This window comes from Ipomoea nil, unplaced genomic scaffold (genome assembly GCF_001879475.1).
Source record: "Ipomoea nil cultivar Tokyo-kokei standard unplaced genomic scaffold, Asagao_1.1 scaffold0418, whole genome shotgun sequence".
In the NCBI taxonomy this organism is placed as follows: Eukaryota; Viridiplantae; Streptophyta; class Magnoliopsida; order Solanales; family Convolvulaceae; genus Ipomoea; species Ipomoea nil.
In genome coordinates this window covers 1,980,001-2,515,040 of record NW_017616846.1, presented here as the reverse complement: position 1 = coordinate 2,515,040, position 535,040 = coordinate 1,980,001, and the positions used below count along the sequence as shown (strand labels likewise).

General features: G+C 33.4%; 68 protein-coding genes, 5 long non-coding RNA genes, 4 other non-coding genes and 1 pseudogene across 108 annotated transcripts; 35 read left to right on the top strand and 43 right to left on the bottom strand.

The window, feature by feature from the left end:
- Positions 1–4,424: 4,424 nt before the first annotated feature.
- LOC109172462 lies at positions 4,425–5,591 on the top strand. Its single transcript, XM_019321623.1, has 2 exons — positions 4,425–5,282; positions 5,410–5,591. Exon 1 carries the CDS (start codon positions 4,539–4,541, stop codon positions 5,262–5,264), a length of 726 nt encoding a protein of 241 aa, XP_019177168.1. The 5' UTR covers positions 4,425–4,538; the 3' UTR covers positions 5,265–5,282; positions 5,410–5,591.
- A 6,683-nt stretch (positions 5,592–12,274) lies between these two features.
- On the bottom strand, positions 12,275–15,401 carry LOC109172509 (cytochrome P450 716B1-like). The gene is made up of 9 exons (XM_019321662.1): positions 15,082–15,401; positions 14,458–14,782; positions 14,224–14,373; positions 13,826–14,095; positions 13,664–13,750; positions 13,416–13,494; positions 13,215–13,321; positions 12,984–13,102; positions 12,275–12,631 (listed from the first exon to the last, which is right to left on the bottom strand). The coding sequence occupies exons 1-9, from the start codon at positions 15,306–15,308 to the stop codon at positions 12,520–12,522; spliced, it is 1,476 nt and encodes a 491-aa protein (XP_019177207.1). The 5' UTR covers positions 15,309–15,401; the 3' UTR covers positions 12,275–12,519.
- Positions 15,402–20,415: 5,014 nt separating this feature from the next.
- Positions 20,416–21,292, top strand: LOC109172452 (bZIP transcription factor 11-like). Its single transcript, XM_019321607.1, has one exon. The coding sequence runs from the start codon at positions 20,727–20,729 to the stop codon at positions 21,162–21,164; it is 438 nt and encodes a 145-aa protein (XP_019177152.1). The 5' UTR covers positions 20,416–20,726; the 3' UTR covers positions 21,165–21,292.
- A 4,117-nt stretch (positions 21,293–25,409) lies between these two features.
- On the bottom strand, positions 25,410–31,890 carry LOC109172747. Of its 2 annotated transcripts, XR_002052785.1 has the most exons (8): positions 31,305–31,890; positions 30,901–31,043; positions 29,703–29,974; positions 27,935–28,089; positions 27,416–27,678; positions 26,679–26,783; positions 26,155–26,217; positions 25,824–25,839 (listed from the first exon to the last, which is right to left on the bottom strand). XR_002052785.1 is itself a non-coding variant. In XM_019321993.1 (7 exons), exons 1-7 carry the CDS (start codon positions 31,651–31,653, stop codon positions 25,576–25,578), a joined length of 1,509 nt encoding a protein of 502 aa, XP_019177538.1. In that variant the 5' UTR covers positions 31,654–31,887; the 3' UTR covers positions 25,410–25,575. The 2 variants fall into 2 exon arrangements, 1 of the variants encoding a protein (XP_019177538.1); XM_019321993.1 differs by lacking the exon at positions 26,679–26,783 and having other exon boundaries at positions 25,410–25,839; positions 31,305–31,887.
- Positions 31,891–34,791: 2,901 nt separating this feature from the next.
- LOC109172712 lies at positions 34,792–43,081 on the top strand. The gene is made up of 18 exons (XM_019321938.1): positions 34,792–34,884; positions 35,046–35,124; positions 35,225–35,316; positions 35,587–35,625; positions 35,736–35,789; positions 36,567–36,641; positions 37,215–37,280; positions 37,510–37,552; positions 37,671–37,716; positions 38,848–38,941; positions 39,026–39,078; positions 39,782–39,866; positions 39,942–40,044; positions 40,133–40,225; positions 41,077–41,146; positions 41,867–41,933; positions 42,040–42,093; positions 42,536–43,081. The coding sequence occupies exons 2-18, from the start codon at positions 35,061–35,063 to the stop codon at positions 42,671–42,673; spliced, it is 1,236 nt and encodes a 411-aa protein (XP_019177483.1). The 5' UTR covers positions 34,792–34,884; positions 35,046–35,060; the 3' UTR covers positions 42,674–43,081.
- A 44-nt stretch (positions 43,082–43,125) lies between these two features.
- On the bottom strand, positions 43,126–44,130 carry LOC109172503 (UDP-galactose transporter 1-like). Its single transcript, XM_019321657.1, has one exon. The coding sequence runs from the start codon at positions 44,128–44,130 to the stop codon at positions 43,126–43,128; it is 1,005 nt and encodes a 334-aa protein (XP_019177202.1).
- A 190-nt stretch (positions 44,131–44,320) lies between these two features.
- Positions 44,321–63,498, bottom strand: LOC109172711 (D-2-hydroxyglutarate dehydrogenase, mitochondrial). 3 transcript variants are annotated; one of them, XM_019321936.1, is made up of 16 exons: positions 63,282–63,498; positions 62,177–62,520; positions 61,987–62,088; positions 61,594–61,641; positions 61,338–61,408; positions 60,740–60,858; positions 60,446–60,541; positions 60,247–60,356; positions 59,671–59,751; positions 58,771–58,871; positions 58,149–58,257; positions 57,938–58,043; positions 57,648–57,733; positions 57,432–57,557; positions 56,921–57,017; positions 56,634–56,866 (listed from the first exon to the last, which is right to left on the bottom strand). In XM_019321936.1, exons 1-15 carry the CDS (start codon positions 63,484–63,486, stop codon positions 56,922–56,924), a joined length of 1,800 nt encoding a protein of 599 aa, XP_019177481.1. In that variant the 5' UTR covers positions 63,487–63,498; the 3' UTR covers positions 56,634–56,866; position 56,921. The 3 variants fall into 3 exon arrangements, with proteins under 3 accessions (XP_019177482.1, XP_019177481.1, XP_019177480.1); XM_019321935.1 differs by having other exon boundaries at positions 56,634–57,017; XM_019321937.1 differs by lacking the exons at positions 56,634–56,866; positions 56,921–57,017; positions 57,432–57,557 and adding an exon at positions 44,321–44,331 and having other exon boundaries at positions 57,605–57,733.
- LOC109172713 (50S ribosomal protein L7/L12) lies at positions 46,678–48,985 on the top strand. Of its 4 annotated transcripts, none has more exons than XM_019321941.1 (2): positions 46,678–47,470; positions 48,457–48,573. In XM_019321941.1, exon 1 carries the CDS (start codon positions 46,845–46,847, stop codon positions 47,463–47,465), a length of 621 nt encoding a protein of 206 aa, XP_019177486.1. In that variant the 5' UTR covers positions 46,678–46,844; the 3' UTR covers positions 47,466–47,470; positions 48,457–48,573. The 4 variants fall into 4 exon arrangements, with proteins under 4 accessions (XP_019177486.1, XP_019177487.1, XP_019177485.1 ...); XM_019321942.1 differs by lacking the exon at positions 48,457–48,573 and adding an exon at positions 47,640–48,288; XM_019321940.1 differs by having other exon boundaries at positions 46,679–47,470; positions 48,508–48,985.
- LOC109172714 (probable ubiquitin-conjugating enzyme E2 16) lies at positions 51,220–54,932 on the bottom strand. Its single transcript, XM_019321943.1, has 6 exons — positions 54,802–54,932; positions 54,523–54,626; positions 54,276–54,378; positions 54,121–54,184; positions 52,017–52,105; positions 51,220–51,612 (listed from the first exon to the last, which is right to left on the bottom strand). The coding sequence occupies exons 1-6, from the start codon at positions 54,829–54,831 to the stop codon at positions 51,517–51,519; spliced, it is 486 nt and encodes a 161-aa protein (XP_019177488.1). The 5' UTR covers positions 54,832–54,932; the 3' UTR covers positions 51,220–51,516.
- Positions 63,499–65,047: 1,549 nt separating the features above from the next.
- On the top strand, positions 65,048–71,389 carry LOC109172764 (protein MICRORCHIDIA 2-like). The gene is made up of 17 exons (XM_019322024.1): positions 65,048–65,520; positions 65,825–65,899; positions 65,984–66,018; positions 67,070–67,148; positions 67,237–67,326; positions 67,463–67,538; positions 67,977–68,055; positions 68,204–68,332; positions 68,723–68,821; positions 69,482–69,589; positions 69,683–69,826; positions 70,025–70,117; positions 70,233–70,284; positions 70,380–70,491; positions 70,598–70,792; positions 70,881–70,923; positions 71,028–71,389. The coding sequence occupies exons 1-17, from the start codon at positions 65,253–65,255 to the stop codon at positions 71,142–71,144; spliced, it is 1,794 nt and encodes a 597-aa protein (XP_019177569.1). The 5' UTR covers positions 65,048–65,252; the 3' UTR covers positions 71,145–71,389.
- Positions 71,390–74,997: 3,608 nt separating this feature from the next.
- On the top strand, positions 74,998–83,392 carry LOC109172727. Its single transcript, XM_019321962.1, has 13 exons — positions 74,998–75,186; positions 75,355–75,513; positions 75,766–76,017; positions 76,236–76,355; positions 76,619–76,699; positions 76,900–76,995; positions 78,282–78,377; positions 80,472–80,525; positions 80,614–80,820; positions 81,306–81,431; positions 81,860–81,925; positions 82,255–82,554; positions 82,633–83,392. The coding sequence occupies exons 1-13, from the start codon at positions 75,124–75,126 to the stop codon at positions 83,107–83,109; spliced, it is 2,097 nt and encodes a 698-aa protein (XP_019177507.1). The 5' UTR covers positions 74,998–75,123; the 3' UTR covers positions 83,110–83,392.
- A 9,639-nt stretch (positions 83,393–93,031) lies between these two features.
- On the bottom strand, positions 93,032–95,084 carry LOC109172504 (protein SHI RELATED SEQUENCE 1-like). Its single transcript, XM_019321658.1, has 2 exons — positions 93,920–95,084; positions 93,032–93,609 (listed from the first exon to the last, which is right to left on the bottom strand). The coding sequence occupies exons 1-2, from the start codon at positions 94,602–94,604 to the stop codon at positions 93,230–93,232; spliced, it is 1,065 nt and encodes a 354-aa protein (XP_019177203.1). The 5' UTR covers positions 94,605–95,084; the 3' UTR covers positions 93,032–93,229.
- A 34,866-nt stretch (positions 95,085–129,950) lies between these two features.
- On the top strand, positions 129,951–131,530 carry LOC109172436 (GATA transcription factor 5-like). 2 transcript variants are annotated; one of them, XM_019321590.1, is made up of 3 exons: positions 129,951–130,108; positions 130,188–130,547; positions 130,643–131,530. In XM_019321590.1, exons 1-3 carry the CDS (start codon positions 130,013–130,015, stop codon positions 131,300–131,302), a joined length of 1,116 nt encoding a protein of 371 aa, XP_019177135.1. In that variant the 5' UTR covers positions 129,951–130,012; the 3' UTR covers positions 131,303–131,530. The 2 variants fall into 2 exon arrangements, with proteins under 2 accessions (XP_019177135.1, XP_019177136.1); XM_019321591.1 differs by having other exon boundaries at positions 129,952–130,109; positions 130,195–130,547.
- A 4,416-nt stretch (positions 131,531–135,946) lies between these two features.
- Positions 135,947–153,376, bottom strand: LOC109172710. Its single transcript, XR_002052780.1, has 3 exons — positions 153,364–153,376; positions 142,865–142,868; positions 135,947–136,039 (listed from the first exon to the last, which is right to left on the bottom strand). It is a non-coding gene; the product is annotated as an uncharacterized LOC109172710 (long non-coding RNA).
- Positions 153,377–159,924: 6,548 nt separating this feature from the next.
- LOC109172706 (cytochrome P450 84A1-like) lies at positions 159,925–163,550 on the top strand. The gene is made up of 2 exons (XM_019321929.1): positions 159,925–160,980; positions 162,738–163,550. Exons 1-2 carry the CDS (start codon positions 160,018–160,020, stop codon positions 163,359–163,361), a joined length of 1,587 nt encoding a protein of 528 aa, XP_019177474.1. The 5' UTR covers positions 159,925–160,017; the 3' UTR covers positions 163,362–163,550.
- Positions 163,551–164,911: 1,361 nt separating this feature from the next.
- On the bottom strand, positions 164,912–167,028 carry LOC109172707 (probable pectinesterase 53). The gene is made up of 4 exons (XM_019321930.1): positions 166,599–167,028; positions 166,271–166,460; positions 165,626–166,071; positions 164,912–165,239 (listed from the first exon to the last, which is right to left on the bottom strand). The coding sequence occupies exons 1-4, from the start codon at positions 166,913–166,915 to the stop codon at positions 165,089–165,091; spliced, it is 1,104 nt and encodes a 367-aa protein (XP_019177475.1). The 5' UTR covers positions 166,916–167,028; the 3' UTR covers positions 164,912–165,088.
- A 4,553-nt stretch (positions 167,029–171,581) lies between these two features.
- On the bottom strand, positions 171,582–171,654 carry TRNAE-CUC. Its single transcript has one exon. It is a non-coding gene; the product is annotated as a tRNA-Glu (tRNA).
- An 831-nt stretch (positions 171,655–172,485) lies between these two features.
- Positions 172,486–174,010, bottom strand: LOC109172709 (B-box zinc finger protein 19-like). The gene is made up of 5 exons (XM_019321933.1): positions 173,754–174,010; positions 173,555–173,654; positions 173,349–173,464; positions 173,040–173,234; positions 172,486–172,853 (listed from the first exon to the last, which is right to left on the bottom strand). Exons 1-5 carry the CDS (start codon positions 173,844–173,846, stop codon positions 172,848–172,850), a joined length of 510 nt encoding a protein of 169 aa, XP_019177478.1. The 5' UTR covers positions 173,847–174,010; the 3' UTR covers positions 172,486–172,847.
- Positions 174,011–177,637: 3,627 nt separating this feature from the next.
- LOC109172708 (virulence protein STM3117-like) lies at positions 177,638–191,747 on the bottom strand. 2 transcript variants are annotated; one of them, XM_019321932.1, is made up of 5 exons: positions 191,737–191,747; positions 181,355–181,364; positions 178,610–178,819; positions 178,357–178,474; positions 177,638–178,124 (listed from the first exon to the last, which is right to left on the bottom strand). In XM_019321932.1, the coding sequence occupies exons 3-5, from the start codon at positions 178,774–178,776 to the stop codon at positions 177,810–177,812; spliced, it is 600 nt and encodes a 199-aa protein (XP_019177477.1). In that variant the 5' UTR covers positions 178,777–178,819; positions 181,355–181,364; positions 191,737–191,747; the 3' UTR covers positions 177,638–177,809. The 2 variants fall into 2 exon arrangements, with proteins under 2 accessions (XP_019177477.1, XP_019177476.1); XM_019321931.1 differs by lacking the exon at positions 191,737–191,747 and adding an exon at positions 185,101–185,113.
- Positions 180,644–186,030, top strand: LOC109172705 (probable serine/threonine-protein kinase abkC). The gene is made up of 5 exons (XM_019321928.1): positions 180,644–180,894; positions 181,362–182,682; positions 183,195–183,464; positions 185,163–185,318; positions 185,585–186,030. Exons 1-5 carry the CDS (start codon positions 180,887–180,889, stop codon positions 185,702–185,704), a joined length of 1,875 nt encoding a protein of 624 aa, XP_019177473.1. The 5' UTR covers positions 180,644–180,886; the 3' UTR covers positions 185,705–186,030.
- Positions 191,748–199,400: 7,653 nt separating the features above from the next.
- LOC109172703 (kinesin-like protein KIN-7F) lies at positions 199,401–205,632 on the top strand. 3 transcript variants are annotated; one of them, XM_019321923.1, is made up of 16 exons: positions 199,401–199,603; positions 200,029–200,254; positions 200,411–200,500; positions 200,616–200,716; positions 200,804–200,917; positions 200,998–201,079; positions 201,299–201,366; positions 201,462–201,527; positions 201,630–201,754; positions 201,911–202,250; positions 202,328–202,432; positions 202,715–202,744; positions 203,023–203,052; positions 203,135–204,196; positions 204,662–204,981; positions 205,077–205,632. In XM_019321923.1, the coding sequence occupies exons 2-16, from the start codon at positions 200,059–200,061 to the stop codon at positions 205,393–205,395; spliced, it is 3,048 nt and encodes a 1,015-aa protein (XP_019177468.1). In that variant the 5' UTR covers positions 199,401–199,603; positions 200,029–200,058; the 3' UTR covers positions 205,396–205,632. The 3 variants fall into 3 exon arrangements, with proteins under 3 accessions (XP_019177468.1, XP_019177470.1, XP_019177469.1); XM_019321925.1 differs by lacking the exons at positions 199,401–199,603; positions 202,715–202,744 and having other exon boundaries at positions 199,848–200,254; XM_019321924.1 differs by lacking the exons at positions 199,401–199,603; positions 203,023–203,052 and having other exon boundaries at positions 199,848–200,254.
- Positions 205,633–205,660: 28 nt separating this feature from the next.
- Positions 205,661–206,658, bottom strand: LOC109172704 (histone H1). Its single transcript, XM_019321926.1, has 2 exons — positions 206,436–206,658; positions 205,661–206,196 (listed from the first exon to the last, which is right to left on the bottom strand). Exons 1-2 carry the CDS (start codon positions 206,643–206,645, stop codon positions 205,783–205,785), a joined length of 624 nt encoding a protein of 207 aa, XP_019177471.1. The 5' UTR covers positions 206,646–206,658; the 3' UTR covers positions 205,661–205,782.
- A 1,601-nt stretch (positions 206,659–208,259) lies between these two features.
- On the top strand, positions 208,260–211,349 carry LOC109172437. Its single transcript, XM_019321592.1, has 6 exons — positions 208,260–208,407; positions 208,499–208,582; positions 208,673–208,757; positions 209,738–209,826; positions 210,781–210,892; positions 211,033–211,349. The coding sequence occupies exons 1-6, from the start codon at positions 208,372–208,374 to the stop codon at positions 211,245–211,247; spliced, it is 621 nt and encodes a 206-aa protein (XP_019177137.1). The 5' UTR covers positions 208,260–208,371; the 3' UTR covers positions 211,248–211,349.
- Positions 211,350–211,737: 388 nt separating this feature from the next.
- On the bottom strand, positions 211,738–213,121 carry LOC109172749 (GDP-mannose 4,6 dehydratase 1). Its single transcript, XM_019321996.1, has one exon. It carries the CDS (start codon positions 213,053–213,055, stop codon positions 211,937–211,939), a length of 1,119 nt encoding a protein of 372 aa, XP_019177541.1. The 5' UTR covers positions 213,056–213,121; the 3' UTR covers positions 211,738–211,936.
- A 6,954-nt stretch (positions 213,122–220,075) lies between these two features.
- Positions 220,076–227,447, top strand: LOC109172699 (small nuclear ribonucleoprotein SmD3b-like). Of its 2 annotated transcripts, XM_019321921.1 has the most exons (6): positions 220,076–220,363; positions 224,971–225,023; positions 225,103–225,169; positions 225,248–225,304; positions 225,627–225,698; positions 227,163–227,447. In XM_019321921.1, the coding sequence occupies exons 1-5, from the start codon at positions 220,205–220,207 to the stop codon at positions 225,687–225,689; spliced, it is 399 nt and encodes a 132-aa protein (XP_019177466.1). In that variant the 5' UTR covers positions 220,076–220,204; the 3' UTR covers positions 225,690–225,698; positions 227,163–227,447. The 2 variants fall into 2 exon arrangements, with proteins under 2 accessions (XP_019177466.1, XP_019177464.1); XM_019321919.1 differs by lacking the exon at positions 227,163–227,447 and having other exon boundaries at positions 225,627–226,033.
- A 4,001-nt stretch (positions 227,448–231,448) lies between these two features.
- LOC109172700 (auxin-responsive protein SAUR50-like) lies at positions 231,449–232,169 on the bottom strand. The gene has a single exon (XM_019321922.1). The coding sequence runs from the start codon at positions 232,088–232,090 to the stop codon at positions 231,779–231,781; it is 312 nt and encodes a 103-aa protein (XP_019177467.1). The 5' UTR covers positions 232,091–232,169; the 3' UTR covers positions 231,449–231,778.
- A 1,579-nt stretch (positions 232,170–233,748) lies between these two features.
- LOC109172502 lies at positions 233,749–236,739 on the bottom strand. Its single transcript, XM_019321656.1, has 4 exons — positions 236,509–236,739; positions 234,881–234,961; positions 233,892–234,219; positions 233,749–233,787 (listed from the first exon to the last, which is right to left on the bottom strand). Exons 1-3 carry the CDS (start codon positions 236,737–236,739, stop codon positions 234,172–234,174), a joined length of 360 nt encoding a protein of 119 aa, XP_019177201.1. The 3' UTR covers positions 233,749–233,787; positions 233,892–234,171.
- A 1,476-nt stretch (positions 236,740–238,215) lies between these two features.
- Positions 238,216–238,710, bottom strand: LOC109172501. Its single transcript, XM_019321655.1, has one exon. It carries the CDS (start codon positions 238,708–238,710, stop codon positions 238,216–238,218), a length of 495 nt encoding a protein of 164 aa, XP_019177200.1.
- A 2,385-nt stretch (positions 238,711–241,095) lies between these two features.
- LOC109172689 lies at positions 241,096–245,761 on the top strand. 2 transcript variants are annotated; one of them, XM_019321907.1, is made up of 6 exons: positions 241,096–241,372; positions 241,553–242,209; positions 244,176–244,261; positions 244,499–244,809; positions 244,893–244,964; positions 245,052–245,761. In XM_019321907.1, the coding sequence occupies exons 1-6, from the start codon at positions 241,201–241,203 to the stop codon at positions 245,317–245,319; spliced, it is 1,566 nt and encodes a 521-aa protein (XP_019177452.1). In that variant the 5' UTR covers positions 241,096–241,200; the 3' UTR covers positions 245,320–245,761. The 2 variants fall into 2 exon arrangements, with proteins under 2 accessions (XP_019177452.1, XP_019177451.1); XM_019321906.1 differs by having other exon boundaries at positions 241,097–241,372; positions 241,550–242,209.
- LOC109172701 lies at positions 244,821–262,784 on the bottom strand. Its single transcript, XR_002052778.1, has 3 exons — positions 262,625–262,784; positions 254,035–254,040; positions 244,821–244,831 (listed from the first exon to the last, which is right to left on the bottom strand). It is a non-coding gene; the product is annotated as an uncharacterized LOC109172701 (long non-coding RNA).
- LOC109172702 lies at positions 245,756–246,158 on the bottom strand. The gene is made up of 2 exons (XR_002052779.1): positions 246,057–246,158; positions 245,756–245,881 (listed from the first exon to the last, which is right to left on the bottom strand). It is a non-coding gene; the product is annotated as an uncharacterized LOC109172702 (long non-coding RNA).
- LOC109172697 (WEB family protein At1g75720-like) lies at positions 247,245–248,626 on the bottom strand. The gene is made up of 2 exons (XM_019321916.1): positions 248,281–248,626; positions 247,245–247,861 (listed from the first exon to the last, which is right to left on the bottom strand). The coding sequence occupies exons 1-2, from the start codon at positions 248,428–248,430 to the stop codon at positions 247,373–247,375; spliced, it is 639 nt and encodes a 212-aa protein (XP_019177461.1). The 5' UTR covers positions 248,431–248,626; the 3' UTR covers positions 247,245–247,372.
- On the bottom strand, positions 250,058–251,414 carry LOC109172694 (putative DNA helicase INO80). Its single transcript, XM_019321914.1, has 3 exons — positions 251,285–251,414; positions 250,825–251,144; positions 250,058–250,626 (listed from the first exon to the last, which is right to left on the bottom strand). The coding sequence occupies exons 1-3, from the start codon at positions 251,361–251,363 to the stop codon at positions 250,141–250,143; spliced, it is 885 nt and encodes a 294-aa protein (XP_019177459.1). The 5' UTR covers positions 251,364–251,414; the 3' UTR covers positions 250,058–250,140.
- LOC109172688 (calcium-dependent protein kinase 28-like) lies at positions 256,410–261,204 on the top strand. Its single transcript, XM_019321905.1, has 12 exons — positions 256,410–257,100; positions 257,831–257,961; positions 258,074–258,115; positions 258,243–258,354; positions 258,430–258,508; positions 258,618–258,787; positions 259,063–259,189; positions 259,315–259,430; positions 259,520–259,627; positions 259,705–259,767; positions 260,078–260,251; positions 260,662–261,204. Exons 1-12 carry the CDS (start codon positions 256,738–256,740, stop codon positions 260,833–260,835), a joined length of 1,659 nt encoding a protein of 552 aa, XP_019177450.1. The 5' UTR covers positions 256,410–256,737; the 3' UTR covers positions 260,836–261,204.
- Positions 261,216–261,289, bottom strand: TRNAI-AAU. Its single transcript has one exon. It is a non-coding gene; the product is annotated as a tRNA-Ile (tRNA).
- LOC109172691 (ferredoxin--NADP reductase, leaf-type isozyme, chloroplastic) lies at positions 261,472–264,060 on the top strand. Its single transcript, XM_019321911.1, has 9 exons — positions 261,472–261,831; positions 262,106–262,340; positions 262,476–262,609; positions 262,792–262,870; positions 262,974–263,065; positions 263,183–263,260; positions 263,355–263,417; positions 263,525–263,759; positions 263,841–264,060. The coding sequence occupies exons 1-9, from the start codon at positions 261,727–261,729 to the stop codon at positions 263,906–263,908; spliced, it is 1,089 nt and encodes a 362-aa protein (XP_019177456.1). The 5' UTR covers positions 261,472–261,726; the 3' UTR covers positions 263,909–264,060.
- Positions 264,061–264,535: 475 nt separating this feature from the next.
- LOC109172695 (cold shock domain-containing protein 3-like) lies at positions 264,536–265,619 on the top strand. The gene has a single exon (XM_019321915.1). The coding sequence runs from the start codon at positions 264,694–264,696 to the stop codon at positions 265,399–265,401; it is 708 nt and encodes a 235-aa protein (XP_019177460.1). The 5' UTR covers positions 264,536–264,693; the 3' UTR covers positions 265,402–265,619.
- Positions 265,620–270,780: 5,161 nt separating this feature from the next.
- LOC109172698 (thiosulfate sulfurtransferase 16, chloroplastic-like) lies at positions 270,781–287,131 on the top strand. 2 transcript variants are annotated; one of them, XM_019321917.1, is made up of 6 exons: positions 270,781–270,791; positions 285,811–285,986; positions 286,296–286,372; positions 286,495–286,565; positions 286,712–286,765; positions 286,918–287,131. In XM_019321917.1, exons 2-6 carry the CDS (start codon positions 285,844–285,846, stop codon positions 287,008–287,010), a joined length of 438 nt encoding a protein of 145 aa, XP_019177462.1. In that variant the 5' UTR covers positions 270,781–270,791; positions 285,811–285,843; the 3' UTR covers positions 287,011–287,131. The 2 variants fall into 2 exon arrangements, with proteins under 2 accessions (XP_019177462.1, XP_019177463.1); XM_019321918.1 differs by lacking the exon at positions 270,781–270,791 and adding an exon at positions 285,548–285,713 and having other exon boundaries at positions 285,897–285,986; positions 286,906–287,131.
- LOC109172693 (thaumatin-like protein 1) lies at positions 271,965–274,360 on the top strand. The gene is made up of 3 exons (XM_019321913.1): positions 271,965–272,426; positions 273,336–274,002; positions 274,096–274,360. Exons 1-3 carry the CDS (start codon positions 272,372–272,374, stop codon positions 274,331–274,333), a joined length of 960 nt encoding a protein of 319 aa, XP_019177458.1. The 5' UTR covers positions 271,965–272,371; the 3' UTR covers positions 274,334–274,360.
- Positions 275,124–280,655, bottom strand: LOC109172692 (calmodulin-lysine N-methyltransferase). 2 transcript variants are annotated; one of them, XR_002052777.1, is made up of 9 exons: positions 280,395–280,655; positions 280,105–280,303; positions 279,461–279,540; positions 278,227–278,287; positions 278,013–278,128; positions 277,609–277,741; positions 276,871–277,172; positions 275,994–276,057; positions 275,124–275,558 (listed from the first exon to the last, which is right to left on the bottom strand). XR_002052777.1 is itself a non-coding variant. In XM_019321912.1 (8 exons), exons 1-7 carry the CDS (start codon positions 280,489–280,491, stop codon positions 276,893–276,895), a joined length of 966 nt encoding a protein of 321 aa, XP_019177457.1. In that variant the 5' UTR covers positions 280,492–280,655; the 3' UTR covers positions 275,680–276,057; positions 276,871–276,892. The 2 variants fall into 2 exon arrangements, 1 of the variants encoding a protein (XP_019177457.1); XM_019321912.1 differs by lacking the exon at positions 275,124–275,558 and having other exon boundaries at positions 275,680–276,057.
- Positions 287,132–289,006: 1,875 nt separating the features above from the next.
- On the top strand, positions 289,007–293,991 carry LOC109172690 (26S proteasome non-ATPase regulatory subunit 4 homolog). Of its 2 annotated transcripts, none has more exons than XM_019321909.1 (11): positions 289,007–289,181; positions 289,273–289,386; positions 289,556–289,661; positions 290,669–290,783; positions 290,856–291,065; positions 291,151–291,460; positions 291,568–291,691; positions 292,399–292,502; positions 292,623–292,691; positions 293,373–293,448; positions 293,584–293,991. In XM_019321909.1, the coding sequence occupies exons 1-10, from the start codon at positions 289,170–289,172 to the stop codon at positions 293,424–293,426; spliced, it is 1,218 nt and encodes a 405-aa protein (XP_019177454.1). In that variant the 5' UTR covers positions 289,007–289,169; the 3' UTR covers positions 293,427–293,448; positions 293,584–293,991. The 2 variants fall into 2 exon arrangements, with proteins under 2 accessions (XP_019177454.1, XP_019177455.1); XM_019321910.1 differs by having other exon boundaries at positions 289,170–289,181; positions 293,373–293,462; positions 293,586–293,991.
- A 1,888-nt stretch (positions 293,992–295,879) lies between these two features.
- On the top strand, positions 295,880–299,447 carry LOC109172429 (protein EARLY-RESPONSIVE TO DEHYDRATION 7, chloroplastic-like). Its single transcript, XM_019321579.1, has 4 exons — positions 295,880–297,008; positions 297,832–297,998; positions 298,804–298,888; positions 299,114–299,447. The coding sequence occupies exons 1-4, from the start codon at positions 296,050–296,052 to the stop codon at positions 299,301–299,303; spliced, it is 1,401 nt and encodes a 466-aa protein (XP_019177124.1). The 5' UTR covers positions 295,880–296,049; the 3' UTR covers positions 299,304–299,447.
- A 5,433-nt stretch (positions 299,448–304,880) lies between these two features.
- Positions 304,881–311,115, top strand: LOC109172681 (histidine kinase 1-like). 3 transcript variants are annotated; one of them, XM_019321898.1, is made up of 13 exons: positions 304,881–305,192; positions 305,441–305,683; positions 305,801–306,592; positions 306,669–306,916; positions 307,461–307,620; positions 307,699–307,825; positions 307,956–308,045; positions 308,251–308,445; positions 308,553–308,622; positions 308,794–308,836; positions 309,304–309,444; positions 309,541–310,593; positions 310,691–311,115. In XM_019321898.1, the coding sequence occupies exons 1-13, from the start codon at positions 304,944–304,946 to the stop codon at positions 310,904–310,906; spliced, it is 3,627 nt and encodes a 1,208-aa protein (XP_019177443.1). In that variant the 5' UTR covers positions 304,881–304,943; the 3' UTR covers positions 310,907–311,115. The 3 variants fall into 3 exon arrangements, with proteins under 3 accessions (XP_019177443.1, XP_019177445.1, XP_019177444.1); XM_019321900.1 differs by having other exon boundaries at positions 304,890–305,192; positions 305,497–305,683; XM_019321899.1 differs by lacking the exon at positions 304,881–305,192 and adding an exon at positions 305,219–305,313 and having other exon boundaries at positions 305,438–305,683.
- LOC109172685 lies at positions 306,861–324,204 on the bottom strand. Its single transcript, XR_002052776.1, has 3 exons — positions 324,193–324,204; positions 316,710–316,713; positions 306,861–306,947 (listed from the first exon to the last, which is right to left on the bottom strand). It is a non-coding gene; the product is annotated as an uncharacterized LOC109172685 (long non-coding RNA).
- On the bottom strand, positions 312,000–312,073 carry TRNAI-AAU. The gene has a single exon. It is a non-coding gene; the product is annotated as a tRNA-Ile (tRNA).
- On the top strand, positions 312,125–313,997 carry LOC109172684. Its single transcript, XM_019321904.1, has 3 exons — positions 312,125–312,205; positions 313,278–313,391; positions 313,622–313,997. The coding sequence occupies exons 1-3, from the start codon at positions 312,188–312,190 to the stop codon at positions 313,748–313,750; spliced, it is 261 nt and encodes an 86-aa protein (XP_019177449.1). The 5' UTR covers positions 312,125–312,187; the 3' UTR covers positions 313,751–313,997.
- On the bottom strand, positions 314,286–322,049 carry LOC109172683 (protein prenyltransferase alpha subunit repeat-containing protein 1-like). 2 transcript variants are annotated; one of them, XM_019321903.1, is made up of 12 exons: positions 321,911–322,049; positions 320,905–321,279; positions 320,509–320,619; positions 320,178–320,268; positions 319,813–319,881; positions 319,588–319,665; positions 318,652–318,735; positions 318,457–318,507; positions 318,162–318,216; positions 317,980–318,122; positions 317,689–317,856; positions 314,286–314,296 (listed from the first exon to the last, which is right to left on the bottom strand). In XM_019321903.1, exons 1-11 carry the CDS (start codon positions 321,976–321,978, stop codon positions 317,722–317,724), a joined length of 1,260 nt encoding a protein of 419 aa, XP_019177448.1. In that variant the 5' UTR covers positions 321,979–322,049; the 3' UTR covers positions 314,286–314,296; positions 317,689–317,721. The 2 variants fall into 2 exon arrangements, with proteins under 2 accessions (XP_019177448.1, XP_019177447.1); XM_019321902.1 differs by having other exon boundaries at positions 317,980–318,216.
- On the top strand, positions 314,680–317,459 carry LOC109172682 (3-dehydroquinate synthase, chloroplastic-like). Its single transcript, XM_019321901.1, has 8 exons — positions 314,680–315,075; positions 315,285–315,435; positions 315,532–315,699; positions 315,817–316,043; positions 316,346–316,469; positions 316,800–316,862; positions 316,926–317,069; positions 317,164–317,459. Exons 1-8 carry the CDS (start codon positions 314,768–314,770, stop codon positions 317,293–317,295), a joined length of 1,317 nt encoding a protein of 438 aa, XP_019177446.1. The 5' UTR covers positions 314,680–314,767; the 3' UTR covers positions 317,296–317,459.
- A 594-nt stretch (positions 324,205–324,798) lies between the features above and the next one.
- LOC109172431 (rac-like GTP-binding protein RHO1) lies at positions 324,799–327,622 on the top strand. Of its 3 annotated transcripts, none has more exons than XM_019321584.1 (8): positions 324,799–324,879; positions 325,162–325,299; positions 325,780–325,867; positions 326,122–326,231; positions 326,335–326,398; positions 326,786–326,850; positions 326,949–327,014; positions 327,090–327,622. In XM_019321584.1, the coding sequence occupies exons 2-8, from the start codon at positions 325,201–325,203 to the stop codon at positions 327,189–327,191; spliced, it is 594 nt and encodes a 197-aa protein (XP_019177129.1). In that variant the 5' UTR covers positions 324,799–324,879; positions 325,162–325,200; the 3' UTR covers positions 327,192–327,622. The 3 variants fall into 3 exon arrangements, with proteins under 3 accessions (XP_019177129.1, XP_019177128.1, XP_019177127.1); XM_019321583.1 differs by having other exon boundaries at positions 324,799–324,884; XM_019321582.1 differs by having other exon boundaries at positions 324,799–324,888.
- Positions 327,623–328,718: 1,096 nt separating this feature from the next.
- Positions 328,719–337,573, bottom strand: LOC109172678 (vacuolar protein sorting-associated protein 35A-like). The gene is made up of 22 exons (XM_019321894.1): positions 337,342–337,573; positions 337,156–337,252; positions 336,919–337,042; positions 335,647–335,832; positions 335,073–335,160; positions 334,832–334,888; positions 334,657–334,746; positions 334,431–334,553; positions 334,070–334,144; positions 333,940–333,999; positions 332,586–332,702; positions 332,170–332,409; positions 332,019–332,084; positions 331,831–331,920; positions 331,508–331,597; positions 331,004–331,093; positions 330,670–330,738; positions 330,501–330,581; positions 330,278–330,385; positions 330,077–330,180; positions 329,800–329,913; positions 328,719–329,321 (listed from the first exon to the last, which is right to left on the bottom strand). Exons 1-22 carry the CDS (start codon positions 337,432–337,434, stop codon positions 329,111–329,113), a joined length of 2,373 nt encoding a protein of 790 aa, XP_019177439.1. The 5' UTR covers positions 337,435–337,573; the 3' UTR covers positions 328,719–329,110.
- A 10,429-nt stretch (positions 337,574–348,002) lies between these two features.
- On the bottom strand, positions 348,003–351,357 carry LOC109172677 (pentatricopeptide repeat-containing protein At5g12100, mitochondrial-like). Of its 3 annotated transcripts, none has more exons than XR_002052774.1 (3): positions 351,278–351,357; positions 348,158–350,673; positions 348,003–348,082 (listed from the first exon to the last, which is right to left on the bottom strand). XR_002052774.1 is itself a non-coding variant. In XM_019321893.1 (2 exons), exons 1-2 carry the CDS (start codon positions 351,284–351,286, stop codon positions 348,238–348,240), a joined length of 2,442 nt encoding a protein of 813 aa, XP_019177438.1. In that variant the 5' UTR covers positions 351,287–351,301; the 3' UTR covers positions 348,023–348,237. The 3 variants fall into 3 exon arrangements, 1 of the variants encoding a protein (XP_019177438.1); XR_002052775.1 differs by having other exon boundaries at positions 348,171–350,673; XM_019321893.1 differs by having other exon boundaries at positions 348,023–350,671; positions 351,279–351,301.
- Positions 351,358–352,340: 983 nt separating this feature from the next.
- Positions 352,341–355,264, bottom strand: LOC109172680 (3-dehydroquinate synthase, chloroplastic-like). The gene is made up of 8 exons (XM_019321896.1): positions 354,801–355,264; positions 354,448–354,598; positions 354,184–354,351; positions 353,840–354,066; positions 353,430–353,553; positions 353,027–353,089; positions 352,675–352,821; positions 352,341–352,580 (listed from the first exon to the last, which is right to left on the bottom strand). Exons 1-8 carry the CDS (start codon positions 355,112–355,114, stop codon positions 352,449–352,451), a joined length of 1,326 nt encoding a protein of 441 aa, XP_019177441.1. The 5' UTR covers positions 355,115–355,264; the 3' UTR covers positions 352,341–352,448.
- A 3,699-nt stretch (positions 355,265–358,963) lies between these two features.
- LOC109172679 (protein FREE1-like) lies at positions 358,964–363,009 on the top strand. The gene is made up of 10 exons (XM_019321895.1): positions 358,964–359,970; positions 360,149–360,235; positions 360,326–360,457; positions 360,863–360,997; positions 361,134–361,199; positions 361,297–361,407; positions 361,650–361,742; positions 362,383–362,413; positions 362,577–362,644; positions 362,761–363,009. The coding sequence occupies exons 1-10, from the start codon at positions 359,182–359,184 to the stop codon at positions 362,836–362,838; spliced, it is 1,590 nt and encodes a 529-aa protein (XP_019177440.1). The 5' UTR covers positions 358,964–359,181; the 3' UTR covers positions 362,839–363,009.
- A 10,492-nt stretch (positions 363,010–373,501) lies between these two features.
- Positions 373,502–379,343, top strand: LOC109172670 (protein MID1-COMPLEMENTING ACTIVITY 1-like). Of its 3 annotated transcripts, none has more exons than XM_019321878.1 (9): positions 373,502–373,653; positions 373,988–374,034; positions 374,242–374,841; positions 376,129–376,541; positions 376,755–376,864; positions 377,529–377,600; positions 378,430–378,536; positions 378,815–378,908; positions 379,085–379,343. In XM_019321878.1, exons 3-9 carry the CDS (start codon positions 374,434–374,436, stop codon positions 379,135–379,137), a joined length of 1,257 nt encoding a protein of 418 aa, XP_019177423.1. In that variant the 5' UTR covers positions 373,502–373,653; positions 373,988–374,034; positions 374,242–374,433; the 3' UTR covers positions 379,138–379,343. The 3 variants fall into 3 exon arrangements, with proteins under 3 accessions (XP_019177423.1, XP_019177422.1, XP_019177424.1); XM_019321877.1 differs by having other exon boundaries at positions 373,982–374,034; XM_019321879.1 differs by lacking the exon at positions 373,502–373,653 and adding an exon at positions 373,688–373,835 and having other exon boundaries at positions 373,982–374,034.
- Positions 379,344–379,708: 365 nt separating this feature from the next.
- LOC109172676 (protein preY, mitochondrial) lies at positions 379,709–380,467 on the top strand. The gene is made up of 3 exons (XM_019321892.1): positions 379,709–379,864; positions 379,964–380,018; positions 380,179–380,467. The coding sequence occupies exons 1-3, from the start codon at positions 379,764–379,766 to the stop codon at positions 380,281–380,283; spliced, it is 261 nt and encodes an 86-aa protein (XP_019177437.1). The 5' UTR covers positions 379,709–379,763; the 3' UTR covers positions 380,284–380,467.
- A 2,819-nt stretch (positions 380,468–383,286) lies between these two features.
- On the top strand, positions 383,287–384,076 carry LOC109172675 (E3 ubiquitin-protein ligase RHA2A). The gene has a single exon (XM_019321891.1). It carries the CDS (start codon positions 383,417–383,419, stop codon positions 383,750–383,752), a length of 336 nt encoding a protein of 111 aa, XP_019177436.1. The 5' UTR covers positions 383,287–383,416; the 3' UTR covers positions 383,753–384,076.
- On the bottom strand, positions 383,884–383,955 carry TRNAE-UUC. Its single transcript has one exon. It is a non-coding gene; the product is annotated as a tRNA-Glu (tRNA).
- A 2,150-nt stretch (positions 384,077–386,226) lies between the features above and the next one.
- LOC109172674 (bZIP transcription factor 27-like) lies at positions 386,227–387,516 on the bottom strand. Its single transcript, XM_019321889.1, has 3 exons — positions 387,020–387,516; positions 386,808–386,885; positions 386,227–386,489 (listed from the first exon to the last, which is right to left on the bottom strand). The coding sequence occupies exons 1-3, from the start codon at positions 387,497–387,499 to the stop codon at positions 386,391–386,393; spliced, it is 657 nt and encodes a 218-aa protein (XP_019177434.1). The 5' UTR covers positions 387,500–387,516; the 3' UTR covers positions 386,227–386,390.
- A 6,041-nt stretch (positions 387,517–393,557) lies between these two features.
- LOC109172669 (la-related protein 1C-like) lies at positions 393,558–399,255 on the bottom strand. Its single transcript, XM_019321876.1, has 6 exons — positions 398,218–399,255; positions 397,291–397,882; positions 397,050–397,197; positions 396,847–396,937; positions 394,859–394,930; positions 393,558–394,237 (listed from the first exon to the last, which is right to left on the bottom strand). Exons 1-6 carry the CDS (start codon positions 398,767–398,769, stop codon positions 393,941–393,943), a joined length of 1,752 nt encoding a protein of 583 aa, XP_019177421.1. The 5' UTR covers positions 398,770–399,255; the 3' UTR covers positions 393,558–393,940.
- A 4,077-nt stretch (positions 399,256–403,332) lies between these two features.
- LOC109172671 (probable protein phosphatase 2C 60) lies at positions 403,333–412,371 on the top strand. Of its 6 annotated transcripts, none has more exons than XM_019321881.1 (5): positions 403,333–403,690; positions 404,252–404,661; positions 404,827–405,197; positions 410,858–411,094; positions 411,858–412,371. In XM_019321881.1, the coding sequence occupies exons 2-5, from the start codon at positions 404,343–404,345 to the stop codon at positions 412,098–412,100; spliced, it is 1,170 nt and encodes a 389-aa protein (XP_019177426.1). In that variant the 5' UTR covers positions 403,333–403,690; positions 404,252–404,342; the 3' UTR covers positions 412,101–412,371. The 6 variants fall into 6 exon arrangements, with proteins under 6 accessions (XP_019177426.1, XP_019177427.1, XP_019177428.1 ...); XM_019321882.1 differs by having other exon boundaries at positions 403,333–403,705; XM_019321883.1 differs by having other exon boundaries at positions 403,333–403,776.
- A 796-nt stretch (positions 412,372–413,167) lies between these two features.
- Positions 413,168–415,406, bottom strand: LOC109172673 (NEP1-interacting protein-like 1). The gene is made up of 5 exons (XM_019321888.1): positions 414,868–415,406; positions 414,209–414,387; positions 413,904–413,987; positions 413,647–413,814; positions 413,168–413,564 (listed from the first exon to the last, which is right to left on the bottom strand). Exons 1-5 carry the CDS (start codon positions 415,124–415,126, stop codon positions 413,442–413,444), a joined length of 813 nt encoding a protein of 270 aa, XP_019177433.1. The 5' UTR covers positions 415,127–415,406; the 3' UTR covers positions 413,168–413,441.
- A 16,639-nt stretch (positions 415,407–432,045) lies between these two features.
- On the bottom strand, positions 432,046–435,311 carry LOC109172672 (probable prolyl 4-hydroxylase 10). Its single transcript, XM_019321887.1, has 8 exons — positions 434,884–435,311; positions 434,709–434,802; positions 433,843–433,940; positions 433,631–433,728; positions 432,986–433,115; positions 432,718–432,905; positions 432,448–432,534; positions 432,046–432,317 (listed from the first exon to the last, which is right to left on the bottom strand). The coding sequence occupies exons 1-7, from the start codon at positions 435,078–435,080 to the stop codon at positions 432,461–432,463; spliced, it is 879 nt and encodes a 292-aa protein (XP_019177432.1). The 5' UTR covers positions 435,081–435,311; the 3' UTR covers positions 432,046–432,317; positions 432,448–432,460.
- A 10,510-nt stretch (positions 435,312–445,821) lies between these two features.
- LOC109172658 (phospholipase D delta-like) lies at positions 445,822–451,362 on the top strand. The gene is made up of 10 exons (XM_019321864.1): positions 445,822–447,047; positions 447,894–448,010; positions 448,235–448,429; positions 448,761–449,063; positions 449,149–449,217; positions 449,348–449,495; positions 449,685–449,833; positions 450,304–450,459; positions 450,538–450,738; positions 450,863–451,362. The coding sequence occupies exons 1-10, from the start codon at positions 446,103–446,105 to the stop codon at positions 451,157–451,159; spliced, it is 2,580 nt and encodes an 859-aa protein (XP_019177409.1). The 5' UTR covers positions 445,822–446,102; the 3' UTR covers positions 451,160–451,362.
- A 3,594-nt stretch (positions 451,363–454,956) lies between these two features.
- Positions 454,957–458,093, top strand: LOC109172662 (bifunctional nuclease 2). Its single transcript, XM_019321868.1, has 10 exons — positions 454,957–455,390; positions 455,919–456,134; positions 456,225–456,277; positions 456,354–456,410; positions 456,953–457,018; positions 457,134–457,205; positions 457,286–457,395; positions 457,482–457,573; positions 457,664–457,729; positions 457,863–458,093. The coding sequence occupies exons 1-9, from the start codon at positions 455,075–455,077 to the stop codon at positions 457,714–457,716; spliced, it is 1,035 nt and encodes a 344-aa protein (XP_019177413.1). The 5' UTR covers positions 454,957–455,074; the 3' UTR covers positions 457,717–457,729; positions 457,863–458,093.
- A 7,694-nt stretch (positions 458,094–465,787) lies between these two features.
- Positions 465,788–466,643, bottom strand: LOC109172667 (protein IQ-DOMAIN 31). The gene is made up of 2 exons (XM_019321874.1): positions 466,206–466,643; positions 465,788–466,097 (listed from the first exon to the last, which is right to left on the bottom strand). The coding sequence occupies exons 1-2, from the start codon at positions 466,413–466,415 to the stop codon at positions 465,912–465,914; spliced, it is 396 nt and encodes a 131-aa protein (XP_019177419.1). The 5' UTR covers positions 466,416–466,643; the 3' UTR covers positions 465,788–465,911.
- Positions 466,644–466,916: 273 nt separating this feature from the next.
- Positions 466,917–468,841, bottom strand: LOC109172666 (thiosulfate sulfurtransferase 16, chloroplastic-like). Its single transcript, XM_019321873.1, has 7 exons — positions 468,534–468,841; positions 468,345–468,434; positions 468,113–468,223; positions 467,937–468,010; positions 467,746–467,816; positions 467,428–467,481; positions 466,917–467,342 (listed from the first exon to the last, which is right to left on the bottom strand). Exons 1-7 carry the CDS (start codon positions 468,608–468,610, stop codon positions 467,259–467,261), a joined length of 561 nt encoding a protein of 186 aa, XP_019177418.1. The 5' UTR covers positions 468,611–468,841; the 3' UTR covers positions 466,917–467,258.
- A 2,340-nt stretch (positions 468,842–471,181) lies between these two features.
- Positions 471,182–475,537, top strand: LOC109172661 (thiol-disulfide oxidoreductase LTO1). The gene is made up of 7 exons (XM_019321867.1): positions 471,182–471,395; positions 471,474–471,753; positions 471,991–472,247; positions 472,335–472,441; positions 472,864–473,011; positions 474,674–474,811; positions 475,120–475,537. The coding sequence occupies exons 1-7, from the start codon at positions 471,294–471,296 to the stop codon at positions 475,198–475,200; spliced, it is 1,113 nt and encodes a 370-aa protein (XP_019177412.1). The 5' UTR covers positions 471,182–471,293; the 3' UTR covers positions 475,201–475,537.
- A 1,300-nt stretch (positions 475,538–476,837) lies between these two features.
- Positions 476,838–477,471, top strand: LOC109172500 (rho GTPase-activating protein 1-like). Its single transcript, XM_019321654.1, has 2 exons — positions 476,838–477,025; positions 477,125–477,471. The coding sequence occupies exons 1-2, from the start codon at positions 476,920–476,922 to the stop codon at positions 477,469–477,471; spliced, it is 453 nt and encodes a 150-aa protein (XP_019177199.1). The 5' UTR covers positions 476,838–476,919.
- Positions 477,472–477,783: 312 nt separating this feature from the next.
- Positions 477,784–478,681, top strand: LOC109172665 (annotated as a pseudogene).
- A 2,611-nt stretch (positions 478,682–481,292) lies between these two features.
- Positions 481,293–482,775, bottom strand: LOC109172668 (GDSL esterase/lipase At4g18970-like). Its single transcript, XM_019321875.1, has 4 exons — positions 482,723–482,775; positions 482,417–482,627; positions 481,900–482,146; positions 481,293–481,654 (listed from the first exon to the last, which is right to left on the bottom strand). The coding sequence occupies exons 3-4, from the start codon at positions 482,078–482,080 to the stop codon at positions 481,425–481,427; spliced, it is 411 nt and encodes a 136-aa protein (XP_019177420.1). The 5' UTR covers positions 482,081–482,146; positions 482,417–482,627; positions 482,723–482,775; the 3' UTR covers positions 481,293–481,424.
- Positions 482,776–486,511: 3,736 nt separating this feature from the next.
- LOC109172498 lies at positions 486,512–487,375 on the bottom strand. Its single transcript, XM_019321653.1, has one exon. It carries the CDS (start codon positions 487,373–487,375, stop codon positions 486,512–486,514), a length of 864 nt encoding a protein of 287 aa, XP_019177198.1.
- Positions 487,376–491,175: 3,800 nt separating this feature from the next.
- On the bottom strand, positions 491,176–492,066 carry LOC109172497. The gene has a single exon (XM_019321652.1). The coding sequence runs from the start codon at positions 492,064–492,066 to the stop codon at positions 491,176–491,178; it is 891 nt and encodes a 296-aa protein (XP_019177197.1).
- A 1,361-nt stretch (positions 492,067–493,427) lies between these two features.
- LOC109172660 (pentatricopeptide repeat-containing protein At2g17670) lies at positions 493,428–495,186 on the bottom strand. The gene has a single exon (XM_019321866.1). It carries the CDS (start codon positions 495,010–495,012, stop codon positions 493,612–493,614), a length of 1,401 nt encoding a protein of 466 aa, XP_019177411.1. The 5' UTR covers positions 495,013–495,186; the 3' UTR covers positions 493,428–493,611.
- Positions 495,187–496,848: 1,662 nt separating this feature from the next.
- Positions 496,849–500,929, bottom strand: LOC109172659 (protein trichome birefringence-like 34). The gene is made up of 5 exons (XM_019321865.1): positions 500,452–500,929; positions 500,185–500,359; positions 498,099–498,295; positions 497,836–497,994; positions 496,849–497,326 (listed from the first exon to the last, which is right to left on the bottom strand). The coding sequence occupies exons 1-5, from the start codon at positions 500,778–500,780 to the stop codon at positions 496,978–496,980; spliced, it is 1,209 nt and encodes a 402-aa protein (XP_019177410.1). The 5' UTR covers positions 500,781–500,929; the 3' UTR covers positions 496,849–496,977.
- Positions 500,930–501,109: 180 nt separating this feature from the next.
- LOC109172664 lies at positions 501,110–505,025 on the bottom strand. 3 transcript variants are annotated; one of them, XM_019321870.1, is made up of 6 exons: positions 504,851–505,025; positions 503,147–503,364; positions 502,140–502,382; positions 501,854–502,005; positions 501,272–501,520; positions 501,110–501,238 (listed from the first exon to the last, which is right to left on the bottom strand). In XM_019321870.1, the coding sequence occupies exons 1-5, from the start codon at positions 504,950–504,952 to the stop codon at positions 501,321–501,323; spliced, it is 915 nt and encodes a 304-aa protein (XP_019177415.1). In that variant the 5' UTR covers positions 504,953–505,025; the 3' UTR covers positions 501,110–501,238; positions 501,272–501,320. The 3 variants fall into 3 exon arrangements, with proteins under 3 accessions (XP_019177415.1, XP_019177414.1, XP_019177416.1); XM_019321869.1 differs by having other exon boundaries at positions 501,110–501,520; XM_019321871.1 differs by having other exon boundaries at positions 501,110–501,517.
- An 11,790-nt stretch (positions 505,026–516,815) lies between these two features.
- On the bottom strand, positions 516,816–518,425 carry LOC109172464. Its single transcript, XR_002052753.1, has 3 exons — positions 517,514–518,425; positions 517,086–517,401; positions 516,816–516,993 (listed from the first exon to the last, which is right to left on the bottom strand). It is a non-coding gene; the product is annotated as an uncharacterized LOC109172464 (long non-coding RNA).
- Positions 518,426–518,805: 380 nt separating this feature from the next.
- LOC109172463 (high mobility group B protein 3-like) lies at positions 518,806–519,894 on the bottom strand. The gene is made up of 4 exons (XM_019321624.1): positions 519,709–519,894; positions 519,487–519,531; positions 519,293–519,376; positions 518,806–519,170 (listed from the first exon to the last, which is right to left on the bottom strand). Exons 1-4 carry the CDS (start codon positions 519,775–519,777, stop codon positions 519,081–519,083), a joined length of 288 nt encoding a protein of 95 aa, XP_019177169.1. The 5' UTR covers positions 519,778–519,894; the 3' UTR covers positions 518,806–519,080.
- A 3,344-nt stretch (positions 519,895–523,238) lies between these two features.
- On the top strand, positions 523,239–530,902 carry LOC109172435 (probable acyl-activating enzyme 1, peroxisomal). Its single transcript, XM_019321589.1, has 3 exons — positions 523,239–523,534; positions 529,056–530,099; positions 530,296–530,902. The coding sequence occupies exons 1-3, from the start codon at positions 523,334–523,336 to the stop codon at positions 530,860–530,862; spliced, it is 1,812 nt and encodes a 603-aa protein (XP_019177134.1). The 5' UTR covers positions 523,239–523,333; the 3' UTR covers positions 530,863–530,902.
- The last annotated feature ends 4,138 nt before the right edge of the window (positions 530,903–535,040 follow it).

The following is a 535,040-nucleotide window of genomic DNA, read 5'->3' as shown; positions in this document are numbered from 1 at the left end:
GCAACGTAACCAATCTCCCTAAATCCGTGGCATGAATCCAGTCTATGCTTAGCTTCCTAGATATAATAATAATTAAGAATATAATGTTTGGTAAAAACTTGTGTGAGACGGTTTCATGGATTATTGTCGTGAGACAGGTCAGGATGAAAATGTAATAATACTTTTACATTTTGATTTAGAAGTATTATATATTTTCTTAAAAAATAACTAACATTTTATTCCTGATTAGTATTATATTTTTTTAGTATAAGTATTACATTTTTTATTGACCCAACCCGTCTGACGGATAAGGATCCATGAGATTGTCTCACAAGAAAAGTCACTCATAATGTTTTTTTTTGTTTTGTTTTTTTTTTTTTTTTGTTTTGTTTTGTTTTTTTTTTTTTTTTTTTTTTTTTTTGTTTTTTTTTGTTTTTTTTTTTTTTTGTTTTTTTGTTTTTCCCACAAAAGCTAGTGGTAGTCAAGTGAGTATAGCATGATTTATATTCTTGTATCTAAAAATTACAAGTTTAATTATAGTCTTGACAGTACTCTTTTTAGTCAAAGCATGTCGCGTGGACCTTTCCCATATGATTTGCTGACAATTACATGAAAGCATGGTTTCCAGCATAATAATGTTTTTCAAGACGATGATGAAGAATATAACTAGCTTATACAAACATACAATTGATGATGAATATAGTGCAAATATAAGTATAAATGCTTGGATTACAATTTAAATAGCTACTTAGAAATTAGAATAGTCCCAAATATTTTTTACGCCGATGGAAAATGATACCTCAATCAAAATTACTTTGCAAGTGGTGATGATTGACTCCTTCCCAATCAAGTTAGGAGACCTCTAATATGATCAAGACAAAAGAAAAGTGAAATTATAATATATCTTATTTGATTAATTTTCTAGAATATAATGATCAATATTTAGTAGTATTGGGAATTTAATTTGAAAGCACAAATGATCAGCTCAATTGGTTCTTAGATAAAAGATTATGGACAATAACATATGATTGATTCATGGCAACAGCAATATGGAAATTATATCCAATGTAGTAGTGAGTTCTTTGTAGGCATCAAGCATTCGTCCTTCACCTAATGGGCTTAGCTTGTTGAGTCATCGTGATTTGTCATTCCACTATTTGGTTGGGCTGTGGTGTGAAACTCTGGGGATCATGTTGGATCTTGGTCCAAAACGATACAGTTAATGACATCGACTAATGAAATACGTTTAATAACATTTATTATATATTATGTAATTTATAAACCTAAAGTGTAACACATGCATCTACACCTATATCTTGATATATGGCGGTGTATTAACTTCAAACATACCAAATTAGCTGAAAGCACTGATTATAAACTACCATATATAATTAAGATTGGACAGAAATCAAAATATTTCTTAAATAAGATGTATGTTGGGTACAAGTTTTTAGACCACATAGTTATTTCTTAGTTTATGCAAGACATTTCCCTAGCTTGGGCTATTGGTGTAGTTGCTACCAAGGTCTAAAGATGAAGACGAATTGAATTGAATTGAATTGAAGTTAGATTGACAGCTAAGAATCTTTGTACATGGACCATGATTCAACTTGTGGTGACCAACAACCTTGTTCCTTATAAGCTTCATCCGGCAACCTTAATAACCCTCTATTAACCCCACCCAAACAAAGATTAGATACAGATCTGATGTGTCTGGTCTATCGTTTAAACATTACTTTTTTCATTTTTTTTTCCAATGTAACGAGACATTCAAATTAAAAGTCATCCACGTTAAAGGCTCTTAAAATTATCACTTTCTGATGTGTCATTTTTTTTACTGAATACGTAAATTCTTTATTAATTCAAATTACGCTAAAAATTATATATAGCTAGTAGCGAAAACGCCCGTAATTTTATTTCCTTATACTTGCGTAGTAGTCAACACCATGTTTCGATAGTAAAATGTTAGACTCGGCTCTCCAAGAGTCCAAGTCTCCGCTTAATAATTATAACATAGTTACTAACGAAGTTTATGTGTGTAACATACGTGAGAGATATTTAAAAAATAGAGACCAAACTTGATCAATAGTAGTAATTGGAAAACCTTAGCCTTCAATTCTTTAGTTATGTCAATTCTAACCAAATTATTGTGTACTTAAATTAGAAGTTAAATGGGTCACCCAGCAGACAGCAGTTGGGTCTATATCCATGATCATGAAACAAATAAGTGGTGAATGTTGAGCGCATTGATTATATTTTTTTTCCGTTTGCAAAACTTTTGGAACTTAAAAAAGGGTTTCATTTGGCATAATATTCACGGTTGAACTACGTGCCAGTACTGTTGGCTCAATTTTAGTGATATTCTGAATTGAAAAATATTTCTTAGACTCTCAAATTCTACGCCTAACTTTTATTTTCTCCTTAAAATTTTGATGTTACTTTGAGATCCATAAGATAAAGAGAACTAATTATCAATTGATACATCGCGAAATAAAAGTGAAAGAGTAGAATTAAAAAATACATGCATTAGAACTATATATTGTAATAATTGGATATACTATGCATGGTTGTACTAAGTACAATCGGCATTATTTAAAATTTCTATAATTTAATATTTCATTTATATTAAGTTTTAAGGTTAGTTCAAATATCGAGTCAATTTTGAGCAAAATTATAATGAGTGTTTGGTAAATAGTTGTTAGCTGATTTGGATAGTGAGTAGTTGATTGCATTAGCTGATTGTAGAAAGATGTTGGTAAATTAACTGTTAGTTAGTAGCTGATTACATGGAAAATAACTTTCTCAAAAAGCTATTTTAAAAAGTTACTTTGACAGATTTTTTAATTTAGCATTTTGGAGCAATAAACTATTACAAAAAAATAATTAATCAAACATGTATATTGACTATTTAACTAAGCCAAACAACTAATAGCGGTCAGATAAGCCAGAATTGACGGATAAACTAACTATGTTACCAAACAGGGCTATAATACATAAATATCTAAACTAAATTTATATTCCAATATACCATAATTTAAAATATTAAAATAATAACTAATTAAATTTTACCTCAAATATTTCAAAAACCAATTTATATTTCAAATTTAATTCAGATAATCCAAATAATGATCACCCTACGCCTACGTTTAACTTAACTCTATGGTTAACTAGTTATGTGGACTTACTTGTGAGTGAGGATATTGTAAACGAAGGAGAAGGGTAGTAGTGGAAGAATCAGTGTCGGTTGTAGTATTGTAGAGTGCAATACTCATATTAGGAAAATATAGATTGCTTATTGGCATACATATTGTAGACTCGAACTCACAACCTTTCAAATAGAAGTCCAACCCGGATACCATTGGACCACATAATCCTGGTATTGACATTCATAATGTATTAGACTATTTAACTTTTATTATTATTATTATTATTATTATAGTTCTACGAGTATAGCAGTATTTTTATTTTTAATTATTTTTGTCATTTTTAATACACAATATTAATATTTTTGTTCTTTTAATCCTTCGATCACATTTTCGTTTGAAAGTTTTCAAGAATTTCAAATTTTTTAAAGCAAAATCTTCCCTATTAAAATTTGTCACTTTTAATGTAACATTCTTATTGTTAGTCCTTGACCTCCCTCCCTTCCCCCACCACACAACAACCAACCAAAAGTGGTGAAAATTCTAACATGGGTAAATGTCACCCTTTTTCCTTCAATTATAGCTACATTCAATATTTTCCTTTCAATATTCTTGAAATAGTTATTTTTACTCATATACTAATTAATTTTTCAAAATAACATATAAAATCTTAAGAAATGCAAAGTTTTTTTTTTTTAATATCAAATAAAATTTTTAATGTCGTTTGTTTAATTCAAACGCGTACAAAATAGACAAGAAAATTCCATCCAATTCTCATGTCTAGACATACAGTTGTGGTTCTAGAAACGAGAGTTAAGAGAAATTAGCTTGTCTATTTTGCGTGCTTAGGTTTATAATGTTTGTATTAAATAAAGTTGAGTAAATAATATATGTCTTATTTGGTAACATAGTTAGCTTATTGATCAATTTTGGCTTATTTGACTACTATTAGTTGTTTGACTTGATTAAACAATCAATATGCGTGTTTAATTAATTTATTTTTTTGTAACAACTTATTGCTTCAAAATGTTAAAATTCAAAAAACTGTCAGCTTTTTGAGAAAGTCATTTTGTATGTAATCACTATTAACTAAACAGTTAATTTACCTAACATTTTTTTACAATCAAGTAATGTTATCAACTAGTCAAATCGACTAACACAATCAGCTAGTTATTCACCAAATACCCAATAACCAATTGAGTAGTGTGTATAGTGCAAAGTGTACTAGTATGCCAATTGCAATATGAATATATGATGGTGGTCTATAAAACGGCAATGAATTTTCTTCAAAAGCGGATCAGTGGATCACCTTCGTTTCCTTTTCTTCTCCCTCTGCTTTCACTCTCCATCGCACTCACTCTCACTCCTCATTTCGCTCCCAAACTTTTCTCATCTCTCTCGCACTTCCAATTTCAAATGGAGGCTTTTAATTTCCTCGCCGTCCAGAGATCAATCCTCAAATTCGACAATTTGAAAATCGTCGCCAAGCTGTTCCGCTTGATTGAGCTCTGTATCGGCTTGTTTCTCCTCGCGTGGAGCTCGTTTCGCTTGCCTTTCGCCGTCAAAATCTCCGGCGAGTATTTCCGCCTCCTCCTTTCCTTTATGATCACTCCTCTCTCCATTTTCGTCGTAAGCAACTTCATCGTCCTCACTCTGCTCCTAAAGTCCGGCGGTCTCTCCGTTCAGACTCCGGTCACCTGCAATGACGACGGTGAGACGGAATTCTACGAGTTGCTTATGGAGAGCAGCGTGTGCTGCGTGAACTTAACTTGCGAAAGTTCAGCTCCGGTTCCGAAGCCGGACGAGATCGCGTTCCAAGACAAACGGACAATTTTCGTCCAGAAACGCGAATGTTCTAGAACGGACGAAACCGCAAGTTTGGAAGTAAAACCTCCTCCGAAGAGAACACAATCGGAGAAGTTTAGGGTGGATAAGGTAGCAACGGAGAATCGCGGAAAGCTCCGACGATCGGAGACAGAAAAGTGCCGAAGAGTTGCAGATCCCGTCGACATTCCGGCCGAGACGGCGTATACGGTTGATGAGCTGAGCAATGAGGAGTTCAACAGAACAATAGAGGACTTCATTGCCAAACAAATCAAGTTTCACCAGGAAGAGAAGGTAGCTATTGTTCTCCATAGCTAAGCTTGAATGGGAAGTATTCGAAACCAACAATTTCAAATTATAAAAAAAAAAAAAAAAAAACGAAATTATTATGTACAGTAGTCGATGAATGTATCGCCCTACCAATGCTGGAAGTGTTGTAGATCTGTGCCGTCCGTTTAGATATATTGAGAGGATTTGTGCCGTTGATGAAAAAAATGTTAAGTTTAGATTATGAAATCAGACATCGTGAATGCGTGCACGCTCTGATTTTAGAGAGCTGGATGTATTAATGTAAGAATTAATTATTCGTGTGTTTTGTCTTTTGGTGAAAATTCAAATGAAACAAAATGCATTTCATAATCATAATTCATAATTGGAAAATTTCCCAGTGAAGACTTAAAAGTTTTTTTTTTTTTTTTTTATAAGAATTACACTTTTCACTATAAATATTATAATTTTATTCATAAATAATTATTCAACTCTTAATATTTTATTTTGATTAAATAACGTTGCATTTTTTAAATATAAGTATTACAATTTTTTCCATAAGTAACAATTAATCATTTTTATCTTTTATTAGTAATACATTTTTTGTTATAAGTAATTGGTAAATTTCTAAATAATACAGTAATACAGACATACAATTTGATTTTAAAATATTATATTTTATCTCAAAAATATTACACTTTCCCTAATAAGTAACAAATTATTTATTTTTAATTAATATTAAATTTTTCCGCACAAGTATTACATTTCTATTTTGATTCAACTCATCTTACGAATAAGAATCCGTGAAAAATGAAGTGCTACTTATTTGGAAAAGGCAATGAATATTATTGACTCATATTTGGCATAAAATTTGTTTCTGGGTGCTTATTTTTGGATATGGCCTGTTAATAATTTAAATTGAGTCAAAGTGGATATAATTATATGTATTTATATATGCTCAAAATAGTTTAATGAGAATTTGATGTCAAATTAAGGTTACCTATGAAGTTGGAAAAATCAGTTGGAGAATGAATGGATAAAAAAGTTGATTTTAATTAAATGTTAATGTATCTATATATGGAGTTAGCATTTTCAAAAAAAATATATGGAGTTAGCTAAAAGAGTTAATTGGAAAGTTTTTAAGTAAGGAGATCAGACAACTTTGCCGAGTTAGTCTTGTAATTAACTTGATAATTACAAATTAACTTAATAATTACAAGATTGTAAATTTAACTCAATGTAAAAGCTGCTTTGATTTTTTTAATTAGCTAGTTTGAACCAAAAATCAGAAGACCTTAAGCACCCTTATTTGATTTATAATAATTTTTAAGCTAGGCTAGCTCTATTTACTCTAATAATATTCATGAACGCATTTATTTGACTTGTAATAATATTTAGGTCTCTATTTACTCTTAATATTCATGAGAGTTTTTATGTGGTTGTTGTATTTCCTAAAGAAAAGAAACTATTTGCGTAAGCATAATTATGTCTCACCTTTCTTACTAAAAAAAATAGAGAGGCATAAGAAATTATTTTTTAAAATAAAACCTTTTCCAAATTACATTGATGTAGAAAATTCTCATGATTTAAAGACTACACAAGCATGACAAAAAATTTGTCATAATTATTAGTAATTGAGTTAATTCCACCAAATGTCTCTTATTTTTTGTCACAATTTCAAATTTAGTCACATACTATCATTTTTGCCATTTATCATCCCAAACTATTATTTTTTAAACACTTTAATCTTTTTCATGATTTTTTCATTTTTTAGTAAACATTTTTGTCTCTTTATATATTTTTTTAGTTTCAACCGATTTAATTAGTTTAAAACTTTACTAATAACAAAATGATACTCCGTATATATCAGAGATGGTTTGGGTTAGGGCGATATGAAATAAAATCTGAAAGGCAAATCATAAAGTTAGGTAATTAAGCATCATGAGCTTAAGGTCAGCACTAGGAGGACCCAAATGGATATTCTCATCATGAAGTAATAACAAACTTGAGAGGGTTTAAGAGTACACTTGCTATGAAAGCCTCATAATTACAAAGTTCCTACTTTATTATTATTATTATTATTATTATTATTATTATTATTATTATTATTATTATTATTATTATTATTATTATTAAAATAATCTAGACCATATATCCATATCAATCTGTCATACCGAAAGTTTTACCATTCTGTCCCCACTTGAAGAGGACTTTTTGGTAAAAGAATTCGAGGTAGATAGTGGCAGATCAGTAGAAAATGGATATCAGATTATTTCTTATGGACTCTACTATTAAAATAAAAAATAAAAAAAAAAAACAAAAAAAAAAACCCCAACATTCACGATTTCGTCAAATTATATCTTAAATCTTATAAATTTACTTTCAGATCCATAAAAAGTTAAGACAATCTAACTTTGACACTCAATATTAAATTTTACACAGTATTTGTGCACAAAGAATTCAACCGAAACCCTCAATGTTCATAGCAAAAATTGAACTCGGCAAATTTTACTGTGCACCATGGTCCATGTAGTAGCATCATTCATGAAGTAAAATAATGTCGTATCATTTTAATTAAATGTCAATATCTTTTGACAATATACGTTATTGTATGAGTTTTGTTTTTGTTTTTGTTTTTGTTTTTTTTTTTTTTTTAATTTCATTTCCACAAACACTAGTTTCATACTTTCATTATAATAATACTGAAATATCATTTTAATTACATTTGACAATATATATTATTGTATGTGCTATATTTTTTAGCTTCATTTTTTACATACACTAATTTCATTATAGTAACAAAGAATCATTATAGACTGATTTTATCAATTGCTTCTTTTTTGAAGAATGCTACTAGCTCTATTACATTGTAGTATCTGTTCATATACTTTCTCAACCTACTAAAACACAAAGAGCTCCACTGAGGCTCGAACTCATAACCTTCCAAATAAAAGTCCAACTCGGATACCATTGGACCACATAGTCCTGGTTATCAATTGCTTCTAATTTCAAGTAATGTTAGTAGTTTTAAACTCCCAATTTTTAATGGTTATTATTTTAAAAAAAAAAAAACTAATTTCTTAGATAATTCAGATATGTCAAATAGAGACTAAATTTTATAAATACAAAAATAGACATTGTGAGACCTCACTAACACCATCGTCCAAAACCTCCAAATTAACTTCTTGGGGTACCCTAAACTCTCACCAATACTTACCCATCCGATAGGCCATCCATCTATTGAATTTGAATCCTTTAGTAATCATAAAATTCATTATTTAATCTTAATGACCTCTTTATCATGATCCAACAGAGTATTTGGAACGATATAAATTATGGTGATTCAATGGTTCAACAGATATAACTAAATGCAAATACACATAAAGAATTTGTTCACTTTAAACATAATCTTACACTGTAATTGTTGAAATTCAAAACTTAATTTCTTCTGAATCCGTATTACTAAGTATTTTATTCCACACCTAGGCCTACTTTAGTTTGATTACCTGTCGATAATGTTGCTGTGAGAACAAAAAAAGTCACTTTTAACTTTTTCTTTTTAAAGTTTAAAACATTGTTAGGGACAAGAACTTTCCTCCACTTTCTTATCACCGATTACTACCTCCAAAAATTACATTAAAGATTGGTCGGGGATGAGAGTTAATTAATTAGCTAGGTTGTTCTCAAGTTTATCTTCCTAAATTATTTATTAAACTTTTTCTCTAATATTTGGGAGACATCATCATTACTAATTCCACCAACAATTATAATACAACTTTTAGGCTTAGTCAGGGTCTCATGGGATCCTTAGGCATTTACTTCATTCCCCTTTCTTGCAATAATGTTCTTTTAATTAATTAGCCCTATTACTTTATTATCTTCCTTTCTCTTTTGTCTGTATTTTCTATAGGATTTGGAGGGAATTGAAGATATGCAATATATGTGAGACCACACTTCTTGTAAAACATGTGAAATAATTTAATTCGTTTATTTAAATTAATCAATAGTTGACAAATAGTGGAAAAATACACACATTTTCATACTTATTACAAATTTTGAATTTGTATTAAAAAAAACATGAGTCTTGAAAATTCATCCGATGATAATTAACAATGTATTCAAAATTTAAAAAGAATACACTCAAATTTAATTTGTTTCATTGATATGTTACAAAGCAATGAACTTGAGTGCATGCACTCTTATAGCACATTTGGTTCGCGGAATATTTATGAAATGGAATGACATTATTGTCAGAAACATGCATATTCTGTTGTTTGATAATGTTTTTTGTTCTCGGGAATATTGTTCCAGGGCAACTGGTATTAGGCTATTCATGAGCTTTCAGGAATAGCTTAAATTTACTATTTTATATTTTACTCTCAATTAAATCTAAAATTTGTTTAGGTTTTTTTCTTTCTATTGCAACACTTGTTTATCACCACTACGACACTTACATCTCTCTTTCAAGTTTCACAAGATATTTATATGATTCTATGATAAATATATATGATGTTTAATTTTTTTTTTATATATATGATAAATCTAGAAAAAGGTTGTGGATTGGTATTTGAGTTTTAAATTTATCATGTTCTAGTACCCAATGCAACATACCAATTCACAATCTTTTTCCAGACTAATGGCGGAAACATCATCATAGATAGATAGAGATAGAGAGAGTTTGATACAATATTATCATTTAAATTTGTATTACTGACTTTGTTACAATGTAGTATCTGTTCATAGCTACTTTCTCAACCTATTGAAGCACAATGAATTGGTCTTGGATAGGTGTCTAACACACTTACAATAAAGGTCAAGCTTGAACAAGACGGTATTATTTTTCTCCAAAATTATATTTATTTTTCTTTGATATAATAAAATAAAAATTTTGCATTTTTTTATTTAAATGAAAATTTTATCTATCAACTATTTTATTATCAATAGATGAGATTAATTCTCATTTTTCATAGGCCAAAAACCTATTCTCACCCAATCATAATCATATATATAGTGAGACAAACTCATTGCCGTACTCTTTAACTAAAAATGCCTAAAGTTATATGCCAAATAGCTAGATTCATTGGACTTTGGGCAGTTGGGCTGCTATCTACTGATGTTGTATATTCATCTACTGATGAGCATCAAATAAAAATTTCTACCATAGCATATTATTGACATCGCATGGTATAATACCCATCGTTGAGAAAATAAGTCTAATAATTTTAAAATAAAAAATATTGTGCTGTGAAATAATTCGGTCATAGAAGTAAATTCGCCGCTATCCATGCAGTGATACAGGTTCACAATAATCGCGTCGCTCCAAAAGTGGCACATGCTTCACAGCTTAAATGTTGTGTAAGTTGTGCGATAAACTACATATAATATTGTAGCCCAACTGAACTTTAAGATACTCATGAGTTCTCTAGAAATATAATCCATTCTCTTTGAGAAAGTATAGATAAATAGATACTACAATATAATAGAGTCAGTAGTTAAAAAAAAAAAAACATTTTTACTACCCGAATTAGAATAGAAAATCAGAGATCTATGTTCACTCTCTCAAATATTAAGCAATGAGTCCATTAAATCCGTCTCAATATATAAGACCAATATTATAAATTCATTATGAGATCTAACTCAACCTCACAACTGAGAGCCACAAAATGTGACTTTGACTTTGCATTTTTTTTTTTTTCATGGTGAATTACGACATTATTGTAAGAATTTTCACATTACACTATTTTTATCATTCAATAGAGTTATTTAATACAATTATAGTCTAAGCTACTAATAGCAATAAATCAATAATATTATGGATGGATGGATTTGCAAGAGGAGGCAACATGTTGCATTATGCCATTATTTATTCAGCAAAATTGATGAATTGTTTGTCCATTATTGTGTGCATTTGGACTCACTTACCTAACACAACACGACAAGCAACCTTAATCACTCTATATTTATTTTTATATGTATAACACTGTTAACTAGAATTGGTTGTGAGCTTGTGCAGTTGTGCCAATTCCAACAAACATGGCCTACTTTTAAATAAACAACTGATCTAATGAGATTTTTCATGTTGGGTTATGGATGATGCATGCATGAATGAACAATTGTGATCGTTTTTCATGAAACTATAGAAAAATTGGAATTGTTTTGATATATCTTAATTGATTAATGATGAAATGAGAACCACCATTTAGGTATATATAAACGTGAAAATTGACATAAATGTATACAATCTACTACACAATGCACACAATCTATTCCAGAATAAATTTTGTACATTGTGTAACTGGAATATTAGATTGGGTGCATATATTATGTGCATCGTGCAACATATATTATGTGTCTTCAATTTATTTATATGCACATAATCTGTTTAACGGTAAATACATAATATATTATATGCAAACATATAATTTGAATGTTATTTTGGATCAGGGCCTATAATGCGAGGTAGACCCTAGCCCACGGTATAATTTGTCCAGCCTATGTAGGTTGTTGGGCCAAGGTGTTGTGGACTAAGGCAATAGGCTTCGTGGTCTAGGAAGGCCAGTTTATCATTTCTTAGAGCATCCACATCAGTTCAAGACTTTTTGTGGGTTTTATGTCTCACTTAGGAGAGAGAATAAGGAGAAAAATAAAATAGAAAAACTAAAAGAAAAAAAAAACAAAAAAAAAAATCTAATAAACTAAAAAAAAAAAAAAACAATTAAAAGACCTTTCTCTCTGAAGTGCTCCAAACGGGTGCATGGAAACACGCGCCCGCTGGGGCGAGCAGTGCGCGCCAAGCGCGTTGCTGTCCTCCTTCTTCTTCTTTTTTGCAGGAGGAAAAATCATCCCAAAAATTATTTTCCACATCAATAAAAAATCATCTTAAATTTTTTGGACGGACAAACACATTAATATGGTTGCTCTTATATATTATGGATTAGGGTTCATGTAGCGAGATAAAACACTAATAAATGTTTCATGTAGCGAGATGAAACACTAATAAATGTTCATTTTGTATACCACATATTCTCGCAATGTATTAAAAATAAATTCGTATCAAAATATAATAATTCTTCCAAAAATGACCCTCTAATATATTAAAAATGAAGCAGCTTCTACATTGTGAAGTGGGCATCGGGGTGCACGATGTAATTTGCCCAGGTTCATGGGCAACACGTCTTTGGAAGAGCTAGCTGAGTACTAAATACTAATGAGTGATGATGAGATTTGAAAGATCAGAGCTATAGTTGTACCATAACATACATTGTGTATTAGCTTAACATACATTGTAGTTTCAGTACTAATGGTTTTAAGTATAGTCCCCTTGATTGAAGGCTGTTAAAGTGATTGGGCACCCACTTCTTAATCTTGGAATATGTGCTTTTCTTTCCAGGCTAGGATCTGGATCATCAACTGACCACCTAAATAAATAAGATTAAGGTTTTCAAATAATTAATTAATGTCAATAATGGGGAAACATACATATATATTGGAAGGGTCAAGTTCCCATGCAAATAGTATTTTTCGTGCGGTCATGCATCATTTGGTATGCAGAAATGCAATACAAAATGTTCGAAAATGCACCATTAGGGGTGGTGCATTTGTGCATTTCATTTCGGTGCATTTTCGAATATTGTGTAGTGCATTTATGCATACCTAATGGTGCAATCTGCACCAACAGTACAGAAAGCCTGTCCATATTTGAACCAGTATCTATATGAGAAAGACAACATAGGTAACAGGTAGTGTGTGGTTGAAATTATGATTACTCACTTGTATCGGCTCGTGAGGCGATGCAAATACACCAGCATTGTAACTTTTGCCATGTTTATTCCCAAGCATGTTCTAGGTCCTGATCCAAAAGGAATGTAGCTATATGGCCTTTGCATTTCCTGGATATATATATTTATATAAACCAGTTAATATATATTCAATTCTCTTTTATAATAGTACGTTTTCGTTAGGGGTCGTGTTGAACAATAAGAGAAAGCGAATTGTGTGTACATCAAATCTTGATGGATTGAAGTGTGTAGGGTCCTTGTATATAGCCGGATCATAATGTATACATGTTGCATCTATGTTCACATGCCATCCTTTCTTTATGTCAAACCCTGCACTTGTATATAGTAGGTAAACTTGTATTATGTATAGTAGCCTAGTTTATGATTAAATTAAAATTAAAGTAGGTAAACAAACTTAGCTTGCCTTCAATTTTGCAGTTATCAAGTGCGACTCGAGGGAACCATAGCAGCACATTCGACATTCTCAACGTCTCCTTCACAACCTAGATTAGAGCGAGCAAATTAAACTACTAGCTAGTTTATTGTATATAAACATAAATGTGCAATCCAACTATCAGCTTTGCCTTTAGTTGAGATGTAACATTGTTTCAATTTGGCATCAAAACTAGTCCAATCTGAAAGGTGATGGGTTCAAATCGATCTCCAACTAACCTTTGAGGCATATGTCATGGTGTTTAGATCTTCAAGTGTTATTAGGGCTCCTTTTGGTTTGTTTCTGAGTATTGAAAGTTGCTCTTCCTGAGAAATGTGAGTGAGGCCAGGGTTTCATATCTGCAGATACTACAAATTAAATTAAATAAGCAATGGTCTCACCCTTAGCCTGTTTTGAATCTCTGTGTTTTCATCCAACAACTTAACACTCCACATCATGGCAGCAGCAGTGGTTGTCTGGCCTGCAATGATCAATGTCAGCAAGTTGTCCATGATCTCTTCATCCTCGAGCTTTTCGCTCTCTGGAAATGAATCTCTCTCCAGCATTTCTTGTAGGAAATCTCGATCTTCATCAGATTCGTTTCCCCTTCCCATTCGTCTTCGCCTGCTGTCTATAATTGTCTTAAATGTTTCCATGAGCCTCCCGCGTGCCTGCAATTTTTATTAGAGCATAAGCGAACTACGGTCCATGTGTTGCTTGAGAACGTGGCAGTATAAGAAAATAAAATTGCGTCGTCTTTGCTATAACTTTTGGGTGGTTAATTATTATGCATACATACCTTGATGCCCTTATAGTATCTGGTGCCTGGAATCATTACAGGAAATGAAAGCATGGCATCAGAAACAGTGCTGCAGTCTCTTTCAATTCGACGTAGCAATGAACCATCTGTTATGCTCATAAGCATATTGCACATTGCATCAAATGTAATCTGCATTTCAATCCACCAATATAATGCCAATCATATGTATATTTCTGTTACTTTATCTGATCTCCTTGAATAATATAATATTACCTTCATGTTGAAGTCAAGCACAGTGAAGCTCTTTCCAATTCTGTGCTGTTCCTCAAGTCTTTGACAAAGCATTCTGTCAAATTTTTGAACAAAAATGGATAAGGAATTCATGGAGAAAGGATCGGAGAGAAGGCGTCGAATTCTCTTGTGACTCTCATGGGGAACACACAGCAAGCTCTTCTTCCCCACTGCATCTGCCATTGATTTTACGTAGCCTTTGTTGAAGAGAGCGAAATCGTTGGCAAAGATGGTTTTCGCCCCATCAACGCTTGGCACGAACACATGTATCTTCCCAAATATCCTGGTTTTGAACCATCTCCCATGCCTGAGGGCACCACAAGTAGCTAGTATGTTAAAGCACATTATTAGAAGCAAATCATTTCAGCTCTATCTGCTGACAACCATGTGCTCCATCTCAACTAAAAGTCTAAGCTGATAGTTGGATTGCACATTAATGGCTATATGCTCAACAACAAATCTTGATAGATTTGGCAAATAGATTAAATCATCGAATCGATCTGTTTAGACTCTGTTGCAGCTAGCAACGTAACATGAACAAATGAGAAATGAGCATAAAGTTTGCAGCTGTTTGAAGAGAGTAGTGGATCGAATCGAAGAGCTTACCAAAGGCGTCGTGTTCTAACGAAATCATAGCACCCTTTGGTGCTGTTTGTGGCTGAAAGAAGAGAGAAAGTTTCCCCCAAGAAAGGGATTCCCAGCTTGCCAGGAATAATGCAGCTTTTGGACCTTACTGTTTGTCCCCTCAACAGATAAACTGCTATTCCAATGCCCACCAATAACCCCAAGAAAACATCATAGTAGTAATGGCTTACCATTGACCCAAACACCATCCTAAGCTTTCCTAGTTCAACTCCAATTAATCATTGAATCATTAATCTGATGCTAGCTAGAATATATATGATGACTTTGTTCTTGAATATATAAATAGAGATAAACAAAGTAGACAGGTAGCTAAGTAGCTTAGTAGTTATATATATAGAATATATAATGATGATGCCCTTGGGTCTTGGCTATGATGTTGGAAGATTCTGAGTTAGTAAAGGACAAGATTCTCAAAGCCTGCATCTTTGTCTTTGTAAATGCTCAAAATTATATTAAACTAGTCATCATCAGTCAATTATATATATATAGGGCTAGCTAATTAAAGGCATATGTATACAATCCCAATTCAATTCTTTTGTAACGAATGATGTTAAAGTTTAGCAGTATAAGTTTGATACTCTATAACAATTTTCCACTCATGTGTAGGACATGTTTTATTGAAAATTAAAAGAGTACGAAAATTATGTTCTACCCACTCAGTCACTCGTTCCAAGATTTATTAAACACTGCAATATCACTGCCTTTTATATATACCACAATAATGCTGAAAACGCAAATAGAGACAATTTTATAAGAAATTACTTTTTTTCTCTTTTTTCCGTATTTGATAGTGTCAAAATGATTTCACTTAAAAAAAAAAAAAAGCGTTAGTGACTAAAAGTAGTAAAAGGAATAATACTGAATTTCTTTCCATATATATATATATTTGAAGGTTTTTTTTTTTTTTTTGAAAGTAAATAAAGAATGAGTAGTGAGACTAGAGTGATTAGACAGCAAGGTCTTAGGTTGTGATGATGAAGTACTATGAGGAAAACAAAGGCAACCACCTGTTGTTTCATGTTGTGTACTGTGGGAATAGGGCCATGAAGATGATTCACAAAAGATTACGGTGCTCATTGCAGGTGCCTGCCACTTTTCGCTTCTTGCATTATTTAGCACATAAACAAAAAGATATGACAAGGATATTGAGACACTTTTACGGATCTTAATCTATGAGACGGATTGAGTTAAGATAAAAATGTAATACTTATATTGGAAAATATAATACTAATTTAGAATAAAGTGTTTGTTACTTATAAGGAGAAGTATAATACTTTTAATGAAAAATACAATAATTTTAAATTAAAATGTAAAAATATATTCCACTTCTACCCGAGATCATGGCTGTACGGGAGGCCATAGTCTCTCTCATGGTTGAGGAACTGGGGCTTTGTGAATGTTCGGGTTGAGTATGATTGTTTGGTTTTTTGTTCTAGTCTTGACTCTTGAGCACCCTAGTTTAGTTCGTCCTTATGTTGGTTTAGTTTTTGTACTCAGTTAATCAACTCTATTCCGGACAACAAAGTTCTATTTATCCATAGGTGCGATAATTAGGCTGCCCATGCATTGATTAATAACGATGTGGGAGCTGACTCTACTTGCTTGGAGTGGTGTGATGTACCACCTCCGTCCTTGCACCGTTTATTGATGATCTAATACAATTTTGTTATTGGTTTTCAAAAAAAAAATATTACATTTTTCTTCAGAAATATTATATGTATTTTCCTTTATAAGTAACAAATACAGAGTACTTTATTATTGATTAGTATTACATTTTCCAGTATAAATATTACTCCGTATATTTTTATCTTAATCCGACCAGTTTTAGACAGTCTCACTCAAGTTTTTGTCATACATGTTTTGATATGATTCTTCATGTCATATTATGTGATATGATTCTTCATGTCATATTATGTGACATAAGGGGAGCTTTTTATGAAAGAGACCTGGAAATTTATTTTCATATCATATCAACATATGCTTTATTTATATTATTTTCGTTACAAAATTCCTGTGTTCTCCAGCTAAAATTATTGTTCACTTTTGATGTGATAATTTTAAATAAAAAAAAACTCTTTATTTTATTAATTGTTGTAAATTGACTAATGATCGACTTTACTGTGAGTTTATAAAAAATCACATAAATTAAATATAAAAAATAATTTAATATAATATTCTTCAAATAATTATGAATTTGAGTTGATATATGATTTTCATGAATCTCAATTTATTTCTATCTCTTTCAATATGTATCAATACCTTTTACTTTTCCACATGTATGTGAACTTGTGATTTGCTAGCTAGCTTGGCTTATTGTTGAAAATTGATATCTTTGAAATTTGTCAAATTTTCCTTCTAATTGATATATTCTCTTAAATTAATAATAGCTATCCATTGATCTTTAATTTATGCTTCTAATTGATTTTATTCTTTTAAATCATATATATTGATTTTTGTTATGATGCCTCATATATATGCTTAATGCATTATAAAGACCCTTACATTTGGTATCAATATTATTTGTGCTTAATTATTTTATTCTTTCAATTCTATCTTGTCACAGCTTATTTAATTTGGAGAATGCATGTTATCATATATATGATAAAATAATACTCCGTAGTTAATATATAAGTATATATACTTGTCTATTATTGTGCTTTGATCAATTCATATTTGTTACTTGACTATACATGGTATTATACATATTCTATAGTTGAAAAATAGGAGCTAATGTGAAAAATGAGAATAAATATTGATTGTCCATCTCAAGAAAAAAAAAATGGTCGGATGTAGATCTGACTTAAAAAAAAAAAATAGTGATATTTATGTAAATAAGTCAAAGTTTATTTATTTATTTTTGTAAATTCTATTTCCTATTTTAAAATAGTCTAAATTCAACAATTATTTTTCATTTTTTTCAGTTCTAAGTCGTAACAAGAACCGTCCCTACTATTTCAGTTCGATTACTATAGTGCCCGATTTGGTTCAAATCGAACCGTGATCATCCCTATATATAAGTAATAATTTGTTAGAAAAGAAAAAAATAAATGAAATAATTACTTTAAGGGCAGAAATGGTCATTTAATATTAAAGGGAGAAAATTGTCACTTTAAAAATAATTGAGGGGCAAATATGTATATATGAGTAACTGAGAAAGAAAAGTACTATAAGTTTTTTTTTTTTTAAATGTTACTTTATCAACCTACTGAAACACAAAGAACCAATAACGTCTTCACTGAGGCTCGAACTCACAACCTTCCAAATGGAAGTCCAACTCGGGTACCTATCTGTAATTTCATAATTGGTCCAAAAAGTGGATTATTTGATCTGTAAAGGAAATTGATGGGATAGTGAACCTAGGCTAACCAAAATAAATTATTATGGCCCAGCCCAAACACTGTAGTTGGACCCAATGACATTGCAACCTCAAGCCTACAAGTATCGACCAAGATTAATGTAATTGGCAAATTTTAGCGTGGACAATAGTCCAAAACGGTGTCGTTTCTTTTAATGAAAAACGGTACTCGTTCTATGTAATTAGTTGTGCTAGCTTGTATAACATATATTCGGTTTCATTTTATATATATTGTAGTTTTATTTTAGCACAATAAAAGTTTCATTTGATTTCAAGTACAGTTTCATTCGACATTATATATAAAATGAGACATGTTATTGAATTTCATTTTATACTCATTGTAGTATTATTACAATACCACTAAATTATAATTATAATTCAACTACGATTTCATTGGACAAAATACACTCTAATATGTGAAGTTATTCAGTTTCATTTTATATATACATTGTAGTTTCATTACAACACAACTAAAGTATCATTTTGATATAAGTACAGTTTCATTTGACAATATACACTCAATATGTGAGATATGTTATTCAGTTTCTTTTCATTTTGTTATAAACACACATAAAATATAGGATTTATTAAAATTTAATGACGGTCATTTCTTTACTTAAAAAAATGACACCGTTTTCAGACCATGATCCACAGTATAACAATTGAATGTAATTAATGATTTTATAGCAAAATTTCACTTTAAATAATATAATAATCTTTTTTCATTATTCTTCCTATGTTCTTCACTAGTGAATTTTTATACTATCAATTAGCACCTTTTTGTGTGAACCTAGACAAAGAGTTAATGATTACATCAACAATTCGATCACTAAACGTCCAATTAACCGTGTAGACACTCTTTTTATTTAATATTAAATCTTTCCAGTAAAATTTTATTTATTATCTCACCTAGCTAATAATAAACCTCTGATCTTTTTATTCATTTATATATAGTTATATAAATTGATTGACTTCACCCCACATTAAAAAATATAGATAATTTATTTATGAATCATTTACGATTCAATTATTTGATGGTGAAAATCCCTATAGCATGATCCAAAAAATTAAGGTAGCATTACTCTTTTCTTGAGTAAATAGGATAGTTTTAAATTTCATTTTCAAATTAGGGTACTTTTTGACATTTGAGTTGTTATCACCACTTGATCACACACTTTGCCGTGCTATATATGAAGGTTACAAAATATGTTGGGCGCCAGAGGTCCGCCTAGCGTCTAGACGGAATACAAATAATAATAATAATAATAATAATAATAATAATAATAATAATAATAATAATAATAATAATAATTTAAAGATTTTGTGTGTGTGAATTGTTTTCTATTAGCATACAATATAATACGAATGGTGAAACATTGGAACATAGATTTATTAGCATGCATACAATATTATATTAGTAAAACAAAATTTAAACTCAAATTATTCTTCCACGCTAACATGCATATATTAGCCGGGTACACACACACAAATATTACACATGTCTCTAGAATTACAGAAAAAAAATAAATAAAATAATAATAACTCGGCCAAGTCAATCGAGTTGCTGTATCGAGTCGGCCAGCTAGGCGAACGACCGACTAACTTAAATGTTATTAAAAAATTAATTTAAATTTATTATACCCTATTTTAGTAAAATAAAATTTGAAATTAAACTAAATCTCTAATTTGGAAGGGGAAAACAAGAAACAAAAAAAAAACAAAAACAAAAAACAAAAACTCCTATTTTCATATATAAATTAATGAGTTTCCATATGCTTAGTGTTATGAAGTCTATAAAATTCCATCTCCAATACCATCAGAATCCTCTCCGATATACTTTCTTCCCACCATCTCTCTCCCAACTTCTCAAATCTTCAATCCCTAATTAATCTCTCTCTCTCTCTCTCTCTCTCTCTCTCTCCCTCTCCGATCTTTCAACACTAGTATCTGTTAGGAAATCGATATTGATGTTCCGGCCGGACCGCCGATGATGTCTCCGGTGATCAGCGAAGTACTCCTCTCAGGATTGACCATCTCCTCCACCCTCCGCCGCCGCACCCACCTGGTCCAATCCTTCTCCGTCGCCTTCCTCCACTGGTTCTACGTCTTCTCATGAACAACCTCGATCAGCTCCCCTAATCATCACCAAATTAAACCCTAGCCTTTTTATTTCATATTTTCTCCATCTTAATTCAATTATTAGTACAGCATAGCTAGCATATATAATAAATTGATTATAAGAAACAGTAGCATGGCTTGTTCTAGCGGAACTTGTTCAGGATCAAGCGTGAAATCGCAAGAAGATTCGCAGATGATGATGATGATGGATCAGAGGAAGCGCAAACGCATGATATCGAACCGGGAATCGGCGAGGCGGTCGAGGATGAAGAAGCAGAAGCTTCTGGATGAACTAACGGCCCAGGTGAGTCAACTCGAGGCGGAAAACACCCATATCCTGGCCAATCTCGACGTGGTGACTCGGCTTCGCCTGGAAGTGGAGGCCCAAAACTCGGTCCTCATGGCTCAGGTGGCGGAGCTCAACCACCGCCTCCGCTCCCTCAACCAGATCCTAAGCAATATGAGTCCCACCAATAGTTCAACTTGGGATGATGATGATGATGATGATTTCTTCAACCCATGGAATATCATCCCTCTCATAGCTTCTCCTAATGCTATGGTTGAATACTAATCGCGGTTTAAATTATGTTCTACATCGAATGCAAGTGTTAAACTAGAATGTTTAATTTGTACCATGTCAATTGTTTTTATCTTTTTTTTTTTATGTATAATAAAACAACTTATAAGCTTATTTATTATTATTATTGCGAAAAAATCTATGATATTTGTACATCATATTTGTACGTTAAATCCGACAATCTCACTTTTTAAGTAACTAACAAAGAATTATATTAAGGTAAATCAATCTAAATTGTTCATAATTATATAGGCTGCTCTTATTTTAAAGTTTTTTTTTTTTAATTAGCGAAATTACACTATAATAGGTTTGATATATAGTGGTATTAAAATTTATAGATAAAATAATAGAAAAAAAATTGAATATAATTATTATCACATTCAAGATATATATTATATTAATATGTTTTATTTATAATATTAGGTTTAATTGGTTCCCATCCTTCTGTGGCATCTAACTCATCAATAACTCATTCTTGAAATATACAATGGAGAAAATTCTTTTTATAGAGTTTGTATTGAAAAAAATTATTATACTCCAATTAATTTAGTTTAGTCAAATAATGAAAGATTATTGGAGTGACAAAAAATAAAGGCAGATGATGACATGAAAGATTGAATGATTAGACAAGACCACGAATTTATCATCTTATAATTAAACACATTGATTACTAAAGGACACAATACTATTCCACATCAACACTACAATTATTAATAAAAATGTATTTTATATATCGTTATGAATATTTATTTCAATAATATATAAATACAGACACACACAAAAGATCAGAATCAAAGTAAACACATATAGTACTCCGTCTTAAGAAATCACCCTTAGCTAGTATATTCCTTACCATATGGAGTATATGCAAGTTAAAGGGAACATAACATGTGCAAGTCAACTTAGTACAAAAAAATTAGCATAAATTGTGCTTCCTTCCTTATAATTTATTTGTTCTTCACTAATATATTTAACTTAATTTTGCCATTGAGTTTATTGATTGTGTGTACGATGGATACCTAACAAGAATACCTAGTCGACGTATTAGATCAGTCAGGCGAAAGAGGTAGTCAGCGCGTCAACTAGATACGGGTGAAAGATCTAAATAGGCGTCCTAAAGATCCGTCGCCATATTCAGCTATTCACTCTAAATTTCTTTTCAGATTTAAGAAACAGGATCTCGCACTTTAGGAAAGAAGTCCAAAATTGATTTAGGGAAGTTAGTCAAGTTAAATTTGTAAATCTTTTCCTTTCTTTTTATTGGGCTAATCGCATATGTATAAATACACCCCGTACCCAGGAACATATTGTAAGGAGTTCGAATTCTGCTATCTAGCAATAAAATTACTTTGACATTATTTACGATAGTGTTAACCGACCAAATTCCTTCTTTCCCTTCTCCATCCAAAGTACAATTACAGTACATTACTTGCATCATACGGCATGGTTTGAATTGATTAGATCGGAGTTGCCAAGTTGGCCACTTCACATAATTAATATGAATTATATTATTGTAATATTTATTACAGTTTAATACATATATCATTTTTCTATGATAAAGTTAAAAAATTATATTTATCGTAAATTTTTTTCTAAAGAAAATTATTTTGTATGTGAATAGTATTACATCATAAACAACCATATATTAATAAATACTATAACAAAAATACAATTTACTCTGTATTAATTAAAATGTTGGGGTATAGAAAATATTTGAGAGGTCTTTCCACCCTATTATATTAACCAAAATTTCCTTATAATCTCATTAATCAAGTGAACTAAACAAGAAAATCATGCACCATAAATCCAACATAATGAAATTTAAATATTAGCTAGCTCAATAAAATTATAGATTAGTGGTAATTGATACAACCGACAAAGAAAAAAAAAATTACATTTTGTCTACTCGGGAAAAGAAAGGTGACATCTTGTGATGTCGGTTGAATATTTATATATGCTGTTAATTTTTTTTTTTTTTAATAGCTATGGACCGTAGGTATTATTATCAGTATAAAAAAAATGAAGACAAAATTAATAAATAAAGTATTGCCAGCTAGCTTTTGAAATTTAAGTTTTGACATCCGAGTCATTACATCAATTTAATGAAGTGGTGTCTGTTCTTGTTCCCATATTTCCATTATAGTAATGCACTATTAAATTAATTAATACAGCTTTTTCACAAAGTATATTTTGACTGCTTGTGGTGTGTGTATATATAGATTAAGGATCCTGTGAGAACAGTATCATAGGAGAGAAATAAGGATCAATCTCAATTTTATATTTATAAAAATTTGACGGATCTAATTAGATTTTAAAAAGTGTGGTGACATTTTCGTGACATAATAATGATAATGGTAATACTAATACTAACTATTTGTTTTACTTTATTATTATTATGATGATTATATATGGATGGTCATTATACAATTGGAATGACATATATACTTTATGCTTTATTAGGCTGTGTTTTAATTTGCTTAAATTCTTAGAAAGTTGTTAGGTCATTGGAGTCTGAATGGTATTGAGCTAGTATAGTTAAGAAAGAATATTGTCTTATTGGCAATTTAAAGCATGTGGCCAACCATGCAATGCAGCCACTTTGAAGAAGATTCCATAGACACATGGTTAATGATGATGCATGTTTTTTTTTTTTTTTTTTTTTTTAATTTCAATGTCTAATTTCATCATTTGAATTCGTTTACTTAACCTTAGCTTGCAAGGTTGCTAATTTAGCATACTTGTAAACATTTACAAAATCTACAATTTTACAGTTTTTATAATTGTTTTTCTTTTAAAAAAATTATTATTTTATTATTGTTGTTAAAAAGTGAGTTGTAATTATAGAGATTTGAAATTGGAAGCTCACTTTTGAAAGTAAGTTGGACTTGTAGGTATGTAGAGAAAATAGTAAGAAAATTACAAATTTGATGATCTGTAGGACTTACTTTTGAAAGTGAGATAAACTTACAGGGATAAGGATAGCATAAGGTTGTCCTCATCCCCAAAAAGATGGGAATTGCAATATGACATGACATGCTTTGTGAAAAATTAAAAAAAAAAATATTTTTATTATTTTTATTTTCTTACATTGATTGTAAGGGCATCCTCAACAATGGGAGTTTTGGTGTGATATTTGATGAGTTTTTGTAGGTGTGATTAGGAAAGAGAAAATGAGAGGAGGTTAAAAAAAATAAAAAATAAAAAAACAAAAACAAAATGTCAGCAAAAGAAACAAGAAACAAATAAAAACACCTTCAAACGCAATACTGGGCGCGAATGTGCAGCCAACGCTTCATTTTCTGCTTGCTACTTTTCTTTGTGGGGTCCACACAAGGGGACAAAGAGTCTCAACTCCTGCAACACACTCTCTCCCTCTCTCTTATCCACCTCACACCTTTTTCTCTCAAAACTTGTGCACAACCCCCTTAGGGCATCCCCAATAAGGGGATTATTCACGTTGTTTTAAGAAAAGTTGCTTACATAGATGAAAGAGAATGAAGTGAGAGAAGGTTTGTGGTGCTTATGTTAATATGGAGATTTTGTCAGCTTGTGGGCCCCAGTTGAAGAAAGAGACAGATGGTGGTTTTGATTTTTGCTTCACAATTCCACTTTTTGCTTTTTTAATTTACTTTTCTTATTTTGTTTTGGTTTTTATGTTTTATTTTTATTTCTTTCCATTTTCTCTTTCCTAATCACACCTATAAAAACTCTTCAAAAATTACACCAAAATTTCCACTATTGAGGATGTCCTTATTGGGGTTGCTCTAAGCTTGCATTTTTTGCAAGCTTGCAAAGTACACAAATGCCCATTTTGTAATTTTCTCCACTTCATTTTTTTCATTGATTATTTATAATTTATATTGACTAGTTTTATTTATTATTTTTTTTAATGTGATGTGAAATTAGAACACATTTTTTAAAGTGTGTTGGAGTTGCAAGGATGTAGAGAAAATAATTATTGAATTACAAATTTAGTAATGAAGAAGTATGACATACTCTTAAGTCTTAAATGTGAGAGAGTAGCCTAAGCAAGGATCAAAAGACAAGGTTTAAATTCTTTTCCTTTTCTCGTCATTTAAGGATATAAGTTTTAAATAAATAAATAAATGTTATTATGTTTGTTAAAGTGAAAAGAATTATTTCGCCCGTGTTTAGAAAGTATTTATAGTCCCTTTCAAAAAAAAAAAAAAAAAAAGTATTTATAGTCTTATTATTTTTGGATGATAAAAAAACAGAGAGTCACCCTCCGATGATAAACTCTATTTGAAACTCAAATTTGTTGTGTATAGAATTGGTTTTCCCGAATCGCCCAGCCAGCAACAGTTTGTACAAACAAGCAAACATTAAATATTGATTGCCAGCCAAGAAAGAAATGAAAGCCTGGAACTACTACATACAATACAGTCTATGATCTTTTGTTCTTAGCACTCTTCGCCCTTTGCAGCACATCCTGCAAAACGCCACCAATCCGTTCTTCCATATGCTGCTCCAAAAATACTTCTTTCACCCTCCCGTAACCCTTCTTTCCCATCGTAAGCCTCCTTTCGACATGAGAGGCGAGGTTCACTATGTTTCTTGCCAGAGGCATTACCCCGCCTTTCCCCACGGGGTGCAGTAACCCAGTTGTTCCGTTTAGAACGATTTCTCGAGTACCACCAGCTGCTGTTCCCTGGAACGCAATTTGCAATGGAGCAAAAATCAGAGGTTCATCAAGCTATAAATGGGCATGGGGAAAGAGGTTTATTAAGATTATAGATCAAATAAACCACTTTCTAAATATTTAGCAAAGCTTATGGATTACTCTGTATTATACAACACTTTTTAACTTGTTCGAGCAAATAATCCTCTGTATGTAACTTGGAGTATAAATATGAATTATTCACTTACAGAATCAAAAAAATCATAAGCACAAGCTTTAGCAAACAGGATGAAAGCAGTTTGAAAAAGGAGGAACGAGGATATGGAGAAATCACACAGAAATTACCAACACAGGAAGCTGAAATGCCATGGCTTCAATGGTAATCCTACCAAAACATTCTCCCCGGGCCTACATGGATAAAAGTTGGAGGAAAACAACCAAATTAGAACTTGAAGTAGACTTTCATACCATTAAAAAAAAAAAAAGGAAGTCTGCCCCAAAACTATACTCACAGAAACTGAATATACAAGGAGTTTTCTCAATTATGTTTTTGAAACTTAAACATCCAACCAATACCAAAGACAGCAATATAGAATCTTGGCAATTTTTTGGTACAACTCAACTAACACTTAATCTCAACCTAGTTGGGTCTCAATTACTTGCAGAAATAACAGGGTTCTTTCATTCTTTCTACCATTTAAATGAAACATATCTTTACAGTTCCCTGGAGAAATTGTGAGAAAAACAAGCAAGGCTAAGAATCTACTACAGTCTTCCACCAGTTTTATGTCTTAGCTGAAGAATGAAATAATGAATGAGTGCTAGGTTTAAGAAGGCAATAAATACTCCAAAGAAATTAAAGCACTAACATGAACTGCTCCAAAATGAGAATATCTTTTTCTCTGAAAGTAAGCTTCTACTGCCATAAAATCATTCTCTTTGCAACTTTAAGTAAATGATGTATGGTTAGAGAACTGGGAGAATCAAACAAGAGTTAAGGACGATGTCAGATTGTACTTGTAGCTTAGCAGAATAACAAGCTTTAAAAGGAGAGAAATGTACATAACCAAGAGCTATATGAAATGTGTACAGATCAACACCGCATGCTTTGGAATCGAAGAAAATGGGAAACAGTAAAACACTTCAGCCTGTGCTTAAAATTAAATTTAGGCTACATTTGGCATTTAAAAAGACATTCTATAATACAAAATTTTGTTGCAATATACATGTTACAGAGAATTGGATAAAGAAAGGAAGGGGGGAAAATAAGATTTTAACTATCTTGGTATGCAAATTGAACTATGAAACTAAGACCTAGAGGTAGGCTACGAGAACCATTCAATACCTAATAAAAAGAAGAAAAGACAATGAATTTCAAGAAGAGAAGAATACAATTTAGTATCTATTTTAGATATGGTAATTTAGTATCTATTTTCCTCACAAAATTAAATGCCAGGCAGCAAACCAGAACAAGATTGGAACTAAGCAAGCAGTTAAGCATACATAAACTGTGAGTAGAAAAAATCCAAAGATGCAGAAAACACTGCAGAGCATTATAATCAGAGCTTGACAAACCATCCAAATGCAAAACTAAGGGACCACTTACCTGTGAATTTTGCACAAGTACATCAATTGCAGCAAGATATGGTGCAACTGTCAGAGTCTTATTGACAAAATGCACATAGTTTTGGATCTTCTTAAGTTGCACAAAGTTCCTAAGCTCTAACTCAAATTTGCTTTGAGTAGTCAAATCACTTCCTACAACAACAGCATGGACAGTTGGCAATTGTAACTTCTTTTGTTGAATCAATTGCAAGCTCTCATAGAAGGAATGCAAAAATAAGTCTTGACCCTTCCCACGAGAAACACCTGGGGCCCACCAAAGTTCCAAAGTCATATACAAGCAAGCAAAGCATGAAGCATCTGGAACATATTGAATTAATAGAGGAAGGTCTATTCATGATTGAACTACATGGAGGCATGGAGCAGAATATTTTCTATCTATGACGACATAAGTAACTACGTCAGCTACGCCATCGGATGGAAATGTTATTTATATTTTAAAGCACAAGTGCAGGATGTGTAGCAACACCAAACAATGAGATGAGAAATAGAACAGGCTTACTGTTTATCAGAGCAAATAGTATATCCTCATTTCTAACTCCAAGTGACTCACGAACATGTTCCCGCAAAATCCTTTTTGCAACACTATCTTCAGCAACTTCCATTAGCTCCTTGCTATTCCCAAGGTGAACAACATAGGTTTTGGGCATTTTAATCCTACATGTTTAATTTTTAAAAAAAAAAAAAAAAAAAAAAAAAAAAAGGAATAAGCAAATACTCAAAATAAAGACTAGAGAAAATCTTTTTTTTCTAAATAGAAAACAAAATCTCTATCATCTATTCGGTTATATATCACTACAACCACATTATCACCATTATCAACTTACACATTTATCTTTTTTTACTTATCACCATCTTTTATTATTTCTACTCATTTCTGCTCACATTTACTTATATAAACATAACTTATTTGCTTACACTTAAAGTTAGACATTATTCTCAATTTCTCATTATCACACTTAAAACTTGAACTCTAAGCCAAGTTTTAGATTTTGATTGAACTCAATAGATTATTAGTTTGGATATTTTTAGTCATGCTATATCCTAATATAAGTTTGTCCAGATATCGAATATTGAAATTTCACATATATTAGACTTCAAAGTAAAAATTATATATATGTTCCACTCAAATGAATATATCCAAAATATTTTAAATATTAGCTCAAAAAAATATTAATATTATCTAAAATGAATTTTAGGTGAACTTAATAAGTTATTAACAGACTACTTTCCTGAAACGTTTTATCTGCCCCACCTTCCCACAAAAATTTTTTTTGAATCTGTTAAAGTTATCTGGTTATAGAACAAGGTATAACCAAAAGAGACATGAGGGAGAGAGGATCCCTGCTAAGAAACTAAAGAAGGGTCAGGCTCCCACTCTGACACCCTGAAAGAAGTTGCCTTTGCATGTTGAACATCTATTCTTGTACCAACTTAAGATCAAGTTACAAGAATTGGGAAAGCTAAAAGAAGCTCCCAACTCCCAAGTATATCACAACTCACAAGGTAAGAAGTAACAACACACATCACATTATAATCCACCAATTCCTAAAACTGTACTAAACCTCTGTTAGAGAACTGGTCATTTTCACCTTTGCTTAAGACATGAAATGTTCAACAACCTTTTCGTGTACATATATTAGCTTAGTACTCTTAAACCTTTTGTCCATTCTTCTAAGTTTACATGAAAAATAATGTGTATGAGAATATAGTCAAATACTCCAAATTTGGTTCTCCTGCTTACTAGTTTTGATTTCCTCTAAAGTCTTGTATAGTTTTGATTATATAACTGTGAGGTTTAGAGAAAGGTACGGCATACTCAATAAAGCTGAATGCCTCTATGTGATAGAACTGTGCCTCCAAATTATAGTTTGAAAATTTTCCTTTGTTGTTTTATACTACAGTTGTATAAGTGGAGACTAAAGGTAGGTATAATTTGGAGGTATCAAAGGAACAAAGAACAATTGTATAAGCCCGGTAGATAGCACTTGCCCTTGAAAGAAATTCTTGAAACCCTTTGCACCCCTTCTTTCCATGGCAAGGGCTATCTTCAAAGCTTACTAGAAAATGATAAATTGGCAACTGGTGTTCTTATAGCTACATTCCTATATAATGTTCACTCTTCATTTTTATTTACTTTTTTACAAGTAAAAAGAATCTAATGTTGAACTTTCATTACAAACTGAAGTACAAATCAGATATTACAATGATAAGAGCAAATAAAACAGTTGATCATAACCAAAAGGATGAGAAAGGCATTAAAAGCACACCTTAGGCGTTCTGCTGTCCTATTCTTCCAGTATTCTGCTGTTACATGTGAATCAATCATTGCACCAGCAACAAGTGGAAGATGTTTTACATAGTCAAGATTGAAGTAGTGGCCTCGCATTTCATGGATCCACCATAGAACTTTGGGGAGAACACGAGGAACATCATCCTTGAGAACAGCATCCAGCCATTTTCCAGCAACAGCAGTGTTTAAAACAACCAAGTCAGCTTTTAGAGCAGTATCTTTTGCTTCTTGACCCCTCGCAGGGAAAACCTAAAGAGAGGAGATCAAATGCTCAGCAGAACCATGGATAACATGGGATGTATTAGTTAAGCCACCATTACCATTAGGAATCCAATAATTAGAATCTTATTGAAATAGAAATAGTTTCTTTCCTAATCACCCACCATAAACCTAATGAATTGCTTCCAATAGCAAAATAACTACAGTACTACACAAATTTTCTACAAAAACTACCTGGTATAAGTCTATGACAGGCTATTGTGTGTTTGTAGGAGGCAACTTGGTCTCGTGGAAGAGTAAGAAGCAGAATGTAGTGTCGCGCTCGAGTGCAGAGTCTGAATACAGGGCTATGGCTCATATGACTAGTGAAATAGTCTGGGTGCATAATGTTCTAAAAGAAGTGGGTGTTGAAGTGAAGTTACCAATAGATTTGTGGTGAGATAATTGTGCTGCCATACACATCGCGAATAATCCGGTTTTTCACAAGCGGACAACGCATATTGAGGTTGACTGCCATTTTATACAGGAGAAAGAGGAACAAGGACTGATATCTATTACACATGTCCGGAGCGGTGATCAACTGGCCGACATATTCACAAAAGGGCTTAGTAAGAGTCAGGTTTTATATATATGTAACAAGTTGGGCATGTTTGATATCTATGCTCCAACTTGAGGGGGAGTGTTACGAAGTTGTTAGCAGGTTACTCTCAGCTACTCATTTTGAAATTCAAATGAGTGGCTGAGTCCTACTGGTAGCTTGTATATGTAGGAATCCGTACAGTTTATTCATTTGCTGAGTTCAATATATAGACACTTCACTACATAAAGTTCTACAGGAAACTTCCGCTACAGAAAGAGAATTACTCCGTAATACGGTAAACCAAAGAAAATAAAATTAATATAACAATTTGGCTATTGAATTGGTAAGATATAAGTTTGCATCAACTATTTGTAACCTGAACTCCTCGGTCCAGCATTTTGTGTTCCAAACTGTATACAATATTATCTGTTTCAGCTGGCCTTTGATTTGTGATCCAACAGACTTCAGCACCAACACCCCTCAACAGAAAAGCCAGTTCCATCAACAAGAGAGGTCCGCCTATATGCAAATTGAACAAAAAAGTATAAAAATGAGGAAATCATAATAAATGAGATCCACCTTAAGCACAATCTATTGACCACTGTCTTAAAGAAAATTATATATTCTGACAATAGATTAAGCCATCACAATTGTGAAAATGCATTAGATCAACAACAATCGGGAAAATTTTTAAATCTTTCTGCTCAAATTGCTAACTACTATGATAAAATTGAAATATTTCAGTCTAATATTCACAGACACTCAAAAGAAAAGGAGTACCAGAAAGAGAGAGCTCATGTGAAACCAGAAGCACGAGCTTCGACTTCATGAAACTGAGCGGGCTCTGACGTACACCAGCAGGCGCAATCTGCTTAGACACTTCCACATTAGCACCAAATAGCTTCCCGGACCCCACCTCACTGCGGCAATCGCAGGCGGAGTCGATGCCGCCCCTTATCAGAAAGGCAATGACTGTGGTGACGGAGAGCATGACAAGGAGAGCCACCACCATAAGCCAGCGCCGCTTCCGGAACAACGCCGACGTCGCGGAAGAATAAGGAGACTGAAGCTTCGCCATCCCAGTGGTGCTAGGGTTTGTTTGGTGGATCCCAGTCACGATAGACGGCATCTTAGGGAAGCTGAATTTGGCGAGGAGGGATACTGTGCGTACATTTGTCTTTCACAGTCGACACTTGGAAGCTGCGGGGTCAAGGGGGTGTTTGCGGTGGCACTGTGAATCATTCACTTTCCGGCGGGTCGCCGCTTCACCGTCGATATGGTAAACTTTGATTAGATTATTCCTTTGCGCAATTCAGCAAATCTTTTATCTTTTTGCCTCAAATTATCAAAGGCACATTGCTGGATATTGAGAAGAGGGATAAAGAGGCAATTAAGGCCTTCATATAAAAATCAAATAAAATAAAGGCATAATTGAGTTTTTTAATTAAAAATGTTTATATTTAGGAATAAGGGTCAAATAGGCTATTGAACTGCACACAATAATGCAATTAGGCCACTAAACCTTAAAAAACAATAATTAGGTCACTAAACTAACAAAATTCATTCAATTAGTCTAATTTATAGGTTTTGTAGGTTAGTAACAAGTCACCCAAAAATTTTAAAATATTTTTTAAAAAATTATTATTTAAAATTTAAAAATAATAAATTAAAATTAAAATTAAAAAAAATTCTTCGTCTCCAGCCATGGAGATGAAGAAAGTTACTTCGTCTCCGGCCAGAGACGAAACCTTCTTCGTCTCCGGCCGTGGAGACGAAGAATCTCTTCGTCTCTGGCCGGGGACGAAGAGTTTCTTCGTCTCCGGCCATGGAGACGAAGAAACTTTCTTCGTCTCCATGGACGGAGACGAAGAAACTCGTCTCTGGCGGAGACGGTTAAACTTGTTTTTTTTTTTAATTATTATTTTTAAATAATAATTAAAAAATATATTTTAAAATTTGGGTGACCTGTTACTAACTTGCAAAACCTATAAATTGACTTAATTGCATGAAAATGGTTAGTTTAGGGACCCAATTGTTGTTTTTTTAGGTTCAGTGGCCTAATTGCATTATTGTGTGCAGTTCGATGGCCTATTTGACCCTTATTCCTTATATTTATAATAGAGTCAGATCTTTTGAATTTTGGAAAATAAAATGAAGAAGAAATTTCTCGTTCAATAGAAATAATTTTTTAGATAAATAAGTGTATTTTTGGCATAAATAAATAAGTGTATTTATCAATCAGTTTTTTCATATCTTTGAAGTAAATTAGATATTAATAAAGAGTTTCAAAGACCTTGTAGTCAAGCGGCATGAAGCGACTCTCTCAAGTGGTGCAAAATTAGAAGCCACTCTGTCTTTTCCATAAACATGTGGGGCATGACAATGAGTAGCTCGAACTCCTGCAAAATTAGAAGCCACTATGTCTTATATAAACATGCGGGACATGACACTCGGGAGACCCGAACTCCTGCAAAAGTAGAAGCCACGTTTCTATAAACATCTACTTGAAAAAAGTGACCACTATGTCTCTATTGTATAAACATCTACTTGTAAAAAGCATGTCTTTTAGTTTATGTTGATGGTGTTTTCATTATATGGGTCTCTCTTCTATAAATATCTACTTGGAAAAAGCAGATCTTTTGATTTATGTTGATGATGTTGTTATTACATTAGATGATAGTGAAGGAAACTTACTTGAGAAATGGTTGATTAAGGATTTCAGTGGTTTGTTGGATTACTAAGGGGGTGTTTGGTTAGAAGTAAGGAATTAGGGGGGGAAGGAATTGTAATTCGGTGGGAAAGAATAAGGTGAGAATAAAGTAGAAATTCACATGATAGTGTTTGGTATGCAATAATAAGGCATGGAATTGAAAGGGAATAAGTGATACAATGACTGAAATGCCCTTATGTAATAATAATAATAATAATAATAATAATAATAATAATAATAATAATAATAATAATAATAATAATAATAATAATAAGACAGCTAATAGGACAAAAGAATAGTGAGGGTAAAATGGTCATTAACCTATTTTTTCTTCTCCCTTCAATTCGCCGAATTGTAATTCATAGGGGAAGGGATACAAATTACAATTCAGCATTTGGAGGGAATTGCAATTTCCTCCAACCAAATGGCGTAATTGTGGGTTGTGATGAATTACAATTCAACTACGACTTAATTACGTCAAACTAAACAGCCCGTAAGGGAACAACTTGCAATTTCATGGGTTCATTGTTGTCTACCTGTTGTCATGCATGACAGAACTTCACGTGATGATGAACCTGGGGAACGAGATGATGGTCCGGGGGATGAGAAGTCTACTTGATGATCTCCAGTGGCAATACCATCCTATAGTCACTTTTCCAATCTTTTCCAAAATCTCTTAGGGGGCGTTTGGTTCAGGTTATATAACATAACCAAGGGAATGTGACATTCCAAAGCTCATATTCCGGTGTTTGGTTCATATTATCTGAGGGAATCTAACATTCCCAAGGAATGTCACATTCCCTCCACATAGGATTTTGAAGGGAATGTGATTCCCTTCAAAATCTTAGGTAATGTAAGATAACTTTGGTTATGTTAGTTTATTATTATTATTATTATTATATATATATATATATATATATATATATATATATATATAATTATTTTTGTAATTATATATATTTTTTATTTTTATTATGTTATGTTAGCATATAAAATAATTTTGTTTCTCAAGTTCAAGATTTTAGTTAATATTTTAAAATCATGTAATTATATATGATACCGTTATCTTATTTATTTATTTTAATTTTTAAATTTATTAAAATATATGAAAATATGTTAAGGATATTATAGTGTATATAAAAGATAACCCTAAACCAAACATCATTATATTACATACCCCAACTTTAACCAAACACAGGAATCTAACATTCCCAGTAATCTAACATTCCTAGCAATCTAACATTCCCTAAGGTAATCTGACATTCCGTGAACCAAACGACCCCTTATGGTTTAAAAAAACTTCAAATTGAACTTGTCCTTCTTACCCGTCCTTATCATTCCTTTAACAGTTAAAACTTTTAGCATTTTCTCAAGGATTTAATTGATCAAAAAAATAATTAATGATCAAATTGATAACTTTACTTATAGTTAATTGATCATTTCGGTAATTAATTATTTTAAATATTTTAGATTAAGAATTTAAAATAAAAAAAAAAAGAAAAGGAAAAAGTGAAATAAATTTTTGCCCCGAAACAAATGATCCGGGCTTATGAAGGGGCATTTTGGTCACCGACTCATTTTAAGAATCTCAGGTGAGTGGTAGAACTCCCGGAGGTGGTGCGCAGTTCAACGCCGGCGAACACATTCTCGGTAAAACTTTCTTGCATTGGGTTTACTCGATTGATGCGGAATTTATATGCAGTAAACTAATGCTTAGCTCTACATATCTCATCAAGTTTCTGGTAGTAAAGAAATCATGACATAAGCACTCAATAATTTATTTATCATTGTTTTTTAATATTTATTGGCAGGAACTGTTTGGCGAAATGCCTTGCATAAGAAATTGCTTAGACAATAATGTGCATCATATACTAATTACCGTCATGGCAGGTAATTTTGTGATATCAATGGAGAAACATTTTGTTTAGTGGTATTCATCACTAGTTGTTTGACATTTTGGTATAGTTTACGAGTTTCATATTTGTTGCAGCTGTTCTGTTTGAGGCACTCGGGGCTGCTTCGGTTGTTGTGCCAAGTACCGGGTGCTATGTTCTTGACAATTCCAGCTACATTTATGATTTTGTATCCTTTGTATTTATGAAATTCTTACTGTGAAGAGATGCATTGTCCATGAATCTTGGACACTGCTGGTTGTGCTCATCCATTTTGAGAGTCATAACTACACTGGCATTGCTTGAATCTTAATTAGCTTGTTAGAAGATTTTGTTATTTGATTTTGAAATATGTTTTCATTTGTATGTTTGTTCTTCTTAAGAGCTAATTGTATTTCAACATTTTTTTGGGGTTGAACTACACATTAAGCAATAATGTTTTTCCTAAGCTGCTTCTTAGAGTAGCTGGATTGGACATTCATTTAATTATGATGGGCAGGTAATGTTATAGCCATGTAAACTGCTGTGACTTCTGCCAAAAGTATGCAAAATATTATGGTCAAAGCTAGTGATTTGTAGTACTTTGCACTTATGATGGTTATCATGTAGGGCACTGACATGGTGTTACGGTTTTGTAAAGATGTACAAGCCAGATCACAAGGGGTATTTTATTCTTTGAACTCATATTACTAATTAGATAACTATGCATGCACTTTCTATTTTTATTGATTGGGGTTTTCATTTTTCAATTGTTTGTGAACAAGGATGAAACTTTTCTCTTGATTTACTGTGGTTCCAAACTCTGGGATTATTTTACACCTTGGGAGTAAACTGTCTTCTGTAGATAGTATACTCTAATGACTTCTCTTTCCTAACTCTTCATAATAAGACCAACTTTTTACAGGAGAACAGCTCCTTGATGTTCTATATTTCATGTGGATTAAAAAAAATAAATTAGATAGAGGGTGTGAAGGGGGAAGAGGAATGATTTGAGCTCCAAACTTGATCGAAGTTAGAGGAGCATTTACCCGATCTGTTGTCCCCATGGCCTGGTTTCTTGAAGATGCTATTGAAGCTCATTTTGTCCTTTTTAATTAGTTTAAGAGCAACCAATTATTGAATTTCGAATAGCTGGTTGTTTCTTATTACTTTTTCTGACAAGAAGGCTGCACAAATGTAGTTTCTTGAGTAGTATTCATAGAACTCAGCTTTGCATACAATGAGCTGCAATTTCTGTGTCAGAATAGAGAGCTCAAAATAATAGGAAATTTTACACTCAAGTGACTTGACCAATGAATTTGCTCTGCAGTATATAAGCAGGGAATGACAGATTAAAATTTCTAAGTCACATTTTCATTGATCAGGATAATGATGGTATATCTAATGCTTATGTTGCTTTGAATGCTTTCATAATTTGTTTTCATATTTACAAAACTGCAGGGGTATTTGGATTTTGGTAGATATGATAAGTTCAATTATTTTGTAGCTGGTTCTGGACAAGTCAACTTTGTTCAAGTAAGTCACAATGCTATTTCTTGGTAACTACTATGCAATATAATAGTGTAGTTTCCACTGTTCACTTGTTGGCATGACAAGACTGCACAGAAAAAAAGCTAAAACATCCCCATGTTCAACTTCCTTCGGTGTGGATGATCCAAAACCTTCCATGGAGGTTGCTTGTATCATTTTGACTTCTTTCTAATGTGGATGAATTCGTACTCTCTTCTTTTTTGGTTGTGGCTAATATCTCCTCCTATTTATCAAATAAGAAATTAAGGAAAGGATCAGGTGATGCTTTTAGATAATGGATTCCTGATTCAACTTTAAAAGGAAAGAACTTAGTTAATAAAATAAGAGGTAGAAGGAAGACGTCAAGATGGTAGCCTTTCCAGCATTCATTGCGTTCTTTAGGTAAACAGAAATGCTAATAGTTTTTGTCAGTTTTAGGTATTAGGAGAGTTCTTTGGCATGTCTATTTACTAATGTGGTTGAGCAAATCTAGCTTGATTGAAAATCATTATCAACTTACTTAAATCCTTGTTCTTCTTCCTCCTTTTTTTTTTTTTTTTTTTTTTTCCCTCAATCCAGGAATATTTCAATGGTGACCTGACTAATTGTGAGCAATCTTATGATAAGATGGGCCGTACAGCTCAGGTTCCTCTCTCTTTCATTTTCTTCCCTTTCTGCAGTTTTTCCTTCTCTATTGGAATCACATCGCATTCACATATTCTTTTATACTGTGATTTATTTTCTTCTTTCCTGTAGAGTGCCTGGGGGGAGGGCAGTGTTTTGAGTCTGTATTGTCTGCTTAACCAAGCATATAAAAAATACGTGCACTGCTAAAATATTTACATGAGTTTTCCTTCTCATCCTGAATTTGTAGGTCAATATCATATGTGGAGACTGCCCTAATGGAAAATGTAAAGGTATTATCAATTAAATAGATTGATGAACAACAATATAAAGTATAAATTCTTTCCTGCAGTATTCTTTTGTCTTTGCCTGAAGCCATTCTGGAAATACTTTTGGTTTCTTGAAATACAGGTGGACTTGGATGTATATGCAGCATCACTAATGAATCTAGCTGCAGGTATTTTAATGAATATAAAATATTATTCTATTTGGCTTTGCATAATTGATTCCATCTAAACCAAATAACCAATAATCATGTCTAAGTACTTGTAATATGGAGCAACTGCATTTATGTTTAATAAAAAAGGAAGTGGTTGTTAATCTTTTAGAAGATCAGATTTTTTGCCAATTTATCTAAGGCAAGTTTAGTGACTTTTTATGCATGTGCAAGTGTGCAACTCCACAAAGTAATAAACTGAACCTGAATGAAAGTAGTTCTCATCACAATACTACCCTAAAACAATGGGAACTTGTAGCACCATGTGAAACATTGTATTTATAGTCTCTTGTTGGATGCTTAGAAATTAATGGAGTATAGAAACTGTTAAGAGTCCCACATTAATAAAATAAGAGAGAACATATGGGTTTATAATGCTATGGATTAGACTAGCTAATTGATTGGATTCAATCTTTTAGTGTGGTTTGGCCCATGTGCATTATAGCCCAATTAAGTGAACCACCGGGCCCAATCTTAGATTATAACATAAACAATATCCAAGTTTGGGTTTTTCCATTGCTGGCAGAAAGTCCTTTTAAAATTTATCCTCTATCTCCAAATGTTCACAAGCCATTTGAATGAAGTCATCTTACTTCCAAAGATCATAGCAAAGCGATAGATTAGTTTGAGGGGTTTTAAACCAAATATTATTGGGTTACACTTGTGTGGGACTGTCTGAGATGGGTCGGATCGGGTAAATATGAAAATGTAATACTTGTACAGAAAATTGTAATACTAATTATGAATAAAGTGTTTGTTACTTATAAGGGAAAATGTAATACTTTTACATTATTTTTCATCAAAAGTATTACATTTTCCCTTATAAGTAATATTGGCAAGTGTTTGTTACTTATAAGGGAAAATGTAATACTTTTAAATCAAAATGTAAAAGTATTACATTTTTCTTCAAAAGTATTACAATTTCCCTTATAAGTAATAAACATTTTATTCCTTATTAGTATTACATTTCCAGTATAAGTATTACATTTGATCTTGACCCGATCTGCCTCACGGATCACACAAGTTTTGGCCAATTTTATTTTGTATGTTCAATTTCTGAATTTATGTTTCTATTCATGACTTTTGGACCAGAACTATAGTAGAACTTGCCATTCCATGTGACAAACCAGGCGAACGAGTGTTTAAAGGCTTCACAGTTGGTTTCCATCCACGGAAGTGGGAAATTGTAAGGAAGCCTTTTCCTCCAAATGATACTTCAAAGCTTGTTCTTACACTGCTTACAAAGTGAAATCCTTGGATGAACTTGTAGGTTTACAATGGCATGACTCAATTAGGTTTTGAAAAAGCTTATAAGGAATTCAGGTATTGGATCTGTTGTTAATTATTTGTCACAAATCTTTTGTTTCTCTTCCATCAGCAACTAAGATTTATGTCTTTCATATTTTGCAACTGCAATAATGTACGCAAAAATTAGACCCTAAGAGACCGTTTGGTGAACTTTCTTGGCAACTTAAAAGGTAAGAAAGTTATTACCATGTTTGGTGAGTGCTTTGACTAGGTAATGTTTGGGTCAACTAGGAATATAATTTCTTGAAAGGTGGTAAAGTTATTCCAGGCTAGGGGTGGCCTGATTCATTTTCTTATGTACCTGAGAATGTGTAAATTTTAGTCATTTACTTTTTTGCATGTAGCAAGGGTATATTGGAGATTAAGAAAAAAAAAAAAAATCTTTGGAAAGTTTAGACAAAACAAATGCTTGAAATAACTTTACATGGAATTTAATTGTTATGTTTCAAGGGTAACACCAAACATGTTATCTAATTTTCTTAGCAAATACATTCCTTGGAATTACCTTTTCAAGAATTTAATGGGTGGGAAAGCAGTCAAAGCACCAAACGGCCTCTACTCCATAGTCTAATTTAACATGTCAAGTACCTTTTAAAGTGCTTGGCTGTCTTCACTTCCCTATACTATCAATATTCTTAAGAATCATATGCAAATTCCAACTATCTCTACCTAAAGGTAATAAATATAAACTGTTGATTGATTCCCTATCACTATACAGCTTCAGCACGGATCAAACTCAAGTAGACCTTTATATGACTGCAGTTGCATCTCTTTCGAGTTTAGTGCAAAAGCCAGTAACTAAGGTGCTTTGAACTTTCCTTCTTTTGTATATTTCAGCTTTACTAAATACTGATTCATCTTCCCACACAATCCTCCAGATTTCACCTGACCAAGGTTTGGAGGTGAAATTATCAGGCTCAGCAACAAGTGGAGAGTCACCTACAACATTATCACCAACAGTCTTAACTATTGATTGGACATGTATAAGACATATATCTCCAACTTATAGGTTTGTGAAGTAAAATAATGATAATTGATGATCCTCTAAACATCTGGTTATTATCTTCAGGTGAAACAGCTCGTGACACGCCATATGAAGTTAACATTACCATTCCAGTGGAAAGCTATGATCCCATTCAATTCACCCTTACTAAAATGTGCAGTAAGTTTTATAGAACTTCTCTTCTTCTTGCTGTGTGTCTTTGCTTCATCATGTACATGTACTTCTCACTGCATGATGATATCTGTGAATCCCTTTGTATAAAGTTCAGCAGATTAAACAACTATTTCGCCTCTAGCATGGTTTTCAAATTTCAACTATCCATTCCACCACCAATTCTCCAAAGTTGTTGCAAGACTTTTCCTCCAACTCAAAGTTGGCACGGAAAATCTTGTCGATTATTTTCTTTTATTTTTGTGCATGAAAATTGGGGCCAAATCATACCATTGATTTATATCTCATATTTTGAAACTTAAATGATTTAGAGAGCCAAAAGGAATAACTCCCACTAGTTTATACATACACACGCACGCACACACATACGTGAAGGACTGAAGGGTAAATTTGGCTTTAACCTGCATCTTAACGGAAGTGCTCTAGCATGCTTTCTTCAAAGGGTTTGATTCCTCCTGGTCCTTTTTGCAGGTGACTTTAGTATGTCTTATTGTTTTGGCACATATCTTTTGTCTGGATTTCTTGGTAGTCTTGTGCTGCACCCTCTGCTTTTGACTGTTCTTATCTTCTTATTAAGATTTAGTAGTCTGTACTAAATGACATGCTTGCTTTGTTTTGCTGTTAGTAAGTTCAAGGTTCTCTTAGAAAAATGCAACACTCGTTTCATAATACTGTCTTGAAATTTATATTCAAAGATAATGTCTTGATTGTAACTCTGAGGCTGCATCCAACATAATAGATTACTGAAAGTAATATTGGAGATGAAATCAACTGCTCCATAGTTGCTTCCTGCAGTTAAATTCTGGTTCATGGTCTAACTTGTGATTCTTATGTTTTAGCGGTGGGTAGTCAAAGTGAGAAAGGAGATGGTACAAGAGGATGGACAGTATTTGGAGTGATATCTTGCGTGTATGTAAAGATCCCTATTCTATTCAGCTTCCTTCATATGACTAATAATGACATATTAAGGCGAAGTTTGGTTCATGTAATAGGCCAAGAATGGAATAACAATCCATGGAATAGACCTATAACCTATTATGTTGTTTGGTTCATTTTCTATTCTATGGAATGAGCTATTCCCTTTACAATGGAAATAGCTTTTCTCGGGAGGGACCATGGAGTGTTAATAATAGCTTTTTTTTATAATATTGAAAGTACTGTTTTCCATATAACATATTATATGCTATGTGTATATGTGTGCATATACGTATATATATGTGTGTGTTTGTATGGGTATTTTTGTCATTTGGTAGTTTATTCCATTTTTATTTTAAAACCAACTAAACATTGAAATATCATTTGTTTTGAAATCTTGTTTCTATTATGTATGCAAACCAAGCAATGGGTATAGTGTTTTTATTATATTGTGTACCCATATTCCATTATTCCATTTTTTCTGGACCATTATTGGTATTCCCTCTGTTTTCATTCCAAGAACCAAATGTCATGTAAGAGGCTATCTGCAATTCTGCATGTATTTTAGTTTGTAAATTGTGCTTCATAACTGGCTACTTGAAGGATTTTGACCATTGCTAGCATATATTTGAAATATACATTTATGTCAATAATGTTTGTAGTTTATTTTACTAAGATGAAATAATGATATCTAAACACAACGACATGGAGCAGGTTCATTGTTGCCTCAACACTGCTGTGCTGTGGAGGGTTTATTTACAATACACGAGTGCAAAATCAGGTTTCTCACCTTAATTTGCATATAGAATCAAATACTCAACTTCAATTCTCCTGGCTTTTGATATTCTTTTGTCCATTTCTTAACGTATATTATACATCATGTGCAGCATGGTCTTGATGCGTTGCCTGGAATGGCATACTTATCCGCATGTTTAGAAACAGTGAGTAAAACATACTTCTATGTATTTATTTCAAATGCTCATTTTGATTAGGTTGAATTTCAACCCATACTTAGTAGTGGTGACTGCAGGGTTTTTGTTTAGTGGTGTTAAAATTCTACACACACACAATATTAAATAACATTGAAACAAGTGGATGCTTAGTAGCTTACCTCAGTTAACCATTCTTTGTTGTTTAGGATTTTACTTATTATTTTTATGTGAATGCCGAAATGGATGAGAGCTTAAAGCTTAAGGAGAGAAATGTGAAGAGTGAAGAATAGAACAAATAGTTGATAGTTGATACGTGGGATAGTAAATTAGGAAAATGGTCCAATATATACTATCGATGAGAAAGGAAAAAAAAAAAAAAAGGCTTTTTTTTCTTTTCATAAAACAATTGTAACTTATGGCTGTTTTAAATTTGGAATTTGAAACTTTGCAGTTGGGTGGAGTAGGCCACAACTACACACAGCCAGAAGATACCAATAGATCTTTTGAAAACCAGGCTTCATGGGAACAAAACTCAGATTCTACTCAAGGAACCTGGAGAACTACTGAAAGAACATATGGGTCAATTTGATGAATTTAAGGTCATCTCCTAAATTCACAGACTTGCCATCTCCTGGAGTCCAAGTGTCACAAATTAAAATTGCTTTCGAAAAAGAAGGAAGTTACTAATCTATCAGGTCTGCATATGAAGCGTATCATATTTTCTTGTTGCAGAAGAAGTTGATGAAAGCATATTAGGCATAGTAAACCTCAGTTTTGGCCTTTCTTGCATTATGTTTGAAACATAGATCTGCCAATTTGGCCTAGGTGTAGATGATCATCTTAAAACCCAATCAGGCATTTACTTTATTTCATAGTGTACCCTTCACTTGATACTTTCTTTTTGGGGGTTCTTTGGTCTTCATACAGTGACATCATTGCATTGAAATTAAAACTCTTAGGTGTTATCTTGAAATGTCCTAAAACAAAGAATTTATCATATTTTGAATGAAAATGTTAAAGGTTAACAGAGACTTGAGGACTTTAATCTCTGTTATTTTCTGATTTCTGATTTACCAATGGAATACACTCCAAGTTACTCCTAGAAGCTTGCTGTGAGATCATCTGCCTGACATAGCCATAGAATGTACATCCTATCAATGTCACTACACATCCAACGGCGTTGAAAGCTGAGATGGGGTTTCTGAATATCAACCAGGAACATCCAACGGCAACCGCAACCTTAAGGTTTCCAGCAACGTTAAACGTGACAGCAGTCGTGGAGTGGATAACGTAGAAGATAGAGAAGTTGAGGCAAAACGCCAGCACCCCAGACCCAACAATGATACCACAAGATGAAAGAACAAAAGGGTGAGTGTTTAAGTTGAACCATTCAATCACTCCATACCCTTCCACCACTAAAGCTGGTAACCCCAATATCATAGTTGCAAAAGGAGACATGTAGAATACTGTGTTTATACTGTCAAACTTGTACCCATGCAACAAAGACTCCGCTAGAATGGTTTTGGTCGAAGTTGCAAGACAACCCACCAAGGCCGCACAGAACCCGAATATGTTGAAACTGAGCTCAGTGATAGAAGCCAGGAGAATCCCCCCAACAATGGGGTTCAAACAAGCCCAGATTCTCCAATCAAAGCGTTTCCCCCATACTAGCCCCTGCAAAATCACTGTAGTTGCAGGTGTGAATGACTTTATGGTTTGCATGAAAGAAACTGGGATGTATCTCAAGCTCACATTCCCCAGCACAATGTTGACACAGAACACAAATGACATGGGAAAAATCTTTCTCCACAGATCCCCAGGGCTAACCACAATTAGTGGCTTAACCTTTAGAACTTTGATCACTATATATGCCCCAATAGCCGAGCAGATGAAGTGAATGCAAGAAACTGTGAGGGGAAACTTGAAATCCAGTTTCTGAAAGATCCACTTGTTCATAATGATGACCGCCACATTGAAGAACCACCATTGAAGGATGGCGATTATGGATCGAATCATACTCCACTCACACACGAATCTGTTGCCCATATCTTGTTACTGGTATGATGATTTCTCTCATGTTATTGTATTATTGGATTTTTATACTAAAGCAAGCATGCTTGAGTGCTTGCTAGTAGGAAGACTATAATTTTATTTTAGCAAATTAATAATTAGATTACCTATTAAATTGTTTAAATTAGAAAGAAAATAAAAGTGGAAATCACAATTCAACATATATAATTATATCACCTATTCGTGTTAATATTAATTCAATTCATTAGCCCGGAGCGTAGATGACCCTTTTGACAATAACAATTAATTTAATTCAAGCAAAAATTGATTGGTAATTTGGTATGTTCCATAAATTTGGATTTACTTGATATTTTTTCCTAAATTCGATTTCACTATACACACATTTTGGGTCATGCTTTCCAAATGTGTATTCCCTTATTGGATTCAATTTTTTTCTTTATTTCCTTATATAGTAATTAATTAATATATTTATTTTGCTTGATTTATTTCCTTATATTTCAAAAAAAAAAAAAAAAAGAAGTAGGATTTGTTTTCCCTTTTAATTTAGTTTTTTTTTTCCTTGTGTGTATTGATAGATAGATATATGTATATTTGTTAAAAAAAATTAGTGTCCTATTTTTTATTTTTTAAATTAATTCATTATACATATACTTGTGTATATTTAAGGATATTCTTGTATCGTATTTTCTGAATTTTTTAAATTCAATGTAATTTTAGTTCTACTGAATATTGTAATGTCTGATCTCACACCACAGATGAAGAATGCATGAAATAATTAGTGATAGTTTTTTTTTAAGTACTACTAACCCTATTACAATATAGTATATGTCCATAAATACTTTCTCAATCTATTGAAACATAAAGAGTCAATGAACATAAATATTTAATATATTAAAAATGACATATTAGTGATCCATTTTACGATTGCATCATGGTTAACGATTGAGGAAATTGTACATAACAGTGAATTGAAAAAAATTTGAGAATCAACCTTATTATTATAGGAGATTAGGAGAGATGCATCCGCGCATGTAGCTTAACTAGTCATAAAATTGAAATTTATAATCTACAATTCTAATAAGAGCCAATAATGTTAGGCCCTTAATTGGAACAAAAAAATGTCGGTCCTATTGTTTCTTAAAATGAATGGTTCATATTATACTATTGTTTCTTAAAATGAACCTATTGTTTCTTAAAATGAATGATTCATATTATACTATTGTTTCTTAAAATGAATGGTTTATATTATTTTTATTTTAGTATTTTTTTTATTGATTTTCCTTATTTGTCCTCTATTATATTATTTTCTTCCCTTAAATAACCTAAATTCCGTTAGCATAAACTTTAGTAACGGAATATTCCGTTAAGTATTTATTATTTTAACTTATACATTAATTTCTATAAGAAAAGTCTTAGTTTCGAACCACATCCCAATTAGAGTTGGCATAATTGTTAAACATATACTACGAATATGTTAAAATATATTTAAAATATATATAATATAAAATTTAACATAAACTTTGTTCAAATAATTAGTCTGACTAAATACATAACATTTAAAGTTAAGCATCAAAGATTATAAATCAAGAACTTTAAAAATCATTTGATCAAAAAAAAACTTAATATTCTTTTGATTATTTAGATCAGGAAAAAACTTAATATTTCAATTATACTTTTGCATTAATATTTTTTGTATGCATTTAAAAAAAAAAATCAATGATTGCATTATTGTTGATGAAAAGTATATACGCCACTTTATTACTCTTATTAAACTAAATAAATTAGTAGCTACAACAAAAAATAATACATATGCATTTAATTAATTTAGAATTAGATGTCTATAATGCCTTTATTTAAAAAAAAATTCATTATAAAAAATTTAAAAATAGATATAATTTCATTAATTATATTATCTTTATTTTCTACAATTCAAAGATTCATTACCTTCAAATTTATCAATTTATTATATTCATTGCATTGTCCATTGTCTTTTTTAGTTTTTTTAGTTTTTTTTTTTTTTTTTTTTTTTTTTTACATTATCTTGTAATTAAATATCAAAGTTATAATACAAAATACATTATATATATTTATTTACCAAATATTTTATACAAATATAATAAATATTAATATTTTGTTCAATACTTTCACATGATAACCTGTGACACACATCTCACAATGCATGAAACATGTAGGGAAAAACTACCATTACCAAATATCGATTAGAAAATTCAATAAATATTATCTTGCATTTATATATTTTGAATTACCGATTTAAATAAACAAATTCAATATTTATTTACATATGCATGAACATCTCCGATATAATATTGCGTTGGTATACTTTGAAATACTTATTTAAAAATAATCATTGGGCATTATCCCATTCGCGCAAAGCGCGTAAAAAAACTAGTAAGAAATTAAAAATTAATTTTCACCCGTGACAGTATATAACTCAACTAGTTACAGAAATAAAATTTATTGATAAGAGATTAAAGATTAGATTCCACATTTTCTCTAATTATCTTTTGCAATTAATTTCAGTAATTGTTTTGGTTAACTCGTAAGTTGTAACCTACTAAAACCTCTGCGGCTCACATTCACATTCACAGGCGGCCTAAACCCTTCAACTGCCACCGCCAAGCAGCCGTCCAGCCACCGCCTTTCTAAGCTTCCTCCGCCGCGCTTTTTATGAACCTCTTAAGTTAACATTTCATCGCATTTCTTGAAACATGAGGTGGTGTTTTTCCCGACTGGGTTCCCAATACCTCATTCGCCGCCGTTCCGAACAAGTTTTCCGGACCGGAAATCTGACCCGTCATTTCCACACCCTGCGATCTTCGCTCTCAAATTCCATTCTTTCGAGAACCCACTCCCTAATCGCCTCAAATTACACAACTTCAGCTCCGGAAACTAAGCCCATTCCATCGGGGGCAGTGTTGGGCATCGTTGATGAGATTTCCGGTCTCACGCTGCTGGAAGTCTCCGATTTGACGGAGATGCTGAGGAAGAAAATGGGGGTTGAGGAGATGCCGGTGATGACGATGATGATGCCCGGAATGGGTTTTAGTCCCGGAGGTTTGAAGGGCAAGGGAGGCGCCGGAGCTGGGTCCAAGGCGGAGGAGAAGGCGGAGAAGACGGTGTTCGATTTGAAGCTGGAGGGCGGGTTCGATTCTGGGGCGAAGATCAAGATTATCAAGGAGGTGAGATCTTTCACTGACCTTGGATTGAAAGAAGCCAAAGAATTGGTGGAGAAGGCTCCGGCAGTTTTGAAGAAGGGGGTTACTAAAGAGGAGGCTGAGAAGATCATCGAGAAGATGAAGGGGGTCGGTGCAAAAATCACCATGGAGTGAGCTAGGTAATTATTCACTCTTATGATTCATTCAATGTCATAAACTTATATTGTTTTGGTTAAAGAAAACAAATACTCCCCTCCAATATTCTGTTAAATTTTAGGAATGTAAAATTAAGGTTATTGCTTCAATATCAGATGGTTTGTTTGAAAAGCTTTCATCTTTTGCTTTAAGGTAATTGTCACAAAGCTTAACTGAAGCATTCTTTAGGATGGGCCATGAAAAGCTGTTTTGATAAAGAAAATATTGCTGTAATGGATGGATATGAGTATAGGACATGCCTGTTTTTCTCCTCCTTTACCCCCCAAAGTGTGCATTTGAAGAATGTAAAAATAAGATGCATATTGCAAGATTAGTGAGCTTGATCATCGGATATTTTTGTTTGGAAAGTGGTCATATTTTGTTTTAAAGGTAATACTCGCAGAGCTTAACTGTCAAACACTAAACGGGCTTTAGGATGATGGATCATGATTTATTGTTTTCGTTAAGGAAAATATTTCGTGTGATGGATGCATTCCCCACCCAATGTTCTGTTAGGATACATGTCACTACTTTAGTGAGCTTGAACAAGCTGTGATCTTTTGATGATTTTAAGGTAAATACTCACAAAACTTAGCTGAAGCACTCTGTAGGATGGGCCGCCATGATACATTGATATTTTTATATTATCCTTGGTTGTTATCCAATGAGGTTGACTCAATCTAAAATGTTATATATTTTAGTGTCAGTGTTTTGTAAACATTTTATTTTAAATCGCACTGATTAGGTTGATAAGTAAGCACAATCTGCCAAAGGTAGTGTAGAAATATGGGAAAGAAATATGAATGGCATTGGTTCTGTGTTCTTTGCAAAATTTGGATTAGCCTTTGCATATGATGTTGTATTAAGCATTATTATGGCATTTGCTGAAAAAGTTGTCTCATATGTTCTTTCTCAAGGCCATCTTTAACATGATTTAGCAACACTGCATTATTTTTAAATCTCTGTACAGTCCCTTGCACGAGTGAGATCAATGCTCAATTGGAAATTTTGTTTTCTTCAGGCGTAGTATCGTGATTCATATCTGTAAATTTGCTGATGAATTTGCCGGTAAGAACTTCCCTAGAGGTGCTGATACTTGTTCTTTGCATTTTATCCAGCATCTTCAACTGGAGCACAATGGTGTTATACAGATTGGCATTTGGTGGTGTTTCACTGAGAGAGTCGGACTACACTTACTGTGATCAAAGTCATCAAACCGAAGTTTTTGGTTTTAGTTTTACTGACCTAGAACTTACACCTTTCACTTCCTCTTCTTATATTTTCATTTATGAATAATGGAAACCACATTGAAGCTCTTTGGTTGGAGCATTACTGCCTTTCTGGTTATGGAAGTGGGGACTTATTCATTGTCATGACAGGATTGATGGAATATTCTGTGATTATCTGCAAGTCTGTAACCTGTATGATAGTGACATTTGATGGATTAAAGTAGTACTAGCAGCAGCAGCTTATACCACCATTTTATTTTCTTCTTCTCACTCTGTTGTTTCATCTTAAAATCTTAATCAATTGGTGGTGATGGTAAGAGCACCTCCATAATGAAGGGGCTTTTCTTTCCAAGGTATTTTATGGCCCCAAGAGCCAAATAGGATTTAAAACAATCTATAGAGCTATATGGACCATATTATGGACCATATTATCAAATAATGTACACTCAGTGCACAAATAATGCATTTTAGGAAAGTATATTAAAAATGTAAATTGTATTTAGGAAAGTATATTATTTGATTACTAAAAGTATAGTATTTTGTGTATAATGTATGTTCAGGACACAAATAATGTATTTTTAGTATATTAAAAATGTATTTTTTGTTATAGTCCATATAGCACTGTGTAGATTATGGTCCAACACAATAATTTGCAGACTTTTAAAAAAAAAAAAAAAAAGAGTGGTTGTAGATAGACAATCACTTTAAATTAATCATAAGTTTCACTCATTTTACTGTTAAAGCAAGCAAGACTTCTAAAACGACCATTTTTTGAAGGGTAAAAAAAGTTTCAATTTTAGTAAAAAAGATTTTCCCTTCTCTCTTCTCCAATATGACTATTGCAACGCGAGGTACTTTGCTACACATTTTCGAGGTTTGTAACACTACTCTAGAATTTTCTAGCACTTGTATCTAATAGTTTGTAGAATAATCTAGAGACGTGTACATAACACTAGAGGATGTAGAGATACTTAGAATATTCTACAATCCTAAAAAATCTTCTTAGTTGTGTAAGATTATTGGAGGATTCTAAAAACAAATCTTAACTGTATGATCAAATAAAACTCCATCATCCATTAAGGATGTGGAATGGATATAAATACCCCAATTGGGGCTCATTTGTAATCAACCCCTAGAATCCAAGCAAGTTAAGTGCCCACCGTCCATTAAGGAGGTGGAATGGATATAAATACCCGTCTTGGGATTCATTTGTAATCAACTTCTAGAATCCAAGCAAGTTAGTGCCCACCATCCATTGAGGTGGAATGAGTATAAATATCCCTCTTGGAATTCATTTGTAATCAATTTCTAGAATCCAAGCAAGTTCAAGTGCCACCATCCATTAAAAAGGTGGAATAAGTATATAAATGAGTCCGCGACACTATGCCCTCTTTCTTCAATATCCATGTATCTTCAAGAATCTGAATTATTTTTTTATGCCCGCATGGGTAGCTCAACTGGTCATAGAGGTGAAACTTTGGAATAATGACCAGGGATTCTTGCGCAACCTTTTGGAATAATAATGAATTATTTTTTAATGGAAAAATGACACTTTTTCCCCCTGAGTTATATACTTATAGCACTTTTCCCCCCTGAATTATTTAAGTGGCTCTTTTCCCCCTAAAATGTTAAATGGACATATTTACCCTTAAAATAAATATTTAAAATAAATATTTCATTTATTTTTCTTCTCCAACAAATTATTACTATAATTTGGTTCAAACCAAACAGATATTATAGCAACCAAACCAAAATATTCCAATTACAATTTAGAATCAAAATGCGATATTTAGAGTTTATTAAAATCGCAAATCGAAATGGCCAGTTCATGTTCCGAACTGAAAAAATAAAATACATTTAGTGTTGAATTTAGACTATTTTAAAATAAAAAATAAAATAAAATTTAAAATAAAGACGGTTCAAAATCACGAACCGGATCTGAAACCGCCGGTTCACGGTTCATGATCCAGTTTTTTTGGTTCATAAATTTAATAAATTGAAATCTAAATATTGGATTCTAGATCTGAATCATAACCGGAAACTTTTAATTCGATTGCTAGTGTCCGGTTCAGTTCGAACCGAACCGTGGTCATTGCTACATATATACAATAATTTGTTGGAGAAGTAAAATAAATAAAATATTTACTTTAAGGGTAGAAATGTCAATTTAATATATCAGGGGAAAAAAACCACCACTTTTAAAATAATTGAGGGAGCTAATGTGCTTACATAAATAATTGAGGGGGAAAAAGTGCTATAAGTATATAACTTAGGGAGAAAAAGTGCCATTTTCCCTTTTTTAATTTAACAATTACAAAGGCATTTATTTTAATTTTTAATTTTACCAATTTTTAAACTACATAGATTAAATTTGAATAGGATGACTTTGGAAAAGTGTGACCCACTTCCGAAGCTATATAGCAGAATGGTATTTTTTTGATTAGGCACGAAGATATATAGCTGAATGAGTGAGAATTTTCTTGATTAGACACCAACCGAAGCTATATTGCAGAATGAGAATTTTCTTGATTAGACACAAATCAGAAAATAACAATTTCAACAAGAGTGAAGTTGTAGAACATACATAAGGTTGGTTCACACAGCAGAAACGGGAAAGGTACAACTTGTCTCCATTTACATACATCAGACAGCAATAGGTGAATCTGCACCAGATAGTGGTTTGTTTGTTGACAACAATGGACTTCCACAATTTTTTCTGATTCTGATTCTGATTTGAAATATGGTAAAGCAGCTAAGCTATATCCTTGACGAGATGAATCAAACGACACTGACACTTGTTGCTACACTTTATCATCATGAAACCACCACCTCGTTTCCTTGGGTGATCGGCCATTTTTACAATTCCTTACATACCGATCATTATCTTCCGGGCGTTGCTGCACAAGTTGAAAATAGCTATAATTTCTTTGCGAGTTTTGAAAGAATAAAGAATAGGGGCAAGAAGTTAGCTAATGATACAAACTTGTAACCACAAGGTCACGAGTTCGAATCCTAGCCTCCTCCTTGATTTGAGCCTGTCAACTATGGACAACCTAGGATGGTTTACCTCCATGTGGTCTTTTGCCGGCTAGGGTCACAAGGCGGGATTTACCTAGTGCACACCCTCAGGTAGTGGCGGCAGGTTTCCCCCATCACCCAAAAAAAAGAAGTTGAAATGCAATTTTCAGGGGATATGTGTCAAATTTTTCCATTCTTCTCTAAGATGTATTTGATATGCCAATCTGAATTCTGAAAGGTCTTCTCATGAAAAAAAAAAAAGACAATTGATGAATAGCATTACCTTCACAGTAGAGCTAGATAGCATGGACAGAATGCTGATGCAAATAGAACTAACAGTCATCGCAGGGGACCATGAGTCGTACAAAATATCTGAAAGACACAAAGAAGCAGTCATCAACTTGCTACTCTTAGATATGTGCATTTATAAACAGCAGTATAGATACTTGGCAATGAATATGCAAGTCGGAAAAAAAAAACATCATTAAACTTTTGATTTCTTGACTACAAAGTTAAATTTTGCTTTTGGTCCCTGTGGTTGTGGATGGAGTGGTCCCCCAACTACAGAAAACTGAACAAAAAAATCCTGCAACATATCAATGGAAGGACACCGTTCCATTCCAATAGTTGGGGACTAAATCTGGATTTCTACTTAAAATTGAGGGACCATAAGTGGAATTAGTTATTGAACTAATATATAGCTAAGTTTTGAATCTTTCACTCAAGAACCCAAATGTCAACTTTGGATGTAAATTTAATGCTTTTGTTATTAAGATTCAATCAATAAAACTTCCCAACTCAACAAAATGGAACATGTGACATAAAGTCACACTGGATTTTATAAAGAGCAGAAACCAAGTATTTTATTGCTTAGAGTCATCTATGTTCCAAATTTCAAGGTAAATCTGCTCTGCAGCTTGTTTAGTGGTACTTTAAACCAGCACATGACTATCATGAAAAGGCCTCCCTTTTGCAAAGTATTATAGTCTCACTATCGATGTCTTTGAAGTTCATACAATTGTCTCAGTTCTTTGACAGAAGCCAGAAACAGTCAAAACAGAGCTCTGTTTTTTTTTAATAGAAATATTTCTTAGAAAACCCCTTCAATTTGAACATGATAATGACAGATAAGTTAAATAGAACACAACTTGAGCACATGAAACATATTTGGAAGATAAAGACAGCAGGTGAAATTGCTATAAATGACAAATAAACAATACAAGAACAAAAACTGAACCAAGATGAGGATGGAACTATTTCTAAATTAAGATATCAATATAAAGCTTGGCATGCGACAGGTGTGGATAGTTATAACTCACTTGGTCCTAAAGTGGTCTTACAGGAACCCCATTCAAATCGCTAGTTTCACACTTGAGAAGCCTACCCCATCATTACTCTGAATCCAATGGACAGAGCAAATTTGACATCAAGAATATTGCTCATTTCACTAATTCACAGAAATTTGCAGGTAATAGTAACTACTTGGAACTCAAGAGTAATGCGTGTGCTATATAAATACTCAATTGAGATTCCACATCATTTCAAAATATGGATCTGTATAAAAGGCTTACGCATCTTAATATTAATTAATGTTCCCTTCATTATTAACTCAGAAAAAGAAGAGGACACAGCCATGGTTGGAACTATATCATTTGAAATTCATGTTGAGAACTAATTCATTCTTCCATTGAAGTCCTTAGCAATCCTGTAGTTTGATAGACGTAAACAGCAATCTCGACCTAATTCCAGAAATATTTTGATTTGCAACATAGATTGCTCAGCTTGGGTTAAGGAAAACACAGAATGGATTTGAGGTCTCATGTTAGTAAACAAGTAAACAACAAAACTAGTCAGGACCTCAAATAGACAATGAGTTTTCCCATAGAATCATTTAAATACTTTGCTTTATCTTCAAAGCAGACAAGACAGGCATGCTGCACAACAACAACAAAGAAGAACATGGCTTTTGAAGCTAGGACAAGCCTTCATAAACAATCTGAGGCAGCATGTAAGATGTTAGCAGCTAGAGTTTTTGCCATATTTGTCCCTCATATTTCCTACGTTGATAGTTTAACTCACAATTTAAAATTTTCCTAGTGGAGAACTGATTCCAAAATTTCCCATAGTCCTCTGTCACTCATGACAGCAAAGGCCAACAGAAAGCCACAACACACATCCATCACATGTGGATATTAGTTAAAATGTAAAAATTACCATTCCAATTGATCGGCCCCAATAGTTCCAAAAGTTCCCAGTATAGGTCCCCATTGTTCCCAAAGTTTCCCCAGTCAGTCAACTTTCCCAAAGTTCAAGTCTTTATATGCAGATAGTCAGATACCTAACAGTCCACAAACCTGTTCCGTGCATGTGTATATACAAAGATTTACCTAAACAAATATGGCCATTGCTGTAGATATGTGGGTGCAGTGGAGCTGGAGACAAAAATATCACCTGCAACATCCAATGAAGACGCTTTATAATCACAACTACTTTACCCAAGCATTTTTAGAATGTCAAAAATGAAATAATATGGCAAGTCCACCTGAGGAGCTTCCATAGGGTAATGCTCAGGAAAATCTACTTGAAGCTGATACGTCTCATTGGCATACAGAGTACCAGGAGCTCCATTCACTTCAACCACCCACCTTTTTGTAAAAAACACAAAATTCACCCAAATTGATTACCCCATTAATTTCGCGGATATAATTTAAATTCGTTAATAGGAAAAATAAAACCTCCAAAAATTGAATACTTATTAATTTTTTTCTTATCATTTTTTTAAGGCGGACCTTTGAAGATTATCAGTGACCTTGTGTTTGAAACCTGAGGGTGGATTGACCTGCCACTCCGCCAGCTCTTTCTGGAGTCTGTTAGAAGCTATCTTGCTCAAGGTCTGTGATCATTCAATTCAGTTTCAGTACATACGAACATATATTCAATCGGAATTCAATAATAAATTCCAGAAACAATCGAATCCAGAACGAGTAATTTACATATATAGACAATCATCAAACATACATATTTATATATACGCTTATAGAGAGAGAGAGAGAGGGAGAGAGAGAGACCTTGCGCGAGGAAGTGGCGGAGCTGGTCATGGCTGGGGGCGCCGTGTTGACGACGACGACGTCGTTGATGAAGCAGAAAGGTGGAAGAGAAATATATGAATTTGTCGTGCCTTCATATAGTATATGAGAGTAAAACAATTTTTTATCGTTTATTTTTTCATTCTATTATGAAATATAATACGACTATATGAGTAAAGAAAAGAATAACAATAGAAAGCAAGCAATTAATTTATTCTCATAATAATAATAATGTATTTATATAGGCTATATAAGGATGATAGAAATAATTTACAAATGACACTCAAAAGTGGAAAACCCACCAGCTTCTTTGGAACAATATTAAGATATAAATATCAACCAAACGCATTCATGATTTGCATCATAAATTGTCAAAATTTTTACATTGATAAATTCGATTCCATTTGTGGCTGTCTATTGACCTTATTGATTAGAAGTTTGAACCGGAACCTAAGCTGATTTACTTCGTTGTAATTTTTTGCCGATTAGAGTCACACGATGATATTTATTCAAAAAACTCTTGAGTAGTGGTTGCGAATTTTTTCCGTGAATCAAAGAAGTATATCTTGCTAATAAATTAACAACAAAAGAAATATCAAGACGTATTTTGTCAAGATACATTAATGCTCCAATGACAATAAGATGTGGTACTTATGGACCAATAATTTATTCATTTTTCTTACGATGCTTAAAAATATTCGAGTTTTTCGACGGGTAACCAAATAAATTCTCAATAATTTTATGAATCATAATGGATTCAAGATGGCCTAACCAGTCATGTCAATCCCTAACGGGGCGTTTGATTGAATAGAGTGAATTAGGTGAGAATGAAATTGTAATTTCATGGGAGATGGGGCGTTTGATTGAATAGAGTAAATTAGGTAAGAATGAAATTGTAATTTCATGGGAGATGAATAATGTGATAATAAAGTGATAATTTAAAAGTTCTCTTTCCCGACTTATTCTAAACTAGGCATAACCTGATGTTTACATATACCAGAGTTTCTCACTGTGCAGATGCTATTCATAACACTGAGCAGAAGAAAAGGAACTTGCAGTAAGAAATTGTTTTAGGAAGGAATATCTTATCCACCAAGTCAAATTCCATCAAATATGCACGATTAGCATACTCTTGTTTATAATCACAAGTATTGCATATATTCTTAATACATCAAAATTTCCCATGTCAGAAACCAAGACTATCTTTTTTTTTTTTTTTTTGTTTATTATTTATAGATGGATGTTCTGAAAGCTAACAATTTTGTAGACAAAAGACCATGTTTGGTAACATAGTTAACTTATCAGTCAATTTTGACACTTATTTGACCACTATTAGTTGTTTGACTTGGTTAAACATTCAATAAATCAATAATATAAGTGTTTGATTAATTAACTTTTGTAATAGCTTATTGCTCCAAAATGCTAAATTCAAAAAGCTATTCAAAGCAACTTTTTCGATTAGCTTTTTGAGAAAGTCATTTTGCATGTAATCAGCTATAGCTAACAACTAATTTACCAAACATCTTTTTACAATCCGCTAATGCTATCTACTAGTCAAACCAACTAACCCAATCAGCTAACAGCTAACAACTATTTACCAAACACCCCCAAATTCAACGAGTGGAACATTTGGTAGTATAACTAGGTGAGTGCTACATAACAAGCAAGAAAGAAGCACAGAATAGAGGATATCAGTTTAAAATAACAAGCTATGAGGCTTGAATTGCCTGTAAATTAACTGTCATGAGTAAATAGTGGAATGCATAATTTTGAAAGGGCAAGGCAAAGCTACACATGTAGGAAGAAAAACAAGGTACAAAGCAGGATAGATTCATAGTTTATTTAATATATTCATCTGTCAATACACAAATGAAGGTTTTCCGGAAGATTAACATGGATGTATGTGCAATATGGAACCTTTTAATATAAACCGCACCTCTGAAAGGCGAGTGTTCCCAAGATGCATAAATTAATCCTGCCAGCTTTGCCTTGGTGAAAGACCATAGCGCTCGTTACATCAGTATTGGAGGTGATTCTACTTGGTAATCTAGTCTAGTGATACATGTATTTAATCAGACTTTATGGGTTGAGTTAGTAGAACCTCACTGTTGAATGGAAAAGGAAGATGGCAGAACTTTATATGGATTGAGAATTCCATTAGGGTCAAGCAACCTCTTGACAGAAGCCATTAGTTGCACCTGGAAAAACATGAAGGATGTGTCATCAAAAGGATAATTATAGAAGGAAAGATTGGCATATTTTGCTTCCTTTATAAAGAAATATAGATCCACATGGTCACAACTTTATGTTTCTAGAACTTCATCCAAAAGATGTAGATATATCCACTGGACCACAACAAAGATGTAGATATATCCACTGGGCATATGCATCACTAACTTGGGCAGTATGTACTTTATTTTTCTTTGGGGATTCATTCTGTCATATAAGAAAGTCAATACCGAATAAAGTGTTTTACTACTTAGAAAAATGAAATTGTACCCTGTGAGTGAAATTTACAAGGATGCTCCCCACTCTCCCAGACAGAATTCTCAGGTGGAAACATCACTTGTAGCAATGACAAATATGAAAACATGCATGTATATTGGTCTTACAGTTTCAGGAGACTTGCTGTAATAGATTTTATTGGCCTTCATCAGTCCAAGCCCATGTTCAGCACTGATGCTTCCATGATGCTTAGATGTCCACTCATAAACAAAAGGTTCGATTTGTGATAAAAGCTGTAACAAGATAAGTTTGTCTTATTTGGTAAGTGAACATTCAGTACTAATGATGACCTACTAATCAATAAAGCAAGGCATGAGTATTACATTATCATCATATTGTGGTGCAGATATATTTAGATGCAAGTTTCCATCCCCAAGGTGACCATATGCTACTACTTTAGCTTTAGCATCTGCAAATTTTGTACCATGTCAGGATTAAGTATAATTCTTGATGTTGAAATTCAACACTTACAGATGATATGATAATGGACCAAAGCTAGGGAACTATTGTATAACAATTAACCAGTGAGTCGATATTCCAGTCAACATTGCCCTCACATTGAAAGTATGTATCTTTTAACATCATGCTACGATTTTGACAATGAATTAATTACCTAGACGCGTTCGCATTTCCTCAACTAGATCATACATCTTTTCAACAGGTATTGACAAATCATATTTGTATACAGCTCCTGCTTTCATCAAAGCTTCAGGTATACCCTATGGTAATACATTTTCAAGTTACAAGGCTAGTAAATTACCAAAATTGGTGAAAGAAGCAAAGAACAATGCACTATACATAAGTGTAGAGTAAATAGGAAGCACCTCGCGAATATGCCAACATGATGATGCTTGATTTATATCTTGTGCAACAACTCCATCAGTTATCAAGCCAGTTTCCATTGAATGCAGCAGGAAGGCCTCCAATCTCTCCCTAGAAACCAATGCAAGTCCAAGAGACAGAAACATTTCATTTAGAATGCTCTGAAGTAATTTAAGAAGAATAGACAGAAATATGAAATAATCAGACTTATCAAATGCTGAGTACCACCAATTATAGAAGAAAAGCATCAAGTCTACAATATAAAAAAGAAAGTGCAGAAAACAAGACACTGAGCCACCTAGATATAATGCCACAAGAATCCAATTTGGTATAGAGGTGTATATAAATGAGATAAAAAGAATTATGTAACCAAAAGTAAATGACACACCTATCATGCTATTATTATTCTCATGGTAGCTGAAGGAAACAAAACAGTTCCTCAAATTATCATGGACTCATAATTTAAGGAAACACATAGAAGATACTTTAAACTCATTGCAATAATAACAGAAAAATAACCGTGGAAATATAATGAGCTATTAAAGTAACTAACAGAGAATTGGCTTAATAGAAACAAAAGAACCAACTAGAGCACATCAAGTAAGAAGGTTAGAATAAAGTTACTTGTCATAAGTTTCATTACTCCCCGTTGTCTCTATCAGGACATAGAAGTTGGGTATAGAGGATGGTAATGGATTACGAACACCTTCTAAATGTTTCAGAACCTGATGCAAATAACACAATAGATAGGGCTAAATTAAGCCATTCCATGATGTCCTGTATTACATGTTCATGTCATTGGCAAGAAAACACAAAAGAAAAGAACAAAGAGAAGTAGTTGGAATTTGGAAAAGGAAAATTCTATCACTTGGAATTCATTTTCCTGGAGCACTAGAACTGCTGAAATGTTGTATATATAAACCATCAAGGAATTTATTGATTACTTAAATTTAATCAAAGAAACAAACAAAAAAATATATAACACTGCATATTTAATCAAAGAACATTACATTTTAAAGCTCTAAACTAAGCTGTGTACGACTGGAATTTTGATTCCCTAAGTATCACCTTTATTATTTTCTCCAATTCATTGGCCTAAATTTTCCAGCAGAGACTACTGTACAATAAAAAAAATTCGGTTCTTGGAATGACAAAAGTGTGGATAAAATCCAGCAAATATATAGATAGCATTTATAAGGAAATTCCTGAAAATATTTATCCAACTGCATAATGGTATCTTGAGGCAGGGACAATATGGAAAGAGAAAAGAGGATAAAGTGTACAAAGTGCACCAAGAAAAGGTATCCTTATTATTGATCCTCCCAGTAATGAATAGGTTAACCATTTCCTAACGAACGAAGTGTGTAAATTATGGGTAAAAAGAGATCTATAAGGCCACAATAAGGGGAAAAGGGTTTCATACTTCAACCATGGGAAAAGAGCAAGAATTGGTTCACCACACTTGTTGATATAAAAACCACTCTTGGGTCATGAGAATGCACATGTACATCACAGAAAGCTCACCAGATCCATTGCATTGGCATCCAAGAATTCAAATGCAGAAAGAATTTCCCCAAGCTTCGTTTTTGCTTCCAACAAGAGTTTCTATGATGAGGAGCACCAATAAAAGGACAAAATAAGTAAATAAGGCAGTAACTCATCTAAAACGTCATGCCCTATATAACCTAAAAATATGATAAATGTAGAAAATAGTGCAGTTCATTTAATTCAAGTCTCAAAGTAGTTGCAATAAGAAAAATGTCATAATTTTCATGTCTAATTCAAACAGATAGATCTAGAACTGAAATCACTAGGACCACATAACATTAAGTTGCAAGCAATATCTAATGCTGAATCCGAATCACTCAAAAGCAGATGTTTATTTTTGAAAAATAAAATAATTGAGAATGAATGTTGTTGCAGGATAGTCATATGGAATCCATGCTTACAGTTCAACCAAACAGTTAAAGTATGACATATCAACAAAGGGCAATCATCTCTTGAAAGTGATATCAAACAGATCCAAACACAAAAAAGAAAATGATATATAAATTTTAAATTACTTAGTGAATTGAATTTCAGATAGATATCTCTTATTACCTGGCAGCTAGCATAATCGTTGCAAGCAAGAAAACATAAATTTACTGAAGACAACTTCGGAGGAGTAAGTATGGAAACCTTTGTTATGATCCCAAGGGATCCTTCGCTTCCTAAACCACATGCAAGAATAAAACATTACATTTTAGAGCATAAACAAAACCTTGAAATGAAAGAGGATATAACATTTAAGTCTGTTCACCTATAAATAAATGCTTCAAGTCATATCCAGTATTATCTTTTCGTAAAGTCCCAAGCATGTCAAGCACAGTGCCATTTGCTAAAACAGCTTCAACACCTGAAGATTAAATAAAGATGAAGTAATTTAAACATGTGGAAAGACAAGATTAATCTATGCACCGGCTTGTAGAATCACATCTTGCATAAACTGTTTACATGAGAGACTAATATGTATGTAACATTCAAGGCTATAACTTTAATGTGTAAGTTCACTTAACTGAGGCACTGAGCACATCAAAATAGGCCTGGAACTCACCAAGAACATTCCCATGGAGTGAACCATATCGGAGAAGTCGCAATCCACCAGCATTAGTCGAGACATTTCCACCAATTTGACAGCTTCCTTTAGCCCCTAGATCTAGTGGCATAATAAACCTAGCAGATGACAGAGCTCACATTCACATTTGTACCAAGATGAAAAGTAATTAAACAAGATCTCATCCAACACCATAAAACAAACTGTAAAACCTTCTGCTATATAAGAAGACGAACTTAAGGACAGGCTATGGACTATGGAATATTAAATCCAACAAACTAGTACAATGGTAAGGAACATAAGCACTTAAGCTATGTTCTGCATAATAAAATCTTTAGAGTGCTTGGCAAGGTATTTTCTCATAGAGGTCATACTGTTCCTAAGATGAATTGATTTGTGTAATAATCACAAAATTCAACTTATCATAATCTGGAAAGCAGAGTAACGGTGTTGGAGCACACCAAGAGGTTTATTCAAAGAGGTAGGGGATGGACAACTGGACAACAGACACATTAGTTGTATAAGTAGGATGATAGAAAAACAACACACACTAGAATTCCATAAGCTATCAATCTTAAGCCCTGTTAGAGTAAATTACCTTTGGTTATCCAGGAAAGAAATCAGGTTTTCCAAAATGCAGCCTGCTTCACATACCAGTATACCACTAACCTGCAAAGGTCACTAGTAGTAATCAGGTCCTTCACTAGTAGGAAAAAGACAACCAAATATGTAGAAGGTGGAGACGTTAATTACACAAAATCATGACCATCCCAGAAGAAACTGGTCCTTTCTTAACGTATCAAACTATCAATGACAAGAAAGAGGGAAAGTAGTGAATGAAAATTTTGGTTTACCTTGTCAAATGAAATTATTTTATTCATTGAACCAAGATTGATAATCACCTGTAAGGTTTTCAACATTAAAAAGTTAGGATTTTTCAAGAAAAATAAAATATTCCAACTAGAAATGTTTTTTGTTTTTTTAAATTAAATTATAAATGACACTTCTTTTAATATTTTAATTATAGCATATTTCAGGTTTAATTAAGTGAGAGAAAATCGGACAAAGATATGAGGGAGTATAATTTAGCAAGCCATCATCATATTGCCTCATAATAACTAATGCCCATTCGCAAATAGACCTTTATGTGAAATTATAATTTGCTAATCCAGCATGGATGCTCCTACGTCCATTCACATGGGTGCACTCTCAAGAGTTATTTTACAGAAAGCAAAAAAGATTCTTACCTCATCAAAAACAGGAACACTCCCTCCCACAAGACCTGTATTTCCACCTTGAGGAACAACAGCAAGGCATCTGGAATTGCAATGTTTAAGAATCTGAGATACCTGTACATGTCCATGACAAGTAATAAAGCTAGAAATGTAGATATCTGCCATTCAGGAAGTAACTAAAGCTTAGTGAAAGAAAGTCAACCTCCTCTGTACTTCTAGGTTGGAGCATAAGCTTACTTGCACCCTTGTATTTTCGCATCCAGTCCATGTTTACAGCATTAAGAGTGTCCTCATCTTCAACCACACCTCTTTCACCTAATATCTTCTTGAAATAGCTAATATCATCTGGGTTGATTGTTGAAAATTTTGGGTTCCTCTGGATCACAGTGGACTCTGAAGAAAAACGTCTAGAGTGGGCACTCCCACTGTTCCAACAGTTTGTACTAAGGGAAGATACTGAATGACAAAGTGTATGAATGTTTTCTTGGTAATTCGCAACATAAGGATTTAGTGATCTACATGTTTTGTCAAAATGATATATGCAACCTGTAACCCAGCAAAGAAAGGATATAGTTAAGGCATTAAGCAACATATGAGGTAAATTGTATCTAAATATTCCTATTCGGTAAAATGGTACATTTTTAGTCTCTCAATTGTGGCTGTTGTGAAAATGTAGTCCTTCAATTATTTGTGGTGTAGATTTAATCCTTAAGTTCTTACAATCTTACTGAAGTAGCTTTTGGTCCTTGAAATTAGGGTTTTGTTAAAACTTTAAGGACCAAAATTTCCATTTTACTAAGAACTTAGGACTAAATCTGTACTGCAAATACCATATGGACTAAATCTATAGTTCTATACCATAACTACAACTGATGGAATAAAAGCATCTTTTCCATTAAATATTTTGGGTTAAACAAAACAGCAAAGTGATTGCCTCTTGTTTCCAACAAAGAAATTTGCTAACAAAATACAGCTTCGTCTCCACATACTATTACTTTCTGAGTCAGTTCATCACCAAGTGCCCGGAGAGGCAGAATGTAATCAATAATTCTCCGCTCAGACGCATCGTTAAACTCTGCCTCTATAATTTATTTATTTTTAATGTGTAAATAAAATCTCTCCCTACAAATTTACAGTTATCTACTGCATTAACTCTGTAAAATGATAACTATTCCAGTGATAATAATTAGATAAATGACTCTGCTGTCGGATTTAACAAACAACGATAAAATAGTACAAGCTTCTACCATATACATGCGATTATCTTTTGTTCCAGTCTTCCAGTAAGCATTTCATGGGAGCCGTACCTGAAGCTCGGCAGCGAGTAGAATTGAGGTAATTAGGGCTTGATCGACGATCAAATAGTTTCTTCGAGCAGTAATTCAGTAGGCGAGTGGTAGCTCTCCAGTTCTCCATGCTCTGAACCCTTCTTCCTGCCAATCTGATCAGAGAAAGCTGTATGGAAGCTGGGATGAGGAGATAGTTTCTTAGACGCTTAAGCAACTGCTCCATTCAATTTTTAAAATAAATTATCATTTTTAAAATAACTAAACAAAACCTTTAAGTTGCCAAGTATCTTGTGCTGGCATTCTGTAACCTCTTTAAAAGTATGTTTAAACAGTTATTACAATGTAACAGAGTCAAGCGATCGAAAAAACAAAATGTTTAACTTATCATTTTTTATTTTCAAAAAAAAAAAAGTTATCAATTTTTGAAATTATAGCTCAGACTTTCTTCAAATTTAAAAGGGGAAAAATTATTTCATACCAATAAGGATATAATTTTATGATATAAAAAAAAAAATGTAAGTCTTGTTTAAGAAATGTTTAATTACTAAAAATGTTATGATTGAACGGTATAATTATGATTCTCCCAATTTGAAAATATAATATAGTTAATAGTATTCAATAAATAGGATAACAACACTATTTATCAAATGATTACCTCTCTTAACACTTTTTTTTTTTTTTTTTTTACATATGTACTATTTTAAATTTTAAATATTATTGTTGCAAACTGAATTATTTGACATATTATATTTAATTTATACGTGATTTATTAAACTCTAAAATATTCATTATATTCTTTTTAATGTTTGTATATAACAAATATATATTATAAATTTAAAAAATATAAGAAAACGTAAACAAATCAAACATTTTAATTCATTTTCTAAATAATTTAATTGTTATTTTATATGTGATAGGGGATATCATAATCTCATATGCCTTCAGACTTGCTCGATATATACGTTAGGGTCGAGATGTACATTTTCTGAGTGCAACTTACTACAATGAATATTTTTTAACCCGAATTCAATAAGAAGATAGTTTATTCGAGGAATGGTTTGCCTTATGCTTTACGTCCTGCGCCCTTGGATCAAATTATTGACCTTGCATGCTCGGGAATGACATCATTAGCACTACAAACAAGCACCATTAGCTTAGTCTGATCATATCATTAATAACACATACGTCATCGACCTCGTTGCACGTGGCAGGACACATGGCTAACATGCTGAGCTTCCAACGTGTGCCAATTCCAACCTGTTATATAAGGCGCATTTAATGTATTGATGAATAACTTCTGGGTCTTTACTCATAATGCATACCAGCTCGAGAACGCCTGACCTATTGTTGAATTACTCGAGCCCTTAGGCATACACTGTGTGCTATACCACAATGTCTTTACCACATCAATAAGGTAACGTCAAACTTGTTAATTAATTTTTTCTTGAAAAGTTATTCTCATAAGATGAATTTATTTATCCAAATTTTAATTGATAGGAAAATACTAAACAATGATATAAAAGATAATGATATTGGTGAATAAATATGCAACTTTGCACCCCGCAACTAGCTTAAATGGTACTATGGTATATCACTCGACCAAAATTAAACACTCCAGAGTACGTGTACGAGTTCGATTTTAAATAAAAATACCATTAAATATAAAAGATTAATTTTTAAAATTACAAAAGTCGTTAAAAATAACAAAAAGGAGATGAATTATTAATTAATAGTATACTACTCCGAATTTATTACTAAAAAAAAAGTCGATTACGTTTTGGTCTCTTTGAATCAAAGCGCCATTAACACAGCATACGCCACACCCAGAAGAAGAATATTTCGAGTTTTACAAGTGATTTTAAATACTTAGCAGGGAAATTACACTCCCTCTCCTCATTAATCCCAGAAACCTCCAGTTTGGTAAAGGAAAAGCGTTATTCGGAGCTAAACCCTAACAACAGGCTCACTGTCAAATGTGATTCTATTACAATGGCACCTAAACGGAACAAGGTTCCCATTGATGTTGTTGAAATCGATAGCAGCGACGACGAAGGCAGTCCCGGCACCAATGCTGCCGGAAAAAGCAGCGCCCGGGATGTAATGACTACTGTCAAAAATCCACAAAGCAAACCACCTGGTGTTCATGGCGCTGGACCAGTTGCTCCTCCTGCTCAGAATCATCGGCAACTGGAGTCTCGGAGTTTCTGGAAGGCGGGGAATTATGAAGTCGCCTCCACTAGAGCAGTAGCTATTGAAGGTTGATTTTTCCTTCTTTATCGCATTTTCCTTCAAATTTAGAACTCACTAACAATTTTGTGTTTTAAAAGGTCAATACTTAGAAAACTGAAAACCCTCTAGTATGGTATACACGAAAATACATAGATACATGTATGCGCAGGTGCATGAGCCAAATTAGTTTAGCATTATAATCTTATGAGCTTGTAGCCTTAAGGTCCTATAATATTGTTACTAGGCAACATAGAGAAAAAGGAAAACATGCCACTATATATATATTTTTAAATTTGTTATGAATAACCCATTCTCTGCTGGGTAAATTGCAGGTGAGCTAGAGCATGCACGTGTACATCCAAAGTTTTTACATTCTAATGCCACTTCTCACAAATGGGCATTTGGAGGTGAGTTGTCTGGTCTAAATTCGGACAGTCATTAGCAGATTAATATCTACACATACTGACATTTGAATCATGTTGTCATTGCAGCGATTGCTGAACTATTGGATAATGCTGTGGATGAGGTAGTCACCATCTCATACACTCATCTTTGTGTTTTGTGTGTTCACTTGCAAAAAGTTAGTTGGCACAAAGGTTTCATGATTTCTGCCATAACTTTCAAACTGCCTACGTTTGCAATTAACAATTCTATTGAATTTACTTAGTGATTTAATTGGACTTCAAATGATAGGATAGAAGTATAGAACACATACTTGGATACTTCAAAGTTGTTTTAGAAATCACTACATCCTTGACAAATTTATGTGCTCATTTTCACAGTTCGCAGTGTCCAATTTTACATTGGGATCTAATTGAAGGATAAAACAGTAGAATGAAATTCTTTTCCTGGTTTTTTGTTGTCATTGTTTAGATCTTCTGTAATTGACAGTTGCCTGAATTTTACCCCCTTTGCATCTATATATTATTGATCAATTTCGAAGTCAATGTCTTTCTTTGTTCATTCTGTTTGTCAAATCAACTATTCTCTGGTATTTAGGACGGCCTTTAGAATCTTAAATTAGACTCAGTGATTATTCGTTGAAATTTAGAAGCATGATGTGTGCCAATTTATTTTATTTTTTATTTTTTCTAAAACAAGATTCTTTTTATCTTTTGAAGCTAATTCCATGGATAAATTGGATTAAGGTTGCTCAAAACTTGGTTTCACTAATTGTGGGATGTGATCAATGTTCATGTGAATACATTACAGAGTTAATGTGCATACTATAGTAAGGTCTTTCTAAGAATTATGTGTAAGAGAAAACTATTTATTACCTTGCAGTTAGTAAAACATTTATCTGTGTATTTGATGTATTTGATTTGATCTTAGCTTTGTAAAATTTGCTCATGTGCCAAAGTATTTCCCCTATTAGTTTTGCATTCACTGTTGTGCTACTTCCCTTATCATACCGATGTCTAGTCTTAGAAATGATTAAGGAAAACTACACAATTTTCTTGGTTGTAATTGAACTAGCAATGCTATTTTGATATTTGCACTTATGCAGTGCAGTAGATCTGCTGTGGCCTCTAATATCATTTAGACTTGTATCACTTTGTTGTCTGTGCTCTATACAGATAAACAATGGTGCAACTTTCGTGAAGGTTGATAGAATATATAACATGAGGGATAACTCTCCTGCCTTACTGTTTCATGGTGTGTTACTTTCCCCATTGTTTCATAGTTTCTAACTTGTAGTAATCAGATTGGTAGCCACTGACAAATTCTTTAAATCTCTATGCAGATGATGGTGGTGGGATGGATCCAGGACGTCTTCGAAAATGCATGAGTTTGGGCTACTCATCAAAGACATCCAACACAACAATTGGACAATGTAAGTAACCAAATATAGAGTATTTGGAATTACAACCTGGGGAGGGTCTTAATTATTATCAGACTCTTTAGTTTCAGTGCAGTAACTTATTATGGCTAGAAATTTTTTTGATTTATTATACCTCTCCCTTTCCTAGATGGTAATGGATTCAAGACAAGTACCATGCGATTAGGTGCTGATGTGATTGTTTTTACTCGGGCATCTAAAGCAGGGTATTTTTCTCACTCTTCACTTTTCTTTCTCGTGCAAGTTCTGTTAAACTTTTTGCTATGTACATTACACCTGGCGCCAGTGCTCTCCAAACTGTCATTTACACTTCACCTAAATCTGTATTTGTATATTGTATCCTTGAGGGATGGGAGATGACTTTATGAGCGTCATGAAAGAGAAAGATGATGTCTTGTCTGACTTCTTTCCTCGTGAAACATAGTAGTATGCACTTGAAATTTCAATAGTTGAAACCTTCATTTAACTTAAATTACTTGAAAAAGGGCCAGACTGAATATTTTAAGTATTTCTAATTACTTGTTAATGCCTAATGAATAATTTTGACTGATACTTCTTTATATGAAGCTTAATTTTGTGCATGAAAATTGTGATTCTTAAATTTTGTGTATATTTGACATTATTTGCAAACATTTTCCCTTTAGCCAAGCAACCCAAAGCATTGGTCTTCTATCCTACACGTTTCTGCGCAGAACTGGACAGGACGATGTCATTGTTCCAATGGTAAATCCTGTCATTTTACCTTGTTAAAGTCTTCAAAAATGATGTTTAGTTGTGTGGGTGCATAACAGAATGAGAGTGCTGAAATTTTGCATATCCCTATGAAGTATACCAAATCTCATTTCTCATTCTAATTGAAATTCTATTTCAGATTGATTTTGATATCTCCAGTCATTGGGCAGAGCCAATTATTAATACATCCCAGGATGATTGGTCTACTAACTTGAAAACCATCATTGAATGGTCTCCATTTGCATCAAAGGAAGACCTCATGCAACAGGTTTGTTTGATAATAGGAAATATTTATTACTTGCTTTAACATTGTGAAATATGAGGTGCTTTTTGAACAGTGGTTCTATGCAATTTTTGTTGATTGGTACTTTTCTTGAAATGAAACAGAAACAATTTTACTTGGTTAAGTACCCCGTAAAATAAGTTTAGTCAGGCTGGCTACTCCTTTATGTGGCTGTTCTTCATTGCTGTTGCTTTTCCCTTGTATCCAAATTCCAAAACAAAAATATTTTCAGTCCAACAAATTGGCACATACTTGGGGCACTATCTACTAATTAAGAGTAACTGTTCAAAGCGGCTGCATTATTTTGGACTTTCTATTTGTGTTTTTTTTTGTTTGAAATTTACTGTTTCTGGTTATTTTCTCCATCTATAACAGTTCGAAGATATTGGCTCTCATGGAACAAAGGTTATAATATTCAATCTATGGCTGAATGATGAAGGCATTTATGAATTGAGTTTTGATGATGATGATGAGGTATTTCCTTTTCTGTATAATAGTTGGCTTTACCTTTGTTATTCACATAACATGTATCCTTAATGACAAATCGAGAAGTAAGAATTTTGGTTGTTTTTACTTTTTGTCCTTAGTTATCAAGCGTATTGCTGTGGTAGACTATGAAAACCCTTACCTTCATTATCTACTTCTTTTTCTTGATGGATTTGGAATATTATATTCATAATTTGATGCTTTTAAGGTTTGATAAATGTAATAATCCTTTCCAGAGGAATGAAATACATTTTTTGTACATTGGAAATGGCTGTTGAAGTTAGATTAGGGTTACCAAAGTGAACTTAGAAAATCCCTTCAAAATTCAATAAGTTGGATGTGTCTTACATTTGTGAACAGATGTTAGATATTTATTTCTTAAATTGTTCTAAATACCATTGCAGTTGTAAGATATGCTAAAACAATGAACATATTTGTCTCTCCACCTTTTTTTTTTTTATAATGTCTTTGGTAGTTCATTTCGTTTTAAATTCACCTTTCCTTTTTCTGTTGGAAAATTTCCGGTGTTAAATGTCTTGTTTCTAGCTTTCTATTATTCATAATATATAATGTGGCATTTCTTCTTTTTGTTTCATTTTCTTCATGGTGTTTGCTTACAAATAAATTTTTCTTTACTCGGAAACATAGGATATAAAGTTGAGAGATGAAGCTAATCATGGAAGTGCCTCTAAAACATTCAAGAAAGTAGCTGAATTGCAATCCCATATTTCCTACCGCATGCGCTATTCATTGAGGGTAACCAGTTAAATTTGTGTCAACTATACATTACGGAGTACTAAATAGTGCTTGCCTAGTGTATTTCAATGATTATAACTTGGTTCTTCTCAGGCATACGCATCAATATTATACCTCAGAAAATTTAAAAATTTTAGCATCTTATTAAGAGGCAAGCCTGTGGAGCAGTATAACATTGGTGATGATTTGAAATACTCAAAAACAATATCCTACAAGCCACAGCTTATTGGGAAAGAGGTATATCATCCGTTAGATAGCTATATTGTTGTGTGGTTTTACAAATTTGAAGCATGTATATTCTATGATAGTGAGTAATTATGACACTTAAATTTTACTATTATATGAGTTGTTAACCCAGCCAATTAATAGATCTTGCTAACACTGATCAGAGTAGTAAGAATTATTGGCTTTAAATGCTCTTTACTTCCCTGGTAGATCACTGTGGAAACAACGATTGGCTTCATTCAAGAAGCACCGGCCCTTGGAGTTTCTGGATTCAATATCTATCACAAAAATCGTCTAATCAGGGTATGTTTGCAGTTTTCAATAGAAAAATCTTCTTTTGAAAGAATAGAAATTGGTCAGATGTAGTTACACTTCATGGATCTAAGTATTGATTTAATCAATATATTCTGGATTTCAGCCGTATTGGAAAGTCACTGCAGATGGTTCTTCAAGAGGAAATGGTGTTGTTGGTATGCCAATGAATTATCTTCCCCTATTGCCTACACCGTACTGTTAATGATTTCTCCTTATTCTGTGGTTATCTACTTATTTACAAAATCTTCAGGAGTGTTGGAAGCAAATTTTATAGAACCTGCACATGACAAACAGGATTTTGAGAGATCTACGAGTTTTTACAGATTGGAGATGAGGCTAAAGCAAATGATAATGGAATACTGGTGCGTATTTTTGTGCTTGTGTATAACACTCAATTAAACACAAGAATCCATGTCTCTTCAACATAAGTTCAGTCTTAACCTCTTGCACTTGGACTTCCTGATGCAGGAAAGTTTGTTGTCACCTGGTAGGACACAGACCCCCAGGTAGAAGTGTGCCGGGAGAAGCTACTGCCCAACCACAAGTTAAAGTTGTCAATACACAAATGCCGTTGCCAACTGCTGAACGTCAGCCAGTCACCAGTCTTGTGGATGAAAGATCGATCGATCAGATATCCGAAGAGAACATCCAGCTCTTTATGAAGTAAATATTGCATCTTATGCTTTATTTCTGAACTGTTAAGCCATCATTTTTTTACACGAGGTCACTATAACGGAGTTTAATTCTACAGATGCGAGGAGTATATACAGAAGGAAAATGAATTGAAGAAAATGGTAAGTAACCTTACCCTCTCATCCTTGGTTTTGTGTTTCAATCTGTGATTTAATTACTCGAAGAATACTTTCTAAGTTCATCTTATGCTGCGAGGATGTAATAGATCGGGGAAATGGAGACAGAGCTGGAGGAAACTAAAAAGAAATGTGCTGTTATTTCTTCACGCCTGGAAACACGGAAGAAGTTAAAGGCTATGAGTGAAGTGCAAAATGTTAAATGAAGCTACTTTCTGATTACTGATGAATGTATATGATATAGTTATACGGTGATGGATTTGCTTGCAGGCTTGACAGCATTCTGCCTTTCATGTTTTTGTTTGCATCTTAGAGGAGTGTAAATTAACGAATTAAAATCCTCATGACTATAACTGAATTATGAGCCCCCCTTGCCCCTTGGAATGGCTTGCTTCTGGAAATGTTATTTGCAGAATAGAAAATTGAATGATATGGCAGAATAGGTTTATTTTTTAAAAAAAATTATTTTGCTTTTTCGCAAATTCCTGTTAATTACCTTCTATGATTCCGGCCTCTAACAGGGTTATCAAAGTTGAACCTTCTATGATTCCGGCCTCCAACAGGGTTATCAAAGTCGAACCTTCTATGATTCCGGCCTCCGACAGGGTTATCAAAGTCGAACCTTCTATGATTCCGGCCTCCATTGTTGATGAATCGGGTCCGATCAACACGATTATTGAAGTCCAACATATGGGTCAAATTTTTTTGAAGGTCAATCTAGCTCTTCCAGACCTTGAGAAATTGAAAGCTGAAGTCAAAGCTGAAGTCTTGAGAAGAATGCCGCAGTTAGAAGATATGCTCCTTAAGTTCTTCTATAAGGATTATGTGATGAAGACTTACAAATGTGCTTCGAAGAGACACCCAATCAAATAGTTAGATTGTTACTGGTGGCAATTTATTAGAAACAATAATGTATGAATGTTTACTCATGAGAATTAATCAGTGATTTGTTGTTGGTATGATTTGATTTGCTGATAAAATGTTTGGAAACGTATGCTCTTTTGTTTATTTTGAATTTCTTTATTTTACTCGGATGAAAGGAAAACGAAAACGTTGGATAATCTTAGTGGATCTTAGTGGTTGATTAGTTGCTTTAATTAGTTTCAATAGGGGTTTAGTGCATGAAAGTAAAAGAATGGATTCATATCGGGGGCATCTCAAAGAAATTGATGAGATTGTTGATTTAGTAACTTCAAAGTTATAAGAACGAGTCTCTCCGAGAGTGGCTTATTAAGCTTCTTAGTTTGAGCTTAGTCAGCTATGGGTTACTCCTAATGATTCTTCGCCAGACATGATTTACTCAGTGCATAACATACAGATAAAAAACAATGGATTCATATTGGGACAATCCAGCCATGTTGATCATGTTGTTGACTTAATAACCACAAAGTTACAAGATCGAGTCTCCTAAAAGCAGTCTATTGACCTTCTTAGTTCGAGTCTCCTAAAAGCGGTCTATTCACCTTCTTAGTTTGAGCTTAGTCAACTATAGACTACTCCTAGTGGTCCTTCACCAGACATGATTTACTCGGTGCATATATACCATTAGATAGTGACTGCGGTTTTACTCGTCACTTTAAAAAGAAAATGGATTCATATTGTGCACTTACTGATATTAGGTTTAAGAAAATGATGTTGGGCTCTGCTACTCCCTTGCTGAGCAACACAGATATAGCTTTCACTGCAGAATTTCCTGGCAGTATGGTAGATGAGTATGTATGAGAGTCATGGTAGAGTTAGAAAGGGTGATAACTCATGCTGAGATTGCTTGGTTCATCACACACCTGAAGCAAGAACCGGATCAAGCAGTAGAACATGGCGGCTTGCAATGTCGGATGGTAGCTTCTCATAAATCAACTGCAGCAATATCAGGAAGACAGGAACATGGGGCAGATTGAAAAATGGTCTATTTTTATGGAAAATTTAAAAGTGAAGAATTGTTTGATTTACAGACCTGCCGGCCACTTTTACCCTCTCCTAGAATAATACCCAAAATCGTCCTTGACTATAGTGGTTTTTCTCAATTTCGTCATAAACGACTTTGGTGACCTAATATCGTCCCAGACTTTTGTATTTCGTTCAATTTAGTCCTCCATTTGTTATTCCGTCAAATTTGTGTTAAATTAAGGGACAATTCAGTAATGTCAATATTGATCTCTCTTTACTTTCAACTTGTGAAGTGCGAAATTCCTCTTTCTTGTACGAATTACACCTAGATTTACTCTCGGACCTGCAAATCAAATTTTATATTCGCAGTTTTAGGAGTAATTCTGGAATAATTCGTAAAACAAAAAGGGATTTCGCTGTTCACATGTCTATGAGTAAAGAGATGCCAATATTAAAATTACTGAATTGTCTATTTATTTAACACCAAATGGACAGAATAACAAATGAGGGACTAAATTGAGCAAAAACACAAAAATCTGGGACTAAATTGAGCGAAACACAAAAGTCTGGGACGATATTAGGTCACCGAAGTCGTTTATGACGAAATTGAGAAAAACCACTATAGTCGAGGACGATTTTGGGTATTAACTCAATTAGAATTTTTCCAATTTGGGTTCCTTTGCAACATGCCCGAAGGGCATTTTCTATGCTTTCCCCACTGGTGCAATGAAAAAAGTACTCAAAACTTGAGGTTAAGCAACATATATAGTTTAAGTTAATTTGTCTCACATTAATATTAATTATTACATACTTGATTTTGACTGAAGAATCGAAGAAAAATTATGCTTTGATGAAAATAGAGAAATTGTTACAAGTTTATAATAATTTACTTCCTACCAATGTCATTACCTAATTTAGCTGATATATCATTACTTAGTAATAGATTGTTGTTGGAGGAATTAAAATATTATAAAGTTGGGTCAAAATATTATATTTCCCGGCAACGGAACCAAATCGCTAACTCATATTTACGAAATGTAAAATATGACAAAAGCTATACCGAGAAGAAGTTATATCATAATTAAATGAATTTTCATTTTCATAATAACAATAATAACGATATACACCAATTTTTTCATATTAAATCTAATCTAATATTTTTTTTTTTTTTTTGTGGGAAAATCTAATCTAAAACTCTATTATATCTATCTTTTTTTTTGGTGGATTGAGACCCGTGAAGACGAGAGAAAACTAAGGGTTACCAAACTCTAATCTCACTAGCGCCGAACGCGTCGGCCGCAAGTAAAGGTTGAAGGCTTAACGGTGGATGCTCCAAGCGGGTGGTCCCCCAAGACGCGTCCTGTCCCAAGTTCGCCAAATGATCAGCACATTTGTTACCCTCCCGTAAGGTGTGGGTAAATATCACATTGTCCATGTAGGTCACCAGGAACCTGCAATCTTTTTAGCAAGGATGAAGTACATTCATCGCTAGAGTTTTCCTCGTTCATGACTGCCACCAGAGCTTCAGAGTCAAGCTCGATTATGATCTTCCGAACCCCCTATCCTTTACCAGTCGTAGACCCTCCCTTAGGCTCTATTATATCTATCTAAATCCAAATTAAAAAATATATATATAGAAATGAATCACCCTTAATTTATGTTTGTATTTTTTCATATTGAATTGTACATTGCATTACAAATACTGTAATATAATTTATATATTGAACAAAATTAATTGTACTATAATTTTTATCGATAAAATTAACCATACACCCTTAAACTTTCATTGGTATATATTAAGTGTTTTTATAATTATATTCAATCATTTACCATATCTAAACTACTTACTTTTACTTTAACTATTATTAGTTATACAATAATTATTATTCAAATTATCTATTATATTTTTTTTTATGAATTCTATGATTATAAATTTTATAATTTTTAAATATATATATTATTTAATTTTTGAATATAACTATAATTTTAATATTGAACATTTATTTGTACCAAAAAAGAAAAGAAAAAGAAGAGCAGCGTATATCTATGTTCGTATTTTTTTCATGGGATATTGATTCTTTAAACAGATAAAAGATATGGAACAGATACTATACTAAAAAAAAAAAAAAAAAGAAAAAAAAAAGGATACCCATATACGAGTATACGACACGGGGCGGTTAAGGCGTTACAACTTACAACCCGGGATCTCCCATCAGTTTCTGGGTTTCTCCTGAAGCCGAAGACGACCGAAGCTCACCTTGTGAACAGTTAACACTAGGGTGAACGAAGAAGTTGAAGATGAGGAAGCGCGATCTAGCTATTCTTATGCTCTCTGCTTTCGCCATCTTCTTCTCTCTTCAGGTACTTCCCTACTCTCGGAAAACCTCATAAACCCTAGCTAGCACCGACCTCCAATTCCGGTCTTTGTCTCATTTCGTTTCGATTTCATGTATATAATTAATCAATTATTTGGGAATTCATGTAATCTGACTTTTTTTTATTTTTTATTTTGGTTCCGTGCGGCCTTAGCATGAAGGCGATTTTTCATTCAGGGAGGCGTGGTTTCATCTCTCCGACGAATATCCGATCAAATACGAGGCCGAGCGTCTTCCTCCGCCAATAGTCGCTGATCTCAATGGTGATGGCAGAAAAGAGGTCCTTGTTGCTACACACGATGCCAAAATCCAGGTAATTAATCTAAATCAATCTTCATTTCACTTACTACGATATGCTGCCTTTTTTGTTTTTTTTTTTCCTGAACAATAAAACTGATTTCAGTTCGGCTTTGTGGTACATTGTTATTTTCCTTGATTTAACATTATTTTAATTGAGCTGGAGAAGCTATTCTTGTGTAAGGAATATTATAAAAGGTGTGATCCCTTTGTATTGTAAATTTTTCTGTGTTTTTTGTTCTTATCATACTTATGATTATGATTGTAGGTTTTGGAGCCACATGCTAGGCGAGTGGATGAAGGATTTAGCCAAGCACGTGTGCTTGCAGAGGTGTCCCTTTTGCCTGATAAAGTTCGCATCACAACAGGAAGACGCCCTGTGGCAATGGCCACAGGTGTTATAGATAGGAATTACAACCCCAGAGAACCTAGGAAAGAGGTGCTAGTTGTTGTTACCTCCGGTTGGTCTGTAATGTGTTTTGATCACAACCTCAAAAAGCTATGGGAGACGAACCTTCAGGTGTTTTATTTTTATTTTTATTTTTATATTTATACTGCTTTAAATATTTAACCCTATTATAACTTCAACTGACTTGTTCTGTAAAGAAAATTATTATTATTATTGTTATTATTATTATTATTATTATTATTATTATTATTATTGTTTTTGTTATATTTATTTATCTGCCCATAACTTCAGGACAATGTTATCTCTTCTTTTCTCCTTGTTCTTTATAGGAGGATTTTCCACATAATGCTCATCATAGAGAAATTGGAATCTCAATTAGTAATTATACTGTAAGGCATGGAGATTCTGGGTTGGTGATTGTTGGTGGAAGAATGGAAATGCAACCTCATGTATGTGTTTTTTGTCTGTATTCTTTAGTAATATAAAAATTTCATAATGTTTTTTTGCCATTTTAGTGAGTTATTTTTTCCTGTTTCTATTAATCTCATCTTTTTTATAATATTGACATTTTAAAAAAAAAAAACTAAATGACTTGTAATATTGTTTATCCTTTCTTGTAACCATGCTATTATGTTTTTACGAACTACTTTGTCAGAATATCATTTCTTGGCACTGAATATATCTTAAGGGATAAGTTGGTACATGTTTCCAGATCCATATGGATCCTTTTGAAGAAATTGAAATAGCAGAGAAAACTGCAGAGCAGCACCGGAGGAGTGCTGCCGAGAACCAAGTGAGTATTTATTTTCTTCACTGTTAGTAATTTGTATTATGTCTATATTGCTTTTCGTTAGCTTGTATATTGTCCTGCATTTATTATTGACACGGACTGGGACACCTTCTGCAGCTACTGAATAGACCTTTGACCAAGTAATGTAGGAATAAGTACAAATCAGATATTAGTAGCTCTAATAATGATATCTCTTGTTTTAGACTTCAGAGAATTCTGGGACGGTTGATTTGCGCCATTTTGTATTTTATGCATTTGCTGGTCGAACCGGGGAAATTCGATGGAGCAGAAAGTCAGAGGTCAAAATTTCTGCTCCGTTTATACCTTTTTCTTCTCTTGAAAATTACAAAATGGCTCTTGTTAATTCTTTGTATGCGTTTTCTTTTTCTCTCCCCCCCCCCCCCCCCACCTCTCTCTCTCTCTCTCTCTATATATATATATCTTCTATTTATAGGTGATTAGTATAAATATTGTAGAAAGAGTTAAAAATACTCTGGTATTTTTATGATCCCTATGGAAATTTTATCTGTGCAATTACCTGAGACAACTTTTTCGTCTTGTGGATGGCCTTCTATGTCCGTAATTACTTGACATTTTTGTAACTGTCTTTAAATTCCTTCCTCCATTTTTGTAAAAGAAAGAATGAATTTAGGGTGTGTTTGGAAACCTGGTTTTTGGGTTTCCAGTGTTTGGATGTGCCTGGAAAATCAAGTCAACGGAAATCATTTTCCGTTGACTTTGGAAAATAGGCGTTTTGGAGGAAAATGACTTCCCTTTTTTTGGGGGGAAGTCATTTTCCAACTTTTACACCAACATCACACCATACCACCACCACCACCACCACCAGTAAAAGACCACACTACCACCAACACCACCGCCATCGCCGCCACCACGACCACCATACCACCGCCATTGCCGCCACCACGACCACCATACCACTGCCATCGCCGCCACCACGACCACCATACCACTACCACTACCATCACCATCAACACCATACCACCACCACCACCTCACTACCACCATCACCACCACCACCAGACCACACCACTACCGCCGCCACTACACCACCACCAGTTGTTATTATTATTATTATTATTATATTATTATTATTATTATATAACAAATAACACCACTACCACTACACCACCACCACCACCACCATACCACCACTACTATACCACTTATTATTGTTGTTGTTGTTGTTGTTGTTTTGAATTACAAGACTTTGGTGAGTTATTTTGATATCTTATTAGTTATTTTTTATTATATTATTATACATGTTGTAATATTCTAAATAGAATAATTAAAATGTTTAATTATACAATTCTACTCATTTTCCAGAAAATGAACCAAACACACCAAGACAGTTTTTCAGAATGCAACCAAACACTGGAAAGGAAAATGTTTTCTGGAAAATGACTCATTTTCCAGAAGTCATTTTCCTGCTTTCCAAACGGACCCAACTGTGTTTTATACCTGGCTGTCTTTTACTTGATGATTCTATGCGCATTTTATCATAAAGGGTAGTGCTGTCATGTGCTTTTGCTTCTCTACGCTGATTTGGCTTTTTATCATTTTCTAGAATATTCAAGCACGTTCATCAGAAGAATCTCTTATAATTCCACAGCACAACTATAAGTTGGATGTTCATGCTTTGAACAGTCGTCATCCTGGAGAGGTATGGAAACTAGATCATTGAACTTCCACTGGTCATAAGATTGATGAATCATGTTTTTTACACAGCATAATTTCTTGGATGACACTTGGTCTTGCACCTTTAAAAAGTATTTAGTGCATATTAATGGAGGATCGGAAAAGGTCATTTAATGGTTATGTTTTATTAAAAAAAAAAAAAAAAAAACTTCAATGTATGCGTTCCATTGGATGCTTGAGGTTTATTGAAAGTCTTGCATCTGCCTTGACCTCTCTTGCCCAATGCATGCCAGCAGTAGTGGCTTGACTGTCCAAATAATAATAGTGGCTTGGGAAGGAGTTGGTTGGGATGTGGGTAAGAGGTCATTGCTAACTATTAAGTTCTTGGCCTTTTGGGCTTATTATATACCCAAACATGTGAAAATTGATTATTTGCCACTTTGAAATCTCTCGTGTTCTCTGATCAACCATGAATTCCTCTCGGTTTTTAAATAGCTGAATAGTATTTTCCACTTTTGGTTTATTAGCCAAGACCCAACATTAAATCTTCAAAGTGAAAGGGGCAAAAGTGAACGTGACTAAGTTGATGACAGTAATGACATCATTAATTAGTTTAATTACCTACTAATTCTAGGTGAAGTAAAAAATGCAGTGGCAGTTAATATCTTCCTATGAGTTGGAGTTGATTAACCTCTTAGGGCATAAAGAACATTTGCTAAACTTGATATCTTATGCTTACTTACTTGAAGTTGATATATCAGCATGCTTGCATGAACCTTTTTTAATTCTTCATTTACATAATTCCTACATTCTAAGGAGGATACACATACTTATATAGGAATATAGTGGGTTAGGTTACAACTAGGGCTACACTAGGGTATTTACATTCTATATTTCAACACTCCCTCTCAAGTGGAATATCTATAAGCTCCAGGCTTGAATTAAGAAACATTCCACCTTACTCGGGCATACAAAAGAATGTTAGATATGGCTAGAGGATAATTGTATCAAATGTGAATGGCTTTGGAAAGCATTATGCATGTCCCTCAGGAATGAAGATGAAAGCACCAAGAGATGGAACCGACACTAATAACCTCATACAACATGGCAACAGAAGCACTCTAAGACAAATTTCAATTGAGAAGCCTTCAAATTTCACCCATAGTATTGAACAATGGCAAAAAAGGTTTCTAGAAAATTTCATTGGAAAAGGCAATTGGAGGCGGTGTCATGTGCTGGTCTGTTAGAAAGGCTCGCCAATGCATCTATGTGGGTGACAACCAAAATTTTCGAATAAGGTTGCCAGAGGAATCTTTTAGTATGGCAGTGTGGGTGGTGTGGATAGATGCCCGCCAAAAAAGGAGATTTGAGTGAATCAAAAGATGCAATCTCTTGGCGTAGCAGTGTGTGAAGGCACATGGTTGGTGCTTCGGTTGTTGCACTCTTGGCATTGGGTTGTCGCAAGGTTCCAAGTTTGAGGGTGGTTTTAGTTTGAACAAACAACCACCAAAGAAGTGTTGAATTTTGAAACCAGAAAATCAGCCACACCAAGCACTAATCATGTTGCAAAAGTTACTGTTTTGATTAAAAAAAAAAAATAGAAGCCTAGGACGTGTGCTCTGATACCATGTTGAAATTTATGGTTAAAAAGTCGTAGCAATAGAAAATAGCTACCACCTGCTACTTAGAAGCAAAATATGTGTGTAATCAAAGGAAGCAAAAATAATAATTGTATTGATAAGATATGAAAGAGTTGACTCTACCTGATGAAACAATCTGTGTTAACAAATTCTCTTATTGGGATTATGTTCAAGCATGGTTTAGGGCATTTTCTAATTCCTATATTATGTGAACGATGTACATCCTTATATAGGATTATAATAGGCCTACATACTGGACTAGATTGCAGTTAGGGTTATACTGGGGTTTCTAATATTTTAACAGTTTTTATATCTGCCTGACTGCCTGCTTTGTAAGCAATTTCACTGCATTGATTGCCTTGAGTTGGTAGTCTTTTGAATGGAGTAAGATTACAATATTTTCCCAAGTTTTCAAAAGTAAATAGGTCATTATTTAGCAGTTTTGCTCAGAAGGTCACTTAATGGTTCTTGAACCACAGTTTGAATGTAGGGAATTCAGAGAATCCGTTCTTGGAGTAATGCCACATCGCTGGGTATGACACTTAATTTCTTTCTTTTTTATGTTTGGCGTTTTTATTTTGTTCTAACTTCTAATCCATGAGTGCAATTTTTTTTACCCAGGATCGTCGAGAAGACACTTTATTAAAGTTATCACACTTCAAACGACATAAAAGAAAAACGTTGAAGAAAATGCCTGGCAAGACTTCCACCAGTTACCCTCTCCACAAGCCTGAAGAAAACCAGCTTCCTGGTAAGGACACTACTAAAAGGATTTCAAATGCGATTGGGAATGCTGTGAAATATGCGAAGTCTTCAAAAATCAAGAAGGTGAGCCTTTTTTATTTATTTTTATTCTTTTAGTGGTGCATCTTTTTTTCTTGAATCTTTGTTCTGGAAGCAGAAAATATATAACCTGACTCTTGAATGTACATAGAAATATTAACAAATATGCTGTGGTTGGTTTGGCTGGACATGGGGTGCTGCCTTTAAAACCCACCCACCCTCTGCTGGCAATGGATTTCAGTGGGATTTTCACATCCACACCCAATCCTCACCCACCACCCTTGAAAAAACCTTGTGCATATTGGGTGAGAGTGGGTGCCTGCCGATTGGTTTTTAATTGTCATCCCTCCATCATAATTATACTTCACTTTGATGTGGAAGATTGGAATTATTTATGATGCTAAATGTTTTTGCAACCCCTATTGATGTTTGCTCTTGCAATCTTCTCATTGACAATGGAATATTGTTAACTTATTTTGATGCATGTTGGTCTTTGCTAATGTCTATAATCATATTTATTTCTTTTGTAGCCTTTGCCTTATATTCCCACGATCACAAATTATACTCAACTATGGTGGGTTCCTAATGTTGTTGTTGCTCACGAAAAGGAAGGGATTGAAGCTGTTCATCTGGCATCTGGTCGCACCATTTGTAAGGTATGCTTAAAAAACTATGGGAAATATATTTGGTTTAATTGCTCATCATATAATATACCTTAGCAAGTTAGCATATTTGAGATCTCCTTAAAGTGCATGATTAACCCTGTATTTACCAATGCTTGTGGTGGGCTGTATAAATCATTTTATTTAGCATCAAATATGCTTAACTGTAGTTTCCTTTTTCAAGTGTATAGCACACATATTGGCATGCCATATTAAAAAACAGTTGTCAATTTCTTGTTTTTCATATAATGTAATATGATATATGTCTTTCTATGCCTTCTCCACAATTTAACTTCAGATGCCATATCAGCTTCATTTTCATGTCACTTATCTATATATTCTTACTACTGAGACATGCCATATATAAATTCCCCAAGTTCTGACAATTTTAGTTCTTCTGATGTGAATACCTAATCCACCAGCTTCATCTTCAAGAAGGTGGACTACATGCTGATATTAATGGAGATGGAGTTTTGGATCATGTCCAGGTGAACTAAAATACAGTCAATTTTTTTTTTTTCTTTTTAAATTTGAATTCTAGCTTAATTTCATTAATCTGTATATGCCATTTAAATTTCAGTTTCCCTATCCTAATATCAACTGAAGTAAGATGTACCCCAACCCCTCAAATCCCAGGAAAATAATCCTTGAGAGGAGATGGGGCTGCCTCTTATTCTAAGTTTACTTCCTGCCTCATACTTGATACAGAAGGAAGAGTTTCTATTAACAGACTTTTTATGCACTGAGGTTGGCATGAAATATTGGCAACTGACTTGAAATCGAGTTCATGCAACGTTAAAATGTTGAATTTTTCCAGGCTGTAGGAGGGAATGGGATTGAACAGACAGTTGTCAGTGGATCCATGGAAGTCTTGCGTCCCTGTTGGGCTGTTGCAACATCTGGTGTACCGGTGCGAGAACAACTTTTTAATGCTACTATATGTCGTCACTCTCCTTTTAACTTATTCCAGCACGGGGAATTTACTAGAGGCTTTGGTCAACCTTTTGATGCAAATTCCTTAGAGGTTGCGTCACCCATTCTCATCCCAAGAAATGATGGTCATCATCATCGCAAGGGAAGCCATGGAGATGTGATCTTTTTAACAAATCGTGGCGAGGTATAGTCTCTGCCAATCAACCTCTCGCCCTTTAATTAGTAATGCTTGGATGTGACATGTTATTCACCTTGCTTGCAGGTAACATCTTATTCACCTGGCTTGCATGGACACGATGCTATCTGGAACTGGCAGCTATTGACTGGTGCAACATGGTCAAACCTTCCATCTCCATCGGGAATGATGGAAGGTGGTATGGTGGTACCTACCCTGAAGGCATTTTCATTACGTGTCCATGATAATCAAGAATTGATCCTTGCAGCAGGAGATCAAGAAGCCATAATCATATCTCCTGCAGGAAGTATATTAGCAACAATTGAACTTCCTGCTCCTCCCACGCATGCATTGGTGACTGAAGATTTTTCCAATGATGGGCTAACCGACCTCATCATTTTGACTTCCAATGGTGTTTATGGCTTTGTTCAGACCAGACAACCCGGTGCACTCTTCTTCAGCACATTGGTTGGTTGCCTTATTGTTGTAATGGGAGTGCTATTTGTCTCCCAACATCTAAACTCAATCAAGGGAAAACCTCGAGCTTCATCTGGTCAATTCTAACAAGAACAAGTTTGTGCTTACCATTACAAGAGGCAAATGTTTTTCCCTCGAGCCGCAGAAATGCTGTGGAGATTACTGAATGATGAGATGAGGTGAGATATAGTGGACAGAAAACGAGGTGAAAACATACTTGGTTGACAGGGCAAAAATTTGCAAACTAGACAGGATTAATGGATTTTGAGTGAACCATGTAGGTATTGTGTATTGTACCCTTAACATTAACGGTATATATTATGTATGCATTGAATTTTGGGCAATTCAACATGGAATGCATGAATGATAATAACTTGTGAGGCAAAAAAAAAAAAAAAAAAGAAAAAAGCACACATTCTTCTCCTTCCAAGGACTACCCAATATTGGCTAGAAAAAAGGAAAAGCAAAATATTGTTACCAAAAAAGGGCCCTGGGGAGAATAAACGTGCTTTAAAGTGAGAATATTTTGTGATGTTTGTCTCCCAATGAAACTGCTAATGCAAAGGGCGAATAATCTGAATTTGTTGCAAAACACTGCGTCATAGTAAAGTTGATTTGCCGATGTGACAATGTGACATTTTGGAACCTTTTAAATTTTGCTTTTGTTTGTTTATAAGAATTACAAATAGAATTGGGAATAAATTGGGCTTATAGCTTTACAAATAAGGGATGAATAGCCTTATAGCCCTATGACATTGGTACTCCAAACTAAAAAAAAGTTCTAAGCTAGCTTCATGCGTTATGATCTTCTCATCTTCAAGGTCACTTCTTCCGACCTTTTACTCTATTCTTTTTGACGATTGATAAGTGCTTAATTAAAGTTAAATTAATTCAAATACCATATATATATATGATGATTTTTCTTCTATTTTATTTAGTTTGATGATGCATGATGCTTAATTTATTAATATTTGATTTTTAGGATTTCTAAGCAAACATGATAAAATATGTAATTTGTGACATTCTGAGAGTATCTTGGTTATATATTTCTCATATGAAACTCAATTAAGATGGTTCAAGTGTCTATGGAAACCTAAGACAATCATCTACGACTTTCATGTTCATAGTTTTATGAGATTAAGAATAAAACAAGGTAAAAACAATGGACAAATTTTGACATACTCAGAGACAAAGTCTTGCAACATGCTGGTAATATTTTGGCCGTATCTCTTTCATACGAAGTCCAATTAAGGTGATTTAAGTGAATAAGAAGCTAAGACGATCCTCTACACCAAAATCCACTACAATACACACACACACATACATATACCAACTATTTTCACTCACCAGTCTACCCTCAATACTCCTACTATCATGATTCCTCTTGAGATTATCTAATGGATACTTCATCAATGACTATTAATGAGCAACCACAAAGTAATTTAAAAGAGGTACTAGCTAGCTTCATGGAGACGGTTGATGATATTAAAAATTATTGTGAATAGTTTAAAATTTGTGCTCAAGAAAATTATTATAATGTAGTATATATTGGTTCATACATATACTTTCTTTGAGAATTCAAACCTGAGACCTCTTAGGTAAGGGGTCACAACTATACCAGTTGACCACAAAGCCTTTAGCACCGCAAAATAACTTGTATGAACTAGCTAACTTCATGGAGACTATTTATAACATCAAGAATTACAACGCATGAGTTTTGCCATGTGTTGCTCAACGCCATTTGAACAGTCAAGAGGCAAGAAAGAAGTCCACGTCAGCAAATATGATGTCATTACCGTTCCTTAACTGATCATATAACATTTTTGTATGAGTAAATGACTGCAGTTATGCTGCGAATATATCACAGCAAATATAATGTCATTACCCTATGTCCTTGTGCTAACCATTTTCATATCACAGGAATTAAGTATGGGGATTTGTGATAAGAATATACTACAGTCCAACTAGCTTGATAAGTTTTATATATATATATATATATATATATATATATATATATATTAAACTTTTTAACATCAAGTAGTTATCAGATCACTATGTCAAAAGTTATAGCTCACGACGAAGGTGTAATTTTATTTCTTTATATACCGGCAGGGTGTTCGACTTGACCCTTCATGGACCTCCGCCTAACAATTCCCCTAGCCACCAACTGCTAGACTTGACCTTTACTGACCTCCGCCCAACAAAATTGAACAAATTCAACTTAAGACTAATCAATTTTTCATTCTTCCAATATCTTTGAATGTATAATATATCAAATTCATAATCTTAACTAGAAAAATTTAAATCCACTTTGACTACGGGCAGTGGGGCAGTTGCCCCCCTCCCCACCCTATCATATATATATATATATATATATATATGTATATATTAGTAAATGTTTTAATAGAATTAGATAATATATTATTATATATTAAAGTTAGGTTAAGGTGGCTCAGTAGGTTTAAGCACCTTATTATTTTAAGAGGTATAGGAATTGTATCCTGTACAGGTTTAATTCACTGATTCAATAGATAGACAGACAGTATTTTGAGTAAGAGACTAAGATTTGAAATTCGATCCCGGTAGTGTGGGGATTATGCACAGCGCATCAGTATTTAAATTTGTCTGCTGAGTCATTGAGTTACTGTGTCGGGCTGGCGTGTGGAGCCATTGAGTAATGATAATCCATTGAAATTGGCTGAAGCTAACCTGAGGTGGCCTGGGCGGATGGTCCCCAAGCTAACCTCCAGTCTGCAGTCTGCTAATCTTAATTTTACACTCCGATCAGCTCCTCTCAATATGTGATATATATCCCAGACCAGTCGTCATTTTGCTTAGCTTTTTTTGTTTTTTATTTCTTGTTTTTTGTTCTTTTGTAGGTTTGACAGATAGATGGACAAGATTTTTGATAGATTATAATGCCATGGTTTGAAATCGTACAAGGAATCCCAAAAAGCAGAAAATGCATAGAATTGAAATTGTTAGCATTGCGAAGCTATATAGATTATATATATATGATTATGAAAGAACACACACACCAAACAAAACAACAAAACAACCCCACCTTAGTGACCTATGCCATGCTCGCCCAAACTCCAACAACAAGACAACCCCTCTCTCTCTCTCTCTTCCAAATTTGTTTCAAATTAGAAATATCCATTTAGAAATCTAGCTATCTCTCTAGCTTACAATGCTGGATCTATCTCTGTATTCTTCAATTCTACTGCCTTTTTTTGTTCCTGCCTGTAACTATATATATGACATTAAATCTTGATTTATATAAGCCAAAAATTATTATTTTTTTGATTATATATATGACTAGTTAATAACATATTTCTGCAGATTTAAATTTACATATATATACAGACATGTCTGGATTGCATCAAAGTATACAGCAGAGCAGATTCCTATTAATTAGCTTTGTTTCATCTTCAATCATAACCCTAACCCTACTCCCTCGATCTACCCCTACATACCCATAGCCTCCCTCCTTATAAAAAACAAATTATTCTACAAACCCTAATCTTGAGCTAAAAGAATTCTTGTTGTATATATACCCACAGTTTATATCGCTCCTCTGCGAGTGTGTATACATGAGAGAGAGAGAAAGAGAGATGATTTCATTGCATGCATTCTAGAAAAGGAAAAAGAAAAGAAAAATCGTCGCAATAAGTGAACATTTCGTCGCTAAAAGTGAGTTCAGTCGACTCGCAGATTCAGAAGTGCTAGGCAGGGGGGTGTTTAGGTCAACGACTGGTAAGTGCGCCCAAGTTTTGTATGGTTTGTGTGGGATTAATTAACTTTAATTTGTTGATTGATTGATTGATTGGTTGTTAATTGAATACTAATGAATAGTACTTAAGAGAGTAGAATCTAGTAATTAGGCTTTCATTATTTAGCTCGACCATTCACAAAATTCTTAGTGGGTAATTAAAGCAAAAACAATCATTTTGGTGTACGGAGGCACTTTAATAATTTGATTCTCTTGGAGACAAGGGCAAGCTAACGACAATAACAGTCAAAGAAAAAGGATTTCTTTTTTGAGAAATGTATATATAGTTTAACACAATATTAAATAAAATTATGAACTTTTTTTTTACTACTGACTCTATTACAATGTAGTATTGGAGATCGATCCATTACCTTTCATTTGAGATAGTCACTTTGTGCCACTAGATCACAAGGTGATTGGCAAAATTTTGAACTTAATTGGATTTAATTTACATTACAAAAGAATTTATTTTGAAAGGAGGTAGTCCAATCTTTACAAGTAGATCAAACACCACAATATCAACCAAATTAAAGTAGACCAAGTACAAGGGATTAGACACTGACCACATTAAAAAGATTGTGGTTTAAGAGGAATTGAAACACTACTTTACTTTTCTTTAAGTCAAGTCTCATACTTGACCTTGGATGAAGCAAAAATTGTCAACAAATTTAAACGTCACAAATTAAGATTGTATAATAGTTCAATTCCGAAAGAAATAAATAAAGTAAAAGGAAAAACATTAATAAAAAAAATCAATCAACATCAACTTTTTTTTTTTAGGGCCACTATCCAATAATGTGCATGGAGTAAATCCTATATTGTGACCCTAACCGACAAGAGATCACAAGGAGTAAACCAACTTATGTTGTCCATAGTTGACCGGCCAGGAGTTAAACTTGTAAACTTATGATTACTATGTCAATAGTCTAACCAATTTTGAGACAATCATTATTGTGTGAACCATGATCTACACAGCTATGTGGATTATAAATAATAAGTACAATATTTGAGTGCTGAAAGTGTATTATTTTGTATACTATCAAGTAATGTATTTTTAGTATATTAAAAATGTACCTTATATTCATGAAAAGTATATTATTTGAGTACTGAAAGTACATTATTTTTGTATAATGTACACTTAGTATACAAATAATGTACTTTTTAATGGTACAGACAATAATTTCCTGGTCTGAGACACCAGCTATAAGTTGAAGGATTATGCTAATAATTAAGATTTTTTTTTTAATCAATCAAGCATGACAAGTAAATAGGCAATAAAAATGAAAGTATATATATAGTGTTACTCGCTCTTATTTCGTACAGTTATGTCCCCTTCACACTTTGCTACATAAATTTATGAATTTAGGATTTATAACGCTTTTCAAAAAGTAAACGTGTCGTAGTCTCTAACATTAATGGTTAAATAAGGGTTTAATAAATTAAACCCTAGGCCTAGGGAGAGCAAACTAGGGCAAGCAAAACACAACCTACTACAATGTATTGTTCTAAAAAAAAAAAAATGAATAACTGCACATAAACATACAACTAACATTCTTTCCAAGAAATTAAAGGCAGAAATTAAAGAAAGCACACAGTAAATTATTATATTAAACTGAAACATGAAACCTGATGGTTATTGAGATGCTGAAATCATCATTCCATTCCATTCCTGGTAAACCATGAAATTAATTAAAGCTTTTTTTAGAGAATTGAAGATGGAAGATTGGGTAGTTTTTGGTAGCTCGAGGAAATCTTGGATGTAGGGAAAGTGGAGACAATTTTTGGGCATGAAAATATGAGATTCTCCCATCATGGATTGGATCATTTTATTTATTTAATAACCATTTTCCTTTTTATTTAATTTTATGAGGTATAAAGTAAATAAACTTGGAATACTGTCAGCTACTGCATTGGAAATGCCAAAGAATTCTTATTATTTTTATTTTTATTTTTTTATTTTTATTTTTTGTCTTGGCTCATCTAACTTTCGGCTGCACATATGACATATATGTGTGTGTTTTGCCACCAAACAAAACCCAGACTGACGTCTGTTGAGACTTGAGAGACATACATCATATCCCTTTTCCCTTTTTATGTATCTAATTAACTTTTTATGTATCTGATTCAATTAATAATGTTATAATGAAGTTATTTTAAATAATTAAGTGTTAAAGTAAAAAAAAAAGAATTTATTTAGTTGTAAAATGAGACAGATAAGGTATTATTTATTTATTTATTTATATAAATGCAACCTTTATAAAGTAAACAACAAAAAACATAGCGTGAAGTATGAAACATTTAATAATAAAATCATATTAAAGACAAATTAGATACAAACGTCGTATAAGAAAGTTTGAAGACAAGACAACAAAGCAACAAAAAGGTTTCATCTTAAAAGTGTGTACATATACACTTAACCCAATGTTATATAAAGTAAAATTGCCTCCCAAAATTAAAAAGAAAAAAAAATAAAAAAAGAGAAAGTGGTATAGCAAAACCTAGATCAGAAGATCAGATGTGTAACCAACTTTACTTAACAAAAACTTTAACTTATTTGTTTGATCTCATCCTTATGATTGCTTTCTTGTTTTAAAGTGTCAATTTCACAATGATCAGTTGATCGAAGTACTCCCCTTGATTGTATAACTAATCTTTTTCTTCAATTTTATTATGCATACTAGAGAAATTGTGTAATAAATAGTTTGGGATTTTAACATTAGGAGATAAAATCATGGGGAATGTAAAATAACATTAATTTATTAGCTAGTTAGTTTTATACTCGGTTTATATAACTCTGTTTGGCCAAACTTATAGTTTATTTTAAACTACTAATAAGTTATAAGTCATTTAAGAGATTGATAATGTATTTACTATTAATGAGTATATAAACTTCATATATTAGTTATGTAATTATTAAGTTGTACTTAGTTTAATCACATACAATCATAATAATCTACATGAATCATATACCTAACTTTTAAGGTTGAGGAGTTTCATCAATTATTTCTTGATTTATTTAAATAAATTGAAAATTAAAGTGATAACTTACGTTTTAATTTAAAAATACATGGATATATTGAAAATTCAAATTTTAACATTTTTAATTTAAAATTACATGTATGTTAGTGTGACTGAACTTTGGGTTAGGGAACCTCCAACCTATTATAAAGTGAAAAAAAAAATTGTTGTAATTATTACTCTAATATTTTGTGTGTCCTATAAAATAGGGTCACTATTTGTTGAACAGTATATGGCACAGAGCAAAAGGAAAATTAGCATAGTATTCTCCCCTAAATGGATTGGATGTAACATCAACCAGTCATTTCATGTATGGTCTGATAAGATCACTCCTACATTTCTGTCAGTTTTTAAAGGTTTTTCATTATTATAATTCCTCTTCCTTTTCTTCTTTTATTATAACCTATATTCAAAGATTTTCCCTATTTTGGATATATACGGATAGATTGAAGTATGTGTTTGGGAGTGATTAATTAAATACTCTTTCTATTGTAATTTATATGTCGGGTTAGGATAATGAGACTTGATTAGATTTATTTTTAATTTAATTTTTTATAATACTAAATTTAATATTAATTTATAAAATTTAAATATTTTAAAATTACATTAAAAAAATACTACTGAGTATTAAACACAAAAAAAAAAAAAAATTAAACACTAAAAAAAAAGAAGTTAGTTTGAACAACAAATAGTAAGCAAAACATTTAAATGAGGTAGATAGAATATTAACATAAGATTGTAAAAGTGGGCACTACTCGTACTATAATGCCGGAAAATATGTATGTATTCAGGTAATAATACAAAACTTCATTTTTTATGCAGATGCATGTTGATAGTGTTCGATTATACTACACTAATATCATATATTTCCACTTCAACATCACAATCATAACACACACAAGTAACTCAAATACTCAACATCACAATCATAACAATTAAGGCAGGCACAAGCAATAATTAAAACAATTAAGGCAGTACAATTGTTCTATGAGACCCTTTATAAATGTCGGTCACAGTGGCTCAATTGACATGGCCAAATATTGGTGTGCACAAAAGATCTGCCCACTTTGAAAAAAATCTCCACACTGCAGAGGTTTAAACCTTGGTCTCTTCTTACAAATACTGCCTACTGAACCAGTGAGGTAATCCTCACACATGGCCTAGTAGCTTGTATGCATTCATGTTTGGCGAGTTACACATAATCAAATCTCTGGGCATTCATGTAAAAACTTTTGTGCATTTTAGAAGGGTGACACGGTACTCACAGGAATAGGTGGTCTCATTTGATTATTACTATATATATATATATATATATATATATATATATATATATATATATATATATATATTCAAAAAAACATAAGTAATACAAGTTTCAACTTTATAAGCTTAAAAAAAAAAAAAAAAAACAAAAAAACAAGAAAATCGTAGCCAACTTTAAAAAACAAGTGTGATCTGAAATAAATTATTCATGTTTATTTATTTATGGAAAGGTAATTCCATCAAATATACACACACATATGATCATGTGATATCAATCTATAACTTCAAAAGTTTCACCCCCGACTTTTCAAAGCATGTGTATGATTTACAAGTATATTTATACATAAGAACATGTATTTAATTACATGATTATGAATTCAAGTCTTATATATATAGATTAATGATCAAATGAGAACCTTCATTCCGTGAAAATCTATGAACTAAAATGAATGCACAAAATCATCTACAAAAATATACACAAACTAATTGTGTGCATTGTGCATTGGAATCTGAAACTGTGTATGTTTATAGAGACGTTTGTGTGCATTTATGTACAAGTTCGTAAGTTCTCACAGGAATATAATCGAGTTCTCATTGGAATTAGTAGGTTGGTAGGTAGCTAGGACAAAGAAAGGATCGGAGAAGTAAAATTGTTCTGATGAGTTACGTTGCATGCAGAATTGAATTTGATGAATATATATAATATATAATGCAGAAAAAAAAAAGACAAAAAAAAAAAAAAATCAGAAAGTAACATGCATGTATATTTGTCTGAAACTAAAGAATGGCAAAGGAATCTAAACTTCATTCTCAGATTTCTCAGAATTCCATTCTCCACAGTTACTAAAATTGCCACACACCACACTACAAAACAGATGAATCATGATGTGTGTGGAAGCATGTAATAATGTTCTTTTGCACATCAATTTTTGCTAATCATACCTGTCACTACCTGCATTTAATCATACGTCAACCAATGAAAACGATCATTTGTATATATATGTATATATATACACATACACCCCCCCCCCACCCCTCCTCCCCTCCACATGCATCATACTTGTGAATAATATTGTTTTGCACACATCCATCTTTCCCCCATGCAACTCGAGCCACTATGAAGCCTCTTTTTTTTTTTTGCTATATATACACATATAGTTAACTCATTACAACATACCTTTCATTTTTCATTATGATAATGAAAAACGGAATTGTTTAGTTAGTAAATAATAGTTAGAAAAAGATCAGAAGATGAGTCATCTTTCATGTTAACACTTTTATACTGAGTATGGACAAAAATGCCCGTTACATAAATTTTTAAACTTATATCAAACATCATATCGAGAATAGGAAAATTATTGACGATTCGTTATATATATATATATATATATATATATATATATATATATATATATATATATATATGACAAAGAGAGAGAAATGGTTTTGAAAGGTGATGGCAATTATATTGCATGGAATGTGGGAAGAAAAGATGTTTTGTGATAGATGAGGAGAAATATATATTGTCCAACGGGCTAAGCAACAGCTTGGGAGTTCCCCCAAAATTCAAACAAACAAGAAAAGAATACGCGTAATAACAAAACAAATATTTGAAAATTAAAAAAACAAAAAACACATTTTTTGAAGAGTCCAAAAACCAGCCAGAAAATGTGCTAATGAAATTCAACTCAAGAAGACTATGAACACTCAATCGTATGAAAGAAGCAACCACCTTAATTAAATTGCACCAAAACAAACACACAAATTCATTCAACAACATTTGTGCATGATAAATATATAATCTCTTTTTTTTTTTTTAATGGAATATAATATAATAGAAATTAGAAGCATAACAGATAAGATACGACGGCGAAATTAAACTACATGAATCTTGAGTAAACAGGGCAAGAATTTAACAGATTTAAACGGTTCGGGGAATAAAAATATAATGATTTGAATTCAAAAGAGTAATTATATTATATATATTTATATGAAACAAAAATTCAACTTGTCATAGAAATTTGAAGTGGAAAATAAACCAGACATAGTACCCGCGTTTTTCTCCTTTTTTGTCGAATCCTAAATATAATTTCTTTTTTTTTTTTAATGTTTTTGTTTTTCTGAATAATGATGTTGGGGGATCGGAGCTCTGATCTAAGATCTTGCAGGAGGTGGGAAGAACGTACCAGCCATGAATGTGCTGAGCGGAGCAGGATATATAGAGGAGGGGTCCACATAACCGGATCCTTGATGATCACTCGCCGGCGCCGCGGCCGCAGTCGACGTTGCGGCGGTGCTAGGGAGTAAATTGTGTTCGGCGGCGGCGCTGCCGCCGCCAGACGAGCTCTCCCCCGCCGTCAAGTACTGGCTCTCCGGCCCTTCGTCGTACAGAATTCCCTTGAACACGTGGCCGCCGATATTCACCGCCGCTTGGTACGCGTACTGATCGTCCCCGTCGTCCACCGACCTCATCCGCACGCACTGGAACGCCGCCGTGAGGCTCACTTTCGCCGGAAAATTCCCCACTTCTAACCCTAAACATCAAAAACAAAGAAGAAAATGTAAAAATACTAAAACCCACACCCCATTTCAGATTTCAACATTGCCCAGACAATAAAAATCACCGCTTTCCTTAATTTGACTGATAAGATAGAGAGAGAGAGACGACGAAGAAGACGGTGAAAGGAAACCATAAAAAGTAAAGCTTGATGGGTTTTACTATTTATTATTGAGTGTAAAGGGTTAAGTTCAAATAATCAAATCTGATCACGTACGTAATAATCTTGGATTTAAGATTGGGGGGTTAAAAAAATTTGCAGAATTTATGATTAGTGAAGAAATTACCGGCCGGTGGGGTTCCGGTGGTGGGCAAACGAGCAAGAGAGGAATTATTAGCGGATGGATCTTCTCTGTGTCTTTTGGGGGTTAATTCTCTGCTGCTGCTACTACGAAGCTGAAGGCTTTGCTGATTATTATTAGCGTTTTCTTGGTGTTGTTGTAAAGCGGCGAGCTGAGACTGCCTTTCACGGCGTTTCGCCGCCGGAACCCAGGTGCTCTTGACGTGCGTTTGGCACTGAAACCCGCGGCTCTTACAGCAAGTCCTACACCGCATGTGGGAGCAGTCTTTCTTGGCTTGGTTGCCGCAGTCCTGGCAGCTAATCCCGCCGCCGGTGGACCCGACGCCGCTGCGCATCATGGTGACGAACGCGGCGGACCGGGAATGCTCGTCGATCCCGGCGGCGGCGGCGGTGCGGCTCGGCCCCACGCCCAGACCCACGGCGGAGGAGTAAAGATCTTGCAATGGGTTGATTTGGTGGTGGCGAATTTGGTGCGCCGCCGCGGGTTGATCTTGCCACAGCTCGAATCCTTTGTACCCCGCCGGCGCCATTTCCTGGTCATTCCGGTAAAGAAACCAACTTTCCGGGTTGATTTCGTTGGGCTGGCTGCTGCTTTCCCGGTGGTGGTCCTGGGTGTTAGTGGTGGCGCCTCCTCTTCCTCCTCCGCCGCCCAGGGAAAAGAAACCCGCCATTTTAATACGCTGACACCTCAAGCTGCTCTAAACTCTAAAGGGTTTTCTTGATCGATCTTGTCGTAAATTCGGGGTTACAGTCACAAAAACACAACACAATCATTAAACCCAAAAAAAAAAAAAAAAAAGCAAAATTTGTTTCTATCTATCTATCTATGTGGCCTGGGGCCTGGGGGGAGTGATTGAATCTGCAGAAGAAATGAAAATTGCAGCTTTTTTCTTGGACAGAACAAAGTGAGATGAGAAGACTTTTTAGAGAGAGAGAGATTTTGGGGGTGATGGGGAGCATTTAAGAGACAGTAGAAGTTAGTAGTGTAGAATTAGAGCTCTGCCACGCCGCCATGGCCTAAAAGCAACAGAAGAAACAGCAGGATAAGCAGCAGCACACTCCTCTCTGATCTTTCTCTCTCTGGGGTTTTCTTTCTCTCTCCTCTCTCTCTCTCTCTCTCAATCGCAATTTAAAGTGTTTATCACTCACACGCTTCCGTAATTACATCTCTGGACGTGACTCTCACCTTTCACCCCCTAATTTTACTACCCACTCAATCAATATATTTTCTTTAACTACGAAGAGGATCGAGTCTCACCAGTGACAGTGTGGGAACAATCTCTCAAAGTGAGGGGGTTCTTTGTGTGCAGTGAGCACGGTCCAGTCTCTGTGACTCATGTTCAGTTGAGTTACCATGATTTACATCCTCCCAAATGTTTTGTCGGGTCGGGGTGTGGGGCCCTTATGGTTGGGGTTCAGCCTTTGGAATAATATATTTTCCTTAACTCACAAAACTATGATTTATACAACGGTTCAATACAAATGAGAATTAGTTTGAGTATAGTACGAGAAAGTGCCTCTTAAAGTTAGTGTCTATTCAGAATACTTCGTGGTCTAACAAAAATAAATTATCAATTTAAAAATTTTACGTCTTGATCTGACAAAATCGTAGAGAGATAAATGACGATAACATTATAACCTTTAACTAAAAATCTACTCCGTATTACATTAGATATAACTTTGCAGTAAAACGTAAGTACTAACTGAGTTTCTTATATGAGCAACTATGGAGTATCTATTTTTCCAATTTAGCAAATTCCCTATTTCTTATTCCCTCAATATACCAATTTTACTCCCCATATTCTATCAATTTTCATATTTTATACATTATTAAACTATTTTAAACATACTATAACACTAAAAATGTCTATTTCATATATATATAAAAAAAAATGTCCAAACTTCTGAGGTCACAAGTTTTTTTATCAAAATTCTTCACAATATAAAATTTTAATATTTATTCGTATTTGATTAGTAAGTAAATTTAGTTTTTAACACAATATTATGTTGGACAATTCATGATAACAAATGAATAAAGAAATTTTTTATTACAACATCATATAGCAAAAAAAAAAAAAATTGGTGATTTTTTTTCTTTTTTGTTCTCATAACTTTTATCTTAAAAGGGAATTAGAGGGAATCATATTACTATTTATGATTTTTTTTCTAAATCCGATCGATCAAATATTAACCATCACTTCGAAAAAAATGAGAGAAAAAATAGACTTGTCAACAATTGAATGATTTTGGGTCTATACACAAGATATGATTCAATGACCAAATATGTCATTTTTCCTTTACAAAAATGAATAAAATTAAAAATAAAATGTATAGAGTCAAAAATAAATTTAATATTAAATATGATATCGATTCATCTTATTAATTGATGCTGAAGTTAAATTAGTCAATTCATAAATAATTAATGAACATAAAGATTGTAATAAAAATTTTTGGTTCAAATAACATTTTATAATATTATAATTTAGGTTAAATGATTCACCTTATTTACTTATGTATTAAAGTCAAAAATAAATTTAGATTAAATATGATGTTGATTCATCTTATTAATTGAGGTTGAAATTATAGTAGTCAATTCGCAAATAATTAACAAATATAAAAATCATGACATAAAAATTTGTTTCAAATAACATTTCCTAATATTATAATTTAGCTTAAATGATTCACCTTATTACTCACGAATTATTTTTTTGGGATTTGGCATGACAAAAATGGCTACAATTAATGCCATGTAGTTTAACTATGATTATTTTTAATATATATACAAATAAATACCATTTTAAAAGATAAACAATTCTCAATAAATTAAAAATGACTCGCTCTAAAGTATTTTTTTTTAAAAAAATTATAATCTATTTCCATAAGTCTATTTTAAATTAGTGCAGTGATACATATTTATAAATACTTAAAGTAGTAGTAGATAAGGTAAAAATGAATTCATTTAACTTGAGCCTTTGCTCATAGGTAAATAACGAGTTACGTTGAATCACCTAATAATTTGAATTAGCTATTATTTGTGTATTATTACTGTTAATCTCAACTTTTTACTTATCGGTTAAGTTTGAAACCCTTCTACATGAAACCAAGGAACAAGCTATAAAGTATGAGACTCACTTGACATGAGGTTAAGGAATCTATTTCATGTGAAACAATTCCATATTTACGGCTAGTAGTTGTATTATGTATGATAATTTAGTGGGAAAATGGTCAAATAGGCCCTCGAAATTTAGCTGAAAGTTAATTAGCCCACAAAACTGTTTAAAGGTGCAATTACACCTATCAACAATTCATTTTGATGCAATGAAGTCTAAAAACTGGTTAATTACATGTCATTAAGGATTCAACGACCTTCCGGTCGGTCGCCGATCACTTTTTTGTTTGAAATTTGACCGAATGGTGGCCGAATCCCTAATGACATGTGATAGCAGGTCATTAACTGATTTTTTAGCTTCATTGCATCAAAATGAATTGTTGATGGGTGTAATTGCAACTTTAAAAAGTTTAGTGGGCTAATTGACTTTTTAGCTAAAGTTCGAGAGCCTATTTGACCATTTTCCCTAATTTTGTCCTCAATATTCAAATATCATCAATATAATTGTTCATATAATATATAAACATAAATGTTAAAATTAACTATCAATTTAAACTTTTACATGAGACCAGAGACATTCTCTAATTTGATATATATCAAAACCAACACATATAAAAAGATCATGGTTCGAATCTTAAAGTCACATGCTAAAAAGAGACTATGGTTCCCAACTCTCCATGTTGCTTGGAGCCTAAAAAAATAAAAAATAAAAAAATAATAACTCTGGCCACACAAGTGAAGGGTGTGTTGAGTCAAGTCATTGGCTTAAATCTTCAAGTCACTCAATAAAAATATCGAGACTATATTTCACAACTTAACATTTTTGTTTAGATAAAACACACCATTCAATTATAATTATTTGTAATATTTGAATATATTAATCATTAAATATGTGATTGAGTTTGTGCGCGACCATCTTAGTCATTGGTCTTAGAGGAACAACAGTTTTGAAGTTAGAGGAAAGGGGAAGACATTGTGGCAATTTCATAAATATTTTGGCCTTGTTTGGTAAAATGTCTATTAGCTGATAGCTGATAGCTGATTGTGTTAGTTAGAGTGTATAAATAGTTAATAATATTAGCTGATTGTAGAAAGTGTTTAGTAAATTAGCTGTTAACTAAAAGCTGTTTGGTATAATTTCTTTTCTCAAAAATCTAATTGAAAAAGTTGCTTGGAGTAGTTTTTTGAATTATAGCTTTTTGGAGTTGCAAAAAGCTAATTAATCAAACATTTATATTGATATTTTAATTAAATCAAACAATTAATAATGGTCAAATAAGTCAAAATTGACCAATTTTTTTTACCAAACACGGCCTTTAAGTTTTAAAGTGCATCGCTCACAATTGTACTTTATAGTATTATTTGGTGCACGTATTTTGCTATATTGTTCTGTATACTTCAAAATTTGATTTATTTATAACATGAGAACACCCTGGCATATAAAAACTATGGATAAATCGTAGTTATAGAAAATAAGTGATCAATGGATATAATTAAAAGTCAATACACTAAATCTATGTGCCTAATCAGCAATTTGAATCACTCATATATCAATAAAGTCAAACACATTGTGCTCAGATGACACCTCTGTGCTCCCCTTGAGAGAAGGTCACATGAGCGAATCTCGATGGTGGGATGTTGACTATTTGAACTGCAATAGTTAGAGAAAGTATAGAACATATGCTACATTATAATAGAGTCAATAGTATTAAAAAAAAAAATCAACTAAGGGGCAAGTCTTTTTAAACAAAATTTCAACGTTCTATTGAAATAGGTAAGGTAGTGACAACATAGGAGTTTCTATATTATTAAATCCTTTTATTAAATAATAAATTATTACAATAATAATAATAATAATAATAATAATTATTATTATTATTATTATTATTATTATTATTATTATTATTAAAATCTAATTATTTTGGTAATGTCTTGTGCTTTAACTTTGTGAGACAGACACGTGGAGCAGAGGACAACATAAGAGGGTGTTGTGGTGTGCTTATGTGTACTCATACACAATATCATGTGCATCATTACTTGAATGCCGTAGAAATCATGCGCACACTTCTATATTACTTTGTGCATACTTATACATTGCACTGTTCATACTTAAATACTGCATTACACAAACGTTCACATTAAAATGCACAAATAGTCAAATACACACCACGCATGCACCACCACCAGCACTAAGGAAAACAAGGATCAAAACACCAAGTTGAGTCACATATCTAACTAGCACACAAACACAACATTAGATGTAAAATACACCACAAACGAAAGCACACTCATAAGCACTATAATGCACAAACGTCACACTTATTACTTATACATTACATTGTGCACACTCTAAAATTACACTATGCACCCATAAACATCATGCACCATTACCACCGGCAAGGAAACCAAAGATTAAAAAACTCCAATTTATTCAAAGACCTGACTAATGCATAAACACATCATTATATGCAACCACACCACAAGCAAGTGGACACACATATGTACTATAGTGCACGCACGTCAAATTTACACTCACATCACATGAACACAAAATACACACAAGGCAAGACGAGGTGTTCACATAAGACAAAAATCTAATCACAAGGAATCGGCAATGCAAATATAGACAATATTATACTCAAACGATAATAAAAAAAAAAAAACAAAAATCAACTTAATTCCATGGATGAAAAAAACGTAGAAGAGGACAAATCCAAAACAGGATGGAGAAAGAATCTCAATACACGGAGAAAGAGAGTGCACTAGTAAAGAAATTTTAATTTACCATAAATTTAACTCTTAAAATCAAGCAAAAGTATAATTAACCCGGCCTTCAAAATCCAAACAAAAATTACCAAATCAACCCTATGTAAATAAATAAATAAAAAAAAAGATAAATAAATATGAAAAAATCATAGTCATACACATATCTAAGATAGACAATTCAAATTTGTCCACAATTCTCATGTGTGAGATGGTCAGATGGTTATCACATCACAATTGTAAAATGAAATTTGTGAATACAATAAATGGTCATCAAATCATAATCTGTTAATATTGTGTGACTGTAATATTTAAAATGACTTATAAATACAAAACAAGATAACTAATTATATATATGTTAACATTATATGTTCGTAGTATACAAATTATAAATTTTTAAAATGTAAACTTTGAACATTTGAACCGAATCAATGGTATAACAACTCGATTTATGATTTATGGGCTGAAGTGAATAGTAAATTTTGTTAAAGTCAGCCGCTTGTACGGGGAACCACTTATTTTTCTAATCAAGTTGAGGGGTATCGGACGGTTAGTAGGGGCTTGCATGGAAGGTAATAGAAGGGTGGGATTATGGCACGTGGCAGGCGTCCAGCTTTTGTCTTCCTCAACTTTTATACCGAAAACCCGCTGCTTTATGTCTCTATCCATTTTAATTATGTTTGTTTATTTCTTTTTTTTTTTCTATTCATTTTTAATTTTGGTTATAGATTTTGTTTATTTATCCAGCAATGCAATCCAAAGCAAATTTGGTTACCCATCACATGCACCTTCTCCTTTAGGACCCTATGCTCTAAATCTATTCTTTTCATTTTTTTTTTCTTTATCTTACTTTATTTTACTTTTCCTTCAAATTTTTTTACTGAATTTTCAAGATTATTTATTATGACAAACACCATAGTACATATCTACATTTCGTTAACTGCAATTACTAATGTCAAGTTAATTCCTACGTTAATCAATAAGATAACAACCTAATTACAAAACCAAAATAAAAACTCCAACCCACTTTTTATGATTTATAGATTAATGCATTTTTCTTCTTTTATTTTGTTAAGTTTGAACTCCAAACTCTAAAGCTCTTCATCACTCCGGCTTTAGGGACTGGTCGATGAGGTAAATCGTGAGATATGTCTCAACTAACCTACAAGCTCACAAATACTTATAAACTAGTGTTTCACATTTTTCTTTTTAATTTTTTTTTCTTTTTGAAGTAGTGAGTGCCCTCCCTCAATAACAAAATATAAGTGTCACGCCCGCACGAGCTAGTCACTGGTTCAGTAGAAAATATTTGATGAAGAGACTAAGGTTCGAACCTCGACAGTCACAATGTGGAGATTATGACCAAAATGAGCAGAATCATTGAGTCACCATAATTTACATCCTTCCAAATGCGATGTCGAGTCAAGGTGTGGGCCTTGGGGTTGGGAATTCAATCTTTTAGGAGAAGGAAAATATAACCGTCATTCCACTAAATAACTAACTAACTACAATTAACAATGCTAATCATAAAGGTTTATTTCAACATCCATAGGTGAAAAAATGGAGTAATTGCAAATTTTCAATGTAAAGTGCTTTACAAATTTGCACCAATTTATATCTTTTTTAAGTACTATCTGATGTGATCTCTACTCGCTAGAGTTTTGAAATCAAATTAAAATTAATCTTTAGTCAAGTAGAGTTTATTAGGTTGGTTGCTAGATGCAATTGTTTTAGAGTAATGAGTAGTGAGTAAAGCATATATATTATACAAATTGTAGATCTAGGTTTACCTTTTACCATTAAGAAACAATAATAATGTTGTTAATGCCTATGAATCGTTCCCTTAAATACCATTTAATTTGAACGTATTTTTAAACTAATAATGCCTCATTTCTTGCCTAAGTAAGAAAGCTTGACTTCTAGTTAGCTAATTTAATTTCTTCTATATTTTTAAAAGATAAAATACAACATAATGTGCCTTTAGATACATACTTTGCTTTTATATATAATATAGGAATACCTAGCTAGATAACTCAGGAGTTCTCATCATAATTCAAACTATATCACTTATCAATTACGTAAGTCTAATCTTAGAGTTAGATGATAAATAAAAGTTTTAAGTTAATAATTTGACAATATAAATGTGTTTATATGTTATATGTTCAACACGTCCTTTAACATATACATTTGAGGCTGACTATAAGATACCAAATTGAAGAATGTGTGAATTAGCTCTAATAATACAAATTAAATTGAATGATGCACGTGATATATCTTAACTAAAAGTTTAAATTGATAGTTGAACTATACATTTATATTTATACTCTGTATATTATATGTTGAATATAGAGTAAAGCAACCCCTATTGGTCTACAACTACCTAAACTTTTCAATCTAGTCTTTCTCCATGGCTGATACATTCTTTCCAAAAGGTTGAATCTTCAACCCAAATCTGGGAAGATGATATGTATATATCCATTGCTGATAACTCATTAGAAGATTTTTTTTTTTTTTTGGTCAGGCCATGAGGTAACCTGGACCAGTTAGGAGGCACCTTTAAGTCCGTACCATACTCAGACTAATCCACATTCGCACCAGGTTGGCCCAATTAAGGGAAAAAACCTTTAAGTCCGTACCATAGTCAGATTAATCCCCCATTCGCACCAGGTTAGCCTAATTAAGGGGAAAATTGCTTGCTAGATTGATTTTTTCCATACGAGAAAGGGTTCGAACTTCCGACATCTCTTAAAGGATGAGAGTGCATGATTATCCACACCAACCAAGCTGGTTATAACTCATTAGAAGATTGATAATGGCTAGCTAGCCTCTGAAAATAGTAACCACGGTTGTTGCAACCATGGACCATTTAAGTCCGAAAGTCAAATAGGGTGTTAATAATTTGATGTGAATAATAGTTGACATCTCCATAAAGTTTTCTCATTTAATTTCCCTCTATAGTACGAAAAATACTTTAAGATATGTAAATATATATTCATTATTGTACATAAATTAGTAAATTACCTTAGGGAGGAGGGCGGGGTGGGAGAGGGGGGGGGGGGGTTGTATTTAAAGTTTCTATCTAAATTAGTAACGTAACACATAATTATAATTCAATATTTAATTTAACATTAACTTATACAATACATTGGATTAAATATTATGTATTTATGTTCTATAAAAGTAACTTGTGAAACAAATAAAACAATGAATGATTTGTATGAATTATTGAAAAATAAATAAATAAATTTGTTGTTAGTATTTCTGTGTCAGCCACTTCCCTGACCTCTCCCAATGCAAAAATTACAGAATGTTATTGAATGATACTAAAATTACGAAATAAAAATTTATACTTTTCAACAACAAAAAAAAAATCACATATAATGAAATTAAAATAGGTTTCCACTTACTTGATTGCCTTAAATAAAATGAGATAAAATCATAGAAAATATGACATTTTTAGTTCATCAAATGTGTCATAATGGTAACCTCAGTCTCTTAATTATAATGGTGAGCCTATTTACTCCCCGAATTTTTTGCGTAGTGGCCATTTTCGCCCCTCACTTCAAGTATATGTTCAAATCTAATGTTGATGTAAGAACAAGTATGAAAATTCATTTATATGAAATTAAAAAAAAAAAAAAAAGGAGATAAAGAAGATAAATAATATGTATTACATTTGTGTGCAATAAATGGTTACATCTTCAAATATAGCAAATTATATTCAAATACCATCGATTCAAATTGGTGCGGTTGAGAAGCTGAATACTTTGGAGAAAATGAGCCAACTTCAACCATTTCCACATTCAGTTGAAGATTTTTCCAATATTGTACGTTAAGAGGCTCATCATTATCTATCACAATCTCAACAACTGGTCTTTTGTCTACTTCAGAGTTTCTGGCTACTCTTTGATGACTTCCATTGTCGGTTTCAAGGTTATTATTGATTATGATCCCACCTTCAAAAACCTTAGAATACTGAAACTCAACACGACATGGATGAGATCCAATATCAATCCCGTTTTTCAATTTAAATGCATGCAGTAATACAACGGGCAGTGCTGGTGTGGGACCCCGACTATTACTAGCCAATGACGCACCTCATCTCTACTTTTAAGCATTTATAATAATATTTTCACTTTTAATTTTTAACATTATTTTTTTTCCTAACAGATGAAATGACGACTATTAGTACATACTATATAAGTTATATATAGGATTGGATTTTTTCGGGGAAATTTTTTAAAAAAAATGTCTCAATTACACATATGTTACTTGTTTAATTGTTTAATTGCACATTTTTAAAGTTTATTGACTCCATTGCACAAAATCGGTAAGTTTAATAGCATATTTGGTAGAAACAGTTTTTTTTGGTTATGGGATTTGCAACATTTGAAAGAAATTGTAGGAATTGAGAACACTAAAACTGGAAACCATTGCTGTTTGTAGTAGTTACAGAGAAGGATGAATGTCATTAAGTGAGAGAAGAAGGTAAATTAGATTTGAAATTGAGGATGTGATCCCCTACCTATATATAATTACTAGTGTTTAGACATCTAGGTTAGGTAATTCTTGCATAATGCAAACATTAATTTTGCCGAACATTCAAAAAATAAAAAGAAAATAAAAAGAAGGATTTGGTTCACTTAATGCATTGGCCAAAATCTTTCCTATTTCGGCAACGCTCACTCTGCACTTAATGCATCGTTTCAGAATTTCAAAAGCTTTTGATTTTGTAGAAGAACCTCATGAAGAAGGCTGCAAAAAGTGATACAAATATGAAACATCCATATATTACAATGAAGCTAACTATGTCAATTATCAAATAATATATAAATTAATAAATGCGTGATATTATTATAAATATAATTTTATTTTATTTGAGGTTACATATCCTTCATGCTATTATTTTATTTTTAATATTTTAAGTATAAAATAAATTATGCATAATTGCATATTTTTAATTATTAATTTGTTGCATACTTGCATAATGTTTTTGAGTTGGAGTTTAACCGTTAGGATTTAGATTTAATTAAATGATGTCTAAATTGCCAATCATCTTGTGGTCATATGGCATGTAGTGAGTCTCTCATATGGGAGGTTATGAGATTGAGTTTCAGTGAAGGCGGTGTTGACTTTTGATGCTTTAACAGGTTGAGAAAGTATAAATGAATAGATACTACAATGTAATAGAGTCAATAGCTTTCAAAAAGAAAAATGATGTCTAAACTTAATTATATTTATTAATGTAAATGTGCTAATTTATTAAAATTGAAAGTTTAAAATATTAATTTTAAAATGTTATAAATTTTAGTTGAGTCCACTTTATAACTTGAGGTTTCATGGTTAAGTAAAAATTTTATGGCTGGATAAACTCGACAAGGTTGACCCAAAATTGATAGAGTGGACTGATTAACTTTCCGGTTATACTACCTTAATATTTGGGAATATGGATATTAAACAGTCCAACCATGTGAACCTTGTCAATTTCTCGAGCTTATTATAATGACTTTTTTATTATTATTTTTTTTATCTAGTTAGTTTTTTTACATGATGTTAAATCGCCATACTTAACTAATAACGTCTTTTTCTTTTAATTTTAAAATTGACTTACTAAATTTCAATGTTAATAAACTAATGCAGTTACACTAACGAATATAAATGTATAAGTCATTTATCAATACAAACCTCAATTTTTAAATTTCAACTAAAAATAATTATTATATTTACAGTTATAATATAATAATTATAATTAATAAGCTTTATTTTTCATTATTATTGAAAAAAAAAAACATATTTTTGTATATATTTATTCAAAATTTAATAAAAATTAAATTTTAAAATACTAAATGTGAGTTTCATTACAAACTCTCATGTATAATTTGTTCTACTCCCTTGTAAAATAAAGAGTTTAATTTGAGTAGCTCGAGTTATTGGATTAGATCACTAAATGTTATGCTAGTCTGGTTAATTAGGCCATTGGCTTTATCAATTTTGGACTAATCAGGCTAACATATCAAAATTATAATGTTAATACATACACCAAAAGTGAGAATACTTGATACACAAATGAATATAATTTTTTTGAGTATTACTGACTCTGTTACAATATAATATTTGTCCATAACTACTTTCTCAATCTACTGAAGCACAAAGAGTCAATATGGCCCCCTTTGAAGCTCAAACTCATGACCTCCCATTTGAAAGAGCCACTTCATGTTACTAGACGGCAAGGTCATTGACGAATATACTCTAGTCAAAATAATTTTTTTTTAAAAAAATATATGAAATCTACCTACCTTTTATATGTAAAAGTTGTTAACATAAGTATTGGAGCCAGTCACATCAACCCACATCACCAGGAAGTGGATGCTTCTGTGGTTGTGGTTGTGGTTGGGGTATTTCCACATTTTTATTAAAATCTTTGGTGATAATTAACAATATCGCACATTATTTAAATTGCCTTGTTTGGTAATAATTGCTGGCTGCTTTGATGTATCTTTCACAACACTATTCCTGCGGATCGGACAACAATTCCATCTTAAATTAAAATTGTAGTTAAATTTAATTAATTAATTAATTAATACACACACAATCTATGTGCAACAAGTTTTTGTTTGCTCACTTCAATTCTCGTTTGCTTTAAAGGACAACATTTTAATTGACATGAAATCTTGATAGGATTTAATATTCTTCTATCATGGGGCCAAGAGTATAAAGGAGTTTGTTCACATTTTAATAAATATATGAATGATACGATAGATCATACTTTTATGCTTTCCTTAGTACTTTAATAGGATTACGATTACCCCGGCCAGCACCTTCAAGTTTGGAAGCCCAAGATTCTATAATATAGAATGTTTGGAAATGAGTGGTCGAGTGGGTAGAGTATAATTGTTATACTAAAAGATCATAAATTTTATTCTTGTCAACATCCTCTCGACTGAATTTGTTACATGCATAGAGTTTTCATTGTGTATGTGGTTTACTTCTTCTGTATAATTTGCGCTATCAAGTTGTATTTTTCACCTAAAAATTGTCATTTAGTTAAGAAAAGCTATCTAATGGAGGGCAATAATGGACTACACTAGTTCAATGTCTAGATCGACAAAATTAAACCTAGGGTGTGTTTGGTTCATGGGTTTAGGTATCAGGAATGTGAATCAAAGTCATTGTTATTGTTTGGTTGACAGGTTTCTAGAGTACTACTGTGAAATTTGATTACCCCTTAATTAGAAAACTCATTCCCTAATAAAATAGGGGCTTCATCCCATTATTCCCCCTCCTCATTGGTAATTTGATTTTTAAGTTTGAAATAGTGCTTTTAGATTTTTATTTTTATTTATTTTTTGTTCATATTGGTGCTTTGTATGTCTTTATATTAGAATAAATTGTCTTGATTTTTTCTTCTTGTATTTTTAAAACCTTTATTTCCAATCCTTAAAAAAAACCCTTTATTTTCGGATCATATATAACTAAACAACAATATTGATAATAATTTCAATTTCACCCTAATACTTTTACCAAAGCCACTACCTTTACCAAGTCTTTGATTCTGATTCTGATTCTCATGTGCGAACTGAACACACCTCTAAGATGTTCAACATAGAAATAGAAATGGAGATTTTCTCCTTAAATTAATAAATTTAAAATTTAAAATTTATAGATTTTCTCAACACAGAAAGCATAAGGGAACTACAACTTTTAAAATAATAAATTTAAAATTGAGCTACCATATATTCCATGTATCCGATTTGCAGAGATGAATAAAGCTCCATATATATTCATTGAAAAGTGGACGTAAAAGCTCATGCCATGCATGGACCATTCCCCTACTTCCTCAGCCTTTTCAACTCCAACCTGCACCATGTACAGTACCTACCTACTAGGTTATGTAGCAATCACCCAATCGTTATATCGTGCTCCCAGAGCTTACAATGCATTTAGCGCTCAGGCTCAAAACGACGACGTTTCTAAAAGTTGGTGTAGAGTTTATGCGATTGATACTGTTCCATCTGTTCAATTTCGTTACTAATTTTTTTTAACACTTGTGTTTATGTGTATTATGTATTATGTATATTATGTTATGAGTTTATATGTATTGTATTATACAATTCTGTATATACGAAACAGAGAATTTAAAAAAAAAAAAAAGTTTACACATTGCGCGCCCTGGTGCACAATATAATTTGCGGCAATCACCACATACCCTTCATTAACATTTTCGTTACATTTTTGTATTTATATAGTTTTCATTATTTAATTTCTAATTAACAATACAATATAAAGTCTTTTTTAGGGCTCTATTTTAAAAAAAAAAAAATTATAACAAATTAAAAGACAATGCAATTACTAGTTGTGATGATTGATGAGATATTTTACGTATATGGTACTAGGCATACACACTATGTGGTTGTAAAGTTTGGCACCTTGACATTAAAATGTAGAACTGAATGTTAAATAAATATAAAGAAATAAAATTACATCTTAATTACAAGTTATTTTTTTAGTATAGTGGTAAGCATTTAATTATTTTGTTCGAACAAAAATCAAGGGATCGGATATAACATAGTTTAATAATTTATATTCAAATTTAAAGATATATAGTATTTCGTAGGATTTAATTATTTAGTTTCAGCCAATGGTGAGGATGCATTTGAAGTATGTTCCTAAGACGGTGACAAGACAATCGCCTGTTCTTTATATTGTGGGCATATAAAAATATGTTCGGCGGCTAAGGGAGGCAAGTTGTACAATTATTTTTGCTTATATATATTTCACATTTTCAGTGAAAGGGTTTTGTGATCGAGCAGTATAGTTGTACCTCTTTAAATAAGAGGTTTCAAGTTCAAATTCTTCTGTTGAGACAAAAATATGTGCTCACTCAATAAGTTGAGAGAGTCGATAGCAGTCAAAAAATAAATAAGAATTATATTTAAAACGGAGCTGCATATATTAATCAAGCAGTTCTGAAACAAAGTCAGGAAGCACAGACTTCCGAAACAAAGAGTTATCCTGTGAAAAGGCTCCTGACGCTCTAAAAATTAGAGTGATAATTATAATTTAATTAGTTCAATTCAAATAATTATCATTTAGAGAATGGTGTGGTTAAAAACGCAAAAAGTTCAAACTTTGAATTACTCTGCTATGAGGTGCCATTATCATAAATCATCATTTTGTGTATATTAACATTGCATTTTGTATGCAAATATGCAATATATTGTATACATAGTAACTTCATGTACTAAACAACTATCCTTTTTTTTTTAGCAAACTTGGTTGTCATTTTGCCATTTTGCACTTTAGCTCTTTGAATTATTTTGACAATATTATATAAATGTTTTCGAGACAATGGCCTTGTGGTCTAGCCACACAAAGTAGCTCTCTCAAATGGAAGGTCATGGGTTCGATCCCAATGGTAAAGTAGTAATGAACAGATACTACATTGTAAGAGAATCAATAGTACTCAATATATATATATATATATATATATATATATATATATATATATAAATGTTTTCGGATACATTTTATTCTTATCACTCCATTTTTAATATATTTTACGTACTAAAATTAATGGGGTGTTTGATAGAATGCAATTGTACCAAAATTAATTGGACGTACTAAACTTAATTGTAATTCCATTCCTATCAAAACAAATTGCAATTCCCTGCAACCATAGAATTGTAATTCCTAAAGTCCTCCAGAATTGCAATTTCACACTTTGTGAAATTATAAATTCATGACGAATTCCTATTTTACCGTTATTGTTATTATTATTATTATTATTATTATTATTATTATTATACAAAGATATTTTAATTTTTATTCACTACTTTTTGTCTTTCAATTATCAATTATTTTAATTTTGACTACCAAACAATGTAATTTAAATTATCACTTTATTCTTTTTCAACAAAATTACAATCTTTCTCTCTAATTCCCTCTTTCCCACCAGACGCCATGTAATATCTTGAAGTTGATTAAGTGATTAACCCATTGACCCATATAATTAGTTTTTGGTGTTCCACCTATGCAGACAATATAAGGTTGGTATGCATTCATAATTCCAAAGAATAATAAGTTTAGAGAAAATTGGGTATCTTAAGTTTAAGATCTTTGTATAATTTTTAAAGTTCAAAATTATTTCAATTTTATTTTTATTTATTTTTCTACGATTTTATCTAATGGGCAGCTTTTTTTTCTTTCTTTTGATAAATTTATTCATCCGGAGAAAAAGAAAAAAAAAAATAATAGAGAAGTGGAGAAAAGAAGAGGGGGCCCACTTAGAAATGGGAGGTGGGGCCAGGAGAAAAGAGGGGCCCGGAGATGAAGGGGAACGAAACGTGCGAGTCGCTATAATTGCGTACGTTTTGCTGTGTCTGTCATTTCTCGAGCCCTGTGTTTGTTTGTTCCCTCCCGGGTTGACTCCCTTCTTCCTTTTTTTTTTTTTTTTTAATAAAATTTTTTATTTTTATAAACACAATTTGTGATAAAAAAAAAATGCAAATAAAAATTGTTCTACTATCTAGTCGTAACCAATGCAGGCGATGCAGATTATTGAGAAAATAAAATCTTGATGTGTCGGTGAATTCGGGATCTTTTATATCATATTTTGTTATTTCATTTTTTCAGTTTTGAAATAAGGGTTATAAATATTGTTTCAAGAAATTGAAGTGTAAATCAATTGTTCATTCGTGTCTTTCTCAATTCTTTCAAATTTAAAGCATTAGTTAAATGAATTTGGATTTTTTTTTTAAAAAAAAAACACAGAACAATTATCCATATTTCAATTTGTAAAAAACAAATTAGTAAACAACTAAACAAGTTCACAAAATTTCAATTTTTCTAAAAAAATGACTCATTTCTCCGATTTCTAAATGGACAAAATATTTCTATCTCGTAAAGTAATTATAATTAAAATTAAAAATATAAAGTAAGCGTAGAAAAAGAAGAAAAACGCCCTACCAATTATCAAATTTGAAAATTTTAATAATGGAGATGTTTACCTTATTAAAATGTGATTATGTGGATAAATTTTAAATTTTGTAATGAAATATAAACAAGTTGATCATGTTTTAAAGTTTTGATTAAATTGGACAAAATAGTATAAGGAAAAAGTAATATATTAACTAAAATATATATATTTAATCAATAATAGGAGTTATATTTGCAACATGATTTAAATCAATAAATACTGTAAAACTTAATGTTATATGAACGATGATGAAGATGTTGACCCAAAACTCTAATGTATTGTAATTGTTTTTGTTTTGTTGTTTTTTTTTTTTTTTTTTTTTTTTTTTTTTTGGTTTAAGGTCCTTACATGCAACGTAGCATCCGATATTGTTATAATAGTACTACCAAGTATCAATATATTCTTATATTAAAACTACGAATAGATTTTATTCAACACAATAAAATATTCGAATTTACATTTGAAAAGCCTAATAACTGAAAATTCAACAACCCAAACTCAATTGAATTGATTGTTTGGTCTGATTTTGACTTTTAATCTTATTTAGCTAGTTGTTTTAATGAATTTGGGATTAATATTTCAAGAATAACATCAAGTACTACAACTTTTCCCTATCCTTCCCCCCAGGTCCCAACCCCACACCTCCAAAAAAAAAAAAAAAAAAAATAATAATAATAATAATACTCGGTAATAATTTAATTTCTGGTCCTCCAAATTCAAATTCCATGAAATTTGGTACCTGTCAATTGAACAAGACATTTGAGGATGTAGCTGGTCACATGCATATATGGTTCATTTAGGACCCCACCAAATCCTTGTTTCATTCTGACCATCTACTGGCCTGGCATGGCAGCTTAATTATTATATCAATTTCCTTTTCATTTTTTTTTTTTTGAAAAAAGAAAATTAATTTTCAATTCCGTAATATTTCAATTATTCGAGTAAGCTAGCAGAAGACTATCAGTGCAAAATTATAATTGTACAAACTTAATACAGTAAAATGCAAGCTTCAATCAATTGCGCCGTCACATTTGATATTTCTAGAGCTGTACCCAACTACTGCATATGTGAAATAGCCCCTCATTAACTCTCACTTAATTCAATTTTAATTGAGTTAATACTCAAAATGGTTATCAACTATAGTGATTTTTGTCAATTTCGTTTTACACGACTTTGATGACGTAATGTAGTCCCAGACTTTTGTGTTTTTGCTCAATTCAGTCATCCGTTTATTATTCTATCAAATTGGTGATAATAAAGAGACAATTCGGTAATCTCAAAATTGGCATTTCTTTACTCTCAGTCCTGCGAAGTGTGAAATTCATCTTTCTTTCACGAATTAATTACTCCCATACTTGTGAATCAAATTTTATATTCGCATGTTTGGGAGTAATTTTGATAGTAATTCGTAAAAGAAATAGAGATTTCATACTTTGCAGGTCAAGAGTAAAGAGATGTCAATATTGAAATTATTGAATTGTCCATCTATTTAACACCAAATTGACGGAATAACAAACGGATAACTAAATTGAGCAAAATCATAAAAGTCTGTGACTACATTAAGTCACCAAAATCGTTTAAGACAAAATTAAGAAAAATCATTATAATTGAGAACCATTTTGGGTATTAAGTCATTTTTAATTATACCTCACTTACTTAATTGCTTCTATTCTTTACATTTATCGAGATAGTATGTAAATGTAATTGATAATCCATTGCATATTAGTAAATAATTTACAAATTTTTAGCTGCGCTATCAATAAAAATCAACATTATTACATTTTATTTCATTAGCCAAATTAAATGAGACTTTATCCACTTGAAACATATTTTGGGAGTTTGGTTGCACAAAAGAATCATAATCGAAATATGAATCAAATATTTGGTAATTGTAAGGAGTTTTTGTGAAATTATTTTGCATGTTTGGTAGTATGGTGGAATTAGAATGATTACAAATATTGACGACTGGTTGTGTATAACCATATAATAGAAATAAAGGTTTTAAAAATACAAAATTAAAAAATTAGGGCAATTGATCCTAATATAATGTCATCCAAAAGCACCGATACTAAAAAAAAATATTGAAACAAAAATAAAAAATCATTAATCTAAACTTAAAATCATATATTACCAATAAAAAGGAATGATATTGTTTTAGTTAGGGGATGAGATTTTTTAATTGAAGGGTAATCAAATCTCATAATTGTGTTTCAAAAAGTTATCACTAAATATTAACTATGATTTTAATTTTTATTCTTAATGTGTAAACCCATGAATCGAACACATCTTGTGTGATTTATTACTCAGTTTTAGGGGCAGGGGTTATGATGACTTAGGGTTATTAGTTTGGTAAAGCTGAAAAGTTTGGTTGGGATTAAAAAGAAATAAAAAAAATAAAAGAATAAGAAGATTTAGGGATGCATAGCTAATTAAACTCTTTGTGTAGCTAGTGATAAACCATAGTTAAGCTAAGCTAGAAATGATTCTAGTTTTACCTTAGCTTGCGCTAACTAGGGAAGAAACTAAACGGGACAAATGTCTGAATAGTTGTGTATATATGCATATAGCCTATATATTATGCATGTCCTGCTATTTTCCCTTGCACTCATGTATGTACTCATATTACTTTTTCTTTTTCAGGAAATTATGAAATATATAATTAAGCTGAAATCTAGTGGTATATGATAGTGTTTTTTTTTTTTTTTTTTTTTTTTTTTTTTTTTTTTTTAATAAGCAAGTTAAATTCCAGCATGCTCAATTTAATGAATTCAATTAAAGTGGGCACAAAATGGGCGGTTACTAAATACTTAATAATGGGTTGTATAAAATTTAATCCATTCATTTTTTTTAATGTTATGGATTATTATATTATTTATTTACTTTAGACTATTTGAAATATTGGTATATATAGATATTGGATCATATGAGAATAAGTTTTTAGAAGAAAATTATGAACCAATCTCAGTTTTACATCTAGAAAAATCGGATGGATCAGATCAAATTTTAGACACTAAACTTTTTGTAATTATCACCAACATCACTATGCAAACTTGGACACAAAAATTTAAAATTTTCAAAATTTTTTAGAATTGCATATATAGTATTAACATATTGCACATACAAAAATGCGAGGCATTGCACTTTAGGTTTGAATTTTAGAGTTTATGACTGAATTTTTTGTTTTATTTGGTTTAGACTTCACTTGTTACTGTTTATGTTTAGCATTTACGATTTAGATTTAAAATTTAGTTTTTTTTTTTTATTGATTTTTAAAATTTATCCTGGTTTGCATATTTAGTTGTTACAAATTGTATATTTAAGTGTTCACGTTTGCAAAGTGATGGTGACGATAATTATGAAAATGTCATTGCATTTTTTAAAAATCTAATATGATCTGTCCCATTTTTACAGATTTAAAACTAAGATTCGTGCTTAGTTTTATCATTGAGGTTAAAACATAGCCACGAGGCCCACGAAAAGGTAGTTGAGTGGGTGGAGCATTACTCTCGTGTTTCCTTCTTTTGTATAGAGCAGGATTTATCCGTTTTTCTCAATATATCTGTAAAGATTTTTTGAATACTACTGACTATATTACAATGTACTACCTGTAGAGATTAGAGATTGAATTTACAACTTTTTATTTACAATCGCGTGCATGTATATGTGACTAGCTAGATTATGAGATTTTTATTGAATTCGTGCATGCACATGGTAATTGTAAATGTACTCATTGACTTAATAGTTACTCCGTATATAACAGTAACCAAAAAAAAAAAAAAAAAAAAAAAAAAAAAAAACTAATAGCCTGATTTGGACTAATCGTAATCTCCTCTACTCTAAAAAAAAGTCTTACAAGTATTAAAGCTACTAATGCTACGCAGCTTTATGCATAATTTACTTAACAGCTCCTTAATTATGTACAAGAAATTGTTAAGTCTAGGAAATTTAGACAGGACCAGTATAAGAAGTCACTGTTACATAGCACGCTGCCATGCTAGGATCTAATATAATGCAACACACACACACACATATATATATATAACACAACAAGCAAAATATATTAGTTCGATCAAATCAAGTTGCAGTACATGAGTAATAGAGGAAACGAAATAGTCCATACAATCTGACTTAAATAGAGCTTTTCTAACTAACACGTGAGCGATCCTATTCGCAAACCGTTTAACAAATATAAAGGAGAGATAGGGTTTACTAATTAATTAATTATCTATATGATATATCAAACTTCATTTTCATAATGTCTTTTTCACGTACCATGCCGCTGGCATAGGGTTTACTAATTAATTAATTATCTGAATTGTATTACGACAACAAACCTTGACGTGTTGGTCTACTAATTATCTTGAATTAAAAACTTTACGACTTTTTTTGTACTTAGTCGCATAAAAAATGCGTCTTTTCCAACATATTGTTACTGAAGGCCTTGGTAAAAAAAAAAAAAAAAAAATCTTCGGTGCAATCTTACCGTCTTTACATTAAAAGTTAAATCCACGTAAAGGTATTGACGAATTGTCAAAATGGTTGGTTAATTCTTAATTCAAAGGAAAACTTTACTGATACAAATATTACTTATCTCGGTAATTATTCAGTTTCAAATATAAAATAGAGTTAATCATTTTTTTAATCTTTTGAATATAGTAATAGTTTTACTTTTTTTTTTTTTTATTGTTGTTCACGAAAGGTTGAATCTCCAACTTGGGCCCTTCACGCCTCATCCCGACAGAGCTGCCAATGTAGACTAGTTTTTTATTATTTATCATTAATCAATATGATTAATGCCCGGTAGGAGAATTTATTAGATGTACACTATTAATTATGTAACAAGATTTATCAAAACAACTACTATAATAAATATTAAAATAGGCGTGCGTTACACATGAGCCATGGTTATCTAATGCACACCTTTAAATAGTGACTGCGAATTTCTATTATCATTTAAAATAAAAATAAATACATCTGCATTTTTTAAATTTTGGTTTAAAAAAAATAAAAATGAAAGAGATGAGAAATATCTTTGCCCGACCCCGTTAATTATAACCAATGTTAGATATTTCCAAAACAGATGCTAAGTGTGTTAGATACTTAGATACTAATAATGTAATTTAACGTTAACTAAATTCAGTCTATGAGAAACCTAATCTTGTAATAGTGAAAGTGGAAACAATTTTGATCTTCAACCATAGTCAATATCTTTACCCCAACACAAATTTAGCCTACCGTTTTAACAATTTTTTTTCCCTAACATGATATATTGACCGACAACCTTAGTATAAACATTGAAGAATCATAGGAAAACACGAGGTGATGATAAAAGGTGAAATGTTTATGTAAAAACGTGAAAGGAGATCCGAGAACAAGTATGTTTGTTTGGGATAATTAAGGAATAAACATCTATCACTTTCAGGTGCATTCGTCCCAATTTTACAAAGCAAAAGCATATATAAATATAGCGTCCGATAATAATAAAGAAACCGTTTTACACCGTCCAAAACAGTTTCCTGGCCCAAATCGTTTTCTGTTTTTCTACGTCAGACCACTTTTGATTATTTATTTATTTATCTTATTATTATTGTGATCAATACGCTATAAGATTATGAGAGGATAAGCATTTGTTTATTTGTTAATGTTTCTTCTTAATCCCCATATAATCCACTTCTGATCTTATTCTACCAGCTTAATTGTTGTGTTGTGTACACGTCAACTTTGGGTTTAATGGGTGGAGCCATCAAATCTCATGCAACTTAACCTTTCTTGATTTTAATTCCCCCGGCCCCCTTTTAAACTTTAATTTGTGTAATAAAATATCATTATGAAATGCATATTGCTAATTTAATTAAAATTTAAATTTGCAGTATGGATCTTTTGCCTAATAAGATAGGATGAGTTCTTGTAATAGAGTCAATAGTATTAAAAAATAATAATTTTTTTTAATCAATTGTAATTATTAAGGTTTCATCGGCCACTATAGAATTCAAATTAAATGTGCATTATTGAATCAATCTAGCATTTCATTATTTGGTGATTCATTTCCACATAATTCCACGACCCAAACGGCCCAAAATTAGGCAGCCAAAACCCTTTATATCATGTCCCCCGTGAAGCGTGATCAACACACCAATAGTCAATGTTGTTGACTCATAAAAGCTAATAAATTAAAATATTATTTGCCTGACCAAACCCAAAATTAATAACAATTTTATTTTCAATTTTCTCCTCGTTGCACGTATGTAACACCATGCATGCATTTCCAGCCCATCATATTCTCAATCAGAACATGCATCGTCAGTTCACTTCATCAATCAAAGGTCAAACACGGGACATATATATATACCTTTACAGCACCGGTCAAAGGTTGGATCTTTGAAAAAACTGTAAAATTCAATTAATGCAGTACCTAATTTTCCACGAAATTTAAAAAAAAAAAATACATTGGCTGTGTGTTTCAGCTTCAAATCTGGAATTCCTCGGTTAATAATAGCATTTGCACATGAATGTTTGGCAAAACAGTTTTGACACTGAAATAATAATAATATACACTATTACAAAAACAGCTTTCTGCGTCTGTTGTACAGATCTTTTTACGTCTGTTTTACTGCAAATGCAGATTGGTAGTACAATAATCTGCATCTGCTGTAAAACAGACACAACTTGTAGCACTTTTCTGCGTCTGATAGATAAATATTGGTTTTTCGAACTAGTGATAATATAATTGTGTCATATATTTTGGTGGGTCAAATTAAAAGTTGGCTAGTGCACTGGGACTTAATTGTTACTTTGTTACAGTAGTTGCCTACCTATATTTTAATTTTTTTTTTTTTTGTGTAATAATAACGAGGTGAATTCAATTCTTGTGGCGGATAATGGTGTCTGTGTTGCAATGATGAAAACAACATAGTATAGCCAGCTGGATGGGAGGATATATACACTGTCAAGGAGGCAGGCCTAGATAGATAAGTTGCATTGAAGTACAAGTCATGTGGTACAAAACTGGAAGTTGAAGTTGTTTTTTGGGGGGATTAATGTGGCCATTTTCAATTCAAACTATCATAAGTGTGTCATCTAACAACCCTAACAATTATCATGATGCTTTTAGGTTCTATATGCTTAATTAGCTACTTATATTATCAACATCAAATTATCACCCAAAGGAATATAATTAGTTAATCCGGCCACCATGTAAATACGTTAGCTTTGCTTAAAGTGATACGGATCGTTGTATAATTAATTTATCAGTTAAAAACATTAACTTTGTCGAAAGTGATATAAGTTTAATATAATGTATGCAGCCAACATATCAGCTATTTTATCAATGATTTACAAATTAATTTTCTTTCCTATATACTAGTTACAGAGATAAATGATCGAATCTATAATTTTTTATTTAGAATGAAAAATTTATGAACTATCAAAAAGGGTTAGTGGTACATGCATGGAGTGTAGGTGAGTACAAGAGAGAATTTAGGGGGTCCATGGAAGCATTTAGATGTGAATGCAATATATATATATATATATATATATATATATATATATATATAGTCATATAGAACTATAGAAGTCACACTTGGTATGATTATGGATTTGATCCAAAATGGATTATGGATAAAAAGTCGGTTAATTCACGTGTCCCACTTCACTGCAGCAGCCAGCAGATCTGTGGGATTTTTTTTTAATATTAATTAATTATTACTCCATATTATATTATTTAATTTAATTTTGACTAAAATTATATATTGCTCAGTATTTTTTAAAATACTATAGACTCTATTACAAAGTAGTATCTGTTCTAAACTTTCTCAAATTATTGCGATTCAAAGAGTCAATAACAAATTATAGGGTTTCAATCATGTGACATTCTTTTAAGGGGAGTCACAGAGGTGACACACAACTACTATAATTAATTGATAATAATAATAATTTATTGTTCATGATAATTTGTTTCCTAATATAATTATTAAAGGCAGTAGATACAAGCTTAAATGTAGCTTGAGTTGTCATTTATGTAGGTTTCTAATTTTGTCTGAAATAACTCAATACTTTTTCCAGATTTTAAAGAAAACGGCGACGGATTGCTGGCAACGGTACGCTGACAAAAATTTAAATGACACAAATGATTATAGTCGGAATAGGTGTTGTGTGATGCTATTTTACTTTTTATTAGTTTTTTTTGTTCAAATGTACTGTAATATTTTTAAAAAATTCAATAAAAATATGAAATGCTGATTTGTCCAAATAAATGAATCAGATTAGTTTTCACTTTTTACTTGGAAGCATGTTCTCGCTCGGAAAAGAAAAGACGCAGCCGAGTAAGGAAAAATATACGGTGGACGATGGCCTATATTGCAATGTAGATCATAAATAAATATTCACTTTTAATATGCTAAAGGTCCATTATTTCTGTATTGAAATTTCATTATTTGATACTCCACTATAAAATAATGTACTTTATGTGAATTTCACCTTACAATGTATAATGAACATTTAGTATACTAAATAATGAAGCTTTAGTATACAAATAATGTACACTATAAAAATATAATGAACTTTTACTATATTAAAAATGCATTTTATGTAAAATTTTCACCTTACAATATGGACTATTGTTCACGGTATAAGGATTCTATAATTACATTATATTACTCAATATCTCCTTAAAAAAAAAAAAAAAAAAACTCGGATATGTGTAAAAGGATTTGAAATATTTTTAATTTGTTTTTCATTAGCTGTCTCCAGCCCAATTATTTCATAGTCCGTATCTGCTATGGGCTTCTAAGGGCTATTTTGAATTTCCTAAACAGGATCTGACTATTTTGGGCTCAAAGAATACTTGGAATGAATAATTTGGCATCACAACTATACATTTTCTTTTGCACTTTATAAGAGACAACCTTAGATAAGTTAGTTCGACCTGATTGTTCTTGATAATCATAAAGTTATAAATTTGACTCTCTGGAGTATCATATTGACCTTCTTAATTTGAATTGATTAACTACGAATAATCTAGACTGATTTACGTAATTATGATAGCAATATGAGATGTATTCGGAGCTCACAAGCTAGTTTTCCCAGTAAAAGCAAAAAATCAAAAGAGGGATACGTAAATGAGAGAATATTGATATAACGTGACAGAAGACATGTAGTGAGGTGTTGGAAAAAACATGAATGACGCAGGTGCATGTACCATAAAAAGCAAACGTTAAAATCGTCGAAGCCTCACATCCATCGCATCAATGCGCCCATGCCCATCAACAACCATTCCCTATACTCTACTTCTTAGCCTTCACCTAACAACCTTATTTCTTATGAAGGAAACTACTCACAAACTCGGAGTTTTACTACATGTAATTCCAAATTTTACTTTTAAAATTTACTCTCTAATGTGACGGGGTTGATAAGCTATTTTTTTATACGGGTCCCAATACAAGTGTTTATACCAAAATTTTGTGTGTGTGAGTGAAAGTTAAGAATATAAAATGAGAGTACACATATTATTTTCCCCCAAACTCGCATTGGTTGCTCAATTGGTCAAAGGGGTAAAATTTGATAACAATGACCTAAGATCAAGTCTCACCAACAACAATAAGCAAAGAGATTTACGTCTTCCTAAACTAACTACTCCCAAATTCCCTTTTTTTTTTTGGGTCAGATCACGAAATGTTCTTATAACTCTAACAAAAAAAAAAAAGAAACTATATTTAGAGAAGTAAAAACATATTATTTTTCACATATCCAACAAGTGATAAAACAAAGCCCTTCCTTCTTCCAACAAATCACTTTTATATTATATCATATAATATAAATATGAACTAGAGTCAAGAGTTACACAAGCAAATGGAAGGGATATGGTAAATTAAAGATTATAATAAAAGCACGACCTAACTTCAGAGGATAACTTGAAAAGCGAACCAAAATAACAAGTAGATAGATAAGAAGTAACAAAACGGGATAAAGAATCTATCATTAAATTAACTTCAAGAAAAATGCGTGAGGTCGAAGCACTCAAAATGATTCAAAATAGTCATTATTATGATTTGTTTGATTTTCTCAAAACAAGAATGATATATCCTAAGGATATGCATGAGATGAGAGGTAGTAGTTTATGAATATAGTAATATTTTCGTGATTATTTATCTAATATATTTTAAAAAATGAACTAATTCATACATTGCAGAAAGTTGATAAAAAAAAAAAAAGTTTAGACAAATGTAAAAATGTATGGGAAAGTGGGTTCACTGAGCTTAAAATTTGGTAGTTGTTAAGGATAGCTTAATTGGTTTTCTGGTAAAATATCGTTCTTGATGAACATTAGAGACAAATCTTCTCATTTAAAAAGACCGTTAAATCACGATAAATTTTTAAAATTTCTTTACAATTTTTGTAAATAAAGTCAAAGTGTGAGGCCTTTGAGATAAGGAATTTAACCCTTTGTACCAAAGATTAGGTGGATGGAGGCAACATCACAACACAGCCACAATAAAATAATTTTTTTTTTTTTTTAATTCGCATAGACAGCTTAGTTAGGTAAAGTTTGGTAAGAATGATATATAAGTGATAGTCTCATCCACAGCAGTGTGCATGGGAACAATCTCTTAACGTGATGAGGGCCTCTATAGTTCAGCTAAGTTACCGTAAATCCTCCCAAATAATCTGTTGTACCAAAATGAGGGGTCCTTGGAGTTGGTGATTCAATTTTTTTGGGAAGAATAAATTAAAGCTTTCACCATTGTGGCAAAAGCTAGATGTAACGTTTCTTCTTTTCCATTATCCATCCTGTCCCAATATAGTAACTACTCAAACCCCACGTCTATACCCTAAGCCTATATATGTACGTCATATTAATAGAGTAGTATGAGTTCTTTCCTCCGTCATCCTTTAACCTTACGATAAATAACATGACTTTGATAAAATTTTAAATAAATTCAAAGACATTTATATCATGGACCATGTTCCACATAGCATTATGGATTATAAAAATTACAATACAACTATACAAGACATATATACATGTTATATATTTACTTATTTTTCAAATTTAATTTAGTTACATAATATGTGTTCATATGCACAGAATTTCACAACATAAAACACATAAATTCATAACATAAAACACAATTACTAATTTATTTCAGGTACATAATTTATACACTTAGAGTACAAAATTTCATAACACAAGATACAAAAACTCATAATATAAGAGATGCACACATGTACCAGGATTTACAGTGCACTGTAAACCTAGTCCATGGTATAAGGATTGAGGCAAATTTTACTGTGGATCAGATCTATGTAGCAACGTGGACCATGAAGTATGTATCATTTTAATTACACCTAAATTTAATATTATAAAAAATTGAATTAAAAATAACTACAGTCAAGCCTCGTTAACCAAACTAGACGCATAAAATGGGATGAAGCGAGTATTTTAATTACACTTCAAGTCATTTGATCATATATGTTATTGTATGACTTTGCATTTTAGTTTTTCTGTGTATTGGGCCAGGGCACTATGGACCCTGATCCAAAATATAATTTGCCTAGAATTAGATGGTGCTTTAGTTGATTGGGCTCTATTTTAATGGGCCGAACACCTTGGGCCGTCTCCATTACTCCAACACTTCCTTAAAAAAATTAAAAGAAAACGTAATTATTGGTTTACAAGTTTAAATATTCATAATTAAAAGTTTTAGTATTTGTTAAACGCTTATTATTTTAAATTTTTTTAAACACTCATCATTCTTAATTTCTACTCCGGTATTTGATTTGCCCTTTTAGTTTCTATTTTATCTAGAGCCTATTACCTAGATTTTCTTAATATAATTTACTTTCCTTTTGTAATTTATAAATTATTACATAAGAACGTAATTTACTTAGTCCATACACTAATAAAATGAATATAGTTTTATTTTTTTTTGGGCACAAAAAATAAAAAATAAAAACTGCAGATTAAAAGTCGAAGTCAAGAGCAGACCGCCTTGGCAGCGTAAACCACGTGCCGGTTTTCAATTGGCAGAAAGGGTCTGGCAGCTGACAGCCATCCAACGTTGCGTATAATATCGAGGGGTCTGAGGTTATTATTCTTTGTTGGCTGTGTTTTTATTTTGGTTTTCTCGGTGCTTCAAATTTTGAAATTTTGAAACCAAACGATGTCTTATACATTATTGGCGCTAACCTGTCGGCGTTTCACATGCAAGCCTCGCTTTGTGCAGCCTACCCACTCCTACCTGCCAAATTATACCGACCACCATAATTTTGCATTGTGAATTTTGATCAAAAACCACATTTAAATGATGTATCTTTAATTTACTTATAAACACATAATTTGTTAATCAGACACATAATATGTTAACTGTAGATATATGATTTAAATATCATTTTGGACCAAAGTCCAAAATGCACTAAAATAATAATCTTACTGTACCCATAGAGTTATTTAAATTTTTTAATCAAAATATATCAATATGGATGTCATTTTAAAAGATACTAAATGACATTTTTATACATTAATTTTATTTGAAAGAAAATAAAATACATTTAAATTGAGAAAAATTCATGTAGAAAAATAAAAATATTTTTATGCATATAGCAATATGCACATTGTTAAATATATTTTGACGCCAAATTAGAAAATTTTAAACGTTGATTTGTGAAATTACAAAGACCTTACTGGAATTTGTTGTCTACCACCATTGTTAACCGTAATGTTTTATTTATTTATTTATTTTTTTGTTTTGTAAAATTATTTCAATGATGTTGTATTGCTTACTAGTCAACGCTATTGCATGAATCATGATTCACAAATTTGTCCTAAAATGTGGCTTGGCAACATTAAATACCAAATCCTAGTCTATTCTTGGCCAAAGTTTCAAATCATATGTAAAACATTATTTAATTTTTTTGAACAAATTGATTATGGATTTGACAGGAAAAATAGATATAAAACTTTAGAAATTCAAACTCGTTTTAATCATATATAGAATTCATGTTTTAAACAGGGCCCGCCTTATTTGGATTAAGGGTCCAAATTCCCAGACGTTATGCCGTGGAACCGTGTTTACCATTCATAGTGAACACGGTTCCAACGGTGTTAGTGCACCGTTATCTTTTTTTTTTTTTTTTTTTTTTTTTTTTTTTTAATTACGTGACTGCCTACACATTCACTTTGGAACCATGCCTACACATTCATTTTGGAACCATGAGATTATGAATTTTCTGTTATGAGATTATGAATTTTCTGTTATGAGATTATGAATTTTCAGTTATGAGATTATGAATTTTCTGTTATGCGATTATGAATTTTCTGTTATGAGATTATGAATTTTCATTACATTCATAATTTCGGAGTTTCGGACATTCATAAATTATGAATTCATGCATGCACATTCACTTTGGAACCATGCCTACATATTCCCGTCCGAAATCACGGACATTCATAAAATTATGAATCCATGCCTGCACATTCACTTTGGAACCATGCCTACACATTCACTTTGGAACCATGAGATTATGAATTTTCTGTTATAAGATTATATGAATTTTCTGTTATGAGATTATGAATTTTCAGTTGTGAGATTATGAATTTTCTGTTATGCGATTATGAATTTTCTGTTATGCGATTATGAATTTTCTGTTATGAGATTATGAATTTTCATAAAATTCATAATCTCATAACAGAAAATTCATAATTTGATCAGTAACGCGCCGTTAACTCCACATCCGCGATTTTTTTTTTTTTTGCCTAAAAACGACGTCGTTTTGACTTGTGTTCACCATTCTCGGTGAACACGATTCCACGGCATAATTTGCGCCAAATTCCATGCACCGGTAATAATTGTGTGTAATATATATATATTTTTTTAATTAAGTGAGTTTGTCAACTATCATGTACTCTGATGATATTCGAGTAACTATTTCAAATAGATAGTTATAGGTTTGAACCTCAGCGGTGCGGACTTCTTTACCAAGAATTATAAGTATTTCAAAAAAAAAAAATGAATTTATCTTGTCTTTGTTAGAAGTAAGATTATTTAACAGTCAATAATGTAGTTAATATGATTATTTAATTTTTTTTAAAAATACTATATTGATGATATAGTTAATCACTTTTAAATATTAATAAAATAAGATATCAGTTGGTATGTGGCATATTTATATCATATTATGTTGATGTGATACTGTGATAGTGATAACCACAATGCCATTTCAGCAAAGTTAATGATCATATATTAACACCGTCTATCTTAAAACACACTATACAAGTGTAATATTCAAAAAGTTTGTTGTAAAAGATATTGGCCATGTTTGATAATATAGTGAGTTTATTTGTCAATTTTGACTTATTTGACCACTATTAGCTGTTTGATTTGGTTAAACAATCAATTAAACAATCAATATGAGTATTTGATTAATTAATTTTTTTGTGTAACAACTTATTGCTCAAAAATGTTAAAATTCAAAAAGCTGTTTAAAGTAGCTTTTTTTGATAAGTTTTTTGAGAAATTCATTTGGCATGTAATAAGCTATTAGCAGCTAATTTACAAACACTTTTCTACAATCAGCTAATGTTATCAACTAGTTAAACTCATTAACTCAATCAGCTAACAATTATTTACCAAACAACCCATTAACTAATTTCTTGGTTGTAAAAGTTGGTTATTGGAGATAGTCAAAGATACCAATCAACCATGATGTACGTGTTCATTGAATAGATTGGATTGTTGACATAGTCGGTGTAAATTCAAGACTAGAGGTGTTCAATTCATTGAAAATGGCTTCTAATTTGTAGTGTCCACTAAAAAAAAAGGTCAAATTTAGTGAAGTGTGATATTATTTAAATAAAAAGGTACATGTGATTGAACCATTATAGATATTGAATTCTATTATTTCTTATTATAAATAAATTTAATACCTATCATTGTTACGATTTGTGTTGTAAATATAAATATTTTCTTTTTTTTTTCTTCTTCTTCTTCTATATCTAGAAAAATAAAATAAAACGATAAATTAAACTCATCATTTCTCAAGTACACAGTGGGGGTATTGAAACTTGTTGTGGACGATAATGTTTGGCGCGGCTAGGCCTCATGTGTAATGTCAAACCACCTAATGGGCATGCCATGTGTATTGCTAACTTTCAATCATGTCAATTTCATATATATGAATGTAAATATCCTTTAATTTCCATTTCAATTCACTCCTTGCCGTTAATTAATCAGGTTAATTGGCATGAATAGCCGTGCACTTTCATCCTTTAAGAGAGGTCGGGAAGTCGAACCCTCTCTCGTATGAAAAAATCAATATGGCCAGTACTTTTGCTCCTTAATTGGACCGACCTAATGCGAATGAGGATTAATCTAAATATGATAGGGGTTTTAAAGGTGTCTCCTACAGTTAGAATCTGCTTATGACACATCATGACTTGTCCAAAAAAATTCACTCCTTACCGGCATGGCGGCATTCACTTCCCATGCAAAAATAAAAATAAAAATCTAATAATTAACTAAATGTATAAAAATGGAGTTTAGTTTTCACACAACTTATTGATAAATTAATTTTATGTAATTGATAATTTAGTTGGCACTATTAAATTAAAAACTAAATGTAGAGTTGTTATCAAAGTTAAGAACAGGATATAGTTAAATTATTAGTTAAAGACTAAATCTGAAAATATCATGATTAAATATAAATTGATCTATTTTTATTCATGACTGAGGTATTCCCTTGGTTGATTAAGAGTAATGTTACTTTTTTATTTATTTATTTATTTAAAAAATCACTCTCTCATATTCACTTTCATCAAAACGTCAAAAACCATGTTTGATTACTCAGCGGTTTGGAATAGCAGTTTGCTCCAATATTATTTGAAAAATCCAAATATTCTCTCAATTATAGCCTCATGGATGAAAGAGTAATTTGGATTACAAAGAAAATATCTTTGGAAATTACGAACCCTCACCAAATTCGGAGCATATATAGTCTAGAGAGAAGTTATTTTTAGAGAGATGATTACATTTTGATTAAAAAACATCTTTGTACAAGTTTTACCAGAAATACTCTAAAAAAAATTCTCTCAAGATATTTATCTACAATATGATTTTTCAATGATCTTGAAGATAAAAAAAAAAATTATAACTCGTATTCCATATTAGTTGTGGTGCACTGGTGGGTGAATCAGTGAGTCGCACAGTAACGTTTAAGACCTCCGAGCTAATCAAAACAACTATGGTACGGTGTCTTGCAAATTTCGTACATACTATACAGTGTGTGGTATAGCACATACTAGTGAGATTGTTCTCTTACCGTTGGTAGCGGGTTAGATTTACGATTGGTAGTCCCCCAGGCCAAGTGTAGATGTTGTTTGCACATAATTGAGTAAACAAATCTTTGTTGATTTTCTTTACATAGTGTTTGATTAGTTTTTGTTTCACAATTGATAATCTGACTTGTTAACTGCATAACCATGAATCAGTAAGTATAATATGAAAACACAGTTAAGTAATCTCAATAGTAATTAAGTAAATTCGAGGGACAAACGCACTGAAATCTAATAAAACATATCGATCACTCTATATGTAATTTTTACTTAAAATAGTCCATTGTCCAAACCAAAATAGTCCTGGTTAGGACTATTTTGGTTAACAATTACATACTTGAGAATGAAATTGAGCAAGTTTGAAAGTCGAAGACCAAAGTAGTGAAATTATAATAGTCGAGGGACCAAATCATGTATTAACTCAGTGTAAATATATAGCCAAATTACATATACATGTAAGTGCTAATAGATCATTACGAAAAGAAAAATGTTAGTTGTAAATCATAATGTAACATGCTATAAAGATGGCACAAAATACACTTGATCAATTATCAGTAAAAAATGAGATGTTCAAAGAGGCACAGAAAAAAACATGCAATATTAATTGTGAATGAAATGATAGGCTTAAATTAGTAACTTCTAGGATAGTATATAACTTAAGAATTCAAAGTCTATAATTTTGATCTTAAAAATGAGGAAGCAACAAACTTACAAGATGCATTTGACTTTTGTAAGAAGGTTAATTGACTCAAAGTAAGATAAGACAAATTACACTAATATGAATGCTAAGAGAAAAAAAAAAAAAAAAAACATTAACGAGGTTTTTATTACAAATTGATATTTGAGATGTTGAAGATATGAGTGAAAGAATTTGTGAGGATGATGTCATTGGCATAGCAAAGAAGTATGAGTTGAGTGTGGAACTCGTAAGTGTATACAGAGATAGTTAGCATTTCGACTATTATATAATCTATAAAAGACAAATGGTATGTATTTGGCAAAGCAAATGCGTGATTTTTGCTTGAGATCTTAAACTTACTTGTGTAAGTTAAAGACGTGTAGAAAAATTGAGATGAATAACCTTAACTTTTTCTTAAGATACAACTTTTTTCCTTAAAGAAGTACTTTAAGAAATACGTTTTTAATATATATCTAATAAATGTGATAGTATTTATATAGACGTGACAAGAGAGAACACGATGAACCGTGACAAAAAAAAATTAATTAATTAATTATATATATATATATATATATATATATATATATATATATATATATATTGAAAAACATAGTTGATATTTATATTGATAATTCTAACATTTTCACCCTCTTGTTACTAAATAGGCCTTGGCTTGAAGCATTCAAGAGTCTTGTGGGCAAGCATTCAACAGTCTTATATGATTTATTGCCTCTTTACTCAATAAATGCATTTATGCCCTCCAAGGCTCCAACATTCATGAGCGATCTGGGATGGACTAAAAATTAAACCATCATATATATATATATATATATATATATATATATATATATATATATATATGTATATATATATATATATATATATATATATATATAAAGAGAGGGAAACTCAAAGGGGTAACTCCAAGTGGCAAATGAGTTTCTTTGTAGGGATGATCCTCGAGATAATCTGAGTTTGATTCCCGCAAGTGACAATTTTCTTTTGGGCAACTCCTATATATGCCCAGAACACACCGTGATTCTCATATTTACATGAAATCAAATTATGATTTCATATATATGCCAGTGTTACATTATATAAACATTTCAATACTTAAATTAAAGCTCAGTCTGAATTTACAAATAAAACTCTAACAGGGCGTTTGGTTGGAGAGAGAGAATTACGTGGGAAAGGATTTGCAATTCTATGGGAGATGAATTACTGGGAATAAAGTGAGAATTTCAATTCCAATGTTTGGTTGACAGGAATAGAATTATTGGGAATTTCAATTCCAATGTTTGTATACATGGGGATTGAAAGGGAATAAGTATTATAAAGTCCAAAATGTCCATGGTTGTTGTTAATCATTAATTTTAAGTTAAAAAATGGATGGGTAATTTTGACTTGTTATTATCTTTTTTTTCTTCCTAAAATCCCAATAATTAAAATACCAGGGAAGGACATGGGATTTTAATTCCATGAAAATGGAGGAATTGCAATTCCATGGAATTACAATTCCTTTCAACCAAACAAGAGAATTTTGTGGTCTTTGGAATTAGGTGGGAATTAAGTGGGAAGGAAATTTAAAATTCCTTCAACCAAACGCATTGTAAGTGATAAATTAAAACTAGTCTAAATAGTCTATCTATCAAAAGACAAGGCTTTATATATATGGTAAATTATACTTTGCAATAAAATGACAAGATGAGTAAAGTGGTAGTGGATAACATTTGTTATGCAATAAGTTCAAATTTTAATGTGAGCAAGTATGTAGTTATTTATTTTAGACATATTAATGTAATATATTGATGGTAAAAATAATTAATTTTAAATATTTATAAAATAATATATGAGTTCAATAGTAAATATCATGATATAATAGTCTTGGTTAAGTTAATGGTTATAAACACAATACTACAAGAGACCTCACAAGTATTTTGACCACCTTTAATTTGTTAAAAAGTATAGACAAATAAATGTGACATTAATTTGTTTTGGCTTTTCAAAAAATGTGACATTAACTTTGATTTATTTTAATTAATTTGGTGGTAAATTGTGATTCATTAACAGTTTATTTATGAAATTTACTACTCCGTAATAATAATAATAAAAATAAATTGAGAAGAGAAGAGAAAAATTGGCACTTGTTTTTATACGGTACAGAAGAAAGAGTTTCTTGGGCGGGGCACGGGATTGTTGTATTCTTCCCCTTTATCTCTCCTTCCTTCAATGCTTTACCCAACTTCTCACCACTCCCATTTCTCCCCTCTCAGCTCTCTTTCCCTTCTTCCACCGCCGCCTCACCCTCCATCCTCACCCCTTAAGGTCCTTGCTATTTCGTTTTTCATGAATTTATTGCTTAATTTTTGTGTTTTTTCCTTGAGTGTAACGCTTGTTTTTCCAGGCTGTAACTGTAATGGAGTGCGTTGAATTAGGTAGCTTTCTTAGGCCACAGGCGGCCTTGAAAATGATTCACCAGCAAGGCTATTTGGAGAATGAGTTTGCGGCGGCGGCCGGTAACGGTCAGGGCGGTGTCGCCGCCATTTCCGGCGATGACTTGTTCGTGGACCAGCTTCTTAACTTGTCTAATGAGTTTGTTGAGGCGGAGGCGGAGAAGGAGGAGGAGAAAGTGGAGGAAAAACGTGTTGAAAATTTATCTGTAACGCTTGTCTCTGCTTCGCCCCAAAAAGAAGCGGAGACCGTTACTTTTCCGGTGACGGATGATTTTGCTGGTTCTATTCCCGGTAGCGAGCTTAGTGTTCCGGTGAGTTTGCCTTTTTTGAATTTATTATTGTTTGTTTAGTATTAAATTTGGTTTAATTTCAAAAAATTTGGTTTAATTTCTGTTATCTTTTCCAGGCGGATGATTTGGATAACCTGGAATGGTTATCTCATTTTGTGGAAGCGTCATTTTCCGATGAGTACTCGCTCACGTGTCCTGCCGGAAAACTGTTGCCCTTACCTTCGGAGGAGAATAACCACCTCTCCCGGTCTGAAATTCCGGTTCAAGGCAAACCGGGCTTCATCTCCCCTGTTCAGACCAAGGCCCGGACAAAACGTGCCAGAACCGGCGTCCGAGTTTGGCCGGTCGGAGCACCACCGTCATTCACAGAATCCTCAGTCTCATCGTCTTCTTCGTCTTCCTCTTCCTCAACCACCACCTTATCGTCCTCGCCTACAAACCGGTGGTTTGCGCAGTGCAATTCCGGTCAGCTTATAGGGAAGCCGGTGGCGAAGAAGCCGGGCATGCAGTCGGCTCAGCAGTCGCGGCGGTGCAGCCACTGCGGCGTTCAGAAGACGCCGCAGTGGCGCGCCGGTCCACTCGGCGCCAAGACGCTCTGCAATGCCTGCGGAGTAAGGTTCAAGTCCGGTCGGCTCTTGCCGGAGTATCGACCGGCTTGCAGCCCCACCTTCTCCCGCGAGCTGCACTCTAACAACCACCGGAAAGTTTTGGAGATGCGGCGGCAGAAGGAGGCGGAAACCGAACCCGGTTTGGCTTCTCCGGTTCAGAGTTTTTGAATTAGGATAGAATTTAGAAGAGTAAACCGAAAGTAGTATATTATTATTCATTTGAAGTAGGATTAGTTCGAGTTATGGTTAGGCCCGGTTCAGTGTACATTTTCTGAAGTGGACCCGGTTAGGTGCGGTAGGTTTTGAAGGTTAGTGTAACGGATGCGGAAGGACTTCATTGTACTTTCAGTTTAAAAAGAATTTATTTCTTCACATTTATATACATTATTATTATGACGGTGTAAAAATTAATTTACTTTTTACCTCAAAATTCAAGTACAACAATGCCATAAAAAGTTATTAATTCAACACGGACAGGTAAACTAACCTCTATAAACAATAATATAATTTGTGGAGATTAAATAGGTAGTTAAGACTCTGTTCACCGGATCCAATTAAAAGCTAGTTTAAAGTTTAAAAATTAGATGTTAGAAGTTGAAAGGTTTTATGATATTCTATATAGGTCTTATTTAATAAAATAGTTAGTTTATCGGTCAATTTTGTCATTATTAGCTGTTTGACTTGGTTAAACAATTAATATGAACGTTTGATTAATTAGCTTTTTGTACAATTTATTGTTTTAAAATGTTAAAATTTAAAAAATGTTCAAACTAATTTTTTCGATCAGCTTTTTGAGAAAGTTATTTTTGTATGTAATCAATAGTTAATTTACCAAATATTTTTTTACAATACGCTAATGTTATCAACTAGTCAAATAACTAATCCAATCAGGTAAGTTCTATTTATCAAACATATGAATCCATGGACTAATCATATTTATTATTATTTTTTAAATGTAAAGTAGTAGGGGTAAAAGTGAAAACTACTAAAAGCTATGGGCATTTTCCCCAATTTGTAATGGAAGAATCATCTAAAATTAAGAATGTTTTTTTTGGTCAACCTGTAGTTGACAAAGAAAATTTGTAATCACTAGCCAATTTAAACGATGATATATTGAGTAAACTTTACTTTTAAGACTCTGAAAGTTTAATTATACCTCAAAATAAGTTATAGAATTTTAAAATTATCATGCTAAGCCGCAAGTAAGGTTGCAGGCTGTGTAATTGTGTTCTCCGAGAATCCGTTTGATGATGTTGTTGTTGGAACAACTCACTTTCCTAACAAGAAATTTCAATTGGAAAGTAAGAACTTGGTGAGAGCGGTAGAATATTTCAGTTTTACGGCTATTGTTAAAAGTAGTTCAATCTCACTCTGAAAATCGCACTCTGGATATCAAAATCGGGTAATTTGTATATTTGAAAAAATAGAAAATATAATTTGATGAGGAGGAAGATGATGATGTTGGTAGTGGTGTTGGAAACGGTTCAAACATTTGTGATGAGGGCGTTAAAAAGCCAAAACAATATGAGTATATGAGGGAGGGCTTTAGATGCCAAAGACAAAAAATAGCACACAAAGGGAAAGAGGAGTTGGGGGTTGTCTATGGCGTAAGGTATAAGCATTCTTTAACAATGGAAATCACAATGGATGGCTTTCCATCCCTCATTTCCCTCTTTTTTTTTTTTTTTTTTTTTTTTCTTTTCAATAATGAATTTATTATGAATTTCGTGTGGGGCACTACGTTTAATGTTTGGTTTGAATTTTGTGCATTGTTTACATTTATTGTGTCTTATAAAACTCATTTTTATATATTCAGTGATAAATATAATTGATTGATTTTATCACAAATTATAGAATTGGTAATAAAAATACTTTCTAACACGAGAATTATGCTTCAGTCATTTAGGGAAAACTATTCAGTGGATCCGGGTCTACATTGTAAGGTAAACCAGAGTTCAAAATACACAATTTATATACTGAATGCTCACAATTTTATAAAAAAATAAATTAGGAAAGTTTAGTATGTAAATTGTGAACATTCAGTATGCAAATTGTGTATTTTCTATTCGAGTCCACCATACCATGATCCATGGTATAACAATTGAAACTCGCATGGGCAGCTCAACTGGTCATAGAGGTGAAACTTTGGAAGAATGAACAGGGATCAAGTCTCACCAGCGGCAGTGTGGGAGCTACCTCTCAAAGTGAGGGGGTTCCTTGTGCGTGCGCAGTGAGCAAAGGTCTAGCCTCTGTGGTTCATGTTCAGTTGAGTTGCCATGATTTATATTTTCACAAATGCTCTGTCAGGTTGGGGTTCAAACCTTTTGGAAGAATGGTATAACAATTGAATTATAAGAGTCTCGAAATGATGAGGACGACGGGTTCAAACCAAAGGAGAAAAAACTATGGAAATATCTACAAATCCAGCGGGGATTTTGCCTACAAATTGGTCCCTTTTCGTCTTGCTTTATGTATATATATTTGTTGGGTGTGTTTGAGATCAGAGGTGCTTAATTTAGTGAGAGGATTCACATACTTTATGTGAAGAGAGAGAGAGAGAGAGAGAGAGAGAGAGAGAGAGAGAGAGAGAGAGGAGTAGCTTCCAAAGTATGAAGAGAATGACGTGATGATCTTGGGTGGTATGTATAGTAGGTTCAGTAAAGGTGTATTGTATACTGGAGGGAATCCAGGTTATGCCAAATTTTATACTACATGGTAAAACAGAGTTTGCATACAAGGGAAATATGTTACTCCGGGTATTCATTTTTTATTTTAGTTCTATGTATCCCATGTTAATAGAATTTTAGCTATTTAAAGTTCTATCATAATAGATTAGCCAGCCAAGCACCTTGTGCTCATATGGTATATAGTGATTCTCCCATATGAAAGGTTATGAGATTAAGTTTCAGTGTAAGCGAAGAAAAGTATAGATGAATAGAATAGAGTCACTATTTTTAGTTAAAAGATATTTTTGTGATTCTTTATTTATCTTAGGGAAAATGGCACTTTTTACCCCTGAGTTATATATTTATAGCACTTCTTCCCCCTCAATTATTTAGGTAAGCACATTAGCTCCCTCAATTATTCTAAAAGTGGTGCTTTTCCCCCCTAATATATTAAATTGACATTTATACCCTTAAAGTAAACATTTTATTTATTTTACTACTCCAACAAATTATTGCGTATACGTAGGGATGACCACGGTTCGGTTTGAAATGAACCGGATACTAAAGCAATCGAATTAATAGTTTACGGTTATAATTCAGATCTAGAACCCAATATTTAAATGTCAATTTATTAAAAATATGTATCAAAAAAATGGAATCTTGAACCGTGAACCGGCGGTTCCGGATCTGATTCGCGATTTTGAACTGTCTTTATTTTAAAATTTTATTTTTTATTTTAAAATAGTCTAAATTCAACAATAAATGTATTTTATTTTTTCAGTTCAGAACATGAACCGTCCATTCCGGTTCATGATTTTAATAAACTCTAAATATCGAATTTCGATTCTAAATTGTAATTGGAATATTTCGGTTTGGTTGCTATAGTGTTTGTTTAGTTTGAGCCAAATTATGGTCATAATTTGTTGGAGAAAAAAAATAAATTAAATATTTAGTTTAAGGGTAAATATGTCCATTTAACATTTCAGGGGGAAAAACAACCACTTCAATAATTTAGGGGAAAAAAATACTATAGGTATATAACTCAGGGAGAAAAAGTGTCATTTTCCCTTTATCTTATTTCTCATCTTTTTTCAACTAGTTTCCGGATTATTATTACCATCACCACAACCACCAAAACCACTACCGATTTCTTCTATGAGACCGTCTCACGGAGTTTCATCCGTGAGAAGGGTCAAATTTTGGATAAGTATTACATTTTTTCACATAAGTATTACAATTTTCATCATAAGTAACTCTTCAACTCTTAATATTACATTTTGATTTAAAAGTATGACATTTTTTCATCAAAAGCATCACATTTTAAGTCCTAAGTATTACACTATCTCTCATAAGTAACAATTAAATAATTTATTATTTATGTTTAGTATTACATTTTTTTTCTCATAATTAACTATTCAACCTTAAATATAACATTTTGATTTAAAAGTAGTATTACATTTTTCCTCAAAAGTATTACACTTTTTGTAACAAACAATTTATTCTTGATTAATATTACATTTTATAGCATATATAAGTATTAGGGATAAGGGTCAAATAGACCCTCCAACTACATAGCAAAGTGCAATTAGCCCCTCCAACTAAAAAAACATTCAATTAAACCCTTCAACTTATTAAAAGTGTGCATTTATCATTTTTAACAAGTTACCAAAAGGTTACCAATTAATTTTGCTTGCTTGGCATCTACATGGCATTTCATTTAAATATTTTAAAAAACTTAAAAAAAAAAAAAAAAAACCACCGGCGAAGGATAAGCCTCAACGCCGTCAGATTCATTTGAACAGAGAAAATGGCTTCTCTTCTCCGTTAGCTCTCCGTCCAAATATACCCTTCTTCTTCATGTTCTTCCTCATCGTCTTCTTGTTTCTTGTCACCAACAACGCAAGTGTATATTTGGACGGTGATTCTGGGAGGAGCAGGCTTTTGCGGAGGACGCGGCGGGGGCGCTGGGGGGCTGTGTCTGGCCGCCGCGATCTTACACGTGCAGCTTCTGCCGGCGAGATTTCCGGTCGACGCAAGCCCTCGGAGTCGGAGGTCACATGAACGTGCACAGGAGATGTGTTCCCAACGCTAATAATCCGACCTTAATACCTAAGTACACTCCTCCCGCCGCCGCCGCCACCCGGTACCCTTCTGTACAGCCACAACTCGGATTCAGATCACTGGATTAGGGTTTCTAATATTGCCCCAGAACAATATAAGAACGAGGGCTTGTCGGTGGCTAGTAAACGACGTTTTTGTTTAACCCCGGATGTGAATAACGGGGAGGAGGAGTTGAAAGTGTTGCTAGATTTAAGGAAGAGTGCCGTCATTGATGATGAAGCAGAAAACAACCTGAAAATCGTGGATTCCTCTAGTTGTAGGGATCATAAAACGAGGACGATGTTGCTGACGACAAGAAGGGCGACAGACGAGGATGTTTCAAGCTGCAGCAAGAGAAGGAAAATAGATGCGAATAATCCAACGTTTGGTTTGTTCCCCAAACTGGGTTCCAGTATCCTCGCCAATCCCATAGAAGAATTGGATCTGGAGATAAGGCTGGGTAGTGATCCTCCAAAGGTGAAATAAGGAACCAAAATGGATAGTTTATTGGAACACTTAATTTCCTGTCTCATTACTCACCTCATCATCAGTATGTTTTCTACTTTTCTCCCTCTTTTTCTTTCTGCTTTGTTGATCAAAGGCTGAAAAGCTTGGACGGAGAGCTAATGGAGAAGAGAAGCCAGTTTCTCAGTTCAAATTAATCCGACGGGGTCGTGGTTTATCCTTCGCCGGTGACTTTAGTTTTTTTTTTTTTTTATTTTTTTATTTTTTGTAGTTTTTAAAAAACTATATATATATATATATATATATATATATATATATATATATATATATATTTATTTATTTATTTATTTATTTATTTATTTAAATGAAATGCCACGTAGATGCCAAGCAAGCAAAATTAATTGGTGACCTTTTGATAACTTGTTAAAAATGGTAAATGCACACTTTTAATAAGTTGAAGGGTTTAATTGAAGGTTTTTTTAGTTGAAGGGGCTAATTGCACTTTGCTATATAGTTGGAGGGTCTATTTGACCCTTATCCCTAAGTATTATTACATTTATATCTTGACATGGCTCAGGGTTCAACTTCTAACGGTAACATTGTTATTTTTTTCTATTTTTTATTTTATTTATTTTTTTTTATTTTTTATTTTTGAATGGGAGGGAGTGAGGGACCAAAGGGTCCCAGAAAGATTTAGTAGATTCTTCTTGTTGGCACGCCACAAGCTTCCATCTCCAGGATACTTCTAACGCCATCTGGCGGGAGGGATAGAGTAGTGGTTCCCCATCTGGCGAGAGGGATATTATAAAACTAATTTTTATAGTATAATTCCATTATATAATAATTTAAAAAATTGCAAAAGTATATACAAGTGCGGAGCTACAGTGGGAGCAGTTGCCCCCCTCCCCCCACCCCCACGCCATGTATAGCCATTGTAAATATATATGTATATATAATACATGTTTTCCAGTATAACTATAAAAAAATAGACAAATGTAAATTAGAGATGAGTTAGACTAGTTGGTACATAATTACATGTTTGACTCTAGACTAGAAACTAGAAAATGTTAGGAGTTTGAATCCTATTAGTTCAACATAGTTTTTTTTAGGCAACCAAAATTTATGATTTTTTTTTAAAATATTAATAGTGAGATTCACACACACACACATATAAAACCTTTTTTTATATTAATAATGAGATGTGTAATTTATAATTAATGTGTTTTCTATTTGAATTATTTTATTAAATTAATTATGTTTCATATTTTGTAATGTATATTTTTATAAAGTTTTGATGTGTTTTATTTTTCACGCATATTCAATAATATTTATGGTTATACTTCTTTAAGTGTTCCATTTTTTTTTTCAAACTATCTCTTTATTTTAATGTTTCGCTCTCATTAAAAAAAAAAATCTGAATCCGTCCATGAGTATATATTTCTTTTTCACAATCACATATTGCTGTAATACACGCAGTAAGTACACTATAATGCCTTCTTTGGTGTTACAATCTATCTTTAACTTATAATTGCCAATTAATTAGACGTAATTTTCTTAACAAATATTAAACAAACATGTTTTCTTAAGAGCAAAAAAAAAGTTTACATTACAGTACAATATTATGGTTGTAGTCACACATTGCTTGCACGTTACAATTTAATGCCATTTTTCTAGCTTTAATTAAGTGGCTTATTATGGTGCGTTATAATGTCGTCTCAATTATTTGTAATTTCAAGACAATAATGGTTATATCATATTACAAATTTGGAGCACATGCATCAACATAATTAACAGTACGTGTATGAGGTGCAAATTATCCATCACCAACTAATGACATTGAAGCCATTTCTTTCTATCTATATAATTATATATGTTAAAAATGAAAGATTTGTATTTCTACACAATATAATTGTTGTTTTAGATAAATAAATGAAAGTTGTATGTATTTAATTGCATATAAATTTTCGTAAATAAATTAATAAAATTTATAGATATTTAGACTACTAGACTTGTCAACAATTTTATTGATTAAGTCCGTTGTATGATAAAAAATTAAAAATGAATTAACACTTATAAATTTAAGATAAAAAATAAAATTTATTTTGTTATATTATAATTTATACTGACATTAATCACCTTCCATGTGTTATATCATGTTACAAACTAAGTAAAAGATGAACAATAATTCAAAGCAAGATTTAACAAAATGACTATAATCACGGATACTCATTAGCTATATTGTGCCCTAATTTTGTGACAGGAAATTGTTTGAGACTAAAATGATTGGTGACTTAAAATTACATTTTTTTTTTCCATTCCGATAATATATTGCATAGAAAAATACAATACTCCTAATCATCTCGATATATGTATATGAAAAAACAATCTTAATAGTAAAGCTGAAAATATGAGCTTTGCGTAGCTTTTTGCAAAATTGGGGACAGAAATCACTTTCGAACCTAAGCTACTTTATACAAACTGTTGACTCATCAGAAACATTGATAGTGTTGATTGGTAACAAGTATTGACTAAGGGACAGTGATCAGTGTTGTTGTCGAAGATAGGTTAAAAAGCAAGAAATGGATCATATACTAGGTGTTAAAAAAAAAAAAAAAAAAAAAGCTACACAACATTTTTCACAACCCCTACATTTTCCAATATTATATTCCGGTCCTTATAATACTACTTTTACGCTACCCCTTTTACCTTGGCTATGCTTGTAAAAATATTGGAATTCCTCCTCATTTGATAAGCAATATAGCTTCGAAAGGATATGATCCTTTAGTCAACTGGCCCATCCTTATCACCTTTTATATTGATATCCTTAATTATTGTTGTTAATTGAGTTCTCATGTGTATGGGGATGGGGTGTAAATACTGGAGGGATGGCGTCTAAAGTGCATCGAGGCTGAAAGTTTAAGCGGCAAAGTGTGATGTGGTATAAAGTACATGGTGCCAAATCGCAAAGAGGAAAAACAAGCTAAGGGTGTGTTTGTCAACACGAAATGTATCAAAAACCAAGAAAATGTCATCGCATGAGTTGATTAAGTAAGGAGTTGGCTAGGGTTGGTGGACTGTAGCTGACCATCGCATGCACCTGGTGGACATGCACAAAGGCGAGGTGCCATACGACATTGCCCTACTTGTTGGCTGGTCCAGCGAGCTAGCTAGCTGGTTTGCCATGATTTGATGCACCACCAAGGCTTTGGTTGGACTCTGCGAGCCACATACAGAATTATGAATATTTAGTATGTAAAATTGTGAACATACAGAATGTAAATTGTGAACATTCAGTAGGTAAATTGTGTACTTTTGAACCCAGATCTACCTTGCAAGGTGGATCCAGGTCTACAAAATAATTTGTCATAATTGAATGACAAATTATTGTGTGAACCATGAATTCAATATATATTTTTAATATACTAAAAGTACATTATTTGTGTACTAAATGTACATTATTTGATAATATATTAAAAATTTTATATTTTCAAATAATGTACTTTATTTATACAAATAATATACATTTAATATATTAAAAATGTACTTTTTATTTATAGCTCACACACATGTGTGGACTATGGTCCATGGAAATGGAATAATGATTGATGATTGAATCACAAGATCAAGTCGGTCCTAATACTCAATTGGGTCATTTAATTCCAATGGCCGCCGGCCCATTTAATTGGATATTTTGATTCAATTAATTAAACTATTGATCCATTGGTACCATTATTTAAAGCTATCGAATTAATTAGGTTTAAGTGTTTAACCAATTCATTCAATGGACTCTAACTAATGAAGTCTCGACTAAGAACATGATCTTTTTACTAGGGATGGCAACGGGGCGGGGTGGTACCGGGGAATGGGGTCCCCGCCCCCGTTCCCGAAATGATTCCCCATTCCCCGTTCCCGTCCCGTTCCCTCCCCATCCCCGTCCCCGTGGAGTTTTTTCGGGGACGGAGAATCTCCGCCTCATTTTTTGTAATTTGACAATGAACTTGTAAATTGTTCAAATCTCAGCAACTTCAAATCATAACTCATAATTGAAACTAAACATATAATTTTTACATATATAAGTAAACATATAAGTAATAACACCAAAGTGCAGTAACAATATGTAATAACAATATGTAAGTCAACATATAAGTAATAATAACATAGTGTAATTTTTACATACAGATTCTGTTTTAAATTTTTAAATAAAAAAACAATATAAGTAAACACATATATTTGTAAATCTCTAAACGAAATTCGACAGAAGGAAAACAAAGATGAGTGAATATATTTTGAATTTTGTTTATAAGTTTTTTATTAATATTATAAATATTATATATATATATATATATATATATATATATATATAATATTATATTATATTATATGGGGAATCGGGGACGGGGCGGGGATCGGGGGCGGGGTCAATTTCCCCATCCCCGCCCCCGTTCCCCGAAAAAATTTCCCAAACCCGTCCCCATCGGGGCGGGGATCGATTTTCCCCGTCGGGGACAGGTTGAATTGCCATCCCTACTTCTTACCGAATAAAACTAGTCATTATTTTCAAAAAAAAAAAAAAACTAGTCATTATTATTTTCAAAAAAAAAAAAAACTAGTCATTATGGATCCTTGTAAGAGATAAAAGACCTTAATCATTTACAAGCCATGGCATTAGTGCCCAACCACTTCATCAATCACCTTCTTCGTGTTCATTATAGTTCATAAGATATGTATATATATAAGATCCATCTACATGTAATAGAAACTTGAGTTCAAGAAAGTAAATATATGGTTTATGTGGTGTACGTATGTCTCATATGTACTGAAGAATGCTAGGTGTTGGTATATTATCGAATTATGTAAACATTATCATCTTTAGTAAGTGACAAAAACTTGTGTTAGAATGTCTCACGAATCCTTGTCCGTGAGATGGGTCGTGTCAAGATGAAAATGTAATAGTTATACTGAAAAAGATAATACTAATCAGAAATAAAGTATTTATTGCTTGTATGAGAATGTGTAATACTTTTGAAGAAACATGTAATACGTACTTTTACATTTTGATTTAAAAATATAACATTTTTCATCGATCATAAGTATTACATTTTCTCTTATAAGTAACAAACATTTGCCAACATTACTTATAAAAGAAAGTGTAATACTTTTGATAAAAAATGTAATACATTTTCTTCAAAAGTATTAAATTTTTCCAAGTAACAAACACTTTAATTTATTTGTACATTTTTCAATATAAGAAAAGCAGTAATAAGCACTCAAAAAACAACACTGGTTTATTTCATTAATTAATATTTGGTATTACAAAGTACAAACAACAATTTCTTATAGTTAATCATCAAACAAATAAAAATTCAAAATGGAATATTTCGCGTTGTGTAATATATAATCTCTAGCTACATACAATTCTAACAAATTATTTGTCATATAACATATTTTGCGTAACGGATAATAATAAAAATATTAATGAAATATTTGTTCATGCATGTTTTATGTCTCTTTATGCCCATTTGTACTTAGTTTCCCGGGGGCGGATAACCACCGCAACCCCAACCCCAACCCCAACAACCACCTTGGTTGTTACCTCCTCCGCCACCACCACCTCCTCCGCCCCCACCCCATCCCCAACCACCACCTTGTCCGCCCCCACCGCCACCGCCACCTCCACCTCCACCTCCTCCTCCGCCTCCATTTCCTCCTCCACCGCCTCCACCACCTCCTCCTCCCCATCCATGCCCTCCGCCATTTCCTCCCCCGCCACCACCTCCACCACCACCTCCTCCGCCCCCACCTCCACCACCACCTCCTCCTCCTCCTCCTCCGCCCCCACCTCCTCCATTCTTCCTTTTATGCCCTTTCTTTCTTCTTCCTCCTCCACCTCCACCTCCACCTCCACCTCCTCCTTTTCCTCCACCGCCACCACCACCACCACCACCACCTCCTCCTTTTCCTCCACCCCCGCCTCCACCTCCACCTCCACCTCCACCTCCCCCACCATTATACATCGGACTCGCCACAAGCTCACTTGCAGAAGCACCTTCATTACCTGGCCGTGGGTGGTAGTGTACGGCGGCGGAAAAGTTCCTATTAGAAGCATTTACGTTAAAACTCGAAAGCCCATTGTCCCCTGGAGCTGCTCGACGACCCATCACAGCCCCATCGCCAAACAATGGATAATGAACCACTAATGCAAGCAACAATAGGCCGAGCAGCCTCAATAAACCTCCCATCTTATCAATATATCTTTCTTCCAATCTCAACAATTATATTGAGACCTCTGGAATTTGCTTCACCTATTTATACTGATTGGGAAGCTCAGCTCACACTTTAGCTGGATTTATGTATGGTAGTCTGTGAAAGGTCCCCACAGCTTCAAACAATCAGACTCCTTGTAATACCTTTAATGGCTTAAAAGTGGGTACAAATATATTGAATATACTATTTTAAATTATGTGTAGTCAAAGAGATAATATTCTAAGAACTATCTCACTCAACTTTTCTAGTAATGATTGGTTAAATATGCTTGACAACTCTAATGTAATTGTTTTTGCCAAAACATGTGTGGGCCCAATAGATAATCCACAACATTTTGAAATAATATGAGGTAAATAATAAATTAAAGGTTCCATTTTATTTAATAATGAGTTAATACCCAAAATCGTCCTCGACTATAGTGATTTTTTTCAATTTCGTCCTAAACGACTTTGGTGACCTAATATTGTCCCAGACTTTTGTGTTTCGCTCAATTTAGTCATCAATTTGTTATTCCGTCAAATTGGTGTTAAATAAAGGGACAATTCAGTAACGTCGATATTGATCTCTCTTTACTTTCAACTTGTGAAGTGCGAAATTCCTCTTTCTTGTACGAATTACACCCAGAATTACTCCCGGACCTATAAATCAAATTTTATATTCGCAGTTTTAGGAGTAATTCGTAAAAAAAAAAGGGATTTCGCGGTTCACATGTCTATGAGTAAAGAGATGCCAATATTAAAATTACTGAATTGTCTATTTATTTAACACCTAATAGACAGAATAACAAATGATGGACTAAATTGAGCGAAACACAAAAGTCTGGGACGATATTAGGACACCAAAGTCATTTAGAACGCAATTGAAAAAAACCACTATAGTCGATGACGATTTTGGGTATTAACTCATTTAATAATCTTATAACAAAATTCTTTTAAGTGTATTGAAGTATAGTTTCATGTCATGCTTATAAGTTGGTTCAAATCAATAAGTTTGACCATATGCTTTACTACTTTGATAGTCATAAATAAATCATTAAAAGTCATTAACAACTTAGTCTATGAATTTTATGAATTGAGTCAATTGATTGACTATAAGTAATCTAAACTCATTTATTTTCATATAATTTTTTATTAGACAGTTAGGATTATAAAGCGAGAGACTCTTAGATAATGTTCATAGAATTCATCAAGTTGAGATGGAAGTTATGGACGGCTTTTGCTTGACGAATGAGATTTGATTGGAGAAGTTGAAGAAGCTGCTGGTTTTCAATTCATATCATGAAGTGTAGTCCACGTGAAGGGAAGGGATGAACGATATTAAAAAATCTATGTATATTAAAAAAAAAAAAAAGTTACCAATTTACGACTTATATTTTTGGGTATTCTAAAAATTGGCTAGTACAGTGCCATCCAGATAAGTTCCACTATCCAATTCTTGACTTACCCCCATGTGAGGGTTACATTCTTTTTCATCATTCGTACCCATGTGAATGTTGAATATAATTTTCGTTTTCTTTAAGCATTTCTATGACTATTGGCTTATAAAATAAGGCGGAGTAAGTAGAAATGTCATTGGGGCAGGGCAGGGTATACCCTCATCCCAGTCCCGATTTTTTACTTCATTTCTCATTTCAGTCTCCCTATATATTTTTAGGGTCGAAACGAGGTGAGGAGAGTACTTCTTATCCTCGCACCCGTCCCTGATGAAGAAGTAAAAACCCTCTCCATTATAGACTCTGTTTCCTTATTTTTATTCCCATCCCTGTCAAATTAAGAGTCGGCCGGCTTCTCATGTGATATAGATACAATAAAAATAAAATGCATACATGGTTAATGGGTTTAGAGGTTTGTATAATGCATGTGGATGTGGAAGTGGGTTTTGCAATGATTAATATGTCCCAATTAAATGATATGGTGGGGCAAAAGCCGTGGCCCGTGTTACCTAATGAATGGGCCAAGCATAGGCTAATCAAACAACCGCAAATTATTGCGTGTACCCTAGTGGCAATTTATATCCTACACCACAGCGCGCGTTGCACTATGCGCCCAGATGCAAAACGACGTCGTTTTAATTATTTTTTTTTGAAATTTCCCGCCCCAGTGAATGGCAGTAGTTTTTTCTTTAAAAAAAACTCGTTGTTCAAGAATGTACATAATGTTATACTAGAATACACATAATGTTATACATGAATGTACATAATTATATAACAAAATATACATACTCTTTTTAAAAGATAATACACATAATTTAACATAATACATAATAAACATAAACTTTTAACATAATACACATCAACTCTTAACATAATACACACAAATTTTCTGATTCGGATGTACATAATTGTATAAAAAGAATGTACATAATTGTATAAAAAATACACATAACTGTATGAACCAATACACATAACGTTGTGAACAAATACACATTACGTTGTGAACAAATACACATAATCTCAGCAACTTCCTACCGCGCCTCCCAACACTACCCCAAAACGACATCGTTTTGGGAGGCGCGCGGCGCACAGTGCTATGTGCGCCGTGGTGTAGGATATAACGATTGTACCCTGGTCCGCACAGATGGCCACAATTCAAAACCACGTCATTGAATATTATAAGTAAGAAAAATGTATATTATGTGTTAAAATAATATACATTGTGTGTTAGAATAATGTACTTTGTGTTAGAATAATATACATTACATGTTAGAATAATGAAATTTCTAGGGGTAATATAATGTACATTATGTTTTAGAATAATGTACATTATGCTCTACAATAATTTACATTATGAGTTATAAAAATATATGTTGCAGCGGGTCGCGTAAAAAAAAAATTACTCAAAAAACATCTTTTTTTAGATTGTGATCCACACAGTTGTCCTTTGAATTTCTTCTAATTGCATTTGTTGTAATTTAGTTTTAAAAAAGAATTTGGCCAAATTTAACTTAGATTTTTAATGAGGTAACGGGTTATAATACTCTATTTAATTTGTGTATAGCATATATGCAATGATAATGTATTAAATATTCTCATTTACATATCCATATGCTGAATAATAATATATGTTTTCTTCTCCTTTACTTCCAAGTTACATTCACTTCAATTTAGAAGGTGAAGTATATAAGCATCATCATATCCCTTGTCTCGAATAAAATATATTAGTGTACTTTGTTAAAAAATATATACAATTTTTTTAAAGTCTTAAGATATGAAATTCACAAAATGATTTTGAATGCAAACCATTCACTTCATTCACCCACTCAAAAGCAATCAAATACCCACCACCCATCAAGAAGAGAGCATTGCCTCAATAAGGCCATAGTTAAGTTAGTTGAGAAGGCCGTACATTTGATTATCTCACACACGCGTACACAAACACACACTTAAATAAATAAATAAATAAAAGTCTTAATGTTCATATCCTAAGTGACGTTTTATTTTGGGGACTTGTCATTTGTCAATTACACATGACTTGAACTATTGTGTCTTTAAGAGTAAATACCCAAAATAGTCCATCGACTATAGCTAAATTCACAAATTGGTCATCGACTTTCAATTTCAACCAATTAAGTCCTTAACTTTACAATTTTAACACAATTTGGTCCTCTATTTATTTGACCGTTTGTTGACTGTCATTTTTGAGGATATATATGTAATTTCATGGTCCATCGTCGGGTTTTTAAGGTTCCGGTTGCATTTTCAGACCGCACTGTTACATTTGAATCCACTGCCGAAAGTAATCTACCAAATCCGGTCGTCTTTCTTCATCCTCCCTTTGGATTCAATGTAGTTGAGTTCGTACCAGAGCGAAGAAGAAGACGTGTTTCCGAACCGGTGCAACATCATTCTGGAGACCTCCAGGGGCTCCGACGAGAGTTGAAGGTTCTTCTGGAGATCGTCGATCACGGTCAACAAATAATCAAATAGATTGGTTAAAGACTTAATTGGTTAAAATTGAAATTTGAAGACCAATTTGTGAATTTAGTTATAGTCGAGGGACCATTTTAGGTATTTACTCTGTCTTTAATAGCTTTCGAGTTTATACTTTATTAGAATCGTAATAATCTTTATTGTGTTAGATATATTTTTTATTATGGGTTTGTCTATATTGTCATTGATATGGATAATTTATTAGCTTATGTCGCGTCTTACTCTTTTTATTGTTTTTTTTTTTTTTTTCGTTTAAACTTTTTTTTTTTTTTTTTTTTTTTTTGGGGCTGGGGAAAAGACTCAAATAGATCCTTGAAATTTACTCAAAAGTACAATTAGGTTCCTAAACTTTAAAAAAGTACAATTAAACAATTAAACTTATCATTTTGGTGCGTCTCAACCCAATAGTCGGTTATTCACCTGAAATAATCAGTCATTTAAGATTTTGGCGACATTCCAGCGATCATAAAAATTTTAACATATGTATGTATATATATATATATATATATATATATATATATATAGAAGAGTGCTCATATGTGGTCATGTCATTAGGTGTGGTCGTGTGGTCGAATCTGTGTCCTTGAATCAGTTTAATCTAACGGCAGTGGTAATTCTGAGAATTTTCGCGCGTTTTGGTAAGTGGGGGTGTTATGGTAATTACAATGGCCATTTATAGCGGGTGGGTTCCAGAATACACCAACAGTGTTGACAACATACACCAATAGTGTAATAAAACACACCACAGTGAAACACACCAATGGTGTATTCCCGTGTTATGGTAATTACAGTGGCCATTTATAGCGGTCGGGTTCCAGAATACACCAACAATGTTGACAACATGCACCAATAGTGTAATAAAATACACAACAATGTGATTTTCCCTATTCCGGTGTTTTATGACGAGTTTACCCTTGCAGTTCGCTGGGTAGGAGAATGTGCGCGAAAATACTGAAAAAATCTTGATTAATATGATTCATTGGATCTATCTAATCTAATGGCCTATAATTGACCATATGACCACACCTAACAACATGGCCACATGTGATCACCTCTCTCTCTCTCTCTCTCTCTCTCTCTCTCTCTCTCTCTATATATATATATATATATATATATATATATATATATATATATATATATATAAGAGATTAGCCCGCACTGCTGGAAAATATGGAATTTCCGACCACCTGAAAGTGATCTTAAATCAAGTCAAAAGCCTTGTTCCGACCACTTTTGGTATCCGAAAAAACCTTTGTTGCTATTTCCGACCACTTTTTGCTTTCAACTTGATTTAAGATCACTTTCAGGTGGTCGAAAATTTCATAATTTCTAGCAGTGCCGCACGGGTTGCGGGTCGATTCCGATCTGCCCCGTTAGGCCCGCATTTTCACACGCCTATTTTTTCGTAACCCTAACGCGCCCCACCGCGGGACGGGTGTGATCCAATCCATGAGCTTTGCCCCACTTTGACAGTACTAGTACTATATGTCACCATCAATAATTAATAATCAATAATCAATATAATTAAATAATAGTTCAAACTTTACTGCTTTTTAGGTGGTGGTTAATAGGTAATTTTCAAATAATGTTAGTTAGTTAAACTGAAACATGTCCTTCAATTTACCATTAAAGCAGTATTGAGTCCTTATCTTCACCAAGAACAATTAATTATTGGTTCATGGGTCAATATATGCAATCCCTTTTCATTAATTTGATATATAATCCCTCATTAGTTCACTTTTTGCAATTTGTGGTAAAAAAATATGGTTAGGGTTCGGTTTTCCACACTGATGTTTCAAGCCTAAAACCCATACTTACTTACTCAAGTCAATCTTCAATAATCAGTAGGTGGGATGTGTAACTTTTGGAAGTTGGAAGTGAATCTGGTTTATATGCTTAGCTCAACTAATTAATTATAATTGGTTAAACAATAGATGTCAAATTAGCTGGACTAGTACAGCCATTCTACCAATAAATCAGTGATCAAATTAAATTATATCATGATAGATGTACTACATCATGATATACCATGAGTTCAAGTTTAAATAATATTCATTTTGACATATTTCATTCAATATATTGTTTTAATAATAGACCTGTAATGGATGCATTAGGATTATTGAGAGTTTGATGTATCTAATGAATTGTACTATGTCGATTGAGTTTGATGTATCTAATGAATTGTACTATGTACTATGTCGATTGAGTTTGATGTATCTAATGAATTGTACTATGTCGATTATATTGCTTAAAGCTACTGGTTCTATTACATTGTAGTATCTGTGCATATACTTTCTCAACCTACTAAAACACAAAGAACCAATAACACCTCCACTGAGGCTCGAACTCATAATCTTTCAAATAAAAGTCTAACCCAGATACCATTAGACCACATAATCCTGGTGGAGGGGTACATATATAATAATATGTATAGTGATAAGTCTAGCTAAACACATATATTGTAGATATATTACTATTAAACAAAATTTCACAATGAGGGTTATTTCTATTGACTTTGTGAACTTAAAATATATAATATAGTGGATCTATTAACTGAATGGTTAAATAAAAAGCTAATAACGAAGTTGTCATAATCAGTTAGAATAAAGTCTTTAAAATAAAAGTTCTATTGTGAAATCAGATTAAGACTAAGTTTGACAAATCTAGCTGAAAAGGTAGTTGAAAGCTGAAAAGCAATAAGTTAGAAGTTGAAAACTGAAGAGCGATTAACTAGCTGATTATGCTAATAAATATAAAAAGACTAAAAATGACATTTTTATAAAATTTAAATGATTGTGATTATTATATTATTTTTATATTATTAAATATATGAGATATATTTAATTTATATATTAAAAAAAATTTTGTTTTTATAATATATATGAGATATATATTAAATTAAAACAAAAGAAAAAAAATTAATTGGTAAGGGTAAAGGATGTCATTTATTTATGAACGGACGATTAGAGTTATAACTTTAAGGAGTTGCTGCGTGGTGAAGAGTTGCGGGAGATGATGAATAAAAATATAAGATAAGAGAAAAAAGACCAAAAAGATTTTTATTGGGAAGAGTAAAATATACGGAGTATTATTTATTTAAAATAATAAGGGTAAAGATGAAAAAAGGTTATAAAGCTCATAGCTTATTTTTGAAACGCTACTTAAGATAATTTTTAAAAATAAGCTCTTATTTTAAGCTACTGACTTATTTTGAAAACATTACCAAACAGATTTATTAATGACTTAGAATAATAAGTTCCTAAATAAGCTTTTTTTTTTTTTTTTTTTTTTTTTTTTTTTTTTTTTTTTTTTTTAATGACATTGTTAGAAAGGAGATTTTTGTAGTTGGAGGAAATATTGGAGTCGGCACTTTTAATGTGGGTATTAATTGGTCCCATCCATATGTGGTTCTCAATAAGTCACGCAGCCAAAATTTGGTGACTCATGTTAAGTACTAATTAGCATATCATCAAATACACATGTGAATGGAAGAAAGATTAATGCTACACCTACTTTTCATTTTTTACTTTATTTTTACTCTCTATTGAGGTATCATGTTTTGATTGATCTAAAAATATAATAAGTTACGAACTGTTTTTATTCCTTCACTTTTCATTATCCAATAAAATTCATATACATGGTAAGAACTATACTTCATGAAGTACCTCTATAACTTTCCTAGAAAAAATATATGCATGTGTTGTAGTCTTGTCCCAACCTAGTGTATGTTGTAATCAATTATTATTGCGTGGATCACGATAAAAAAATTAATGAAATACATTATTCTAACGCATGTATAAAATATATTATTCTAACTCATAAAGTATATTATCTTACTCCAGAATAATATACTATAGATCCATCTTATAAGAGTGAGAAACTAATTAAGTTTTCTCACCTGGCCTTAGGGTGCACCCCTTCATCTCCATCAAAAAATAAATAAATAAAGTATAGAGTATTACATTTTTACGTTACTATTTTTTTTTTCTAATTTGACATTTATGCAATTGCGTATATTTTATATCATGTGATTAGAATTTAGAACACGAAAAGGAAACTAATTGAATGCCAATTTTCATATTAAAGGTAAGAGATGAAATAATAGCCACTTAATTGATACATTAGTTTCCTAATCAAATGAACAAAGGCAAAAATGGCAACCACTTCAATCAATTTGATTAAGAAATTGAATGGGTTTCTTATCGAAGCTAAATGATGTAACATATTTGAAGGGGGAAATTTCCTGACAGAAGATCGATATATTTTCAGCTAGCTTGGCTAGAAAGAAAAAGAAAAAAACGAAAGGAGAAAAGTACAAGAAATGAAGAGAAAGATATGGCTAAAAATTGGTAAGTAATTAAGCAAAGAGTAAATATTTAAAATGGTCTTTCGACTATACATAATTTACAAAGTAGTAATCGACTATATATCAAGTTTAGAAAATTTAGTTCTCAACTATTCAATTTTTATTCAATAATGTCCTAAACTATTCAATTTTTACTCAATAAGGTCCTCAGCGAAGAATTTATTTATGAATTATTGAATAAGGATTGAATAGTTGGGGACTTAATTGACAAAATTGATAGCTGAGAACTAATTTGTGAATTATGACATAGTCAAGAGACTATTTTGTGTATTTACTCTTAAACAAATTAAAGATCATCAAATAGTTCAGTTATAAAACACATAAATCAAACAAACTACAAAATATGACTTATTTATGATCTTTTATATTATGATGTATTTGTTGTAAATAATATTAAGTGGACATTATTATAGTGTTTATAACACTTGTAACGGTCGGAGGATTATGACCACACTTATGGTTTCCGTTACAATTGTACATTATATATATGTGCTAATACCTTCTTGTATAGATGGAGTTTTGGATGCAAGATTAATAAAACTTCCTTGTCTCTTATCTTGTCTCTACTTTTCTTCTACTTTTCTTATTTTGTGCCACTTGCAACTGTATTCACCGGTTACCGGTTAGGAGCTAAATGGCCAACGGGCATAATCTCCCACAACAGTATTTAAGTATAATTGAGCTGCAAAACACATTTAACATATGTTTCAACAAGTAAAGTTATAAGTAAATGTAAAATGGTTTCAAAAAACAAAAAAATCAAATTAAAATAAAAATTCATCAAAAAAATTGGCAAACTAGAAAGTTAACACCACAATTATTTAGTATTAGCAATCACATTTTCATAAATAAGCTCTAACATAAAATTTTATAATATTAAATTCAAAAAAATAATCATGAAACACCAAGCATGGTGCTTGATGAGATCATGTAATTTTTTTTTAAGTAATTAATTAATTTTTCATTTTAACTATTTGCAATTGTAAATAAGGTTCATATCGAATCAACGGCCGGAATTGTTAGTCCATTTTAATAAATTGATCATACGTCTATTTGATTTAATTTGTTACATTTTATGGTTTTGTTCAATCTTATAATTGATTTTTCTTTTAAATTTTTTAAATATATCAACAAGCTAAGCACTTCCAAATTCCAATACAAGAATCGTAAGACTTTTCATCTTCTTTTAGGTTTACTCTATTAGAATGTAATATATGTTCTATACTCAGCTCAGGGAGTCAATACCCCACCACCAGGGTTCGATCATGTGATCTTCTCTCAAAAGGAGTCACGGAAATACATGCAATCTTGGCTGTGGATGGGTATTTTTTTGAATGCTACTAGCTCTAATAGATTGTAGTATCTGTTCATATACTTTCTCAACCTACTAAAACACAAAGAGAGCTAATAACACCTCGGGTATTTTTTTTGAATGCTACTAGCTCTAATAGATTGTAGTATCTGTTCATATACTTTCTCAACCTACTGAAACACAAAAAGCACTGAGGCGTGAACTCATAACCTTTCAAATAGAAGTCCAATCCGGGTACCATTAAACCACATAGTCCTGGTCTGTGGATGGGTATTTAAATTTAGAAAAATTCATAATTTTAATCTATCAAATATTCAATTCTACTATCTAAAAAGTTAATATCTATTTGTATCTAAATAATAAATTTTTAGTGCATAAATATTGTATATTCGGTATATTAAAAATGTACAATTATTCATGATCCACATTATAACATAGAGCATGGTGTACAAATATAATTGCCCCGCACCACTACCATACCTGGCGTCAACATAATGTTAGATAAAAAGGTTTTGGAATTTAGTTTGACTATAATATAAGAAGAAAGGTAGATAATTGCAGCAGCATTTATAGCATCCAATATTGAAATTGAATTGAAATAGTAGGTGATTTTGATCGTAAACCGCAATGTTGTCTCCACGTTTCATTATGATTATGATATGATGGCATCTAAAAGTCATTCTTTATATGTCCGTTTCATACTTTCATTTCATATAAATAATAAAAATTGAAAATTGTAAGGCCATATAGCTAATTTATTATTATTATTTTTAAGGTAGAATTAAGTCATGAATATATTAATTAGTCGAGACTTTAATGGCAAAAGAAATAAATACAATTGGCAACATCTCATTTAATGTCGAAATTCAAGTTGAAATTGATAACAATGAACCACTTGTGGCATTTTAATTTTGATGGTTTAAGTTACTGAGCTCAAAAAATGTGACAGTAGGTCATAAAGTCCCGAGCTGACAATGGTTATATGGAAAATGTTAAAAGTCTCGAGCTGACAATGGGTATATGGAAAATGTTAAAAGTCCCGAGCTGACAATGGTTATATGGAAAATGCTAAAAGTCCCTCCTTCTAGTATTTATTGTGGTATTTATAGGAGGTGAAGGGAATAGTACACATGTCGGTGGCTCAGCATGCGCGTGACGACACGTGTGATCCATGCATAGGGAAGGATCGAGGACTTTGCAGATTCCGCGCACGTGTGTTAAGATTCCTGACGCCCTTATTTCCGCTGCGAACGGGTTCGACTAAGAGGAAAAAGGCTTGGAGAAGGTTGGGGAAGATCCTTCAGGCGGGCGAAGACTATTGGCTGCGAAACCTATGCTCGTTCCGCCAGCTTAGGTCGGGTCGTCGATCAGCTTTAACGTCGGTTATAGTCGGGAATAATTCCTCTCCAGAAGCTGGTCGAGTACCGAGCATGTATGTGGTACGCACAAGTTGGTTAGGCAAAGGAATATTATATTCTCCATCAATGTAAGTACATCATGTGTGTGAGTCAATTATTTCTTGATGGGTTCAAAGAAATACGTGAAAAAAGGTATATTTTCAATACCAAATTGAAAGATATATTCGTTTCGTTTAAACAAAAAAAAATTAAGCTGATAAATTAATGGATTACACATTTATGGTTTAAAAATTTAAAGATGTATTCCGTTTCAACTAAAAGTTTAATCTTAACTATAATAAAGCTATATGGTTTGGGAAGTAATTAATGTTACAATTAATGCCACAACATCCTTTATTATAATTTTTTTTTTTAAAAAAAAAACACAACATTTGAAAAATAAAATAGCTACATATTATATAATCATATAAAAATGTACTTTTGAAAAATAAAATATCTATATATTATATAATCATATAAAAAATGTGTTCAATTGGAGTTTAAATTTACTCATATGAAATTTGAAATTTACTTTCCAAATGTAATTATCTTAGTTATTATTCGTATTGTGAAAATTATAATATAGATGAAATACAATTATGCAATGTAATTATGTAAATTCTCTCTATAAGTTTATTTGAATATGCACATAATTAGAGATTATATTAACCATACAAAATTTTAATTTTAATTTTAATTTTAATTTTGTATTCTATAAAAATAATAAATACTTGACCAATGGAAGCTCAAAAATATTATTATATTAAACAATTTAAAATATTTTAGTTTTTCTATTTTTATTTATATTTATAATAACATAATTTTTTTTCCAGTGCATCGCGCGGGTGAATTACTAGTTAAGCTAATAGATGTATTGCATATTTACGTTTTAAAAATTATGCAGTGCACATTTATATATGCTTTAAAATTGAAGGATGTAACCTCACCCCCCTTCCCCCCCCCCTCCCCCCGCGGCCCCGGCCTCGGCCTAAAACTATAATATGATAGATGGATTATGAGTATAACTCTTATAACAAATTGAATTATGTGTTATGTTTTGTTGGATAAATAACATAAAATGACATTTTAAGGGGCTATTTTGTAGTACAAATATTAGTGAGGTTCACTTGTAATTTGGGTTGTGTCAATGTACATTCGGATTCTTCGTAATAAAATAAAGAGATTGATATATTGTACGCTCAAAATTGATAATATGTGAATGAGAAATTGATTCTCAAAATAAACCCATTATATTAAAATTAAAAATTAAGGTGAAAGAACTTTAAAATAACCGTTATCCCGCGCACATTAGTTTGGAATGTGAATTTACACCATTATATATACAAGAGCATTTTTAAATCATATTAAATTGTATAACATAGAGTGTATCTCTTGATATGAAGGTTACAACGCTCATAATTGAGCAGCATGGAGTATGCAAAGTTGAATCAATCATTATTGCCAGGCCCAATCATAAGCAATTAAATGTGAACATTTGACTGAAACCATGCATGCATATATATATACGTTCATTTTCCAACTTTTTTAGCATAGATTTGGCATCATATATCATCAATTATTGCCCCAATTCAACAGTTACTAGTATGAACATTTGACTAATTAAGAAGAAGCAGATTTCTGCAGCAATGTGTGGTCATATATATATACGCAAGATGATAAATATGTGAAAATGGGGAAAGGAATTTAATAGTAGCTCTCATTCTTCAAAACCACCCTAATTATAGATCAGATCTATGTGGTCCAGCTTGTATGAAGTCCGATCAGTTTGATACCCGACCGGCAGGGCGGCTTGACGGTGATCATTTTTTTGTTTCTTTCTTTATTTCCTGTACAAGTTTGGTGGAATAGGAATGTAGGTGTTGGCTCATTCTCATTTTCTATGCCACATTTTTAGGATCACGTACAAATTTTCAAAAGGTTACAAAACATATCCTTATAGTTGGAAGACACGACATGCATCATCTCTCCCCTTCTCACTCTCTCCATATATATATATATATATAGAGAGATGAAAAAGTTCAAATGCGTCGAGACCCTCCCGTGCGGCGGTTTTCATAATACACCAACAATGTTAACAATATGCACCAATAGTGTATGAGAAACACACAAAAATGAAATGTAAAAAATACACCACACACCCAAAATATACACCATATAACTCCCCACCACTAATAGTGTATTTCCAAACACTGTGTGATACTTTTAGTCATACCTAATGGTGTGTTTTTTGTGGTGCGCGCCTAATTTGTGTGTGTTTTTGTAGTACATTTCCTAACCGTGTATATTTGCTTCAATTTTTTTTTTTTTAATTTAATCATGAAAATGGCAATGAGATCTAAGGAAAATAACTATATATGGAAAAGAATTAGTGATTGAGAATAGTATTATTAATAATATAAATTTAATAAATAAAGTTATTTGATTGTTAATTACACTGAAATAGAAAGTCAACACATATATTATTTTTTGTGAGTTGAAGACTTGTTAACTTTACAAAAACTGAAAAACAATATACATTATTATTGTATACTAAGTTGTTAGAAATATAATTATTGTTTACAGATTTGGATGATATTAAATAAAATGGATAGTGCTTTTGGATCCCTCAATTTTCCTTATAAATTGTCTAGTTCATAAGAAATCTGAAAGATGTTGGCTCAAGAATTGCCTAAATATAATCAGAAGAAAAACGATTGAAAAGAAAGGATTCGGAATAAAGCTACCAGAAGAAGATCCTAAAGAAGGAATATAGGATACTTTAAAGGATCTTCCAAGTTCATTCTCTACTATCACCGCAACAAAAGGGAGCTATTGTTGAAGTACTCTAAATGAGATTAAGCTTAGAAGGAGTTCATACAAGGAATAAAAAAGAGTTGTTAGACATATTGTAACACTTGTATGACATATACAAGCTTACTTTCAAGGCAAATTAGTGATAAGTGAAAGAGTTCTTTTGAATCAAAGTGTGCTTAGACACCAAAATTGCTCAAGTAAAGGATTTGGTAGAGAATTTTCAATAATTTTGGCAGCTTTTGGATGGCTACCATTTACTAAGTGACAACAAAGATATTCAAATTCAAGTTGGTGCTCATTCTTCCTCGTTTATAAATATAGGACCCCTTGCTTAGAAGAAAATGCTAAAAAATTGTGATAAATCATCAATTTGCTAAAGCTCATTGGGAGAGAAGTTGTCAAGTGCAAAATTAAGTTTTCTAAACTAAAAGAAGAATTGATGTGGATAATTGACCCGTGTATGTATAGCAGTGTATACTGTATGTACAAGCAAGTATGAGAATCATATGAAGATATGATCAAAGAACTCTTTTATTCAATGTTGTTCTTGAATGTTTAGAGTAGAGAGGATTTTATGCTCTAGAGAGAAAGTGGAAGAGAAGGAAAAGGCCCCCCACAATGAGGGCTAATGCCCTTTACATAGGACTTGACCCGTCAATTTGGACCATGACTCGAACCGTTTGACCCCGACCCAAACAGGAGCACGAAGCGTATGGAGAGACTGAAACAGAGGTATATTCCCTCACTACTGGAAATTCTAAAATTTCCGACCACCTGAAAGTGATCTTAAATCAAGTCGAAAGTCTTGTTCCTACCACTTTTGGTATCCGGAAAAATCCTTGTTGCTATTTCCGACCACTTTTTGCTTTCAACTTGATTTAAGATCACTTTCAGGTGGTCGGAAATTCAATAATTTCCAGTAGTGCCTATCAAGAATCAATTTGATTCTTTCTAGTCCAGCACTTAACTACAATTATCTTTAATTTCCAAGCTTAGGAAGTTGGCAAGATCATTCTAGGAAGGCGATTTTGTGATTGACCCTTGACTAACTCTTAATCAGGAAATGATGGATAAAATATTAATGTCCATCTACTTAAAAATTATATAACAATAAGATAATCAAAGAACTTCGTGCTTAAGCGTATTTGACTTACCAGATGTGCTTGTATTCCTTCTCTTTCCTTTCTTCAATGAAATAAAGACATATGCATAGTAAGAGTTTTACTTTATTAGAGTACACCTAATATCATTTTCGAACAAAATTTCGTAACAATAATTTTTGTTCGTGAAAAAAAAAAAATATGATAAATGAAATTTAATTTTATACTCCGTAATAAGGAATAAAGACATTTATTTTATTCTGATCTATTGTTTGATTGGTAGAAAAGAAATTACTTGAAATAATTAATATAAAGATTCAAATGCTACTATCTAATAAAAATATGTAATGGTAATATTGTCTTAGCATGAGTTTAATTGTACAACGGCCTCCTAATAAATGTGATATTCTTCTTCATTAGTGCTGTGCCCATACTAAGTTGATCGATGCTTACTATTACAATTACTATACTCTTAAGTCTCGGATATGAGTCAGGTTTTAGGTAATTATCCTATTATCTTAACAAGTTTAATGTTGTATTGCATGCATGGTATCTTGAATTTAGTCCAGCTGCTACCAGGAAACTGCATCACAAATCCTTGGAGTTGAGTTACGTTGTCTTCAAAAAGTGGAAGATATCTTCTAGTGTAAGGTTCAATGAACTATATATATATATATATATATATATATATATATATATAGTATTCCAGTCTAGATCTGCATCTATCAATCTATCAATATAATTATATATGCAGTCAATAATCACTAGCTTTACATAAGAAGTCAATTAGGCTCTTAAACTTTTTAAAGTAGTAATTAAACCCATCAACATTGTATTTTAGGACAATGAAATTCAAAAATCGATTAATTAATGACCTGTGATTCCGGTCAACATTCCAGCCTACTCTGACAATATTTCCAGCAATAAAGTGATCGATGGCTGTAGAATAGTCGCCGATGAATTAACAGAGGAGAAGGACCACTGAGTTACCTTCTCAGGTGAGAAAACTACCCAGATATTACATGGATCTATGTGGAATCCTTTATATAATAAAGCTATATGGTTTGGGAAATAATTAATGTTACAATTAATGCAACAACATCCTTTATTATAAATTTAAAAAAAAAAAAAAAGCACAACATTTAAAAAATAAAATAGCTATATATTATAGAATCATATAAAAAATACACTTTTGAAAAATAAAATAGCTATATATTATATATTATATAATCATATAAAAAATGTGTTCAATTAGAGTTTAAATTTACACATACAAAATTTGAAATTTGCTTTCCAAATGTAATTATCTTAGTTATTATTTGTATTGTGAAAAACAAAAAAAAAAAAAAAGCACAACATTTAAAAAATAAAATAGCTATATATTATATAATCATATAAAAAATATACTTTTGAAAAATAAAATAGTTATATATTATATAATCATATAAAAAATGTGTTCAATTAGAGTTTAAATTTACACATACAAAAATTTAAATTTGCTTTCCAAATGTAATTATCTTAGTTATTATTCGTATTGTGAAAATTATAATATAGATGAAATACAATTAAGAATAAATCAATGTAATTATGTAATTTCTCTCTATAAGTTTATTTGAATATGCACATAATTAGAGATTATATTAACCATACAAAATTTTAATTTTAATTTTAATTTTAATTGTAATTTTGTATTCTATAAAAATAATAAATACTTAACCAATTGAAGCTCAAAAATATTATTATATTAAATAATTTAAAATATTTTAGTCTTTCTATTTTTTATTTATATTTATAATAACATAATTATTTCTCGTGCATCGCGCTGGAGTAATATAAAAATTAGGATCAAAACTTTCATTATTAAACTAACTTTTGTGATATATATAAAGTTAATATTAGCAAATACACCATCTTATCATCTGATCTCCATCATCTAATTAACAAACATATATAAAGAAAAAGTAACCAAAAAAAAAAAACTGATATTATATCTTTAAAATGAATAAAGTTTCTATATTTATTAGCTAGCTAGTACTAGTATGAATTGCTGACACCTTAAGATCAGGTGACTAGGTGAGTATTAAGAGATAATTGTAAGGGAATTATGTAGCAAAACTATTAAAAGAAACATAAATATATTAAATACAAAGAACGATCATTTTTTTGACCAATAATATTATTTTCAATCACAGTTGACAAGTTGGGTTGCACTTTAACTTAATTCATACTCATAATTCAATTGGTCAACCTTATTATGTTAAAAAAATATAAAAATAAACTTTAAAAAAATGAAGATGTCTCTATCCAAACCAACTTTAGTGATGGAAGACTGCTTATAAATAGATGGAATCCCGGCCACATAATAAACATACCAGCAACTAATATTTTGAGCTACATTTTCATGTTTTTCCACACCCCTATAAACAACGTAACCTAACCTACGTACTCACAAATACAAACTAGGTTTGTATATGGAAAAACATAATATTATTTATGTACTTGAAGCTTTAGAGGCTCATAAACACATGGTGATATACTTTGTTATCCCCTTCTTGTTCTTGTTTTTGCTGTCGAGGCTTCGCCGGAAACCTTATCCTCCGGGGCCGAAAGGGTGGCCGCTCATCGGGAACATGAACTTGATGGACCACTATTCTCACCGTGGCCTAGCCAAGTTGGCCGAACAGTATGGTGGGTTGTTACACCTGAAGATGGGGAGTCTTCACATGGTGGTTGTGTCTGGCCCGGACGAAGCCCGACAAGTGCTCCAAACACAAGACAACATCTTTTCCAACCGCCCAGCCAACGTTGCCATCAGCTACTTGAGCTACGACCGGGCCGACATGGCCTTCGCCCACTACGGGCCGTTCTGGCGCCAGATGCGAAAGCTCTGCGTGGTGAAGCTCTTCAGTCGGCGGCGGGCCGAGTCGTGGGACTCCGTCCGCGACGAGGTCGATAACACGGTCCGAACCGTGGCCATGAACTGCGGGTCGGCCGTGAACATCGGCGAGCTCATATTCGGGCTTACCCGAAACATCACCTACCGGGCCGCCTTCGGGTCGAGCCCGAGCTCGGGCCAAGGGCAAGACGAGTTCATTAAGATTCTGCAGGAATTCTCGAAACTGTTCGGAGCTTTTAACGTTTCGGACTTTTTCCCATTCCTGAGCTGCTTTGATCTGCAAGGCTTAAACCCTCGGCTCGCTAAAGCCAGGGCTGCGCTCGACGGCTTCATCGATAAGATCATCGACGATCATATATTACAGACACGACGACGGAGGAATAAAAACCACGGCGGCGAAGTCTCCGGCGACGGAGCTGAAACGGACATGGTGGATGAGCTGTTAGCTTTCTACAGCGACGAAATGAAAGTGAACGATTCAGATGATCTGCAAAACGCCATTAAACTCACCAGAGATAACATCAAAGGTATCATAATGGTAAGTTTGGTAATACCTTCAATTCTTTGCTGCTAACTAAACCAAATCAGGTAATGCTTACTTTCCAATTTGCTTTTATTATCTGATGACGAATAGAGTTTCGTGATTAAGATTTCGTTACACCCCACAACTTAAGAAAAATTAAAATATTATGTTAAACTGTCCCAGAGATAATATACGGAGTAATATTTTTATATTAAAATGTACTCTTATATATTTGATGAGTGCATAGAAAAATAATACTAAAAATAAGATGTTATCTAAAGTTCTAAACTAATTAAACCAGTTGAAATTGGAAAAATAACAAAACAAAAAATATGAAAAGAAAAAAATATTCTTACTAAAAATATGAAAATGGCTAAAAGTATCCAAAAATAATAATATAGGATGTTAAAATACAAAAACAATAGTCTTGGGACTAAATTTGAAATTGCCACAAAAAAAGAATGGATCTCTGATTGAATTAACTCTATTTATAGCAGTGCGGTCCATGAAGTAAGTATCATTCTAGTTACACTTCAGTTTCATTTGACAATATTGCTATATTTTTCAGTTTCATTTATCACACATTAGTTTAATTATAGTAATATTAGAGTATTATTTTAATTATACTCTAAGTTTATTTGACAATATATGTTATTTGTATAACTCTGAATTTTAATTTAATTTTCCACACATACTAGTTTCATTACAACAACACTACAGTATCATTTTAATTATACTACATTTTCATTTGATAATATACATTGTTGAATATACTCTATTTTTTAATTTCATTTTTCAAAAACACTAATTTCATTATACCAACACTGAAGTTATATTATTATGTATTTATCAGAAATTCTTTACTGCCCAAGTGTCCAGTGCCCACTTATCTGAGATCATTCTTACCAACTCTAACTTTGATCATATCTTTAATCTTTATTAATTATATTTTTAATGTGAGTGGTCTCCTCATTAATTACATTTGAATCATTATCCTCACCTAGTTATAGATAATACTCATCATTTTCATTTGGCTGATCTGATTAGTTGGCTCACAATTAATCTTTTATCCATATTATCACTGTCACAATCTTCGACTACGTACTCTCAAGCTACCTACCCCAACTCCCCTCTCCACCCAAAACAACAAATCTGTGTTCACCAAATAAAGGTTAATCACTTCATCCTATGGCTTAATCTATCTAATGGAACTAAATGACCCAAACTCTAAACGGTTCAACTTAATTAACTCGCATAAAATATAAGGATCAAATGGAGAATTGAGTAAAATTGGATTAATTAGAGTTAGAATATTACAAAAAGTTTGTAGAAATGAGGCATGATCCATGTAGTAATTTTACGATACCCTTTTATACATAATAATCCTTAACTAACTCGCTAATTCTGTGATAGCCGTAAGGCCGGGTCAAGATCCAAAGTACGTAGGCAATGGGTTTGGGTTGAACTGAAGCTACCCGTTTCGGACCTTGAGACGGGCTTCAGGATTCCTAAATGCTGCCGAGAGCCGACCACGAAGGCCAAGCCCTGTTACCCGAGCACTTGGTGTCGGGTGCAACCACCCCGAAACCCGTTGCCGGGTACAACCACATGGTTTCCTTGCTTGTCTTGGGCCCGGGCTTCCTTATTGGGTTTGGATTTTTTGGGACCAGGTCCAATATCTTCACCACTACCAATAAGACATGATTAATAATGTATTAATGTTACAGTTATGTTATTGATTAAGGTTACATTTTTTATGTTATTGGTCTTAGGATGTGATGTTTGGTGGCACTGAGACAGTGGCGTCGGCAATCGAGTGGGCAATGGCGGAGCTGATGAAAACGCCGGAGAATCTCAAGAGGCTACAACAAGAGCTTACCGACACCGTCGGGCTTGATCGGAAAGTTGAAGAGAGTGACTTGGAAAAGCTCACATTCTTGAAATGCTGTCTCAAGGAGACTCTCCGGCTCCACCCACCCATCCCTCTACTCCTCCACGAGACGGCGGAGGCCACCGAGGTGAACGGCTACTACATTCCGGCGAGGTCACGTGCCATCATCAACGCGTGGGCCATCGCACGTGACAAAAACTCTTGGGAAGACCCGGATAGTTTTAAGCCCGACAGGTTCCTCAAAGAAGGCATGCCCGATTTCAAAGGGAGCAACTTCGAGTTCATACCATTCGGGTCGGGCCGCCGCTCTTGCCCCGGCATGCAACTCGGGCTTTACGCGTTTGAGTTGGCCGTGGCTCATCTCTTCCATTGTTTCACCTGGGAATTGCCCGATGGGATGAAACCAAGTGATCTCGATATGGATGACGTATTCGGGCTCACCGCCCCGAAAGCAACCCGACTCGTTGTCATTCCAACTCCCCGGTTAAATTGTCAGCTCCATTGACCAACCTGAAGCGAGTCGACTCAGCGCGCCATTCATGCATGCATGCATGAATAATGAGCCACCCAAATAGGAATAAAGTGTCTGCATATTTTCCCTACTTATGAATAGAATATAACACTTGCAGTAGGTTATAACTAGGCAGAAACAACAACAATAAAAGAATCTATATACAATTTGCATTCGTATGTATATGAGTATATGATTTGGAATATCTAATATATGATATATATATATATATATATATATATATAAACACGAGCAGATATATATTACTCTTTTTATTTGTTTAATTTCCTGGTGAAGATTAGGATTCTAAATTTATTTCAGATCCTTTCGTGTATTTCAACTCTCTCTCTCGTGCATATGGGGTGCAAATGCCTAGTGTTCATTTAAAAATTGGCAACTAACCCAGAAAAGGTAAAGTTTATTAAGTAGGTCGTGGATTGTAGACTTTGTTGTATACAATTTAACTTTTTAAAGAGTTTGAATTGTAAACATAGAGGTTCCAGGGTAAAAATGTCAAATGTTTGTCTAAAAATTGATAGCATGGACAAGCTAAGGGTTTGCCAATTTTTTTTAGTTTTTTTTGGGAAAAAGAGGGGAAAACCCGTAGATCGTTAGACAACTCTCACCGTAGCATTCTCGCCAAGAAGGTCTAACTCATCCTCCCTAAGAATTCAGACGAAGAATTCTCTGAATAGCAATAGGAGGTCTTTCAAACCAAACGAAGCCATCGCTTTGATTGTAGGCGTTGATGGTCAAATATTTTATAAGTTAGGGGTTGCAAACCCTTGCTATTAAGAAGTTGAAACTTTGTTGCTCGTTGTATCTCCTTTAATGTTGTAACGTACGTACTTGAAATGGATTGAGTTTACCCTAGCTAATCAATTTTAGGGATTGATGAATTCCAATTTATCTAAGAATTAACTTTGTGACTTCAGATTTGTTCTAATTAAATTTGTCAGATATAGGATCGAGTTACATGTTTGAATTTTAAATTTTTATTTTTGAATGTCATGAATGTTAATGCTGTTTTAAATTTAATGACAATCACGGGGTTCACCAAGTCTTTCCATATGACCATATGCACAGTTGGGATCTATTATGTACTCTAATTTTGTTGACGGTTGGTTTGGAAGTGAAGTCTAACATCTTGTCATTGAAATGTGGTATTAATTGTTATAAAGTATAAGAAAATAAAATTATGTATTTGTTATTAGTTATAACTTTTGGCCTAGTAATAAGCGTTTAATCTGACAATTTATATCTAAACCCAAATATAAAATGACGTATCTACTATTAGTTATAATTTTTTTTTGTTTGAGTTCTACTATATATGTATACTTCAAATTCTACCATACTCAATCGATTTTACTCTTAAGGTGACAAACAAATTAAAAATAAGCTATATTTTTTAAAATTGAGAGTAGAAAATTGGAGTCAATATAATATTTTTCTTTTTGTTTAATAGTAAGCACTTAATTGTGACCAATCCATGTCATTCCCCCTTATCCCAAATAAAAGCTAAGCATCTTCTGGAGAACAAGATATTGGACCATAAACTTAACAGAATAAATGACATTTTCACCTTTTTTAAAAAAACAAGAATACAGATAAAACAACAAAATTTATATTCCAGGAATAATAACAATGTCAAAACAAACAAGAATTGAATGTTGTCACATGATTCTCGAAGCTGCAGGCCTGGCGTGGCAGGTACCCAATGTTCACAAATTCTTCACCCATTCATCGCCATCAATGAAGCTAAGAGAGATGAACGGTCTTGCCTCCTCTTCCGTCAGCTCTCTCGCCCACCGCACCCTTCCTCCGTGCCCCGCCCCCGGCCCCGAACACTTGAATTGCCCGTAGAACACCGTCCTACCAAAATACAATATAATATATTAGAACGTTCAGAACTGGACTTAACCTTTACCTTTACCTTTACCTTTAAGTCAGACGCAACTTTATTTTTGTATATAGCCACACATTTTTTAAAAGTTGGGTGTTGGATTTGACCTTTTAAGCCCTTTACATTGTTGAAATTTTCACCCACCTGAAAGTGATCTTAAATCAAGTGAAAAACAAAAAGTGGTGGGAAATAGCAACAAAGGTTTTTCCGGATACCAAAAGTGGTCGGAGGCTTTTTACTTGATTTAAGATCATTTCAGGTGGTCGGAAATTACATAATTTCCAGCAGTGTTACGGGCTTCCGCCCCAGAGAATAATATATCAAAGTTGTGTTTTTTAGAAGAACAAATACATACATTTCCCTGTGCTTATCTCCCCAGTTGTACCATCCGGGAGGGGTAATGATCTTATCCATATAAGTGTAGGCAAACACCACCCTAGAGAAAGACCCCCAGGCCCTGCCCAAGTAAAGTGCACCTGCAGAGCCTGTGACTTTGCAGTTCACAAAAGAGAAGCCTGTCTCCTCCAAGAAGCTCTCTCTTTTCTGGGCTGTCAACGCACCATACGTGTTGGTCTTCGCATGCAAATGGCAATTCTCGTACAAGGAAAGCCCATCCCCAAATATGAAGTCCACGGACCCTTGAATGTAGCAGTTCTTGAAGTAATGTCTTCCTCGGTAGTCGTAAAGTGTGTCTTGTGCCCCAACGAACTTGCAGTTAATGAACGCCGCCGTGTCCGCCGAGATTCTCATCGCCACCGCTTGCTTCCCCAGCGCCCCCGACGGCGGCGTCGGCGCTTTATTCTGTCACCGCCCATAAACTCCATACTCACATAAATAAATATACACTACTGGAAATTATTGAATTTTCGACCACTTAAACCTTTGTTGCTATTTCCGACCACCAAAGGTGGTCGGAAATTTCATAATTTCTAGTAGTGATAATGCAACATTAATTATAAGAAATAAGGCTTAGAAAATGGTGGTGATGAGTGTGACTGACCTTGAAGGTGATGTTTTTGGCTATGAAATAAGGAGAATTGACAGCAAAAGTTGCAGACCCATAAGTGCCCAAAGGCAAACCATTCTTCCCAATTCGGTCAGCTGTGTCGTTCCACTGAATAATTGTCTTTTTTCTACACTCTCCTTGCAAAGTGATATATCCTTTAGTGCCTGGGATCTCAATCTTCTCCCTGCATTTCCAATAGAGCCAGATAAACCTCTAAACGTTAAAAGTTATAACTAGTAACAAAGACACAACTTTTATGGGCCCAACAAATCTGGTACTACGTTGTAGCATGGAGTACATACAATGTGCGAGCAATATGTACCTGTAAGTGCCACGACCAACTGAAATAACGACCCGACAGAGATTAACTGTTGGGATTGAATCAATGGCGGCTTGGACAGTAGTAAAATCACCCAGTTTTGGGTTTTTGTTCACCTTAATGGTCTTGCAGGGCTGGAGTTTGTTCTCTGCTTGCTGGAACACAGAATGGTTCCTAGAACCAATGTGCTTAACCCAATCCATGTAGCCATTGTTGGGCACAGTTAGACTGTTAGAACTGGTGCAGTTAACAGAGGAGAATGGGAAGAAGAGGAAGAAGAAGAATAGTATGCAGATGTGTAATCTCTCTGCAGAGTTCATGGCTGTAGTGTGGAGTTTGGAGGGAGTGGAAAGACAAATTTTGGGAAATATAAAGTTGAGAGGAGAATGTTTGGGAAAAGATGAGATAATTGGTGTAGATAATGGAGGAGGAAGAAGAGGGGCGAGAAAGACATGCAGAGCATAGGGGGAATCTGGCAGGCCAGCTCATGGCTGTATTTTATCTTCTTACCATAGTAAAGGAGTTTTTTTTTTTTTTTTTTTTTTTTTTTTTTTTTTTTTTTTTCACGACTATTGAATCATATTCACATTTGATTTTACGACTTTTAAAATTTTATCACATTTAGTCCTCTGGCCTAAATTTGAATTACGAGTGACTAGAATTTTTCGTTAAAAAATGTCATAGAAATTATGAACATAGAGCTCAGTATTATACTATTATGAATATATATAGACTTCTAGAGTTCAAAAATTATGAACATAGAGTTCTGTAATTGTGAATATAGAGTTCAATAATTGTGAATATGGAATTCAAAAATTATGAACATAGACTTCTTGAAGACAAATGTCGTTAACGGTGAAAGAAAGCAATTTTTTTTTTAATTGACACGGCGTTATTTTTCACCTAAACGATGCCGTTTTGAAACCGTGTCCATCTTGCAAGGTGAACATAGTTCCACGGCATAATTTGCCGGTCTATTGTATGCTCAAGCTTGAACCTTTAAAAATTTAGGAAGGAAAAAAAAAAACGTACAAGCTCAGGCATAGTCCAGACCTTAAGTTCTCATAGCAGGCTCAAATCTAATTTTTCAAAGCTCGGTCCGGCCTAGCCTATTTCAATCCCTAGTTGTGGGACCAATAGCGGAAAACAAAATTTAAAAAAATAAATATTAAAAAAAAAAAAACAAAAACAAAACTCCAAAGAAAAGCTACAAATCTTTGGGAAAAAATAGCATCAATACTAAATAATGATTTTAATTCTTTAATTGTTAACATAAGTATTATTGATCTCCAATTTTTAATAGTAAAACTCCTTGTGTAAGTCCCATGCATATATGGGGTTGAAACAACTCATTGGTATTTAACCTCCAATGGTAAAGAACGTACAATAAGCCATTAAATATAATGGACAAACATTTAAAAAGAAGACAAACAATTCTGGGTGAAGTTTGGATAAATCTATATATGTTCACCATAATATATGAAAACATTCTGGGTGTCTTAAGAATAACCACAGATGAGACAGGCATATATAATAATGAACTTTAGAGTAAAGAGTCTTTTGTTGTTATTACCCTCATCCTTCATATTTGGAAAACTTTGCTGTCAACTTGCCTGTTGGTGTTTGCTAGCTACTGCATGTGTCTCACCTCAAAACCAATCAATTACATCAACAAAAACCTATATTATATTCTATTATATTGCATGGAACTCTCATCTCAATGATTAGATATCTTGCATTTTGGAAACGTTCTTTTGATTCTACGTTATCCCTTTATTCCTTTGACTAGTTTGTTTTCTCTCGTCTCTCTGGCGAGTTCTTCTAAGCGTGGAATGATAAAATGGTCCCACCAGAGTCAGGTTTGGATATGTTTGACCAGATCTGTGAAGAAGCACCGAGTTCATCTAACAACTTCAGCTTCAAATTTGTAAACCAGTTTGCGATCTAAATTTTTTATAATATTGCTAGGAAACTTGTTTCTATATCTGACCGTAAAGAATGCATTGTCATTCTAATGATCTGTATTGTAAATATTTATGGTTATGATTAATGAATTAACCTTTTAATGTATTGTATATATATATATATATTTACATTTATATTTTTTTATGGAACAAATTGATCCAGGGTATGTAGGAATCAATAAGTTTATCGAAAAACATGCATGGTGACCAAATTAAAGGTAAGGTGGGTAATGATGTATCCATTTCATGATGGAGATGGAACTACCCAAGGCATATGCCTGCCTGCCTTCAATTAATATAACGGGAAATGGGTTGCTTCTACTTCATTAATTGTCAGTATGCATGTAGGTATACTTCTTTTTTATAAATTTAATTGAGTTAATACCCAAAATCGTCGTCGACTATAGTGACTTTTCTCAATTTCGTCTTAAATGACTTTGGTGACCTAATATCGTCCCAGACTTTTGTGTTTCGCTCAATTTAGTCCCAGACTTTTGTGTTTTTGCTCAATTTAGTCTCTCATTTGTTATTCTGTCCATTTGGTGCTAATTAAATAGACAATTCAGTAATTTTAATATTGGCATCTCTTTACTCATAGACATGTGAACTGCGAAATCTTTTTTTTTTTTTTTTACGAATTACTCCCAGAATTACTCCTAAAACTGCGAATATAGAATTTGATTTGCAGGTCCGGGAGTAATTCTGGGTGTAATTCGTACAAGAAAGAGGAATTTCGCACTTCACAAGTTGAAAGTAAAGAGAGATCAATATTGACATTACTGAATTGTCCCTTTATTTAACACCAATTTGACGGAATAACAAATGGAGGATTAAATTGAGCGAAACACAAAAGTCTGGGACAATATTAGGTCACCAAAGTCGTTTAGGACGAAATTGAGAAAAATCACTATTGTCGATGACGATTTTGGGTATTAACTCAAATTTAATTTAACCCTTAAATTTTTCGAGCAATCAATTTAGTTCTTGAGTTAATAATTGGGATCAAAATTTTCAACTTAATTTGCTATTTAAGAACTAAATTTACATTATTGTAAATAAGTGAGACATAAAAACTAACTCAAATATCCTTTTACAAACTGTTAATACTATTAGTTAGACATAAAAATTAATTATCAATTATCAACTAATTGTCAAATACATTCACAATAGAATTAATTGTAAGATTGTATTTTTAATTTTTTTTTTTGAAAATAATTGTAAGATTGTATTAGAAATCCGTTTTTACTTGTTTTTTTTTTTAAGTTGCGGGGAGGTGGTGGGGCTATTTATTTAGTATGTATTGTAGACAGTGGGATGTGAATCTCGTGACACTGAAATTTTGTTCCTGTCGTTTTTTGGAGCATTACAAATAATTACGGAAAAAAAGATTTTTGCGAATTCTAAAAATAATTGAAAAAGAGGTCGAAACTTTTGTTTTCGATTGACAGCTTTAACTTCTTTTTTTTTTTTTTTTTTTTTACTTTAAAAAAAATATATATATATATTTTTTTTTGGTGGAGGCTTTAACTATTTTTAAAAATCATTTTTAAATGATAAAAGAATTACAGTGAGTTCTGAATACAATTGCAAATTGAAATTTTATTATCCTTATTATTCCAAAGAAAGGCTGAACCCCAACCCTAAGGCCCTCCACACCCCGGCCCGACAGAGCATTGGGAGGATGTAAATCATGGTGACTCAACCGAACATGAACCATAGAGACTAGATCGGTGCTCACTGCGCACAAGGAGCCCTCCTCACTTTGAGAGGTTGCTCCCACACTGCCGAGGCCCTCCACACCCCGGCCCGACAGAGCATTGGGAGGATGTAAATGATGGTGACTCAACCGAACATGAACCATAGAGGCTAGACCGGTGCTCATTGCGCACAAGGAGCCCCCCTCACTTTGAGAGATTGCTCCCACACTGCCGCTGGTGAGGCTCGATCCCTGGTCATTATTTCAAAGTTTCACCTCTATGACCAGTTAAGCTACCCATGCGAGCGAAATTTTATTATCCTAATGTCATCTTCTCGTAACGGATTGGAGCTGCATGCTCTTATGGACTATATTTGTGTTTATGAGTTTTTTTTTTTTTTTTAATTTCTCATTCCATTCTCTCAATTCCCCTCCGTAATATATCAGCTTTTCTTCCTTTAGGCCCAAGGTTACAAGATTCTCCATAATATATCAACTTTTTCATATTGTGGAGCATGGTCTTCATCTACTCATCATAGACATTGTAAATCTTGATTCAAATTATGTATTTACAATTAATATATTACGTACATGTTAAAGATACATAATAATAAACTATTGATAAATAAACTGAAAGTACTTATCTGGACGGAGTCAGATCAACCAGGCCCATGGCTTAGATTGATGACTTCCATTGCACTTTAGAGATTGTCAACCACTCAATCTAAGGTTTACCTTATATTTGGAGCTTACGCCATAACTGCGTGCATGAGAGAGAGTACAAAAGTCTTGTATATATACCGGTGCAAATCCCTTTTTTTTTTCCAATGAAGACAAGTGTTTTTTTAAGCCTTTCCACATCCATTTTCCAACTCAAATGGGTCTACTTTGAGAATCAATTTCTCATTCAGTCATTTTTCGTTTTGATCGTACAGTATATCGACCTCTTTGTCTCACTACCAAAAATTCGAATTCACTTTGACCTAACCCAAATCGATGGTGGACCACGCATATTTTATACCACAAAATAGCCACTTACAATATATCGATATCTTTGTCCCACTACAAAAAATCCAAATTCACTTTGACCTGATCCAAACACATATATTTATAGTACAAAATAACCAATTACAATACCATTTTTGCTATTTTAAATTTTCCAAACATTGAGTCTAGCCTAAAGACAAATAAGAAATAACATTGGATACTGTTGACAAGTAGCTTTCACGTTGAATCGTTGACGGACCGGACAGAATCAAAAACGGACCACTACTTCCAATTCCAAAAACCACAATTAAAACGGGTTTAAGGAAAAACAAAAATTCTTTCCGTTGCCGGGAATCGAACCCGGGTCTTTCGGGTGAGAGCCGAATATCCTAACCAACTAGACTACAACGGAATTGGTATTTAGATTTGTTTCATATCTATATATTCGATAATTATTTTTTCTTCTGTCTGACTTGGCTTTTTAGCCACTTCTTGCCACTTTTGATTAGTCCACATATGTTGTAGGTATCAACTATCATGATATTGTCACATTTAATCATACTTTTAAATTTTTATTTGTTTGTTACAATTAGTTTATTTTTTTCTTTGGGGTTAATATATCATCATTAATAAATTGAGCTTAATGTAATTTCATCATTCAATTACAATAGTTTACAAGAGAAAAAAAAATTACATGTTAGTCATTCTTATTAAATTGTTAAATGATAAAAAAAATTTATTGAATAGCTATCTGTGGTAAGTAAATGAAAGGAAAAGGTGTTTCTCCCAAATGCTCTGTTGGATCGGGGTGTGGGGGGCCTTTAGGGTTGGGGTTCAGCCTTTGGAAGAATGAAAGGAAAAGGTGATATACAACAAAATTAATTCAAGACATGTGTAGTTCCGTTCTATAATATGCAAACCAAAACAAGAACCCATTGTATAGCTCTAGTTCCTATTAGGTTTATACAATACATTATTTGATTCTAACCGACGAATTTGAATTGAACCATGATCATCTTTACTCATAAAGTGTCCTGACTAGTTAAACAAATCGTTAGAGCATGCTCATTATTACCAGTGATTTATGATGATATGTATTATCCCACCAATTCTTAAAGGTCCTAGGAGTTTTGAGGTGACAACCTCATTGATAACCTATATTTTGTTGTGGGTTTGTTCAACTTACCTTATATATTGTTTTGGCATGTCCTCACAATTTTGCATATCAGAAAACAGAGCTAGCTTTCTTCACGGAACAAATTCTTCAATTTCTTTCCACTAGAGAATAGAGATTTAGCAAAAGTACAATTGGGCATACACTCATTATATCACCTATATATGTATATATATAAATGGAAAACTTCACAGCACAGCAATTAACAGTGAAATCCTACTAATCTTACTATAGAAAAATTCCCTAATGCTACTAACTAGCTACCCAGAAAAATAGAACGAAGCCCTCACAATCTTAATTCACTGATTCAGTAGGCAGTATTTGGGAGAAGAAAAATAGAACGAAATCGAATCAGAAGACACCAATGTTATGCCTCGCCGGCCCCTGTATATTCTGGTCGAGTTTGCGCTTCAATCGCCCTATGCATTCTGCTATTCCTGTTGAATCAAATTAAGAAACTACATCAATCAACAAAAATTGCTCTGCAATTTCTGTCAAAAATAGTTTTAAAACAGAACATATCATTCAATTTGGTATCAGAGCAAAAATAAAGACAGAAGTCATTTAATTTGGTATCAGAGCAAAAACAATGACAAAAATCATTCAATTTGGTATCCGAGTACCTGATTATTAGAATTTTGGCCATGTATCCTGGTTGGTTTCATATTCAAATCGATCATTTTATTCTCCCTCTTGGCATGACCATCTTTAGTGTTATCTGAAACCGGAACAGCGGCGGCGGCGGCGTGGTTCTGTTGGCCGGGATCTGAGGTCAGCCGCGGCGGCTCCTCCGTCTGCCCAGCTTTATCTCCCGGGAACTATACACAAAATTACCCATACAATTTAATCATCACTATAACAACATAGAAAAAGAAAAAAAGAGTGAAGATGATTAATTAATTAATTAGATTTAGAGAAAGGAAGCAACGAACCTCAACTCTCTGCCTCATCAGAAGATATCTACTATGGGTTCTTTTGCCCCCAACATGCACAATCATATCACATTGCAGACACAGAGAACTCCCATCCACCTCACAGTAAAAAAAAGCTTAACCATTCAAGGAAGAATAAGAAGAATAAGATAATAATGATGAATATGAGAAAAAATAAAAAATAAAGTAGAAATCTGGAAAAATACCAGGTGCATTTTCACAAATATCGCAGCGAGGAACAACAATCGGCGGATTAGCTAACCCAACTCTTACATGTCTACTTGCAAGCTTATTACACATATGTACCTGATATTTAAATGGAATATATATTCAAAAAAGAGGGGGGAAAAAAAGCTATGAAAATAAAGGAATATTTATAGAAAAATAAAAATAAATCTGGAAAACCTTATCATCGCAGGCGCGGCAAAGGGCGGCCTCATCGGCGGCGCAGAACAGAATGGCGGCGGCACTTTCACACACGTCACAAAGCGTCCGCATACTTCATCTCTCCGATCATCCAACCCAAAAGTTTCTGAGTTTTCTCTTCTGGTTTTTGTGCCCTGCGACTGGAAGGTTTAAAAGAAAATCAAATTGAAGAAGAAGAAGAGAGGAGACAAGGAAAAATGTTAGTTGGAAATACAGCAAACTCCAGAAGGGTATAAATACCAATGATATTGTTTTGTTGTTTAGTCTAATGTTTTTGTGGGTGTTGTTGTGTTGTTGGTGAATGTGGAACCTTCTCTTTGATACGTGATTTGACAATGGAGCTTACGTGGACTACCATTAGTGCATTGTGCAACACATTTAATTTCTCTTGACTGGTTAAGAGTCCACATTGATAAAATAAGAAAGAATGTATGAATTTATAAGATTATATGGATTCAATTTTTAGTATAATCTAATTTAAGATTATAACAATTAATTTTTTTTTTTTTGAGGATTATGAATTTACATTATTCAATCAAAACCATCCTAAAACAAGGAACCTTTAGTCAAATGACGTGTTGGACTAATGAAAAAGATTGTGGTGTAAATCTCCAATAGGGCATGTTAGTCAATTCCTAAAGAAGATATTTTATATTCCTTTTGTTATTACTGCCCTAACAATTTATTCTTGTATCGGTACATGCATACCTCTTAGATATTATAATTCAATTCTTGTACATATAAAAATAATTCAGTATATTTATTGTACCAAATTTTATATCGAATTTATCAAGACAGTTAGCTTAATAAGTGTCAGTCAATTATGAGAAACATAATTTGATTTATCTCTTTGTGATCATTTACTGTTTAAAATTACAAGATGAGTTTAATCTAAAATATATTTTCGATCAATTGGATTATATTGAGAATGAAAATTTGAAGGGGCATCTAAATTTAAACTTATATTATGTATTTAAAAAATCCAAGAAATTGATATGTGTTTTGTTTGGATGTGATGATAGATTGGTTGGTTAAAGAAAGGCACAAAAATGGTGAAATGGAGTCTAGTCAGGCAATGCCCCTTGGCCACAAGAATAAAGGCAGAAGAGTAGAAAATTCTGAAGGGGTCATCGTGAGCCACCAGTTTAGATATCTCCGGGTGGGTCCACTTTTATATTCTGTGGCTCTCAACTCCCCATGTGTTTTTCAAGTCTTACATATGAAAAATGTTATGTGTATTTCCATATCTAAAATTTTGATGTAGACACTTGTATTGAGATTCACATAAAAAAAAATAACCTATCAAAACTCGTCTCATCAACGAATAAGATTTGAGAGTACATGTAGTAGAACTCTTTACATATACTACTTTTTTTAATATTTTTTCATTATGACCTACGGAAGGGCACGAGTCAATATTGCATCTATTAAGACTCATGACCTTTCATTTGTGAGAGTCACTTCATACCGCTTGACCGCAAGGTCTTTGACCTTGATATGTTAAATGAATATTTTTATCTGTTATTTTTCTTTCTCAATAATTTTTTTGAATTATGTAATATGCAAAAAATATTACGGAGTAGTATATTTCTCATGTATAAATTATTCATAAATTAATGAATTAAAGTTTCGTAATTAATAAAAAGGGACTCATAGAGAATAAATAAATAAATATGAGGATTAGGCTAAAATTGATGCTTCAAGTTTTCGTGTTTTGGAGTTTTGCGACGGCTTTCAACCCGACCACCTCCATCTCGGGGATATAGAGCAATATCTCGTGGACCACACTTCAGTCTAGGCTCTCTAGTTTATATTTCAATTTTTTTTAATCAAATAAATTTCATTGGACTTATTATAAAGTTCAAATTGATTTCAAAATTAAATAGATGGTAAATACATAAAGATTTTTTTTTTTTTTTTTTTAAATACTTCTTATTAAAATTTTACCAAGATTCACTCTTATATACTACGTAGTTTATAATTTATTAGAAACTACAAATATTTTTTTTTTTAGTTCAAATAGAGAAGGGGATACCCGCTAACTACAAATATATTTGATAAATTAATTATTAATTATCTAAAAAGCATATAATAATGACATAATATAATTTATTAGTATTAAGTATTCTTTTTCATAAAAATTATATTTTATGTAGTACTTCGTATAATTTTTTTATTTGAACATAATGTATAATTTTCATAGATTATTTCATCGGTAATGGGTTAATGGCTAACCAACTTGATAGGAATCCGCCCACACCGAATCAAATAAAAAGTAAAAGCATCATTGGTGGAAGAAATAACAAGAAAGTTCAATAAGAATTCTATTTGATATATGAAAGTATTATAGTGACCTATTTCAAGTGATATCACGGATCGAAGATAATTCTTATAAAGTTGATCTTAGGGGATCGGAGAATACAATATATCTTCTACATTCAATGTTTCAGACTTGTCCCTGTATGATTCTACATATTATATTCGAGGTCGGATCATTTTCAAGAAGGGAAGGATGATACGGCCCAGCATACTGAAGATCCATTAAGAATACCAATTAGTACAATCACAAGGTTCAAGTCCAAACAATAATTAATACAACTTTTCATTAATTATGTTCAAATATGGTAGAAATTCAAGTCAAACCCAACTGCAATAAGGAGTAAATGGAAAAATGAAGAATATAAGACCAATATTTCAGAATCGTTCGACAATTATATTTACTGTCCAATGTTACAACAACGTAACTCAACTAAACATGTTACCAGTTGGTGAAATCCAACAACCATACTGTTGATTGTAAAGTCTATATCAACAAACACATAGAAATTTTGATTTTGAGTGATTGATTGAAGCCAACAACCACTTTTTTTTTTCTTTTTCTTGAGTAAATGCAGTATCGCAAATTATATCGTAGACCAGGTTTCATCTTGAATTGTAAACTTTGGTTCAAAAAAGCGACAATCAGTGTGTCATGTTTAATAACATTATCTTGTACGACTATGTTCATATTCTGTGATATTTATTTTATATGTTCCTAAACATAAACCTTAATGTATATAAATACTAGACCGTATATACATCATATGTATTTTCATTTATTTAGTAGTAGGTTCATGATGTTGCTTCTTAAAAAAAAAAAAAATTCAGTTGAGAAAAATAAGGAAAAAAAAAAAAGAAAAAAAAAAAAAGAAGAGAGAATGCTCTTGCTACATGGACCTAGTTCAAAATATAACTATGGATAAACAACTTCACCATATTTAGTTATCGAAAAACAATTTCACCATATTTTGGCATTGATTTTCATTATTTTATGATATAATCTATAATCTATTGTACTGCGTACTATTATTAGGGTTCGAATGAGGTTGGCTATTGATATAGGAGATCAGATGACATTAAGGCTTTATCATTTGTGCATATAGTTAATAGTAGGTGTCATATATTTTTTATGATTTAAGAAAACTAATTAAATTTAATAATAATAAAATCATAAAAGTCAATGTCATATTGTGTCTAAACCATTTATCTATAAATAAATTTGATAAAATCATGAAAATCGAATAATATAAGCAAAACAAATGGTCTATAGTTCAATTCCCACTCGAAGTAATATAACTAATATTTTCTCCAATATTAAATATAAAAAAAAATAAAAATAAAAATAGTATTTTTCAATTTTTGTCGTGTTGGACATATGTTTGCGTCGACGTACTGAAGCTTCCTAGAAGCCACATACATTAACCTGCCAAACAACCTTTAATTTATATCTCTGGTTTGATAGTAAGGTTTGTTACCACCTTCCAAGTACTAAAAATAACAGTCATACGTTGAAAAATTAAGAAAGGATAACAATTGAAAGAAAATAAATCAAGAAAATTATTATTATTTATTTCAAATTTGTATAGATAAATTGTGGTCTGGTCTAGCTAAGTAGACAAACACTTTAACCAAAATTGAAACCGGATCGGACATTTTGTTTAATATAATTCCAAGATTTGCATTTAATTTAATTTAATTTAATTTAATTTGTAGTACTTAGAATGAGAAGTTGAGCATGTCCATGCTCAAGCTCTCCATCATCATCGCCTCCATGAACCCACAGCTCCCGTAGCCGGTGGAAGGCTGCGCCGGTGCCGTGCTGGTAAAGTCGGGTCGCCGGAGAGGGCAGCTGGCGGCGGAGGAGATAGGCAGCATAGGTAGGTTGTCACAGTTGCAGATCTCAACCATGTAGCCATCAGGGTCGTGGAAGAACACTTGGTCCACCGTTATACCCTCCTCCTCCACCACCGCCGTCGCGTACTTCATTCCCATCTCCTCCAATCTTCTCTTCACCTCCTCCACATCCGTGCACTACTTTTCCGGCAACACCAACAACATTAGTTCAATCTAAATTATCATCTTTCAATTCAAATGTGTCAAAAAAGTGTAAACCCTAATGATTTTAGACACCAGCCATTAGTTCTCTCATTTAATGGACTGTCAAGTCACCCTAATTTATACTTTCACTATATTTTAGGAACACAGAGACCAGAAAATTTCGCTTTTTACAGATAAAAAATTACAGTATATAGTGATTAATTACCTGAAAGGAAATGTGATTATCTTTGGGATTAATTGGTCGAGGCTCATCGGTGACAGTGTCACAGTTCTGCGAGGATTCCCTCTCTAGCAAATGTATGCCAATGCCATAGTTATACAACCTGAAGTAAACAAAAATACCCAGAACAAGAATAGTGTGTTATAAAACACTAGATACACAGAAATGGTAGAATGCATGTTATGCATGCATGGAGATGGAGGTAGTTCGCTAGCTAGCAAATAAAAAGCTGACCGACCAGGCTCCATGGAAATTGAAGGAGGAAGGGCGTTTGACGAGGCAAAAGCCCAAGACATCCTCGTAGAAACGAACCGAACTAAACACATCCTTAACCAAGAGGGAAACGTGGTTGAGAGACAGAAGAGGGAGGGCCTGGGGGGTGGTGCCAGCAGCTTCCTTAATCATCTTCAATTCAATTCTTTGATATGATCGATGATGATGAGTTAGGGGCGGCTAGCCTCTTACAAGGATATGATCTCTCTAGCTACCTTTCTCTTTATAGAAGATGAGATGATCTTAATTGAGACATTAATTAATGGGGAGTGGGAGTGTTTCTGTGGGTATCATATCTGGTAGACTACTCGTATAGTACGTACGGCTCAAAGAGTGGAGGGCGCAGCGAAGCTTCTAGGTAGGTTCGTGTTGGCTATTTGGCTAATAGGACAATTTTTTCTATAATTATCGTCGTCCCATCCCACCCTAGCGTAGTCACGTTGAGATATATATGGACTCTTTCATCAAATTATTACAAGCAATAATGATGATAACGTAGTACTAGAATTTTGGAAGGTAACATTTTTTTTCTTTTTCATTTTGGAAATGTTTTTTTTCTTATTTGGCGACTTTTCTTTAAATGAAAGTGCTTTTTTTTTTTTAACAGAAATTTCAGGGGTACTAAAGTAAATTATATGTGCTATGTGCCCTATGTGCATCCTTGGTCTTCGTAATCCCGAAATTTTTTCCTCTGTGCTTTTAGTGTCTCCGATTTTTTCTCTATATTTTTCTTCCCATCAATTAGTTTTTTTAGTTTTTCTTTATAAACCTTTGTGAGGGTGAATGATGGTACGTATGTGCAATCTTGCTATAGTGTGTGTGCATATACTCTATGGTGGGAGTGGTTCGTGTGGTTGGTGCGCTTAGAACATCCTCGATAGTGTGAGGTTTTTGAGGAGTTTTTGCAGGTGTGATTATTAAAAAAAGATGAGAGGAGAAGGAAAAAAGAAAAAGAAAACTAATATCTAAAAAGTAAAATTTTAAGAAAAAAATCTGTAGTTAAACGTGCCCAGTGGGCCGTGTAGTACACACGCCCGACTGGGCGCGCAAAGTGAAGCAAACGCGTTGGAAGGGAGCTGCTTTTTGTTTTAGTTGGACCGAAAAATTTTGAAAAAACATCTCCTCTTGCAACATCCCCACTTCTTCTCTCTTCCATATATCTCCTCCACCTATACACACCCCACCTGCAAAAACCATGTAAAATCTCCCTATTGGGGATGCCCTTAGGCCATCCACATTAGTGTTTTTTGGATCAGATTTTGAGGCAAGATGAGTGAGGTGGATGAGAGAGAAATATAGAGCTCATCGTGTAAGGGTTTTTTTTTTTTTTTTTTTTTTTTTTTGTGGATTCCACGCACAGGTCAAATGACTATCATGCAATGCACGCGCCCGCTAGCGCATCACAACTTTATTTCTCTTTTGTTTTATGTGTCATATCATTGTTTGTCTTTTTTTTTTTTTTTTTTTTTTTTTTTTTTTCTTCTTCGTTTTCCCTCCTCTCTCTACTTGACCCCTAAAAAACTTCACTATTGAAGATGCCCTAACTTATATATATAAGTGTATACTTTATAAAAATATTTTTTTATTATAAATATAAACATTTTCTTATGGCCCAACCTCGAGTCCGGCCTCGAGGAAGAGGGTCATATTGACCCTGTTTGGTAAAAAATTGGTCTATAGGTCAATTTTGGCTTATTTAACCATTATTAATTGTTTGATTTAGTTAAAATATCAATATAAATGTTTGGTTAGTTAGTTTTTTGCAATTCCAAAAGGCTAAAATTTAAAAAGCTACTCCTAACAACTTTTTTAATTAGTTTTTTGAGAAAAGAAATTATATTAAACAGCTATAGCTAATTTACCAAACACTTTTCTACAATCAGCTAATGTTATCAACTATTTATACCCTCTAATTAACACAATCAGCTAACAACAAACAACTATCAACTAACAGCCATTTTACCAAAAAGGGCCATTAGTTTCGTAGGCTCGAACCCTGCGTTGCTTCCGTCACCGGCTCGGTCCCGTTTAGGTTTTCAAAAGACCCTTGAAAAAAAAAAAAAAAAAAAAAAAAAAAAAAAACCCCTTCCACCTCAATAGTCAATACTACGAATTCATGACATGGTCTGCTCTCATCCCTCACTCACCATCACCGGAAAATGCTCGTCGGCGATGCCGTACACCTCCTCCGAACGTTAGTCTCCGCAAACACAGACCGCTTTCTTGATTTCCTATCTCCGACATGTCCAGGTCTTTCGTGCTCTTTCTAATCCCTTTCGATTTGCCTAAATTATATTTGAATTTCATCTCCCAATTGCGATTTTGTTTGTACATTCGTTATTATTATATTCAATTTTCATTCTCCTCTAATATAATTCATTATTCGGTTTGGCGGTTGGGAGGATTACTAGATTAGCTAATAAAAGGCTTTAATGTGCTCACAACTTTTTTTGGGGGATATATTTGAAAGATCTCTCAGTTTAAACAGTGTTCTAGTGATTGCAGATTTGGTTAATCTCTTATTCTTTTATTTTCTCTTAAGATTTGATTTGTGCTGGCATTTGATTTTATCAATGAGCTACCAGTGGTTGTTATCCTGTTGAAAGGAAAACTAAAATTTCATCATTTAATTCAAGTAGTCTTGGTGGCAAGGTGATTTTTTCACAGTACATTGCAGCATTCTCATACCTGTTAATATAACTTGTGACTATATGTAGATTCTTGGCAATTGGGAATATTAAAAGAATTGCAAAGTCCACACAACAAAATCAAACTGCCATCAGTTCAGAAGGGACAAAATATGGATTGTTTATCAGAATCGGGATATGTTCACCTCAGTACAGATATTGTGGACATTACATGTTTCCTAACAGAGGGCAAGCAAAATTCACAACATGCAGAATCCAGAACAGCTTCCACCAGAGTTATTCGGCCACTCACAGGAGGAGTACTATAGCAAATCATGCCCATCTTACATTGAAGAGGTTCCAGCAACAGTCTTTATTTAGAGGACGGACTTTTCTTGCTATATATAGAATTGCGCAAGTAGTTAGCTTGGCTTTGAGCCGCTCTTATGTGGCTTTTCCTGGTATATTTGCATTAACATGTGGAAGAAATGTAGCACTGGCCCGAGCACTACCAGATGCAGATTTTGTCTCCCAAAGGAATGCTCTGTATATGCATGCTCAAGATGGACATGTTTACTTTACCTCATTCATACGCTCTATATTTTATGGCATTGTGCTGCTGTTGAGAGCATTTTATTTAGCAGTACTCTTTTCACCAAGTATAGTAATGGCTCCATTTGTAGAAGTTTTTGGACCTCGTTACATGCAAATCTGGCTTCAGGTTGTTCGACAAACACTGGAAAGAGCTGGCCCTGCATTTATAAAGTGGGGCCAATGGGCAGCTACGCGACCAGATCTTTTCTCTAGCAGTTTATGTACTGAACTGTCAAAGCTCCAGGCAAATGCCCCTGAACATAGCTTTGCCTACACTAAAAAGACCATAGAAAGAGCTTTTGGTTGTAAAATTGCTGAAATCTTTGATGACTTTGAAGAAAAGCCTGTAGCATCTGGAAGTATTGCTCAAGTTCATCGAGCTTCCTTGCATCGGTACCATGGTAGGAAGATCAAGCCCATTGCAGTGGCTGTGAAGGTTAGACATCCTGGAGTTGGTGAATCAATAAAAAGAGATTTTGAGATAATCAATGTAGTTGCAAGGATATCAAAATTCATTCCTACACTTAAGTGGTTAAGATTGGATGAAAGTGTACAGCAATTTGCTGTTTTTATGATGTCTCAAGTTGACCTTGCTAGGGAGGCTGCCCATTTAAGCCGCTTCATTTATAATTTTAGAAGATGGAAGGATGTTTCTTTTCCAAAGCCTGTATATCCATTAGTACATCCTGCAGTATTGGTGGAAACATTTGAGCAAGGGGAAAGTGTTTCATACTATGTTGATGAGCTTCAGGGGCATGAACGAATTAAAAGTGCACTTGCTCATATTGGAACCCATGCACTTCTCAAGATGCTTCTGGTAATTTTATCTTTTTTGTTCTTTATTTTATGTTGTTAGTTTTGTTGTGTCTTCATGTTTGGAGTGACTTGTTGCCTTGTCCAGTACTTCCTTTCCTTCGTGACTTCATCTTGATGATTAATCTGAAGATATACATCTAATTTGCTTAGGAGGAAATTTAACTGTAACTAGAGTCTGGAATAGTATTGGATAGACTAAGTACAAAAGGTGGGAGGAAACTTTTATAGGGATTGATTTTTGAAATGTGGATTTTTTCTTGCCTGAAAAGTGAAGGATGGTATATGAAAGTTCTGATTTTGAAAAAGTTTCATTTAAATCCTGCTTCATTACCCTAAGTCCCTAAATCATTTTCTCTATACCTCCCTCTCCTACACCAAACACAAGTTATTGCAAACATTCTTCTAGAAGAAATAAAGGCAAATGTGCAAAATTTCTAATGGTTCTACTGTTCTAGCTAGTTGTGAATATTGCATATTGCTGGCTTCTAAGAGTTCATTTCTTCCTTCTTTTAGGTGGACAATTTTGTGCATGCTGACATGCATCCTGGAAATATCCTTGTTCGGGTAACCCAGAGCAAGTCTTCACGGAAACGTATCTTCAAATCAAAGCCTCATGTTATTTTCCTTGATGTAGGCATGACTGCTGAGCTTTCTAGTAGCGACCGAATATCGCTGCTGGAATTCTTTAAGGCTGTTGCTCGACGAGATGGGCGCACTGCAGCAGAATGCACTTTGAAATTATCAAAGAAACAGAACTGCCCTAATCCTGAGGCATTCATTAAGGTTGAATATGACACTTTTAAGTGCTTATAATCTGGAAAATTTTTACTTCCACCTCTGGGTTTTTTCAAGTCTAGGAACAAATTGCTGATTGTTTCATCTTCCTTTATGCCCATATAGTTCTTCAATTCAACATTGGTGTGTTTATTAAAGTGTCTGTCACATGTTAGAGGAGTAACACATGAGACTATATGCTCAGCCCATTTCATTGGTGAACCTAATACTTGAAATCTTTTATTAAGGTGGATGATGATTTTTTCCTATTGTTGGAAGTTGGAACCCTAGGAACAAGGATAAACAAAAACAGAAGGAAAAAAGTATGAATAAAGAAGAGGAATTACAATCCAATGTAGGAGGGCATAACCATTTTCTTCCTGTCTATCTATAAAGTTAAACATATTTCAACTTATCTGCATAAAATTGCATGGTATCCATAACTTTTCTTAGTCGTGTTACTTTTGTTTGTAAATGTAATCTCTGCCTCTGTGGAGTCTAAAGATATGCCAGTACCCATTTGGTAAAGCTTAATTTTATGGATTATGATAATGTTTTATTATTGTGGATTCTGAATAATCTATAATCTAATTTTCTTATCCAAAAAAAAAAAAAAAATAGACAGAAGAAAAAGCCAAAGATCTACCTTACGTTACTTGAGGATTATTGGCTTAGATGAGCTAGAAAGCTTTATACAATCTATAATCCATAATCTTTGCCAAATATGTAAAGAAATGATTATTTAATTTCTAATCTCAATAGTCTATTCCAGTAAGCTTTACCAAACACCACTTGTATAAAGGATAGTCTCAATCAAGGTTATCAAGGCGGACTTTCTAGGCGAGATGCCACCGACTGCCTAGTCGACTAGTCGACTAGGCGACCGCCTAGGCGATGACTAGGCGATGAGTATTAAATAAATAAAAAGTATATATATATTGAAAATATCTTGTCTTGGGCAGCCTTTTTGCTGGCATATTTACTTCAAGTAGATGAATAGTTTTTCCTAGAATAGTGAAAAGTCTAGTATTTATTGTATATTGAAAATATCTTGTCTTGGGCAGCCTTTTCACAACCCTATTTACTTAAAGTTGTCTTGAGAAGATGAATAGTTTTTCCTAAGGTGGTGAGAAGTCTAGTATATATTGATAACATGCCAGAGTGAGGGAGTAGGTTTTGCTCGGAACAGGAGGACGACGCCGGAGCTTGAACCGCGCCGCCATCAGAGCCACCACGCGCCGCCGCTGTGCCGCTGCTCCGACACCACGTGCTGGCGCGTGAGGCAGATTCCGGCGACCTCTCCGGCTGAAAATTACACCGGTCAACTCGCCTTAGTGTGTAGGTTCTGCCCATGTATGTTTTGTGGAGTTTTGGGTTGTATTCTACACTTAGGCGAGGCGAGCATATTAGGCGTTCGGTCTTCACCGACCGGACGCCTAGGCGTCGCCTAGGCGACGCCTAGATAACCCTGGTCTCAATTGGGTACTGTGGGTGCTGCAGGTGTATAATTTTAGTGTCCGGCTGAAAATTTTAGTTTGAAAGATTTTGAGCTTAACTTGACTAGGCCTTTCTGGCAGCCAAGTTCGGTAGTGTGTTACATGGACTTCTATTTCTCTGTTTTAGTAGAAGATTATAGAAGTAAAACAGTATTGTTTTTGATGGATGTACAGAGTATTTATTTTGTGTTGTAATGGCATTGCTCAACAGGAAGTGAAAGAGTCATTTGATTTCTGGGGTACTGATGAAAGCAATTCAATTCATCCAGCTGAGTGCATGCAGCGTCTACTTGAGCAAGTTAGGCGTCATAGAGTTAACATTGATGGGAATGTGTGCACTGTGATGGTGACAACTTTAGTCCTCGAGGTACTTTCTTTCCTCTCCCTATTGTGCTTTGATGCACTAACAAATTGAAAAGCATTAGCCTCTTAATCTATTTTTCATCGACCATGGATACGTGGAGAAGGCAATAAAATTTATTTTATTCTTTTGGGAGGGGTGGGTACCCAACACTTGTCAGTGTCTTGGTATATGGAAACGGGGGAAGAAAAAAAGATCGCAGGGTTTTTGAGCTTATTACGTTTAACTAGTCATGAGTTCTACTAGTGATATCCGATCCTTTGTTTGGATAGGGTTGGCAGCGGAAGCTTGATCCTGATTATGATGTAATGCACACGTTACAGACGCTGTTGCTCAAGTCAGATTGGGCAGAGTCGCTTTCCTATACAATCGAAGGACTCATGGCCCCATGATGGGATTTCTTTACTTGCAGCATAGAAACATAGATATGTAGACCTTACTGGATCAGCGTCCTCCAGAATTTGTCTTCATCAAATTTTGTTAGTGCGAACTATACTCTGTAATTTGTATTTTGATACAAGAAAATTGCCCTCTTTCTAGTGTTCTTTTAGATAGAGATCCAGAGGCAACAACAGCAAAGGAGGAAGCAAATAATGTAAACATACTTCCAAATTATGTTACTTTTTTCATGTCTGCAGGGACCAAATTTGGTCTATTACCATCTTACATACCAAAAACAAAACATTAGAGGACTGACATTTACATGAAATAATTAGTTTACTCCCTCTTGTAATTTTGAGAAACCCATATTCATGAAGCTTTTGTTCAGCAAAATTTATTTAGTTACATTATCAAAATTGTTCAACTTCATTTATTATTATTTTTTTTTTTGAAAGTTACTGGCTCTATTACATTGTAGTATCTGTTCATATACTTTCTCAACCTACTGAAACACAAAGAACCAGGACTATGTTGTCTAATTATAATCATTTATTATAATTATCCTCGAGTTTGAATTTATAATGTTATTTTTGTTTGTTTGATCTATATTTTTAGAGTGAGATGGTTGAACTGAAGGTACATTGTATGTAATATATGGGTGTTAATAGTGTGATTGCAATTGGCAAAGAGATTTGATTTAAAGATTATAAAATAATGTTGGACATTACAGGGACAAAGCAGCAAGCAATGTTCCAAAATATAATGAATTTGACCATTGGCCAAACTGAAATTTTGGCTGCGTCTGCGCACACAACTGAAAGCAAGGCATGGCATGTGATCGCCGTTTTGTAGCATTCACTATTCTCAGTATGCACTATGCAGAATACATACATTATCAAGATAAAAATATCCCGCCAAATTGATCGAACAATTACCTCGATATTATGTGATTAGAGGATCCTCAAAATATCAAACCCTAACAAATCACGACAGCTCCCGCCAAATTGATCGAACAATTACCTCGATATTATGTGATTAGAGGATCCTCAAAATATCAAACCCTAACAAATCACGACAGCTCAACTGGTCATAAAGATGAAAGTTGGAAAGAATGATCAGCGGCAGTGTGGTACCTCGATATTATGTGATTAGAGGACCCTAACAAATCACGACAGCTCAATTGGGCATAAAGATGAAAGTTGGAAAGAATGATCAGGGATGAGTCTCATCAGCGGCAGTGTGGTACCTCGATATTATGTGATTAGAGGACCCTAACAAATCACGACAGCTCAATTGGTCATAAAGATGAAAGTTTGAAAGAATGATCAGGGATCGAGTCTCATCAGCGGCAGTGTGGTACCTCGATATTATGTGATTAGAGGACCCTAACAAATCACGACAGCTCAATTGGGCATAAAGATGAAAGTTGGAAAGAATGATCAGGGATGAGTCTCATCAGCAGCAATGTGGGAACATGAGTTACCATAATTTACATCCTTCCAGATGCTCTGTTGGGTCGAGGGTGGGAGGCCCTTAAGGTTGGAGTTTAGCCTTTTCGAAAGAATCACATAATGTATAGTATGATGGATTATATTGATGAGTGAAATTGAATTGGCACAACATATGATATGTTTAATTTGGTAGACCATAGTGTTAACCAATCCAATATACACAAACATACCAAATATAATGTTGGTTTGCGCATCTCATCATGATTGGATCAGACGGCGCTAGCTGCTAAGTGCTAATCCTCACTCATCATCTCATCTGCTAAATTGTCTCCATGCAAATACTGGGATTCAAAGAGACAAACACTACGTCGTCGTATCATCTATCTTCTTCAAATAATAATGGCGGTGGATCCCCTTTGCTTATATGCCACAAAAACCAATTGTTAGGCACCGTTCGTTTGGAATATATATATGTGCCGGTCGTATTGAGTCAGCCTCACGACACCACCTTTTTCTTCCTTTTAATTAGTTTAGGTGTCTCCTTTCAAAAATAATTAGTTTAGGTGTCATAATATTATTGTCAATTTCCCATTTAATTTAATTACTCACTTCACTCTATTTTTCTATTTTAGTAAGGAAAAATTACATAAATCAATTAAATCATCCCACTAAAAATATTGAGTAAAGTCAAGATGAAAAATTACATAAAATATAGGGAAAATAGCACTTTTTCCCCCTGAGTTATGTACTTATAGCATTTTCCCCCCCTGAATTGTTCAAGTGGCTGTTTTTCCCCCTGAAATGTTAAATGGACATATTTACCCTTAAAATAAATATTTTATTTATTTTTCTTCTCCAACAAATTATGACCATAATTTGATTCAAACCAAACAGACATTATAGCAACTAAACCGAAATATTCCAATTACAATTTAGAATCGAAATTCGATATTTAGATTTTATTAAAATCGTGAACCGGAACGGCTGGTTCATGTTCCAAATTGAAAAAATAAAATACATTTATTGTTGAATTCAGACTATTTTAAAATAAAAATAAAATATTAAAATAAAACCGGTTCAAAATCGCGAACTGGATCCGGAACCGCCCGTTCACAGTTCGGGATCTAATTTTTTAATTCATAATTTTAATAAATTGAAATCCAATATTGGGTTCTAGATCTGAATCATAACCGAAAACTTTTAATTCGATTGCTATAGTGTCAGGTTCAGTTCGAACCGAACCGTGGTCATCCGTACGTATATGCAATAATTTGATGGAGAAGTAAAATAAATAAAATGTTTACTTTAAGGGTAGAAATGTCAATTTAATATATCAGGGGGAAAACCACCACTTTTAGAATAATTGAGGGGGCTAATGTGCTTACCTAAGTAATTCAGGGGGAAAAAGTGCTATAAGTATACAACTCAGGGAGAAAAAGTGTCATTTTCCCTAAAATATATATAACAAAATAAGTCAATACAAGCTAAATAAAAAAGGGTGTTGCTATTTGCACCACCCTTTGACTAAAAGTTGGTATAAAGTATCTTGAAATTGTAAAAAGGTGAAATTTTTTAATAATTAATAGGTGGTGTAAATAGTTAAATGGTGGTACATTTTGCTATTTGCACCACCTTGGTCAAACCTCATTTATGAGATGTAATTAATAATTTTTTAATTCAAAATTTAATTAAGAGAAAATGGTACTTTTTCACCCTAAGTTATATACTTATAGCACTTTTTTCCCCTGAATTATTCATATTAGCATATTAGCCCCTCAATTATTCTAAAAGGGACGATTTTCCTCCCTGATATATTAAATTGACATTTCTACCCTTAAAGTAAATATTTTATTTATTTTTCTTCTCTAACAAATTATTGAGTATACGTAGGGATGACCACGATTCGGTTCTAACTGAACCGTACACTATAGCAATCGAATTAAAAGTTTCTGGTTAAGGGAAAATTGTACATTTTTTCCCTCTGAGTTATATGATTATAGCACTTTTTTTCCTTTCAGTTATTTGTTTATCCACATTTGCTCCCTCAATTATATTAAAAGTGACATATTTTCTCCATTTTATGTTAGGTGAACATTTTTACCCTTAAAACTAAATATTTCATTTATTTTTTCTTCTCCAACAAATTATTGTTTATATGTACGGATGATTATGGGTCAGTTCGAACAATTTTTTATTTTATTGCAATTCAAAATTTATTTATTTATTATAAATTCTATTTCTTATTTTTAAAATAATATAAATTTAATAATTATTTTATATTATTTTATTTCATTTTTTGGGTTCTGAATCGTAAGTATAAGAAAATAAAGTTGTGTTGTGCCTTCACAATTAGTTATATTTTTTTATATTTTCTTAAACATTTTTAACCCTAAGAATCTAAGCTTCACTCCAAAGGTTCGGACTTATGACCATTTATTTGAAATGGTAATTGAAATGCCATCATATTACATGATAGTTGGCTTAATCATATATATATATATATATATATATATATATATATATATATATATATATATATATAAACAAAATCCTCCTATTTCATTTTCGCGCTTAAATTTTTGTAGTAAAACTTATTTGGTAAGCAAATGTAAAATGGAAATTAATTAAAATTTATTAATTGGTAATATTACATAATTACACCTTTCATTTTTGAAAAACTATACAAGTTTATAATTCTCATATTTTCTACCTATAAATACAATGGATTGGTGAGTTTGGAAATCATAATTTTTCCTTTTACACTATTTCCCTCTTTTTCCTGTTTTGGAAATCATCATCGATCAATTAAAAATGGAACGAAAATTAGGTAAAAATATCACTGCATATGATATTCTAATTGACTAAAAATAAAAAAGAATAATTGGCTGAAAATTAATCTGATAGTACTAATTCACTTAAAATATAAAAAGGATCGCTAATTAACTAATATTCTACAATTATATATTTTCACACGAGTCACCCATCCTAATCGATTGAAGGTGTTAGCTCTAGACGATGATGGACAAGATTGTGTTGCTACTACCAATGTCGTTCACAAAGAGGTTTCAATAATGTGTAAATAAAATCGTTGAAATTATATTTTTTTTTAAATGACAAAATTGCTATATATATATATATATATATATATATATATATATATATATATATATATTCCATAAAAATGAATTAAGATATAAATTAATTCATATAACTGAGTTGCTAGAGAACGAGCACATTTGCCTAATTTATATAAAAAAAATACTAAACAATGATAAATAAAATTTCCAAAGTTACAGCACCGCATGCGTACATCTACACATTAGCTATTAATTTGAGCAATTATTTACTTAAATTCCAGCAATGATAACACCAAAACACATAAGTGATCCAAACCGTATCTTCAATTGCACTATATAAGATTTGATGTTCTAATTTAAATAATTATATATCAATCTAAATATTTTTAATATATTACATCAAATCTATTCCGTGCATCGCACGAGTGAAAATACTAGTTATATATAATAATCATATAAAAACCAATTGCTGTTAAATCAAAGTAATTTTAGATTACTAGTATATATGTCCTCTAATGAAGGTGTGCATTCCTCAAAAAGAGAGAAATCAAATATAATCTTAGATATAAAATCACACTCCAAAATGCCATTGAAACGTAATGGATTGTCAACTTCAATATGACGGCGAAAGTCTAAGAAATCAATACTTTTCCCCCCTTTTTAACGGGAATGAAGTTCGAAAGAGTAACATATAACACGTGTGATTGCAAATTAAAACAAACTCCCTTTGGCTTTACTTACGATTCAGAACCGAAAAAATAAAATAAATAAAATAAATAATTTAGTTTTAAGGGTAAAAATGTCTATCAAACATAAATAGAAAAAATAAACAATAATTTGTCGGAGAAGAAAAATAAATGAAATATTTAGTTTTAAAGGTAAAAATGTCTATCAAACATAAAAGGAAGAAAACATGTCACTTTTTATATAACTAGAAGGCAAATGTGGATACATGAATAACTAAGAGGGAAAAAGTGTTAAAAGCATATACCTAAGGGGAAAAAGTGTCATTTATAATAAATATTTGTTAAAAAAAATAATGTTTGACTAAAATTAATGAAGGTGGTGCAAATATCAATTTTCTATTTACACCACCTATAAAGTTATCACACCTATTAAATAGGTGGTGTAAATAGCAATTAGGGTGGTGCAAATAGAATTCTCCATAAAAAATAAAATAAAAGTGAATACATGTGTGACAAACATGTAATTCGTGTATAACATCCGTGCAATGACACAAATTTAATACTCATTCAATATGTGTGCATCAACTTAATTGCATGGAAAGTAGTACTCCGTATAGTATTATAATTCCACATGTTACATGGTTCCAAATAGTACATACATACATGTATGAAACTTTGTTAGAGAAAACTCATCAATCCATATTTTATTTTACAATTTTTGAAATGTCATGTAAAATGGAGGTATACATTAAAAAAATAAAAATAAATAAAAATAAATAAAAAAGAAGCCTAAAAATAAAAGTAGATGCTTTTTATGCACACTTGCAACGTTAGTGTTTTATTATTTATTTATTTTATTCTAGCAGTGGTTCTTACAATTGGGGAAAATTTATAATTTAATTTACTAAATAGATATTTAACTAAATTATTAAATTTGGAACAAAATCAATAATCAAAGAATTATTTATAATCAAACTGAAAGTCGATGATAAAATTTGATAAATATCAATAATTAAGGACAAATCCTAAAATTAACTCAACTCGTGAATTATGACATAGTGGATTGATGACTTTAGATATTAACTCTAAAAGATAAGTATTTTTAAGTTATATTTTTCAACCAAGCGATGTTCATATTGTCCACGATGTAGAAAGAAGAGGGGATGTGTGTGTGTGGAGGGGAGGGGGGGACAATTGTCTTTGTCGGGATAATTATACTCGGCCTAATTCAATGAACTTAACTTCAAATAATTATATAATCATAATTCACAAAATAGTATCATAATAATATTACAACTGTTCTAGTTACTATTTTACTGGCCACTTTCATTTTATAATTTAGGGGTAACACTTGTGTGAGACCGTCTCACGGATTGAAACACTTGTGTGAGACCATCTCACGGATTTCAATCCGTGAGACGGTTTAAATCTTTGATTAATGAATCAGATCTTTGACCTCATTAATTAAATATCTGACCCGTCTTACGTATTGAGACCCGTGAGATGGTCTCACATAATTAGTTTTTTCCATAATTTATTTGTTGTTCTTAAAAGGTTGAATCTCCAATCTAAATGGTCCACATGCCCTAACTTGACAGGGCATCTGAGAGAATATAAATCATGGTAATTTTGCTGAACACGGAGACTAGACATTTGTTTACTGAGTACAAGAACCCCCTCACCGGGCTTAAGAGCTGAGTTGCCCATGCGAACTTCATTTTATAAGTCTATATACTAAAACTACCCTGTCAATCTTTTTTTTTTTTATTGACTCTATTACAATATAGTATTTGTTCATACATACTTTTTTAACCTAGTGAAGCACAAAGAGTCAATACCCACACTGAGATTCTAACCTGAAACCTCTCATTTGAGAGGCCAGAGCTATTTTGTCTTCTAATTTTTTAGCTTTTACAAATTTGAAGTCACAGGTTTCGTCATAAGTACAAAATAAACAAACAAAGAATAATGTGAAAAACAGTACGTGATGAATGTAGTATAGATCTTCAATTCGAATCACTTTTGGCATTCATCATTTGAAAAAGAAAAAAAAAATTCTTAGAAATATAGAGCTTTACTTTGTGAAAACCCGCAATATAAAATATAAATATGTATGTATTCAAACTAACAGTTTAGATTTTTAATTAAATTAAAACAAAATATGTATTTTAATTTGGATAAATTTTTTTTTTTAAATGAAAAAAAATAAAGCAAAACAAGATTTTCTTCATAAAATACTATATATATATATATATATATATATATATATATATATATATATATATATAAACCCGCAACTACTACCATAAGGTGTACACCATGTAAACTCTGCTCCTATGTAATATAAAATTAGAAGATCAATTTTTGAGAGGTCACAAGTTCAAACTCCAGTTAGGACATTGACTCTTTGTGCATCATTACTACTTGAAGAATTATGAATATATGGACAGGCCCGCATGGGTAGCTCAATTGGTCATAGAGGTGAAACTTTGGAAGAATGACCAAGGATTGAGTCTCACCAGTGACAGTGTGGGAGCAACCTCTCAAACTGTCAGGTCGGGGTGTGGGGACTCTTAGGGTTGGGATTTAGCCTTTTGGAAGAATGAATATATGGACAGATAATAATACGAGTAGTACTAAAAAAATGTATAAATGAATTAAATTCTTTTTAATATGAGATTAGAAGACCAAGTTTTATGATTATCAATATTTGACCGGAATAATTAATATTTATTTATTAAGGGGCATATTAAATTTTTTAGGAATTATTATTGTTAATTATATTGCTGTGAAGGAGGAAAAAAACAAAAAAGGGGTGACAGATAGGGGAAGAACCTTTGATTAAATTACAAGGCATATATATATATGATGATTGAATATAATGGTCCTGTCCTGGCCATGCATATGATAAATCTATCAATTCAAATTCCAACAATGAAGGGGGGAAATGATAAAGCACTGCTTTTCTCCGCACATGCATAGCTTCCAACCTTATATTATTATTACTCTTTTGGTCAAAAGATGTCCCTCCAAAAACACAATATTCATCAGTCTTTACTTTTGCAATTACAGAAGAAAAAGAAAAAGAAAAAAGAAAAAAAAAAAAAAGAGAAAGCAATATGCCCACTACCATAGGAAAATTCAAATATACTTTGAGCTGATTTAAATAAAAAATAAATAAATCCATTCAGAATATTACCTTAAAATGATCATTTAATTTATCATATCGATCACTCTTTTCAAAGCCTGGAGAACTTTAATTTCATGGAATAGGACAGGCACCATACATGCAATATCTAGGCATGCATATTGGCTTAATCTTGATTAGTATAGGGTTTAGAGTAGAGACAACAATGATTAGTTTAGTTTATATGATTAATGATAGTGGAGGAAAAGTATGCCAAGTACAAAACACCACAGGAGTTGGTGATTTAATTTGTGGGTTTTTTTATCGACTAGATTCTTAGGACAGTATATTTCAAAAAAAAAAAAAAAAAAATCTTAGGACAGTAAAGGAATATTTGTAACTTGGAGATTTGAAAAACAAAATTTAAAAATTTAAAAATTTAAAAAAATGTTAAGTTGCCAGCATTAAATCTTATTTAATGTTTTGGTTAGGTAAGAGTAGAATTTTGGGTACATGGGCCGGTGGATTACTTTATTATTGACTTGAGAGGGTGAAAAGATATCATCATGTGAATGTGGACCCATTTCGAAGCTTCAAAACCCCAACACATGAAACCACTGTTTTCTTTTAAAAACAAAACACCACTATTTCTTTTTTATTTAATCATAAATTTTTAATAAGTCAATTAAAATCATTTATCAATTCAAGACTAAATTCTGGTCATGTGGATAAATCTCTTCTTGTGATCCTAGTAGTAAAGAATCACAAAGATCGAGGTAAATCAACCTAAGTTACTTACTTATAGTTGATCGGCTTAAATCAAGAATAACAATAAAACATTCTGCTAGGAATCGAACTTGTAACATGTATTATGTTTATAATGCCCTAGGTTTATCATGTATTATGTTTAAAGTATTTTTATTTTACACATGATCATAAATCTAAATATTAATGTATATAAACACTAAATTTTACACATCCCGCATATGAAAGGTCAGGTAAAGAAACTTAAAACCGCATTACCTAAAGCATTATCATTTATTGAGAAACTTATAAATTAAAAATAAAGACTCATGATTATTGAAATTAATTTAAAATTATTATTATTAGTGAAATTATAGGCAATAATAAGTAAATTAAAGAAAAGTTTGACTTGAAATTTCACCATCTGCTATCATAATTCATAATTACCGACATAACACGCAATTAATGGGTGGAATCTTCGTACTATACTTTTTTTTGAGGGGTTCGTACTATACTTTAGTAAGGTGCAATGGTTAATGAGTAAATATCCAAAATGTTCATTCGACTATAGCTAAATTCACAAATTGATCATCGATTTTCAATTTCAACCAATTAAGTCTTTAACTTTATAATTTTAACACAATTTGGTCCCCTGTTTATTTGACCGTTTGTTGACTGGATTTTTGAGGATATATATGTAATTTCATGGTCCATCGTCGATTTTTTAAGGTTCTGGTTGCATTTTCAGACCGCACTGTTACATTTGAATCCACTGCCGAAAGCAATCTACCAAATCTAGTCGCCTTTCTTCATCCTCCCTTAGGATTCAATGTAGTTGAGTTCGTACCAGAGCGAAGATGATGACGTGTTTCTGAACCAGTGCAACGTCATCCCGGAGGCCACCACGTGCTCCGACGAGAGCTGAAGGTTCTTCTGGAGATTGTCGATCACGGTCAACAAACGGTCAAATAGATGGAGGACCAAATCGTGTCAAAATTACAAAATTAAGGACTTAATTGGTTGAAATTGAAAGTCGATGACCAATTTGTGAATTTAGTTATAGTCGAGGGACCATTTTGGGTATTTACTCGTTGTTAATTATAATTCTTCCCAAACGGGTGGTTAATTATAATAAAAAGAGCAATGATATATACTCTTAATTACCAGGACTATGTGGTCTAATGGTATCCGGGTTGGACTTCCATTTGGAAGGTTGTGAGTTCGAACCTCAATGGAGGTGTTATTAGTTCTTTGTGTTTCAATAGGTTGAAAAGGTATACTACTATGTAATAGACCTAGTAGCATTCAAAAAAATATATACTCTTAATTTATTTTTCTTACATTTGTTCCTATTGACTTTGACATCAATTTTTATTTTTTTAAACACTCATATTCTTTACAAGTAGTATATATATTATAATTTCTCAATCTACTTTCAGTTCAAAGAATCATATTAATGTCTTCACCAAGATTCGATACCGTGACCATTCATTGACCATGTATGGTAAAATAGTTAGTCTATAGGCCAATTTTGGCTTATTTGACCACTATTAGTTGTTTGATTTGGTTTAAAAATCAATATAAGTGTTTGATTACTTATTTTTTTGTACACCAAAATGCTAAAATTCGAAAAGCTACTCGAAACAACTTTTTTAATTAGATTTTCGAGAAAAGAAATTATACCAAACAGCTATCAGCTAACAGCTAATTTACCAAACACTTTTCTACAATCAGCTAATGTTATCAACTAGTTATACCATCAAATTAACCCAATCAGTTAACATCTAACAGCCATTTACCAAACATGACCATATTTATATAATTTTATGTTTTATTTTATGTTTATTTACCAGAATTGACCTCTCTTAATAAGAACTTATCAATAAAAGCTACACAAGTATTATAAATGTGTATAAATATTACATTATTGGAGTGAATAAAACCATATCATAACATTAGGTCATCAACTCATCATATGACCAATGGAATAGTATACAAATATACAATCCCCAATGTCAAACTTTTAATTGTGCTAGACATTGCGTACTTTACAAACCGGACCCTTCAATTTTTTTGATGATTGAAAAGGACCTCCCATTTGCAATTATTAAGTATTAGGGCTTTTCATTTCATTTAGGGAATTGGATAAATCTAGGTTTGATACTATGTGTCAATTCATCATTAGAGTTCTAATCCATTGAATTGAAATGTTAACAACCATGTAATTGAAATCATACGTTTAATCATATATAGTTATATTGTCACATATCAGCAACAAATTAAACAACAACTTGTTTATGGAATTAAGCAAATTAGTTAACAAAAGTTATGATGATGTGTATGTGAGGTTGTTAGCATTTACATCACTCTATTTGAATATACACACAATATAAAGAATGGTGAATATAGTCACTTGAAAATGACAACTAGACCTCTATTTTTAAAAAAAATTAAAAAAAAAATTCATAGTAATATTTTGAATTTCTCATCACTTATCAAAATAAGAGTTAATTTTATTTTTGGTCATAAATTTATAGGTCGTAGTCTACTTTTAATTTTTTTTTTTATCAAAACATCCACATTTGATTATAATATTATTGTGGCATTATCATTTTTGGTCCTCTACCAACAAAATCTTTGAAATGTCGTTAAATACAAAAACATTTTGATCATTTTTATAAAAAATCTTTGAAATTTAGTTATGATTAGTGAATTCACCCCGCTATATTTTCATGTTTATTTTTTTTTTTTTGAAAAAGCCTGTAATTGTAGATCGGAATGGCTTTGTATTTAACGGCATTAAAACTGTTTTGTTGATAGAGGACAAAAAATGTTCATGTTACAATAATACTATAACCAAATGTGGATGTTTTGATTAAAAAAAAAAAAAAAAAAAAAAAAAAGTGGACTGCCAACTATAAATCTAAAACCAAATTTGAAATTAACTCTCAAAATAATATTGTTACTATTTTGCTCTTATTACTAAAAAAAATCATTATTTTCTAGGAAAAATGTATTTTAACCTCTCAATTATTCTCATTTAGTCACTTTAGTCGTCGATAATAACTATCAATTGTAAAACTAGTTCGCAGTGTAACTAAATTTTCCTTCTATAGTTAGGACATACTCAGAACACATCGTGATCTAACCAAAAAAAAATGCAATTTTGATCAATATGTGCTAACTTTATCGGCACTTACAATTTGTGTTTTATTTGACACTTAATACTATGTTACACAATTTTACCATTAAGTATTTTACATATATTGTATCGAGTTACATACTAGGTAAAAAAACATTAGTAGTTGACACCAAATGTTAATAAATAGACTAAAATCACACATATTCGGCTACATTAAGAACTAATTTTGCAATTGACATTTATCAAAGACTAAAATAACTAAACAAGAATAATTAAGTGGCTAAAATTCTATTTTTTATTTTTAAAATTATAAATAATATATGTTGTTGAAGTATAAAATTATTAGCTTACATGATTTAATTAGTTTTTTTTTTTTTTTTTGAATGCTACTAGCTCTATTACAATGTAGTATCTGTTCATATACTTTCTCAACCTACTGAAACGCAAAGAGCCAATAACACCCCCATTTTCAGGATTTAATTAGTTAAGATAGTCAGAATTGTTTATTTCTCTAAACAACAAAATGTTCATATTCAATCATTATTGTCAACACTACTTAATTCTTTATATGGGATCTGCAAATTTCATTGTAAATCTTATTGAGATTGGTATGTATTGATTTTGAATTAATATTTTTCAAAATTTAAAGATTTGTCGATGTATTTAGAAAATGGCTTATCAAGCAAAACTTGATTTGTTTAACTATCAAACTAACACAATAAGTTATTGTATAAATCAATCATTTATCAAATACTCCGTATTAGTTACCAGCTAATTATATTGCCAACCACTCATGCATCTTTTCAAAGGAAAAAAAAAATGGTACAAAAGTATTATACTAATGCTATTACTAAATTTTATTCTAAAATAAATGGTACAAGAGTATTATACTAATGTTGTTACTAAATTATCCTAATTAAATTGTTATTATTAAATTATTCTAATTAAATTGTTCCCTAATCCAAAATCTACAAGATATCAAAGTTCATATGCTTGCATTTCTCATTGACCACATATTGGGAAACCAAAAATGCAGTTGTTTATTTTGTCTTTGCTATATGATTAGCACTTATAATTGCAAAATTAAATAATATTGTCCATTAACCACTAAAATGGTTGAAATGTGACAATAATTGGGTAGAGGAACAATAGCATATGATTATGTATTTATGTGTACTATAAATAAAACAAACAACATTCATCTAAAAAACCTTGGCACAAAAACATACAGTTTAGTATTAAATTTCAAAATTAAATCGATTTGATTATATCTTCTCATGAGTTTAGGATAAATTAACCTGGTCCATAATATAGTTCAACGAAATCGAGAAATCAGTGTTAAAAAAAATTGTAGTAAAAATGGAGAATGAATGTGGTGTAAAAATATGGGGGGTGGAAAGGAGATTATAACAAACACAAAATACCAAAAGGAAAATTGCCCCCAACCAAACGGTGAAAAGGGCCAAGAAACAACTGCCATTGTCAACTCTCTGTTTTTCTGGGCAGCTGTGGATTATCTTCAAGAAGCAGAGAGTTCGTCAATCCCTTACCTATACGTACAATTACGTAGGCATATATATTATATATCTATATTATATATCTTTTAATAAATCGAAGCGTCACATCAAGCATCCAAGAAAACGACCCAGAGGCTGAGGAAGAATTTTTCTCCATTTTTCCCAGGTGAAAGAGAGAGATTTTTTATCTTTATTTTTATTTTTATCGTATAAATTGTATAAAATGTTTTTGGTTTCAAATACAGACATGAAATTCTCGACCTAATCCTCCATTTTTAAATTTTCTGGAACATTAAATGGAGAATCAAGACACTTGTGACAGTCTGTAATTGGGGACCAGTGAGTTACATCCGCCCCACGCCCCATCATCATTAACAAATACGGGAAAAAAATTGAATTTTTATTTATATAAAATATATGGGTATTGGAAATGAACGGAAGAAGACAAGGAGGGCAGTGTATATAAATGAAGAAGGAGAAAGCGCCATTCTTGACTTATAAATTGTGTTGTTTCCAGTGATATTATTATGGAGGCCCATCTGTGTTTTTTTTGTTCAATGCATTGAAAAATTATTGTGTGGAATTTTGTAGTCATATGTGCTTTGGGAAGAAAAAGGTGGCATGGAGGGAGGAGGAGAAGAGACGATGAGAGGGGAGAGGATTTTGGTGTCGGTGCGGCTAAGGCCTTTGAATCACAAGGAGATTTTAAGGAATGATGTTTCGGATTGGGGGTGTGTCAATCAAACCACCATTGTTTACAGGAATGTTGATCTCTCGGCTTCTGAGAGGTCTATGTATCCCTCCGTCTATGGATTTGGTAAGCAAATGATCAGTTCTTGAAATTTTAAATTTTAAATTTGGGATTTTGATCATCATCTTGTATTTTTGTCTGATTAGTTGATTGTAGTCTAAAGAGTTCTGAAGCTAATTTGTGTTTTCCTTTGTAATTCTTGGATTGTGGTTTTGGTTCTAGACAGGGTATTTAACAGTGATTGCTCCACGAGAAAGGTGTACGAGGAAGCAGCTAAGGAAGTTGCTCTATCCGTTGTTAATGGATTCAATTGTGAGTTGAGAGAAGACATTATCTTGCCTTCTTTTCAGTTTTCACCGGTTTCTGGTACTATATAATCTTTTACTGTTCCATTTGTTTTTAATGTTGTAATCAATGTACTCTCCAGCAAGTGTTTTTGCGTATGGACAAACGAGCAGTGGAAAGACGTATACCATGACTGGAATTACAGAGTATGCCATTTCCGATATATATGACCATATACAAAAAGTAAGTTAAAGGTTAAATGTTTGATCAATTGTGGCGTTTATTGTAATCTTACTTGCTTATATGGTGTGCTGTTTTGCTTTTCTCCAGCATACCGAGAGAGATTATGTTTTGAAGTTGTCGGCTATGGAGATCTACAACGAGTCTGTTAGGGACCTTCTCTCTTCAGATGTCACTCCACTTAGACTTCTGGATGATCCCGAGGTGAGTGATGTTTTTCCCCGATGAACTAATTGGTTCAGAAGAGATATTTTTGCGTGATGACAAATGGGTACTTTTACCAGAGAGGGACGGTTGTTGAGAAACTCACTGAAGAAACTGTGGAGGACTGGAACCATGTGGTGGATCTTCTTTCCATATGCGAAGGTAACGGCCTAACGGGGACCTTAGTAATTTTTACCTTAACTAGTGGTTGTGGCTCTGTGAGCATATAACCATTAATGTGCAACCCAACTATCAGCTTAGGCTTTTAGTTGAGATGGAGCACATGCTTCAATTTGGTATCAGAGCCAGCTTTTAGTTGAGATGGAGCACATGCTTCAATTTCTCTATGTGTTGCTGAAAGTTTCGATCAACTTTTCACAGCTCAAAGACAGATTGGGGAAACGAACCTAAATGAAACGAGCTCTCGATCTCACCAAATAATCAGATTGGTATGCTTGTTGAATATCAGTCTTGTGTATCGGTTTAATGAGCTTAAGTCCTTATAAAGTTATTAGAGTTTCACTGAACTGATGAATCGTTGCAGACCGTCGAAAGCTCAGTTCGCGAATTCTTAGGGAGGGACAATTCAAACTCTCTTATAGCTACCGTGGTATGTTGCATCTCTTTTACGAAATTCGCTTTCTAGACTATATTCATTTGTACTACACACTATTGAGGATTACTTATCTTGTTTTTTCGCATTCTAATACAGAATTTTGTTGATTTGGCCGGAAGTGAGCGTGCATCTCAATCTTTATCAGCTGGGGCCCGGCTGAAAGAAGGCTGTCATATAAACCGTAGTTTATTGACCCTGGGCACTGTGATTCGCAAATTAAGGTCATTAACTTCCCTTTACTTTTCACAATTCAACATATTTTCTTCTGTGTTTGGAAAAATAAAAATGGGAACTAGCTTTACGCCAAAATATTCTACTAATTTTTTTTTTTGTTTTTTGTTTTTTTTTTTTTAATGGGGTTGTGTGACGGGAAACAGCAAGGGGAGAAACGGGCACATTCCTTTCAGAGATTCGAAGCTAACTCGGATACTACAAACATCCTTAGGAGGCAATGCCAAGACAGCGATCATCTGTACGATGAGCCCTGCACGGTCTCATGTTGAGCAATCCAGAAATACGCTTCTTTTTGCTAGTTGTGCCAAGGAAGTGACTACTAATGCTCAAGTCAATGTAGTTATGTCGGACAAAATTTTAGTAAAGCATTTGCAAAGGGAGTTGGCGAGGCTCGAGAGTGAGTTGAAGAGTCCAACCTCTGAGAATTTTGAAACGTCGGATAATGCTGCTTTGTTGCAAGAGAAGGATCTGCAAATCGAAAAGGTAATCGATTACTTCATTACTTCACCCGGGGAGATTATGAATATCTTAGATGCATTATCACTCTTTGTTCTTTCTAGCTTGAGAAGGAGGTAAAAGAATTGAGAATGGAGCGTGACATTGCTCAAGCTCAAGTTAGGGATTTGAAGCAAATGCTCGGGGAGGAAAGGAAGTCCGTGATACGGGTAAATATATTCATCGAAAACTATCTGTTTTCCCTTTCTCCTTGTTACGAAAGTGAAGAGAGAGAGTTTCTAATGTCCTGTCGTATATTGTCTCAAACTGTCATATAGAACAGAGAATACAAAGCCTTATAAATAGGTGCTAGAAGACTATGAATAGGAAACAAGTTTTCACATGTCCTACCTACCTACCTAAAACCCTAAACTGCCTAATATATAGAGATTCTATATATCAAATATATATTTCTTAACACTCCTGGCTAAAGTTTTCTAATGTTTCTCCAGGTTCGGGATGATGAAAGTTCAGTGATACGGGTAAATATAACCATCGAAAACTATCTGTTTTCCCTTTCTCCTTGTTACGAAAGTGAAGAGAGAGAGTTTCTAATGTGCTGTCGTATATTGTCTCAAACTGTCATATAGAACAGAGAATACAAAGCCATATAAATAGGTGCTAGAAGACTATGAATAGGAAACAAGTTTTCATATGTCCTACCTACCTAAAACCCTAAACTGCCTAATATATAAAGATTCTATATATCAAATATATATTCCTTAACACTCCTGGCTAAAGTTTTCTAATGTTTCTCCAGGTTCGGGATGATGAAAGTTCAGTGATACGGGTAAATATAACCATCGAAACTTATGTTTACCATCTATATTTCATTTCTTCGGGCTAAAGTTCTTCTACGTACCGTTCTCCAGGTTGGTTTGGGGAACTACCCGAATTTGCGAGTACTAAGGTCAGCGGATGATCAGTGCCCTGCACCCGAGATGTCCATTATGACGGTTCCTCACTCGATGGATGCTGACGTCAGAACATGTTCCGATGGACACAGCCGGAGTAGCTCTGACGAGCAATTTATACGTGTCTCGAGCTTTGAAGAGGATTTCCTTCATAACAATTCTTCTCAACGAGTAATAGTTAGTAGCTCAACCTATAGTGAAACCGATTCTTGTCAGGGATGGGATGATCTAGAAAAACAAAGTGATAGGATTTCGGAGGATCTATGCAAGGAAGTTCGGTGTATTGATATAGAAGATTCAGAAGTTAATGAACCGGTAAGATTGAGCTATCCGTTTCTTGAAGAAAACAGTGGATTTTCAGCAAGAATTGCTATTGGAAAAACAGCTCGGGGAAATCTATCGCCGTACAGTATACCAGCATCACCTCCAATCGAGGAAGATAGCGGATCATCGTTAGTGCCATTGAAATTAGACCACAAATTAGTATTTGCATCATCATTCGATGAAGACGGGAAATCTAATCGAGAATCGGTCTTACCTGTTGAGGATGAGCAAGAATTAGCGTCACCGTCATTCGAGGATGGCGGAAAATCGGCACAAGACGCATCAAAGGTAGATGAGGAGTTACCGATGGAAAGTGATTCATCTGACTTGAGAGGCTCAAGAATAACGATAAGTAGAAGCTGTGAAGCAGATCTAGTTATCGATCCATCATCTCCATGGAACGAAGAGGAAGAATACCCTGAGGACACTGGCTCAGAGAGAAAATTGAATGAAGAACCTCAGGGTTTTGAAAAGGAAATTTCTTCGTTCAACTCTGGAGCAAGCATCAAAGCCTCCATGGAAGAAGAGCATTTCACTCTTTCTGCAGACAGCGGTGTTGATATTCAGCTTGAAGCACCGCCAAAAGAGAAAACTTCCGATGATGATAATGCTATTACTGGCTATACATGCGATGCGGGGACTAAGGAAATGACTGCTTTTCAACGTGAGGAGGACGTCACTGATTTTGCTGTGGCTGTGAGTGCTATCTATTATCCCGACCCCCGCCCCTCGCCCCCTGAGCTTTTTTTTTTTTTTTTTGAGTACTACTGACTCAAGTTACAATGAAGTATCTGTTCATAACTAAGAGTCAATAGTCTGCCTCCCCTAAGGCTCGAATCCACAACCTCCTATATGGGGAGCAACTTGGTGCCACTAGACCACAAGGTCGACTCAGTTAAGCAAAGTAGTTATGAACAGATAACAGATACAGTGCAGTATCTGTTCATAACTACTTTCTCAACCTACTGAAGCACAAGGAGTCAATAGTCGCCCCTGAGCTTTTATGGTTTATCTCTTTTTGTATCTAAATCATGACTCAGTTAAGCAAAATCCATTAAAAGAGAGAAACTCGAGGCCATTTTTACTTTTTCAGATTATGCAACAATTTGTATTTTGCACGTGAAAACTTTTGGAAGTAAGTGTGATGTTTGTATGCTGCAGGTTAAGCAAACTGAGCGAGGGGCAGATAAGCCAAAAAAGAGTGTAAAAGATGTCGGCCTGGACCCAATAGAAGATGAACTCAGAAGTCTTACCAATTGGCCATCGGAATTCAAGAGACTCCGAAAAGAGATAATCGAACTGTGGCATGTTTGCAATGTTTCGCTTGTTCACCGAACATATTTCTTCCTACTTTTCCAAGGCGATTCCTCTGACTCTATCTATATGGAGGTAGAGTTGAGGAGACTCTCCTTCCTCAAGGACGCATATGTTCGTGGCCAGAAGACGGTCTTGAATGGACGTATCTTATCAATTGAACAAAGGTAATAATAGTATACTAAATCCCAATCCGAAAACCTTTTTTTTTTTAGCTAGAAAAGGTGTTTAAGAATCTTGTTTTATTTAAAACGAAAAACAGCATTAAGGATCTTCGAGCAGAGAAACGGATGCTGACGAAGCAAATGCTGAAGAAGCTAACAGAACAAGAACGCGTGAGCCTCTACCTGAAGTGGGGAATCGGGCTTACTTCAAAAACCCGGAGGGTGCAGTTGGTTAACCGGTTGTGGACCAGGACCGACGATATGAACCACATCTCTGACAGTGCCTACTTAGTTGCGAAGCTCGTGAGGTTCATGGAGGTGGAGAAGGCTCCAAAGGAAGTGTTTGGGCTCGACTTTGGAAGAACCCGTACTTCACCGAGCTATAGCTTCAAGCGCAGCTTGATTTCTATTTTGTAGTAAAGATGTGGGAAGAAGGAATGTATATTTTTCTGGGTATTTATTGCTTTGATGGTGTGCCTTCATTCTTGTATATTAAACTTTACTGCGTAATATTTTACCATCTTGGGTCTTGGGAGATCTGTTAAGATGATTGATTGTATATTGCTCTTCCATTTGGGAGAGATATGTTATTGAGGGTAAGGGTTTAGGTTGATGTTTAGCTAAGTAATTTGAAGCTGCAAACAAGTTTGATTACATAATTTGCAGAAACAAAGATCTAAGATGTTATAATCCTACAAACATATACAGAAAAAGAGGACTTTTCTTACATTTAATAGGGAGGTAATTCACACAGTAGCTTTATTCGTTTTAATTATGTATTTAAACTGTATATATACACAACTCTCATGCAGCAACGGCCTTCCTGGTTTTCTTCGCCGGAGACTTGATAGACTTGGGCTGCTTCGGCTTCGTCGGAGTAGATTTCTTGCTCCTCTTAGCCGTAACTTTCTTCTGGATACCACCCTTCTTCACCGCCGCCGCCTTCGCTTCCTCAACCGCTTTGGGCGCCGCGGCGGCACTGCTCGATTTCGGCTTCTTCGCTGCCGTTTTGTTCTTCTTACCCGCCTCGGATAGCTTGTAGGAAGCCTTGATTTTGATCAGTTTGCCCTTAGCGGCGCTGTTCTTCAGTTGCAGGCCCAGAATCTTCCGGAAATTCGCCGGCAGTTCGCCCTTGTGCTTCTCCTCCATGTGCTTCGCGATCGCGTATGGACTCGAGCCGTTCTTTTCGTTCAGAGCCGACAGAGCCTCCTTGATCATCTGCACAAATTTCATTTCCAAAACTCAATCGCACTGCTCCGATTAAACATCAATTCAACCAATTCAATTTCTACAAATTCCGTTTCTGAAATCAATCATGTTTCTCAGCTTAAACACACATAAAAATAACAGAGAATTTCTCGGCAATCGACGCAACCGGTTCGAATCGATGAGTTCGATCAAAATCAATAGGGCATAAATGCATAATCAAATACGAGTAATTGAAACTGTATGCGCACCTGAAAGTAAGGAGGATGAGTCGCAGTTTTGGCGGCTTTAGCCTTTTTCTCTTTCGGAACCCTGACCTTCTTCTCCTTAACAGGCTTCGCCGCCGCTTGAGCCTCCCCGGCCGGCTGCTCCAGATTAGGTTTCTCCACTTCTCCGATTGACGCCATTGCAACAATCACAAACACCTCTGTAGAAACGTCACCACACAACTCTATGATCATTGCAGCCGTATCTTTCCATATTTATAACCGGCAAGAATCACTTCAATCCAAGTTTCTCAAATCCCATTGGTTGATTCGATTGAAAGGGGATTGAAACGTGGATTGTATATAGTCGTCGATTATAAGGTGAATCGGATTGAGAGGTGTCGTTCTTATCTACAGATCAGAGGGATACAGGGACGGTTTTTCTTTTCAGTTATTCAGTTTTTTTGCCGGGTATGTGTATTAGAAGGATGTGTTTTCTAATTAACTTTTGAAATTCTGTATCAATTCACAGATTTTGAATTAAGGTTTCAAATTTTTATGTGATTGAAGCCAAGAGAATTCCTGTTCTAATGTGGCTGGAATCATGAAATTTGGTTGAAGTTTCACTTTGTTTTTAGGGTTACCAAATAAAACCTCAAAAGAGGAGGAAAACACCAATAAAACAACTTACATATATAGTTCATGGTTTTATGATCTCCTAAGAAGTGTTTGGTTCAAATGATATTTTGAGATAATGTACATAATAATTTCGATAGAAATAACATCCGTTCAATTTAAATTAAACTAAATATTACACACATTAAAACTAAAACTGAATCAAAATCATATAACGATTTCAAATTTGATTTGCAAATTATAGGAACCATGTAGAACCTTTTTTTTTAATCACCACCACCACTAAAAGTATGAATATTTGATTTTAAAGTTGAATGTTAAATTTGAATAATTTTAAGAATATAATTTGAAAAAAAATAAAATATTCATGTCCAAACTGGAACTGAATTTTCATACTTAATTATCTTAAGTTACTACATTAGAGATTAATATGTACTTGTTAATAAAAGATGAGTTTTTATATATATAATTATTGACACACGAGGTTCAGGAGTTAAGAAGGTCGAAAAGCCCTCAACAAGTAGGCAAATGTTAAAAATGTTCTAAATTTGAAATCTCCTCTACTGTGGAACAAGCTATCTTATATAGAACTGGACCAGTGAGTATATGTGAAAATTCTCGTTGACAATGGACATGTTGCGCTCACTACAAGTCAGTCAAGTCGGTTACGCCACATGTTAGTGCTGAAGAAATTCATATGGATGTGATGATTGAGATTACACTTCACGTGTTGCTTGTTCGTCCAAATAGGGTTTACTTTTTAGTTCCGAAGGTCAAAAAATACACTACTGGTGTTGAAAAATGTCAAAAAGTTGTTATATACGTTCCGTATATCGATATCACTAGTCCTCCACTTCTTATTAACACACAAGTGTCAGTTATGGGAAGTAATACAAGGGAGTTACCATCGACATGCTACTCACAAAAAAATTACTCCGTACTTTAATAATAATAAATAAATACATAGTTAAAAGTGTAAATGAAAATGTTATATTGTAAAATTACAAGTTATTTTGATGTGGCAAAATATCATATAAAAAACATGTAATAACAATTCAAACATATAATTGTGACGTTAAAAGGTGATTATTTATAAGTGGTGAATGTAAAGTTGCTTAGAATGGTTGAACTTTGAAGTGTAAATAATCTCAGGTATTTTCCCATCTAGAAATTATAAAATTCGTTAGAAACAGTCGGGGCAAAATGACCCGCCCCCACCCATTAGATGGTCGCAGAACAACCGGACTGACTCGGCGGTTCGATACTTCGATTCGATCGGCGATAGTCGTCTTCCAAGTTCCAAGCAAGGACAGGTCATCGGAATCTCTCGAAAAGAACCCTATCCATGGGTGCATCAGAGTCAGTTCTCTCGAGCTCACAGGTACTTATTCAAATTCAACCTCTGAACTCCCCAGTTAATTTGAAAATCATTGAAATTTTCTTATTATTTTACTTTTTATGATTTAATTAAGAGGCCGGTCGATGAGATTACCACGGTTTCGGAGCGCGCTGAAGGCGTAGATCCTGTCTTGGAGAGGCTGAGGTCCCTTCAAATTGTGAGCCTTCATTTTGTTTTTGGCTTTTAATTGTTTGTTCGATCATTGTTGAGCTCAAGTGTGCGTGTGTTTGTATTCGCAATTTCGCAGTCTAAGCCGATCCTGACGTCGCCACTAGCAGAGAGTAGTCTGACAGACATATTGGTGAGAAAGACGCCATATGCTTCGAATTCAGGTATTTAAAGAGGGTGCTTATACTTCTTCTTGTTGAATATTTTATTTCGAAAAGATCATACGAGTAGTTCTTGTGTTTTAAAAATGTGCACGTAATTGAACTTGAGGTGGAGTTTTTGATCTATTTGCATCTCTTGGCAGTCAGTTTTAGAGAAGTGAATGCAAGTGTTTAAAATCTCTGCCAAACTGAAGTAGTAAACAGTAAACTATCCAACCAATAAATTTATAACTATGGCAATTAGCAAGCATGTCTTAGAGCTGAAGCTAGAGAGTGGACTAATTCTGTTGTGATAAATGGTAATGGAATGCCCACTATCCTTGGCACAAGAACCATATTCACTTTCTGTCGAAAAGGATCCTATGCTATGAATTATAGTCTATGCTTCTGGTCTGGTAGATACCATTGCATCAACCCTCTTCCATCACGTTTTATTTTGTTCAATCATTTCAAGAAGTAGCAGAATCATCTTCTGCAGAATGTTCAATTCAAAGATGCTAATTTTCATTTGTATCTATTCTTTAATCAAGAGGAGTGTACTAATTAGAATGGTTAGTGCCCAGAGGCCGTACCCTATTGATGTCTTCTGGCTTGAAACCCACAATGGCAATAGTTGTCTGTCTATAACTTAATCAAGCAATTTTTAGGGAATACTGGGTGCACGCATGTGTGTTTGTAAGGCAAGCAGTAAGCGAGAGAGACACCTGGAGTCGTGCAAGAGCTGAAGACTGTTGGACTTTGGAGTTGAGGGTGAACTGCAGGCATATGGTTGTTTAATGTTTAGAATTTTAATGGATTGCTAACTGTTCTCCATTGCTCAACTCGATTATATTCATGTTATTCTGCACTCTTTGTTATGGTAGTACAAAATAAGGTCATGAAACAACAAATAGACACTTTTTTTTGGGGGGGGGGGGGGGGGGGGGGGTGGGCAGAGATAATTTTGGTGAATAATGATGTCAATACTTGTGTGCTTGTTATAGGTTGTGTAGACCCAAAAGTCCTACTGGAGCTCTTCTCCACATACCGTAATTGGCAAGAGGATAAGGTCCAGACGATCAATAAAAAACAGGTTTGCCACATATCATGCATCTTTGAGGCAGTCAATGTTGAAAAGTCATCTCTTCATGTTTGATTGTTTTCTGGTGAGGTTAACCTGAGAGTTAGAAGATTGGATCTCTGCCAGATTTCCGTGTATACTCTTGTCTTTGAGTAATATGTTCACTCCCATCTTATATGGGATTCAATCTCTAAGAAAGTAATTTATAGCCATCTAAAACCAGCTTTCTTCATTCATTTTGTTTTTAGTTTTCTCCCTGTGTTCTCTTAGCCTACACTTTGTTTTCAGTCTATCTTTGGTGGGTCAGAGAAGCTTTGGAGGTACAAAAAAAAATATGCTTGCTGGGTACATTAATATTTACTCATGCTAGTGACTTATACACCACTTGAAGAGTCCATTTCAGGCTTTCACTTAGGACCAAAAACCATTAAAGTGCTTCAACATTTATCTTCTTGTTAACAGCCTATTTTCCTCACATAAAACAAGCTCCATTATATCAGCAGCTTCACTTGTGTGCTTTCAGTCTATAACTTCATCACTTAATGTACCCAAAAAAAAGGGTCCAGATTTGAGACCATAGGCTGATGCAACTGTAAAGAAACTTGATTGATTGTTTGAGGTTGTTGATTTTTTCACTATCTACTACTTGTGTTCAATGTGTAAATCATTTGTCTTGAAGCACCTAAAAGGATGGAATAGAATAAGATGCTGAAGACATTTGTATTCAATGTCTGAAGTCTTGTCCTGTATTAAGTGTTTTAACTTATTTTACAGCTTTTTCCGATTATGACAATCTAAACAAAACTAAACACTAAAAAAAAGTATATTCCCCCTGAAACATCTTTCTTTTTCTCCCTTTTTGTTTAAATACACATAGTGAACAAGGTGCAAGTGTTTTTTGCTAAAACAGGAAAAATGAAGAAATTCTTGGAATAAAACATTTCCATTTCTTGGTGATTGATGCAGGAAGAGATAGATAACAAAATAGAAGTAGTAGATGCATTGGCAATTAAGCTTCTTCAGCGATACAACTACTCAGTCTCAGCAATGAAAGCAACATCACAGCATCTGTCAGAAGGTATATGGAGTATCTAATTTTCTTTGAAAAAATGACAACTATTATGCTGATGGGAGAAAAGAAAAAGCCCTTGTGATAACAGCTTAAGCATATTCACAAAACTTCATTCTTATTAAACCTTTCATTCAATTGCACTGCAGTACATGTATTACAAGTGGAACTTGGAGAGTTGAAAGGGAGATTGACTGAGGTAATCAGCAACTGCGATGCGTTGTGCAAGAGGATCGAGTCTGAAGGACCAGAATCACTTCGATCTTCTATCAAGCCATTTACAGTAGCCTCTGTGAACCCAGAAGATGCTCGCAGATCCGACTCTTTGCAAAGCGACACTGATGACGGGCAGAAGATTGCTTAGAAACTTACTAGCACATTTTCCATCCCTTTTCTTTTTTCGTTTTAATTATAGATTGTACTTCCCATTCCTTATCACGCCAATAGCCCTGTTTGGTAAAAAAAATTGGCCTATAAGCCAATTTTGGCTTATTGATCATTATTAATTGTTTGATTTAGTTAAAATATCAATATAAATATTTGGTTAATTTGCTTTTTGCAATTTCAAAAGGCTAAAATTAAAAAAGTTACTCCAAACAACTTTTTCAATTAACTTTTTGAGAAAATAAATTATACCAAACAGCTATCAACTAATAGCTAGTTTGGTTACCAAACACTTTTTTATAATCAGCTAATATTATCAACTATTTATACCCTCTAATTAACACAATCAGTTAACAACCATTTTACCAAACAGGCAGTAGATTGGACACACTCACACACCCTAGCTGCTCTAAGCAACACAAATAAGAAAAAAAAAATGTGACATTATAAGCTGAAATGTAAAATGTATGTGCCGCCGACACAACCAATTCAAACCATTTCTTAATTGCAGTAAAACTGGATAATAAGTAGTAAACTACTGTAATTTTGAATGATGAACTCAATGACTAAAACTCGATGTATATTAAGAAGAAGAAGAAGAAAAGTGATTCTGGAAAACAACAGATAAATGATATTGTTTGTAGCTACCGTTGAGTTGAATGGAAGTGATTAAGGTTGTTGCTGGGCATCCATGTATCCAGCATCTACAAGAACCTTCTCCCTTTTAGCCATATCGATATCTTCATCCACCATCATCTTCACCAGCTGCTGAAATCCCACTTTGGGTTTCCACCCCAACACCTTCTTCGCCTTGCTGGCATCGCCTTTCAGATTATCCACCTCCGTCGGCCGGAAGTAGCGCTTGTCAATCACGACGTGATCTTTCCAGTTCAGCCCAACATACCCAAACGCCACCTCCAAGAACTCCTGCACGGTGTGAGACTCCTCCGTGGCCACCACGTAATCGTCCGGCTTCTCCTGCTGAAGCATCATCCACATTGCTTCCACATAGTCCCCTGCGAATCCCCAGTCCCTTGACGCCTGTAAGTTCCCCAGGAAGAGCTTGCTTTGGAGCCCGATTTTGATCCGCCCCACGGCCCGGGTGATCTTCCGGGTCACGAAATTCTCCCCGCGTCTCGGGGATTCGTGGTTGAACAGGATGCCGTTGCACGCGAAGATCCCGTAGGCCTCCCGGTAATTCACGGTGTACCAATGAGCCGCGCATTTCGACGCCGCGTAGGGAGATCTCGGATGGAAAGGAGTCGACTCCGACTGCGGCGGCGGAGTGGATCCGAACATCTCCGACGACCCGGCTTGGTAGTACCTCATATGAGACCTACCGGTGGCCGAGATGTGGGACCGCACCGCCTCCAGGAGGCGGAGCGCGCCGGTGGCGACCACGTCGGCGGTGTAATCAGGGATTTCGAAGGAGACAGCGACGTGAGACTGAGCGGCGAGGTTGTAGACCTCGTCGGGAAGGATGGTGTCGAGCCAGCGGCGGAGAGAGGAGGCGTCGGTGAGGTCGGCGTAGTGGAGCTTCATACGCGCCTTGTGAGCATTGTGGGGATCGATGTAGATGTGATTGATCCTCTGCGTATTAAAATTCGAAGATCTACGAATGAGGCCGTGAACTTCATAGCCTTTGTCCAGGAGAAGTTCAGTGAGGTATGAGCCGTCTTGGCCAGTGATGCCAGTTATCAGTGCGATTTTCCGGGGAGTTTGAAGCGCCGGAGTTGGGGATGGCATTTCGCCGCCGTTAGCGGTGGATTCAGATCTGTCGGAAGCCATGACGGTGTTGGGTCTTGGGAAAATGGGGCAAAATGGAAATGTCGACTTGACTGTATCTAATTGACTCACTATATAATCACAACAAAAGTTGATTATCACTAGTATAGAATATTTTCTCAAAAATCAAAATTTGTACCCCCTTTAAATACACTAAATTATGGAAACCATCTCTATGATTTTAGTGTCTAATTTAATTTAGTAAATTATGAAAATCGTTTCCAAAACTATATTGATATCTATTTTAAGTAAATTAATTTTGAAAATCGTTTCTACCACTATAATGATTTTAATATCTTAATTCTTAATTCTTAATATCTATTTTAGGTTAATAAGTTATGAAATATTTTTAAGACTATAACGATTTTTATATCTTAATTCTTGATATCTATTTTAAGTTAATAAATTATGAAAATTGTTTCAAAGACTATAGGTTCGAATAAAGATGTTTGAGAAAGAATCATGAATATTTCAAAAAAAAATGAAAATTATTTTTAAAAATATAACGATTTTAATATTTTGATTCTTGATATCTATTTTAAGTTAATGAATTATAAAATTAAACTATAACGATTTTAATATCTTGATTCTTGATATCTATTTTAAGTTAATAAATTATGAAAATTGTTTCTAAGACTATAACAATTTTAATATCTTGATTCTTGATATCTATTTTAAGTTAATAAAATATGAAAACCGATTCTAGGACAATAACGATTTTAATATCTTGATTTTTGACATCTATTTTAAGTTAAATAAAATATAAAAATCAGTTCTAACGCTAATGATTTTAATATCTTGATTATTTATTTCTAATTTAATTTAATAAATTAAGAAAATCGTTTTTGGAAATATAATGATTTTAATATGTTGATTCTAGATTTCTAATTTCATTTAATAAATTATTAAAAGCATATCTGGTTTATGAAATATGCCAATAATGAGCGATCAACTAGGTTTGAACCACGATGATCGGGGCTTAGATTCTTTTATGTTGAAAATATTTTAAAAATATATATAATAAATATTAGTATACCACCTATGGTCCCTCGAGTTTGGTGGCATCGCCATCCATGGTCCCTAACTTCCGTAATTACCATCCGTCATCCTCCGAGTTGTGAAAAGTTACCTTCTAGCGTCCTTCCGTTACTTCCTCCCGTCTTAGCCGTCAAAATGGAGGGTAATATTGTCATTTGACTTATACGAAAAGAGTTAATACCAGCTAAGGTCCCTCGAGTTTGGTGGTTTGGCCATCTTTAGTCCCAAACTTGGCCAAACAATATTAAAGAAAGTTGGTGGTTTCTCAACTTCCAACTCGAACTCCCTCTTCTCCTATACAATATTAAAAAAAATTTACAAATGTATAGGGGTCGTTTACTTCATTTATCTGTTTTTTCATTTCCAGTTTTCCATTTCTCCAGTTTTCTTTCTCCATTTTTCCAGTTTTCCTTCTCCATTTTTCCAGTTTTCCTTCTCCATTTTTTCAGTTTTCCATTTTTCCATTCCTCCAGATTTTTATTTCTCTAATTTTCTGATTTTATTAAATACACTCATCCTATATAGCATTTGCACATTTCTACAACAACAACAACAACAATAATAATAATTTAATAATTTAATAATAATAATAATAACAATAACAATAATAATAATAATAATAATAATAATAATAATAATAATAATAATAATAATAATAATAGCATTTGTACATTTCTACAACAACAAAAACAACAACAACAACAATAACAACAACAACAACAATAATAATAATAATAATAATTTAAAAAAAAATAATAACAATAAATAATAATAATAATAATAATCCTATATATAATAAAGCTATATGGTCTTGTGCAACATTTAATTTTCACAAGACCATAATAATATTGTTATTGTGAAAATTAAATGTTGATAATCAACATTTAATTTTCACAAAATCATAATAATATTGTTAATTATAATAATAACAATAATAATAATAATAATAATAATAATAATAATAATAATAATAATAATAATAATTGCAATAATAATAATAATGATAATAATTTCCACGGACAGTTTCTAATATATATATATATATATATATATATATATATATTTACTTATTTATTTATTATATTTATTTATATTTCAATTTCTACTGGCAAATTATTGTGAGGAACGATGGTCCACATAATTGTATGGCTCATGAATATCAAATACATTTTTAATATATTAAAAATACATTATTTTTATATTGAAAGTACCTTACATACATATATAATGCACCCTTAGTATATTTAAAATATACTTTTTATTGCATGCAACCCCAAAGTTCATAAGTTTGAAATTAATATATGGCATAGCTAGGCGGCCTAATATTTAAGATTGTTGATGTGCATATTGAGGACTACGGAGACAAAGATGCGTTATTCGTAGATTCATCGGATACTATCCAACAACACTCTCCAACTTAATTGACGTGAAGTGGCTTAGTAACATTAAGATTATATTCTCAAATTATTAGTTCTCATCTTTTATTGATTACACACTTAATTCGATAGTATTTGGAAGAAAAAATCAATGTTCGAACTAAGATTGTGATTTTGGTCTTTAAATGTCAATTGTATGTTGCTACATCTAGAGTTAGAAATCTCAAAGGTCTAAAAATTTTGATCCGTGGTGACTCTAAAATTGTAATTCAATTACTATTGTAGTTTACTAAGTTCTTAAAAATTTGTAATATTAAATACTATGTACTAAATTTTAATATAGTTTAAGATTTGTAGTAATCACCCACCTTAAATATTATTTTCATTGTAAATATATTTATGTTCATAATTTTATCATAGGAATTCACACATAATAATTATTAAATAACAAAAATTTTATATATGAATAAACCTCATATAGGGTATATTTTTATAACATATTTTCCGTGCATCGCACGGGACAAATACTAGTAATTTAATAATAACAATAACAAAAACAATAATAATATGAATATGAATATTATAATAATAATGATAATAATAATAATAATAACAACAACAACAATAATAATAATAATAATTTAATGCTAATAATATAATAATAAAAATAACAATAATAATAATAATAATTTAATAATAATAATTTAATAATAACAATAATAACTTTAAATAATAGTAATAATAATAAGAATTTAATAATAACTATAAATAATAGTAATAATAATACATTTGAAGAAGAGAATACGAAAGAAGGAAAATAATGGAATATGATGCAGCGAAATTTGGGACTAAAGATGGTCAAACCACCAAACTCGAGGGACCTTAGCTGGTATTAACTCTTTTCGTATAAGTCAAATGACAATATTACCCTCCATTTTGACGGCTGAGACGGGAGGAAGTAACGGAAGGACGCTAGAAGGTAACTTTTGACAACTCGGATGATGACGGATGGTAATTACGGAAGTTAGGGACCATTGATGGCGATGCCACCAAACTCGAAGGACCATAGGTGGTATTTACTCTTGTAAAGAATTATAAGTATTTTTTTAAAAAATGTGTCAAAAATGAAATAACAATCCTTGGAATAAGCATATTTCATTACTTATTTTTGATATTTTATTCACATGATTAACATTCATAGGAATGAACGAGTTATTCCCTGTGTAGGGGGAATAACAATTTTTTCGGCCCATAGCTATTCTCGAATCTTAAGAATAACGTTTTTATTTTGTGTCAATGACATTGTGGTCTAGTGGCATGACAAATTATGTTGTGAATCCGGGTCCACCTTGCAATATGGACCAAGGTCCAAAACGCGCATTTGGAATAACGATACCGTTAGTGGTGCCTTTCCTTAGCCTTTTTTTTTTTTTTTTTTTTTTTTTTTGGTGAATATAGAGTTCAAGAATTGTGAATATATAGTTCAAAAATTGTGAATATATAGTTCAAAAATAGTGAATATAGATTCAAAATTGTGTTATACTATTGAGTATAGAGTTCTGTAATTGTGAATATAGAGTTATTTAATTGTGAATATAGAGTTATTAAATTGTGAATATAGGTACCCGATATTTGAACCCAATTGGATCGCCTAGCCCCGATTGGACCGCCTAAACCACCCCGTAACCCTCAAAACAAGTACCCATTAATTACCCTAATAAATTCTCCGTTGACTAGCCATTATTTTTCCTTATCAACCATAAAGCCTATTAACTACCCCTTAACCCTCAATATTATTGCCTATTAATCGACATCATCCTAACCTCCAACTTATTACCCCACTAAATTACCCAACTTAATATCCTAACCCCCCTAATTATCAGTCGTTATATCGTGGACCGCGGTGCATGTGCACCGCGGTCAAAACGGCACCGTTTCTTTAAGTAAAGAAACGACGCGCCGTTAGTTTTAACGGAGCACGCATTTTTTTGTATATTAATTATCAATTGACATTACAATATATCTAAACCGACACTGCTTCACGTATTATTTTTATATTATCAAATGAAACTGCAGTTATATCAAAATGATATTGTAGCTGTGGTGAAATGAAACTGATGTGTATATAAAATGAAACTGAATAACATTTCGCATATTTGAGTGTATATTGTACAATGAAGCTGTAACTATATCAAAATGATCATGTAGTTGTGTTTTAATAAAACTATAGTGTATATAAAATAAAATTAAATAACATTTTCACATATTTGAGTCTATAAATATCGAATAAAACTGTCGTTATATCGAAATGAAACTGTAGTTGTGTTGAACCAAAACTGCGGTGTAAACAAAATGAAACTAAATAACAGAGTTACTTTTCGTGGAAGGGTGCGGAACGACGGGAAACGGATGCCCTTTTTTTTATTAAACAAAACGACGTCGTTTTGATGCGTGGTGCATAATCGATTATGCACCGCGGTACATGATATAATTTGCCCCTAATTGTATACCCATAAATCTTATTAAAACTCATTAAATGTCCATTAACCCCCATCATAAAACCCACTAATGGTAATAAAGCCTACACTACTCATCCTACTACTATAAAAGAAGACTAAAGAAAAAGAGAAGGGACATAATTCATCAAGAAATTCTATTCACACCACCTATTTTACTATTTGTACCACTTATTTAATAAGTCTAATAATTTTATATGTGGTGCAAATAAAAAAGTACTATTTGCACCATCATCATTAAATGTGGTCAAAGATTAATATTTATTATCCTTTTTTTTAAACAATCAAAATGTTAATTATTAAAAAAAAAAAAGCAAAAAAAGAAAACAAACAAAACAAAACAAAATAACCCGTCACCTTCTCCGGTGTGAAGGCGGGGGGACTGCCTTCTCACCGGAGAAGGCGAGGGGTTCATTTTTTTTTAATGTTTTAATTAAAAAATTATTAATTACAAGTTTGATCAAGGTGGTTCAAATAGCAAAATGTACATTTATTTGGCTATTTACACCACCAATGTAATTTTATAAAAAGTTTTTACCTTTTATCAATTTCAAGATACTTTATACTCACTTTTGATCAAATGGTGGTACAAATATCAATAATAAGGTAATAACACCATATTCATCTCCCCACATACTATTCTCTCTGAAGGGGAATGACTCTACCACTCTTCTTCACATATGAGGACCCTTCCTCATGACTCTTCTCCACAACCCCTCTTCCACTCTAGTACTCTTCCATCATCACGCGAAGCACTATTCTTGAAGAAGACTCCATTTTATCACAAATAAGGCCCCACATCTCTTTTATGTATCAAAAATAGCCATACATACAAAATATACACACTGATCTTTCATTATTTATATTTTATACAAATCGCTTATTTCTCTATTTTATTTACCGGTAAATTCACCAATCTAACAGATTGTATTGGACGTTCGTGGATCCCAAAAGTCCTAAAATCAACAATAGAGTCCTGTAATTGTGAATATAGAGTTAAAAAATTGTAAATATAAAGTTAAAAAATTGTGAATATAGAGTTCTGCAATTGTGAATATTGAGTTTTGTAATTTTGTATATTGAGATCTAAAATTGTGAATATAGAGTTATAAAATTGTGAACGTAGAGTCCAAAAATTATGAATATAGAGGAACGAATTATGAACACAAACGGCAAGGAAAGAAGCAATTTTTTTAAAAAAAAATTAGACAGCATCATTTTGAAGCAAAATAACGCTGTTTTGGACTCGAATCCATGGCATAACAATCCTAGTGGCATGAAGTGACTTTTCCAAATGGAATGTCATGAGTTCAATTTTCATAATACTCAAATTTTTTTTTTATTGTAATAGGAAAAAAAAACATTTACACTCACATTATAAGTGAGTACACGATTAAAGAAAAAAAAAAACATTTACACAACAAGTATTATAGAGTAATAAGACTTTTTTTTTTTGAAAACAAAGAGTAATCTAATCTAATCTAAAAACATTAATAAGTGTCAATACAAGTTATGTCCTTGATTTTTGTTCTTTTTCTATATGCTAATAAATATATACATTTTGCTTTAATTGTTGTACATTCATTTGCATTGGACAAAATCACCCTTACACCGTTATAACATCGTTAGTTTTTAATATATCTACCAATTTTACCATACACCTACATCTATCATATCTTTTTTCTATTTTTAATTATCATTTTATTAAAATTATCATATAACAATTAATTTAATTATAAATTATATTTTAATTAAATATTTATATGAATGCTAAATTATATATATATATGTTATTTGTATCCATATCAATATATCATATATGTGAGTGTTAGCTTAGTATTATTTGTAAATTATTATTATATAAAAATATAATTTATTATTTTTTTTATTTTGATCACTATATTATTCAAATATATGATAATTCAAAAGTATCATCACTTTAAGAAATTGCAAAACATAATTTTAATTGATTTTTTAAATTTTGTTATTTACAAATATTTTAATATTGGGCATAAATTTTCGCGCATTGCGCGTACAAAATACTAGTTAGATTAATAAGAGGTTTTGTTCAAAAAAAAAAAGTGTAATAAGAGCTTAGGAGCCGCAAAATCTGTTCATACGGAGTACACGGGTCACTGTTCGTGAGACGTTGTGGGACTAACACAAGCGGAGCATATTGTTTATATATCCAAATCTGACCCACGCCGGAGTTTCTTGCGACGATGAGTCGTAGCTTGGGAATCCCGGTGAAGCTTCTACACGAGTCGACGGGGCACGTCGTCACCGTGGAGATGAAGAGCGGCGAGCTCTACAGAGGAAGCATGGTGGAGTGCGAGGACAACTGGAACTGCCAACTGGAGAGCATCACTTACACTGCCAAAGTACGCATTTTTCTTTCCTGCTTTTCTATCAATGCTTTTACGCTGCTTCTTAAACCCTAGCTCTAAATCTTCGATACTAGGACCGAGAATATGATTAAAATATCAGGGAGTGCAAAATTTGAAATTTAATTGGTTCATTTGCAAACATTATTATTATTATAAATTAGAACAAAATGTGGACTGCATAACTTAGTGCTTCAGTCAAACAGAACCCAAATTTTGTATCAATGATGTGAATATATTAGAGTAGTTACTTAATAGTAATGGTGGTTAAGGAACTGATCTTCTAGTGTAGACTCAACTTTTGTAGTTTTTTGAAGATTTTAATTGCTAAAGATTTCAAGTATAGAGCTAAGCTCTCCATTGATCATGTGAATAATTTTAATGTTTAGGGTTTTAAATCCTTGCTAAACAAAGAAGAGGCTTTTGCCTCATTTCTAGTTATGAAAGACTCATTTTAGTGTTTGAAGCAGCTTATGCTTTTTGAAGTAGATAAACTCATTGGCCAAACACGCACCATGTCTAAATCAATTTAAGATCCTTTATTCAAAGTTTACAAATTATATGTGACGGAAATAAATTTGTGAAAGCCGCACTCAAGGCATGACTCTGCCGTCAATATGCAATTTGTCTTCATGTTGAATTGTAGAATTTCTTGAACATCTTTTCTCCTATAGGTTAGAGCTCCAATAATGCCTTCTGAAAGACATTTGTTTACTTGATGAATAAAATATTTTAGTTGCAAAAAAAAAAAAAAAAACTCATCTTTTAGCGTATTGAAAAGATCTAAGTAGCCAGGTAAGTTATATATATATTCTTTAAGAACATATTTGGTTTACATAATGAATTTTGGAGGAAGAGAAATTCTATTCAATAGGAAATGAAATAGGCAAAGAATAGAATAGGAATTCTATTAATTGTTTGGTTCGTGAAAGGAATAGACTCCAAGAATTGTACTCTCGTCTAGGCTTGCAAACGAGCCGAACCGAGCTCGAGCTCAATAAATAATAGGTGGGCTCGAGCTCTAGCTCAGCTCGGAGCCTAAAATATCTGAGCTCGAGCTCGGCTCGGTTACTAAATGAGTCAGCTCGAGTTCGGCTCGGCTCGAAGTTGACCGAGCGGTTCGCAAGCCGCTCGGCTCATTTACACCCCAACTTCCGTCTTTCCTTAATTTAAGGAATATAAATGAAATAAATATTCAAAAGACAAACAATGAATACATTTCAAGAAATACACATTTGTGTTGTAGGATTTGTAGCATATATTTATGATACATAACAAAAATAGGCCACATATAAAAATAAATAAATGTGTGTGTAATAATAATAATAATAATATTATTATTATTATTATTATTATTATTATTGTTGTTGTTGTTGTTGTTGTTGTTGTTGTTGTTATAGAAGACATTTGTAATACATAACAAAAATAGTTAATGACAAATTAGGCATTAGCAAAATACCCTTCCCGAGAACTCAGGAATAGTCTAATACCAATTCCCCCTTGAAAGAGCTATTCCCCTTAATAGCTCATTCACGGGAATAAAATGATTACCAAATAATGGAATAAGCTAACTCCCGAGAATGCTATCCCATTTTCGACTTATTTCGTGAACCAAATGTACCTTATGTACTAGTAAATGTATGAAGTGAACTACTAAGAACTGCATTCTTCGCATATTACTAAGGGAAAATAGCACTTTTGGTTCTTGAGTTATACCTAAGATATAGACTCAATCCCTTAGTTGTAGGCATGCCCAATTTTAATCCCTCAGTTATTCCTAAAGTGGTGCTTTTGACCCTTAATATTAGTTTCCCTCTTTAGGTAATAGTAATCTAATAAAAGCCATAATAATAATGCAGGGGTATATCCTTCTCCTTATAAACTTTTGGGGTTAAATTGCAATAGAAACACTTGGAGATGGCAAAGGATGTGCCTAATTGAAGTCTCTACTCACATCATTGGGGTTAAATTTCAAAAAATAAAAATTGGGGTTTTTTTTTTTTTTTTTTTTGGGGTTCTTTTCTTTTGTGTTTTCTTGTCTTGACAAAGAACACATAACATTGGTTCCATTGCTGGGAATCGAACCCAGGTATGCTGGGTGAAAGCCAGACATCCTAGAATGGTATAGTGGACAATGAAGGCAAACCCAATAATGGAGAAGGAAAACCAGAGACAGAGCAATAATGAAACTTAGCCCAGTAGACAGTAGTGATGCCTTGCTAAGGAAGAATAATGAAACTTAGCCAAGGAGTTCACCAATGGATTGCTATTTTCACCGTTGTAAGAGTTTGAAGCTTCACCATTTTCAGTGGCAGAAATTCTATGGTCATTCATGTGCCAAAAGATTTCCACTCCCAGGTGCTTAATCGTTGTTGGTAAAGAAATACCAATGTTCTCCAGGATTGATGAATTCTAATACAATTTGAAATCATTCCAATCTTTGAAGGGATTTATCAAGATCAGTAGACACGTGATCAAACACAAACATCTCATTGAGATTGTTTTCCTTGACCAATTTATGCCAACTAGTAATGACTGAATGACCTCTTGTGTTGGGTATAACTCCTACTATTCAAATCTTATGGTTTGAATTGCTGAGGACAACCATTATTTTTTCACTAGGAAGTATACTAGGGCATGTGGTCTCTTTGGGTGATAAATTATCTTGTGATTTATTTGCAGAGCATACCCATACAGACAACATGCTCTGGTCGGTCCCCTTCCTAGTGAAAAAACAATGGTTGTCTTTTGCAATTCGGATCATAAGGTTTGGATAGTAGGGGTTGGAATAGAACTTGGCCAAAAACCCACCATTTGAGTGCTATTTTCATCTTTGAAATACTTCAAACCTTACACCATTTTCATTGGCACTTTGGCAGAAATCCTATGGTTTCTTTTTATTTGCCAACAAATTTTCATTCCTGGGTGTGGCATTGTTTTTGCTGAAAAAGTACCAGTGTTCACAAGGATTGATTGAATACTAACACATATTGAAACCATTCTAATCTCTAAAGGAATTTATCAAGATCAGTAAACATATGATCAAGCACACAAGCGTCTCCTTCCTTGAGATTGTTTTCCTCAGCAAGTCATGCTAACCAGTAGTGATTGAATAACCTCTTGTGTTGGGTGAAACTTCCACTATTCAAATTTATGACCACTTTAAGACTAGTTAGATACTCCCTGTGTTCTATTTTACCTATCATATTTACTATTTATTGGTTAAACAAACTCTTCTTGTTCACTTATTTTCTTTAATGTTTTCTTATAATTTTTAAATTCAATTTTGTGTTTAATAGTACTTTTAATGCAGTCTCTAAATATATTTTTATATACTAACGCTAAACTAAATGTTGTGAAAAATTTGATTTGTATATAGTTTGAGTTAAGTCTAGTTGATCGAATCAGACACAAAATAGGACAGAGAGAGTATTTTGTTGTGACATTAGTTATAGAGGCTTTGATTTACTGTTTTTGTTGTGTTCAAGTGGTTGATACTGTAAATGTTGATATTCTTGTGGTTCTTCTGTATTTTCCAACATATCCCACATTAAGCTTGGGAATCGTGATGCACTGTATGCTCTGTCCTCTTCTTCTGAATTAGTTTAGGATTATTATCATGAATGCAAAAAGTAATTTTTCCTCTTCTAGAGGTTGTAAACTCCTTTTCCAGTGTACCAATTATTGCTAATTGTTTAAGGGATATGATCTGTTTTCATTTATTTAATGTCTGAAGATCTCCACAACTTTACCTCTGTTTTTCAGAAGATGTCTCCATTGTGTAAACCCATGACCTGATGGGCCATTGGATGAAGAGTTAGCAACCATACCAAGCCCAAAATCATTCATTGAAATGCTTAGGAATCAACAGTTGTGGGTCAAGGAGTTGTAAAACTTGTCAACCAGTTGCTTTACAATAGCATTAATTAAATCTTATTCGTTTAGGGGCATTTTCAGATGTCATCATGAATGGCTGGAACTAACTTTAGCATCTGATAGGGAATATGATCAAGGGATCCAAATTCCATGATATTGGGGAGCTGAAATCAAGGAATTACAAATTGATTGATTATCTTTGATTGAATCTCGCCTATTTATATTTTATAGACTATAAATAACACATTCTCTTAGAAGGGAAATATGCAGCGATTGTTAGAAATAATAAGCAATAAGGTGAGGGGTAAGACTTAAGAGCCATTCTTGCTGGAGAGTACGGTTCTGTATCTCTTGTATTTTCTTTCCTACTTTGCAATCCACCTATTTCCTGTTTCTATTCAAATCTCTCTGTCTGCCTCTTTACCCTATCAGCATCATACATGCTTGTAAGTTTTTAAGATAATAATAGGAAGACTGCTGATAAGATGCCATAGTCATACCCTAGAAACATGCCTCTTCCATTGGCATTTCTAAAATATATAAGTTGTAGTGCTAAATATTAAAGTAATATTTAGGTGTCTTAGAAGAGGTTGAATCCCCACTCCCTTCATATGATCAGAAAAAAGGAACTTTTAGCTAAAATCAAGTGTATCAGATAAAGCTAAATACTACAGGAATTCCTAACTATTGTGTATATGCTCTATTAAACTGTTGGTAATTTTGCTCAGGATGGAAGCGTTTCACAACTTGAACATGTTTTTATTCGAGGAAGCAAAGTCAGGTATATAACAAGTTGTAATTTCTAGGATTTTTTTTCTCTGACTTGAGCATATCATATGTTAACTTGTGTGAATTTTCAGATTCATGATAATTCCTGATATGCTTAAGAATGCTCCTATGTTCAAGCGTCTAGACGCTAAAATCAAGGTACTTTCCTTGGTGGGCTCTGTGTTTATTTCTCATTTTATTTTCTGGTTTCCTAATGTTTGAAGTTATTTATTTTAGGGCAAAGGTACATCACTCGGAGTTGGACGAGGACGTGCCATTGCCATGCGAGCCAAAGTGAGTTTTATTTCTTTTATTCTCCAATGTTGATGACTATATTCTATTTGGTTTAAATATAAGAGTAAACCCTTGGCATGCCACATTACTGATTACTGTCTCTTGTAATTTGAAAACTTACGTGTAAGGTACGGCTCTTTAGAATTTAGATCTTGCTTGGCTGTTGGGAGTTTTGAGTATAGTGAAAAACTGTTTGGTAGGGTGAAACTGGAAAGAGGAATAGTGTTCTTTCAAATATAGACAGATATGGTATTATTGTAGAGTAACACCAACCATCATTCATTGACAAAATGCGGGTCGCTGTCTAATTTCTTGTTGGCAGGCGCAGGCTGCAGGTCGAGGAGCTGCACCTGGCAGGGGTGTTGTGCCACCTGTAAGGAGGTGAATACCCCAGGCAAGTCATGGTTTACTCTGCTTTTGATTTCATGAATCAAATCTCTAAACCTTGCTTGAGAATTTACATATGCTTGGTTTCCTATTAGAAGGCTGTTGGAAGTACAACTTGTGTTCTACCGACAAACACCTCGAGTCCTTTTAGAATTGTGGGGTTACCCAGTTTCTACTGTTCTTTTAATGTCTTTACCATTTCATTTTTTTTTTTCCTTACATATTATACTTACCATCTTGTTACTGCAGTTCGGTTCAGTGAGTGCCTTGTTCTTGAACACCTTTCTTTTGGCAACTTTTATGGGCACATTACAGAATTTTTGAAGCAAAAGTCTCTTTTAATATATACATCTAATACATACTTATATAGAGTGAAATACATCAAATAGTTGTTTCAATTTCATAAGTCTAAATTTCACTATCTTTTTTTTTTTTTTTTTTTTTGGGATGAGGAGAGAAACCCCACAACCCTTTCGGGTGTAGGTAAACCCTGCATTGTGACCCTAACCGGCAAAGGATCACAATGAAGTAAACCAGCTTAGGTTACCCATAGATGGCTCAAACTAGGGCGTAAGGATTCGAACTTGTGACTTTTTTTTTTTTGGTGTAAACCACGAGATGTTCCGGGTCTTTCTCTGTTCGTCTTACGGTCTGGGTCCACCTGACTAATCCCCGCTCGCTCCGAGAGGCACAGGAGCTGGCCTAGGGGGAATTGTCACTTGTGAGAATCAAACTCGGTGATGGATATATTATGACCAGAGCAAACCGACCCGAGAAAACGGAGCAAGGAAGTATGGAGTGGGCCCGGGGCCCCGAGGTTGAGCCCCGTGCTCGGCCCAAGACACCTCGGTCGTGTTGACCCGCGGACCCGGTCCACACCTGGATGCAGTCAGCACAGAGATGCAACCATCCCTCGATTTAGGTGGGGCGGTTGGGGGTTTGGCTTGTATAAAAACCTCCATCTTGTCTCATTAAGACATGTTCACTCTATCTTATCTACTTTGTCCTAAAAGCATCGTTGTAATAGCCTATTTATCGTTATCTAATACAATATACGGTCCGACCTTACGACATCGTATTACCTATCCATTTCCTATTTACGTTCTTAATCGGGTTTAGTGATTTGGGCTACCCGGGTTAATTAAATCCATCACTCGGGTTATTTCGAAATTCTTCTCCACACAGAGCTCATTTGCTACTTAAGCTACTATGTTAGGTTACAAGTGTGGATGTCTTGCCATCTTGATTGGAGTTACCCCTAAATTTCAATATCTTCATTCCATAGTGTATCCAAAGAAGAAAAAGAGAAAAAAATACAGGAATCAATCACTGTTCTTTGAGTTGTGTTAGGTGTTTCCTATAATCAACAAGGACGATGATGTTTGGAGTATGGGAGAATGTCAGAGTTGGCCTGTCTACGGGTTGTTTCGAGTGTTTCGAGGTTACAATTATGGTGCATCGTATATTTCAGTGTTGAATATCTAAGGAGCAATTCTGAGCTAGCCAGGGCGAAGGCAGCGCTTGCATGATGAGAGAGAAACATAACCATGTTCTCGAGTTTGGCGACGACGATAACCTAATTGAATTGCATACCAAGATCCAGAAATGTTTAGAGTCACCGAACTGCTTACCTCTCATTGAACTTTTATCAAACACCTGTTGGGCATGTTCATCGTTTATCATACATAACTCACGTTGATCTGCTGTCAAACATGATTAGTCGAGCAGATGAAAGATAATTAAGCCATTCTGTCCATTGCCTAATGTTTGAATTGAAGCAGAAAAAGATTGATAACAGAAACAGTGATTGCATTCAAGCAGGAAGGGTTCAGCCATACGCAAGTACGTACCAATACCTATCATTGCTTCAATGCCTTTCTCTCACGTACAACTTGTTTATGCTTTCTCCATTCAGTGTCCAAAATTTTCTAGTTAAATCACATCAATATTTGAAGTTTAATTTTTAATCCCTTAATGTAAGGCCACACCAATAATTATGCAAATATGCACTAACAATGTTAGGAAATACACAACACAAATATGCACTATTAGATACGCATCACCAAAGAACACACCATTAGGTATACATAAAAGCACCACACAAGGAATCTTTCCACTTTAGGCATAATTCTCACAGTGCCGCCACCGGAATTTGACCATTGATCTCTTCTCTCAAATACTGCCTACTAAATTATTGAGCTAAGCCCGTGTAGGCAACCCCTCAATTGTTATGTTGTGGAACCGTGTCCACCTTGCAAGGTGGACACGGTTCTATGTTCATAATTACTGAACTCTATATTCATAATTATAAAACTCTATGTTCATAATTTTTGAACTTCATATTCACAATTATTGAATTCTATATTCACAATTACAGAATTCTATGTTCATAATTACTGAACTCTATGTTCATAATTATAAAACTCTATATTCATAATTTTTGAACTTCATATTTACAATTATTGATCTCTATATTCACAATTACAGAACTCTGTATTCATAATTTTTGAACTCTATATTCACAATTACGAACAGTTTTGAAATCGTGTCCACCTTACAAGGTGTGCACACCATAATTTGCCGCAACCCCTATGCTAGGCTGTTAGATTAGAATAAAATCTTGCTTTTTAATCCATTGATGATGTGAGTGATTAGTGGCACTTTTGGTTAATCACACTGTTCACATGTGATGTTTGCACCCATTTTAACCTTATTTTAAATTATAATTTATTTGTTGTGCTGCCCATAAAAAAAGAAGTCAGAAAATCAACTCTTTATGTATTTCTCTGAGCTGTGGGGAAATCTAAATCATGGAGCTGATTTAGGAATATCCTGATGGGTCCCTACTTGCATGTGCACTGAAGAATTGTGTGTCCTTCCCTCATTTGCTCAATTTATCAACCCATGTTAAACCCGAAGTGTGATTGAGTGAAAGGGATCGATTCTTGATTTTGGAAATGGAACAGTTTTAAATCTCCAATTTAATAAGGATTAGTCACTGTGTGCAATGGTGGATAGCCTAAGTTCCATCCAAAAAAAAAAAAACAACTCATATTACAACACTATAAGATATATATCATACTCCATTTGATTTCATCACTGAATTCAGGGAAGCTTTTGGATTTAATTTGTACAATTTTCTTGAGATCTAAAGAGAAATAATCATTAGCTTCATAGTCATACAATAAGTTTGATTGTTATTTGATACCCTTTGGATAGAAGCACCTAGCTAGCTTGTGCATTGTCCTTGGAGAGTTGATTGTGTTTGAGAAAGTTATGCACACAACAATCTAAAATCTTCAACATGCATGCATGTTATCACATCATATTACATCAATAGGCCACCACCAACAATCTATGGCTTAAGAGAACTAATTTTTCATACAAAGAATTAAATGTGTCTTGACCAAAATATATGGACTCAACTTAAAATTCACACTATACTTGAGAAACCAAGGTTCTATTTGGGAATTGAAAAGTGATTAGAGCGGTGGCTGTACGATTGAAATAGTTGGATTAGCCCAAAGATATCGTTCTCACCAAACTCTTAGTCTTTAAAAAAAAAAAAAAAATTGTATTGGAGGGATAACCTGATTCATTTTCTCCAAACTAAGTCCATCAAGCTAAGTCCTAGCTAACATTAATATAATTTATGATACATTTTAATTTTAAAGTGTTAATTGATATCAATGTTGAGTTATATCGAGTACAACCATGCAGACATGCTTGGTTGTACTATATAAACACAAGTGTAAACAGATATAATTACACATATCTACATAATTATATTACGGTAAAAAATTTCTATTATCTCCATCAAAGTTTAAGCCCTAGCTAACAATGATACTTTTAGAGATTGAAGTAAGTCATATCGATGGAGGTCTTCTAGCATGTATTGCTACTTGGCAGTGGGTACAAAGGCATATGGGACCTCTATTTCTAACCCAAAATTCCTAATAAATGAATAGAATCTGGTCTAGCTAAAAACACATTACAATAATGCATCTCTGTCTTTTATCAAATGTTTTTTTTTGTTAATTATTAATTTGCTTTTAAATTTGTAATGAGAATAGATAAAAGAGTTTATGGTGATATGTATATAAAATTGTGTTAGTAATCTTTCAAATATTTGTGATCTCACCTAAACCATTTATGTATGTGATCTTCTTAGAATCAGAATGCCATCCCACTTAGCTGAGCTAAGTCTTGTCGGAGTAAAGATTTTATTCCTCTTTTGGAATCAAAGCTTGTTTGTTTGGAAATATATATTGTGTATATAATATAAGAATATATTTTTATGTCTATTTTATAAGAATATATTATAAAACTATAATGACATTTTCACTTATAATATTCCACTGTAATTTTTTTTTCTTCCAATTTTAATATCTGCCTTATAATTTACTTTTAATCTTTTGATTTTAAAAACATTATACTTTTAATTTAAAACTTTTGAAATATCCTCACTTTATAAGAATTCCTCCAAAACTTATCTTAATGCATATGATGATATTTTGGACATTTTAAATTAGAAATGAAACATTTATAGAGTTGAGCACTAAAAATGAAAAATAAAATACAATTTTAAATTATAAGTAAAAAAATACCATTTTAATTGGAAAAAAAAAAAACATAGAATATATCACATTGATTTTATTGTAGGGAGTACATTTGAAAATTTGGCATTGGTTTGGTCAGCAACATAAATAGAATAGGAATATGGTGTTTTCACCATCTTTGGGAAAAGGTGCATGAGAAATTGAGGTGTGGAAACAGTCCAAGTGTTTGAATTTTATGACACATGCAATTTAATTCATAGAAAAAGATTGTTGAATTAATGGTATTAATTCCATGTCAGATCAGTTGTCATCAATTTTTGGTATGAATTGAAAGACCAAACCTACCACTATAGCATTGTTTTTATCAAACTATTTTCAACAAAATCAAATTTTGTATTATTACATATATAGAGGAATTCTCAGAGAGGTCAGATCAAGATAAAAATATAATATTTATATCGAAAAATTTATATAATATGTCATTTTTAGTTTTTACACTAAAAGAGATACATTTTTAATTGTTGGAGACTATATTTGGTGAATTTAAATTCAAGGGCTAAAAGTAAAACAAAATAAAATAAAAATGCAATATTTGCAAAATCAAAATCAAAATTAATTCTTGTGATTATTACTCCTTCATAATGAATAAGAAGATTATTAGCACTTCAATAAGAAGATTATTAGCACTTCAAAGTCACATCATTCAATACAAATATCTTTGGGTAGGTATGACTTTGAAAACTTTAATTGATTCTAGAAAAAAAAATACTTTATTGACTATAATCATATAGGGAGTACAAATCAAAATTTGTCTTTCAATCTGTCTACAAAAAGTTGGAAAATGCTAATAAATTTTTACAAGTCCAAAGGTTAAACAACCTAACTCACAAGACCTAAGAATTACATTTGAACTCAAACTCTTCTGATTTTAATGTGTATGAGAAATTTACATTATTAGTTAAAATTTATTGATATATATAATTGTGAAAGTGCACATTAAATTTGATGGTATATATATGGTCCAGTTTTTTTTTTTTCTTTTTTTTTTTTTTAATAATAATGGTATGATGTTGTGTGGTTCTGCAACATCAGAAATAAATTGAATCAAATTTGTCTTGTATGTAATTAATATTGCGACTTGATGATTTTGAAGAATGGTATATATAATGGAGGGGGAGATAATAAAGAGCTGAGAGTGTGGACAAAACTGGTTATTTTTCATATTCTTGTGAAGGGTGCAAGCAAGCTAAGCCATCCATGCACACCAACATATACATACATACATTTGCAAGCCCAGAAAATTAAAGTGTTAGATCAAACATCATATGATTCTTGTCAGTAGTTTTTTTTTTTTTTTTTTTTGAGTGGCGAAAAACCTCTCCTCCTCATGAAGGACATAGGCCACTCCTACTGAAAGTCGAACTTGTAACTCTGTGGTTACCAAGACAGACAGTCCAACGAACTTGGTTGGGGTTTCAACGGCAGAGGAGGAGGAAGAAAAGGTAAAAGCAAGATAGATATATTATATTCATCTGAGCATGGAAATTAGAGAGCAGAAATGGTGTTCGTCGCAAGGAATGGTGAGGCCACTGTCATGGTTAAAGCCGAACTCTTCTTCGGCTTGGTGAAGCAAGGTCTGGAATTGATGGTGGGAGAGCCAAGAAATGGGGATAATGTATCTGCTGCGGTGTTGTCCCACGTAGACGACGAAGTGGCCTTTTGGGACATCATCGTAGCCGCCGCCGCCGTGCTGTTGTTTCCTGCCGAAGCTGGAGCATCTTTTGAGGATTTCCTTCAGGGCTAAAGTCTGTGTAGATGATGATGTTTTCTTGACTGCCATTTTCTTGTTGTTGTCTTGGATGGGAGAAAGTGTGGTGAGAGTGGAATGATGAAAAGAGGGGATGGATTGATTGTGTGATGGTTGTGGTTGGAGGGAAGTGAGGGGGCGAGAGAAGTGAGAAGAGGTATTTAAGGTGGTGGGGGGTGGGAGATTATGAGAGAACAGAGGCATGTGCTTTGCTTCAGGGCGTTTTGCCCCATTGGACTTTGCCCTACTTGCTCACCTCTCCCCAAACCGGCATGTGCATGGACCACTTAACACTTAACAACAACACTTCCCCAACTAAACTACAAAATCTCCACCACATTGTCATCTCATTTATCTCTCACTTGAGAAAATCGCTAGACGCTCCTCGGACGCTCGGGGCGCCTAGGACACTTAGCTAGCGATTAATGATACCTAGGTGCCTGTGTATTTTTTATTCTATTTTTTACTTTTTAATTTTTTTTTTTAAAAAAAATTAAGACTTAGATAATTATAAACTAGAGTTAATTCTCAAAATGGTCCTCCGACTATGGCCTTTTTTCAAATTGGTCTCTTGACTTTTAATTTTTCAAAAGTGGTCTTCCGACTTTTGAATTTTAAGCCAAAATGGTCCTCCGTTAGCTTTGGCGTTAAGTTGGTGTTAAAATGAAGGATAAAACTGAAAATTTAGGTTTTGTACTCCAATTTAATGTAATCTATGATTCCTTTCAGCAGTCTGCACACATATTTCTTTAAATTAAGTTTTTGCTCTCCTAAATCTGTAATCAAAATGTGGGATAATCAACAGAAATCTTTGCCTTGAGAAGTTTGTGGATGAAGTTGAAGATGAACTTTTTTGGCCTTCATATTAATCCCTTGGTATGGTTTTGTATTAATAGATTTTAAGTGTCGAATTATCAATTTAACAACTTAGGGGGTGAATTTGACAATCATGTGAAACAAGTAAAGATGTTATCTATTTTCTACTAATTGAGGAGCTCAAAATGTGTTTTACCCTAACATATTTTATAAAATTTTCAAATTCTTATTTTTGAGATGATTAAATGCAAGTTTTTGTATTTTTGGTTTCATAGCTTTTTTATTATCTATTTTCTTTCTCAATTTCAAAATATTTACCTCATCTACATTATCTATAAATTCAAATGTGTGGGACAAGAACAGGCTGGATGGTTTTTTGGATAATCTGTTTTGAACTAAAGAATTTTTGTCCATTTTTGGCTACCAAGAGGGTTATAATTACATGCAAATAAACTCAGGACACAACATACCAGGCACTCCCAAAGTAGATAATTAAGATTCATAACAGCCCCCTTGTCCATTGCATTTTACTTATCAATGCATATTAAGATTTTAAGATCAGTCGGTATATCTCATGACTAGTGTTACATTCTCCTACTAAAATCACTTTTAGACATCAATTAGTATTGGTCCACACAGCTTTGTGGGTCATACTATCAAATAATATACATTCAGTATACAAATAATGTAGTAATTTTAGTATATTAAAAATGTACATTACATTCCAAAAAAATACATTATTTGAGTACTAAAAGTACATTATTTTGTTAATATTAATTCAATACACGAATAATGCACTTTTAGTATATTGAAAATATACTTTTGTTATGGTCCACACAATAATTTGCCTTTAGAAATCTCGTGGGCCAAACCATCCACCATAAACTTTTCCATTTTCAAAACATATAAATGACCTGTCAGAAAGTATTGACTCTTTGTATTTCAATAGGTTGAGAAAGTAGTTATGAATAGATACTACATTAAAACAGAGTCATTAGTACTCAAAAAAATAAATGACTCGTCATAAAGTAAAGGTAAGGGAGTTATTTTAACAAGGAAAATTTACATTTTTCACATAAAGTGCTATTATTTTTGGCATTAAGAGATGCTGGTGTTTACCTATAAGAAACAGCCATGTGGTCCTGCCTACACCAAATTCCAAACACCATTTCAAGAAACATACAAGCAGACAACATAACTGGAGGCTAAAGATATAAAGGAATGTGTAAACAAAAATAAAAATAAAAAAATGTTGCACCCCATCCTAAATGGAAATAAGCACCACAAGAATTGTGGCTTCAGCTCTGATGACTAGCAAAAAGAGGGGCATTCCCATGTTCCAAGGCCTAAAACAAACAAGCATCAATATCAAAAAGCAACATGAAAGTTGTGTATGTATCCAGTAGACCTCAACAATATATCTCAAATACAGATTTGTTAGGCTGCTTAGAGTTGGTTTCTCCAAAAAAATCAAAGCAACTTATGCGTTATATTCATGCATGAAGACACAAGTACAGATAAGGCTGGAAGATAAAGTACTGGTCAACAAAAATTGATAAACGGAGGGGGTTCTCCCATGTTCTATGAATGAAAAATGTTTAACATATGGGATGATTAGATTAGTTGGTGAGTACGAGGACATAATGCCCCTAACTACGCTTTTGATCCTGACCTTTTTGTATCATACAGACTATGTAAAGAGACTCTGTCTCACTGCACCAATCAGACTACAGCTATATTCGCTAATTTGGATCATTCAAGTCCTAGTCTTGATGTTCTATTCGCACATGATATGATATCAAATCAAAGACATTAGGTGAGAAATTGCATTTATGTGTAGGTGCCTCGGACCACATGACAACAATTCAAAATCAAACACAGTGCTTAAGGATGCCACAAACAACAAAACCAAGTAATAATATCTTGTGGAGTTACATACGCAAGACAAATGCAACAAGGTTCTCTCAAAGGTGAATGTAAAAGAATAGATGCATTTGCAGAACTCACCTTTATCTGCCACGAGGATAGCTGGTGAGATCGGATTAATAGAGACAACAGCAACTGGTGATGCAGCATAAGCCCTGCAAACTAGATAATAAAAGCACTCAGAGCCATAATCTTGCATTGTTCTTTCATGGCCAAGCATAACCTTCTTCACAATGCCTTTTAGAGGCATAATAATTCATGATTAGACTTATTATGCATCAAGTACAAAATACTATTAAGAGTCTGGCTGTCAGCTAAAGTGCAACAACCACGGGTTTAGACAAATGACTTAGTACATAACAACGGTAGATACATCAAAGCTAGGCTAAGAACAACCTTCAGCACATTGCTATTTAGAGATAATAATTCATGATTCGACTCATACATCTCATTAGAAAAGTACCATGGGAGTTAGGCTGTCAGCTAAAGTATAACAACCAGAGATTAGACAAATGATTTGGTACATACCACTGGAAAATACATCAACCAATGAAGAAAATTTCAAATTAAAGCTTCAATGGTTATGCTTTCAAACAAAATGATAAGCTGTCCAAAAACACATATCATTTATATCAATATGAAACCAGCCTAAGTAACAAACCTGTACAATTTCCTTTTGGTTTACAATTATACAAGATATATATATTTGGTTCAAAAGCATAGAGGTGGAAACCACTCATTAAAATGAATAACATTACATTTACTTTCTCAATAAAAATTCTGCTTGATGTAACATATTATAATTAGTTAATTGTTCAATCATGAGTCTCTCAATTTGAGAGATAGTGAATTATAACACGCCATGTCTAGCATATTTGATTTACGGGAAAGCCCGTAGCCGCTACCCAAAGGTGAGCACTGGGTGAAGTCTGTCTTGTAACCCTAGCCGGTAAAGAACCACAAGGAGGTAAATCAACCTAGGTTGCCCATAACTAATCAGCTCAAATCAAGAAGGTCAATTGACCAACTCCTCCTTGACCATCCAACCAACTTGGTTGGGTTGCCCCATGTCTAGCATATTTTTACCTAATGGGAGTAATTCCACATTTTTCTAGACAGAAAGTGTTTTTAACTTAATTCTATTTGCACCTACCCCACCCCACCCAAAAAAAAATAGAGCCTGCATTCTCCAGGGTAAAATAAAACACAAGTTGTTGGGAAATCAAATTTGAGTAGTAATGATCTTAAAAAGGTGCACAATCACAAACAGAAAGATCACAGGCTATAATATTTTGCAAAAAACATATCTTTGATTTTAGATTAAAGTAGTCCATACAAAGCTATAACACCGACAAATAAAAAAAAGCCAAAAAATAGTAACTCAAGAGAAACAGGTAGGGGGGCTCATTTGTCGACATAACAAAAAGGTAAACAGAAAGCAATGTACATCTATGATCACTATTGAGCTCATTAATTTCTACAAAATGATTCCTCAAGATATTCATGTACTTAGAATTTTCATAGCCAAACTACCATTGCTAGGGCAAGGTGCACAGAATATAGGATTCTGAAAGACGAGCATATAAACTGAAGGAGCTATGAAAGAGCAATTGATAAGAAAATAGGCAAAGAACAGAAGTGGTGTTTGAGAAAAGAAAGCTTGGGAGAGGAATTCGCCGAAAGTTTCTGAACCGAGATTTTCAGCTTACTGGTGTCAATGAAGTTGTTCGACACCTGAGCATCGATCGAAGTCGTAGTGCTGGACAGCATTGATTGCCTAGATAGGTAAGCGGCTGAGGTGCAGACGCCGTGCATGGCGGAGATGCGGTGGCACTAGTGGTGGCGGGAAGGAAAGATGGTGGAACTGTTGCCGGCGGGTGGATGGGCTGAACCGAACTGGGATAGTGGACCAAACCATATTCTCTGTGTTGAAATATCATTTGTTTTTTTAACATTCATTAATATTGTCCTATTTTAGTTTTGAAAAAGGTTTTAAAAACGTAATTTGAATTTTTAAAAGTTTAGATTAAACAACCAAGCACTTTGTACTCAATAACATCTCTATGGTTTGGATTGTGCCTTGTAAAATATTGACTATTTAAGCTGCAATAAATAAAGAAAGTATATAAGAGATATTACCTTATAATAGAGTCAATAGTATTCAAAATAATAATAAAAATTTGGATTAAACTTTTAAACTCTCACACACACATATAGAGGGATTAAAATGAGAAGATGATCATATTCTATAAAAAGGAAGATTGATCACACATTTATCCATCAAAGTTCTATCATTAAATAAAAACATTAGAAAAATACATTTAACCAGTTTATAAGTTAGGAGTTTAAATTTTCTCTAATATGTAAAATTCAATATAATGGGTCTGCTCAGCGAATCACGTAAAATTCAATATAATGGGTCTGCTCAGCTAATCACGTACTTCATGTGCTGACACGGGCAACTAAAAACAAAAACAAAAAAACAAAAACAAAAACAAAAAAACAAAACAAAAGAATTGAAAAATTATGCGTTTTCTGTTTTTTATTATTTTCCATAAGATCAGAGTTTTAATATTCCATACAAGTCTGAGATGCATAAGGATTCTAAGAGTGCCGAAATTGGAGAACTCTATCCTAGTTTGAAGTTTGCCCATTTCTTATCAACGAGGTGTTCTAACCTTATAAAATGGAACTCCAGTCCTTGAAAAGTATTGTATTATTGCGTTTAATTTATTAAACGTTCTTTAGCATTTAGCAGGGCAGACGAGATCATCCCAAAGATGATTGTGTTGAGGAGTTCTGACGGAGAGATGTTCTTGAGATGCACACGATCAAGTGCATGATTGATGATGAATGCGTCGATACTACTATTCCCATCACCAATGTTAGATCTTACCAGTCAAGCTGTTGCAGATATTATCATACTACTATTCCCATCACCAATGTTAGATCTTACCAGTCAAGCTGTTGCAGATATTATCAAGGACAAGTCACCATCCGCAAAATTTTCAACACCTGAGGAAGAAGAACAAATTCGTAGGGAGAATGCTTGGGCATTTGAGTAAAATTTTGAAATTAATTGTTAAATTCATATCTATTTTGGTCTTAGATATTTCGTGTTCTAGGTTTAACCTAGCACTCTATCTTATAGTCCAGCAAATGAGGAAATAAATAAATTGATTGGGATTCTTCTACTTAAATGTTTCTTATTACTCCATCCTAAAACTACAATTTGTGTTTATACCACCACAGTTACTGTATTGATTAGTTGCCAGTTGCCATGTAATGTAAATATCAGATGTATAACATTATTCTTTCTAAGTGTATAGCAAACTACAACAAATTTAAGGCTACAAGATTTGATTGCTGGAAACTACGATAAAGCTATGAAACTTCAATTCTTCGAAACCTCATTTCTATTCTGAACCCTTGAACATGGATTGTGGCGCCAGGGGAGGCGTGTCCAGCTGGTAAAGATTGAGGGACGGACCCACGAACCGGAACAATATCCATCCACCAATCACGATGAAGATGGAGGCGTACGCAAATTTGTTGAGCCAGAATAGCGCACCCTTCTCCCCCATGTACAACTCCACGGCTTTCTCGTTAAGGCTCATCGAATCCCAGTCCTTTGGCGCTGGTTTTGCTTTCATTCCCTGTCTCCTGTCCTCCTCCTCCTGCTGACGCTGCTGTCTCCGTTTTCTGGACCCTCTCCGGAACCGAATCCCCACCGTGCTCGATGGCGGGGCAGGCGGAGACGGATCGCTTCCCTCGTCGTTGACGCCATTGCCGCCGGCGGTGCTGGCTTTGATCGGAGATAGTGAGAAGGAGCGGAAAGAGGTGCCGTGCCGGTGTGATCTAGACGGGAAGCTTGTGAGTGTTGTGGTGAATTGGTGGGTGATGGAGAACATGGTTTGAGTTGAGTGGTGGATTAATTTGTGTGAAGTTGAAGGATGAGGCCAGGAGCTGCTCAGGCTGCCAATGCCTCACTTTCTTATCCTTTTGTATTATCCGTTCTTAAAGACCAATACTTTGAAGTAATAAAGATAGAGTTAATACTCAAAATGGTCCTCGATTATAGTGGTTTTTCTCAATTTCGTCCTAAACGACTTTGGTGACCTAATATCGTCCCAGACTTTTGTGTTTCGCTCAATTTAGTCCCAGATTTTTGTGTTTTTGCTCAATTTAGTCCCTCATTTGTTATTCTGTCAATTTGGTGTTAAATAAATAGACAATTCAGTAATTTTAATATTGGCATCTCTTTACTCATAGACATGTGAACTGCGAAATCCCTTTTTGTTTTACGAATTACTCCAGAATTACTCCTAAAACTGCGAATATAAAATTTGATTTGCAGGTCCAGGAGTAAATCTGGGTGTAATTCGTACAAGAAAGAGGAATTTCGCACTTCACAAGTTGAAAGTAAAGAGAGATCAATATTGACATTACTGAATTGTCCCTTAATTTAACACCAATTTGACGGAATAACAAATGGAGGACTAAATTGAGCGAAACACAAAAGCCTGGGACGATATTAGGTCACCAAAGTCGTTTAGGACGAAATTGAGAAAAACCACTATAGTTGAGGATGATTTTGGGTATTAACTCAATAAAGATAGTTTATTATTATTATTATTTGTCACATTATAGATTATGCCTTCTTTTAATTTAATATTTCAAGTTTTAGGACTCATCATTAGTTGAGAGAAAGTAGATAACGAACATATTGAAAATAGATGAACCCACCTGGAGAAATGGAGTATCGAAGACCCCGGGTCTCAAGACAGAGCCGGATTTTAGGCTGTACAAGCTGGCCCCAAATTTTAGAGGTCAAATATTTAATATTTACCTAACTAGTTTCAAAATAAAAACTAAATTTTTTTAATTAAACTTAAAGGGTTTTATGAAGAGATGGTAGCAATGTATATTTATTGTATTTTAACTTGGAGGTCAAAAGTTCGAAATTCGCATATGTTAGTTTTAAAAATTATGATTTTGGAGGGGCTCAGTTATTTACCAGAACAGGACCACAAAAACCTAAAATTCGGCCATGCCTCAAGATCAAGTCCCACCCATGATTCGGGTCATCTTGGCTGTTGACTTCCCAGGTCGACTATCAAAGTTGTTCAATTTAGTCTCCAACTATGTAAATGTTAACCTAAAATGTAAGTTTAAGTGTGGATTTGGGGACATTTTTGGAGAGTTGAGGACCAAAGTAGTGAAATCATAATAGTCGAGGGATCATTTTAGATAAAAATTGTATAATTATGGACTAAAATGAGCAATTTTGGTAGTCGATGATCAAAGTTGTGAAATCATAATAATCGATAGACCATTTTAAGTAAAAATTGCATAATTAGTGATTAAATTGAACAACTTTAGTAATTGATGACCAAATTAATAAAATCTTAATAGTCAATGGACCAAATTATATATTAACTCTAAATTAATAAATCCCAATTAAAAATTCGTAAATTCAATATCACCCACTTTAAAGAACTTTCTAAAATTTTTATAAAATTTTATTAATTTGTTATAAAATTGTATGATACAATACTTTTATGAATTCTTATAAAAGTTACCCATTTACAAAAATTTAAGAAATTTTATACAAATATATTAAAAATTAGGAATAAGGATCAAATAAGTCACAACTACACACCAAATTACAATTAATTCATCAAACTTAAAAAAAAAAAATCATAATTGGATCCATGAACAACAAAGACTCATATAATTTAATTCAAAATGACATGTTTACTTGAAAGTACGTTGATGCCTGACATGGTGGTTATCAATTTTAAAAGTATTTTTTAAAAATAATAATTTTAAATAAAATAATTAATTATATTAAAAAAAAAAAAAAAACAAACAAGAACTGCATCTTCGTCTCCGGCAATGGAGACGAAGGTTCCTTTATCTCATCTTCGTCTTCGGCAATAGAGAGGAAGGTTCCTTCATCTCCGACCATAGAGACAAAAGTGGGCAATTTTTTTTTTTTTATTTTTATTTTTTGTAATTTTATTTATTTTAAATTATTTTATCTAAAATTATTTTTAAAATTTGTAACACGTCAGCGTACTTTCAAATAAATATGTCATTTTAGATTAAATTGAATGAATTTATACTATTTAAAGATTAAATTGTATTTTTTTTCAAAAAAATTATATATATATATATATATATATATATATATATATATATATATTTAAATTCAATAACCTAATTACAATTTGATTTCTGAGTGGTCTATTTGATAGAAGTTTATAAAATTCTACTCCGTATATGGGTGAATGGTTGAATACACCACCTAAAATAGAATTTCTCTATTCTCAGTTCTCACGATCAAAACCACTCATCATTGACTCGCCTATCTGCTCTGCCGGACGACTCAGTTCGCCATGGCTGACCAGCAGAGAACTCTCAAGGATGACCCCTTCCTGCTCAAATTTAGCCCCGAAGAGCTCCGAATCGCCTCCGAGTTCCTCTCCAATTGGCTCCCTTTTCTCTCCCGTGACCTCTGTCACTCCTGTACTCTCTCTCTCTCCGATCGCGTCCGATCCATCCATCCCGGTACTCTCTCTTTCTCTTTCCCCGCTAGTTCCACACATAATACGTGTATTGATGAATATTCGAATACATGTGTAAATTTTTGTGCACTTGTTACATTTATGTGTAGACGCACTCTGTTGGAAGTTAGGGTTTCTGAAAGTCACTTTTCTGATTAGTGAGCCTTTTGTTTGATTGTAGAAGCCATACGAGATGAAGAGCACGACGACAGTACGTGCCTGAATGGGTGTAGTGGAGATCTAGCTAACTGTGACGCCCATTCTGTTGGAAGTTGGAAGGACGGCGCGGATTTGAATGATACAGCGGATACGAACTCGCTGGGGAGTTGGAAGGATGGGGCAGATGGGTCTCCAGAGCCTGTTGCCGAGGTCTCTATGGAATCAGGCCCGAGTGCTAGTTTGAAAGATGCTCTACCACAAACTTCTGTTGAGGCATCAACAAGTGACACGTTTAGCACACCCGTGTCAGTTGATAGCCGGAAAGTGAAAATGTCATGGGCAGATATGGCTCAGGAGGATGAGCTCGAGGCAGAGGAAGAGACCGAGTCAACTGGTTCAAGTAGGCAGTTAGGCAATGGAGATGGCTTTGCTGGGGAGGGAACTGCTGAGAAGATGTCTAAGCCAAAGACTGAGCTTTCAAGGGAGCAAAGGGAGCACATCCGGTTTAGTAATGTTAAAAGGAAGAAGGATTTTATATGTTTGGAGAGGGTCAATGGGAAATTTGTGAATATACTTGATGGCTTGGAGCTACATACTGGTGTTTTTAGTGCCGCAGAACAAATTAGGATAGTGAATTATGTGGAATCACTTCAAGAGATGGGAAAGAAAGGACAACTAAAAGGTTTGTAAGTTTAGACTTCTTTATTTCCCACATTAATCTTATTAGTTTTATTCTAATTCATTTCAATTGATTCTCAGAATACTTTTATTGAATAAGCATGTACTGGTTTACTAGTTGCCTATGTTTCTTTTAGCTCTAGATGAACTGTTTTTATAAAGTTTAAAAAGGTGGAGGTGTGCCTCAAGGCGTTTTGTAATGCTGAGGTGAGGTGTAAGCCTCAAGGCGCACTGAGGCATAAGCCTCAATTTTTATATAAAATATATTAATAAACTATAAACATTATTCATAAAATACACCACAATCCAAGATTAAAGTTTCATAAGCTAAAAGTCTCAAGCAAACACACCACAAAGTCTCAAGTCAAATATTTTCTCCTAATTCTAATCTAATTAGGGTTGGGTCATCTCCTATTGGGCTATAGAAATATATTTTGGGCCTAAATTATCTAAAAAAATTTAGGCTAAGCTTGATACGCCTCAGAAACGTATTGAGGTGCATATGAGGCATACGCCCCATAGGGTTGAGGCGTATGCATCTAATTCAGCCTAAGGGGCGTAAGCTTCAGAACCCAACTGCAGCGCCTCACTCTGAGGCGAGCCTCAGACACGCCATTTTAAACCATCAATTATACATTTTATTTCCTATTTTGATAATCAGCGGTCTGAAACTATAAATGGTGCTTGCTTATTTTTCCTTCTTTTCAAGTCATCAAGAAAACAATAAAGAATCTATGTTCCAGAATTCTAGATGGGAAATGGTAAAAGATTTAAGGAGATACTCAAAATTTTCGTTCTAGACTGTTGGAATGAGTGAATGAATCATATTAAGTCTAAACTCCTTTCCTGCATATTGCTTAAACCTTGATTTAGTTCATCTTCATCTTGTGGTTCTAGTGTTTGTGGGTCTTGTAAATGCTAAAATGTCCTTTTTACTTCATGGCTACCTGGTTAAGAGGCTTGTTCTTCTTATAAGCTGTAAAGTAAGCAGGCCATTTGAATTATTTTGTGGAGAATTCTTGAAATTGTGTCTTAAGCTGAAATAACACCGATAAAGCTGTGAGGCTACCAAAAATAAATTAAAAAATCCACACGTTTTCAGTAAGACTGGGTAGTGGGTACTGTCAAGCAACTTGGAAGCATCTGGACTATGGCCTCAAATACAGTTGTGGACTTGTGGATCCATTTTATGAAGTAGATTAAGTCATATTACTTGTACTCTCTGAGACAAAAAGATCCAAATAAATTAACTGGCTTGGGTAATCAACTCGTGGAAGTGTGGAACTATATTTTTTTGTTACTGACTCCTTGAATTATATGGCAGCTGGAACTTTTTTATATGACTAAGTGCTTTTGTTTATTGCTTGAGCAATTTAATTGGGAGTCTACAATTCCTCTTGATTGAGCGGTGGATTCATTAAAATCATGCAAATACTTTTTCTTTGTTATTTCTTGACAGGACTTATGTATTATATAATCAATTCGTATCAAATTACACCCTCTTTTTTAATTCTAGTACTTATAATTGTGAGATTCTTTTCTATTTTTGAACTATGTGGTAGGAATTTTTACCTTTAGTGTCTTACATTACCTGCTAACCCCTGTTACACGTATAACAAACTACTGTCAATGTCTTTTACGTCTATTTCCTTTATGTTTTCCATACTCTCCAGTCTGTTTTTCCTGGTGAAACTAAACTTTCCACCTAATCCACTTCTCAAATTAGCCATCCTTTGACTTAGTAATGCTAAGTTGTTGGTCTTTAACCAACCTACACTTGTGATATCCATGCTAGTAAGATAATTTCTTAATTTGGATGTATGATATTTTCTGATTATTCCTTGTGTGTAATGACCGTTTTTCCTTTTCTTACATGTGCTTATATTGGTTTTAAGATGCTCTGGCATTAATTGGTCTTGTGGTGCATTCTTTACACAGGCTTACTTATGTTCCTATTTTGTTTATCACAGGGCGTACTTATACTGCCCCCCAGAAGTGGATGAGGGGCAAAGGTCGTGTGACTATCCAATTTGGTTGTTGTTACAACTATGCAACCGTAAGTCTTTCTGCATCTGCAATCTTTTTCCCTTTGGAGGGCCCATAATAGCGTGGTTAATTAAATTATCATACTCACCCCCCTCCCCCTTAATTTTTTGTAATTTTCTTCTGTTTTTTTATTTTTTTATTTGGGGGGGGGGGGGGGGGGTGGTTGGGGAATGTTTTTGAGTTTGGACTAATAACAGAAGAAAGTTGAACATACATATGACCTGATGGTTGAAGTGCTTGATGACAGGATAAAAATGGCAATCCTCCAGGCATCATCAGAGATGATACCGTTGATCCCATACCTCAGCTTTTTAAGGTTATGATTAGAAGGCTTGTTAAATGGCATGTTATGCCTCCAAACTGCATTCCTGACAGCTGTATTGTGAATATTTATGATGAGGGAGATTGTATACCACCGCATATTGACAATCATGATTTTGTCCGTCCCTTTTGTACCGTGTCATTCCTTAGTGAGTGCAATATAGTTTTTGGATTAAACTTGAGCGTGGTGGGTCCTGGTGAGTTTGCAGGTGCTATTGCAATTCCCTTGCCAGTGGGGTAAGTGCTTTTAAAATTTGTACTCTTTAGTCTTTTCCTTGATCTTTCAGGAATTTGAAGTTTGTGAGTAAATGTTCCTCCAGATCCGTTCTTGTGATAAATGGAAATTCTGCTGATGTGGCTAAACATTGTGTTCCTTCTGTTCCTACTAAAAGGTACTATTGGAGATCTCCTGTCGTAATTTCAATCATGTCACTTTTGCCATAATGTGCTAACACCTTATTACTTACAATTTTATGAAGGATCTCAATTACATTTAGGAGAATGGATGAATCTAAACGACCAGTTGGATTTGTTCCTGAGCCTGATTTACAGGGACTTGAGCCTCTAACCTATGAAGTAGACCGATCCAGGAAATCAAAAGATGTGTACTCAAGACGGTCTATGAGGAAACAGGCTGTCAGGCGAGAGGAGAACACAGACAAACTAAAAGTATCAGCAGAAAGGAGTTCAGAGCCCCGCTACTCAGGTCGACAAAGGCCCTTCAATAGGGGAAGGAGTGAAGGTTAAGAGTGGATTTGAAATTTTAAGTTGTACATCCTTATCTATAAACTGATGCCATGGAGAGGCCTCTTGGTTGTTATTGATCTTATTTGGGCAATTATATTACTTCGCTTTGGTGCCTTATTTTGCATGGTAACTGTTGGAAATATTCTTAAACGTGGAAGAGGATCATGTTTTGTCAAGTGAGAGAGGAAGGAATGCATAGCCTACTCGCTTATCTGTGGCTCAATTTATGTGTTCTCTTCGTCTTTCGGGTTGCAGCTTGTATGGTCCTGCCCAGCTTCTGAGATGAGGCTTCTTTGTTGAATAATGCATGCCGAGGGAAAGGAAAATTTGATTTATTTGATAGATGGTTGTTATTGAGTTTGCGTGATGCTGTTCATTGTCTTATGTGCCTTGTATATTCTTTTTACAAGCTGAGCAATTATTTTTCAATATTTTCCCCCAATTGTTGTGTCAATTTGGGTGGATTTGTAGTTGGACAACAACCTTCTATAAAAAAAAAATGAAAAAGATTGCGATGTGTTGTATGAATATTATGTAGCTTGCTTAATTGCTTTACTTAATGCTATTTTGCTAGGAAAATACTTTGGTGTATTCTCATTTTATACTCCTAATTTGTACTCCCTCTCACATGTTATTGATATAGACACTTTTCTGTGAACCCACATGATAAAAATAATCAATCTTGGTTTGTGGAGTGGAAATGAGGGAGTAAAATTTGGCAGTCTATGTAGTAGTACTTATTTTGCTATGGCTCAGGATTTAGTTGCCTGCCTGTCACTCTGTTAGTTTGGTTTCCACAGAAATATAATAATTAATGTTCTTAGAAAATTATTTCATTATTTAAATTTTTATTATAATAATTAATGTTCTTAGAAAATTATTTCATTATTTAAATTTTTATTACGTAGGTGGTTCGTTGTCTTACTTAAAAGGTTACGAAGAGAGGCAATAGTGTGGAGATCCGAATCTCACTAAAAGCATGTATAGAAAATGTGGTCTAAAAGTAGCTTTTTGAATTTTAACATTTTAAAATTGTAAAATACTAATTAGTCAAACACTATATTAATTTTTTAACCACAAAAAAATTAATAATAATCAAATAAAACAAAATTAATCTATAAGCTAACTATTTTACCAAACAAGGCCATAATTACCAATAATTTGAAACATAAATCCCTTTTCACCATCAAGAGTCAATAGTTGAAATTCTTGTCTGTTATTTCATCTATCAATTGAGATTTGAGAACTCACATATTGCAAAATCCTATCAACAAATTGGGCCGCACCAAACTACTCCAGAAGGGCCCGAGTTTCATCCTCTCAAGCGGAGATTCCTAGTCATTTCATTGATACTCATTATGACTAAAATGAACTGAAAAGTCCCATCAGTTTTGGGCATCTGTCTCTACATGACCCTAGTTTGTATACCTTATCCATTATTGGATCTCCCTTTTTTGGATGACATCTCTGTTAATATTGGTATTGGGTTAGGTTTAGCTAAAAAGTAAAGGATTATTAATGGTGTAGTATTCAAAATTTTAATTTTCCCCAATATCCCAAGCTAATTATAGACATTGTAAATAATATATAACTCCACAACCATTTATTCTCTAAATTTTCCGCGCGACAAATAGGGTTAATGTTAATTTTATAGCTAATGATCATGCTATATGGATGATAATAATCATGAACAATGAACAGATCATGACAAATATATGAACCTTAAGCATATGAAAAATAATGAGTACGGCTATCATACTAATGATATTAAAATTAATTTCTAATTAAAAAAAAAAATTTAGAGTTTTTCAATAATAAGATATTAAGTGAAAAATACACACATAATAATGTATGTAATAATAGCGCAATATAATTAAAGTGAGTTTGATTGAGAGTTAATGGAAAAAGTGAAACAGCTAACTTTATAGTAACATGAAATGGAATTTACTCTCTCTGATTTATTTTGAATTTCTTGTCCAAATTAATTAAAGTTCGATCCTCACACTTACAAACAACAACTTTATGAATTGATATGATCTTCCAATATAATATTTCATTGGCTTCCCTTTTTCTTTGTAAACAATGCTCCAATGAGAGGGATGAGAGGCCTCCTCTTCAACTTCTTCTTCGCCTGTAGTGAAGGGCTATCAGTATTATTATTATTATTATCTTTAGTGAGATTAATCACCCTTGTGAGCGCCGGAGGGTTAGCGAACTTCACTGACTTCTTTCTCTCGAATAATTGATCTTCTTCTTCTTCATCATAACCTTCGGGTTTGGGTGGCGCTTTCTCAATAAACTTGAGCTCTTCAATCTCTGCCCCGCGCTGTTCTTTTGCCGCCTTGAGCTGCTGGATTTCTCTCTTTGTTTGTTCCAGTTCTTCCTTGAGAGATTGAAGGCACTGCGCCATTAATGTTCCTTCTTCTTTGGCTTTTCCGAGCTCTTGCTTTGTCTCTTCTAGCTCTATTGCAGCTTTTACTCCTCCAAATCTTGTGGTAGTCGTCTGCTTTTCTCCTAATTCCCCACTTGTTTTTGAATGCACCTACCAAAAAACATATTACTCATCCATGCATGCAGGATATATTATTAATTTTTGTCTGCACAAACAACTTAATTAGTTGGATCCTGGGTGGTTGATTGTACGTGAGTAAGAACACTGATCGGAATCCTTAGTGGCTACTCCAATATGTGTGCTCCTTGTGAGTACCAAATACAGGTCTTTCCACCTGATTGACCGCTGAGTCTTTGTAGGGCTCGAGGAAATTTCATCTTTTGTGGATAGATTTATTAACTTCTTGCATGAACTTAGTTAAGCATGCATCCCTAAGGTTGAACTGTTAGCGAAACAGAACTATTAACTCTTTTTTTTTTTGAATTGATCAACCAGTACGATGAGCTTATTGCCTACACACATACATCATGGAAAGTAAGAATAGAGTGAATGGGAGGGAGGAGAAAAACCTGAGTAGTGTTGATTTGCTTGGCATAAATTTCTGGGGCCAAAATCTTCTCCCCAAACATTAGGACAGCCTCCTTAACCGACCGGAAAGGCTTCCGGGTGTCGATCTGGACACGGCCGCGCACCACCACACCCTCCACCGCACCCTCCATCACAATAGTAGCAATATATCTTGCAGTAGTGAGTATTAATGAAGATGAGGACAAAGTTTTGTGGTGTGAGTTTGGTGCATTAATTTTGGGTATATATAAGGGGGGGGGGGGGGGGGGGGGGCGGGGGATCAGCAAAAGCTAATTAGCTAAGGGTTGTTTGTTAGTAATGGTTTGTGATAATTCCTAATTATTATAAGAACACCTAAGGGGGGTTGGGGAGTATAAAGGAAAAATGGAAAAGAAACAGAATGAAGAATGAAGAATCATTATCATATGATGCAATGGGGAAATTTAAATTTGTTAATTTCTTTGCGTCCACTTCAATTCACGGGTAGTCTGTTAATGTATAGTAGTTTGTTTATTGATGGTGAAATGTGGTGGCCTGGCGGCTGCTTAAGTGGTTAGTTGCACCATCTTAATTCAATTCATTTTATTTATTTATTTATTTTGTGTTGTGGTAAATACTTGAAGCTACTCTTGATATGGACATGCTTCCTTTTCCTCCTTATCATATCCCTGCAGGGAGATGGAGGTTGAATACTCTTGAGCCCACACTCCCCAACTTCAAATGCACACAATTTCAATTCATTACAACCCATCAATGAATAAAGCGTTACGTAGGCTTGTGTAAGATGTCTCACGATTTTTTTTATGTGAGTCGGATTGGTCAGGTTCGTCAATGAAAATGTAATATTGATTTGGAATAATTGTTTGTTTGTTACTTAGAGAAAGTATAATACTTTTACATTTTGATATAAAAATATTACATTTCCCTTATAAATAATGTTTTGCGAGTGTTTGTTACCAAAAAAAAAAAAAAAGTAATAAAAATTTTATTTTGATTGTTAGTACACATTTTCATCTTAACCAGACTTATCTCACACAAATTTTTACCATGAATAAATATCACAGAGTATATTATTTCAAAATGGGGTATATAAAAATTAACAGTATGTTGTGGACGCCACAATGTGTATCGATGCTAACACGATGGGTATGGGGTGGGTTATTCGGGATTGGCGGGGGAATTCGTTGCAGGGGCAGTGGGGAGAGAGGGGGCATGTTTGGCACGAGAGGCGGAGGCTTTAGCGGTGAGGGAAGCTTTGAGTTGACTAAAGGATCGAAATTATGATGGTTTTATAATTGAAACAGATGCAAAACATCTTATTAATCAGCTAGGATCGATCGCCATTTGGTCATTTGGTTTGATTGTTCACGATATTCGTACTCTTTTAAATTTTTTATCAAATGTTTATTGTCGTTTTGTGGGTTCTCGATTTTCGTGTGATGCCGGTCCTTCTTTTATTTTCCAAGCTCTTTGTAATGATATTATGAATTTATAATATATATGGTTTTTCTTCTAAAAAAATAAAAAGTAAAAAGTTAAAAGGACAAAACAAATCTACTAATTCAAAAAAAAATTAAAAAAAAAAAATTAGTCCAAAGTATTTAACTCCATTTAAGAAATTAAATCTTATTAATTCTTTGGGCTTATAAAGATTGTGAAATCGTTTTCAAAAAAAAAAAAAGATTGTGAAATCTCTTATCTTTATAGGAATTGTGAAGGAGTCTACATTTCCACAAAAGGGTGAAACTCTCACATTGTATTTGATTTTGCGCTCTTAGATATCAATGAAGGCAAATCTTTTTCCTATACAAATAATCCGTATAGGAAAAAAAAAAAAAAAAAAAGTTGAAGCAGTTTGAATTTCAGTTATCCTCTTCAGAAAAACGAATGTGTTTTCCTTTTGGCGTAGGCAACCCCTTCAAATGCAAAGCACCATGCAAGGCGGCGGCGGCGCCACCGGCGGCTGCACTCTCCTCTTCCACTCCTTCAAGCTCGCCGTCGCTGTTGTACACAAATCGTGTGTGCTTACCTGCAAATTTAGCTTTAACACTCATCTTCCCTATTCCTTCACAAAGTTCATCAATCAATCCTCCACCCCTCCCCCACTCATCCTCTTCTTCTTCTTCGTAATAATCATCGCATACATCTTCATCATCATCAACAACGCTTTTCTCATCTTCATCCTCATCCCCCACACTTGCATTCACCTGAATTGACCAAATGGATGAGCGGTCTGATGATGAATCTGCCGCCTCTGACTTCTCAGTAGAAAAATCCGATAACAGTGACCGAGTAACCACCATACCTTTATCAGATTCAACCTCTTCTTCTTTCTTCCCATCAATCATCTAAAAAAAAAAAAAGATTGATTAAATTCATCATGACCCCAAAATCAAGAATTTAACAAAGATGTTGGCCAGAGGCACGAAGGACCAAATCCAGCACCATGTGGTTGGAGATTGTTGGGTTCTAGTCTCAACAAACAAATTATAGGTTTTGAGTAGTTGTAAGCGTTTGATCCTAACAAAAGAGATGGTTTAAAATACCTGAGGGGTTATAGAAGGGTTTTGGTCAAAGGGGAATTTAGAGAGTTCAGCTTCTTCTTCAACTTTCTGCAACAAGGTTTTAACTTGGCCCCTCAGCAGAGCCTCTCCTGAGCCAGGAGTCTTGCTGTGCTTGCTTTGACTGTTACTGTTCACCATTTTCTTAGACATGCTTGATAATGGAGTCTCCAGAGTCTCCGCTGTTAGCCCAACAATGGGTGATGAGTCATTGCTGATGTCCATCATGGCTGATCTTTCTTGCTGCACTTTCCCATTTCTCGCCCTCAATTCTGATCCTTTCTTCTCAGACTCTTCGCTTTTCTCTAAACTCCAAAAATGGGTATCACAAAAATCAGATCTTGTTGCTTTCTCTCAACTCCGAAGCCGGCATTGAAACATCAAATCAAGAATTTCGGAAATTGAAAACAAGTAGAAATAGAAATTAGATTATAAGATCGCTCACTTGAATTGGGGATGGCGGAGGCGTTTGAAGCCAAGGTCTGTGATCTTGTCACTCTTCTGGTTGATGATGGGGTCTCCATTTGAATCCTCAGAGCTATAACAATGGCAGAGATTCTCTTGATCGCCTACGATCTTCAGAGAGAGCGAGATTTAAAAAAATAAAATAAAATAAAAAAATGGCAGTTTTAAAGCGTTAGTAAAATAGAGTTTGTCGAGGCGTGGATGAAGGGGGAAACTTGCAAAAATGAAATGACCGTTAGAATATTGAGGCGGCGTGGCTCCCAGCCTTTGGAATTTGAACTTGGTTTTAGATTGGTCCTTTTGAAGACGGGCTGGGCCTTTGAACCCAAACAATCAGCCCATTGTCCTTTTCTAGTCTAGTTCGGCTCACACTCTGTTGGCCCAATAACTATATTAGAATGAATCAATTAATCCGAAGAGATATATATAAGTCTAATAGCCAAATAAAATTTGTCCAAAATCAAACGGATTGTCTCGGTAGGAAAGGGATCAGGTGTGGGTGGGGCTTCTCGTGTCATTGTGCGGGTAGACGCACGTTAAGCATTAATCAGACGCCTTTAAAGTATAATACATACGCACACAAACAAAACACCTCAAAAACATAACCCCACGCATGTTAAGCACAAGTCTCACACATGTTAAGCACAAAACTCAGGGACATTTTAAGTTTCAACAACTACTCACATTAAGCACCAACCCACGCACGTTAAGCACAAAACTCACGCACATTAAGCACAAAACTTATATATATATATATATATATATATATATATATATATATATATATATATACTGGGGCAGAACGAGAAAGGTAAAAGCCTCCCGTTTTCCTCTTCCCCGATTTATTTTTGTCGACGTTCTTTGAAAATCTTCTCCGTTGTTGTTCTTGTTGGGATGAAGAATCAAAAGTTTTATTGATTTTAAATACAATTGAATTGGCAACTAACCCTAAACGAAGTAGACAAAAACTACAAAAGTTTAGGGGAAAAGATGCACGTGGCTAGAAAAAATGCCAACCAAAGAACTAAAAGAAGAAAATGGCAAGGGCCGGTGGGTTTTAGGTTTAGAGTAGGGCTCCAAAGTACAATTATTATATATTAAGCATCATATCATGCATGTCACGTGCTGTCAAGATCATTCGAGCTGAGTATGCACATCAAACCACATGTTTTACACAAAAATCTTTATAAATATCATCCTTTTATTCACCTTAGCTTCTTGCCAATTTTTACCACACTTATACTTAACTATATTATAATGAATTTCCTATCATAATTCGTAAAGTTTATATCATGTAATAAGTATTTAGTAAAGAGATAGCGTTAACTATAATACTTTTATAGTTTATTCCATTGTTTTGTTTCAATGCCTTAATGTCATGAATGTTTGAAGTATTTATATTGACAAGTTTAAATAATCTCTACTGCGTAAATGAAATATAAAAAAAATCTAGAAATATGCTTTGTAAATTCGATAGAGTGATATGTTATAAATTTTGCAGTTACAGTGGTGAATCCAGAAAATTATCTGAATAGGAGTGAAGTTCAAATGACTTTAAGAATGTTAAATTCATGTTTTTTTATTAAAACTGAAATATGTAATATAAACTTGTTTGGTTAAGATGTTATCTTTTATGCTAGACTCTTTTTTTTTTTTTTTTTTTTTTACTTTAATACCCTTAACGTATTTTAATTAGAGAATTTGAACTATCAACAATTTCATCATAGAATTTAGAAGTGTAGAGAAATTTTTGTTGAGTTAAAATGGATGTTCCTCCCCTTTCATCCATCATGGTGTCTTTTTATAGTGAAAAATAGTAATGTATTCATGGTGGGAGTAATTAGCCATCATGGTGAATGAAGGACCTTTATAACTTATTATTACTGGGTAATAAGTAATAACCGTTATGACAATTTATATTTCTATTTAATTTGTAACAATTAGTAATAATTGTCCTTTGATCTATCGACTATTTTGACAATAATTATTTTTTTCAATGATTAACGTTAACATGATTAACCTTGCGAATTAGACTGCTAATACTTGGTTCAAATCATGTATGTAAATTAAAATTTGATTCTTACTTGTCATACATGAACCATCTATTGATCTTAAATTTAATTATCAATTATTTACGAACTATTTCAAGTTGTAGGACATTATTTTTAAAATTGGAAGAATGTGACTCATGCAAGAATTAAAGAGTAAAAGTTCACCTCTAACTTTTTCTTTTTGAAAAAAAATTACTCAAAAACCCTATTAAGTTCTCTTCAAAGAAAAAAAAAAAAAAAAAAAAAAAAAACCTCTTAAGTCTTAAAGATGCTCTAAGCAATTTTAATGTTCCAAAATGAGACCAAGTCAATATATACAAGTACCAAACAAAGACCGAGTTAGTTGACTACGATTTATGAAGGTAGGTCCCACTGCTCCCAAATTTTTAAATAATTTATTTGAAGTGTGAAACTTAATTGTGTAGTTGTTCCGAAAGCGATGGTGACACTAGGGATTCCCCGTCAGTGTGAACAATTGAATTGATTTTATTTTATTTTTTTTTTGTGTTTTTTTTTCCCAATAGTGATGGGACTTTGTTCATATGGTTCTACACTTTTTTGGATCTTTAAAACAAAATTATTTTGATAACAAAGTAGATTAAAGCACACTTTGTGCACGTGTAATAAATATATTCCACGATTTTTAATTTCATGCAATTATTTCATCGTAAAAAGTAACTATGGCCTATGGTGGTGAAAGTTAGACACATTTTTACATATTTATTTCACTTCAAAAAATAATATAAAATTTATACATAATAACCTTAAGACCTTGTGCATATTTTAGTTAGATTTATATCGCATTTCTAAATATATTTTTTATTAATTGATTTTACTTGATTTTTCATATTCATGTTTTATATTATAAAAGGAAACTTAAAATAAGAAGAAGTCATTATTTATGTACAAAATATTTAATTGAAAAGTGGTTGAAGGTTCTTTTTATAAGTGGTTTTTGAATATTTTTTTTAATGATTTTAAGAGGAACTTTTATGGGAAAAAAGAAAAAAAAAATTGATTTAATTTGGAAGGTACAATAACCAACGAATTTAGAAACAATAATGATTCATTGAATTTGGTTGTTAGTTTAGGTGAATAATAAACAAAAGAAGTCTTTTTTATTTATTTACTTTTTTATGTGAGACTAATTTAAATTCGACTTGAGTTGAACCCACAAAATTTCATCCTTGTTTATTTGCAGCAGTGGGCATCTATTCAATTCGGTTCAAGTGATATTCAAACTAAATAATAATTTAGATATATCATATATATATGATTCAGGTGATAACATTTTAGGTTATTTTGGAATACTCAAAATTTTATTTTATTAATTTTAAATTTATCAATAATTTTGCTGAATACGTATTAATATTGGTCTATACAATCAGGGCATCAAACGTAAAATAATACAAAACAATACAAATTAACTAAAGAATATTGAAAATTAATATAACATTATTATAAAACATATTTAAAAGCTAGTACAACATATTGTTCAACGCAAATTGAGAGGCACTCCTAGGCGAATGGTGTGCAGCGGTGGATCCGAAGTAGCTCCGACCAGTCAGCGCTGCTTCACCACCACCTGTTCCTCGGCGGCAACCTCGAGGATGTGCGGGCTAGAGCTCAGGCCGATCGTGGAAGTGAGTTGGTAACGCCGAAAGTTTCACATTAGTGGAGAGGTTTTGAAATTACAAAAATGATAAGGTAGTCATTACATTAATTTTAGAGTAAATACTAAAATGGTCCTTCGACTATAGCTAAATTTACAAATTGGTCATTGACTTTTAATTTTAATCAATTAAGTCCTTAATTTTGTAATTTTAACACGATTTGGTCCTCCGTCTATTTGACCGTTTGTTGACTGTGATTTTTGAGGATATATATGTAATTTCATGGTCCATCGTCGATTTTTTAGGGTTTCGGTTGCATTTTCAGACCGCACTGTTATATTTGGATCCACCGCCGAAAGCAATCTGCCAAATCCTGTCGCCTTTCTTCTTCCTCCCTTTAGATTCAATGTAGTTGAGTTCGTACCAGAGTGAAGAAGACAACATGTTTCCGAACCGGTGCAGCGTCATCCTGGAGGTTTCCATGTGCTCCGAAGAGAGCTGCAGGTTCTTCTAGAGATCGTCGATGACGGCGCGGGCGCGGGCGTTAATGCAGAAGTGTCCGAAGGACCAAATCGTGTTAAAATTACAAAGTTAAGGACTTAATTGGTTAAAAAAGTTGAAGACCAATTTGTGAATTTAGCTATAGTTGAGGGACCATTTTGGGTATTTACTCTTAATTTTATTATTTTCTAAGTTTAGAAGCGGATTTCGAAATCTCGGGTTGTTGCAATTTTGACATGCCAAATGTTCCATTTAAAAAAATGATTTGTCATTAATTTGATGTTTAAATTCCTTTCATTGAATTTGAATTGAAATTACATTAACCATTTTCAAATTCAATCAAGTAGATTGTGATTTGGTGGCATCATTATTACTATTCCAAGTAGTATGTCACTCTATTCGTTCTTAATATATTATGTTAAAAAAAAAAAAAAAAACCAAATTGACAATGATATTTTTTACAACAAATTAAATTACAAATAATTATTATGAAACGATTAGATTCCAATGTTTCTATCGCTTTTGCCTTAAAGACTACTTGGTGTAAGAGATACATATTCGACCTCTCTTTGAACCTGCACGCTACATCTACTAATAAAATAAATTTGTTAACTTATTTTGAATTAATCAATTAATTGAGTTGATACTGAGACAAATAATAATACTCACTCCGTCTCATTTAATGTCTATTTCAATTAATGAGGATTAACTGAAATTATTTTTAATTTAATTTTGTATAATATTAAATTTAATATTAGTATATAAAAATTTATATATTTAAAAATTACACTTAAAATTATTATTAAACACAAAAATTAAATTTAAATTAAATAAAAAAATAGTTAAAAATATTAATTTGATAAAAAAAACAATAAGTATGACTGAATGAGAGAAATAAAATAATTATTAAAGTCTTGTGTACAAAAATAATATTGAAAAGAAAGAAATTTGGAGGTTCTTCAGGCAAACCCCTGCAGGGGATCACCTTCGGGAACGGGCTTCTGCTGTCTCCTCTAAAGTCTATTTTGACCAGCAAGTCAGCAACTTCTTCTCTTCTTCCTCCTTGGCTGCTCCACCATACCTTCCTCCTAAATTCTCACTTTGGTATAAACGGACGCGGAGTTGATTCTCCATTCGCCCTTTTATTTTTGTGTATAATGATCATTTCCCATATTTTGTTGAATCATCATCTTATGCTTGTGAACCTTCTGATCCGTCAAAGAATCTGAAGAAAACTTTGGGTTTTATCCATATCCATATTTGGGGAAATGGGTATATGCCTTTCGAGCTCAAAAGTTAGTGGCTCCAACAGCAACAGCAATCCCACCGCAAAGCCGCGGTCTGACACCACTGCCACATCAGCACAAGATGAGGAGAGATCACGTTGTAATCGAAGGAAGGCTAAAGAACCATGCGAGAAATATAAGAATTTAAATGTTAAGCCCAGTCACAGGAGTCAAACTGTGGTTATCCCTTGCGGGAAAAGAACGGATTTTGGGTATGATAAGGATTTTGATAAGCGGTATACAATTGGCAAGTTGTTGGGACATGGTCAATTTGGATACACTTATGTTGCTACTGACAAGTCTGTTGGAGATCGAGTTGCTGTTAAAAGAATCGAGAAGAAGAAGGTCCTCATTATTTCCTTTTTATTTTCTGTGTTCTTAAATTTGCTTTCTTGGCCTAACTACTGGATATAGCTTATCCTATTTGATTAGTTACTTTGTCTAAAGTGGAAATCAGTTTGAATTTCATTTCAGATTATGTTCCCAATTTCTCAATCATTTTGTGTGCCTCTATGCTGTAAATGTGGAGGAGTTCTTATGATTCGGTAACTAAAAGACTAAGCTGATAGTTGTACTGCACACATATGTTTATATATTACTCCGTATATACTTAACACGTCCCTCATATGTGTAGGCCGATTACCTTTTTTTTTTATGGGTTCCAAGTCTCTTTTTATCGGGTGGCGCACATATTCAAGACCTTGGGGTTGGCTTGATACCAAATTGAAGGATGTGCTTTGTTGCTCAACTAAAAGCCTGCACATTTATGTCTATATATTATATGCTAAATTATAGATTTATAGCTAGCCACTGATATGTTTCAGGTTGACTGCTTTACTGGGGTTCTCCCAAGTCTTATGAACTTCCACTGGTTCCTTTAAACCAATTCTTTTATTCATACCTATGAAGATCTAATGAAATAAATGTGCAACTGTCATGCAACTCGTGATTATAAATTCATAGTCCAAACCTGAAATGTTTGAGTAAAACGTGTGATCAGTTACATTGCAGTTGAAGTGTGTATTTCTCACTATTTTGGTAGCGATTATAATAACAATTTCGGATTTGTGAACAGATGCTTCTTCCCATGGCAGTTGAGGATGTCAAGCGAGAAGTCAAAATATTAAAGGCCTTAACTGGTCATGAGAACGTGGTTCAATTTCATAATGCATTTGAGGATGATGATTATGTATATATTGTAATGGAGTAAGTTTATGTGCATGGGCCTCCATTTGTATGAAACCCCATTTATAATCATGTAACTGCTGTTGCAAGTATGTCTCTTATTCTGAAGTCTTTTTCTTAAAATTTTTTAAAGGTTATGTGAAGGTGGAGAACTTCTGGACCGTATTTTAGCAAAGTAAGTCTCCTCAACTTTTGGTATGGAATGTATTCATAGCCCATAGGTTGAATATCTGCTTTGTCATATGATTTTCTGAATAAGAAGGATTAATATATAGGACTTATAAATAGTTTCCTTTAAGCAGAAAAGACAGCCGTTATACTGAAAAAGATGCAGCTATAGTTGTACGGCAGATGCTAAAAGTTGCAGCAGAATGTCATTTACATGGCCTGGTGCATCGTGATATGAAACCCGAGGTATGAACATTAGTATTTGATCCTTTAAGTGTGCTGCTGTATATGCTACTTTCCTGTCACCTTTTTTGTTTGTAGAATTTTCTTCTCAAATCACCAAAAGAGGATTCTCCACTTAAGGCCACGGATTTTGGTCTTTCAGATTTCATAAGACCAGGTGATTAGATATTGGAATGTACTTTATTTGACATTTTATTAACTCTAATATTTGATTACTCTAAGATATCTTCAAGTTATGAACTTCTCATGAAAGAATAAAAATGCAGGGAAGAAATTTCATGATATTGTTGGTAGTGCATATTACGTTGCCCCAGAGGTACTGAAACGTAGATCAGGTCCTCAATCAGATGTATGGAGCATTGGTGTTATAACCTATATTTTGCTTTGTGGAAGGCGGCCCTTCTGGGATAAAACCGAAGATGGGATATTCAAGGAGGTAGATTACTGACACTTTTTCCCTGTGACTTCTATGAATTCTTTAAAGCTTTGAATTATATTCTTCAACTAGCTCCATGCAATTCTGCTTTATATTTCCACTGTTCCTTACTGTGCCCGAAATGCACATAGTGGATCAATATTATCAATAAGTTTGGACTAATATATTCTCTAAATGCTATTTATTGAATCCTAATTTAATCCATGCCTTATGAACTTTAGTATTCAAATTCATATATATACATGTGTGTGTGTGTGTGTGCATGGTGTCTGTAGGTGCTACGAAACAAACCTGATTTCCGTCGCAAGCCATGGCCAAGCATAAGCAACAGTGCTAAAGATTTTGTTAAAAAATTATTGGTGAAGGACCCTCGTGCTAGACTTACTGCTGCCCAGGCCCTGTGTAAGTCCTATTATTCTGCATTTGAAAGTTACTATTTTTAAGAGAATTGCAGTGGCAAATGGTTCATGAAGGTTTCAACCTATATGCTTCTGGATTGTTTAACCTATCTAGTTCAAAATTTGCAGCACATCCATGGGTCCGAGAAGGTGGTAATGCATCCGACATTCCTCTAGACATCTCTGTTCTGTCCAATATGCGACAATTTGTTAAATACAGCCGCCTAAAGCAGTTTGCTTTACGGGTAATTTCATATATTCATTTAGTTCAAATTAATCCATTCTCTCCACCATAGTTTTCATTTTTTTAAAATGTTGGTTCATTATCTTGCAGGCATTAGCAACCACACTAGACGATGAGGAGTTGGCTGATCTAAAAGATCAATTTGCTGCCATTGATGTGGATAAAAATGGTGTCATTAGTCTTGAAGAAATGAGACAGGTAAGTCTCTTCCATACAGTGCAAGGCTAAAATGGCTGTGCTTGATGCTCATATATATACAAACACGTTTGATGCAGGCTCTTGCTAAGGATCGTCCATGGAGAATGAAAGACTCACGCGTAATTGAGATTCTTCAAGCGGTATGTTCATTCGAGTTTTAAGCATCCTTTATTTTGTCTCACACCTACCTGTTCATCAATCCCCTTGTGTATGTCATATATTGCATGTTTAGAGGGGAAAAAACGGAGAAAATGGTGATAGAGTGATAATGGAGGAAATGCTTGGGTTTGAAGCATCTATTGCATCATATGTCCCCGGGATTTCCTTTGCAACTTTCATGCATATCATGCAACTAAAGAAAAGCTTCATTTTGAACAGCGTCAAGTCTGTTGTGCTTATTCAATTTAACTTCCCACGGTTCCTGATTGGTAATAGGCATTTGCTTTGCAGATTGATGTCAATACTGATGGTCTCATAGATTTCCCCGAGTTTGTTGCTGCCACTTTACATGTTCATCAGATGGAGGAACACAACTCAGAAAAATGGCTGCAAAGATCACAAGCTGCTTTTCAGAAATTCGATGTTGATAGAGATGGATTTATTACTCCCGAAGAACTTAAAATGGTCAGCATTTTATTCTTGACTGGTTAATAAGTGCATATGCTTGCTCCTCTACTTTGCACACGTGTCAATCTCGATAAAAAAATAAAATGAAAAGATGCTTACTTGGCACACTTTTAGAAGCTTTAAGATCAGATGCACTTTCTCTTTGAGTTCTGTTATAGATTAGGCAATCTTAGGAATATATATTTAATATATGGAATCTCTATAGATTAGGCAGTCGGATTTAGGTAGGTAGACATATGGAAACTTGTTTCCTATTCGTAGTCTTCTAGCACCTATTTATAGGGCTTTGTATTCTCTTTTCTATAAGACAGTTTGAGACAATATACGACAGCACATTCAAAAACTCTCTCTTTACAAGTTCAAAACATGATTTTGGATGTCTGTTTAATTACAATAATGTCTTGCAGCATACGGGCTTAAAAGGTTCCATAGACCCACTTCTAGAGGAAGCAGACATCGACAAAGATGGGAAGATAAGCTTATCAGAATTCCGCAGGCTTTTAAGAACTGCAAGTATGAGTTCACAGACAATTACTAGCCCCTCCGTGAAGGGAGGAGGTTCACGAGGACTTTCGAAGTGAAAGAGTTTTTATGGAGATATGCGTTAGAGCAGCAAAGTTTCCTTTCTCCTAGATTTCTGTCCTGGGGTCATCGTATACAGTTGCTTTTTCTGCTTGTCTGCAAGTAGCCGAGGGATGCATCGCCCCCGACTTGCTTCTTCCCTCCACAAAAGCATTTTGTAATTCCTAATTTGGTCATTGTGGTATAGTTATTTAGAGGGATGGCATTCCTAATTTGGTCATTGTGGTATAGCTATTTAGTGTTGTGAGTCTCCTTTGCAAAGTGAAATATGCAATTGTGCAATGTATGTGTGTGGAAAAAATGCTTAAAAAGTGTTGACTTATCAAGTGTTTGATGGATGTGGTTCAATAAAATTTAAGGATTAAAAATGGTGAAAATTTGGCCCATACAGGTCTCGAACCTGTGACCTTCGCGTTATTAGCACGACGCTCTAACCATCTGAGCTAATAGGCCAGTTGTTTTTCTATTGTAAAAACAAATACTTAGAGGGGTCAAGATTTTTTTCAGAGTGAACTAGAGAAGTTACTAACTGACAAAATAATCTTAAAACATGCAAAAATCCATTTTCTTCCCAATCATAAAATATAATTATTTATAAGCTCCAATGTGTGACATGTAGGAATACTAGTTATTATTTGGTAAGGGTATGAATCAGAGAATCAAATGTGATGGTTTTATGTCCACAGAGTGAGTGAGCAATCACTTGAGAATCATACATTTACTTATCCTCACACCTGCCACTGCCTTAGCCTCTCAAATATCCTCCACTCAATCCTTAATCCTTTCACTCCCACTAAAACATCCCCCACCCTCTCCCTCTTTTCCTCCCACTATTCCCTTACCATTTGATCTCTTTACTATACTGTTTTTCCTCTCCATTTATTACAGAAATGGCTGCTGCAGTGAGTGCTGCAGTCTCTCTTCCATCATCAAAGTCCACCTCTCTTGCTAGCAGAACCTCTATCATCTCCCCTGAAAAAATCTGCTTCAACAAGGTACACTACTTCTTGCCTGAATTTGTATAAATCATGCTTTTTTCTGATAGCAAAATTGGGTTTGTGAGTTTGTCTTGAATTCTTGATGGGTTCATTCACTTTTTGCCTAAAGTTACAGTCTTTTTTACTTTCCTGTGTGGAATGACTGTTTTCTTGATAATCTTTGTGATAAGGGAACTGAATTGTTTTGGTAGATTCATTCACTCTTCTGTGGAAGTACTGTGTTTTTGTATAAGAATTCTGACAAAAGGGAACTGAATTGTGTTTTGGGTAGGTGCCTTTGTACTATAGAAATGTGTCATCTGGTGGGAAACTGGTGCCCATTAGAGCTCAGGTAACTACTGAGGCTCCTGCCAAGGTTGAGAAGATCTCCAAGAAACAGGATGAGGGTATAGTAACCAACAAGTTCAAGCCAAAAGAGCCTTACATAGGGAGATGCCTTCTTAACACCAAGATCACTGGAGATGATGCCCCTGGTGAAACTTGGCACATGGTCTTCAGCACTGAGGGTATGGCACTCGGGCTGCTCTCGTTATACATTTCTTCTGTTCACTTGTTACATAATATATCCAAATCGCGAGTGTTGATTGGTTTTAATTGAAGTTTGGTGTTGTCGGGCTGATTTGTGTTTCGGGTTTTGTTAGGGGAAGTCCCTTACAGAGAAGGACAATCTATTGGGGTTATTGCTGATGGAGTTGACGCCAATGGGAAGCCTCACAAGTTGAGGTTGTACTCAATTGCCAGCAGCGCCCTTGGCGACTTTGGAGACTCCAAGACTGTAAGCTTATGTAACTAAAATTGAAAAGGGTGTCAATATTGTACTTTTAATGCCGGTTAAGTTAAATAGATCTTGAATCTTATAGCCATGGTTTCTGAAGGATGTTTAATGATTATGTGTCTCTGTTAGGACTGAACTTCATATGTAAGATGAATAGGTTTAAAGTTTAATGTTTTACACAGGTTTCTCTGTGTGTCAAAAGGCTTGTCTACACCAATGACAAGGGTGAAATCGTTAAAGGAGTTTGCTCGAACTTTTTATGTAAGAACTGATGACACGTATTATCTTCAGATCATATGGAGTAGATTACGCTGTAGAATAAGCATTTAGCCATATATGTAACTTGTTACGCTCTCTATGTCAGGTGACTTGAAACCGGGAGCTGAAGTGAAGATTACTGGACCTGTTGGGAAGGAGATGCTCATGCCCAAGGATCCCAACGCCACGGTTATAATGGTACATTACATATAATTGCCTGCCCCCGAACAATAGTCTTACAACATCATATCGTGATTTGGCATAGTTGATTGCCCATTAACTTATGTTTTTCTTGTTCTCCTCGAATCATTGTAGCTTGCCACTGGAACTGGAATAGCCCCTTTCCGCTCATTCTTGTGGAAGATGTTCTTCGAGAAGCACGAAGACTACAAGGTAATTTTCAGTTTGTGCACTATTTTAGTTCCATAGATTTGTGAGCTGCAAGTATAATAGGAAAAGCGGAGTAACTGATGAAAGAATTGTGCAGTTCAACGGCTTGGCGTGGCTTTTCTTGGGTGTTCCCACAGGCAGCTCTTTGCTCTACAAGGAGGTAATTTCAATTTTCATCACTGCTCTCACATAGAAACGCTGCTCTGATACCAAATTGAAAGATGTGTTCTGTCTCAACTAAAAGTCTGTTATGGTGAACGTGGGCAGGAATTCGAGAAGATGAAGGAGAAGGCTCCCGAGAACTTCAGGCTGGACTTTGCGGTGAGCAGAGAGCAAACGAACGAGAAAGGCGAGAAAATGTACATCCAAACCAGAATGGCGCAATACGCCGAAGAGCTGTGGGAGTTGCTGAAGAAAGACAACACATTTGTGTACATGTGTGGACTGAAGGGCATGGAGAAGGGAATTGATGACATTATGACCTCACTTGCTGCTAGAGATGGTAACATAATGTCCACATAATGTCCTCATTTTTCTTCCATTTATTACTCTTACCTTCTTCTTCTTCTTCTTCTTGTTTCAGGGATTGACTGGGCAGAATACAAGAGAACACTGAAGAAGGCAGAGCAATGGAACGTGGAAGTCTACTAAATTTTTTGCTGTAATGTACAAAATTCCGGCCATTGTCTTAATGTCTTATGTGCTTTTTCTTTTCCTCTACTACATCCATGTAGATAGATCACATAACAACAACTCTCCTTTGTAATTTTGTATTCCTATAAAATTTTCCTCTTCTCCATCTACATCTCCATTCATCAAACAATCTCTTCCCCTCTCGGGCAAGCGTTTACTTCAATTCTTCAGTCTCTTTCTCTAATTTTTCATTTCTCCAGTTTTCTATTCTTCCACGCCCTAATTGCGGATTTCGATAATTTTGAGAAGATTTGTTGACAGATTTTTATTTAATCTGAAGTTGATTTCTAATCAGGTGAGAATCAACATTAACCTTTTTGTGAATGATTGCATTGCAACTACTACATGATTGTACTGTTACGGCTTCCAGACATGTCGGGAGGATTTTGGGGCGCAATCGTATTCGGGTGCAGTGCAATTATGTAGTAGGTTCGGTGCAATCATTCACAAGTTCGCATTATTGTTCTCACATGATTATGGAAGTTATTTGTAAATAAGCATAAAATGTATTGTAACAAATAATTTGTGTTGAAAAAAGATATAAAAGGAATTGGATTCAAAATAGAGGGAGATATGTAAATAAATTTGTGTTTAGGGAGTGCTATTTTGCAAAGAATGAGGAGTATTAGGGTTTCGATTAGGTAGCCCGCCCTCTACGCCACGAATATTTATTATATAAACGCTACCTGACTACCACACGCACATACTCACGCATTCATAATAATCTGATTCGTGATCGATCAATGGCGGAGGAGAGGAGATCGAGAGGGACGGTGGTGACTTTCAGTGATCAGAAGGGGTACGGCTTCATCAAGCCGGAGGATGGCGGCGAGCAGCTGTTTGTGCATCAGACGGCGATAAAGACTGAAGGGTTTCGGACGCTGAACGAAGGTCAGGAGGTGGAGTTCGTGGTCATTGAGAAGGGAGGGAGGTATCAGGCGACTGATGTCACTGGACCGGACGGTGCGCCGATCGAGAGCGCACGCGGTGGTGGTAGGGGATATAGCCGCGGCGGCGGTGGCGGTGGTTACGGATTCGGTGGTGGCGGTGGAGGCGACGGGTACAAACGGAGGAACGGGGATGGGTATCGTGGCGGTGGTGGAGGAGGGGAGTGTTTTACCTGTGGGAGGACTGGACATTTGGCTAGGGATTGTGATCGGGCTGGTGGTGGAGGCGGAGGCGGCGGCGGTGGTGGTGGACAGTGCTACACCTGCGGCGGGTACGGTCATATGGCAAGGGATTGCCCAAGTGGTGGCCGCGGTGGCGGCGGCGGCGGTGGAGGAAGTTGTTTCAACTGTGGCCAGCCGGGGCACTTGGCTAGGGACTGTAATGGCGGCGGCGGCGGCGGCAGTTACGGCAGTTTTGGAGGCGGCGGATCTAGAAAGTGCTATGAATGTGGGCAGCCGGGCCACTTTGCCAGGGAATGCAACCAAAACAGTACCCATACATAATCATATGTTCTTGGATAATGCTTCCCCCATTCTTTTGAACATGATTTCCTCTCTATTGTCTTTAGTTTTGCCATTGAAAACATTTTGAAGGCCATCTTATACATGGGATTTTTGTCTTTTTGGAATCATTGCTATGGAGTATATGTTTGATTTTGTATTGCAAAGGGAATTCTCTCTGGTGATCTAATTGCAAATATATACAAATGGTTGTTGGCATATTAAATTCTGTGTTCTTGTTTATAGTGTGTTGATATATGGTTTACCTTGTTTATTTGCCTGTGTATATGTGACTTGTTTATATCAAAACTGTGGTGTAGTATATGAAGCTGAGAATGGTATCTGGGTATCTTGTCTTATAATCGAGTCTGCTTTTTTGGTGGTTGTGTGTGAGCTTGACAACATTATTGTTACGAGTATAATCACATTTGGTGTTCTCTATGATTAGAGTATCTATTAAGTTGCTTAGAAATCAAAATCCATGTGTGGCAATGGATGTTCAAAGCACATAAATCAAAAGGGTGTTTATTTGCTGCATTGTTCTAACTGTATGCTTGGATGTTTAGTGGGGGCAACCCAGCTAAGTTGGTAACCATAACCACAAATTGGTGGGGTGTTTGGTTCCTGTTTGACTCTCCATAGGAGTTGTTATTTATTGGCCTTCTTCAATGCGGGTTTCACCCAAAAGGATGGAAGACACATTTTGGGTTTTTTCGTGATTAGAGGTCCTTTGCTGCCTATGATCACAAGGCGGATTTCATCCAAAGGGGTGAAAGCTGAAAGGCACCTTTGGGTAGTAGCTGTGGACTTTCTCTTAAATCAAAATGTCTTAACTAGTGATTAGAGTTGCTGATTATGCACATCTTGGAAGCCATAAGTGTGGTGTTTCTTGTGGAGGTGCAACCATCTTTAGTGTCATTGATGCCATTATTAAGAGAACTGTTGCAGAAAATGGGTACTTAAAAAACTCTTTGATGGAGTTCCCATCAAAAGTGAACTGTGTCTGTATTTGCTTGAGATAATTGGTTTTTGGAGTCAATTCTGTCCATATTTTATATTGTTCAAGGGTTAGAGTCTGTGCTAAGAGTGAAGTCAGATAGGAAGCAGAATAGAGTTTTGAACCATGTAACAAGTGTTAGCAACCAGGATAGGGATAACTCACTCATATTTCCTAATAAGGGATAACTTCATTTAGGTTGGGTTTTGACCAATCGTTATACGGTGGACGTATCATGTTACAGATAGTAGAGTTCATACAAAATGTAACTAAATTGTTCAGTGGTCTAACAATTACTTAGGTTTGAATCCTCAATTGGGGGAAGATTTCAATCAAGGAAAGAAAGTAAAGCACTCAAACCTTGCCTCCATAAAATGAAATTGAATATTTTCAAATGAACCTGTAGTGGAACTCCGTGTGAGACAGTGTGTTAAAAATAAAATTAAAAAATAGAGCTTATACAATAATATGGACAAATGGTAATGCATTATTCTTTTTCTAAAATTAAAAATAAATTATTTATGTTTTACTACACGGTCCACTATTATTTCTCGGTAAAATTTGTTGATTTTGACCTACACTATCATTCATCAAATGGGCTTAGAAATCTTATCAATATGAGCAACATGTTTTGGGCCTCATATGAAAGAAAGATTAGTTCAACGGGAGTTAATAATTTAATATTATTTTATAAGGCTAGTAATAATTCCAATTGTTATGTCGTGGAACTGTGTCCACCTCGGACACAGTTTGAAGTTAATAATTACTGAATTATATGTTCATAATTTTTGAACTTAATATTCACAATTATTGAACTTTATATTCACAATTACATAATTCTATATTTATAATTATTGAACTCTATATTCATAATTTTTTAACTTCATATTCACAATTATTGAATCCTATATTCACAATTACAGAACTCTGTATTCATAATTATAGAACTTTATGTTCATAATTATAAAATTCTATGTTCATAATTATAGAACTCTATGTTTACAATTTTTGAACTCTATATTCACAATTAAGACAGTTTTAAAATCATATTTACCTTGCATGATGGATACGGTTTGATAGCATAATTTGCCTAATAATTCTATTTCATACATGTCTTGGAGGTATTGAGTCCTGTCCTTTTCCTCCCCCCACCCCCAGAGGTGCATGTCATTTTCACTGCCACTCAGATGTCACCACATACAACACATCTTCATTTTAAATACTTGTTTATTGTGTTTGGATGTTTAGAATTTGATGAGAAATTAACATTTTAATTTTCTTGATTGGTATGCATAATTCCACTTTTTTAAAAAAATTATTTAGAATTATTTCATTACTTTTTTTCCAATTAAAAGTTTAATTGCACTATTTAGAAGATTATTTAACTTTTTTTTTTTTTCAAAAATGCCTAATATGTCTCTTAGCTTCACTTATTCGCAATTAGATTAAGGTGATATTGCCCCAAATGCTGGACCATCCAGCATCCACTAACCAAATTTTGTCAGGTTTTAGAACGATAAATTAAAGTTTTTTTTTTTTAAGCAAGTTATATAACCAGCCAACAATTTACTTTCTTGATTTTCATACTTTAAATTAAGTGCAAGGATAGAATAAGAGAAATAACATATTCAAGGATATGTTTGAGAAAAACTATATAGATGCAATTTTTAATTGAGAACTCTCAAATTTAATTTCCATATATATACAAAATAAAAATTAAAATTAAAATTACATATCATAATTTGAAAACAAAAGAAAATAAAACATATTTAAAAATAGAAAATATTGCAGATAATTATGAGTCACACTTGTGTAAGACCGTCTCACAGATCTCAATATCACAATATGTGAGATGAGTCGAATTTAGGATAATTATTTGTTACTTATGATAGAAATCATAATACTAATTCCCTCGCTGAATTGTAGACACCTCTATTGGGTGAGACATCTGGCCTGGAAATTTAAAGTTGCTCTATACCCAAAGCCAAGGATTGAACCGTTGACCTATGGTTAAGAATGGATGAGTCCATATGTGAAATGTTCCTTATGAAGGAAATTGTAATGCTTATTGTAAAAAGTTTAATACCAATTTGAATTAAAAATAAATTGTTACTTATGATAAATATTGTAATACTTAAATGTGAAATTGTGATATTGGTTAGGAGAAAATTGATTATTATTAAGATAAATATTGTAATACTTATAACTGAAATTGTAATATTTATAGACTCAGTTGTCTACAACATGACCTGTCTCACGCACAATGATCCAGCATCTAATGAGACGGTATCACATATACTTTGTTTGGTCGTTAGTTCTTGACTTCTTGTATGCTCAAAAGTGTTGTATTTGATTTTTATAATGTATTATTATTATTATTATTATATATTATAGCGATTTACCTATGGATTGTAATAAAGTTCATTAATTATTTGATTGTATAATATAATGCATTATATATTCATAGTTTCAGAAAAAATTAAAGTGCTTTTTCTTTTATTCTTTTTTCACTCAAATAAAATTAAGACAAGTAGCGAAAATTTCACTCCATAAACTTTGGGCACCAATTTCCAAACTAATAATATAGATCGACAGACACCAAACTTGTTAGCATGTTCTGTGGATTATAATGATGAAATAAGATGAAGCACAATATATGAAGATATAAAGCAAAAGCATAGTCTACAATGCCATTTCGATCATCAATAGTTCAGTACTACTTTTGTTTGTTGTGTATTCTTTATTATTGCATTATATATATATATATATATATATATATATATATATATATATATATATATATATATATATATTTATTTATTTATTTATTTATTCAAGTGAGAACATGTCTTTAGGTGTGAATGTGTGGTCTATTGTGACTATTAATTTTGTGAGATCTGATGGAAAATGGTAGTTAAATAGACGCTTATTAACTGGTAACCAATATAAAAAAAAAAAAATTCAATCGGCGGCCAGTTGGTTGCCTTTTTCTTCAATGGTGACCGGCGACCATTAGCTAGTCGCTGAAATTTTCGTCAGAATTGTCACTAGGAACTCTAGATATCGATTTTTCTATGTAGATAACTGACTATTGAGTTTAGATGTATGGTCGAGTGTTAATTGTACTTTTTAAAAATTCATAAGCTTAATTATACTTTCGTGTAAAATTTAATGATGTATTTGATCATTTTTCCTATTATAAAATCAAACAAAACAAAAGGCTTCAGTCACAAGGATTCTGCGGAGAACTTTTTGAGAAGGAATGTTTTTTTAGTAGAAAGTTGAGGCTCATTGCAGATTTGCAGTGGCATGTGACGCTATTCTTTAATAAAAAGTGGTGGGAAAAAAAGAATTTTGGCGAAGAAAATGTTAATTAGGAAGATGAGAGGAGATGCCAAAAGCATATATAACTTATCCTCAAAGAACATCACTCACACCAAAAAGATTAAAGATGTTGATGCAATTATCAACACTCAATTCCCATGGAATATATATAATGCCAAATCCCCTTCTACTCACCTACCACCTTAATTATCCATTACTTTCCTTAAATTAACATATACATGATTCAGTATTATCACATTTTCTTCTCCCAAAAAGTTGAATCCCCAACCCCAAAGGTCTCCACACCCAATATTGCAAAAATAATGTCTAGGCACCGATTAATTGGCGCCTAGACGCTAGGTGTCCCTAGATCGTGACGATTTCCCCCCTAAGCTCCCACTTAGGAGACTGGCCGCCTAACTCAACCGCCTAGGCCGAATTTGACCGAGTTAACTCGTCCATTTCTGTGGAGTTAGCCGACTTGACCTTGCTAATTTTTTTCATTTATATGACACACACACACATATATATATATATATATATATATATATATATATATATATATATATATATATGTGCATTGTTTTTCTTTTTTTAGTTAGCCACTTAGGCAATCTCCTAGGCCGTCTAACCGTTAGGCGCTACTCTATCGTCTGACTAGCGTCTAGTGCCTATTGCAACCATGCCTACACCTTGACCCGACAGTATATTTGAAAGGATGTAAATTACGGTAACTCAATGACTCAACAGACAGAGTCAAATATTGATGCACACAAAAGATCTGTCCATTATTTTCTTCTTCTTTTTTACCGCTTTTTCTCTTCCCCTCTTCATTCTATATGACCTGACAAAAATCATGAAAAAGAAGATGCTATAAATATAAATATAAGCCAATTGTAACTCAATAATCTCATGATGAAAGGGCATGAGAGAGAGAGAGAGAGAGCAAGGTGAAATATCATATCCAATCTTTCTTAGCCACGTTTTATTTATTAAATTTTTTGGATAAAGAATATGGCCGAGTCAGATGATGGATCGGATAATATATTACAAAAACGGGCAGAAACGAACAGTGAAACGAAAGTGCCACTAAATTACATAACAATTGGTGCGGTGGGGGGACAGGTGGCACCACCTCTTCCCCACCGCGCACCAATTTAATTGTCCACTATTCTTTATTCTTCACCCAAAAAATTAAATTCCTATCCCAACCGGGCATTTAAAAAGATAAATTATAGTGATTCAGCAATTTAGATATAATCAAATATTAGTATGACATTGTTATTGTCAAAGTTCAAATCTTGATCTATTTTTTCAAATATTGTATACTGTACCAGTGAGCTAAGCAATAGAAGTTATTTTTAAATCATAAAATTAAATATTCTTACTCTATGAATATAATAATTATACTCTCTTTTATTATTCATATAACAATGAATATGGATGACAACGAGTAAAATACCCATTTATTAAGCTTTTCTCACTCTATTAACTATAGAATCATATGAATCTGTTAGAATGATACTCATACTATCTCATACCCATTTAACACTACATGCATGTGGAAACTTGAACTCATCTTGAAATTATATATATATATATATATATATATATATATATATATATATATATATCAACGAGTATCTGATACGGGGTACTCCATTGTTACTGAAACATACATGTCATGAATCTATGACGAGTATTTTTTCTCTATATACCCAAATCCATTTTATTAAGGTTTGGGAGGGTCATGTACTCTTAACATACTCAACTCATTGTCATCCGTAGCAACAAATCATTCATTAGTCTCTAGAAGTCAATTTTTCTTCCCTTACCCTATCAACAAGAAATATGTGATGACAATATAATAATATTTTTAAATGACAAGAAAATCTACTGTTATTATCCAAATGTAATATTTATTCCCTAACAAACTTATCATAATTTTCATATAATTATAGAGAAATTCCATAATGTCCAAAAGGTAGTATATATTATACTTATAGAGGGTAACAATGTAACATTTCTTTAATAATTATTATTTTATTTACAAAAATATTATCACTCTTTTTACCCTAATGTAGTTTTCCCAGTGGATTATTATTCGAGTAATTTTAATTTATCTCACTTAAAGATAGAGACAAATGCAAATGGGTCCCTTAGGATGGGGTAACAAATCATTGATAATTTGGTATGCAACCTAATTGCTTATATATAGGAAGCCGTTAAGGGTCTCCAATGCCACTTCTAAATGAGCCCCCACTCTCCTCCTCCACCAACACCACCCAACTTTTCCCAATTCCTATCAAATATCAATATATTTATATTTATATATATATACTTGATTGATTTTGTCTCAGTAGCTTCTTGGGGGGGTGGAGATTGAAGCTGATGAGTTATAATATACACAGAGACAATTAAACTTTACATATATATTATTCTACTTACACTCATTCCTCATATACTTTCACCACCCTTCTTCTGCTACTGCAATTAATTGCTCTTAATAACTTGACTGCAAAAACCCATTATATTATATTGTTTGAACTTTGAAGCTCTCCCATTTGTCCCCCTTGGTGACCCAGAATTGAGCATATATTCATTCTTCTTTCTTCTCAGAGGACCAAATTAAACCATCCATCTTCAAGCTTAATGGGTCTCTCCTGTACCGCAATTCCCAGCCTTGTCCTGCTCCTCTGCTTTCAAGGTATGTATGTAAACAACATAATATATATGTTTGGTTTTGTATAATTGGGATTAGATTTTGGTTACTTCAATTCAGTTGAGATTCTCTTCAATTTTCTCTACTTAATGCAGCTCTGTCAATAGCTCCAGAATTTGTATGTATATAAGGTTTTACTTGGTGTGAATATTATATATGTTCATTTCTTTGAATTGCAATGGCTTTTTGTATATACATATATATTCTTTTACCATCCATAGGGACTTATACATATAAAAGTTAAATTAAATATGTACCAAACTTTGTATCATTTAGACAATTTCATTTTATTATTTCATATAAGTTGAACAAATTAGGGAATAAGAAAGTTAGTAGATACGGAAAAATATAATACTTGATACAATTAATTATAATATATATATATATATATATATATATATATATATATAGTTATACTAGGTGTAATACAAATAAGTATAATATATTTGGAAGCAACTCTAATTAAGTTAGTCAGATAATTGACATTAGTCGATCGTTGTTTATTGGTCTTCTTTTGTCTATCAATTAGTCTTCTTTGATTGTACAACTTCAACTTATTTATTTCTTTATAACTATGTTTCACCTAGCCCACGTTTGGAAAAGTGACAAATTTTGTCACCCTATATATTAGTGAATACTTAATAAAGTGACAATTTTGATTGCTGAAGTACTAAATTCACCATAATATAATATGAAATTATTTACATAAGCACAAATTGACTCTTCCAAATGTGAGGTCATGAGTTTGAATTTTAATGGAAATCATATTAACCATTTATGCTTCAGTATGTTAAAAAAAGTAGTTATGAAGAGATACTGCATTCTGCATTGTAACAGAGTCAGTATCACTCAAAAGAAATGAAATCATGCACATTTAATGTTATTACATTACAGGTGCCATAGCTGCAAAATTTACATTCGTAAACAATTGTGAGCAAACAGTGTGGCCTGGGATTCTGGGCACTCCGAAGCTTGACGCTACAGGGTTCGAGCTAACCAAAGGCAATTCTCGCACATTCCAAGCCCCAACCGGGTGGTCCGGCCGGTTCTGGGGCAGAACCGGCTGCAACTTTGACGATTCGGGTCAAGGGTCATGCCTCACCGGAGACTGCGGCTCAGGCCAAATGGAGTGCAACGGCGAGGGAGCACAGCCGCCGGCGACCCTAGCTGAGTTCACCCTCGGCACCGGCTCACAGGACTTCTATGACGTCAGCTTGGTAGACGGGTTCAATCTCCCCATGATGGTGGATGTGAGTGGCGGCGGGTCGGGTCCCTGTGCGCCCACGGGCTGTGGCGATGACTTGAACCAAAAATGCCCGGCGGAGCTGAGAACCGAAGGCGGCAGAGCTTGCAGAAGCGCGTGCGATGCGTTCAAGACCCCGCAGTATTGTTGCTCCGGCGCGTACGGATCGCCGTCGACGTGTTCTCCTTCGGTGTACTCCCAGATCTTCAAGTCGGTGTGCCCTAAATCGTATAGCTACGCGTACGATGACACCACCAGTACTTTCACATGTACAGACGCCGATTACATCATCACATTTTGTCCATCATCATCTCCTAGGTAATGTACCTTTTACCAAGTTAGTTGTAAATTGTATCTATAGATATCAACTTAAAAAACCCTAATCGGCGACTGAACTTCCCATATTTGCAGTAAAAAAGGGTCGAACTCGAGTACAACAGTTGGGTCAGGAGCAGGATCGGAGCCGGCACCGGAATCAGGATCCGAGGGGGCTGTGGGGACGGGGGAGACGGCGATGCTGGCGGACGGGACGTGGTTGGCAAGTTTGGCCACCGGAGATTCAACAACAATTCACCCATTTACTGCCCTTCAATTTCTCTCTTCCATTATTGCTCTTGTAGTTCTACACAATTTATTTATGCTATTATAGAATTATATATTATATATTTTTCTTATTTTTAAATTCCTATTGGATATGATAATCAAATGAAATGCACCAGCAGCCTGACCAAATCTTGCTATTGAAACAATTAGAATTAGGGTCAAGAGCCAAGACACCCAATTTGTAAAAATTGAAGGAGGGCACCAATCAAGCTGGTCAGGTCGTTAATTTACTAACTACAAAATTTCAATTTTTAAGTATCAATGACCTAAAGATATGCCGATATATGTTCGTGTTCTTTGCCAGCTAATGTCACAATATGAGATTAACTCAATACACATCTTAAGTCGTGATTACAGATTCCTCTCCTCACTATTTTTTTTTTTTTTTTAAATGAAGGATACAAATGGGTACAATAAAATAAAATTTGTATTTTATTCCATCCATTCTTATGAGATCTTGTTTCTTTTCTCTACATACCAATTAAATGGGTAATAAGTTGAAAGCCTCCTAATTAATTTCGATTTTAAAAACATTTTTGTCACATCACACTGTTGCTCCTTTTCCTCCAATTGATAAGACTAAAATGCTCCACGCTTTCTATTATTTATTTATTTATTATTTCTAAAGAGTAAAGACATTTAACTTAAAGGTAAAAATAGATTTTGTTTATTCACAAACAATAAAGATATTTTAGCATGATTTTTTATGAGACAAGAATATATTTCTTTTTAAGTTATTCATAGACATGTTTTTCATCCCAATGGAAAGAAACTACTATAAGCATCTTTCACTACTCACCAACAATTCTGTTGTTCCAAACTCTACTAGACAAATCAAGAAAATAGTAGGGGTCCACCAATGCGTCACTGCGAATAAAATGTCAACAAAGCTACAACGAAATGGCAAAATCATAGGATATATCACTACTAAATTGATTTTATAATCTAATGCCATAAAGATGAGGCGTTTAGGCCACCTAAATTGCTACTAAACAACTAATTTCTTCAATGCCATCATTGCTTCAACTTGTCTTTTATGATTTTCACTTTGGACTAACATTAATATATTACAAATATGCTTTATATCATAGGATTCCCCAGCAATCTACATATTGATAATAAGTTTGTGCAATACATAATCAATAATCAAGATTATTTTATTGAATATGCTTTTCCAACAATTAAGCAGGGCCATACTAAGATGATAGCCCTTTGTTTCATGATTGATGAATAGCCTCTTGAAATTTTCAGCTGATGGAACATGATGAGGCCTAAAGTTCACAATAATTCACCTCAATCACAATTTTGTATATACAATGTCACCTTCTCAGTTCTCAATAGATCACAACAAACATGAATATTTCAAGACAAGACTCATGCATATAGCGACTGTGAAAGCAATAAGGACCACTGCAATTATATAGAGAGGGAAATATAAACGCCTAAACTTAATTGCATAAATGAGTTGAAAGATGAGACTATAGATAGGGCAATATAGGACCTCTAGATTCTTAACCAACTTGTGCTCAGAAAGAGTTGCCAACTTTAACGTAAGATAAAAAGGACTGCTGCATCCTGAAATGTAACTTTCAGCCTTTCAACATATTCTGGAATTACAAAACCTACATTATGGACCACTACACCTTTTTCTATTCTCCACAAGAGAACAGCGAAATCAAATCAAGACCCGAAGTTCAGAAGTTTACCTTCTCTGATCTTCCACCGGGTTGTGGTTCAAATCCCTCAACTTCTTCATGTTGAAGTTGATTCCTGTGTCAGGTTGTCAGGATGTAAAGTTCAGTGCTCCTCTAATCTTTCAATCCATTCCACAGATAAAACACTTTTTTAAGTAATAAAAGAAAGCAATATCATATCTCCTTATCCTATATACCATATGCAGGTTTATATTGAGAGGCCAAAAGCATTTTTTGTCTCTCCAGTCTCAATTATGCAGCTCTAGTGTCTTCTAGCCGTTGCAAAGTACACCCCAGCTTTTTTTTATAAAAAAAAAAAAAAAAAAGGTGTGATTTTCATCCTAGAGCAACAAAACTGTGAATCTCTATAGCAATTTGGTTCAGATTCCATGTCTGGTTAGCATATGTTTTTGGTAAAAATCACATATGATTATTTTTATTTTTTTTTGTTAATGGAGGTTTGCAGTTTTGTTACCTGAAAGGTGAAAATTGCAACTTTTTGTAAAGTAAGGGGTGTATTTTGTAACAGTTGAAAGACAGACTAGAACAGCGAGACCTGCATAATTGAAGGGCTAAAAATGCTTTTTTCCATATATTAACTTATTATTAATGAAAGGAAGCAGTAAATAGTCTACTAAGCAAACTTATTAACCCATGGCCAGGCCGCCATGCTGCCAGAAAAAGATCAATAGGGAGCAGAATTGGCTAAATAAAGTTGAAGAAACAAGATTGATCCACCATATAGCTCAACCATAAATGCATGAAATTTCTAATATCTTGTGAGGATATTGGTGATAACAAATCCACCAACTTCTCTAATGTGAAAGAATTCAATTACAAAAAAACATATTAGGAAGCAAAGATATACATAAATTAGTGATCAGATTACCTCCCCTCCATGTGTTGAATTTTTACCACGTTATTTTGACCAACAAAGGATAGCAGTGGTCCATCTCATAATTGGGCCAAGAATCATCACCATAAAGGAATCTCTGATGACGCCTCCAAATTTCTGTGTCATACTTGTTATCTATGCTGAAATTAAGTCCACTGCCTTTAACCTTTCCAAGGAACTTTTCCAATGAATCACCTCTTTTAGGGCTAAAAAGTAGTGCTTCAGAGGGACCCTCTTTCTTTAACAAGAATTTGATAGTTTCAGCAAGACCTTCATGGAATTCCTTAAAGAATGTGCTGCAAAATAGAAATGAAGATGGCAAAAGGATTACCCATTTTACATAGAAAAGGTGAAAATGGCATTTGGTGCTTCTACACATGCTATTGCATGTCACATAAAAGGAGAGATGTCTATGCTTATTAAAATTTCAGAGTTTCAGTTTATTGTATAATTGCATCAATAAAGATGTTAAAGCTACCAGTTAACTGAACCAGACAAGATAAAAGTGCATAATACACTTTGAAAAGTTAGATGTCCTATGTGTAATAACACTTCAATGTGGTAGAATAAATAAATCATATGAACTGAAAAAGTACATGATCTAACAATCAGAACTGTGGATCAAAACCAAGTTAGTCATATCTAATACGTCTAGCATTAGAATTCAAGCATTCAAGCAGATTACTCAAGGAGAAAAAAACAAAGGTGACTCAAGAATTAAAACGTAATTACCAGTCACTTGCAATAATGACATCAAAGGTATTAGAGATATCTGAGACATTTTCCTGACCCCAATGCAGAATCATTGACTTAACCTCTGTACCACCAAACACACTTGAATTGGTAATTATATTACTCTGTATATCTGAATGTTAAAGATATCCAAAGAGTGTCTGCTTGCATAGAGAATGGGGAAAAAAAAAAAAAAAAAAAAAAACAGAACTACAACAGAAACTGAGATATTATCCAGTAAAGGAGTGACATCATGGATCAACTTTGCATGCAGTTTGGTGGATCAATAATCATAAACTTTATGGTTTTATCAGCTTGGTTCTTGTTCAGTGCTAGTAAGTAACCAAATTGAATTAGTTTATTTTTCTCGGACAACATTTCAGAATTCCAGATACAAAGGATACAATCAACAACTTGAGGATTTCCATCAGTGATCACAACTTCTAGTGCTTCTGTGGCTATTGCAACAACTAGGCCAGCTAAGCCATATCCTGATCCAAGTTCAATCACTCTTTTATGCCTAAAAGAGGAGAATAATTGCACAAATTGGAGTTGAAGTTATAATGATAAATATTGAAAATGCAAAATGTAACATGAAATTCAGCAGGCTCTACAAACCTGAACATGTCTGCGTGTGACAAGCAGTAGTAGGCAAGGACATCCTCAGACGGCCATTGACCTACCCAACAATGTAGTAAAGAAAGTTGAGCACTAACCGATATTCGTACATAAAATTCATGCAATTATTTACTCACAAAATGAAAATGACCAAAAAAACAAGACAAATCAAGCTGGTGCCTACAAAAACTTTACAAAAAAACCTAAGCATGGGACTGTTGGGCACTTATGGTTCAGCTATGCACAAGAGTTGAAACTCCAAAACCCCTCAAAATATGAATTTTTTTTTAAATCCAAAATCACCACAAAAGTCATGAGGGTACTTGGTATATTTGCTAGAACTTCCCTATGATTTTATTTTTTTTCACCTTGCAGGCTCTCCTAATAAAGAACAGTTCCTTGACAAAATTCACCATATCAGCCACTACAATCCAAACAGCAATAATGCAATATAAACCTATTTTACATGTCTTTTGCAACCTTAGTGCAAAAAGTTGTGGCTGCTTGAGGCTTCACTTCATTCACACACAGAGCACCTATTAGCCAGCAGTTTCCCACATCATTAGTGAATTATTTTTTTGTGAGAATTGAACCACATTATTCGAGTGAAATAGACCTCGGTGGTGGATTTTGGTCTTGGCAACAGCCATTCACTGAAAAGGTGAACCATATCCACCATCAAAATTTATAGTACAATCTAACAGGAAATTGCCCTTTTCAGGTTAGCAGTAAGCTAAACAAGCTAATAGCACACATTGTCCAAGTTCAATCACTTGTAGAGTAGAGAAAGCAGCTTCACACTCTAAATTCATGCTTTCACTCTTATAATATAGATCCTCTCTGTTATTTGCAAGAATATAATAAATATTATTACAAAATTGGTGCTAGAATATCAATTAACTGTTATGAGTATTAAGAGAACATTATTTCCTAATTCTCTTCATAAGAACAAAGAAACCATGTACATAGGAAGTGCTAGAAATTCGATATATTACAAGTCAATTATCTTTTACAAAGATTTCATGCACAAGGAAACTGAGACATGAACCTATATTAAAAAATAAATATAAATAAATAAGCAGGGGTCAAAGGAAAAGAAATAGCAAATTACATATATTTCAGAGTAGAACATGGATACAGATAGCAAATTAGGCGTAGAATTACAAGATAAAAAATAATACGGAGTAATAAGGTTAACAGAAAATTTAAGATTTAGAGTTCATAGGAAACTTACAAACAAGCCCAGTGTTGTCAATATTAAACCTGTTACAGACCTCAAAGTCATTGAGATCCACAAGATCATTCACTCTCTGGCTGCATCAAGATCCATAAGTAAGAAATCAACATAATGAAACCAAAACCAAGTGAATATCGTAGGGAAAAAAAAATAAAAAATTGAACACTTTTCAAAAATCCATTCTCAAGAAAAAGAAAATAATAATAATAATAATTAATTCCTTTTTTATGCAAACAGTACAAAGGCAATGATACAGATAGGGAAGTTTCATAGTATTATTTTTGCATATTTATCAAACATGTACCTAACATAGAATTTCCCTCAAATCTTATGTGAGATTTAGAAGAGGAAACTTCATAGGCAAAATTAGATAAAAATAGTAGTTCTCAACTGCATATAATTGTATAATGAACTGTGAAAATATAGTTTCATGCTTTCTGTTCACAATGGAATGATGCATAAAGAACGAACATACAACCACGTCAGCAGTGCAAATGGGGTATAAATAACATACACAAAGAACAATATAAAACTCAAATACTATAGATGGAAATGGGAATATGAAGCCTAATGGTGAAATAGATTATACAGTAAGAAATATGAAGGGAAACAAAAGTGCAGAACTTCAAATGCGAACTCACTGCAGAACAAGCTGGGGAGAATTGGGAAGAGGCAATGTGTAACAGAAAGGAGCATCTCTTGAGCTGCTCACTGCATCTTTTCTTAACAGAGAATCTGAATTTTCTTCTGAACGATTTCCCAGAAAACTGCACGGTATCAAATTGAAACCCCGAGTTGCCTTTCTTGATATTTGCTCAACACCCGTTTCCGATTGGTTATCTGGGAAGAATTTTGTTCAATACACCTTGCAAAATACAGACTTTGTACTACGTAATAGTGGGTATATAGATGTGTGTACATATGAGCGGACCTGGATTGGATGCCGGGCGACGAAGAAGAGCACGGCGAAGGATTTTCCATCGGAGCGATGACGGTTTTGTGCTTGAATTAGAGTCTATCGCTTCCATGTATCCCCCCCACACCGGTTGATTCACCACTCCCGTTCAAGTTCTCAGTTCCACTCTGCGACGATGAATAATTCGTCTACGGAATACAACGACGCCGTTTAAGAATTTTAAATTGTTAAATGTCAACTTGACCCTTATATGGATCAAATAGAGAACATGGTTTTCTAGTAAAAAATTGATGATTGATATAAAGTGACTCTTATTTTGGATAACTCTCTTATTTTATGCTACTTACCTATTTGGATGAAAGTTTATAATTTTGTTCAGATTGGTTTATTCTTTAATTGATATTTATGGGATCAAATTGTTAATTATGCGCATGAATTTAAGATGTTGATTTTTAATCATAATCGTTGATCACTTATTTTTTACGACAAAAAATTACCTTTAGTTTTTATGTGGAAGGTATATGAGTAAATCATGTAAATACATGCATATATGACACAAAATCTAATAAATAAATAAATAAAATATATTGTAAATGCAAAACTTGAATTGTATATATAAATTTCAAAGTATAGATGTTACAAGTAGTATGTATCAATCAAGAATGGGTACAATCTTAGGATATGAGAAATATTGAGTTAATATCATTTGAGGTCCTTCGAGTATAGTGGTTTTGCCACGTTTAGTCCTAAACTTTCAAATTGACCATATGTGGTTCTTTGACTTTCAAATTTAACCATTCGTGGTCCAAGTTAACCACCCATGGTCCTTCAACTTAAAATTTAACCAACCATGGTCCTTTCAACAGGACCACCACTGGTTAAATTTCAAAACTTAAAGGACCATGGGTGGTTAACTTGGACCACAAATGGTTAAATTTAAAAGTCGAAGGACCACAAATGGTCAATTTGAAAATTTAGGACTAAACGTGGCAAAATCACTATACTCGGAGGACATCAGATGGTATTAACTCGAGAAATATTCTTATTATCTACTATAACTATGTCGAATCGTCCTAGTTCATTGCTAAAGGGCTTCCGGAATTAATTAGCTTATTCTTTGATGAAAGGTTTGTACGCAACTTGATCTTCAAAGGAGGATTTCTGGTTCTCGAATGACGTGTTCCTCAAAGAAAGGCTTTCGATTCTCAAATTGGGAGTTCCTCGTCACAGATGTATGTCGGACGTGTTCCAGATAATACCATAATGAGATTTCGGTAGAGTTTCGATATGCAAATATTCAGAGCTCCTCTCCCTCCAAAATGAAACTACTATTTATAGTGGTGAGTGTAGGATAAATCTAACAAACTCCACCATTTTTGGATAATTATCAAATTTAATTTAATTATTTGAATTAAATATGAGAAATGTATTGGGACGTCATCACGTCCAGATTCATGATTCCATTCAAGTTCAAGTAATATTAAATTATCCAACTTTCTTCAAAATTACACAACCAACCTATATTCTTGATGCGTCAAAATCAAGTCAAACTCGCTAATTAGACATCCCAATTAATACAAACGGTCTTGTCCAACTCAATTAAATATTCTATCATCTAGCCAAGACCTTGTGGTCTAATAACACCATGGTTGGATTCTAATTCAACATCCAAGGACTCTTAATTAAGTAAGGAATAAGGGTCAAATAGGCCACTCAACTGCACACCAAAGTGTAATTAGGCCATTGAACTAAAAAAGAATGCAATTAAGCCATTGAACAACACAAAAACATGCAATTTAGCTCAAAATGACTTGTTTACCTATAGTAGCAAGTTACCAATTTCAAAATTAATTTTTTAAAATAACTTTTAATAAATAAATAATTAAAATATTAATAAATAAATAAATTTAAAAAAAAAAAAAAACATAAACTGCCGGCCGGAGACGAATCGTCTCCGGCCGGCTTTGTCTCCATGGCCGGAGACGAACCTCCGTCTCCAGCCATGAAGACAAAGACCTTCGTCTCCATGGCTATGGAGACGAATCGTCTCCGGCCATGGGCCATGGAGACAACCATGGCCGGAGACGAAGGTCTTTGTCTCCATGGCTGGAGACGGAGGTTCGTCTCCGGCCGGCAGTTTCTGTTTTTTTTTTTTTTTTTTTTTTTTAATTTATTTATTTATTAATATTTTAATTATTTATTTATTAAAAGTTATTTTAAAAAATTAATTTTGAAATTGGTAACTTGCTACTCTAGGTAAACAAGTCATTTTGGGTTAAATTGCATATTTTTGTGTTGTTTAATGACTTAATTGCATTCTTTTTTAGTTCAATGGCCTAATTGCACTTTGGTGTGCAATTGAGTGACCTATTTGACCCTTATTCTATTAAGTAATTAGAGCAATTAAATATTTATTGGACAATTTAATCAATCCAAATAAAATAAATATTTGTCCAATTTAAAACTTGCTGTCAATAAAACTACATTTTGTATACAATATGTCGCACTCAATTTCATTTTGTTTGTTTAGATTAAGAAGATAATCATTTTGATTTTTTTTTTTTAAAAGGAATTAAAAGGAACAGTTTCGTTTGGTACAAAACAATGGACAATGGGAGTACATAATAAGTGGGGTCTTACCACTAAACCACTCCACATAAACGTAAAACAAATCGGAACAGGTAACTGGGTCATTTGTCAATCCTCGTCATCCTCACATATATACTTACATTACACACGCGCACACACACAAATCTGTCGGTTTCATATACTCTGATCCGTATCTTCTACCAACATCCCATTGAGAAATTTTTGCTCAATTCTTTTAAGGCAATATCGCTAATTTAGAAGAGGGAGGGAGGCATAAGATAAAAAATGAGGCCAAATATTTTGTGCTCGTAAATGATATTTTTGTAGTTCTCTTTAAAGGAAGGTGACATGATCAAAATCCATTTGGTGGGGTATTCTTTTTTGGACTGTAATAAATAAAGAAAGTATAAAATATATAGTATCTTATAATAGGGTCAATAGTACTAAAAAAAGATTAAAAATACTTGTTTTTCTTTTAAAATATTGAATTAAATTTTTCACAGTGACCATTGAATCATTGAGTTAAGTATTGCAGATTTGCAGGGTGATATATAATTGTTTATCAATCATTTAATATACTCAAAATATTTTATTTTTTATTTAAAAGAAATACTGGCACAATCTGTACCCGAAAAAAAAAATCTATTTATATTTCCAATTTAATTATAGTGGGTAATTGGGTATTACCCTAACTAGAATGAGATGGTTTTGAATGAGTAGGAAAGTGTGTCTTGATTGGTGAACAAATATAAAACAAAGTGTGAAATTAGGTAGTGTGTCATTTCCCACAAAGTGGTTTATTTTCTTTCCCACTTCAAACCAATATAATTTTTATATAATTTCTCAAACAATTTATAAGAATTTCTCAAACAATTTTAGCTCAAAGAATTGCAGTCTCACTAAAATTCGATTATGTGAACACCTATTTAAAATCAGATGTGTCATCTATTTGTAATCTAGGGTGTATTCAATCATGACTTTCATAGAGTTTTAAAGACTTTTATGAACTTTAAAAGTTTGGAGGTATTCAATTCAAACTTTTAGAGAGTCTTTAAAAGTCAGGCGGTATTCAATCAAGATTTTTAAAGAGTCTTTAAAAGTCGTGTGGTATTCGATTAAGACTTTTAAAGAGTCTTTAAAAGTCATGTGGTATTCAAAAAGTTATGAACTTTTGTAGACTTTTTAATTTTAAGACTTTTGTAGACTTTTCCTTCTAAAATATAAATAGTTGAAATCCGACCATCAACCCCAAGATTTCAAATTTTCTTTCTAACAACTTTGAATGTTTTCTCTCTCTATTTAACTCTATTTTTTCTCCCTATTTAAACTCTATAAACCTATCTAAATTCAATAAAATTATTTTTTTTCTTCATTATCCTATATTTTTCTCATACCTAAACTCTACCAACTTTTTCTCTCTCTCATAAACTTTAGAATCTTCATCTAAAAATTTGAAATAATATTATTTTTACTTCATTATTGCTTGTTTGTATTGGTTTTTATTTTTTTCTATGAATTTTTTATCACTAACTTTCTCTAATTCTCCCTAAATACATGAACAAAGCAAATTTTTCATCGTCAAATTTTAGTATATGTTTCATAATATTCATATAAATACTTATATATTTTGATTTTTATTATTTTTATGTTTATATTCGTAATATATATATATATATATATATATATATATATATATTTTAACAACAGGTTACTACGAATAGCGAATTACTGTTCGTAACAACAATTTGGAGTTGCAAACAGTAGCACCTTGTTGTTGTTTGCAGTCTCAAATTGCTATTGCAAATAATAGTTCTTTGCATGATGCCTAGCAATATATCAAGGATAATTTTCTATATATTATTAATATTAGATTTTTATTTTTTTTATTTTATGCAACTTGTAATTATATTTTTAAATATTTTATTTGATCAAGTCTTTTATTATAAATTTTATTATTCAATATTGTTATGAATTTATAATGAAATAGTTTTTTTTTTTTTGTTGATGTTTATTAATAATATATATAAGCTAAGTAATTAGCATATAAGTCTCAGCATACTATGGATAAAAATAATAATGTTGAAAATGTTGATGTGGGTGAAGAACTATATAATAAGAAGAATTTTATAATATATTATAAATGTTTTGTAAGAAAATTGTAAATGATAAGAATCAAAATCATTGAAAGTTTGTAATGATGTATTCAATTTAGAATTTCAATGACTTTTGTGTACTTTTTAAAATAAAAAGTTGATAAAAGTCTATGAATGTTTTTTATATAGACTTTTATAGAGTCTTATAAAGTTTTAAAAAGTTTTGAACGACTCTATGAAAGTCAATCAAAGTTTATTAAAATCTATCATTTTAAAAGTCTTTAAAACTCCACAAAAGTCATGATTGAATACACCCCTAAATTCGATGAAATTAATATTGTTTACTGAAAACAAGGCAGTTGTGACTGAAAATGTGGCTGTTTTCTTCTTCTTCTTTTTAAAAAATTACGAATTTTAAAAATAAAAAACTGCTCCAATGGGCAATGACCATAGTACGTATAAAACAGGCAACCAGCTTCACATTTCCTGCAATCAGCTGAGTTGGTTTTCCCTGCGCTATTCTCTGCAACTTCACAAACCAATCAACACAGCCAACAGGATCGGAATTATATTCCACCCCGGGATCGGACTTTCTCACTATCCCCACTATATATACACAATCCTGCTCAATTCCAATGGCTTGCTTGCTAAGGTACACATCTACAAAGATTATTATTCTATTTCTGGAGAGTTGTTAATACATACTATACAAAAAAGTATAAATCTTTTTCTTTTTTTGGAAGTAAAAGTATAAATCTTTAGTTTTATATATACATTAAAAAATGGGTGTTTCTTGGATTTCTGGGGTCGCTATTCTGGTGGTTCTGTTTTGTAGTTCAGGAGTTGCGGGATTAAGAATCGATAACGTTGATGTTCATGTTGCTCAAGAACTCCTGGCCAAAGGCCATCGCTATCTTGATGTCAGGTACTTTCATTTTTCTTTTTTATATCTAACGTAATGGTCTATTTATTGGTGTTTCTTTTTATCGGGTACAATCATATATACTATTGATTCACGATTCATTGGGAGAAGATATATTATGGATAGTTGTATGCATATAGCACAAAAGACTTCAGTACTGATTTGAATATAACATGATGGTCGTATTTATTGGTGTTTTTTTTTTTAATAGTAGAATTTTTTTTTTTATTTTTTGTTCCTATTTGAATTTTATTATAGTTTTTTATTTCGGATTTTAAAGTTTTGTGATTGGGGGAATTATTCATCTGGCAGGACAGAAGAAGAATTCAAGAAAGGGCATGTAGAGAACGCTTTGAACATACCTTATATGATCATCAACAAATCACTAGGTGCTGTTTGGCTGTCTATTCATTAGAGTGTTTTGTTTTCAATCAATTTTATACTTTATGAATGATTGAATCTTTCTTTTTTCTGTCTTTTTTTAAAAATAATTTTTTTTACCAATTATCAGGTAGGGAGAAGAATCCAAAATTCATGAATCAAGTTTTATCAGCAATAGGCAAGGAAGAAAAGCTTGTTGTGGTGAGTTTTCACACATTTCACCCCTAACTAGTGATCGATTAATAGATACTCCGTACATCATATAAAAAATTTTCTATCCATACAAATTAGAAATCTCATTATTGGTGTTGTTGTTAACTCTTAGTCTATATATTTAATGTATGTAGGGGTGCAAAAGTGGGGTAAGGTCTATGTATGCAATTGAAGATCTTCTTAGTGAGGTAATAAGCTTAACTTGTTTTATACAATTCACGAATAATTTATGATATAAGTAGTAAGTGGTAACAAATTGATATTTGTATGGTCTTGAACCAAACTTCAATTCCCCTCTATAAATAATTGATGTGATAATTAAATTAAGTTGAGCATGCAGAAATTCAAGCATGTGTGTAACATGGAAGGAGGATTTGATGCGTGGGTGAAGAAGGGTTTGCCCGTCCACTACCCAAACAAAACGGAGCTTTAATTATTTTCATCGCAATCTTATGTATAATATATAGTTTATATAAAACATATTATTCTCTCTATTGTAATAACTCGTGACTATTTTTAATTAATTAACATGCGACTCTATATTAAATATATCATCTTATGAGTTCTTTTTTATGTAATTATGCAATGTGCGCAAATGTAGTAATAGAGCCATCAAAACGGATTTTGCCCGTCGGCCCAACTCGTCCCCCATACTTAGGTAGGGGTGGTTTTCGAAAATAACAACCCGCCTAGAAAAATGAACCAAACAACAAAAAAATGTAATTTCTTAACTTTTAGTCAAACACAAAAAGATAGTTTTCTGACATTCAACTAAACACTAGCAAATTAAAATGCTTTTTAGAAAATGAATTATTTTTCAAAAATTATTTTATAGATTTTCAAACGCCTTAAACTAGTTTTTTCTATGTGCAATGTACTAAAATAGATTACAATACTAATACTCAATGTCAAAATATTAGTTATATTGATTTTTTTAAATAATAGTATATAATTTTTTTAAAAAAAATTCATAATAATAGAAATCATATCATATTATACTAAAAGCATGATTGCTAATTTGAGTAATAATTAATTAATTATGATATAATTATTAAGTGTTAAAGTACGATTAGATATGGTAAATGATTAAACATAATTATGATAACACTGAATATTTACTAACAGGGCGTTTGGTTGGAGGGGGAGAATTATGTAGGAAAGGAATTGTAATTCCATGGGAGTTGAATTACTGGGAATAAAATGGGAATTTAAATTCCAGTGTTTGGTTGACAGGAATAGAATTACTGGGAATTTCAATTCCAATGTTTGGTATACATGGAAATTGAAAGGGAATAAGTAGTATAAAGTCAAAAATGTCCATTATTGTTGTTAGACATTAATTTTAAGTTAAAAAAGGAAGGGGTAATGTTGACTCATCACTATCTTTTTTTCACAGGAATTAAAATACCAGGGGGGGACATGAGATTTTAATTCCATGAAAATGGAGGAATTGCAATTCCATGGAATTGCAATTCCCTCCAACCAAACTACGGAATTTAATGGCCTTTGGAATTAGATGAGAATTAAGTGGGAAGGGAATTTAAAATCCCTCCAACCAAACGCCCTGTAAAGGAAATTTAACATTGTAAAATAAAATTTTCGATACAAATGATAGTACAATATTTCTAGATTAATACACAACTCAATAAGTATAAAAATATAAACATAAATCATGGGTAATAACATTGATTCATTCTTATATATTTTTTTAATTTTGATTTTAGATAATAATAATATAAATCATTTATATAAATTTGATATTTATGTTTAAATAAAGATACCAGGACTATGTGGTCTAATGGTACTCGGGTTGGACTTCCATATGAAAGGTTGTAAGTTCGAGCCTCAGTAGAGGTGTTATTGGTTCTTTGTGTTTCAGTAGGTTGAGAAGCATTCAAAAAAATGTTTAAATAAAGAAACTAATGAATATTTACTAACGAAATTTAAATGAAGTCAAATTTATTTATTATATTACTTCAATTTATAATGTTTACATATATTATTACAATTAAATAATATAAAAAAGATATGATGAATTCATGTGCATAATAATAATAATAATATAATAATAATAATAATAATAATAATAGAAAAAATTAACGAAAGTTATAATGATAGATGTATATTTGTCAAAAATATTATATAGTACCACTTTTATAACATAATGTATGAAAAATAGTAATGAAAAATGGACATAAATAAAGTATATTGACCTTCATTTATTCTTATTGATTTTTAGATTAGATTAGGTTAAATATTTATTATTTAAGATTTTTATTTAAATAATATTTTAGATAATAAATTTATTGAAGCATATAAAATTTGGTAAGCATTTTGAAGACAATTTTGATGGGAGAGAATAATTAGTTATATGCTTAACCCGGCCCGATTGTTGGAAGCTTGAACCGTTTAACAAATCTTACACAGTAGTATTTCTTCAGTTTTCCAGAAAGTGACCTCATCATAAAGGAAACGAAAACCGGAATTCCTTCTGGCGTGCAAAGGAGGAAACATATACGGAGTATACAAAACAGGCGCTCTGCGATTTAATCACGCCATCCTTAAACTCTATTTCGTGTTAATTCTGTAAACATGGTGCTCGAGGTACTGTTTCAGCTCGCGGTTGTACAGTTTAATAGAATTAGGGTTCATTTTTCTCATCGTATTTTCGTCTTTTTCTTTAATTTTTTATCAGGCAACGATGATCTGCATCGACAATTCGGAGTGGATGCGAAATGGAGATTACTCGCCCAGTAGATTTCAAGCTCAGGCTGACGCCGTTAATCTCATCTGTGGGGCAAAAACTCAGGTTTGTTTGTTTACTTAATTTTCTTAGTTCGCAATTGTAGCGTCGTTGCAATGGTTTCGTTTCAGATGAAAGTTGAATACTCACCTTCGTTTTGCCTGCCTCTGCAAATTTATTTATTATTTTCAAATTTCCTTTTTGTGGTAATTATGTACTCCCTATAATTGTATAGGCTAATCCGGAGAATACGGTTGGGGTATTGACGATGGCTGGCAAAGGGGTTCGTGTTTTAGTTACTCCTACCAGTGATCTCGGGAAGATCTTAGCTTGCATGCACGGTTAGCTTTACTTAAAAAACTTGTATACACACACGGACAAATTTAGATACTCCAATTTTAATTCAATTTTTCATAATATTAAGTTTAGTATTAGTATATAAAAATTATATATTTAGAAACTACATTAAAAGTACTATTAGACACAAAAAATCAAATTTAAAAATAATTAAAATTACTAAAGAAAATAAGCAATGAAGGAAAAGTTGGTTTGCCCAATGAATAGTAAACAAGACAGGCAAAATGGGACAGAGGGAGTACTTAGTTATTGGATAAGTCATGCATTCATGCCTATTAAAATTCAAAAGAACAAATATAGAAAGTTGTGCAGATGCTCCTCTATTCAAAGCAATTTGTGCTGTGAAATTACTGGTTTCTAGCCTTCTAGGTGTGTGTTTTCTGATGTATAATTCTGAAACTGAGAAATATAGGGGCTATGCTTGGCACACCTAGATGAAATGCTAGTAGCTAATAAGCTAACTTATTGAAATTAAAGTGTTTGGTAAAATTAGCTGTTGGATAAGCTAGATAAGTGTAACAAGACATAAAAGGATAAACTGAGATATTAGAATTTTGATTAATGAAAGTTAAATGGTGTCATTTTTGTAAATTAATAAGGATAAGAAAAAAAAAAAAAAGTTAAAAGCCAATAGCTTATTTTAAGTTCCCCATGTTTTACCAAACAGAGCCTATAGCTTATTTGTAGCTCAAAATAAGCTATAAGTTCTACCAAACAGAGCTGTTGTATGCACTTAATGGTTTGTGAGATGTAACGCCTTGTTACTGGCTGGTAACCAAAGGAGAGTAGGAAACTGTTACCTTTAGGATGATGAATCATTAAAATTTAGAAATTTCTATCACTTTCCATGTTTCTTTTGAGTTTTGAGTACTTATATATATCTGCAGTTTGTTGGTATGAAAAGTTTCTTTCCCTATATTCCTATGTGACATTCGCTTTTTCTCCAATCATTATTGCCTCTAGTTATTGTTTTTGATCTTACAATATTCAGGACTGGAAATAGGAGGTGAAATGAATTTGGCAGCTGGAATTCAGGTAGCTCAGTTGGCCCTCAAGCATCGCCAAAACAAAAAGCAACAACAAAGGATTATTGTTTTTGCTGGGAGGTGAATATTTCTGAACTGTTGTGTATAATTCCTATATTGGGTTCTCTTCATATCTATATTATGTCTTTTCAGTCCTGTCACATATGACAAGAAGGTATTGGAGATGATTGGGAAAAAGTTAAAAAAGAACAGTGTATCTCTGGATGTTGTAAACTTTGGTGAAGAAGATGAAGGGAAAACTGAGAAGCTTGAGGCACTGGTTGCCACTGTAAACAACAATGATAGCAGTCACATTGTTCATGTTCCTCCTGGTCCTAATGCTCTTTCAGACGTGTTAATAAGGTTGCTATCTGTTTAGTAAATTTTAATATTTGAATTCCAAATTAGAATTGAATGCTAAATCATACTTTTGTTCTTTACTTGGTAGTACTCCTATATTTACTGGTGACGGTGAGGGTGGAAGTGGATTTGCTGCAGCAGCTGCAGCGGCTGCAGCTGGTGGAGTATCTGGCTTTGAATTTGGTGTAGATCCTAACCTGGATCCTGAACTTGCCCTTGCACTTCGAGTTTCAATGGAAGAAGAAAGGGCAAGGCAGGAAGCAGCTGCAAAAAAGGCCTCAGAAGAAGCTGCAAAACAAGAAAAAGGAGAAAAGCAGAGTGCTTCCGAAGATGTGACCATGACTGAAAATGCTGCAGCTGGAACATCTGAATCTGAAAACAAGGCAGCTGATCCTATGGTGTGACCGTGTGAACCTCTGTATCATTCAAGAATATAAGAAATGACAATTTTCACTTCTCTGGGATGATTATTATTAACACCCAGGTTTTCTTGGATGTCTTCTAGGATGATGAAAATGCCTTATTACAACAAGCACTTGCAATGTCCATGGATGATTCTTCCACTAACATTGCCATAAGAGATGCTGACATGCCAGAAGCAGCTTCTGAAGATCAAGATTTGGCACTTGGTAAGTTATTGTCTTTGTTTGATTATTTATTTATTTATTATTATTATTATTTTTTTGGATCTATCCATATGCATGCATGGATGGAGGCTTGTGTGCCTTGCGCATTTTGGGATCTGAGTTTGTCATCCTAGGATTTTATCTGGGGAACTTATTGAAAGACATAGTCACATAACACTTCTATGAGTAACAGGGATTTTCTTCCTCTTCGCAGAGCCTTTTCATGTGTCTTCTTTAGAAACAATATTTGTTTATTATTATTATTTTTTTTCAAATTCAAATGGGTTGCTGCTGGTATTCTCTAAGATAATAACATAGATTTTTTTCAAGGTGCCTGTGTAGTTATCTGTCTTTTGTTAAATAATATTGAAGGGAAGGCTGAACAAACTCTTCTTCACCTAATTTTATTAAGGGCAAAGTTCAAATTTATTTACTCCACTTTGGTCTCATTCATATGTGGTTTTTGAGTGGCATGTAGTATTTCATAAGCCAGTAATACTTTAACTCAAGAATGAGTTGGAATTATGTAGTCTAAACTTTCTACTTGACAAACAACTTTCTCCAACTCATCTCTGCTAAGCTTCTTAAATTATTTAGAAAAGCTACAACCTTTTATAATATTTTGAATGGTGTCATTGAAATAAATACTTTATCATAGTTGTAGCTTGTAGCCTTGTATTTTTATGTTCTTATCCTGGTGATTCTTGCAGCCCTTCAATTGTCTGTGCAAGACAGTACAAAAGACCAGTCGAATCCAACTGATGTGAGCAAGTTGTTGGCTGACCAATCTTTTGTGTCATCTATTCTTGCTTCAGTAAGTATTTAGATATCAAAGCATTTCTGTTTCTTCTTTTAATATCAAACTTTATGTTCTTATCTTAATGGATATGCATGATGTGGTGCTGATGGCTCGCATGATTCCCTTTATGCACAGCTTCCAGGTGTTGACCCCAATGATCCATCAGTTAAAGATCTATTAGCTTCCATGCAGGGTCAGTCTGAGGTGAGTCCCTTCCCTTCATAATAACTAGTCAGATTAAAAGTGCACACAGGTCCTACCCTTTCGCCTTTCTTTGTCACCGTCCCTGCTACTTAATTATCTGTATGATCAGGAAATTCTAGTTATGAGCAAGTTCTAGTTTTAATTACTGACTTGTTATATTTGGTAGATTGCAGTAGCAGTACATTTCAGTGTGATAGATAATAGATCTACCTATTCCGTTTCTTGTGTACTTTGGGATGAAAATGATAAATATTACAATAAATTGAATTAGGGGAATCAGAAATGAAACTAACGATGATGTCATTATTGCATTGAAGCACACAAATCTTGCTCCCCATCCAAGGGCATACACTATCATACAGAGTGCCAATTTTAGGTGTTTGTTCATTAACTTCGGCTGCTTTTGCTGTTACCAATTCATGATGGTAACTTGTTAATCTAGTCCATTGGAATTGACTATTGACTGTAATGCATGTTGGACATTTAAGCCTACACAGTGAAGGAATATTATATTATTACCTGCAAAGTCGGTCAATTCTTTACAATATTACCCTTGCTTAGGAATTGGTTTTGCTTCTTTAGATGGCATCAATAAATTAATGTCACAACTGAATTTTCTTAAACTACTAGTTTTCCTACAAGTTAAAATGAACTTACAATTTTTTACTTTTGCCTAATTAGTCCCAGGAGAAGGAGGAGGAGGACAAGGATCGTAAAGAGGAGGAGAAAAAATGATGGGATTTTTATGTCTGTTGAGGTATTGTTTTCAAAATGCTGGGATGTTTGGGGCGGGGATGTTTTCCTTAACGAGTCTGAATTCAGGGCAAAAGAAAATTCATTTTTATGAATTCTCAATATCCATTGTATTCTTTGGCATTTGCTCATCCTTCAGGTTCACAAGTTGATAAACTGGGATCAAAGAGCACTGCATGTTGGTGGAAGTTATGTTCTTATCAAAAGGACTGTGGATAATGGATGTAGGCATGTAGCTGTCACTGTTATACCTCCTAGTCCTAGTGGGAGGTGAATTGAATGTTTGAATGTGTTCCAATTCAGTTTCAATACCTTATGTATGAAAAGTGATTTTTATCTAGTAGGTGTTGGGACAGTTCCAATTGCGTGCACTAACAGAAAATATGATTGCTATTTACATCGCCTTCATTCTAGTGAATTTCTCTGGTTTTGTACTGTTGGTTACTTAGGAATGGAAAGAGTAGATTTGGAAAATTCTACAATATTGAATGTAGAAATGGCACACATTGTACTTTATGCTTGGTGGAATTAGATCATTATTCGATTATAGTGATTTTACCACTTAAGTTTTGATTTTTAATTTCATCTATTATTGAATATCAAATTTGTTCTTATTTTAGTTGTTTTGAAGAATTTTACCCTAGGTGGAGGAGAGTATAGAGAAGAGTGGAAATTGGTTTGTCTGCCAAATACTTGCTTGACATAGTTCTTGACTTCTCCTTTCAAGTACTTACCCTTTCCAATGCTTTTGTTTTGTTTTGTTTTGTTTTTATTTTGTTAAATTCAAGAAATGATATTATTACTAGTTCTTGATCTTGTGTTCACTCCTCGAAGCGTGTGTGGACGGTGGGAAAAAAATTATTTTTGGAATCTTGAAAATAAAAAGCAAATAAAATGAAAAATCCTTGAGAACGCATCTATTCTTTAAATAATTGAGTAAAATGGAGAGATTAGAAAACCCACAACCCAGAGGTTATTGTTTATGCCGAGATAGAATCTTTAGACTGTGTTGGAGCACTTTGTTACATATATGCTTTAGGAGTAATACAGTCATACAGATACCACATTACTACCTGGCTGCATATATGAGGGAGTCCGGAAAAATAAATATGGGAAAATAAAGAATTTTAAAAATATTTTTTGATTAAAAATTTAGAAAGACATTTTTTTAATTAAATTAAGTCTTTTTTTTTTTCGTTGATCAAAATGAATATTTACAAGGGAAATGGAAGGAAAATGTTAGCTAGATCTTATGGTTGCCCATGAAAGTTATGCTTCCATTTACCATTTAAGACAATATTTCTTTGATTTCCTATCATACATTAATCACATGATATACATATAAAAATATTTCTTAAATAAAATATTAAACAAAAAGTAATGTATCTATAATTTAAGTAATTCATCTATTTTATCTCTAATTTACATTTATATGATTGCTTGCATTTTTCATAATGGAAGCACATCATGATAATATTCCTTTCTTGATTATATTTTTACAAGGGAAAATGGCACTTTTTCCCCCTGAGTTATATACCTATAGTATTTTTGCCCCCTAAATTATTGAAGTGGCTGTTTTTCCCCCTGAAATGTTAAATGGACATATTTACCCTTCAACTAAATATTTAATTTATTTTTTTTCTCCAACAAATTATGACCATAATTTGGTTCAAACCAAACAAACACTATAGCAACCAAACCGAAATATTCCAATTACAATTTAGAATCGAAATCCGATATTTAGAGTTTATTAAAACCGTGAACCAGAACGGACGGTTCATTTTCCGAACTGAAAAAATAAAATACATATATTGTTGAATTTATACTATTTTAAAATAAAAAATAAAATTTTAAAATAAAGACGGTTCAAAATCGCGAATCGGATCCAGAACCGCCGGTTCACGGTTCAAGATTCAATTTTTTTGATACATAATTTTAATAAATTGACATTTAAATATTGGATTCTAGATCTGAATTATAACCGAAAACTATTAATTCGATTGCTATAGTATCCGGTTCAATTCAAACCGAACCGTGGTCATCCCTACGTATACGCAATAATTTGTTGGAGAAGTAAAATAAATAAAATATTTACTTTAAGGGTATAAATGTCAATTGAATATATCGGGGGGAAAAAGCACCACTTTTAGAATAACTGAGGGGGCTAATGTGCTTACCTAAATAATTGAGGGGGAAAAAGTGTTATAATATAACTCAGGGGTAAAAAGTGCCATTTTCCCTTTTTACAACTATGATTCTAAAAAAAAAAGTATACATATTTGATCACATGTTCCTTATATGTAAACACTTTTTTTTTTTGAAAGGATATGTAAACACTTATTTTGTTATTAATATTTGAAAAGGGGTATATTAGGTATATAACATTTTCCTTAAATAAATTAGCTTTGCACCGTTACCGGTACTGCGCGGGAAACTCCCGACAGTTATTTAATTTCAACGCTGCCCCACCCGCGTCTCGCCACGTCAGCTCTATTCTTCCTTCGAAAACACGTCATCATATCCTTCTTTCCACTCTTCTTCTTCGTCAACTTATGTACTTAAGTATCTGAGCAGAAATTTTCAAAGCCCTAAAATTTTCTCTCCAATGGCTTCTCAGAATCGGACCCGGAGTCCAATGTACCCGAAAGTCGTCGACCCGGATTTTGAAAATCCGTTCCATTCCTCATCTTCGTCGGCGAACCGGTCCCCAATGTACCCCGTCGTTGACATGAAAGATGTGGAGAACCTATTTCCAGAAAATTACGAAACTGTCCAGGGATATTATCACCATTCCCCATCTGCCCCCCCGGAGGCTGTTGAAGAAACCCTCCTCATTGTTCCCGGCGCGATCCTCCACTTGATCGATAAGCAGTACTCCGTCGAGCTTGCCACCGGCGACTTGTCACTAGTCAGTCTCCGGCAAGGAGATAGCAACGTCGCAGTCTTCGCCAGGGTTGCAGACGAGATCCAGTGGCCGTTAACCAAGGACCTGGCCTCCGTAAAGCTCGACAATTCGCATTACTTCTTCTCATTTCGATTTCCGAATGTGGACGATGATTCAGATTCGAGTGATGAAGAGAAAAGCAAGGGGAAGAAGGAAGGCAAACACAAGGAAAAACAAAAGGATATGGGAAACGACGTGTTAAACTATGGACTAACAATTGCTTCAAAAGGTCAGGATAATTTGATCAAAGACCTGGATACAATTTTGGACAATTGCAGCAGCTTTTCGGTTCATAAGGTGGAGGAAACCGCGTCGGTAGTGATGGGAGGGCCGGTGGCGAAGGAGGTGTCCCCGGCCGACTTGAAGTCAGAGAAGAAGAAGGAGGTGTTGGAAGGGCGGTGCGCCGCTTATTGGACCACATTGGCGCCCAATGTGGAGGATTACAGTAGCTCAGCAGCGAGATTGATGGCTTCCGGGTCAGGGAAGCTGATAAAGGGGATTTTGTGGTGCGGGGATGTTACCGTTGACAGTCTGAAGTCGGGGGATGAGGTTCTGAGGAACAGGATGACCTCTGGTTCCAAGACTGAGGTTAGTCCTGAGACCATGAAAAGGATCCGGAGGTTTGGCTTATATGCTTTCCCAGACTTTTAATTTGGTGTGCCTGTTTTTCTATTTGCAATTCTATATAATATATATGCTTCTATACCATTTATGTGTAGTGCTCGAGCTGTCTTTCACTTGTGGTTCATTTTTTCCATCCGAGTTAGTCAAATTGTTAATGTTTAAGATCTAAGACGAATATTCGAAATGGGGGAGAGAGTGGGAAGAAAGGATGAAAAGTTTTGTTGTTATAAATGAAATAGGAGTTTGGATATTGTCTTTTCCTGACATTTCCAATTTTCCGTCTTCTGCTTTTCAAATTCGCCTATCTTTGTTAAGGTCTGAACATATTGATTTAGATGTCTATTTACTAGAGCACCCTAAATCTGTTTGCTGTGTGCTAACCTGTTACGATTCTATGTATGGAAACAACTCTGGTTGTTAGTATTATAATAGAGTAATAATGTCATTTGTAATTTAAGAATAAGAACATGTAATGATATGTTTATGTTATCATTATCATGGGTGTTAATAACTGGTTTCTGTAAATGAGTAAAAAGGCTTTGCCTATAAATCTTGGGAGTTGTATATGATGTTTTGTTAATTCAATTAGACCGATGATATGAGCAAGAACTAACTCAGAATTGGTGTTACAAGTGTTGCTTATCCAGAAAGGAAAAACAAAAACATGTCTTGCATCCTCGATCTTGCAGGAGATGATAAATCTTTTACTTTGGTTTATTTTTGCCACTGTATCTAGGACTGAATATATATTCTGGAGGCTTTAATAACTGGAGAAAGTTGTATTGAATTTATGTGGTGTTTGTTTGGTTGTTTTCACAGGGTTAAAAGGGTGACAAGTATGACTGAGAAAGTAGCAACTGGCGTCCTTTCAGGAGTTGTTAAGGTTTCGGGATTTTTTACCAGCTCTGTTGCAAACTCCTCAGTAGGAAAGAAGTTCCTTGGCCTCTTGCCCGGGGAAATGGTACTCGCCACACTGGATGGATTTAGTATGTCAAAGATCTCTCCTTTTATTTCAAATGCTGGTTCTATTCTTCTTCATAATCATGATTTTTTACCTCCTGCTTAGTATATAAAGTTTTAGTTGATTACATAAAGATCCATCAATTTCCTTCCTTTTACTATCCACTGTACTTATTCATCTACAATCATTACTTGGAATTCCCTGCAGTCTCTTCTTTGTTTTTGCCTTCACTTTTTGTGGAGTTAGGATAAGCCGATAAGGTGATCAGTAGATTCTTGATGCATAATATTTCATGATTCAATTAACTTTAACTTATGCATGTATCTGGGGTTTCCATAGCAGCTAGTGTTGACGGGTCACTTGTTTGTTTGTAAGGGAATGTTAAAGCATCCGTACACTTGATTTTTTTAGCAGTGAGTTTCTTGGAAATGAAAATATAGGTCTCTTTCCAGTTTCCAGCATGGAAGGAAAGACTAACCAAAGTTTCAAGTGTAACTGAACTGTTGATTCAGCCCGTTACACTGGGGACTTCATATGAACTATTATGGAAGAAAAATCTTTGTCGGTTGCATTATGAAAAATAAGTAGATGTAAATCACACCTTTATATTGCTTGCTCCCCCACCCAATCACAGGTCCATGATTGTGATTAGAATAGAATTTGATATTTATCTTGTTTCAGTTAGGACTATATGTTTATAGAGAAATACTTTGGACTTACATTCTGTCTGCTGGTTCATACATACATATTCAATTTGTCTTCAGTTATTCAAACCTGCGACTTTCGTAGTAATATGAGTTTAATTATAATGTGAAATTTGTTGTTAACAGGCAGAATTTGTGATGCTGTTGAGGTAGCTGGAAAGAATGTGATGTCTACATCATCCACTGTAACAACTGGACTAGTCTCTCACAAGTAAACTCTCAGCTCCATTTAGCATGCATAGAATCATTTTTTTGCAGATTATTATAGCAACTTGTTAGAATAACAACTATACCTACAAACACAAAAACACATACTAGCAAGCACATACCAGACTAGACAACTTTTCTGTTCAAATTTGTCGTGAAGAGTTGAAAGAGCTGAAATACATGTTATGATAGTTAAACATGAACTTAGAGGAGAATTTGGTTTTTATAGGTACGGAGACGAGGCAGCTAAGGCGACAAGTGAAGGACTTGAAGCTGCAGGGCATGCCATGGCGACTGCATGGACCGTTTTCAAACTCAGAAAAGCATTAAACCCTAAAAGTGCTCTGAAACCCACATCTCTAGCTAAAGCTGCTGCTGCTGCTGAGATTAAGGCTAAGAATAGTCCCAAGAAATCATAAGGTCCTCTTCTACTGCTATGACTTCTTAAATTATAGCTGTTCCCAAATCTCAACTTGTGAACCCTCTGTCAGATTTCTGAAAACATTATTGTATTGATGAGAAATCCTTGTTTGCAGATTAGTTTTAATCCTTTATGAAACTCATCTTTTTTATGGTCTTAGTGAGAGTTATTATCTTTAAGCCATCTTCAGAACTCTTCTGGATTAGGATTCACCTCCTTCCCATAGAAAAAGCACTCATAATATATAAACCAGTTGGATGGCCATTACCCTACCTTAACCTAGTCAAGAATCCAACATACATTACCAACCAGTAGGTGGCAATTTATAATACAGACTCTTTAGTTGGGTAAACATCACTTTCTCTGAAGACCAATTCCATCCTTTTGCTTGGCATTATACTCCCTAAGGTTGCCTTTTTGCTACTCATCCAAATTGTTAAGACTTTTTGTAACCATCACTTTCTAACTTGTGAGTTGATTGGTTGCTTGTATGGGGTTAGCGATCATTTTCCTGTCAAATATGAGATAACAGGAGAATGAATACATTGATGGATTTTATCTCCAAAGTTGAGAACTAAACTTGGTATTAAGCATGGTTGAAAAAATCGCTAGACGCTCCTCGTTAGGGCGCCTAGGCGGGGATTAATCGGCGCCTAGGTGCCCGTGTATTTTTTTTTTAATTTTTAATTTTTAATTTTGTTTAATTTTTTTTAAGACTCGATAATTATAAACTATTTAATACTTTAATAATTAATACTAAAATATTAAATATTAACCTAAAAAGCATCTAGATTCTAGAGTTTGAACAATTTAGGGTTATTTTGCTCAAAATGATGTCGTTTCAAGTGAAATAACCTATTTAAAAAAGAAGGGAACAATAGCTAATCGGCCTTTTTAAAGCTATTTCTAGTTTTTCTTTTCTTTCAGCTTTTGGTTTACTTGTTGATGATATTAAAGGATTGACATCCATGATTGGTGATGTCGAATTCAGCTTTGCTAGGCGATCTGCGAATCGTGCTGCCCGCACTGTTGCCAGGGAGGTTTTTTCTGTGTCAGGTTGCGGGGAGTGGTTTGATACATCGCCCCCCTTTCTTGTTGATTGTGTTGCGTTTGATTTAATGAATTAAGTTTTTGTCTTCACAAAAAAAAAAAAAAAAAAAAAAAAGCTAATCAGCCGAATAGGTTTTCGTTGCCTAGGCGGTCAACGCCTAGGCGGCCAACTACCTAGACCATCGATTATGGTGATACGCTAGGTGGCCCGCCAACGTAGGTGAAATTTTTGCAACATTGGTATTGAGTGAAAAGTTAATGTTTCTGATTATGTCTTCGGTACCCATCTATGCTTAGTTTATTAGTTCAGTAGACAGTATTTAAGAAAAAAATCAAGATTCGAATCTCGATAACGACAGTGTGGGACCTTGTCTACTGAGTCATTGAGTCCGTTACCGTGATAATTCCACCTTTTGGGAGAAGGAAATGAAATAAAATAAGAATTCAAAGATAAGGTATGTATGGTGTGGCATGCTTATTTAGTTATTTTATACAAAAAATTTATGCCCCTCCGAGAAAAAAAATGTAGTGGTGTGCACCGACCAACTCACTTACCTTTGTTTGGTTAATGTTTCCCTTTCTATTTATATAATGGCATTAGCTTAGCTTCCAGCTGGCAAGAGGCTAGTTTTTATTAAACTTCCCAAATATCAAATCAAACACCTCCATTCCCCATTAATGTTGAAAACTAAAGCTCCACTAGTTTTAGATGATAGATTGTGATTTAAAACTCCCAACACCTAGCAGCATCCAGAATCTTTTGTTAAATAACATATACTTTTCCTTTCTCAACCACCTCTTTCATTCTTCTCCTTTCCATACACAAATTTTTCTGTCAAAACAGATAGAAATTAGTAATTAACATGTAAATATACTTATAAAAAGGACATGCGTATATTTTATTTTTTAAAAAAAACTATTCATTAATTTTATAATAATTATTACTAATTATAAAATAATTTTTAATTATTAATTATATAATATTTTAAATAATAATTTATTAATAATATTTATAAATTTAGGAAAACTCTTCTTACCCTTCCTAATTTCCCCCCTCTTAAATTCCCTCTATAACATGGCTTCTAGTTATTAGGTGTCATGAATTGGCTACCCCACTAACAAGTTATTAGGCGTCATGAATTGACTACCCCACTAACTTTTAACGAATTTATTGATAACCAAACAAGCCCTACTTTTATCTCTATAACTGAAGTGGATTTTGATATAATAATAATAATAATAATTAAAGAGCTTGTTTGGTTATCAATAAATTCGTTAAAAATTAGTGGGGTAGCCAAATGCCAATTCATGACACCTAATAACTAGAAGCCATGTTATAGAGAGAATTTAAGAGGGAAAAAATTATGAGGGGTAAGAAGAGTTTTCCTAAATTTATAAATATTATTAATAAATTATTATTTAAAATATTATATAATTAATAATTAAAAATTATTTTATAACTAGTAATAATTATTATAAAATTAATGAATAGTTTTTTTTTTAATAAAATATACGCATGTCCTTATAAGTATATTTACATGTTAATTACTAATCATAAATAACTAATTTTATGAAACATCTCTTTTTAAATTGCTAAAACAATTCATTGGTGAAAACCACTAACATAATTTGCTATCTGCTAATTGGCTTATTGCCAAATAAGGTCAAAATTTATCTCTTTTACGATCCATTTAGAAACCTGAGAACTATTTACAATAAAATTATTCATTTTCTAGCTGAATGTCAATAAATTATCTTTTTATATTTGGATAAAAATTAAATGAATTACATTTTTTTTCCTGTTTGGATAATTTTTCTAAAATGAACGTAATATATTATTTGTTATATAATAACAATAATAATAATTACTACTCTATATGTCGTATTCGATGAACTAATTAAAAGGTAATGTTATTTGTTTCCCATTAAGAAATTACTAGAAGTAATGGATCGGAGAGGCACTGCCCAGTGGTGATGTATTGATTGCATTATTACTTTAGCATGCAGTAACCATGGCGTAGTGGAAATGGCTGATTTTGCACATAATAAAAACTATATAATCCCTGTGGGCATGCATGCATATATGCATAAACAATCCACAGTGGTTGGGTGGCAACTAACAAGTGGGGTTTTTTAATTTATTACTATGACTGAATGAATGACTTTATGGATGCATGAAGTGGACTCACTAATTCTGATTTCTAGAGGATGGGCAGCCACAACTAGCTACTTACTCAACTAATAAACCATTAACTAACCCATACTAGTTCAAGTGATAAATGAGCTCTCTTTGTAGAAAAAATTTTTGAGATAACTCGGGTTCAATTTCTACAAGTACTCTGACGATTCTTTCTAAGCCAGTTCCCGTGCCTCTCGAAACGAGCGGAAATTAGTCGGGTAGAGATTTGAACTGTAAGACAGACGGAAAAAGATCTGAAACACCACGTGATTTACTAAAAAAAAAAAAAAAAAACCATTAACTAACAGTGCTCTTATTATTGTACGTACGTGCACCCTTCTTGCATTATTAAGCCCCGCCCTTAGTTGCTATTTCTTAATAGCCGCCCCTCTATTCACCCTTACCCAGCTTTGGCGTGGCTTTCATATCTGTTACGAATTAGGATATATATATACTCCAATTCTCCAAACGTGTCAACTTGCAAATTTTCTTCAATAAAGTTTCAAGTCGTGCTCGGTTATGTATGGTATTCAATTCAAAACTAGACTCGATTTTGGATTTGGCAATGTTTAAACTTGAGTTAAAATTTGGACAATTTTAGTTAAGTTTGGCCAGAGTGTTAACTTGATAACCATGCATAATGTTACAAGTTCGATTTCCAACCGGAATGGTTTATTGGCCTTCTCAATTTGAGCTGATCAGCTATTGACAACCTAAGTTGGTTTACCTCATTGTGGTCTTTTGTTGATTAAGATCACAAGCTAGGCAGCTGGTTTATCTAATAATATACATTCTCAGATAGTGATTGTGAGTTTTTCTCGTTACTTAAAAAAAAAAAAAAAAAACTTGAGCTAGTCAAAATTAATCATGGGTAATAAAATGTTATGAATTATATTTTTTAGAATTTATGAAATTTGAGTAATTGGTGAATTATTTGGATTCCACTTCCTAATAATGGCAAATGAAATGATTAGTCATACATATGATAATCTTCAATCTTGCAACGTTTGTGTATTTGTACTAATTAAGGTGGCAATTTCACTTGTTTAAGATTTTTCTATTAAAGCTATCCACTTTAAAGTACTGCATGTCAACTTGAACACGTACCTGTCTAAGTTTTGAATTTTTGACCCATTTCTAGAATAGCACAAATAAATTAAGCATAAATGATATGAAATTAAATTAACTCATTCAATATTAATTTTGTACTCAAATAATCTTATAATCATTATTATTATTATTATTATTTTAATATAACGGAAAATACTAGTAACAATCTCGCAAATCCTCTGGTTGTCCAAGTGTCCAATTCCATTCTTGAAAAATATATTTCTTGTGCTGCACTATCTTTGCTGCCACTGAATTGGAATATAATCAGCTAAAAATAGAAAATATTATTATACTTTTACAAAATATTACTCTGAATATATGTCTTGATCTTATTGGGTTTTGATCAGAATTTTTTTTTTTTAAAAAATTATGATTCCATTTTTTATAAGACAGTCGGTACATGTTATGCTTGCAGGTAAAACAATAGAGTAAAAAGAGAATAAAAGTAAAATATTATTCGATAAAAATACTTTTAATTATATACCTCCATGGCTCCATATCCAGTTATTACAGCTTTCAGGTACTGTCCTGTCAATCTGTCATGGGCCTAAAAGTCAACATGTTTTCGTTGTCTATGTGAGTTACAGGGACAGTGGTGGCCCTTGGTGAAGCTAGGAATTCAGTGTCCCTATAAATTTTGTAATGATGGGTCAATGACAAGAACTCAACTAGTGATAGTATGAGTAAAAGGTGTTTGGAAAAAGACCTCTGAGAACTTCCTCATGCTATGTTTAACTGATGATGACAACAATACAGACCATTCCTATGATTATTGCAGGAGGACAGGTAAATTTCTTTCTACCTCTGTAATTTTGGTGAATTTGTACTGTAGTCATTTGAGGGATAAACAATTCAAGATTGATCTAAAGTGGGAAAATCTCAGTCAAATTGGTCAGACTAGTGATTTAGTAATCACAAGGTTACAAGTTTGACTCCCAACAGGAGCGGCGTATTGGATTTCTTGGTTTGAGCTGATCAATTATGACAACCTAGGTTGTTTACCTTCTTGTGGTTCTTTCTCGGCTAGGATCACAAGACAGTTTACCTAATGCACACTGTTGGATAGTGGCTCACCAAAAAAAAAAAAAGGATTGACACAAAGTGTGGATGAGGAATAACCACTATAGTTGCCACTATTGTACACCACAAACAAATATGCCTTCTTGACAGTGACAAATCACTAGATGCAGTATAAAACTCTAACCCCATTGGCCCTTTTATCTTTCTGTACTTCAGCTTGCTGCCCAGCTTTCTACCGCATAACCATATCTTGCTTTACTGTTGGGAATAATATGAGGAATGGCTTTTGGATCCAATACAAGTCCTGTCAGCTCTGAATCCTTATCGCCTTCTATCACACCAAAGGGATCAGTCCTTGAGAGAATTTTCTGCAGGATGTTTAGCTCTGGGATGTTTTGCACAAGCAACCAATCTCCTAGTAGCCGGAGAAATTTCAATAGGGATGTAGAAGAGGAAGAATTTCAGGATGCAAGTACCCTTTGTTTATCTTCATACTATAGCGTTTTTGTGGTCCGCCTTGCTATCATGGTATGTGAAAGATGATGTTTCTCAAGTCTGCACTCATGTTTAAATGTGATTTCTTATGTGATGTCATAGTACATTCTTGTGTCTGCACATCTTATCTTATCCATCTTCCTCTGGAATCTTGGTACATGTACTCCATTTTCCATTTTTGGAAATTAGAAAATGTCATTCTTAATTGCCAATCTCATAGTGTGAACTTATGTATTATTCTCTTAAGTTCTGTTTTTAAATTTGGTAAATTGGTTTTGCAGGTCATGCTAGCAATTTTGATTGGATTGCTAACCTTACTAACATGGCATTTTACCAGAGTTTACACAACCAGGTCATTGAACACATTGGCATTTGGGCTTCGACATGAGCTACTTCAAAGGCCTATTTTGCGAATGTGGAACATCCTCAATTCTACTGTCGAAATAGCAACTGCCCAGGTTAAATTGTCAGAATATGTAATCAAACGATATAGCAAGCCTGTAAATCAAGCACAGCAAGCTGAGGTTGTTGCACCTTCTTTTCCTTGCCTAATTTTTTTTTTTTAAATACTTCAGATTAGTTAGGTAAGATATTTCAAGCTTAATGTCATTGATTTTCTTCCAAATCTCTGCTCTCAACAGCTATATGAAGTCATGAGGGATGTAACATGGGCATTGTTTGCCAGCCGGAAGGCTCTGAATTCGATAACAATCAGTTACAAAAATGGTTTTGTCCAGGCTTTCCACAGAGACCATAGAAGTAACAATACATTCTACATATACTCAGATCTTTCCAATTATTCAATAAGTGGAACATACGATGTCAGTATGTTGACATCTCGTCAAGGGTGGAACGACCAATCTATACACAACAACACAACAGCAATTTGGTACAGAGAAACTCTGGATCCTCTGACAGGTGTCAGGGTTGGAAGAAAAAGTCAAATTCCACCAGATGAGTTAATCAATATTGCAGGAATTTCGCAAGTACCTGATGGTGCAGCGACATGGCATGTAGCGGTAAGCAAGTTCAGTGATTCACCGCTGCTTTCTTCTGCACTTCCAGTTTGGGATCCATCCAATGAAAGCATAGTTGCTGTTGTGGGAGTTACTACAGCTCTTTATAGTGTTGGTCAATTCATGAAAGAAATTGTGGAATTCCATAGTGGACATATTTATTTAACATCTCAAGAGGGTTGGTTACTTGCTACTTCCACAAGTACTCCTCTCTTGAGGAACTCAACCACACGACCCGAGCTGATAATGGCTGTTGATTCTGAAGACCCTGTAATAAAAGCTGGTGCTCAGTGCTTGCAGAAAGAATATGGGAACAAGTTTCCCCCTAGTAATGAAGTTCATATAGAGAATGCCAAGCTTGGAGATCAGATGTACTATATTGACTCTTTTTTCCTGAACTTAAAGAGACTTCCTTTGGTAAATCCAGACTCCAAAGCATTTATAATTTTCAGTTTAGACAGCTAAAGAAATTTTAATAAGCAATTCTTTGCAGGTGGGAGTTATAATTATTCCAAGAAAGTATATAATGGGAAAGGTTGATGAGAGAGCTTTCAAAACATTTGTGATATTGATATCTGCATCTATATGCATCCTATTCATTGGGTGTGTCTGCATATTCATATTAACAAATGGAGTATCAAAGGAAATGAAACTGAGAGCAGAATTGATAAGACAGTTAGATGCAAGAAGGAAGGCAGAGGCATCAAGCAACTACAAAAGCCAGTTTTTAGCAAACATGAGGTAAGCATCAAAGTCAAGGTCATTTAACAATCTAATATGATATATTATATGTGAATAGTTATGGTTCTTACTGCCATTTCTACTTTTCTGTCTTCCTGGATTGTGTTTCCTGACTTGACACCCATAACATGAGAACTTTCATTAAAAGATTGAAACATAATGCTACTTCTATAAGTCTGAGGCAGTTGTTCTTAGTTGGAGATTTGTTTTCGTATTTCGCATTTATGATTCCATTTGCTGGTAACTTATGGTGGTCATAAATCAAAATAAGGAGATCTATTATTGAAGAAATTCATTTACCCAATTTCACAGTTATAATCTGAACTTCCTTTTGCTTCATCTGTATGCACTATGTATCTTTGTATGTCGTAGAGATATTACAATGTTCTATGTTTTGTTCTTTATACTAGTCTACTTCAGTGACTCTTAACACAGAAGTATTGCTTTCTTTGATATCAGTCTTCCCTTTTCAGCTAAAACTTGTATCTTTAATGATCTTAAAGTTTCATGTTTCTGGAGTTACTTCATGTTTTTATTTTTTCAGTCATGAATTACGAACACCTATGGCTGCAGTGATTGGCTTGCTGGACATTCTTATATATGACGATTGCCTAACAAATGAGCAATATGCAACAATTACTCAAATTCGCAAATGTTCTACTGCTTTACTTCGGCTTCTGAACAATATTCTGGACATCAGTAAGGTGAGATTTGGACAAATGTTCCATTGTCAGGAGGAGATCGAGACATCATATGTATGTTATTGGTTGGTTCTGATGCAGGTCGAATCTGGAAAGCTAGTGCTGGAAGAGACGGAATTTGACTTGACTCGTGAACTTGAAGGTCTCATTGACATGTTCTCTGTCCAATGCATTAACCACAATGTGGAGACTGTTCTAGATCTCTCTGGTACAATCACTTCCTCACTAGATCTATAGTAAATGCAAAAGAGAAGCAAAGCCTGGCAATTGAAATATGGAACTGCTGTTCTGCTTTCTTAGTTCTCAATGGACAATATTTACTCTATTTTTCTTCTCAGATGAGATGCCAAAACTAGTCAAAGGAGACTTGGGAAGGGTTGTTCAAATATTTGCAAACCTAATCAGCAATTCTCTGAAGTTCACTACTTGTAAGCGTGCTTCACCATTGATAAATTTGAATTTCTATCTAGTTTTGCTGATTGGATTTAGAAATTACATTACCTAAATGTGTCTATTGTTTCAAGATGGAAACAACTCAAACAAGAATAATAGATCTTAACAGTTTTGGCTAAGCAATGCTCAATGCTTCTTCATTTGAAATTTACATTTAGATCATTCTCAAATGCCTTTCAGCTGGATATATTGTTCTGCGGGGATGGTGTGAGAGCCTGAATGATCTCACAAACAGCAGGAACTTTTTCTTCAATCAGAAGGATTCTTGGTCTGCACCTAAAGTGAAGTTGAAGCGACCAGAAAGACATGAAAGAAGACCCTTCAAGAAAGATAGCAAAACAGTTCTTTGGTTTGAAGTTGATGACACTGGTTGTGGTATAAATTCTAAACTTGTAAACAAAATATACAAGGGAATTCTTGGCATAGGAGATATACAGCTTTCACTACTATATACTAACTTCCCATCTTATATTCTTATCTAGGAATTGATCCAAACAAATGGGAATCTGTATTTGAAAACTTTGAGCAAGCTGATCCCTCAACAACTCGATTGTAAGTAGTTTACACATCGCTATACTCCCATATGATAACTGTTTATTGAATGGATGAAAGTTCTCAGTGCCAACTTAGTATTAGACTGCCCTTTGTTAGATTGTTAGTTTATGTTAGTAGTTAGAGCAAAACATTTCATGCATCTGATTCTATTATATCATCTCTATGCAGGCATGGTGGCACTGGTCTTGGCCTATGCATAGTACGTTCCCTGGTGAGTCGTGAGCTCCAATTATTCCATTGCGAATATGAAAACATATTTGGTAACTTTCTCCAACAGGAAAACGAGGGTGAAAAAGGGAGTGATTTAGGATCTTGTCTTATGCATAAGACACCACTCTATTTGTAGATCTAATTGAAGCATGTGTTCCATCTCAACTAAAACGGACGGTGGGTTCCAAGCAACACATGGACCATAGTCGCACGTAGAGATTCGAAACCATGACCTTTAGTCTGGCTCTGATACCAAATTGAAGCATGTGTTCCATCTCAACTAAAAGCCTAAGCTGATAGTTGGATTACACATTAATGGTTATATGCTCAACAGATCTAAAGGCCACATTATATTGTTCAAGAGTTTAGGCCAGAATAAATAGCAAAGAGCAAACCAAACCTACTGCATCTACCTCTTTGAATCTCTTTGTAGTTAACACTTTCTAATGGAGAGAAAGGTTTTGACAGGTGAACAAAATGGGTGGTGAGATCAAAGTCGTGAAGAAAAATGGACCGGGAACTCTGTTGCGGCTTTACCTGTTACTCAACACTCCCACTGATGGTGCAGAGCAGCATAGCCATCCAACTTTAGCAGAGCAGACGACGACTGTGAGTAAAAATATTTCTGCATCCTACCTGTGTTTATGCAGATAAATTCTCGCAAATTGGCATGTTGGAGAAACAATTTTCTTTTGATAAGTGCAGGTGTTGCTTGCACTTAATGGCAGAATGGGTAGGCTAATCATGTCCAAGTGGTTAGAGAAAAATGGGCTACATACCTGTGAAGCAGCAGACTGGAATGAGCTAACACAGATGCTTCAGGGGGTTTTCGGATCCAAAAATAGTGTGCAAGATTCTGGATGTGAACATTTTAGCGATAATAGTTCGACACTTTTGATCGTAGTTATTGACATTGGCCTTCTTAACTTGAGCACAAATATTTGGAAGGAGCAGCTAAATTTTCTGGATAAGTACAGTGAGAGAGCAAAGTTTGCATGGGTTCTTTACCATGACACTTCCAATTCCATCAAATCTGAGCTGCGCAAAAGAGGGCATCTGATGATGGTAAACAGACCCCTCTATAAAGGAAAAATGATTCAGATTTTGGAAGCTGCTTTCACAAAAGATAAAAATCTCAAGTTGCAGTCTGCAGAAAATACAGCTATACAAGTAAATATGCATGAATGCCATCATGAAATTGATGCCAGCCACTCATGTCTCACTAGCCCTGATGATTCTGACAAGTCAGAAACTGGGAATGTTAGACCTGTGAGGACATTCCTTGCTGGAGAGAAGACCAACAAGCATTTCCGGAATGTATCTTCTTCCTCACTCTATGCCACACTTAACAACTACTTTGTCGACATCACTCAAGTAAATCCGGGAGAAGATGATGCTTCAAGGGAGGATGATAGAAGAGGAAACAGGAACAGATCAGAAGAACACTCGGGAAGCACTCGTCGTGTAGAATTAAGCACTGTCAGCTCTAGTAAGACAGCGAACGAACAAAAATCTCTGTCAGGGCTGCGAATCCTACTTGCTGAAGATACACCGGTACTTCAGAGAGTTGCAACCATAATGCTGGAAAAAATGGGAGCTACAGTTGTGGTTGTTGGAGATGGACAACAGGCAGTCGATGCTCTCAAATTCTGCAGAAATGGTCCAAATGGATCTTCCCAGGAAGACGACACCTCACCAACCTCACCAACTGAAGGATTCTGCTCTCCACCTTATGACTTGATCCTGATGGATTGCCAAGTAAGTAAAATAATGATTACATTTCGAGGCTGCTATAGTGCTATCATATCAAATGGAACAACGAAGTGATTAACAAACTAAACCTTTTTTCTTATAGATGCCAAAGATGGATGGCTATGAAGCAACAAAAGCCATTAGAAGATCGGAAATGGAAACTGGTACACACATTCCTATTGTGGCATTGACAGCTCATGCAATGTCGTCGGATGAAGCAAAGTGCCTGGAGGTAGGAATGGATGCTTATTTAACAAAGCCCATTGACAGCAAGCTAATGGTCTCCACTATCCTTTCATTAACAAAGAGAAAAAACTGACTGTTAAATGTAAAAAGAAAGAGCTACAGAGGGAAAAAAAAAAAGGAAAGCAAAATAAACAAAACAACAAAATAGTTAGCTAGCTAGCTTTATGCTGTTCTGCAGAACATCATGTAAAACATTTTGTGAGCTATAGCAGCCAATGTAACACACCTTTGTATATTTGTGTAAATTTTTCCACAAAAGATGTATCAAAATGACTTCTTGCATACTAGTCTTTGTGTTGAACTGCATTAATCTTGTCCTCAGAATGTATACAAGTACAATTATTACTCCGTATATGGTATACTATCTTAAAAAAATGAACTTTCAGCATACTAGAAATGAACAAAATTCAAAATTTTGGCTCATGCAGGTCTTGAACCTGCGACCTTCACATTATTAGCACAACGCTCCAACCAACTGAGCTAATAGGCCAATTGATGTTAAATAGCAAAAACGATAGTATGTGACTAAATTTGGAATTGTCACAAAAGACAAGGGACCTCTGGTGAAATTAACTCTTGTTATATTGAGATACAACGTTATGCTTTTTGAATGTTTATTGCTTTGCCTATATATAGTTTTGATGTTTTGGCCTTGCAGTATTATTCTTAGCATAAGGTTGATAACCAATTCCCTATCTCATTGTGTTGTCCTGGCTTTTAATAAATTGTACTACTTCAGCTTTATTTGTTAAGATTCTTCATTGTTATTGGTTCATGAAGAGGATCCAAGATTCCCCTTACTTGCCAATGAAAAGGAAAATGAAGATGAGAAAAGAAGTGACGCGCGGTGAGATTGTGAGCCCACCTAACCTTCCCCTCACTCTATTCTGCACTTAATTTAAAGAATTCCCCCTACACTTATAGCATCAAGGTAAGGATGCAACTTAAAAATAATATCAACTTATAATATTATCCTCTGTTAAAAATAATAAATAAACATTAGAAATATTATTTAAATATACAATCACACTTAATCTCTCAAAAGAAAAGTTTATATGTGCACGCAGATTATTTGTTTTTTGTGTCATTTTATATATTTCCTAAAAACTGAACTTTCAGTACATAAATGAATATTCGCGTACTAAAAATAAACAAAACACAAATCTTGGCCCATGCAGGTCTCGAACCTGCGACCTTCGTGTTATTAGCACGACGCTCTAACCAGCTGAGCTAATAGGCCAATTGTTCGAAATTTTGTCAAAATTTGTATATAATTGAACATTTAACGAGTATAAATATAGAAACATTCTTTAACCGGAACGGAAGAATCGAGGAAGAAATTTGAGATTCAGCCATGAAAGACGACTACGAGGTATGCCGGCAATTTAACCTATTCTCTTCAACGCTTCGTATGCTTTTCAGCTTTGATATCTACTCCGTATTTGCTTAATTCGAAACCTTAGCGGTTGTTCCTGATTACCGCTTCAAAAGCCTATGCCGTTTCTTCGCCAAGATTCTGGACCCAATTTGTTGTGTTTAAGAAATTTTGTGAAATTTTTATTATTTGAAATCGGATTTTGCACTGTTATATCACAAAATGATCAATTTTTTGCGCCATTGATTTGATGCTTGTGTTGTATTATTATTCACTCGTGTGTATGACTTCATCGAATGATTAAAAGGGATATGGTTACTGGTTTTACCAGAAGATTGAGTTGCTTGTCTAGTTCTTTTCGGTTTTTAGTAAATTGGATTCAATGTTAGGGCTATGAATTAACATTCCTTTTTAGAAGGATCACTGCATCTCTAGTCCAAGTGAGCTATTTCTTGAGCTTGAGTAAATAGTTAGCTTGGAAGAATGGTATGAATACTACTCAATCAAGAATAACCATTTCTTGTGCTGTTTTCTGCTCACCATGGTGGTAGTAATACATACATTTGTCTATTGTCTAATCAATTTCTGCCAAAAGCTTTGTTCGAATGATTGGCACCAGACATATATCTGCGCCAATTAAGCAGAATATGGATTCTTTGGTGGCGGTTAGAGCTAACCGGTTAGATTCAAAATGGCCCGGTTGTCTACAGAATATATGGATCAGTCGTGTGGTTTGGCCCATGTGTATTATAGTCCAATTGAGTGACCCTAGCTCAATATTAGATTATTACATTTGTCAAAAGGATGTGCATGTAGTGTGTGTCTAGGATAGAGGAATGAAGAGAGGTAGGGACTCACCCCAGGCTCCTTACTTTTTCAATTATCATCCACCAAGGATTGACAAGTTTTTAACATAGAAATGGTGCTTGATATCTCTATTTATTTTTATCGGTTGAGAGGGGTACCAGATTCTAGACGAGTAGGTGTTTTATTCATATGCATATAAAGTGCTTCAAACAGGATTTGTGCCTTGTATTTCCGCTTGTTATTGTCTTTATGTTAATTGCAGAGTGAACAAAAGAAACAAGCTGCTGCAGATGTATTGTTTCAATATTCAAGGTTTGTCATGGCCTGTATTGGGAATCAAGTCCGGCCTTGTGACTTAAGGATGCACTTGATGAAGGTAACACACTAACACCATAAGATCATCAATTCTTTAAAGAAAAAACTTTTTACATGTGATGATAAAATACACAGCGGGATTTGTTGTTCTTAATTTCAAGTACTCATCAGAGAATTAGGTGAAAAAAAGAAACTATTAGACATATTCCCCCTTGTCTCGAGCAATTTCTGAGTTTGCTTTCAGTATGCCGGAGAGAAGTAACTCTGTGAATACCTTTGAATATTCTACAGGAGGTTTCAGGCTTGCCAACAACTTTGAAGAGGGAGACCCGTGTAGCATCTTCTCCCGACATAATGGGGGAATCTTCAAGCTCGGGGACTTCCAGACTTGATAAAACCGATAGTTTCCGGGGTGTCTAGACTGGACAACAATATCCTCATCTTTGTTTCAAAGTACCAATCTGGTTCCTTTGATCCCCACACTATCTAGCAGGACATAAAAGTTGTCAATGTAAAGGGATATATTAGTGTCATCATCTGCTGTTAAAAATGATCCGGTGTAATTCGTACGGTGTAATTCGTACGATTTCATTTTATATGCATTCAGATTGAGATTGAAATGGATTATCTACAAGCTAGTGCTAAATGGTATTTGTTCCAAGTCCATGAAATCGCTTTTCTTTTGTTAAACATCTGCGAGTTAAGTTGATCATCGTTTAATTACTTATTACATTAAAAATGAATATCGATACAAGATTCTCAAACTCTAGAGCTTGATTTCATTTTCTGTGACTCATTTAATAAAGTAATTATTTTTTTAAAAAAATGTTTTTAATACGAGGATCGAAGAAAAACACTAACAAAATCTTATAAAAGTAGACAAGTTTAGATCTAACAACTTTAAAAAATGTTATTTTGACGTATTAAAAAACACAAACAAGCAGACAAAAATTAGGATTTAAATCCCTCAAAACCATATAACCAAACACATGTAGCGATCCTTTTTTAATTAATAATTGAATTGAGCTCGTGTGTGAGGCTGAAAAAATGAAATAAAGTAATATTTAGGGTAGGGCCTTGATGAACTTGTGCCAGAAACCATTTTCTCCCTATTTATATTTTCAAATTCTACTTCAATTTTTCACTATTTATATTTCCAAATGAAATAAATTATTGTTTGTCACTGACAAACAATAATTAATTACTTTTATTATGTCAGTCTTTAGAAAAATATTTATATCAAAAATTTATAAAAATTAAGAGTATAAAATAAAATGAGAGCAATCGGTATTTTCCTTTGAAAAAGGAAAACTGTCTCTACCTACCAACCACCCTTCCACTCCTACCCATCTTATGTATTTTCCACCTAAAATCTAAAAACTCCCAAAATGCTTAATCCTCATTTCCACCTTAATCGCGACGTTACTTTCTCTCTCTATGGCGTCTTCCTGTTTCTGCCCACCTAATCCCGCCTTCTCCGCAAACTCCCACCGCAAAGCCACCCTACGTGACTTCGCCGTGCGCCTCCCTGCCTCCGCTACTCTTCCTTCTCGGTGCCGTTTGGAGTCTAATGCTCCCAACCGACTTAAGGTGTTTGCGAGCTCCGCGGTTCCCGTGATGGATCAGTCTCCTCAGAGTAAAGCATCTTCTCCCGTTCCCACCATTGTTGAGGTTGATTTGGGTGACCGGAGCTACCCGATTTACATCGGCTCTGGACTTCTTCAACAACCTCAGCTTCTTCAGAGGTAACTCTTTAATTACTCTCCTTCTTCTTCTATGGTGTTTCTCTGATTGAATTTTAGTTAATCCATCTAAAGCTCTGTTTTATTTTTTAATTACTCTACGTTGATTCTCGGTATGCCTAAGTGTTTGTTTGTTTGTTTCCTTCACGATGTAGCTAGTTTTTATCATTAATTTTAGGATCACAATCTTTTCCTGCTTTATTACATTACAGGCATATTCATGGCAAGAAAGTTCTTATAGTCACAAATACTACAGTAGCTCCATTATATCTGGACAAAACTATCAGTGCTTTAACAGATGGAAATCCTAATGTTAGTGTTGAAACTGTGATCTTGCCAGATGGAGAGAAATTTAAGAACATGGTAGGTATCCTGAGGCCTTGATATATGAATTTCAAGAGGAAAAAAAAAACAAAATAAAAACTGTTGTGATTATGATTTTATTGGTGTTTTTTGCAGGAAACTCTCATGAAAGTTTTTGATAAAGCTATTGAATCACGATTGGACCGACGGTGTACATTTGTTGCTCTCGGTGGTGGAGTTATTGGTGATATGTGTGGATATGCTGCTGCTTCTTATCTCCGGGGAGTTAATTTTATTCAGATTCCTACGACTGTTATGGCACAGGTACAATGAGTTTCCCTCTTTTGAATCTAACTAATTGTATATGAGGCTAGCAACTGGGGAAGTGTATTGTCTATGATGCCTAACAATTTTTATTTTGTATTCTTTTTGTTCCTTTAGGTAGACTCTTCTGTTGGAGGGAAAACTGGAATTAACCACCCGCTTGGTAAGAATATGATCGGTGCCTTCTACCAACCTCAATGTGTGCTTGTAGACACGGACACCCTGAATACACTGCCAGACCGAGAACTAGCATCTGGCCTTGCTGAAGTTATAAAATATGGACTTATTAGAGATGCGGAGTTTTTCGAGTGGCAAGAGAATAATATGTCAGCATTGCTAGCAAGGTGAGTTTAGTGATTTTTTGTCTATGATTTATCGATTCTGTTTTCCTTTTGCAAGCACTTCATTAGTCATCAAACACTTACCAATTATTTATAAAGTAGCAAGTCAAATCATCAATCTTCTTGAAAACATGCGATTTCTCGTCTCTATGAGCATTAAATTGCATTTTTCAGGCATAAAATAGGATAGGGTGATCTCTTTTATATTGTAATGATGATGACGATGATGATGTCTTGATGATATATTATAATGTTTTGTCTAATTGAAACATTGCCCGTATCCATAAGAAATTTTGTTGTTGCAGGGACCCTGAAGCATTTGCTTATGCCATAAAGCGTTCCTGTGAAAACAAGGCAGAGGTTGTGTCCTTGGATGAGAAAGAGAGTGGATTGAGGGCCACTTTGAACTTGGGTCACACCTTTGGCCATGTAAGTTCTTGCATTCTTGTGGTGATACTCTCATTTGTGAGAAAGAGGGACTTCCTATACTATTATGCTTCCAAATTGATTTCATTTTCACTGTTTATTATTTACTATATATGGTGTATGAGTTTAGTTTGATGTAGTCATCTCCCATGATATGATGCTCATTTCTTTTCAAATATGAAATGAAATGTGATGATTGCCTGAAAAGCTGCACTATTATATCCTTGGTTGGAAGATTAGCACTTTACTAATTTACTTTATTTCCGACCAGAAAATTAAAGTTGAAACTTGTAGTAATCTTTAGCAATAATTATAATTCCTACATTTTTGCAGGCAATAGAGACTGGTTTTGGCTATGGAGAGTGGCTGCATGGAGAAGCTGTTGCGGCTGGAACGGTATTATTATTTGTTTCATTCTTAGATCATAGATCATGAAATCTAAGTGGTTAATTATTTCAGGTTATGGCTGTTGATATGTCACGGCGCCTTGGATGGATTGATGATTCACTGGTACAGAGGGTGGATAAGATCCTTCAACAGACAAAGTTACCCACTGTGCCTCCAAAAACCATGACCATTGAGATGTTCAAGTCCATCATGGCGGTAAGATCGAATTAATTAAACTGTTTGGCCGCCACTGTTATTAATATATAATCTCAAGCTTATGTATTATTATGTTAATTAAAATGGGTGGCAGGTTGATAAGAAAGTGGCTGATGGGAAGCTCAGACTCATCCTTTTGAAAGGTGCTCTGGGCAATTGTGTATTCACAGGTGACTACGATAAAAAAGCATTAGACCAAACACTCCATGCCTTTTGTAAATCTTAATCACATTTTTTGGTTGTAGCAGCAGGTAACAAGTTAGTTACTCTTTGTTTTTGCATGATGTTCTTTGTCTTGTATATTAATACAGTTGTGTTGACAATTTTGTTCCCTACTAAGTTCTTTTTTGTTCCGTACTTAAGTTTATTTCAAACAATGCTCTTTTTTTTGAGTGACCTCCCATTTGAGAGAGTGAGGTGCCATTGAGCTACAAGCTACTTGGCAAACAATGCTCTTAATACATTTATGTTTTTGAGAATAAACTATATGAAATTAGTAATGTATATGTATTTATTGAATATTAATGATTGAGAGAAAAGGGTAGAAGGGTTGTGTGTCCACGGCAACAGTTGTTCAATCTGAACATTAATTAGTAGGATTAAATTAAAATAAAAAAACTGTTATGCTTTCGTGATTTCTTCTAGTTGAAAGCTATTCAGATCCACACAGCTGAAGCAAAGAGTCCCAAAGGAAAGCCTTCTGCGGGCATGCGGTATTCAGTAATGTCTTCAGTCCACTTACTTGTAGCCTTTCAAACTCAATCCCCAGTGACTCCACTTGTATTTGCTTAAGAAAGAAACATAAAATGTAAACTTTCTGATCAAAATTTTTTACAAAAAAAAAAAAAAAAAAAAAAAAAAAAAAAAAAAAAAGAGAAAGCAAATCCTAATATAGAATGGGGGCAGTTACCTTCTTAAGCCACATAATATAAGTAGCAGCATATATTGCCTGAGCTTGATAGTCATTGAAGTGACCATCAATTATTGTTGCACAGGAACTGAACAGTTGTAATTCATTATCTATGAACCGGTCAATTTTGTATGCGCTGCTACTTTTCTTACTAGAATGCCAAGGTTTATGATGATTAGTACTAGCAAAATGCTTTATCCAACATGATGCAAGGAAGCGACGGTGAAGCCACAAAGCCTGGCAGCCAGATACAAACATTACAGTTAATCATTCATGATCATAGACTCAAGAGTGCAACAAGCTTCTTTTCAAAGAAATGTTTTTTCGCGGTCCATTTGGCATATATTATTAGCTTCAGTCCAAACTTTCACGACTAACTAGACATTATATTCCTTTACATGGTGACCTATTGCTACCTTTCACATCAAAGTATCTCATAGTAATAAAAGACTGATCAAATCATACATAATTACATACCTCTCTACCCACATAGAGCTTTATCAACTTCTCACCCCAGTCAAGCTCATCCTGATAATTTCAAAATCCAAAGTTAGAAAAATACAGTTCGAAGGTTAAATAAATGAGCAAGGTCTTGATTGGAGTACAGTATGTTGCCCAAAGCAGTACATAAAATTTTATAGAGAAACTTTAATCATTTAGTCTATAGGGTACCTTCCACATCTCATCAAGTTCTTCGCCAGAAAATCCATTTTGATCTTTGTTCAGGAAAGCTTCTAATATCCTGAGCATTAACCTCTGCCATTCAGCAAAAACACTGTTACAAGCTTTCAGCATGCGCACACACACACATATGAACTAAAAAGAAGAGTTTTCAGTACATTTGTTTAACACACCTCAAACGAATTAACAAAAGGCAAATGACCAATAAGGGCTTATTTTCTATTTCAACTTGGCTTGAGGAACTTATGTTGGAGTTTATGCTTGAGGCGTTGATTTCTTTCAGTACATACATTTAACATCAAGTTTGATGAGAGAACTAGTGTGCTGAAGTAGTTTTGGCACAGGAAACCGCTGATGGTGCAGTGGTGATGCAGGAATGAAGCAATTTAAATCCTACTCAATTGGCCAAAATGACAAAGCAAAGGATGATGAAACGTGTCTAGAGAATTTCCATTGATAAATTAAGGGCACGCTCATCTTTCAAGCTAAACACTAGCTCAACTTAATGGAGTCTTACTATATGACTAGTGCAGGAATGCTATTTGAAGTTTCAAAGTAAAAATCCTCTCTCGGGGCCTTGGGGGTTAGCGGGTTGCACATGCACCCTGTCATATACCAATAGAATTGATATACGTGAATCCTTATTAAACAGGAGATCATTACAACAAAAATATTGCCAATATGCGCTCTTATAGTCCTATTCAAACTAACAATATAAATATTAACAGTTCAATGCAATAAAAGATTTTACTATGCAGCCTTATCCAAAATGGTACTCCGTATTATAAATTTTCTGTGAAGAACATTTTAGAGGCATCTGAGCATATATAATATCTATTTAAAGAAGAAGGGTTCAAATAGTCACTAAATATATAGCTTATGCTAATGTTCTGGATGTTGTGGTGAATGATCTTAGGAAATACTCAGAGTGCGATAATGAAAGCAGGAGTTATCAGCAACATTAAGTACAGCCCACTCTCGAGACTTGTTCAACTCATGGAACAACTGGAGAAATTTATGGACACTTAATACCTGAATGGTATTATTTGACACACAAGTATAATTGCTAACTTGCATCTCCTACTTTCCAAGAAGTAAAAGGTTATTGAACAAAGCAAAGCATGTCTTCAGGCATATAAACTTTTGACTTACTTGTCCTACTGGCATGTAGGCTACTAACCAGCAACGATGATTCCATGCACGGTAGTTCATTTTTGATCTCTGAAACGGAACATAGAACATGAGTCACTTTCTTTCAAGAAAGAACAAAAAGCCAACAAAACAACTAGTATTAGATCAAGGAAGGCATGCATCTAACACTCCTGAACTAATATGCATCTAATTTACCCCAGTTTATATCTGTTGAAACACAAAAGTTGTGTCTCTTAGTTGTGTAGGGTTGTGGCTGTAGGATTGTGTCTCTTAGTCTGTATATATTTATCTGTTGTCTCCCCATTGAGACAAGAAAGTAATAACAACTCTTTCTACATCTCTCTCAACAATATCTAACATAAAACCTCAGCTAGTTTTTTAACAAACTCAGATTCTCTGTCCACTATCTCTTGAAGATTTGAACACTTTCCAGCAATCATCTTGATCACCCACCTCCTATCATTAGTTAGCATTTATAAGAATCATAAATTGAAATATTATAATATAACGACAGTTACAAATGGGATAGAAACAGAGGCCAGAAGTAAGATGTTTAATCTCACTACAAGAGAGAAGCATATCAAGAATTAGCAGATCACCAATGATTTTATTCTTTCTTGTCCTATCTTCTCTATGGACAAATTTGCATCCTAATAGTATCACCTTTCCTTACAAAGATTTGAAGCAGTATGTTACCTGTGACTCCATGCTCGTTCACTTTTAGGTGAATATGAGAGAACCAGATCTGACAAAACTAGTTCTTCCATGAACATTGAGTACTCCTGCTGCTCTGAAACAAGTAGCTTCCTGCATGTTTGGAATTTAATAAAGTGGCATAAAGGAGGAGAAGAAATGAAGAGAGACAATCTTCAGCATTCTAATTGCAGCAGCAAAAACGATAGAAGACTGGGGAAGAAAGCATATCAGTACATCTAAAGGATTTGTAAAAACAGATATTTTTTTATAAAAGAAGAGGAATATGAGAGATGCACAATGACAAAAAATAAAAAAATAAAAAAAAATAAAAAATGCCACTTAAACCAAGAAAACGGAAGGAAAAAAAAAACCACTTAAACATTCAAAGAAACTAACCTGAAATTCCATGCAGTACCAAAATCACAGCTTAGGAGCAAAATTGCTTTGCTATGCTTCATCACTTCTTTTTCAAGAATAGTAAGAGAAGGTGAGAGGCACTTTGGCACATTGCCCTCACCACATTCATCTTTAACTTTGGTATGCATCTTATACTGTCTCAGTGAATCCATGAATGCATACTTAGCTGCTTTGCACAGTGGAAGGAGAGCTGTAGTTGAGATACCCAACTTATGGTCCCTGCTCCAAAGAACCTTACCAGAAATATTAGCTTTGTCTGCTGATTGAGATATGGATTCAGCAGACCAGGAAGTACTGCCAACTTCTTCATTCAGTACATCAAATTGAGATGGATGGATAAATCCAATTTCATCACTGAATGCAAGAGAAGAAAAAAATGAAAAAATATAAGTTAAATGAAATGAAATACTTCTGTTAGAAGGCTCACTGGTCCTTCTCAAAGTACAGTCACAAGCAATTAGGATACACTATATCAGCAGAGGAAGCACATTTACACAAGCATTGATAGAATAAGCTGCCAAATAACTTTGAATCAATGTCATGCCCGATTTGGAGAAATTTCAGCACTGAATCTGTTATGAAGTTTAAGACAACCAGGAAATTTACAGAGATGCAGTCGCGGTAGTAAATGGCTCCATTGGTCCAATAATATGGTTCTGAAATTTAATCAATTACTTTCATCACACATAGATACTATAACTATCTTGCAAATCTTCACCATCGTGCACCATATACAGCAAAAAAAAAAACAAACAAACAAACAAAAGGAAGAAGAAGAAGGACAACTAAACCAATCCTTGTAAAAGCTTCAAACATTACACAAGAAAATAAAATCATTTAAGCGGATAAAATTCAGAGCTGAAATATTCATAAAACTCCAATATAAATTCTCCAAAGTAGGTCCTAAATTCTTTTGAAAAATTAATCTATTATTTCACTTCAAATGCTTGCTCCATCTGAGCGAGGGAAGGTTCTGAAAGCTTACATCAAAGGATCGGATTCTAATATATACTCCAGCTGGTTCAATAGATTCCATGGGATACTGTCGCTCATTGCCTTCAAACACACAGCGGAATCCGGCGAAAATGGCGCCGTACTGCCTTAAAAGGTGCGGTTACGGCAGAGAAGTGGCGGAAAAGATGCTTTTATTTTTATTTTTAAATTTTTAAATATTAAAGAAAAAAAACAGTAGAGATTTATGGTGGCAACTCGAAAAATGACTCCTGAAAAATATTTTATGAGTTTTAAATTTTTGGATGTAATAGAAAAATTCAGTTAATGAAAAATATTTTCTGTTGACATGAGAAAATGTAGGCATTTTTGTGAAAAATGACTTACTCTCAATTTTGACTAATTGGCTTAAGTCATTTTTCGTCAATATTGAAAATAGGGTTGCCTTCATTGTCGTCGTTGCCTTCGATTCCTCAGTTTTCATTCATTCATATATTTTCTATAATGCAACGAAACACTATAAATGAAAATATTTTCCGCAAAATGAGTCATTTTTTGAAAAATATTTTTCAAAAGTAATTTTCTCATTTCAAATAGTCAATGGTTGATAGCCATGTTAAAAGGAGGTTAATGGAAAAATGTGATGGGCCATTCTCTAGCAAAGAAAGCTCTTAGCTATACTGGAGAGGAAAGACTTGTGTTTCTTGATTTTATTCCTCGCTTTATGAGTGCGTTCCTTTGTTATGACTCAAGTTCAAATTAATATATTGTGATATTTTATTTCAAAAAAAGAAAAAAAAAAAAAAAAAAAAGGAGGTTAATGGACCTGGGAGAAGAGAAGGTTGATGGACCTGGGCTAACCATGCTTGACTTTTTGCAGATAGCCGTCTGGTATAAAAGTAGGGGTGCCTCAAAATTTAAGTTTAACTTGAACTCGATCAAATTTACAAATTTAAGTTTAAATTCGACTTGATTATTTAACAAGTTAATTTTTGTTTTTGTGAAACAATTTTACTAGTTTACACACACATATAGAGACAATTTTAATAGTTTACACACACATAGAGAGAGAGAGTGAGGGAAGGGGGAGGGAGAGAGAGAGAAAGAGATGGGTATTGAATTAAATGAGACTAAAGCATTAAGATAAAACTAAAAATTCTTTAAAAAAAAAAAAGAAGATAAAACTAACAATATATCTTAATCTTTTATTTGGATAAATCGGATAGATCATATTATATTTTTTTTATTAAAAAGAAATGTGATTATATTTCGTAGTTATCACCACCATTACTACGCAATCTAGAACACTAAATATGCATTTTTCATAATTTTACAAGAATGACATTTAGTTGTTACAAGATGCATATTTAGTATTAACAAAGTACACGTTTAATATTAAACAATTGCACTTACAAAAATTTAGTGTTTGGATTTTATAATTTATTAATGAGTTTTTTGTTTTATTTGGTGTAGGGTTCAATTTTACGGCTTAGGATTTAGCATTTACGATTAAGATTTAAAACTTACATTTTTTTCATTGATTTTTAAAAGTTATATGTGAATGTATACTTATTTGTCACAAGTGCATAATATAGTGTTATAAGTTGCAAAGTGAAGTTAACGATAATTACGAAAGTTTCACCATATTTTTTAAAAATTCGATTTGATACGTTCGATTTTTACAAAAGTAATACTGAGATTGATTCTTAATCTTTATTGATGGTGTGTTCTCATTTGGTAGGATTATATTTTTGGTAGAATTGTGTACTTCCAATTTCATATGCGTGCACTCTACTATAGTTTGTGTATATATGGGGCTAAGCCGCTAAGATATGCTGTATGTGTGCATTGTATTGTAATGTTATGTACATTACAAGGTTGTGTGTGTGCTTTTATTTCGGTGTGTACATTTAATCAAAGTGTGTTTTGTTGTAGTGTATATTGAATCGGGGCATCGCATACATTGCTGATTTGTTAGTGTGCATGTCGTCATTTATGTCAAGTCGTCATATGTTGTTATTGTCATTAGATTCATATGTGCATGCATGTGATATTGTTCATGCACTTAGGTATTGACAAATATTCAAATATCATAATAGTTAAAAAAAATCTTTACTGGCCATATTATTATCTGATCATAATATACTTTCTCAACCTACTGAAACACAAAAAACCAATAACGCCTTCACTAGGCTCAAACTTGTAACCTTCCAAATGGAAGTCCAACCCGGATACCATTAAACCACATAATCTTGGTATAGTTAAAAAAAAAAAAATATTGATAAATTGTATTTTTTTCATCTCGAGAGATCTAACAACTAGAAAAGTAAGAAAAAGAAACAAAAAGAACAAACAAACAAACAAACAAATACAACAATATTTTTGTAATTATTTGCACTCAACAAAAAATTTAACAATGCCTCCATGGATAATTAACAATATATTCAACACAAGTTTAATAAATATTTACAAACTTTTCAAAACTTGTAATATTCATGAAACTGATTATAAGTTTTTTTTCATAGTTTTTTTTTTTTAAATTATCGTTGATTAAATTAATTTTTTATTTTTTTACTGGAAGCATGGTTCTCGAAAATATAAAATAATTTATATTGAACTAAATCTAATTACAAGAGTCAATTTTTTTTTTAAATGAATGCTCAATATTTGTATTGGACTTTGTTAATAGAAAATGTAGCTTCCATTAATAATTTAAATTTAGTATAAAAATAGAAATAATGTAGTCAATGTAAACACTAACATTGACAAACATTAACATTTAATACAATTATTTAAAAAAGGAAGAAGAAGAAGAAGAAGGAAAGTCTGTTAAAATAAAATGGAATAAAACATTAATTATGGTTTAATGATTTAGACCCACATATAAATAAGGCGAGAAAATCGTTCAAAAATAGGCAATCCATAAGAGTATAGTTTCGGCGGGCTAAGTCGTCCGGTAATTCAGCTGCGAACGATTCAACGGCAATATTTTCCGGCGAGAAGGTTACGTAAGTATGTATATGCATATTCTGTGCTGTAGTATCTAGATCTCTCTCTCAATTCACTCTATGCTTTTCGCTCTCTTTCATTTATACTCTCGTTCAGCAATTTCCCCATTTTTGTGTTCCCGTTTCCTTAATTTATGGAATTAGGGATAGCCGGATAGGATATCTTGTTCACTTTCCACTGTGCTCTTTCGTGCATCGCAATGCAATTGGAGAGGTTGTAGACGGATATATATACATTTGTATACGTATTTACACGTATATTTTGATTCGAATTCAGGTCTTCTGAAGACGTAGAAGAAGATCTGAGGCCTTCAGAATGAGCGCGTCCAGGTTTATCAAGTGTGTCACGGTGGGAGATGGTGCTGTTGGCAAGACTTGCCTCTTGATTTCCTACACCAGCAACACTTTCCCCACGGTTCGTCTTCCCGCGCACCCTCAAAATTTTTATTTTTTTTTAACCTCATGTCCATGAATTTATCTTTGCTTGGTGGTTGTGCAGTGGTAAAGTACTGGGGTGGGTTGGGAACTGGAGTGGGGAAGAAGTTCTGCTTACTTTTGCATTACAAACCGTGGGGTTTTTACATTTAATATCTTGATTTCAGTGACTTATTTGAAAAGAACATCTTTACTTTAATGAAATATGAGTATCATCTAATTGCTTAGCTCCAGATAATTGATTGTGGAAAAACATAGGTATACCTAATGCAGCTAACTTTTGGAAATGATTTTAATATTATGTTGAATTTTATGAAAGTTGTTGATCTGTTATGCACATATATGCTAAGTTACTGGTGTTCGAATATTTCATTGTGGAATTTTTTAAAGTATTGCATGGGAAGGATTCCTAATTGGATGCCAAATTGTAATTTCATCTTTCATTAATGATGTGCTACAGGATTACGTTCCAACTGTATTTGACAATTTCAGTGCCAACGTGGTTGTCAATGGGGCTACTGTGAACCTTGGGTTGTGGGATACTGCTGGTAACTATTTGAAATGCAATGCTTTTGATTCTATTTGAATTTAGTCTCTATTCCGTTCAATGAAGCCCTATGTAATCTATAATTCCTAATATTTGCCAAAGATATAAAAGTAGATTATTTTATCTATAGTCCTGATAATTCAATTAAATAGGTTCTACCAGATGGGAACTCTTGTGCCTATATCCTTAAACATTTATTATATCTACATGACTTGTATATATTAATATGGGCCTAAGTTTGTTATATATAAACAGGACAGGAGGATTATAACAGATTAAGACCACTGAGTTACCGTGGAGCTGATGTGTTCATTTTGGCATTTTCTCTCATTAGTAAGGCCAGCTATGAAAATGTTTCCAAAAAGGTGAGGAGTTAATTGCCATATAAAAATTTCTTTGTTCTTTTGTCTTCTTGTTTGTTTTTGGCTTATGTAAAATTTATCTTCGTTGTGATGAATCTCTTGCCAGTGGATCCCTGAGTTGAAACATTATGCTCCTGGTGTCCCAATAGTTCTTGTTGGAACAAAACTTGGTGAGAAATACGTTCTCCTCTATGTTCTTTATGGGTTTTAGATATTTTCTGTTTCAGATGTTAAGGTCATAAATCACTTCAGTTTAACTAGCTTGGTAGAGAAATTTCATCATGCCTGTGCCTTTGATCAAAGAAAGCTTTTCCTATTTCCCTTGTTTTATTCTTACTGCTAGAGTCTACTAATACTCTAGTATATGTATATCTATTTCACTGTACTTGATTGGTCCATGTATTGGTTTGATTGTGTGTGGGTATTTTTTAATCAGTTCACATATTTGCTATTAGCTGGAAGCATCATTGGACTTGCCTTGAGGCTTCTATGTCTCTGGCCTGAAATGAAGAATTGAATGCTTCTTATGGTTTATCATCTTACTCTATTGTACTCAGATCTTCGAGATGATAAGCAGTTCTTTGTAGACCATCCTGGTGCTGTGCCAATAACTACTGCTCAGGTAAGGGTCGGGATTTCTTTTCCATTCTAATTTGTATAGAATGGAGGAGAGTTGATGTACAGTATAGTCTTGCCCTTTAAATGTTTTTTTGCGTGAAGGGGGAGGAACTGAGGAAATTGATTGATGCGCCTGCCTACATTGAATGTAGTTCAAAGTCACAGCAGGTCTGCATCTTTTAGCCTTGTATTTTCAGCGAAGAAGATGTTATGGATTATCATTGCGGGTATTTGTTGTTACAGAATGTGAAATCTGTGTTTGATGCTGCCATTAAAGTTGTGCTGGCGCCACCCAAGGCGAAGAAAAAGAAGGGAAAAACTCAGAAGGCGTGCTCCATTTTGTGAATGACATAAATAGTTCCATTTCAGGGATTCCACTTACTACTGCCATTCTCTTTGTATCCCTCCTTCATTTCCATTTCTCTTTCCTTTTGTTTCATCGAGGATGGATCGGAGGTCCTCTCACCGCATGTCAGATGACGCTACTAATGATCCTAAGTGTCAAGGGTGGCTGCTGAGTGCTGCTGGCTGGCTGGCTAGGTTTATCCATGTTGCCTCTTGTAGGCCACTCAATTGTGCCCTCTCCATTTTGATTTGCTTTATGATTCAATGACACAAAACATTTAGGGAAACAAAACAAATATGCCCGCAGCGATGTTGCCTTTTATATTTGTTGCTTTCTATTCTAAATTTGTCAAGTTCATTTTATAGTCAATTTGTAGGTGGTTGCTTATCTAAACTTTTTAGCTAAATGCTTCATTAACCTTTCCATCACCCATCTCTATTGTTCTGTTTTTCTATTCTTTTTTTTCTTCTCATTGATTGATGGAGCAAACAATTTTTTATTATTTTTTTTTTTTGGGATTTTTTTGATGCTAGACCAAGTTAATCTCAATACATGGATAAGTAATGATACGACATGACATTAAACAATGTTTTTATTATCAAAAGAGTTAATTTTACTTTTAGGGTGTGAAAAATAACTGAAAAGATAAATTTACATTTAAATTTTTAAAATAATAACTTAAAAAGATAAATATTTCTGATCGTCGTGGATCATCCACTCATCATATTTTATTTTATATTTTTGTATGATACTAGAAGAAACTGTGGTCACCATTGAATGTGAAAGTAAACAAAGCATGATAATGAATGAAACAACTACATTAGTAACGATATTCATCTCTTTTAACTTATTTGTAATGATTTAAAGTTTTCAAAAAAATAAAATTTAAATATGTTAATTACAAGTTTTAAAGAAATAAGTTGAACTTAAATTTGTGTGTGTGGTTAGTTTGTAGCTACTACTCTTTCCGTCCCATTTTATGTGTCTATTTTTAATTCAATTTTGTATTTATTGAACTTACTTAAATTTGTGTCTGGTTCGATTAATAAGGTTTGACTAAAGTTATTTTTAATCTAATTATATTACCACAAATACCACACAAAATCAATTCTTTACAAATTACATAATCGTTAATCCATGAACCATGACCGAGTTGCTTTTATACTATTGTCTCTTTTTTCAACTTTCATGGGGGTGAAAGCTGTGTACTAGTTGAGTTTCGAGATAGGTTGATGAAAATATTTTACAAAATTTGCACATTAAATAAATACAGAAAAAAGCTTCAGGTTCTCCAAATAAATTCAGCTTCAATCTTGAAAAACAGTTAGAGATTCAAGTTTCGTGTAACATTAGAAATTTGTTTCAATATTTGATTGTAAGAATGTTTTATCATTCCATCGATCTTATTGTAAACTTTTCATCGTATGATTAATGAATTAGCTCTTTTATTTCAAAAATAATAATAAATACTGAATAATTGTTAACCTTCTAAAAAGTTCTAGAGAGAAAATACCCTTTATAGAACATCAATTAATCGTTCCCTTTTCGTAACACAATTTATACCATCATCACAATCAGAGTGTACATTGCAAAACTTTGTACTATATTTCAATGTCAGAATATCAGAGTTCCAAGTCTAATCTTTAAAAGAGAAAAAAAGATAGAGAAGAACCTAATACAATGTTCAACACCTTCCCTAGGGAAATTTAATGAAGTATACAGAACCTTACAAAAAAATCAGGAATTCTCGACCACACTCACTCGTATACAACACCAAAGACGTGTTGAGATGCTGCTGCATTTGATTCGTTTTGTCATTGAATAACACGAGACCTATCTCCACCGTTGCAGTACAAGAACAGCACTTATCTGACCCAAAAGTGCACATTGTGGATGGATGGAGATCAAACAATCTAAATTACGACTTGATTGCCTCGTATTTCTCACCAACAGCTCCGCCTTTATCCTTCTGGAACTGGATATATCGCAGTGTGCTTGCAAAGAAAGCATCTGCAGCCGGATCTGATGTTGTATTGTCACTATGCATTTCGGTTGTAATTAGTTCATTCAGGCTCTGGATTGAAGCCACAGTAACCTCCGAAACCCCCTTCTCAAAGAAATACAGATACCTAAATATCAAACATGGATGGATAACCCCACTTCAGTCATGAATAATTTGGAAATTATAAAAAAGTTATTAACCATAAATAAAGAATCTGAGAAAATTTCAATTTTGGTCACATAACTATAGGGGCATTGTTAATTTCAACACCTGACTTTTAAAAATGTCAATTTAGTCCATTGACTATGTAATTTTTGTCACTCCGGCCAAATTGACGGTCAAATTTGGCCGGAAAAATTTAATCCAACATTTAGTCTAGAAAGGATCAAAAGACGATTTTGCCCCTTAGATTATAGACTAAATGTTTGATTAAATTTTTCCGGCCAAATTTGACCGTCAATTCGGCCGGAGTGACCAAAATTGACACAAATTACATAGTCAAGGTACTAAATTGACACTTTTAAAAGTCAGGTGCTAAAATTAACAATGCCCCTATAGTCATGTGACCAAAATTGAAATTTTCTCTAAAGAATCTATTCTCATACTTGTTCAGAATTTCTATGAAAAGTATGACTGATCCACTGCTGCCTCGGGTTACACTGGACATTTGTTGAGCAGCATTTGCAATCCTTAAGGCACGCTTCAAGCAAAGCAAGACCCTAGGGTAAAGAGAACAGGAAAATTTTCAGAAATTGGACCAAAAAAAAAGGTGAGAGGTCTCTATAGATAATAAGTTTAAAACTCAGGTACAGAACATTTACCAAGTTTCCAGTTTGGACAACAAAAAATTAATACTCGAGTATTATATGGTAGGTTACCCACCTCTCTCCATCTTTGATGTTATCCTGATCTTCGACCCAGAAGAGATGTGAACAAGCATAGACAGCTCTACACTGATCAGGTTTCTTCAAAAGCTTTGCAGAATACTAGGTAGTTGGAAAATAAGAGGTAAGATGTCCTGAGTTTCTAATACATTATTATACACTAAAGCTTGAAAATTCACAAGAAATATAAAATCTTTACCCCAGTGGCCTTATGCGTTAATGCATCCCTGTTCTCAATACCAAACACATGCATTCTCTGAAGAGTCCCTATTATTAAGTGTATAGCAGTCACCTGAGCTCTAGAGTCCTATCAAAATATCCAAATTCAAATTTAACTGCACATAAAAATCCGAACAAACACCAGGAATAAAGGAAAAAAAAAAAAGAAGCAACTAAATAGAACACAATAAATTGCTAATTACCGAAATTTCTTCTTCATATAATATATAGGCTTGGGTAAAAAATTCATAGGCCACAGGTTCTAGATCACAGTCATTGGCAGCCTGAGATCATACAAGAATGAAAATTGCAGGTCAAGAGAAGAAGTCATTTAGTCTTCCACAAGCTTAAAGGCTAAAGTCAAATACTAACCTCAGCACACTGCAAATACAACCGCAGTGCTAGTTCAGCCGCAGGAACATTTGACAGAACTTCAATTGTCTGAAACGAAATAGAAAAGATACTCCAGAATTTTAAGAGCTTAAAAGTATATGGACATATGCATTGCAGCATTGATATACATATTAAATTGAATCAAGAACAACTAAAGGATGGAAGAATGCAATGGGAAGAAAACAAGATGGTTCTTTAACATTTTTTAAGGCCAAGCGGCAGGGGGAAATGCTCTACATAAAAATATTTGAACAGATAACGACGAAGTGTATGATTTTGATACTAACTATTAAAGCTCCAATCAGCTGAATACCTGATTTAATATCTGAAATATTTTCTTTGGTGTAGCAGGCACCTCCTCGTCAGCACCATTATCATCTTGACTTTGCAATTGCCGAACCAACTTGATTAGCAGCAACAAGAAAAGGTCAAGTTTTCAACATCAATGACAAACATCTCTTCTTTTTATTTGGGGAGGGGTATGGGTGTGTGCATCCTTTGTAAGTTACTGCAGTCTAGTATTACCGATATCCTTCGGCTATTATTTGTTCTCCATGTTACAAAGTATTATTTAGATAAACAGGGAGCATAACCACATACAAATGTTTAACCTCAACATTTTTTGGAAGACCATTTGCTATAACAGTAAAACCATCTTTTCAAATATTTGGAGTGCATTTCTTCTTGAAAATGAGCAAATGTAGAATCAGTGAGTGAACGTATATAGCCCATTCTTTTATGTTTAAAATAATGAAATTCACAGGGTTAGTTCCATTCATCATGGAATATTAGAATAGGGATAAAAACAGAGCCAAACCTTCAGTGCATTAAAAACAAGGGGAGGGACAGTGAAGGGAATTCTCTTTGGTCCTCCAGTCAAAACATGCTTCTTCACAGTGCAAATGATCTGGCAACCCAACCAACAAAGTGTCAAAAATGTAAAGCTGTCATGTTATTTATTTGTTAAAAAGTTTATCAATTTCTTGTTTTTAATGCATTATACAAGCGATCTTAACATGACATATATTACAGAGTATCAGATCCTAATCAATCATAAAAGTAACTCTTGCAAAAAATAAAAATAAAAAGTGCACCTGTAGTATATACAGAATACACACACATAATGAGAGATCTTATCACCTCTAACATTTTCTCTGGATCATCATTGTGGAGCATCTGAATAAGTCTTGCAACAGAATTTTGCTCCTCTTGAAAATCTTCCTCGTCAAGCTGAAATATTTCAGGCAAAAAATTAAGGCACATATGATATCTCCAATAATTCATTTTAGATATTAAATAATTGGCGAGTGAAAAGCAACTTGAATCACCTCATCATTAAGAGTCTCATCTAAATCTCTAATAAGCCCTTTCATTAATCCAAAAAGTGCTTCAACCTTGCAACAACAATAATTTCAAGTCATAAAGGAGCATACATCAAAGTAGTTCTTTCTTTATTTTTAATTATTCATAGAATCATACCTTTTCAGCAGTTGAAATGCTAGTCTTGTTTTTCATAATATTTTGAACTATAATATTAGCCATCTCTTTGTTTGTTGCATCATCAAGGTACTCCATAACACGAGGATAATTAGAAAGCTTTAGCGCAGTATCTATATCCTTGTACTTTTCCAATGGAGCACTGAGAAGGGCAACAATCTGTTTTGTTGCTTTGGTATCCTTAAGCTTCCCTTTTCCTGAAAGTTTCTTCTCACAGGCACCCTGTGAGTGAGAAATGAATCTGATGAGTACACATTTTACATTAGCAATATATATATATATATATACACACACACACACACACACACACACACACACCCCATATCAAAGAGCCTAAATCAAGATGTTACTAAAGTAGGTATTTCATTAGTTATTAAAATAACAAGCAGCTAGCCTACCAGTATTTGATCCACATAGTCAAGTCGATCAGGGTGGACATGAAGAGTGAATGTCAAAAGAGATGCATATAAAGTCACAACTGCAGCAACAGGCATGTCATCTTGTGCCTCTATCACCTGCATAAAAAGAAAGTTTAAGTTACTCAAAGAAAGCACTCTAAATCAACATTGTATCCTTCATTTAGTGAAGAAGTGGAAGTACTGGTCACTGTCATTGTGATTTGTGACTAAACAAATGAAATCATAATAGTTATAGTATTACTAAATTGACTTAATTGAGTTAAGGAAGGTTGCCTAAACTTGAGTTTAGGAAGCTTAGTAGTGTATGGTAGTTGCGTTGTTAGGAAACTAAGGAATTCCCAATCTAATTACCCTATCATGTACGCTCCTAAAGTATAATTACCCCTTACAATTGTATTCTCTGAATATTCAAGTTTTATTATTCATAACTTAGTCTCTCTCTCTCTCTCTCTCTCTCTCACACACACACAGACACACACACACACATATTTTCCTTTGTTAAGAAAAGATATACTCTAGTACCTAACTTGAAGTGAAAAACGGATACCAGAATTGCAATACATAAATAATGATCAGTCAAAAGCATCGGTTCAATCAGTGATCAATAAAGCAAAGGTATTAAAATATCCACGGCCTTAGATTAGCAGGATATGTGCAATGTCATCTTTATTTTTAGACAAATAGTATCCAGGGTTTGAACCCATGAATTAGTGGTGTAAATATAGTAAGTACTTGGCCACTAAACCAAAGTACCAAACTTAACAGTTATGAAGACATAGGTGAGCCAAAAAACAAAAATGAGAATAGTCATAGAGCAAATGATGAAGCATAGAGTGTACCAAGATCATCTAAGGTGGAAAGTCCATTGCTTGAATGATTGCAATGTTATTATATTTGTATATCAGGTATAACTAATCAAACATAAAGAACTTTTCTGACTTGCAGCTTTCAAATGTGTGATTATTCAGGCCTAGCAGGTATGACATAACCAACTTCCAGCATATAACAGAAGATAGCTTCCCATGAAATTCCTTTCCCAACTAGGAAACTATATTCTTAATCAAAGCAACCTTTTAACCTCATATTGGCTTTGCAAGTCTTAAACAGAAGCACTGAAAGAAAGATAATGAAGTTTATTTAATTTACACTTTCCCTTCTTTAAGTGTATTTTGTTTAATCGGGGTCCAGAATGAGTTGATATTTCTACTTCATCACTTCCAAAATAGAGAAAGTGAAATGTCCATGCAAATATGAAAAAGATTTTCCTAAAACTTTTACCCGCATTGACAATAAATTTTAAGTTATGTCCTTGCAGCACACCAAGTAGATTTACCTTGCCAATGGCATTGTTGAGTTTTGCAAAAGCTTCCACTCGGAAAAACTCAGGTAAGACCTGTGGATGGATCAATTTAGTTTAAGCATGTATAATATCTTATTCCTGAAGCCTTTTTGAAACAACTTACTTCTGCACTAGAAGCAGCATAATTTGAGAGCCTTTCCATCAGGCCAGAAAGCACTGTCTTAATGTCGACCAACGGCTGGAGATACAAATGAGATTCAGAGATAGTTTCATGTCATTCAGAGGGAAATTGTAAATATTGATATCACAAGTGGATAAGCATCATGGCCAAACATCATAACACGTAGAAAACGCATTGTTAATTTTTCATTTTCTTGAATCATGTGTTTACTTACGTAAGGTCTGACAGCTCCACTTGATGTCCTTACAATTATTTCTCTTTAAATACAACTTTATTGCATGAACCATCAATGAAAAGATGTTTATTCATCATACAACCACTACAGAAGGAAAATACAGTTCACCTGAAGCTGGGGGCAAGCTCCCAATAATGTTTCAAGAGTTTGTAAGTGATACTCATCGGGGAAGACTTGAATTATGCAATCCATCAAATAGCATTGGGCAAGATCATCTTTACAGTTGACAACCTATGAGAAAGAATCAAGGTGGATTTTCCACAATAATTTGGTTAGGTTGTTATTATTTTATGTTTTTATAGAAGTAAAACAAAACAAAAGACCAAAATTTTACCTGCTCCAAGACTCTAGGAAGCACAATTTCTTTATACATGTCAAGGTCAACACCCTCAATCTGACCAAGAACATGTAGGTTCTTGCCAACCTAACAAAACAGAGTAAAGCCTTCAATAAGTGTACTGTTGTATTGATTAATGGAACTAATATTACAATTCAAAGTTACTGCTTACAAGATCACGAAGCTCACTTCTTTCCTTTTCTCGCTTCTCCTTATCCCTAGCGGGACCCTGCAGATTAGAAAGCATATAGTTGCAAGACTCAATCTATGAATAGATCAAAGACCATAACCATTTAGAAACTTAAAACACTGGCATGACCATGGACATGACCAGATGACATGTGAGCCATGTGGTGTCTATGCATGTAAAACTATGAGAACAGGGAAGAGCATCCCCAGAAGTTTAAACCAACCTGATGTTGCATGCGAACCCAAAGTTTGTTCATTTCTGTGAAATTTTGAAGCACAAACTCTACAGCATCCATGACAGTGTCTGCATCCCTGCAGGAAAATGGTATTTAAGTGTCTCCCAAAAGATACACTCGTGCGTGTAAATGATTTGAACACAACTTGTAACTATGGACAAATTGAGAAAAGAGTCGAAGACAAATAATGTACACATCTTAGCTTTTCCATTAGAAAGGTGAAGCTTCCAGATCTGACATGATATTTTCTATTTAGAGCAGTTTATTGCAATCCAATATTCCAATGGAAAAGATTTGTAACCATGTCGTATCTGGAAGCTGCCACAGTTATTTAACCCTAACTAACAAAGGTTTCTGCACTGATATAACTCAATGCTCTTAGACATCTTTCAGTAATCTACCATAGTTAAAAGTTCTGTCAATCCAAAAAAAAGGGGGGGAAATGATTGAAGTGAGAATGCAATTATGTTAATCAATATTTTATTCACCAACTCCTCTCCAAAATGTTCTAAGGAAAAACTTAAAGAAATCCAATACAAAGTGAGCCGATAGATGCTCTTACCCTTCATACTCGGATCCAAGATCAGGCAATTTATCCCTACTGACTTGAGAAAGGTAACTCCTTAGGAAGAGTCCACGTAATGGATGTTGTATACCACGGCACATTTCAACAAGATCTTTAAGAATGTCTTTGGCAGGAGCTTCCTTTGATTTGATGTAAACGGACCCAACTGTGCAAAGTAAATACCTAAGCAGAAAAGAGTTGCCAGCTTAGAAAATTTATGCATCTAGTCCCATACAAGCCTTTTGGATAAGTAAATATATTTTCTCCTAGGGATGGATAACATTGGAACAAATTTCCTGAGAACATGTTCACACATAAGTTAGGTGCATATGAATTTATAAAATGTAGTGCCTCTGTCAACATGTTGCCACAATGTGCTTTGATGCAATCTTAAGTCAGCAAATTTACACTCCTATTTTTAAAACACTGGGCAACAACGATATGCATTCCTTTCTTACAATGCACATCCAAACTGTAGTAAAATCATATTAGTAAATGCAAGAAATATCTTTAGTTACACCTGAGCATGAATTTTCAATTATCAGTTAGAATTGTCTAATAAAATGGTAAACTAATTTTATATTAACTTTTGACATAAGAAAATTAAGAAACAAAGTGGCTCTATCACCATGTTTTGACAATCACTTTAGCGCTTGCAAATCCTATGTCTCGAAAAGTAAGAAACTTTTTAAAACATTCATATTTAGTAATTAGTCTTGCACATCAATGTCTTAGTAAATCATGTTAGTGAATGCATTTGATGTCTTTGGCTATACTCGGTTCCTTCCTCTAGATAATAAGAATAAATTAGACTCAGCCGTACACTTCCGATTTGTAATATCCAGTGCCATAGACTCCAAAGCCGTTCTCAACACAATGCTAACCACCAGGAACCAATTCAGAGTTCTCAAATTTTAAATTAACAGAGTGCATATCTGGCTGTCCCAGTTTGTTTGTGCATCTAGTATATCAGTGGGACTCAACTTCATTTCCTAGTCTTCACTGGAGGAGGACATTTCCGAGTCTATCAGTTAATTAAGACTTGTACTCAACTTTGCCAAAATACATCTCTTTTGTAGAACTCAAACTTAAAGAATTAACAATATAAACTTTCTAGGAGAAGCCAAAAAATTTACTAATGATAGAAAGCCTCAAGCCCTCAGCATGAAAACATCTAACCGGATTTCAGTTTTAAAGTTACTAATGAAAGAGTTCAGAGTTGCAATGCAGGAGGACAATAACTGAAAGCAATTGTTGATTGCAACTCACAATCTAGGCAAAATGTTTCCAGCATGCTGGACAAGCTCATACAACTCGACAATGGAACACCCGCGCGTCGTTTCCTCCCTGAAGAAAATCTCCAGCCTCCGCAATTCATCAAAAGCTCTCATATCTAAACCAAGCTCAAATTTATCAGAACTTCCATATTTGAAATTGAAGAACACAACTAAGATCAAATTGATCACTAAAGCAATAAGCAGTAATCAGATCAGTCAGCAAGCATACACAGTTCATAGTATTTGTGCGGCGAGAGTTTCGAAGTTCGAAGCTCCGACAGCATCTGAGCGGAATACTTCAATGCATCCTTCAGATTGTTTGAATCCTGGAAGCAAATCGTCAAAATTAGGTCTTAAAAAGTAAATTCAGGATATAAGAAATCCTGGAGCGTATAATTTGGGGTAGGAAAAGTACGAGTGCGCGATGCATGTAGAAGGCGTTCTGTTGAAGGCCCGTAATCCCGGCGGCGAGCCATTTGTCTTCGTCTTCTACCCCGCCGGTGATCATCGTACTACTGGTCTTCTCCTTCTCCACAGTTATGAATTTGGGTTTTGCACCTTTTCGCTTTTGTTTTGGTTCTTGACTTAGGCTGATTCGGACTTCGGAGTTACCGCTGTAGTCTGCAATTACCGGTCGGGTCAGCTTCGTACCATTCCGGATCGGACTCCCGAGTAACCCCACCCATTTTTATTTTTAGCTACTCCTTATTGAAAAAATTTACCGCAACATTTTCTAATTTGTAGCAATCTAATTTTACTTTTAAATTTGTAACTAGTATTTGCGCCCGTGCGATGCACGGAATGGATTTGTTGTAATATATTAAGAATATTTGGATCGATATATAATTATTTAAATTAGAACATCAAATATTATATAGTGCAATTGAAGGTATGGTTTGAATCATTTATGTGTTTTTATGTTATTAATTGCTCAAATTAATAGCTAATATGTAGATGTACGCATGTGGTGCTGTAACTTTGAAGATTTTATTTATCATTGTTCAGTACTTTTATAAATTAGTCAAATGTGCTCGTTCTCTAGCAACTCAGTTATAAAAATGAATTGATATCCTAATTTATTTGTATGGAAAATATATTTTGTCTAGATATATAGCAATTTTGCCATTTAAAAAAACATAATATCACATATTGTATTTACATACTATTGAAACCTCTTTGTAGACAACATTGGTAGTAACAACACAATCTTGTCTATCTTCGTCTAGAGCTAACACCTTTAGTCCAAAAGGATGAGTGACTCGGGTGGAAATATATAATGGTAGAATTTCAGTCAATTAGTGATCATTTTATATTTTCAGTCAATTAGTAATATCAGATTTATTTTTAGCCAATTATTCTTTTTTATTTTAGTCAGTTAGTCAATTAGAATATTAGATGCATTGATATTTTTACCTATCCGAACCATTTTTAATTGATGATGTAGAATATTTTTATTGAAATATTTCCGTTCCATTTTTAGTTTATCTTTACTATTGTTTAAAATATGTCTTTACTATTGATGATGTAGAATATTATTATTAGAAATATTTCCTTTCCATTTTTTATTTACTTTTACTTAATGATGTAGAATATTATTATTGAAATATTTTCGTTTCATTTTTAATTTTTGTTCCATTGCTTAAAATTGTGAAAGATTTATGATATAATTGTGATTTGATTTATTCTACTATGTAATATTATTGTGAAAAATTAAAATTCAATAATCTGACAATTTTCTTTTCCATTTTAGTCAATTATAGATCATTTTTTATTTTTAGTCAATTATTAATATTCATTTCCTTTTCCAATTAATCTAATTTCTGTTTCTTTTTTCATTTTTAATTTTCAATCAATTATTAATATTTATTTATTTTTCTATTTACCTAATTTTTGTTCCATTTTTAATTGATGATGATGTAGAGAATTATTGTGAAATATTTATGTTCCTTTTTTAATTTACATTTACTATTTACTATTGTTTGAGCGGGAAATCAAGTAAATAGAATTTTGTTTTTAATTATATTATAGATTTTTCAGCAATCCAAACACTCCTTAGTATCCCATCAAAAAATGGATAAAGAAAAGTCATTTCATTAAGGAAATTAAAACTAATTAAATTAAATATAATCATGCTATATTTATTTGTAACTGTATATTAATTTCATTTTGAAATCATTGGTTCACATATTGGAATTATTTATTTTTTCTTTAATTACTATAAACAGAAATGATACTGTACTAATTAATTTATGATATTTATCAAATTATATTTTTAAAAAATATAAGATTTACACATGTTATGAGGGATTAAAAAATATTTTAAAATTATTTTTTATTAGTAAGTATTTATTTTTTTAAAATAGTTTCCGGCGGCCCACACACTCCCTTAGTCTCCCATAAAAATTTGATAAAGAAAATTCACTTCATTAAGAAAGTAAAACTAATTTAAGTACATCTAATAATGCTATATTTATTTGTAACTGTATATTAATTTTATTTTGAAATCATTGATTTACATATTTGAATTATTTATTTTTCTTTAATTATTATAAACAGAAATGATATTGTACTAATTAATTTATGATATTTATCAAATTGTATTTTTTAAAAACATAATATTTTACCGGCAATTTATATCGGGCACCAGGACGCGCATTGCATTTTGCGCCCTGATGCAATACATAATTGTATAAAAAAAATACACATAATTGTATAAACATATACACATAATTGTATAAATAAATACACATAACTGTATAAAAAATACACATAATTATATAAATAAATACACATAATGATATAAACAAATACACATAATCACTTCAACCCCCTTCCACGCACGTCGTTTTGGGATGCGCAGGACGCACAGTGCTGCGCGCGCCATGGTGCAGGGTATAACGATTGTGTTTTACCGGTGCGTTGCACGGAATTTTTTTTTTTTATATATAAAAATAGAAAACAATTTAATACATTATAATGTACAATATAATAATATAGTTGGACTTTTATATATTTGGTCAAGTATCTATTTTCATAACATACAAAATTTATTTAAAAAATTCACATAAATTTAAATTTTGTATGGTTAATATAATCTCTAATTATGTACATATTTAGATAAATTTATTGAAAAAATTCACATAATTAAGTTGATTTATTCCTAATTGTATTTAATATATATTATAATTCTAAAAATATGAATACTATCTAAGAGAATTATACTTAGAAATTAATAAAAAAAAAATATAAATTCTAAATTTTGTATGAATAAATTTAAACTCTAATCGGACGCATTTCCTTATATGATTGTATAATACATTGTATATACACATAATATTTATTAATATGTATATAGAAAAATTCTATATAATATAATTTCATTAATTATAATTTATATTGATAGATTTATAATTAAAAAATTACATTTAAAAATTTAAAATGTAGCATTTAAATATTCTATGATTATTATAGTGTATAATTGTATGTATATATTTTTTAAAAATTATAAATATTCATGTTTTGTTAATTTTATACTTTCATTTCTTTAATTATATTTCATGTTTTATTAATTATAATTTAATGAAATTGTCACAAATATTTCTAGGGAAGAAATCTTATATTTCTCAATTTCAATAATTATATTAATTATAATTAATAAATATTGTGACAATTACCATAATAATTTTATTAATTATATTAATTCTAATATTTTTTTCTCTTTCAATATTTAAACACATTTCCATAAAATTATCATAATAATTACACGAAAGAATGAAAAAAAATTATTAAAATAATTACCATTAATAAAAATTAGAAAATTATATTAAAAATTAATTATATATTAAGGTAAGTATAATTTATTTTATGCCAATAATATTATACATTAAGTATATATATAATTATAGAAAAGAGGATATAATTTTAAAAAAGTAAATTATTAATTCGATTACCTAATATAATTGTCCTACTAATTGATTCCATACTACTATGTATAATTCATATATTTGAATTTTTTTAAAGCTAAATACCTATTAATTACCTTAATAATTAAGATAATTTTTAGTCAATCAATATTCAATAGCACTAAATGTATTACTTCAAATTTTTATAAATAAGATATAATATTAGTAAATCGAAATAATTAAAAATAATGTGTCCATATTATAAAAGATTTTATAATAGTAATTTTTATCACTTAATATAATTTGTCAATTATTAAACATTGTTTATGGTAATTATTGTATGACATTTAATACTAAGATTATTAGGTATAATTTTTATAATTAAGGTATAATATTATTAAATCAAAATTATTAAAAGTAATGTGTCCACAATATAAAATAAATTATACTTGTCTTAATGATTATTTATTAATATAAATTTACAATTAAAATTTTTATACGAAAAAACATAGAAACTGAAACTTCTGGTTTAAAAAAAAAAAAAAAACTCTCCATTTTTTTTTTTTGTCACCAATGGATTGTATTTATAGGTAGAGAATGTGAGAATTATAAATTAATAATATAAATTTCATTTTTCATTTCCTTTTCTATTCAGTCAATTAGGGATTTTTATAATTTTCAGTCCATTAATAATATACATTTCCTTTTTGAATTTGCATAATTTCAATTTCGTTTTCCAAATCCGTGTTTCATCTGTTATTCTTATACATAATATTCACGTTACTATAAATTAATTAACAATTAATACATTTACAATACCATAATTATGCAATATTACCAATTAATACATTTTAATTAATTTACATTAAACATATGCTTACCAAATAAGATTTATTAATTATTTGACTAAAAAATATAAAATATTTAATTAATTTAGTAAAAAAATTTGGACGTGAAAATGATGTAGGAGGATTTTACTTTTAATATATATATATATATATATATATATATATATATATATATATTAATTATGGTATTACGTTCATATGAAATAATATTAACATACATACTTGTTAATATTTAGATTTATTAAATTGGTTACAATTCATATTATGGTATGAATAATTCTTATGCAATATACAATTTGGCAACTTAATTAATATTAAGATTTCGTGCAATGAACATATATTTCATCTTGTGTACTCATTTAACCGGAAATATGAAGGTTGGTTCAATAACTCGTAAATATTACCAATTGTTTGGTTAGAAAATTATTTTTATCAAATAAAAAGTAATTAAATGGATAAATTATACTTAAAAGGTAAATATTACGGGTTATTTTCTTACATATAAACCTTTATTGAATTATTTTATTATAAGGAGCGAAAAATTATATACATAAATTGTTTCATAATTTATTTTGATCGTGAGGTCACACACACACACATATATATACACACCGTAAATATTACAAAATACTTGGTTACAGAATAAGCTTTATTAAGTTATATATAAATTAAAAATGATTAAATTGTTAAATGATACAAATTGTAAAACTCTTAACAAAAAATTGGCAAAAATGTAACCACATCCATAAATTTGATTCTTTTCGTAAATGATTCATAAAAGTCTGTGTGATTCTATTTCGAAAATTTCAAAGAGTAGTGCAAAGTAGTAGTAAATTAAGGTAAATATTACCCAAAATTCTCAAAACCAGAAACATATTCTTATTGAGAAGTGAGAAATGCCTATTACATAACTATAACAAAATATAAAATTATAAGTGAAGTTGAATGTTGGAATAACTACTTCAATCTTTAGAGCTATTAACATATCCATCATTATTTGAATCACATTCTTTCGAAGAATATGCATATGTAGAAAAGTACCATGAATTTGTAATGTAAAAAGAAAATATTATAAAACAACCATATGCATAAACTAAAAGTTTTGAAATACAAACTATTAAAAATTTAAAATTAAGATCATAGTACCCAAAAAAAAAAAAAAAAAAAAAAAAAAAAAAAACCTCTTTATCATGGACTACACACTCTATAGAGTTTATTGTTTCAGAACCTCTTGCCTTTGAAAAATGAACAACACGGAGCACTCCAACATTGATTCTATTCCAAATGAGTGTAGGATGAAGTTGACTACCAACAATTTCGTTGTGACTTCCTGCTACAACAGTTAGACAATTATATTATTATTAAAATAAATATTAAAAAAAAAGAGAAATAATTTTAAAAAATAAATGTAGTGTCAACTATTATATAATAATAATGCATATTACATGTAAATTTATAAATTCGTTGTCAATGCTTAACATCATTCTAGTTTATCCAGTTATTGTGCGTACCTTCTACAATGTGGGCACACGTGGTGTTGGAAGTCATCAACTCTCATTAATGCGTGTAAATAGTTGCTCAGAACCATTTCAATTGTCTCTATATTTGTATCCTGCAATATTTGCAAAAGATGCAGAAAAGAAATAAGAACATAAATTAAGAATTATGCCATTGAAAAATGAAAGACGCAATACAGAACTCACCCCAGTACAAAAAGGAAGAGTTATAATTTTTCTTGTCACTAATCCATTGTATTTATAGGTAGAGATAGAGAATGTGAGAATTAATTTCTTTTTATATTTTCAATCAATTAGGCTTTATACTTTTCAGTCAATCAATAATATCCATTTTCTTTTTTCAATTTGCCTAATTTCTATTTCCTATTCCATTAGAATCCTTTTATATTTTCATCAATTAATAATATTAGTTTCCTTTTTTCAATTTATCTTTACTGGATTTCACAATGGTATATTGGTATTACATAATATTACCAATTAATAGCTTTTATAACATTTCCATTTTACATTTGCTTACCAAAGAAGTTTTATTAATTTGACCAATAAAATATTTCATTAATTTGACTATAAAAGTTTGAGCGGGAAAATTACATAGGAGGATTTTACTTTTATATATATATAGATTAAGTATCAACTTGAATTAACGTACATATATCTACTATATCTACTATCTACTATCTACTATACTAATAAGAGCCCAAGAGAGTTAGGCCTATAATGGGTAGAAAAAATGGCGGTCACAGATTTTAATCAAATGAATGGCTCAGATTGATTGAAAGATTGATCAGATTTAAATTTTACACTAAAATTTCCTAAAATACCCACACATCGTTACTAATTCCGTTAAAATTTTATGAATTGCCGTTAGTTCACCGTTAACTTACTCATTGATTTCAATAGAACAAGGTCTTAGGTTCGAACCTCATCCCAATCAAAGTTGGCATAATTAGTACTTTATTTTACTCTTATTAAATTATTATATAAATAATAATTTAGTAGTTACAACAAAAAATAATACATATGCATTTCTTTAATTTATAATTATGTGTCCACAATGCCTTTATTCAAAAAAAAAAAATTATTCATTATCAATAAATTAAATAAGAGAAATAATTTTATTAGTTATATTGTCTTTATTTTTCTTCAATATAAAAATTGTTTATATTCAAATTTATTAATTGATTATATTCGCTACATTATCCTTACAATGTCTTTATTCATTGAAAAAAAATTATTAATTATCAATAAATTAATTAAAAGAAATATTTTCATTAGTTATATTGTCTTTATTTTTCTCAAATGTAAAGTTTTTACATTCAAATTCATCAATTGATTATATTCACTACATTATCTATTATCTTTTTTGTGCACTGTTTTTCTAATTAAATATCAAAGTTATAATACAAAATAATGCTATATATTTATTTACCAAGTATTTTATTAATACCATGAAAAAATTAAAAAAATATAATTAATAAAGCCAACCATATTAACTACTTGAGAGATTTTGTGACAAAGAGAGTATTCAAATCACACAACAAATTGAAGTGAGAACTACCTCGCAATGTCATTGTTTGACAATCAGCAGTTAGCGGTTAGCGTTAGCGGATTTGACCAGCGAATTTATTTAATTATTAACATTGGGTAGAAAAAATGACCGCCAAATTATTAAATCAAATGAATGGTTCATATTGTTCAGGTTTTAATTTTTTTTCTTTTAAGATTTTCTAATTTATCCTTAATTATATGATTATCCATTTAATTTTTCCGTTAATTCACCCTTAGTCTAATTCTAATATTAAAGTCTAATATAGAATTATAACTACACCATTAATCTAATTCTAATATTAAAGTCTTAATAGAACTTAACCACAAATCCTAATGTCGGAATCTTCTCAAACAATATTAGTATATATTTAATATTTTATGTCCTAATTTTTATTTGTTCTCCCTTATGTCCCGTATTTGGTTTCAACCATACCTATACAATTATTTTATTGACAATGATAATCAATCTTGACTATATTATCTTGCATTTGTAAACTTAGAATTACCTATTTAACCCGCACATGCTTAGCTCAATGGTTTAGTGCGTAGTATTTGGGAGAAGAGACCAAAGTTTGAACCTCGGCGGCGGCAGTGCGAGAATTATGTCCAAAGTGGGCAGATTCCTTGTGCGTATCAGCATTTGACCTTGTCTGCTGAACCATTGAGTCACCGTGATTTACAACTTCCCACAAAGCTCTGTCGGGCTGGAGTGTGGGGGGCCATTGGGGTTGGGGACTCAACCTTTGGGAGAAGAATTACTTATTTAAATACGCAAATTCAACCTTCAATTATCGATGCATGAACAATTTCAATATAATCCTGTCTTCATATACTTTAAAGTACTTATTTAAAAAAAAAAGCATTGGGCATTATCCCAATCGCGCAATGCGCGTAAAAAACTAGTGTCATATATGTAATCAAAATAATTGTGTCACGAAAGGAGTGATTAAGTGGAGTTCAATTCTTGTCAACTATAAAAGTGAGCATTATTATACCGATCCGAATAACTCGTCCAGATCAACATCTGAAATGCAATGTAAAAAAGGTATTTGAATCTGAAATCTACCAACCTTAACCGATTCGTAAATTTGACGAATATAAATTTTTGAGTTGGGTGGGTAAATATATGGTTCAATCCGTCCGAATATCCGAGTAAATATACACTGTGAATATATCATATCCATACCCGACATCGTATTATATATATAACATTTCGCCTCAACCCTAGATCATTTTTCCTTTCTTTGCACCGTCGCATCTGTTCTCTCCTTCTCTATTTCTCTATGTTCTCTCCTCATATTATCTCCAATCGTTATGCTGTATGGTGCACACGGTTGCAAAAACGACGTCGTTTTGACTAAAAACGCGCGTCCCACTTTTAAAAAAAAAAAAACAGTTTCGATTCCCGTCAGTGCATAATTTGAACTATATAGTTCATTCATTCTGGATTTTTAGTTCATTCATTCTGAATATTTAGTTCATTTGTTCTGGATATTTAGTTCATTCATTCTGGATATTTAGACGGTCGAAACTAATTTTTTTTTTTCATTCATGCTAGATATTTAGTTCATTCATCTTGAATATATAGTTCAAATTATGCACAACATAATGTTGTTGTCGGGAATCGAAACTGAAATTTTTTTTAAAATGAGACATGCATTTTTAATCAAAACGGCGTCGTTTTTGCAACCGTGTGCACCATGGTGGTGCACACGGTTGCACAGCATAATTTGCCTATTATCTCTAGTCTCAACTCTTAGGCTTTCATCTTCTTCGATATTGTCCACATTTAACCCTACCATATATTCGAGTAGTATATCATGTATCTTATAGACTCAATCAATCTTAATTTAGAGTTTAGGCTCAAATTTGGTGAAAGCTCTATACAATGTCTCGGCAGTTCGTGGCATCGTGTTGCCCTGTCTCCGTTAATTGTTGGAAATTTTAAGCTTATGCATATATTTTGGTGAAAGCCCAACTCCAACGAAGGTAACTGCAATAAGAAGAGCATCCACACTAGTAGATTTTTGTTGGTTTTTTTGTGGAGCCTATGGTGAGGCGGATGTGAGAGAAGAATGAGAGAGAAGTAAATTTTAATTTCGGCCAAAAATGGTTTTTTATGGGCTCCAAGGAGAGAGAATGAGAGGAATAGGCGAATAGTTATAATTGTTGTTTTCCCTTTTCTTTCATTTTTTTTTTTTTTTTTAATTTCTCTTTCTTATTTGGCCTGCAAAAAAAACAAATGTGGATGCTCTAAGATGTTAGAGACTAGCTTCTTGTTTATAATCTGCTCAGCTTTGTCCATTTTCCCATTCATGCACATCCCATTCAACAAGAAAGAAGAGTTGAAGACATTTAATGAAACGTAGGTGTTGTTATCTTTATGTATTGAAATGAAAGAACCACTCGATTCATGGAGGAGTCTTACGTTACCAACATTTTAGTATAAGTACGTAATTATTGTGGAGGATATGATGCAATTATAAAACAATAACTTCTTTTATCTTCTTTTTTTTTTTAAAGCAAACCAAAGAAATGAATTAATGGAGAAGGTGAAAAATGCACGAAAGGGACCAACAATCACTTCTTTTTATCTTATATATATATATATATATATATATATATATATATATATATATATATATTGGTCTATATACGACACTGCTCTTCCATGTGATCGTGCAGAATATCAGAGTCATAGGATGATCTGAGATCAAACAGATGTAAATCAATGAAAAAAAACATTGTGACAAATTACACAAAGGGAAAAACACGGTGATATTTTTGTAATTTTATGCACTATGTATATTTTTGTGGTGCATTAAGTGTTGGTGTCATGGTGTGTGGTGCACTTATGAGTGATCTGTGGTGCATTACCAAAAAGAGAAAAAAACACCGTAGGTTCAACAGACCATTGAGTGGTGCAATACTGAGTGCACCACATATCATTCAAAAGGCATCATATAGCAATCATAAGTTGTGCACTGTCGAAATATACATGGTGCAAGAAATTATCAAATTGTCACCGCATTTTTTCTCCTATTTCTCGATTTCTATCCGTCTAATCTGAACTCATCCTACGGTTCTGATATATCCACACAACTGCATGGAGAGCAGCTGTAGCATGGACATATGTGTGTGTGTGTTCATTCTCAGTAGTTTAGACAATAATATAGAGACAACACGGCTAGCAATTTGCACTATTTCACAGAAGAAATAATTATGGTAACCCAGTGTGTCTGCATGTACAGACATGTGAACTTGACTGCTAAAATGCCATATAAATGTAAACAGAAAACTCAATCTGATGAAGAATGAATCATCCAGTCACTAGATGCAAACTACAATAAGAATTCCAGTCAGAATGTACAGATATTGTTGTATAAGAACAGATGAGAAAATAGGTACTAAAATACAATGCAAGCTTTCCTTCTAATTCCGATGTCTTTAGTTGGTTATGTACTTGGAGAGCTGCAGTGTAGATAAAACATTTGACCTAGGCTTCTGAAACAACAGAGAAATCCTCATTTGAGCTCCACTCATCCAATCCTTTAGCACTCATTTCTGAGCAAATGATCTGGGCCTCCTTCGACTTTCCTTCAGCCTTAAGTCCAGAGATCAGCTCGGTACAGATACTGATGACTGGTAGAAAACCATTCTCAAACATTTCTCTATACCAGATGTATGCTCCATCAAAGTCTTTGAGCTTGCAATGCCCGCTAATCAATGTGTTATAAGTGTTAGAATTAGGAACAATTCCTCTAGTCTTCATGGTGTCAACAAGGTCCCGTGCTTCTCGACACTCTCCCTTCTTCAAGTGGCCCATAATCAAGCTATTGCAGGTCATCTTGTCAGCATGAATCCCTTGTTCTTCCATTTTATTGCAGAGAGCAAATGATTTTCCAACCTCTCCATGAAGTGCATAACAATAAATTAGCTCATTATATACAACTCTGTCAGGAGACAGATTCATCTGGTACATTTCTTGCACAATTCTCTCTACTAGCGTCAGTCCACATTCTTCCTTTTTGCATGCACTGATTAGGGGATGATACGTGCGTAAGGTAGGTCTAACACCAGCAGTTTTCATCTGTTCATACCATTCTAAACACTTGTTGGTCTCCCCGGCATCTGAATAACCAGAGATCAGACAATTATATGTGATGACATCAGGAGTTAAACCACGTTTTGGAATCTCTTGAGTTAATTCCTCAGCTTCACTTACCCGGCCCTTTTTACAGAGTCCATTTATTAATGAATTGTAAGTTACAATTGTGGGTGCAATGTCACTCCCAACCATCTCATTCAAAATCCGGAAAGCATCTTTAAAATTTGCCCTGGTGCAATGACCATCTATGACCATATTATATATTTGAGCATTTGGCTTAACCCCTCTACCAATCATATCATTGACAATCACTTCTGCCTCAAGAAGCCTACCATCCTTGCACAAATAATTTATTAGTGAACCGTATGTTACTACGTTGGGCTTCAACCCACTATTTTCCATTTCCTCAAGAATCTCAAAACACCTATCGAATTGATGACTACACCCATAACCATTTATTAAGAAGTTGTATGTCTGCACTGTTGGAGAAACTTGTCTCTCGGCCATCTTTCTAAACCATCTCTCTGCCTCTTCCATCTTGCCCAATTTACAAATCGTATTGATTAATGTGTTAAATGTGGAACAGCTTGGCTTAAATCCAAAACTTTCCATTTCTTCAAGAGTTGAAACTACCTTATCCATGTTGCCTTCCTTGCAATAGCCATTAACAATGATGCTAAATATCACCTCTGTTGGGGTAAATCCATTTTGCATCAACTTGTTCAAAATCTGCTCAGCTTTGTCCATTTTCCCATTCTTGCACATCCCATTCAACAAAATGCTGATAGTATACTCGTTAATTCGAACCCCTTTCTTCACTACTTCTTCAAACAATGCCAAAGAAGAATCAATATCAGCACACCTCAAGTGCCCATCAAAGAGTATACTAGAAGTAAATGCATCCGGAACAAATCCACAAGTCTTCATTTCCTCCAACACCTTGTTAGCTTCCTCCATCCTCCCCATCTTACAAAGCCCACTAAGCAAAGTGTTAAATGTGATCTCGTTCGGCTTTACATTTTCATTCCTCATCTTTTCCCTCACATTAAAAGCCTCTTCCAAGTTCCCAACTTTACAGTACCCATCAATGAGAATATTAAAAGTCACCTTAGTCCGTGTCACTCTTCTCTCAAGCATTTCATCAAACAGCTTCCGGGCTTCACTGACCCTCCTCTCTTTACACAATCCCCCCATAACCACATTGTAAACGAAGGCATCCATACGCAACCCAGACTTTCTCATGAAATCCATCAATTGGAGAGCCCTTCTCAAGTCCCCCAACTTCACGGCTGATTGTATAGCTATACTATAGCTATTGCTATCGATCTGCATATTGGCATTCACCGCATCCGAAAACACTTCGAGGGCCTTTCCGTACTGTCTTGAACTGTTCAGCATTTCAAGAAACACTTTGATACCAGACAAAGTAGGGAACTTACCGTCTTTTCTCATCAATGAATATAGCTCACTTGCTTTATCAAGAAGCTTGGAGTCAACATAGACAGAGAAAAGCATGTCAGCAAAGAGGGGCTTCATCGGTGAAGGTACGGGGGCGCAGAAGGAACTGTAAAGCTCGGAGACAGAGTTCGATTGGGCAAGATTGGCAATGTAACTCTTCGCACTATCGCTCCGGTTCTGTTGCAGGAGGATTCGGAGCTTCCGCAGCTCTTCTTGGAGATTTTTGTTGGCAGAATCGGCAGTGGTGGAGGGTTTTCCTTCATTTTGGGAGCTGGTGGAGGGCGGCACCCGGGAGCAGATTAACCTGCTGCTATGGGTGATACGGCTGCTGAGGAGCTTGGTAGCAAGGGCGGATCTAGAAATTCTTGAGTGGGGTGAAGTTCAAATGAATTCAAAAATGTCCATGACAAATTATCAAACACCGATAATATGATTCAAATATAAAATACATTATAAATTCCAATACAATGTTTATCATTAATCAATCCTGCTACATTACATTTACTAATTCAAACTTCAAGCAGTGGACCAACTAATAACATATTGAAATTTGAAATTTTGGAATCAATAGCATACAACATACTGGAATAGTGGACTAATCATTAAACCAATAAACCATATGGAATTATGGATTATGGAGTACTTAATTTACAGATAATATACACAAAATACAGACAATTTACACAGAATAATATTTTTGGGGCTATATGTGTATATACAGCATACTGACACCGGAATAGTAGACTGATAATTAAACCAGAAATTACAGAATACAGACAATATACACAAAATAATTTTCTTTGGGATGTATGTGTATATATACAGCATACTGATAAATCATATGGATTATGGACAATATACACAGAATACATTTTTTAAAAAAAGGGTTGAAGATGGAAGTTTTAGGGAATTAGGATTTATCGAATTAGGGCTAACTAATTACGAGAATAAGGTTGCAGATTGGTTCTAACCTGAGCATTTGAAAGTTGTTGCCGACTTGCCGGTCACTGGAGACGGAGTGCCGGACGGATGGACGACGGTGGAGCAATGGGCTAAGGTGTAGAGAGAATATGGAAGTGCTGGGTGTGGCGAGTGGCTGCGACCTGCGTGGATAGTGGGCTGTAGCAGTGGCGATGCAACGAGTGATGCACGGAAGAGCCCCTGGAAGTGAAGGTTGAAGATGATTGAAAATGGAAGTCCCGCAAGTCGCGTGGAGGCCTGGAACTCAATATATAGCCCCAAAACGACGGGCTGTATAATTTTTGGCAGTGGAGGCATGCCAGACCCGCCTTTGCTTGGTGGGAAGAATACGTTTCGCCATCATTGTAGGGATTTATGGAATTCGGAGCTTTGCTATCAAATCCCGAATGCCCGGGCACGCTAAAATTGATTGCAACTCTTCCAGCAGCGCCGCCCGAGACGGAGAGGCGACTCGCAGTGTCGCCTGAAACAGTGACGACTGACGAGAAGTGAAGACTACGGCTGCCTAGTGAGTAGTGACGGCAATGTTTCCGGATGCGACTCAGTTTGATTGCATTAGTGAACTCAAGAAACCGGCAAATTTTACATTGTATCATGTTCCAAAACGGTGTCACGACACCAGCCTAATTAATTTTGTTTTTTATAGTTATTTTATTTTAACTACAGTTTTATTTGACCATTATACATCAAATAATCTTATTAAGTGAGACCTGTAATCTTATTACAACACCACTGTTATTTAATTTTTTTTATACATACTGTAATTTCATTTTAAAAAAATTAAAATATTATTTTAAATCAATTAAAATTTTAATTAACAATATACACTCAATATGTGAAACATATTATTCACTTTCATTCCAACACAAATTATTCAATTCCATTTTAGATAATAATTCGATTTTATTCTGAACACGTCAAATTTGTTAAAATTTAGCAGTTACAGTTTCTTTTGGCGCCGTTTTCGAATCACGGCAAAAAAAAAACAAAAAACATTGTTTGAAATAAACTAATACGGAACAAAAAAGAACTTAGTAGAATAGTAGGGAACAAAATTGTCAACATAACTGTATTAATATACAAGACAAAAACATCATGCAAAAACAAAGAGTAATTAACTTGATACCTGCTGCTACAACCAAAAAAATGTCGCAATTTGATTAAGATTTACAAAAGGCATGGAGTGTTTGGTCTAATGCTTTTTTGTCGTAGTCACCTGTGAATACACAATTGCCCAGAGGACCTTTCAAAAGGATGAGTCTGAGCTTCCCATCAGCCACTTTCTTATCAACCTGCCACCCATTTTAATTAACACAATCATACATAAGCTTGAGATTATATATTAACAACAGTGGTGGCCAAACAGTTTAATTAATTCGATCTTACCGCCATGATGGACTTGAACATCTCGACGGTCATGGTCTCTGGAGGCGCAGTCGGTAGCAGCTTTGTCTGTTGAAGGATCTTATCCACCCTCTGTACCAGTGAATCATCAATCCATCCAAGGCGGCGTGACATATCAACAGCCATAACCTGAAATAACTAACTAACCACTTAGTTTTCATGATCTATGATCTAAAAGATGAAATGAAATATATATGCCAATTTCACAAATAAAGTACATTTTTTGTGGTTCCTTTTCTATTTTCTGATTTGGGGTTGGATCACATGCAGCAGATAATATAAACTCAACGGCAAAAGATAAATAGAGAGTAAATGAAAGAAGTAATGATAATACCGTTCCAGCCGCAACGGCTTCTCCATGCAGCCACTCTCCATAGCCAAAACCAGTCTCTATTGCCTGCAAAAATGTAGGAATTATAATTATTGCTAAAGATTACTACAAGTTTCAACTTCAATTTTCTGGTCGGAAATGAACTTAATTAGTAAAGTGCTAATCTTCCAACCAAGGATATAATAGTGCAGTTTTTCAGGCAATCATCAAATTTCATTTCATATTTGAAAAGAAATGAGGAGCATCATATCATGGGAGATAACTACATCAAACTAAGCTCATACACCGTATATAGTAATAGTAAATAATAAGCAGCAAAAATGAAATCAATTTGGAAGCGTAATAGTATAGGAAGTCCCTCTTTCCAACAAACGAGAGTATCACCACAAGAATGCCAAGAACTTACATGGCCAAAGGTGTGACCCAAGTTCAAAGTGGCCCTCAATCCACTCTCTTTCTCATCCAAGGACACAACCTCTGCCTTGTTTTCACAGGAACGCTTTATGGCGTAAGCAAATGCTTCAGGGTCCCTGCAACAACAAAATTTCTTATGGATACGGACAATGTTACATTATAATATATCATCAAGACATCATCATCATCGTTACAACATAAAAGAGATCACCATATCCTATTTTATGCCTGAAAAATGCAATTTAATGCTCATAGAGACAAGAAATCGCATGTTTTCAAGAAGATTGTTGTTGATTTGACTTGCTACTTTATAAAGAATTGGTAAGTGTTTGATGATTAATGAAGTGCTTGCAAAAGGAAAACAGAATCGATCAATCATAGACAAAAAATCACTAAACTCACCTTGCTAGCAATGCTGACATATTATTCTCTTGCCACTCGAAAAACTCCGCATCTCTAATAAGTCCATATTTTATAACTTCAGCAAGGCCAGATGCTAGTTCTCGGTCTGGCAGTGTATTCAGGGTGTCTGTGTCTACAAGCACACATTGAGGTTGGTAGAAGGCACCGATCATATTCTTACCAAGCGGGTGGTTAATTCCAGTTTTCCCTCCAACAGAAGAGTCTACCTAAAGGAACATAAAGAATACAAAATAAAAATTGTTAGGTATCATAGACAATACACTTCCCCAGTTGCTAGCCTCATATACAATTAGTTAGATTCAAAAGAGGGAAACTCATCGTACCTGTGCCATAACAGTCGTAGGAATCTGAATAAAATTAACTCCCCGGAGATAAGAAGCAGCAGCATATCCACACATATCACCAATAACTCCACCACCGAGAGCAACAAATGTACACCGTCGGTCCAATCGTGATTCAATAGCTTTATCAAAAACTTTCATGAGAGTTTCCTGCAAAAAACACCAATAAAATCATAATCACAACAGTTTTTATTTTGTTTTTTTTTTCCTCTTGAAATTCATATATCAAGGCCTCAGGATACCTACCATGTTCTTAAATTTCTCTCCATCTGGCAAGATCACAGTTTCAACACTAACATTAGGATTTCCATCTGTTAAAGCACTGATAGTTTTGTCCAGATATAATGGAGCTACTGTAGTATTTGTGACTATAAGAACTTTCTTGCCATGAATATGCCTGTAATGTAATAAAGCAGGAAAAGATTGTGATCCTAAAATTAATGATAAAAACTAGCTACATCGTGAAGGAAACAAACAAACAAACACTTAGGCATACCGAGAATCAACGTAGAGTAATTAAAAAATAAAACAGAGCTTTAGATGGATTAACTAAAATTCAATCAGAGAAACACCATAGAAGAAGAAGAGTAAAGAGTTACCTCTGAAGAAGCTCGGGTTGATGAAGAAGACCAGAGCCGATGTAAATCGGGTAGCTCCGGTCACCCAAATCAACCTCAACAACCGTGGGGACGGGAGAAGATGCTTTACTCTGAGGAGACTGATCTATCACGGGAACCGCGGAGCTTGCAAACACCTTTAGTCGGTTGGGAGCATTAGACTCCAAACGGCACCGAGAAGGAAGAGCGGCGGAGGCAGGTGCAGGGAGGCGCACGGCGAAGTCACGTAGGGTGGCTTTGTGGTGGGAGTGTGTGGAGAAGGCGGGATTGGGTGGGCAGAAACAGGAAGACGCCATAGGAAGAGAGAGAAAGAAAGGTGGGTTGGTCGCGATGAAGGTGGAAATGAAGATTTAACATTGTAGGAATTTTAGGTGGAGAATACATAAGAAGATGGGTTGGTAGGTGGAGTGAGAAGGATTTGCGATTTGGGAAAATGGTTTCTGGCACGAGTTCTTCAAGGCCCTACATACCTACTTTATTTCATTTCTGCAGCCTCAAACACGTGCTCAATTCAATTATTTAAGGATTGAATCTACAGGTGTTTGGTTAAATATTTTTTTTGAGCTTTATTATTGGATTGAAATCCCAATTTTTGTTTGCTTGTCTGTGTATTTTAATAGGTCAGAATAACATTTAAACTTGTTGGATCTCAATTTGTCTAATTATATACGATTTTGTAGTGTTTTTTTCCCTATTGAAAGGAGAATACCAGGACTATGTGGTATAATGGTACTCGGGTTGGACTTCCATTTGGAAGGTTATGAGTTCAAGCTTCAATGGAGGTGTTAATGGCTCTTTGTGTTTCAGTAGGTTGAGAAAGTATATGAACAGAGGTATTATTGGCTCTTTGTTTTTCAGTAGGTTGAGAAAGTATATGAACAGAATATGATACTAAACTCTACTAACGCCATGGCACATATTTAGTTGTAGTAAATTCTAACCCAAACCTATATTGCCACTTCCCATGTCTAACGAAACGTTAAAGTTGCCCATACTTGTTGAACAACATGCAGCCTATCCACGCTTCCTTCCTCCATTTCTCATGTCTAACGTTAAAGTTGCCCACACTTGTTGTTCAACAAGTGGCCTATCCACGCTTCCTTCCTCCATCCCGTTAGCATCTCTCCACCCATGCAAAACATTAGCGGCTATAAGAACCACCGTTTCCACACAAGTTGCTTTGTCGTTCCAAACCACATCATTTCTATGCGTCCAAAGACTCCAACATGTCATAGTAAATAAACACAATCACACGGGCTTAACTCACTGGCCACATCGTTTCTATGCGTCCAAAGACTCCAACATGTCATAGTAAATAAACACAATCACACGGGCTTAACTCACTGGTTCAATAAGTAGTATTATAGGGAATAGATCAATGTTCAAAACTCGACAACGGCAGTGTGGGGTTATGCCCAAAGTAGACAGATCCATGTGCGGTGGGGCGTTTGACCATGTATGCTGAGCCACCGAGTTATTGTGATATACATTATCCCAAATACTCTGTCAAGGTAGAGTGTGAGGGACCTTTAGGGGTGAGGATTCAACCTTTTCGGAAGGAAATAAACACAACTGCTCCATCACCAACTTATCAAACACACCACTACACTCCCATAACGAACGTCTCATGCTCTCATATCATCATTACAAGCCCCAGTCTCACCCGACACCCTCTCGCTACCAAATAATTAAAAAAAAAAAAAAAAAAAAAAAAAAAAAAAAAAACTATGAAGCAACCACTCATCACCATAATGGCAAGGCGCACACACCCTTGCACACGACACCCCTTCACTCTCAACACATATGCCCTACGCAAACATTGAACGCAAGATTTCTTGGAGAAACACTTAACCTTATGAGGTAGTTTAAAGCTCCACATGTTAGCCCACAATGTACATCCCTCCCCCATTTGATCACGACCAACTATAACAACTCTTCACATTGTACCTCCTATGTTCTATGGAGCCCAAAACACCACACTCCCAAGCACTTAAAAGGAATATGTAAAATCAACTCAACATCCCGAGCGCATAAATATCTAAGATAACACCAGTATCCCAAGCATTATTGTTACTACACAACAGACTGCTCACCCTTGTCCCATCCAAATGAAATAACAGATAACATCTCAGTCCAACCTCACATCTCCCCAAACCATAATGTCATTCCCATCCCCCACCTTCCAACAACTTTCCTTAGGATGCCTCCTTTATCACATCTCTAGCCTCTCACACTTCTCAAACCAAAGGATGAGTTGTTTATAGAAAGGGCGTTTGGAACATATTTGTCATTAAAGATTTTTATCACCAACAACTCGGGATGTTTCATCAACCTCCATCATTGTTTGCTTAGCATGGCAATATTGAGCTCCCTTATCATTTTGAAACCCACCCACCCCCTTCCTTTTTAGGCTTACATACCCTCTCTCACTTCATCCACCGAATTCCATTCCTTCCATGTCCTAAACTCCCCACCATAGCCCATTCATAATGCCCTTCACTTCCCTCCGTAAATTATACGGCATAAAAAAATATATTCATAGTGTACGTAGGGAGAGCTTGGATTACGGTATTTAGTAAAACTTCCCAACTAGCTCTCGAGAGAAATCTATTATTCCATTTGTTAATCCGAGCTAAGATACATCCACTAATGAAACCCACAACTTCTCTCTTCCTTTTTCCCTATCAACAAAGGAAGTCCTAAGTACCGTCCGGTACTATCTGACATATGCACCCTCATAACCTCTCTCACAACTTGCTTATATGCACGGTTAACATTTACCACTAAACGTCATATATAGAGGACTTCTCAAAATTTACTTCTTTGCCCAGAGGCAGTCACATACTCCAGTAGAATTTCAACCACCACCCTAGCCTCAAGAGAGTTTGTCCTAACAAAATATGAGATAGTCGAGGAGCCCCTAGACACTGCAACTCCATAAAAAGCCATAAGCAATTCCTACCTAGGCATTGTCGTACTCAACCCTTCAACGACCGTGATAAATAAGTAAGGTGATAACCGGTTGCCCTGCCTCAACCCCCTCTACAAACACATTGTACTTTACCTTCCTACATACCTCATGATGAACCTCACCCATCTCCCGCTAAACCCAAGCCTCATATGGGTTTAATTTAATAATAATTTTTAATTAATGAATAATGTGCATATACTTTAATATAATTTTCTTATTTGAAAATTTTAAATCTATTTTTTAAAAATAAATGTTCACTTTTTTTTTTTATTGCTACTAGTTCTATTACATCGTATTAAAAAATGTCCACTTTTTTGTTTATAAAAGAGTTGTGTTTTTCATTTGTATCTTATTTGATGTGAAATATATGCATCATTTGTTTATTGTCAACAAAACATTTCCATTTCATTTATTATGATATCAATATTAAAATCTAATTATAATATTTTTTCTCAAAAAAAAAGTAATTATAATAGAGGAGATTATAAGAAAAACTAATTGCATTTGCTAAAAGCTCAAAACTTCTTTTTTTTTTCTAGGAACACAATACCTACTATGTTCAATCAATTATTTTTAAAATTTATATTACATCTGTCCCATTTTGCCTGTTTTGTTTACTATTCATTGGTCAAACCAAATCTTCCTTCATTGTTTTTTTTTTAATAATTTTATTATTTTTAAATTTGATTTTGTTTTTGTGTTTAATAGTACATTTAATGTAGTTTCTAAATATATAAATTTCATATACTAATACTAAACTTAATATTATGAACAATTGAATTAAAAATAATTTCAAGCATAGTTAATCGAACCAGACAAACAAAATAGAACGGAGTGAATAATATATAATAATATTTCTTATCATCAAAAATTAAAATTATATTTTATAGTATTTATTTATAGGGGTATATTTATTTTTTAAATTTATTTTAATAATTTAATTTTACTAACTTTTTATTATTCATGGTGCATTATGTAATCAATCACGTTTGTTTACAAGAATTACAACTAGTGCATCTGTGGATGTATAAAGTGTTGCACTTAAAAATTAGAAGTGCATAAACAAATAGAGGGGTACATTCAGAAATACTAGTAAAACAGAGGGGGGAAAACGGATATCCATGAACCGGGTCCGTATACAGTCGGTTCAACTGCCCTTGGCGGGCAAGGTCTCCGACCCAAATACGGAGTAACAAACTCTTCAAAGTCTCCTTTTTCATTGTTCCTTTCTTCAATCTATCGGATTGCAGTACCAGAAGCTTCCTCCATCGAATCCACCAGTATTTTATCCAGGATCATCGAACCCTAACCCTAGAACCTGATCGATTGATCGATTGATCTCCGTAAAGATCAAATCATTCTTCGGAAAATCCAATCGGAAAGCGCTACAATATGCATCGCGGCGACGTCGGAGGCTCTTCCTATGATCCACAGTACTATCCTCCCCACTATCAAAACCCTAACCTTATATCTGCGCCAACCGATCCTCAGTATGCCCACGCCACCGCCCCATACGCATCGGCTCCGCCGGTTTCATCAGGTTATGCTTCCTCCGATTACTCCAGTTATCCCTCTAATTACCCTCCGTATCCCCAGAATTCCGATCACGTCCCTAGTCAACCACCTCCGTATTCAAACACCTTCCCTCACCTCGAGGCTCAGCAACCGGGGGCTTACTATACCTACGATCAGAATCAGAATCAAAATCAATCTGGCTTGAGTTATGATTATTTGGCAGCTGGTGCTAATTATAATCCGCCGAACCCTAATTACAGTTCAGCTTCGTTTTCGTCAGCTCCGCATCTCTCGAGCTCGTATGGGAGCTCCGGTGGGTCGAATTTTGGGAATTCGGTTGAGAGTAATGTGAATTATAGTGGCTATGCCGACCAGGGGTTGTATGATAGTGGTGTTTATAAATATAATGGAGGAAAAGCGGATACATATGGTGGTAGTGGCGGTAGTAGATCGGAGCCATCCAGTGAAGTGTTATTTGATGATTATGGACGCCCTATTAATATTCCAGGTGGGAAGGAACAGAAGGGCTCTGGGAGTTTTCCTAAAATTGTCAAAGCGGTGCCAAAGGTTGAGGAACATGAGGATCCTAAGGGTGGCGTGCTAAAGTTCCGTGTCAAGCTCTTATCAGAAGGCTATGGCCAAACTGACATGGATGTGCTATGTCAGGTTCGTGAATGTTATAATAATGCATTATTGATATTTGCATTTGCGTGAATAGCTAGAATTTTGAATATGTCAAATCTGCTGCTCTGTGATGATTTATAAATGTTCTCTATGTTTGTCTGATAATCTTGAAATTCACTATTCATAAGCACTTAGTGCTGGGTTTGTGATATTGTTTCAGATTGGACTGGATGGGATTAGAATACTTGAGCCTGCTACAAGCAGAACTCTAAAGATATATCCACTTGACGATGTGGCAAGATGGGAGGTAAATTAGTCTGTAGGTTCTATGAAATTATGATTTTATTTCCCTGCATGTTACCAAGAAGATAAAATTTTGCATTTATATTTTTAATAGGTATTGGATTCATATATATTTGCATTTTGGACCAAAAGCTCAGTTGACACTGAACCTAAACGAATCAGGCTTAAATCAAACAGCTATACCACAAACAATATCCTGGATGCCGTGACAGCAGCAAGTATTCAGGTTAAATGATCTCCTCTTTATTTATTTTGGGACAATTAAAAGTTAAACTGCTCAACATTTAGATCTCCGTTCCTTCTTTTTCTCCCAAGAATTGATACCTATTACTATGCCTGTGTATATGCCTTCCTGAATTAGTTATAGTTTAAATCTATTTTATTAGTGAATGCTGATATGCTGATGTTATGGTCCAGTTTTTTCTCCATTTGTATGCCTCTGTCTATCATCAATTTGCCTTTCTACTTATGTGTGTTCTGTTTTGTTTGTTTTGGGGTTTAACCTGTTACCAATTAATTACAGGTTCCCTGGTTTGGCTAAATGTCCATCCTGTTTACTTCTTTACATGAGTAATTTATCTATTTCTTATTTTTCTGATACATAACTTGAAGCCTGTGTATGATATAACAGGTCAAGGAAATGGGTGAAACTAATAGACCTTCAGATCTTACCAGAAGTGGATCTGAGCAACTTGCAGACAGGAAGAAAGGTTTTACTGATTGGATGAAAATAATGAAGCCACAAAATGAAGAGAAAGATCACTGGGTAGAATTTTGACCATTATATTGATTTCAATGATTGTTCTTTTCTTTTAAACTACTAATATTAATATTAATTCATGTTAGATTTTTTTTATTAAATTTTATCTTGGGCAAACTATTGAAAGCTTTTCCTTGAATAGGTTCCTGATGAAGCAGTCACCAAGTGCAATAATTGTAAGTGCGACTTCAATGCGTTTGTCAGAAGGGTGAGCATTAGTTAACATAATTGTTGTTGTAAGGATAAAATTCAAATCTTCTCTATTGCAAATTATGAATCTCATATTTGCAAATGTATGTGGACAGCATCACTGCAGGAATTGTGGGGATATCTTCTGTGACAAGTGCACACAAGGTAGAATTGCTCTTACAGCAGATGAGAATGCTCAACAAGTTCGAGTGTGCGATCAGTGCATGGTATGTATGTGGTAGATTGAATCTTTTCCAAACCACTATAGGGATGTCAGTCATTCTGTTTTGTGTTTCATAAGTACCTTCCCATCTTTGAAAACACACTACTTTTTTTGTCTCTCCTGTCTGAGGATTGATGCATTATTTCAAATGACCAATTGGATTTCGAAGTGTTCCTTTTCTTGACTTTGTTCATAATTCATAATATAGTAGTTTGTTGACAACTTCATTGACTTGTTACATTACAGGCAGAGGTGACTCAGAGGTTAAGCAATGCAAAAGAAGCTGCTCAAAGGATTGGTGGATTACAGAGCCATGAGGATCTTGCAAGAAAACTTAAAGTAAATATACAAAACCTTTTTATTCTTCGTACATAATATAACCCATATTTATGCTTCATGGATCCCCCTTTTCTATTTAAGAGTTAAGAAACATACCTTGATTGATGAATGATAAGCTGATGATTAAAAACATTGAACAGAAATGTAAAGTTGTGCTGTCTTCTAGATCTCTATCCCATTAATGATAAAACTTTTGGTAGATCAAGTGCTTATATAACTGAACTTCTAAACCAGGGAAATACTGGTGCCCTGGTGGAGAAATTGTACTCTAGCAGCTATATTGAACTTCTAGTCTATACATCTATGCCTTTTGTAGTTTTGTTTAATCTGAGATGACAACACCTGCTGCACTGCAATCAAAAGTTCATGTGAATTCAGAAAACCAAATTATAATAGGTCTGCAGTGCCATGTTTGCTGAATTGGTCCTAGTAGAAGCTAAATGTAGTCTTATGCATGGCCAGCTTCCAAGGGGTGTACTTTCATCCCCTCCAGCTGCATCCTTGGCTAACAGATTCAACAATTAGAGAAATCCTGTTATGATGCTTTTACTTGTTTTTCTTGCGTATATTTGGTTCCTATGTGTGAGCAAATTGTGTCCTTTATTCTACTGATTCATCTTGTTGACGTTGTTTTGAACAGGAGGAGATGAGTAAAAATCGCAAGACAACAGGTAGGAACCATCATTCTGTTAATCTTTTGCTGATTTTATCTATATACTCGTATTAATTTCCAGCAAGAGTCTGTTGATAGAATCCATAGTTTTGAGAAGTAATATGCATGACTTGACTGGGAGGGCATGGCATGCTTGCTAACTGGCTAAATATTGTTTTCAGGCAAGAGTTCTGAGGGATCTGGGAGGATGAGAGAGGTTGCCTGTCCTATTTGCACAGTCCATTTACAGGTGAGTTAGTGTAGCCACTCTGACTTTCATCTTCTTCTTTACTTACTGTGCATAGTATAGAAAAGCTTTTCTCCTTTGAACTTAAATTTTCTACTTACCATGGATGGATACAACAGGTTCAAGTCCCAGCTTCTGGATCTGAAACCATAGAGTGCAGCGTGTGCCAGCATCCTTTCCTTGTTAGTGCTCATTGAGTTTTGCTTCATTCATATATCTATTTTGATTTGTCCATATATTTGTGTGGATCAGAGATGTAAGGATTAGAATTGTGTATCCATTCTCTTGGAATAATGATATCTCCCACTGTAGATATACTATCTATAATTGTTTTAATGCGTATATGTTGCAATACCTGTTTCTGATAATTATTTATTTGTATTATAAGTTTATTACGCCGCAGTATACATATATATGTATGATTCTTAGCCGCCGCCGCTGCTGTTTTTTTTTTTTTTTTTTTTTTTTTTTTTTTTTTAATAACGAGGAAACCTCACAACCCTCTTGGCTGGATTACCCCTAACTGCTTTTGTTTCTATGATAGGATTTGAACTTATGACTCATCAGGCCGATATGAGATATATCAAACTTCTATGATTATCAAATTATGTACACCAATAATATTATCTTTAATTAGAGAAACAAAGAAAATACCCCTTCCATACAGCATACTCGGAAATATTCCAAAATGAGGCTTTGACTCCAATTTTAATCTTACTTTAAGCCTTTAATGTCCTTTAAAAAAATCCGAGTACATAAACTTGTATAAATTTGAAGAGCAGACCGGTCATATATTTAGTACTCCGTAATAAACAATAGAAAATTTCAATAAAGGAATCCCATGTCCTTTCATCGCCGAAGTAAAAAAATTTATCGCTAGAGTAAAGAATTTTATTGTCAATGTAAAAGAGATGTGGCTATTTTTGTGTCAGTTTTTTTTTTTTTTTTTTTTTTTATTTTTTAATTTCAATTTAACATAAAATGTCACATTATGAGTGAAAGTGCGTTAACGTAGGAGTGTGTAGCAAAGTCCATAAATATTTCAGAGATAATACACAAAAACTTGTTTTAATATTTGTCACTATAATGCCTAAATATGTTAAAGCAAGATTAGTCAGATAAGATTATTTTTTAAAACATAAAGTTGCCACCGGCCCATCACCTAATAACACTGACAAGACCAACTAAAACATTGAGAGTGATATTCTTTGCATGATATATTGATATAATATGACAAGTTTGCAACCACAAAGAATATATTGTTCTGTTATCAATTAATTCCTTTGGCTGTTTAACAAAACAAAAACAAAAAAAATCATTTGGCAAGAATTTCTTAGTGTGTTTTTGTTATATCACATCTATATAAATATATACAACAACATAACAATTAATTAGTATTATTTGAGAATTGATGAGTTTACAATGGAGTTAGTTGAAGAAAAAGTCAGGCTACTTTTATATCAAAATTTGACCCTTAGTGGGCGTTTGGTTAACGGAATCTTAGATTATCCCAGGTAATAGGATTACCTTCAGAAAAGTAATGTGAGATTTTGAGAATGTAAGATTACCTGATGTGTTTGGTTTGGATTGTGTAATATAATATTACCTTGTTTGGTTAAAGGTTATATTTTATGTTATATGGATCAATTTACTATAATGTCCTCAATATATATATATATATATATATCTGTGTGTGTGTGTGTTTATTTATTTATATGAATGTATATCAATACTTAAATATTAAAAAAAAAACTAAATATATAAATATACACACATGTATATTTGATTATATAAACATATTATTATTATTATTATTAGTTAACAAGGGCAAAGTTGGAATAATTCAAGGTAATCTAAGATTATCTAAGAAAGCGGGGTAATCACATTATCTTGAAACATTACCGCCACATCAAATTTCAGGTAATATAACATTACCAGGTAATCTCATAACTTGAACCAAACAAGGTAATATAACATCATCAGCAAACGGCCCCTTAATGTAGAGTGTGAATTAAATTTTAATAGATCACTTGACTTTAAATCACTATTCTAATGGTAGGATGAGAAAGAATTAAATAGAGAAGTGCATATGGGGCTCGCCCCCATGACTTTTAGCATAATATCCATAGAATCCACCAACTAGGCTAAATCAAATTTTAATTTCTTAGACGTATATTAAATACTTATACAAAAAATCTATAGTGTGTGTATGTGTGTATATATATAAGGTGATGGGCTGGGGTGTTGGGACTTGGACAAGGGTCCAACCCGTCCTTACTAGGGGTGTGCAAATTTCGGAGAAATTTCGGTTAACCGACCGAACCGACATAATTCGGTTAACCGTTTTTTAACCGAAATATTTCGGTTCGGAGAATGGTTAAAGGTTTTCCCAAAATTCGGTTAACGGTTAATTCAGTTCGAAAGTGTCGGTTAACCGAATTAACCGAACGGTTAACCGAATTTTGGAATATATATATATATATATATATATATATATATATATATATATATATGTATGTATATAATATATTAAATATTAAATATAAATATATAATATGTACTAAAATTCCAAATAGTCAAATGGATTATGGACTTATGGTATTATTTTTGTATGTTTTGATATGAATTTATTATGATATGTATTTTATTTTAATTGAATTTATTATTTTAGGAGTTATTTTTAGGATTTTCAATTTTAGGGTTAAAAATTTCGGTTAATCGGTTAACCGACCGATTAACCGAAAAAAAGTTCGGTTCGGTTAATTCGGTAGAGCGCATTTCGGTTCGGTTAATGGTTAAGGCAAAAAAAATTTCGATTAATTCGGTTCGGTTAAAACGGTTCGGTTAACCGAATGAACACCCCTAGTCCTTACCCAAGGCTGGACATGGTAGAGTCAATGACATGGACTAACTGGGAAACAATTTGGGCAACTGGCGATTTATCTTCTCCAGCGACTTTTGAGCAAGAGTTCTGAAAACTAAAAATTAGTCTAATGTAAGCTGAGAAATCTAATGTATAAAAAATGAGTAAATACCCCAAATGGTCCCTCGACTATAGTTAAATTTACAAATTGGTCCTCAACTTTCAATTTCAACCAATTAAGTCCTTAACTTTGTAATTTTAACATAATTTGGTCCTATGTCTATTTGACCGTTTGTTGACTGTGTTTTTTAGGATATATATGTAATTTCATGGTCCATCGTCGGTTTTTTAAGGTTCTGGTTGCATTTCCAGACCGCACTATTACATTTTAATCCAGTGTCGAAAGCAATCTACCAAATCCGGTCGCCTTTCTTCATCATCCCTTTGGATTTAATGTAGTTGAGTTCGTACCAGAGCGAAGAAGACGACGTGTTTCCGAACCAGTGCAACGTCATCCTGGAGGCATCCACGTGCTCCGACGAGAGCTGAAGGTTCTTCTGGAGATCGTCGATCACGGTCAACAAACGGTCAAATAGATGGAGGACCAAATCGTGTTAAAATTACAAAGTTAAGGACTTAATTGGTTGAAATTGAAAGTCGAGAACCAATTTGTGAATTTAGCTATAGTCGAGGGACCATTTTGGGTATTTACTCTAAAAAAATAATAAATAAATAAAGTAGTTTGCCGGGTAGCAGCTCATATTTGCAACTTCATTTTGTTTTGTAGTGACAAAAACCACCTTGCACCAAACTACTTTATTTCTCACCAGCCTGCCTTCTTATTTTACTTCTAACAAAATCCCTTTCCAGCTTCATTTTTTGAAGAAGGCTGGCATGCATGCTGTTGTTGGAAATCTTTCGACCTATATATTCAACAAATGAAAATTTTTCCTTTCTCGAAAAGTTCATTTATTAAAAAAAAAAAAAAAAAAAAAAAAAAAGAAGCAAAACTTTTCTCTTTCTAACATTGTTAAATCAAGTTGGAAAGCATTTTCGTTTTCTATTTCAAATGAAACAAATAAGAGGGTCGTCCTAACACTTGTTCAAAGACATGTCAACTTAATTAGCATCTGGAGTTTTATGTCCATTGCACGCATGTATAAATTAATATGAAATATCTTAGTCACTTTTTTTTTTTTTCTTAATTTAGTAGATACCAATTAATTTTGCTAGAGTAATCATAAACTTACAGAATTCTTAAAGCTACTATAGAGATAAATTGCGAGTCGCGCAATCGACCGTCTGACAAATCTTTGTCCGTTTGACGAGTCGAGTTAAGATAAAATGTAATCCTTACACTAGCAAATGTAATTCCAAATCAAGAATAAAATGTTTATTACTATATGAGGAAATTGTAATACTTTTACATTTTAATGTAAAAATATTACATTTTCCTTTGTAACTTGTAAGTGCAACATTATTTATAAGGGAAAATATACTCGTAATACTTTTGATGAAAAATGTAATACTTTTACATTAAAATATAAAAGTATTAAATTTGTCCACAAAAGTATTATGTTTTCTCTTATAAGTAACAAATATTTTATTCCTGATTTAGTCTTACATTTGCTAGTATAAGTATTACATTTGCATATTTACACGATCTGACCCGTATAATGAATAAAGATTTGTGAGACAATCTTTACACAAGTGTGACCCATTTAGAAACTAAATTAAGAGTACTATTAAATTTAAAATAATTTTTAAAAATAAATAATGAAGAAATAACTAGTTTGATTAATAAATAGTAAATAAGATAAATAAAATGAGAATTATTTAGAATTTAGAAGTAAAACAAATATATGTATCTCATATGGGTCAGAAGGCCGACAAAAAGACATCTTTATATGAATGAGCTCCGGGAAATTAAAATGGACAGCGACGCATTGTTGATTAACAACTAATTTCTGGAAAACGACGCATTAATTGTCATTAAGACAAAAATAATGACAGACAAACGTTACTACTAAATTGCACCAACAAACCTAACTTTGGGTACGAGGATTCAGCTGAAACACATTATCTGTCACGATGAAGACAAATGCATACCAATTGGTTAACTACCAATTTTTACTAATTAAACACCTATCAACATCTCCATTAGCTTTTCTCTCTCTTCACAATATAACACTTCACAAAAAAAAAAAAAAAAAAAAAAAAAGAGAAATATTGGTGGGGGCCGGGAGGAAATGACTCCAACATGCACTCAATTTGGCACGCTCGGTGATATTATATTGTATATAGTGGCAAAGAATCTTATATCTTTTGGTGCAACTATATAATATATGATTCCAATTTCGTGTATGTACGAATTAATATAATATTTTAGATAGATAGTGGAGTAGTAATGGGGTAGGATATATATAGGGGCCGGGCTGAATTATTATTTGCATTCATATGCTCCCACCCATATATCACATATTTATACACCCCACATTGCTCCCATCCACTTTATCTAATTTTTATTTTCTACAAGCTTTAATTCTTTTTTTTTAATCGATTATTTGCCACTCTTTCTATTATATTTTATTAATGAAACCGTGAACATATAATATATATCTATATTCTTAACTAAACATAATATCACGTTACCTCAAAAAATAGAGAATCAGTAAGTGTAAGAAAATGTATTTAATACATCAACGTGTTTGAAACATAATACGGAGTATCACGTTACCTCCCGTATTAAGTTTACGGGAGTAATAAAATAATACTTTTTTGGGTGTAGTGAAAATGAAACATATATATGCAACCTTATTTGAATTTTGAGTTTGAAACAATAGTACCATTCAAATGTGTTAAAATATATGTTTTATCTCAATAAAAATTCGAGTAACATCACTTTAATTAATGCGTTGAAACATGTAATTGTGCTATTAGACCTTATGTGACAGATTCGGTCGAATGTATATTAGTAAGAATTGATTGAACTCATGATTTTTCAGATATGAGAATCATTTTCCACTCGTTTAAGGTGACATATATTTTATTCATATTAAAAAATGCTTGTTTATATTAATGTTTTTAATTAGTTTTATGTGAAATCTTAAATGTATAATTTTTTTTTAGTAAAAATGGAATATTTATTTTATAAGTCAAAAGTATTACATTTCATTAATTTTTTAATGAATGAATAATATTTTTCAGTAAAAGTATAATATTAATTGATTCGTAAAAATATTACAGTATATTTTTTGCTAAAAACGTATTACTTATACACAAATTTAGGTGTAACGCTTTATTGCATATCATTATTATGATCATGAAAAGAAGGAAGAGACAAATAGGGAGCAATAAGTGGGGGATAGATCCGATATGGTAAAAGGCAAACCACCTTAACCACTAATAATTATGTTGGACGTTAATTCCAGTTTCTACGTGGAATTATGCAACTTTACGTTCAAAAAGCAAGGCTGTGCATAGTGTAATCCTATTTGTGTAACCCATTATCAATGGTACATTTAACTTACGTATATTTTTACTTTTTGTCAATTTTTAATAAGTTCAAATAGAACCCTCAATTTTTAATCGAAGTAATGAAAATATTGATTGATTTTTATAAATGCGAATTGAATAGCTCAGTTAGTTCAACCGATCACTCTAAAGTCTTGCTTCAATAGTTGTACGAGAGTTTGAATCCCACTGAAAACTTGATGGTCATTAGAAGACTTTGGCCCTGTTTGGTAAAAATTAGCTTATAGGCCAATTTTATCTTATTTGATCACCATAAATTGTTTGATTTAGTTAAAATATCAATATAAATGTTTGGTTAATTAGCTTTTTACAACTCCAAAAGGCTAAAATTCAAAAAGTTACTCCAAGCAACTTTTTCAATTAGCTTTTTGAGAAAAGAAATTATACCAAACAGCTATCAGCTAACAACTAATTTACCAAACAGTTTTCTACAATCAGCTAATGTTATCAACTATTTATACCCTCTAATTAACACAATCAGCTAACAGCTAACAACCATTTTACCAAACCGGGCCTTTGATTGTTCAAAGATGATGAAGACTCATTTGTGAATTGAGTATAGATGCAAAAAAATGTGAACTTGGAAACGGGAGGATCCTAATTTAAGCATAATCTTCATGTTGTTGTTGTTGAATTTGAACCTTAATCTCTTTTCTAAATACTACTTACCGAATCACTTAATTAAACTCGTGCAGACTAAGTTGCGTTATCCTGAATTCATGATCCAACATCTTCATTTTATAATTTTCAATCAATGAGAGGCAACTTAAAAAGATAATTTCGCTAAAAATTAGGAACTACGTGTCAGATGTACAATGTGCCACTTTTGCCACGGGACAAGTATGATGGTCCACATGGCAGTTCCATTTTCGGTATTTGCGCAACATTATTGCTCTTCCATATACCATATTGCATATTTTATTTTTTTTAAGACGAACATTTTATTAACTAATAAAATAAGATCGTTTAAGAGAAATCAATATGCAATTTATTGTTGTTATGCCAGTTTTGATTGTCATATTATGGTGACTTGTTTATAAGAGCATCTTTATCAATTGAGGTTATTTCTCAGTTATTTGTGGGTCCCAGCATCCATCTCATCATCTCTCATCTCATTCAATTACAAAAAACCCTTCTCCACATCAATTTTGAGTTATTTCTCAGTTTTTTATGCACCCACCATTTAACTCACTATATTTTAATTATTTCTCTTACTTATTGGGACCACAAATATACCATACTTTGCATAAGAAATATTTTTGAAATAACTCCTCCCCACATCAGCTATTAACTTTGAGTGGAGAGAATTCATGTAAAAATAACTCCTAAATAACTACTAGTGTGGATGCTCTAATATTTATAATTTATTTTTAATATTTATAACTTGTTATTATGCCACTAACTGCTATTGGATGCTACAGGAATAGTTGGAGTTAAACCTAACAAACACGCATACTCGAAATGTCATTATTAAAGCATGTAATGGAACATAATTAACTAGAGTTTTCCTCTAATTAATTAAATTACAAAATAGTTTGTATTCTTGCTCACAAAAGACGAAATTTTCGTCCTGGAGTCTTCATAGACTTTTGCATCTTGACTCAATAGAATTTATGGTGGTGGTAAATCACGGTGGTTCAGCAGTCCATTATGTGGGATAACCAGTGTCTAATGTCCACTAAAAGGGCGTTTAGTTGGAGGGATTTTAAATTTCCTTCCTACTTAATTCTCACCTAATTTCAAAGGCCATTAAATTCCGTAGTTTGGTTGGAGGGAATTGCAATTCCCCCATTTTCATGGAATTAAAATCCCATGTCCCCCCTTGGGATTTTAATTCCTGAGAAAAAAAGATAGTGATGAGTCAAAATTACCCCTTCCCTTTTTAACTTAAAATTAATGTCTAACAAAAATAATGGACATTTTTGACTTTATACTACTTATTCCCTTTCAATTCCCATGTATACCAAACCTTGGAATTGAAATTCCCAGTAATTCTATTCCTGTCAACCAAACACTGGAATTTAAATTCCCACTTTATTCCCAGTAATTTAACTCCCATGGAATTACAATTCCTTTCCCACATAATTCCCCCTCTCCAACCAAATGCCCTGTAAAAGCCTACGATATTGTATGTAACTCTCAGTCTCACATTGTAACTATTAGAGCTCGATCCAACAAAATTGTAAGTTTTAGTCTTAATATGGTATATTGTAATTAAGTTGGAAAGCCTAATGTAATTTTTTTTTTTTAAACTAAACTAAAAGAAGACCTGCAAACAACATATATGTCAACACCTCATTAACTCAGTGAGTTATTCTGAATCCTCTTTATCCTCTCATCCCATGTTCATTGGCTGCAACTTATCTATCTACACATGCAAGCTAAGCCAAGTTTACTATATATACAGCTGTCACCTAACCCTTCTTCCTTATTCTGACTAATAAAACAACAACTCCTCCAATTCGGTTGGTATATATCTGAATCACTTTTTTTTATTTTTTTTTATTATTATTATTTTTTTCTTAAGACAGATAAACGACTAGAAAACCATTAAAGTTGGTCAAAGTAACCGCAAGAACATTATTCCAAATAAAATATTCATTACGTCATCATCATTATATTTACCATAAATCTTGACTATTTCAGACATCATTATTTCACCACTAACACTCATAACTACACATTATCTACCATAAATAATCATTACTCGATCACATGAGTAGCTTTTATTCCACCATGAATAATAATTAACTTACCATGAATATCTTGCATGTTCCAAATGTTACATCCTATTCCACCATGTCCTTAATTGCATGAACAACTCAATTAGCAACTCAATTAGTCACATGAATAAAATTTAAAAATAATGATCCAGAATTGAATTTTGCCAACAATAATATGGAAACAAGATTTCATTAAATATCATTTTACATATAATCAGCTATTAATTAACAATTAATTTACCAAACACATTTCTACAATTAATTAATTAATGTTATCATCTAACTAGTCGAACTTGCTAATTCAATCCACTAACAGTTTTCATTATCAACTATCAACTATTTGTCAAATATCGTCATTAAAAAAGTAAAATTTATATATTTTTTTTTACGTATAAAAATCATATTTTACCTATTTAGACATTTTTTTATGGGCTCAATACAAATTATATTGATAATTGATCGGGTATTCAGTTGTGTACATTTTACAAGTGGAGTATGTGCACTGCACAAATCGAGTTTACATAATTCATTACGTAAAGCAATCTGCGGTGGATGTCCACGTCAGCTCATCCGAAATAGAGTAATTTTACATATATTTTTACTTTTTTACTCATTAATACGTGTCACACTTTGATTGTTTAATATAAAGAGTCATGATTTTTATTATGATTTTTTTTCGATTGCTCCAATAAATTTGAATACTTATGGAGTGTTTGGTTCAAATTATATAAGATAACCAATGTTATATTTGTTTAGAAATATGAGATTTTCCATGTTTGGTTCAAGTTATGCAATTTTTCCCGAGAATGTAACATAATTTTCACATAATGTATTTTGCTATTGCAAAAAAGATACCTCTCTTTCTTACGTATTCTCACATTCCATTGTCTTAATGCTAATTTTGTAATTTTACCATTGTTTTATTTATTTATTTTACTTTTAAATTTATTAAAATACATAACAAATAGGTTGCTAGTATTCACGTAAAAATAATCATCATGCAAAAAAAAAAAAACAACAAACAAACTCTTCAACCAAACAGATTTATATTACATACCTCAATTTTAAACCAATCACAAGAATCTAACATTTTCAATAATCTGATATTCCTAGCAATCTAACATTCATTGAGATAATATAACATTCCGTAAACCAAACACTTCCTTAGAACATCCCCATTAAAGGGATTGTTCACAGGTTTTAAGAAAAAACTACCAACATGAAAGAAAGATAGTGAATAATCAAGTTCTCCCTGTTAATTTGGGGATTTTTTCAAAAAAGTGAAACCCACTGCTAATTTAGGTCAGTATCGCGCTGCATCTGTGAAGGCCACAATGGTGCCCAGCATGCGCCTGCCAGGCGCATTAATGGCCATGAGCTTTTGTTTTAATTTTTTTTTAATCTTTTATAACATCTTCTCTTTCCTAATCACATTTACAAAAATTCCTTAAAAATTATAAAAAAAAAAAAAAAAAAAAAAAACTTACTATTGAGGATGCCCTTAGTGATAGTAAATTTGTTGATTTTTTGTTTGAAATATTAAATATAACAAATTATTATGTTCTTAAAAAAAAAAAAAAAAAAAAAAAAAAAGAGAAAAAGACAAAGACCCGTGACGACCGCTGGCAAAGACGCAATAAGGCGAAAATGCAGAGGGCATTTGCGGCATTCTACATAGCACCAGCCAAGCACTGGCTGCACTGTGCTGTCTAGCGGTGGACGTACTCGCTCAGTGGGTCGCTCGCAGCCAAATAAAAGCAACTGAGCAGAGCTGCAGAGAAGCTCTCAGTGTGTGTGAAGTGCAGCGGCCAAAGCGAGCCCGGACAAATCCCCACCGTAGCCGACGCCGCGTCGAACCACTTTTTCTCTCATCCTCCTAACCGTTTTTTTGGGTAAGCTATCTGCGTCCTTCCAAATATGAGTATGGCTTCCCGAAGCCGAAATGCAATCACAGAATTCTATTATATATGTCCATTTCCTCTCAATTTCACTATTACTCCGCATTAACCAAGTGCATAAACTTATCAGAACCCTATAAACAACCGTATTTCCGTTGATTTTCTTTTACAATTACGTATGTACTCTTTATATACTCACTCTCATGTAAATGTAAAATACGTATCTATACCAATTTTGTTTACACCTGTTTGCATTGCTTGTTAATGACTTAATGTTTATGTTTAAAAAATTGTTGTCCATTGACGGAACTTTGAATTCCAGTCGCAGGCGAAGATCAGTGAATTGACGGTGACGGCGGTTGCGGTTACTTTCAGGTGATGCTGTTGATTTTTAAAATTTTTTTTTTTCAGTTATTGGAAGTTTTTCGTTCCTTTTGATAAAGACTAAAGAGATGAGTCAAACAATTTTTTTTTTTTTTTTATTGTTATTTTTTGCTCTTTTTTTTGAAGTGGAAAACGAAAGGTATAATGGAGCAATAGTAACTTTCTTATGAGATCTCATGTTGAATTTTCTCGTTGCAGCTGGAGGGTGAGGAAGTACTAGAGATTCTTCGTCTTCAATACTTCAAGATCTACATTTCATGACTGTTGATCATCTCTCCCAGTTGTTTAGCACTGCATGTTTATGACAGTTACTTGAGTTTTGACTTTTGATTCAGAAGATTTTTTTTTTGAGAAATCTGATATTCAGATAATTGCTTGATTGGAGTGAAAATGGCTTCATGGGAGAATTTGGGGGACCTAGCAAATGTTGCCCAGTTGACTGGGATCGATGCTATGAAGCTAATTGGGATGATAGTGAAGGCCGCAAGCACAGCAAAGATGCACAAGAAGAATTGTAGGCAGTTTGCACAGCATCTTAAGTTAATTGGCAATTTGTTGGAGCAGCTAAAGATAACAGAGCTTAAGAAGTACCCAGAAACAAGGGAGCCATTAGAACTGCTTGAGGATGCATTGAGAAGGTCCTATATTCTGATTAACAGTTGCCAAGACAGGAGCTATCTTTATCTGTTGGCTATGGGATGGAATATTGTGTACCAGTTCAGGAGGGCTCAGAGTGAGATAGACAGATATTTGAAGATCATCCCTCTCATTACTCTTGTGGACAACACTAGAGTCAGGGTACTGACATTTCTTCTCTGTTATTTCTTTTTGGGATATCATTATTATCATATCCTGTTATTTTCTCTGAAATGCAAATTTCTTGCACCCACGGTTCTACTATCCCTTTCCATGCTTATCTGGAAAACTTTATTAATGGGAGACCCAAACATACTCAAGTGCCATCAAAATAATTATGTGGTGAACAGGCCCGGATTGCTTTCTGAGTGTCTGTTCAACAATTCTTTGTAAGATTATTTCCTTGTTAAGTTTCATTTTCTATGTCTCATTCTGAGTTCACTTGTTTTGTGCTACTTGGAGTGTAATATGAAGTAGCATTATAGAGCTGTGTTTCCCAGTTAATATTACAGAGCGTATCAGGTATTAGTAATTTGAGAAGATATAGAGAGCTATAGCAGAACCAAAGCCACAGAATATGTCTGCATTTTCTACCTGCTGGTTATTACAGCAATTTTCATTATTGCTTATAGTAGAATTCATCTGTATGTAAGTCCTAGGTGGAAGCAAGTATTTTGTGACCAAGACACGACCTACTACTAAATTGTTGCTTCTTAATCATATTGAAAACTTACCTGAAATGTTGGAAATGCAGTCCTTCTGATTGGATATCAAGCTATTGATGCCGTGTCATGGATTTATGGCATTGATGGCTCACATAGCTGGGTTTTAGAACTATATCATAAACAGATAAGGTGAAATCAAAAGTTTAACACTGAATGTTAGTACTTTATCATAAACTGGTGGTTTGAGACTTGGATAGAAAACCTCCAAATATCTGCCAGCTTTGTGCACCTCTTTGAAACTGTGAATTGGTGTTATGATATGCATGTGCTTAATTTATTTATTTTTCTATTATGTAGCTTGTACCTGATTATGAACTACAGCAATTAACTTGGGCCTCTTAAAATTCTTAGTTTTATTATGATTCTTCCTCAATTGACAGTTCCTTTTTCTTTACTGGTCCACCTTGATTTTGAAATTTGGCATTTTGCATACCTCACTATTTTATGTCAAGTGAGTGGAAATACCAATTATCATGTCAAAAAGAGATGCATGATGGTCCATAATGAATGGATTGTGCATGTCTAGTATGTGATTGGGAATGTGTGTGATTTGGTCTGATCAAAATTGCTAAACCAGTGTATCTACTATCTAATCCTTACGGCCCGTGGGGTTGACTAACACATAGCTTCTTAAAGCAAGATGAAATAACCTGCTTACTCTGGACAGCAGTATTCCTCTTATTACTCCTTTAATTGCTACATTAACTCTTCCCACAATTGCCAGGAGAGATTGGAAATTATTGAAATGGATCAACGAGAATACACACTGGATGATGAAGACAGGAAGGTACAAGAAGTCATAATGAAACCAGAACCCTCCAGAGATGATACTGTTGTATTGAAGAAAACACTTTCTTGTACCTATCCAACCGTGCCCATCAATGAGGCTATTCGAAAAGAAAATGAAAAACTACAGCTAGAGCTGCAACGTTCACAAGCTAATTTAGATGTAAATCAGTGTGAATTCATTCAACATCTTCTTGATGTCACAGAAGTTGTTGCTGCTACTTCTCTTCCGGACAAGAGTTTACCTGCCAAACCTCTCAAGGTGGAGCATGGTTATTCAGATGCTGATAGTGATAAGCAAAATTATGATCAAAGCTACGGAAAGAATGATGAAAAATGGTCAACTTCAAGGTAATTTTTTAATAAAAGAAATCGTTTTATGTTTAAAGTAGAACATAAATATACATTCCTCCCCATTCCTTTTTAGTTATTATTAATTTTTTGGGGGTGCTTCAAACTATTTCTGATAAATGTGAATTCATTGTGTCTAGGCACAGATCAGTCAGTATCCTGTACTTTATTAACTTTCTACTAGTTTGTTACTTAGTGCATTTTATTTTGCAGAAACACTTCTTCAGTTTCATCCAAACACGACTTGATTTCTTCTAAGGGCTCACATCGATATGAAGAATGGCATTCAGATCTTTTGGGCTGTTGTTCAGAACCTCTTCTGTGTATGCTACAGAACACTGCTCTATGTTATTTAACACAAACGGAAAAAATAAAAATCAACATCCAAAATCCCATCAATATAGACATTATATGGATGAATGAAGTAGTACTTGTAATAAATGGCACTTAGCCATTTAAGGGTTTTTTTTTTTTTTTTTCCCCAGACAAGTTGAATTCAGATGAGAGAAAAGGTGATCTCTTTATGTTAAATAGACTTGCAAACTTTGAAACTAGATCACTGGATGATTGAAAGCTTAGTACTTATGTGGACATATTACAAGTATACATTACTCAAAGAGAGATTGGGGATGGCCAAGCCTGTTAATGTGTTAGTTCAGATAATGTGCATAGACTTGTAGGGGAGCTTGGAGTTGCCATAGAAGCAATGAAACAAAGCACTCAAAATTGCCTGCAGATACCATTTAGTGTTTCATCTGGATGCAAAGAAGAAAATAAGCATTTAAACTAGTTATAGTTCACTAATTTCAAATTTGCAGTTGACATGATACATAGCTCTCACTCAGTACGTCTTATTTCATAACATTAATAGCATCTTGGCCCTTTTGGAATCCAAACCTCTAGGATTTTGAGGGCGTTGCTACATTTATCTGTACAAAGCTGAGGATGGAATTTAGTTATATTTTTGACTTCTCTCTCTTTTTGCAGGCATAAAAACCTTACTATTTCCTTGTGGGACATTTTCAAGAATTGCAACCGCAGCAACCAACAGGCATATATGTGAGTTGCTTTAAATCCTATATGTATATTGATACTCCGAGTACAACATTTCTAATTCATGATCAATGAATACAATCAATTATATGATAGATAACTGTAATCACAACAAATCACAAGAACTCCTAAATAATTGGGACTAAACTACTCACAGATAATGAGACTAGTTAACCTCACCAGGTACTCATGGTGTGATTTGAACCTGCCCCTAGCCTCAAGGTCTTTGCCAACTAGGCAAGGCTCTGAGGTTTGCTTTTAATTCCTATCTAAACTTTGTTGTCTTATATGATCTATGTGATAAGCTGTGGAAAACGTGCTGAGTGTAATTCCTAATTTATTTTCTTGTGTATGTGGGTTAACTATTCTTCGTACTTGGATTAGTATAGCTGATGTAGGCACCATTTTCATCCCCTTTTGATGATTATTATGATAAACTAGATTACAGAACTGGTAGTTAGCAGCTGCAGGATGCTTAATATTATTTTGAAAATTGGATTTCACAGATGAAGTGGCTAACCTCAATTTCAGTAAGGAAATGTCAAAACTAATCAATTGCTTGATATAACAAATTGGATCTCTGTTGTTTGCTTGGTGGAATATATGTGTTGATGACTTGTAAATTCTCTGTTACAATCAGGGGATTTGAAAAAAATTTGTCAGCAAAGCACTTTGAATGTCTCATTCCAGACTCTTTTTTCATTGATGTGAATAGTTGTCTTCAAAATTTTCCTACAACTCAATTCTTCATTTATATTAGAAGTTGTAACTCACTGTGATTTAGGTTTTGTTTTCTTAATTTCATTATATTTTTTTTTTTTTGGTCTGAATACAGCTTCAGCTGAAGCTTGTAATGAATTAATGGCATACTCCTTAATATTGTCCTGCTGCTGTTACACATGTTGCATCAGAAGGAAGCTGCGGAAAAAGCTAAGCATCCCGGTATCTTCTTTCTTCACACCATCAATATCATATTCTATAGTCTATACTCACACCTGCAATGGAAACCTGGTTATCCAACTTCTGGAACCAGAATACACCAGCACAAAAGTCTATAAGTCTGAAGGCTCCTTGCCCACCTTCTTCATAGTAGTATTGTATTAAATAATAATAATAATAATAATAAGTAGAACAGACTGCTACACACTCTCACAGCCTCTTTTTATATCTATTAAACTATATATGTTGTAATATCTTATGGATTGTACGTTTATGTGCAGGGAGGGTTCATTGATGATTTCCTGTCTCACTTGATGTGCTGTTGCTGTGCCCTGGTCCAGGAATGGCGCGAAATTGAGATTCGTGGAATTGAGGGTATGCCTTTCAAGTTTCACCAGACCTCCTCATGCTTACACCTAGAAATGGTTATTAACAATATGAATCTCAACTTGAGCATTTCATCTCTGCATCAAATTAAACCCATTTTTATTCTTATTATTTATGAATGATAAATGATAGGTTAAGCATATTAACGCTGATAAAACATGCAGGTACACACAAGACAAAAACAAGCCCTCCATCCACCCAATTCATGGAATCCTAGAAAGCATGGGTGATATTTCAGGATTTAGCATAGTAATATTAAAAGTAGAGAGATTATAGCTAGGTGTCATGGATACATATGGATTGTTCTTTTATTCAAGCCTACCTCTCTGTAAAGTACCTTTTACCCTTTATCAAGATTGAACTTCATGTAAATATCAAGATTTAGCATTGTCTCTTTCGAGTGATTGATTTAATTGGTTGCCACGGGCTATGCATATCTGATGTATACGCATGTCTTGTGTATGGCTCAAAGAGTAGTATATGTTGAGCATATAACTATTAATGTGCAATCTAACTATCAGCTTAGATTTTTAGTTGAGATGAATCAGTGGGTTTTTGGTTAATACTGAAAATTTTAATTGAATTAACCAACGAACTAATCATAATTGAGCAATGTGAGTCAGAGATGGAGAATAGCAAGGTTAATGAATATATATATTATTTTTACAATTTCATACTTAAAATACTCCGTGTCTTTTAACATTTAATATAAGCAAGATGAATGACGATTTAATCTAAGCTAGCCGTCTGAAGCCTACGACGTCGTTTTAATTGAGGCCACTTTACCCAGCACATAACCTAGTCTGAGACTGAGTGAGTTTCAAATAAGGAGTGGAGTTAAAAATGGTGAGATTTGGGAAAACACTTTTGAAAGACGTAGGAGTTGGAATCAACAAGACACTTTCTGAGTTTCTGGTCTGCCCACTTTCTAAACAACCATTGAGGTTCCTTCGCTCACCTCAATCTTTTTTATTTTTATTCTAAAATACTCTCTTTTTGCTCAACTCCAGCTGTGAATCATCGATAACCAATAATCTTTGTAGGGTATGCGAGAAAACCAATTCTCTTATCAGCGACACAATCGGAGTCTCATATCCGGTAAGTAAATTTTTTTTTTTCTTCAAGTGTAGTTAGATTTAATCTAGCTTGCTCACTCATTTTGTTAATCAAGTAATTTTGGTTCACTAGTTTCAGTTCAATCATGAAATCATAAATGTTGATTCGGTTTTTTGAATTATGAATTCTATATTGTAATTAGATAGTGGATGGGATCCCCCATCTTGTTCCGGAGGACGGCAAGATAATTGAAACCAACGATGCTTCTGATGTTGCTGCTTCACCTGGAGTGAAAGGCAGTGATTGAACATAGCTGAGTTACTTAAGCTTATATAGAGAATGTGTATGCACAAAGCCAATTAAGGTTACTCTTTGGATCTTTACTTATGATCAACGCTTATGTTAATTACGTTCTTGAATTGGACACATTCTGCTGATGCTTATAAGAAGTCCTTATTTCTAATGGCTTAATTTATTTTAGGCTGTAAAAACTCTCAATCCTTTGGAAAGAATGAATAATAATTTTAATTTTCATCTGGATACATTTTCACACCGTATTTAATTTGGATTCTTGTTACTGCTTTCTATATCGAATACTACTATTTCTTATCATGCACGCCTTTTTAATTCATGCAATAACTCTCATCTTATCTTCCACTTCAAAGAATTGCTTCAAGAGCAACTAAGCAAATGAAATGCTTATGTTATGTTACTTGATTGTGTTAACACTGGTGTTGTTATTTCACACATGCTGGAGCTGACATTTTTAGTTAGTCATTTTCATTTTTGTTTGATAAGTCTCATGCTACTCTATGTTTAGAGATTACATGCATTTGGAAAAGACAGCTATACCGTGCCCAAGCATTGCATAGGGTAGGGCTAGGCCTAGGCCGGGTAGCCTTCAAAAATGGAAAAGAAATTATTTGCAGAGAAATACCGGTAAGGAATTTTTTGTTGAAAAAATTGGTCTATAAATTTATGATTGGATATTAGAATTAGGTCTATAGATTCTAAGGATAAAATATGTTATATGAGCATGCATGTAACCTAATGCATAATGGCATCTGTACTTTGGCCTCTTGGCATTTTAAGTTAAATCTTTTTGCAAGGTAGGACATCTTGGAAAAGAAGTTGACTACCAATCCTTGCAACTGCATGCAAAGAAGAAAACAGAAAAAGACAAGCTGACACCTGTACTAATTTTAATATTGTTTCAGTATTGATGAAGCTCATATAGTTAGAGCATCAACTAACATTATTCATAGACAGTTTCACTTTGTTATGGGCTGTCATTGAGTGTGACATAGTGAAGATGTACGGAAGAAATCGTTGAAGTAGCCTAGTAGGTGTTCACGGATGCTTCCTTACCTTGGACAAGGAGGCAAGGAGCAGGTGAGGCCTACCAATAAAGTTGTATGGAGTTTTCTATAGTTTTTAATATTTGTTCATATAGGTTTCTTATTGTTTAATAATTTAATTGGTCACCATTCTTTTGCACTTGGGTCCATTCCAAGCTTCTTGAAATCGAATAAAAACAATGTCTCACCAGTGGGTAATTGCAGGTGCTGTTAGATATTTTTGGGGGGATGATGGAGTCTGACTAGTAATAATGAATTGTCATATTCTATTCTCTGTGATCCATTTTAAAAGTTTCTGTATGTAGATGAACCTTTAAGGGTTTCCTTGGAGAGTGAACGATTGTGTGGCCCTCTTGGGCTGGTATTGATGTCTAATTTGGATGTCTTTTCATGGATATTGAACTGGTATATATATAGGACAGCTCTAAAGTGCAGTGCAGAACTACCACTGTAATTTTGCATATTAATGTGCAGCTGCTAGAGGTGGTCACGGGCCGGTTCAAGGTCGAACCAGCCCTGAATTGGCCCGTTAAAAAGCAGGACTGGGTCGGGCTTAGCCCAAACTTGAACCGGCTTATAGAGGCTGATTCAAGTCCTATAAGAAAAATAGCCCGGAGCCTTGCTCGAAACCGGCCCGGGCAAAATCTAGCATGGAGTATAATGGTTTGGTGATGTTGTGTATTACCAGATTCATGGGTTGCAGAAGGATCATTCATGATCAGTGATAGAATCTTCCCATAAGCTTTTTGTGCCATATTGTGTAAAATGGGAAAGGCCAGGAATGGTCTTGGACACAATGTAACTCAACTAGTTATTGGTCAATCCAAAAGAAGTTAATAGCTTAATTTTGCTGGCCGCCGCAGAGTGCGGGCCGGGCATGGCTTATTGAGACACATTCAGTAGTGTTTAGTTTATCTCCTCTACCAAAGCTTTAGGTCAAGTTGAAGTTGCGGTTGCTAACCAATACTTGTCAAATCTGGTGTCTCCTATCTAACAAAACATTATTTACGTATTATAGAAGTCGACACTTAAGTGGCTGTTTGGTTGGATGTAATTTGATTGTAATTGCATTGCAATTCGTTTCCCCATCAATTACATTGTTTGGTTAGAGGAAATTGCAATTCGCTCCTTTGGCTGAATTGTAATTCATAACCCCCACCTAAGAATTGTAATTCAATGGTGAAATGGAGAAATATATTACTGTAAAGACATTTTTGCCCCTATCATTATTCTCATCCTTATCTCTCACAAAGGACATTTCAGTCACTATATCACTTATTCACTTTCAATTCCCTGTAATCCTATTATTGCATACCAAACACTGTAATTTGAATTCATACTTTATTCTACCTTATTCTTTTCCACCGAATTACAATTCATTTCTCCCATAATTCCTTCATTTCAACCAAAACACCCTAGTACACTCCCTAGTTGCAAGAAACCAGAATTTAGGTAGGTGTGGGATGTTTACGTGAAAATATCAGAGGAGCTGAGCTAGCTCCCAAGTCCTTATCTTATTAATAATATTCACTATCCAGAACCAGTAAAGCTTGAAGAAAACCAAAAATATTATTTGCATATATAGACGATGAAGACGGTTCAGACTATGCTTTCAAATGAGTAAAGATTTCTTGGTGGGTTGGCAATGGATCGGAGATATAAAGCTTAGGATGCAATTCAGATATGAGCAATTAGGCAGCTCTGATCTGATCTTTCAAACTGACACCTAGTATTATTTTTGGTAGATGGAGATTAATGTTAATTAAAGAGCGGAGTTATTAGTTTAATATATAAGACAACAAACTAACGCAGTTTTCAAAGTAGAACCTCGATCTTGTGTTGAACACTCAAAATCACCGTCTAAATTCTTGTTATTCCAACCACCCTTTCAATCCAAGCAAACGCCAAACACATACAATACAAAAAGCCATACAAGATATGCATGTCTCCTAAAATCAAATTGTTCTCTCCCTCTCTCTCTCTCTCTATATATATACTCTCTCAACAAGCTAAGCTGTATGTATATGACCCTCTCTCTTTTCTAACGAAAACATGCTTTAATTTGAGAAACCCAATTACCCAATGGTGTTCATCAAGAAAATGGTGGTGTTCACATGCAGCCTCTTCGCCCCGCAAAGAATCAAGGATTCGTGGTCGTACGAGGTGGCCGGAGCCGCCGCAGGGAGTAAAGCGTTGTGCAGTGTGTGCTTATCGAGATTGAAAGAGGGAGATAACGTGAGAGTGTTGCCATGCATGCACGAGTACCATAGGGACTGCGTTGATAGATGGCTGAGCGGAAGCCGGAAAACGTGCCCGCTTTGCCGCTTCGCCGTCGACGGAGACAAGCCGGAAAAGGTAGCAGTGTTGACGGAGGAGATGGTCATATGGTTTTCGTCTTTTCATATAGCTGGTTTCTGATCCTAATTCTTAAAAGAGTAATCATATATATATATATATTTCCTCTCCAACAATCTTCCCAATTTGCATAGAATTTTTGTTTTGATCGATAACAAATAGACGGAAAACGAGAAAGCAAAAATGGGTTTTTTTTCCGTTGCCGGGAATCGAACCCGGGTCCCCTGGGTGAAAGCCAGATATCCTAACCGCTGGACGACAACGGAACCACATGCCAACTGTCAGCTTATGTAATTCTTAATTGTCGCAAAATACGAAGCAGAAACTTGGAGACAAAGAATCAACTTTATTCTTTTTACAAAGCCTACAACATAACTTTCTGTTTTATGATATTCATCCAAGTCATAACTTTCCAACTTTTTTTTTTTGCTTTTGAAAACATACATTGGCAAGGAGAAAGTGAAGCCTTAGCTTGACCAAAAAACATGATGGGCCCCAACATTGGTATCAAATGTTTCATCAAACCTTATGTCATTTCATGTAATTTGTAGTACGTAGGGATAGGGTGTTGTCTTTAATCAAATATTAGAAGGCCCACAGCCACAGAAAAGGGGATGAGGGTGATATGGAGGAGCATGCTAGCTACATGCCTACCTGCACCCCACACAATTTTTTTTTTTTTTTTTTTAAACGAATGAAACCCGCAGTCATTATTCAAGGGTACGTGTGCAAATGATAAATTCCGCATTGTAATCATAGCCACTAAAGAACCACAAAGAAGTAAACCAACTTAAATTGTCCATAGCTAATCAACTCAAACCAAGAAGGTTGTGATTCAAATTCATGACTTAAATAGTATATTTTAAGTTATGGATAAAAGTTCCCCTTCTGTAATAGAATTTAAAATTGTTGTGTATGTTGAAACATTCATGAGGCGTCGGTATATGATGGAATTGCAATTCCATAGTCCACGGAATTTGAAGTCTATAGCAAATGACAATTTTTCTATTATTATTATTACACAAAATATTTTAATTTGTATTCCCTTCTTTTATTTCAATTCTCAATAATTCTATTCATGCTTACCAAATAATAATATAATTTAAATTCCAACTTTATTCACACGTCATTATAATTCTTTTCCCTTTCTTGTGTGTGGGTGTGTGGATATATGCAAATATATGTAGAGAGATAAGTCTGTTGTCTAATCGCAACAAAAGGGCACTCTTTGCAGTGCCCTTTTGTTGCATACCAGTAGTAAAATTCCAACAAAGCAATCACTACTGGACCATCTTCATCAGCTTGCTCATATCTTCCTTATAATGCATACCACAAAATAAAAATTTTTAAATTTTTTTTGTAAAAAATCCCCAAATGGATAAGGAATCATGTAACATTAAGTATGTGAATTTTTTTAATTCAATACATTTTTATTTTTCTTTTGTGAAGAGTACTGAAGATGAAAACAATGACAATACTATTGAAATGATAATTATGAAGACTTGGAACAATTCAAATCAAAAGTAGTATTTTTAGACTAGTTTTTTTACAAAATTGCAAACAATTATTTTAAGGAATAAGGTTCAAATTGGTCACTGAATTACGAATTTAAATAAACAAATTCAACATTCAATTACATATGCATGAACATCTCTTATATAAACTTTCATTTATACTTTGAAGTACTTATTTAAAAATAAACATTAGGCATGAACATCTCTTATATACGCTTGCATTTGATATACTTTAAAGTACTTATTTAAAAATAAACATTGGACATTACCTATTCGTGCAATGCGCGTAAAAAACTAATATTAATATATGGAGTATTATTATAATTCAATCATTATATCATGGACCACAATCCACATTGCAAGGCATATTACTAAAAAAACAAATTTATTTTTAATAGATTAAATGTTTATTTTTCATTTACTGAAAATTTAAACCTTCAATTGATTAAAAATAACTTTCAATATATTTAAAACGAACATACATTTATTAGTGGTGTACGGTATAATTTGCAATATGAATGAATTAGTTACAGTACAGTATGTGCAAGTGTATTTGCGATAGAAAGAAATTAAAAAGTCGGTCCATGTATATTAAAATGGAAGCACAGACACCAAATATAACAAAAAGATCCATAAACCATAAAAGGAAACATAAGTCGTTGTGTTTGTTCCATTCTTCCAGGTTGAACTCCAACCCTAAGGGTCCTCACACCCCGGCCCGACAGAGTATTTGGGAAGATATAAATCATGGTGACTTAACTGAACATGAACCACAGAGACTAGATCGGTGCTCACTGCGCATAAGGAACCCCCCTCACTTTGAGAGGTTGCTCCCACACTGCCGCTAACGAGACTCGATCCCTGTGTTTGTTCCATGCATATATATATTGCCGACAAAAACCCTAAACTAAACTAAAGTAAACTGCCTTCAATTCCGATCCGAAACATATATGGAAATGGAATTACATAGTACATTAGATTAGATTGTAAGATGAACATAGTACATCAGATTAGATCAGTAGCTTTTATCTAACTTATATCAACCATTAGATTAGATCAGTTATCACAACTAACACTAATACAACATACACTGCTTAATTAGGTTTTATACTCGCCACAGTACAGTGAATAGTAATAATAGAACAAGTAAGATGGATGGATCCTTTCAGGCCTCAGAAATAAAACACTCAAAATGGAGCCGTTGAGGTGCGAGAAAGAGACCCCTTTTTGAGTTGATGATGATGATGATCCTCGTGACCTCCTCCTCCTGCTGCACCACTACTTAACTGCGCTCCATTTCAACAAATCAAAACACTTCATTCTTTTCCACTTTAATTTAAGCACAAACAAAACCTATCTTGTGAAATCCCGGTCTCTTAAAACTTTTTAATATTTATAAAATTTATCCCGTCCTTTTTTATATTAAAACCCAGCATAAATCATTAATGAACCCGTTGAAATCAGTCCTCACTTTTTACTTTTAAGGAAGACTTGATTTCATCTTATCATGCCCATATATATATATATATATATATATATATATATATATGTTCCAGAAATTGGGACAGTGTTAGTATTTGTACTAAATTTAGCTACATATATACCTGTTGGAGCTGTTTCTTGAGCCTACAGTTCTCTTTAGCCAATTGGGTCACTTCCTGCTCCAACTGATTTGTATAAGCCTGCACTATGTATGTAGTAATCAATCAGGACAAAACATCAGTGCCAATTATATATATATATATATATATATATATATATATATATATATATGTATGTACTAGGAGGATATATATGTTGAGGTAACTGTACTTTCCTGCTTCCGAGCTCTTGATCGAGCAGCGGACTCACGGTTCTTGATCATCCGTTTATGTCTCCGGTCACCGGAATTGTCATCGGAGTTCACGAGCCTGCTGCAGTTCCTAGCGGCTAGCCCGTTAGCAATATTGAAACCGGCGGATGCGGAAGAAGCCAAGGCCTCAAAGCTAGTAGTCCCACTCACAGATCCCTCCGGGGGGGGCTGCAGGAAATGAAGATCCGGGACGACGGAGTTGAGGTTGAGCATGGTGTCGGGAATAGGCGCCGCGGAGGGAGGCTGGTCTTTTGCAAAGGGTCGAGCCAGGAAGTCCTGGAAGTTGATGCCGGCGGCGGCGGAGGAGTGGTGGTGGAGAGAGGAGAGGTTGATGTCTTTCCAAACCTCTTCCATGGTTTTATTATTGGAAGGTGAAAAGGGCGATGGAGAAGAAGAGGAAGAAGAGAATGTATAAGCGTCTTCACCATTGAATGGCGGCCTCATTTCATCTGGCTATATCATCTCATCCTTCTGAAGAATTGAAGCTACAAGCAAGCTAGTTAGGTTAAAGTTAAAGTAGATAGATAGATAGATAGATGGAGAGAGCGCAGTAGAGTAGAGAGTACAAACTCAAATAGTTTTGATTCTCAGTAAGGACAATTTACTAATTATTACTACGGATATAATAATAATAATAAGAGGAGGAGCAAACATGTGCTAGTAAGGGTGAATGAGAGGCCGGAGAGGACTCATTTTAATTCAACTCAAATACTCTTGTACTTTCAATTTTATTATTCATAATTCATATATGTATAATCAAAATTCTCATCTCTCATCTATCTTCTATCAAATATTTTAAAAACATATATTAAATGTGTTCAATTTATAAGTCTTGGATCGCACTCCGCCCTGGTATCTGGTTTGATTGATGTGATTTCACTAAAATTATTTTTAATTTAATTTTTTTTAATAATATTAAGTTTAGTATTAGTATATATTAAATTTGTATTTTTAAAAATATTATTAAACTAAAAATGTTTTTAACAGTATCAATAGATGTGGCATCTTTTTGAAAAATAAAAATAAAAAATAAAACTACATGAACTAAAAAATTTCACTAAAATTTGTCACGGTGACAATAGAACATGTTTTATTCATTACTTTGTATGAATTGGTTGACTCAATCCTGCATTTAAAGTAAAATTGACTAATTAATTAAATACAAATCATACACTTGTAACCTCAAATGATGAAAAATTTTATCCTTATACCTTGTTTCTTTTTGAAATTAATCAAATTATAGAGATTTTCATTTCTTAAAAAAATACACTAATTTAGTATGATGGAAATAAAAAGTAAACTTTTTTTTGGGAAGTATTTGTGTTGATGAGTTGTGAATTGTGACGCATTTAAGTTCCAAATATAGTAGAGTGATGGAAGGGCTATGCAACGCATAGGCGTGGGTGCTTCTGTTTGTAGGATACCTCATTTTCCCACATTTTACCACCCCAAATCCAGTAAACATGCATTTTCTTTTTCTTTTCTTTTTTTTTAACCCTTTTTTATGTTTAACCTACCCCAAAAAAAAACAATTACTTTCTATTTCAAGAATGTTTCATCACTTCAAATACATATTCTTGTGTGTCCTTTATGGCAAATCCTAAATAATCTAAGCTCAAAAAAGAGTACGTTGTGCTAAACATACTCTTACATATATATATATATATATATATATATATATATATATATATATATATATATATATTAGTCCCTTTCTATGTACAATAATTTCTGTTTGTTTATTTGCTTTTTTTTTTTTTTCTATAGACACATGTATATGTACTCAATTTCTCTTATAAACTCATTTGTATTTCATGTTTTCAGTCAATTTTTATCTACATGTTTTGTTTTAGGATAAATATATAATATTATAAATTGTGTCCTAAATTTTATGAATGAGTTTTGTTTTTTTTTTTGGTTGAAATTTACATTTATTTTTAATCCTATGTTTCAATTTATCATAAGTATATACTTTATATATTTGATTTCAGGGTATATTATTGATGGGGAAAATAATCAAAGCGAAGATGATCGAAAATGCATAGCCCATACATATTTGCACCGTAAATGATGAGATATGTGATGAATATAATTGATGATTTTTTTGTCACAAGGTTAGCTTTCTGTTTTTTTTTTTGTTTTTTTTTTTTTTTAAAGAAATTTATGTGCATAGGCTATGGTTCGATTTTAAATTATGCACTTCGATTTTGTTTGGCAACGATATTATAGTATCATTATTTTATTTATATATTCATAGTTCTTTTAACAAAATACAATTGTGTTCTAGTAACAATGAAATAAAATACCAATTTATTACGAATCCATAGTCACAAAGCCATTTAAAAAAATCAAATACTCCGTAAGTAATTATTATATAAAATTTTAAAATAATCAGATTTGTACTTCATTTATAAAATAAAAAAAAAGGTTTAAATACTGAATGTACACTTTTTTTAATATTAATATGTTTACCTATAATTTTATATAATAAACAGAAATTGTGTTTAAAAAAAAAAACAAAAAAAACAAAAATTGTGTACGGGGATTTCTATTGGTTAATAACCATTTGAATATTGAAATGTAATATATATATATATATATATATATATATATAGAGAGAGAGAGAGAGAGAGAGAGAGGTAATTAAATCATTTCAAAATCTTATATGATGGTAATATGAATTTATTAAGGTAATCACATAATTTAAACAAAATAAGGTAATGTAATATTTCTGTACTCATATTATTTGAATAACCCTACATAACTTAAACTAACCGTACTAAGAGCAACCCAATCGTCCAAACTTTTTGTTAGTTTTTTTTTTTTTTTAGAGGGTACCAAAAGGGGGACGGGGGAGGAGAAAGAAATAGAGACAGAAGAATGAAGGGAAAAAAAAAAACATTAAACAAACTTAACGAGCACATTTCATGCACGAAGGTCATTTTGAACTGAATTAACTCTTACAGGAATTCTATAAAACATTTAACAATAACTGAATCAAAGAATTTCAGTTAGATAACGGTTACTCGAAAACGAATTTTAAAACACCCTTTAAAATTATATATATATATATATATATTTTTTCTAAACCCCACTCCTTTACTAACTCACTTTCTCATTGTTGTATACTAGCTAGCTAGCCAAAAAATGATGTAAAAAAAAATTGCATGGAAGCTAGCAAGGGGTATGTTGAATTGGTAGTAAAGTGTGCAACCAAACAGTGAAAGGATAAACTAAGCAATGAAACCTGCAGTTTGATAATGGTGGAATGGGAACATAAAAAGAAAACTCTACACTGAGGCAACAAGTGGAGAGCGGGCAGAAAGAGAGAGAAACAGCTGCCATCACTATACGCAGCTGTCAAAACCCTATTCCCTCCCTATTAACCTTTTGCAGATTCAATCCCTATCCCCAATAAAGATATTTAAAACCCACTGCACTGCCACCTAGCTACCATGCCACCACCTACCCCCTTCATCCTTTTCTAATAATTCACTGCTTTTGTTCATTCATGGCACTTTATTACATGGATTTTGTAATCTTACTCTTTCAATTTTACTTTTTGATGTAACGGGTTTTGATAAGTTATTTTTTATGTGAATTCTTATACAACTGTCTATATCAATCCATGTCATCTCAAGAACTCAAATCTGGACCATCCAAATAAAAAAATAAACACACAAGATTAGTCCTCACGTCCTCACCTGATCGGATTATATATATAAAGCTGACGTGGCAATTCGTGTGGAGGAAGCCACAAAATCTTTTAGAGTGACGCATCGTCCACTTGTCATACATCAAATTTTCTGTCAATATTCTGATTCCACCACCGCATTTATTTATGCCACTCAAACGTTGTACTCTCCTCTGCAACTTCTTACTATTCCTTATAAATACCAACAAAAACTCTGACCATTCCAAATGAATCTAACCCTCTTTATTTCAAATCCACAGACTAAATCATTTGTTTATATTTTACGGAGTAAATACTAATGTGATTTGTTGCTAATGCTTTGCCACAACATGTTACTAGTATGGATTTTCAATTTTTCTAGTGCCTACAAATTATTATTACAAAATAAAAATGCAAGTCCAAAAATTAGGTTAAGGTTGTACTTATTAGAGTCGTTTAGAAACTTGAAAAAAATGGTTTCTGAAAGTTATTTTTTAATGTTTGGATATCAAAGGAAAATGTAGGCGATGAAAAATATTTAGTTTGGTTAAATGAAAAATGGTCTATTTAGACGAAAAACGTATTTTAAGATTTTTACTCAGAAAATATCTTTCATATCTCTCTCACATTCTTACTCTCGCTCTCTCTCTTCTTTTCTTTTAAGTGGTGTCGTATGAACAAACTAACCAACATATGCATGATTACTTTTTTAATTGAACCAAATTGGACTAATTAAATTTTGATATAAATAAAATTATATTGCGTAATATAAGTACATTGACACCCATTTTAAATTCTTTAAAAATAATTATTATCATAGTTAAAATAATTATAAAAAGTACATTTGTAATATATTTGTGTTCATTTTTATAAATGAACCAAACATAACATTAAAATATAATGTTTTAATTTTTAGCCAAATATAAAAAATATCATTTTCTAAGTGACTTTCAAGCAAACACTAAAAGAATGAAAATCATTGGTACTATTCACTATTTTGTTGTAGTAGTATATATAGTTATATACGCTAGAATGATGAAGAAATTTTTGAAGTGTAGTGAGTGACAATAAATTTTTTAGTTAAAAAATGCTGTTTATTTTTTCTTTCGAGTTTCTACGCAAAAGTTGTGTTCTTTTTCTTTATTTAAGTTGCTAGCTTTTATAAGTACGATGTGCGAAAGTGGGAGTCAAATATAAAAATTATGATTATATTAAAATAATTTTAAAATAAAATAAGAAAAATAAATGACAGAATCTATATTGTATTCTATCTATATGTATCTCTATGATTGTTTAGATAAAATATTATAAATGATTCATATAACTGTGATAAATTTGTTTACAATTATTTGTGTTGGTTAGTCATATATTTGATTTAATATAATCCTTTTTAAGTAGGTAAATTATTTTGGTAAGCAATATATTAATGGTAAATACAATTAGGTAATTGATTTAGTAATTAATATTAAACTAATGAAATACTTACTAGTGTAAGAGTAATTTAGTCGAAACAAAATATTAAAGTACAATATTTTTAATATAATGTACAACTTGACAAATATAAAAAATACAGACATAATTCATTGATATATCCCGCACTGAGTTTTATAAGTTAATTAAATAAATATGAGTTATCTACTTAAACAGATTACTTGGCCTAATCAACACTTAGTATTAAAATGTATGTTGTTTCCAAAACCCAACCGCATGTGATGAGGTGATGAAGCACAGTAATTGGTACATATAGTGAGAGAGAGAGAGAGAGAGAGAGAGAGAGAGAGAGAGAGATTCAAAGTGAATAATGACAAAGAAATGATGGTGTTAGAGATAGGTGAATCATGGTTGTTGAATGAGAATAGATAGGCAGGTAGTAGTTATCATAGTGTTCAACTTCTTGTGTAATTGGGATTTCTTTGTAGAAAGTAATGAAATTGCAATTGTAATTGTGATAATGATTTATAATTCCCTTAAGACTTTTTTTTTTTTTAATTTAAATTTATTACAATCTCTTAACGATACTATTGTTAGAGTAATGAAACAAAACATTACATTCATAATGATGTTTTGTCTTTGTCAAGTGAAAGAAAAATTGTGATGATATATATTGGTTAAGAGGGCAAACTTGGGATTGGAAGGAATATTATCAGTTTGCCCCCATGCTGACACCTCCACTCCCTCCACTGCTGACTGTTGCTGTCTACTCACTCACTTATCAGACAGTCTACATCTATATATGATTATGCTATTTTTGTCTTCATCAACACATTATTATCCTAATAAAATGTTCATAAAACTAAATACCAAGAAAATGTGTATATGCGAAATACTCCAATACCAAGTGGAAGGAAATATACAGGAACAACTCTACTCTATGCTTAGTAACTTGAAGGTTTCCTCTATGGCTTGGTTTAGGCTGTTAGACTTGTCTTCTTTATATGTTTGCCTACACACTACACTAATTCCTTTTCTTTAAATTATTATAAAGCAAAGCAGCAATTAATGAACCATGCAAAATCTATAATAGCATTAACAATAATGAGGCTGAAATTTTAACACAACACAAACCATGAAATTAAAAGGGAGTATACAATATGTGTATGCCTACTCCAAACACTTTTTGTTCCCAAGAGGGAGGAAGGCCATTCAAGAAGGCAGCAAACACAAAACATATTGGAGAAGGCATACATAACAGTTCAGAATATACTGCTCTATAAAAGACAGGACAGGACAGACGCACCAGGACCCAGCTAGCTGCAGCATTGTGGCATTTGAAGCCAACCACCGACTTCACTTCCACCTGATTAATAGTGCACTTAGCCACAAAATTTGTGGGGGCAAAAAATAACCACCAAGGAGCGGGCATGGAATGGCATGGGGTAAAGTGGAATCAAAACTCCCCATGCACAATAGTAATAATGGCACACAGCAAAAAAAACAAATAAAGAACGTTAAGACTTTATCCCCAAATAAAAACAAAATATACATCCCAACAAACTCAAGCAACCAGCTTTAAAGTCATTTAACTCTCTATCCTTTGTGTTCTCTTTTATTTTTAATAAATTGTTTCTCTTTTCAATCCGCTTTAGGTAGGTTTGCCTGTCTATTTCCAACGTGAGTTCGTTGTACAACTGTACGCCCCCAGGCCAAGCTGATTGTTCTTGTCAAGATTGGGCCTCCCTCCCCTCCCCCCTCCCTCTTCAGTCCACAAAGTCTTAGTTGCTTGAGTTTCCAGCAGCCGCTGACTGCCCTCCCTGACTTGTGATTGTCCCCATCATTTCATTGCCAGATTGCTGCTGCTGAGAGGTGCTAGTCGGCTCCCCAGACGATGTTCTACTAATATATGCTTCAGAATTGCCACCCATCTCATCCAATGTAACGCTCTGGAGGTGGGCCATAACCATATCAGAGCTTGAGTTTTGTACAGCCTGAGGACTTGATACTCTAGAATATCGCATAGATGGTGGCACGATCCATTTCATCCAGTCATTACGTCGCCTCAATTTCTCACCCTGCAAGAAAAATTAATTTATTAAATACTACTATAATCACGCTCCATGCAACAAACCGAAACTAGAGAGCACGTTACCAAAATGGTACATGTCCATATTCCCAACTAAAGGTTTTCATAAACAGCAATAATATCATTCATTTTTCTTTCAATTGTACTGTGTTCCAGTCAAACTTATTATGTGACAAAAGAATGCTTCACAACTTCAACTCTTTTTTAGCTTATTATTAAGGGGACTATCAAAGCTAAACCCAAGGCAAGAGCCATACCTAATGTTTACTAGATTGGTACATGCATACACATATTTCCAACTTAAGATTTCAGAATAACGGCAAACCAGATTTTCATTATTTTTTCTCAAATATAATATACTTTCATGTGAGTACTCTGCCAAATGTAATAAATAATGCTTCACAAGTAGAATAGCAAATTAGCAATCTCTGTCTCACATGAAAATAGAACAGGTTCATACCCATTGCAAGTTCAATAAATTATAGGCAATGTATCAAAATGGACTATTGAATGCAACTGAACATCATATCAATAATTTCTCTCAGAGGGTCAAAGAAAAGGTACAACCACCAGAGATCTAAATTAAGGTAAACCTATAAAACCAATATACCTGTACTTCCACAACACTTGAAGCTTGCAAGGCATCCAATATAATCTGTATACTGCTTGTAAGCTTAGAAACCTGTAAAAATGTCAAAAACAGCCTGGTATTTACATATCTCTTAAAAAAATCTGAAGCACAAATTATGACAAGTCTAAATATTTGCATCCAGAATGTGAGATTTAAAATATACACATCAAATGCACAAAGGAGAACAACCCAAACACACATATCAACCAACAAAATGAGTTATATTCTTAGACATTAACAGAAAAGGAACATTAGCAATCCCAAATAAGGTTTATACAAAAGCATCAGAGCACTCTATCAAATGGACATTGAAATAACATTAAGTGCAGACCTGTACCAGGTATACCTGCAGGCATTTCTGAGTTTAAACCTTTACAAGATAGAACAACAAATTCTTGAAGTTGATAAAAAGCAAGATACCATCCACCTTAAGGTGATCAGATGATTATAGCCATAAGTAGAAAGGATCCAAGCCCCAAAAAGTAACTATGAATGATCACTATAAAACACAGGATATCATTCACCTTAAGGTGATTAGATGACTATGGCCATAACTAGAAAGGATCATCCACCAAAAAGTAACTATGAATGATCACAATAATTAATACTCACAAAAAAAAAAAAAAAAAAAAAAAAAAAAAAAAAAAAACTGCAAATATGCACAATGATGGACGAATCATTATTTTATCTTGGTGGACAAAGAGTTCCCCAATATTAATCAAGACTTGGAGAATAACAGAGATACACAAATTAACCAGAATTTATGTCCAAAATGCTATTACTCAGGATAATAGAAAAAAGACATTAATCTAAATTCCAGTCCAGAAAAGATGTATATTTCCTAACAACAGAAAATGCAAGTACTAGCAGCTGCTGAATAACCTCACAACATTTGAGATCAAACAAATATGAAAAACAGAAACAAAGACGGACAATCTAAATTAACCCAGAAAAAGGGAAGTAACAAAAACACAAGTCTACAGCTAGACATAAGTGATTAGAAAACATAGTACTAAAAAGATTTAACCTTCAGGTACTAAAATCTACAGAAGTATCACGATGTTAAAGGTTGGTTCCCCACCCACCACCACCAAACACCCTGTTTTACATGTTCACCTTCTAACAAAAGCAAACACAGATTAAGCTAGAAATTTAAATACTCATTAAGCAAGATCAGCCATCAGTCCTACCAAGTCTACAAATTCAAACTAAATAGAAGTATCTGGCATATTTAGTTCCATTCATCCAATAATTCCTAAATTACTCTCTAACAGTCTAACAACAACCTAATTGATCTCAATATCCCCCCATGTTTCCTTCCAGAAAAATGTTACCAAAACATGGTAGAATCAACTCACAACTTCCTGAACTCCATTAAAATTCAAAGCCTAACTATTAAAATTTTTCCTCACAATACAAAAAAAAAAAATGCCGTCCTTTTTCTTGACTATTAAAGATGTTCTTCATGCTGCTTACCATGAGCAAAATAACAATCTCGGATAAGTACCACTAACCCATATCAACAAGTTACATACTGAATAATACTCCGTAGAAATTTACCAACCAAAAAAACCCACAATGAAAGAGCAGATAAGTTGAACCACAAATAGCAACCCCTTGATACGAATATTAGGATTTCAAATTTGAATCCTCATATTTAGAGAATACAGTGTATTTATATTTTTGTGGAAAGAAATGTGTGTTTTTGTAATATATAGGTATATTAGTATATATGATGCCAAGTGCCTAAGAGGTTCACAAAGTGCACGAGGTTCCCAGGAGACGAGCCTAGGTTATTAAAGCTTACCTTTGCTTTTCAACTAGAATGCAAACTAAGATATAGATCACTGGCAAAACTGTAAAGTTTTAAGTTAATGAAATGTGCCAGGAGATTTTATCCTGAATTGTATATACACAAAAGAGTTTTTTTTTTTTAACAAGAAAACAGTTCAATCCAACCAACTCACCTTTTTGAATCCTGCTACTAGTTTAACAGGGACCCAGCCCTGATCATCCATATTTTCACGCAAGAACATGTCCTTAATTAAATTGTCGCTACTGCAATGAATAGGGTAGGGGAAACAAGTGATTAGCATGTCAATAAAGCAAACATATTTTAAGTAACAAAAACTACCTTATCAAAGGAAGATACAGGTAGAGAAAAACCTACCTGAAATAATAATCTATCTGATTTACTATCTTGTTATGCAACTGGGGATCTGGTACATGAAAGAACACAGGAGACATAGGGGCAATCATTGGCATTCTAAATGATTCTGGAGGTGGTCCTGTTACATAAAACACTGAAGATGCAACCTCTGCATACTCTTTGAGTGTCAGTACAATGCCAGATAATTCTAATCAAGGATGTACATATTACATAAAGTAAACTCAAAAGTAACACATCTCACCTGGATAAATAATAGGGGGGTTGAAAGGTCGCATGGGCACAGTTGGAGGAATGAAAGGTGGAGGAGTAGGAGGACCCCGTATAAAGGGCCTAGAGGGAAATCTTTGTGGTGGTTGCATGTGTGGATCTCTTCCACTGAAATTCCTATTAGGAGTCCATTCCTGACCACCACGATCCTGATCACGTGCACCGCCATGTCCATGGTTATAAGAGCCATCCCCACGAGGACGTGGCCCACCATTACCCCTTCTGTTGGAACTTCGGTGGTGTTGGTGCTCATTGCCACCATGTGATTGAGATCCAAATCCTCCTCTCTGTCCACCATCCCGATGCACATTGTCTCTTGAAGATAATTCTGCACCAGAGTTACCAGATTTTTCAGAATTATGTGTTGTCATATCAGCCACCGAAACATGTGGCTGTTGTTGCTGAGAGAAGCTGCCATTAGCTGACGAGTTGTTGCTTGAATTTCCACCACCACGTTTAAAAGACCTCTGGCGGTTGGGAGCATGATTTGGAGTTGAACTAGGATTTGCATTATTAGTGTGAAGTTGCTTATGTGGAGAAGAAGATGATGAAGCAGTACCAGTGCCCTATAATAATATGCACAAAATCAAAAGAACAAGTGAACTTGAAATTGAGATAAGTACAATATTATACAAGATTTCTGTGTCATAGTGCGAGAGGGACAAAGTGCATAAATCAAAGAGTTTAGAGTTATCTACGTCAAAGAACAATGCAACCTATAGTGCTAAAGCATGTAGCAGAGAGACAGATATACATAAACCAAAAGTTAAATGTATGAAGAAAACAATGAAAAATGTGCAACCACTAGTGGCAGGAATGTCAACCACAATAAAACGTATTAAGATTGTAAAGGAGAATCTTGAGGATATAACCATTTAAGGTACATGCAAAGCAAATTAACCTGAGACACGGGGAGTGAGCCTTCAGAGATAGTTTTAGGCAAATCAGAGGAAGACGGCTTTGGAGAAGCCTTAGTAGACTCGGACAGAGCAGGCCAAGAAACGGCCCCCATAACCGCACCAACCTCTTTGGCACCGTTTGGTTTGTTCCAAACTGGTTTCTTTGCAGCATTATTCCCACTCCCATTCTCAGAGCTATCCCCCTGAGCTTCCGCAGCAGCATCCTCTGGCGCTGGCGATGATGAATTTCCAGCGGTAGGCGAGGCAGCTTGTGAATGCGACCAATCAGGAGAACTTCCCAATTGCTCCTGAGCGACACTAGCAGACGAAGGAGAATGTGGAGATTGAAGGATCGCTCCAGAGGCGGTCGCAACAGGGACTGAATCCGATTCACCGCCGCGGACAATCTGAGTCCACGGGGAAGAAACCCCACGCGCAGACGATGACCGCCGAGATTTGGGACTGTTTAGGCCTGGAGCGCCGATTTCGGCGGCGGCGGTACTCCGTGGGGAGTGATGATTCGGAGCAGCGGGGTTAGAAGAAGCTGTAGCCATCAAAACTAGGGTTTGCTTTTCCTTAAAGCTTCGAAAATTTTTTAAAGAAAAAAATAATAATAAACCGAGATAGGCCTCCAAATTAGGGTTTCAAAACCAGCTCTATACTGAATATCAACCGGACGATCGACTGCCCCCTAAATTCCAAAAAACCAAAGCCAAAACCTTAAATAATTATGTAAAAAAAAAAAAAAAAAAAAACCAAAATCGAATCGATCAAAAATTTCTCTACAGAAGAGAAGAGTGAGAGTCAGGAGTAAAATGGAGTGAAACTAGGGTTTTTCCAAAGATTGGATTTCGTCGGATCACCGGGAGGATCCGATCGGCGCTCTGCTCCGATAATGCTCAGAGAGGCTCGGCCTAGCTCTTGAACAACACTGCAACAGAAACCCCCACAACACAACAAAAGAGAGGCGAGTCTTCTCTCTCTCTCTCTCTCTTTCTCTCTTTCTCTCTCTCTCTCTCTCCCTCTGTATTTTCCCCTCTCTCTATACTCTATATTTGTATTTGTTTCTCTCTTTCCTTCTTTGCTTAGGACTAGGGAAAAAACCCGGTTTTCCACGCCGTGAAATTACGATGCTAGCCTTAAGTCGGAAGATGTGTGGCGCACGCATCGGTGAAAAAAGTTGTATTACCTCCGCAGTTTCCTTGGTCCACGCTGGCATTTCTTTTGTCACAGGTGAATTTTTACTGGGCGGTGACAGTTTTTACTACTGTCACGGTGCGTCTACCATCGTTTCCTTTTACCGCGTGGATGGAGCTCGTTACCGAGACAGAATCTGCCGGTCAATAAAATAAAAAAAATACTAAAAAACAAAAAAAGGTACCGAATACAAAAATCTTATTAGGGGATTCTTTCACACAATTTCTTAAGAAATTTCTTTTCTTTTCATCCTTCACTATTGTAATTTGTAAGTGTATTAACTTTATCCTTAATTATTTATAACTTTAAATTAAGTGCATGATTATGTAATTTATATCATATTTGGTACTTGATTTTAATATTTTTAAATTAAGTGTATGACTATGTAATTTGTATCACATTTATTTTTACTGTCTAATTTTCTGACCAATTTTTTGACCAACTATTTTTAAAATTTTGACAAGAAAAAAATAATTTTTTCAACAATAGTTGGTTGAAAATGCTCTTTTAATTAGAACATATTATTTTTTTCGTTGAAACTTTAGCAATAGTTGGTTGGAAAATTGGACGGCAGGACCAAATATGATACAAATTATATAGTCATGCACCTAATTTGATAAATATTAATAGTCAATGATCAAATTTGATACATGTACCATAGTCAAAAGATCAAAACGAACCTAAGTCTATTTATTTGGTAATAAATATAATTTGAATATATATATATATATATATATATATATATATATATATATATATATACTAGTCTTTTATATGCACGATGCGCAAAAACATATGTCCAATATTTATATTTTTAAAAATAGCTAACAAATTTTTACTAATTAAAATCTAAGTGAAATAAAAGTTATTTATTATATTAATATAATATATAATGAATATATAATATTTTAAAAATATTGTTATAATTAAAGAACATAAGAAAAGATATGATAGATGCATGCATGGTAAAAGAAATTAAAAAGATAACGGAAATTATAACGGGATAAGGGTATTTTTGTCCAAAAAATTGTATAGTACAACTCTAAAACCAAAAAAAAAAAAAAAAATTACAATATAAAACTTAACATTCATTTTGGTCAATTAATTAGAATTGCGCATTGGCGACATTGATGAAACGATACACATAATTTACAATATATATTCAACACATATGATAAATGTATGCATATTATCATTGTATTTTTTGGAAATGATGATTTCGTTCTGTGTTTTGAAGGTGCATTGCGCAAAGTCACTAAAATTGCAGTGAAACACACAATGAGATTAGATAAAATCAAAAATTTATTTCTGGCGGATGTGACAACAAGAGGAAGCATGGGTCACACCAATTAATAGGTTTTGTGTTACAAAACCTATGCTTAGGGTACTATCCAGACATCCAGTGATGGTGATTCCCTCTAAAACTGTTATTGCACCAGTTAATCCAACATTTATGCAACATGTCATAGTTATGCATTCTTGAAATATTTACTTTTATGGAAATTTTGATAATTTTGCATTGGTATTCGTCAGGATACCGAATGATACTGTGATAACTTTTGAAACACTAATTTTAAAATGCACATTGAGCATTGGACTATTCGTGCAATGTGCGTGCGGTAACTAGTCTAGTAAAATAAAAGAAAATAGTAATGGATGCAATTATAGTGGCGGTAGATACGATTATATGAATATAGATAAGCACGTGTATGTGGGTAGATGGTATTAGAGGTAGATAGATAAATAAGAAAACGTTCATAATTTATGATTATAGATAAGCAGTGGAGACCCCTTTGGAGTTTATTAAATGTCAAGTGAGTGTAATGCTATTTATGGATGTTAACAAGGTGAATTTTGGGGCGGTTTTTATTATGGATAATCAATGCATGAATGATGCTACTAATAATGGTTGTTTGGAATGCGTGACAAGACTAAAATTAGCATAAGCGACGGTATTAAAAGTGATTTTTGCCTTATTTCGATCCGTAGTGAGGTAAATTTATATTATGCGGGGCTTGTTAATTAAGGTTATTGAGGATTTTTTTTTTGAATGCTATTGACTCTATTACAACGCTTTCACTGAGGTTCGAACTTACAATCTTCTAAATGACTTCCCATTTTGGGAGAGTTACTTCAACAAGGTAACTAGTTGAGGAAGATAAAGGTAACTAGTCGATGAAGGAGGGAACGTAGTTGATTGTGTCAATGACATGAGTAGTCACATTTTATTGACCCCTTGTATCAATTTCATTTGTAAGTGGAATATGACAACTCATTTTATGTTCTCGGTAGAGTTGGTTGTTGAGAATGTCGTCATCTCTATGAGTATCTGTAGTCTATAGATGTATGGAAACAGATTAAAGAAACTATATCATTTGTGACTCTTCTAATACACGTGATCTGCTAGATCAGAGTTCACAACACGTGATCTGCTAGATCAGAGTTCACAACACGTGATCTGCTAGAGTTCACAAGTCATGATTTTCTCAATACGCCAGTTTGTAATTTGAGTATGTGTAGTCTCTAGGTGTACGGAAACATATTAAAGAAACTATATCATTAAGTGTGACTCTTATAGTACACGTGATCTGCTAGAGTTCACAAGTCATGATTTTCTCGATACGCCAGATTGTTATATGAGTATGTGTATTCTCTAGGTGTATAGAAACATATTAAAGAAACTATATCATTAAGTGTGACTCTTCTAGTTCACGTGATCTGCTAGAGTTCACAAGTCATGATTTTCTCGATAGGACAGTTCGAAAATCCATTCCTCTAAGGAGTTAGATGGCTTATATAGTGCTACACGCAATGATCCATGTTGGAAATCCCGCCAACGGGGGATATTTGGCGCATAGCTATGGGGTAATCAGACCGAGCACGGCATGTGTCAACATTTAATGGAATAAAAATGCGATGATTGAAAAGACACTTCACATATATTCTATATGTTCAAGTAGGCTCGACATCCTGACCTTTGAGGTCGGGACGTGCACTATGTATTCCCATTATCATACTACATAAGAAAGGATTGTAAATTGCATGCTATAATAAGGGATGCTATAATAGCACTTAATGTATTGTACGAGTGAGGTCCTTGTTTTTTTCAATCATCTAGTTGATTATCAATTCTATTCAACAATGGAGTAGACTAATTAGTTTTCATCATTTTTGTGTATTGAAAGTACCCAATATATTTTGATTATTTTTCCTAACTCATTCGTTTGTTAAATTACAACCATATAAGAGAGTATAACTTACTGTTTTGGTTTGACATTATTAGAGAAAAAAAAATTGAGACTTATTTAGGCTCACTCGTTGTCCATAGACTTTGCTAAGTGTATCAAATCACTCCTTGATAATACATACATGATCTCCGCGAAGCCTTAGAAACAAAATCATATCATTGGGAGAAGAAGGAAGAAGAAAAATAATCATATTATCTAAAATAAAGGAGAGAAAGGACTATACCTAGATAGTTTGATGCCTTTCCATATTTATGAAATAATTCTTTACCATGCCTTTAATAAAAAAAAATTGGGCATACCCAAACTAACTAGAAATAAACTAAAAATAATTTCATAAACAAATCTAAATTATTATTTAGTTTGGATTTTGCATTTCAAAAGTATCATCCAAAATAAAATTTAAGTATCACTCAAACCAAAAGATGATCCCACTAATTACTTATCAAGTCTACCTCCATCAATTCTCAATATTTTTTTCACCAACTAAATAATTAAATATTAAATTATTTTTTACTTTATTTTTTTTATGAATTTTAAATTTTATTTCTCATAAATTATTTGGTGTGTGGATGGAAATTGACAAGAAAACAAAATTTTGAGGACAAAAATAGTAATTAACTCTATACTAATATACGGAGTATTTATTTATTGAGTACACCAATTTTAGTGAGTTCTTGGACGATTAGGCTTTTGCCAGTTATTCCACGAAGATACACAAAAAAGGGAAGAAAAAAGGAATAGAAGAGAGTTGTTCATCAGTTTGTTCAATTCGTGAAGCTTTCTTCCTTTCTCCCCCTTCTCTTATTTTGAGCAAAAATCAGAATTAGAGAAAGTAAGACCTGAAAAGGAAGTTAAATTTAACGTATTTTCTTCAGTGTGTATGAAGGAAGGGGCGATTTGATGGCTTCTTCATAGATCTAACGCTTTGAGATTGCTAATTTTTGATTCGGATCTCAGTCGTTTTCAGTTGTCAGGGTTCAGTCAGCGACCAGCAAACAGCATAAAAGCACCCCACAAACTCCACTCTGAGGTTTTCTTTCTTAAAGTACAAAATGTTCAGAGCTGTATTATGACTGCTCCGTAATTATTATTTATTATCATCTTTACGATTTCAAGGTTTGTGTGCTATTTTAATTTTTGTTGGTGTTTTGGCATATGACGTAGCTCAAATGTTCGCAGCGCCATGATTTAGCGTTTTATCGAGTTTTACAGGGTTTGTGGCCGTCTGTCCTTACAATTGTTTGGTTTTTGGCGTGGATAGACAGTAATAGGTAGTTTGACCCTATACGTTTTTGCCACAATTGTTTGTTTTCATAGCTGAGGCCTTCAAAGTTTAAATATTGAAGATTTTATCTACGTGGGTCTTGGTTATTCTTATTTTTTGGGCTGAAATTTACATGGATTTTTTATTTAGGCCTTCTTTTTTTTTTTGTTCTGATAGACTACTAGTTATGCTATTTCTATTTGTCATATGATTAAGTAGGCTATAACATTTACTCAATTTTATGGTTTTTAGTTGTTGTTGTTGGGATTTCAGTTATGTTGCAATTTAATCTATTGATACAGTTGTGTTGTTTATTTCCGGGATAAGAGAGATTGGTTGTGAGGGGCTTTTAGTTGGAGCGCTCTTGCATCCATTTTGGATGTTGTAGATTTGTCAGTAAGCCGGGATGAAATGAGGCATGTTATCAAGGTTGATAAATTTCCTGAAGACCTGTTGGCGCTCATCATCCAACAGCCACGTCCGTAAGGGTTTCGATGCTACTTGCCGGCAGGATGGACTTCTTTGGTATAAGGACATTGGGCAGCACTTGCTTGGTGATTTCTCAATGGCTGTTGTCCAGGCAAACAATTTGCTTGAGGATCAAAGCCAGATTGAGTCTGGATCTTTGAGCTTACTTGATTCTGGTCCTTATGGGACTTTTGTTGGAGTATATGATGGTCATGGTGGGCCGGAGACATCACGGTTTATCAATGATCACCTCTTTCAGCATCTCAAGAGTAATCACACTATATCTAAAATGAGAAAACTTCTTTTACGTTAATTGTTCAATTAGAGTTTTTAGTTACCTTTGCATTGATTGTTCTTTCAATAGATTTCTCTTTAGTTTTCTTGCTATTTAACCATTATATATTCAATGTTGATTATCTTCGATTTATATGTAGCAGGGTTCACAACAGAGCAAAACTCTATGACTGTGGATGTGATAAGGAAAGCATTTCAGGCAACAGAAGAAGGATTCTTGTCTCTGGTTGCTAAACAATGGCCAATAAACCCACAAATTGCTGCCGTTGGGTCTTGCTGCCTTGTTGGCATAATCTGCTACAGAACTCTTTATATTGCCAACCTTGGTGATTCCCGTGCAGTTTTGGGGAGGCTGGTCAAGGCAACTGGAGAGGTTCTTGGCATCCAGCTTTCAACTGAGCATAATGCCAGCATAGAATCCATCAGACAGGAGCTGCAAGCTATGCATCCTAATGACCCACAGATTGTTTTTCTGAAGCGTAATGTATGGCGGGTAAAGGGCTTGATACAGGTAACTCTATAGCTAATTGGGTTTCCTTGTTTTCAAGTTCAGGTTGATTTTCATCAATTTTCTTCCAGATGGCAAAATTGCATTGTTGTGACTTGGTAAATGAACTATTTTTAGTTAAGGTCGCCTCCTGCACATTTGATGTGCATAACTGGTCCTATAACATGCTCTTTCTAATTAATATGTGTATAGGTTTGATTTCAAATTGATATTTGTATAGGTTTGATTTCTAGATTTTTTTGACCCTGCTGCTTTTTTTATGCTGGTCTTTCACTAATTTAGGTTTCTTTCAAGTGAAAAAATAAGGCCTGTTTACTACAGAGAAGTTGAATTTTCATTTTTTATTTCCAGTTTTCCAAAAATTTTCAACTTTTCATTTTTTCATTGGAAAATTAGGAAATGTGTCCAAAGTGAACTATTTTCCAACTTATAAAATATCAAATTATTTGAATTTTATTGTTTCTCTTTTATATAAAAATGTAAAAATGAATGATAAGTGACAATGCATTGAGTGGTGATGGGGGGTAGGTAGTAGATGAGAGTGGGGGTAGGTAGATGGGGTGAGGTTAGTAAGGTTACACAAATAGTGTTATAGCGGTCGAGTAAAATTAGTGATGATGAATGGAGATAATGAAGCGGTGGGTAGGTATGTAGGTAGTAGTATGCATGGTATAGGTAGTCACATAGATAGATGAGTGGTATGAGTATTTAGAGGCACGCAATGGTGGGTAGAAGGGAATGATGATTGTATTGATGTGGTTGTGGTGATCGAAATGTAGGTAGGTGGTGGGGTAGGTTATAGGTATGTTGATACGCATCCAAAAGGATGGATGGTTTACTCACGCAGAAAAAGGAAGGATGCAAATCAGGCAAATCAGGATATACATGGGAAGGCTTAACTCAAGGGTTTTGACAAATAAAGAGAGGCATAATCATCTCAACAATCATCTCAGCAATCATCTCCTTTCTATAATTATTTATTTCCTAGTACTATAAATCAGAATCTCTAGAAGAGAGTAGATCATCCAATAATCTTCCTTAGTCTTTAAGCTTTTAGTAGCTAGGCAAGAGCCTAAAACTCTTGTGGGGCAAGAGCCTAAAACTCTTGTTGGGGGAAGTTTTGTGACTTCCTATTTCTTTTCTTTAGTTTCTAGTCTATCAAAAATACCTCCTGGTTCTTTTCTCTAACAAATTGATCCGACCTGCCGTTGGATGGCGAACACACGAGATTCCCGCATAGAGACGTTAGAGAAGAACCAAGATGCAATCCGTACTGAATTGACCACATTGAACGATCGATTTGCAGCTTTGGAAGCTTCTGTGGCTAGGATGTCCAACCTCCTCGCTCTCTCCCTCCAAAGCAAAGGGCAGGGCGATGCTAGTGCGTCATCGGTAGCAGTCCCAACAATTGATTCCAACCCCTCGTCAGAACGATTGGCTCCTCTCGACAACACCACACTTCCCACGGGAAGATTGGAACTTCCTACATTTGATGGTGGCGACCCGATCGGATGGTTGCCCGGAGTGGAGCAATATTTCGCCATACATCACACCCGGGAAGATCTGAAGGTTCCGACAGCCTTTATCAGTATGCAAGGACTGGCTCTAGATTGGCTCCGGTGGATGAAGCGAACGCAACAATTCGTAACTGAATGCCTACTGTGTCAAAAGAATAAGTATGACAACATGGCACCCGAGGTTTACTCCAACCTCTGGACAGAATTTTTTGACAAATGGGGCACCAAGTTGCGTTTGAGCACTGCATACCACCCTCAAACGGACAGCCAGTCAGAAGTCCTCAATCGATGCCTGGAGCAGTATTTGCGGTGTATGACTTCTGAACAACCAAAGCAATGGGGACGCTTCCTCAATTGGGCTGAATACTGTAGCGTATCTGACTTCAACGGTCAGTTTCCTCACTCCAACCTTGGGGACAAGGTTGTTTCTTTGGAGGGTGGCAATGATACGTATCCAAAAGGATGGATGGTTTACTCACGCAGAAAAAGGAAGGATGCAAATCAGGCAAATCAGGATATACATGGGAAGGCTTAACTCAAGGGTTTTGACAAATAAAGAGAGGCATAATCATCTCAACAATCATCTCAGCAATCATCTCCTTTCTATAATTATTTATTTCCTAGTACTATAAATCAGAATCTCTAGAAGAGAGTAGATCATCCAATAATCTTCCTTAGTCTTTAAGCTTTTAGTAGCTAGGCAAGAGCCTAAAACTCTTGTGGGGCAAGAGCCTAAAACTCTTGTTGGGGGAAGTTTTGTGACTTCCTATTTCTTTTCTTTAGTTTCTAGTCTATCAAAAATACCTCCTGGTTCTTTTCTCTAACATATGTAGTTGAAGATAGAGGTAGAAAGGTGATGTAAATAAGTAAATGGTAATGGTGATAAAAAGTGAAGTTATGTATGCTGTTGTATTTGGTGAATTTGGAAAATAGTAAAAGTGTTTTCCAAAATCATTTGTTAAGTTGAATAAATGGAAAATTCTCAAATTCTCCATTTTTTCTTTTTCTATTTTGGAAACAGTTAATTTTGAATAGAAAATTTTATTCCATTTTTCCAGAAAATTGGAAATTGGAAATTTCTCTAGACACTAAATAGGTCCTAAAAGTTCACATGGTCTTGGTTTCATTCTCCCGGGATTTACTGAAGCAAGAGTTTGATAGATATGTGACTTGTAGAACCTTTGAGCTTGACTAGTTTCTTCTTCTTATTAGGTTGGACTGTTGGATTAAATTTCATACAGCTCAATCCAGCTAAAGCTTAATCTGAGTCTAGTTGAGGCTGGCTGCACTCCTGCATAGATTCAGTATTTCCAACAGGCATTGTTTTATGTATACAATCCACATCATGTAATTTGACACAGTTTTACACTAGCTGTTAACAAACTGCCCCACTGCAACTCCTCTTTGTTCAAATTTGGGACCAGTTAGGAAACTTTAGGTAGAGCTAAAGATTCATAGAATTTCAATAATTTTTTCTAAATCTCAATTTAATGTTGTCTGGTACATCCCACCTAGTAGTAATATTCAGAGTGCTTCTTTAACAGTTTAACAGACCATAACAATGCTGTTGTTGTTGTTATTATACTCCGGTTATATTTATTTCTACACTAGATATAGGAAATATGTCTGCGTTATCAAAGGGCATCAGCTTGTAGGCAATTTAATGGCAATTTCCATAAAATCATTCAAGCTATTTTCTTTTATTTCAGGTAAATTCAAGAAATCAAATGCCATCACTTTAAAAGCTCACATAGTGCATAACAACAGAGAAATAATTCAAATCAAATGGCTATAGATGGTAAATGATCCTATTTAACAAATTTATAATAAAAAGATCATTACGTCCTCCTACCTAAGGAAAATTCATCATTGAAACTTGTCAAATTTTTAGATAATCAAATGGAAAGTATTAGGTTGATGGATTGAGCCCTCATTTTAACATTTGATCCAGTGAAGAAATGAGGAAAGAACATTACTGTAGTTTTTACAAGTTTAATTTCTGCGTGGTGGTTTTTTACTTAATTAAGGGAATAGATGTTTCTTATTGGAAGTATTGAATGATATTATCAAAATTTGGCCACAGAGAAGTGGTTCATGGTGATAGCTTTATGCAAATTATTGGTACTAGGTGTACCATGATGTTATGTCCCTTTGTTATTGGTTGATTTATGCTCATAAGGAGATGTGTTAGCATATCATATGTAAGTAATACTATAGCGTCATATTCTTAAGTGATACATATAATGTGCGTAAATAATATATATTATGCACATAGGTAATAAATAGAGTGTGTATACATAGATAATGTGCAAACCTTATTAACATAGTATGTAAACACAATTATCATTATTTGCAAACCCAATTAGCTTAGCTTGCATAGCATAACTTGCATGTTCTTTTACTGGTCCTTGCTAGTTACACATGGTTAGCATGCTAACACGATTACTACAAGGTGCAAATGCAATTAGCACATCATGCATAGCATAACTGGCAGGTTTTTATACTTTTTGTGCAGCATACGTATCTGATTAACATAATGTGCTAACCAGATTAGCATACGGTGCAAACCCAATTAACACAACATGCATAACTATGAGTTATGCCAATTTCTGTCTTTTTTATTTTTAAATTTTATATTGATGTTAAATATAAATTTACATGCTAACAAAGTGCTTTCATTGTGCCTAATAGTCACTCTGGTTTTAAAACATCAAAGTATAATGTAACTTGAATGCACTCGTTAGATTGTGTTAGAACATTTAGAATATTCCTAGTTTGTAGAAAGGTTGCCCAAAATTTGAGTTTAGGAATCACAGATTCACAGTAGTATTTGATTTATTTCTAGTTTCCTCATAGTTTACTATTGCGAGTTTCTCTATCATTTGTTCTCTAGTTTAGTATATGCACACATCACTGTTGTAACCTATACACAATGCTTAGTTATAGGCTTATAGCCTTAATCTACAACATTTCTCACTTGTTCTTGTGTTAGTCTTATATAGGTTTTGCCTTATGAGTGGGTGATGGCTCTATGAAACCCACCTAACCACCGGACTTGCGATTTCCAACATGATATTCTCATATTCAAGACAAATTAGTTAGAGTCCTTTTACTTTTATTTATTTATTTATTTTTTTACCGAACCCTAACTACCTGATTTTTTTATCAAGGAAAGAAAAGGTTGTCTCTTCCCAACATCAAAAGAAGGTTTCTTCCTTCTTACAGGTTCTTGGGAAGTATAGAGTGAGGGGAAGTCTGGTGCATTGAAGCTCCTTTGCTTCTATCACACTAAATTTTTTTCTGTTGTGTTACATCTTGTTTTCCAAAGATGGTTGCTTAATTATGGAGTACTAGAGGTTCTTGAATTCCCAGTTTCCCTATCACTTGTGCCCTAGTCTAGTTAAATCATTAGATTTGTTGTCTTTATTATTTTTGAGATTCAACATTTCTCTCTTGTTCTTGTTCTAGTCTTCCATAGCTTTCGCCTTTATGGTGGGTGCTCGCCTTTTGTCTCTCACTGGACCATTACTTGCACGTTTCTATCATATTGAATTCAAGAAATTTTGATGACTAATGTTTTCTTTTTAGTCAATCTATCTTTCTCAGTCCAACACTTTTGATTTCACACACACACACACACACACACACACACATATGAAACTGTATGTGGGAAGCTTGCTGCAGATTGCATCTATAAGAAAGTTGATCCTGTTGCAAGGTTCTAAACATTGTGTGTGTGTTTGTGTAAGGTATCATGTCATGGTAGAAATGTTCAATTAACTCTCTTGCTAATTGTTGAAAGCTTGGAATTAATCATATACTTCCTCTTTCTATATCCTTCTGATTTCTGGGACTCGAGGAAGGGGTGCACTATAATTATTTTTCTCAATTATATATATATATATATGTGTGTGTGTGTGTGTGTGTGTGTGTGGACTTAGCTTTCTGCCTTTCTGTTTCCTTGATAAATGCTTTGCTAATTATTGCTGTATCCTAATTCATGGTAACCTGAGTTTATTTTGATTAAGATTTGGGTAATTGATTTTTAATGTTTGACCTTCAACATAGACATCCATAGATGCTTAAATTTGGTGATATGAATCTGTTTTGAGTAATTTCTCAGTTATAAAAAAAATCATCTTGCAGATTTCCAGATCCATTGGTGATGTGTATCTTAAAAAGGCTGAATACAACAGAGAGCCTTTGTATGCTAAATTTCGTTTGAAGGAACCCTTTAACAGCCCCATATTGAGCTCAGAGCCATCAATTTTAGTGCATGAAATTGAGCAGCACGATCAGTTTCTCATATTTGCTTCTGATGGTCTTTGGGAACACCTTAGCAATCAAGAGGCAGTTGATATAGTACAAAGTGGCCCTCAAAATGTAAGATCCTTGAGACTTATCAAAAAATCTGAGTTTCTTCTTTGTGAATTGATATAGTTTCTGGATTCCATAAAAAGCTATAAATTATGAGTTGTTGCACCAAGTTTCACGTCATAGTTAGATTTAATGTTGCTGCTGCTGCTATATTGGATAGATGCTAGCCAGTATTGCCCAGTAAGTTTCAATTGTCAGTGCACGGATTATAACTTTTCAATATATTATAAACTGAATAGTGATATCGGTCAAATCATCGAAATTTCATTCTTGCATCATGCTATTATGCACCACTGGAGTAAAGATTTTAAGCTCTACTATCAAGTACCAATGAAGCATGATTTTAAGGACAAGAATGTGGGAAATCAGGGCGATGCTCACAAATAGTGATATCTGAACCTATAAGCCATTTCATTTCATACGTAGATAGCAATAGCAGTTTATAAGAATTGTGTTTTACTATTGAAAACTGAGACATATGAGCAACACTCAAATCCCTTGTTTTGTTGAAAGGAGATGAAAAAAATGGTTTTGTGTAGGGTGAGATGGCCTGATATTTTCCTCTAGCTCAAGAGGGAGGGAGTGAAAAATGCCTTTTTGGTTATTGTGGAATCAGTGCTCTGATTATGGCCAATGATGTTTAGGTGCCCTTTGATTCAATCTGTATAAGTTGTAAAAAAATTGTGAATTTTGGTCACACATAAGCATATAATTAAGATGCAGGATAGATGTCACTGCTAATGATGTTTACCTGATCTCCTTGATGCAGGGAAGTGCTCGAAGGCTTGTGAAAGCTGCACTGCAAGATGCAGCTAAGAAAAGAGAGATGAGGTACTCTGATCTGAAGAAGATTGAGCGAGGCGTGAGAAGGCATTTTCATGATGACATGACAATCATTGTCGTATTTCTAGATTCAAATCTTGTAAGTAGAGCCACTGCGTTAAAAGGACCCACTTTATCTTTGAGAGGAGGTGGCGTCCATCTACCTGCAAAAACTTTGGCTCCTGTGTGATGCACCTATGGAATGAACGCGGTACCTCTTAAACCCTCTATCTTTCATGTGCCCATGCTTATGGTAAATTAAACAAAAATCTTTAGAGGGTGCACCACTAAATTTAATTCTTCAATGTAAAATGCAAATGTTGGACTTGGAATAAGCTTTTTGTTTAGATTCTCATAAGGGAGTTGAATGAAAAAGACTCAATGTAGAGATTCTCTCTGCTAAATTCAACACGGTGTACAAAATTTTGCTGTTCAAATTTCGAAATCTGGAATATGATCATTTACAAGATTTGGGACATGAATCCCCAGATTGTGGCTTAGTATTTTTTGCTTTATGAAATGCTTATAAGGGATCAGAAAACCAGATGGCAGTTGTGATTGTTGGAGAGTTTTGGTTGCAGCCAAACCAATTGGTATATCATGCACCACCCCTGATACTAATGTTCATCCCAATTGTGCTTCATATTCATTGAAAGTGCATGAATTGTTTGGTTGAAACTTCATCTCTCCAAATTTGCCACTCTAAGCAATGGTTTGAAATGTTGCCCTTAATCACAAACAAAAAATAAAACCTCTATTACAGTAACATTACTAAACTTCCCCAACTCACTTTGTATTTGCCAAAAAGCAAAATAATTACACTTTTTCTTTTTCAGTTATTTATTACAGAGTACCTTTTATGAAATTCGGTCTCTTCTCTTTCTTTCTGTTTGAACACATTTAGTTCCTCAATTACTTAGTGGTGTTAATTTAATTCCTTATTATATATAATAACAAAATTCGAGAGTATTATGTTGAAAATGACAACTTTAAAATCCCCATGTTTTCATACAACCAAAATTAGACAAATCATTGAAACCATATGGTGAAATGGTGGGCAGATCAAAATCAACAGAGAATATATCAAAGTTACTGTTCTGATATCCAGATATCCAAAAACAGGTGAATTCCCAGACAAAATGACAAGAATATGCAAAGCAAATTAGGTTCCATAAACATTAAAGAGAGACAAAAGGAATGAAAGAGTGTAAATGGTTCAAATACCTATTTTTTAAAAAATTAGATGAAAAACGCGAATGCAACACAAAACATAACATAACGCTAATGTATTAAACACTATGGAAGAGCAAAATTTTTTACATGATATTGGTGGTCAAGAACAACAACAACAACAACAACAACAACAGAACCGAAACAAGCACAAACTCGAGACTAATTACACAGTGGCTTCCTGGAAAATCGGTACTGAGTATTAGTGAAGGTCATAGCGAACTAATTGAAAACCTTGCAGACAAGTATGAAGATTATATCAAATCTTTCTATAATTTACAGAGATTGGGGGCACTACACCCTACAGATCCCTTCTGCACATCGGACAAGAACCGTGCCTCACCAGCCACGTGTCAATGCACGGTAGATGAAACATGTGATGGCACTGCGGCAAACTTCTCACAGTCTCGCCCAGCTGAAAGTCCTGATTTTTAAACAAAGATTCTGTGAAGGAATGAAGAATAGGCGAGCAGTAAAACGAGGAGAACAAATGTGGAAGTTTTTACCTGTAGGCACACGGAACAAGAGACTCTCTCCCCCGAAGCATCCACATTGTTGTCACTAGTGATTATAATCTTTGGAATCCTTTCAACTGAATCTCCGGGCAAACCCTTTGCACCGCCTAGGTCGAAAATGTTAGATGCCTCGTAGTATGCAGTTTCAACAGCTCCCATCTGATAGATAACAGAAACCGTTAGAATGGAAGTGGCGTTCCAAGGTTTCGCTCAAACATTTTAGGCACTCGGTAAAGTTATGGCGATACCTGACTTTGTACTGCACTCAACATTGCTGGACCAATACGCTCACGAACAAGTCTACCACTTAAAAGGCTAGCAATCACATCAATCTGTATAGTTCCCACATCGCTCACCAGTTAAGCATAGAACCAAGAAATTACTTTCAAAATAAAACTCGACAAATGAATATCAACTTTGCAAAAATTGAAGCATGTGCTCCATTGGATTGCACATTAATGGTGGGTTCCAAGCAACACGTGGACCGTAGTCGCTTATCCGGTGACGAAATTGAAGCATGTGCTTCATCAAGTATGAAGCCATGTTTGCTTACCAAATATAGGAGACACCCAATTCCAGATTCATCTGACTGCCACAACACCAAAGATGACTCGAAGACCTCAAGCGAGAAAACGGCACCAGAGATAGCACCAACTGCAGCACCTCTTATAAACCCGCTCTCCGTCTCTTGCCCTATCAAAGCTCCAGTCAATGCCCCTAATAAGGTTCCCACTGCAAGGACAAAGTCAAAACTCATTTTTTCAGCATCTAAAAGGAGGGGAGAAAAACTCCCTTTTCATACATGAAAATGTAGCCCCTATCGTTTCAAAAGCCAATTTCCTTTTTTTTTTTTTTTTTTTTTTTGGCCCACAATATGATCATGTTCTTTTCACAAAAATTAATGGTAAAATGAACAAACTTTGTGTTTACAACACCAAAGATCCTTCCTTTTTGCTTTCTTTTTGACAAATCACTACTAAGATTCTTCATTTTTTGCTTAATTTCTTAAACTTTAAAGGTGTTTGACCCTAGAACAGTATGCCCTGATTCTCAAAATAAGAATTCATGATGAGAGAAAGAAAAAATCAAAATCAAACACCCAGATCACATTTATGCTACCCCATGGTTAATTATACATACAAATCAAGAAATTGCAGCTATTAAATCCAGAAAAAGTAAACACTTTAGCTACAATGTAAAAGAAAAACATACCAAAGGCAAAGAAGAAAGTAAAGACGGCAGAAAAGACAGTGCTGACAGCAAAGGTGAAGAACTCCTTAGCCTTTTCAGCCAAATTCTCAAAGGAAAATGATGAAAAGGCTGAAGATGAAGGGAGAGCATGAGAAGGGTAAGTGTAAAACTCCATTGATTCTCTCCCCCTCTCTTCTCTTTCCCTGCAATTCAAGAACTGGCCTCTGGATACAAGCACAAGATAATTCAAGGCTCCAAGAACACAGCTTTGAACACACATCCTAAATATCCTAAATTATATATATTGGTTCAAGTATGTGTGAGATAAAAACATATAAAATACATAGATTTGTGTGGGCAGTTGTATATATAAAGGGCAGAGGTTATGAGGGAGGGAGGGGTGTGTGGTGTTAATTGGTATGCATTTGGTGCAAAGAGAAAAGGTAAAAAGAGAAACAACTTAAACCAACCAGCAATTACAGCTTAGGAAAATGTTTTGTTTTGTTTAAGGCAAAGCAAACTTTTCAAGAAAATGAAAGAAAGAAAGAAAGTGAAGGTGAGGAGGTTTCTTGGGAGTTGGGATGGGCAGATCAAATTGGGCAATGGGCGCTTGGGGGGCTTAAATGGACCACAATGAGATCACATGCCAACGACCTTAACCACACTCCATCACTCCTTTCCTTTTTCTTTCAATCTTTATTTACTTTTTATTATTTTTTGGATTACTCAGATTTCTTAATTTTGTCATTTTTGTGGGACTATATCACTTATAAAAAGATAAACTGAGTCAATTTAATTTCAATATTCGTGGTAGGAACTGAATTGAGTCAATTTAATTTTGACATTCAATACAAAACTGTATACTTATAAGATAATAAAAAAAACCCAACCCTAACCTCCAATGTTTGTGGGAAGAATTGAAACCGACACACTTTTCTGCTAGAGGTAAGTCTTAAGTGAGATTTTTCATATGCTTTGAAAACTTCAGTCTCTTTTTCTAAGTGGTTTCAGTTTATAATTAATTTAAAAGCAACGTTACATACCATCATATGTTTTCTCTATAAATTTATCATCTTGACATGACATCATCTGATTGTACTTCTCACCCAGTTCATGACACTCAATAAATAGAATTCACATTCGAAGGAAAAAATTAGTGAAAATTTTTAAGAGGAAAAAACATATTTTCTTAAACAGAATACCTTTTTACATAGACCGTACTCACTTAACATGGATTAACCCCAATTAAAATGTAGTTCATTGGTGTAATATTGAAATCATCTCAATAATTTTGTTATACTACCTAATATTTGTACCTTTGGTGGATTATACTTGGTAGAATTTTAAAATTGTTTCTGATAATATCATGTGCAATTCATGATTGTACCTGGTATTATTTGTAATTGTTTTAAATTGTACTATGTACAATACATTATTATATTTGAAAGCGTCCCAGATTGTACAGGGTATAATCCAATAGTATATAGCTAATATTATTTGAAACTATTTCATATTGTTTCAGGAATAATAATGGATTACACTTGATATTGTTAGTACTATTTGAAACTATTTTAATACTATACAAATATTGTCATGTTTTAGTTGATGTTCTTAAACAACATATAGAATCTCCTCCTCTCTTAAGATCATATGATAATCTTGTTCTTAAACCTTGAAATAAATTTATAAGAGTTTATAATATAATTTGACGAAATGGTAAAACATGAGTTATAAAAAAATTCGTGAGAAGAGAAAATGGAGTGTGGGCGAGTAAAGTAACGCAAGGTGGCCAGGTGGGTAGTGTGGGGGGGGGGGGGTTGTATTATAATACGGAGCAGTTTGTAGAGGAAGATATTTTGGTTAGGTGGACCCAAAACCAGAGTACAGCTAATTTTCACCATTTCATCATTTTCCCTTGCAAACAAATTTTGAATTAACACCTTAAATTAATATCATGATCATGATAATAATAATAATAAATAAAGTTCGCACGAACTTAGTTTACTGGTTCAGTAAGTAGTATTTGAAAGAAGAAATTAAGGTTCGAATTTCAATAGTCACAGTGTGAGAATTATGTTCAAAGTGGACAGATTCCTTACTGAACCATTGAGTCACCGTGATTTACATCATCTCAAATGTTAGACAGTAACACAGTTATTTGAGTACTTGCTTATTTCTCATAATCTTACACACTTAAATTTTCACCACTGAGCTATGTCTCAAGAGAATAATAAATGAATATGGAGTATAGGCGTGGTAGGTAATAGTAGGGTCCAATGACGACTAAAGGGAAAACTAACAATTTTTAAACGAGGAATGCAATCATGGAAACTTTTTCAATACTTATTCGATCTCCAGCAATAAAGAAGGTATAGACATACTCATAGAGTTATAGTCAAATATCCCACATGTAACAAAAATCCACACTTGTCTCGCACATAATTTTAAAAAAATAAATTCGTTACTAAGGGGATGTTTGGTTCATGGAAAATGTTTTTCAAAAGGAAAACATTTTTCTTAAAGTGAAGGAAAATGTTGTTTTCTAGTGTTTGGTTCATGAAATTCATTTTCCATTGGACCAAAGATTTTGTTTTCCAAAGAAGATGGGAGTGAATAGATTGTCTATTTTACCCTTGCTTTCTTTTTATAATTATATTACTTTTATTAATTTGTAGGGGCATAGAGGTCTTTATACTCATTATTCCTTACAATTCCAAATCTAACCAAACAATAGAATTAGTATTCTCAGTAATTCTTTTTCCACCAACCAAACAATGAAATTTATCTTCCTAGTAATTGTTTTTCCATGGAATTCCAATTCCACTTCCCTTAAAATATTTTCCGCGAACCAAACGAGCCATAAGAACATGAATATCTGGTGCTCAAGGATATGAGTTTTTTGCATTTTTGGTCCCACGACTATAGTGGCACTATCAGAATTGATCCATGACTTTCAAACCTTGCAATTTTAGTCCACGACTATTGTTTTTTGGCAAAAATGGTCCTTCTTGCTACTTTTCCGTCAAAATTCCACCGGAGAAAAATTTCTTCCTTTTTAGGAGGGCTAAAATGACTAAATTTGCCTAGTACAAAAAGTGCAGAATATGCTTTTATATACAGTGTATTGCAAACCTGGAGTATTGATGTTGTTATTGCGAGCGAAATGTCAAATTTAGCCATATTCAAAAATGAAAAAAATTTTCCTCCAGTGGAACTTTGACTGAAAAGTGGCCGGAAGGACCATTTTTTGCCAAAAAAACAATAGTTGTGGACTAAAATTGCAAGGTTTAAAAGTCGTGGATCAATTCTGATAGTGCCACTATAGTCGTGGGACCAAAAGTGCAAAAAACTCCTCAAGATATAGCTAGCGACTTAAATTGTATAAAATTTATGGTATAAAATTCCAATCCTTAAATTGTATGTATTTCAATGTCATATCTGTGACTCTCTCAAATGTGAAGTGATTGAACACCAGTGGAACACTGACTCTTTGTACTTCACTAGATTGAGAAAGTATATATTAACAAATATTAGTGCATCCGTCAACTTAGGTTCACAACTTTCATTCCCGACGTAAGCAGTGCTTGACTTTAATTTTTTATTTTTATTTTTCACTTTTCATCCTTCCGGCCATCTGAGCTAGCGACAACTATACTCACCACGTACTTTCCTTAAAGATGTAGACAACTAAAAGATAATTAAAATGGTCAAGACCTTGTGGTCTAATGGCACTCGGGTTGGACTCCCATATTGGAGGTTGTGAGGTTGTGAGTTTGAACCTCAGTGGAGACTTTGTGCTTCAGTAGGTTGAGAAAGTAATTATGAACATATACTACATTCTAATAGAGTGAGTAGCATTTAAAAAATAATAATTAAAATGCAAATTAAAGTTTAATTACTTGGATTTAGTACGACAACGGAAGTGGAAAGGAAAGATGAAAGCTAGGATAATTATGCATGTCGTGTTGGAATTTTAGCATAACTTGTTTGAAGATTAGTGGAACAATAATATGACCTGGTCTCAGTTCGTTGCATGTCGGTTCGTACGTGGATCTCTTCATGTACCTAACCAAATTTTTGTAATTCTATCTAACTACAAATGTACTCAAAAAAAAAAAAAAACTAAATTAATAATTTTAATTTAATTCGAATGATGCCATGCATATGTTTATATATAGATAAAAGCTTGAATTAGGAACAACCTCCAACTAAATTAGTTGAATAATTAGTTTGATAATTGCAATGTTTTAAATTTAACTTTCTGTGTGAGTTATATATTGACCTTTTTGATCCTAAGATGATTTATAGACAAACACTTGAATTAATATTTAACACTTGGTTTATTAGTAGTAAGAATTTTTTTTAATTACTTTAGTGAAAATTTTGATTTTTAACTACTTTAATTTTTCATATATAGCTAGTAAAGAAAGAAAGAAGGGAAAAAGAAAAGGAGATAAGGATTTAATAAATAAATAAATAAATAAATAAATAAAAGAAGAACAATTTAAAAAAAAAAAATGAGGAAGAAGATAAAAATTTTGGTTTCTTTGACGATGAAGTTTGGTAGAAAAATCTTTGTCAAAATACCTTTGTAATGGTTGGTATAAAATTTTCAACTACTATAGTTTTTCTTATCAATGGATGGTAGCTTAGGTAAATTGCAAGCAATTGTTATTATTTTGGTTGGTTCAATCATTTAAATTTTCGATGACTTTTCTTCATGCTTAGTATTATTGACCAATTTTTTACTAGTGGACATAAATATCCTTAAATTTTTATTTTTTTTTTGGAACTTTCAAAGTTGTTGGAAACTAAATTTTCAACCGCAAAACTCTAAATTTTCAACTAATATCTTATGATAAGAAAACTCTAACTTTTTAGCAGTAAGTTTTTGACATAGTATGTGTGGCAAGATTATTAAGAAAAAAAAAAAAGAAAAAGAAAAAAAGGAGTAGGTGTGGCAAGGCTTTTTTTTTTTTTTTTAATGATATATTTTAAGTCAAAATTAAACTTTTAGTCTTATTTTGTAAATAAATAAGAGTAAAAAAAATAAACCGAGCAAGAGGGGAATTTTCCTTTTCCCCTACCCTAATTTAAGAAAATTTTCACCATTATTCCGAGTTCAAGTCTATTTAAATATATTTCCTAAACCTTCACATAATTAACTTATGATAGACATACATAATTTGATTTTTGAATAACAATAAATATTACTTCGTAAAAAACATAGCATTTGTTATAAACTATATATATATTTTTGGTGAGAACATTTAATATAAACTATACTCCATTTAATAGGAAAAAAAAAATAGATTCAAATAATATTTGGATGGGTAGCCCTCTTGTATAACGATGATGCAAGTTGAAGATGTAAGAATGTAGGTAGATATTGAGTTTGATCCTAGACTTTTTGTAATAAAAATTTCACTATCAACCAACTAAATTATTTTAACTGCAAATAGTATTTTTTTTTTATATAGTAATGTATTATTTATGTATATTAAATTAAAAAGCACGCACACACATATAGAGTGGTGTTCAAATGAGAATCCATCCTCATATGAGAACTTGCAAACTTGTACATAAATACACAAAAACATCTACATAAATACAAATTCTCACGGGAGGAGGATTCTCATTTGATCATTAACACACACACACATACTCACAATGGGGGTGGGGGATACGCACTTGCATATAGTCAGAATTGGACGCAAATTATCTACAACCAATCTGTTTCTCTTGCATATACGTCTGAATGAAGTATATCAGACGTAAATTATCATTTAGGGTCTGTTTGGAAACCCGGAAAATAATTTCTGGAAATCATTTTCCGAGTTTTTGGTGTTTGGCTAGACAGAAAAGTGAGAAGTCAAAGGAAAATTACTTCTGGTCAATGGAAAATGACCATATTTTTCTGGAAAATGACTTCCCCTTTTTTTGGGGGGGAAGTCATTTTCCGATTCTTCTTCCTCGCACAAGACCACATACTACCGCATCCTTCTTCTTCGCACAAGACCACAAACTACCGCCTCCTTCTTCTTCGCACTTGTTTGTCAGTTCTTGGACGCCTTCTTCGCGACATTCACGACCACCGGAGACCATTACCCACAGCCGGAATCCTAATGATTTCCGACTTGGAAACCCACAGATCTGGTTTTCCAAGTCGGAAACGAGTTTGGTTTTCTGACTTGGAAAACCGGAATCTCTGGTTTTCCAAGCCAGAAACCAGATTGGTTTCCTTGCCGGAAACCAAACCAGTGCTTGGTTTGGTTTCCGGCAAGGAAACCAAACCATATTGGTTTCCAAGGAAACCAATCTGGTTTCCTTGCTGGAAACCAAACTAGTGCTCTGGTTTGGTTTCCGGCAAGGAAATAAATCGCCGGACCAAACCAGAGCACTGGTTTGGTTTCCGGCGATAAGGAAACCAAACCAGTCTATTCTTTTTAATTTTTTATTAAATTTATTATTTGAGATTTTTTAAATAAATTTAATTTGAAGATTATACTCTCCTAGACAAGCTAAATCTCTCTCATTATAATAATCAAAATGGTGAATTATATAATTTTACTTATTTTCCTACTCATTTTCTGGAAAATGAACCAAACACATAAAGACAGTTTTCTGTTTTGCAGCCAAACACCGGAAAGGAAAATGTTTTCTGGAAAATGAGTCATTTTCCAGAAAACATTTTCCAGAAGTCATTTTCCTGCTTTCCAAACGGACCCTTATTTCAGACGCAAATTGCTCATTCCGTACTAGTGTTAGTATTCTTCATTTCAACTTTGAAGAGTATGTATAATGTATATATGTGTAATGTGTGTACGTGTTGAAATGAATAAATTCGGTTCCAACTTTCAACATTCAACTTGCAAATCACAAATAATGCTAATAATGCCTTGACATACATGTCCCTTTCCATTTTATGATCCCCGCCTCCCTTACAACTTGCATGTCCATATACATTTCATCAATATATTTTATTTTGTATGAAAAAAATACAATAGAGTAGTTACAGTACAACATGATCATTAGATTTTGTATATGACAAAGTTATTATTTACTACTTATTTAATAATTAAATTATTAAGGCAACGTTTGGTTGGTGACTTTCATAGCTTAGTATGAAATTTGATACTCACATCAGGATTGTTTGCTTATTTTTATTATCCTATTATTATATTCAAAATTTATAGTAACTATAAAACACATTATCATTCACCTCCCATACTTTAATTTTGAACAATATAATGAAAAAAAAAAAACTAATGGAAGAATTATTTTTTAAAAGGTCATTGTTCATGTATTAAATATGAAACTTTAATAACTTTAATTTGCGGGTGTGGTTGAGTGGAAGAGACTCATCCATCCTTCACCGAAGGTCAAGGGTTCGATGGTGCCTACAATTCAGCGAAGGAATTAGTCATTGTGTCCAACGGTAAAAATTCTAGATACACCCAAACAAAAAATATGAAACTTTGTATTATACACTATTTATTTATTTATTTTGGCTCTAATTCTTATTACTACCAAACAAAGAGACTTATTCAACTTAAACTCATTACCATTACTAAATATTTGATTCTGTTACCATTTTGACTCCAATATTTGAACCAAACACATACTAAATTTGTAAAAATTAAAAGACAAAAAATTAGATTTATCAAATAGTGTTTTTTCTTAAAAATGTAGTTTTTTTTTTTTTTTTTTTGGCAGAAAAAAATTTAGTATTTTTAAAAAGTAAAAAATAACTAAAACTTAGGATCAGACTCCTACAAAGCGATTACATAAACACCAATGGTTTACTAGACTAAAACCAACCGGAACTTTCTTTATTGAACGATATGATAGTATGGTTTAATTTCTCAACCATTATATTCTTTAATTTGTTCATAATTAATTAATTAATTAATTTTTTACTTTTTGAAAGTACATTCTGGTTCTTCAATGTCGGTTTTATTAGTTTAACTACAAAGATACGGAGGTTGAAAAGACAAACATATCAGAGCAAAACATGCAGTAATGATTGGATTTTGTGGCGATTAATTAGGTCAAGATTAGTTAATTACTTACTTTCCAGGGGAATTAATGTTGATTCTCTTGGTTGGGTCATTCCAGAATTATAAATTAAAAAAATATATTCTTTTAGATCATACTAGTACTGAAATTAATGGTAGATCATAGTACATGAAATAATTAATCAAATGTAATCATTTATATATATATGGTAGACTTTAATTTGACGCAAAATATATTAAAGACCATTTCAATTGAAATAAAATTGAACCAAATAATTTGAGAGAAATAAGATAAGGAGTCTCACCAGTGACCAATTGACCATTGAAGGTTCTCTTCATTCAATAGCATAATTACTACTAGGGACCACTACCATCTACAACTATACTACTCCGTATATGATGAATCATGCTCATATATTAAATATTATGCTTTGTGAGATAGATTTTTCTTTTCTAAAATTTATATCAAAATATTATAAATGAAAGGAGCGTTTTATGTAAGACCATTTCACGGAATTTGTGAGACGAATCTTCGAGTTGGGACAATATAAAAATGTGATATTTATATTATGTTGAAAAATATAATACTAAACATAAATAAACTGTTTGTTTATTTATTTATTTATTTTATTTTATTATTATTATTATTATTATTATTATTATTATGTTTATCATAATTTAAAATAAAAATATTGAAAAATAATTGTGAATGGGACGGAGGGTATACGAAAGTAAATATTGGTAGTGAAAGTAAAGAAATTAATGGAAGGTGTTGAGGGCAGTGGGGCATGCAACTGGGCAAGGCATACCCTACAGGCTACAGCTTCGTACTCCAAATTTATTGGGCATAAATATGCCAATTCAATAGTCAATAAAAGTATGTACCCAATAATTACTATTATTATTATTAGTCAAAAAAAAGCCAATGAGATATAAGTATCTGAATTTATGGTGCAGTAAGATGGGGTCCTGACACCAACTTCATAATATGTTGGCTCATATTCTCTTTGAAATATCGAGTATTGCGCGAATAAAGCATTTAATAAATTATTAAAAAAGATAATAAATAATTATTAAATAATTAATGTATTATGAAGAAAAAATTATAAGACTATAAGAAAGTAAATAGAATATTCAAATTATTATGTTTAAGGGTGTGATTTAATGACATTAACCATTTAGAGGAGAAAAATGATAAAATTAAAAAAAAAATGGTAAATGTCTAAGAAGGTAAGCATAATATACAAGTTCATATTATAACGGATTAAATTAGCACATTTTTTAAATTCATGCTAAATTCGTAGCATCATTAGAGCAACAACATCAGTTTGGTGTTTTAATAATATATATATATATATATATATATATATATATATATATATATTTTTTTTTTTTTTTTTTTTTTTTGCAGAGATGACAATGAAAGAGAAAATGAGAGGAAAAAAATAAAATTTTAATGTGCCCCGTGCGTGCTAACAGTGCGCAAATGGTGCGCTTAACGCACCTCAACCTCAATCAACACTTGTAAGACCATCTCATTTTTCTCTTTCCTCCACATCACTCATGACCACCACCCCCCCCCCCCCCCCCCACCAGAAAAAAAAAAAAAAAAAAAAGATAACTTTTAATTTTAAAACACAACTATGAGATTTGAATTAAAAATTTCATTCCCTAATGAAAAAGGGGTATCATTCCATCTTATTGGTAATCTAATTTTTAAGTTTGTATTACTACTTTTAGATTTTTGTTTTGATTATTTTTGTTCATATTGATGTTTTGGATGTCATTATATTAGGATCAATTACTTTAATTTTTTGTTTTTGTATTTTTAAAACATCTATTCCTATTATAAGGTCATACACAACAAAACATCAATACTTTTGCTACCAAAACCCATTATCATTACCAATTATTTGATTTTCCAGATTCTGATTCCCATCCATGTGCGAACCAAACACCCCCTTAATTTGTATATAATTTTATATAGATATTTACATATGAAATTTTCCATCTCATGATCTTCATTAGATGTAAAAAAAAAAAAAAAAAAAAAAAAAAAAAAAAAAGTGCATTAAGGAGTATTTGTTTTCATGGTTCTAATTTCAAAAATGCCGCATAAAAATACAGTTATTTAAAGAAAAAATTAATACGTAAAGAGAAGAGAAGAGACCCAGGTTTGCACCTCGGCTGTGGTAATGTGGAGATTATGTCTAAAGTTGACAGATTTTTTGTGTGTACTAATATTTGGTTATGTATGCTAAATTATAGAGTCGTCGTGATTTACATTTAGCGGGGTGTGGGATTTCTTGGAATTGGGGATTCAACATTTTGAGAAAAAAATTAAAGATATCGTTTGTACGGACTTAACTCACTGGTTCAGTAGGCTATTTGGGGCAAGAATTAAAGATGTCTTTACAGGGTGCATTTTTTATTTTGGTGAAAAATTAATGCCGGAGATTCGGAGAGGCAACAATTTCTAATGTTTTTCACTTTTTTCCGGCTGATTATTTTAGTATTATATTGATTAATGTAATACAGGGATTGTTTTGTTTTAGTTTTCAGATTAGTTATCCTATTTCCAATTGCTGGCAAATTAATTAACTGCTTTATGTTATATTTCATATGAGCACTACAACGTTTTTCATTATAATTTAAGTTGCAAAGTTAATTATTTAATCATATTTAATTTAAATATTTGATATTATTAATAATAAGATACAAAAACCACTTATTTTGCTGTACGTAACACTACCTACTCTAATAAACTTTAATTTGTGGGTCTGCTGGTATGCATGTGGGGTTAGTAACTTAATAATGAATTAATGACCATAAATTCTTGAGAAATAAATTTGATTTATAATCATAAAATATGATTTAAAAAAAGTGATTTTTTTAAAGAAGATAATTCTAACGTTAATAAAGAAGATAATTCTGACTAGACTACCAATAAGCATAGATTGGATTTATCTTGTCCACAAAAGACGAAATTTCTCATTCTAAGATCTCCATACCCTACATCAATAGGATTGTGAAGGGGTAAATCACGGTGAATTAGCAAGTCTATTAGATGAGAAGATCAGTGATTGGTGTCACAAAGAGTCACCCCTACAAGAAGGTAAAATTCTCACACTATATATGACTATCAAGACTCAATCATGCATTGGATCTTGTTAGGCGGTTCACGGCTAGGCGGGTGATCAATAACTTGCATGTCAAGTTGTCTTGAGCAGTTGGGCGGGCAATATCTTGCTACAAGTCATTATTATCTTGTGACAAAAAGTGAAATCGTCCACCCTGACTTGACAAGATTGTGGATGAGTAAATCATGGTAACTCAATTGTTCAACAGATGCTAGACTTTTGCTCACTGCTCACAAGAAGCTCTCATCATTTTGAGAAGTTACTTTCACACTGTCGTTAATGATAAATACTCGATTCTTATCTCTTGTGACCAATTAAACTGCTCATGTGAGCCAAGTCATTATTATCTTCTTCCAAAAAAGGCTAAATCCCAACCCTAAGGGCCCCCCACACCCAGACCCGACAGAGTATTTGGGAGGATGTAAATCATGGTAACTTAACTGAATATGAACTACAGAGGCTAGACATGTGCTCACTGCGCACAAAGAACCCCCTCACTTTGAGAGGTTGCTCCCACATTGCCGCTGGTGAGACTCGATCCCTGGTCAATATTATCTTGTGAGGCAGCTAGGGAGGTGATCAATAACTTGCATGACAAGTTGTCTTGGGCGGGCAATATCATGCCACAAGTCATTAATCTTCTACATTATTTTTAAATCTCATATTTTGTTTTATATGCTGATGTTTAATACTTCTAGAAGCCCTCGCCAAATGAGATTGCAACGAATGAATATGTTAATTTTTTTTATTACTAGTTGTGATGGGATGGGTATAAGAGCTCTGGTTGTAGGCTTCGGCCCGTTCTAATCTACAATTTCAGGATGTGTTTGTTTGTCTATTTTAAGACAATTATTATATCATTAATTATAGGTATTTTATACAGAATTCTTGCATTACCTACTATGAAGGTACATTTTGTAAGGTGAACCACTGATATAATATAAGGTTCACTTTTAATATATTGAATGTTCGTTTTTAATGTACTGAAAGTTCATTATTTGATATAAATAAAATTATCGAATCTTCAGTATACACAAAATGAACTTTCAATATATTACAAATGAACATTTATCCATATTACATAGTATAATTTGCCCTTGCCGTATGGGATTGGCCATAAGTTAGAAATCCCTGCAGGATACAACTCATATTCTTAATTATATTGAATTCCATAATCAAAAAATTGCTCCCATTGGTTTTCAGGTTTGATCCATTCTTGCAATATAATCAAAGAATTGAAACATGTTGAAGAAAAGGGTCTATATCCAGAATGTTAATTTCCCATTGTTGGGTAAGCTCGCTATACGCTAATTAAGGATGTATTGAAATTTTGATTCCATGTTTATTTGTTGAGAAGTAGAAAATTAAACTAACAACATTTAATAATCCTACGTTAAAAACACGAAAATCCTCAGGGAGACAAATTAAAGCTCAGATGTCAACTTCACTAATTTACTTTGTGATTAAAGTTCAACCATAACATCAAATAATTAAAGAATATATATATTTTTTAAAAGAGTGCGTTGTAGCTAATATCTTGTAGCTATTGTGCATGGTCCATGCTGTATTCTTATATTCTGTTGGGCGTCAGCCGGGTTGGTCGAGTTCATCCCCTGCTCGATTTGAGACGTAACGTTGTAGTTTACCATGGAGAGATGTGTTGTGGTTATGTTGAGCATATAACCATTAATGTGCAATCCAACTATCAGCTTAGACTTTTAGTTGAGATGGAGCACATGATTCAATTTGGTAGCAAAGCCAAACCGTGTTGCTTGAGCCCAACAAGTAATTGGTTCACATGCGTGAGGAGGCGTGTTGAGGATATAACCATTAATAATGTGCAATTCAACTATTAGTTGAGATGGAGCACATGATTCAATTAGTTAATGTCTACATATTTATTATCAGCAATTGGTAGCATGTGTTTTTTTATGTATTTGGTGATTAAGGTGTCAAAATTTAGGTAACTTATTATGGAGTTAAGGAAATAACTAAAACATTTCTTGGTGAGTATAAATTTGGTGTTTTAAATGGCCTTATTATCATATGAATAAACTAATGCAAAAAATGGAGAGCTTAAAATTGATGTTTTAAATGGTCTTGATCACATGAACAAACTAATGCAAAAATGGAACAAAAGTGTGTGAGGTTGAAATTTCTATCCAAAATGATCACTCGTCAGTATTTTGAGCATAACTCAATTTTTAAGTTAGGTTATATGGAGCTATTAATCTAAGTTGGTAGAAACATTTTTTTCTAATATTTGATTTCAAAAAATTAAAACAATTTATTTCTTCAAAAAAAAAATTAAAAAATTTATGATGTTTTACATGCGTTGCCGTACGTTAGGTTGAAAATTGAAAATTTTAAAAAGTACTAATTATTATCAAATATTATTGTGGGTTAAAACTTGTTAATCATGCATGTCAAAACTTAAGTCACTATGGATTGACTTTTACTGCTAAAAATTAAATTCATAGAGAAATAATTCATAGAAATATGTTTGAAATATAAGTTACGATATTGAAATAAAGATAATGATATCCTCAAATTGACATATAATAAAGGAAAAAATTCTTACACATCGTAATTCATATTTCTATGAATTATGATATTACGTCTTCGATATTCCATATGTATTCGAAATATGATTTAATGTGTATGGATTTTTCCTTTACTATTTGTCAATTCTAACCGTAAATTAACAAATTTTTTAACAAAAAACTAAAGGTGGCAATCAAATGATCGAAAGTAATGAATGTAATATGACAAATTAAAATTTTTTTTTAAAAAAAAAGACTAAATAATGGCAATGTCACAATATCCGATGACTAAAAATGAAAGTTGCTCAAAGTCATGGGTGTAAATGTGTAATATGACAAAATTAAAAGAATATGACTAAATGTGACAATGTCACAATAGTCGAGGACTAAAAGTGGAAGTTACTTAAAGTCAGGAATGTAATATGACAAAATTAAAAGAATATGACTAAATATGACAGTGTCATAATAGTCAAGGATTAAAAGTGAAATTTGCTCTTATAAAATTAACCCCGTGATTTTTACTAAATTCATTTACCATTGATGAAACTTGATGGACGATTGTGCTTTTTTTTTTTTTTTTTTTTTTTTTTTTTTTTACGATTGTGATTAATTAGTCTTCACTTTTTATAAAAAAAAGATCATGTTCTCATTTGCTAGCGCACACATATACAAAAATATAATTATCTAAATAGAAAAATAAATGTGTATATAAAATTCAAAATTTACAAAAATAAAAATCTTATTTTTCTTAAAAGGGTTCTAACCTATATATATATATATGACCACTCATTTAATTGTGATCACACTACATGATAATTGGACATATTCTCCCTCCCTAATTGTGAAAACTCGAAGAACAAAAATTGAGAAAGCATACGTTCAAATTGTCAAAAGTACGTAATCCCATTTTTACTAGATTGTATATAGTGTTTTATTTTTTTTTTTAATTTATAAATTATTATAATTGTGTTGAGAACATAAGAATAGAAATGTTGAGAGAAATTTTTCAGCATTGAATATTGTGAAGAATAAATTGTACAATCGGTTGACTGATAATTGTTTGATGAATGATAGAATGATAGCTCGATTATTATTTATTGAAAATAAAATATATAGCCACCAATAAATAATATTTGACCAGACTTTAAAGATAATCCATCCATCCTAATCAATGTCCAACATCAATTCTTGGATTTCTCCATCAAAGCTCCAAAACAAATGTAATCCCATGAAATATTTTGTTTGGTGATATTTTAGATCCTTAGTTTATTTTAAATTACAAATAAATTATAATTTTGTTTGATAAATATAAGAAGTTTAAAATAATAATTTATTTAAAAATATTCCTCTAAGTAGCGTTTCGAAATAAGTTATAGGCTTCTAATATTTTTTTCTTTTGTTATCCTTATTAATTTACAAAAATGACACTGTTTGTCCTTCTTTAATCAAAATCTTAATATTTAATTTTTCCTAATATCTATTTTTTCTAAAAACTCTTCTCCTCTCAGTTCTTTATCGGAAGAACTCACAACTTATTTTTTCAAACACCTTAATGGGATGCTAGATCATAAACGTGATATATATTTAGACTTTAAATAACTTACAAATTTTTGTAAGTTATTGAAGTTAAAGTGATCTACAATTTAAAGTTGGGAGAGCAAAATACTGATTAGTAGTTATTGTACTTAAAGTTTAATTTTATTGAATTGAGTTGGTCAATAAAATTTTAAATTCACAAAAAAAAAAAAAAAAAAATTATTGGAGTCATACTAAATTTATTCAACAAATTTAAAAAAAAAAATTATCATGTCAATAATCTTTAAAGTTGAATTTATTTTCAATTGACATCTCTAAACATCCTTTGTAACCAATATTAGATTTATTTTTCAAGCAACATGGCCACTTTCTATCCATGAACTTAACTCCCTCCAACCTCAAATTATGAGGCCATCCAATCTACACACCTTAACTTCTTTGAATATGTTACATAGTACAAATTCATTCTCTCCTCATTAACTCAGATATAGGGGTGTTTCGCAATTAGTGAGTAGTTGATTGTATTAATAATTAGAGAAAATGGGTCAAATAGACCTCTGAACTTTACTCAATAAGTCAATTAGACCCTTATATTTTCAAAGATTATTGCAATTAAATCGTTAAACATATTATTTTAGAACATTGAGACACAAAAAATCGATTTGTGACCTGTAGTTACATGTCACTAAGATTCCGGCCAAAAACACTAACGAAACGGTCACTGGTGTCGGTTGGTCGCCTTCCCTGGGTGGTGTCACGTGGTAAATTACCTTACTTAAAGTGAGTAAAAGCACCCCTAAATGAGAACCAATAAGAAAAACAATAAGAAAGGATTAAAGTAGTAGTAACCTTGATCTTCAAGTCACCATCTCAACTACTCCCCTTTATCCATCATAAATATTTATTCAATTTTGGATAGATAAGAAGAAAATATAAGAAAGTAAAAAAGATAAAGATTTACAAGTGAGGCCGGCAGCCAGACAGACGTCTCCCATTCTTTTTGTTATTTCTTTGTGGTCTCCATGCTTCTTTTTTTTTTTTTTTTTTTTTTGCTTTAATTTATTTAATGAAAAATTATTTTCCCCTCTAAAATTTCCTTTTATATATATACACCAAGAGAAATCAAAGGCTAAGATTTTACATTACTAAACTTTCAAGTTTGTAATATTTATTAAATGGACTGTGCTCTTAAAATTTTTTATTAATTATAAAATTGATCACCTTTTATATTACTAAAATCCTCAACTTTTGATAAATCTTGCTAGACGGCTAAAATTAGTTCGCACTTTTTTACACGAGGACCTGTTTTCATTTCATCCTGTCCTTTTATATATATATATATATATATATATATATATATATATATATATATATATATATATAAGGGGATTGTTTGGGGAATTGGGGCCATACAGATCACTGGGCTTGCAATTTCAACGAGGCAGGGGATACTAAATACACCCCAGACCCGAAGATGTTGAGGAAGACCAATGGCTTCATAATTTAGTTATTGGTAATACATACTCCGTATATATTAAAGTCCAATTAAATTAAAGCGTATTCTCACCTGAACCATTATAATTATGATTTAACTTTTTTTTTTTAAATTGATAATTTAATATTAAAAAAGTATAAAATATGATAACCATTTTAATTTTTAGACTTCATTCATATATAATTCAATTCAACTTGAATTAATTTATAATTTTATAAGAAAAATCAAATTATTCTCTCAAGAAATACTAATTTTGTAAACAGTCAATGGATAATAACATAATTTCTTTTCTTTTTTTTTGGAAGACGAAGGAAACCGCAACTACTACTGAAAGTGTGCACTGAGTAATGTGTTTAATAATGTAATTTCTATGTTTAATAATGTAATTTCCATTGTTATATTTCAGTATTATTCTCAACCTCCAAGTCATTTGTTCTTTTATTTCCTGTAAAATAAGGCGCAATACAGAGATAATAAAAACTCAACAATGACATGTAAATAATATTAATGATAGCAATATACAAAAGCTCCAGGTAACAGAAAATAATTTCCACCTACAAAGGGAGAACAGGAAAAAAGGAAAAAGAAAAAAAAAAAGTTATGAGGGCTAAAATCAGGAATGACCGTAGTAAGTGAGAGAGACTTGATGCCTGCCAGTGCCTGGTGTGTCCAGAGATACCGAACAGTGGTTTCATACAAAATGGTACAACAGTAAGTCCATCCAAATTCACATCTCAATCTGTAAGAAACACACAATCAACAGATGGAACAACACTTTACAAGCAAATAGGAAAAGAAACCATATGTAGTAAAGTTAAGCCACGGAAAGCACAAAATTCGAATGATGATATGTCAATTTGTGAATTTACCGTATGAGGTAAGTTAAGCCTTATACTCGCGAACTCGCATCCATTTTGTAGATGACCACTTGTTCCCTTTAATGACAGGGCAACCACCTACAGCAAAACTCAGACAATTAGATCTCGGTCTCCCCTTAATCAAATTCCATGCCTCTGAACTTGGCATGGTGATTCATGCAAATACGAGACTAGTGTCAATGTAGATAAAATAAATCAGCAGTTGAATTACAAGACATATCAACTATAACAGGAATCTGCTCTGAAAGGACAAGAACAAACCATGTAAACTGGATGGGTCTAGAGATCCATCAGGTTTCATGCTCCAGAAAAGCAATGCATCACCCATCTTTGGTTTTACTGAGAGTCCACCTTTTCCACATTCAGATAGTTCGTTCCACCAAGGAACAGCAGAAATATTTCCTTTGGCAGAAGGGAATACTGTTTCTCCCCCTTCTTCAACATCTGAACTGCAGCATGGCAAAGCAAATAGGTTAGAGGATCCAATGCTAAGAGGAAAAACACCAAACATGAATAACAAGTCACTTACAGGTACATGAGAACTGTAGCAATACGCTGACCACCATTCTTCGTGTTGTAATCATCAAGAAAGTAATCATAGTGAGGTTCATACTTCTGGCCCACTTCATAATGGAGAATTTGAAGGCCCTCACCATGTTCTGCATGCATGCATGTGTTTAATGCAAAGAAATGTGATTTTTTGTGTGTGTGTGTGTGTGTGTGTGTGTGGGGCGGGGGGGTGATCAACTTAGTACTCAAAATTTTAGAGAAGTGTGATTTTTTTTTAAATAGGGACTGTATTAGGTAATCTAGGGCAACTGTGCTTAAGGGTCAGATCCATGGTGCCATGTTGGCACAGATAAAATGTGGATCAAAGGCCTTGTTTTTCTACCCAGCTGTGCCTTAAAGCATAACCATTGAATTGAAGTGGTGAGTTTGAAAAAGGGAAGCAGGTGAAGGCAAGATTCAAGAATGTGGTGAGAATTATTACTAACAGCCACCCACTCACACAATAATATCATTAAATTGCTCTCAGCATCAGATTTGTGCGCAAGCAAATTAACTTTTGCACATCACGTGGACACACCAGTAAGCTTCAAAGAATATTAGTGGTTCACGAAAACATACATTACTGAAGTACAATTAGTTGCAATATTTTTGCTGAACTGCTTACCTGCGGGTATGAAGGTGAAATCTGCAATCCTTTTCTCAATATTCCTGATTATTTTATCACGTCCTCTATGAAGAAATGTTCCTGAGCTTGTTCGTACCCTACGGGAAAGTACAAAACCGTAACAAAGTCAGGAAAAATGAGACAAAGGAAGACATATGCCTAAATGCTACTAAACCATATTTGCATGCACACACATGTAGGGAGATGCTCACCTGCTATCTTTGCTCTTCCCAGTTTCACTATCAACAACAGTTGACTTTTGCATATGGGGTTTAGCAAGATTAATCAAATATTCACATTCATACTTGGACTAGCAAATGAAAAATCAAAGTGAATTTAGGTTAGTGACTTCCATGTATCAGCTGTCAGCCAGTGCATCAATCAACAGATCAAGCAATAGAAGTGATAGAGGAAACATAAAAACCAAGCACTATAAAAAAAGATAATAAAGTTGAGTGATCCACAGATAGTTTAGAAACAAAATTTAGATGATTTGATAAGATCATCAAAAACAGATCCACCAATTTATCTAACGAAGTGTTCAGGGAGATGATTTGAAGGTTTAGCACAATGAACAAGCAAAATAGCCGCGGGATTTAAGTGGAAACTTGAGATCCAGGAGAATGCCCACTCAATAAAGAGTGGAAGAGTTTATTGCTAGACAGAGCTTTTACAAAACTTAAAAATGTAACCGAAGATAAACTAATCTCAGATGACTAAACACATTGGTTCTTCATCTTTTAAAACAACATTACATTCTTCTCCTAACATAACATGTTGGAGGAAAAGAATGTCATTATGTTTTGACACTGAAAAAGGTATTCTTGTAAGCTTAGAAGCCCAACATTCAATAGGAAAATTGTGTCTCCATGACAAACTTGTGAGACAAAAGAATTGACAAAGCAACATAATCCCATATCCGGAGAATCGTTTTCATTTTGTTCAAAAGCAATGGAGACCGATAATTAATTGCAGCAATATCAGAGAATTGGCGGACAAAGGGATGGAAACATCTATCCGCAATGACAAATAAACACATTAATCAGTAATTAAAAGAATACAATTGTAAGGAATGTACCAAGAAATTGTGATAAACAAAGGCTCGAGGCTCCCAGGAAATCACTTCAACCCAGCTATCTCCTTTTCTAACATCATCTTCTTCTTGCTCTTCTCTGCGCCAAACAAATTCCCCGTCAGAAAAACCAGATCACTCCAGGATTTCGAAAAAAAAAAAATCAACAGAAATGCAGTACCTTTCGAGTGTGTTGTGCGCGATTGTGCTGAGATCGTGTGCTTTCTGAGAGCCCCTGGAGCTGCTGGGAATCGAGAGAATTCCGAAAGCGAGGAGCATTAAAACGACCAAAGAGAGAATTGCAAACACGGCGAAAGCGGTGGTCGCCGACGACGTCGTTCTGCGTGGGAGCCCTCGGCCGTATTTCCCCTTCGCCATTGTTACAGCGTAAGCTCTGTAGTTCCGATCAAAATCTAGGGATTAAATTCAAAGCCGTCGGAGAAACGGTTGCAGCTTATTTATACTCAGTTTGTCAACAATACACAGGGGAAGATGCAAATGGAGCTGGTAGCAGAAGAAGAAGAGTTAACTGCGTACGCAATTTTGGAATTTTCTATTGCAATGTTGACCTTTTACTTCCTGCTTTTTCTGAATCTACCCACAGATTAATACAAATTAATTATACTTGGATTGATATATAAAATATTGTATATCTTGTAGTACCAGATACAATTAGTATCGGTGTCGAAAATATCAGATATAACTAAACATCAGACACTTAATTATAGTGAGTGATACTGACATCATAGAAAAATCTATTTAAAGATAAAGTAAAGTATTATATTGCTCCATTTGGAGGAGCGATGATATTAGAATCTCTAAAATGATCACTTTTTTTTGGAGAATATGGAGGGATCGATCCCAAACAAGACAAAAGCTAACGCTTCTTCTTACTCTGCGCCTCATGGGAACTCCATCTTCATTTTTACGCAGGACGTCCAATAATCTCTCTGAAGGGTACTCATGCAACACAGTGCTCCGATCCTTGGACAACATAGATCAGACTTTGCAAGAGCATTCGCAATCTGATCTCGTTCTAAGATGATCACATTAAAATTAAAACAGTTAGATTGCTCTAATCGTATTGTTTCTACCAAATTTTCACCTTTACAGGTGAAAGTTTTGTAATTGGAACAATAATTTGTTTTAACTATATTTTATTTAAATGACTTCTAAAAAGAATTGATTGGAGTAATAGATTATTTTGATCACTCTAATTATTCTCATAGATGCAAATATTATGTAAATCTTGAGCTCATTGTAGGTTACTATTAACATATTTTCATCTAAATATTGTGTATTGCCCATGATTTGTGAAAATTGCATATGCACGAGTTACATTGACTTTGCGACATTTCTTGCCATTTGCTGTGCCACATGGCCCTACAGAGTGCACAAGACTATACTTCATGTTCATGGGTGAAAGTAGCCAAAATTTAATTATACTTGGGTGGCACATTTTGTCACTAATATATACAATGCTTCATGTTGGTCTAATTAATTTTGGTCGCTTGTTTTATAAATAAAAAATAAAAAAAATTACTATTTTAATAGTACTTTAAAATGCAATTTTCAAATTTATAATTTGTTTATAACTAATAGTAAACTAAAAATTACGAAAAATTAAATTGTAAATAAAATGAGACATGTCAAATTAACCGAACCAATCATATAAAATGCGAAAAATATAATACATTTTAATTAATACTCACTCTGTCACATTATTCAATTTACTATTTGTGTATTTAATTTAATTACTAGGTCTGTTCTTTTTTAATTTGTAGTGATGTCAAACAATTGATGAACCCTTTCCAAAAAAAAAAAAAAAAAATTGATGAATAACTAATAAATAAAGAGAATTACCAAGTGGCTTGTGGTCCACTGGTATCCGGTTGCGGTATCTCCTTCTTTTGTAATAAAAAAATAAATAAAGAGAATTGGTTTTCAAAAAAAAATAAAGAGAACAATGTTATAAGTATGTTCTTTTAGGTGTCGTCTCGCATATTGAAATAAATACAATAAAGAGTTATGTGAATGATATAATATAATTTTTTTTGAAAGAGATATAGGTCATGTTTGGTAAAATAGTTAGACTATCCGTTAATTTTGACTTATTTAACTGTTATTAATTATTTGAGTTGGTTAATCAATATGAATATTTGATCAATCAACTTTTTGTAACAATTTATTGCTCTAAAATGCTAAAAATTAAAAAGTTTATATGTAATAAGCTAACAGCTAATTTACCATTCTACAATCAGCTAATGCTATCAATTAGTCAAATTCACTAACTCAATCAGCTAACAACTATTTACGAAACAGTCCAATAATATAAATTTAGAATGGGAAAATACTCATCTTTAAAAAAAATAATAAAAAATTGAAGAATTCAAGAACAATGTAGCAATATGAGCTGGCCAAGTAGACAACGTAACAAGGCATCCATGATCACGATTAATTAACAACGTACGGTAGATTAATATAATAACAATTTTAATAAATCATACAAGATGAGATCAAATCTGGGTCGTTGACTTTGCCATACAATAAGCATGCATGTCTCTGCGACGTCCTACTTAACCCAAAAGAAATAATATTGAACATTCAATATTTAGAAGTGGAATTATAACATTTTAAGGCATATGTAACTATAGGAAGAGAAATGCTATGCACTTCATAATTTTATTTCTTGACATCACAGAATCTAATTAAATTATTTAATACTCGGTATTTAATTATAAGCAAGTGAGTCAATTAGTTTATGAATATTAATAAATATAAACCACATGATAGAAAATTATGAAAATAATTTTTAGAAAGAGAATTTCTTATAAAAAAATCGATCTTAAGTTACTTTAAAACAAATTGATAGTTCAATATGTATTCTTAAAATTTAAAGAATTATAAATCATATTCCACCTCTCTCTAGGAATTGCAATTTCATAATACATGGAAAGAAAGTTTTGAATGTGAGGACCAAATTGTCCTCCTTAAAAATTATACATCTTTCGCTAGGAATTACAATTAAATGGGTATTTTAGTCTTTATACTACCTACTCCATTTCAATTTTCATACATACCAAACACTATAATTGAAATTCCAGTAATTATATATTTATATTATTACCTACCAAATAATGAAATTCAAATTCTTACTTTATTCTTACCGTATTCTTTCCCACTGAATTACAATGCATTCCCTCCTTGACACCAAACTGTCTCTCTAGTAACAAGTGGTTGAAATTATCAAATTTAATTAATTAATTTTAAAAAGTTTTAGCATTCCTCAAAATGTTCCCTTCCTATTAAGTAATTGGAAGTATTACTTTTATCTTTCTTGTAATATAGATGAGGGAAAGGGAATGGAATCAAAGTAAGCTTTAAGACTTCACCCAACCCCACCATACATGGCCTGTGGCATTATGCACGTAGAGTTCGGATGTAATCAAAATTGAAAAAGTATTTCTATTTATAATATAATTTGTATTCTTTGAACCAAACTTTAAATTCAAAAAGTGAAAAGTTTTTACACTTCAATAAAAAGGATTTGTAATTTCATAAGTTTGCAAATGCTACCTCTCTTATGAATTACAAATCCAAAATATGTGTGAAGAAAAGTTAAGTTGTGATGATCAAATATTACATACCCTCCTTAATAATCATACATCCTCTCATAAGAATTGCAATTTCATAAACATTTTAATCTTTATAATGTTTATTCATTTTCATTTACGGAGTATCATGTAAACCAAATGTTAGAATAAAATTTTATACTAATTCCGATCCATTCATATCAATCCAACAATATAATTTGAATTTTTATTTTATTTCACATCACTCTCCTACTGAATTTCAATTCTTTTCATCAAGCCTCCTCGGTTCTCATTGCCTCATTGTAACCAAATGCCAAGATAGACTTTGAAATATTCGTTAACACGGTGTTTAGTTTCAACGAGGTAAAAGAATTACAATTTCATAAGAGATGAATAATAAGAAAATAATATATGAATTCAAATTCGATTGTTTTGTTGATAGTAATATAATTACTATAAATTTCTATTCTAATGTTTAGTTTACATGAAAATTGCAAGGAATATAATAAATAATATAGATACCGAAATGCTCATGCATAACAACAACTATTATTACTACTACTACAACAACAACAACAATAATTATTATTATTACGTAATAAATAAAAATGAATTATAATTAGAGTGTCAGAATGGTAAGTTGGTCACTTGGTCCTCCTCACATGCATGTCCAACATTTTTACCCACCTTTCATGAAATTACAATTATTAAGAAAAAAAAATTCCTAAACAAAACTTAATAAATTTTAAAATAGAAGAATTGCAATTCTCTGACAAAATAATTAAATTCAATCAAACTATTCAGTGGTGGACCCCCACTGACCCCCCTCAACCCTCTCTACTAATATATAAGTACATAGATAAATCATTAAAGTGTTTAGTAAATTAATGGGTTGAATCTTGAATATGAAAATGGAGTGTTCAAGGTTCAAAACTCACCTACGCCCCCACTCACATTATTTTCTGGATCTGCCACTGAAACTATTGAATTTTGTACTTTTTAAAATTTGAGCGAAAAGAAATTGTAATTCTTCTCAACGAAAACTTTTGCAAATATTTAAATGGAATACGTTCAAAATTTTTAAAATCTTAATTTCAAATATAATAAATGAAAGCATTTATTTATTTATTTTGAAAAATTTATACAAACCAAAATAACTAAAAAACTACAAGTCAAATACTTTGTAGGCAAACGGTATAACTATGACTCTGTCAAATAAGAGGTCACATGTTTGAACCATTTATTGAGTCAATAGTACTTAACAAAAATAAAATTAAAAAGCTTCAACAAAAAGTTTTAAATAAACAAATCAAAACAAAACAAAAAGACATTGTGGATATAATGAAGTCAAAAGGAAAGCAAAAGCATGCAATGCAAGAACCTAAAGAGGAGTCTTACTTTCATCTATTTGTCAAGTGCCCTCTTGCTACAACTTGTTGGAACTATCTTGGTGTTATTGATTATTTGTCATGTACCTTATTTGCACAATCTTACCTTTCCTTTTTTCATTTTCTATGTATTAAGAATACTTTTTTATTTTCCTATTTGACTGATTATTATTATATTAATTAATCAGTGAATTTCGTTTTCTTTTCTATTTTTAGTGAATTACGAATTCTTTTTTATTTCTTATTTTACAACTAACTTTTTTACTGATTATTATTAGTATTAATTAATTAGTGAATTTCATTTTCTTTTTCATTTTTCACGAATTAAGGATTTTTTTTTATTTTCATATTTTACTGCTAATTTTTTTTATTGATTACTATTAGTATTATTAATTAGTAACTTTTTCCTTTTCTAATTTTGGGCGAGAATGCAAGAAAGTGGATTTTGTTTTTAATAAAAGTATAGATAGGCTATAGAAATTTTATAAATATATATCTTAATAATAAAAATTCAGTTACATTATATGATTTTTACATAAAATAAAAAAAATGTGTTACAGTATATAGACTTTATGGTAAATAGTACAATATGCTAAAATAAAAATTACCTAATTATAAAAAATAATTCTCTTTCATGCCTCAACATAATCACATGTTATTTTCATCTATAATCAAATCCATATTCACCTTCATTTTAATTTTTTTTTTTAATATTATCATCTTCATTTTCCTAATCATCCATTTTAATTTGTAGGAAATGAGGATATATACCACATCAAACTGGAAACTACATAGGTGGATTTTATTATTATTATTATTATTATTATTATTATTATTATTATTATTATTATTATTATTATTATTATTTAATTAATTAAATTCCATATCTTTATTATTATTAATTAGTAATTTCTGATATGATTTTCTTTTTTTACTTGTATCCTTATTATGACTTCTTTTTTTCCACAATCTTGTCTTTCCTTTTCCATTTTCAATGAATTAGGAATCCATTTTTATTTTCCTATTTTACTAATTATTATTAGTATTAATTAATCATTGAATTCTGTTTCCTTTTCTATCTTCAATGAATTACATTTTTTTTATTTTCTTATTTTTACTGCTAACTTTTGTACTGATTATTATTAGTATCAATTAATTAGTGAATTGCGTTTCCTTTTCTATTTTTAGTAAATTACATATTCTTTTTTATTTCTTATTTTACAACCAACTTTTTACTGATTATTATTAGTATTAATTAATTAGTGAATTTCTTTTTCTTTTTCATTTTTCACGAATTAAGAATCTTTTTTTATTTTCATATTTTACTGCTAACTTTTTTGTTGATTAAGGAATGCAAGAAAGGGGAATTTTGTTTTTAATAAAAGTATAGATAGGCTATAGAAATTTTATAAATATATATCTTAATAATAAAAATTCAATTACATTATATGGTTTTTACATAAAATAGAAAAAACATGTTACAGTGTATAGACTTTATATTAAATAGTAAGATATGCTAAAATAAAAATTACCCAATTAAAAAAAATGATTTTCTTTCATGCCTCAACACAATCACATATTATTTTCATCTATAATCAAATCCATATTCACCTTTTTTTTTAATACTATCATCTTCATTTTCCTAATCATCAATTTTAATTTTTAGAAAATGAGGATATCACATCAAACTGGAAACTACATAGGAAGATTTATTATTATTATTATTATTATTATTATTATTAATTTACTTCCATATCCTTATTATTATTATTATTAATTATTAATTTTTTATAGGATTTTCCTTTTTTACTGGTATTCTTATTATGACACTTCTTCTTCTTCTTAAATATTATAAACTTCCAAATTTCTAATGTTTACAAAATTTACCACACCTATTTTTCTTTATATTTCAGCAATCCTTAACTATTAATCTATCTAAATTGATGAATCAAATCAGTGGTTATTATTATTTTGTCAAAATATTGATTTGGAAAATACATTAACAAGTTAAGTTTAAATAAAAATTGGAATGTGGTGAGTGGTGAGTGGTGAGTATATGTGAATCGTGATGCGACATAGCTAAGCACAAGCGTGAAGTGTGCGATCGACTATGGCACAACACGAAGCACGTGGGCAAGGTGTGGCGTTAGCGTAGGTGCAAGCTAGCACAATGTGTATGTGGGCATGTCGTAGGCATGACATAGGTATACCAAAATGTTTACAATTTGAAGTTTCGTTGAATCTAAAAATCTTTTTTCACTAACTAATAACTATTGACCTTCAAAAAAAAAAAAAAAAAACTAATAACTATTGATATCGTGTCCTTACTTTACTCATTTAGAAAGCTAAAAACATCGCTATTAATGTCAGCCTTAAAACTAAACTTGAAGAAAACAACAATTAAGAGATTGAATCTACTATACACCCCCTTAGAGGTCGTTTGGTTCACGGAATGTCAGATTACCTTGGAAATGTTAGATTCCTGTATTTGGTTAAAATTGGGGTATGTAATATAATCATGTTTGGTTTAGGGTTATCTTTTATTCACATACTATAATATCCTTAACATATTTTCATATATTTTAATAAATTTAAAAATTAAAATAAATAAATAAGATAACGGTATCATATATAATTACATGATTTTAAAATATTAACTAAAATATTGAACTTGAGAAACAAAATTATTTTATATGCTAACCTAACATAATAAAAATAAAAAATATATAATTACAAATATATATATATATATATATATATATATATATGTGTGTGTGTGTGTGTGTGTGTGTGTGTGTGTGTGTATAAATTAACATAACCAAGGTTATCTTACATAACCTTAGAAATTGAAGGGAATCACATTCCCTTCAAAATCCTATGTGGATGGAATGTGACATTCCTGGGGAATGTTAGATTCCCTGAGATAATGTGAACCAAACATAAGAATGTGAGCTTTGAAATGTCACGTTCCCTTGGTTATGTTATATAACTTGAACCAAACGCGCCCTTAAAGTCTCGATTGAGGAACTGAAATGGTTATTTTTCCTTTAATTTTTAATTCACCTATTTCCATTTAATTTTTACTTTATTTGGATTAATTATTTCTTTTCTCTTTTAGGCATTGAATATGTGTGAAAAATATGACCATAAATCCGACGTATTTATTTCATTGGATCCCTTAAAATCAAAGTTAGTGGGGCCCTGTGCAGAACAAGGAAAATGATATTACGTAGGCCGATGCCGGTATCGTTGTCGACCTTTACTCTTTTTATTTTTCTTTTCTTCTTTTTTTTTTTAAAAAAAATCTTTTTCAAACTATAAATCTCTACAAATAATTAAAAATAAATATAATTTTGAAACTTAATACCAAATTAAAATCTAAACTCCTAATGTTTATAGTGGGATCAAATCCTAATTTATCGTGTGATTGCAGATTTTCTTTATCATTCAAAATAAAATGCAATATAATCAAAGGATCAAAGTTAAACTAGTAACGATATTTGTTTATTTATTTTTTTTTTTTATAATTTTACAACTATATATTTTCCATTTTATATTAATTAGTCAAAATGACTGGAAAATTAAAAGATACTTTTTAAAACTAATTATCCATTAACATCTTTAATTTCTCCACGACGTCTCTCATCTGGACCACCCTTAGCTTTTCAAAGGCCTAAAGTTACTTTTTAGGTATAAACATGGTGTAAGACAAACTGTTCCCACAAGGGTATTTCCAAATAATATTTCTTTTTTAAAATTTTATTACCTCACCTAACCTTAATAAACAAATTATTGATATAATTATTAGACTTAATTTCATTTTTGGCCATAGATTTATAAGTGGCAGTTCACTTTTAGTTATTTTTTATTATAACATCATTGGTCATAGTATTATTGTGGCATGATTATTTGTTGTCCTCTACCAACAAAATAGTTTTAATATTGTTAAATACAAAGTCATTTCAGTCTTCAATTATGGACTTCAAAAAAAAAAACATAAAAATATAATTGGGTCAACACACTTTGTATAAAACTGATCAAAATGCCTTTGTATTTAACAATATTTCAACAATTTTATTGTCAGATGACCAAAAATAATCATGCCACAATAATATTAGGACCAAATGTGAATGTTTTAAAAGAAAAATTAAAAATAAACTTCCACCTATAAATTTAAGATAAAAAATGAAATTGCCCGCATGGGTAGCTCAATTGGTCATAGAGGTGAAACTTTGGAAGAATGCCCAGGGATTGAGTCTCACCAGCGGGGGGCTCCTTCTGCGCAGTGAGCAGCGGTCTAACCTCTGTGGTTTATGTTCAATTGCGGGGGGCCTTTAGGGTTGGGGTTCTTCCTTTGGAAGAGATAAAAAATGACATTAACTCTAATTATTATTAAAATAACAAGTGTACACACAAAAAGTAAAATTTATATTACATGTTTTAATTGCATTAAAAAAAAATTATCAACTATTGCCTTAAACTATACATAAGAAAACAAGTAAACCCCTAAACTATTAAAAATAAAAAATAAACATTAATTCCTCAATTTGATACAATTAACCGATAGCTCGTCAAATCAAATTGATGCAATTAAATCAATTGACTAGTAAACTCAATTGATAACCGGTAAAATGCTTTGATGTGATTTTTTTTTCAAAAACAATAAATCAATATTAACTTTTTTTTTATCTTTTATTAGCTGATATTAAGGATTCATTAAACACTTTTGTTCATTGTTGTATCTCTTTTGTTAAGCGTTCTATGAATCGGATTGCTCGTACCCTTGTAAGGGAGTTCGTTTCTATGCCTGAACGTATGGAGTGACTTGATGCCCTTCCTCTTTCATTTGTAATGTTCTTTCCTCTGACTTAATATAAGTTCCTTGTTTGCTCAAAAAAAATATTAACTTATAAAAAAATATAATTGCCGAAATTTTCGTCGACCGAGGAGCCCCCATGTCTTTTCTCAGTCCAAATTTGGAAAAAAGAAAGTAAGAAACCCATCAATCAACAATTCACAAGGGCTTCTATATCTATATGACAGAGAAGCTCAGAAGACAGTGCCAGCTTCTCCCAGTTGCTATACCATCAATCATTATTTCATACACCATGATCCTTGTCTTCAGTACATTTTTAATATATTAAAAATAAATTATTATATAAATAAATTATATAATTTTTTTTTATATACTACCTAATACTATACACTAGGGTAGACTCTGATCCTTTATTGTGTATTTTTAGTATTGAAATTGTGAACTTCTATAATATAAATTGTGTTTTTAAATTTTGAAAATTTGTGAATATAATACATGATCATCACAAATTGTAAAATTTTAAATTGTGAACATTTAGTATTTAAATTGTGTATATTTAGACACGGGTCAACATAATAATTTGTCAGCTTCACCGTATAAATACGGAGTATTTGAGTTAATTCCATTCATGTCCTAATTTTTTAAGTCATTTTTATTAGAACATTCACTTTTGTTCATAGTATTATTGTGACATGACTATTTTTGATTTTTAATGAACAAAACAGTTTAAATATCGTCAAATACAATGGTATTTTGATATTCAATTATATATTTAAAAAAAAAAACATAAAAATATAATATGTCAACCTATTTTGTATAAAAAAAGATCGAAATATCTTTATATTTAACGTCATTTCAATGATTTGGTTGACAAATTACTAAAAATATCTGTCACAATAATACTAAGACCAAATGATGATGTTCAGTTGATCACAGAGGGTCTCTAGTATATCATTTGCAAATGAGTAAGCTTAAATAAATACTCAACTTTAGATGAATTGATTAAAGTATAATAATTTGATAATCACAAGATTTTAAGTTTGATTTCTGTCCTCATTAATTATCGACTTCACCCGTATTATAAAAAGAAAGTTAATATTTCAGCACGAGTAAAAGTAACAAAATCGTTTTCCAAACGTCGTCGATCTCAGGTGTCATATTTTTAAAGGAAAGCGTACTTACTTTCCACATGTTTTTAAAATATATATTTTTAGTTTAATTGAATTAATAATTAAATTAAATAAAGATAAAACAATAAAAATGATTCCAAAATATTTGCTTTTTATAATAGGATATACTTACCGATACAGCGGCTTGAAAGAAGGAGTTTCGGTGTTTCCCACGTGAGCGGGGCAACTACAACCGCGTCACCCACTACTCTACTCTCTAACTGCTATCATTCTACATAATTATTGTCTTCTTTGCGGGGCCTCCAAGGATTTGGATTTCTTCTCAATTCCAGCTAATTTCTTGAAAATGAAGGTTTGTTCTTTGCTGTAAATGGTATATTATAGACTGGGTAGATCCGTAGATGGTGTAGGTTGGAGTTTTGAGGAGTAGTCTACTACCGGTTCTTGAAAATCCGGCGAGAGAGCAGAAGACGATGGCGGAGAAATCAGGGGAGGAGATTGTGTACTTGCACGGGGATTTGGAGCTGCACATCATTGAGGCGCGTAAGTTGCCCAACATGGACTTGACATCCGAGCGCCTCCGCCGCTGCTTCACTTGCGACGCCTGCCGGCGGCCGAGTGACGAGTTCAACGGCAAGGAGGAGCCGGAGGAGGAGGAGGAGGAGGTGAAGACCTACCGCCGGGGGATTATAACTAGTGACCCTTATGTTACGGTGTCGGCGCCGCAAACTACACTTGCTCGGACTCGGGTCATACCCAACTCGCAGAACCCTTTGTGGGACGAGAGATTCGACATCCCCTTGGCTCATCCCATGGTCGATTTGGAGTTCCGGGTTAAGGACAACGACGTTTTCGGAGCTCAGATTATGGGCAAAGTGAAAATCCCGGCGAAGAGGATTGCTTCCGGGGAACAAATCTCCGGGTGGTTCCCGGTGCTTGGCTCCTCCGGGAAGCCTCCAAAGGCGGACACGGCTCTCAGAATTGAAATCAAGTTCACCCCCTTCGAATCTGATCCCTACTATAAACACGGCATTGCCGGAGATCCTCAGAATCTGGGCGTAAAGCGCACATATTTCCCACTGAGAAAAGGGAGCTCAGTGCAGCTATACCAAGATGCTCATATTAGCCATGATGTGAAATTCCCCCCAATTGAATTGGATGAGGGGAAAATGTATAAACAGGGCACTTGCTGGGAAGATATATGCTATGCAATTTCAGAGGCTCATCACTTGATATACATTGTCGGCTGGTCTGTTTTCCACAAGATTAAACTGGTAAGAGAGCCCACAAGGGAATTGCCCCGTGGTGGGGATTTGACTCTTGGTGAATTGCTCAAGTACAAATCCGAGGAAGGGGTTCGAGTCTTGGTATTACCATGGGATGACAAAACTTCCCACGACAAATTCTTCATCAATACGGTATGAATATAGTTCGCCATTTTGATTTTCAGTGAGTTAGGACTGTGCTAATGTGGTTTCAAGAGAGAAAGGCAGAGTCTTTATTAGTGTAGTATATAAGTGCCAAGAAGAAAGTAAACTTGAATCACTTAGCATAGTAGAATTGTTCTCTGTGGTGTTGCAATTTGTGATGTGTGGAAGATAAAAGACCACCAAGAAGGCAAGAATCCTACTCAATAATTGATTCATTACAGTTTCTAGTCTTACTGGCCTTTAATAATGGAAGAAATTGTAACTAGCTTGGTTGGCGTGATTGGCCTTGCACTCTTGTCCCCTAATAGGTCGGGAGTTCGAACTCCTATTGTATGGAAAAACCAATCTAGCCAGCACTTTGTCCCTTAATTGGGTCGGCCCGGTGCGAATAGGGATTAGTTTGAGTATGGTAGGACTTAAAGTGCCTCCTACAGTTAGGGCCTGCTCAGGACACTTCCAGTGCGAATAGGGATTAGTTTGAGTATGGTAGGGCTTAAAGGTGCCTCCAACAGTTAGGGTCTGCTCAGGACACCTAGTGGTCTAACCCCAAAAAAAAAAAATAATGGAAGAAATTGTTAAGTAAAAAGGAGGGTGATAGTCAGCCATCATGGACAAAGTGAAGTTTTTTAACTTGATAAAAATCTTGGTAAAGCTTGTTATAGTGAAAATGTGCGAAGTGTTCACTTATAGTTAACTATGATATTAGATTGTTGTTGTTAGCTTGTGTGGTAGAGGTGGTCATCGTAGAAAATGACATTTGTACCTGAAGTTATTAAGCATTTATATTTTCAACTGTTTGTTCTAAAGTAATGGTTTGTGGTGGCACGGGTGCAGCCAGGACTAATGGCAACCCATGATGAGGAGACCAAGAAGTTTTTCAAACGCTCATCTGTGATTTGTGTTCTGTCACCACGCTACCCAAGCAGTAAGCTTAGCTATATGAAACAGCATGTAAGTTGCTTTGAGAATTCAATTACTCCGTACTATATTTGCAATATTTCAGTTACAGTTTGGGTTCAAAGCAAATTATTATTTAATTATTGCAAGTTGCTGCAAAGAACTTTGCTTTGTGAACCACAAACTCATGCGAAGAACTTCAAGCTTCTCCTTCTGGGTTGCTTTTATTTGTTTTCCAACTACTGTTAATGATTTTTTCATTTGATTGCTACTTCCAGGTTGTTGGAAGCATGTTTACCCACCACCAGAAGTGTGTACTTCTGGACACACAGGCTTCTGGTAACAATCGGAAAATTACAGCTTTCTTGGGCGGTCTTGATCTCTGTGATGGTCGTTATGACACACCCGAACATCGTTTGTTTCGTGATCTTGATACTGTATATAAGGATGATTTTCATCAGCCTAATTATCCTGTGAGTGGTTTACTCTCAAAAAGCCTAAACACCAATTGAGATGCAATATGAAGGGTTATAAATCCCACACTAGAACCCAACAGGGTAGCTCAAGTGGCAAATGAGCTCTCTTTGTGGGGGAGAATTCTGGGATAACCCGGGTTCGATTCCCTCTGGGCCAGCTTCTGTGCCTCTCGGAGCGAACCGGGTGGACCTGGACCGTTAAACGGACAGAGAAAGACCCGGACCACATTGTGGTTTACATTAAAAAAAAAAATAAAATCCCACACTAGATATCCTTGATATTGAGAATTGGTCAGTCATTTATATATTCCCTACAATCCTACATTAGCCAGGGATCAAAGCTCCAAGAGAGCCATGGCATGACTTACACTGCAGAATTGATGGGCCTGCTGCATATGATGTGCTTATAAACTTTGCCCAACGTTGGAGGAGAGCAACAAAGTGGAGAGAATTTGCGCTACTAAAGAAAAAGATATCGCAGTGGCATGATGATGCAATGCTAAAGATAGAACGTATATCGTGGATACTTAGCCCTGCTTTTACTATTTCAAATGAAGACACATCTATTCCCGAAGATGATCCCAAACTCTACGTATCTAAGGAGGGCCAGTCAGAGAATTGGCATGTACAGGTTGGATATTTCATCACGGTATGCATTTGATTGGTGGAAAGATTTAAACTTCTCCTAATAGTTACCTTCATCTCTTACTTTCCAGATATTCCGCTCCATTGATTCAGGTTCTGTGAAGGGTTTCCCTAAAAAGGTTGATATTGCATCAGCGCAGGTATAAAAATCATCGTCATGGTTTATATCTAAAATCCATTTGGACTTTCCATGTTGCTTAGCCCTCAGTTCCTTTTTTTTTTTTTTTTTTTTTTTTTTTTTTTTTTTTTTTTTTTTGCTCTACGTTGAAGAATCTCTTCTGCGGGAAAAATTTGGTTGTAGACAGAAGCATTGAAAGAGCATATATCGATGCAATACGGTCAGCTAAACACTTCATATATATTGAAAACCAGTATTTTCTCGGGTCATCATATGCTTGGCCATCATACAAAGATGCAGGTAAAATGGCAATATCTTACTATATCTTCAGATTTCAACAATTCAAGTCTTCATATTACCTCTTCCATGACAAAAATACGCAGTTTTACTTTTACCTATGATTCTCAGTGTTGAAAATTTATGCATGAAACTCTGCTACTCATGATATCTAAGCACTCGTTTAATGTTGTCTACACTTAATATAACCAGGAGCGGATCATCTGATCCCAATGGAGTTGGCACTAAAAGTTGTTAGTAAAATTAGAGCCAAGGAACAATTTGCTGTATATGTAGTTGTGCCAATGTGGCCTGAAGGGGACCCCAAGTCGGCTACCGTGCAAGAAATTCTCTATTGGCAGGTAATCTGGCTCTTGTTTCTTATGAAAAAGCATTATATATATATAGAGATAGGTTCAAGTGCGGCGGTGTCCTTAGGTGCGACGCGTTACCAATAGTTCAACAAATATACACCATCAACGTTAGGAAAACACACCACAAAAATACACACAAATTAGGTACGCATCACAAAAAACACACCATTAGGAGTGAGTAAAAACACCATACAGTGTTCGGAAATACACCATTGGGGTGTGGTGAGTTATATGGTGTATTTTTTGGGTCTGTTGTGTATTCTGTGATGTTTTTTTGCATTTCATTGTGGTGCGTTTCCCTTACACTGTTGGTGCATGTTGATAACACTGTTGGTGTATTCTGTAACCCCGCCGCACCGCCCCCGGGAACTTTTTCCTATATATATATATATATATATATATATATATATCACGGATAATATTTTTGACAATTTGCTTCTGCATACTGCATTTTACAGAGCCAAACAATGCAGATGATGTATCAAGTCATTGCACGGGAGATCAAATCTATGCAACTTGATGCACATCCTACAGACTACTTGAATTTCTATTGCCTTGGCAACCGGGAAGAAGTTCCAAGTTCAGTGGCTGAGTCCATTAGTGCCACAGATAAGGTAGTTTTTCATTGAATTTTTGTGCCATCATTTCATCAAGGTTTGCTAAACTTGACATAATGACATGCAATCAATCAGGTTTCAGACTCGTTTAAGTTTCAGCGCTTCATGATATATGTGCATGCTAAAGGAATGATAGTGGATGATGAGTATGTGATTATAGGATCTGCAAATATAAACCAGCGATCTATGGCTGGCTCGAAGGACACTGAGATAGCTATGGGTGCTTACCAGCCTCATCATACTTGGGCAACAAAGCAGGGGCATCCTCGGGGACAGGTTCCATTCTTTACTTTGCCTTGAAATGCCTTATCTTTCTTTTCAGATTTTATGATATCCTTTACTGCATTTCCTTCTCCTTGGGGTACTAACTTGCTGTTTGTATTGTCATCAATTCTTGCAGATCTATGGATACCGGAAGTCGTTGTGGGCAGAACACCTGGGAACGATTGAAAAATGTTTTAACGAGCCAGGAAAAGTGAAGTGCGTGAAGTTTGTGAACGAGGTTGCTCAAGAAAACTGGAGAAAATACACAGACGAGAATTTCAATCGCTTGCAGGGCCATCTTCTGAAGTATCCTTTAGAGGTGAAAGAAGACGGTACAGTATGCCCGTTACCTGGGAATGAAAATTTCCCGGATATTGGGGGTAAAGTCATCGGAACTCCCTCGGCTACACTTCCTGATGTTCTCACAACATAGTTGTCGATAACCATGAGTGGATTGCATCTGCTTTTGTTTTGTTTTCCTGATTTGGATGCCATTGTTAAGAGTGGGTTGTTGTTGGATGGAAATTCAGCCCTGTTTGGACCATAGATTGTTAGAACTGAATTCTTTGATGGATGCTGTTCTTGATGTGTTGATGTGAGAAGTTTCTTCTGTTTATACCATTTCTATTTATTCTTGCAATTTCTGAATTAAGATTCTCACCTTCTCCTTCTCTTTCTTTCAAATCATAATTAAGGTACATTCAATAAGTTTAGTGTCTTGAATCTATCAACATGCACCATCATCACATCAGGAGAACATCTAAAAATGGCTCAATATAATATTGATATTTTTAATTTCTGTCATTATTATTATTTTGATTAATGAGAAAAATTCGCATTCACTATATAAGAGTGAGTCAACAAAGAATCACAAAAAAGTAAAGAATCGGCTTGATCGGTTCAAACTAAGAAAATCAATAAATCGTTTCTGTTTGGAGTCAAACTTGTAACAACTTGGTAGGTAGAATTGTGGTTAAGGGTAAGTAAGCACTTTGTTTTCTTTTTTAATATGGGGTAATATTTTTTTAATAAAAAAATTATAAATGTTGCAATTTATCCTAACGCTTTTTTGAATACTATCCCTAACCCTAACCCTAATCTGCGCTGCCGCCGCGATTATGTTACAGCCCTCCCTTATAAATTGATCATCCTAAACCCCTCCGTATTCATCCTTCCGCTTCATTTAGATAGCTAGGGTTTTGGTTTCGTCTTCTTCGTTTGAAGCAGCCGTTCAGCCGCGGCATTAGGAGCTGATCCGTCTCTCTTCTCTTTCTCGTTCTGTGTCTTAGTTTTGTGTAATCATGATTTATTGCACTTGGTTTTCTCCCAATAGAATAGATGTGACGATTCACTGTTATCGGGGCGAGCAATCGCAGTGCTCGCATAGCCCGTGTGTGTAAAAATTGTCACAGATCGAGCTTCCTTTGTTGATGGGGAGTGGACGAGGCGGTTTATACCGTTTCTTCCTCTTCTACAGTCCGAAGGGGGCAATCTCATATCCTGTCGTCTTGGGGAGCAGATTCTCTGCGGTGACCTCTTGGGCCTGGCCATGAGAAGTACATTCATGCATTCTTCAATACATTATCTCTGCATTTTATCCCTGAAAGTTTGAAATTCTTATCAAGTAAGTGATTGTTGAGATGATTTGGCCTGTGAAGAAATCTTCATTAAAATTACACCATCTTTCGGGACTGAATGGCCGAAAGGCCTTGCTGTCATTCTGCAATTCTGAGGCCTCATTCTATCTTTGTTTTTCAATTCTAAGATCAGGAACTCGGTAGTAGTGGAAACGGATATGTTAAACTCCACCGTTAAACTTGAGGATCAAAATGGCGATTAAAAAAAACTTTAATATGAAAATTAGCGTGAGTGATATTTCATATTAGATGACTATCAGCTTTATTGAATTAATATTGTTTCCTGTTTTTTACTCAAGGCAGTCAAGGGGACCATGGGATTGATGGAATGGAATTAAGGGCTGTAACAATTGAATGTTGTTAGCCATTGCCCCTTGTTATTTTACCTCGCAAATTATAATTCAGCAATTCACACTAAATCACAACATATTCACCAAAACTAGAATGAAATGTGAAATATATAAAGATTACAAGAATGATATGAATGGAAGAACTAATTCTAGCAGTCCCAACTCTGGTACATCCAGTGGCCACTCTGCAAATTAAAAATGGAAAGTAACTAAGTAAAAAGTAAATACTCTGTAATAGAAATTGAATTATGAATATAGATTATCGAATATCTTTTTCAGTCATTTTAACATCATTAATATTTTCCTCAATTTGTACCAATCAGGGGTAACTGTAGATATTTGGACAAACTGGTCTAAAATATTTGAAAAAAAAATACCAAGAAATTAATTTTTTCGGTGTCTCCTAATATTTTTCAAACTTAATTTTTATTTGGGACCCTATTTCTTAATAAAATACAAATACATAAGCTAACAAGTTTTTTTAAAAAAAATAAAAGGAGGTAAATTTATTAATTACCTTTTCAAAACCAGTTTTAGCAACAATCATGTCATCCAACATGCAATTCAAATGAACAAGATATTTTGACTGTCATCTTATAAAGGTTTTTGGGCAGAATTACCAAGCTTTCCACATCACACCAAATAGATTAATAGAATCAGCTAGACCAGTAGAAAATGAGGCATGAGTCATTCTTGTCATATGCTTCAAATACCTTCTTGATTATATGCCAATGTTAAGCATAATGTAGGTGTTATTTCATCTTGTTGGAACATCTAGATATAAAGCACATTTTGTTTTCACCCCAATTAGATCAGCATAATCTCTAAATTTAATGAGTTCTTAAAAAATATCACAACTCTCTTAACAAAACTATTAACAAATTTTAGCTCAATATGTGAGCTATGCACCTCATGTACATGTACTAACTCCTAATAAGAGGTTGTACTCGAAGACAACAATTTACTTTTAAAAAAACTCAGGCATTGTCCTTACAGTAAAAATATTTTTGATTTCCCATTCAATCAAAGAGCTCACAAAATTATTAACAAATTTTAGCTCAATATGTGAGCTATGCACCTCATGTACATGTAATAACTCCTAATAAGAGGTTGTACTGGAAGACAACAATTTACTTTTAAAAAAACTCATGGAAAGTAAAGATATTTTTGATTTCCCATTCAATCAAAGAGCTTTAAGGCCTTAGTTACATATTTCTCAAAAACAACGTAGACAAAAAATATAATTTTCTTACTTAACTTTCACCAATCATTTATGAAATGTACAGTAATGCACATATTGACTTCTTTAGATCCTTTAACAACTCTTACTGTTTTTATTAAATTTGATGTTATTATTTAACTTATAAACACACCATAAATATAATATCTAAACCGTAATTTTCTTGTGTTTTATGCTTTAATTTGTATATATTCGTTTGTTGATACTTTAACTAATAATTTTGTATTCTATTACAGAGTAATAGAGAATATTATTTGAGCAAATTTAATAAAAATGTTTCATTGTCATTTCTGGTGTGTTCCCATGTCACGAGGCACATGGTGCGTATGCGGCGTACACGTGTCATGCAACTCCAATGAGATTTTGTGATTTTTCTGTTGGAAGGTCTCACTCATATTTGATATTTCATCCAAAATATCTCAATTTTTTTTCAAGCTAAAGTATTTTTATTTTCTATCATATTATCACTTTGTCACATTTATTTTTAAGTCGTAATTGTTACGTCACACATTTTATTATGTAATCATTTAATATAATATATCCGGCATGAACAATTTAGTTGGTCACATGAGTAAAGTTTGGGAACAATGACCTAAGATCGAGTTTCAAAAAAATTTAACTTTTGAATTTAGCTGAGTTATAATTATTTACATCCTCTCAAATGCTTTGTCGAGACGTACTTATTTTTAATTCGTGTAACAAATGCCATGCTAATTTAATCATATTTATTATAGTCTCAATATCGATTTAATCATTTTTTCCATTGAAAACATGTCATTATAAATATACATTTGTTTATAATTAATTACTGATGTTTATCTTAATCTATAATAAATTATTACTCCTTATATGTTAAAAAAAGAAAAAAGAAAAAAAAAAAAAAAGAGAGTAAAATAGGTTTGAAGCGAGTAATGGGTCGAAGCGAATCTGACCCTTATCTTCTTAGCTTTCCAGCAAATAGTACGGACTAAACTAAAATATAATGAAAACACTTTATTAATATTAAGAATATATCCACAGATCACACGACAGACTATCATCGTAAAGCATCACGGAGAGTATTGTTGGTGAAGGGTTCACAAATTGTTTCCAATTTCCGGTTGCACTTACATCGGATTACGATGCTCGGATCTCAACTAGGCGTCCGTACGATCGCCGGTGCCGGCGTTCTCACCGATTATGCCCAGACGACGACGACGCGCTTCTGCCGGATTTCCAGCTTGCATTCTCACTCTTCTTCGCTACCGCTTATCCGCCGCCGCGGCTGTTCGTTTCAGCTCTTGCGCTCCCCCAAAAGGCATTGTATGATTTGTAGGAAGCCGTCGAGAGCGACGGTGGAGATGTCTTCCAAGTCTTCTCGCGGAAGCTCCGGGAGAAAATCGAACCATAGCGAAGACCGCGATGGCGATTACGTCGAAGCCGTTGTACTCGTTTCAGGTCTCAAAAATTCTCCGTTTAACTAAATTTTGGTTACTCTTTGTCAAAATTTATTAAACCTAAAATTATATGTTTGATTTTGCTATAAACAGAATTCGAATTAATTGATTGTGGATTTTTAAAAAAAAATTAAATGATTATATAGAAAATCAATTAGATACAATTGAGACAATGTAAATGATGTATCTTTATTATAAAAAAAAAAAAAAATTAGCTAAGTTTAGCTGCCCACAAATGATTTTTGGAGTCATACAACTTCTGATACAATGAAGAAATCACACAAACAAACACTAGTATTTTGCACAGCAAAATAGCTGATATGTGAAAAATATTATGTTGCTATTTATAAATTATCAACTTATTATATTCTGTTGTTATTCACAACCTTAACCATTGAAACTTGAATTTACCCCCATGACACAAGGTCACAGCAATTACTAACAGTGTCTTCCCATATGTCTGGGAGAATAGGATTGTCTTTCTTAGGTCCAAGTAACTGAGATGATTTATGAACTATGACTTCTGCAGAAACTATCAAGCACCACCGCATGCGCTTGAAAGGATTTCAAGAAAATACACAATGGGAGTCATTTGCCCATCTGTCTCCCTTTTCCGTTCGAGCAAATGATCCAAGGGGGGTTGATGTGTCTTTTATAGGGACAGGATTTCTCCGCCATTATCAGAGTCCAACTATTTTTCTTAAGATTTCTTGTGATGGGGACTTTGTGTTACCTATTATTGTAGGTATGAATTTTAATCCTTCTTGCCTTTTGCCTTGCATACATAAACTTGGTACTGAACTTTACAGCTTATTTCTAATGCACCCTACTTCAGGGGAATATGCTGTTGAAAAGCTAGTCGACTCTTTGTACGAGGATCAAACTGAGGTACTTTCTTATTTTATGGTGGAATGTGCTGTTTCTTCATCTTTTATCACAATGCTTATGTTTGGGGCTGCTGCAGGATTGTCCAAACCAGTTTCAGCTTATAAGAAATTTATTGGAGAAGCTTGACTATGAAGTATGTAGTCTTATCCCCCCATTTTTTTTTTGGGTTCACCATTTTTGTTTTGGTAATTTGGGCTGTATACTTCATTAATTGCTTTAGTTGTTGACTTCCAAGTTCCCAGAGTTTTGCATGATCGTAAATATTTTGGATTCAGTGGAGAATTGATTGTAAATGTAAGATTATATAGACGAATGTGCTTGTGCAAAGAAAGTTCCTATTTTAACTGGGCTTGCCTGATCATATACTTGGTCTTGAAATAATGATCTACAATCTCCATCTCTCTCCTCATATGCATCTAAACCTTTCAGTATCTCGCAAGGAAGAAAGGAAAAGTTATATTTCTGCAGTGAAACTACACGTTTCTATGTTATCAGTTTGTTAATAGTACAACCCTTTCAGATAATCATATCCTGATCTGGCGACCTACCTTGTTCTTTTAGATCTTATAAGATGCTTCTTGGTATGTGTACAAGAATTTAGCTTTTGCATGAAGTAAACCTCATTAACTCTTTTGAGTTTGCAATTCCTTATACTTGTAAACTTTCATTTTACAGGTTAAAATGGTGAAGATTACAGAAAGAGTGGTTAATACTTATTTTACTAGAATACTTTTTCAGAAGGTACATTAAAAAAAGAGTGTGAAGTACATTCAGTTAAACACACTCATGATTGCAAGTTTGTATTATTATATAGCATGTATTTTTTGGAGTGACTTAATGCTTCTTATTTATACAGTCCGGGGAAACAGATATTATAAGTGTGGATGCCCGCCCATCTGATGCCATAAATGTTGCTAAAAGATGCAAGGTGTGCATTTTCCTAAAAATTTGAGAACAACGCACTACAAATTTCATGAACTCATTCACTCTGTTTTTGGATGTATGCAGGCCCCAATATTTGTAAATAAACAAATTGTCTTAACAGATGCAATTAGAATGGTTCATGGGATGGCAAGATCGAGCAATGCAAAGGCCATATATGATGTCTCTCTAGATAGGTTTGTTCTTGTGTTTCCAGATACTTATATATGTATATTTTTCCCAGACTTTATCATATCTAAAGCGTGGGTGTTATCTTATATAGTGCTTCAGATGGCCCTGATTTACTTTCTGAAGAACTTGTTCTGATGAGAAATATGAATTCAGCTGTCAAACAAGAACGATACAGTGAAGCAGGTATGTCGGACTTGGACTATATGTTCCCTTTCACTAAACTAAAGAAATACCTAACACAACTACTAATCACGTTTTATTTTTTTTCTTCAGTCATGTGGAGAGAAAAACTAATAAAGCTTCGTGAATCGAAACTTGAGCACTAGATTATCCTCCAAGGTAGATCATCATTTACTACTAATTCTTTGCTATCTTTATTGAAGTTACATTTTGGTTTTCTATCAAAATATCTGGTGTATATATCAATGTGTAAAAAGAAGATTAATTTATTTTGAATTTTTTTGTTTACCAGAGAGTTTGGATGATCTTCTCCAGCTAATCGGATGGTTACACCTCACCTCAAATTTAACGTGACAACAAACCTATATATATAGGCACTTTTCAATGCATAGAAGTCAAGAAAGACTTGTGCTAGCGCTTTATATTTAGGAATGTTTGACTCTAAAGTGTGTATATATGTGTTTGTAATGCCATATGAAACAACATGCTCCTAATGTTTCTATTTAACATTCCCCCTTGGCCCCTTACTCTTCCTCGATGTCACTAAGTGCATGTTTGGTTTGGTTCGGTTCATGGAATAGGTCAAAAATGGAATAACATTCTTGGGAATAGACCTATTCCGTTTGTTTTGACCATGAATCTTTCGTACATATTTCAGTATATTGCCATTGGTTGACTAGTGGCCCTGGAAATGAGATCACTTGTGTAGTGCCTGTATGATCATGGCCAATCTTGACAAGTGTTGGCTTTTTAAAGATACCCTATTTCCATCATTGATCTCAAGCAACTATTGGGTTTATTTTAAGAAAAAGTGTCAAATATGTAATTGAACTTTTACACTTTATGTAATTGAACCATCAAACAATAAAAAAGTGTGCAATTAGACCATTAAACAAATAAAAATTATGCAAATAATATTTTTTTTACAAGTTACTTATGATAAAATATGATGTCATATTGTTAAATTATATATAAAAATATAAAAATTATTTAATTATTAATTTTTTAAAATTTTAAAGATACTAAAAAAAAAAATCAAAAGGTGGGGTAACCAGCCACCTTTGTTTGTTATGGAGGAAGGGGAAGACAACCACAATTACCCCACCTTCGTCTATTGTGGATGAAGGGGAAACAACCATGAATGCCCCTACCTTTGTCTTGAATGAGGATGGAGACAGCTGTCCCCTCCTCTCCTTCATCTAATCTATATGAAGGAGGGAGCAACCATGACTGTTTCCCCTTTGTTCAGTTTGGATGAAAGAAGGGTTAGCCTTGGCTACCTCCATCCTCATCCAGGACAAAGGTGGAGGCAGTCATGGCTACCACCCCCTTCATCCACAGCAGACAAAGCGACGAAGGAGAAGGCTGCCTCCACCTTCAGAAATTTTTTTAAAAAAGTTGTTTTTTTCCTTTAATTTTTAAAAACTATAATTAAAATCATTTATATATATAATTTGACATTATGACATCTTATTTAAAGTCTAATTGCACACTTTTTTTGTTTGATGGTTCAATTGAACAAAGTGTAAAAATTTAGTGACCTATTTAATACTTTTTTCATTATTGGGAAAATGACACTTTTTACCCCTAAGTTATATACTTATAGCATTTTTTCCCCCTCAATTATTTAGGTAAGCACATTAGTCCCCTCAATTATTCTAAAAGTGGTGTTTTTCCCCCTGATATATTAAATTGACATTTATACCCTTAAAGTAAACAGTTTATTTATTTTACTTCTCCAACAAATTATTGCGTATATGTAGGGATGACCACGGTTCGATTTGAATTGAACCGGATACTAAAGCAATCGAATTAATAGTTTCCGATTATGATTCAGATCTAGAACTCAATATTTAAATGTCAATTTATTAAAATTATGTATCAAAAAAATGGAATCTTGAACCATGAACCCGCGGTTCCGGATCCGATTCGCAATTTTGAAGCGTCTTTATTTTAAAATTTTATTTTTTTATTTTAAAATAGTCTAAATTCAACAATAAATGTATTTTATTTTTTCAGTTTGGAATATAAACCGTCCGTTCCGGTTCATGATTTTAATAAACTCTAAATATCGAATTTCGATTCTAAATTGTAATTGGAATATTTCGGTTTGTTTGGTTTGAACCAAATTATGGTCATAATTTGTTGAAAAAAAATAAATGAAATATTTATTTTAAGGGTAAATATGTCCATTTAACATTTCAGGGGGAAAAACAGCCACTTCAATACTTCAGGGGGGAAAAATGCTATAAGTATATAACTCAGGGGAAAAAAGTGCCATTTTCCCTTCATTATTTTATTTAAATTTTTGTATATTTCAACAGGTTTTTCCCTAAAAAATGTGAATTTTCTTTCAAGTAATACACATTTTACTCAAAATCTGCAGACATGGCCTCAACTAACTCTAAATTAGTTTCTCGGTGATGAGAATACTGAGTGTCCTATACAAAACTATTGTATTTTTATAAAAATATCACTTTATTTTTATTTAAATATACACATCATCCAAACATATGCCTATCACTACTTTTTTTTTTTTTTTTAAACCTTATATAAAGTTTGATGCTTTTGGACTTCGGCTTTAGACTTTTGGATTCATATAGTAGACTTTTTAACAACACATTGTGGGGAGTTCAAAAGAAAGGAGCATACGTTCGCACTAGGTAATTAATTAGTGTGTACTTCTATTAATTGATCAATTAGTGTGTCTTTATAATTAGTAGTTAATTAAGATTTACATTTATTGGTTATTTTATTTTTTAATGTAAACATTTATTTGTACATTGAATTATTTATTGAATAAAAATAATAATTACTGTTGAGAAAATAATTGATAAGTTTTTTACTTGATGAAAGAACAACAAGACTTAAATAGACTTTTTATTCATTGTCAATTTGTCACCAAATAAATGACCTTCTGATCTAAGGGCACCAAGGTTGCACTCTCATATGGCAGTGTGTGAGTTCGAGCTTCAATGGAGGTGGCATGTTGCTTTAGTAGGTTGAGAAACTAATTTTAAAAAAATGACATTTTTTAATACTTAGGGTTATCCTAATTTTACTGGAAGAATTTTAAGCTCACAGGACCCCGTCCCTAGAGCCACTGCAAAGGTAAATCGCAAGTCGCATAATCACTCCACTAGTTAAACCCTAATCTTTATGCATGCACAAACGGTCCAATTCTCACATTCCATCATCCTCAATCTTTAATTTTTCCATACATGTTTCCAGTGTGATTCGAAACCCCACACTCCTGTCGTTAGTTGTGACATCAAGTCAAGCGACAAACTACTATATGCTATCCTGGGGCAAAGCATAGAATATTTATTATGGATAATCGCAGCTTGAATACATCACACATGAAAATTAACCCTAGTTATAGAGTGATTAGATAAACCAAATTAACAATGTACCCATTATTTATAATACTTAATTATGTGATACAAATACAGGTCCAGAACTAGAGGTGTCAAAACAAGTTAAATCTTGGAGCTCGTCTCGCATTAAAATAGAGCAAGTTTTTATTTTACTTATATTATTTCTTGATGTATAGACATATCGTGGGTGATAGTGAAGTAGTAATTTTTGTTTCATTATCCAATTAGAACATAACATACATTTAGCTAGGTAGGGGGTTGAAATAAATTAAAAGCATGCAGAATCCAAAATGGGGTGGTTTTGATGGGCAGAGCTATAAAGAAAAGGAGATAAGAGTGATAAATGAATCCCCAATATATACATACACAGAGTTGGGTTGTTCACGAGCAAAAGCTCTTTTGCCCTCCGCTCTGATTGATTCTCTGCCGGTTAGTTTCATCGCCATTAATTTGTTCTGCACAATATTAAAGCTGTGAATCATATTGTATTTATGAATGAGAGAGACAGACAGACAGATTCCTTTCATTTATGGACTATGGTCTGCCCTTACTGCATGGGTAGTTGGCCTTTCCTCTTTTCTTCCATGCTTTTTGTTTTTCACATTATGACCATCGATGTTGCCCTTCAATTCTCTGCAAATTAATTACTTCCTATTTTCAAATATTTCAGAAATGCAATATATATTGCATGTTTTACAAATTAAAGTTGATTCTTTCTTCCCAACCCTAAGGACCCGACAGAGCATTATTTAAATTATGGTAACTCAGTTGAACACAGATGCTAGATCTTTGTTTACTGCGCACAAGGAGACCCCCTCACTCGATCCCTGATTATTCTTACCAAACTTCATCCCTATGATCAACTGAACTGCCCATGCAGGCAAATTAAAGTTAATTATCACTGCTGAAAATTATGGAATTTCCGACCACCTGAAAATGATCTTAAATCAAGTCAAAAGCCTTGTTCCGACCACTTTTGGTGTCCGAAAAAACCTTTATAGCTATTTCTGACCACTTTTTACTTTAGATTTGATTTAAGATCACTTTCCGGTGGTCAGAAATTCCATAATTTCCAATAATGTATATATACATATGGGAGAGTATAACTTGCAAATTAAAGCAAATAAATAACTACCAAGGACTTTATAATATTTATAATATTTTTCCTCTCTCTAATTTACAAAGTATATTCCCCTAAATTTTGAATATTTATTACAAGATTTGGTCTTTCTTTTTCATACATGTTTTCTTGTCAATTTTTTTTTTCTCCCATTTTTTCTCTTTCTTCTTTCTTCCCTCTCCTACATGATTGAAAAAATCAATGAAAAATCCATACAATTAAGGTTGCTCTTAGTCCATCACTATTGATAGCTTGAATCTTTTAATTTGTTAGGGTAAATATACTAATTTTCTTTAAATTTTCTTCTTCTTGGACAAATCTTATGATATAAACTAAGTCTTTCGTAAAGATTTGTCCTTTGAATAAACAATTCATGTTTGGATAATATTTATGATAGAGGATTTCTTATGTTCTCTACTGATATTAATCTACTAAACATCTTTATTTTTCAACTTTAACAAATCGTGTGGGTTTTCTTTTATTGAGGTACTTCATTTGGACAGAGATTATTCTAAAATTTTGGTAATATCTTATCTGCAAATGTTTCTTTTGATAGTTTAATGATGAACTCTTTTGGATGATATGTGGCAAATTTTTGTTTTTTGTTTTTTGTTTTTGTTTTGTTTTGTTTTTTTTTTGTTTTGTTTTTTGTTTTTTTTTTTGCCTTATGAAACTACACGTTTCAAAAAAAAAAGTGCAATTAGACCACTAAACACTTCAAATATATGCAATTTCACATGATAGCAGGTTACCATCAATTTTAGCAGGTTACCTACTTACGTGGCAGCTGAGTTGGCATTTTTAATAATAATTTAAAAAAAAAAAGCTTAAAAAAAAACAAACGACAGGGTGGCCGCCGGCCCCCCGGTCCTTCGTCTCTGCCTGCCACCCCGTCGTTTTATTTATTTATTTTTCATTTTTTTTTTAATTTATTAAAAATTATTTAAAAATTATTGAAAATGCCTAATCAGCTGCCACGTAAGCATGTAACCTGATATCCGGTGAAATTGCATACATTTGGAGTGTTCAGTGGCCTAATTGCACGTTTTTAGAGTGTTCAGTGACCTAATTATACTTTTTCTTTCGTTCAGTGGCCTAATTGCATTTTCAGGTTACATTCAGTGCTCAATTTGAACCTTATTCCCACTCATTTTTAATCTTACATTCTTACCCTTCTCCTACTTGAATATAATTCCCTCCTGACATTCTCAACCCTCTCCATCCTTACTGCCTTTCCTCTACCTCTCTGCCCTACCCTTCATTCCTCTCTCTCTCTCTCTCTCTCTCTCTCTCTCTCTCTCTCTCATTGTAATGATTATAGTGACGAAGAAGAGCAAAAGGTGAAGGGTTGTGTTTGTGTTTTACGTGTAGATATGATAATATGATGAGTTTAGAGATCTTATTTGTTCAATGTGAAAGGGTAACTCTGGTATTGGCCCGGTTCACTCAGACTCTATATTATATATTCAACCTCTTGTCTATATGTATATGTGTATATATAGTCATTAGGGTTTATATATATATTATATATATATGTTAGGTCTGATTGAGCCGTGCCAATATCTCAGTTCTTTTTCATTCATCACTCAGCTCTGATATTATGATGCTTTCTTCTTCTGTCAACCCACTGCACTGTGAGTACTCTACTCTACTCTCATCATCTCTTTCATCTACCTAGCTAGCTAGGGCTAGGGTTTCCAAGCTTTCTTTCCCATGGAAGTTGGCTGGAAACTCGACTCTTTTACTGCTTTCATAATACTACTGTAGATTTGTATGGTTTGCTCTTTGTCAAGTGTAGCTCATTCTCCTTAGATGTACCATTTTTTTTTTTCTTTTTTGGAATAGACAAAAGTAAACCGTCAACTATTATGCAGTGTGATTGAGACAGAGAGTCTTTCGGAAAAAGACAAAAATAAACCCAGATGGATGGAGATAGATAATTTTAATTTTTAAAAAAAAAATTACTTTAGTAAGTAGGTTACAATTGAATTTCTCTTATCAACAAATTTTTTTGTACTATTGACTCTATTACAAATTAAATACTTTTTATTAGTATTTTTTCCCGTGAAATAGAGAAAAATTTGACTGAAATGCCCACATTTCTTAAAATAGTTTTGCTTATTTTTGTCCATGTTTTAAAAATGATTTATTTTCCTAACATTTTTTTGAGTACTACTGACTCTGTTATAGTATCTGTTCATAACTACTTTCTCGACCTACTGAAACACAAAAGTCAATATTATTCCATTGGGGCTCATGACCTCCCATTTGGGAGAGGCACTAGACCACAAGGTTAAATAGAACATAATTATATTCAGTTGTACATTTTAGTTTGCTAGAAAATGAGAGTTCTTATTTTTTTGGGAAAATGGCACTTTTTCCCCCTATGTTATATACTTATAGCACTTTTTCCCCCTCAATTATTTATGTAAGCACATTAGCCCCCTCAATTATTTTAAAAGTGGTGGTTTTCCCCCCTAATATATTAAATTGACATTTCTACCCTTAAAGTAAACATTTTATTTATTTTACTTCTCCAACAAATTATTGCGTATATGTAGCTATTACCACGGTTCGGTTCGAATTGAACCAGACACTATAGCAATCGAATTAAAAGTTTTCAGTTATGATTCAGATCTAGAACCCAATATTTGGATTTCAATTTATTAAATTTAAGAATAAAAAAAAATTGGATCATGAACCGGCGGTTCCGGATCCCGTTCGCGATTTTGAACTGTCTATATTTTAAAATTTTGTTTTTTATTTTAAAATAGTTTAAATTCAACAATAAATGTATTTTATTTTTTCAGTTCGGAACATGAACCGGCCATTCCAGTTCGCGATTTTAATAAACTCTAAATATCGCGTTTTGATTATAAATTGTAATTGGAATATTTTGGTTTGGTTACTATAGTATCTGGTTTGAACCAAATTATAGTAATAATTTATTGGAGAATAAAAATAAATGAAATATTTATTTTAAGGGTAAATATGTCCATTTAACATTTCAGGGGAAAAAAGAGCCACTTAAATAATTGAGGGGGAAAAAATGCTATAAGTATATAACATAGGGGGAAAAAGTGCCATTTTCCCTATTTTTTTTATATCATATATAGAAAAATCTGTTACTGGAGTTTAATATTTATGGGATATTTGTTAAAAAGACAAATAATATAAAGTTTGATAATACAATTTTTTTTTTATTAATAAGTAGCTTGCTGGTTATTTTTTAAAAAAAGAAAAAAGAAAAAAAAAAGTAGCTTGCTGGTTGGGCAGTCCTAATAAATAGAGATAGTTAATGCTTAACGTGTGCAGTTATGTCTTTTTCTCCAAATAGCAAATGTATTTCAGCTTAGCCTGTCATCCCATTCATTTCTCACTGTCATTTTTCACATTTACATCAGAGCTTTCAAGCAAAATTTGCTCTCATCTTTCATCTCAATATTTTATTCACTACTTAGCTTATAACTTGATTAATTAACTAGTGTTATAATTAAATGTTGAAAAATAATTCTTTATAAAGTAAAAAAACAAATGATTTTAAAAAACAAATGTAAAATTACTTTTTACTTTATAGGCTCATTATAAGTTAAAACAACACTAAAATGTCATTTTAATTTCAAAACACATTTCTTTAATGTTAGACATATCTGTATGAGATTTGTTATTCAATTTTATTTTATAAACACCATAAATTCATTATAGTAACAATAAGAATGAATAATATAGGATACATAAAACAAGTCAAATTCAATAAAATGAATAACTCCAGCCTAAATAAGCGAACCCCCAACAACCATCGTCTTCCCCACGTTGCTCTTAGATCATGAGTTATCCTTTGAGATCATGATTCGTGAGCCTTCTTCAATTCGCAGCTTGTGAGGAGCTGGCGAGCTCGAACAGTGACCTGCAACCGCGCGAGTGCGTGCATGCAATGCAGAGCGATACGCGCCTGTCTTCTCACGCACACTCCACGCGCCACCGCCTGCAGCTTCACCAGGCTTCGCAGAGCCCGAAACGCCCGCCTTGCCTTCATCAATCCGCACCAACCACAAAAACCGAAAACACAGCTCGTTAGCAAAATAACTTCAATAACAGATTAATTAAGCTATAGGTAAAGCATAGAGCGAGCTAGTACGAGATGAGATCTAAAATGAGCTTGAATGGTGATGGCGGCCATGTCTTCCTTGGACAGAAATTGAGAATAACTAGCGGCGGCGCTGCTGGCTTGGCTGAAGCTCCCGCCGGAGGCGTTGTTACGAAGTATGGTTACGCTCTCATGACATGGTGGCGAGCGGCGGAATTTTCGCCGGACAATGGCGAACCAGTTATTTCGAGGCAGCCTCATTCTCAGCTCGCAGATCGATCAACAATGGCGCCTATTAGATTGATTTTGGCGTAGTCATATGCACAAGGGAGTTGTTGTATGTATATAAGCAGAATAAGGTCCTGACATGTTTGTTGAAATGCCGCAGAGAACGTGGTGGGATGATTTCTAGGATGTGTGAATTGGAAGCATATATACATCTAAATTCCATTTGTTAGTTACATTAGACTTGTTTTAAACTTTAAAATCTTCACTAAGAGTCATTGAAAGAGATAAATCATAAGTCGTGTTTTATCAAGATTAGAATCTCCATATTACTGATCTACTTATTACATTAGAATAAAGTTTAAAATTTTTAAATGATTAATCGAATGAACTTAACTAACCCATAAGCTTTATATTGCATTTTTATTTTTCAATTTTTTTTTGTTTAAGTGCAAAATTTCTCGATCAATCAGATAAAACTAATAAAAATATCTAATACATTAATCTTTTATGATATTTTATCATTAGAAGATTGAATTAAAATTAATAATTCTCTTATTTAATAATAATTTGATGGAGTATACATATCTTGACACTTGGTACAACCATAATACATATAACTTGAATAATGTTATTTGAAGACATGGGCATATGCCAATAAGTGCAACCATGCCCATTTACCCAACTTGAAAGCAAAGTAAAACCAGGCAAGCTGAATATATAAACTATTTCATCCAGCCACTTGACAGTTAAAAAAAGAAAATTTACAGAGCCAACTCTTTTTCTTCAACAAACTGTAGCCATATTTAGCTTGTATTTACAGTAGGTTTATTATTAGATTGATGATTAGGGGAAGAGATTGAGATAAAATGGTTCATTTTAATCTGTTGATGATTGTGTCGGAAGCCCAGTTTGTGTCCAGGCAGCATATCCACCTGCTATGTCAGTGATTCCAGTAAAACCCTGCAATTGTTAATTAATCAGTTATTTTGAATCTTAATCACCTCATTAATTGGGGAGAGTAAATAATTTGATTCAAAAGACTTACTGCAGAAACAAGATCAATTGCAGCCATGAGTGATCTCTTGCCTAATTGGCACCCCTGAAAGTGAAATTCATACCAAATTATTTATTACTATTTTTTTTTTACTAGCTCTATTACAATGTAGTATGAGCCAATAACGCCTCTGCTAAGGTTCGAACTCACAACTTTCTAAATAAAAGTCCAACCCGAATATCATTAGACACATAGTCTTGGTAAATTATTTACTACTATACTTGTGCCAATATAATATAATTTTTATACCTGATTCCGTATATATAAAATTTAAAATAAGTTCTACCTAACAAAGCGGGCAACACTTACAACAATAATTTCATCGTCCTTTCCAAAATGTTCCAGCACTTCCTCTAAAAACCTGGGGTTCTTTGACATGCCTGTAACCATAGTTATAGGTAGGAATTACCCAAAGTAAGATTAATTATATTACTTCTTAATTAAATAGACCCAACTTATAATAATATATAATAAACTATATATTAGTGTATAAATTAAACCTGATCCAACTTTGAACATGTAAGGAATGTTTATGGCCCCGGCAGCATGACCAGCCATAAACTCTTCGGGAGTCCTACACACATATACACAACCACTTAATTATCATATAAAAAAGTAGTTAATAATCTTGAAAATGGATTAATAATTATTAGCAGAAATTAATGAATTGAAGCACCTGACATCTAAGTAACGATGGCCAGCCTGGAGAAGCTCATGTGCCACTCGGACCGGCACAGAAGCTGGCATAGTTGTGGACTGCACCTTCTCTCCAACTGCTGCCATCCAACTGCAATATAATAATATAATGTTTGAATAACGACTAATCTTAAACCTTAGAACCCCCGTTCAGAAATAACTGAATAAAGTAAATCGTGAATCATCCAAACAATCTTTAAACTCGAGTATACCTGAAGTTGGGAGTTTTGTAGGTACCACCCAAGTTTCTTCTATGGGGAACCCGAAATTGAGATCTCACCATCATCGGCACCACTCTACATCTGTGCATATATAAGCTTCATGCATATTAGTTGAAGCCTCAACAGACACCATGAGACCTACCCATAATTTCTGTGAAAACATCGTATATATGTACGTACCTGCGAGTGGAGTTTGATATGATTGTTTGATCAGGGAGTGAGGAGGTGGAGGAGGGAAGGGAGAGAGCCTTCATCATTGCTGAGATGAATACGATGAGTGAACTATGGAGTTACGTTGTACTTTGTTGTGGTGTTTCTAAGACTAGTGTGACTGATGCAATATGTGTGTCGCTTATGAAGGAAGAGATCGTTTTGTGTAATGTGTGGCCGGGAGAGATGAAATGGGTGTTGGAGGGGGGATATTTATGGTTATGGATAGAGACGAGCGTAATGGTTGCGAACTCTCTGGGTTTTGGATAGGATGACACGCAAAGAGTGATTAATGGATTTTTGGTAATATCATATATGATCCAAAATAGGAAATGAAGGTGTATTGGAGGTTGAATTCTTGCGTGGCTGGTGACTCATCACCATATCATGTTATCACCAATTCATATCCACAAGCACGCTTTTCTATGTAATAATTGGTAAATATATATGCACTCATGCACTTTTTTTTTTTTTTTTTTATTTACAATCTAATTTTATCTATAAAAACTTGTCTAATTAATATATGTCAAAGAATGATGCGACTTAAACTTATGAACTTTCATTTGTAATGATAACAATAAAGTACTTGGCTCATTATGCACTATTATATTTACGTTTTCCTTAAATTTAGTCATGTATATAATTTTTTAAACTTTTTTTATTTGCATTATATGAAACTATTACTTGTACTTTTAACATAATTTGTTTGTAATTCAAAGTTCAATTATTTACGAAAATATCACCATGTTTTTTTTTTAAATAGTATTTTTTTTCGTTAAATCTGAAAACGTAAACGACTATGATTGGTTCTTAATTATCTCTTCAGTAATTGATTCTTAGTGAGTCAATTCTCTCTTATGTAGTTGGTTCTCACCTAAAAACTAAGCTAAAAATATTTGTTTGTGACGTACGTTTAATGTTAAATCTATCTTCTCGTACGGGAATTATTGGTCTTTGATATCTAGATTTTTCTTGAGGCCATGAGGCTGCCCTTCATTGCATATTTGTGTGGTTTACATTATTATTATTATTATTTGGGTAAACTTATATATAGTTATGATTTAAAGTACAAGATATTTTGTTTTAATTTTTCTTTATTTTTATGGTATTAATGTGAGCAAATATCAAATAATTAAGAAAATTAAGAATAATAAGACATGAAAGTATGATGAATGCATGGAGCAAAGAATTGAAGCTTTTTAACTTTTGTCTTAGTTTAGTACAAGATTAAGTGCCCAATGAGTTGTCTAAACATTACAAAGTGCAAGTTATTTATACATGCATGTTTAACGAACATAACACTTAACAAACCTTGGTGAATTGCCAAGTATTTAACTGTGTCTTCGCATCTTTCAGATGCCTCAATGCTATAACAACTTTGATGAACCAATTTTTTTTTTTTTTTTTTTTTTTTTCCTGAAACGGAGTCATTTGAACAAGTTTGGGCTGATCCAACTATGCGGCCTTGACTGACCTCATCATGGAAGCCCAATCGTTATATTGTGGACCAGGGTCCACATTGCACTGTCGGTAAATTATGCTATGCAACCGTGTGCACCATATAGATTCATAATTTTTATACTATAGATTTATAATTATTGAACTCTATATTCATAATTAAAAAAATTCTATGTTCATATTCCCAATTGTTGAACTCTGTATTCACAAATCATTTAACTATATGTTCATAATTTGATAACTATACAGTTTAGAAATTATGAATCCATAGTTTAGAAATTATGAATCTACAGTATAAAAATTATGAATTTATAGTATAGAAATTATGAATTTATAGTATAGGAATTATGAATCTAAAATATTATGATGACATTTAATTTAAGTAATATTTTAATGTGGCCAAGCACCTTGTGCTCAGATGACATGTACTGGAGTCAGTATCATTCAAAAAAAAGTAATATTTTAATGTTATGTGATGATTTTAAAAATGCCACATAATTTACTAATTTGGAAAAATCTTTTATAAATTAATTTTTTGAAAACATTTTATAAATTAATTTTAAGAATCTCATATTCATGAATTTAAGAATACGTATTACTTTAACATACCAACTATTATGTACCATAATAACACGTGTGTTATCATTCTAAATTAATAATCACTTTATTAAACATGATGAAAGCATAGATTTTTGAGTTAATTTTTTTTTATATAATACATAACATATATTATTTTGTAATTAGTTAAAAAAAATTATTTTTTTGTCTAAGGATCTTGTGGTTCAATGACATTTGCTTCCTCATAAGAGAGGTTGTTAGTTCAAGTCTCTCTTAGTGGAGGCAATATTGACAGATATTAAATTGTGATAGAGTCAGTAATATTCAAACATGTGGGTGTGGTTGAGTGGAAGAGACTCATTTATACTTAACCAAAAATGAAAATGGAGCAATTTTAAATTTTCAGGACAGTGAAAACTTTGGGTATACCCAAAAAAAAGTATGAGTTGTATTAAAAAAAATAAAAGAATATCACTTTCACATATTATATTATGACAATTAATAAATGTAATTAATAAAACACCAAATTATAGGACGTTTAATTAAATACGGAGTAATAATTTAAAAAATCACAATGTCACACGCCTACAGTTGTGAGTGGTTACTAAACCAAAACTCCAAAAATAAATCTTTCAACAAATCAGTCAAATTCCGCTCTTCCACCGCCAATAAATCTAGTCAAACCACCCCCGCCACCGCTCGACGGAGGAGCTGATGGCGAGTCTCATCGGCGTCTCGTCTTCCCCACTATTCAACCACTCATCTCTTCTCTTCTCCTCTCGTTCCAATTCACTATCTATTCCCTTACAACTCAAGGTACCCCTCCAAACGCGCACCCGGTTATATACTGGCTTGTAAAAAGTATTAACGTTTTTTTTTTGTTGCTTGATGAAGAGCGGTCGCGATCGGCAATTGCTGATGCTTCGAGTGCACTGCTCGTCGGAGCAAGTTACAGACGCGGAGAAAGAATCCAAGACGGAGGAGTTGTCGTCTCCTTCTACTAGCAGTGGTTCGAGCATTTCAGCATACAATTGGTGTGCAGCCCTGGGAGGCATCGGATTCCTGGAAACTTCGTACTTGACGTACCTCAAACTCACGGAGTCTGATGCCTTTTGCCCCGTTGGTGGTGGCAGCTGCGGCGACATCCTTAACAGCAGCTATTCAGTTGTTTTTGGTAATCTCTTGAAGTTCTTGATGCATATCGATGTGACCTATGATATTTTTATTTCCTTCAGTATTGCTACTCTTAATTTCTGTTCTCATTTCGTGAATGATCTGCCCCAGTGCCCCTAGTGAACTTGTGCCGCTTCATACTCTGTAATCTCCAAATGGAAAAGATATTATGTTATTCAATACTGCTAGAGAATATATTAGTAAATGAACTTCAGTGTTCATCCCTCTGATGTGGCAGGAGTTCCGCTTCCATTGATTGGTATGGTTGCATATGGAGTAGTTGCAGCACTTGGGCTGCAATTAGGCAGAAAACAGTTGCCACTTGAAATTGAAGAGGCTAGCGGGCGATTTGTTTTACTTGGCACAACTACTTCTATGGCTGCTGCGAGTGCATACTTTTTGTACATCCTAAGTACGAGATTCCCCGGGGAGTGGTGTTTATATTGTTTAATATCTGCTGTCTTATCCTTCAGTTTGTTCTTCACTACTGTAAAGGTCCTATTCTTAACATGAATATTATGGTTTATTTGATTAACTGCTCTGTGCTACATCTCTGAGAAGGACTTTGGGCTTATGTTACAGGGTTTGGGATTAGAGGAGGTAAAAAAAGAACTGGTTTTACAGCTATCTGTAGTGCTCTTGGTGGTTGCTGCCTTAACCAATTCATATAATGCTTCTCAGCCCACAAGGTTGGTAGGCCTTATGACAATGTAGGATAACCTTTTGTGAAATGTTTACACAAGGACAAATTAGGAAAGATGATTTTGTTTGTTTTAATCCTTGAACTCAGTGTTCATGTTCCTTTTTTGTTACATTATCCATCCAAGGCATGAGCTTGGTGAGATGGGATGATAGTGCAGAAAGTGTTCAGTACTATCTCCTCCTTTAAATCTAACATCTTTTTAAATTAACTCAGATGCTAGTTGGGGTGACTATGGTTGCAGTGTTGCACTGTGGCCATCGGTCTTCAATTCCAATTTTAACATGTCAATTGCTATTGGATTTAATAGATTCCATGAAATATCAGTTAAAACTTGCTGGGTATTCACAACTTTGTTGCATAAGGTTTAAGTGTCTATTAAATCCATTTTCTATTTTTTTTTTTAAACAGTTCTGAGGTGACTGAGCTGCCATACTTTGCTACTGAGATCACAACACATTCAACTCCTTATGCTATTTCTTTAGCCAAGCATCTAAGTTCAATAGGAGCAAAAATGTATGGGGCTTTTTGGTGTTCACATTGTCAATATCAGAAGCAGGTAAATATTCATTTTAACCGCTGTGCATAGTTAATAATGAAATGAGTAATGGAACCATATAAAACCTAATTATAATAGATATGAAGGCAGTAATACATAAATAGAGTTGAGTTATTCTTGAAACTTGATTTCTTCTTGCTTTTGTGACTACTGACTAATGAACACTCAACTTCTGTTCTTGGTGGTCTCAATAGCTTGAGACTGGCAAAAGTACTTCCGTCAAGCTAAAGTATAAAACATATGAAACTTTGAACATGCTTTTCCATGCACTTGAGTTTGAAATAACAACTGAGCCAAACTTTGACTTTTGTCTTGTATTGCAAGTTGGTCTTGCTGTTTAGATAGTTTATCAAACACAGATAAGGGAGTTTTCATTGTTTCTTGACAATTAAAGTGAAAGTAAACAGTTCCCTGGCATTCAAATGTTTCTTGAACGAAAAATTTATTTGAACTTAAAATCTTCTCTTTTTAGTATATTTGTTTTATTTCTGACTTCCAGAGGAAGGCAGTCATATTCTTCTATCCTTCACTCTAATATCTTCTTTACTTCTTCTTCTTCTTCTTCTTCTTTTTTTTTTTGTTTTTTGTTTTTTTTTTTTCTGTAAAATAATGATAAAATATCACCTTTGATTCCTCAGTGTTGAGCATATAATATATAAACATAACTGTGTAGTCTAACCATCAATTTAGGCTTTTAGTTGAGATGAAACACATCTTACAATTTGGTGTCATATTGTCATCTCTGCGTCACTCGATAAAAAAGAGACTATGGAGCCCGTCAAAAAGTAACCAGCTTGCACACTTGAGGAGGCATGCTGAGCATATATATAATATATAAATATAAATGTGCAGTCCAACTATCAACTTTGGCTTTTAGTTGAGACAGGAAGACATCCTTCAGTTCTCAGTTATGGGGGTATATTGGATTCATTCCTTTCCTTCAATTTAGAGCCTCTTCTTTTGATCCAGGTATCAAAGAAGCTCAGTGAAAACGTAATCTTCTACTCGCCACTGATGTTGTCTCTTCACTTTAACTCTGTTAAATATTAATCGTCTAGGGAACCAGAAGCACCACTTTAGTTTCAACTTGGGAATCAAAAGTGGAGGCGCTAACAACTAAGGGACTGGGTTTAGTTTACCCTTATAATTGAGAGACTAAAATGTTATTTCCCTAAAATAAGTTTCCCCTATTTTATTCAGACAGTTGCAATTTAGAGGTGTGTTTTTCCACCTTTGGAAACATCTTGAACATCATTAAATCATTAATCAATCTTTTTGTTGACCAGCTTATTGTTCATGAACATCAATTACACCCATGAATTGATTTTCCTGCACTAACTTGAATATTCTTCAATTTGTGTCTGTAAATCTGTAATTAAGTATAGATTTGAATAGTAGAGAGGATCTTTAATGGGTTGGATCCTTGCCATTAGCTCTTGAATATACTTTAGACTATAGAGGAATGCTTTTCAAAATAGCAAAAATTGTTAATATAAGCAAAGTTCACGAAATTCTTCTAAAGACTAATGCTACTCTTGTGTAGATGATGAAATTTTTAGAAAAGAGATGCCTCTGCTAAAATTCTCATATACTCTGTTTACTTGCTTAATAAAGCTTCACTGCATACTGAATTCACCTATTGTTGCATCCTTTACTATATAGATGTTTGGGCAAGAAGCAGCAGAGCTATTGAACTATGTGGAATGCTTTCCTAATGGGTTCAAGAAAGGAACTAATATGGCTTTGGAATGTGCCCTTGTTAAGATCGAAGGGTTCCCAATGTGGGTGATCAATGGACAGGTGAACAAGCTCCCCCTTTTGCCATACAATTCTTACACAGTGGATTGTTATTTCTTTTTATCCCTTTGTTATATTTTTCAAATTTCCTTTCTGATTTTGATCTCTCATCCGAAATTACTGCTCTTGTCCAAAGCACTCCTGTAAAGGAAATCTTTTCATAATTGTCTAGATGCTATGCTAACCCCAAAGACATTTTTAGTAGCCCGTAGCCATTCACCCTTTTTGAGATTGCATTTTTTTCAACTTCGGGTTTGAGGCGCATCGAATTTTTCAGATGTTTGGTTTATGCAAGTGATATTTTCTTGCAGGTTCTAAATGGAGATCAGGAGCTTTCTGAGCTGGCTAAGGTGTCGGGATTCAAATATGATGCATCTAGTGTAGCAAACTGACCTTTATTCATGGAACTAACGTTGCGATTTGCTCTGTATTCCTATAGTCAATGAGGGAATTCCCTGTTTTTTTCACTTTCCCATGTAAAGTAGTTCACCACTTTGTATACTTGTTTTAAGCTATTCTTAATTAGAGACGGAGAGGGTGGATTGGAGGATGGGTAGTGGTGTGTGTTAATCTTCAGAGTCAGCTATTTGTCATTTTGTCCCAGTACTAGATTCTAATTTTCCCCCAAAAAACAAAAATAAATGCGTATAAATATTGCTACGATGCATTCTCGAAAGAGAAAGTATACTTTGTATTTTAAATACTTTGATTTAAATAAGACCTAATAACAAATTGTTATACCATGAACCATTGTTAATATTGTATTGTGAACTCTAATTCAAAAATTATGTGTCTTTAGTTAACATATATTATGTAATTAAAGTTAACAATTTCTGTATTTGTAAACAAATTGAAATCACATACCATGATAATTACATACACGACACAAAATATGATAGCTACAGACACAGAAGTTATTAATTACACAAAATATGATAGCTACAGACACAGAAGTTATTAATTACAGGCACATAATATATTCTGTACTTGCAGTTAAATGTTTATGTGTCTGTATTTATCATGTTATGTATCTATAATTATTACTACGTGCTTTCGATTTGTTTAAAGTACAAAAACGGTTCAATGTAAGTACAGAATGTATCAATTACATATACAAAATCTAAATATTATTTTTTGACCAAGGTTCACAATGCAAAGTAGACCAGATCCATAATTTAATTTGCACCTAATAACCTAACAACCCACCAGGCCACCAACCGCATTTATATTAGCCATATGCCCACATGTCGTCGAAACTAGGCTAGTGGACACTAATTTTGTTAACCAATTCTGTAATTAGTTTCAATATATTTTTCAGCCACAAATAGTTATTTATAATTCTTAAAGATGACTTTACAACAAGGACCAAATGACGTTATCCAATCATAATAAAATTCTCTAAATAATCTTGCTTAAAAAGTGCCATTTATTCAGCCCCCCTCTACAAAGATTATACTTGAACTATTTTCAACCATTGAATCCCCTTTTCTTCGTGTTTTAATCAGTATTTTGTCTTAGACATGCTACTACTCTATCGAGTATACTCTTTGCAAGAATAGATTCAAGTTCAAAACTCAACAACGATATTGTAAGAATTATATTCAAAGTAAACAGATTTCTTGTACACTGTATTTGTCGTACTTACGGAATCATTGAGATTCCATAATGATTATTTTTATCAAAATAAAAATAAAAATTCCATAACGGGCTTGTAAATGAATGCAGCCCAATATTAACAGCCCATTACCCTCTCTGGAAATCCAACATGGATGAGAGTGGGGCCCGGTCAGATAAGAACAAAACCTAACTGTTCAACTAACAACTTACAAAAGCGAAGATCCCTCAGAATATTCCTCTGACCCCACTCCTGGCGTTTTCTCCGATCTTCTCAATCATTATTTCCGTCATTTATCCTTATCCGAGTATCCGACATTCGGATAAGGGTCCCACATCACTCCTGGGCCCCACTCCTTCCATCATCCGCCACGCTGACACTCATCTCACTCTGCTCCTCAAATATCTCCGTCTCGCCATTTCTCAACAATCAAGCTTTCTTATCTACTCTCTTCATCTCAAGCTTCTTTGTTTAGATCTTTTCCTCTACAGAGATAATGATTTCGGAGACGGAACTACTTCACAAGTTTCAAGTTTTCAAGATCGCCGGAAGGGATAAATGCGGCCGTAAAGTCCTCCAAGTCACCGGAAAATATTTCCCAGGTCGGTATCAATTTCGATCGCCGTTGGCTAATAGGAATTTCCTTTCCTGGGTTTAATTAATTTGACTTTAGTTTATTCGTTTTTTTGATGATTGATCAGCGAGGAGCGTGAGCGTTGACGCCGTGACGAAGTATCTAGAGAAGAATATTTTCCCGGAGATCGAGGACCAGCCTTTCTCGGTGCTGTACCTGCACGCCGGCGTGGAGAAGAGCGAGAATTTCCCCGGGATTTCCGGTCTCCGAGCGATCTACGATTCGATCCCGGTGGCCGTCCGGGAGAATATCGAGGCCGTGTACTTCGTCCATCCGGGGCTCCAGTCCAGGCTGTTCCTGGCCACGTTCGGGCGATTCATCTTCGCCGGAGGAATTCACGGGAAGATAAAGTATGTGAGCAGGGTGGATTACCTGTGGGAGCATGTAAGGAAAAATTCCATAACGGGCTTGTAAATGAATGCAGCCCAATAATTAACAGCCCATTACCCTCTCTGGAAATCCAACATGGATGAGAGTGGGGCCGCGGTCAGATAAGAACAAAACCTAACTGTTCAACTAACAACTTACAAAAGCGAAGATCCCTCAGAATATTCCTCTGACCCCACTCCTGGCGTTTTTTCTCCGATCTTCTCAATCATTATTTCCGTCATTTATCCTTATCCGAGTATCCGACATTCGGATAAGGGTCCCACATCACTCCTGGGCCCCACTCCTTCCATCATCCGCCACGCTGACACTCATCTCACTCTGCTCCTCAAATATCTCCGTCTCGCCATTTCTCAACAATCAAGCTTTCTTATCTACTCTCTTCATCTCAAGCTTCTTTGTTTAGATCTTTTCCTCTACAGAGATAATGATTTCGGAGACGGAACTACTTCACAAGTTTCAAGTTTTCAAGATCGCCGGAAGGGATAAATGCGGCCGTAAAGTCCTCCAAGTCACCGGAAAATATTTCCCAGGTCGGTATCAATTTCGATCGCCGTTGGCTAATAGGAATTTCCTTTCCTGGGTTTAATTAATTTGACTTTAGTTTATTCGTTTTTTTGATGATTGATCAGCGAGGAGCGTGAGCGTTGACCGTGACGAAGTATCTAGAGAAGAATATTTTCCCGGAGATCGAGGACCAGCCTTTCTCGTGCTGTACCTGCACGCCGGCGTGGAGAAGAGCGAGAATTTCCCCGGGATTTCCGGTCTCCGAGCGATCTACGATTCGATCCCGGTGGCCGTCCGGGAGAATATCGAGGCCGTGTACTTCGTCCATCCGGGGCTCCAGTCCAGGCTGTTCCTGGCCACGTTCGGGCGATTCATCTTCGCCGGAGGAATTCACGGAAGATAAAGTATGTGAGCAGGGTGGATTACCTGTGGGAGCATGTAAGGAGGAAGGAGGTGGAGTTGCCGGAGTTTGTGTACGATCACGACGAATGTCTGGAGTACCGGCCGATGATTGGGTATGGGTTGGAGGGTGATGATCATCCGAGGGTGTACGGTATGTCTACGGTGGACTCCCCTGTGATCATGTACTCCACCAGGTGCATCTCCTAGCCGTTTGTTTTCCGGTGATGGGTGAATAGGCCGCCGGCGTTTGATTGTTAAATTTTTTGTGGGAGTTTCTCTACGTGTTTTTCAGTTCAAACTTTGTATATACACTTTTTTTTTTTTCTTTCTTTCTTTTTCATGTCTTTGTGTCTTTTGTCAATTAAGATTACAAATCAGTGTTTATCCAATATACACCTTATAGTATTTGGAAACTAAGAGTTGTTGAGGACAACTTTAATCGAATTATTTAGACAATTAATTTGTTATTTACAAAATTTTAAGATCAAACGAGCAATTAAAAATGATTTATATCCTTGTGAATAAACAAAAATAACAATTAAAAATGATTTATATCCTTGTGAATAAACAAAAATAACAATTAAAATTTTGATTTTTTTAAAAAAAATTTGTGCATACCTTTATCGCAAATTATGTTGTGCAAACAGTTGCAAAACGACACCGTTTTATTATGATGGAGTAACGGTGTTATTAGTGGCACCGTTTAACTCCACCAATCAAATAATTTTTTTTTTACAAAAACTCTAATCGACGCATAATTATGATTATATAGTTATGGAAGTTTGAATATATAGTTATGGATATATAGTTATAATTTTTTTTTTTTTTTTTTTTTTTTACAAAAACTCTAATCGATGCATAATTATGATTATATAGTTATGCAAGTCTGAATAATAGTTATGAAGTTATGGATATATAGTTTTGAAATTATGGATATAGTTCTCTGTGAACAAGGACTTTAAGAATTATGAATATGGAGTTATGTAATTATGAATGTCTAGTTGTGAATTATGAATATATAGATATGAAATTATTAATGTGTACTTATTATTTCTGAATGTACTGTTGTCAAATTATGAATATATACTTATGTAATTCTAGATATATAGTTATATAATTATGATATATAGTTATGAAATTATGGATATATCCTACTGTTTGAATACGAAAGGAATTCACCGCCTAACGCTTTAACAACAATCCGAACAATTTTTTTTTTTTGTAATGAAACGACGTCGTTTTATAACCGTGTGCACCATGCACAGCATAATGATTGTACCTAGATGATGAAGCCCATGACTTCTTTGTTGGGCTTCGTTTCGTGACTTCTCCATCTATATTTGGACAAAATATCCCTGTCATGCCCATGGTTGTCATTTGTCAAGATGCAATGGATATATATATATTTGATTTTTTTTCTTGTTTTTATATTAAAAGGTTTATTTAAAATTTTATAGTTCTCTTTTCTAATTGATGGTCATGGTCCTTCAGCTAGATATTGAAAAGGCCATACCTGGACAATGGTCATTTCTGCCCATCCATAAACGATTGACTAGATGGATCGGAGATGAACAGATGAACCCTCAAAAGTAAGTAAGAAAGGTCCATTCTGATCCCATGATTGATTTGGAGGACTGCGAGGCCTAAAACCCTTAACCTTGAGTGGGGCCCTAAGGTTGGTCATGCAAATACTATTGACAATACTGACCAAACGGCCCAACAAAGTGTTGACACATAATGAAAAATGCAACATGGTACGACTATCGCTACCATCTATCACAAAACTTTTTAGAGTTGATAAAAAGTTACAGTACATGAATTGGACAACGTAAAAACTTAAATCTAATTTATTGTTTACCAAACGAAGTTGTATTTTTTCTTAATTAACATTACACATATCATATTGTTATATCTTTATCAAATTATTATGTCAAATTAAGTGCATTTAATGCACCCTATGCCTGCAGATAATCAATTATGACTTTTGTTAGCAAATGAGCTATGGGCCATCCTCTAGGCTTGTATATTGGCCCCAACTTTATTTCCTTATTAAGTTGACTAACCACACATATTATTACCCCTACAATGTTTTAATTTGAAGTACATTTACCATTCTTGTCAAATATCGTAGATTTAGTTGACTTCTGGCTTAATATACTCGGCTTTATATAGGCTTTTTTTTTTTTTTTTTTGGTGAGAGCTTTATATAGGCCTTTTTAGTTTAATATTTCTATTTTTATTTTATACATTCTTTTGAACTAATTTTAATTGAAGTGTCAAAATTAATTTTATATGCGTTTTTTTAAGTTAAAAGGAAAACTTACAACTATTATTTTAGAGTGCGTATTGTAAAAATCTCTCTTTTATGTAATAGCCTATAAACAATACATACACTGATTGTAAAGATGCAGCAGAATACTAGGTTGTACGTCTAGTACTTTGTTTTGAAACTTGCAGGAATAATCCTAATTTATTATGGATGCTTGGGTTAGAAAAAAAATTTCAGACGCCTACATAGGTTTGGTTATCAATTTTTTTAAACAGTTGATAACTTAGTTTAAATTAGATATAAATTATTAATAAATAGGAAAACGTTTAAAATAAGTTCTTATTTTGAAAATAAAAATTATTTTCTTTTAATTCCCCCCAACTAATAATTTTTACTGTAGTAGTAACTAGTAAGTATTTGATTTTGACAATTTTGTAATGTTGAATATGAATGTAATGATCATATATTTGACATATTAATCAGTTATATATAAACTTTTTATGATTTTTAGATTATTTTTAAAATATTAGTAGCAATTACGTACTTTACAAAAAAAAAAAATGATAGAAATTTCAAATATATATGTTAAAGATTAGTGTACTTAGTATAATTAATATACTAACAAGTGTTTCAAAATGAACTTAAGCAAATACAATATAATATATTTCAATTATTAAAACATCATTCTTTTAGTTTGATTTAAACTTATCGTCCATAGCCTTGACTTGAGTATGCAAATATTATGTCCGGATCGTTTTTTTTTTTTTTTTTGAAAACCTGAGACATATACTAAAATACAATTTTAGAACTGAATATCAACCAATTTCCCAAAAGGAATGGGTCTAGCAAAATTGTTCCCTCCGGTGACCAGAAACTGCGCTGCTATCTTTGCAGCCTTTTGGGATGGATGAACGTAATCGAAATATAAATATTCATCACGCTTAAGGCATAGGTTAGATGATGGCTTGCGGCATGGCTTTCTTCCGTTGTTGGGTCCCACTCCACAACATGCATCTTCAACATTCTTAAAACCTGCACCGTACCATACCACCAATATATTATATTATATTATATATATATTAATATATACCTTTGGTCATCCTCAAACATACTGTCAAACTGTCAAGTATTTTCAAATGCACGTATTTTTAAAAATCATTAATTTTCAGTCTTTGATCATCTATTCATTTTAAGATAGATGGACAAAGTTCTCATCTGGAGTTGTTCTCATTTGATCCTCGGGTATATATTCATATATAGGATGGTTAGTTGCTTACCATATGTACTGGGATTTTTGATAGCAGAGATGGTTATAGAGTAAAAATCTCCAAGAGAGTAACGCACTCCAGGGTTTGTTGAGCTAAAGTTTTGGAGAAGGGTGAGAGTGGAAGCTTGGAAACTTCGAGCTGCTTCATTCATTGTTTCATTACAAGCTCCACCATTCATGCTGCGAGTCATAGGCCAGCTTCCGATGGGTGGTATGCCGATTATACCAAACTTTCTTGCCCCCACATCATATAAGCTCTGTAAGTAAACAAAGAAGAAAGAGTTGGTTTGAAGAACAGATGTTACTGTTAAAAATTATGGAATTTTTGACGACCTGAAAGTGATTTTAAATCAAGTTGAAAGTAAAAAGTTGTCGAAAATAGCAACAAAAATTTTTCCGGATACTAAAAGTGGTCGGAACAAGGACTTTCGACTTATTTAAGATCAGTTTCAGGTGGTCGGAAATTCAATAATTTTCAGCAGTGTGTAATAAAATGGGAGAGATAGAGATCGAGGCGGGGATTTGACCTTTAATCTTTTGGCATAGGCAGCGACGAGTTTTTGAATGAATTGGTTTAGGGATGTATTGGGCGGAGGGGAGTTAAAGTAGGCGGAGAGATCATTGCTTCCGATGCTTATGAGGTATAGTGATGTTTTGATGAGAGCCGCAGCTTTAGCGGCACCTAATGCCTGTGTCAGGTTGCGGCTAACACTTTTGGCTGAGTGGAATAAGGCGCTTCTGCATATATAATACGGAGTAATAATATATGTAAGAACCTATATGTTCTGTTTGACAGAGTTTATAGCTTATTTTAAATTATTAATAAACGTTACAAATGTTTTAAATCCAGTGTCGTCCAAAATTCCAGCGCCACCCGACGCAAAGCTCACACCCTGCTGAATTTTGGTCCGGAAGTCCGCCTGATTTCGGACTAATTTGAGGAAAGGTGGAGGACTTTCACTACGAATACCCATCAAATTCACTGCAAATTAAAAACAATCCAGTCAAGTTGGTTAGACGATTGACTTGGTAATAATAACTTCAATTCCCAAGTGAGTCAGGTCTATTGACTTTCTTGGTTTTAGACTATTTTTAACTAGGACAACCTAAGCTGGTTTACTTCTTTGTTATTCTTTATGGACTAGACTAAGAATACTGAAACTCGATCACTTTTGGATAGTGGGTCTCAGTCACTCAAAAAATTAAAGACAATAAATTAAATAGGTGTGTAAATAAAGGTGTACCGATGAAATCAACAAGGTTATAAGCATTGCTGAACCTTCCGGTTGCAGTGTTGTTAGGAAAATCAAGGCCGTACCAGGGTTGGTTAGCCGTGGCGAGAGCGCCGGGGAGGTAATTGTTAGTTCCGACGTCCACCACAGAATCGCCAAATATAAAAGCGCAGGCTTTTGGCTGCGCTCCGGCGAGCAGCCATGACGTACAAAATGCATGCAGGAACAAAACAATTCGGAGTCGGTTACTATTGTGCTTTTTAGCCATCAAGGCTCTTACTTAATTTCTATTATATCTGAATATCTGATCTGATAGATCTGTGTTATTTTGAGTGCATAAATGTATAACTAATTAACCTGTAATTTATACCAATAACTTCACACCCTACACTATAGACTTTTTGATTTAAAGTATATATGAAAGAAGTGAATAAATAAATGGCCGGCATCCTCCTCCTCACGCAATCCTCTTCTCTATAGCTATTAATTTTTGGCCAATAACTTCACCCTCTACACTATAGTGTGGGGAATGAATTCATATAAGCTTAAGTTGCATATATTGTTAGTTCAAATTAAAAAGGCAAATAAGTATGATTCAAACCTATAAGGTTACTGAATCAACATGTTAATTTTGTTGAGATTGTCCTAAATACAATTTTGATTATGTCTAGTAACATAACTGATAAATCAATTTTAATCGATCAATATGCTACTTTAAAAATTTGGTAAAATAATTTTTACATTAGCTGATTGGGGTAATAAGTTAAAATTTAAAAAACTAATTAAGAAGAGTAGAGTTTTTGGTTAGTTTATATAGCCTTAATTATGAAATGACCATTTTGTCATTGTTATCAACTTCACTATGGAAAACATTTAAATATGCAAACCTAGTAAATTTTATAAAATCAACGAAAAGGTTAAATTTTAAATTTAAACCGTAAATACTAGACCTTAAGTAGTAAAAAATAAACTACTAAACTAAATAAAACCAAAATTCAGTAATAAATTGTAAAATCGAAACCCCAAATATAATGCATTTTTACATTTTTACAAGTGCAATTAATGCCAAATATGCAAAATGTTACTTATTTCACCATTGTCATCATTTTTACAAGTGCAAACTGTTGTAGAAATATCTGTTTTGACTTCATTCTTAACATTACACGTGTTGTTATACCTTTATTAAATTATTAATTAACTCAAATTAAATGTTGCATTTAATGCACCTATGGATAAGGACCAACCTCTAGCTAGGCTGAGATAGGATTGTATATTCGTACCTCAATTAATTAAATTTAATTATTTAAGAGAGTAAAAATATCAATTAGTTAACTGATTATATATATTAAATAAAGAGAGAATAGAGATTAACAGTTTTTTTTTTATCAATGAATATTTTTCTTTTTTTTTTTTAAAGGTTAAATTTTATAAATTTAGATATTAAAAATGACTTGATGTATCTCAAAACTATACAATCCTATCTTCCTCTAGAAGTTTAGGCATGTATAATGCATGTGTCCAAATTTATTTCCTTATTACGTTGGCTAATTTGAATTATTAGTGGTTTATATATATTTCTCACTTATCATATACGTGTTCTCATTTGAAGTATATTTTATCATTATATTCCTGTTAAATTTTAATTTGTAGATTTAGTTGACTTTGCTTCTAGGTTAATCATTAATATAATGTACTTAATTGGCTTTACAAAATTACACATAGGCCTTTTAGTTTAACATTTTTATTTGTAATTTATAGATTCTTTAGAACAATTTTTTTTTTAATTCAATTGTCAAATTTAATTTTATATGCAATTTTTACATACACTTGATAGATGAATAAGGCATGTTGAAATTGGTTTAAAATTTTCACAAATGGGAGGCAGAAACGCCGAATGCAATGTCCAATTATATTGGTAAGGTTTATTATAATAAAATATATGTATATTGTAATAATTGTGATTAACCAATAATTAGTGACAATGAGTAAACATTTATAGACATGAAACTAATACAATTAATTAGCGATGTAGTTTCCAAGAATGACATCCTGTTCCCATGTCTGTATCATTATCATTGGATTAGTATTATAATTTAATCCCAGTATTTCTACCCCTGCTCGTGCCCACATGACCGTACGTACATAAACATGATATAATGTTCCTCAGTACAGCCATTAGTACCCTTCCTAACCATGTTTAATATAACGTTTGAATCTTATTTAAAATTTTAATTATGCGAATTGAATGATCTGTTCCCGTTAATTATGCTTTCCTTAGCTTAAACATGCATGGTATTGGCTGTGTTAGATATACCCCGTACGTATTGATATAATATGTATTGTATATTGTATATTTGTATTAGGTTTTTTTTTTTTTTTTTTTTTTTTTTTTTTTTTTTGTATTAAAACTTAAGGACTATCTTTTTGACTCTATCTTTGACAAAAATTTCTCTTATGCTTTTTCAGTGAGCATGAAGTCACACTTTTTCTAGCCATGTATCTTTGACAAAAATTTCTCGTTTCTCGTATGCTTTTCTGGAGAGCATGAAATTCAATCCAGTCACACTTTAGCCATGTAGTCCGGAGTCACACAATATCCGCCTACACTGAGACTCGAACACTAAACCTCCCACATAAGAGATGGGACCGGATACCAGTGAACCACAAGTCACTTGCTACATCTTTACTATGTTGGTGCATGAACCAATTGGCTCTGGGCCTTTAGTGAGTCGGTCCACCACTTGTTGAGAGTCGTTTAAAACATGTAATTTCTTCTTTCCTACCGCCCAAGCCCATTTAAGACCAACATAGACTGCCCAGAGCTTACCTTCTGTTGCATGGTTAGTCTTGGTAATGCAATTGAAACCACCAATTGTATTAGGATATTTGAGTGAATACCTTCTACAGAAATTAGCACACGATGTTAATTAGGCTAAATAAGTAATAAAAATGTTGGTCAGACTTAAAAGGGTTGAGTCTAGTATAATGTTATCAAAACGTGACGTTGACTTATATGTTAGTATAAAGTAATAAAATTGTGTTGCTGCTACTGTTTATTACTTTTAACGTAGTGATAAATTTTGCATCATAACATCAAATTACTGTAAAGAACAAGTAAAAATAATTATAGCTGGCAGGGTTTTTAATGCACTTAATAACGCAAAATGCTTAATTAGACTTTTACAAGTTAATATATAATTTTTATACACTAAGACTAAATATTACAAATAATATTTGAATTGTAAATAATTTGAGTGAAATCAAATTAACCAAATGAAACACTTAATAATAATGATTTGTAACGTATACAGATTCTGATTAAATACAAAATTTGTGGAAACTATATGCATGGTTATTAACAAAAGATATATATTCCATTGATCTTTAAGTTTAAGGTGTAAGAATGTTAAGAAGGACAACTCTGTGCTGAATCAATAGTCTCTGAAGGGAATGAATCTCAGACTCAAGCTCTTCAATCCTCCCATGAACTCCCTCTAACATTTTCCTATCAACCTTACACTTTCTGCTCTTCATATGAGATTTCAGAGCAAAATCTACACACTCCACTTCATTCATGCACATTTCTGTGTCTACCCTAGCAGCCGTTGATGATCCTGTCATCAGCTTGGAGATCAACGGTGTCCAACGCCTGCTATTTGCCTTTGAAGACGATGAAGCATCAACGTAGGATAAAAAGGAGCCAAGAACAGATATACTAAACACACACACTCTTTTCAACATTATAGTATGGTCTTCCATGTTGTTTTTTCCATGCAAACACGATTGTTCTTTGTTCTCCATTTGTTTTAGTGCCCGGATGCCCTTTCTCACCTCCTTCTTAACCTTCTTCCTCAACCTAAGATAAGTACTAATAACGCTTGCATCATCTTCGCCTTTTCTTCGCAGCCCGGATTGAAGGTTTTGTAAATTTTCCTTCATTGCAGAGTATAGCTCTCTAATGGCGCCACACGAGTCTAGCAACCCGACTGAAACCTCGAGTGCCTCTTCCACTATCGCCCCGTTCTTGGCTTTTCTTGCATTTTCTGATTCAAGGAGACAACATTGTACAATGTTGTATAGTTCTGCAAGTTGCAGAACATTAGATTGAATGGTTTTTTCTGAGTTAAAAGAATCTGAAAAGGGAAATTCTAAGGTTTTGAGGTTGAAAGAATCAGGCTTTGGGCGGGAAGGCAAGCTAATGGATCTGGAATGAATCTGGAATCCAAGTTTTGCTGCAGAGGAATCATCAGCCATTGTTGAATCTTTGTGTTTTGGTCTTAAGGGTTAAAGGTTTGATGTGAAGTGTGTTGAATTCCGAATGAAAATGATGGATAGAATGTAGTACGTACTTATATGTGGTTGGATTGATGAGGAAATTAAAGAAATAAAAATAATGCATGTGATTTTCATTCAGTGTCTGACATGAATTCTTGGCTAACAGCAGGCAATATCAATTTCTTCAATCTGGTGGTAACAGAATAGGCTACATGCGGATCGGATCAACTATATAGCCTACCCGTTACAACAGAGAGATTCCCGACCTTAGATCAATATTTTTCAGTGTGAAAAATGTTTAATTTGTTCAATTCCTTTCTTTGTGGATGTTTAATCTAATTGATTATATTTGATGGTAGTTGAATATCATAATTATATTTAGGAGAATCAAATTTTTTTACCAAAATCATTCTTCATCATATGACGTTGTAGTATATAATTCGTATGTTATTAATTAATAAGTACATTTTTTAAAATAGTAACAAAATTATCATTACACTACAAATAGTAATTGACTTGTACAAGTATAGACCATATTGAGCAAGTTTAGACTCTCAAAAAATAATAAAGTTTACTCCACAGGGAGTAAGGTGATATATTATTTTTCTTCATTATTAATAATAAAGTTTACTCCACAGACCACAGAGAATATGTTGGCAGCTCCAATGATTAGCGGAAAGGAGAGTGATGAGAATTCGGACATGAAAAGCTGGCAGTGTGTTGTTGCCGGCCGAATTGGGGAAAGCAAGCAGGCCATAGATGTTTATTAAATTAAAAGAATTTGTGCGAAGGGAAAAGAAAGAAACATTTGCAGATTAGCCGCTGCCATTGACATAATTTTATTGGTTGCGGATCTGATCTGTGGTCTTTAAGGAGACAACAATGCCTTTTAAAATGTTTTTAGGAATTTGGTAAATAGTTGTTAGCTGATTGGGTTATTTGAGTTTGACTAATTGATTATATTAGTTGATTCTAGAAAGATGTTTGGTTAATTAGTTTAATAGCTGATTACATACAAAATGATTTTTTCAAAAAACTGATAGCTGCTTTGAGAAACTCTTTGATGCAATAAATTGTTACAAAAAGTTAATTAATCGAATCAAATATTTTTTTTAAATGTTTAGTAATTTTAATAAGTTTAATAAGTTTTAACCTAATGCAAATATATTCATCTTTATCAATAGTATAACACTAACCCAAAACTTCAAATTTCACATCTTCATCTTTCTAAGCATACCATACATTTATTATAAACAACAAATTAACTCGTAAATATAAATTAGGTAGCGCGAATCTCTTCTAAATTAATTTTTTTAAAAGAAAAACAACAACAAATTAAATATTAATTATATTATACCCATTGATTAAGTTGTTGATAGGAGCATTAAACCAACTTAATTAGTGATCGAACATCTTTGGACAAGACCCTAGAACAAACAAAACTATGTTATTTCAGAAATGGTCACCATGTCCACATGATCCTGTCATTATCATGTGATTACACTAATTTAATGTTAATTAATGTTTTTGTTAGCTTTCTAGAGAATTAAAAAGAATCATGCTTGACCCCATACGATGTTTGTTACACAGTGTACATTAATATATACCGAAACGATGAAAAACAAATACTGAGGAATGAAGACCATGTACTGCATGTATGATTGTATGTTACCAATGAATGTTGAATATATTATCTTATGCAATTGTCGGTCTACATAATTGAACAATTATTGTTGCTAATTAATTAAGGAGGTTTCAAATAATTGATATACGTATTTTAATATTTAATATTAAAAAACCAGATATTATAAATGTAAAGTCAGATTTCAATCATTCATTTGATTCGATTACAATTTAGTTAGATCCCTCCTAACCTAATGTTATTCTCCATATTCTGTTACAAACAAAATAATTATCCTTGTGCAGTGACCATGCTAATTTTCTTTGTATCGTTCTAATTGTATCAAATGTTCTCACAGGGACACAAACAAAATAATTATAAGATACTTTTACGTAGGAATGGCAACATATATGGTACCTGTCCGTTAAATTTTTGGATATATATACACACACACACATATTGGATACCGAGTATTCTATTGCTACCTGGCCTGAATATGATTAGCCACTGCTTGAACCCATCATATTAGGGTTTGGAGGGTTAGGTATCTCAAAATACGTTACTCATTGTCATTACTAATTTTATGTATGACAATAAATTTTGTTTTATATCATATTTTAATAATAATAATAATAATAATTAGAGGTTTTTTTATTCATATATAAATTAAAATTGAATCTTGATCACTCAAATAATTTATTAAATCTCCAACCACTACACCACACTATTTATTTTTTAATATTACTATATTTATTTTAATATAAACATTAACATTGAAAATCTCCTAAAATATGTTCTCATAAAATAGAAGTCCTTCGGTTCTAAAATAAATATTTAAAGAAACAACAACAACTTCTTCTTCAATACAATTAAGAGAAAAGGGTCAAATAAGCCATTAAACTTTGCTCCAAAGGTCAATTAGCCCCCTAAACTTTACAAAAGTGTAATTAAACTCTCAAACATGTCAAATTGAGTCAATGAAGCCCAAAAACCGATAAATCATTTCAATTCCAGCAACGGATTCTGGTCACCAGCAACCGGCGAAAAAATCCGGTCATCGGCGAAAACATCTGGTCGTCTTCCACCGGAGAAGACGACCGGACGGCCGCCTTCTCCATTGGACAAATCTGGCTGCCTTCTCCAATGGAGAAGAACGACCAGATCTGGCCGTCTTCTCCATTGGAGAAGACGGCCGTCTGGTCGTCTTCTCCATTGGAGAAGGCGGCCGTCCAGATTTTCTCGCCGGTGATCGGATTTTTTCTCCGGTAGCCGGAATTCCTCGCCGCCGGAATCTGTCACCGGAATTGAAATGACCTGTAATAACATGTCATTTATCAATTTATGGGCTTCATTGATCCAATTTGACATGTTTGAGGGTTTAATTACACTTTTGTAAAATTTAGGGTGCTAATTGACCTTTGAGGTGAAGTTTAAGGGCCTATTTGACCCTTTTCTCTACAATTAATAATAATAATAATAATAATAATAATAATAATATTATTATTATTATTATTATTATTATTATTTTATTTATTTATTAATTATTACTTGACATAAATAAAAACTTTGATTTATTTATGTCAAGTAATATAATAATGTTTTGGAAAGAAAGAACTTTCAAGTGTTTTAGAACTAAAAGAATTTTTAAAAAAATTATTTTGAAGAGAGTTTCCAAGTATTTATATTAAATAAAATAATAAATATGTCAATTAATTGATAATGTGGTGTAGTGGTTGGAGACTTAATAAATTAATTAAATTATTAAGGTTCAATTCTAACTTGTTATATTTTTAAACCTCCTATTTAGATGAATAACATGACAAGAATGAAAGTACCATATTTGGGAAATAAATTCCACTAAGATTATATTTTGGAAAAAAAAATAAAAAAAAAAATTGCCAAATTACATTCATGAAGGATGTGTTGCATTTTAGGTGTTAATTGCAGAAAAATGGGAAACTTTTCCAGAAACTAAACTCACCTTTAACCCTCCAAATTTTTTCTATGGAATGATAATCAATGATGTCAAAATTGCTAAACATTAACCAGAAATTGATATATACTGCTACAAAATTGGGTTCCTGAAAGTGAAAGGCAAAAATCTTTTGATTAGGTTGCCCCAGGAAGTTTGGACTGTACAATAATCTGTTCTTACATACTAGCAAGTGAGGATATTAAGAAGGGAGACTCTACTTTGGATCAAGTGCCTATACAAGCAATCTAAACCAGTTTCAAGACCTTCAATTTCAGCATCAAAATTCTGCAATCTTTTCCTGGCCATTTGTAAATCACCATTAATCTTGATGATCCCTTGAAGAGAAGCAATAGTAGCATCAACACTCCCCAGATTGCCCCCGACCATTTCGCTGCTGGGGACTGCTGATTTGTTGAGCACAAGCCTGGATATCAATGACCACCCACTGGATTTATTGTTCTTTACAGAAGGGCAGGAGAGGAAAGCGAGGACAGGCCGGAGGGCTGAGATGGTAATTGCAGACACTTCTCTCATCACCCTGATCACCATTGATGAGTAAACATCGATTTCATGGAAGACAGGTGGTCTATTCTCCATCTGCTTCAGCCTTCTCAGGCTCTTTGTTGCCTCTTTCTTCACTCGCTTTATGAAACTCAAGAAATCAGTTATGTCACCTTCGATGCTCGAATCTCCTCCCTTTCTTCTCAAAGCTGATTGGAGTTCTTTAACTTTATCCTTAACCATGCGAATCACCCCTTGGATGTTCCCACAGAAGTCGAGAAAAACAAGGGATCCCTCTAAAGCCTCTTCAACTATCGCCCTGTTTTGTTGCAGAAGAGCTCGTTGGGTGCTCGGAGACTGCACTAGTTCTTGAAGAGACTCGTATAGCTCTGCTAGCATGAGAAGACCAGCTCGTATGGACTTTGAACTCGGAGGAGAGGACGAGGTTGTCTCCCATGTTCTTAGTTTGTCGAGCTCAGCTTCAATGTTTTCGGGTGTAGGGTATAATCTTGAAGGCAAACTTATAGACCTGCCATGATACTGCAGACCATGGGAGGCAGATATGGCTTCCATTTCTTGGTGGAGAATACTGAGTTTTTGAGGTGAAACTTGGGAATGGAAACAATTGTGATAAAAGTCTATTTTATAGCATAGCACTATCCATGGGGCCATTCCTTTTTGCATGTGTCATCAATGTAATATTGAATTCAAACATTTGACCACATGGTTCTGGAGTTTTATGCTCCTCTTACCTCCCAACAATATAGGTTGCATGATTCCCTCTACCAGAAAAGTAGCAGATTCTATGAATAGTTTAACACCTTATGGGTAAAGGTGATGTTTCAACAGTAATGGCTGGCATTGTATTTATGTCTGAGACATAGAACCAGGACCCAATGTATCCAGTCCTCATTTTCATGACTTCTGAATTTTTTATTTTTGGTTTTCTTGCCCTGTCCACAAAAGGTGAAATTCCATTGCCTCAATCCGATAAGATAATGGAGAGGTCTACCACATCGGGTGTGTAACTCCATCCTGCGACTGTCAGGGCTCGATCGACGATCATGTATCCTTACCTATAATCTACCACCCAGAAACCAACTGAACCAATTGAGCTGCTCATGTGGGCTATTTTTGGTTTTCTTCATAAGAGGATGAAAGGAATATAATCCAAGGGTTGCATTTAGCAACAACTAGGATTGGCTAGTGAGCAAGAATCATTTATTAGCTGGAGAACAGGGTTTCAAATGGGAATTACTTTTAAATCTGATTGAATTTGGATTGAGGTGGACAACAGTTTGTGTTCTGGGCAGACAAGATAACTCAAGAATAATCCCATATCTTGGAAATTGATCTCAGCAACAAAAAATAGGCATAAACAAACATTTGGTAGGGAGGTGAGTGGCAACTTGTAGGAATCATAAAAAACACAGAACACAAGAAAAAGTCGGGTTGTGCATTGCTAGAAAGGATATCAAAATCTGAAGTTACTTCATACACCAAAAAGCATAGTTCTTTGCACAGACACACAAAAACTGGGCAGGAATCAAGGAGCAGATGTTTATAGTAAAAAATGTCTTTTAAGCAGTAGATGGTTAGGTTGGCACCAATCATGAATAAACGCCGAAAATTAACATTAATAGAACATGGGAGTATAGTGGAGGTGGTGAGTGTCAGAAACCAGAGTGTCACAATCTTATCTCTATGGAGTTATTCAGTGAATGGAAACATTGAATGCAGAATATATTTCCCTCTGACAGGGGTGCTCAAGAAGAAATGAACATTTAAATCAGATTATCAGAATGGCATGTTCTATGGTGCAAGTAGACGTTTATAATCATATCTTCTAAGAAAGAAAAGATTAGTATCGTTTTTCATCTCACTGCAACTAATCCACTAGAGCAATCTAGTATGTGACTTAGTTCATGTCTATAGGACTTTATAACTTTTGTATTCAAGATTCAAGGTTGCCTTCTTAACAATTTAAAGCAATTTGGAAAGCCTAAAGAACAAACATAATCTTTCGATAGATTAATTGAATATTTCATTAGGCATAATACAGGCACCAACAAATTACATTGAAGACTCTCGAGGGAAAACAAATACCAGATATATAGATCAGACGAGTCCTTGTTCTCTAGCTTTTGTGAGCCACTTTAAAGTACTCTCGAGTGTGGTGTATGCAGCAACATCTGTCAAACTCTTACTCTCTACTGCATAATCAAACACTTCATAAGCTTCTGCAACTCTACCATTCCTACAGAGAGATCTAACAAATGTCCCATAAGCCCCGGTGTCAAGCTTCATGCTACTCTTCTTCATCGTACCGTACAATTCAACACCCTTTTCCAACAGTCTTGCTTTACATAGCCCGTGAAGCAATGTATTATACGTGCAAGAATTTGGTTCACATCCCTTTGCTTCCATCTCCTCCAACAAAGACAATGCTCCCTTGACATCCCCCTCCCTACACATCCCATTCATCAACGAAGTATATGTGACTGCATCTGGAAAATGACCATTTTCAGCCATAACGCTCAAAAATTTCTTTGCTTGCTGAACTCGACCCGACTTTGACAACCCATAAATCAATGTATTATAGGTAACAAGGTCAGGTTTCACACCTTCATCCAACATTTTCTTATAGACGTCCAACACTTCACCCCCTGTGCTCAAACTACAATACCCTTTCATAATCGTGTTATAAACATAGCAATCGGGTTTATGCCCTTCCTCACTCAACACTTCCAACAACCGGGTCGCCTCCCGGAGATTCTTGTTATTACAAACATTATCAATCATAATGGTATAAGTAACAAGATCAGGCTTTATACTGAATTCCTCCTTCATGTCCCTAACGAAACCATTCATAGTACTAACTGACCTATTCTTGCACAAATGCCTCACAAGAAAATTATAAACATGTGAATCAGGAGGTGAGTCCTTACGACAAAGATCCTTCACCAGCTCAATAGCATGCTCTTCACGGCCAGAGATGCAAAGGGCCCGCACAGAAATGTCTGTTGAGACAATATTAGGGGGAAAGCCATTGGTATTCATCAAATTGAGTATCTGGTACACAGGGGATAGAGACTCATCCGATGATTTACAGGCCTGGATAAGAAGAACATGATAGGTAGACCTATCAGGGGAAAAAGGTGGGTGGGTCTTGACCATGTGGTTCAAGAAAAAGATTGCATCTTGGAGGGTTGAAACCGAAGAAAAGGATTGAAGGATTGAATTATAGAACCTGAGGTCCGAAGGGGCCTTCTTGGGATCGGAAATGAGAGAGGTGAAGAGGGTTTTGGCTTCCGAAAGACTAGGGGATGTAAAGGTGACGAGTGGGGATTGAGACCTCGGTTGAGGGTTTTTCTTGGGGAATTGCTGGATTGCTTGGGGCTTCTTCTTCTTGGAGGATTGCGGGATTACTTGGGGCTTTTGGGAAGAAGCTGGGTTTTTTAACAGATTGGTTAATGCGAAGCTGGCCGATGATCTCATTGACGGTGGCAGTTTCCCCATTTCCGCTTCTTCTCCACTATCGGCTTCCGATTCTTGGAACTGTTGATTAGGGTTTCTGAGGTATGGATTAGGGTTTTAGGGAGTTTTTAGGGTTTACCGTTCCCAGCTCTGATAAAAAGTCAGATCAAGCAGCTATACACGAATCCGTCCGCCTGGGGTTTAGGGGTTTGGGAAGAAGACAATAGCAAAATTACATTTATGCCCTTATGGGTCCTGATCTAAATAAAAAACCACAAAATAAAAAATAAAAAATTGACAATGAATTACATGCATTGCCTATAACTAGGCATGACTGCGGTTCCGGTTCCGAAAATGGTCGAACCGAAATCCAAACCTTATATTAATCTTATATTAAGGTTTCGATTTCGGTTCTTGAACTGCCGATTGGTTCTAATCGAAATTTCTTTTTTTTTTTTTTTAGTTATGCTATTTGTTACTCGCCAACAAAGCCTGGCGCAAAGGCCAAGGCTTGGCCTTTGCCAGGCCAACTGGAGAAAGTGGCCAGTAGGCCACTCGCTAGTGGCCTACTGGGCCACTTTATTTTTTTGGTTTCAATGCCACTTTATTTTTTTGGTTTCAATAGGTTTCAATGGCAAATTATATTATGCACTGCGGTGCATAATCGATTATGCACCGCGCGTCTTCTTTTTTTTTTTTTAAATGAAAATTAACAGTGTTTATTTCCACCGTTTCGCACCTTTTTGCAAAAAGTAACTCTGTTATTCAGTGTCATTTTGTATACACTGCAGTTTCAGTTGAACACAACTACAGTTTCATTTCGATATAACTATAGTTTCATTCGATATTTATAGACTCAAATATGTGAAAATGTTATTTAATTTTATTTTATATACACTATAGTTTTATTAAAACACAACTACATGATCATTTTGATATAATTACAGCTTCATTGTACAATATACACTCAAATATGTGAAATGTTATTCAGTTTCAGTTTATATACACTGCAGTTTCATTTCACTATAACTACAGTATCATTTTGATATAACTGCAGTGTCGGTTTGGATATACTGTAGTGTCAGTTGGTGTTTAATACACCAAACAAACGGACTCCGTTAACTCTAACGGCGGGCCGTTTCTTTACTTAAAGAAACGGCGCCGTATATGGGCCGCGGTGATTATGCACCACGGTCTATAATATAACAACTGGGTTTCAATGGTTTCATATTGAAACAAAAAAAATAAAGTGGCCCAGTAGGCCACTTGCGAGTGGCTTACTGGCCACTTTCGCATGTTTTTAATTTTTAATTTTTTTTTTTGGGATTTCACGGTTTGTAACCGGAACCGTCCGGTTTCAAATCGGAACAGGCGGTTCCGGTTCCAAGATTATACAAACTTTAACCGAAATCTTATAGGTTCCGATTAAGAATCGGAATCGAAACCGTACGGACGGTTCCGGTTCGATTCCGGTTTGTACAGTCACGATTTCGGTTTGAATCGGAACCGTGGTCACCTCGACCTATAACACATTAATTAAAGGGTTTATATATTGACTTAAAAATTTTTATTTCTTAACTTAAATTTATTTGTCTCTTTTTTGGTACAAATAAAATTAATGAATACAAATATATCATCAAATAACTCTAACTGAGAACTTTTAAATATCACCTTATTAATATTTTTCAATTCTTTTAATAAATCTAAAGATACATAATGTCACTACTTTAAGAGCATAAATAATTACGTAGTTCACAAAGGCACATCAATATGTACATAAATTTATTACTGTAAATTCATAAAATCTATATTGCTGATTTGTAAAGTATATAAATTCATAAAGTCACTATTACAAGTTCATAAAGTTACAATTACATCTTCAGAAACCAAATGTGGCGATACATATAATTGTATGATTGAATCAACTATTTGTTCTCAACAGAACGGTCCAAAATAGAAAATTTGTGAAGTATAATTGTTTTGTATATGCTGTACGTACGTGACAAGTCACAAATAAAGAAGGTATACATACAAAAGCTGATTCCAAACATCAGGGACTCCAGGAAGGCACCAGTGTAGGCAATCAGCATAGCTACCTGGGTTCACTAATTCTTCTTTGGTGAGAGGATCCCAGTGCTTTCTGTAGATTGATGAATGGCCATCCTTCCGATACTCGGAAAGTTGTGTTATGTTCAGCATTTCTATGTTTACGCCTCGCCTGCTCAGTTTATGGACCGCGGCTTCAACCAATCTCATCATATCGGGATCTGAGTCCATCCCCCAATATGCAGGATTCGAAATCGGCTCAGTTTCGTTATAGCAGTTCTCACCATTCCTCCCTCCCCACTCTTCGGCCCTGCAATGTTCAAGTCATCAATGGAATCAGATTGTCCAAAAAGCCTAAGCTGGTAGTTGGATAACACGCCTCTCACGTGTGAAGCATGAGGATCAGCTCTGATACCAAATTAAAGCATCTGCTCTATCTCAACTAAAAGTCTAAGCTGGTAGTTGGATTGTACATTTACGTTTATATATTATATGCTCAACAATATGCAGGCAAGGTAAACCAAGAAGATGGCTATGGTGAATGGGAATGAAAAGCTAACGTCATTGTATCTTTTATACACAAAATGTGCGTTATCTCCTCTATATAAGTTGCATTCAATGATTCAAGTAGCGTTTCAAAATAAACTCTTATTTTAAGCTACTAGCTTATTTTGGGAACATTACCAAACAGAGCTTATAGTTATTAGTAGTTTAAAATAAGTTATAAGCTCTGCCAAACATAGCCGTGAATACTGATATGATTATATGACTTCATTTGCATTCAAGAATGAAAACTATGACCATAGTTTTAAATTGTACCTGCTATGAGTAGGCGACATGCTGACGAAGAAAGCTCTGGTCTTGGTGCGATTGACATGAGTATCGAGCCAATCTGACCACGTCTTTAGAGTCAATTCGAAGGTATGCAGCATTCCCAATTCTTCGTAAGTTGCATTTGCGCTTTCAAATGATCCCCGCCTGATAATATTCATATAGAAATGGGTAGCTAATAAGACAATAGTTCCTTGGCAAATTGGAAGATTATTAAAGTGCAATCTTCAAAGTTGTAAAGATGCACTCACAGAACCTTCATTTTCAGCCATCGCCACCATATGTAAGAATTAAACACGAGCACGTCTGCATCTTTCCAATGCCTTGCATGCTTCTCTATGGAGTCTACTCTCACGATGCGGTCCTCCACGCGATGGTACGATGGATCATCACAGTTCGATTCAACCAGCAACGGAGCCCAATAGAATTCGATCTTAGCGTTATACTCCTTTTATTCATAACAGAAACCAAAGTTAGAACCCAAAATAGAAAAGGCAGTATTTGGAAACATTAGCACAACTTTTTTTAAAAAAATTCTTAATAGCATTAGAAAATTGGGATTATTCTTTGTCCTTAAAAGTGAACTTTCAGGAATAGGGATTAAGCAATTCTTCCTCTGCCCCAAATCATTATCTGCAAAGGAGCGGTTTATTGGCCTTCTTGGTTTGAGCTGATCAACTATGGACAACCTAAACTGGTTTATGGGGTCACAAGGCCGAGTTTACCCTCTAGTCACCCAAAAATAATAACAATATATAAATCCATTTCCTGTACTATACATTAGAATTTCAGTCTTTATTATGAATAGTGACATTTTACCAGAAATGGCATTTCTTATTACTGAAAAAAGGATTACCAACTTTGCAGCTAATTCTGGACAAAAGAATATTCCTTTTTGTTTTTGATATACAAAATAACAAAAAGCATCCATGGGATAGCTAGCTAGGTGAATTCAAGAATTGCAGAATTTCATTAAGGGTGTGTTTGGAAACCCGGAAAATGACTTCTGGAAGTCATTTTCCGGGGTTTTGGTGTTTGGTTACATTGGAAAATGACTGGTTAAAGGAAAATGGGGTGGAAGTCAATGGAAAAGGAAGACAATTTTATGGAAAATGACTTCCCCTTTTTTTTGGGGGAAGTCATTTTCCAACTTTTACACCAACATCATCAACACCATACCACCACCACCACCACTACCAACATACCACCGTCGCCGCCATCTCCACCATACCACCGCCACCACCACCACCATACCACCGTTGTCACACCACCGCCGCCGCCACCACTACCACCATACCACCGCAACCACCGTCGCCACCACTACCGTCGCCGCCACTACCACCGCAACCACCGTCGCCGCCATCACCACCATACCACCGCCCCCACCACCACCATACCATCGCACCCACCGCCGCCGCCACCACCACCATACCACCGCAACCACCGTCGCCGCCACCACTACCGTCATACCACCGCCGCCGCCACCACCACCATACCACCGCCGCCACCACCACACCACCGCCACCACCACTACCATACCACCGCAACCACCGCCGCCGCCACCACCACCATACCACCGCAACCACCGTCGCCGCCACCACTACCGTCATACCACCGCCGCCGCCACCACCACCATACCACCGCCACCACTACCACACCACCGCCGCCACCGCCACCACCACCATACCACCGCCACCACCACCACACCACCGCCGCCACCGCCACCACCACCACCATACCACCGCAACCACCACCACCACTACCACCACCATACCACCGCAACCACCGTCGCCGCCACCACTACCACCATACCACCGCCGCCGCCGCCACCACCGTACCACCGTCGCCGCCACCACCACCACCACCACACCATCGTCATACTACCACCACCATCACACCACCACCAATTATTATTATTATTATTATTATTATTATTATTATTATTATTATATAACGAATAACACCACTACCACTACACCACCACCACCACCATAATATTTTTGATATATTATTAGTTTTTTTTTTTTTTTTTTGTTGAAAAACTTAGCTATTTTTTATTATATTTAAAATTAATATTATATTATTATATATTATTATACATGTTGTAATATTCTAAATAAAATAATTAAAATGTTTAATTATACAATTCTACTCATTTTCCAGAAAATGAACCAAACACACAAAAACAGTTTTCCAGAATGCAACCAAACACCGGAAAGGAAAATGTTTTCCGGAAAATGACTCATTTTCCATAAAACATTTTCCAGAAGTCATTTTCCTGGTTTCCAAACGGACCCTAAAAGGAAAAGATGAGGAGCAACAAGAAAATAGTCTTACAATGGCTTCAAAAGTGACCAAGGAGCCATTGAACTTCACATATTTGAGACTCTCATCAGGGATTGATGACTCAATCAGGCAGACCAAAGAAACCCATTGGTTCCTATTAAGAGAATCCCCAACAAACACAACCCTTTTGTTCCTCAGCTTCTCCAACAGAGAGATGGCATCAAACCTATCAAAATCCATGAAAAAAGAAGCAATCCCTTAGTAGAAAATAGGGTTTATCAGCGAAAAGATTAGAATTGAATAGGGAAAAGACACTACCTTGGAAGCTCACAGTCATGGGGCTGCCATTTCCAGAACATATAATCGAGATTACTTCTCCCATACTTGCCACAAGCCATCCCATCATCCATGAAGGAGCAGTTTCTGCTGGAGTATAAAGGGGAGAAATTCTGGTCAAACACCCACTTTCCTGAATAAAAATTGCAGCTTGAAAGTGGGCTTTTCTTGAATTTCCGGTCATCTTCTAGCTTCGGAGCTATCCTCTCTCTGGATATACGTAGAGCCGTGATGACTAAACCTGCCGTTATTATCACTACTAGAGAGAGAAACCTGAAAGAAACCCCATTTTTCATCCTCCCCACCTGCATCAGCCTCTCGCTGTTAATTAGACATCTTGCTTGAGTCAAAATGGATATAAAGCTGCCATGTTTTGACTCAATCAAGAGCCCAAAATGTTTACTTTGTCGCCTCCAGTGGTCTTTTGTTGTTCTCCGTTTAACAAAAGAGTTGGCCCTTGCGTCACGTGTGAGTGTACAAGCAACCTCAAAAACAAATGAAGTATACGACACGCATGGTATAATTAACATCAAGGTTGTTTGCCAAAAAAAAAAAAAAAAAAAACATTAAGGTTCGGGTGGACTGGTGAACGTACAAAGTTTAAGATTTTATTGGTGAGTGTATATTATTGGTGCCAAACGTACAAAGCAAAATCCACCACAACTTCTGGCATTAAAAGTTTAAGATTTTCTACAGTGTCAAAATAATACTCGAACACAATTATTTACTATTTGGGAACTGGGAATAGGGCAGTAGAAGCTCCCTTTAAGATGTATAGAAACAACAAAAATCATCCTTATAAATCCGGAATGATCATATGACTACTTGGTGTACAGTTAATTCTAATCAATCTAATCTATGTTGTGAAACCCAGGAAGCAGTGATGTAATGAAGCCAAATACAATCATTTGGATCTCCTTCACAATTAGCCACAACCTATTGCCCTCCTCTGCAACAACCCCTGCATCCGCCCCTGGCTCATTCTCGCCTGCCCTATTTCCGTCGTTGCCTGGCTGATTCCCATTTTCACCTCCATTTCCTTCTGCCCCTGCTGCCACATGGACAACACAAGAGGGAAAAGGAATTAGATTATGGTTAGAATCTTTAACACTCCCAATTCAGTTGCTTCTGGACTTCATACATGAGAGATAAATGTGGAGGGCAGCCATGGAAATTAGTGCCAAAATTTTTCTTTGCCAGCAGAAGAGCAAGAAACAATTTGGGTCATGTCAAGTAAGACATATCAGTGTGACATGATCAAACCAAACAGAACCAACAACTATTTGCACTTCATATTATAGGGTTGAAAATACCTAGGCAAATAGAAGTTCTGCATGTTTTTATAGGGTTGAACTATTTGTAGACATAAAGCTGATGAAAATACCTTCTGCAGCACCATTTTGATTTCCCTGCCTCCCAGCAAGTGCGGCATTTTCTGCCCTAACTGCTGGTCTGGGACGTTGAGGAGGTGCAGCCCCCCTTTGCATTCCTTGTGAAAGCCATCTTATCAATGGTGCAAGAGCTCCAGTTTGGTATCTGCAATAATCAATAAATCTTTCATGGGGTCTAAACTGATTACCCTAGACAGGACCAGCCTTCTGTGGGGTGCAGGGGAGTTAAATTGGAGGCATCAAAACAAATGAAAAGGATAAGCATTCAAAATAACTTACAGGTAAATAAGTGAAGCAAAAAACACAAGGACAACAAGTCTTTGCTTGGATCCATCTTGATTAAACAAAAAAATTACTGCAGCCAGCTTAAGAATCAGAAAGAGGTCACGCTGAAATGCAATTTGGAATCTCCTCACGACTACTTGGCGCTGAGGTTCAGGGGCATGTTGCTGCAGCTGTGGTTGCTGTCCCACTTGTCCTTGCTCATCACTCCCTGCTCTATGCTCAGAAGAACTACGTTCGCTGTTTACAGTAACTATGAATTGACCATTGATATATAAAAAGGATAAGCAATGTTCAAGGGAGGAACTTCAGTATGAACCATGAATATGATTTGGGAGTGGGTGGGGTTTGTGGCTGAAAGTAAATAGCTTATTAGACTCTTCAGTATCAACCATGAATATGAATAAGTCCACGAGATTAATATCACATTACAAGATTTAAACATGACATGCTAAGACTTTAATGATGCCAGGAGAAAATCTTACAGACACTCAAAAAGCAATTTAGGAAACCAAAATAGACAGCAGAAAGGTCCAATTTATCCAGATGCTTAGGTGAAACTCACTCCACCTCCCTTCCTTATAACCTTATATTACAAATGAAAGGACCTGAGAAATTAATTAACCTATATTATAACTGCATTACCCTGTCAAATTATAAATGCAGAACTATATTATAAACCCATGACCTGTCATATATAACTGATCAAACTGGGAAAACAAACAGTAAAAAGTTTAAGCAAAACCTATATCATGAATGCATAATCTATAATATAAATGCACGATCCTATCAAAATAATACGGAGTAATAATTAAGTAAAATGAAGTCCATTGACTAGCTAGTCTATAGGCACTTCTAACAGGAAAAGAAACAATTTGTGCCTATAAATTATAGAACTACGGAACATGATAGAAAATCTAGAAAAATGTGGGAAATTGACAAGATTATTACAAATGAGAGTAACATGTGAAGATTGATCTTTAAAAGTTAACAAGAGTGCTTACGTGGGTACACTGTATCTTAAAGGGATAAGTGTGTTGGGTGGAAATCCTGGCATATGATCCATAAAAGGATTAACTGAAACTGCATAAAGACCAGGGCCACGATTCAACTCCTCCTGGTTCTGTTGTAGGTAGTAAAATCCAGAAAGGAGTGGCTGGTACATTGTTTGGTGCATATGGTTATTGCTATCAGCTGAGGAAGACCCATATGTTGATGTTATCTGTGTAAGAGACAAAATTAAAGAGGATCAGAATCTAGCTTGGAGAATACAGAGGTTGTGTCCCTGTAAACAACTCTGCAAAGGCACCAAAAAGCATCAATTAAATACAAAAATAAATGAATAAATAAACCCTAAAGATATTCTTAAGGATAAAACTAATAAAACCAGGAATTCCAAAGTAAATAAATAAACCCTAAATAAACAAAGCCAATAAATGCAGCTACACAAGATATTCTTGTGTGAGCACAAGCCCTTTGGAACTCTTAAACCAACTACTCATAGGCACACACATAAAACCTTTTCTCTTTCATTCTTTGTGGACCCCAATTTTTTATTTTCTATCCACTTTCTATTTGGTCATGTCTAAATGGTTTTTTTATACACCTAAAGCAAATAGGAATATGTACGGAATGGAGCACACATGCATAAAATTACTCACAAATAAATACTATGACAATGAAAACTGGTAGAAAACTGCAATGGTAAGTGATTTGCATTTGAATTAGAAGTTTAGTATTACAACATCACTTAGCACATATGTGATGCTTTAGAGGATGACACAGTCCAGGAAGACAAGAGCACAAGAAAAAGGGCGAAGGACTGTAAGGATACATCAGCAGTCTAAATCTCTGCCTTGCACGGTTAAACAGCTGAGAAGATGCAATTGAAATGGATGTGGAATTTAAATGGCCATTAGAACCTATTGAGCTCATTTTTCACCTTTTTGGTTTTCAAATAAGGCCTTAGAGAAACATTTATCAACAGCTCCTGTTTTATATTTTTTGCAAATACATACCCCATGTCTTGTGCTGGCATCAGCATTCCCCATGTCTTGTGCTGGCAATAAATACCCCAAAAGACCTAAGTGTTTTAAGTAGCTATCCATGCTGAAGCTATAAAAATGGAACCTATTCTAACATAAAACAAGGATCAGCTAATCCTTCCAGCTTGTACTCTTTTAGCACACTCATTTAACCCATTCATAAACTTCTGTTAACTGCTCCTAGACACACAACAGGTGCTCTCCTCCAATAGCCTAAAAGCACATTCCGGATTATGCTTTTTATGGAGTTTGGTTGTTGCAATAACCTCCAAAGCAGACACAATATGTCAATGCCAACGCAAAGAAGGAGAAAATCAACAAGGGGATCATGGTGAGTATTTCGGAACTTCAAACTTGATGAGTATTGTGACAGTAATCCAGTCATTTTCAATTCGATTCACGCATCTTTTCATTTCCCCTAATAATTCCTTCGAACATCTAAATGGAGCCCAGAAATTGTTCGATTTCGAATCAACAAAACCTAGACACCATGAATAATTACAAACAGCCATCTAACCTAAATTACTACTCAATTTCCATCATATTTGAAGATTATCATATTTTGAAAAAGAAAAGGACTTTATTAGATCCGGACTTCGTGAACCTCGTAATAGAGGAACGTGTGATATTGTGTATTTCATCTGAGGAAGAATAATTTCTTACCTGGGGCACTTTCGTAACGGCGTCGTCAGAAGATTTTAACGACGACGTAGAAAAAGATTGCTCCGCCGAGGAAGAGGTCTGCTTCGGTGGTTCTTCCGCCATGTTCTGAGCTCTGTCTTCAATTCTCACTGCTCTTTTCACCGTTAAAATTTTCCCACTGGAAAGTCTAACGTGCATGCGTTGGCAAATTGTATATGACGTGGCCTGCTTATTGCGTAACCGATATTTCCTATTGGTTAACGCCAATGACGTGGATTACCCACAGGGGATTCCGAGTCATTAGGTAGTGTTTGGTTTTATTTTGTTTTCTTTTCTTTTTTCAGATTTTTTGAAATTAAAAAAAATAAAAATAAAAACTAAAACAAAAACAAATCGTGTATGGTAATTTTCTGTTAATATATATATATATATATATATATATATATATATATATATATATATATATATATTCAATACTATGATATGCTCTTTAAAACGAGTGTGTTTGGAAAGGGATAAAGCGCATTTGGTAATTCGTGGATGAAGAGTGTTTGGGGTCTACTCCAACACTAGACGTACTCGAACGGACTTTAGAGTTAAGAGTTATATTACTTCAATTCCCTTCAAATTGAAGTACAGATAGATATTGATTTTGTCTATTCTTAATTTAATCTATTTTTGTTACTTTTTTGTGAATAAATCTACTAATTTTTGTTTAAAAAAAAAAAATCTACTAATTTAATTGATTGTTAGCATATACAAGATAGAAATCAACCCAATTTAATATTTTCTCCACCTAAATATATTTTGTTTGTTAATTGAAAATTAAATTGCTGGATATATGATAATTATTGCACCATATATTTAGGTGTATTTCTAATATATGAGTGGATTAGGGTAGTAGCCAACTAGCAATAAGGGACACATTCGTTAAACGGACATAAAAAGGCGCAGTTTAAAAAAAAAAAAAAAAAAAAAAGAAAAAAAAAAAGCAATAAGGGTCACATTATAAGGTTTCAATCCTTATTAAGTAATAAATGAGTGGATTTGGGTAGAAGCAAACTAGCATTAAGGGTCACATTATGAGGGTTTAATCCATATTAAACGCGCATTGCGTGATTGAATGCCTAATGTTTTTTTTTTAAATAAGTACTTTAAAGTATATCAAGGCAAGATTATATTGGAATTGTTCATTTATAGATAATTGAATGTTGAATTTGCGTATTTAAATATGTAATTCTAAGTTTACAAATGCAAGATAGTATAGTCAAGATTGATTGTAATTGTCAATAAAATAATTGTAAGGTATGGTTGAAACCAAACACGAGACATAAGGGATAGCAAATAAAAATTATGGCATAAAATATTAAATATATACTAATATTGAAGAGCTAACTACTGATTGCCAAACAAGGATATTGCGAGGTAGTTTCCCACTTCAATTTGTTGTGTGATTTGAATACTCTTTTTGTCAATAAATCCCCCAAGTAATTTTTTTTTTTTTGAATGCCCCCCAAGTAGTTAATATGATTGACTTAATTATATTTTTTATTTTTTATTTTTTTTTAAACAATTATTATTATTATTATTATTATTATTATTATTATTATTATTATTATTATTATTATTATTATTATTATTATTATTATTATTATTATTATACCCTTAGGTCATTTTACATGTTAATCTAAACAGCTATTTTTTTTCAAATATCTTTTAACCAACAGTTGACATAATTCGCTGGTCAAATCCACTAATATAATCCGCTAACGCTAACCGCTAACTGCTGATTGTCAAACAAGGACATTGCGAAATAGTTTCTCACTTCAATTTGTTGTGTGATTTGAATACTCTCTTTGTCAACAAATCTCTAAGTAGTTAATATGATTGGCTTTATTAATTATATATATTTTTTAATTTTTTTCATGGTATTAATGAAATACTTGTTAAATAAATATATAGCATTATTTTGTATTGTAACTTTGATATTTAATTAAAAAATATTTTAGAAAAAAGACAATAGACAATGTAGTGAACATAATCAATTGATGAATTTGAATGTAAAGAATTTTTATATTAGAGAAAAATAAAGACAATATACCTAATAAAATTAATTATCTTAATTAATTTATTGATAATGAATTTTTTTTTTTTTAATAAAGACATTGTAGGGACAATGTAGTGAATATAATCAATTGATGAATTTGGATGTAAAGAATTTTTATATTGGAGAAAAATAAAGACAATTTAACTAATGAAATTATTTCTCTTATTCAATTTATTGATAATGAATAATTTTTTTTTTTTTTTGAATAAAGACATTGTACACACATAATTCTAAATTAAATAAATGTATATGTATTTTTTTTGTTGTAGCTACTGAATTATTATTTAATTTAATAAGAGTAAAATAGAGTACTAATTATGCCAACTTTGATTGAGATGTGGTTCGAACCTAAGACATTTCTTATTGAAATCAATGAGTAAGTTAACGGTGAACTAACAGAAATTAACGGAAAAGATAATATTTAATGGATAATCATATTCATTAAGGATAAAATAGGAAATTTTAAGGAAAAATTAAAATCTGATCAATCTGAGCCATTCATTTGATTAAAAAATTTAACCACCATTTTTTCTACCTATTATAGGCCTAACTCTCTTGGGCTCTTATTAGTATAGTAGAAGTAGATAGATAGATATAAATCTGTTATTTGATATCTTTACATGATTCAATCTCATCGCCTTAATCTAACTTTTTCTGTACTTGAGACCTTCTTTGATCTTTCTTAGAGCAACCACACCAGTGCATAATGGGAGAATAATGTCAGAAATTAGTGCCATGTGGAAGAGAGAGAAGCATGAAAGAGAAAAATGGGCTCATCCTGCAAATGTTGAGAGATTTCAGAAAAGTGGGACCCACAATTAATTTATATCATCGGTGACAGCTATGCGTGGCTGTCACCTCTGCGCCCAGCTGGCGCGTGCACTGGGCGCGTCAGGCGCGCCTGACAATAAATAAAATATCATTATTTTTATTTTTTTTTCCTTTTTTTTTTTTCCTTTTTTCTTTCTCTTCCTATTTTCTCTATCCTAATCACTCTTACATTATCTCCCCATTATCCCCAACCATTGTGGATGCTCTTACATAGTGTAAGAAAGAACTTGCAGCTTTTTTATGTTGATATGATTAGCGAGGAACAACGTAACATATATGGTCTAGCTAGTTCAGTAGTTCCCATGTAGTAATGACATACATATTTATCTATTATTAGTCAAATCTTAAAGCAACCTCATATGTTAGTTTTTTTTTTTTTTTTTTTTGTCGATTTTTTTTTGCATATACACTAGGAGAGATGAGAGCGAATAAGGAAAAAGAAAAAAAAAAAAAAAAAAAAAAAAAAACAATGTCCGACAACAACGACAACATACAATGACAACAACAACAAAAGTAAAAGTTAACTTTGACGCGCCCAACATGGCATATGTTATGCACATGCCTATTGGGTGCGAATGTTGTGCTCCACATGCAGAAAATGGCCCTTTCTTTTCCTTTTCTTTCTTTATGCGAGTTCTACTAAAAATCATTACTTACAAGAAAAAAATCATAAAAATCATCTTTTTCATTTGTTAAAACTTGATCTCCAATTTTTTCACCTGCAAAAACCCTGGTAAAAATCACTAATAAGAATGTTTTTATACTTTGTTAGTTAATATATTATTTAAATCTTGTAAAGAAATCTTGTAAAGATTTAACGGTTGGAATTTAGTTTTAATTGATTATAATAATTATTTTAAGAGAAAATTTCAATTTTGGTCCACTGACTATTGGAGTTGTGTTAATTGAAACACTTGACTTTCAAAAATGTTAATTTAGTACCTTGACTATGCAATTTCTATCAATTTTGGTCACGCCGACCAAATTGCCGGCCAAATCTTACCGAAAAAATTTAATAGGTCAAATAATGAGAGTGTTTTAGTCATTTTACTCATTTTCTTTCTTCTCCCCCATTTCCGGCGACAATCCGACAACAAACAGCAACTACCTCTCCGCCAGCCTCACGCAACTTCCTTTTCATCATCAGGGAGCCCGCAAGTGAGCGGTGAATTTAGAATGCTATTAAAGCCAGGAATGAATTGAATTAAGGTCTCCGTCTGCTCTGTATAAATTGTGCATTCATCTCCAACTCCATTAATGCCTAACAAGCAATTATTTCTTTGTTTTCAACTTAAAATTGCTAGATGTAAAACAAAGTGCACGCATACATACAGAGAATGGGATATATCATATATATACTAGCATTGTGTACGCGCGATGCGCAAAAATTCATGCCCAATATTAAAACATTGATAAATATAAATAATTAAAAATTATAATTTGAATTATATATATACAAATAATATATGTATTTTGTACACACATATATATAATTTATCATTCATAGAAATTTAATTAAAATATAATTAAGTATTAAATTAATATAGTATGATTTTAACAAAATGATAATTAAAAATAGAAAAAAGATATGATAGATATAAGTGTATGATAATAATGATGTGTTATTAAAGTTAGAAATTAAAACTAACGGTGTAAGGGTAGTTTTGTCTAATAACATTGGAATGTACAACATTTAAAGTAAAATGTACACATTTATTTGCATACAAAAAGAGAGACATAAATCAAGGATATAACTTTCATTGAGGCTTATTATGTTTTTAGATTCAACTTCAATCATTTAAAATTATACACATAATAACAAAGTCTAATTTTTGTTAAAACAAAAATAACAACGCAAGAAAAAGGAAGAATGAATAGACAGAGAGCGGAGAGGAAAGGCAAGGATCTTCTCATTCATCATTTACCATTCTTATACAAAGGTATTACCATATACAAGGTAATAATGAATACATATAAAAGGTAATAACTATATTAGTTACAACTGTTACCATATAGATAATAATGTCCACAATAATCATATTTATAACAATTTTTAATTTATTAACTTTTTTGAGTTGTTATAATATACAAATTGAATTATGTCATATGCAATAATTTTTTTTATTTTTTATTGTTTTTTGTGGTATCAGTGCAAGAAAACACTTAAGTCGTGACCATTTCATACGTAACGCGTTAAAGACTTGCAGTCTTGCACTACGTAGAACACATGTGAATCATTGAAGTAATTAAGATTCTCAAAGGACTTTGACTACAAAAACCCTCTATTACTCCAATTAATTCATAATTACTTGTACGTTAGATTCACGACAATCAAGTGGTTGAAATGATTTTAGATGTATTTGTACTGAAAAAGATTGATAAAATATAAAACAGATACTAATTTATAAAAAAATATAAGTGTTTAAAAAAAAAGGTTTTAGTTTATAGACATGACAAATTTGTACAACTTGAATAACGAAATTATATTTAAAAAGAGTTTATTCTACTTTGGTTGCTCAATTATAATAATATTTTTATTTTTTTAATTGTCAAATTTGATTAATTCAATTTGTTAAAAAAAATAGATCAATTTTATAATTATTAAAAAATTTAAGAGTAAGGTGTATTTTGTAATTATTACAAAAATGAAAGTTTAGTAATTGTAAGATCATAGTCTTTGATTTTTTGAGATAGAAGGAACGGATGTGTCTACACTTTTTACAATGGATGTGTTCTCATATGAACTCTCCAATATATATATATATATATATATATATATATATATATATATATATATATATATATGTGTGTGTGTGTGTGTGTGTGTGAGAGAGAGAGAGAGAGAGAGAGTGTGAGAATTGTGGACTAATTCTGGCCATTCGTTTTTGAATTTTAGATGGTTGTGATTTCTTGTTGCGCATGTTAAACAAATTCCTTCGTTTTTTGTGTAATTACATGTTGGAGTAAACGTATGTTGCATGCATGCGTGATTGGAGGTGTGTTTTCTATTTTATTGGTTTGATTGTACTACGAAATTGGAGTTGCTATTTCATCGTCGCCTATCGCGTGTTCATCTATAAAGAGTGATAACTTTTTTTTTTTTTTTTTTTCTGTTTGTTTTCATTGTGCAACCCGTTATTGTGAGTTGTGTAACTCGTTGCTGTGAGTTGTGCAACGTGTTTTGATTTCAATTGTTCGCCTATGTCTATGGTTTTCCGGCGGCAATACGTTTGATAAGAACTTTGAGTTTGGGTGTTACGTTGATAGTGATTTATTGTAGGTTTGAGTTTTGGAGATGACAGGTCACAAATGGCAAGTTGCACAAGGTTTCCTTGTGTGCGCGCGTTGGTTATTGGGCAAATATGTAATTTACTAATTTGCCCTTATCGGAAGGTTTAGTTGTGGCCGTGTTCCTAAATTAACATGAAGTAACCATCTTTTTCCTTTCAAATCTAGACCATTGATTATTATTATAATCTATGATCTTGATCAATCCACAGTTCTCACATGAAGAGATAGTTTCATAGAGTTGCTTTCAAGCTTTATGATCAATCCACAGTTCTCACAGTTCTAACATGAAGGTTTAGTTGTGGCCGTACTTCAATGTTCTATATTTCAAATTTTAATTTTATATTGTTTTCTTCCTGAAAAACAAATAATCGTATATGATTTAGGTGAAACTCAAAGTCTTGATTTTATTATCATCAAGACTTATCTCTTGACTTACTAATATAATTGATGTAAAGGCCTGATATGACAATTATTGGTTAACGGATTTTATTAATATTTTTTACCAATGAATTGTTTAGCGGATTATATAGATGTTTGATTAAATTAGTTATTTATAATTAGTAGTTAAAATTTAAAAGATATATAAAGGAATTAGTTTATTTTATAAAAAATAATTATGTAATAATTATTAATTACAAAAGTGATACTATAAATAGTAAAGTTATTTTATGTATATATTTAAAAAATAAATAAAAGTAATTGTTAGTGATTAATTATATAATATTTTAAATAATAATTTATTATTAATTTATTAAATTTATTAATATTATATAATTATAAAAGTTTTTTTTTTTAATTAAAGGAAAATTCATCCATCGCCCAATTATATTTACAAGAAATGGAGCAGAACAACAACACAACATAATAACCTTGTCTGGTAAATGTTGTTTTAGATTAGCGGCTAGCGTTTTGACTATTTTGCATGTAGATTTAACTTGGTCAAAAGAGCTAAAAAAATGCTTAGTTAATAATAATAATAACAATAATAATAATAATAATAATAATAATAATAATAATAATGGAGCCCATTATTATTATTATTATTATTATTATTATTATTATTATTATTATTATTATTATTATTATTATTATTATTATAATAATAATAATAATAATAATTATTATTATTATTATTATATTACCTTGGATGGATTAAATCTGCGCAAATTTATTACATTACATGCACTCTCATTTTTTAGTCCGTAATATTTACATATTTTATTTTATGACTTTAATTATATGATGATAACTCTAGTTGTCAAAGGATTACAACGAGGTAAAATTAGTCTAAATTGCTCATCACTAATTCATATATAGTTGACTGGTTGAAATTAAGAAAATCAATAAGACATTGTTACACTCTTGTTGAGAGTTTAATTTATAATTTTGTGATTACTAAGTCAATTGTTCGTCCAACTTGATTTGATTTGTCTTTGAGACATTCTAACACCAGCTGGATGTTTATGTTGATATATATATATATATATATATATATATATATATATATATATATATTAATAAGAGCCCAAGAGAGTTAGGCCTATAATGGGTAGAAAAAATGACGGTCAAAATTTTTAATCAAATGAATGGCTCAGATTGATCAGATTTTAATTTTTTTCTTAAAATTTCCTAATTTATCCTTAATGAATATGATTATCCGTTAACTTTTCCGTTAAATATTATCTTTTCCATTAATTTCTGTTAGTTCACCGTTAACTTACCCATTGATTTCAATAAGAAAGGTCTTAGGTTCGAACTCCCTCCCAATCAAAATTGGCATAATTAGTACTCTATTTTACTCTGATCTTATTAAATTAAATCAAAATTTAGTAGCTACAACAAAAAATAATACATATGCATTTCTTTAATTTAGAATTATGTGTCTACAATGTCTTTATTCAAAAAAAATTATCCATTATCAATAAATTAAATAAGAGAAATAATTTCATTAGTTATATTGTATTTATTTTTCTCCAATATATAAAATTTTTACATTCAAATTCATCAATTGATTATATTTGCTACATTATCCCTACAATGTCTTTATTAAAAAAGATTATTCATTATCAATAAATTAATTAAGAGAAATAATTTTATTAGTTATATTGTCTTTATTTTTTGTAAAAATTCTTTACATTCAAATTCATCAATTGATTATATTCACTGCATTGTCTATTATATTTTTTTTTTTGTGCACTATTTTTTAATTAAATATCAAAATTATAATACAAAATAATGCTATATATTTATTTACCAATTATTTTATTAATACCATGAAAAAATAAAAAAATATATAATTAATAAAGCTAATCATATTAACTACTTGAGGGATTTGTTGACAAAAAGAATATTCAAATCACACAACAAATTGAAGTGAGAACTACCTCGCAATGTCCTTGTTTGACAATCAGCAGTTAGCGGTTTGCGTTAGCGGATTATATTAGCGAATTTGACTAGCGAATTATATCAACGATTGGTAAAAAGATATTTGAACAAATTAGCTGTTTAGATTAACATGTAAAATGACCTAAGGGTATACATATATGTAATAATAATAATAATAATAATAATAATAATAATAATAATAATAATAATAATAATAATAATAATAATAATAATAATAATTGTTTTAAAAAATAAAAAAAATATAATTAAGTTAATCATATTAACTACTTGGGGGATCTATTGACAAAAAGAGTATTCAAATCACACATCAAATTGAAGTGGGAAACTATCTCTGAGTGTCTTTGTTTGGCAATCAGTAATTAGCTCTTCAATATTAATATATATTTAATATTTTATGCCCGAATCCATACCTATACAATTATTTTATTGACAATTATAATCAATCTTGACTATATTATCTTGCATTTGTAAACTTAGAATTGCTTATTTAAATATGTAAATTTAACCTTTAATTATCTATGCATGAACAATTCCAATATAATCTTACCTTAATATACTTTAAAGTACTTATTTAAAAAAACAATAATAATAATGAGCATTATCCCAATCGCGCGTAAAAAACTAGTATATATATAAAAGTCTTCCCTGTACGGCCATACTCCATACCAAATAACTAACCCCGCTCCTAGCTAGCTAGCTATATATATATTATAGCCATAGGGCCGGGCGCTATAATCTACGGATAACATCATATCAGCAAGTTTTCGTGGAAGCAAATTTAAACGCACGAGAGATGCATCTATCTGCATGCGACATTGTAAGTTGGATCTACCTGCAATTTCAATTCAATTCTCGGCTCATTATTATATTCCACTTTCATATAAACTTCATGCTTAATTAATTAGTTCCCATTATGTTATATATTCTTTTCTTTTTTTTGCAAGGAGAAGATCTAGCTACTTATCTGATGAGTATTATAATACAGTGAGTCTTCAATTCGATCTCATTAATTTAAACTTTTAATTAAAATGTAATACATACATTTTCAATTGTTTTGTATACATATTATGACCTAGCTAGCTAGTTAGTTGACACATATATACACATAACATGCACATGCACACCAAAAACATACAAGAATTAACAAAATGGGAGCAGCCATAAAAGACGTTTGGATGCCTGCACATATATGATTTAGTAGTTTAATTATAGGAATAAGGTTCAAATTGGCAACTGAACATAACATGAAAATGTAATTAGGCCACTGAATGAAAAAAAAAGTGCAATTAGGCCACTGAACACTCCAAAAATGTGCAATTTCACCTGATATATAGCAGGTTACCTTCAATTTTAGCAGGTTATCTACTTACGTGGCAGCTGAGTTGGCATTTTTAATAAATTTTAAATTATTTTTAATAAATTTTAATAATAAATTTTTATTTAAAAAAATTTTTAAAATATAAAAATGACTTTATTTTATTTTTTATTTAATTTTTTTCAATTTTTTATAAAATTTATTATTAAAATTAATTATTAAAAATTATTTAAAAATTATTAAAAATGCCAACTCAGCTGCCACGTAAGCAGGTAACCTGCTAAAATTGATGGTAACCTGCTATCCGGTAAAATTGCATACGTTTGGAGAGTTCAGTGGCCTAATTGCCTGTTTTTGGAGTGTTCAGTGGCCTAATTGCACTTTTTGTTCGTTCAGTGGCCTAATTGCATTTTCAGGTTACGTTCAGTGGCCAATTTGAACCTTATTCCTTAATTATATTACTCAATCTATCAGTGCGTGAAGTGGAATCTTACTCAGTTACCATGTATGTATGTACTTTAATTTATTGCTCGCATGGGTAGCTCAGATCAACTTGTCATAGAGGTGAAATTTTGGAAGAATGACCAGGGATCGAGTCTCACCAGCGGCAGTGTGGGAGCAACCTCTCAAAGTGAGGGGGGCTCTTTGTGCGCAATGAGCACCAGTCTAGCCTCTGTGATTCAAGTGAGGGGGGAGCACGGGGGGAGCACCGGTCTAGCCTCTGTGATTCTAGCCTCTGTGATTCAAGTGAGGGGGGAGCACCGGTCTAGCCTCTGTGATTCAAGTGAGGGGGGAGCACCGGTCTAGCCTCTGTGATTCAAGTGAGGGGGGAGCACCGGTCTAGCCTCTGTGATTCAAGTGAGGGGGGAGCACCGGTCTAGCCTCTGTGATTCATGTGAGGGCTCTGTCGAACTCTGTGAGGGGGGAGCACCGGTCTAGCCTCTGTGATTCATGTTCAGTTGAATCAACATGATTTACATCCCTCCCAAATGCTCTGTCGAACTCTGTGATTCATGTCAACATGATTTACATCCCTCCCAAATGCTCTGTGATTCGGACATGATTTTTACATCCCTCCCAAATGCTCTGTGCTCTGTGATTCGGACATGATTTTTACATCCCTCCCAAATGCTCTGTGCACTACAAGAAAAATGCGCATAGACAACGGTTAATAACCGTTGTCGTAGGGGTATAATTTCTGTTGTTGAAGCCGGTGTTGTTGTAAGTCCCGCGCATAGACAACGGTTTTTTAACCGTTGTCTTTTCTAGAAACAACAACGGTTTTTTAACCGTTGTCTATTAAGTGTTGTTGAAGCCGGTGTTGTTGTAAGTCACGCACATAGACAACGGTTAATAACCGTTGTCTTTTCTAGAAACAACAACGGTTTTTTAACCGTTGTCTATTAAGTGTTGTTGAAGCCGGTGTTGTTGTATGTCACGCACATAGACAACGGTTAATAACCGTTGTCTTTTCTAGAAACAACAACGGTTTTTTAACCGTTGTCTATTAAGTGTTGTTGAAGCTGGTGTTGTTGTAAGTCACACACATAGACAACGGTTAATAACCGTTGTCTTTTCTAGAAAAAACAACGGTTTAAGAACCGTTGTCTATTGAGTGTTGTTGAAACCGGTGTTGTTAAAAGTCATGTACATAGACAACGGTTTTAAACCGTTGTCGTTTCTTTCAAAGACAACAGTTTTTGACCCGTTGTCTATTCAATGTTGTTGAAACCGGTGTTGTTAAAAGTGATGCACATAGACAACGGTTTTTAACTGTTGTCTTTTCTTTAAAAAACAACAGTTATAAACTGTTGTCTATTGTGTTATTGAAACCGCTATTGTTAAAAGTCACACTCATAAAGTGTTGTCTTTTGTAGAAAAGACAACAGTTTCAAACTGTTGTCTTTTGTAAAATAGACAACGGTTTTTAACCGTTGTCTAAACGGTTTTAACTATTTTTAACCTGCTGAAATTTTAATCATATAAAAATCAATTTATCCATTCACCATGGCCAAGTGTAGTTACAAAAGAACTAATTAACAAGTCTAAATACTTCCATGAACAATTCTAATCGAATCATATATCATCCAAGTCATAATACTACAAAAAAAATTCACGAACCAAGTCTAAGGATGCCAACTTCAAATCCAGCTCCTTTACTCTGTCCGTGTACCATGTCAAAGAGCTAGAACTTTCACTGAACTTCCTCTCTACCTGAATTTGTCAATACATTCATATCAGTGATGTTGTGTGGGTGAACCAAAGAATAAATAGTAGGCATGACATGCTCTTCAATACCAACTTACATCAGAAAGTACATCAGAAAGTTTAACAGACATGTATATGCCTCAAGTTTGGAATGAGTTTTACGAAGGTTTATGAGATCATTGACTTTGGTAGTTAACTCATCATTAAGCCATGTGTGATGCCTCTCAATTAGTATCATGATGTACATGATACTAACAAAGACATGTTTCTCATAGATATGTGACCTCCTTGAAGTATACTTTCTTCAAAATCTCTACAAAAAGTGTCACATTTTCTCCCTCATTAATGTAATCAAGCTCTTCAAAGAAGAGAGCAGCCCATTCATCAACTAATCCAGCCACAACAAAAGAGATGCTGCCAACAAATTTCCATAAATGCAAAAGTTATGAACCTGGCAGATTATATTAGATCTAATGGAAGCAAAGTATTATGAGAATTTAGTAGTTTGATAGGTTAGTGGATGCACCGGCTCCTATAGGGTTGAACTAAGTCTGCCCTTTAAGCTGACAATCATTCTGAAATCAAATCTACCAACCTCATCCCCTGTATAAAAGAAAGGCCTTGATACTTTTCTCTTCACCAAGTAAAAGCATAAAACATATATCTACCATACCTGATAAACTCTGAATTGCAACATGGAAGCATTCAGCCACAGCATTGCTAAATCGCTCCACCCTTTCTTGTTCATTAGCCTTTTGGTTCTCTATGCAAATGCATTTTCTTTGGCAAATGCTGAAGTTCACAAACACCAGTTTGTTGTAAGAATTTGATCCTAACAATGCTCTCTTTTCTCAGTATTTAATTTTTCATTTTCATTTGGTTTGTATTTGGCTCTCATAAACTGGAAGATACTGATTAGAGTTGTGAAACATATTCAAGCAACACCAGTGAAGAGGTCGTGCAATACCCATAACACAATAACAGTGAATGGACAGTTCCCTGGACCAACCTTCGAAGTGAACAATGGTGATACCTTAGAGATCAAGGATATCAATTAGACACAATACAATGTCACCATTCACTGGTAAGACCATGAGATCAACAGACCTATAGATCATTGTTAAATGAAGTCACCAAGTAATTAAAAATTTGAGTATTAATTTGTTAGCAAACTAGTAATGCTCATCACATCAAACGTAGAATATGAGAACACGTGAATGATCAGTAGTCACTTAAGTAAGATTTGTTCTATCTTGCCCAGTTGCACATAAGTAAACAAAGACAGACTACAGGAAGTCAATTAACAACAACTTTATTAAATTCCACTTAGTTTACCCTGTCCAGAGACTGCTGTTCATTTTGATTCATTTAAAACCATCATCTCAAGGCTAAAGTTTTATCTTGTATTCTTGTTTGTGAGAATAGAAGACATTAAGATTGATTACCTTTATAGGAAGGTTAGAGACAGAATCAAGCCAAGTAATAGTCCCTGAGAAAGAAGAAAATAAATTAGTTATCAATTATCTTGAAGATATTTGGTTCACGAAACTATGAAGAAATAAAATCAGACCTGGATTGGTTGGACGGATTAAAGCATATGTATTCAATTCTATAGATAAACCCCCATTTGTAATTACAAACTGGATTCTTTTAACTTTGCGCTTCTTCAATAAACGCATTCTTAATTGGTCCTTCAGATCTTCAAATCTGATATATAGAAAATAGTTACGGAGCATTTACAAGTTACAATATAAGTACAGACAAGTAACCGGGGGAAATTCTGGAATCCTGTGAGTATATAATAAGATGTAGCACCACCAAAGCTGCTCTAAAGGTTGAGGGAAAACATTTCAAGATTGATATTGTCCACACATCTTAATAATATGATGACATGTTTGCATTCTCATAATAGAAAGTATATATATGTGTAGATACATTCTTGTCAAGTATGTATTCAACAGAAGTATGAAAACCATCTAAGTACTACACTCATTAACATGCAAACGGTAGACTATATCATGAGGAATTAGTCTGAATTGTGAAACAATTGAAATACCAAACCCTACAGTAAAGGAAACTTTGTTGCAACAGACCTAACAGCTTGCTTCATGCTCAGAGTTGTCTTTCACCTCAGAAGTCTGCTCAGATTCTTCAGACACAGTTGCTTCTGAGCTGCTACTCTTCTACAATAGAGAAGTAGAGGATAATTTAAAAAGCCATTAGCGGAAAATCATAGCAAAAAGTAATGTAATAATGATGTGAAATAAGGAAAATATCAAAAGTGATCAATTTCAAAGAGAATTACAGAGACATTTTTCTTGAACTCTTGCATAGCTTTCTCATACTCAGACTTCAGAGGTGATGCCTTTGCCACATATGGAGCTTTCTCCTAACAGTAGAGTCCATATAGCAAATGTGTGACAGATGTATCGAGCAATTTAATTCAAATTTAAATACACAAACTTAATAATAACTCTAAAGCAGAAGATCAGAGCTCACAGAGTCAGACATTGCCTTCCATTTCTCACCACCAGCTTTCCCAACCTTAAATGAAATTAAACAGGAAATAATCTATCAATTGAAGCTTTGGTTCAATTTTAATATACAAAAACACAATAGTGATAATGCTTAAAATAATAATAACATTATGATCGTATCATCCAAACAACTATGCAATTAGTATTAAGAATAACTTAAATGCAATGCTTTAAGAAATCTCACAATGGCCATAGATTTGTTATCAGGAAAATTCTCCTTGTAATTCTTGCGGAAATCACTCTTGTATACCATAAAATCATTGCAATAGTAGAAACAAAATCAAGCAAATAGAAGAAAAAAAAAAACCTAAATATACATACGAGAAAACGAGGAAAATAGAGTGAAAATATTGAAGAACTATTAACAATATGAAATAACATAACAATATACATGAACACTATGCAGAGGCGAATGGTTAATTATTTATAGGCAAGAGGAAATCAATAAATTAAAATTTCTCACAAACTCACATCGGAGCCGGCGGCTGTGGCGTCGTCACAGGGAGGCCGCCATCGTCGCAGGGCAAGGGAGGGGTTCAGATCAACGGCGTGGCAGCGGCTGTGGCGTCGGCGTCGCGGTGGTGGCTGTGGCTTTGTCGCGGTGGCTGTGAACGGTGGTGGGTGTGACGTGAAGCCGGTGGTAGCTGTGCGATGGGTGCGAAGCCGGTGGTATGTTCAATTTTGTACTAGTGTTTTAGAAGCAATTAGACTTGGGCGCCTAAAAATAAGGTTTTGGTGGGAATGAGATTTGAGTGAAATAATTTTCAGATAATGATGATGGTAACAATATCTTTCATGTCAATAGTCAGAGTATACTTTTAAAATAAATATATAATTAAAATTTTGTCACTAAATCATAAACTTTTAATTAGAGTAATTTTTTACTTTCACAAAAATTATACAAATAATACATTTAGTGAGGGGTTTTTCTACCCATCACTAAATTTTGTCACTAAAAATTGTTTTTTTTTTTTTTTTTTTTTTTTGTAGTGTAAATATTCAAAATTTTTATACTGTAGATTCATAATTTCTATACTAAAGTTTTGTGATTTGTGAATACAGAGTTCAACATTTGGTAATATGAATATCGAAAATTATGAACATAGAGTTCTGTAATTGTGAATATATATAGAGTTCAATCATTATGAATATGAATTTCAAAAATTATGAATATATAGTTCGGTAATTATGAACATAGAACAGTGTGCACCATGGTGCACACAGTTGCACATCATAATTTGTCCTTTATTACCCAGACAGATGGCGGCCCAATTATTACAAAGATCGCGGCAAAAGAAATGGGCTATAACTAACTGTACAATATCAACTACTCTTTCATATCCATTCTCCACGTGTCCCATGCATGCCGGAATGGTTGATTACCAACATATAGCTAACCTTGTTAGTCATGCGCTAGCCGAAAGGATCGATTACCAACCTAGGCCCCTATCATACCGCCCTTACGCCGATCCACACCATACCGCACCATTCGGAACACCACACCGCACCGCCGGGGCCGTACTAGGCCATGTCAGACCGGCGCGACCGCACAGGGCCCCCAATTTTTTTAAAAAAATATTATAGATATAATCTATTATTTTTTATACTTGATAATTATTATTATTGTTATTATTTGAATTCATAGATTGGTCTTAATTGTAATTGAAAATAAAACTTTAATTAATTAAAATTGAAATTTTGGTGAATAATTTTATATTTAAATATGAACGAAAATATAATTATTAAATTAACTTTTGAATTGTATTCTTTCTTTGTTCAAATGCCCGGAGGTCAAAGCTGCCAGCCCAAAATTATAAGTAAAAGATAAGGTGTAACACTTTAGTAAACAAAGGTTGGTGTGGTTTGGTGGGTTTAGTTTTGTTTGTTATGTTAGAGGTTTTGGGTTCTATCCTTCCTGGTAGCATCTTTAACCTATTTTATACAATCATTGTCTTTGTTCTCAGAGACAACACAGAAGCAAACTGGTTATATCCTAGATGTTACGCTTAAATATATAAGTGTTGGTGTAGCTTGGTGGGTTTAGAGTTTATTATGTTAGAGGTCTCAGGTTCTATTTTTCCTGCGGGCATCCTAACACAGAAGCAACCCAGTTATATACCAGATGTTGCACATTCATACATAAGATGTTAACATCTTTTTTTATATTTTAAAGACAACGGTTAAATAAAACCGTTGTCTTAAACAAATAAAGAACGCGCAACGACAACGGTTTTAAAAAACCGTTGTCTTTGTAGTGTTGTGTATTCTAGTGCGCTTAAAGACAACACACCAACAACAACGGTAAAAAAACCGTTGTCCTTTAAATAAAAAAGAGCGTGCAAAGACAACGGTTTTTAAAAACCGTTGTCTTTGTAGTGTTGTGTATTCGAGTACACTTAAAGACAACACACCAATGACAATGGTTAAATAAAACCGTTGTCTTTTTTAAAAAAAGAGCGCACAAAGACAACGGTTTTAAAAAACCGTTGTCTTTCTAGTGTTGTGTATTCCAGTGCGCTTAAAGACAACACACCAACGACAACGGTTAAAAAAACCGTTGTCTTTTAAAAAAAAAAAAAACGCACATAGACAACGGTTTAAAAAACCGTTGTCGTTGTGGTGTTGTCTTTTCACAAAATGCACAAAGACAACACACTTACAACAACGGTTAAGTAAAAACCGTTGTCTTTGACAAAAGTGTTGCATCAAAGACAACGGTTTTGGACCAAACTGTTGTCTTTTATACAAAAGACAACACTTTTCTTAAAAACTGTTGTCTTTCTAGTGTTGTCTATGTGCATTTTTCTTGTAGTGGTGATTCATGTTCATGTTCAGTTGAATCAACATGAGGCCTGCTCCCAAATGCTCTGTCGAACTCTGTGATTCACATCCCTCCCAAATGCTCTGTGATTCATGTTCATGTTCAGTTGAATCAACATGAGGCCTGCTCCCAAATGCTCTGTCGAACTCTGTGATTCATGTTCATGTTCAGTTGAATCATGTACTTTGTGATGTTCATGTTCAGTTGAATCAACATGAGGCGAACTCTGTGATTCATGTTCAGTTGAATCAACATGAGGCGAACTCTGTGATTCATGTTCAGTTGAATCAACATGAGGCGAACTCTGTGATTCATGTTCATGTTCAGTTGAATCAACATGAGGCGAACTCTGTGATTCATGTTCAGTTGAATCAACATGATTTACATCCCTCCCAAATGCTCTGTCGGGGGCCCCTGTGTTGGGGTTTAGCCTTTGGAAGAATGTACTTTAATTTATTATTGCGCAACTCTGTGATTCATGTTCAGTTGAATCAACATGAGGCGAACTCTGTGATTCATGTTCATGTTCAGTTGAATCAACATGAGGCGAACTCTGTGATTCATGTTCAGTTGAATCAACATGATTTACATCCCTCCCAAATGCTCTGTCGGGGGCCCCTGAATTGGGGTTTAGCCTTTGGAAGAATGTACTTTAATTTATTATTGCGCATGTCAACATAATGACGTGCATATCTTGATCTTTTGTTGATTTAAATATGTAATGGTCCGATATCATCATCTATTCATTATATATTATACTATATATATATATATATATATATATATATATATATATATATATATACATAAGCCATATATACGTCGTCATATTGGCTGGAGGTCGTTGACGAATGACGACAAGTCGACGACTGACCTAATAACGCGACTTTAATTTATGCCCTTGGAGATCGAATGGGGAATAAGCTTCTCCACCATTTTCCCCATATTCCATTGCCAATACCCACACTAGGTATAGTATAAGCCAGCCATGGATCGGTGCGCTGCAAACTATATAGCATTGACGCCTATTGCTTTCTTGGAACGCGCAGCTTTTGTTTATGCTGATAGGGACGCTATAATCTACGGAAACAACATCAGCAGAAGGAGGTTTTCATGGAAGCAAACGCACCAGAGATGCATAAACCTCGCATCTGCACTTTCTCACCTCGGAATCGGTCGTCGCGACATTGTAAGTTTAGCCATCTTACACTTTTATTTTTATTTCTACTACTTCTCTTCCTTCCCCTTGGTTTATGCTTTTCAATTCGCACATAATTAAGAATAATCTATGGATAAAGTTGGAATTCAAATTTCAGGTATAAATAAAATTACTGAGTATAATGTTTTATACATATGAGGATTGAAATAAAATAAGTATTGTAGTATATAGACTAAAATGCTCATGGTATGATTATTATGGATGACACACTACAAAAAAATACGCAAATAGCGACGGACAATTTCCGTCGCTAAACAGGCTAAATCCGTCGCTAAACCATATAACGACGGATTTCGTCCCATATATTATGCAATTGTAATTCTTAGGAAAAGTGAAATTTGCCATTCTTCAAATTTGAGAAATTGTAATTCCTCACAATCAAACTCTGAAATTTTTAACTTCCTGAAACGTTTTGAAAAATAAACTGCAATTCCTCCATACCAAACATCTCTTAATTCCTCCGTCATTTTGTTTTTGTTTTTCTTTTTTAATTTCTCGGATCCCATTCAGTGTTTATCCTTATTTTGAAAACATACATAATAATAATTCAATGTATGTCTATTATCCTTTGAACACAATTTTGTCCACTGAGGTATTGAGTCAACATTTGCCTGCAATTAAGAATACTTGCCGTCTAGGGTTTGAATTCTATGCATGTATAATTTTATTCTTAAAAAGAAAAGAAAAAAAGAAGTAAAAAGTAAAACGCTTATAAACCTTGGTGGGAGGAATAGAACTTCCACTGGTCAAGTGCAATCTTGCAGATCAGGATGCCATTATTGGGAGTACCTTACAAAGTTTGTCAATTTTTTTTTTTAAAAAAAAAAAATTTATAAAATGGAAATATTCATCTCCAATCAAGTTGATCATGTGCTTAAATTTCGTGATTCACTATGAAATTCATTCGCTATATATATATATATATATAATTTGGTCCAAATGCGATTTCGATGATGCACTGAAGGCGAGTGTGTAGTGCACTGATGAGTGCTTGGTGCAACACTTTTGAGTAAAGTGGGATGTACCACAAATTGCTAGTCTGTGGTGCACTAATGAAAAAAACGAGGTACTTATAGAATTTAATTACCCTTATAATTTAAAAACTCATTATCTAATTTAATTTATCCCTCATTTGTCACCTTATTACTACATAGATTAGTGCTTTTAGATTTTTGTTTAAAATTTTTTTTTTTTATATTGTGCTTTGGATGTATCATATTAGGATCATTTGCCTTAAATTTTTTATTTATTTATGTATTTTTAAAACCTTTATTCCAATTATAGGATCATACATAGACAAACAATAATATCGTTCCAATTACAGCCTACTACCAAACATGCAAGATGCTTTCACCAAAACTTATTCTAATTATCAAATATTTTATTCTTATTTTAATTTAGATCTCCATGTTCGAACCAATTATACCCTTAATGTTTAAAGTTGTTATTTATTAAGATATTATCTGTGTCTCTATCTATTATATATTTATTATACAAGTGTATGTTACATACAAATCTTAGATAAGCATTACAAGTCTTTAATTTAGAAAGACCTAGACCTAAACCTAGTCATAGTCTATTTTTCTTTCCTTATGAATCACGCATTCACACCACAAACATATTCTTCACTTAGCTGGATTTCTTTAACAGACGTGTTTCAATAGTTTTTCGTTTCTTAATAATGTTTTTTTTTTTTCGGTGCTCATCCTTTTTCTATTGCAGATTTGCAGTGTCCAATATTTTAAATTTAAATTTAAATTTTCTCCCAATTCCCTCAAAAAATATATTCGCTAAACTTATCTCTTGACACCAAGTCAAGAATCAACTAATATTTTGTATATACTCATCATAATGAAATGTCTCTTTTTTAATATATTACTTTTTTGTGTTTTTATTTTAATATACAAATTAAAGTGAAATTTTCTACTACAAGATTCACATGTAACAGATTTTTTTTATTTGATTTTTGAAATCAAACAGTACTAGACAGAAATAAACAAGTAGTACAAGTGCACTGACAATTGTTCCAAGAAAACATCAAAGTCATCACAACCATTTCATACGCATTACAGTCCGTAGTAGCCATGTGAAACATTCATTGACGAAGTTATTAAGATTCCCAAAAATTAAAGACTTTGACGAACCCTTTGTTACTCCAATTAATTCATTCTTTCCAAAAGTTTGAACCCCAATCTAAGGGCCCCCCACACCCATTTCCGACAGAGCATCTGGGAGGATGTAAATCATGGTAACTCAATTAAATCATAGCTGAGCTAGACCTTTGCTTACTGCGGACAAGGAGCTCCCCTCACTTTGAGAGGAACTCCAATTAATTCATACGTACGCGTTTGGATTCACAACAATTTAATGACTGAAATTAAAAGATTTTAGACGTGTTTGGCAAAGTAAATAAGCTAGTTTTTAGTTTATTTAGTTGGTCAAACAATTTTTAATTTTTAATTTTTTTTTTTAACAATTTAATGATAAAACTTTTGAAATTTTTTTAGAACCTTAATGATAGAACTTGGTAATTAATCATAGGTCGTCAATACTTAAATAGCATGGGCATCATGATCAGTATAACGTGAAATGTTGTTGGCATATGGGTTCATCTTAAATGAATTTTATATTTACTCACTGTATTATATATTTATGTAGCTTAACGAAAGAACACAAAAGTTCATCACTAAAGTTGACATTATTGTTGTTCATTTGTATTTAACTATGCAAGCATGCATGTTCTTTCAAATTCAATAACGTGTATGTCCATGCATCTTGATGCATATACGATTGTTTGTGGGCGCCATATGCAATAATTTCCATGGCTTTTTAATAAAATTGTGGTAAAGACATGTTAAATAGAAAATGCCGGCCTATTTCATATATTCATGTGTACAATTGTACAAAACATGTGCATCGTGCCCTAGTTTATATACACATAATTAAAAGTATAAGTGGCTTATTACAAGTTGCAATATAAATATTAATCATGGCTAGTTTGTTACAAATATATTTAATTTTATTTTTGTAGTCTTTTTATAAATAAATCGATCAATTAATTGATTGTTTGTACATACAATGTAGGAATCAACGTAACAAACCTAAGATTAATCTTTTAATTTATAATATAAAATGACAATGCAGCTAAATGTGTTTTGTTTGTTAATAGAAAAGATAACATTTTTTTCTCCTTTAAGTTATACATGTGGCTAATACTCAGTTATATATAAGCTAAGCATGCTTAAATTTTGTCTCAAAGTTATCTATGAAGTGACATTTTTAGTCATTTTAAAACAGAAATGTTAAATAATGTTAAATTCCAAGAACATAAAGGTAAACATGTGATGCACCAATTGTTTGGAATTATCTATATAGTATAATTTTTGATGATTTGATTGATGTAATCTTAAGAACTTAAACTCTCCAAAATTTGCTTTGTAATAATCCTCTTAGGTTAATCTTTGTTGTTGGTCCCAGTTAAACTTAGGTAGAAGTCACGAGGGCGGAGGGGAGGTGAATATACTTTTAAAAGTTTTGCGAAGTAATTTAAACAATCATAACTTATGCTTAATTAATAAAGTTAATCTTTCAAGATAATCACAAAAGATAATATGTTGGCTTCTTAACTTTATAATTAAGGTTGAAAAGTTTGTTTGATTGTGCTGGGGAAATAAATGTTCTTTTAAAAAGTTTTGTTAAAGTTAAAAGATTGTAAGAAAGATAATCAAGTATAAAGTAAAGTGTTGTAATGTAAATAAGTCAAGAGAATTTATAGTGATCTAAAGGCTATGATGTAATTCTTCTACTTTACTCTACTCTTATGTTTGGGAGGAATTCACTATAACCATTTTTTTTTGATGAAATATAATTACATTGATCAAGTGCTTTGATCACAAAACCAACACTGATCAATGTTTTCACAGGCACCATTTTTTACTCTTCCTCTTTCTACTCTCAATAAAGATACAAAAGTTCAACAACAAGTTGAAATTTCAATTAAGATACTCGAAAGAACTAAGTTGATCTTTGTAGCATTGAAGTCTCTTTGAACTTGAATGATTGCGGTTTAAGCTTTGTAAGTGCTTGAACTTGTAAATCTAAAGATATCTTCTGCATCTCTTCTCTTCAATATTCAAGCTATTTATAGATGAGTCTTCAAGCTTGTCCGTTGAAAGAAAACAAATTTGAACTTCATGCATCCACTTGCAATTAAAATATTTAATTTGCTCGAATTTGACATGTGTAGTTTGGGTGCAATAGATGCTTGTAACTTGTTCTAAAAATGTAACTTTTGTAGTCTTTCAAGACACTTTCCTGAAAAGGCATATGTCCTCTCTGGATAATATGCACATAATGTTGGTAGAAAAGTTCTCCTGTTTATCATACTTAAAAATAAACTTTGCTGGTTATCTCTTGTTGTTTTCATCCTCTTTTCAACTTCCTAAACTTTGCTGGTTATCTCTTGTTGTTTTCAACCTCTTTTCAACTTCTATAACCAGTTGAGCTACCGGCACTGCCATTAGTGAGACTCGATCCCTGGTCATTATTTCAAAGTTTCACCTCTATGACCAGTTGAGCTACTCATGCGGGCAACTTAGTCTTGTATTGTTTTTATAGACTCTTGTTGTTGTTGGTTTAAAACTTTACTGCTCCAATCTCGTGTCCCCAAAACTTTGCTGTTATAGACTTCTACCGTTCTACTGTTGGTAAAGTCATGATGTTGATACTGTCAGCACATATGTCGATCAGCCCGAAAATCTTTGCTATTTTGCAGTCTTGTTGCTTGTATAGAGATTTGTTGTTACCAAACTTTGCTGCTTGTGACTTCGTCATGACGTTAATAACTAAGCTAATGACCTTGTGGTCCAATGGCACTAAGTTGTTCTCTTATAAGGGAGGTTGTGAAATCGAGCCTTAGTGGCGACAATATTGACTCTTTGTGCAGTCTTATTGTCTTTACACTTTCCTCTACCCTTTTTGTTGGGTCGCAGAATGTTAAGAATCCGCAACCCTTTTTCGTAAAAGGGTTGCGGATTCATATTTTTTTTTTTAAAGAAAAGGTATTTGCGACCATTTCTATGCGCGGGTGCTAGAAATATTTGTGTTACATGTCGATATCGTTCTTGTTCGCTAATAGCAATATAACTTGAATGAACAACTATATTGTACTGTTGTAACACTTCAACGCACGCTCCTGGCACCCTCTCCGTCCCCAATTTTAAGAAAATTGTATTAGTCACTACTTGAATTTTCCATTCATCTTCTTGTTTTCTAAACAATTGTTATTCATCACATAATTATTTTCTTATTTTAAATCTCAAATACTGTATCTTGCTTTTCCGGAAATTAATTTTTAACTTTTTTTAGTACTACAATTTTTAGACATTTACTGACACATTCGAAAACTAGTTCATATTGAGGATGCTTAACTTCTATTTGCATATAATACTGAATATATTTGCTTTCACATTCAAAATATCTGTACAAACAGGTAGCAGCAATGGCACCTAATATACCACCCCTTTATGAGCTCAATTTTGGTGTCCCAATGACCGGTGCTGTCCTTTCTGCCCTCAACACAAAGCTTGACTCGCCCACTTTGTCGCTAAAACTAGCCCTATTGGAACCCAAAGCCATTTTTGTTGACTATGAATATGTTGAGGTTGTTGTTGAATCCTTAGACTTAGCAAAACTCAGCCCACCACCACTCCTAATCTTGATCTTGGAAGACAATAAGATTGTTAAGAATGGAGAATCCGGGTTCAAGATTCATGATAAGTTTCTTGAGAATGGAACATCTAATTTCAAGAATCACAATAAGTTTCTTGAAAATGGACATTCTGAACTCAAGATTTATGACAAACTTCTTAAAATGAAGGGATTCCATTTCAAGATTTACAACGAGTTTCTCGAAACGGGGAATTCTGATTTCAAGATTGTGTACCCAGACGATGAATGTGACCCAATCGCGATCAATTTCACTTCAGGGTCAACAGGGAATCCCAAGGGAGCAGTGTACAGCCACAGGGCAACTTATCTGAACACCATAGCACAAATCTTCCGCTCTGAGATGGCCGGAAAATCGCCGGTTTTTCTGTGGACGGTAGACATGTTCCGGTGCAACGGGTGGTGCCTGCCGTGGACCATGGCGGCTCTCGGCGGCACAAACATCTGCAGCAGAGATTCTTCAGGCCAAGCAATCTTGGACGCCATTTCCCGCCACAATGTCACACATCTCTGTGGCCAACCCCTCATTTTAACCAAAATTGCAGACGCCATAGACAACAACACCAACGTTGAATTGCCTCCAAACAAAGTGGACGTTATAGTCGCAGGTGTGTTACCTCCATCCGAAATCCTATCCAAACTAGAAGCAAAAGGGTTCAACATAAGCTATGCATATGGCATGACTGAGGCTCTAGGTCCAGTGACATCAATACCTTGGAATTCTCGAGAGAATATAAATTCTCGTCCGACAACCTTAACCGACGACGAGAAACTGAGGAGGCTTCGAGAAGGGATGCACAACATCATGGTAGTGTTAAAAGATTAATTGTATTATTCCTTTCACCAGTTGAGCTGTCCGGCCATGCGGACATATTTACTGTATTATTTAGTCTACAGGTTGTTACAGTAGCTCTCCTTTAGAATAGTTCTGCTATAACTTCATTAGTGGACTATAAATAGCCAGTACTTCTGTGATTATAGATATGATTTTCTCACCTTTACAGGTAGAAGGGGCAGACGTGAAAGATCCGGTGACCATGCAAAGCGTGCCGGCGGATGGGGAAACCACCGGAGAAATAATGTTCAGAAGTAATACAATGATGTTAGGGTACTTCAAGAACAAACAAGGAACCCAAGAAGCCTTTGAGGGAGGGTGGTATAGGACTAGGGACATTGGGGTGAAACACCCCAGTGGGTACATAGAACTCAAGGACAGGAGAGCAGATGTGATCAAACGTGGGACAGAGATTATAAGTAGTCTCGAAATTGAAAGTGTTTTGGTTAGGCATCCCATGGTTTTGGAAGCTGCAGTTGTGGCTGTGGGGAAACCTGATGAGGTTTTAGGGCAGACAGCTTGTGCTTTTGTGAAGTTCAAAGAAGGGAGGCGTGCCACGGAGGAAGACATTATCAAGTTCTGTGAAGATAATTTGCCTCACCATATGGTCCCTCAGGCTGTAATCTTTGGGGATTTGCCACTTAATTCCACTGGGAAGATACAAAAATTTGCTTTGAGGGAGAAGGCAAAGTGTCTTTGCAAGACGCTTAATAATGGCAAACAAAACCATTTCTAGTTGCAGGTAATTCCTGGTACTATAAGGGTGTGTCTTGTGTTGTGAGTTTTTGTGTTGTGTGTTATGAAATTTTGGTCTTTAAAAAGGTGTTTGGTTTGATTCATTGGAAAATGAATTTCTCAAAGTTGAGGAAAATAAATTATTTGCAAACCGATGGGATTTTGTTTTCTGCAAGGCTTGAGAAAAAATAACTTGATTGGACCAATTTACCCTTATGAAAATTTCTTAATTATATAGGTACCTATTTATTTATTAATCTTTTTAGAGGCATATTGGTCTTTATATTCTTTATTATTCATTACCTTTCTAAATTATATTCAACCAAACAATGGAATCCACCTTTCAAAAAAACAATGAAATCCATATTCCTAGTAATTTCTTTTCTACCAACCAAACAATGGAATCCATTTTCTTGGAATTTATTTTCCATTAAATTTCAATTTCATTTCTCTTCAAATATTTTTCAGCGAATCAAATGGGCTGAGAGTATTGATTCCGTACCAACAACAAATTAGTAGCTATGTGACACACATCATATTGTGTGTCTTATGTTATAAATTTATATCTTGTGTTGAGAAATTATATGCCTATAAAACATAATTTTTTTAATTAAATTAAATTTTAAAATAAGTAAATATATAACATATGCATGTATCTTGTGTTGTGAGTTTTTGTGTCTTGTGTTATGAATTTTTGTACCTTAAAGAATGTGAATTCTGTATCTAGAATAGATTAGTAGTTGTGTAACACACAATATATTGTGTGTCTTATGTTATGGATTTATATCTTGTGTGTTATGAAATTCTGTGCCTATAGAACATAAATTATCTACCTAAATCGAATTTGAAAATAAAGTAAATATATAACATGTGTATGTGTCTTGTGTTGTGAGTTTTTATACCTTAACAATATGAATTCTGTACCTGGAATATATCATTAGCTATATAAAAACATGAGAAACGAAAAAACTGAGAATTCATTATAATTTAAAAATCAAAATGACGTCATTTTGATTTTTGGTCTATAATGTTATGTGAACCCCGGTCTTCGATATAAATTGCCCAGACCAATCACTTTTTCTTGCATCAATTTATTACGAAATTTGCAACAATAAATTTGTAACATCTATATGTAAATCACTATTCTAATTAATTGTATTTGTGAATTGCGATTTGTATTTGTGCCTTTGTGAGATTTATAGGTTGTGCACTTGTGCTTGATACCCATTTTTTTTTAGATCTATTTGTATTGGTGCACATGTGCTGGTATACAAATTGTATGTTGCTTGAAAAATATCAAACTAGTTGTACTATTATTTGCACTCGTAAATGATTGCATGATTTCAATATGTGTAAGTTAATTTATAAAGTCTTATGTTATATTATTTTAGTTTTTTTTTTTTTTTAATTATTGGTGATTTAATTTTAAACATTTTTTTATGTATTTTATATATAGATTGTGATGATGACGATAAAGTTATTGATCAAGGAGATAAAGGAGACGATATGAATGAAGATGAAATGAATGATGGAATATTCAATGTTTGCTGAATTATGGACTTGGGAACTTTAGAATTATTGTTATGTACTTTAAAATTATTGTTATGTTTAATGTTTGATATTTGATGAACTATGGAGTATGGAGTTGTGACTTGTGAGTTTGATGAACCATGGAGTATTGTTATGTTTAATGTTTGATGAACTATGGACTTGTGAAATTCCATTTTTTGTCCTGAATTTATAGGTGATAATCTATTTTTAGTCATTTTTTTTTTCCAAACATCCTCCTTCGGTCCTAGTATAATTGCAGCATGACCATTTTTGGTCATCTATCAACAAAACAGTTTAAATACTGTTAAATACAAGGATAATTCGGTCTTCAATTATGAATTTTTTTTCAACGAAATAAACATAAAAAAATATAACAGGTCAACACACTTTGTATTAAAAAGATCGAAATGTCATTGTATTTAACGAAATTTCAACAATTTTGATGGTAGAGGACCAAAATTGGTCATGTCATAATAATACTAGGATCAAAAGGGGATGTTCTGATAAAAAAGAACTAAAAGTGGATTGCCACCTATAAATCTAGGACCAAAAATGGAATTAAATTACTTTATAATTATAGTTATGTATTATCAATTATGTAATGTCTAATGTTTGAAGAACTATGTTTTATGTGAGTTATTTAACAAGCTATTTTAATTATTTTTAGAGTGTACAGATGATAAAGTTTAACAAAGTAACAAACTAACTATTTAAGATTTAAGAATAACAAAAAAAAAAAAACAAAAACAAAAACAAAAAAAAAAACAAAAAAAAAAAACAAAAAAACAAAACAAAAACAAAAACAAAAAGGGGGGTGTGTGGCAGGGATAGTTATGCTGTGCATCCGTATGCACCATGCATGGTGCATACGGATGCCAAAACGACGTCGTTTTATTAAAAAACGCGCGTCTCCCCTTTAAAAAAAATTCAGGTTCGATTCCCAGCAACAACATTATATTGTTCATTCATTCTGGAATTTTAGTTCATAGATTATGGAATTATAGTTCATTGATTATGGAATTATAGTTCATCGATTATGAAATTGTAGTTCATCGATTCTGAAATTTTAGTTTATAGATTATGGAATTTTAGTTCATTCATTCTGGAATTTTTAGTTCATAGATTAGATTATGGAATTATAGTTCATCGATTATGGAATTATAGTTCATCGATTATGGAATTATAGTTCATTTATTATGGAATTATAGTTCATTGATTATGGAATTTTAGTTCATATGTTGTTGCTGGGAATCGAACCTGATTTTTTTTTTTAAGAAGAGATGCGCGTTTTATTACAACGACGTCGTTTTTGCATCCGTATGCACTATGCATGGTGCATACGGATGCACAGCATAATTTGCCGTGTGGCAGGGCAGCCCCTAGCCCGCGGGCCCAAGGGCGGCCTGGGCTAGTAAAATCCAAGTCTGCCAAGGAGCAAACTTTTCGGCCCGTCCCATCTAGGCCCGCGGACTGGCAAGCTTTGGCCCGCCCCTCCAGTCCGTATTAATAGTTCTACCTGTGTTTTATTTTTAAAGGAGTAAGTCACCCGTTCCTTACAGATACGATCCCTCTCACTATTATGCTTCATTTTTAACAAGTAGATAATTTTATTTTATTTTTGGTGGTTTAACTTTTCACCAAGGACGAAAAATTCAAATACATCTTAAAAAAAAAAAAAAAAAAAACCAAGATTGTCAACTTGTCATATATTAAAAACAAAGGTACTTTATTTTTAACAAGTAGATAATTTTATTTTTGGTGGTTTAACTTTTCACCCAGGACGAAAAATTCAAATACATCTAAAAAAAAAAATAAAAAATACCAAGGTTGTCAACTCGTCATATATTGAAAACAAAGGTATTTTTTTTATTATTACAAAAGAAGGGGATACCTACATATATATACAATTTACACTTACACCAAGACTCGAACTTCAAACCTCCCACATAAGGAAGCAACCAAATATCAGTAGATCACAAGCCACTTGATCAAAACAAAAGTATTTAGTATTGTATTACCCACAAAATATTGGCAAAAACTAGTATTTTAAAAAATAATAATATTATATTTACTCCTATTTTTTACATAGCGTTTAGTTTATTAACGTGTCATATTGATTCAAAAAAGAGCGAGCAACAATTTTCATTTATTTCCTTTTATTCCACTAATAAAATCTAAACATAGGAATGTTTTACTCCTAGGAATTGCACTAAACATATGATGTTTTAAAAAGTGTTACTATTTGTAGTTGCATGTGATTGATCAGACCAATGGCTTGTTCTTCCGTCCAATTCCAAGTTAGGCTGTGATCGATTCTTCTTTTTCTTAATTGCAAATATTGTTTATGGAACATTTTTATGTTTATAATTCTAGCTTACAATTAAAACGTAACTTCTTTTTTTTTTTTTTTTTTTTACATTAAAGAGAGAAATACTTCCAATAATGGAATTATGGTCCACAGTATAATTTGCCAAATAAATAATGACCCATTGTCATTACATAAAAACCAAGTCTTACATTTGGGCGTAGCAAAGTCCATGTTCATTCCAATTTTGAACTTGCGAAGCCCACTAGTGAACAAATCATTTGTTATATCGTGCACCAGGGCGCATAATACATTGTTTTATA

What these genes read in the sequence shown, in the direction of transcription:
- LOC109172674 (XM_019321889.1), bottom strand. Translation starts at nt 387,499, where the DNA reads ATGAGGCCGCCATTCAATGGTGAAGACGCTTATACATTCTCTTCTTCC. An exon ending in GATCAAGAGCTCGGAAGCAG is followed by an intron (nt 386,886 to 387,019) that starts GAAAGTACAGTT and finishes TACATAGTGCAG; the next exon opens with GCTTATACAAATCAGTTGGA. An exon ending in TCAAGAAACAGCTCCAACAG is followed by an intron (nt 386,490 to 386,807) that starts GTATATATGTAG and finishes AATGGAGCGCAG; the next exon opens with TTAAGTAGTGGTGCAGCAGG.
- LOC109172673 (XM_019321888.1), bottom strand. Translation starts at nt 415,126, where the DNA reads ATGTGTGTTCAAAGCTGTGTTCTTGGAGCCTTGAATTATCTTGTGCTT. An exon ending in TACTTTCTTCTTTGCCTTTG is followed by an intron (nt 414,388 to 414,867) that starts GTATGTTTTTCT and finishes TTGTCCTTGCAG; the next exon opens with TGGGAACCTTATTAGGGGCA. An exon ending in CTTGTTCCGTGTGCCTACAG is followed by an intron (nt 413,565 to 413,646) that starts GTAAAAACTTCC and finishes TTTAAAAATCAG; the next exon opens with GACTTTCAGCTGGGCGAGAC.
- LOC109172694 (XM_019321914.1), bottom strand. Translation starts at nt 251,363, where the DNA reads ATGGAGACCCCATCATCAACCAGAAGAGTGACAAGATCACAGACCTTG. An exon ending in CTCCGCCATCCCCAATTCAA is followed by an intron (nt 251,145 to 251,284) that starts GTGAGCGATCTT and finishes TTTGGAGTTTAG; the next exon opens with AGAAAAGCGAAGAGTCTGAG. An exon ending in ACCCTTCTATAACCCCTCAG is followed by an intron (nt 250,627 to 250,824) that starts GTATTTTAAACC and finishes TTTTTTTTTTAG; the next exon opens with ATGATTGATGGGAAGAAAGA.
- LOC109172669 (XM_019321876.1), bottom strand. Translation starts at nt 398,769, where the DNA reads ATGGCTACAGCTTCTTCTAACCCCGCTGCTCCGAATCATCACTCCCCA. An exon ending in GCTCACTCCCCGTGTCTCAG is followed by an intron (nt 397,883 to 398,217) that starts GTTAATTTGCTT and finishes ATATTATTATAG; the next exon opens with GGCACTGGTACTGCTTCATC. An exon ending in CCCCCCTATTATTTATCCAG is followed by an intron (nt 397,198 to 397,290) that starts GTGAGATGTGTT and finishes AAGAGTATGCAG; the next exon opens with AGGTTGCATCTTCAGTGTTT.
- LOC109172666 (XM_019321873.1), bottom strand. Translation starts at nt 468,610, where the DNA reads ATGATGAAGGCTCTCTCCCTTCCCTCCTCCACCTCCTCACTCCCTGAT. An exon ending in ATATCAAACTCCACTCGCAG is followed by an intron (nt 468,435 to 468,533) that starts GTACGTACATAT and finishes ATATATGCACAG; the next exon opens with ATGTAGAGTGGTGCCGATGA. An exon ending in CAATTGATCTTGTTTCTGCA is followed by an intron (nt 467,343 to 467,427) that starts GTAAGTCTTTTG and finishes TAACAATTGCAG; the next exon opens with GGTTTTACTGGAATCACTGA.
- LOC109172680 (XM_019321896.1), bottom strand. Translation starts at nt 355,114, where the DNA reads ATGGCGTCTTCCTGTTTCTGCCCACCCAATCCCGCCTTCTCCACACAC. An exon ending in CTACGACTGTTATGGCACAG is followed by an intron (nt 354,067 to 354,183) that starts GTACGATGAGTT and finishes ATGTTCCTTTAG; the next exon opens with GTAGACTCTTCTGTTGGAGG. An exon ending in AAGCCGTTGCGGCTGGAACG is followed by an intron (nt 352,822 to 353,026) that starts GTATTATCATTA and finishes TAGTTATTTCAG; the next exon opens with GTTATGGCTGTTGATATGTC.
- LOC109172713 (XM_019321940.1), top strand. Translation starts at nt 46,845, where the DNA reads ATGAGGTGGTGTTTTTCCCGACTGGGTTCCCAATACCTCATTCGCCGC.
- LOC109172682 (XM_019321901.1), top strand. Translation starts at nt 314,768, where the DNA reads ATGGCGTCTTCCTGTTTCTGCCCACCTAATCCCGCCTTCTCCGCAAAC. An exon ending in TGGGTCACACCTTTGGCCAT is followed by an intron (nt 316,470 to 316,799) that starts GTAAGTTCTTGC and finishes ACATTTTTGCAG; the next exon opens with GCAATAGAGACTGGTTTTGG. An exon ending in AAGCTGTTGCGGCTGGAACG is followed by an intron (nt 316,863 to 316,925) that starts GTATTATTATTT and finishes TAATTATTTCAG; the next exon opens with GTTATGGCTGTTGATATGTC.
- LOC109172695 (XM_019321915.1), top strand. Translation starts at nt 264,694, where the DNA reads ATGGCGGAGGAGAGGAGATCGAGAGGGACGGTGGTGACTTTCAGTGAT.
- LOC109172671 (XM_019321881.1), top strand. Translation starts at nt 404,343, where the DNA reads ATGTTATCAAGGTTGATAAATTTCCTGAAGACCTGTTGGCGCTCATCA. An exon ending in CCTCTTTCAGCATCTCAAGA is followed by an intron (nt 404,662 to 404,826) that starts GTAATCACACTA and finishes ATTTATATGTAG; the next exon opens with CAGGGTTCACAACAGAGCAA. An exon ending in GGGTAAAGGGCTTGATACAG is followed by an intron (nt 405,198 to 410,857) that starts GTAACTCTATAG and finishes ATCATCTTGCAG; the next exon opens with ATTTCCAGATCCATTGGTGA.
- LOC109172708 (XM_019321932.1), bottom strand. Translation starts at nt 178,776, where the DNA reads ATGATTAAGGAAGCTGCTGGCACCACCCCCCAGGCCCTCCCTCTTCTG. An exon ending in TTCAATTTCCATGGAGCCTG is followed by an intron (nt 178,475 to 178,609) that starts GTCGGTCAGCTT and finishes TGTTTACTTCAG; the next exon opens with GTTGTATAACTATGGCATTG. An exon ending in ATAATCACATTTCCTTTCAG is followed by an intron (nt 178,125 to 178,356) that starts GTAATTAATCAC and finishes CCGGAAAAGTAG; the next exon opens with TGCACGGATGTGGAGGAGGT.
- LOC109172706 (XM_019321929.1), top strand. Translation starts at nt 160,018, where the DNA reads ATGGAAAAACATAATATTATTTATGTACTTGAAGCTTTAGAGGCTCAT. An exon ending in ACATCAAAGGTATCATAATG is followed by an intron (nt 160,981 to 162,737) that starts GTAAGTTTGGTA and finishes TATTGGTCTTAG; the next exon opens with GATGTGATGTTTGGTGGCAC.
- LOC109172699 (XM_019321921.1), top strand. Translation starts at nt 220,205, where the DNA reads ATGAGTCGTAGCTTGGGAATCCCGGTGAAGCTTCTACACGAGTCGACG. An exon ending in GCATCACTTACACTGCCAAA is followed by an intron (nt 220,364 to 224,970) that starts GTACGCATTTTT and finishes AATTTTGCTCAG; the next exon opens with GATGGAAGCGTTTCACAACT. An exon ending in GTCTAGACGCTAAAATCAAG is followed by an intron (nt 225,170 to 225,247) that starts GTACTTTCCTTG and finishes TATTTATTTTAG; the next exon opens with GGCAAAGGTACATCACTCGG.
- LOC109172749 (XM_019321996.1), bottom strand. Translation starts at nt 213,055, where the DNA reads ATGGCTTCCGACAGATCTGAATCCACCGCTAACGGCGGCGAAATGCCA.
- LOC109172463 (XM_019321624.1), bottom strand. Translation starts at nt 519,777, where the DNA reads ATGGTATACAAGAGTGATTTCCGCAAGAATTACAAGGAGAATTTTCCT. An exon ending in ATAACAAATCTATGGCCATT is followed by an intron (nt 519,532 to 519,708) that starts GTGAGATTTCTT and finishes ATTTCATTTAAG; the next exon opens with GTTGGGAAAGCTGGTGGTGA. An exon ending in GGAAGGCAATGTCTGACTCT is followed by an intron (nt 519,377 to 519,486) that starts GTGAGCTCTGAT and finishes CTCTACTGTTAG; the next exon opens with GAGAAAGCTCCATATGTGGC.
- LOC109172504 (XM_019321658.1), bottom strand. Translation starts at nt 94,604, where the DNA reads ATGGCGGGTTTCTTTTCCCTGGGCGGCGGAGGAGGAAGAGGAGGCGCC. An exon ending in CACCGGAACCCCACCGGCCG is followed by an intron (nt 93,610 to 93,919) that starts GTAATTTCTTCA and finishes TTTGATGTTTAG; the next exon opens with GGTTAGAAGTGGGGAATTTT.
- LOC109172658 (XM_019321864.1), top strand. Translation starts at nt 446,103, where the DNA reads ATGGCGGAGAAATCAGGGGAGGAGATTGTGTACTTGCACGGGGATTTG. An exon ending in TTGATATTGCATCAGCGCAG is followed by an intron (nt 449,218 to 449,347) that starts GTATAAAAATCA and finishes TCTACGTTGAAG; the next exon opens with AATCTCTTCTGCGGGAAAAA. An exon ending in AGGGGCATCCTCGGGGACAG is followed by an intron (nt 450,739 to 450,862) that starts GTTCCATTCTTT and finishes CAATTCTTGCAG; the next exon opens with ATCTATGGATACCGGAAGTC.
- LOC109172689 (XM_019321906.1), top strand. Translation starts at nt 241,201, where the DNA reads ATGGCTGACCAGCAGAGAACTCTCAAGGATGACCCCTTCCTGCTCAAA. An exon ending in GTTGTTACAACTATGCAACC is followed by an intron (nt 244,262 to 244,498) that starts GTAAGTCTTTCT and finishes GCTTGATGACAG; the next exon opens with GATAAAAATGGCAATCCTCC. An exon ending in CCTTCTGTTCCTACTAAAAG is followed by an intron (nt 244,965 to 245,051) that starts GTACTATTGGAG and finishes AATTTTATGAAG; the next exon opens with GATCTCAATTACATTTAGGA.
- LOC109172435 (XM_019321589.1), top strand. Translation starts at nt 523,334, where the DNA reads ATGGATCGGTGCGCTGCAAACTATATAGCATTGACGCCTATTGCTTTC. An exon ending in GAATCGGTCGTCGCGACATT is followed by an intron (nt 523,535 to 529,055) that starts GTAAGTTTAGCC and finishes CTGTACAAACAG; the next exon opens with GTAGCAGCAATGGCACCTAA. An exon ending in AAGGGATGCACAACATCATG is followed by an intron (nt 530,100 to 530,295) that starts GTAGTGTTAAAA and finishes TCACCTTTACAG; the next exon opens with GTAGAAGGGGCAGACGTGAA.
- LOC109172431 (XM_019321584.1), top strand. Translation starts at nt 325,201, where the DNA reads ATGAGCGCGTCCAGGTTTATCAAGTGTGTCACGGTGGGAGATGGTGCT. An exon ending in CCAGCAACACTTTCCCCACG is followed by an intron (nt 325,300 to 325,779) that starts GTTCGTCTTCCC and finishes GATGTGCTACAG; the next exon opens with GATTACGTTCCAACTGTATT. An exon ending in GTAGTTCAAAGTCACAGCAG is followed by an intron (nt 327,015 to 327,089) that starts GTCTGCATCTTT and finishes TTGTTGTTACAG; the next exon opens with AATGTGAAATCTGTGTTTGA.
- LOC109172436 (XM_019321590.1), top strand. Translation starts at nt 130,013, where the DNA reads ATGCTTTACCCAACTTCTCACCACTCCCATTTCTCCCCTCTCAGCTCT. An exon ending in CTCCATCCTCACCCCTTAAG is followed by an intron (nt 130,109 to 130,187) that starts GTCCTTGCTATT and finishes TTGTTTTTCCAG; the next exon opens with GCTGTAACTGTAATGGAGTG. An exon ending in GTAGCGAGCTTAGTGTTCCG is followed by an intron (nt 130,548 to 130,642) that starts GTGAGTTTGCCT and finishes TATCTTTTCCAG; the next exon opens with GCGGATGATTTGGATAACCT.
- LOC109172462 (XM_019321623.1), top strand. Translation starts at nt 4,539, where the DNA reads ATGGAGGCTTTTAATTTCCTCGCCGTCCAGAGATCAATCCTCAAATTC.
- LOC109172714 (XM_019321943.1), bottom strand. Translation starts at nt 54,831, where the DNA reads ATGACCAGCTCCGCCACTTCCTCGCGCAAG. An exon ending in CCGCCACTTCCTCGCGCAAG is followed by an intron (nt 54,627 to 54,801) that starts GTCTCTCTCTCT and finishes GAATGATCACAG; the next exon opens with ACCTTGAGCAAGATAGCTTC. An exon ending in GTCACTGATAATCTTCAAAG is followed by an intron (nt 54,379 to 54,522) that starts GTCCGCCTTAAA and finishes TTTTACAAAAAG; the next exon opens with GTGGGTGGTTGAAGTGAATG.
- LOC109172667 (XM_019321874.1), bottom strand. Translation starts at nt 466,415, where the DNA reads ATGAGGCTGCCTCGAAATAACTGGTTCGCCATTGTCCGGCGAAAATTC. An exon ending in CTCATTTTAGATCTCATCTC is followed by an intron (nt 466,098 to 466,205) that starts GTACTAGCTCGC and finishes GGATTGATGAAG; the next exon opens with GCAAGGCGGGCGTTTCGGGC.
- LOC109172693 (XM_019321913.1), top strand. Translation starts at nt 272,372, where the DNA reads ATGGGTCTCTCCTGTACCGCAATTCCCAGCCTTGTCCTGCTCCTCTGC. An exon ending in CCTGCTCCTCTGCTTTCAAG is followed by an intron (nt 272,427 to 273,335) that starts GTATGTATGTAA and finishes ATTACATTACAG; the next exon opens with GTGCCATAGCTGCAAAATTT. An exon ending in TGTCCATCATCATCTCCTAG is followed by an intron (nt 274,003 to 274,095) that starts GTAATGTACCTT and finishes CCATATTTGCAG; the next exon opens with TAAAAAAGGGTCGAACTCGA.
- LOC109172705 (XM_019321928.1), top strand. An exon ending in CACTTCTCAAGATGCTTCTG is followed by an intron (nt 182,683 to 183,194) that starts GTAATTTTATCT and finishes TCCTTCTTTTAG; the next exon opens with GTGGACAATTTTGTGCATGC. An exon ending in ATCCTGAGGCATTCATTAAG is followed by an intron (nt 183,465 to 185,162) that starts GTTGAATATGAC and finishes ATTGCTCAACAG; the next exon opens with GAAGTGAAAGAGTCATTTGA.
- LOC109172703 (XM_019321923.1), top strand. Translation starts at nt 200,059, where the DNA reads ATGGAGGGAGGAGGAGAAGAGACGATGAGAGGGGAGAGGATTTTGGTG. An exon ending in TCCCTCCGTCTATGGATTTG is followed by an intron (nt 200,255 to 200,410) that starts GTAAGCAAATGA and finishes TTTTGGTTCTAG; the next exon opens with ACAGGGTATTTAACAGTGAT. An exon ending in ATGAAAGTTCAGTGATACGG is followed by an intron (nt 203,053 to 203,134) that starts GTAAATATAACC and finishes ACCGTTCTCCAG; the next exon opens with GTTGGTTTGGGGAACTACCC.
- LOC109172711 (XM_019321935.1), bottom strand. Translation starts at nt 63,486, where the DNA reads ATGGAGCAGTTGCTTAAGCGTCTAAGAAACTATCTCCTCATCCCAGCT. An exon ending in AACCTAGAAGTACAGAGGAG is followed by an intron (nt 62,089 to 62,176) that starts GTTGACTTTCTT and finishes GGACATGTACAG; the next exon opens with GTATCTCAGATTCTTAAACA. An exon ending in GTGTTCCTGTTTTTGATGAG is followed by an intron (nt 61,642 to 61,986) that starts GTAAGAATCTTT and finishes AAAACCTTACAG; the next exon opens with GTGATTATCAATCTTGGTTC.
- LOC109172429 (XM_019321579.1), top strand. Translation starts at nt 296,050, where the DNA reads ATGGCTTCTCAGAATCGGACCCGGAGTCCAATGTACCCGAAAGTCGTC. An exon ending in ACCATGAAAAGGATCCGGAG is followed by an intron (nt 297,009 to 297,831) that starts GTTTGGCTTATA and finishes TTGTTTTCACAG; the next exon opens with GGTTAAAAGGGTGACAAGTA. An exon ending in CGCCACACTGGATGGATTTA is followed by an intron (nt 297,999 to 298,803) that starts GTATGTCAAAGA and finishes TGTTGTTAACAG; the next exon opens with GCAGAATTTGTGATGCTGTT.
- LOC109172501 (XM_019321655.1), bottom strand. Translation starts at nt 238,710, where the DNA reads ATGTTCTCCATCACCCACCAATTCACCACAACACTCACAAGCTTCCCG.
- LOC109172664 (XM_019321869.1), bottom strand. Translation starts at nt 504,952, where the DNA reads ATGGCGGAAGAACCACCGAAGCAGACCTCTTCCTCGGCGGAGCAATCT. An exon ending in TTAAGATACAGTGTACCCAC is followed by an intron (nt 502,383 to 503,146) that starts GTAAGCACTCTT and finishes TACTGTAAACAG; the next exon opens with CGAACGTAGTTCTTCTGAGC. An exon ending in TTTGCTTCACTTATTTACCT is followed by an intron (nt 502,006 to 502,139) that starts GTAAGTTATTTT and finishes TGATTATTGCAG; the next exon opens with ATACCAAACTGGAGCTCTTG.
- LOC109172700 (XM_019321922.1), bottom strand. Translation starts at nt 232,090, where the DNA reads ATGGCAGTCAAGAAAACATCATCATCTACACAGACTTTAGCCCTGAAG.
- LOC109172690 (XM_019321909.1), top strand. An exon ending in ATTATTGTTTTTGCTGGGAG is followed by an intron (nt 290,784 to 290,855) that starts GTGAATATTTCT and finishes ATGTCTTTTCAG; the next exon opens with TCCTGTCACATATGACAAGA. An exon ending in TGTCATCTATTCTTGCTTCA is followed by an intron (nt 292,503 to 292,622) that starts GTAAGTATTTAG and finishes CTTTATGCACAG; the next exon opens with CTTCCAGGTGTTGACCCCAA.
- LOC109172704 (XM_019321926.1), bottom strand. Translation starts at nt 206,645, where the DNA reads ATGATCATAGAGTTGTGTGGTGACGTTTCTACAGAGGTGTTTGTGATT. An exon ending in CTCATCCTCCTTACTTTCAG is followed by an intron (nt 206,197 to 206,435) that starts GTGCGCATACAG and finishes AAATTTGTGCAG; the next exon opens with ATGATCAAGGAGGCTCTGTC.
- LOC109172662 (XM_019321868.1), top strand. Translation starts at nt 455,075, where the DNA reads ATGCTCGGATCTCAACTAGGCGTCCGTACGATCGCCGGTGCCGGCGTT. An exon ending in AGCCGTTGTACTCGTTTCAG is followed by an intron (nt 455,391 to 455,918) that starts GTCTCAAAAATT and finishes TGACTTCTGCAG; the next exon opens with AAACTATCAAGCACCACCGC. An exon ending in TGGAGAAGCTTGACTATGAA is followed by an intron (nt 456,411 to 456,952) that starts GTATGTAGTCTT and finishes TTCATTTTACAG; the next exon opens with GTTAAAATGGTGAAGATTAC.
- LOC109172727 (XM_019321962.1), top strand. Translation starts at nt 75,124, where the DNA reads ATGAGGAAGCGCGATCTAGCTATTCTTATGCTCTCTGCTTTCGCCATC. An exon ending in GGAGTGCTGCCGAGAACCAA is followed by an intron (nt 76,700 to 76,899) that starts GTGAGTATTTAT and finishes CTCTTGTTTTAG; the next exon opens with ACTTCAGAGAATTCTGGGAC. An exon ending in GAGTTTTGGATCATGTCCAG is followed by an intron (nt 81,926 to 82,254) that starts GTGAACTAAAAT and finishes GAATTTTTCCAG; the next exon opens with GCTGTAGGAGGGAATGGGAT.
- LOC109172681 (XM_019321898.1), top strand. Translation starts at nt 304,944, where the DNA reads ATGGCTTTTGGATCCAATACAAGTCCTGTCAGCTCTGAATCCTTATCG. An exon ending in AGTTGATGACACTGGTTGTG is followed by an intron (nt 308,446 to 308,552) that starts GTATAAATTCTA and finishes ATTCTTATCTAG; the next exon opens with GAATTGATCCAAACAAATGG. An exon ending in TGATCCTGATGGATTGCCAA is followed by an intron (nt 310,594 to 310,690) that starts GTAAGTAAAATA and finishes TTTTTCTTATAG; the next exon opens with ATGCCAAAGATGGATGGCTA.
- LOC109172688 (XM_019321905.1), top strand. Translation starts at nt 256,738, where the DNA reads ATGGGTATATGCCTTTCGAGCTCAAAAGTTAGTGGCTCCAACAGCAAC. An exon ending in TATGTATATATTGTAATGGA is followed by an intron (nt 257,962 to 258,073) that starts GTAAGTTTATGT and finishes AATTTTTTAAAG; the next exon opens with GTTATGTGAAGGTGGAGAAC. An exon ending in AAGATGGGATATTCAAGGAG is followed by an intron (nt 258,788 to 259,062) that starts GTAGATTACTGA and finishes TGGTGTCTGTAG; the next exon opens with GTGCTACGAAACAAACCTGA.
- LOC109172684 (XM_019321904.1), top strand. An exon ending in TAAGGATGCACTTGATGAAG is followed by an intron (nt 313,392 to 313,621) that starts GTAACACACTAA and finishes AATATTCTACAG; the next exon opens with GAGGTTTCAGGCTTGCCAAC.
- LOC109172679 (XM_019321895.1), top strand. Translation starts at nt 359,182, where the DNA reads ATGCATCGCGGCGACGTCGGAGGCTCTTCCTATGATCCACAGTACTAT. An exon ending in ATGAAGAGAAAGATCACTGG is followed by an intron (nt 360,998 to 361,133) that starts GTAGAATTTTGA and finishes TTCCTTGAATAG; the next exon opens with GTTCCTGATGAAGCAGTCAC. An exon ending in TAAAAATCGCAAGACAACAG is followed by an intron (nt 362,414 to 362,576) that starts GTAGGAACCATC and finishes TATTGTTTTCAG; the next exon opens with GCAAGAGTTCTGAGGGATCT.
- LOC109172697 (XM_019321916.1), bottom strand. Translation starts at nt 248,430, where the DNA reads ATGGAGGGTGCGGTGGAGGGTGTGGTGGTGCGCGGCCGTGTCCAGATC. An exon ending in AGCAAATCAACACTACTCAG is followed by an intron (nt 247,862 to 248,280) that starts GTTTTTCTCCTC and finishes GTTTTTTGGTAG; the next exon opens with GTGCATTCAAAAACAAGTGG.
- LOC109172660 (XM_019321866.1), bottom strand. Translation starts at nt 495,012, where the DNA reads ATGGGGAAACTGCCACCGTCAATGAGATCATCGGCCAGCTTCGCATTA.
- LOC109172659 (XM_019321865.1), bottom strand. Translation starts at nt 500,780, where the DNA reads ATGCAGGTGGGGAGGATGAAAAATGGGGTTTCTTTCAGGTTTCTCTCT. An exon ending in CATGACTGTGAGCTTCCAAG is followed by an intron (nt 500,360 to 500,451) that starts GTAGTGTCTTTT and finishes GGATTTTGATAG; the next exon opens with GTTTGATGCCATCTCTCTGT. An exon ending in TGGCTGAAAATGAAGGTTCT is followed by an intron (nt 497,995 to 498,098) that starts GTGAGTGCATCT and finishes GAATATTATCAG; the next exon opens with GCGGGGATCATTTGAAAGCG.
- LOC109172509 (XM_019321662.1), bottom strand. Translation starts at nt 15,308, where the DNA reads ATGGTGTTTGGGTCAATGGTAAGCCATTACTACTATGATGTTTTCTTG. An exon ending in TCAATCCATCAAGATTTGAT is followed by an intron (nt 13,103 to 13,214) that starts GTACACACAATT and finishes ATATATATCCAG; the next exon opens with GAAATGCAAAGGCCATATAG. An exon ending in CGCCTCACGAGCCGATACAA is followed by an intron (nt 12,632 to 12,983) that starts GTGAGTAATCAT and finishes TTATTTATTTAG; the next exon opens with GTGGTCAGTTGATGATCCAG.
- LOC109172707 (XM_019321930.1), bottom strand. Translation starts at nt 166,915, where the DNA reads ATGAACTCTGCAGAGAGATTACACATCTGCATACTATTCTTCTTCTTC. An exon ending in GTTGGTCGTGGCACTTACAG is followed by an intron (nt 166,461 to 166,598) that starts GTACATATTGCT and finishes TTGGAAATGCAG; the next exon opens with GGAGAAGATTGAGATCCCAG. An exon ending in GGAGATAAGCACAGGGAAAT is followed by an intron (nt 165,240 to 165,625) that starts GTATGTATTTGT and finishes GTATTTTGGTAG; the next exon opens with GACGGTGTTCTACGGGCAAT.
- LOC109172503 (XM_019321657.1), bottom strand. Translation starts at nt 44,130, where the DNA reads ATGGGCAACAGATTCGTGTGTGAGTGGAGTATGATTCGATCCATAATC.
- LOC109172678 (XM_019321894.1), bottom strand. Translation starts at nt 337,434, where the DNA reads ATGATCACCGGCGGGGTAGAAGACGAAGACAAATGGCTCGCCGCCGGG. An exon ending in GAGCTTGCCCCCAGCTTCAG is followed by an intron (nt 334,145 to 334,430) that starts GTGAACTGTATT and finishes TTGTATCTCCAG; the next exon opens with CCGTTGGTCGACATTAAGAC. An exon ending in AACATCAAAGATGGAGAGAG is followed by an intron (nt 329,914 to 330,076) that starts GTGGGTAACCTA and finishes TCTTTACCCTAG; the next exon opens with GGTCTTGCTTTGCTTGAAGC.
- LOC109172698 (XM_019321917.1), top strand. Translation starts at nt 285,844, where the DNA reads ATGGGTGTTTCTTGGATTTCTGGGGTCGCTATTCTGGTGGTTCTGTTT. An exon ending in GATCATCAACAAATCACTAG is followed by an intron (nt 286,373 to 286,494) that starts GTGCTGTTTGGC and finishes ACCAATTATCAG; the next exon opens with GTAGGGAGAAGAATCCAAAA. An exon ending in TTGAAGATCTTCTTAGTGAG is followed by an intron (nt 286,766 to 286,917) that starts GTAATAAGCTTA and finishes TTGAGCATGCAG; the next exon opens with AAATTCAAGCATGTGTGTAA.
- LOC109172500 (XM_019321654.1), top strand. Translation starts at nt 476,920, where the DNA reads ATGATTTCGGAGACGGAACTACTTCACAAGTTTCAAGTTTTCAAGATC. An exon ending in CACCGGAAAATATTTCCCAG is followed by an intron (nt 477,026 to 477,124) that starts GTCGGTATCAAT and finishes ATGATTGATCAG; the next exon opens with CGAGGAGCGTGAGCGTTGAC.
- LOC109172497 (XM_019321652.1), bottom strand. Translation starts at nt 492,066, where the DNA reads ATGGAAGCCATATCTGCCTCCCATGGTCTGCAGTATCATGGCAGGTCT.
- LOC109172668 (XM_019321875.1), bottom strand. Translation starts at nt 482,080, where the DNA reads ATGACTCGCAGCATGAATGGTGGAGCTTGTAATGAAACAATGAATGAA. An exon ending in CAAAAATCCCAGTACATATG is followed by an intron (nt 481,655 to 481,899) that starts GTAAGCAACTAA and finishes GGTACGGTGCAG; the next exon opens with GTTTTAAGAATGTTGAAGAT.
- LOC109172452 (XM_019321607.1), top strand. Translation starts at nt 20,727, where the DNA reads ATGGCTTGTTCTAGCGGAACTTGTTCAGGATCAAGCGTGAAATCGCAA.
- LOC109172661 (XM_019321867.1), top strand. Translation starts at nt 471,294, where the DNA reads ATGGCGAGTCTCATCGGCGTCTCGTCTTCCCCACTATTCAACCACTCA. An exon ending in CTATTCCCTTACAACTCAAG is followed by an intron (nt 471,396 to 471,473) that starts GTACCCCTCCAA and finishes TGCTTGATGAAG; the next exon opens with AGCGGTCGCGATCGGCAATT. An exon ending in AATGCTTCTCAGCCCACAAG is followed by an intron (nt 472,442 to 472,863) that starts GTTGGTAGGCCT and finishes TTTTTTAAACAG; the next exon opens with TTCTGAGGTGACTGAGCTGC.
- LOC109172712 (XM_019321938.1), top strand. Translation starts at nt 35,061, where the DNA reads ATGCCTTGCATAAGAAATTGCTTAGACAATAATGTGCATCATATACTA. An exon ending in ACTAATTACCGTCATGGCAG is followed by an intron (nt 35,125 to 35,224) that starts GTAATTTTGTGA and finishes TATTTGTTGCAG; the next exon opens with CTGTTCTGTTTGAGGCACTC. An exon ending in AAAGCTTATAAGGAATTCAG is followed by an intron (nt 39,079 to 39,781) that starts GTATTGGATCTG and finishes ATCACTATACAG; the next exon opens with CTTCAGCACGGATCAAACTC.
- LOC109172672 (XM_019321887.1), bottom strand. Translation starts at nt 435,080, where the DNA reads ATGGCGAAGGGGAAATACGGCCGAGGGCTCCCACGCAGAACGACGTCG. An exon ending in GGGAAGAGCAAAGATAGCAG is followed by an intron (nt 433,729 to 433,842) that starts GTGAGCATCTCC and finishes ACTTTCCCGTAG; the next exon opens with GGTACGAACAAGCTCAGGAA. An exon ending in GCTACAGTTCTCATGTACCT is followed by an intron (nt 432,906 to 432,985) that starts GTAAGTGACTTG and finishes GCCATGCTGCAG; the next exon opens with TTCAGATGTTGAAGAAGGGG.
- LOC109172691 (XM_019321911.1), top strand. Translation starts at nt 261,727, where the DNA reads ATGGCTGCTGCAGTGAGTGCTGCAGTCTCTCTTCCATCATCAAAGTCC. An exon ending in AAAAAATCTGCTTCAACAAG is followed by an intron (nt 261,832 to 262,105) that starts GTACACTACTTC and finishes TGTTTTGGGTAG; the next exon opens with GTGCCTTTGTACTATAGAAA. An exon ending in AGAAGCACGAAGACTACAAG is followed by an intron (nt 263,261 to 263,354) that starts GTAATTTTCAGT and finishes AGAATTGTGCAG; the next exon opens with TTCAACGGCTTGGCGTGGCT.
- LOC109172437 (XM_019321592.1), top strand. Translation starts at nt 208,372, where the DNA reads ATGGGTGCATCAGAGTCAGTTCTCTCGAGCTCACAG. An exon ending in CAGTTCTCTCGAGCTCACAG is followed by an intron (nt 208,408 to 208,498) that starts GTACTTATTCAA and finishes GATTTAATTAAG; the next exon opens with AGGCCGGTCGATGAGATTAC. An exon ending in ATCACAGCATCTGTCAGAAG is followed by an intron (nt 210,893 to 211,032) that starts GTATATGGAGTA and finishes ATTGCACTGCAG; the next exon opens with TACATGTATTACAAGTGGAA.
- LOC109172709 (XM_019321933.1), bottom strand. Translation starts at nt 173,846, where the DNA reads ATGCGGACGCTTTGTGACGTGTGTGAAAGTGCCGCCGCCATTCTGTTC. An exon ending in GCCGCGCCTGCGATGATAAG is followed by an intron (nt 173,655 to 173,753) that starts GTTTTCCAGATT and finishes TTTAAATATCAG; the next exon opens with GTACATATGTGTAATAAGCT. An exon ending in TATTTGTGAAAATGCACCTG is followed by an intron (nt 173,465 to 173,554) that starts GTATTTTTCCAG and finishes TGAATGGTTAAG; the next exon opens with CTTTTTTTTACTGTGAGGTG.
- LOC109172675 (XM_019321891.1), top strand. Translation starts at nt 383,417, where the DNA reads ATGGTGTTCATCAAGAAAATGGTGGTGTTCACATGCAGCCTCTTCGCC.
- LOC109172692 (XM_019321912.1), bottom strand. Translation starts at nt 280,491, where the DNA reads ATGGAAGCGATAGACTCTAATTCAAGCACAAAACCGTCATCGCTCCGA. An exon ending in TCGCCCGGCATCCAATCCAG is followed by an intron (nt 280,304 to 280,394) that starts GTCCGCTCATAT and finishes AATTCTTCCCAG; the next exon opens with ATAACCAATCGGAAACGGGT. An exon ending in TCTCCCCAGCTTGTTCTGCA is followed by an intron (nt 279,541 to 280,104) that starts GTGAGTTCGCAT and finishes ATCTTGATGCAG; the next exon opens with CCAGAGAGTGAATGATCTTG.
- LOC109172747 (XM_019321993.1), bottom strand. Translation starts at nt 31,653, where the DNA reads ATGCCGTCTATCGTGACTGGGATCCACCAAACAAACCCTAGCACCACT. An exon ending in ACTATTTGCTCTGATAAACA is followed by an intron (nt 27,679 to 27,934) that starts GTAAGCCTGTTC and finishes GGTGGGCCCCAG; the next exon opens with GTGTTTCTCGTGGGAAGGGT. An exon ending in TACTTGTGCAAAATTCACAG is followed by an intron (nt 26,218 to 27,415) that starts GTAAGTGGTCCC and finishes TTATCCATGTAG; the next exon opens with GCCCGGGGAGAATGTTTTGG.
- LOC109172498 (XM_019321653.1), bottom strand. Translation starts at nt 487,375, where the DNA reads ATGGCTGATGATTCCTCTGCAGCAAAACTTGGATTCCAGATTCATTCC.
- LOC109172670 (XM_019321878.1), top strand. Translation starts at nt 374,434, where the DNA reads ATGGCTTCATGGGAGAATTTGGGGGACCTAGCAAATGTTGCCCAGTTG. An exon ending in TTGTTCAGAACCTCTTCTGT is followed by an intron (nt 376,865 to 377,528) that starts GTATGCTACAGA and finishes CTCTTTTTGCAG; the next exon opens with GCATAAAAACCTTACTATTT. An exon ending in AGCAACCAACAGGCATATAT is followed by an intron (nt 377,601 to 378,429) that starts GTGAGTTGCTTT and finishes GTCTGAATACAG; the next exon opens with CTTCAGCTGAAGCTTGTAAT.
- LOC109172683 (XM_019321902.1), bottom strand. Translation starts at nt 321,978, where the DNA reads ATGAGCGACAGTATCCCATGGAATCTATTGAACCAGCTGGAGTATATA. An exon ending in GAACGAGCATGGAGTCACAG is followed by an intron (nt 320,269 to 320,508) that starts GTAACATACTGC and finishes AACTAATGATAG; the next exon opens with GAGGTGGGTGATCAAGATGA. An exon ending in ATATTATGTGGCTTAAGAAG is followed by an intron (nt 317,857 to 317,979) that starts GTAACTGCCCCC and finishes TTCTTTCTTAAG; the next exon opens with CAAATACAAGTGGAGTCACT.
- LOC109172676 (XM_019321892.1), top strand. Translation starts at nt 379,764, where the DNA reads ATGGTGAGATTTGGGAAAACACTTTTGAAAGACGTAGGAGTTGGAATC. An exon ending in CTTTCTAAACAACCATTGAG is followed by an intron (nt 379,865 to 379,963) that starts GTTCCTTCGCTC and finishes TAATCTTTGTAG; the next exon opens with GGTATGCGAGAAAACCAATT. An exon ending in CAATCGGAGTCTCATATCCG is followed by an intron (nt 380,019 to 380,178) that starts GTAAGTAAATTT and finishes TATTGTAATTAG; the next exon opens with ATAGTGGATGGGATCCCCCA.
- LOC109172502 (XM_019321656.1), bottom strand. Translation starts at nt 236,739, where the DNA reads ATGATATTTCAACACAGAGAATATGGTTTGGTCCACTATCCCAGTTCG. An exon ending in GAACAACTTCATTGACACCA is followed by an intron (nt 234,962 to 236,508) that starts GTAAGCTGAAAA and finishes TTTATTATCTAG; the next exon opens with TTTGCAGGGCTTATGCTGCA. An exon ending in TATCCTCGTGGCAGATAAAG is followed by an intron (nt 234,220 to 234,880) that starts GTGAGTTCTGCA and finishes TGTTTGTTTTAG; the next exon opens with GCCTTGGAACATGGGAATGC.
- LOC109172764 (XM_019322024.1), top strand. Translation starts at nt 65,253, where the DNA reads ATGGCACCTAAACGGAACAAGGTTCCCATTGATGTTGTTGAAATCGAT. An exon ending in CACAGCTTATTGGGAAAGAG is followed by an intron (nt 69,827 to 70,024) that starts GTATATCATCCG and finishes CTTCCCTGGTAG; the next exon opens with ATCACTGTGGAAACAACGAT. An exon ending in AAAATGAATTGAAGAAAATG is followed by an intron (nt 70,924 to 71,027) that starts GTAAGTAACCTT and finishes AGGATGTAATAG; the next exon opens with ATCGGGGAAATGGAGACAGA.